The sequence below is a fragment of the Schistocerca gregaria genome, chromosome 6 (genome assembly GCF_023897955.1).
Source record: "Schistocerca gregaria isolate iqSchGreg1 chromosome 6, iqSchGreg1.2, whole genome shotgun sequence".
NCBI classification, from domain to species: domain Eukaryota; kingdom Metazoa; phylum Arthropoda; class Insecta; order Orthoptera; family Acrididae; genus Schistocerca; species Schistocerca gregaria.
Window position 1 is genome coordinate 139,280,904 of NC_064925.1, and position 576,716 is coordinate 139,857,619.

At 42.2% G+C, this 576,716-nt stretch overlaps 2 protein-coding genes across 5 annotated transcripts in view; one reads left to right on the forward strand and one right to left on the reverse strand.

Annotated features, from left to right (window-relative positions):
• Positions 1 to 3,793: 3,793 nt before the first annotated feature.
• Positions 3,794 to 327,667, forward strand: LOC126278180 (carotenoid isomerooxygenase). 4 transcript variants are annotated; one of them, XM_049978086.1, is made up of 12 exons: positions 3,838 to 4,046; positions 154,039 to 154,212; positions 205,158 to 205,284; positions 259,818 to 259,929; positions 272,998 to 273,144; positions 276,140 to 276,284; positions 276,731 to 276,887; positions 292,858 to 293,069; positions 303,576 to 303,752; positions 311,984 to 312,304; positions 320,350 to 320,448; positions 327,445 to 327,667. In XM_049978086.1, exons 1-12 carry the CDS (start codon positions 3,990 to 3,992, stop codon positions 327,619 to 327,621), a joined length of 1,905 nt encoding a protein of 634 aa, XP_049834043.1. In that variant the 5' UTR covers positions 3,838 to 3,989; the 3' UTR covers positions 327,622 to 327,667. The 4 variants fall into 4 exon arrangements, with proteins under 4 accessions (XP_049834045.1, XP_049834043.1, XP_049834046.1 ...); XM_049978087.1 differs by lacking the exon at positions 3,838 to 4,046 and adding an exon at positions 123,406 to 123,507; XM_049978088.1 differs by lacking the exon at positions 154,039 to 154,212 and having other exon boundaries at positions 3,794 to 4,046.
• A 44,399-nt stretch (positions 327,668 to 372,066) lies between these two features.
• Positions 372,067 to 576,716, reverse strand: part of LOC126278181 (actin, cytoplasmic type 5-like) — a 209,037-nt gene continuing 4,387 nt past the window's right edge. The window contains exons 2-8 of the mRNA XM_049978090.1: positions 394,362 to 394,630; positions 384,638 to 384,877; positions 382,302 to 382,440; positions 377,766 to 378,001; positions 374,611 to 374,850; positions 372,705 to 372,854; positions 372,067 to 372,444 (exon numbers count right to left, since the gene is read on the reverse strand). Of these exons, the coding sequence (XP_049834047.1) occupies positions 372,705 to 372,854; positions 374,611 to 374,850; positions 377,766 to 378,001; positions 382,302 to 382,440; positions 384,638 to 384,877; positions 394,362 to 394,487 (1,131 nt within the window). The 5' untranslated portion in view covers positions 394,488 to 394,630 and the 3' untranslated portion in view covers positions 372,067 to 372,444. The remainder of the gene's footprint in view (positions 372,445 to 372,704; positions 372,855 to 374,610; positions 374,851 to 377,765; positions 378,002 to 382,301; positions 382,441 to 384,637; positions 384,878 to 394,361; positions 394,631 to 576,716) is intronic.

Sequence of the window (576,716 nt, forward strand, 5' to 3'; positions counted from 1 at the left end):
TGTACCGGGCACCGGAAAATTCACATGTTTATGTGGATAAAGTGGTCAGTCTACTAGGGGTCCTTGTGAGGTGTGTACTATCATCTATGGACTTAGTAGGACCCTTTTTCTTTCACGCCACTGTCACTGGAGAAGTGTAAAAAATGGTTCAAATGGCTCTGAGCACTATGTGACTTAACTGCTGAGGGCATCAGTCGCCTAGAACTTAGAACTACTTAAACCTAACTAACCTAAGGACATCACACACATCCATGCCCGTGTCAGGGTTGGAACCTGCGACTGTAGCGATTTCGCGGTTCCAGGCTGTAGCGCCTAGAACCGCTCGACCACTCCGGCCGGCGGAGAAGTGTATCTGGAAATGTTAAGCACATCAATTTTGCCAGGTATATGTGCGCTTTATGGAGCTGATGAAGAGGTCTTCTACCAACAGGACGGGGCGCCACCACACTACCACCTAGCCGTACGAGCCTTCCTAGATGACAGTTTTCCAGGGCGTTGGATTGGATGAAGAGGGCCGATTGAGTTCCCTCCACTGTCGCTAGATCTAACACCTATGGACTTTTACTTGTGGAAGATAATGACTATCGACCTAAGCCACACACGCTGGAGGAACTTCGCCAGGAGATTACAGCGATATGTGCAGCGATCTCCACTGTAACACTGACTGACGTAGTTACGGCGACCGCTCGTCGTTCTGTTACGTGTGTAGTCGTCAACGGTGAACATTTTGAAAATTTAAAGTAACCATGTGCTAAAAAGGTTGTACAACATGGGTGATCAATTATTAAATGTAAAATAAACACGTAAGTAATACTTTTCGTTCCTTAAAGTGTTTACACATTTTCTGGCGGACTCTGTACGTGCGTTTATCGTTTAATGACACTATCTGTTACGCTACATTGTAATTTGAACGGAACCAACTATTTACTACATATTATTTCTCGAAAAAACCTCAGAGATAATTTTTTTCTGTAAGCGTATGAAAAACATTAAATATAACTTATTTCTCGCCATTAACGGTGTTATGCGCGCATGTTTCACTACGAAGCAGCAACTAGTGTTATCCATTTTCGCAGTACGTATTACCAGCGCAACAATCAGAGCACAAGTAACTCTTGCGTAGGGTTGCCATAAGTCGCGGATTTCGCGGCCAGTCTGCGATTTTATGCTAGAAGACGGGAGTCCTGGACGAAGTGGAAAATGTCCGCGAAAAATGTGGCTATTAGGAAAAAAAAAAATACGCAAGTTATGCTACTGGCCACCGATCAAGTGTTTCATAACTCCTGCCAACTTGACTATAGCCAGAATGAAATTTTCACTCTAGAGCGGAGTGTGCGCTGATATGAAACGTCCTGGCAGATTAAAACCGAGACTCGAACTCGGGCTTGGGTAGCTCAGTTGGTAGAGCACTTGCCCGCGAAAGGCACAGATCCCGAGTTCTAGTCTCGGTCCCGCACACAGTTTTAATCTGCCAGGAAGTTTCATATCAGCGCACACTCCGCTGTAGAGTGAAAATTTCATTCTAGAAACATCCCCCAGGCTGTGGCTAAGCCATGTCTCCGCAATATCGTTCCTTCCAGGAGTGCTAGTACAGCAGGTTTCGTAGGGGAGCTTCTGTGAAGTTTGGAAGGTAGGAGACGAGTTGCTGGCGGAATGAAAGCTGTGAGGACGGGGCCTGAGTCGTGATTGGGTAGCTCAGTTGGTAGAGCACTTGCTCGCGAAAGGCAGGTCCCGAGTTCGAGTCTCGGTCCGGCACACAGTTTTAATCTGCAAGGAAGTTTCTTGACGATAGCCGTTGAAACCTGTGCTGATGTTCCGTGTCACTTCAGAATCGCTTGGCTATTTTCAGAACAGACTGTGGATGCAGGGCTCAGAGAAATATGACTGGTTTAAAGCATAAAGTGAAAGATATATCTACATCTACTTATATACTCCGCAAGCCACCCAACGATGTGTGGCGGAGGGCACTTTGCGTGCCACTGTCATTACCTCCCTTTTCTGTTCCAGTCGCGTTTGGTTCGCGGGAAGAAAGACTGAAGGAAAGCATCCGTTCGTGCTCGAATCTCTCTAATTAAACATTCATGAACTCCTCGGGAGGTATAAGTAGGGGGAAGCAATATATTCGATATCTGATCCACCCTCTCGAAACCTGGACAGCAAGCTACACCGCGATGCAGAGCGCCTCTCTTGCAGAGTCTGCCACCTGAGTTTGCTAAACATCTCCGTAACGCTATCACGCTTATCAAATAACCCTGTGACGAAACGAGCCGCTCTTCTTTGGATCTTCTCAATTCTACATCAATTGTAGCAGCATGATTGTGTATATGTTAATAATTTGTGTTCAGTGCTTTAATTAAAAGTTATTTAATGTCAATTGCAATTAATTTTCGTCATAATTGTCCACTCCTTCATAGAAACCATTAATGCTTGGATTAATTTTCCTTGCTAATTACAACTTTGCTGACAGAATTACTGTTTGAATTATGGCAATTATGAAGATTTGGCTGACGTGCAGAAAGGTGAAAGGACATGGTGTGATTCTAGGTTTCAACAACGTCTTCATAATAACCACTGTGAAGTAATAATGAAGATTCAGCTGAAATGCAAACCAATGGTCACTTGAAACTTCCTGGCAGATTAAAACTTTGTACCGGACCGAGACTCGAACTCGAGACCTTTGCCTTTCGCTGGCAAGTGCCTTACCGACTTGCGGAGACATGGCTTAGCCACGGCCTCTCTTTTAGGAGTGCTATTTCTGCAAGGTTCGCGGGAGAGGTTCTGTAAAGTTTGGAAGGTAGGAGACGAGGTACTGGCAGAAGTAAAGCTGTGAGGACGGGGCGTGAGTCGTGCTGCTAAGCGAAAGGTCCTGAGTTCAAACCTTGATAGGTGCTCAATATTTTATTTATACCGGCACGGTAGCTCAGCGAGTTTGGTCAGAGAGCTGGTTGTCCTCTGTAATAAAAAACTGAATATAAATATCAACAAACGAACTTTGACGGATGTCATGGGACGTCCGCAGCGACCAAACACATCGATCAACAACGATCAAAATGAAAAAAAAATGTCGGTAGGGCACTTGCCAGTGGAAGTCAAAGGTCCCGAGTTCGAGTCTCGGTCCGGCACACAGTTTTTAATCTGCCAGGAAGTTTCATATCAGCGCACACTCCGCTGCAGGGTGAAAATCTCATTCTGGCGATGGTCACTTGCACAACATATCGGTCCGTGTTTCGACCACATCTTTATAATTACCAGATTTTGTACTTGATTTTCGTAACTGGATTATGGCAACCCTGCTCTTGCTGAGTCTGTGACTCTACACGAGTTTTGAAATAAAAATTACGTAGATAAACTATAACTAAGAAAAACAATGACAGCTGTCAGTACATCAGACTGTCTTAAGTTTCATTTACAACGACATAGTAATAAGATATCTGATACGTAAGTGTGACCTACTTCCAAGAGCGAAGCGACTTCAGTGTACGGGAGTTGCGGCTGCTGACCAATCATCGCGCTTGTGTTTATTTACATCAGGTTTATTCGTATGATGAACGAAGTATAGACGAGGAAGTTCCGGTGAGGCTCAAATGGCTCTTAGCACTATGCGACTTCTGAGGACATCAGTCGCCTAGAACTTGGAACTAATTAAACCTAACTAACCTAAGGTCATCACACACATCCATGCCCGAGGCAGGATTGGAACCTGTGACCGTAGCGGCCGCCCGGCTCCAGACTGCAGCGGCTAGAACCGCACGGCCACACCGGCCGGCCCCGGTGAGGCATTGTGCGGTGGGCCAAGTCCGCGAGGACGTCGCTACGGGGAAAGGGGGCAGTGCGGTGCGTGGCGCGCATGAGCCGGACGCCGGCAGCTGTTCCGTGTTGCGCGCTGAGCCGCCCGGCGTCGCCAGACTGCGTCAGTCCGCCGCGGGCGCTGCTGACGCCGCACTCGCAGTCGCTATCGACCGGCCGGCTCCGCCACAACACTGCGCGTCATGAACTCGCTGGGGCCTTCAATCGCCCAGCTGCTCAGCGCCACCGACCCCGACAAGGTGAGTGATGCGCACACGTCGCTGGGCTCCTCGCCCGCAAAGGGTCGAGCACGAGAAAAAGACGCAGCGTCCTCTCCCTGGACCAGAGCCGGGCTCTACAGCGTTTGTCTTGTACCCTTTTCGGCTGTTGAACTGTGGCTCCTTTTATTGCTTCCAAAGATACGAAACTAAATCATCCTTATTTTAATAATGTAGTTATTTTAGGGTTCTGTACTTCTGACGATAAAAACGGAACACTTCAAGAATCACTTTGTTGTTTGTCTGTCCGACTGACTGTTCGAAACCCTTTTTCCAAGAATGAGTAGACGTATCACGTTGAAATTTGTCATATATTGAGATCTACGGTCTCTAGGCGATATAAAAGCGTTCAGATTCTAAGTCAATGCAATAAAAAATGCGGCTATGTCTGTCACGTATTTTGATACTAACAAGCCTCGCGGTATTAGCCGAGCGGTTTAAGACGCTGAAGTCATGGGCTGTGTGGCTCCTCATGGCCGAGGTTCGAGTCCTCCCTCGGGCGTGCGTGTGTGTGTGTGTGTGTGTGTGTGTGTGTGTGTGTTTGTCCTTAGGATAATTTAGGTTAAGTAGTGTGTAAGCTTAGGGACTGATAACCTTAGCAGTTAAGTACCAAAAGATTTCACACACATTTGAAAATTTTTGATACTCGCAAACTCATTCATCAAAACCTGAAGGGTACGCCCCGTTGACCTAGAAATTTGGCGAGAAGCAAGGTTTTACACTATAACCAAAGGAAAAATTCGAAAATTTTTAATTCTTAATTGTTGTTGTTGTTATCAGCCCAGAGACCGGTTTGATGCAGCTCTCCATGCTACTCTATCCTGTGCAAGCTTCTTCGTTTCCCAGTACCTACTGCAACCTGCATCCTTCTGAATCTGTTTGGTGTATTCATCTCTTGGTCTCCCTCTACGATTTTTACCCTTCGCGCTGCCCTCCAGTACTAAATTGCTAATCCCTTAATGCCTCAGAATATGTCCTGCAAACCGATCCCTTCTTCTAGTGAAGTTGTGCCACAAATTATTTAATCATATTGCCAACAGTTTATACCAAACATGTAACATAAGTGCAGAAAAATCACAACATAAAAATTGGAGGAATAATTTAAAATTGTGCTACTATGTTCACATAGGTGTACCTTAGGTATCTCGTACCTAGGGAAGTGCCGGTTATTAATTAGAGACAAAATTGACAATAAAAATAATTCAACAAAAATTGGGAAGTTTACACTTAAGGATAAGAGTACCTAAGCAATCACAAATAGAACAAAAATTTCATATATGCACGTTATAATCTAGTAGAAAACAAAAAAGGCTATGCATGTTTCATGTCACCACAAAACAGAAGTACCTGCAGGGCAGCTTGTTGCAGAGACGGACGGCAGTAGCAGAGAAGGCGTTTGCTAAATTACTTTGTTTCAGGGATGGGCACAGCTGGGGTACCAGATACTTGAAACCTGATGTTTCGACTCTGATGAGATGACAGGTATAGCGCTACTTGAGTCCACGAAACTAAAGGACGGCGATCCGTCGTTGTGCGCCGAGACGTGTATTATGACACCCATCTTTTCAAGCGGAACGTCACTCAGTTTGTCATAGCGGCGGGTAGAATGGGGAACATCACGCAGTCGAGAACCTTGAACAAATCGAATATTCAACAAAACACACGGAACTTTTTTAAGTACAATCTAGCTGCTAGGAGTACCGAAGGCTTGGTATGTGTCTAGTGTTCTTTCGCCCTTCATGTCATCTTTTGCACGAAACTGTTTCAGAATTACGTCGTATTTAAAACAGAATTTACAGTTAATATTAATTTAAAATTTACAATTTGCTCACGTTTATTTTTAGCTATAATCACTGTGATACTTTTCCCCGACACATCCGAGGTTAAAAAGTGTTAGCTTTAAAATTATACTAAAAATTAAAAACTGTATTTACTTCAGCATTTATATTCAAAAATTTTTACTCCTATGTTTTTATTACCATTTTTGAACTATTTGTGCAAAAACTGTAAACCAAATTTTTTAGGGTTCTTCATATGCAAATACAAAATATTCGTGTTCCAATATTATTTGTCTGAATACCTTTTCAATAAGACGTGCTTTTTAGTATAACAAGTGAACATTAAGAGCCGTTGCCCGAATTCCCGTAGTAACAGACAGCTCCAAACAAATGCAAACATATTCAGATCGGAGAGCTTTTCTGAAGATGGCATCTGGTCTTTCGGACAGAACAGATGTCATTGGTGACCGTGCAGCTCTCTAGAAAGAAATTACAATTAAATCAGTACCATTAGCAGGTGACGGGCGTTGATATACATCAACGGGGACAGTGGAAAACGTATGCCTCGACCAGGACTAACCCGGGGTCTCCTGCTTATATGGCTGACAAAGGGCACAAGGATAGTGCGACTACATGGACTTATCGCCGGAACGCTTCCCATGAGACCCACATTCCTAACTTATAGTTGCCATTATACCCATTATTCGCGGCAGACAATTCACCAAGTCCCGTAAGAGTTTTCAGACAAGTCGGGTGCATCCGCACTGAAGGTCATCAGCCGGTTAGCCTTAACGATATGAAGATGGCATCTGTTCTTTCGGACATGTCCGAAAGAACAGATGGCATTGGTGACCATGCAGATGCACTCGACTTGCCTGAACTCTTACGGGACTCGGTGGATTGTCTGATGCGAGTAATGGGTGCAATGCAGGGACACTACGAATGTAGTGTGTGGACTAGAAGTTGGGAATGTGGGTCTCATGGGGAGCGTTCCGGCGATAAGTCCGTGTAGTCGCACTATGCTCTGTGCCCTCGGTGGCTCAGATGGATAGAGCGTCTGCCATGTAAGCAAGAGGTCCCGAGTTAGAGTCCCGGTCGGGGCACACATTTTAAACTGTCCCCATTGATGTAATCAACGCCCGTCAGCAGCTAATGGTATTGATTTAACTGTAATTACATGAGAGATTTTATGTGAGCTATGAACAACTGTTCGCTTTCTGGGCTGGGTGCTACCGACATGAGTCGATTCGCAGTATGAAATGGAAAGTCTTGTTTTCAGATGTGGTGTCTGAATAGTCAGTATCTCAAAGAGAACGTCGAGAACACTTTGGATATAGGTCTCAGTTCTCGATTTTCGTATTGTTTAACAGTGGTTTGTAGCCTCCCCTTTCTCCCAATCCACGGGCCATTTCAGCAATTATTTTCTAATCGTTAAACGCGCCCATCTCTTGCTCCATGGTTTTTTCCTGTTTGTCATTCTTACCTTTGCAATTTTATTCATTCTTCTGCGCAATTCAGAGCTTTCTTTTCATCATCTCTACAACAATAGGAAGAAACTTGGAGATATATTTGAGAAGACTGATGATAGTTGAAAATGATCGCTTTGGTTCGGAGAACAATGAGAAACAAGTGTTCTGTAAGGTGCATCGAGGATTATTACAGAGTAATATCAATCGGATTACTCATTATGTTTTGTAGAGGCAACTGCCGCCTGTCACCAAATAAGGATTTGAAATATTTTCGAATTTTCGAGGCCGTTGACAGTTCCTTTCTCGTTCTTAAAGCGTCTCGTAACCCCGCTGCGAATGACAAAATATGCGTTGTTTCTACTGTTTATCATTATAGCTCATAGTTTCAGCATAATAAAGAGGAGTACCATTTTCCTGTGACACTGAGAACGTGAGATACAACTCTCCTTTACAACTTACTGTCGCACCTAGTGTAGCGAGCATAATCATCTGGGTCAATTTTCAGTCTTTCCTAATCATCAAACTTATATTACACGCTATACTTAATACGCTTTAATTGTACTAAGCACCAGTTTCCTTAACATGTGCGAAATTATGATAATTCATTGTTCATGCTTAACACAGTGGAGATTTGCACCTACCATCGCAAAACATGGTCCTGACAACGCCATCGTGTTTGAGTCTGACAAGAGACAGACGGAGAAGCGAAATATCACGTCTTATTAATAGTGGAGCGCTGTCACGCACTTCCCAACATAACAATCACTCAAATGACTGCCGAGATGGTGCAAGAACTTTCGCTTACCACATCACTGCGGTCAATTTCTATAGCGATATTAATACCTCTTTATTTTTATAAGTCTTTTAATTAAAAAAAGAGCCATTCATAAGGCGTGTCAGTCGTAATCGAGAAATCGGCCACGAATGCTAATTAAACCACATAGTTTGAAGATTTAATGACTAATAGTACATTGCACGCCCGCTACAGCTCTTATCACCCAATAAATTTCTTTTAAGAAAGCAAAAGCACAAAATACTATAAATCGATACCAATATTATTTTAAAAATCTGGTGTACTTGCGTCATAATTTCACGCAGAAGAGGGTAAAATCATTGTTCTTACTAAAGAACTGTTTAGTCTGTATGCAGTAGCAGACAAAGTGTGGTCTGGCAACACGGCTGCCGGTTCATACTTGCAACTGATTCACTACGGCAGCAACATCTACCGGTACGCTCCGAAGAAAAATTTCCGTAGTCATGACAATGGTTCTTGTCCCGCAAGATTCCGGGAACGTTGTGTGGAAATCAGAACTATCTTATTGCGGCTCTAGGAATGCAAGCGTCGAACACATGCCGTGTGTATTCTAACGTTGCAGGACTGAGCTGAATAATAGTTTCCTATTGTACGTCGTTTGTCTCTACGCGGAAGAGTCCATGTATAGTATGAAGTTAAGGAGTTCCGATATTAACCTGTACATTTCCTGTAACTTAACGCAGAAAGTTTTTAAGACTCAGTAGTAACGAATCGTACCCTAATTAAGAAATTTACTTCTTGCATTTACTTACGTGTATTTTGAGTTTTTCAATGAAAAGGGCAACGAAAGAGATGTTATTCCAGATATTACATGAGTTGCATATTAATGATTTGTCGAACAGTGTTAGTAATAACCTCATACGTAACGCTTATGAAATTCTCCTCGATTAAGTGTCGTTCTATGAAACAATGAAATTAAAACAGATTGTTCTTTCAAAAGTTTTAATGACATTAGCCGTGTCAAAATTTGTGCCAAATGGGGACTCGAACCCAGACTTCTTACTTCAGGCGAGCGGTCATCTTAACCGCATCGGCCATCCGAGCACGCTTCTCCTCCGATAGCAATGTCCAGCACATTACTCATTACCGACGTGGCCACGCCTACCCATAAACCCGTTACTTGCATTCCCTCAGTCCCGTAAGAGATCGAGCATAATTTGCAAATGCACTGAAAGAAAGGATCGTCGGTTGTCGTCACGCATGTACACACACACACACACACACACACACACACACACACACACACACACACACAATGTGTGTGTGTGTGTGTGTGTGTGTGTGTGTGTGTGTGTGTGTGTGTGTGTGTTTTGCAAAAAGGTACGGCCAAACTTTCAGGAAACATTCCTCACACACAAAGAAAGAAAATGTTACGTGGACATGTCTGGAAACGCTTACTTTCCATGTTAGAGCTTATTTTATTACTTCTCTTCAAATCACATTAATCATGGAATGGAAACACACAGCAACAGAACCTCCGAGCGTGGCTTCAAACACTTTGTTAAAGGAAATGTTCAAAATGTCCTCCGTTATCGAGGATACATGCATTCACCCTCCGTCGCGTGGAATCCCTGATGTGCTGATGCAGCCCTGGAGAATGGCGTATTGTATCACAGCCGTCCACAATACGAACACGAAGAGTCTTTACATTTGGTACCGGCGTTGCGTAAACAAGAGATTTCAAATGCCCCCATAAATGAAAGTCGAGAGGGTTGAAGTCAGGAGAGCGTGGAGGCCATGGAATTGGTCCGCCTCTACCAATCCATCGGTCACCGAATCTGTTGAGAAGCGTACGAACACTTCGACTGAAATGTGCAGGAGCTCCATCGTGCATGAACCACATGCTGTGTCGTACTTGTAAAGGCACATGTTCTAGCAGCACAGGTAGAGTATCCCGTATGAAATCATGATAACGTGCTCCATTGAGCGTAGATGGAAGAACATGGGGCCCAGTCAAGACATCACCAACAATGCCTGTCCAAACGTTCACAGAAAATGTGTTGATGACGTGAATGCACAACTGCGTGCGGATTCTCCTCAGCCCACACATGTTGATTGTGAAAATTTACAATTTGATCACGTTGGAACTGGCGGTGAGTCGAGGAAGTACAGTACACACTGACGAAACTAAAGTGAGCTCTAACATGGAAATTAAGCGTTTCCGGAGACATGTCCCCATAACATCTTTCCTTTATTTGTGTGTGAGGAATGTTTCCTGAAAGTTCGGCCGTACCTTTTTGTAACACACACACACACACACACACACACACACACACACACACACACATATATATATATATATATATATATATATATAATTAACGAGAAATGACCAGTCATACCATGTATGGGTTTAGTCCACTCGTCGCTAATAGGGTGTTTACGGGAAGCGGCGTTCTCGGAATGCTACACAACAATTCGAACAAATAACATTAGTATTTTTATTTGTATAAAGCAATTAACAATAGTTAACTTTGGAAGTTTACAAGTAGTAGTCGTAAACGAGGGGCGACAAGCAACGTAAGAGTCCTTGATACGTGAAGTCTTCAGGCAAGTTGACATATATCACTCATAGAGCAGCATTAGGAAATTGCAACGAAATGCAGGAAGATCTGCAGCGGATAGGCACTTGGTGCAGGGAGTGGCAACTGACCCTTAACGTAGACAAATGTAATATATTGCGAATACATAGAAAGAAGGATCCTTTATCGTATGATTATATGATAGCGGAACAAACACTGGTAGCAGTTATTTCTGTAAAATATCTGGGAGTATGTGTATGGAACGATTTGAAGTGGAATGATTATATAAAATTGTTGGTAAGGTGGGTGCCAGGTTGAGATTCATTGGGAGAGTCCTTAGAAAATGTAGTCCATCAACAAAGGAGGTGGCTTACAAAACGCTCTTTCGGCCTATACTTGAGTATTGATCAATGTGGGATCCGTACCAGGTCGGGTTGACAGAGGAAATACAGAAGATCCAAAGAAAAGCGGCGCGTTTCGTCACAGGGTTATCTGGTAAGAGTGATAGCGTTACTAAGGTGTTTAGCAAACTCAAGAGGCAGACTCAGCAAGAGAGGCGCTCTGCATCGCGGTGTAGCTTGCTGTCCAGATTTCGAGAGGGTGCGTTTCTGGATGAGGTACAGAATAGATTGCTTCCCCCTACTCATAACTCCCGAGGAGATCACGAATGTATAATTAGAGAGATTCGAGCGCTCACGGAGGCTTTCCTGCAGACGTTCTTCCCGCGAACCATACGCGAGTGGAACAGGAAAGGGAGGTAATGACAGTGGCACACCGTTGGGTGGCTTGCGGAGTATAAATGTAGATGTAGATAACTAACTTCTGCGATCCGGTGCCGATCTGAGTGGCCGAGGCTGGCAGGAGCGTCGCTTATATTCCCTTTTTCCAGGTATCGCTTTCGACATGGCGCAGTCCAGTTCCGCACACCATTGGCTGCCTTTTCCTCACCGCCTTCTCTGCTCTTGCGTTCGGCATCTTTGTTCCGGCGCTTGTTGTTACTCCAGAACACGATCTAAAAACGGCAAATAAGATTGTCACAGAGGTGCGTGCTGCCACAAAATGTCGAGGAAAAGACGAGAAATGGTATCAGGCAGATGCTGATGGGAAGACATGCAATAAACCGTAAAAAATATATATGGTGATAGTATCTGTACTTTTGGACATATCCGAAATAACAAATAAGGCTCACCGGCCATCTGACCGTCTTATTCTGTGCGGATGCACAAACAGTGCCCGAACTCTTACCGGAATCGTCAAAAAGTCCTGAGTAATGAGTATAAGGGGCAGAGGCACTATGAATATAGTGAGGGACAATAAGTTTGGAATGTGGGTCTCACGGGAGGCGTGTCGGAGATAAGTCCCTGCAGTCGCACTATCCTCTGTGTCCTCGGTGGCTCAGATGGATAGAGCGTCTGCCATTTAAGCAGGATATCCCGGGTTGGAGTCCCGGTCGGGGCACACATTTTTCGATTGTCCCCGTTGAAGTATATCAACGCCTGTATGCAGCTAAGAGTAGTGATTTCATTGTAATTTCATCGTAAAAAAATAAATTTAACAATTTTAAGAATCGGTTCTCACTGAAAACTGAAAAAGTAACTGACTCTTGTAGACATCTGGAAGACAATATTAGATTAATTATAGCTCGAAGAGAGGCATTCATTATTTAGGAATTGTAGTTATAAATGGAATGGGAAGATCCCTCAAGAGACACTGGAATTGAAAGTACCCTCTGTCACAAACAACACAGCAGTTTACAGAGCATTAATGAGGATTCCCTTTTAGGATACTAAGAAACTGCAGTCTGTCTGCGTACAAACCACTTCTGCGGCCTGTACTTGGGGTATTACTCATGTGCATGGTATCAATATGAGGTTAGACCAACAGGAGAGCTAATTCAAAAATGGGTGATACGAATGGTAAAAGGTTTGCTTGACTGGCTAGAGATTATGACAGAAGTGTTCCAAACTCGAACAGGCCCAATAACACCTCCCACAGAGAGGTACAAACAGTCAGTCTTCATAAGCTCATAAAACAATTAATTATGACCACTGAACGCTACCACGTTGAATGACGCGTTCAGGAAGATACACACTGAGATGGGAAGTCATGGGATACCTCTTAATATCGTGTCGGATCTCCTAGTGCTCGTCATAATGCAGCAATTCGACGTGGCATGGACTCAACAAGTCGTTGGACGTCCCCTCCCGAAATACTAAGCCATGCTGCCTCAATAGTTGTCCATAACTGTGAAAGTGTTGCCGGTACAGGATTTAGTGCACAAACTGGCCAAATAATCTGCTGGAATTGTCCAGAATGTTCTATAAACTCATAGCAGACGATTGAGGCTAGGTGACATGGCGCATTGTCATCCATCTATGAATGGCCACAAATGGGTCTCACGGTATCCGAACATAATCATTTCCAGTCAATGATCGGTTCAGTTGGACCAGAAGACCCAGTCCATTCCACGTGAACACTGCCCACAACATAATGGAACAACCATTTTGTACTGTTTCTTGTTGACAACTTGGGTGCATGGCTTCGTGGGATCTGCGTCACACTCGAAACCTATCGTCAGCTCTTACCAGCTGAAATCTGGATACATCTGACCAGCCACTGTTTTATAATCATATAGGGTCCAACCAATATTGTGACGAGCCCAGGAGAGACATTACAAGCGATGTCGTGCTGTCAGCAATGGCACTCGCGTCGGACGTGTGCTGTCATAGCTCATTAACGCCAGATTTCGCCACACTGGCCTAACGAATACGTTCATCGTTCGTCCCACGTTGATTTCTATGGCTACCTAACGCAGTGTTGCTTGTGTGTCTGCACTGACGACCTACACAAACGCTGTTCCTCTCAGTCGTTAAGTGAAGGACTTTGGCCATTGCTTTGTCCATGGTGAGAGGCAATGTCTGAAATTTGGTATTCTCGACCCGCTGTTGAGACACTGTATCTCGGAGTACAGAATTCCCTAACGATTTCCAAAATGGAATTTCTCTTGCATCTAGTACCATTCCGTTTTCAAAGTGTCTTAATTCCCGTCGTGCGGCCATAATTACGTCGTAAATCATTCACATGAATCATCTAGTACAAATGATATTGTTGCCAATACAATGCACATAAACAAGTGTATATGTGCATATCGGTAACCCACGACGTTTATCAACTCTGTATTAAGTGGAGCAGAGACGATTGGGTAATCATTCTGATGACGATACGGGCCGGAAGTAGGGAAATCCACGGTCATTGAAACGTCCCCTTAGAACAATTATACACGACTGTGCTTAAGCTGACACACAATATTTTTAGCGCAACGCAATCTGACTTCCAAAAATCCCTACGAAAGAATGGCCCTGACTAGCATTAACCTATACGTTTCACAAATCACGTACCTCACAAAAATCTTCGTTACTCGAACTACTGCAATACAACGAGCGCCACTACTGCCAGCTAAATAAAGGATTCAAACTACTGAAGGCACTAACTACTGATAGGCACAGTTAGCAAATGAAAGATTTTAATACAGAACAAACAGTGTATTTACCTTAATAGTCATAATACACATATCAGTTCGTGACACCAATTCTTACAAATTTCTAAACTCCGCCATCTCTCTCCCCACGACCACCACTGCTGGCGGCTCACCTCCAACTGCCAACGCTACGCGCTGTTAGCATCCAGCTGCCGCTGCCCAACACTACAGTGGCAGACAACAATGCAAACCAGCCACAGACTGCACACAGCACAGCCAGTGATTTTCTTACAGAGCGCTACGTGGCGTTGGCGTTACCAATAAAAAAACTTACAGCCTACTTACATCATAAACGGTTTTGTCAAAAGGCAGATCCATACGACTACACGACTGTGAACGATCATCTTAAAAACAGCGAAGCTGGTCGGCTGGCTTTTCGCATGTTACTGTAGTATCTATTGAACGTAGTTGTACGACCGTATAATAACTGGGCAATAAAGTAGTGGACGTCCTCTCTACGTCACGGAACATGGAGGTCTGAAGCTTGTCCGTTCTGTAGAGTAGGATAGGCGATCTGATGAACCAGTACAGTGACGGTGCTGGCGAAAACGTTTCGGACCACACCATTCAGCGCTCTGCAGCTGGCGACTCCTACGTGTTCTGAAGTTGACCCAACGACATCACCAGTTGCGATCGTAGTAAGCGCGGGATTATCGAGATTGGACCTTTGTACAATGGAAATGTATCGCCTGGTCGGTTTACTCACGTTTCTTGTTACACCAGGTCTATACTCGTGGCCGAATGTACCGTCATATAGGCGAACGGCTGCTCGATGCATGCACCGTACCACGCTCGAAGGGGGCGGAGGGGAATATTGTGCCATGGGAACCTTGGCTTCCATAAATGTATAGTAGAATTGAAGGCACCATGACAACTGTGGACCATAGTCCATCAGGGTTGCGGATCCACTTCATCCCTTGATGCTTCATGTCTTCCCCGACGGTACTGGCGTCTTCCAGCAGGGAACTGTCAGTGTCACAAGGACTGATCGTGGTACAGTGGTGTGGGGAGCTAAAAACCGATAAAATTATAAGATAAAATAGAAATATCGGCCCTCGGTAATGACACACTGATGTCGATATGCCGATATATCAATGAGAAAAGTATCGATAAATTAAATCGACATATCTTGGCAAGCCGGCCGTGGTGGCCGAGCGGTTCTAGGCACTACAGTTCGGAGCCGCGCGATCGCTACGGTCGCAGGTTCGAATCCTGTCTCGGGCATGGATGTGTATGATGTCCTTAGGTTAGTTAGGTTTAGGTAGGTCTAAGTTCTAGGGGACTGATGACCTCAGAAGTTAAGTCCCACAGTGCTCAGTCATTTGAACCACTTTTATCTTGGCAGAATTATCGATACATCGACATATTTTCTCCATTACATCCACCAGGTCTGGCACAATATGTGACTCCTGCTAGATCCCAACAGTGCCGTCGTAGTTTACACATAGTCAGGATCCACAAGTATTGTCGCCTAACACCCCATTATCAATAATGTCGTAGTAACTTTGCCAAGGTTTCATTAGTAATTCAAGGCCGGCACTGCTGCAGTAGAAATAAGACTACTTAGAAGCGACTGGTAACAAGAAATTTAGCGCAGTGAATGTTATCGGGTTATAGTGTCAGAGAAAATACGCTTATCTAGTGTGATTAAATCTGACATGCTATAATTCGTACATCACGTGCATTTGTATACTGCAGAAGGTTTGTGTTTCAAGCTAAACTACAGTTTCTATAATTCTTTTGCTAGCCATCAGTGAGAAGTTGAATCTGGGAACTTAAAAAGAAAAATCTGTTTCAAAAGTATTTATGCTTTCTGTTGTACAGAGTACACACTGTAGGGAATACGAAACGGTGACGCGCCTGTAAAGGGTAAGGCTATGACCGCTTTTTGTTTGTGTTTGTGCCTCTAACTCTAATTTTACCAGGTGTAGTAATCAGACGTTTTACGCTATTATGATATACATGAAATATCATGATCAGTTTACTGTTGCGCATAACTCGTAAAAATTGCTGTTATATTTTACACAAACGTTAGGCCAATTGTAACACCTATAATAATACTAATATCTTAACAGAAAATAAAAAAAGAGGAAAACAGAAAATTCAGGACTGTTGGCTAGGTATACGGGACTGATTGATTTGAGGATGGGAAAATAGTCCATTCTAAGAGAACTGAAGTAATATGAACAGAAAGGAAAGCTAGAAGAAAATTACAAAATTCCCATTGTTGTACATCGCGTAGTGAAGTAGCTACCAAATGTGAATGATGATAATAATAATAACATAATAATAGACACCCTGAAAGAGAAGTCTGGGAAAGTCAGACAACAGAACTCCTTAGAGAGAATGGAATACATGTCAAGCTAAAAAGCTACACCAGAAAAGATTACAACAAAATATCATGAGATCAATAGAGGTCACAAATTGCAGTATCTTGTGAACATGACACAGGTAAATAGGATGAAAAAAGAAACTCGCGATCAGAAAAACCTAAAGATGCCTAGCGCTTTCTACGATGACGACGAATACCGGGTCTGCCCCTTGCGTGTGCCTCAGGCGGAGAAGAGCGTACGGAACCGTGATGTGGGGCCGTTGCACGCCAGCTGACGGCCCAGCGTGATACAGACCCGCAACTCTCCTGTGCAGCGAGTTGCAGTGACGGCAGGCGGCTACAGGATCCGACGGGCTGTGCTGCAGCTCCACGATCTTGCGCGTTAGAGGTGGCGCAGTTGAAGATGGACTAACTTCCTGCCGCACGGCGTTTCACATCCCTGTCAGGCCATCCACATTTAGTTTCTCCGTGGTATGACTATATCGCTCTAATCGCGATAGCGCTGGAAATGTTACTGATGATGGTGCCACTAAAGCGGAGTTGCTAAATACAGTTTTCCGTAATTCCTTCATGAAAGAAGACCAAGTAAATATTCCAGAATTCGAAACCAGAAGAGCTGTTAGCATGAGTGATGTAAAAACAGATATCTTGCGAAACAACTCAAATCACTTAAAGGCGAGTCTTCCGGTCCTGATGGTATACCAGTCAGGTTCAATTGAGAGTATGCAGACACAATAGCGCCTTTCTTAGCAATCATATACAACCGCTCACTGGACGGAAGGTCTGTTCCTAAAGACTGAAAAGTAGCACAGGTTACACCAATATTCAAGAAAGAAAATAGAACTAACCCATTGAATTACAGACCCATATCACTGACCTCAATTTGCAGTAGGATTTTAGAGCATATACTGTACTCGAACATTATGAATCACCTTGAAGAAAAAGACTTATTGATATGTAACCAACACGGATTCAGAAAATATTGTTCTTGTGCAACACAACTAGCTCTTTAGTCCCATGAAGTAATGAGTGCTGTCGACAAGGGATCTCAGATCGATTCCATATTCCTAGATTTCCAGGAGGCTTTTGATACCATTCCTCACAAGCGACTATTAATCAAAATGCGTCCACATAGAGTATCGTCTCAGTTGTGTGACTGGATTCGGATTTCCTCTCTGGGAGATCAGAGTTCGTAGTGAAAGATGGTAAATCATCGAGCAGAACAGAAGTAATATCTGGCGTTCCGCAAGGTAGTGTCATAGGCCCTCTGCTGTTCCTGATTTGCATAAATGATCTAGGTGATAATCTTAGCAAACCGCTTAGATTGTTTGCAGATGACGCTGTAATTTAACGTCTAGTAAAATCATCAGATGATGAATTCGTTGCAAAATGATCTAGAGAGAATTTCTGTATGGTGCGAAAAGTGGCAACTGGCACTAAACAAAGAAAAGTGCGAGGTCGTCCACATGGGTACTAAAACAAATCCGAGAAATTTTTGATATGCGACAAATCGCACAAATCTAAGGGCTGTCAATTTGACTAAATACCTGGGAATTAAGAGCAACCTAAATTGGAAAGACCACATAGATAATATTGTGGGGAAGGCGAAACAAAGACTGCGCTTTGTTCGCAGAACACTTACAAGATGCGACAAACCCACTAAAGAGACAGCCTACATTACACTTGTCCATCCTCTGCTTGAATATTGCTGCGCGGTGTGGGATCCTTACCAGGTAGGATTGACGGAGGACATCGAAAAAGTGCAATAGGGGTGAGAGTTCCACTGATATGATACGCCAGTTGGGGTGGCAGTCACTGAAACAAAGGCGGTTTTCTTTGCTGCGAGATCTATTTACGAAATTTCAATCACCAATGCGAAAATATTTTGTTGACACCCACCTACGTAAGGAAAAATGATTATCATAATAAAACAAGAGAAATCAGAGCTCGAACGGAAAGATTTGGGTGTTCCTTTCTCCCACGCGCCATTCGAGAGTGGAATGGTAGAGAAGTAATATGAAAATGGTTCGATGAAACCTCTGCCAGGCACTTAAGTGTGATTTGCAGAATAACCATGTAGGTGCAGATGTAGAATGCCAGGATGGTTCCTCTGAGAAGAACGAGAGCGACTTCCTTTCTCATCTTTCTTCAGTCTGAATTTGCGATCTCTAATACCCATGTCGTTGACGCGACGTTAAACCTTAATCCATCTACCTTCTCGTGTAACGTGAACTAATTTGATATCCAGCAGTATCACTATATGATTCGATCTTCCTGAATCCCAACTTTTTCCACATCGGCTATTAACGTTCAGCCGCATGTAAACGTTAATAGCCATGTTATTTTCATTATTATTTTCGTCAGCCTACATTTAACTGTTACCTCACGATAAGATTCTTTATTTCTATTATTATTATTATTATTATTATTATTATTATTTAACGCTCATATGCCGCTAGGGGACCAATCGAAGCGTATATTTGATATGAGATTTTCTTAGACGCCTCATTTGTTTAATCTTCTCACTATGGATTTTCTTCCTTTATATCTGCAAAGTTGTTCGCATCTTTAATTTATCGACTTCTTTGCTGGCTTTCCAACTGTATACTTTGTGGGTGAATGTTTTTGTTTCATATATTTGATGGCATGCAATGAAAACCTTGTAACTCCATCTGTCTGTGATAACTCTTAATTCAGTACCCAGTATCTCCATAATCAAAGAGAGATTTGGAAGTGGGTTCATTTCTCTAATCTGTCAATAACAAGGCTTCTATTATACAGTTACATGAGTAGCAGCTTTGTGTATCACTTTATATTATTTTCTAAGAAACTTTGTTTTACCTGCAAAATTCAGGAAACTGGAGTTACGAGGTTTTTATTGCCTACCGACGATATGTGCATCTGTTGTGCCACCATCCTGCAGGACTTCTATGAATACGTCTTATCGAGTCACAGATATGCGTGATAATATTTCTCGCTAATTTCTTGACATTTCCTAGCGCACCTACCCCATCCATGAGAAATGCTTTTGATGCGTATAAGGTTTCTGGTTTAAGGATTGCATTGTAATGTCTCACTTTATATTACGTGGTGGGCATGATTTATTTCAGTTGTCTCCAGTCTACCAGAAAGCGCTAGTCATCTTTTCGTTTTTCTGATCGTGAGTTTCTTTTTCCATCCTATTTACCTGTATCATGCCCGCAAGATACTGGAATTTGTGATCTCTATTGATCTCATAATATCGTAATATTTTCTGGCGTAGCTCTTTAGCTCAACATGTGTTCCATTCTCTCGATGGAGTTGTATTGTCAGATCTTCCCAGAATTCTCTTTCAGAATCTGTTATTACGTTATCATCATCATCAATCATCTACGTTGGTCGACATTTCACCACGCGATATACAACAATGGGAATTTTACAATTTTCTTTTAGCTTTCCTTTGTGGCCATATTACTTCAGTTCTCTTAGAATAGACTTTTTTCCCACCCTCAAATCAACCAGTTCCGTGTATCTGGCCACTTCTCCAGTCCTAAATTTTCTGTTTTTTACTTTTTCTGTTATGGTATTATTATTATAGTCGTTACCGTTGTTCTAAGGTTTGTATAAAATATAACAGCAATGTTTACGATTTATTTTCAAAAGTAAACTTCTTATGATATTTCATGTATATCATAATTGGTTAAAACATCTGATTAACTCTAATTTTGTCAAGTGTAATAAATACACAAACACATGAACAAAAAGCGGTCATAGCGTTACAGTTTTTGCTCCCTACAGGTGCGTCGCCGTTTCGTATTCGCTACGGCATGTACTCTGTACAACAGCAAGCATAAATGGCTTTGAAACTTGAAAATAAAAATCTAAGTTCCCAGATTCAGCTTCTCACTAACGATTAATAAAGATGTATGAAGGCTTTCACGACCGGATGACACATCTTCTGCTAAATGGACCACGACCTTACATCCCGGAAGGTTTACTAGAAGATTAATAAAAAGTTGTGGAACCTGCAGTTCAGCTTGAAACACACTTCTTTACATAAATGCATGTGATTTACGAATTACCCACATGTCAGATTTAATCATACTAGATAAACGTATTTTCTCTGACGCTATAACACGGTAACATTTGCTACGAAATTCACTGTGCTAAACTATTGTTATCAGCCACTTCTAAGTAGTCTTATTTCTACTGCAGCTGTGCCGGCCTTGAATTACTAATGAAACCTTAGCGAAGTTACTGCGACGTTACTGATAATGGGTTGTTAGGCGACAGTACTGGTGGGTCCTGACTCTGTGTAAACTGCGACGGCACTGTTAGACTCTACCAGGGTTCACGAAATTAAGTGCCGAGATAAGATTAATTTGGTAGTAATCCTTACCGTTAATAACGTGATTTTAATACTTTGCGTGAATTCTTGTTTAGACAACTTGTCATACTAAACATTGTTTTAATGAAGTGCTACGTTCTTTTATATCAATGACGGAGACTGCTGCCTAATTATGCAAATGTAATATCTAAACATGGCTGACACGAGAATAATGACCTATTAAAAGTAACCAATATCCACTGACGTACTTTATAGTGTAGAAAGATGTATAGATTATTAAAAACATTTTGAGGGCATTTATTCTTTAAGTTGAACACGTCTTCGGGAAATTCATGTTGTTAAGCCTTAACTTGAAACTGGCGCAATAGGTACAAATTGTGTTCGTGATTAAATACATTTAATAATAGCTCAGGCAGAAAATATCGTCGTTTATAAAAGATTGCAGAATTGTGGAATGATGCTCGAAATCATGTACAGCAAATTAGGTGTGTCAAATGTTTCTCTAATCTCTGTTATTTATTAGTATTGGATAAAACATTTTATAAAATATTTGACCGTTTTTAAAATTTCTTTTAAATTCAAGCATTGCTCAGAAAGCATATATCCATAGATACAAAAATTTATGTATGCGTGTTATGCATCTATGAATGAACGTATGTTTCACATCTCCTCCTAAACCATTGGACTGATTTCAACCAAACGTGGTATACATATCGTTTAATGACTGGAAGGAAACGTTGTGGGGTAAAAGCCACCTAGCCATCAAAGGGATGGGGGTGGGCATAGTGTGTAGCCCACGACGCGCCAATACTCAGACTGTATTAATCCAGTATACAAGAATGAGAGCACTTAGTGACACGAAACAAACTTTACATATCACTTCAAACCTTTGAGAAATCTCTTCTCGCTGACAGTCCCCACAAAATGATTAAAGAAAAACTGCTTACTCCTTACTAGATTTTCGCTGTTCATGCGATAATATTGCCGCGTCGGGCTCGACGTTTTAATTTATTACTACTGTACAACTAACTGCATTCACTACACATTTTTCAGACAGTAGTTACGAGTACCACTGAATGTATGGGCAAAATCATGTCACTGTACGGCACATTGTTCAGGAGATGTGACGTAATAAGACTGAGCGGCGTGAAAACAAAACTCCCGAGCATAATTCGCTACAGATAGAGGTGAAGTATGTGTAAAAATATGTTTGAAATATATTAAATATACACTACTGGCCATTAAAATTGCTACACCGCGAAGATGACGTGCTGCAGACCCGAAATTTAACCGACAGGAAGACGATGCTGTGATATGCAAATAATTAGCTTTTCAGAGCATTCAGAAAAGGTTGGCGGCGGTGGCGACACCTATAACGTGCTTAAATGAGGAAATTTTCCAAACGATTTCTCATACACAAGCAGCAGCAGTTGACCGGCGTTGCCTGGTGAAACATAGTTGTGATGCATCGTGTTAGGAGGAGAATTGAGTACCATCAGGTTTCCGACTTTGACAAAGGTCGGACTGTATCCTATCGCGATTGAGGTTTATCGTATCGCGACATTCCTGCTCGCGTTGTTTGAGATCCAATGACTGTTAGCAGAATGTGGAATCGGTGGGTTCAGGACGGTAATTCGGAACGCCGTGTATCACTAATATTCGAGATGACAGGCATCTTATCCGCATGGCTGTAACGGATCGTGCAGCCACGTCCCGATCCCTGAGTCAACAGATGGGGAAGTTCGCAAAACAACCATCTGCACCAACAGTTTGACGACGTTTGCAGCAGCGTGGACTATCGGCTCGGAGACCCTTGACGCTGCATCATAGACAGGAGCGCCTGTGTGCAACTTCGTGCACGAATGCCAAAAGGTCATTTTTTCGGATGAATCCACTTTCTGTTTACAGCATCATGATGGTCGCATCCGTGTTTCGCGACATCACGGTGAACGCACATTGGAAGCGTGTATTCGTCATCGCCATACTGGCGTATCAGAAGCCGTGATGGTATAAGGTGCCATTGGTTACACGTCAGGGTCACCTCTTGTTTGCATTAACAGCACTTTGTACAGTGGACGTTACATTTCAGAAGTTGCTATCCGTGGCTCTACCCTTCACTCGATCCTTGCGAAACCCTACAGTTGAGCAGGATAATGCACGACCGCATGTTGCAGGTCCTGTGGATACAGAAAATGTTCGACTGCTGCCCTGGCCAGCACAGTCTCTACATCTCTCACCAATTGAAAACGTTTGGTCAATGGTGGCCGAGCAACTGGCTTATCACAATACGCCAGTCACTACTCTTGATGAACTGTGGAATCGTGTTGAAGCCGCATGGGTAGCTGTACCTGTACATGCAATCTAAGCTCTGACTCAATGCCCAGGCGTATCAAGGCCGTTATTACGGCGAGAGGTGGCTGTGCTGGGTACTGACTTCGCAGGATCTATGCACCCAAATTGCGTGAAAATGTAATCGCATGTCAGTTCTAGTGTAATATATTTGTCCTATGAGTTCCTGTTTATCATCTGCATTTCTTCTTGGTGTAGCAATTTTAATGTCCAGTAGTGTATGCGACATGTGAGTATTCTAGCAAAGTCGTGGGTAAAAAGCTCCTCCTAAACACCTGGATCGATCTCAGTCAGACTTGGTAGACATTACTTACTACCTGGAAAGAAACACTGTGAGGGTAAGATCCACGAGCGTGCTGTTCAGGTGAAGGTGATTACTTGGTGATGGAGAGAGAAGGTGGGGAGGAGAAGATGATGGTGGGGGGGGGGAGGGAGGATGAGGTGGGCAGAGGTAGGAGAAAGAGGAGGAGAATAGTAAGAGAAGGAGAAGAAACTGGGCAGAGAAAGCGAATAGTATGAGATAGACAGAAAGAGGGAGAGGAGAGTGACTGAGATAGGGGATAAGAGAAGATTGACTTAGAGGGGGAAGGAGATGGTGGATGGAGAGAAGGGAGGAGCAGATAGAGAGAGGGGGAGGCGCACATGGGCAGAAAGAAGGGCAGGTGCAGGTGGACAGAGTGGTGGAGGGGGGTTGGACATGGGGGAAAGGAGGAGATGGAGTAACAGAAGTAAATACGTATAAGGGCAATGCCGGATACTGAGCTAGTAATACAGTATAATGCATTTAAATATCAATCGGTATTCCATTGTTATTAAGAATACATAAATCAAGAGAAAGTGGAGGACTTTCTATTTCTATCATAATTTGACGTTTATTTTATTTTTCAATATGAAAGAAAGAATTCCACTATTTATACACCAATAATAATTCTTTCTGTAAAAGATCTAGGCCTTGAAGAGAAGAACTTTTTACACTTCAGTTACATAGCTAGCAACAGCTGCTCGTGAAATATTTAAATTTTACGTCAGATCACTACTGAAATTTTTCTTAATTACTCTCATAACTTTGTAGCAAGTAAATCTTTTTTTCCAAATACAGGTATCACGCTTGCCACCATTTGTCTATTTCCCAATCTTCGTTTGGATATGAAAAATCGGACAAAAAGGGACCCGAATTGGCACACAAGAAACCGATACTCCGCATTTACGACGCTCCATTCTACACAGCAGCAGTTGCAGTTGGGAAGAGGCTTCAACAACAACCGTGTTTCCTGATTTGCCCTAAAATTATTTCTTCCTTTCACCTACCTTAAAAATTTGGGTTGGTGGAGGAATGCTTCATCTAACGCAAACACAGTTGCCTCCACACGTTTAAAAGTGAGAAAAAGTCTACGCTTCCGTTAGGGTGATCAAATGTCTGAGTCAAATATATAGTTGTCCAAAGATGCTATACTAAAAAATAAAATTCATATTAAAAGCAATTCCTTGTTATTTTTTATCAGAGATATACCGATATCAAACCAGGTCTCATCGAAGGCCACCATCTTGAGACATTTCCTCTTTCGGTCTAACAATTTTTTTTTTTGTATGTTAACCGACTTGTGGGTTGATGCCGTTTTTCCTAGGTGGGCCTAAGAAAATAAGAGCATTCCAGCTGTTCTGCGTATCTTCTTTGTATTGTGCTTACATTCACGTCAGTAGGAACACACACACACACACACACACACACACACACACACACACACACACACACACACACACACACACGATGCTCCATACCTTCTCCTTCATCGGTCCTCCGACCATCTGGTATCCGTGCTATCTGTAATCACGCTCCTTTCATAGTTCGGGTTTTGGGTGTCATGGCTCAGTCGCACGCGTTGAGTGCATTGCTAGGATGTACAAGGCTCCCAAGTGTCTCAAGTTAAGGTGCTCTCCTGGTCTTCTTATGCTGTTAATATTTTCCGCATCTATATTCAAACATCTCAATTTCGGAGAAAGTCATACAGCCAAGATTCCTAGCAAACTATTTATTCAGATGATCGGTTTCGGTAATAATGTGTTGACATCTTCGGATCTTTAATTTTACAGTCCATATAATTTCTGCCATCTGCACTTTGTATCGTGTCTTATCCGAAAGCGTGGATACAAAGCGAAGATGGCGGAAATTATATGAATTGTAAAGTTGAAGATCCGAAGATGGTAACACGTCTTACCGAAACTGGTCATCTAAATCAACACCTTACTAGAGATCTTGGCTGACAGAAGTTTTTCCGTAATCTGTTATACTATCGCCCCAACTCTGCCAATGTCAGGAATACATTCAAATATGTTTCCAAACCTTTTTACCTATTCTAACTTGTCCTCCTTCAGATGCTCCAAGTATATTCATCTACACCTACATTTACATGACTACCCTGTTATTGACACTAAAGTGCCTAGAAAAGGATTCATTGAGCCATCTTCAGGCTATTTCTCTACCGATCCATACCTGAAAAGCGCGTGGGGAAAAACGAGCACTTAAATCTTTCCGTGCCAACATATTGCTTGTTCCAGGGCCCAAGAACAATTTCTGAGTGCCTAAATACATGTCATATAGACTATCCTTCACATTGGTCAAGTTTTTCAACAGATTTCTTTCCTCGTCCATAATATCTAACTAATTTTTGTTTCATTTTCCCATGTAACATGCATCACACTTCTTTACGCCAAATTCCAAATGCTTCCAATTTTGTCTTCTTTTGTCTCAAGGTCCACATTTCACTTCCATTTAACACGGCATAGTTTTGAAAACTACAACTGTGTCGATATTTGACACCGGTATAGTTAACCTCTTGAAGGAAACTTTCTTTACAAACGACCACTTAATTACGATACCTTCCTTGCTTCTGCCATCTTATATAAATTCAATTCCTCAGTATCAGAGTTGTTTCACCAGTTCTGCTGCACCTTCTCCTATTTAATGACATCAAGATACCCTGCAGTACCCTCCATATCCCTCGATATTTCTGCCGTGAGCAATCCCAGACTAAATGAACACTTCACATCTGTGGCCTGTTATTTCCATTTCCCGCAGCTGTTACTTGCTATTTCTTGCGACCGAGGCGGAAATCCTTCGCGGCAAGGCCATCCTTTACTTGTGTGATAACAGCAGTAGGAGCGGCGTATCTGACCTAAAGCGACGAAACTGCGGCATTTACTAAATGCGGACAACAAACTCGCTGCTCTACATTATGCTCAGCTTCTCGCTACCATTAGGTATTATCGGGAGTGTTACGCGGAAAACGTTCAAGCCTCGGACTGCGCTCTCTTCAGCAAGAGACTCAGCATTGTGCCAAGTTGCCCACAGGCATTCGTATCCCATCAACACAGCCCGCTGGCATACTGGATTTATTGCTCTGTACGTGTGTTGATCCGCCTGATAGGCACTCAAGAAAACGGAAGAGAGGAGATATTTCTTGCATTGTGATGTTCATACGGTCCATTGCCAACAAGATTCTACGCTCGTCATTATTGACTGTAAATTCGTTGGTAAGAGGCGACGTTCAGGGCATATTAAAGGAGTGGAATCATTGTATCGCCCTGTGTAGGTCCCTCAGTATATCCGATAATATATTTACAGCGTTACAGTCAATATTTTTGACTATGTAAAATTTTCAAGTTTTCAGGTAAATTTTCGAAGTAGATACGCGCGAATTCCATTGCTTGACGTTTTGTTGTTTCTTCGAGTTGACTTTGTATGACGCTAGTGAGTTACTGTTGCCTTTACCTTAAGCATCCTAGCGTTTCCCGTATGTCACGCCACACAGTGCATAGTTTCCCTCATCACTGTAGGACGATACACGCTTCCGACGACGGGAGGGGATGTATTTTATCATGAACCAACGTAGAGAACTGATTTACTTCGCATATTTTTAATTACTTCTGTTACTTTATTATTCAGATTCTTGATTCTTAAATCACACATGTACAACAAACAACTGACTGCGGATAGATACTTAAATGCCACTAACAACTGTGAGATCCCCAGCAGGTCAAAATCTGATTCAACGACTGCACCAGCTTAAGTTTGACTAAAACAGTAGTGCATTAAAATTAATTTCTTAATGCTTGTAGTGGACAGAAAATGGAAGCACATGTTGCCATTTATGACTATCACAGAAACAATTTCAAGTTACTCTCGTCAAAATTTAACCACTTAAAAATGAACGCTTGCAGTTACTTGATGAAAGCAGCAGCACCTTCAAGGCAGACAAGCTATACAACATGTGAGGGCAATGTCCGTATTGGAAAACCTGTTTTCTTTAATAAGCTCTCACCCGTAGATAGTATTTATCTCTCACGGCTCTTTGATTCCGTAATAGCGTTTCTCGATATGGAGGTAGCGTGCCTTAACTCAAATGACTATTAATATCGTTCCTATTAAGAAGTTGTAGGCAGTATCTATGATGCACTGAATGTAATTTCTTGGTCTTCCTGATGCATTATATATATATAAAGTCGTGTAAGTTACACTATTTGTAACACAAGAACGACTGGACCAATTGGACTGAAAATTTGTGGAGAGGTAGCTTAGAACCACGAGACGGACATAGGATACTTTTTATCCCGTTCGACCGCTATAAAACGTGGTACAACAAAAACGCATCTGACATGGAATAACAAAACGCAAATGACAGCTAAACGTCTAAGGTTAAGTATCAGTATATATATAATTAATTAAAAATTTAAACAAATAATTTGTATTTTCTTTGGGTCATCATTAACAATGCCGCGACCAAGACGATCGAATATTCCTCGACAAAGCCGTAATGAAAGAAGGATACAAAACATTGCGAATGAATGGACTGAAGAAGAAGAACAACAAACTGCCCGTGAAGAGCGTCGCTTTAGTATGGCTCAACTTCGTGCTTCTCAGTCACAAGAGCAAAGTGAGGCAGCCCGTGAAACTTCTCGGTTGGCAATGCGAAATCGTCGAGCGAACAACAGAGATCAACATGTAGATAATAATAAAAAAAAACAGGTTCAAATGGCTCTGAGCACTATGGGACTTAACATCTTAGGTCATCAGTCCCCTAGAACTTAGAACTATTTAAACCTAACTAATCTAAGGACATCACACAACACCCAACCATCACGAGGCAGAGAAAATTCCTGACCCCGCCGGGAATCGAACTCGGGAACCCAAGCGTGGGAAGCGAGAACGATACCGCACGACCACGAGATGCGGGCAGATAATTTTCGACGCACAAGAAGAGATTTATCACGTGCTGATTTGAATCGACAGCGTTTAGATACGATTGCAGCACTGATTACTGCTTGCATCCTTGCATTTGCATTGGGCCGATGGACGTTGTTTGCGAGTATTGTGGCGCATTGAAGTTTTCCGAAGAAACGCACGGATTGTGCTGCCTTAGTGGGAAAGTGAAATTTCTATTATTGACTCCGGCAACTGAGCTTTTTTATTTTTGGGTGTTTGCAAAAAAATGACACAGTTGTTTCCAAATGACCTCATTTGGGGGCAGACAATATCGAAGAACTAGCTTCGAAGATGATGAGACTGAAGAAATCTAAAACGAGATAAAAGAAATCATTCAGATAGTTAAGGAAGATGAAAATTTGTGATGAGAGACTGGAATTTGACAGTAGGAAAAGGAAGAGAAGGAAAAATTTTAGGTGAAATTGGACTGGGGGAAAGGAATGAAAGAGGAAGCCTCATGGTTGAATTCCACATGGAGCATAATTTAATCATCACTAACGCATGGTTAAAGAATCATGAAAGAAAGTTGTGTATGTCAAAGAGACATGAAGACACCAGAAGGTTTCAGTTTGATTATATAATGTAAGACAGAGATTTTGGAACCAGATTTTAAATTGTAAGACATTTCCAGGGAGAAATTTGATGACCACAATTTATTGGCTGAATACTATAGGACCACTTCCCTATACTCAAAGGAAAATTCGAAGGTGAGGAAGTTTTCATTCCGAGGATCCCGATGATCCCAACCGATATGCCGTTTGAGTTTAAAAGACTTCAATTTCCGATCCGCAATGACCATTAACAAATCACATGATCAGTCCTTGAAACTTTGTGGTTTGAATCTGGAATATCCATGTTTTTCACATGGTCAATTATATGTGGCATCTGCGTTGTTTATTCTTGCGCCTGGTAATGAAACAAAAAAGTCGTGTATCACAAGGTACTTAATTGAATAGTGGAAGCTATGCACAAAAAACATTTTGTTATTTGTATTTCCTAATAAAAATTGAACTTAACATCCAAAAATCTGATTATTTATTGGCTTTAAGGCGGAACAGTTTGCCGGGTAAGCTAGTAAGTCATAAAATCATCGCAAAACGCTGCTGCAAGAACAGCTTCCAGAGCACACTGTTTCAATTTGTCTGCGGGAGAATAACTTACGGAGATAGTATTCTGTCACCACTTCGATTCAATCAAGTCGTGAGCCACGGTTCTTCTAGATTCTAACCAGACTCTTCACTGGACTGATAAGACGCATGGATTTTCGCCTCTGAATGCAATGCTGACACAGCTCCCACACAGTCGAATGACGTTACTGAGATCACATCATAAGCACTGTATGTATGTCTAAGCCCCTGCCAGTCGAGAGCTCCCAGATACAGTTGCAAATTTCAGGGAAAGCCTACAGCAGTTAGACTGGGATGAGGTGTGCTGTGAACCTGATGCCAATTTAAAATAAAATTTATTTCATGACACTTTTGTAAATGCATTTGAAAACTGCTTCCCAAATAAAATAGTTAAATATACTCGTAAGAAACCATGTAACAAACCATGGCTTACTAAGTAGTGACCCAGAAACTATCAAACATTATAAAAACTACTGTGCTATATTAAGAAAAGTTATTAAAAATCCAGAAGCATGTGTATCATGTCTGAAATCAGCAACTCTGATAATAAAATTAAAACAATTTGGAATATTATTAAAAGAGAAACAGGTCAACTAAGAGCACAGGAAGACAGTATTACCATCAAATTCAATGAAAACTTTACGAACAAAAAGTCAGAAGTTGAAAATATTTTTAATAATCATTTTCTAAATGTCGTGGATTTAGTAGGGTCCAGGTGTTCATTAGAAAATGCTAGGCTGTTAATGGAAGAGGCCATACCTATGCAATTTGATACAATTGAAATCATACCCACTTCTCCCTCTGAAATTAGGAAAATAATAAACTTGCTTAAATGCAAAAACTCACATGGACTTGATGGCATTTCCAACAAAATACTAAAAGCTTGTTCTCAACAGATAAGTAAGATTCTCAGCCACCTGTGTAATAGCTCTCTGGAACAGGGCATTTTCCTTGATAGGCTGAAATATGCTATTGTTATACCTTTGCATAAAAAAGAGAATACATCTGATGTCAACAATTACCATCCAATCTCCCTTCTAACAGCTTTATCCAAAATTTTTGAGATAGTTAAGTATTAAAGAGTAGCTTCACATATCTGTAAAAATGAAGTACCAACAAAATGTCAGTTTGGTTTCCAGAAAGGTTTTTCAACAAAAAATGCCATTTATGCTTTCACCAATCAAATTTTGAATGATGTGAATAACTGAAAACCACCCACTGGGATTTTTTGAGATCTCTCAAAGGCTTTTGATTGTGTAAATCATGAAATTCTGCTAGATAAGCTCAGTTATTGTGGCATGAGTGGGACAGCGCACAAATGGTTTAATTCGTACCTAACTGGAAGAGTGCAGAAAGTTGAAATAAGCAGTTCTCATAATATACAAAGATCAGCATATTCCTCAAACTGGGAACTATCAAGAATGGGGTTGCACAAGGGTCAGTCTTGGGTCCTTTGTTGTTCTTAATATATATTAATGACTTGCCATTCTATATTCATGAAGATGCAAAGTTAGTTCTCTTTGCTGATGGTACAAGTATAGTAATCACACCTGACAAACAAGAATTAACTGATGAAATTGTCAATAATGTCTTTCAGGAAATTACTAAGTGGTTCCTTGTAAACGGACTCTCACTGAATTTTGATAAGACACAGTACATACAGTTCCGTACAGTAAATGGTATGACGCCATCAACAAATATACACCTTAATCAGAAGCATAGAGCTAAGGTAGAATATTCAAAATTTGTGTGTGTCCATTGGAAGAAACACATTGACGATCTGCTGAAACGTTCGAGTTCAGCTACTTATACAATAAGGGTCATTGCAAATTTTGGTGATACTAATCTTAGTAAATTAGCTTACTACGCCTATTTTCACTCATTGCTTGCATATGGCATATTTTGGGGCAATTCATCACTGAGGAATGAAGTATTTATTGCACAAAAGCGTGTAATCAGAATAATAGCTGGAGTCCACCCAAGATCATCCTGCAGACATTTATTTAAGGATCTAGGGATATTCACAGTAGCTTCTCAGTAGGTATACTCTCTTATGAAATTTGTTATTAACAACCAAACCCAATTAAAAAGTAATAGCAGTGTGCACAACTACAATACTAGGAGAAAGAACGATCTTCACTATTCAAGATTAAATCTAACTTTGGCACAGAAAAGAGTGAATTATACTGCCACTAAAGTCTTTGGCCACTTACCAAATAGTATCAAAAGTCTGGCAGATAACCAACAAGTATTTAAGAAAAAATTAAAAGAATTTCTGAATGACAACTCCTACTCCATAGAAGAATTTTTAGATATAAATTAAGAAAAAAAGAAATAAAAACAAACAAAAATCATTAAAAAATGTAAAAAAGCAAAAAATAGAAATTGTTGTATTAACTTAATTATGTTGTTAAATTAACTTGATTGTCATGTATCGAAAAATTTGACTCGTTTCACATCATTACGAAATATCGTATTCATGATCCATGGAACTAGTATTAATCTAATCTAAATCTTTGGTGAGTGATTGTCGAGGTGGCTGAGCACTGCTTTGACAAAAGGACTACGAAGTGTAAATGCGTATTGCATAAAGGACGAGGGCCATACCAGTAGTAATGAACAACAGAACAGTTTTTAATCTATATTTTTTAGACAAATCAATTATATAGTCTTGCTCTAAATACTTTGACACTTTCCAATACATTCCATTCCTTACCACATTTTTTCCCCATGGTTATGAAAGTTTTTAAAGTCCGATTCAGCTCCTGAAGGCAATTAAACACTGTTCGCCGAACATCGTCCACCGTCTCGTAGCGTTGGCCCTGCATCTGTTCGTTAACAGAATCAAAAATGTTGTTGTCGGAGGGTGCCAAGTTGGAACTGTAGGGAGAATGTGTAACAGTCTCCCACCCAAGTATCGTTGTCTTCTCCACAGCACATTGGGACGTGCGTTCTCCTGTTGCAGGATGATCTTCCTGGAGCGTTTACCACGCAATGCACAACTTGGTTTCATAAGTATCTGACGGTTTGTCTGGGTTGAAGACAATCAGAATGCAACCCTGTGCATCCCAGTTCGAGGGTGGCCGCTACCGAGGCTCACCTTGGATACTCATGTTTCCATCTTTGAAATGTTTCATCCGTCCCCTAACACTTTTGACACTCATGTAGGAACATTGAAGCCTGATTTGAATTTCGGTAGCACATTTTCCCTCTCTAACAAGGAATTCAGTAAGAGCACTCTGTCGCAACGAAATATTGATGTAGACAGTTTTCGAAGCACTGTTGGTGGCCACTTGATAAGCACTAATGACGCGACACTATGTCAAAACGTAGTGTATAGTCTATAGATTACGATCCTAGAGTCGTTTTTGTTAGGGTGTTGGGACTGACATTTAAGACTCGGTTCCTCACGTCTTTCAGCATGGCCCTTGTAAAAAGATCTGCATTTAGGTTGCATTTTTAATATGTGAACATTACAGCTTGATTGTAATAGCATATTTCATTGTTGATGAGTCATTCTCCCGAAGAACTGACTTTTTTGTGTGTACGTCATATCCATAAGCTACGTCTTACACGTTACGATTGAGCAATCGAAATGAAAAATAAGAAGCAGACTTGACTGTTTTTCAGTGACGTGGTGCCATTGATACAGCTTGCAGATTCTCAGTCTTCCCTGTAGGCCGGGACAAAAATGTCATTAATAGCAGAACAGATTTATGTCTGTAGTCGCACCTGAAAAGAAGCTAATCAGTTAATCCGTTTGCAGTTACCTGTCAGCTTACATTGAGATGTCAATAGTAACAACTGTATTCAAGCACATTCGTTCTAACATCTTCCATACCTATATTTTCAACTTTCATGATGTCCTCAACTTACTGGGCTGAATGCACTGGAACTATTGTTTCTCTAACTTCGTTTAAACTCCTTTGTTCTAGAACGAGTAGTCTTAAATACCGGTGCAGAGTCCGTGACAACCTTATGCGTTTCCGGTTTCATACGGATAGTTGTTGAATCCTTCAAATGAAGCTGTTCGATGACTAACGCAAATCAGTTTCCTCCCTCTTTGTCACATGTCTAACTGCTTCAGATGGTTAGTGACAGAGGCAAGTCATATCCATTCGGATAATAATTCCAATTGGTACAGTGTGGCTTTGGAAGAAGGCATCCTCGACAGAGATGATCATCACGGCATGATATATGTAGACTCCAAAAAAGTCTACATATAGTTTGAACGGTATCCATTGTTCAAAGGTGATATCAGAGCCGATGTAATGCCATACAGCAGTCACAGAACAACCTCCATCTTTAATAGTAGTACTAGTAAATAAATGTGACATATGTACAACCTTCTTTGAGTGTACGACATTAATAAAGTTGATCAAACAGGGAGGAGGTCAGCCATCGAGACATGTCATCTGCGGTCCGTGGAATCAGCACCACTTACGCCCTGGCAACACACTGAGGTGACAACTCATGAGATAGCGATATGCACATATACTGATGGCGGAAGTATCGCATACACGAGGTATAAAAGGGCAGTGTATTGGCGAAGATGTCATTTGCACTCAGGTGACTCATGTGAAAGGTTTGCGACGTGATTATGGACGCCCGGCGGAAATTAACAAACTTTGAACGCGGAGTGGTAGCTGGAGCTAGACGCATGGGACATTCCATTTCGGAAATACACTCCTGGAAATTGAAATAAGAACACCGTGAATTCATTGTCCCCCGAAGGGGAAACTTTATTGACACATTCCTGGGGTCAGATACGTCACATGATCACACTGACAGAACCACAGGCACATAGACACAGGCAACAGAGCATGCACAATGTCGGCACTAGTACAGTGTATATCCAACTTTCGCAGCAATGCAGGCTGCTATTTTCCCATGGTGACGATCGTAGAGATGCTGGATGTAGTCCTGTGGAACGGCTTGCCATGCCATTTCCACCTGGCGCCTCAGTTGGACCAGCGTTCGTGCTGGACGTGCAGACCGCGTGAGACGCCGCTTCATCCAGTCCCAAACATGCTCAATGGGGGACAGATCCGGAGATCTTGCTGGCCAGGGAAGTTGACTTAAACCTTCTAGAGTACGTTGGGTGGCACGGGATACATGCGGACGTGCATTGTCCTGTTGGAACAGCAAGTTCCCTTGTCGGTCTAGGAATGGTAGAACGATGGGTTCGATGACGGTTTGGATGTACCGTGCACTATTCAGTGTCCCCTCGACGATCACCAGAGGTGTACGGCCAGTGTAGGAGATCGCTCCCCACACCATGATGACAGGTGTTGGCCCTGTGTGCCTCGGTCGTATGCAGTCCTGATTGTGGCGCTCACCTGCACGGCGCCAAACACGCATACGACCATCATTGGCACCAAGGCAGAAGCGACTCTCATCGCTGAAGACGACACGTCTCCATTCGTCCCTCCATTCCCTCCATTCACGCCTGTCGCGACACCACTGGAGGCGGGCTGCACGATGTTGGGGCGTGAGCGGAAGACGGCCTAACGGTGTGCGGGACCGTAGCCCAGCTTCATGGAGACGGTTGCGAATGGTCCTCGCCGATACCCCAGGAGCAACAGTGTCCCTAACTTGCTGGAAAGTGGCGGTGCGGTCCCCTACGGCACTGCGTAGGATCCTACGGTCTTGGCGTGCATCCGTGCGTCGCTGCGGTCCGGTCCCGGGTCGACGGGCACGTGCAGCTTCCGGCGACCACTGGCGACAACATCGATGTACTGTGGAGACCTCACGCCCCAGGTGTTGAGCAATTCGGCGGTACATCCACCCGGCCTCCCGCATGCCCACTATACGCCTTCGCTCAAAGTCCGTCAACTGCACATACTGCTCACGTCCACGTTTCGCGGCATGCTACCAGTGTTAAGAACTGCGATGGAGCTCCGTATGCCACGGCAAACTGGCTGACACTGACGGCGGCGGTGAACAAATGCTGCGCAGCTAGCGCCATTCGACGGCCAACACCGCGGTTCCTGGTGTGTCCGCTGTGCCGTGCGTGTGATCATTGCTTGTACAGCCCTCTCGCAGTGTCCGGAGCGGGTATGGTGGGTCTGACACACCGGTGTCAATGTGTTCTTTTTTCCATTTCCAGGAGTGTAGTTTGGGAATTCAATATTACGAGATCCACATGTTAAGAGTGTGCTGAGAATACTAAGTTTCAGGCATACCTCTCACAACGGACAACGTGGTGGCCGATGGCAGTTACTTAATGACCGAGAACAGCGGCGTTTGCGCGTAGCTGTCAGTGCTAACAGACAAGCAATACTGCGTGAAATAACTACAGAAATTAATGTGGGACGTACAATCAACTTATCTGTTAGGACAAAGACGACCGACGTGAGTGCCTCTGCTAGCAGCACGACATCGCCTGCAGCACTCTCGAGGGCTCGTGACCACATCGGCCGGACCCTAGATAACTGCAAAACCGTAGCCTGGTCACATGAGTTCCGATTTCAGTTGGCATGAGCTGATAGTGTGCCGCATACCTCACAGAGCCATGGACCCAAGTTGCTAACAAGGCATTGTGCAAGCTGTTGGTTCTCCATAATGATGTGGGCCTTGTTTACATGGAATTTACTGGGTTGCTTGGTCCAGCTGAACAGGCCATTGACTGTAAATGGTTATGTTCGGCTACTTGGACATCGTTTGGACCCATTCATAAACTTCATGTGCCCAAACAAAGAGTTGTCACCAGGCCACATTTTGTGAATGATTTAGCCACCCAGACCGCCCAACATGAATTCCATCGACTATATGCTGGACATAATCGACAGACCAGTTCGTGCACAATATCTTCGAATGGCAACACTTTCGCACTTATGGACGGCTGTAGGGGCAGTATGGCTCCAAATTTCTGCAGAGGGTTTCAAACGACTTGATGAGTCCATGCCACATCGCGTTGCTGAACTACGCGGTGTAGGAGGAAATCCGATAAGATATTGCGAGGTATCCCATGGCTTCACTTAAGAGTACATTCTTAGTCTATTGTTATGGATGCTCAATACACGGAGCCGTCATTTCGCTATGATTGTAGTAGCAAGTTATCTGATAGAGTAAGTAATGAAAAGTATCTGTACACATTACTATGGGGTGTGTCCACCCTTCGCGAGTAATATGGTTTGAACTCTTTTGCGGAAACCTTTCGTGAGGTGTCTGAATATCTGTGGAGAAGTGCCAGCCCATTTTTCCTCAAGAGCCGAAGTCAGAAGAGGACGCTTGGGTTGAAGTCGCCGTTATAACTCATTCCAAAGGTGTTCCATTGAGTTCAAGTCTGGATTCTGGGCAGGTCAGTCCATTTCACTAACGTTATTATCCCCAAACAATACCTCAGAGATGCCTGTTTATGACAGGGTGGATTGTGATGCTGGGAACAATTATTGTCTCCTACTGATCCTCTGCTGTAAAATGTGTTCATATGCTACCGCAGTACTTCACTAAACGGTGCCCCATCCTCCACCACAACGTCACTATTGCAGGCGTCCAGGTCCCACTGTCCCCCGATACCAAATGCCTAGGTGTCTGGATGGATAAAAAACTGCTCTTCATCGCCATGCAGAATACATAACCCAAAAAAGACTCAAGGTGACAAAAGCGTTTTGCGCAATATTCAAGAGGAGGGAACTGAACCTCTACACAGAGCTCCGGCTATACTGGATGGTTGTCCACCCTTCCCTCACCTATGGCTCCATTGTGTGGGCTACGATTAGTGCCTTCCTCATGCAGACCTTCAATCGCCTGCAGAATGAGGTGCTTCGGTGGAGCTTGCATGACCCTCCCCTCACGAGGTTAGTTACCCCCCACGAGGAAACGGACATGGCCATTGTCAAGACGTCCATTCGAGAAAAGGCAAGGCGTCTCTATGCCAAAGTAGAAGCCCTACGGGACACGGTCGCTGGTTTACAAAACACTGGCACCCTGGCATTGCCACCGACACCCTGTTCTTCTCACCATCCTAGAGGACTCCGGTTCCGACCATGGTTAACGATAGCCTTCTTACGACCACTCACTAAGCGTCAGTATTGACTTGACCATCGTAAACCACCAATGTCGATACGTAATGTTGTTCGTAACTATGATACCTCTTGCGTGCAACCTGAACATCCACCGTCGGTGGGTGGTATGGGATTTCAAGTCGCACCACCACCACACCTTCAAAGTGCACTCGAGTGATGTCTTTGGAATGGTATCACTGTCAAATGGAAAATGGAACAGTTTTACCGTCCACCAACACAGTACGACCCTGAGCCACCGGTGAAACTGTTTCAACCTAAAAAAGAGAGAAGGCAGCGTACTGTAAAATATTTTATTTTGTTGTAATAGGCAATGACAATAGTATGGAACGAGTTATTCGTGTTTTAAACTCCAGTTACAGACCCCGCAGTAGCAGCTGTATTGATAAACTGTTGTGTAACTAATTTGTTTGTATTAAGAATGCACTATCTCATTTTGCATTAATTAATTACTGAGCAACGCAGACTTCACGGCTGGCTGAGTTTCAAGAGCCACTGCCTTGCAATAGCGGAGATATGAAGAGTATGTATATGATATCACGCTCTTGTACTACGAAAGCACTAATCTGGAGGAAATGTATGTAAACATTTCGCAATCGGGGTTTCTGACCTCCAATTAGGCTCATTTGGTTAAAGTTTTTGAAGAGTGTAATACTAAGGCATCGCATGTGGCTGATAAATACGCTCTGTAAGGCAGCTTACACAACAGACGCAGATAACTTCTTAGTTTTCTCTGAATATCTTGACGACAGCGAACTAATTAAAAATGCATGGAGCCGAAGTTGCATAGTAGCAGCCGCAGGGTTTAGGGCGAGCATAAGTTAGTTTAAGTAGTTTGTAAGTCTAGGAGCCGATGACCTCAACAGTTGGGTCATTTTGGAATACACACACACACACACACACACACACACACACACACACACACACACACACACACACACACACACACACATAGTAAGAGGATGTCGTTTCGTTTCATAACAAATGGCATGCAAAGTTTCTAAATGCGCTTTCACGTGAAAGAATAACAATTTCTGTAACACCAGAAAGAATAGGGACGTCTACAGGTTGTAGCGACACACAGAATGTCTTTCTTCCACAAATGCTATAAGTTCTGCAATCAAGCGCACATGTAAGGCCTAGAAGGGGGGGGGCATATTCAGCAAATGGAAGTAACAAGAATTCATATTGTAAGTGGGCTGTTTAGATTTTTGTGTTGGTAACGCCACGTAGCGCTCTGTATGAAAATCACTGACTGTGCTGTGTTCAGTCTGTGGCTGGTTGGACTCATTGTTCGAATATTCGCTTGTGTAGTGTTGCGCAGTTGGATGTGAACAGCGCATAGCGTTGGGCACTTGGAGGTGAGCCGCCAGCAGTGGTGGATGTGGGGAGAGAGATGCCAGAGTTTTGAGAGGTTGCTTTGAGCCGACGATCTGGACGTGTCTCCTCCAGAAAAAGGAACTTTGTAAAGATGGATGTCATATATATGACTTTTTAACACTATTAAGGTAAATACATTGTTTGTTCTCTATCAAAATCTTTCATTTGCTAACTACGCCTATCAGTAGTTAGTGCCTTCAGTAGTTTGAATCTTTTAGTTAGCTGGCAGTATTGGCGCTCGCTGTACTGCAGTAGTTAGAGTAACGAAGATTTTTGTGAGGTAAGTGATTCATGAAAGGTATAGGTTATTGTTAGTCAGGGTCATTCTTTTGTAGGGATTATTGAAAGATTGCGTTACGCTGAAAAAATATCATGATCAGAATAAGTAAAGAGAGAAATGTGAGTACGTTCAGTTTTGCTCAGCTGTTTGAATATCAAATAACTTAGTTTACCAGCACATTCATTCATAATTTTCTAAGGAGACGTTACAATACTTCTTGTTATTTAGCAACTCCACTGCTGTAACGTGGCATTCGAATAACGATATCACCTATTGTGATGAGAGGAACTAAGATACAGTCGATGTTATTAGCTTTGTTTCTTTCTTGTAAATAACTTTCCCCGCGTCTAGTTGTTGACGAGTAGCGTAGAAGATAGGTGCCATGGTTAATAAAGAAAAATTATTATTTTTCTTCTTTAATGTGAATTGTGTCTCTACAGGGTGGCCAGAAACAGTTTGATAAGTTTGTAAGGGTGTTGCAGGGTAGATTGCGCTGAGAAATAATTGTTAAGAAAAAGTTCGATACGTTGCGCCGTTTAAAAGTAGCTTTGAAGTTAGTCAGGTCGTTGCACGCCAAATTCAAGGCTGCTTCCACCAGATACAGTTGGTCTCACAGCGCAGGAGACTGGTCAGCCTTTGGCACGGATTCGATCCTTACTACCGTCCCATATCCAGTTTTCGTATCGCTCTCTTGTTCGCTTTTCGGAAACCAAACGAAGAAACCGCCTCGCGACCCCGACTGTGGAGTGCCCCTTGAATTTTCGTGCTCAACGACATAATTGGCTAACTTAATGCTAACTAACTCGGAAACGGCAGAACGTACTGAATTCTTTTCTTAACCATTTCTCAGCACGGCTTATCCTGTAACACCCCGCCTTTCAGACTGTTTCCGGCCACGCTGCAGATGGGGCGGCAAATGTCTATCATCGTGTCGGCGTTGATCAATGTCTTGGTAGTGGAGAACAGACACATTCTGGTTCTATCTTGATTTTATTTCACTCAAGCGAAATATTGAAGGACTACGTGTAATTATAACCACTTAGAAATTAGTATAACGAAATTTTCCCTGAACGGGATACTTTACTCGAGAAAATGATTCACTCATTATTGGACTGCGAGATAAATTTCCAGTGATTAGCTTCAGTTTCAAAACCATATTCAACAACAGATTGGCCGGCCAGTGTGGCCGAGCGGTGCTAGGCGCTTCAGTCTGGAACGGCGCTACCGCTACGGTCGCAGGTTCGAATCCTGCCTCGGGCATGGACCTGTGTCACGTGCTTAGGCTAGTTAGGTTTAAGTAGTTCTAATTTCTAGGGGACTGATGACCTCAGATCTTAAGTCCCATAGTGCTCAGAGCCATTTGAACCATTTTGAAAACGTCATGATATAAAGACAAAAGCGTCGTCACACCCAGGTTTAATAATTGGGGGGGGGGGGGGAGTAATAATAGCCTTAAACTTGGATCCCTTTTGTTTTGTGAGCGGTTAAAATGCAGAAACGAAATTTTTCAGCTTGTTATAGTGAGCAAAGGGGTATTTAATGTTACTTGGATTGTGCTCGTGTACCAACCGAGATACTGAAGCAAGATTCTTCCTTCTCCCTCTCTCTCCAGATTGATCTACTTCCTAAAGGCACTCGAAAACTCGATAAGACGAGTGTATGACGTAAGTTCTCCTAATGCTAGTGAATGCTGTCGCTGAAACTTCTCATGTAAGTTACCGAGAAATGTACTAAAGTTGAAAGAAAGGCTGACTGAAATTGGTTAGTGCGGTTGAAACACCACCAGGACGAGATCTTCAATTTATAATATGTATTGATATACATAAATATTCATAGAGAATTAGTCCATCTATTACTGAAAACTATCAAAATCGCTACAGTTGTTCTTGAGGATAACCTTAAGATACTGGCAGAAGAACCCTCTGGGTGTCTAACTTACAATATTTATAGATTCTGGTCAAGATTAGTTGTTACACGAACTTTATTGTCGAAACTGCCACCTACTATAATCAAACTCCAATAATTTAATAAATCCACTCAATCTAAGCCCTAGCTACAAATAAGAACATGAGAATGGTTAAATTTAATGTAAAAGAAAAATGGCTATGTGCACTATGGGACTTAACATCTGTGGTCATCAGTCCCCTAGAACTTGAACTACTTAAAGCTAACTAACCTAAGGAGATCAGACATTCAGGCGCAAGGCAGGATTCGAACCTGCGACCGTAGCGGTCGCGCGGTTCGATACTGAAGAGCGTAGAACCACTCGGCCATTTAATGTCAGTGAGTGCCATATCTAACTACTACATTTCCGTATCAATTCCATCTTATGAAAGTTGTTTAAATGTATTTGGGAACGTTATTGAGGACATGTTGGTAGAGTAGCACTCTACCGAAAATACAGTTCGGTAGTTCTGGTACTATACATAAATGACGTAGTAAAGAGAAAGATCGCCGGCAGTACGGGTAGGAGAAAGGAACACAAATGAATATGTACGAGAGAAAATGAGAACTGAAGACTTCTTTGTTTTTCGTTGTTTGATTGTTTTCTTGCATTGCACATAATTAGAGCCGCACATCAGTGTTATTCCATCGTGTATTTTATATCCTTACAGAATATAAATTGCTTTTTATTAGTAACAAAAATTAGTTGATCGCCTAACTCCTGCGCTTTTATGTAACCAAAGGAATTATTTTTGATTCAATTAAAATTTACAACCACAAACAAAAGTTCTGTATTTACCGTTATTTTGTACTCAATAGAACGTTCATCATCATGATCAAAGGCAAGAGTTTCGTGTTATTGTGGACAAAGGCGAAAGTTGTTTATGAATAAGAGAGGTGTTTTATATAAGTGCGACGAAGTATTGAAGCAACGTTTGCCGTATTTTTGTTTCATGTTTTTTCCCCGTTTTGTTGAGGAAATTGCCTTTTCTAGTGTTTTTTCACAAATTTGTGTTTTCTTTATTTTTACTACAACCCTTGTTTCACATTACGTATAATTAATTTTCGAATGAAACCTAAATTAAACATTGACAATTTCAATTTTGCTATAAATACTGTTATTCACAAGTAACAGACAGGAAGATAAATGCGTAGAACAAAAACATTCCATAGGTTACCCGGCCCTTAATATATTCTCACTCGCTTTTTAGATGTTCACTATTTCCAGTTTTTGGGGAATCTAGAAACACACACAAAGAAAGCAATCGTAATGATGTAACGCTTGAGAATATATATTATATATATATACACTGACTAGGGCCCTGTCGGGCAGATCGTTCGCCGGGTACCGGTCTTTCAATCTAACGCCACTTCGGCGAACTCCAGTCAAAAATGTTCAAATGTGGGTGAAGTCTTACGGGACTTAACTGTTAAGGTCATCAGTCCCTACGCTTACACACTATTTAACCTAAATTATCCTAAGGACAAACATAACCATGCCCCAGGGAGGACTCTAACCTCCTCCGGGATCAGCCGCACAGCCCGTGACTGCAGCGCCTTACACTGCTCGGCTAATCCCGCGCGGCGACCTCCAGTCCATGAGAGTGATAGGATGATGATAAGACAACACCCAGTCTCTGGGTGGAGAAAATTCCCCGACCCAGCCGGGAATCGAACCCGACCCCAGAGGAGTGACAATCCGTCACGCTCACCATCCTATTTTTCTTTTTTCGGGACTCGAACGTGGTAATTTCTGCTTACTTGGCAGCCGCTCTCTCCATCCTTTTTTTTATCCCGAGGGCAAGTGCTGTACCACTATATGAAGGAAGGTACGAGAAACAGAAACCTTCATTATTCAGAAATAAACATAGTACGGCCTGACACACAACTGTCCTGGAAGGAACATCGCTGCCGTCGTACCATGCAGCATGAAATAACAACAAAATCAAAGTGGGGCCACCTCCGGCACCCAAAAGTAAAGTTTTTATAGATATGAAAACAAAATTTGAAGTACATCCATTTGCTAACTGTTCAAGTGTGAGTTTTTCGTGGGTCGCATACTAGCATAGTGTTCTTAGTCGATCACATTACTTGGTCGGTTTCACAACGAAAGCACCGCCGCTCATCTTTGCGCACCCGGCACACCCCAAGTACATGGCGGGTCCGCAAAAACCGTTATGATGAAATAGGCATACCAATCCTTTTACTTTTGTAGCCGTAATAGTTTTGTGTGTCCATCTTGCAAGCATTGCCAGTAATCCAGGACGTTCAGGAAGTTCGTACGTGTGTCTCTATAGATGTAATGGACCGCCATACCTGTGATCCACGCCACTGCGTTCGTCTTATGACGCGGAAGATACGTTTCCTCTGGAAAAAAATACTATGTCAGGAGAGACTGCCGTATAGATAGTTCGCCGCATGAACGCTATTATCTTCCTTGCGAGAGTCCAGACAGCCAGTGCCTCGCCGCAGACCAGCCGATGGTCGTCCGTATCCAGCAAGCAGCATTGCTGACACAAGGGCGAATCCGCCAAACGTATTGCGTACTTTTTATCATTTGTAGGGTATTTTCGGTTGACGACAATGTACCATGTTGATCTGACTGATGTAGGTAGGTGGGGGTGGTGGACCGTGCGCCACACCACGTGCCAATTAACAGCTGGATGTTTGCGTTCCACCCTATTCCGGGCGATCTGTCGAAGAAGCAGATGGTACACGTCCTTCGACGTCGACTGACGTGTCGCCGGTATACCATTCAGCTACCGGGGGTGTACAACGCTTGATACGTATGCAACACACCTAATACACAAGTGCATACGACCTTAACTGACCACAGTTACTAGGAAAGCAACGTCTACGCTTACTTATGGTAATGTATAGTAGCCTACTGTAGTTTTACGACTCAACATGTTCAACAGAGGCTAGCTGAACAGAGGAGCATCTGGTCAATAGGAGGGGCCAAATAGCTTTTCGAACTATAGACACCGCCAGGGGTAGGAGGAAGGCAGGTAGAAAGTTGGAACTAGTATACTGCGTGTGGCCAAACTCTACCAAAGAGGCGCTGTATGTTTTGAGTCCAAAACGACGGGAATCTGTAGCATAGTCTTCTTAAGGTGGAGAGGTTGCTGGCACTAAGCAGACACGCCGTGAGCATGCAGTAACAGGAAGCAGGGTATCGCTCTCTGCAGGAAGCCAGTAATCTGGGAAATACTAGGCCCAGGGCAGTGCGAAGATAAGATCTTTGAAGTGGACTGACACACCATCTTGCTCTTTTGTGTTTAAGAACACAGCACCCACAGTCGTCAGACTGGTATAGAGTTAACCACCTTGGTTAAAAAAAAGAAAAGAAAAAATTAAAAGCAGCTACTATTGAATAATATAAATTAAGTCCAGAGTGGGAGAACGAAATCGGTGGAAGAAGGCCTGGATGACTAAAACGCGAAACAGGACAGATAGCTAGAGGAAGATACTGCTTGTTTCCGAACTCCAGCACTAAATAGCCACACGACTCGTTAACTACTTTTAAATTGAGCATCAAAGGAAGGTTGCAATATTAAAACGGATTTGATTGGTCGGTACTCGGAATAATCACTGCCATTAGTGCTCAAAACCTCGCACAATGCTCACACGCAAAAAGGTAGAATAAAAAATCTGCTTCCTGCTGCGAGTACTCTGGCGAACTTACTTCCATCCAAGACCCCCCAGGGGACGTTTCAGCCCTGAGGTGGACTTCGATTCCAGACTGTGAGAGAGAGAGCAGGCTTTAGTGCAGGCCAGACGATGTAGAATTTTTAGCCACGACAGCCGCTACTCGGAGGCACCAAACGCTAAATGTGGCGAGCAACTGCAGTATTCGCAAACTAAATGGTTTTAGGGTTTTTACTTTTTTTCTGGTTCAAGTACGTTCATTAACAATGTTGAAGTCAATATGTACTCAGTTAAGATAGTGGGTGTATGAATTATTCTTTCTGTAGTCCTCCCTTTCCTCTCTGATTTTGGCGATCACTGTGCCATTTCCGTGAAGAAGTTTCAGGTATAGAATTAAAATACGGTGCGAAAAGATGTAAATGACATTAATTGATAACATTGATATCCTTAGTAAAAGTGAGGAAAAATTTTAGGACTTGTTGAATGGTATGAAGTCTGATGTGGACTGCGAGTACACTGTAGGAATACAGAAGTAATGGGCTGTAGCTTAAACGAGATTTGGGATAGAATTTACATTACAATTGCGAACCGCGAAGTAGACGAAGTGAAGGAATTGTACAAAATCCCACATGCCCTACGAAGTAAGAGGGAATGAGTAGCAGATCAGCACAGACAAAGAAGGCCATACCTTGTAAAACATCAAAAAAGTCTGCTTTTCTCAAACATGGGCGTTAATTTGAGGAAGACACTTCCTAGAGCGTGCGTTTAGGGCACATTACTGTGTGAAAGTGAATCATGGACAGTGGGAAAACAAAGAAGACAATAGAACCATTTGAGATATAGTACTATAGAAGGATGTTGAAAATTAGTTGGATTGATGAGAAATGAAAACCTCCACAGAATCGGAGAGGAATGGAATAGGTGGAAAACAGGAGGCACGAGATAGTAGGATATGTGTTAAGAAGTTAGGGAGTAAACTCAGGTAGTTATGGGAGTAGTAGAGGGCAATCAATGTAGAATATGACCGGGACTGGAAAATACACTATGACAAAAGCCACAAGGCAGAGATAAGCACACATACAGATGGCGATAGTATCGCGTACACAAGATATAAAAGGGCGGTGCAATAGTGGAGCTGTGATTTGTGCTCAAGTGATTCACGTGAGAAGTTTTCAACTTGATTATCTGCGTACCACGGGAATTAACAGACTTTCAACGCAGAATGGTAGTTAGAGCTAGATGCACGGGACATTCCACTTCCTAAATCGTTAGGGAATTCAATAATGCGAAATCCACAGCGTCAAGGATGTGCCGAGAATACCGTATTTCAAGTATTACTTCTCACCACGTACAACACACTGACCGATGCCTATCACTTTACGACCTAGAGCAGGGCTTCTGCGTAGAGTTGTCAGTGCTAACAGACGAGCAGTACTGCGTGAAACGAACGTAGAAATCAATGTGGCACGTGCGACAGACGTATCCATTAGGACAGTACGGCAAAATGTGTCGTTAATAGGCTATGGCTGCAGACGACCGACGCGAATGCCTGTGCTACACCGTCTGCAGGCGCCTCTCGTGACCCTACATGACTGGAAAACCGTGGTCTGGTCAGATGAGTGACGATTTCAGTTAATAAGATCTGATGGTAGGGTTTGAATGTGGCGCAGACTTAACGAAATCACGCTGTGGCCGAGCGGTCTAGGCGCTTCAGTCCGGAACCGCGCTGATGTTACATTCGCAGGTTCGAATCCTGCCTCTGGTTGATGTGTGTGATGTCCTTAGGTCAGTTAAAAGTTTAAGTAATTCCAAGTCTAGGGGACTGCTGACCTCAGATGTTAAGTCTCATAGTGCTCAGAGCCATTTGAACCATTTTTTTCACGAACCCATGGACTCAGTTGTCAACAAGGCACTGTGCAAGCTAGCGGTGACTTCATAATGGCGTGGGCTGTGTGTACGTGGAATAGACTGGGTCCTGTGGTCCAAATGAATTGATCATTGACTGGAAATGGTTATGTTCAGCTACTTGGAAATCATTTGCAGCCGTTCATGGACTTCATGTTCCCAAAGAACGATGCAATTTTTATGGATGAGAGTGCGCCAGACCACCAGGCCACGACAGTTCGCGATTGGCTTGAGGACCATTCTGGACAATTCAAGCGAATGATCTGGCCATCCAGACCCACCGCATGAATCCCATCCGTGGGATATAATCGAGAAGTCAGTTCGTGCATAAAATCCTGGAACGGCAACACTTTCACAATTATGGACGGCTATAGAGATAGCCGAAATCGGTCTGCAAATTTAAATACCTGGGGTCGTACATCAGAGTCACGGAGGACTGGAAAGCGAGATACAACACCTAATAAATTGCGGTTGGAACAACTGGAGGAAAATGAGTGTTGTGTGACAAGAAGATGAGAATCGGGTTGAAAGGGAAAGGGTACAAGTCGGTGGTAATGCATGCTATGATATACAGGGCAGAGACATGGCCGATCACAGAAGCCCAGGAAAGGAAGATGGAAGTGGCGGAAATGAGGATGCTGAGGTGGATGTGTGGGGTAACAAGGAAGGACAGGATTAGAAATGAATTTGTTAGAGGAGCTGCGAAAGTGGGACCCGTGGGGAAAAGATAAGAGAGAGCAGACTAAGGTGGTACGGACACCGACAGAGAAGACGGGAAGAGTATATCGGAAACAGTGTTGAAGGTATAAAGATTGAAGGAGCGAGAAGGAGAGGAAGACCGAAGATGAGGTGGAAGGGTCAGATATCCGGGGACCTAAGGGAGACAGAATGGAAGAAGGAAGGGGCAATGGATAGAGTACAATAGGGGAGAAGGATCTAGAAGAGCAACGCCGACCATACGTGACTTGGGACAAGGCGACGATAAAGAAGAAGATAGAGGTAGCATTGTTCAATATGGACATCCAACGATTCGTTCAGTTCATACCACGTCTGGTTGCTGCAGTACGGCATGCAAATGGAGGTCCGACACAATATTAGAAGGGATTCCATGACTTTGGTCACCTCAGTGTATCCAATAAATTATCGATATGGCGATTGTGAATGTTACTCTGCGATGAAGGGGTTGGCTCACGAGATGAAGTCGAGGCGGGCTGCATCAGACCAGTCAAAATACTTAAGGAAAAAGAAAACTGTATGAGCCTAACGATTAAAAAAAGTTGTCTGCACAGTTCGTATATGACGGCTTTTGCACTTGGCTCGCCAGCAGAAGCTACGCGTAGGTCCGGAGTTGATTCGTGCTGTGGGCCAGGGCGTCTTGCGTGGCATACGTCTTACTGATGTCATACGTGGCTATCACCAGGGCGGTCCCGCTTGACGTCTCACCCTATAACGCCTGGCCGTGACCTCTTGCTGCTGCATCGAATGTCGCGAAATGCTTTGATAACGCAATTTCTCGAAACGGTACAGAGTCCGACAGCACCGATACGATATTGTATAACAGCGAAAGACTAGAACAAAGACGAGTTTATTTACAGCCATTGTATGCTTCCCTGTGGCACAATCGTATACTCAAATATCATTTGCGAATTTGCGATCGGGTTTATGGCATTCCCATTTTCAACGCTACAAGGCTGTCTAAGGAGAATTTTGTGTAACTCACTTGTCAGTCGCCGCTGTTAAACAGAGTCCATGAGGCACAACGAATGTGGGGATTTTAGAAAGTAAGTCACGAATATCATGCCAGACTAACACGGAGAGGTCCCAAGCGGTGCGGTCGGCTCTTTGAAACTCTTTATACGGTGATATAGGTTAAGATCCCAGGTATCACGCCGGCCGGAGTGGCCGTGCGGTTCTAGGCGCTACAGTCTGGAAACGAGCGACCGCTACGGTCGCACGTTCGAATCTTGCCTCGGGCATGGATTTGTGTGATGTCCTTAGGTTAGTTAGGTTTAAGTAGTTCTAAGTTCTAGGCGACTGATGACCTCCGAAGTTAAGTCGGATAGTGCTCAGAACCATTTGAACAAGGTGTCACAGACTGCAGCCGTTCACCCTGGTGGGTCCTCATTTGCGAGTAACTGACAAAAAAAATTCGGAAGTTCGTCTGACACTCAGCAGCTTTAAAAATGTTGTGTGTAGTAGTCACTTGTGTGGTAGGATAACAGCGTCACATGTAGTTAGTCTTGAGGTCGAATCCTGTCAAACGCAGTAAGTTTTATTTTTATTTTTAAAACTTTATCGAAATGACTTTCATCATTATTTTAATTCAGTTAATTGATTTAAACGTAATTTTAATTATAATCCTTTGTCACATTATTTTAATCATAACACCAATTTCTCCATTCACTCAAATTTTTCTTCCTATCATTCTTTCTCCACTTGAAATCTTCGTTCATGGGTTTTTAATTATTTTTGTGTATTAATCTCGATTTAATTTTTGTTTTATCACCCTGTTTTATAGTCCACATTATTGGGTTTATTACATCTGTTCCTCATTTTGCTTGAATTTCGTTTTAGTTATAAACCCGTATTTCATTTAAATCTTTATTTTGTCCATATTGCAGTGTGTATTGAGGTTATGTTTTAAATGTTTGTATGACGATTATCGCGCTAAAAATTACACTTGCGGTAACAAAAATACTTTTTCACACCATTGCCAAAATTTAAATAGATTATTTCGCTTTTTGTTTTTAACTGATAGATCGGAATCTTCAAATAGTTGAAGACTGGAATATAAAATTAAATTCATATTCTCAAAAATTCCTGTTGAAAAAAGAATGATAAAAGAAAAAATGAAACAAATGAAAAAGTCATGCAGGGACTAAAATAATGCGACAAAGATATAGAAATAAAAAAATTACATTTAAATCAATTAACTGAACAAAAATGATGACCGCAGTTATTTCGATATAGATTTAAAAGTAAAAAATTATTACGGCATCCGACGAGATTCGAACGCACAACCTCCTCCAAGTGAAGCAGTTATCCTACAATTATAAAACGCAACCCTACTGCACAACACCCCGTTTTTATCGCTACTGAGTGTCACACAAAGTTTTGAATTGTTTTTTTCATCAATCATTCGCAAAAGAGCCCTTTAGGATGAATGACTGCAACGTGTGGTACCTAGGATCTTAATCTACGTCACGGTAGAGATAGTATCAGAAAATCGGTCGCAGCGTTGGGGACCTCTCCTTGTAAGACCACTGTGCAACAAGAGTGGCGCATTGTCAGAAGAGAGTTCGGGTTCCCAGTTGTGCGCAGGGCGGTGTGGCGGAGCGGTTCTAGGCGCTACAGTCTGGAACCGAGCGCCCGCTACGGTCGCAGGTTCGAATCCTGCCTCGGGCATGGATGTGTGTGATGTCCTTAGGTCAGATACGATTAAGTATTTCTAAGTTCTTGGGGACTGATGACCTCAGCATTTAAGTCCCATTGTGCTCAAAGCCATTTGAACCATTTGATCACAGTTCTGCTGTGTTACGGATAACAAGTGCCTCTCATTGTGGAGTGAAATAGCATAGCAACAGGAAACGTACTCCAGTGTTCAAATGGTTCAAATGGCTCTGAGCACTATGGGACTCAACTGCTGTGGTCATAAGTCCCCTAGAACTTAGAACTACTTAAACCTAACTAACCTAAGGACATCACACACATCCATGCCCGAGGCAGGATTCGAACCTGCGACCGTAGCAGTCGCACGGTTCCGGACTGCGCGCCTAGAACCGCGAGACCACCGCGGCCGGCTACTCCAGTGTTGAAACACGCGGCAAAGTAGGACTCTTTTGAGCGACACATCTAAATTGCACAAAGATTAACCGTAAAATTCTAGTAGTATGTGGACCAAATGGAATGTTGTTTCCAGCCTTGGTGAAATGGTGCCAACACTCCAAACAACGCTGCAAAGACGAGGCTGCCTGCTGATCGGAAGCGAAGGCAGTCGACATAGACCACAGCAGACAATGGCCTGGCAGTTTTTTCGGCAAGCTGAGAACATCAAGGGGGGGGGGGACACATTTTCCAACGGTGAGGGCATACACACAGCGGTTCTCGAATGGCTCCATGATTGCAGAGTAGATTTCTGTTGTCCAACGAATGAATGTTTGGTAGAACGTTTCGACCGCTGTTTATCGAGGTTTGGTGACTATGTTGTTAAAGAGTGTCAAGCGCTTTAATGGAAACGTCGGATAGGAATCCGAATGGAGCATTCCACTGAATGCAGTGATATGTCAGAACCAATTTTATTACACAAGTAAGCTACCATGTACACAAGCCACCAAAGACAAAATATGACTCTTCTCATACATGAAATCAGGAGAATTGATTCCATTAATAATCTTAGTAACATTTACTTCAGTTTCTGCAAAATATTAATTGGAGTTCCATCGGCCCTTTTATCAATAAATGTCCCCGAAAAATGTGCAAAGTAAGAATATAAGACATGTTTTTGAACAAAGATAACACATAAAAAGATAATTAGCCACTACGCTTAGTCCTCTCCAGTTCAGGGATTTATCATAACAGATAAGACATGATATACGTTCCAGGCACATTAAATTAACAATCAGGAACAGGATTACGGATTACACAGAGATGTAACAACCCATATATATAACTTTTGAACATTATTAAGGTAAATACATTGTTCTCTATCAAAATCTTTTATTTGCTATCTATGCCTATCAGTAGTTAGTGCCTTCCGTAGTTAGTCTTTTATTTAGCTGGCAGTATTGGCGCTCGCTGTATTGCAGTAGTTCGAGTAACGAAGATTTTTGTGACGTGAGCGATTCATGAACGGTATAGGTTATTGTTACTCACGACCATTCTTTTGTAGAAATTATTGAAAGTCAGATTGCGTTGCGCTAAAAATATTGTGTGTCAGTTTATTGATGATCAGAATAAGTAAAGAGAGAAATGTCTGAGTACGTTCAGTTTTACTCAGCTGTCTCAGTATCAAATAACGCAGAAGTTTACCAGCACACAGTAAAGTATAATTTTTCTAAGGGGGCGTTTCAAAATACATGTAAGTTTGGATCCCTGGAGGCGCTCTCTTTTCATCCAGTAATCTGATACGGAACGTACCAGCCCCTTCAATAAATAAATAAAAAAAGAATAACATCCCAAGTCGGACCTGCAACAGGGCAATATTAGACACCAGCGACGGAGAACGCATGAACACAGTCGCTTCTATAAGCAGTGACAGGGCACGAAGCTAGTTTGTGAATATTAGTATCAATATGCACACGCGACCTGCCTACGCAGCAAGGCAAGCAGACCTTTATTGTTCGTTAATAAGCGCCCTCCGTGGGGTGTATTATTTAAGTCCCACAAGAAGCAAATCAGTCATCCATAAGCGGCGTGCTACAGACGAATGGACATGTAACAGCCGGCCGGAGTGGCCGAGCGGTTCTAGGCGCTACAGTCTGGAACCGCGCGACCGCTGCGGTCGCTGGTTCGAATCCTGCCTTGGGCCTGGATGTGTGTGATGTCCTTAGGTTAGTTATGTTTAAGTAGTTCTAAGTTCCAGGGGACTGATTTACCTCATAAGTTAAATCCCATAGTGCTCAGAGCCATTTGAACAATTTTTGAACATATAACAGGCTGGGTGGCAACGTTGGCCGAACATAGCAGCTCAGTGACATTGCACCATCCAGAAGCCATCTTCACGTTCAGTCGGCGGGTTATACTCTTGTCCAGCAGTCCGATTCCCAGTCTCTCGTCCACAACGCAGCTCCAGCACTCCGCTGTGTCCGCCGCTCACTTCCTCCTCGCGCACCGTCGCCAGGTCTCTTTATCTCTCTCCCCTAATGTCCCGCAACCCCATGAGAGATGGCCTCACCGACGAGAGGAAGCATGACCAACCTAAGCAACTAGTGCCAATCTAAACCCACAGTGCCGTACAAGGCACAAGTGCCATGTATCTGTGTCACTCTGAAGTGTAGTGCAGTGTTCACTGAAAGTTACTTGGGCTGCCCTCTAAGTTACTTTCCGAAGGTCCCTCCAACATCGGGAACGAAGGATGAAATCAAAATTGATTCTCTGTCTATGTGTACTTTGTCTTCATACTGAACACAGAATACCTGTAAGAATGAGTGCACATTTAATTATCGGCTCCCATGATCTGAAGAATGCAGAGGTACAGAGTCCGAAGCGCAAGCCTAGGTTTTCACTTGTCTTCGTTTATCTGTACTGCTTGGAGATGAGCAAACTCATTCGTCTTTGGGAAAATAATTCACTGACGACTTCCTTTTCCGGACCCATTATTTTTACTCATCACCGTTTGTCATGTTTGTACGTAATTTAAATTTTTTTTTCGTATGCCCAGTAATTAAAAATAAAAACTTATTTTTAATAAAGACTGCAATTCTTAATACATACGGAATGTAAATAAAACTAAATGATTGGTTTTGTGAGACTGGAAAAAGCGACTTAACAGTTGTAAAACATCTACAATGCATATTTTATGACTGGTTTCGTGAGATTGGAATCAGCGACTTACAGATGTAAAACCTCTGTGGTACATACTTTTTTTCCTCATACTCATTTCCTGGTGATTATTCACCTGTTTCTTTTTTCTTAGATTTATCTCGTATTGTTGTGGGTAGCTCATGTTAGGGGACTGAACCTCAAATCTTGTAAGTTTGCTGAAAATAAGACACCCAGTTCGTAAGTTGTTACATAAATATCGAATACTCGTCGGACTGAAGCGCGATCAGACACTTCTGGAGTTAGAACTAAAAAAGTTATAGACTTGAGCGTACGAAGCAGATTGGAATGGACTTCAGGTGATCACACTGCCCTTAATCCCTTCAGTGCGTTACCGGGTGTACCTCAGAAGGAGAAAAGTGAAAATGGTACTGCGGTCTGTTTTGATAAATTGATTTAATTTCATTTTAAAATTTTGTTTTTAACTTCTCGTGGAAGATATAAGGGGTGAGCAAAATATAAACCATTATATAGCCAACAAAACGCTCTGGTGGCCGGTTTGCGGGTTTAAATCACTTCATGGTATGACCATGCGGTGCATCTGGCTTGCAGTCGTCTCACGATGGTGCAGCAGCAGTCCACATACGCAGAGCTGTGTTGGTGCATGTCAGAGTACGGTACAGCGACTAAATGTGAAGGCGTTGTCAGACGTGCTAATAGTGACTGTTGAAAATAGCTCAAAGAACACATATTGATGACGTTATGAGGGGTAGAATACAAGGGCGACTGAAGGCTGGTCAAACACAGCAGGTCGTAACACGGGCCCTCCGTGTGCCACAAAGTATGATCTCAAGATTATGGCAAAGATTCCACCAGACAAGAAACGTGTCCAGGCGTTACAGTACGGGACGTCCACAGTGTATAACACCACAAGAAGACCGATATCTCACCATCACTGCCCGCAGACGGCCACGGAGCACTGCAGGTAGCCTTGCTCGGGACCTTACCGCAGCCACCAGAACAGTTGTCTCCATATACACAGTCTACAGATGACTGAACATAGTTTATTCGCCCGGAGACCTGGAGACCTGCAAGGTGGATTCCACTGACTCCTGGTCACAGGAGAGACCGTGAAGCCTGGTGTCATGGTCATTGGAACAGTGGTCCCAGGTTCTGTCGACGGACGAGCCCAGGTATAGTCTGAACAATGATTCTCGCCGGTTTTTCATCTGGCGTGAATCAGGAACCAGATACCAACCCATTAATGTCTTTGAAAGGGACCTGCATGGAGATCGTGGTTTGATGGTGTGGGGTGGGATTATGATTGGTGCACGTACACCCCTCCATGTCTTTGATAGAGGAACTGTAACAGGTCAGGTGTATCGGGACTAGGCGAATGGAGTGGCCTGCCTATTCTGCAGACCAAAACCCCATCGAACGCGTCTGGGATGCTCTCGGTCGGCGTATTACTGCACGTCTTCAAACCCCTACGACACTTCTGGAGCTCTGAAAGGCACTGGTGCAAGAATGGGAGGCTATACCGCAGCAGCTGCTGGACCACCTGATAGTATGCCAACCCAGTGTGCGCCCTTTTTACGTGTGCATGGTGATCATATCCCATATTGATGTCGGAGTACATGCGCAGGAAACAGTGGCATTTTGTAGCACATGTATTTCGGGACGGTTTTCTCAACTTATAACCAATATCGTGTACTTACAGTTCTGTGTTGTGTGTGTTTCCTATGCGCATCCGCTATTAGTACCAGTTTTGTGTAGTGCCACATTGTGTGGCACCACATTCTGCAATTATCCTTAATTTATGAGTATGAGTGTATTTTGCATGTCAGTTTTGTAAGAAGCGATCAGAAAGTTTCCGTTCGAAGGCCGTGCAGCCCACAATCGGTATGCCAATCAGGCAAAATCGCTTTGAGCATTGAGGAAATCGTCCGGCCGACGCACCAGGTTGAAGATAAGACTGGTAAAACATCGTATACTGCTGCTTGAAGAAATTCGTAACTACCTACTGCACATCTCGGTCCGACAGGAATCGTCGATCCACCAGCGCCTTCGTGAGGAACGAAGGCGTGATAATCACATGGGGAGAGATACGGACTGTAGGACAGGTACTCAAGTTTCTCCCACTTGAGCTGGCGTAACTTCAGCGATGGGGTCACGTGCGTTATCACAAAGCAGCAGCAATCTTTCGCGCACCATTCCACGAATCTGGTTTTCGGCAGACATCCTGCCCCCATACACATTCTTCATTCTCTGACGGATGTCTACCGGTGTCTGTACTTCGGCGACCAAGAAAAGAATAAAAGTACGTTGGTTCTGTTTCGAAGCATTTGGTAATACACTACTGGGCATTGAAATTGATACACCACGAAGATGACGTGCCCGAAATTTAACCGACAGGAAGGAGATACTGTGATATGCAAATGATTAGCTTTTCAGAGCATTCACACAAAGTTGGCGCCGGTGGCGACACCTAAAACGCGCTGACATGAGGCAAGTTTCCGACCGATTTCTCATACACAAACAGCAGTTGACCGGCGTTGCCTGGTGAAACGTTGTTGTGATGCCCCGTGTAAGGAGGAGAAATGCGTACCATCACGTTTCCGATTTATATGAAGGTCGGATTGTAGTCTATCGCGATTGCGGTTTATCGTATCGCGACATTGCTGCTCGCGTTGGTCAAGATCCAATGACTGTTAGCAGAATATGAAATCGGTGGGTTCAGGTGGGTAATACGGAACGCCTTGCTGGATCCCAACGGCCTGGTATCACTAGCAGTCGAGATGACAGGCATCTTATCCGCATGGCTGTAACAGATCGTGCAACCACGTCTCTATCCCTGAGTCAACAGATGGGGACGTTTGCAAGACAATAACCATATGCACGAACAGTTCGACGACGTTTGCAGCAGCATGGACTATCAGCTTGGAGACCATGGCTGCGGTTACCCTTGACTCTGCATCACAGACAGGAGCTCCTGCGACAGTGTACTGAACGACGAACCTGGGTGCACGAATGGCAAAACGTCATTTTTTCGGATGAATCCAGGTTCTGTTTACAGCATCATGATGGTCTCATCCGCGTTGGGCAACATCGTGGTGAATGCACATTGGATGCTTGTATTCCTCATTGTCGTATACCCGGCGTGATGGTATGGGGTGCCATTGGTTACACGTCTCTGTCACCCCTTGTTCGCATTGACGGCACTTTGAACAGTGGACGTTACGTTTGAGATGTCTTACGACCAGTGGCTCTACACTTCATTAGATCACTGATAACTCTACACTTCAGCAGGATAATGCACGACCGCATGTTGCAGGTCCTGTGGATACAGAAAATGTTCGACTGCTGCCCTGGTCAGCACATTCTTCAGATCTCTCACCAATTGAAAACGTCTGGTCAATGGTGGCCGAGCAACTGTCTCGTCACAATACGCCAGTCACTACTCTAGATGAACTGTGGTATCGTGTTGAAGCTGCATGGGCAGCTCAACTTGTACACGCCATCCAAGCTCTGTTTGAGTCAATGCCCAGGCGTATCAAGGCCGTTATTACGGCCAGAGGTGGTTTTTCTGGGTACTGGCTCTGAGCACTATGGGACTTATCATCTATGGTCATCATCCATGCCCTCTGCAGGATTCGAACCTGCGACCATAGCAGCAGCGCGGTTCCGGACTGAAGCGCCTAGAACCGCTCGGCCACCGTGGCCGGCAATAACTAGATCTGTAGAATGGAACGCACAGTCTAATTTCTACAGAATATGGATTGACAATAAACCGAAGAAAGACAAAAGTGATTATAAGTACCAGAAATTAGAAAAGCGAGAAACTTATCATTGGTGATCTTGATGTAGACAAAGTTAAGGAATTCTGCTATCTCGGAACCAAAATTACCCATGACGGATGAAACAAGGACGACACAAGAAGTGGAGTAGCTCAGGCGAAGAGGGCTTTCATGGCCAAAAGGTGGCTACTAATAAAAAAATTGGCCGTAATTTTGGGAAGGGACTTCTGAGGAAGTACATTTGGAGCAAAGTGGGGAAAACCGTAACAGAATCGAAGCGGTTGAGACGTTCCACAGAATTCTGTATTTCTAGTATTCGAAAGAACTGCCAGTAGCGTGGTATCGTAGAAATACATAGACGCTAACTTGATGGAATTGCGACTCTCGTTGTAGTAATTTGTTTGATCATTATGACACAGGTATTGTCCTCAAATTTATCTGACTAAAATTACCATCCTTGATACGAGTTGGTCAGTGCAGAGACATGTCATGTGACAACAACTAAATCTTATGGTGATGGCGGTCGGGGTGGCCGAGTGGTTCTAGGTGTTTCAGTCGGGAACAGCGCGACTGCTACGGTCGCAGGTTCGAATCCTGTCTCGCAAATGGATGTGTGTGATGTCCTTAGGTTAGTTAGGTTTACGTAGTTCTAAGTTCTAGGGGACTGATGACCTCAGATGTTATGTCCCATACTGCTCAGAGCCATTTCAACCATCTTATGGTGATACAAAAAAAAATCCTATTATGACCCAGATGGTTATCCACTTAATATTTGTTACTGCTGGATAGATTACTTCCACACTTAAAATAACGAATTAATTGCTAAAGCGATCAGCCACGTCGATGAATAAATCTAGATTCCAGGGAAGGGGGAACAGTGTGGGGGCGAGGGAGACTTGCGCCGGTGTATGGGAACAACTATTGGCAGTAATGAATAATAGCAATTATCAAAGGAGTGATGTCTGTCTGTAACCATCCAACATTCTCAACCATAGTAGCGTTCCACAATACTGTCGAGCAGTCTAGGGAGGGATATTTTGTGTAATGTTATTGACCGTATAAGGGGCCCTTAAGCAACGCGAACACTGCATAGGCCAGCCTATATGGTAGCCAGGCGGGAGAGAATTCAGCCACGTAATACCAGTATCCTTGGCTGGCTGAAGAATACAGACTATACTGATGACCCACTACTGCTTTTTAATTAAATTTTATTTTGGATGAAGATTTATGATTATTTTTCATATTGTTTCCGTGCTGAGAATAGGCTCTCGAACATTTCTTAAGGTATTGCAGATCACGTCGTTGCGTTTTGTATACAGTGTCCAGTGCGGTTTGCGGATTTAGCCACGACCACCGTATCTGGGCAGCCTTTGTGGTGGGAGAAGATTGTTGAGACCCGTTCACCTTCGAAGTTCCACAACCTGGCCTTTCAGAGAGTGAAGGTCCCGCCACCACGCACGATGTCTGACAATGATGCAGCGAAAGGGCCGAGCGCTCAGACGTCTCGTGGACCGATGTGTGGGAGGCGAAGTAGATACATGCCGTGTATTTTGTCTGGGCCGGCCACCAGATACCCGACAATTAAGCCAAGAAGGATACTCGTCTTTTAAGCATAAACAGAAACAATAAGCTTCTACTCTTCTGGACTAAAATAGCATACTAAATTTGATAGATTTGCACACTTTACTCATGGTAACGTTACTGATGCTGTTACTACCTAAAAAACCAATCCTTGTGATTAGTCTTTGTTGGAAACTACGACGGAGTACGTAAGTGATCGGTTGTGTGTAAGTAAGTATCAAAACAGAGCATTCTCCGCAGCAGAGCGGAACATTCATTCTGTATTGCTTTTGTAAGTCAGTTGGCTGACCTCGGGAAAGATCAGTTTGGATTCTGTAGAAATGTTGGAACACGCGAGGCAGTACTGACCCTACGACTTACCTTACAAGATAGATTAAGGAAATGCAAATCTACATTTTTAGCATTTGTAGACTTAGAGAAAGTTTTTGACAATGTTGACTGGAATACTCTTTTAAATTCTGAGGGTGGTAGGGGTAAAATAAAGGGAGCCAAAGGCTATTTACAATTTGTACAGAAACCAGATGGCAGTTATGAGTCGAGGGACATGAAAGGGAAGCAGTGGCTGGGAAGGGAGTGACACAGGGCTGTAGCCTGTCCCCGATGTTATTCAATCTGTACATTGAGCAAGCAGTAAAGGAAACAAAAGAAAAATTTGGAGTAGGAATTAAAATCATTGGAGAAGAAATAAAAACTGAGGTTCTCGGATGACATTGTAATTCGGTCAGAGACAGCAAAGGAAGTGGAAGAGCAGTTGAACGGAATGGACAGTGTCTTGAAAGGAGGATACAAGATGAACAACAACAGAAGCAAAACGGGGATAATGGAATGTGTTCGAATGAAATCGGGCGATGCTGAGAGAATTAGATTAGGAAATGAGACACTTAAAGTAGTAAATGAGTTATGATATTTGGGGAGCAAAATAACTGATGATGGCCGAAGTAGAGAGGACATAAAATGTAGACTGGCAATGGCAAGGAAAGCGTTTCTGAAGAAGAGAAATTTGTTAACATCAAGTATAGATTTAAGTGTCAGGAAGTTGTTTCTGAAAGTATTTGTATGGAGTGTAGCCATGTACGGAAGTGAAACATGGACGATAAATAGTTTGGACAAGAAGAGAATAGAAGCTTTCGAAATGTGGTGATACAGAAGAATGCTGGAGATTAGATGGGTAGATCACATAACTAATGAGGAGATAATGAATAGAACTGGGGAGAAGAGGAGTTTGCGGCACAATTTGAGTAGAAGGGATCGTTTGGTAGGACATGTTCTGAGGCATCAAGGGATCACCAATTTAGTTTTGGAGTGCACCTTGGAGGGTAAAAATCATAGAGGGAGATACAGAGATGAATACAGTAAGCAGATACAGAAGGATGTAGGCTGCAGTAGGTACTGTGAGATGAAGAAGCGTGCACAGGGTAGAATAGCAAGGAGAGCTGCATCAAACCAGTCCCTGGACTGAACACCACGACAACAAAAAGTCAGTTTACGTTTTCTGCTCCCTGGTGGCGTAACGCAGACATGATCCATGGACAATGTAAATAAATAATTTATCAGCTGTTTCTTCACTGGTCGTGTCAATTTCTTTTGGAGGGAGGGGAGACGTACAACGAACACTTCGAAAATATTCCTGTTATTTGTTCCAGTAGAGAAGACGGGCTGATAATCAGCCGTATTTGTCTTGAAAGAACATTGAAACGTTCCTACCGGTGCAGCCCACAGAGCTTTAGTAGCGTCTGGAAAGCCGCACTCACACAGTGAGCTGCGCGAGGAGAATCTCTCAACCTATTGCTCCGTAGAGTATCTCCGAAACGCTTGTTGACGGTCCCGGATTATTTCTGTGCTCAGCTATATAATGCACTACCAAGTTGATAAAGGATCGCCGTTCTAACTTCGACCTGTGAGACAGGGTTAAAATACTCAGGTTTTTCTACACTGCTAATTAGTGCCCTGTAGTAAACAAATTACTTTGGGGAGACGACCAGAGTCGACCGCTGGATTGCACAACGACACTGCAGTCAGTCACTGCACTATTTCATCATCACAAGTTCAAATTTACACTGGAATAAATCGGACTTTACTATCTTCCAATAATCCTCACAAAGTCCACTTCGTTTATTAAACAACTCTACAGTTAGCTAGCTGTTCCATCCTGTACTAGGCTGCCCCTTTCTGCAGGGTGGTCCATTGATAGTCACCGGGCCAAATATCTCAAGAGATAAGCAGCAAACGAAAAACCTACAAAGACGAAACTCGTCTACCTTGAAGGGGGAAACCAGATGGCGCTATGGTTGGCCCGCTAGATGGCGCTGCCATAGGTCAAACGGATATCGCCTGCGTTTTTAAAATGGGAACCCACATTTTTATTACATATTCGTGTAGTGCGTAAAGAAATATGTATGTTTCAGTTGGACCACTTTTTTCGCTTTGTGATAGATGGCGCTGTAATAGTCACGCGTATAAGAACGTGGTATCACGTAACATTCCGCCAGTGCGGACGCTATTCGTTTCGTGATACATTACCCGTGTTAAAATGGACCGTTTACCAATTGCGGAAAAGGTCGATATCGTGTTGATGTATGGCTATTGTGATCAGAATGCCCAACGGGCGTGTGCCATGTATGGTGCTCGGTATACAGGACTACATCATCCAAGTGTCCGTACCGTTCGCCGGATAGTTAAGTTCTTTAAGCAAATAGGAAATGTTCAGCCACATGTGAAACGTCAACCACGACCTGCAACAAATGATGATGCCCAAGTAGGTGTTTTAGCTGCTGTCGCGGATCCGCATATCAGTAGCAGACAAGCTGTGCGAGAATAGGGAATCTCGAAAACGTCGATGTTGAGAATGCTACATCAACATCGATTGCACCCTACCATATTTCTATGCAACAGTAACTGCATGGCGACGACTTTTAAAGTCGTGTAAAGTTCTGTCACTGGGCACGCGAGAAATTACGGGACGATCACAGATTTGTTTGGCACGCGTTCTATTTAGCGACGAAGCGTCATTCACCAACAGCGGTAACGTAAACCGGCATAACATGTACTATTGGCCAACGGAAAATCCACGATAGCTGCGACAAGTGGAACGTCAGCGACCTTTGTTAATGTATGGAGCGGAATTGTGGGAGGAAGGATAATTGGCCCCCATTTTATCGATGGCAGTCTAAATGGTGCGATGTATGCTGATTTCCTACCTAATGTTCTACCGATGTTACTACAAGATGTTTCACTGCATGACAGAATGGCGATGTACTTCCAACGTGATGGATGTCCGGCACATAGCTCGCGTGCGGTTGAAGTGGTATTGAATAGCATATTTCATGACAGGTGGATTGGTCGTCGAAGCACCATACCACATAGCCCGCACGTTCACCGGATCCAACATCCCCGGATTTCTTTCTGTGGCGAAATTTGTAGGATATGCTATCCTCACCCACGGACAACGCCTGACATATGTCAGCGCATTGACAATGCATGTGCGAACATTACGGAAGGCGAACTACTCGCTGTTGAGAGGAATGTCGTCACACGTATTGCCAAATGCATTGAGGTTGACGGACATCATTTTGAGATTTATTGCATTAATGTGGCATTTACAGGTAATCACGCTGTTACAGCATGCGTTCTCAGAAGTAAGTGCGCAAAGGTATATGTATCACATTGGAACAACCGAAATAAAATGTTCAAACGAACCTACGTTCTGTGTTTTAATTTAAAAAAACCTACGTGTTACCAACTGTTCGTCTAAAATTGTGAGCCATATGTTTGTGACTATTACAGCGCCATCTATCACAAAGCGAAAAGTGGTCCAACTAAAACATCAATATTTCTTTACGTACTACACGAATATGTAATAAAAAATCGGGGTTCCTATTTAAAAAATAAAACGCCATTGATACCCATGGCAGCGCCATCTAGCGGGTCAACCATAGCGCCAACTAGTTTCCCCCTTCAAGCTACATAAGTTTCGTTCTTTGTAGTTTTTTCGTTTGACGCTTATTTCGTGAGATATTTGGCCTGGCCACGATGAATGGACCACCCTACATAGACCGTACACGTACCCTCCATAGGGACAATCAGCCTCCTGTGGAGAAAAGGTACACTAGAGCACTTAATTCTATACTATGACCGTTGGCCGTAGGAATGATGAATTATGCACTAGATGATAGGTCATTTGTAAATGGCAGCAGCACCCCTTTGCAAACAGGCAATGAACAGATACAGCTCTCAAACACGGGCACTCACTTCCATATACTTTCTTAACATTCGACACAGAGAGCAACTTTATTGATCACACAAGAACATATTCGACAAATAATTGGCACACTGCGTGTAAGTGCCATTGAGATTGCGCCAGCATGAAATGGCGGGCAGCATGAAACCAGCTAGAAGAACGGCCAACAAAAAGTGTGATTTGAAACCGAAGCTGCTACCTCTCATACGGTTGACTTCCAATTTTCCATCGCGAGATTGACTTGGTATCGCTATTGCACTCACAGCAATGAAACATTTTGGTGAAATAGTTAGACCCAAACTCCTTGATGATGCTATTTCTATCGCTTCGGCGATCTCTTCGCTATTTTACAGTAAAACTGTTCAACGTTAACAGAAAGAAATTCTGTTATGTACCTGTGCAGCTGTTTAATTTCCTAGCACAGAAGAGCCTGTAGAACGCTGGTAATACCATCTCGTCCTGTTTCTCCTGTTACGTCAAGTTGTGCCAACTGTACAATGACTCGACTTGTTTCTTTCACTGCGTCCAGATGTGCGTGCTCTTGCCTTTAAGCCGCGTCTTCGATAATTCATCTGGTGCACAAATTCCTCTCTACAAGAATTCACCTAAATTTCGTCAACGTCCGCTTTCAGACGACTAAAAACTCTGCTGAATGATAAAAGTGCTCATCTGATTTGCCTTTTGTTAGTATTTGTAACACGTTATGCAACAAACACGTATTACTTATCGCTTAAGCGTTATAGAGATTTTCAATATCTTGTTCATTCTCAGTTCAGTCTACCAACACTGTACTCCCAGGGCAGAACCTCACTTCCATCTCGATTCATGGTCAAATGAAGGCAAACTGGTGTCTTACACTATGTCAAAACCAGTTCACAATGGAAACCCTTTAGGACAAGATTTGGGTGACTTCAAAATACGTCGTCGTTGTTGTCGTCGTCGTTGTTGTTGTTGTTGTTGTTGTTGTTGTTGTTGTTGTCGTCGTTGTTGTTGTCGTCTTCAGTCCAGAGACTGGTTTGATGCAGTTCCCCATGCTACTCTATCCCGTGCAAACTTCATCTCCCAGTACTTACTGCAACCTTAATCCTTTGTATCTGTTTAATGTATTCATCTCTTGGTCTCCCTCTACGATTTTAACCCTTCACACTGCCCTCCAATACCAAATTGATGATCCCTTGATGCCTCAGAATATGCCCTACCAACCGATCCCTTCTTCTAGTCAAGTTGTGCCACAAATTTCTTTTCTCTCCAATTCTATTCAATACCTCATAATTAGTTATGTAATCTACCCATCTTATCTTCAGCATTCTTCTGTAGCACCACATTTCGGAAACTTCTATTCTCTTTTTGTATAACTATTTATCGGCCACGTTTCACTTCCATACATGGCTACACTGCATACAAATACTTCCAGAAACGACTTCCTGACAAATCTATACTCGATGTTAACAAATCTTTCTTCAGAAACGCTTTCCTTGCCATTGCCAGTTTACATTTAATATCCTCTCTACATCGACCATCATCAGTAATTTTGCTCCCCAAATAGCAAAACTCATTCACTACTTGAAGCGTCTCATTTCCTAATCTAATTCCCGCAGCATCACCCGATTTAACTCTAATACGTTCCATTATCCTCGTTTTGCTTTTGTTGATGTTCATCTTACATTGTCCTTTCAAGACACTGCCCATTCCGTTCAACTGCTCTTCCAAGTACTTTGCTGTCTCTGACAAAATTACAATGTCATCGGCGAACCTCAAAGTTTTGATTTCTTTTCCATTAATTCCTACTCCGATTTTTTTTCTTTTGTTTCCTTTACTGCTTGCTCAATATACAGATTGAGTAACATTGGGGAGTGGCTACAACCGTCTCACTCCCTTCCCAACCACTGCTTACCTTTCATGCCCCTTGACTCTTATAACTGCCTTCTGGTTTCTGTACAAATTGTAAATAGCCTTTGGCTCCCTATATTTTACCCCTGCCACATTCAGAATTTGAAAGAGAGTATTCCAGTCAACATTGTCAAAAGCTTTCTCTTAGTCTATAAATATGCAGAAATAAGTTAAACTGTAGAGCAAAAGAACTTGATGCAAAATTTACACTCATTAATCAACTAATATCACTCTGAGGATCGAAACTAAATATGACAGTGTCCAAGACTAAGTATATTAATTCAGTTTTCTTTTGTCTGTGTTTCATTTTATTGTTAGGGAGGATAGCTTTTCATTTTACTTTCAACACCATAATAAGAGTTTTACCATAGAGGTTGACAGAAACTAGTAATTAATAAACACTTACTTTACTAGCGACCCCCGCTGCTTCTGAAATAAGACTTATTTTAATACGGACCCCTGGTGTTCCTGAAATACGACTTTTTCATTTTTTTAAAGTATAGGTCCCTCCAGAAAAAAAGACCTAAGATGCACATTTGCGAAAAACGATTGGTACACTATAATTTGCAAAATTTCCAAGTAGCGTCTGTGAAACATGACTAATGACTAGCCTTTTTTCCCGCGGAAAATGGATTGCAGAGTTGAAGGAGGTGTTTTTGAGCGGCAGAACGTAACAGTCCTCGCCAGCGGCCACAGCGGTCGAGGTCTATAATTGGCAGACACGCAGCTGTCCGCCAGCTGGCTCGTCAGTGTGTGGTGCCAAGTAACCGTAGAATTACAACCCACACTGCTTCCCAAGGACGCCCCGATTACCACAGTTATCACAAGCACAGGCTGACAAGCGCTGGAAGTTACTGCGTACAATTCCGGGCTAGTGTTAGTGTGTTGGAACGGGTCTGGTGTCTCACGTCATCAAAACGAGGTGAGCTATTGGCTTTGTTGGGAGTTTCTGTGATTTGCCCTGGTGACGGACTAAATTTTTATTGATCGTTCCTCGCAAATTAAGTGTGCGTAAGACCGAATCTCGAACTCGGAACTTTCAATGCTCATGCCGACTGATCTATATGAGTACTGTTCACAGAACCAACCCCTAGCCGTAATACTCAACCCCCTCTCCACCCGACCCTTCTTTCTACCCCTTCATAACTAGCGCACACTCTCTTGCAGAATGTAAGATTAATTGTGGAAACAATTCCTTAGACCAGGGCTTCCCAACGTGTGGTCCGCGGACCCCTCAGGAGTCCGCCGGCTCTTTCTAGGGGCTCTGCGGCCACCCTTCACCATATCGTGTTAAATAATTAGTAAAATTATTGAATAAAAATGTGCAAATCAAATTCATAATTTTTTTTTCGTGTGAAAAACACGTGTACATTTACTTCATGTCGTATTCCCAAGCAGCCTTTGCGGTTCCTAAGTGAGAACGCATACACAGTTTAGTGCCGGAGAATGCGGCTTCTCTGATTGTTTCGCAACAATACGGGGATAGTTTGTGCGCCGGCTCACGGCGGTAGATGCGCTGCAACCTTTTACGCATGCGCAGAGCGAGCTTTGTTGACCAATCACAGCGCTCGCTGGTACGTATGCGGCCCCAGACATCATGAAATGTTAAACTTGTTTTGTCAGTGCACTACCTATTTCACAAGTCGATTTTTGACCTTTAAGTTGTTTTCATTCATCTCTAAACCAAAGACTATTGATACTTCAGGGGGAGGGGAGCGGGAGAGGGGGGGGGGGGTCATTGGGAACATGGAACTTGTATTAAGAAGCTTTCAGTTCCCATGGGTTTCGCTCTGAAATTTAAAGTTACTGTGCTCTTGACTGACTACGGTCCACCATGGATTTTCGACTGTAGAAGGGGTTTGCCAGCTGAAAAGGGGACCGCACGGCAATCATTCGGTTACACAATCAGTCTAATCTAAAAGCCGTAAATTCAACTAAATACCTAGGTATTACAATTACGAACAACTTAAATTGGAAAGAACACACAGGAAATGATGTGGGGAAGGCGAACAAAAGGCTGCATTTTATTGTCAGGACACTTGGAAAATGTAACAGACCTACTAAGGAGACTGCCTACACTGCGCTTGTCCGTCCTCTTTCAGAATACTGCTGCGCGGTGTGGGATCCTTACCAGATAGGACTGACGGAGTACATCGAAGAAGTTCATAGACAGGCAGAAAGTTTTGTACTATCACGAAATAAGAGAGTGTCACGGAAATGAGGATTTGGGCTGGAAATCATTAAAAGAGAGGCGTTTTTCGTTGCGACGGAATCTTCTCACGAAATTCCAGTCACCAACTTTCTCCTCCGAATGTGAAAATATTTTGACACTGACCTACATAGGGAGGAACGATCGGCGTGATAAAATAAGGGAAATAAGAGCTTGTACGGAAAGATGTAGGTGTTCATGCAGTAGGTGTTCATTCATTCTGCGCGCTATACGAGATTGGAATAATAGACAATTGTGAAGGTGGTTCGATGAACCCTCTGCCAGGCACTTAAATGTGATTTGCAGAGTATCCATGTAGATGTAGAATCAGATTTTTGAATTTTTTATATGTATGGAAGTTGCAGTTCAGAACTTAAAATATTAATCCCACCAAGTACACTGACGGAGAATAATCGCAACACCAAGAAATTGGTAATATAGAGTAATGAAACTGTGAATACATTTTTAAGCAGTATATTTAAGTGATTAACATCGCAAGATCGCAGGTTAATGTAAGGGCGAGATAAGCTATTGCAAATAATGTGAAATGCTGGTAAATTAATAACCGGTGTAACCGCCAGAATTTTCATTGTAAGCATGAAAACGTGCGTGCATAGTGTCGTTCAGGTGCCACATGTCAGTTTGTGGGATGGGGTTCCATGCCTGTTTCACCTGTACGGGCAATAAAGGGACGATTGATGCTGGTTGTGGATGAAGCTGGAGTTTTCGTCCAGTGTTGTCCCGTATGTGCTTGATTTGAGACAACTGGCGATCAAGCAGTCGTATGAATGAGTGGGACTGAGATCAAGTTTCATGCTCGCAGCTTGATTTTTCTAGGTGATAATCAACATTTGATGGGTATCCCTCGCGTACCTTACTAAGTTAAGACTGCTTCTGTTCAATATTGCAATCATAGATCATCTTCATTTAAGAGACCAACTGAGATTAAATGAGTCTATCAGCAACTACATACGATTCGGTAACATCTACGTCTGCATCCATACTCCGCAAGCCCCTTGGGGTGTGTGGTGGAGGATATATTTTGTACCACTGTGCCTTCCCCATTTCCCCGTTCCAGGCGCGGGAATGCCGGTTGCCGGTAAGCCTCCGTGTGGGCTCGAATCACATTTTATCTTCACGGTCTTTTCGTGAGATGTGCGTGGGAGGAAGTAAAATATTTGTTCACTCTTACAGAAACGTACGCTCTCGGGACTTAAACAGTAAACCGCCTTTGATCTAGCGTCTTAAACTGGAGTTAGTTGAACATCTGTGACGTTTTCTTGCTTAGTAAATAAGCCTGCCGCAAAATCCGCTGCTCTTCTTTGGCATTTGTCTATTTCCTCTATGCAGCCTACCTGGCATGGATCCCACAAAGACGAGCAGTACTGAAGTATTGGTCGAACGAATGTTTTGTGATCTACCTCCTTTGTTGGACTACATTTTTTGTGGATACCTCCAGTGGATCTCGGTCTTGCACTTGCCTAACCTGCGATTAGTTTTAGGTGGTCCTTTGACTTTAAATCGTTCCGTTCGCATACTCCTAAACATCTTATCAAAGTAACTGGTTCTAGTGATTGTTCGGCAATCGTGTAATCATAGAATAATGGATGTTTCTGTCTATGAACACAGAATACGTTCGACTTGTTTATGTTAATGGTCGGCTCCCACTCGATGCTCAAAGCGTCTTCCTGCATTACGCTGCAGTTTATTACCTTAGCCACTGCTCTGTATACGACGGCATCAACTGCGAAAAGCTCTATAGAACATCCGGCGTTATCTACTAGGTCATTTACAATATATGCACGGTGATTCACGAAGATATGCAAATATTTTAATATGTTATTCAACAAGTAAAACTACAGAAAAAAAGTTTATATAAACATAGGTCCGCAAGTGTTTAGTTACAGAGTTAGAGCTAACAAAGGATTTTGCCTGAAATTTAGCAACTTCGCTAATATGAAGCTATCGCAAAACTGTACAAGGTTAATGTAAAGCACACTTTCCATTCATTTTGTTGTAATTGGTCTGAATCTAATAAAACAAGTCCGATTTGCAGTAGTTTTCCAGAACATCCAGAGAAGCAAAGATTATTATACAACTATATTTATTTACTTTCCTTAAAGAACGTAGAAACGTTTGTCATTGCATTGAACTTGGAGACGTTTTTGATAATTTATTATTAATATATTGAGAAATTGTATGTACACTGTACAACTTTAACACTGAGCTTTGTTTTTTCCGGTTTTACATGAATTCATTTGTGCTACGGTATTAATAAAAGCAGATTATCTGACACATTCATACAGTTTCAGCTAAAGGTATTACCATCATTTTTCCAAAATTAAATTCTTTACAACTTTTGTTGAAAACTTTGTGCATTTGTCTGGAATTAAAAAAAAAATTAGGCCAAGTAGTTAATAATTTTTTTCAGATATTACTTCTTTGCTTCTCTGGATTTTCTGGAAAACTACTGCAGATACACGTCTGGGACATGTTTTATTAGATTCACCAAACCGATAAAAATAAATAGAAATTGTGCTTTACCTTAAGCTTGTACAGTTTTGCGATGGCTTCATATTAGCGAAGTTGCCAAATTTCAGGTAAAATCTTATCATGCGTAACTCCTTAACTAAACATATGCGAACCTACGTTTATCTGAACTTACTTATTTAGTTTTACTTGTAGAACAACATAGTATAATATTTTCAAATCTTCGTGGATCACGCTGTATACGGTAAAAGTAATGGCTCTGTAAAAGTCCCGTTACTCTTACGTCTGAAGACTTCTTTCCTTTCACAGTGACATGCTGTGTTATGTTTGCTAGGAAGTCTTCGGTCCAGTCGCATGGTTAATCTGCCACTACATACACTGAAACGTCCCCTTTGAATAATTATACATGACTGTGCTTAAACTGACACACTATTTTTTAGCGCAATGCAGTCTGACTTTCAAAAATCCCTACAAAATAATGGCCCTGACTAACATTAACCTATACCTTTCACAAATCACTTACCTCACCAAAAATCTTCGTTACTCGAACTACTGCAATACAGAGAGCGCCACTACTGCCAGCTAAATAAAAGATTCAAACTAAGGAAGTCACTAACTACTGATAGGCACAGTTAGCAAATGAAAGATTTTAATAGAGAACAAACAATGTATTTACCTTAAGTCATAATATATATATATATATATATATATATATATATATATATATCAATTCTTACAAATTTCAAAACTCCGCCATCTCTCTTCCCACGTCCACCACTGCTGGCGGTTCACCTCCAACTGCGCAACGCTACGCGCTGTTAACATCCAGCTCCCAACACTACAATGGCAGACAACAATGCAAACCAGCCACAGACTGCACACAGCACAGCCAGCGATTTTCATACAGAGCGCTACGTGGCGTTACCAATAAGAAAACATGAACAGCCTACTTACAACACTCTTATCTGGTTCATTAGGCGGTCGTGAGAAACTGCATCGAATGTCTTTCGGAAGTGAAGAAAACCTGTCTCTACTGCTTTCTACGTTTCGTGGACGAACAGATCGAGTTTGGTTTCACACGATCGTTGTTTCCGGGAATCCGCACTTACTCGTACAGAGGAGATTTTCAGACTCCAGAGATTTCACATAATATGCGAACATGAAACATGTTCCAAAATTATACCACATACCGACATCAGAGGTAAAGGCCTATAGTTCTTTGCCTTTCTTCGAGAAGCGTTCTTGAAATCGAGAATGACTCGTCCTTTTCAATCATCACAAACATTTCGCTCCTCCAGAGACCTACTTCGGAATGCTCCCAAAAGAGAGGCAGGTTCTTTCGCATATGAGGTCTGTTGAAAAAAAATCCAGAACTTGACCCACAAAATTTTTCTACGCGTACGTTTTACTTATAGTGTATAGTCTCCTTCGAAGTACTCTGCTCCACAATTCATACACCGCTCGCAACGCCGTTTTCACTTCCGTAAGCAGTCTTAATACGCCTCTTGCTACCGAGCGAGGTGGCGCAGTGTTTAGACACTGGACTCGCATTCGGGAGGACGACGGTTCAATCCCGCGTCCGGCCATCCTGATTTAGGTTTTCCGTGATTTCCCTAAATCGCTCCAGGCAAATGCCGGGATGGTTCCTTTGAAAGGGCACGGCCGACTTCCTTCCCCATCCTTCCCTAATCCGATGAGACCGATGACCTCGGTGTCTGGTCTCCTTCCCCAAACAACCCAACCAAACGCCTCTTGCTGGATCGCGTGAAGCGTCTAACGGTACCACCACTTGCAAAGTAAATACAAATCAGATTAATAATGCTACCCACGTAGCATATGTCCGCTTTATCGGGCAACAACAAAACTATTGACTGTGGATGGTATCGTCAGAATGGAAATAATGTCACTGTAAAAAAAGTCATTAATTTGGCACTTATCTTGAATGGATTCCCACGTAGATTTCGTCGAAGTCGTTATGGCTCATCTTGTTGATTCTAGGGTGATTCCACTTTGACTGCTAGAAGGTCCAGATCTGTATTTTAGCAATATTTGAAGACCTAACAAATGCGTTTTTCAAGAAATTCTTAATGATCAAACAATCCCAGCTCAGAACAATGGAATGGTAGAAATAATTTTTGACTTGGTCTTAACGATCCACATTTTAGTAAAGGTCTTGTAAATTCACATATACTTCTTCTTAATTGTCACATCACCAAGAAAACAGTTTTGTATCAATCTTCATATGTTTAATTTCCACTTCAACCAAAAACAAGACTTGACTGTTCTTTTACCAAGCGAAATAACAACTTAACTTCTGCCAAAGTGAAACAAAGACTGCTCTGTGCGCATTCGCGCCAAAACGGTTACAAGTAAGTCGAAGATTGACACACTCTCACAAATGAGTACACACAAGAACCATATCACTGTCATAGATCGATACATCGGAGTACCTATACATTAATGAAACCAAATGTGAATATTGTCACAAAAATGTCTGTTACTTTGCAGAAAAGTAGTACACTGTTACTGGTGTCGAGAACTGGGGTTGGAGTGCCGTAATAGTCACGTAAATAGAGAACCATTACAAGCGCTAACTGGGAATTTTCTTTTATCTCGTCTATAGTTGCAAATCTTCGTTCCTTCAACGGTGTTTTCAACTTACGAAATAAAAAAATTCCGCAGGGGACAGGTCTGGGAAGTACGGAGGGTGAAGCAGCACAGTGATTTCGTTTTTTGTAAAATAGTCACGCACCAACATGGATGAATGTGCGGCTGCGTTATCACGAAGCAAGTGCTAAGAATTGAATCGCCACATTTCAGGCCGTTTCCTTCTCACATTATCTCGCATGCGTCACAACACGACCCGATAGTACAATCGATTACCAGTGTGTCACTGTGGCTCGAATTCATGATGAACTAATCCTTCAGGGTCAAAGAAAATTATCAGCATGGCTTTGACATTTGACCTGATCTGACGAGCTTTTTTTGATCTTGCAGAACCTTTCCCGACCCACTGTGAAGATTGAACCTTTGTCTCAACATCGTAACTGTATACCCATGTCCCATCACCAGTTACGATTTTCTTAAGGAAAATCCCTTTCTCATATGTGCGATAAAAAATTCTTGATAGTTTGCGAAGCGAAGCCCTTTCTGGTATTGGCTCATGCGCCGCGGGACGAACGTGGCTGCAACACGATGCATTCCAAGATGGTGTATCAGGATTTCATGACATGATCCAACTGAAATGTTACATTGTTCTGCAATATCTCGGACAGTCAGTCTTCGATTGGCACGCACAATTTCGCTGACGCTCCTGAAATGTGTGTCGTCGGTAGGCGTCGATGGGCGCTCTGAATGAGCACTCCGTCGTCAGGCTAAAAGTGGCCCATCGGGACCATCCGACCGCCGTGTCATCCTCGGTTGAGAATGCGGATAAGAGGGACGTGTGGTCAGCACACGGCTCTGCCCGTCGTTGTGATGGTTTTCTGTGACCGGAGCCGCTACTATTGGGTCAAGTAGCTCCTCAGTAGGCATCACGAGGCTGAATACACCCTGAGAAATGGCAACAGCGCCTGGTGGTCTGAATGGTCACCCATCCAAGTGCCGGCCACGGCCGACAGCGCTTAACTACGGTGAGCTCACGGGAACCGGTGGATTCACTACGACAAGGCCGTCGCCAGCCCTGATTGAGGGTCATCTATTATTTCCGTCCGACCGTTTTTAAACTGTGGGAACCTTTCGTAACGTCGAGTTAGGCTTCAGCACTCGTCACCATAGCCTTCCTGCATCCTTTGGTGTGTCTCTCTAAATGTCTTCTTGAGTTCCACACAAAATATATCGCAGACGCATTGCTGCTCTAACTCAGACATCTCGAAATTCGCAAACTGTGCGACATACCTTCTACTCAACACAGCACTGAACAATAAAACACATACTACAATGAAACTTCCGACAGTTACAAATTAAACACAGGTGTTTGCTGGCATGCCAATCGCATTTCGCTCCAACACACCACTGGCGCGAAATTGCGAATGTTCCGGAATTTTTCGAACAGATCTCGTACTCGACGTAGAATCGTATTGGTATCCCGCCGGGTCCAGTAGCCTTATCTGTGCTGAAGGATTTCAGTTGTTTCACTATCCCATGGTCACTTATTTCGAAATTAGCCATTTGGTCGTTTGTGTGAAAGTCTTCTGCGGAACCGTTTTTGAAGAAGACGGTTAGTATTTCGGCCTTTCCTGCATCATCCTCTGTTCCATCACAGTTGTGGAGACAATGAATGCCTCGATGTGAGTTTACACACACGAAAAAAGACGGACGGCGAGAGAAGGTAGCAAAGCGTACACTACTGGCCATTGAGAGTGCTACACCAAGAAGAAATGCAAATGATAAACTAGTGTTCATTGTACAAATATATTATACTAGAACTGATATGTGATTCATTTTCACGCAATTTGGGTGCATAGATCCTGAGAAATCAGTACCCAGAACAACCACCTCTGGTCGTAATCACGGCCGTGATACGCCTGGGCATTAAGTCAAATAGAGCTTGGATGGCGTATACAGGTACAGCTGCCCATGCAGCTTCAAACACGATACCACAGTTCATCAAGAGTAGTGACTGGCGTATTGTGACGAGCCAGTTGCTCAGCCACCATCGATCAGACGTTTTCAGTTGGTGAGAGATCTGGAGAATGTGCTGGCCAGGGCATCAGTCGAACATTTTCTGTATCCAGAAAGGCCCGTACAGGACCTGTAATACGCAGTAGTGCATTATCCTGCTGAGATGTAGGGTTTTGCAGGGATCGAATGGCGGGTAGAGCCACGGGTCGTAACACAATTGAAATGTAACGTCCACTGTTCAAAGTGCCGTCAGTGCGAACAAGAGGTGACCGAGACGTGCAACCAATGGCACGCCGTACCATCACGCCGGGTAATACGCCAGTATGGCGATGACGAATACAAGCTTCCATTGTGCGTTCACCGAGATGTCGCCAAACACGGATGCGACCATCTTGATGCTGTAACCACAACCAGGATTCATCAGAAAAAATTAAGTATTGCCATTCGTGCACCCAGGTTCGTCATTGAGTAGACCATCGCAGGGATTCATGTCCCTGATGCAGCGTTCAGGGTAACCGCAGCCTTGGTCTCCGAGTTGATAGTCCATGATGGCGTTGAACTGTTCGTGCAGATGGTTGTTGTCTTGCTAACATCCCTATCTGCTGACTCAGGGATAGAGACGTGGCTTCACGATCCGTTACAGCCATGCAAATAAGATGCCTGTCATCTCGACTGCTAGTGATACAAGGCTGCTGGGATCCCGCACGGCGTTGCGTATTACCCACGTGAAGCCACCGATTCCATATTCTGCTAACAGTCATTGGATCTCGACCAACGCGAGTAGTAATGTCGCGATACGATAAACCGGAATCGCGATAGGCTACAATCCCAACTTTCTCAACGTCGGAAACGTGACGGTACGCATTTATCCTCCTTACACGAGGCATCACAACCGCCGGTCAACTGCTGTTTGTGAATGAGATATCGGTTGGAAACTTTCCTCATGTCAGCACGTTGTAGGTGTCTCCACCGGCGCCAACCTTGTGCGAATGCTCTGAAAAGCTAATCATTTGCATATCACAGCATCTTCTTCCTGACGGTTAAATTTCGCGTCTGTAGCACGTCATCTCCGTGGCGTAGCAACTTTAATGGCCAGTAGTGTAGTTTGATTTGGAAAATTATTCCTCCTGGCAAACAAGGTTTCCAAGCTGTTGTCCGAATGGCGCTGGCAGGCGTTTTGGGCGGCGCCGGTTCGTCGTCCGCTGGGCTGTCCTAGCCGGGCCCGGTGTACCCGCTCAGCAGGCTGGCCTTGGCCACGGTGCGGGAGCGACCCTGAGCTGTGTTCCCGTCGGCTACACGGCCAGCGCGGCGCCGCTTGCCATAGGTCGTGTCTCTCTCAACCTGCTCTGAGTCGTGCGCTGAGGTGCCGTGCACACTGCTCTAGCCGCCTCCTGCCACGCACTGCTGGAAAGTAATAGTCTCAAGTCTTACAGAACCTCGAAATTTTGCGCGGACTTCAATGCCAGATGCTTTTAATACACAACTGGCCATTAAAATTGCTACACCGCGTGCTACAGACTCGAAATTTAACCGACAGGAAGAAGATGCTGTGATATGCAAATGATTAACTTTTCAGAGCATACGCACAAGGTTGGCGCCACCTACAACGTGCTGACATGAGGAAAGTTTCCAACCGATTTCTCATACACAAACAGCAGTTGACTGGTGTTGGCTGGTGAAACGTTGTTGTGATGCCTCACGTAACGAGGAGAAATGCGTACCATCACGTTTCCGACTTTGATAAAGGTCGGATTGTAGCCTATCGCGATTGCGGTTGGTTTCGCGACATTGCTGCTCGCGTTGGTCGAGATCCAATGACTGTTAGCAGAATATGGAATCGGTGGGTTCAGGAGTGTAATACGGAACGCCTTGCTGGATCCCAACGGATTTGCATCACTAGCAGTTGAGATGACAGCCATCTTATCTGCATGGCCGTAACGGATCGTACAGCCACGTCTCTATCCCTGAATCAACAGATAGGGAAGTTTGCAAGACGACAACCATCTGCACGAACAGATCGACCACGTTTGCAGCAGCATGGACTATCACCTCGGAGGCCGTGGCTGCTGTTACCCTTGACGCTGCATCACAGACAGGAGCGCCTGCGATGGTGTACTCAACGTCGAACCTGGGTGCACGAATTGCAAAACGTAATTTTTTCGGATGATTCCAGTTTGTGTTTGGAGCATCATGATGATCGCATCTGTGTTTGGCGACACCGCTGTGAACGCACATTGGAAGCGTCTATTCGTCATCGCCATACTGGCGTATTACCCGGCGTGCCATTGGTTGCACGTCTCGGTCACCTCTTGTTCGCACTGACGGCACTTTGAACAGTGGACGTTACATTTCAGATGTTACGACCCGTGGCTCTACCCTTCATTCGATCCCTACAAAACCCTACATTTCAGCAGGATATCGCACGACCGCATGTTGCAGTTACTGTACAGACCTTTCTGGATACAGAAAATGTTCGACTGCTGCCCTAGCCAGCACATTCTCCAGATCTCTCACCAACTGTAAATGTCTGGTCAATGATGGCCGAGCAAGTGGCTCGTCACAATACACCAGTCACTACTCTTGATGAACTGTGCTACCGTGTTGAAGCTGTATGGGCAGTTGTACTTGTACACACCATCCAAGCTCTGTTTGACTCAATGTCCAGGCGTATGAAGGCCAGAGGTGGTTGTTCTGGGTACTGATTTCTCAGGATCTGTGCACCCAAACTGTGTGAAAACTTAATCACATCGCAGTTCTAGTATAATATTTGTCCAATGAATACCAGATTATCATCTGCATTTCGTCTTGGTGTAGGAATTTCAATGACCAGTAGTGTAGTTTTCCCAATGTAACTGTGTCTCGACATGAGGCAGAAAACCGGAACAGTATTTGGTCGTATGTAAAGTACACCAGCGGCAAGACGCGGTCAACAACTTCACTGCGCGATACCAATGGTGATTGTGTGATCAGAGTGCCACTAAAGCAGAGTTACTAAACAAGGTTTTCCGAAACCTCTTCTCCAAAGAGGACTGTGTAAATATTCGAAAATTCGAATCTAGAACAACTACCAATGTGATTAACTTAAAACTAGATATCCCCGGTGTAGCAAAGCACCTACAATCATTAATAAACGCGAGGACTCCGGTCCAGATTGTAAACCAGTCAGGTTCCTTTCAGAGTGTGCTGATACAATAGCTCCGTACATAGCAATCATATACAACCACACACTCTTCCAAAGATCCACACATAAAGACTGGAATGTTGCACAAGGCACACAAATACACAAGAAAAGAAATAGCAGTAATCCGCTGAATCATATACCCACATAACTAATGTCGATATGCATTAGAATTTTGCAACATCTACTGTGTTCGAACATTATGAATTACAACGAAGATTGGCCGAGCGGTCCAAGGCGCTGCTGTCATGGACTCTGCGAGACCACCCTCGGTCATGGGTGTGTGTGTTTGTACTTAGTGTAAGTTAGTTTAAGCAGTGTGTAAGCGTAGGGACCGATGACTTCAGCAGTTTGGTCCAATAAGACTTTACAAAAAATCTCCAAAATTTTCAAATTGATATAAAGTTTTTGATTTCCAGAAGGCGTTTGATATCATTCCTCATAAGCGATTTCTAATTAAACTGTGTGCCGATGGAGTATCGCCTCAGTAATGCGACTGGATTCGTGAGTTCTGTCAGAAAGATCACAGTTCGTAGTAACCGACGGAAAGTCATCGTGTAAAACGGAAGTATTATCTGGTTTCCCCAAGGAAGTGTTGCAGGCCCTCTGTTTTTCCTGATCTACATACACTATGTGATCAAATGTATTCGGACACGTGGCTGAAAATGACTTAATAGTTCGTGGCACCCTGCATCGGTAATGCTGGAATTCAGTATGGTGTTGGTCCACCCTTAGTCTTGGTGGCATCTTCCACTCTCGCTGGTATACGTTCAGTCAGGTGCTGGAAGGTTTCTTGTGGAATGGCAGCCCATTCTTTACGGAGTGCTCCACTGAGGAGAAGTAGCGATGTCGGTCGGAGAGGCCTGGCGCGAAGTCGGCGTTCCAAAACATCCCAAAGGTGTTCTGTAGGATTCAGGTCAGGACTACGTGCAGGCGAGTCCATTACAGGGATGTTATTGTCGTGTAACCACTCCGCCACAAGCCGTGCACTATGAATAGGTGCGCGATCGTGTTGAAAAATGCAGTCGCCATCTCCAAATTGCTCTTCAACAGTGGGAAGCAAGAAGTTGATTAAAGCATCAATGTAGGCCTGTACTGTGATAGTGCCATGCAACACAACAAGTGGTGCAAGCCGCCTCCACGAAAAATACGACCACACCAAAACACCAACGCCTCCGAAATTCACAGGTGGTACTACACGTGCTGGCAGATAACGTTCACCGGGCATTCGCCATATCCACACCCTGCCATCGGATCGCCACATTACGTACCGCGATTCGTCACTTCACACAACTTTTTTTTCACTGTTCAATAATCCAATGTTTACACTCCTTACACCAAGCGAGGCGTCGTTTGGCATTTACCGGCATGATGTGTGGCTTGTGAGCAGCCGCTCGACAATGAAATCCAAGTTTTCTCACCTCACCTGTCATAGTATTTGCAGTGGAGCCTGATGCAATTTGGAATTAGTGTTTTGGTCTGGGTAGACGTCTGCCTATTACATTACGACCCTCTTCAACTGTCGGCGGCCTCTGTCAGTCAACAGACGAGGTCGGCCTTTGTGATTTTGGGCTGTACGTGTCCCTATGCGTTTCCACTTCACTATCACATCAGAAGCAGTGGACCTAGGGATGTTTAGGAGTGTGCAAACCGCGCGTGCAGACGTATGACACGAGTAAAACCCAATCACCTGAGCGCGTTGGATGTTCGTGAGTTCTGCTGAGCGCCCCCATTCTGGCCTCGCACAATGTCTAATGACTACTGAGGTCGCTGATATGGAGTACCTCGCAGTAGGGGGCAGCACAATACACCTAATTTAAAGAAACATATGTTTTTGGGGGTGTCAGGATACTTTTGATCACATACTGTTATCGACACCGCGGGCACTCTGACTAGCCCTCTTAGATTGTTTGCAGATGAAGTCATTCGCCGTTTTGTAAAGTTATGAGATGATCAAAACCGATTGGAAAATGGTTTAGACAAGATATCTGTATGGTGTAAAAAATGGAAACTGAATCTAAGTAATAAAAAGTGTGAAGTTATCCACATGAGGACTGCAAGAAATCACCTGTATTTTAGTTACAGAATAAATCACAAATCTAAAGGCTGTAAATTTAGCTAAATGCTTCGGGATTACAATTACGAATATCTTAAACTGAAATGATCACGTCAATAATGTTGTGAAAAAAGCAAACCATAGATTGCGATTTATTGGCAGAAACTACGTAAACGTCAGAAGCGACCGAAATCGAGCGACATCTGGATACGTGATACTCCAGCCACAAGCGAAAAGCTCAGCTGTCCTACGCGCGAGCGACCACCTCCCCCTACAAGATGGCTGCTTAAAGCCGACCAACTTGCTACAAAAAAAAAAAACGGCGCCCCTAAACTGTAGACTGCTTTAGCTCAGAGTAAGGCTACAAAATTACCTTTACTTAGGAAAATAAAGCGAAAAGGAATACTGTGCATGAAATGTAGAAAGGGAGGAACCTACATGGAGAATTAAATCAACTACGAAGATCACCAGATAAGTGACTTGTTTCTTTACTTTGTTCTGTTCCTGTATGAATTTACGGTAACGCATTTCACTGTTCTGTAGGTGGTGATTAAAACGTTCGTCAATTGGGCTGTTCTGTTGTTCGAATTTCTTGTCTACTTTCGCATCCAGTGTGCGTGAAAGTTCTGATGACATTAATTTAAACTCGTCGCGTAACTGTGTTGCGTTCTCAGAACATTGTTTAGCAACTGCACTAATTTCATCTCTAAGTAATTTCGTTGTGGCTGCATGTGTATTACTTAATTCTTGTGCAACGGATCTAATTTCTTCACTACTATTCCTAGCACAAACCTTAATTTCCTCAGGTAATTGTTCTTTAGTATCATGACATTGCATGGCAACGGCTGTAATCCGTTCATTAATCTGTTTAAAGTTCTCATTAATTTGTTTGATCGACCTGTCGTGTTTTTCATTCGACTGTTTGGAATTATCTAGTTTTTCATTAAGTTGTTTGCAATTGTTGTCTTGTTTTTCATTGAATTGTAGCAGTAATGCTACAACTTGATCCAAGCCAAAATTACCGACTCTATTCTCTCTACTGTGTGATGGTGTGTCTGCATTTGTTACGTTTTGTGAAACCATTTGGTCATTGTCTGATTCACGAAAAGGTTTGCTAATCGGATGTGCACTTTTGGCCACTAGAACGGAATCAAATAAATCTGACATATTTTGACTACAATGTTTTCGTTAGAAACATTTCTGTTCACAGTGTAAATTTTGCAAATCAGATGTCAAACTGGGCAGCGTTCATTGTAACGGAACGTGTCGCGTCATCAATTGCCATTAAATTAAGTGTGGACATAACTGAATGTGTTTGTTCATCATCTGGAATAAAATCATTACTAGTAATCGCCACGCGCTGATTATCTGTAATTACAGGATTATCACTATTACACTGACTGTCTCTAGTATTATCGGTCAAATTATTCGAGTCAGCTTTTTCACTCATTGCACATCGCGATGAACTGTTAGCAGTTTTTCGCGGCGTTTTCACAGATCAAAGCTAAGCACAAAATCAAACAAAGACAAAGCAAAATGGAACAAATACAACTACAACAAAGAGCAATAAATTGCCGATGATCTGTGAAAGAAAAAGTGACAAATTAGTAAATGCGTTGGGCCAGATGCAAACTACTTTTAATATTAAGTAAATAAGAGCTGATACGTAACTGACTACTTCTCAGAAATTCACAAAAATACGATCCTGGCCGGTTGTCGACAAGTGTAACCTCCCCACAAAATAACTTCCGAAACCTCCCAACAGCAAAAAAATAATATAAATAATATTCTCATTCAGCGTAACTACCCAGCAGTGGAAATATGTATAGCATTGACATTTAGCGTCACCTACCAATAATACGATGTGACTAATCTCTCAATAAAATTGCGACTCACTTATAACCTTTCAATAATTGACAGTCAATTTAACCTGGTAAATTTTGGACGTCAGTAATGCTGCGTCATGGCCCTGATACATCATTCTGAATAAACTGAAAAATCTTACCTTAATTAGGTCACCGGATAACACGTATATATCTGCTCCTATAAGAAATTTTTCTGGCGCAGCTAAGTGCAATGTTGGCCGATAGATTATCTTATATAAAAGGAAAGAACTGATTTTTCTTTTCAATAATCGGGATGACCAAGGATCGGAGAAATTAGTAAATTCTTTAAATTGAAATGAGTGATTGTCAAAAGTTACTTTTTATGAGAAAGATTCTTATTAAGCGATTTTTTAAACATTTACATGGGACTTGATGTAACAATACTACATATGCGCAAGGCTGCTTTTACCTTATCCTACAACGCTCAGGCTCTGCCATCGCTGCACACGACCGGCCCAGCCAACACGATACACCAGACACGACTGCTCGCTAGCAACTACTTACTGCTACTAACACACAGTTCCTACTGCAGTCAACACTGCTCTTTGGTCTGAGATTCTCTTACAGCTTACATATCGCAGGCAACACGTGAGCAATACATCGAAATTACATCAGCTCGAGTGCGCTAGCAACAAATTCTTTAATCATGGACCTCGTACAACATTTATAGTAAATATCGCACCAATGTATCTTTTTATGTGCAACACAGCTAGGCCTTGAATAGATCAATTTTTTGACACTTCATTTGCATAGCTTGCAGCAGCTTTTCGTGAAATATTTGAATGTTTCGTTAACTCAGTAGTTAAATTTACCTTTATTACTCTGACTGCTATCAAGCAGTTAAATATTTTCATGCAAAGCTATACCCCACGCTGGTCACTTTGATATCCTGCTTGCCTGTTTCTCTTTGTTTGGCTATGAAAACTCGGACAAAACCTCATTGTGTAATTTATAGGGATTCTTGGTTTCGTTCTGTTCATGCGTTTGACAAAAACGTATCGAATGTTAATCATACGATAAAACGGTCGTTTCTGTATGCTATCTTTAAAAAAAAAAAACTTCGTTTCGATATCTTGAACCGTTTGAGATACGATGATTTCTACAACCACTTGGTTCCTTCTGACGCGCCGTGAGCGACCCGTAGAACAAGAAGTATCTCAAGAAGGAAATTTAGGTATATTTAGGACAGGTGCTTGTCCTCTTTGTTTCCCAAGTCTAAATTCATGCGATTTTTATCTTTGTGGGATTTTAATAGATAAGGGGTACACAAAAAATTCCGATACACACGAAGAATTGAAAGATAGTATACAGCTCGTGGTATCGAGAATTTCACCAACCGTAATTCTAAGAGTGTTTGAAGATGTCTCCACAATGTGTCAAAGGCTCCTCTTGCCGAAGAGAGACATAATTTTATGTCCTTGCTGTAAATAAAGATAAGCTTAACACAACTGGTTAGCGCCTTTATTTATGTCACAACTCTGGGAACACACGCCGAATCGTCTTGCAGAAGCTGTCGCGGGAAAATAGTAGTGTCTGCATCTATATTTACATGGCTACTAAGGAAATCACACTTAAGTGACTGGCAGAGGGTTCATCGAACCACCTTCACAGTAATTGTCTGTTATTCCACTCTCAAACAGCCTTTCAGAAAAACGAACATCTATGTTTCCGAGAGAGCTCTGATTTCCCTTATTTCATAATGATGATAGTTTCTCCCTATGTATGTCGGCATGAGAAATATATATTTGCGTTCGAAGGGCGAAGTTTGAAATTTCCTGAAAGGTACCGCCGCAAAGGAAAACGCCTTTTTTTAATTATGTCGACCCCAAATCCTGTATCACGTCTGTGAGTCTCTGTCCCCTATTTTTCGATAATGCAAACCGTGCTAACCTTCTTTGGTCGTTCCGATATACTCTATTAATTTCATTTGGTAAGGATCCCACACTGCGCACCAGTGTTCAAAAACGGGACGGACAAGCCTAGTGTAAGCAGTCTCTTTAGTAGATCTGTTGCATATTCTAAGTGTTCTGCCAATAAAACACAGTCTTTGGCTCTCCTAACCACAAAACTTTCTACATATTCTTTGCAATTTAAATTGTTCGTAATTGTAGTTTCTAGGTATCTAATTGAATTTAAGGCCTTTAGATTTGATTGGTTTATCATGATAACGAAGTTTAACGGACTCCTTTTAGATGTGGATGACGTCACACCTTCCATTACCTAGGGTCAATTGCCAATTTTCGCACCATACAGGTATTTTATGTAAATCGTTTTTCAGTGGGTTTTGATCTGCTGATGACTTCACTAAGTGATAAACGACAGCGAAAGAAGACCCCTGACAGTTGCACTGAGTGGGCAAGACACGACTGCTTCGAGCACCTTCCAGAACCAATCAAAAAGCGCAACTTTGTATGTTTCCCTTTGGCAACATCTCAGTATCGTCACAGCTCTGTAGAGGGCTATTGTTTCGCCTGAAGCCGTATGAACTTGCAATTGAATGCTCACAACAGCGCTGTCAGCTGTCAGAGAACCTCTTTGGCTAACAGGTGTACATCACGTGTGACACGTGAAACACTCCGTGAAATAAATACAGCACTTTTTTCTGTTATCCTTCTGTTTTAAAATTTTAGAAAAGGAAACATTGCGTTTGTGGAGAAAATTAGGCAGCTTTGTTTGAGATGAGAGTGGGAGGAACCGGTGCGTGTAGTACTGGTGACCTTGATTGCCTCACTCTTTCCCCAGTTGGTCCGTATATATGCCAGAAGCCGGCTCTTTACGTCTTGGCGTCGTGGCCATACTGCTTACAACTGTCGTATGGCAGCTATTAGCAAGGAGAGAAGCAGGTTTCAGAACCCGTCGAGGCCATTAGCTTTACAACATCCTGGTCAGATTCTGAGGTCGCAGATTCACTTCATGTTCCTTCCTCATATCATTGGACAATGTCGATCATTATTTTCTGAATCGCTTGCAGACATGGTCGAAAACGGACCATACACAAAACGTTACAGAAGCGATGGTTGGTTGTTTAATCAGCTCGTATAAATCGTGAAATTTAGCCCCCTGTTCTCTTGTCTCTGCATTTTAACGAATTTTAGTGGGACAAGATTCAGTCCGGCCATGTGGCCGAGCGGTTCTAGGCGCTTCAGTCCGGAACCGCGCTCCTGCTACGGTCGTAGGTTCTGCCTCGGGCAGGAAAGTTCCTGCTCTAGAGCAATTGCCCTCGAAAGACGAAGGTCCAGAGTTCGAGTCTCGGTCCGGCATACAGTTTTAATCTGCCAGGAAGTTTCATATCAGCGCACACTGCACTGCAGACTGATAATTCCATTCAAGAAAAATTGTCTTTGAGGTTTGAAACTACGTGTAAAGTTTGTTGCAAGGCATAAAGTGCTCTCGTTCTCAAATACTGGATAAATTGTGGGAATTCTCGCATCATATCTTACACTTATCATCCCGTACCTCACCCCTTCGATAGGTAAGTGGTTTCACCCACACAGCGATTATTTCCAAACAGGGACTAATATGTGCACCAAGTTTGATTGAAATTGGTCCAGTGGTTTCGGAGGAGTGAAACATACACACATTCACTTTTATAATATCTATGAATATCTATTTTTATGAAATAGTCTATACGGTGCCCCTAGCTACGTTGAAGTTCAGTATTATCAGAAAATTCAGCCCGCCTTGATGCAAAACGCTCTCGGTTTATTTCCTTTACTCCCAAACTATTTTCGTCGACAAATATCACCACCATTAGTGGATTTTTTAAAAATCTAAAACATGCAGAAAATAGCATGGTTATACAAACACAGTAGCACATTGTTACATTATTTACTATTCGTTTTTTGAAATAGTTTTCTATGGATACTTTCATACTACCTTATTTGTTGTATGTTACAGCATGTTTTAAGCAATTATTGTCACTGTTTGCAACATATTTTCTGTGTGCTTTTTTTTGTGTTGCCGATTTTTACGTAGCAAACGTCATGTCATCTGCAACCATCTGAGCGAACTTCGTACGTCAGCAATATATACTTGGGGCAAACACGGACCAAATGGAAGAGTTCCAAGATAAAATCGTTGTTAACGTTGAAGTTACCAGTAAAAACACCTTAAATAACCGTCTAGTAGTTTTTGAGGTCAGCGTGTGCAGCCAGAAAGACGACAAAGTTTTACTAAAACTTTAAAACACGATAGCTTTTTTGTACCTGATCCGATTTTAGTCAACGAAAATCAGTGTGGCGCGCCAAACAATGCTCAAGTTACCTGCGAAAACCTTATAAAAATTCGTTTAGTAGTTTACTAGTTTTGGAGATTAGTGTGTTCAAAGGCAGACAGACAGACAAGATTGTTTTACAGATTTATTATTAGTACAGCAAATTACGAGGATGTTCACTGGTACGTTTGACCCCATGTTCCAGACAGTCTGACAGGTGCTGTGGGATTAACATCGCATGGTAAAGTGGGTCAGACAACTTCTCGTATGATAACTGTGTGTTCGTCAAACGAGGAACGTGCTCGTATGTGTGCAGATGTGCGAACATGGTTGCTGTCATCTTGAAAGACACGGATGTCCACAGATACTCACCTTGAAGATGTAAAAGATAGGGTACATCTGGTAAAAGAAAACGTTGAAATCAACATTTTGATTCATGTTCACTGTAACATCAATGAATGGAACCAAGTAATGGTATGAAAAACACTCCCATAACAAAAATGGTTCAAATGGCTCTGAGCACTATGAGGCTTAACATCTGTGGTCAGCAGCCCCCTAGAACTTAGAATTACTTAAACCTAAATAACCTAAGGAAATCACACGCACCCATGCCCGGGGCAGGATACGAACCTACAACCGTAGCAGTCGCGCGGTTCCGGACTGACCGCCTAGAACCGCTAGACTACCGCGGCAGGCGATTGTCATTGTCAAGGCGTGAGTCCCGTCTTTCGTCCATGACAGTTAGCTTATTTTTTACGACTACTCTTCTTATACCGTCGTATGTGGTTGCTAGTGCTACATCATTCCCTGCAGACACATTGAAAAGACCATATCCATACACCACCATTTCGAGTAACTTCGTTCACGTTGTGGTCATGGGGACACCCAAACATCACAGTTCCTTCCTGACATTCTGTCACATCTCCAGTTCGGCCCACATTCCTGCGTTGCTTCCGTACAACCGACCGACAAATACGCATTGAAGTTACTTAGTTCAGCGGTGGAGTGTGATATGACTTCGTTGAATGATGTTTCCGTACATGGCTCCCTACGTATAACTTGACCTCCTACAACCTGTAAAAGTGAATAACTTCAATTGTGGAACACCATGTATATAAATGACCTATCAGATCATATCCAAAGCTACTTGAGGCTTTCTATGAATGATGCGGTAAAATATCTACGAGTGCGTGTGCGGAGCGATTTAAAGTGAAACGAGCACACAAAATTAACCACGAATAGAGCTGAGATTCGTTGGAACAATCCTCAGGAAGTGTAGTCCATCAGCAAAAGAAGTAGCTTCTAAAACACTCTTTAGATCAATACTTGAATATCGGTCGTCATATAGGATTCGTACGAGATGGGACAGATAGAAGTAGTAGGTGAAATCCAAAGAACACTAGTGCGTGTCGTTACAGGACCTTTTAGGAAGCTCCAAAGCGTTACAGACATGATCAACAAACTTCAGTGGCAGAGACTGCAAGAGAGGCGTTCTGCATTAAGCTGTGGGTTACCGGTAAAGTTCCGAGAGCGTACGTTTCTGTAAGAGTCAACCAATATGTTGCTTCCTCCTGCGTATACGTATGTAGAAGACCATCAACATAAAATTAGAGGTATTCGAGCCCATACAGAGGGTTACCAACAGTAGTTCTTCCCGCGTGGAACAGGAAAGGGAAGAAGTGACAGAAGTACACAAAGTATTCTCTGCCACACACCGCAACATGGCTTGCGGAGCTTCGGTGTTGCTGTAGATTATGGATAACAGCTCTACATGCAGCATATCATAGGGAGCAATAAATGTTACACTACCACGAGAGAATAATGTAGGAATCGGGATGCTATCGTGTTTTTGTTTGTTAAAGATAACCTCTATTGAAATCTCAAGAACAGCCAGTGGTTGTACATAACCCGTCACTCATTTTTCTTGTTTGTTCGAAGAGTATACCGTGACAAAAGCGAATACCATTTTTACAACATAAAAAGATACTTTGGTCTTTGAGCTTCATATTCGGAGGTTCTTTGAAATGAGCAAGAGAAATTTTGAGGAGAATGTGAGTTAGAAAAGATAACTTCATTGGGATACATCTTGCTTTTTGTCTAGAATTATTTAAGAGGACCACTTTACTTGCGATTCTTTACTGCCCAGAAATGTAGAAGCTGCTCTTTATTTCCTGCATACTGATTTTGATGTTGCTGAAGAAGATAATGATTTAACAACTAGTCGACGAAAAGGGCATTGGAGACAGATCGCTGGGTCATGAATGGACAAGGACGGCCACAGAATCTCTTTCAAACAACCCATCCCAGCCATTACCTTAGCAGTTTAGTGAAACCGCAAAAGAACCAGGTCGGCATTTTTATTGGAATCGAACGCTCCAGTTGGCAGTTATGCTGCAGTTTTACTCACGCGACCGGTTTTGGTCCAATTGAGTGTGTGTTAGCTGCGCCTGCCGACGACAGCACGGTCGCGTAATAAATTGCATAACTTGGGACACATGCATCGTTGTCAGCTGACGCAGCGGTTCGCTTCTTCAATTTCGGAGCATGAAAGCAGCTGATATTTACTTTTAAAATGTGCTTTTCTGACATATCAGCATGAAAGCCATTGACCAGTGCAACCAGATAGGTACAGTACTTCTTGACTTTGGAAATGATACCAGATGATGTTTAATAACATAATTACGTTTATGTAAGGCATCAACAAGATTGCAGGCTGGCTTGAGGGTTTGTTGGCAGGGAGAACGCAGCGTATTATCCTGGGTGAAGATTGATCAACAGAAGTAGAACTAACTTCAGGCGTGCCCCAGAGAAGTGTGTTGAGACCCTTGTTGTTCGTATTTATATTACTGGCTTGGCAGACAGCAGTGACAGCAACCACAGATGAATAGTGATGTATAATGCCGAAATATATGAACAAGTGTTTCAAAAATATCCATTCAGATCAGGATAACTTTTTAAGGTGGCTGAAGGTAGTGTAAAGGTGGCAATTACTTTTATATAAAAAATGTAAAGCGTTGCTCTTCAAAAAATCTAGCATCATCTGACTAGAACATCAATGCCCTACAGTTGGAAGCAGTCAAATCATACAAATAACTGTATCTAAGAACTTATAGGGATATGAAATGCAATGATCATATAGGCGCTATTGCAGGTCAATAAAGGTGGCAGACTTCGGTTCATTGGTATTCTGCCAAAATGTGATCGCTCTACAAAGGAGGCTCCTCGCAAAAGCGCTTTCGGGTCCTATCTTAAAAATGTTACTCAAAACTTGTAGGACCCGTATCAAATAGGGCTAACACGGGATATAGAATGTATACAAAGAATGGGGCACCAGTGGTCAGTTATTTTGTCTTGCTAGAGACCGTTGCAGGAAGGCTGTTAAACATGGATTGTCTTTCGCTTGCAGATAAACGCTCCTTATCTCGCAAAAGTAGCCTACAGAATATTAAGAAACAATATTCTGATAAGACATATTCTTCACCCCCTTGCGTATCGCTCCCACAAAAACAAAATTAGGCTAGACAGGGCACACACATACATTTGAGCAGTCATTCTGCACGTGCTCGACACGCTATTGGAACGAAAAGAAATCCTAACATGTACCACAAGATGGGGTGAGTAGAAATAATGGGGTGAATAGAAACGGAACTTCCAAAGAAGCTCTATCCAGTCCTGTTGGACGACAAATGGGAATAACATTCGAAGATTTGTTTGTGTGAGTTGGTATTGAACCACACCACTGTGAAACCCAATTTCAAGTTTCGTTTATCAATCAATGTTGGTACAGCATGATCGGTGACTTGTTGATAGGTCCAGTCTTTTTTGAAGAGCCAGTGATGGGACATGATCACTTCCACTTTTTTGGAAAATCCGTCAGTTGAACACCTTGAGTTTGTTCCTTTGGTTACGGCGGACTGCAATGTACTTCCAGCGTGACTAAGCCCCTCCACATTTTACCAGACGTGTGGGAACATCTCAACCGCACTTACCCTAATCGATAGATTGGCCGTGGTAGTGCAATCAACTGGGCACCAACGCCGCAAAATCTTACTCCGTTTGATTTTTGTTCATTTAGCTGGATGAGGTCTGCGGTGTACAAACGAAAGGAGAAAATGCAAGGTGAACTGCGTCGTCACATCATGGACACCGCTGCCCTCATTAAGGAACGTGCAGAGAAACTCAAAGGGCAAGCAACACGACACGTTCTCCCAAGAGTGCATAAATGAACTGAATTTCACTGTGGGATATTCGAACATTTACTGTGAAAACGGCTGCAATGTGACGTGGACGATAATGCGGAGAGGAGAATGTGTTAAAAATGTGTGTTTTTTCGATTGATACTTTGTAAAACGCATGTTGTAATGTTTACTAACTGTTGTACATGTTTAAATCTGACAAGATATTGAATAATACAGAAAATAAATAACAGCATACATAAAATGTGTTCTGTCTGGAAAAACACTCGGCATAATTCATATGATAAGATTATTTGCGTCAAATGATTGTTACTATCATATCACTGAATATTACGGCCATTACTCCTGGAACAAAGATTGCTAAACGTCTACGTACAAAACATCGACATAGCTATCCACCAAACACTACTTGCCATTAAAATTGCTACACCAAGAAGAAATGGAGATGATAAACGGGTATTCATTCGACAAATATATTATACGAGAACTGACATGTGATTACATTTTCACGCAATTTGGGTGCATATATCCTGAGAAATCAGTACCCAGAACCACCACCTCTGGCCATAACAACGACCTTTATAAGCCTGGGCATTGAGTCAAACAGGGCTTGGATGGCGCGTACAGGTACAGCCGCCATCCAGCTTCAACACGATACTACAGTTCATCAAAAGTAGTGACTGGTGTCTTGTGCCGAGCAAGTTGCTCGGCCACCATTGACCAGACGTTTTCAATTGGTGAGAGATCTGGAGAATGTGCTGGCCAGGGCAGCAGTCGAACATTTTCTATATCCAGAATGGCCCGTACAGGACCGGCAACATACGGTAGTGTATTATCCTGCTGAAATGTAGGGTTTCGCCGGGATCGAATGAAGGGTAGAGCCACGGGTTGTAACACATATGAAATGGAGCGTCCACTGTTCAAAGTGCCGTCAATGCCAACAAGAGGCGACCGAGACGTGTAATGAATGGCACCCCATACCATCACATCGGGTGATAACGCCAGTATGGCGATGACGAATACACGCTTCCAATGTGCGTTCACCGCGATGTCGCCAAACAGGGATGCGACCATCATGATGCTGTAAACAGAACCTTGATTCATCCGAAAAAATGACGTTTTGCCATTCGTGCACCAAGGTTCGTCGTTGAGTACACCATCGCAGGCGCTCCTGTCTGTGATGCTGCGTCAAGGGTAACAGCGGGTATGGTCTCCGAGCTGATAGTCCATGCTGCTGCAAACGTCGTCGAACTGTTCGTGCAGATGGTTGTTGTCTTGCAAACGTCCCCATCTGTTAATTCAGGGATCGAGACGTGGCTGCACGATCCGTTTACAGCCATGCGGATAAGATGCCTGTCATCTCGACTGCTAGTAAGAAGAGGCCGTTCGGATCCAACACGGCGTTCCGTATTACCCTCCTTGACCCACGATTCCATATTGTGCTAACAGTCATTGGACCTCGACCAACGCGAGCAGCAATGTCGCGATACGATAAACCACAATCGCCATAGGCTGCAATCCAACCTTTATTAAAGTTGGAAACGTGAAGGTACCCATTTCTCCTCCTTACACGAGGCATCACAACAACGTTTCACCAGGCAATGCCGGTCAACTGCTGTTTGTGTATGAGAAATCGGTTGGAAACTTTCCTCATGTCAGCACGTTGTAGGTGTCGCCACCGGCGCCAACCTTGTGTGAATGCTCAGAAAAGCTGATCATTTGCATATCACAGCATCTTCTTCCTGTCGGTTACATTTCACGTCTGTTGTACGTCATCTTTGTGTTGTAGCAATTCTAATGGCCAGTAGTGTAATATAATAGTTGTGGGCGAATATCAAGATCTTTTATGTACTTATTTATTCCACTCGTAACTGTCGGTAATTCTTCGAAAGGACCCTTGCAGGCACGTGCTGTATGTGTTAATACTACGTGAGCAACTGTCTGTCGTTGGTCACCACAGTCACGTGATGATGATCTCCTACACTTATCGAGGGTGTCTACACATCTTCCATGGCCCGTTCGGATGCGGTTCGGAGTATTCCAAATTGCCTGCGGCTTGTCGAATCAAGGGGTTTCTCCCGGATGCAGGATAGTTTCTTCAGGCATTTGCGAGGATATTTTGTTGCTAGCAGCGTTTACATTCATCGATGGCATGGAATTCATCTTCAGTTACAATCTTGGCTGGACGTCTTGATCTCAATCTTTCTCACTCCACGGAGAATGTATCGTTTAGTATTGGAACTTCGGAGCTATAAACAGACTTCTGATATTCCGTCTGATGTCACGACGTGGAATGAGACTCAAGACAGGTAAACAGTGTGGAAATTGATCGTAGTGACTCACTAACAATGTGCACATATAGACTAGTAAGCCAGACAGACGCTCAGTACTCTAGTGTTGAGTGCACCAATGCAGGTGCCCGTCTGCTGAAGATCCCTAACTAGTGATACGGAGTTCTTATGAAGAGTGTTGTTTCTGCTCTAAAGCTTAGCAGATGTTCGCCTCAAGCACTCTATAAAAGAAAGTGACCTCTCTAAGGTCATCCCAAGCCACTTTGGATGTATGTTATGACGATGTTTGTTTTCTTCAAAACAGACATCAAGGGCTCTGCTCAATCTATTGAGCAGATGAAAACATGCAACTTTGGTTTCATGGAGATAGGTTGTAGCCTCCATTTATGGAAGTATTGGTGTAGGCATCTAGATCAGACGTTAGGATTTCTTCAGTTCGCATTCGTGACATTCCTTAAGTGAAAAAAAAGGTCGCTATCCAGGCAATTTTGAAGCTAAATCTGCGAAAGTTATATTTGGTTTCTTGGTCAGAAATAAAGATCTACATGTATGAGCATTTTTGGAAATTTAACCCTGTGGAGGTAAAATAGTGGATGAAACCTGACATCTTCAGGTGATAGTTAAATGTCGAATATGCAGAAAAATTACTTGTGACTTTCACAGATATTATTTACACAGACCATACAAAAATGACAAGCGGCATGTTTACGTAGGAAAGTACTAAAATTTTTTTGTTGTCCCGCAGAATTGGTTATATTAACTAAAAAAAGAAGCAATGTTTTTGTGCGGAGTAACATTTAACAAGTGATGGAAAAACAGGAGTTCATGTTACAATTACTATCCAGTATTTGCATCTAAAACTTAATTTAGCTGCTGGTAAACCTTTCGGGATGTGAGGTCGGGGTCCAAGAAAGTCTTCTGTTCCTGACGTTTTTTCCAGAGGTGCCCCTCCTCTGAATCTTGCTGACTGACCGGTCGGACGTCCGAGGGTGACATAAATAATGTAGGAAATGGGGGCGTGGTCAAAGTAACACGTGATCGGCAGGGTTAACCATTATCAGAGATAAAACTTAATTACCGATTGTCGTCTTGTCAAAGGTAAAACTGTCTAGCGATTCTGTAGAGCAACTATCCGTGTGTCGCTAAGTTTCATTGCCTCCTCTTTCCTATTAAAATCATCCTGATGATTATAAATTTCAATGGCTTCTCTACACAATCATGGATAATAATTTGACGTTGTGGATAAAATTTCTTTTCCAGAAAACTTCACTTCATGGTTTCCTCACAGTAGGAGAGCATGCTCTTCGGTCAGGTAGACACGAAGTGAAGTTTTCTGGAAAAGAAATTTTATCCACAACGTCAAATTATTATCCATGATTGTGTAGAGAAGCCATTGAAATTTATAAGCATCAGGATAAATTTATTAGGAAAGAGGAGGCAATGAACCTTAACGACACATAGACGGTAGTTCAGCGGAATCACTAGACAGTTTCATCTTTGACAAGACGACAATCGATACTTAAGTTTTATCTCTGACAAGGATTAACTCTGTTCATCACGTGTTACTTTGACCACGCCCTCTTCTCAGCAGTGTTTATGTCGCTCTCGGACGTCAGACCGATCGGCAAGACCCAGTGGCGGAGCGCCTCTGAGGATATCCAGCGCAGTCCTCGACGAAATGTCAGGAACAGAAGAGTTTCTTGGACCACGACGTCACATCACGAAAGGTTTACCAGCAGCTAAATTAAGTTTTAGATGCGAATACTGGATAGTAATTGTAACATAAACTTCTGTTTTTCCATCACTTGTTAAATGTTACTCCACACAAACTTTCTTTTTTTAGTTAATATAACCAATTCTGCGGTCCAAAAAAAATTGTAGTACTTTCCTACGTAAACATGCCGCTTGCCATTTTTGTATGGTCTGTGAAAATAGTTTGGACAAGAAGAGAATAGAAGCTTTCGAAACGTGGTGCTACAGAAGAATGCTGAAGATTAGATGGGTAGATCACATAACTAATGAAGTGTTGAATAGGGTTGGGGAGAAGAGAAGTTTGTGGTACAACTTGACCAGAAGAAGGGATCGGTTGGTAGGACATGTTCTGAGGCATCAAGGGATCACCAATTTAGTATTAGAGGGCAGTGTGGAGGGCAAAAATCGTAGAGGGAGACCAAGAGATGAATACACTAAGCAGATTCAGAAGGATGTAGGTTGCAGTAGGTACTGGTTGATGAAGAAACTTGCACAGGATAGAGTAGCATGGAGAGCTGCATCAAACCAGTCTCTGGACTGAAGACCACAACAGCAACATGTCATCTGGTCTCGAAGGCCTTCATTCCATGATCATAAAACTTAATTTAACAGAGTGAAAAAATAATATTAAGTTTGGTCATGTAATACTAAGCTGGCATTCTGTGTCATCTGTTTATTGAATTCTAGTATATTCAGTAGGGTCATCTTTCTACTTTTCTTTACAGAATATAAAAATACACATTCTGCATCATATGAGTGATTTTCTGTCTTCACAGTATTTCCCTCCCTCCCTGCCCCCCCCCATCCATTTCTGCCTACATACCCCCCCCCCCCCCCCCCTCTCTCTCTCTCTCTCTCTCTCTCTCTCTCTCTCTCTCTCTCTCTCTCTCTCTCTCTCTCTCTCTCTCTCTCTCTCTCTCTCTCTCTACAAGGGGACTACAGAGAGGGAGAGCTTTTTCGTGTCGTCTGACACTGCGACCACTGCCCATTGTCAGAAAACGGAGCGAGGTGGCGCAGTGGTTAGCACACTGGACTCGCATTCGGGAGGACGACGGTTCAATCCCGTCTCCGGCCATCCTGACTTAGGTTTTCCGTGATTTCCCTAAATCGCTTCAGGCCAATGCCGGGATGGTTCCTTTGAAAGGGCACGGCCGATTTCCTTTCCCATCCTTCCCTCACCCGAGCTTGCGCTCCGTCTCTAATGACCTCGTTGTCGACGGGACGTTAAACGCTAAGATCCTCCTCCTCCATTGTCAGAAGAGAATACTCGTTCTGGGTTTCCCCCAGATACAGTTCTGATGCGGTACGGATAACAGCTTGCGGATGAAACAGCGCGGACACTGTAAAACTAGGACTATCGATATTTTTAAAAATATCGGGAATCCGATACATCGATATTTGAAAAATGTCATTATTGGCACACGATTCGTCGATATATGGATATATTGGCGGAAAAAATATCGCTCTATATGCCCATAAAAATATCAGCTGCAATTTGTAAAGACCCTGCCAGTTTTAGAGCTGTATGGATAAGTATTTGACGATGCCACTATGGCTGCAGTACATTAGGACTTTGTTTTTATGAAACAGATCTGATGATGGTAATTAAAGACCGAAACCGATAATATGTTAAACAAAAAATATTGTGACCATTGACGTAAATTAAAGAAACGTACGTATTACATATACGGATCACTGTTTTTCCGCGACGATGTCGCAGCTTGTTTCATTTAGATTTTTGTTCTTAATTTTCAGCCACTGTTTTTGAAGAATGTCGATATGAAGAAATAGCACACAAGCTGCGTTACAAATAGTTTTTGCAGCAATTGGTGTGCTGTGTCTTCACATCGGAAATCTTGTTATTACATTCACACCGCCGCCTCCCAGTGCAATCGGACTACTTCTCTGTGCCACCTATATTTGCTTCACACTGTCAAAGATAAGAATTGGACATAATGAAATCTCTAAAAGTAGTAAGGCTCCTTCGCACAGTGAAAGTAAAATTACGTCCTATTACAATTTCAAAAGAATAGATTCAAATATTTCCCGAAAATTGTAAAAAAAAAATATATAATATAAAATAAAAATATCGGAACTAGATGTCGCCGTTTATATATCGATATATCGCGGTAGTTTAATATCAGATATATATCGACATTTTCAGGAAAATTTTATCAGCAGCGCTACTGGAGACATCCTCCAAAGTTCAAGTACGAGGGACAGTATAACTCTTGTGGACAAAATTTCTAAATTAGCCTCAGATTCACCCTGTAATTGTGGCGATGGATGGACCACATGCGGTGTATTGTGCCAACAATTAGATCAAGGCCTCACAGAGGTGCGTGATGACGATCAGGAAGGAAGGCCGTCGACATAGGTAACAACGACACTGATCAGCCAATCGAGGAACTGGGTCGCAGCAGTTTCAGGCCATCCACACAGCGGTTACCCACTGGTTCTGTAGCCAATGAGCCGATTTCTACCATCTGAATCATAGTACAGTGTTCCGGCCATCATTTATAGAGACTTCATAACTATGTTGAAAAGTAGTGTTATACACTAGTGGCCATTAAAACTGCTACAGCAAGAAGAAATGCAGATGATAAACGGGTATTTATTGGACAAATACATTATACTAGAACTGACATGTGATAACATTTTCACGCAATTTGTGTGCATAGATCCTGAGATATCAGTACCCACAACAACCACCTCTGGCCGTAATAACGGCCGTGATACGCCTGGGCATTGAGTCAAACAGTTTGGATGACGTGTACAGGTACAGCTGCCCATACAGCTTCAACACGATACCACAGTTCACCAAAAGTAGTGACTGGCGTATTGTGACGAAAAGTTGCTCGGCCACGATTGACTCGACGTTTTCAATTGGCGAGAGATCTGGAGAATGTGATGGCCAGGGCATCAGTCGAACATTTTCCGTATCCAGAAAGGCCCGTACACGACCTGCAACATGCGGGCGTGCATTATCCTGCTGAACTGTAGGGTTTCGCCGGGATCGAATGAAGGGTAGAGCCACGGGTTGTAACACATATGAAATGGAGCGTCCACTGTTCAAAGTGCCGTCAATGCGAACAAGAGGCGACCGAGACGTGTAACCCATGGCACCCCAGTCAATCACATCGGGTGATAACGCCAGTATGGCGACGACGAATACACGCTTCCAATGTGCGTTCACCGCGATGTCGCCAAACACGGATACGATCATCATGATGCTCTAAACAGAACCAGGATTCATCCGAGAAAAAAAAAAAGTTTTGCCGTTCGTGCACCCAGGTTCGTCGTCGAGTACACCATCGCAGGCGCTCCTGTCTGTGATGCAGCGTCAAGGGTAACAGCGGGTATGGTCTCAGAGCTGATAGTTCATGCTGCTGCAAACGACGTCGAACTGTTCGTGCAGATGGTTGTTGTCTTGCAAAAGTCCCCATCTGTTATGGATCGAGACGTGGCTGCACGATCCGTTACAGCCATGCGGGTAAGATGCCTGTCATCTCCACTGCTAGTGATACAAGGCCGTTGGGATCCAGCACGGCGTTCCCTATTACCCCCTAAACCCACAGATTCCATTTCTGCTTACAGTCATTGGGTCTCGACCAACGCGAGCAGCAATGTCGCGATACGATAAACCGCAATCGCAATAGGCTACAATTCGACCTTTATCAAAGTCGGAAACGTGATAGTACGCATTTCTCCTCCTTACACGAGGCATTACAACAACGTTTCACCAGGCAACGCCGGTCAACTGCTGTTTGTGTATGAAAAATCGTTTGGAAACTTTCCTCATGTCAGCACGTTGTAGGTGTCGCTACCGGCGCCAACCTTGTGTGAATACTCTGAAAAGCTAATCATTTGCATATCACAGCATCTTCTTCCTGTCGGTTAAATTTCACGTCTGTAGCACGTTATCTTCGTGGTGTAGCAGTTTTACTGGCCAGTAGTGTGTATCTGTGCCACTTTGACAAGTAGTGCAGCATTAAACGTAAGTTACTTGGCCCGCCATAATAATGTGTAATTTACTCTTTGAAGTCTCCTCCTGTCTATTGTTACGGAAATTTTGGTTTTGTATGTATCATGGAGCATAAAGACACTGTCACAGCTGGGTGTCATGGATGTCATGTTGAAGCTTTACAGTAATTAGTGTCGGAGTGATTTGGAATTCGGAACTCTACAGGCATAGTTTGAGAGACGAATGTAAACTCATTAAAACAGCGTTCTAGTTGTTTCTTTAGTACACATCTACTTGTAAGTTCAGAGACAGCTGAAACTGTTCACGAACAGTCTGAAGGAAAAGGTTTTTTGATTTATCCGCTCTACGTTTCTGTGCGCGCCTCTGAACATACGTAGTGGAACCCACCCTAAGTGCTATACGATACCGCTCAGGCTGTACAGCAAGTGAGTGAATGTAGGTATGTTCGGAACCAAGCCTCACATAGACTACCTGCTTTTTATGCATCCAACTTACGGTGGACCACTGCCACTTTCTCCCGTTTGTCGGAAGTCTTCTTTTAACTATTTGTAACGGGACACAGCCCTGCTATAAGCAGGCGAACAATCAGTGGTAGCAGACTCAGATAAGTTCTCCGAACGAATGGGAAAAATAAATCCAAACTTAGAACATGGATAGACTACTGTGGCAGTAGTAAGCGACCGATATTTTAGAGGCCATCAGCCTCTGACAGGAAAGGTCGTTGATACTATAAGCTCAGTCATTGAAGAGCCGTCTCGTGAAGTTGTTGTTGAAGACTGTATTCATCTCTTGGTCTCTCTCTACAATTTTTACCCTCCACACCTCCGACAACAGTAAACTGGTGATCCCTTGATGTCTCAGTATGTCCATTCCCTTCTTTTGTACCGTAAATTTCATTCCTCGCGAATCTTATTCAGTACCTCCACATTGGTTGCATGTTCTACTCACCTAATTATCAGCATTCTTTTGCAGCACCACCTTTCAAAAGCTTCTATTCCCTTCTTGTCATAACTCTTTATCGTCTACTTTTCAATTCCATACAAGGCTGCACTCGGGACAAATATGTTCAGAAAATACTTCCTAACATGAAAATCATATTCGATGTTAACAAATTTCTCTCCTTCAGAAACGCTTTTCTTGCCATTGCCAGTCTACAGTCTACATTTTACATTATCTCCGGTCGTCATATTTTATTTTCCTGCCCAAATAGCAAAACTCATCTATTACTTTTACTGTATCGTCTCCTATCCCAATTCCCTTAGCTTCGACTGCATTCCATTACACTTGTTTCGTTTTTGTTGCTGTTCTTCTTCTGTCCTCTTTTCGAGGTGTTGTCCGTCCGTTCAGCTGCTCTTCCAAGTCCTTTGCTATCTCTGACAAAATTACACTGTAATCGGCATATCTCAAATTTTATGTTTCTTGTCCCTGAACTTCTACTCCTTCTCTAAATTTTCCCTTGTTTCCTTCACTGCTTGCTCAATCTACAGATTGACTAACATGGGGATACGCTACAGCCCTGTCTCACTTCTTTGTCAACCATCGCTTCCTTTTCATGACCCTGCACTCCTATAACTGCGTCTGGTTGGTGTACGAGTTGTAAACAGCCTTTTACTCCCGTATATTAACCGCCCTACGTTCAGTATCTCGTAGTTTGTATTCTAGTCAACATTGTCAAAAGCTTTCTCTACGTCTACAAATGCTATAAATGTATATTTGCCTTTCCTTAGTCAATATTGCAAGATAATTTGTAGTACCAGCACTGACTTGAGTCTCCCAACGTTTCTCGGCAACCCAAACCGATCATCCCCGAGGTCAGCTTCTACCAATTTCTCCATTCTTCTGGAAATAATTCGTGCTAGTATTTTGTAACCTGCTTATTAAACTGATAGTCTGGTCATATTCTCACATGTAAGTACCTGCTTTCTTTGGAATTGGAATTATTACATCATTCTTGGTAACTCTGCTGAGCGAAGAGGTACGAACATGTAACGTGTGAAGTTGTAACGTTTTTTTATTTGTGTGCAGTCCTAATGTTATTATGGAATATGATGTCTGGCTTTGTATGTGTAAAGTAAAAGTATCTGATAATTACAATACGTAATACGTGACATAACAAATGTGGTTGAAAATTACGGTCTTTATTAGCTATTTGCAGGATTTAAATAAAGAACGTTTCCATTACAGACTACAACGGACCATGTTTTCTTCTATAAAATATTTATACGCTATGAGAGGTTGAATTCTCTACAACAGCTATAACGGCCACCAGAGGGCATTAGTTTCGGCAGTGTGTTGCCAACGTTCCAGTCTACCATTTCTGACCACAACAAGGCAGGTTCGCCTTATTGCGTACAGTGCACTTCGTAACACCTTCATACACTGGTGTACCAAAGAAGCTCGTATGAGTATGTGTATTCAAATACAGAATATGTAAACAGGCAGAACACGGCACTACGGTCGGCAACGCCTGTAAAAGACAAGTGCCTGGCGCAATTATTAGATCGATTACTGCTGCTACAATGGCAGGTTATCAAGATTTATGTCAGTTTGAACGTAGTGTTATAGTTGGCGCACGAGCCATTTTACGAGTGTAGCGTGAATATCAGGAATCCGGTAAGACATCGAATCTCAGACATCGCTGCGGCCGGAAACAGATCCTGCAAGAACTGGGTCAAAGATTACTGAAGACAATCGTTCAGCGTGACAGAAGTGCAACCCTTCCGCAAGTTGGTGCAGATTTCAGTGCTGGGCCCACCAACAAATGTCAGCGTGCGAACCATTGAACGAAACATCATCGATAAGGGCTTTCGGAGCCGAAGGCCCACTGTTGTAACGTGGATTACTGCACGACATAAAGCTTTACGCTTCGCCTGGGTCCTTTTATTCTTGGAAATGTGTTGTCTGGTCGGACGAGTCTCGTTTCAAATTGTATCGAGCGGATGGACGTGTACGGGTATGGAGACAACCTCATGAATCCATGGACCCTGAATGTCAGCAGGGGACTGTTCCAGCTGATGGAGGCTCTGTAATGGTCTGGGGCGTGTGCAGTTGGAGTGATGTGGTGTTCGTGATGCGTCTAGATACGAATCTGACATGTGACTCGTACGTAAGTATCCTGTCTTATCACTTGCATCCGCTCATGCACATTGTGCATTCCGATAGACTTGGGCAATTCCAGTAGGACAATGCAACACCCCAAACGTCCAGAATTGCTCCAGGAACATTCTTCTGAGTTTAAACACTTCCTCTGGCAAACCAATCTCCCCAGAAATGGACATTATTGAACGTATCTGGGATGCTTTGCAACGTGCAATTCAGAAGAGATCTCCACCCTGTCGTACCCCTACAGATTAATGGACAGCCCTGCAGGATTCATGGTGTCAGTTCCCTCCAGCACTACTTCAGATATTACTCGAGTCCATACTACGTCGGTTGCGGCATTTCTGCGAGCTTGCGGGGATGCCCTACCCTATATTAGGCAGCTGTACCAGTTTCTTTGGCTCTTCATTGTATCTTGCGCCTGCAATTCGAGAACAAGTAATGGTATCCTCGTAACATTCTGTGACACAGAATCATTGGTTCGAGAGTCGCAGGAGCCGGACTAGGGAATTACCGTACCACGCGCAGGCTGTCATTAACATCACAACACAAACGGCAGCATCCGAAGTGGGGCAGTGACTGGGAAGCAAGTGTTGCTGATGAATGGCGTCGCATTGTGTTTGGCGATGAATCGCGGTTCAGCACTACCACGTATGACCATCTTGAACGAGTATGGCGGCGACCTCGGGAGAGGTCTCATTCTTCCAATGTTTGGAGAGGCACAGCGACTTCACTTTTGAAGTAATGGTGTGCAAAGCATTGGGCACGACTTCAGGTCGTGATTGGTAGTGACTGATGGAACTGATAGCACAATGAAGCATCCCGAACATCCCTCGTCCTCAGGTATAACATCTTATGGGAGTGTATCACGGTGCCATTTTTCAACAGGACAATACTCGCCCACATATGACGCGTGTCTGTATGAACTGTCTGTGTGATGTTATGATATTCGAATGTCCAATAAGATCGCTAGATCTGTCCGCGATAGAGCTTGTGAGTTCAGTTCTGACTAAACCCTATCCCAGTGCCAGCATCTAGGATATCTAGGTCCATTTACAACAGTCGTGTGTCAGCTAGCTTCAGGATACAATGCAACGTCTTCATCACACGCATCCCTATCGAATCAGTGCAGTTATCCAGGCCAAAGTGTATGGTACATGATATTGACAAGTGGGCTCATACAGCAAAGTTCTTTGTAAATTTGATTCGATTTTGTAATACTGAAATAACATCACATACTCCATCATCCTGTGAAGTTTCATTTCGTTTCCTCCGCATATTCTGCGTGCTTCATTTATTTTTTATTTTTATTTTTAAGACGATCTAAAATGTAGGTCATGCTGCTCTAGTACGACACGCTTCTCAAGCGTTCTGCAGAAATCTAGATTCAAAGTGGTAGGAGCCTGTGGAACATTGTATACAGGACTAGTTGTTGAGTAGTGGTGTTACCGCTTTTTGCAGCAAAAACTTGTATGATGATTCTCCAGTTGCTGTTGGAGGTCCTGATAACAGCTGCTTTAGTACCCGTAAAGGACTCTTCGCCACCTCGTTATCCTACTCGATGTAGGTAGATAAAGTGAACTATAACTCGGCACGCAGTAACGCGATGTGCGGTGGAACAAATGACCATTTCGTGTGGACTGTAAAGACCAAATTTATGTCGTGAACGGGGGGCTGGCAACGTGGTCCAAAACACAAAGAGGTACAGTGTGAAAACCGAAAGGAAGAAACTATACAACAAAAAATAGTTAAACACTGTACTAAGGCTTCACGAGGTAAAGGGTCGGTACGTGTTTAAGCGCACAACTCCGCAAGAGGGCGTCCTCATTGTACCGTGTCCTTGTGTCGTCTGCGGATCCACAAGGAACTGTTTTATTGCTAACTGCAGTATCAAAGACTCGATATGGACATTGCGGCTTGACGGAGAATTCGAATCACTGTCGGATACAATAGATACATTTCAGAAGATAACTTTTTGCGGTGTACAATAACAAATGGAAACGAGCAATCTGAGGAATTAGAAAATCTTTGCTAACAACACTAACAACACTACTCAGTATTCGATCAACGCCGGCCGATGTGGCCCTGCGCTTCTAGGCGCTCCAGTCTGGAACCACGTGACCGCTACGGTCGCAGGTTCGAGTCCTGCCTCGGGCATGGATGTGTGTGATGCTCTCGCTCTCGCTCAGCTACCCCTACCAAGGGGATTTATGCAACCCGCAACGCTTTCAAAAACCACATTTAAGATTTCAGTATTCTCTCGCTCGCTATGCACAAACTGTTAGTCATCGAGAAAAAATAAAGACTTTTTCGTAGGATATTTAATGTAGTTGAAATTTGTACTGGGCTACTTTTTCGTGGGGGGGCTATCTGAGTTATTCGATAAAACGCATTTGAAGGTCACTTTTGTACATTTTTCTTGAATAATTTGAAAACTGTGACCTCAAGCGGAAACGGACCAGTACAAAATTTAACTACATTAAATTTCCTACGAAAAGTTCCTCTTCTTTTTTACTGTGGAACTGTTCAAAATGTCTAAGCAAACACTAGTATGAGGATTCTTCAGTTGCTGTTGAAGGTCCTGATAACAGCTGCTTTAGTACCAGTAACGACCTCATCGCCACCTCGTTAAGCTACTCCGTGTAGGTAGAAAAAGTACTGTATAACTCGGCCAGTAGACCTATATCTCTGACGTCGATCTGTTGTAGAATTCTAGAACATGGTTTTTGCTCGAGTATCATGTCGTTTTTGGAAACCCAGAATCTACTCTGTGGGAATCAACATGGATTACGGAAACAGCGATCGTGTGAGACCCAACTCGCTTTATTTGTTCATGAGACCCAGAAAATATTAGATACAGGCTCCCAGGTAGACGCCATTTTTCCTTGTCTTCTGGAAGGCGTTCGATGCAGTTCCGCAATGTCGCCTGATAAACAAAGTAACAGCCTACGGAATATCAGACCACCCGTGTGGCTGGAGTGAAGAGTTTTTAGCAAACAGAACACAGCATGTTGTTATCAATGGAGAGACGCCTACAGACGTTAAAGTAACCTCTGGCGTGCCACAGGGGAGTGTTATGGGACCATTGCTTTTCACAATATATGTAAATGACCTAGTAGATAGTGTCGGAAGTTCCATGCGGCTTTTCGCAGATGATGCTGTAGTATACAGAGAAGTTGCAACATTAGAAAATTGTAGCGATATGCAGGAAGATCTGCAGCGGATGGGCACTTAGTGCAAGGAGTGGCAACTGACCCTTAACATAGACGAATGTAATGTATTTCGAATACATAGAAAGAAGGATCCTTTATTGTATGATTATAGGATAGCGGAACAAACACAGGTAGCAGTTACTTCTGTAAAATATCTGGGAGTGTGCGTGCGGAACGATTTGAAGTGGAATGATCATATAAAATTAATTGTTGGTAAGGCGGGTACCAGGTTGAGATTCATTGGGAGAGTCCTTAGAAAATGCAGTCCATCGACAAAGGAGGTGGCTTACAAAACACTCGTTTGACCTATACTTGAGTATTGCTCATCAGTGTGGGATCCGTACCAGATCGGGTTGAGAGAGGAGATAAAGATCCAAAGAAGAGCGGCGAGTTTCGTCACAGGGTTATTTGGTAAGCGTGATAGCGTTACGGAGATGTTTAGCAAACTCAAGTGGCAGACTCTGCAAGAGAGGCGCTCTGCATCGCGGTGTAACTTGCTTGCCAGATTTCGAGAGGGTGCGTTTCTGGATGAGGTATCGAATATATTGCTTCCCCCTACTTATACCTCCCGAGGAGATCACGAATGTAAAATAAGAGAGTTTTGAGCGCGCACGGAGGCTTTCTGACAATCGTTCTTCCCGCGAACCATACGCGACTGGAACAGAAAAGGAGGTAATAACAGTGGCACGTAAAGTGGCCTCTGCCACACACCGTTGGGTGGCTTGCGGAGTATAAATGTGGATGTAGATGTAGGTGCTGTGCCTAAGGGACCAAACCGCTGACGTCATCGGTCCCTAGACTAACACACCATTTTAAACCAACAAGACACACACCCATTCCCGAAGGAGGACTCGAAGCCCCTGCGGGGGACTGTGGGACTAATAGTTTGCACGTAGCGAGTGAGAAAATATGAAAATCATGTGGGTGGTATTTGATGGTGGTGTGCATTGCATAAAAGCCATAGGTAGGAACAGCTAAATCACCCTGTGTATACGCACAGTATATATAGGACAAATAATACGAATCTACTTCACATGTCCGATGTTTTCTGGCAGTTCACAATGAATATCTTTAGTGGTTGAATGCTATCTATGTAAAACATAACATTTTGGTACAAGACACTTGTGCTTGGCTGCCATGTTTACGGAGTTACCACTTCCAGCCACTTGGCACGCTGAAATGTTTTGGAATTCCTCTCTCTCAATCAAACACAGCATCTCACCCAATCTGAAATCCTCGCAAATGTGTCCGTAAGAATGTAATGAACATAACTTCTTGGAAAATGTTCATGATAATGAATGCCTGGTTGGACTGTTATTCATGTCACTAATAATAGCCAGTTTTTATTTGAATACTCAGTGCTAAAGTTACGTCGATCAATACATACTAAACAACCGATTGTAGAGAGAGGTCGGTGAGCTTGCTTTATTTATTGACGGCCAAAAATTCACATTTATCGCCAGTTTGCTGATGACTGACTTGACATATGTCCCATCTTCCCTATGTTGGTCATATAACTGTAAAGGACTTGGTCAAAAAGAGATACATCTAACATTCATGGTGGTGTCTGTTTGTTCTATATCGTGTCCCCCTACTACTTTCGCACAACGACGCTCTGAGCGTGTTTTTTAGGGAATTGACTAGTTTGAACCTGGGACCTGTTGCTGGTAAGGAGACGCCAGACCACACATGACATGTAGAATTCAGAAGAGTTCAGTGAGACTAGCGATGATGTAACCAAATACTTAATGATTTCAGCGTCAGCTCCACTGCACTCCCTGTAAAAGAATCTCAATATTAACTAAATTTAGTGGAAGGGGTTCAAGGCTTTCCTATTTTTAGTTAACTGGTAAAATAACGTAGAAAAAGCAGTTAAGTTTAGCATTGGAAATTTTATTCTACTCAAAAAACATTGTTTATAAATTGCACTATTGATAAAACGAAGTGTTTTAATACAGGATGCTAAAAACCAACTGCGTTCAACAAAAATGTGAACGAATATTCCCTGGATGGGTTTTCAAATTCTACAATGGATCGAAGGATGACCTATGCCATATCACATCTATAATCTAGGTTTAAATTAAGTTTCACAAAAAAGAAAAACTATCAAAATGGTGTACAGTGACCCTCAATTATCTTTAATTATTTATCTATCTTGTCGTAAATTACAGTGGCTGATGTGGCTTCTCATTTACTACTATATAACAGAAAAATCATCGCGTTTCAGATCTTTACTTCAAGTGGCAAATGTGAACACCATGAGCTTTAATTGACGTTCGACACTAGTATTACGCAAAAAGGGGGTGTAACAGGTGAGACTTCTGCAGTTCTGAGTGAAGCTTTATGCGCTGTTATGCGGCATCGCGTGCGTTCATTATCTTGTCGGTGTTCGTCAGGGGGCCCCGGGCAGCACAACTCCGCTCACCCCGCCGACTCTGAACTAACTCACCTCTCCTCACTTCTCGTTACCACCACTTACCGAAGTTGGTTTAAAAAGAAACTATCTGGCTGTGTTTTCATCTGACCAATCAGGGTTTCAATGTTAAGGTTAAGCTCCGCCTACAAAAATTGTCTATCCAATGAGAAACGTTATACTTTTCGTGGTGGGGCAATGTTTTTAAAGTTTGCAATGTAACAGAGACGCGAAAAAGTCTCATGCTAAAACTTGCAGGTGGTGTGGCCCTAGTGGTTAGCTGGCGAGGTGGGTGTCCAGTCCGTCCCTTACCGTAGGGCCTTCTAGCTTACCACGGTTCTGTTCTCGGCTTCTGTTCTCGTTTCTCCCCTCGGAACTGCGTCTGTCTCACGGTGGGAAGGTATTACATGCGTTTAGGCATTCTTGTGTTAGTCTGTGGTATTCCATTTGTTCACTCGTTACTCGTATTACTTTTGTTAATTTAATGTCACAATTTATTCAGAGCTATGTGACATACTACTGGATTTGCTTATCATGTCAGGGTTTTCATGGAATGTGTTGGATTTGCCTGACACATACAGAGCAGAAAAAGATAGAGCTTTCTGAAATGTGGTGCTACTGAAATATGCAAAAGGTAAGATGGTGATGATGCCTTCCGTCGGGCAGACCGTTCGCCTGGTGCAAGTCTTTAGAGTTAACGCCACGTCGGCGACTTGTTGATAACGACAACAAAACACCCAGTCCCTGAGCGGAGGAAATCTCCGACCCAGCCAGGAATCGAACCCGGGCCGTTAGGTATGACATTCCGTCGCGCTGACCACACAGCTACCAGGGGCGGACGGGTTAGATGGTAAGACTGGGTAACTAAAGAGATAACTTAGGAGCAAGCAAATTTATGGCACAAGTTGTAGCACAACTTATGGATGGTGGAAGGAAACTTCCTGAGGCATGAAGGAATAGTGAGTTTGCTGATTGGAGTAGGTGTATGAGTTAAGAACTATAGAGGCTTGGCTACCGTAAACAGGTTCAAGTAGATGTAGGTTGCACAAGTTGGGATATTCATGCAGCTGATGTGAGACAATGTGTCTCACAAGAAATCATACACCCAACAGCCATTGAATTAGGTCACTTTTCGCTCTATTGCAGTACGTTGTAGTACACCGTTACTCGACAGCTGGACGTCTTGTGCGGTTTCAAAAAGTTAGTAAAAATTTGTAGTTCGTTTGCTCGAATTTTCTTGAAAAGCTTACTAAAGCAGGATTTATTGCAGCTAAGTAAGCACTAGACGTTGTAAAAGAAGAATGAAATACCGAAGCGTGTTTGCTTCCGTTCTAACAGACTGAGGTCGATACAACATTTTCCTTTGCACTTAACACAAGAATAACAAGTTAAACTGACAGCGCCCAAGAAACTTTTCCGCGAGCTACTTCAGGGAAATGCTGTTATCCTTGGACGGAGCAGACTGTGTGCAGTAATCACTCTCTGGGTGCAGTTCTTAACGTCGTGGCGAGCAGTAAAGGGTATTTTATGACTGCACAATTGGTGCTGCACTGGAGAAAACAGAACTGGTATTTAAATACAGTGTTAGGTGGGCGTGTCCTCACACTTAGTGGTTGTTGCTGAAGGTTCTTCATGACCCACTACACGATCGGCTCCGACACTCTTCGAAGCGATGATGACAGCACGGATAACACGACAGAGCTTAGCTGCAGGCTGCCGCTACACGAAGACACTGCAGACAGTTCATAATCTTTCGTATGGTGTAGGACTATTCCTTCAGAGTTTGCAAAATAATACAGTGGCTACATTGTGGCACCGTCAACGGGGAAAACGTTTTTTCCTCTTGCGAATTGAACCCGAACATTCCCGAGAAACTTTCGGAGGTTGTTACGAGATGTTTTATGGGTATTTTGATATAAAGCATCCTTAGTGCCCTGCAACTCGTCACAGAGCAACTAGCTTAGCGCTCACTGCTTCGCTCGCCTATACTGTATGACCTGCAGAAATTTTTTCTTTATGTAATCGAATTTTTGTGTTGTTCACAAATTGCAACACCTTCTAAGCTTTTCACGCTAAATAAGGCCATATAAGCATGGTCTTTATCGGCTGTACGTCTCACCAAAAAGCGATTCTGGTACCTGGAGTCCAGAGTTTTTGTTAAGCATGCCTCTTGCGTTCTTCAGGGGATATTTCCACAGCAATTTTCATTCCCTAACAAATATTTCTTTATATCTAACCAAGAAGTGAAATACCAATTTTCATAAATTTAGCTCTAAAATCGTTTAATGTAACGAAATATTTCCTTAAAAATTTTCATCACCTATTGCACTTTTAGGAGTTGAATTTTCATGTTCATAGATGTAGTTTTGAAAATACTTTAGTAGTTCTTTAACAGTGATACATTCTCAAAAAAACCTATCACCCATGATTTCATCCCGATAGGTTTAAATTTCCAAAAATGCTGAAACACATTTCTTTATTTCTGACCGAGAAGCCAAATACCAACTTTCGTAAGTCTAGGTTCAAAATTACCTTAATAACGAAATTTTTCAAACCAAAAAACCTTCATCCCCTATTTCACTCGCTTGGGGATGGACTTTCGAAAAATTCCTTCTTAAACGACGCCTACAGTGTAAAATCGCCACCTTGTCCATATTTAAAATTTCTATCCTTATCCGTTTGGGCTGGCTAATGTTGAGTCAGTCAGAACATTGCCTTTTATAAATAAAGATTGCATTTCCTGTCCCTCGACGTTATTCAATCGGTATATTGCGCAAGTAGTGAAAGAAACCAAGGAGAAATTTGGAAAAACTATTAGAGCTTACCGAGCAAAAATAAAAAGTTGAGGTGTAATGTTTTTTAATTTCAGTCTTTGATCGCAATATCAATTCTTTAGACGATGACCAGTTTCAGTCCGTAATGACCATCCTCAGATCTCTTTTACACCATGTCCTAAAGTGATAAGGCCATAATGGCATCGTCAAAAAATATAAATATACTCATTGATTATTGCAAATAATTGCATTATTGCAATTGCAATAAAAACTGTGTGGGCGATGTGGCCTATTCTACACCTTATTTTAGATTTATATGACGATGCTGTGCTGATTATATTTATATTTTTTGACGATTCCATTATGGCCTTACCACATTAGGACATGGTGTAAAAAAGATCTGAGGATGGTCATTAAGGACTGAAACCGGTCATCGTCTAAGGAATTGATATTGCGATCAAAGACTGGAATGAAAAACATTTGACAGTATTGGATTATTGTTTGTTTAGGCGACTATGTCGCAGTTGGTGAAGTTGACGTTTTCCGACGACATCGTAATTCTGTCAGACAACATATGACTAGAAAGAGCATTTTTACCCTTCGCCTTCATGCTAACATTCAGTACTGCTCGTTTCTGTCTCTTTTTTCGGTAGTCTTACTTATTCATTAACAGTGATACGCAGCAGAATGGATAGAGTTGGCCGATAGTCGCATCCTGTACGGTTTCAATGAATTCAATGGAAGAGACTCAAGGACGCTACGCTAAGCTGTTCCCGCTGCGGAGGCATCCTTTTGCTTCGAGGATTGTTGTTATTACTCTGTTGTGTTTTGTACGTTTTGGTGATTTCATATTACTGGCCCTTTCATTGTTGTGAAGGTATTTTCACAGAAACAGCGCCGCGCGGTCTAAGACGTCTTGGCTCTGAGCACTATGCGACTTAGCTTCTGAGGTCATCAGTCGCCTAGAACTTAGAACTAATTAAACCTAACTAACCTAAAGACATCACACACATCCATGCCCGAGGCAGGACTCGAACCTGCGACCGTAGTGGTCGCCCGGCTCCAGACTGCAACACCTAGAACCGCACGGCCAATCCGGCCGGCTAAGACGTCTTCTCACGATTCACGCGGCTGTCCCCGTCGGAGGTTCGAGTCTTCCTTCTGGCATGGGTGTGTGTGTTGTCCTTAGCTTAAGTTAGTTTAAGGTACATTCAGTAATGTGTAATCCTAGGGACCGATGACCTCGGCAGTTTGGTTCCATAGGAACTTACCACAAATTTCCAATTGTACATAAGCAATGATAATTGAATGAATGATATTTTTTTATTATTATCTTGGCTAGAGGACAAATGTAAGGATGTAGAGGCTTACCTCACTAGGGGTAAGATAGACACTGCCTACAGGAAAATTAAAGAGACCTTTGGAGAAAAGAGAGCCACTTGTATGAATATCAAGAGCTCAGCTGGAAACCCAGTTCTAAGCAAAGAAGGGAAGGCGGAAAGGTGGAAGGAGTATATAGGTTTATACAAGGGCGATGTACTGTAAATGGAAAAGGATGCAGATAAAGATGAAATGGGAGATACAATACTGCGGGAAGAGTTTGACAGAGCACTGAAAGACCTGAGTCAAAACAAGGCCCCCGGAATAGACAACATTCCATTGGAACTACTGATGGCCTTGGGAGAGCCAGTCCTGACAAAACTCTACCATCTGGTGAACAAGATGTATGAGACAGGCGAAATACCCGCAGACTTCAAGAAGAATATAATAATTCCAATCTGAAAGAAAGCAGGTGTTGGCAGATGTGAAAATTATCGAACAATCAGTTTAATAGGCCACAGCTGCAAAATCCTGACACGAATTCTTTACAGACGAATGGAAAAACTAGTAGAAGCCGACCTCGGGGAAGATCAGTTTGGATTCCGTAGAAATACTGGAACACGTGAGGCAATACTGACCTTACGACTTATCTTAGAAGAAAGATTAAGGAAAGGTAAACCTACGTTTCTAGCATTCGTAGACTTAGAGAAAGCTTTTGACGATGTTGACTGGAATACTCTTTCAAATTCTAAAGGTGGCGGGGGTAAAATACAGGGAGCGAAAGGCTATTTACAATTTGTACAGAAACCAGATGGCAGTTATGAGAGTCGAGTTACATGAAAGGGAAGCAGTTGTTGGGAAGGGAGTGAGACAGGGTTGTAGTCTCTCCCCGATGTTATTCAATCTGTATATTGAACAAGCAGTAAAGGAAACAAAAGAAAAATTTGGGGTAGGTATTAAAATCCATGGAGAAGAAATAAAAACTTTGAGGTTCGCCGATGACATCGTAATTCTTTCAGAGACAGCAAAGGACTTGGAAGAGCAGTTGAATGGAATGGATAGTATCTTGAAAGCAGGATATAAGATGAACATCAACAAAAGCAAAACGAGGATAATGGAATGTAGTCGAATTGAGTCGGGTGATGCTGAGGGAATTAGATTAGGAAATGAGACACTTAAAGTAGTAAAGGAGTTTTGCTATTTGGGGAGCAAAATAACTGATGATGGTCGAAGTAGAGAGGATGTAAAATGTAGACTGGCAATGGGAAGGAAAGCGTTTCTGAAGAAGAGAAATTTGTTAACATCGAGTATAGGTTTAAGTGTCAGGAAGTCATTTCTGAAAGTATTTGTATGGAGTGTAGCCATGTATGGAAGTGAAACATGGACGATAAATAGTTTCGACAAGAAGAGAATAGAAGCTTTCGAAATGTGGTGCTACATAAGAATGCTGAAGAGTAGATGGGTAAATCACATAACTAATGAGGTAGTATTGAATAGGATTGGGGAGAAGAGAAGTTTGTGGCACAACTTGACCAGAAGAAGGGATCGGTTGGTAGGACATGTTCTGAGGCATCAAGGGATGACCAATTTAGTATTGGAGGGCAATGTGGAGGGTAAAAATCGTAGAGGGAGACAAAGAGATGAATACACTAAGCAGATTCAGAAGGATGTAGGTTGCAGTAGGTACTGGGAGATGAAGAAGCTTCCACAGGATAGAGTAGCAGGGAGAGCTGCATCAAACCACTCTCAGGACTGAAGACCACAACAACAACATCCGTGTTAGTGATTGAAAACCCATGAAGTCAAGAGCGCACATGAAATCTTCTTTATTTGGACTGATTAATAGTTGACTTCATAGGTTTTCAATCCTTAACATAAAAATATACAACAGATGGCATATCTCACGGTTGACAATGTCAACAAACATGAATCATAATTACAAAACTTGCTGAAAAACCTCCGAAAATGTTGTCGGTGGTGTTCTGAATCAATTTACAAGCATTTACCGATCGCACCTCGTAACGGGACATCCTCCTATAGAATTAGTTTTCCTCAACAGTAGTTGTCAATACCAGTATTATTTTTCAAATTTTGGACGTGCTAGTATTATCTCAATTGCTTTCCTGAAAACTTCTATATAACGTTACACAGTATGGTATTTTTCAAGCTAAAAGTTATGGAAATGAATTACGTTATAAAATGTTTCAGTCTCTATGTTGTAATCGACAATTACTAGTTCCGAATGTACAGTTAAAATTATTTTTTTAGAAGCTTTTGACATTTATGCACTATTGACACTTAAAATTTATATTTTTAATGACACAATACTCTCGTGGTTCTGGATTCATTTATGCAATAATAATTGAAAATAATAATGTAACATAACTAGCAGAAATTAATTTGTTAAGAAAAATTGTAAACGCTGCGTAAAGGCAAAGGCCCCGAGTTCGAGTCTCGGTTGACCACACAGTTTTAATCTGCCAGGAAGTTTCATATCAGCGCACACTCCGCTGCAGAGTGAAAATCTCATGCTGCGGAATGTGGTTATTTCTGCAAAGTGTGGGTGTCGTAAGCATGTCTTTGTGCTCAGACGTGTTTTTATATTTTGTGCGAACAATGTAATTTCGACTTTGTTAATGTGAAAAATCAAAAGAGTGTAAGACCTACTAAAATATGAGAAAATAGATTTACGCCAAAACAAAAATTCTACAACTACTTCAAATTTATTTAGATTAACCCAACCGTGGGAATCTAAAATGTGACATTTTTAGCTTCAGGAATCAAACCCCCAGACAAAAACAACTGGAGCCAACTCTACATGAGAAGCTAAGTAAACTAGAAAATGTATTTTAATCCTCGCTCCTCTCAAATTTTCATAAATCACTAATGTAGACAATAGACGGAATTAGGAAGGAGGGGGGAGTTTACAACCTGCACTTAAGCTTTGCTGTTCAACTGCATAGCTGTGTTTTTTGTAATAACTAAAACTGGCACTGTACGTGATACAAAGTGAAAAGACAGCAAATTGTTTACTGCAACAGGTGTTAGCGTTGTTTTTCTTCCTGTAATGACAAATGAACAAACGACGAGATACTTCTGTGCTTTTCCTGACAAATCCATAGGTGTCCATAAGCGTCAATAAGTTCATCTGAACTTACGTTGCTGTCGGAAAAAAGGGTGTGAGAAATTTCTTGGTATAGGGCTCACAGCGGATCAGTCCTTCGAGCTAATATCGATAAGATATAAGTCCCTGAAGGAAAGGGAGCTTTGCGCCTAAAGTCGTTTCACATTCGAGATCATTGCAGATAAAGTTGAACCTTGTATTAAACAAAGAAGGAAAGGATATCGGTCGCAGTTTCGTTTAAGCAGCCATCCCAGTGTTTGCTCTAAGTTTTTTAGGGGAACTGCGGAAAAATCCATGTTTATATGTCGACGTCATTATTTGAAACATGTTGTCCGGAATTCAGCTTCAGTGTTGCCATCACTAATGCAGCCGCTTCGGTCTCCCACACTTAGGATATTCTCTTAGTTTCAATGGTATAACTTCCATTTCGAGGGAGTTTTCCAGTCAGTGTATTCTCCTCCAACACTTAGCAGTACCGCGGAAACCAGTCGTGGAAAACATAATGTATTACACCTTCCCAAGGAAGACACAGAATGATGGGAAGTTACAAGCTATGTTTTAATTTCAAGAACAAGTCCTAAAGACATTCGACTTGCATAGATTTTACGTGGGCTGTGCTCGGTTCCAATATAAAACATGTAAATTTCTTAGCGAGGAATCTAAGTGCTTGTATAACGTAGCACGCCAGCCACCGGATTGCGAGACATGGAGATCAGACAGATCCAGAACTGGATAGAATCTGGACGTTGGGCCCGTCTGTGATTTGTTTTTCATTTTTTCACTCTTACATGCGACACAGTAAAGTTCCATTTATACAATTCGTAGGATTTGCCGACCTGGAAAAAGCGTTCGACAATATAAAATGGTGCAAGCTATTCAAGATTCTGAAAAAAGTAGGGGTAAGCTATTGGGAGAGACGGGTCATATACAATATGTACAACAACCAAGAGGGAATAATAAGAGTGGACGATCAAGAACTAAGTGCTCGTATTAAGACGGGAGAAATACAAGGCTGTAGCCTTTCGCCACTACTCTTCAATCTGTACATCGAGGAAGCAATGATCGAAAAAAAGAAACGTTCAGGAGTGGAATTAAAATACAAGGTGAAAGGATATCAATGATACGATTCGCTGATGACATTGCTATCCTGAGTGAAAGTGAAGAAAAATTAAATGATCTGCTGAACGGAATGAACAGTCTAATGAGTACACAGTAGGGTTTAAGAGTAAATCTGAGAAAGACGAAGGTAATGAGAAGTAGTAGTAATGAGAACAGCGAGAAACTTATCAGGATTGATGGTCACGAAGTACGAAGTCAGTGAAGTTAAGGAATTCTGCTACCTAGGCAGTAAAGTAACCAATGACGGACGGAGTAAGGAGGACATCAAAAGCAGACTCGCTATGGGGAAAAAAGGCATTTCTAGCCAAGAGAAGTCTACTAATATCAAATACCGGCCTTAATTTGAGGAAGAAATTTCTGAGGATGTACGTCTGGAGTACAGCATTGTATGGTAGTGAAACATGGACTGTGGGAAAACCGGAACAGAAGAGAATCGAAGCATTTGAGCTGTGGTGCTACAGGCGCATGTTGGAAATTAGGTGGACTGATAAGGTAAGGGGTGAGGAGGTTCTACGCAGAATGGGAGAGGAAAGGAATATGTGGAAAACACTGATAAGGAGAAGGGACAGTATGATAGGACATCTGGTAAGACATGAGGGAATGACTTCCATGGTACTAGAGGGAGCTGTAGAGGGCAAAAACTGTAGAGGAAGACAGAGATTGGAATACGTCAAGCAAATAATTGAGGACGTAGGTTGCAAGTGCTACTCTGAGATGAAGAGGTTAGCACAGGAAAGGAATTCGTGGCGGGCCGCATCAAACCAGTCAGTAGACTGATGACAAAAAAAAAAAAAGATAGATGGTAGAAACTGCTTCCTCTACCTTCGTAGTACCAATGAAAATAACGCGGTGGGAATGACTTATGAGAATGGAATTAATAATTATTTACAATCGTGGGATCGGCGATTGTTCATCATGCACGGACGTCTGAAACGATGCAACGTCAGAGGAAAAGTTAGAAAGAAGGTCCTAATAGACAGTGCAGCTATGTCGTCACCTCGAACAAATTAAGTGATGGTGCCTGATGTGAGTACTTGTCACTGGCACGCTGCGGCTTTTGACCGTCCACGGCACATTTATCAGGTGGCCGAACCTGTGATCAGAGGTCGTTGCTACAGTCCGTAAACAGGAAAAGATTGGAAACTGTCCGATTAGTCATGCCTGTACTTAACCTGCCGCTCCATGTCAGACGGCACAGAAAGCTTCTTTCGACCAGTTGGGTTGTTAAAACTACCTTCTGTCATTCTTCCTGCACTGACTGCCATCCTACTCTCCAGATCCGTTATGTACAGATGTCGCAGGTCGGGTGCAACGTCACTGGTTTGCACAATATGGTTTTGTACAGTACAGTCTCAAAATCGTGTCAGTTAAACTTCTTCCCAAGTTAAAATTAAAAAAAAACTGGATTATTTATTTGAGAGTAAGAACTTGACAAATTGGAGACGCCAGTAACGCGTTGGACCACATCTCGCTCTAGTGCCAGCAGTTATTTGGCTTGGCAATGACTGATAAGTTCTTGGATGTCCTCCTGAACGGAGATCGTCCCCAATTGTCCTTGTGGTCACTGAAGCACCAGTTGCACGTCGGATTGATGATGATGATAAATGTGGGGCTCTGAGTGCCTCTCTGACGACTGTTCGATCCTGACGTTCTGTCGTCTCTCCAGGTCGACCACTTCCTTCTTGACGCTGTGTTCGGCCATGATTCACTAGTTCCTGCCAACACCGTCGAACAGTGGCATCGCTCCTATTCAAATATAGATCGATTCTTCGATTATTCCAATCGACTTCTTTGAGCCCGAGTGCACGTCTTCTCCCAGTCGCTGACATCTCCGTATATTGTTCACGCGCCTGTTTGCGAGGTATAGTTACTACCCAACCGAGTATACGGAATGAAATTCGCGCAGACTTTGTGCCCGTGTATCCTTGCCAGCTGTGCGCTGAAATTGCCTTGCAGCGTCACACATTCATGTGTCGCCAAAGTTTAGAATTTTGCGTTTTGCATCGATACTTGCATCAACATCAATTTGTCACCAATTTTCATAGGTCTTTTTGGGTACGTCGGCTTCTTTTCTATTTTTTTGTTGTTTTTTTTGTCTTAGAGCGTATTTCTGTTTTCTTGTAATCTTTTTCTATTTTTTTTGAAAACCACTGTAGCATTCGTACCATCAATACCAAGTTGTTTTTGTTGTGATCTTCCATCCGCAGACTGGATTTATGCACCTCTCCATGCTACTCTATCTCGTGCAAGCCTCTTCTTCTCCAGACAACTACTCCAACCTGCTTACTGTAACCATCCCTTGATCTCTCTCTACAATTTATGTCTCCTACACTTCCCTCTAATACCAAATTCACAATTCAGAATGTGTCCTATCAACCGGTCCCTTCCGTTAGTCTAATTGTGCCATCAATTTATTTTCACTTCCGTATAGGCTAAACTCAAGACAAATATCTTAGAAAAGACTTCCTAACAACTCCCACATAACCTACAAATTTAACAGTGTATTCTTCCTATCAAGCTTCATAAGCACAATAACAATATTTTGGCTACTTCAAAATTTTTGAAGCTTTCGTGGTCACTTGTTGTAGTACTCCCTACTGGTTTTCACCTCGATGTTCGGTCAATGTTTTTTAATGATTTTTCTGGCGTTTTGCTAGTCAGTCTTTCTGGTGAAACTTCAGAAAAGTCATTAAACGAACTTCAGACGAAGGTCCCAGGATTAAATCCAACAGGAAATAAATCATCCTGCTATCCAAGTTTGATTCCATCGGCGTTAGATTCTGGCTATGTACGTGTTAAAGTCGTACAGCACTATGTGTTGTCACAAGCTTGACGAGTCTACGAGGTATAAAAGAAAAGTAACGAGACTGATTTTTTATCTACCAATGTTTTTATGTTTTTCAAAGAACAATATTGTCCCTTTCAAAGTAATTCCCTTCGACAGATAAACAATGGCGGAGTCGTTCTTCTCAGTCTTGGCAGCAGCGCTGAAAGGCTTCAGCTAGTAGGGCCTTTTAACATGTCAGTCACATCTTTCGAATGTTCTCCAGAGCTCCAAAATGATGTCGTTTTAATACATTTTTTAATTTCGGGGAAAAAGTCACAAGTACTCAACTTAGGTGAATAGGTGGGGTTGTGAAACAGGAATGCCTTTTGAGGTCAAAGGTCAAAAATTCCGCAAACGAAGTGACCGTGTGACATGAGACGTTTTCATGATGCAGCGTCCACTTGCCCACAATGTCCGATTTCATTCGATTCTCCCTTTTCCTGAACCTTTCAAGAACATCTTTTCGAAACACTCGATTGACAGCTTGTCTTGGAGGAACAAATTCGTTGTATACGATACCACTACTGTCAAGCAACAAGCAAATCAGCGTTGTTTGATCTTTGATTTGCTCATTCGAGCTTTTTTCGGTCGAGGATATGTCTGAGCGTGCCATTCCTCACATTGGCGCTTTGCCTCACGGTCGTACTTAAAAATCCAGATTCATCACCTGTGATCAGAATACTGAACAATCCGTGGTGGCCGAGCGAGGTGGCGCAATGGTTAGCACACTGGACTACCATACGGAAGGACGACGAAGTTTTTGGGCAGCTTTGATGGCCAGAATCGTAAATCCGTACTGCCACAACGAGTCTGTTGTATGGGGGTGAACTGGCAACATACCCTTGTAGCCGTGGACAAAATCAGCCTTCAGGTTCGGCGCCGGGCCGTTCTTGGCACACTGGGCGAGCTTCTTTATGTGCCAGCGATGCCGGAGAGTTGCTACTGATAACAGACACTGTGTAGATGAAAGACAAGGCAGCCATTACCAGCTATGGTTCAAATGGCTCTGAGCACTATGGGACTCAACTGCTTTGGTCATTAGTCCCCTAGAACTTAGAACTGCTTAAACCTAACTAACCTAAGGACATCACACACATCCATGCCCGAGGCAGGACTCGAACCTGCGACCGTAGCGGTCGCGCGGTTCCAGACTTAGGCGCCTAGAACCGCTCGGTCACGACGGCCGGCGAACCTTAAAAGTGAAGCGATATTTTCAACTTCTGTTATAATGCTCAGTTGCGGATGTTCCTGCGGCAGAATTGTTTTTTCAGTCTTTTTATTGGCCGATATACTGAATTATTAATTCCTCTCAAAACAACGGAAGCCGAAATCTGTGTACAGATTTCGGTTCCTCTGTATCTAGAACATAAGGTACTTTTCCTTTATGTAAATTGATGCTCTAATTCGCGGCTGAACTTTTGTGTGGGTCGAAATGAAATTAATACGTAAATTATAGATAGATCTGCAGTTTGATCTCAATCAAAAGGTCTCGAATATGCCATCTGTGTTCATTTTCATTAGCCGCTTCTCGATGCATTCTTTGCATCTGGTATTGCGCGACCGCCCAAGTGCTCGTCACAGTACACGCTGTTCTTTGAAGGTTTTGTAACATGGTGTGTTGTGTGTTGTTCGTGATTCTGTATGGGTGCATGGGGGTCAAAAGTCCATAGAAGGCCACTCACATTTTCCTCGTAAATATGATTATGGCTTCTCAGAAACGGTCAGTTCACTTTTGTGTACGATCCTGTAGGCGCCATCCTCTTCTTTTATTGGCTCCAGTATCCTCCTCAGGACATTGCTTGAGCTCTATTTTCCTGAGTGGATTCTCACTATTGATTAAGAGACATTCAGAGGTGTGTAACGTAGAGGGCCATACTACTGAATTGTGGTGTCTGAGTTTCTTGGAAACGTAGTTAGAGATATAAATGCTCTTTCAGGAGTGATAGATTCTCTCCATCTTGCCGCATCTGGTATCCAATCTCATAAATGCTTGACTGTATTGTAAAGTTGGTGGAACTCAGGGGGCAGATTATTTTATCGTGTGTTCTTTGCACTAGACATTAAGTCTTGCATTTTGGTACATCCAGTATTCAAGAAGGGTACTACATCCACTACATTGAAAGCCCATATCATTAACGTCGGTATGCAGCAGGATTTTGGTACACATGTCGTGCTCGAACATTATGAATTACCTCGAAAAGAACGATCTACTGACAAAGTCAGAACAGATTTAGAAAATATCGTTTTTCTGAAACACAACTAGCTCTTTACACGCACCAAGTGTTGAGGGCTTATTGATAAGGGATTTCAAATTGATTCCGCATTTCTAGATTTCCAAACGGCTTTCGACACAATACCACACACATGGCTTGTAGTGAACTTACGTGCTTATGAAATATCGTCTCAGTTATATGATTTCCTCTGAGAGGGGTCATAGTTCGTAGTAATTGACGGAAAGTCATCGAGTAAAACAGAAGTGATTTCTGGCATTCTCCAAGGTAGTATTATAGGCCCAATGCCGTTCCTTATCTATATAAACGATTTAGGAGACAATCTGAGCAGCCATCATAGATTGTTTGCAGATGCTGTCGTTTGTCATCTAGTAAAATCATCATCAGATTAAAACAATTTGAAAAACGATTTAGAAAAGATGTCTGAATGGTGCGAAAATTTACAATTGACCCTAAATAATGAAAAGTTTGAGGTCATCCACATGAGTATTAAAAGGAATCCATTAAACTTCGGTTACACGATAAATCAGTCAAATGTAAAGCCCCTAAATTTAATTAAATATGTAGGAATTACAATTACGAATAATTTGAGTTGGGAAGAACACGAAGATGATGATGTGGGGAAGGCAAACCAAAGACTGCGTTTCATTGTGAGGACACTTAGAAAATGCAACAGATCTAGTCTTTCGGAACACTGCTGCGCGGTCTGGGATCCTTACCAGACAGGATTAACGGGTTACATCGAGAAGATTCAAAGAAAAGCAGCACGTTTCGTCTTATCGCGAAATAGAGGAGAGAGTGTTGCAGGCATGATACAGGATTTGGGATGGACACTATTGAAACAACGGCGGTTTTCGTTGCGGTGGAATCTTCTTACGACATTTCAATCACAACTTTCTACTCTGAATGCAGAATATTTTGTTGGCGTCGACCTACATAGGAAGAAACGATCACCATAATCATTTATTTTATTTTATTGTTATTATTTATTTATTCGTGTGGCTCACATGCAGTTTAAAATTGCAGGCATATAACATTAGTAATACTTTATATAAAAGGAACATGAAAATAGAAAACTACATAAAAATTAGTTAAATGACAATATTTTGGTTCTATATCCATATAAGAGTCATATCATCAGCTTTTGATGAGGCCGCTCCAAGTCCCCTGTTAGGAACGCAAGGGGCGTTCATCTCTAATGTGTTCGACTATCTGGTTCGGAGCCCCACAGTCACAAACCGGAGACTCTGTGGCAGCCCATTTGTAAACAGTCTGCGCATCGTCCATGCCCAGTGCGAGCTCTGTTCAGTTTGACCCACAGTTTCCTGTCGTGTTCTGTGCCAGCAATATCACAGTTACCGAGAGAGGTGGCGCAGTGTCTAGCACACTGGACTCGCATTCGGGAGGACGACGGTTCAATCCCGCGTCCAGCCATCCTGATTTAGGTTTTCCGTGACTTCCCCAAAATCGCTCCAGGAAAATGCTGGGATGGTTCCTTTGAAAGGGCACGGCCGACTTCCTTCACTAATCCGACGAGACCGATGACCTCGCTGTTTGGTCTCCTCCCTCAAACAACCGAACCGAGCCAGTATCACAGTTACACTTCGAGAACCACTGATGCTCTTCAGGATTTTCAACAAGTTAACAGCTCTGGTGCCACAGGTCTCTCATCCCGGTATTACCGGCATGTAGCCATCATAATAAAATAAGGGAAATCAGAGCACGGACGTAAAGATATAGTTGTTCTTTATTCGGTCAGCAGTTCGAGAGTGGAATAATATAAAATTATTGTGAAGGTGGTTAGATGAAACCTCTGCCAGACAGTTAATTGTGATTTGCAGAATATCTATGTACATGAGCGCTGAATGCCTTACTTGCGTCATCTCGTGAATGCACTCGGAGTTACTGAAATTGGTTAATAAATATACACTACAGGCCATTAAAATTGCTACACCACAAAGGTGACGTGCTACAGACGCGAAATTTAACCGACAGGAAGAAGATGCTGCAATATGCAAATGATTAGCTTTCCAGACATTCACGCAAGGTTGGCCCCTGTGGCGACATCTACAGCGTGCTGACATGAAGAAAGTTTCCAACCGATTTCTCATACACAAACTGCAGTTGACCGGCGTTGCCTGGTGAAACGTTGTGATGATGCCTCGTGTAAGGAAGAGAAAAGCGTATCATCACGTTTCCGACTTTTGTAAAGGTAGGATTGTAGCTTATCGCGATTGCGGTTTATCGTACCGCGACATAGCTGCTCGCGTTGGTCGAGATCCAATGATTGTTAGCAGAATGTAATACGGAACGCCGTGCTGGATCCCAACGGCCTCGTATCGCTAGCAGTCGAGATGACAGGCATCTTATCCGCATTGCTGTAACGGATCGTGCAGCCACGTCTCGATCCCTGAGTCAACATATTGGGACGTTTGCAAAACAACCACCATCTGCACGAACAGTTCGACGACGTTTGCAGCAGCCTGGTCTATCAGCTCGGAGACCGTGGCTGCGGTTACCCGTGACGCTGCATCACAGACAGGAGCGCCTGCGTTGGTGTACTCAACGACGAACCTGCGTGCATGAATGGCAAAACGTCATTTATTCGGATGAATCCAGGTTCTGTTTACAGCATCATGTCGGTCGCATCCGTGTTTGGCGACATCGCGGTGAACGCACATTGGAAGCGTGTATTCGTCATCGCCATACTGGCGTATCACCCGTCGTGATGGTATGGGATGCCATTGGTTACACGTCTCGGTCACCTCTTGTTCGCACTGACGGCACTTTGAACAGTGGACGTTACATTTCAGATGTGTCATGACCCGTGGCTGTACCCTTCATTCGATTCCGGCAAAACCCTACATTTCAGCAGGATAATATACGACCGCATGTTACAGGTCTCGCACGGGCCTTTCTGGACGCAGAAATTGCTCGACTGCTGTCCTGACCAGCAGATTTTCCAGATCTCCAACCAACTGAAAACGTCTGGTCAATGGTGGCAGCGCAACTGGCTCGTCACGATACGCCAGTCACTACTCTTGATGAACTGTGGTATCGTGTTGAAGCTGCATGGGCAGCTGTACCTGTACACGCCATCCAAGCTCTGTTTGACTCAATGCCCAGGCACATCAAGGGCGTTATTACGGCCAGAGTTAGTTATTCTGGGTACTGATTTCTCTATGCACCCAATTTGCGTGAAAGTGTAATGTCAGTTCTAATATAATATGTTTGTCGAATTGAGTACCCGTTTATCATCTGCAATTCTTCTTGGTGTAGCAATTTCAATGAGCAGTAGTGTACTTAAACACTTATGAATTTACGCTCACCGAACCGCGAACCAGTTTCCACTGCCACCGTTTCCCGCGTAACACCTGCTCCGTTAGAGAGCTAGACTAGAAGTGCTGAAAAGCACGTTACCACAGCGGTTCCAAATACTTGCAGCGAGCGGTCTGCTGTAGAGCTAGCGGGACTGTGTTACCCGGTACAGAGCTCTCGCGGCAGCGCGCTCCCGAGTCGGCTGTGGTGGTTCTCTCTATCTACGGCCTGTCGTCGGTCCACGAGCAGACTACGGGAGCGGCCGCGGCAGTCTCAAGGCCCCCCGGTTTCGCACGACCTATTCGCTGTTCTTTCTACGCGCGGCACAGCGCCTCGCAGTGTGGTCTTCGCCGCCGACAGACCAGCACCGCGCACTTGTGAGCTAGTGACCGCCATGGGGGACTGGCTGCTGGCTTTGGGGTGGGCGCGTCCGCCTGCCGACGTGAGTACCACCTGTTACCGCTAACAGCAGACTGCGCCAACGCCGGGGGTGTGGTGCAACAGCCAAAGGGCTGCATATTTCAATAGAATTATCTGATACAATGGTACCGAAAAGTGATATAATTTATTGTTGCCGTTGTCGTCTTCAATCCAAAGACTGGTTTGATGCAGCTCTCCATGCTACTCTATCGTATGCAAGCCTCTTCATCTCCAAATAACTAGCGCAACCTACACCCTTCTGAATCTGCTTAGTGTATCCACCTCTTGGTCTCCCTCTATGATTTTTCACCTCCACGTTTCCCTCCAGTACTAAATTGGTGATCCCTTGATGCCTCATAACGTGTCCTCCCAATCAATCCCTTCTTCTAGTCAAGTTGGGCCACAAATTCCTCTTCTCCTCAGTTCTGTTCTGTATCTCCTCTTTAATTACGTGATCTACCCATCTAGTTTTCAGCGTCTTTCTGTAACACCACATTTCACTTCCATAAATGGCTACTCTCCAAACAATTACTTTCAGAAAAGACTGCGGGACACTTAAATCTATACTCGATGTTAACAAATTTCTGGTCCCCGCAGAGGTTCGAGTCCTCCCTCGGGCATGGGTGTGTGTGTGTGTGTGTGTGTGTGTGTGTGTGTGTGTGTGTGTGTGTGTGTGTGTGTGTGTGTGTGTGTGTGTTTGTCCTTAGAATAATTTAGGTTAAGTAGTGTGTAAGCTTAGGGACTGATGACCTTACCAGTTAAGTCCTATAAGATTTCACACACATTTGAACTTTTTTGAACAAATTTCTCTTCTTCAGAAACGCTTTCCTTGCCGTCGCCAGTCTCCATTTTATATCCTTTTTACTTCGTCCATCGTCCGTTATTATGCTGCCCAAATAGCAAAACTCGCCCACTACTTTGTCTCATTTCCTGATATGATTCCCTCAGTGTCGCCTGATTTAATTCAACTATATTCCATTCTCCTTGTTTTGCTTTTGTTGATGTTCATCTTATATCCTCTTCTCAAGACACCGTCCACTCAATTCAACTGCTTTTCTAAGTTCTTAGCGGCCTCTGACAGAATTACAATGTCATTGGCAAACCTCAAAGTTTTTATTTCTTCTCTCAGGATTTTCTTACTCCAAATTTTTCTTTGATTTCCTTTACTGCTTCAGCGATAGGTTACACATATGTCTCACTCGCTTCTGAACCACTGCTTCCCTATCATGCCCCTCAACTCTTACAACTGCCATCTGGTTTCTGTTCAAGCTGTAAATACCCTTTCGCTCCCTGTGTTTTACCCCTGCCACCTTCAGAATTTGAGAGAGAGTATTCAAGTCTACATTGTCAAAAATTTTCCCCAAGTATACAAATGCTTTAATCGTACGTTTGTCTTTCGTTAACCTCTCTGCTAAGACAAGTCGTATGGTCAGTATTGCCTCGCGTGTTCCTTCTTTCCTGCGGAATCCAAACTGATCTACCCAAAGGTCGACTTCTACTAGCTTTCCCATTCGTCTGTATAGTATCAGTGGTAGTATTTTGCAATTGTGACTTACTAAACTGATGCTTAGGTAATTCTCTAACCTGACAGTACATGCTTTCTTTGGAATTGGAACTATTACATTCTTCTTGAAGTCTGAGGGTATTTCGCCTGTCTCATACATCTTGCTCACCAGGTGGAAGAGTTTTGTCATGGCTGGCTCTCCTAAGGGTATGAGCAGTCCTTAGTTCTACATTTATTAATATTTTCAAAACGTGCTCTGGATGCAGCTATCAAGACACTGGACCAGTATTCCGGAGTACAATGGTCCTAATCCCCCGTTCTGCTAGATGCGACATTAGGATAGCTCGGCCTCATTTTTTGTCGCTTTTCTGTCTCAGCCAACACGTAAAGACCGCGTCGTGTAGTCGACGTTCACAACACAGGGTCCCGTGATAGGCGCAATGTTGGAAAGACTTCTCTTACGTGCAATAAGTGCCTCTAACTTAGACCGTGACGTTTTCAGTTGGCTAGGGTGTAAATTGCCTTCGTGATGTACGCCATCGAAAAACGAACGGGCAGTCCACAATCTGCCGCTTCAAGTCAAGATGCAGTCTTCCTCTACAGTTTCTGCCCTCAATACCTCCCTCTAGTACGATGGAAGTCATACCCTGATGTCGTAACAGATGTCCTATCATCCTGTCCCTTCTCCTTGTCAGTGTTTTCCACATATTCCTTTCCTCCCAGATTCTGCGCAGAACCTTCTCATTCCTTACCTTATCAGGTCACCCAATTTCGAACAGGCGCCTGTAGCACCACAACTCAAATGCTTCGATTTTCTTCTGTTCCGGTTTTCCTACTGTCCATGTTTCACTACCATACAAAGCTGTGCTCCAGATGTACATTCTCAGAAATTTCTTCCTCAAATTAAGGCCTGTGTTTGATACTAGTAAACTTCTCTTGGCCAGAAATGCCCTTTTTGCATACCCTAGCCTGCCTTTGATGTCCTCCTTGCTCTGTCCATTATTGGTTATTTTGCTTCCCAGTTAGCATAATTCTTTAACCAAGACATATCTTTCCAATGTGGATACGAAGTATCAAGTCAACATTCAGTGTCGACAAGCAGGTGCAAACTAATTTTACATAGTGGTAGTGTGAAGTGAAGGTGGTATTACAGTCGTGGCGATTATTAACGTCATAATTTTTCAAATACAGTACAATTAATGAAAACCACTAGAGATTAACAGAGCATAATTTCTTTTGTTCCTTTACTGCAGTTCTTCGCTCTCTTTACATTAAATAAGCCAACTGTAAGAATTCAGAGCATATAATCGTACCTAGAAGCTACTGTGTGACGATGTGTGCCATAATGGAGTGTTTCTTTCTTTGGGTTCCATTTATTAGAGAAATGTAGGTCGACTGCCACAGAGAGTGACAGTGTCTGCTTTTGTGTGGCTGTCGAGCTGTTTTCAGTTGAATATTTCAGGCAGAAACCTCATGGTCGCCACTGAGACTTCTCTGTTCGAGAGATATTAAGACGTAATTATGAAAAGGGTTGAAATGTTCTCTGTTGCGTAGAGAAATGGTGTTTATCTCACTGAAATTTTGATTTCGATATGTAGTTTCTTGTCTACAAAATGGTTTTGTTGGCGTGGCACTGTAAATTATTTCATGTACTCCACATGTACCGTTGCAACAATAAATCTTGAGTGAATTGGAAAACCTCTGAAAGGATGTACTAATTTTTTCCGGCAGTGTATTTCCGCCAATTTTCAACCGTGAGTCTAAAACTTCAATCTGGAAAGAAACAACAATCAAAGTAAAACAAGTAGTATTCCTGCAGGAAATGCTGTTCTCAGTTTTTTTCCACGGCTGTAAAACAAATTCTTTTTCTTGGTTGCCTGTCAAAGGGTAAGTGAATAACTAGAGAATACAATACAAGTTTTCTGGAAAAGATGAATGGAACAGTACGTGATACACGTCGCGCCAAAAGACAATATAACAGATTTGCCAATCGGAAAACTAAAGGATTTGATGTACGAATTGTCGAACGTACACTATATTTAACAGATTTATCTCTCACTGATTTTTTTTAAATCTATTTGCGCATCTAATGAAATTTATAAGCCTAAAGCCATTTGAGTAAAATTAAGCAATTTCATGGCAGTCGTAGACGGGCATATTTGAACTGCTCCCGGAATTACTTCGCAGTGAGCAGCCATTGTAATGCTGGTCAAGGCACTTCGACACAAAACAGAACGAAATCGCAAATCTGACCTATTTCTGACCCCACAACAAGATATTTTCGTCCTGGTCTCCCGCTGCTCCAATCACTTGGTACCCAACAAGCGATCTGTGCGAATTGTTAGTGACTCTTCGTAGCTTTCAGAATTGCATTTTCACTCTGCAGCGGGGTATATGCTGATATAAAAGTTCCTGACACATTAAAACTGTATGCCGGACCGCGACTCTAACTCCGGACGTTTGCCCTTCGCCAGCAAGTGCTCTACAGACTGAGCTACCCAAGCATGAAACGGTAGATAGGCATCCGATCCGAACCATGCATGGTCAGCAATACATTTCCCAAAACACAGTCAAAAGAAGAGCCCGGACAGTACCTGACAGTTCACGTATGACAGAGTGAAACAATTGTCAAAACTCGCGGGGAAACAAAGAAATAAGACACACAATCCTTGGGAGTCGTCGACATACTGAAATATATTGGCTGACTCTGAGCACTATGGGACTTAACATCTGAGGTCATCAGTCCCCTACAACTTAGAACTACTTAGAACTACTTAAACCTAACTAACCTAAGGACATCATACACAGCCGTGCCCGAGGCAGGATTCGAACCTGCGACCGTAGCGGTCACGCGGTTCCGGACTGAAGCGCCTAGAACCGATCGGTCACACTGGCTGGCCCTGAAAAATATTGGCAGGCGTCAAATAGAACTGCATGCTTCACCCAAGGTTTTACCGAGAGTGACATGTTTCTATGCGCGACTGCACCTTGGAAATCGTGGCATATGAAGTATTAGTTTTATGTGATCCGAAGATATAGATCCACGGTATGAAACCGGTCGTCTCTGAGTGAAAACACAATAAACCGCTATTGCGGATTGTGACTTTCACTCAGTTTATTATAGACTACTTTACCATCTCTTACTTTTGTTTGATTGTCCTTCAGGTTGTAATTAAAGTTTCGCTGCTTGTGAGGGCCCACACAAAAAACGAGTGATCGGAAGAGAAATAAAGAATGAATCGTTGAGAGAAACACCTTTTAATTTCCACATGAGAGCGTGACAATTGTTAATTGAGTACCATGTTTACGTTTCTGGTTACAAACGTTGCTCAGGGTGACGACCATCTGCGTACCATTTCACAATTTTTCGCAGTACTTTTCGAACGGTGCACCACGGAATGTTTACCTGTCGTGACACCTTAAGATCACACACCGTGTTCAGCACTCTCAACCACGGCAACAAGAATTTCAAGAATTAGTGACGCAATTGGTCGTCAGTCTTCCATGAGCAATTCCAAGATCGCCAGTTAATTCGAACTTTCGAATCATGGTCCTCAACACCGGAGCGGAAAGAGGATCTCTCCGTATTTCTTTTAATGCGTTGCAGCAGAACTGTTGTTATTTTTTGATAAAACATCCTTCCGAGTAAAGGCCTGCTCACCTCGTCTGGGCCCATGTTGACCGACTGCAACGGTAATGCACACTGGTGTTTGTGTTTAAGTTCTACGTAGTTGTACCAGTACCGGCGCGTAACGCAATGCATGACACCAGCACAGCGTAAATCCTGAGAACACAGTCTGAAGATCATAGCTATAAAGTTGGGTACCAGTATGGTAAACAGTCTTCCGTCTACACTGACTCCAGAAGTACGTAATACTCCCGGCATAGTGCGGCGACCCCTCGGCAGTGACAACGCAGGGAAGGTGTTTCCCGATAGGGCGCAGTACGTAGTGCGGCGTTGCTTTAGGTTACGCGTGACAGGCTAGCTGATACTGGGCGAGTCTAATGCGTTGTACGCGGCATGCTAGTAACTCAATTCCTGCGGAGTCAGCTAAGGCGGTTACAAAGTACGCTAGAAAGCTACACGTGCGTTCCAATGCCGAGGGAGATGAACTGTTAAGTGAAACAATGTGAAAAACATATTGCTGGTTGTTTTTCTGCGTTTTGCAGAGTTCTGGAGCAAATAATCCGCTTCTTAGTCAACCATTATACGGGGTGTTCAAAAAGTCTCTCCACGGTGTCGTATGATTTAGTCGCGCGTGCCGTATGCCGTAGTGAATATACCGAAATGAAACTCAGTGGAATAAAAGTTATTAAATTATTGAATATTCATGTTTACTTACAAATTCTCACATTAAATTTTGAAAGCGTCCCCCCTGTTATTGAATATACAATTCAACTCGCCTAATCACGTTTCCAAAGACAAACTGTAACATTTCTTCCGTAACAGAAGCAGTGGAAGTGGATATTGCAGTTTTCAATTTATCAATGGATTTTGGACGGTTTTCATAGACAGTTGCTTTCGCTGCGCCCCAGAAAAAGTCAGGTGGTGTTAGGTCAGGCGATCTAGGAGGCCAAAGTCCCTGTGAAATTACTCACTGATGAGGCGTGGTTTCATTTATCCAGGTACATGAACTCGCAAAATTCTCGTATGTGGAGTACTGCAAATCTATTGTGTATTCATGAGGAACAACTTCATTCTGTGAAAATGGAGTTTGGATTGCAATTTCTAGACGTCGGATTGTGGGCCCCGTATTTTTCAACGAAACAATAAACGCAAACCGATACTGCAGTGATATTCTGTGCCCATTCCTAGGAGAACTTGAGTTAAGTGAAATACTGAACGGTCGTTTTCAACAAGATGGTGCAACCACGCATACAACTCGCTTTTCAGTGCCACTGCTTGCTGCTGTTGCTCGTGATTGCTTCATTAAGAATATCCTTTCCATTTTGTTGAATGATTTTTTATATTTTTTTTTTTTTGCGTGGCATTCATAGACTGCCGAAGAGATGGGAGAAATGTATAAATAGCAACGGAGATTATTTTGAATAATATTGTTTATCAGTTTCAAACAACATACGTGTAATTATTGCAGTCAAATTCCGGTTTCATTCTTCTCCACCTGGTAGCACGTGTGGATTTCAAATGTGCAACGTATTTAAGTCTTGGGGTCCTTTCCGACACAAAACGCCTTGTCCTGTTCTCGCGCCGTAAAAGTCATGCTCCTAGGAACACCTGGCTTAACGGTGCTTCGCGATTTGCGTGAGTACTGAGATACGTTTTGGTTTCTATATGTTATATGTTTCATGTCTGTTGTCTTTCACCTATGGCTATTCGAAGAGCCATCAAAATTGCAGTATTTTCAGATGTAATTACTGCGACCCCTCTTCCGATTGCATTCATAATATTTCACCTTTGTACAAGCCTTCTCAAACGCTTCAGCTATATAACGATGACACCAATGTCGAACGTCCATTAGGATGGTTCATTACTCCAAGTTAGATTTTCCTGTCCTTCCAGTTTTCCACCATGCTTTCCCTAGCTGCGTACGAAGCATTTACACTGCCAGAAAAGAGATTAGAACATCTTGAAGGACTATCTTTTGTAAACAGTCGTCGCCAGTTCTGTAAAGGGCTCGTCGCTACTGCTGTGGGGACCGAGTTGCCACTTTGTTACGGTAGGCCGAATATGTGAGTTCGTGAAACGGCTTGTGGTGCAGTACACCGCTAACACAATTTCTAACTGCCACTACTACACAGGCCAACAATTGACCAAAGCGAAGTCGATATCTTCGTCCTCAGCGCCGCCCGTGGCGCTGGTGGAACTCGAGCAAGTGGCCAGTCTCTATGGCTCGCATCTTTGCTTTTGAACAGGATGTGCCATGTTCGGACGACACAGCAATATCAACTTCGGTGCGATGATAGAATATCCCACATTATAAAAGGTAGCTGTAGTCGCAAACTCCTGGAAGTGGGAGAATGTCTCCGTTGAACGCATCGGCGTAATTCCAGTGGTTTCAACAGTTACTCGAACGAACCTATAGTAACCCCGAGCTCTCAGAGCAGGCAGATAATTTCATACACAACGAGTTGTCCGACACGACAGCCATTAAAGCGAATACAATCTGAAGGAAAATGTAACATTAACAGACAAGACGTCCACAACTACGTAGAAATAGGTGGTGACAAAATTTAGGGGTACAAAATAGCTTGTGATCTGAAGAGGTTGGCTCTGAGCACTATGGAACTTATCTGAGGTCATCAGTCCCCTATAACTTACAACTACTTAAACCTAACTAACCTAAGGACATCACACACATCCATGCCCGAGGCAGGATTCGAACCTGTGACAGTAGCGGCCGCGCGGTTCCAGACTGAAGCGCCTAGAACCGCTCGGCCACACCGGCCGACAGCTGAAGAGGCAAGCTGCAAAAGATAAAGTGAGATACCATCAGAACTAACCCTTAATCAACTGAAAAGAGAACACACAGAACCATTTAACATGTAGACACCTTACGTAAATCCGTTTATAAAGCTAGACGGACAGTTCTGCCTAAATTTTCTGCTACTATTCCAGAGGATGTTGTTGTTGTTGTTGTTCTGAATGGATTACGCGTGAAAACTACAGAGCGTGTGGATTTAAACATTTTACAAACCTCGAAATCTCAAAATGCTATGACAATATATCTTGATGGGACTTTCAAGAATTGCACAACGCTATTTTGTCAGCAGTTTACGATCCATGGGCTTGTTAATGGCCGCGCGGGATTAGCCGAGAGCTCTCGGGCGCTGCAGTCATGGACTGTGCGGCTGGTCCCGGCGGAGGTTAGTCCTCCCTCGGGCTTGTGTGTGTGTGTTTGTCCTTAGGATAATTTAGGTTAAGTAGTGTGTAAGCTTAGGGCCTGATGACCTTAGCAGTTAAGTCCCATAAGATTTCACACACATTGCAACTTTTTTTTTGGCTTGTTAATGGACAATACGTTCCAATGGTTTCTTTCTTTTTGAACGATAAGAGAACTTCATCTTAGCAGACACCTACTAACCAGTTGTTGATAAATGCGATAACCTAGGGCAACTGTCTTCAGACTTGAAAAAAAGCATTAAGAAATCCGGAAGTGAAATTTGGACTGATGTAACAATCCAAGGATGTAAATTTTATATAACAACACACAGCTGTCAGCGAAAGATACAAACATTCAGACTTGACTATTATTCCAGAAATGATACCGGGAAGTTTCTGTCTCATATATTCCGTTTGCCAATGCTAGATTCTGATATGGTTGGTCGGGGGTTTGTTGAGAATGGCAGCGACGCCTATGTCTACAAAACTATATCATACGATAGTACCTGTGTTGGTAAGAACAACGATGCGGTGTTGCTTCGGACATGCATGCAGTTGCGAATACGAATAACTATCAGGTACATATGGGAATGACGACAAGGAAAATCTGTGCCGGACCGGTATACGAACCCGGATTTACCGCTTTACGTGAGCGCTCGCGTTAACCGAGTTGACTGTTTATGCACGACTCCCAGGCACATCCAAACTTCATAACACCTGTACTGCTCCACGCATTACGTAATTCCCGTACAGGGGAGGATATTTTGCTCCACTGACCATTAAAATTGCTACACCACGAAGATGACGTGCTACAGACGCGAAATTTAACCGACAGGAAGAAGATGCTGTGATATGCAAATGATTAGCTTTTCAGAGCAATCACGCAAGATGCCGCCGGTGGCGACACCTACAACGTGCTGACATGAGGAAAGTTTCCAACCGATTTCTCATACACAAACAGCAGTTGACCGCCGTTGCCTGGTGAAACGTTGTTGTGATGCCTCGTGTAAGGAGGAGAAATGGGTACCTTCACGTTTCCAACTTTAATAAAGGTTGGATTGCAGCCTATGGCGATTGTGGTTTATCGTATCGCAACATTGCTGCTCGCGTTGGTCGAGGTCCAATGACTGTTAGCACAATATGGAATCGTGGGTCAAGGAGGGTAATACGGAACGCCGTGTTGGATCCGAACGGCCTCTTATTACTAGCAGTCCAGATGACAGGCATATTAACCGCATGGCTGTAAACGGATCGTGCAGCCACGTCTCGATCCCTGAATCAACAGGTGGGGACGTTTGCAAGACAACAACCATCTGCACGAACAGTTCGACGACGTTTGCAGCAGCATAGACTATCAGCTCGGAGACCGTGGCTGCTGTTACCCTTGACGCTGCATCACAGACAGGAGCGCCTGCGATGGTGTACTCAACGACGAACCTGGGTGCACGAATGGCAAAACGTCATTTTTTCGGATGAATCAAGGTTCTGTTTACAGCATCATGATGGTCGCATCCCTGTTTGGCGACATCGCGGTGAACGCACATTGGAAGCGTGTATTCGTCATCGCCATACTGACGTATCACCCGGCGTGGTGATGTGGAGTGCCATTGGATAAAAGTCTGGGTCATCTCTTGTTCGCATTGACGGCACTTTGAGCAGTGGACAGTTACGACCCGTGGCTCTACTCCTCACTCGATCCCTGCGAAACTCTACATTGCAGCAGGATATTGCACGACCGCATGTTGCAGGTTCTATACCGTCCTTTCTGGATACAGAAAATGTTAGACTGCTGCCCTGGCCAGCACATTCTCCATATCTCTCACCAGTTGAAAACGTCCGGTCAATGGTGGCCTAGCAACTGGCTCGTCACAATACACCAGTCACTACTCTTGATGAACTGTGGTATCGTGTTGAAGCTGCATGGGCAGCTGTACCTGTACACGCCATCCGAGCTCTGTTTGACTCAATGGCCAGGCGTTTGAAGGCCGTTACTACGGCCAGAGGTGGTAGTTCTGGGTACTGATTTCTCAGGATCTATGCACCCAAATTGCGTGAAAATCTAATCACTTGTCAGTTGTAGTATAATATATTTGTCCAATGAATACCCGTTTATCATCTGCATCTCTTCTTGGTGTAGCAATTTTAATGGCCAGTAGCGTATATTTAAAAATAGAAAAAATGTGAATTTGTCGTATCACAAGTATGGTGTCGAGTTCTCGAATCACACAGTGACCAGTGATGAAACATGGATTGCGCAATACTCGCCAGATGTTCACGGTTACTGTGGTGTCGCCGCCAGACACCACATTTGCTAGGTGGTAGCCTTTAAATCGGCCGCGGTCCGGAAGTATACGTCGGACCCGCGTGTCGCCACTATCAGTGATTGCAAACCGAACGCCGCCACACGGCAGGTCTAAAGAGACTTCCTAGTACTCGCCCAGTGGTACAGCCGAAGTTGCTAGCGATGGGTCACTGACTTCTACGCTCTTATTTGCCGAGACGATAGTTAGCATAGCCTTCAGCTACGTTATTTGCTACGACCTAGCAAAGCGCCAGTATCCGTACTATTGATATTGTGAATCGTGTACCATAAAGAGCGACGATTGTCATTAATGGATTAAAATTAAGTATTCCACCAGCTACGTCCGTTTTTCTCAATTCTAATTCCCTTGTCATGTTCCCGATCTCACGCCAGCCTGCGTGAGCTTAGACGCGTGCATTTCGGTCTCCTTTTAGTAATACGGTGTTGGCTCTCCTGCCAACCACAACAGTTACTATGTTCAAAAATGAAAAATGTGCGTATTGTAGTTTGTGATACAATTTATGTTTATAAATAAAGATTCCGTTACAAATCGGTTATTATTTTACAAATTAGCCTCGTAGAACGAAAGAGAAATTTTCAGATCTCAGCTTCATATAGGCACTGCATTGAATATAACGGCGACGGTGAAGATTTGTGCTGCACCTGTCTCGAACCCGAAAAACTGTTGATTTTATTTATCGATTACATTTCACCTTTCCGGTCATTTCTTTTCTAGGTACCTGAAGTTAATTACTTGTTCCGATAATATATCACAAATTTTCACTATTTTGTTTCTTGGTTGTCTTGGTCTTTTCCGCTTGTATCTTTATTCCACCGTCCTCACGCTATGTTTAGTACGCCTCGGTAACTGTGGTAGCATTGTGTTTGAATGCCAATCGAAGGGGCCAGGGTTCGAGTCCTAACCAGAACAGAGATTTTATTTGCTCGGCCATACTGGGCGCTATGCTGTCATCATTATCATTATCATCATCATCATCATCACCACAGACTTCCAAAAGTCGCCTCAATGGCATCACACAAAAAGATTTTCAGCAGATGGCGAGCCGCCACACGACAGAGGGAGTCAATAGGTGTTCTGTACTTTAACGTATGTTAAATGTCTTTCATTTTTCACTTAGTATTGTCATGTCCTCAGCGAATCTTGCACATTTCATTATCTTCCTTCCTACTGTCACCTGACTTTTTCTTTGAAGCTGTTTGTCATTAAATTGTCTTAATAGATATTAAACAGAGTAGATGAAATACAACAGCCTTGTCTAACCCCCTCACCCAATTTTAATTTGTTCTATCATCTCGTTTTCTGTCCTTTTAGTTTTGTGAATTTTCATACGTAGACTGCTCTATTGTCTTTCCAGTTAACTTAAGTCTGCTTCAGGATTTCTAAAACGCTTATTCCATCTATCTCCATCACAGACTCATAGCGAGTTACACTCCGGTAGTTACTTTGTGTAGACTTTATTTTGCACCGATGCTTACTCTTGACTGACTGGTGTCCAATTTAAATTTCTCTTTTGCACTGACTTTTCTGCGCTGCATCAAACTGATCCAATATAGACATCAAACATTTCTTTACTTCTGCTTTATATTCTCAATTTTACTGACGTTCATACAGCCCGAAATTCAGCTTAAGTGTAGTAGGTACAGATGTGTTACCTGAAGCGACGTATGAAAATTTGTGCCGCACAAGGACTCGAACCCAAGTGGTGTGTGACGAATGGCAGTTTGGGTTGGTCCAGGGAGCGCGCTTTGGTGACCTAAGTGGTGAGCCGACCGTTCGCGACAAGCGGAAAACCCTCTCGAGTCCCGATCGGGCATAAATTTTCATATGGCGTTTTAGGTACTGAATCTATAACAGTTAGGTTAAATTTCAGGAATTAATTTCAATATGTGAAACTGTTGTTCATCAGATATAAATATGTTTATAAATCCTGCAACTACTGTTAAACGGATAAGCGATTCGTGCATAATTTATTTCTCCACTTTCAAACTGTTTTAAAGTTGTAATCTGTGACGATAAATGTCTCTGCTTTATCTTGCTTTCAGAATTAATTACGTTATATACTCTCCGTTTATATGGTATATCCCGTAAGTGGATTTTTACTTTCGTTGTTGGTGTTAGTACGTCCTGCTGGTAGTCTTGCTTACACTTTAACCCTTGCCAGAAATACGAGAATTTACTTAGTTGTTTGGTTCTCTACACAGGCTCTACGCCTAGTTTCAACTGCCGCACGTGGTCTTTTTTGTCTTCGGAGCCAGTGACAGCGAGCTGCTAAACAAATGTACTGCACTACCTTGAAGCTGATGTTGTTTTTTCCTTTTCTGCTCTCTACAGTCTTTTTGTTTCACTTGTTTGTCAGAGCTGCAGTGTCTGATATTTAATAGGGTTCGATGAAGGGAATCTGGCTGGAAGACTCGGGAGTTGCCGGAACATCTATATTACACACTGAGCGGGCGTATAAGGCGCATTCGTCTCCATGTACCCGCGACAGAAAATTGTTCCTGAAGCCTAACGTCCGAATCGGCGGTGCTCTGACTTGCGCTACGCTACGCTACGCTACGCTACGCTACGCTACGCTAAGCTACCCACCAGCACATTTGACTCTGCGCGCTTAAAGTGATGTTAAAAACGTGCGGTCGCTTTGCGCAAGTGTGTAGAAATTTTAGCTACTGGTGAGATCACAAAGAGAGTGCCACATGGTTTAATTTTGGGTCCACATTTATTCCATATGCATGTGAATGACTTTCCACTTAACATTCAACAAGCAGAATTGGTACGTTTCGCAGACGACATTACTTTCATAATAAATCCTATCATAGGAAATAAAATGGAAGATTTTGTTAATTATGTTTTTCGAAGAACTACACACCTGGAAATGGAAAAAAAAAAACACATTGACACCGGTACATCAGACCCACCATACTTGCTCCGGACACTGCGAGAGGGCTGTACAAGCAATGATCACACGCACGGCACAGCGGACACACCAGGAACCGCGGTGTTGGCCGTCGAATGGCGCTAGCTGCGCAGCATTTGTGCACCGCCGCCGTCAGTGTCAGCCAGTTTGCCGTGGCATACGGAGCTCCATCGCAGTCTTTAACACTGGTAGCATGCCGCGACAGTGTGGACGTGAACCGTATGTGCAGTTGCCGGACTTGAGCGAGGGCGTATAGTGGGCATGCGGGAGGCCGGGTGGACGTACCGCCGAATTGCTCAACACGTGGGGCGTGAGGTCTCCACAGTACATCGATGTTGTCGCCAGTGGTCGGCGGAAGGTGCACGTGCCCGTCGACCTGGGACCGCCCCGCAGCGACGCACGGATGCACGCCAAGACCGTAGGATCCTACGCAGTGCCGTAGGGGACCGCACCGCCACTTCCCAGCAAATTAGGGACTCTGTTGCTCCTGGGGTATCGGCGAGGACCATTCGCAACCGTCTCCATGAAGCTGGTTTACGGTCCCGCACACCGTTAGGCCGTCTTCCGCTCACGCCCCAACATCGTGCAGCCCGCCTCCAGTGGTGTCGCGAAAGGCGTGAATGGAGGAACAAATGGAGACGTGTCGTCTTCAGCGATGAGAGTCGCTTCTGCCTTGGTGTCAATGCTGGTCGTATGCGTGGTTGGCGCCGTGCAGGTGAGCGCCCCAATCAGGACTACATACGACCGAGGCCAGGGCCAACACCCAGCATCATGGTGTGGGGAGCGATCTCCTACAATGGCCGTACACCTCTGGTGATCGTCGAGGGGACACTGAATAGTGCACGGTACATCCAAACCGTCATCGAACCCATCGTTCTACCTTTCCTAGACCGGCAAGGGAACTTGATGTTCCAACAGGACAATGCACGTCCCCATGTATCCCGTGCCACCCAACGTGCTCTAGAAGGTGTAAGTCAACTACCCTGGTCAGCAAGATCTCCGGATCTGTCCCCCATTGAGCATGTTTGGGACTGGATGAAGCGTCGTCTCACGCGGTCCGCACGTCCAGCACGAACACTGGTCCAACTGAGGCGCCAGGTGGAAATGGCATGGCAAGCCGTTCCACAGGACTACATCCAGCATCTGTACGATCGTCTCCATGGGAGAATAGCAGCCTGCATTGCTGCGAAAGGTGGATATACACTGTACTAGTGCCGACATTGTGCATGCTCTGTTGCCTGTGTCTATGTGCCTTTGGTTCTGTCAGTGTGATCATGTGATGTATCTGACCCCAGGAATGTGTCAATAAAGTTTCCCCTTCCTGGGACAATGAATTCACGGTGTTCTTATTTCAATTTCCAGGAGTGTATTAAGTGGTTCTCTGAAACTGAGCACTCCCTTAATTTTGATAAAAACACTATTCATTTCCGTACATAAAATACAATCATACCGATAACTGAGGTAGGACATGAATAGAGCCAGTAAATAGGGTAGAATGCTCGAAATTTTTAGGTGTACAAGTTGAGGAAAACTTAAACTAGAGGAAACATATTACTGAGTTTCTCAAACAATTAAGTGTAGTTACTTTTTCTCTCCGTACAGTTGCTAGAAACAAACGAATTAACCTCTTGGAATACTTTGGATATTTCCACTCATTAATGTCTTTTGGGATAATTTTATGGGCTAACCCACCGTTTAGAAAGTAGGTAGCTCTTCAAGGGGCTAGGCATTTTAACAGAACCGTCAGAATTCGCTAAGAGATAAAGAAGAATAGTAACAATACCAGAAATAAATTAGATTTATTACCCATAACTGAAGCTGTCGGTGACTCAGAGAGAGATTCAATATGCAGAAACAAAATTTTTGGATCTTTTGCCCAGTAACATAATATATCTGATAGGTGGCAAAGCAAAGTGTAAATGTAACCTAAAACCATTTCCCCTGGCTAACTCCTTCTATTTAAAAACTGGTAGGCTGTAAAAAAAAAAAAGAAAAAAACACTAAGTTTTTAAGTACACCTGCATAAGTTGGACGAAAAAATAACGTTCGTTAATGTTAACACTAATCGTGTATTAATGTCCCGTAAACTGACTCGTTCCACATAATTTCGATAAAAGAATCGTTCAGACGATCTATGGAACATATAACTACACTCCTGGAAATTGAAATAAGAACACCGTGAATTCATTGTCCCAGGAAGGGGAAACTTTATTGACACATTCCTGGGGTCAGATACATCACATGATCACACTGACAGAACCACAGGCACATAGACACAGGCAACAGAGCATGCACAATGTCGGCACTAGTACAGTGTACATCCACCTTTCGCAGCAATGCAGGCTGCTATTCTCCCATGGAGACGATCGTAGAGATGCTGGATGTAATCCTGTGGAGCGGCTTGCCATGCCATTTCCACCTGGCACCTCAGTTGGACAAGCGTTCGTGCTGGACGTGCAGACCGCGTGAGACGACGCTTCATCCAGTCCCAAACATGCTCAATGGGGGACAGATCCGGAGATCTTGCTGGCCAGGGTAGTTGACTTACACCTTCTAGAGCACGTTGGGTGGCACGGTATACATGCGGAAGTGTATTGTCCTGTTGGAACAGCAAGTTCCCTTGCCGGTCTAGGAATGGTAGAACGATGGGTTCGATGACGGTTTGGATGTACCGTGCACTATTCAGTCTCCCCTCGATGATCACCAGAGGTGTACGGCCATTGTAGGAGATCGCTCCCCACACCATGATGCCGGGTGTTGGCCCTGTGTGCCTCGGTCGTATGCAGTCCTGACTGTGGCGCTCACCTGCACGGCGCCAAACACGCATACGACCATCATTGGCACCAAGGCAAAAGCGACTCTCATCGCTGAAGACGACACGTCTCCATTCGTCCCTCCATTCACGCCTGTCGCGACACCACTGGAGGCGGGCTGCACGATGTTGGGGCGTGAGCGGAAGACGGCCTAATGGTGTGCGGGACCGTAGCCCAGCTTCATGGAGACGGTTGCGAATGGTCCTCGCCGATACCCCAGGAGCAACAGTGTCCCTAATTTGCTGGGAAGTGACGGTGCGGTCCCCTACGGCACTGCGTAGGATCCTACGGTCTTGGCGTGCATCCGTGCGTCGCTGCGGTCCGGTCCCAGGTCGACGGGCACGTGAACCTTCCGCCGACCACTGGCGACAACATCGATGTACTGTGGAGACCTCACGCCCCACGTGTTGAGGAATTCGGTGGTACGTCCACCCGGCCTCCCGCATGCCCACTACACGCCCTCGCTTAAAGTCCGTCAACTGCACATACGGTTCACGTCCACGCTGTCGCGGCATGCTACCAGTGTTAAAGACTGCGATGGAGTTCCGTATGCCACGGCAAACTGGCTGACACTGACAGCAGCGGTGCACAAATGCTGCGCAGCTAGCGCCATTCGACGGCCAACACCGCGGTTCCTGGTGTGTCCGCTGTGCCGTGCGTGTGATCATTGCTTGTACAGCCCTCTCGCAGTGTCCGGAGCAAGTATGGTGGGTCTGACACACCGGTGTCAATGTGTTCTTTTTTCCATTTCCAGGAGTGTAAATAACTGTGAAAACATTGTCACAGTAATACTAAATATACACCTTTGACATTGTTGTCTTTCTAACCACTATTCTTGTGTAATTTCCGATATGCTGTGACCGATGCATCGATTGTAATCCCATTTTCAAACTCGGTTAACTCTCTACCTGCTTCCATGTCAACTGTACGCTGTGCATATCAGACTTCTCAGGTGCCGCTTCTACACATGCGCCTTACGCTGCGATTAGGTGCAATTTTTGGGGGTCAGACACGACACGTCTTTAAGTGGGACAACATCCTCCCCTGGACCTTTCATCACTCGGTTCATATTGAATGGAAACCGATTTTCCGGTACTACAACATGGGGTTTCCAATGATAACCGAGAGCCTTTACAGCATATTTCTTCGTGCTACGTTACTTTAGAAATTGCATTTTCGCCTCATATTGTATTTTACATGCAAAAACAGGGCGAATTTGTACCTCTGTAACTCGGAAATGGATAAAGATATGAAGAAAATTTTCTTGCTTGTTCGAGATCAGGCTCTTAGAAATACATCTTACAAATAAGTCATTGGCTGCGCATAGCCGTTTCGGAATCAGAAGCTGGGTTTTGGTACCCAAAATACAAGTACAGATAAACATTTCTCATAACAGATAAACATTTCTTATAACAGATAAACATTTCTAAAAACGACGAGATGGATCTTCTAGATAAATGCCCAGAGGATATACCGCTAAAATCTCAAGAATTTGCTGCGCTTGTTTATTATTTAGATTCCGCCTCAGGCCGGATTTTACGTGTAAAAGCACGGTAAATTTGAACCAATGCATCTTGGAAACGAATAAAGATACCAAGAAAATTTTCGGGGTTGGTCGAAATCGGGATCTAGAAATGTATCGTAAAAATGTCAGCCATTAGCTGTACATAGTCATCTTGGAAACCTCTTCTGGTTTTCGGTCAGCTAGTGACGGAGAAAATAGTAAAAAATAATCTCTTTTTGGTGTTCTCCGAAGAACCGCCCATGAGCTAATGGTGATTCTCTAACATTCATGGTGGTGTCTGTCTGTTCTATATCGTGTCTCCCTAACACTTCCGCGCAACGACGCTCTGAGCGTGTTTTTTAGGGAATTGACTAGTGTGAACCTGGGACCTGTTGCTGGTAAGGAGACGCCAGACCACACATGACACGTAGAATTCAGAAGAGTTCAGTGAGACTAGCGATGATGTAACCAAATACTTAATGATTTCAGCGTCAGCTCCACTGCACTCCCTGTAAAAGAATCTCAATATTAACTAAATTTAGTGGAAGGGGTTCAAGGCTTTCCTATTTTTAGTTAACAGGTAAAATAACGTAGAAAAAGCAGTTAAGTTTACCATTGGAAATTTTATTCTACTCACAAAACATTGTTTATAAATTGCGCTATTGATAAAACGAAGTGTTTTAATACAGGATGCTAAAAACCAACTGCGTTCAACAAAAATGTGAACGAATATTCCCTGAATGGGTTTCCAAATTCTACAATGGATCGAAGGATGACCTATGCCAATCACATCTATAATCTAGGTTTAAATTAAGTTTCACAAAAGAGAAAAACTATCAAAATGGTCTACAGTGACCCTAAATTATCTTTAATCATTTATCTATCTTGTCGTAAATTACAGTGGCTGATGTGGCTTCTCAATTACTATATAACAGAAACATCATCGCATTTCAGATTTTTGCTTCAAGTGGCAAATGTGAACACCATGAGCTTTAATTGACGATCGAATCTAGCATTACGCAAAAAAGGGGGTGTAACAGGTGAGACTTCTGCAGTTCTGAGTGAAGCTTTATGCGCTGTTATGCGGCATCGCGTGCGTTCATTACCTTGTCGGTGTTCGTCAGGGGGGCGGCGGCCAGCGCAGCAGCCATCCAGCTCGCCGTCTCGGAACTAACTCCCCTAACTTCTCTTTACTACAGTTCACCGAAGTTGGTTTAAAAAAAAAAACTATCTGGCTGTGTTTTCATCTGACCAATCAGGGTCTAATGTTAACCTTAAGCTCCGCCTACAAAAATTCTGTCTATCCAATGAGAAACGTTATACTTTTCGAGGTGTGGCAATGTTTTTAAAGTTTGCAATGTAACAGAGATGCGAAAAAGTCTCATGCTAAAACTTGCGGGTGGTGTGGCCCTAGTGGTTAGCTGGCGAGGTGGGTGTCCAGTCCGTCCCTTATCGTAGGGCCTTCTAGCTTAACACAGTTCTGCTCTCGGCTTCTGTTCTCGTTTCTCCCCTCTGAACTGCGTCTGTCTCACGGTGGGAAGGTATGACATGCATTTAGGCATTCTTGTTACTCTGTGGTATTCCATCTGCTCACTCGTTACTCGTATTATTTTGGTTAATTTAATGTCATGATTTATTCAGAGCTATGTGACATACTACTGGATTTGCTTATGTCAGGGTTTTCATGGAATGTGTTGGATTTGCCTGACACCTTACAATTCCTTGAGTTTCATCAAGCCCTCGGTAGAAAAGAGAACCAACCGATTTGCTCCATTTGCCTAAGCAGGAGAAAATGTGTAAAATTCTTACTTTAATCCTGTATTGTATCACAGTGTCGCTAAGACGATCCTTCTGCTGTGTACACACATGCTCCCTTGCCCAAGGGGTATCAAAAACACTTGGTACTACCTTTTTATCATCAGTATAACCCGAGGCATGAGCCTGCTTAGCCACGCATTTACGACATACCATGCGAGTGTGAGATGTCATACATCGGCCAGACCACGAGGATTGTGGACATCAGGTGTAAAGAACACCAGAGTCACAACAGACTCAGATAGGCAACCAAATCAGACATAGCAAAACACTGTCTGGAGCTCGGTCACTTGATGAACTACAATGACACCAAGATTGTTACACAGACCCATAGATACTGAGACAGTGTCACAAAAGAGCACATCGAGGTAAAGACCTTAATTTCTATGGACGACAATGGGCGACCGCATCGAGCACAACGAGACAGGATTCGGCGAATGGACTGGCCTATCCGTCCCTCGACTTCAGTTCTACCTAGTATGTGTGGGACACGGTGCGGTGACCTATCGCAGAACGTCCACATGCACCAACCAGCACCCAGAAGTTGGGAAGCGCGGTGCTGGAGGAATGGAACGTCCTACCTCAAGAACTCCTTACCAATCATGCGACAAGCAGAGGAGCGCGTGGCAGAGCCTACAGTGTTGTGGTAATCAAATGGTTCAAATGTCTCTGAGCACTATGCGACTTATCTGAGGTCATCAGTCCCCAACACTTAGAACCATTTAAACCTATCTAACCTAAGGACATCACACACTACCATGTCCGAGGCAGGATTCGAACCTGCCACCGTAGCGGTCCCGTGGTTCCAGACTGAAGTGCCTAGAACCGCTCGGCCACACAGGCCAGCCCGTGGTAATCGCACACGATTTTACGCACCATTTGTAACGTCCAGGAGACATTTAATTACCTTCTGCACTATATGGTAGCAGTTGTCTCTCTGTATGGGGGGGGGGGGGGGGAGGGTTGTATGGGGAAGGAAACCAGACAGAGAGGTCATCGGTCTCATCGGAGTAGGGAAGGACGGGGAAGGAAGTCGGCCGTGCCCTTGGAAAGGAACCATCCCGGCATTTGCCTGGAGCGATTTAGGGAAATCACGGAAAACCTAAATCAGGGTGGCCGGACGCAGGATTGAACCGTCGTCCTCCCGAATGCGAGTCCAGTGTCGAACCACTGCGCCATCCCGCTCGGTCTCTCTTAGTATGGTCCAAGTTTCGTTGAGCGCTGTTACTTAGGAGTGACAAATCATGCGAAGTGTGCTTTCGTCTTCCAGTTTTGCGCAACACTGTCCTTTCTTCTAAAATTTATACTTGCTCTGCACTGAGGTCACAAAAGTCATACGATACCTCATAATATCGTCTCAGAGCACCTTTTGCTCGGCACAGTACAGCAACTCGGCGTGGCATGGACTCAACAAGTCGATGCAACTCCCGTGGAGAAATATTCAGCCATGCTGCATCTATAACCGTCCATAATTGCGAAAAATTAGCAGTGCAGGATGTTGTGCACGAACTGACATCTCAGTTATGTCCCATAAATGTTAGATGGAATTCATGCGGGTGATGTGGGTGTCCAAATCATTTGCTCGAAATGTGCAGAATCTTCTTCCAATTAAACATCAACAGTTGTGACCCGGTGATACGAGATCCTTGTTTGGGAAAAGGAAATCCATGAGTAGCCACAAATGGTCTCCAAGTAGCCGAAAGTAACTATTTCCAGTCAAAGACCGGTTCAGTTGCATCAGAGGACCCAAGTCATTCCAAGTAAACACAGCTCGAGGTACACATTTTCTGCTGTCCCCATTGACGTATATCAACAACACCTGTTGGCAGCTGAGGGTTTCGATTAATTACCATTTCTTTCTAGAGAAGCTGCATGGTCATCATTGGTATCTGTTCTTTCGGAACAGTTACTATTCTTCATACAGCTCATACCGTTATGGAACGATTACCAGTTTGCCTAGTGTCTTGCTGACGACTTAGATCCATATGGCTTCGTCGGTTATGCGCTACATTCGAATCCCACCATCAGCTCTACCAACTGAAACAGGGACTCATCTGACCAATCCACGATTTTCAAGTCGTCTAGGGTCCAGTCCACACGGTCATGAACCAATTAGAGGCGCTGCAGGCGATGTCGTGCTGTTAGGCCATGTCCTGTGTGAGCGACAGAAGCGAGCGACAGCACACAACAGCTTCAGGCGACGAAACACAACGGAAGGTGTAGTTACGGACACGTCCTACGTGAGCCACATCTGTATCGCTGCCTGTCTCCCGCTGCAACTGGCGACGTTTGAGTTCAAACCTGTTTGAACCTTGTCGCTGAAGCACACGTGACAGAGAGCGACAGCAACGTGTCTTCTCGGCAAAGCAGTGGAGCGGACGCGACTGCAACTATGAATTACTTAACATCCGATTTATGGAAACTATTTGGTGAAAAAATTTGATTCTTATGTAAGCTATAGCTTGATATCTTTAAACGATATAAGTCTGAATTTATTTTCGTTATTCGTCCTAGTTACTGTGCTGCACGAAAGTTTTAAAAATTTGCAGAGTTAAAATCACATTGTGTACACTTTCCGTATAGTTTATTTAAGGCCATACATTATTGCATATGAAATGTAACCAATATATCCGAATCGTATTTAACGTTGAGACCGGAATGATATCTCTTATCATTCTTGAGATATTGGTTGTTAATTCCGGTAATGGGTCGCCCGCAGTGCGTTCGAACCTTTCCTGCTCTTCGGAAATCGAGTGGTCGTATCTCATAAAAGGTTCAATATATCGCATTTTGGAAATAACAGCATGCAAAAAGGACTATTTTATCATATGATTAACACTCAATACGTTTTTGTAAACGCGTGAGCAGAGCGAAAACAAGACTCCCTCTAACTTACACCATGAGGTTCTGTCCAAATTTCCATAGCCAAAGAAATGGAGAGAAACATGTAAACGGGGCATCAAAGTGACCAGAATGAGGTCTAGTTGGCATGAAAATATTTAACTGCTTGGAGTTAACGAAATCTTAATATATGAGCTGAGGAAAATTGCATATGAAAGCTGCTGTAAATGAAGTGTCAAAAATTTCATCTGTTCAAGACTTAGCTATTTTGCACATTAAAAGATACATTGGTGCGGTATTTAAATGTCAAAAAGGCTTCCTTCGAATCAAGTACATTAGGAATCATGCTTTATAAATAAAACTTGAAATTAAAAAATGAAAGATCACTCAAATATTTTATGAAATTATTTGTGTAAAAGAAATAAGTAGATCAGAGAAACGTTCTACATGCTTCTGAACGATGCTCAAAATCATGAACAGAAAATGAAGTGCACCAAATGTTTCTCTAATATTTTTTATTTCTTACTTTTAGACAAATCATTACATAAAACGTTTGACTTTCTTTTCAAAAATTTTGTAAGCTTTACTTTTACAGACTATTTAGAGTAATTGACACGCTCGGCCTTAACACTTACTGCTGATGTATTACGTTCGCAACATCAAATAACTGTAAAATTTCATGGTTCATTGTAATGTATAGTAGCAACAGCAATTGAGATATTCATACCTCATAAATTGGTAAGAGATGGAACGGATCACCCGTGGTACAAAAAAAGGTCCGAACGCTGTTGCAGAGGCAACGGAAAAAGCATGCGAAGTTCAGAAGAACGCGAAATCCCGAAGATGGGCTAAAATTTACAGACGCGCGAAATTTGGCACGTCCTTCGATGCGAGATGCCTTTAATAGGTTCCACAACGAAACATTGTCTCGAAATTTGGTAGAAAATCCGAAGAAATTCTGGTCGTATGTAAAGTACACAAGCGGCAAGACGCAGTCAATACCTTCGCTGCGCAGTGCCGATGGTACTGTTATTGACGACTGTGCCGCTAAAGCGAAGTTATTGAACGCAGTTTTCCGAAATTCCTTCACCAGGGAAGACGAATGGAATATTCCAGAATTTGAAACACGAACATCTGCAAGCATGAGTTTCTTAGAAGTAGATACCTTGGGGGTTGCGAAGCAACTCAAATCGCTTGATACGGGCAAGTCTTCAGGTCCAGATTGTATACCGATTAGGTTCCTTTCAGATTACGCTGATATTATAGCTCCCTACTTAGCACTCATATACAACCGCTCGCTCACCGATAGATCTGTACCTACAGACTGGAAAATTGCGCAGGTCGCACCAGTGTTCAAGAAGGGTAGTAGGAGTACTCCATTTAACTACAGACCTATATCATTGACGTCGGTTTGCAGTAGGGTTTTGGAGCATATACTGTATTCAAACATTATGAATCACCTCGAAGGGAACGATCTATTGACACGTAATTAGAATGGCTTCAGAAAACATCGCTCTTGTGCAACGCAGCTAGCTCTTTATTCGTACGAAGTAATGGCCGCTATCGACAGGGGATCTCAAGTTGATTCCGTATTTCTAGATTTCCGGAAAGCTTTTGGCACCGTTCCTCATAAGCGACTTCTAATTAAGCTGCGGAGCTATGGGGTATCGTCTCAGTTGTGCGACTGGATTCGTGATTTCCTGTCAGGAAGGTCGCAGTTGGTAGTAATAGACGGCAAATCATCGAGTAAAACTGAAGTGATATCAGGTGTTCCCCAGGGAAGCGTCCTGGGACCTCTACTGTTCCTGATCTATATAAATGACCTGGGTGACAATCTGAGCAGTTCTCGTAGACTGTTCGCAGATGATGCTGTAATTTACCGTCTAGTAAGGTCATCCGAAGACCAGTATCAGTTGCAAAGCGATTTAGAAAAGATTGCTGTATGGTGTGTCAGGTGGCAGTTGACGCTAAATAACGAAAAGTGTGAGATGATCCACATGAGTTCCAAAAGAAATCCGTTGGAATTCGATTACTCGATAAATAGTACAATTCTCAAGGCTGTCAATTCAGCTAAGTACCTGAGTGTTAAAATTACGAACAACTTCAGTTGGAAGGACCACATAGATAATATTGTCGGGAAGGCGAGCCAAAGGTTGCGTTTCATTGGCAGAACACTTAGAAGATGCAACAAGTCCACTAAAGAGACAGCTTACACTACACTCGTTCGTCCTCTGTTAGAATATTGCTGCGCGGTGTGGGATTGACGGAGGACATGGAAAGGGTGCAAAAAAGGGCAGCTCGTTTTGTATTATCACGTTATAGGGGAGAGAGTGTGGCAGATATGATACACGAGTTGGGATGGAAGTCATTACAGCATAGACGTTATTCGTCGCGGCGAGACCTTTTTACGAAATTTCATTCACCAACTTTCTCTTCAGAATGCGAAAATATTTTGTTGAGCCCTACCTACATAGGTAGGAATGATCATCAGAATAAAATAAGAGAAATCAGAGCTCGAACAGAAAGGTTTAGGTGTTCGTTTTTCCCGCTCGCTGTTCAGGAGTGGAATAGTAGAGAGATAGTATGATTGTGGTTCGATGAGCCCTCTGCCAAGCACTTAAATGTGAATTGGAGAGTAGTCATGTAGATGTAGATGTAGAATTAAATATGTGTGATATACTGGGATAGGTGTGAATATCAAGTTCTTTGGCAAGACCTTAAAAATATACTTCCCTATGCAGTGTATAAAGTATACATAAAACTTAGTATAGAGATAGTATTGGAGTCAGTAAAAATGTAAGACCAGCCTAGAATCGAACACATGACCTCTTCTGAACACGAGATCTGGAACGAGCTACCTCTACACCACAACTAGCTTTTATCCAATGATTCCAATCTGTTTACTTATCTTAGTATTTATCATAGTTAGTCATGTAGTAGTCAGCCCTGTGCATTTTATTGGCTGTTAAATGTTCTTGATCATGTAAAAATAACATTCATATTTAATTTATTGATGAGCCAGTCGAATGCTGAAGAATATGTCTGGTGATGTTCGTAGTTGATGATATTTATTAAATTCTCCATGGAGATTCCTCTCTTTATAAATTTCATGCACAGCATTCCTTTTCACATTATTTTCTTAAGTAAACCTAATCTTGTAGCCTCACTTTCGAGCTACAGTATTGTACGGGTTAGGGATGCCGTTTTATAGAAACAGCTGGTTGGCACTAAGCAGCCATCTTGTAGCGCGACACGGTCGGTCGCTCGCTCGCAGGACAACCAAGCTTTTCGCCCGATGCTGCTGCTTGTCGCTGGAGTGTCGCAATCCAGAAGTCGCTCGCTGTCGCTCTCTTCTGTCGCTCACGTAGGACACGGCCTTAGCAAAGGCAAACGTGTCGACCGTCTGCTGTCATAGCCCACTAACGCCAAATTTCGCCGCACTGTCCTAGCAGATACGTTCGTCATACGTCACACATTCATTTCTGCGCTTGTTTCACGCGTTTTCACTCATTGCTGCTTGTCTGTTAGACTGACCACGCAACTGCTCCCGCACTTTAAGTGAAGACCGTTGGCAGCTATGTTGTCCGCGTTGGAGACAGTGCCTGGTATTTGGTATTCTCTACACTGTACTGACCCTATGGATCTTGTAATATTGAATTTCCTAACGATTTCCGAAATGGAGTGTACCATGTTTCTAGCTCCAACTACCATTCCGCATTAAAAGTCTGTTAATTCCAGTCGTGGAGCAATGATCACTTCGGACACCTTTTCCCATGAACCGTTTGAGGACAAATGACAGTTCCGCCAATACACCGCCCTTTTATACCTTGTGTACGCGACACTACTGCCATCTCTATATGTGCATATCGCTTTCGCCATGACTTATGTTACTGACAAATTCTACTAATTCAGAAGTACTCAGTGAAGCTTATCACATTAAGCCTGGTGAAGTAAAATAAGAAGCAGAATACAATTTGTAACTGAATTTTTCTCGCAAATCATCTGCAGACCTATCCTTCAATTTACGCAATCCGTTAAATGTAACCGAATAATTTTATTGGTTCAAATGCCTCTGAGCCCTATACGACTTACATCTGAGGTTATCAGTCCTCTAGACTTCGAACTACTTAAAGCTAACTAACCTAAGGACATCATACACATCCATGCCCGAGGCAGTATTCAAGCCTGCGACCGTAGCAGCAGTGCGGTTCCGGACTGAAGCGCCTAGAACCGCTCGGCCACAATGGCCGGCGAATAATTTTAATTACGGTGAACATATATTTCTCAGTCAATAAAAAATCGACAACCTTCTTTCTTTGGACTAAACTTAAAAATTTCACATAATCCATTTTTTGCCTGTGGTAACATCCCCCTGTTGGACTGAAGTAAATAAACTGATTGGCTTCCGCCGACCGAAGACAGAAGTCTGTTCGTTCGGCCGCTGGGATCGGTTGCACCGAGACTGTGCACGTACTGGCTCACTGACTTGAAAAGATCGGCCGATGTCGACCGTTGACGGAGTGCTCCGATGACTGTAGCACTGCGACCGCAGCCCATGAAAACCGACCGCTGGCCCGAACGCACCGTCTCGGTCCAGCCATCGGCACGCGTAATGCGGCTTACAGTTCGCACTCTGCGGTTGCAAACCTAGGAGGCGCGCCGAACATTAGCCTTCAACCGCAGACAAAGAGCCGGACAGGCAAGCGGATCGAGCAGGCTGGGCTGTACTTCGTCACAGTAACCACAGCTAAGACGAAAATCGAATACTACCATTACGTCGTTTGCTTGTCCTGTACTTCGATTTGAAGCTTTGTTGACTCGTGTTCTACTAAGTTTTCGAATAGCGATTTTGCGTCGATCTTGGTTTGCCGGCGCTTCATCGTTTGCAGCAATGAGCGTGGTTAGTGTCGGGCTACCACACATTACTGTTTTAAATTCTGTCTGCAGTGGAACTGCAAAGGCACACGCACAAGCGTTATTTCAGCTTGTATTGGCAGCCTGTAGCAGTAGTAAACTATTTGTAACCTTGTACAAAGTAATCACCATTTAGAGGATAAGGTGTAAAAACGGACGCACGCAGCAATTTATCAGCCGACTGACCAACCGACCAATTTCGTGGGAGCCTACACACGTCTCGACCAACTACACTAAGTGATTTGTTTAACTTTAGTTCATTGAGTTTATGTTTCACTACATACCGCTTACTTTCATACAGAAACAAAGATGAGTGTTTGTCTTCGCTGTTTTAGAGGTAATAAGACCCCCACCCCCCAAAAAAACCCTACAACCCCCCCCCCCCCAAAAAAAAAGAAAGAAAGCTGTGGGCCAAGAAATGGCTAATGCACGGAAAGAAATTTACTTCCGCACTGTTACGTAAGCAGCTGAGAGCCGATGATTTTCGTAATTTCCTAAGAATGGATGAATCGTGCATTTAGGAGCTACTGAACATCGTCAAAACATTCTTAACGAAAATAAGACAGTTGTGAGAGAGGCTGTGAGCTGGGAAGATAAGCTACATTGCGATTTCTAGCCACTGGCCTCAAATTAAGTGCTGTTGTATCCCCACAATTAGAACCTAAAATGATTCCCGAAACTTGCAAAATGATTTATAGTTGAGTGAAGAAATACACCATAGTAAAGCAAAAGAAATAAAACAAAGGACGTTCTTGTTCATGTTATTAATCTGTTTACATATGTAGCATAAAATATGACCTGTAGTTCGAGAATCTCACTTAATTCGATGGAGAAACACTACACAGGTTGATGGCGCACATACTCTAATAAATACAACGGATGTATAAGAAATGAAGCAGTTAACAACTGTTAGAACTACAAAAAGAATCCCACATGTTGCTTTTCATAGCAGGACTCAGAAAGCCCATATCGATGATGTTTCGTTGAATGTTTCGCACGCTGACTCTCAATGATGGTCCAACATTGAAATCTGTAGCAGTTTGCGGAAGGGTTGCACTTCTGTCACGTTGAATGATTCTCTTCAGTCGTCGTTGATCCCGTTCTTACACGATCTTTTTCTGGCCGCAGCAATGTCGGGGATTTCTTGACATTCACAGTTCACTCGTGAAATGGTCGTAAGAGAAAATCCCCACGTCATCGCTGCCTCGGAGGTGCTGTGTCGCATCGCTCGTGCGCCGGCTAAAACAGCATGTTCAAACTCACTTAAATCTTCATAACCTGCCATTGTAGCAGCAGTAACCGATCTAACAACTGCGCCAGACACTTGTTGTCTTGTATAGGTGTCACCGACCCCAGCGCCATATTCTGCCTGTTTACCTATCTCTATATTTGAATACGCATGCCTATATCAGTTTCTTTGGCGCTTCAGTGTATTATGCCCTGGTCTCAAATTAAAGAAGAGAACCATCACTCGGCGACGCGAAACCGGAAGTGCTGGGACAAGTATTAGTTGAACAAATGCTGTCAAGAAGAAGTCTTTGAGTCTGAGCTTGCAGGCCAGCTGAGAGGCAGGTGAAAGAAGGCTAAAGGCCTTCAGAAAAAGTAAATTAAACCCACGAAATGGTCTGATTCATCAGCCTCTTGCGCCTCCTTCGTCGTGGACACCGATAATGAATCGGATATCAACGATGAGACTTGAACATAAAAATCTGCCTCTTTTTGTGCTGAAATGTTCTTTCCCAATACTTGCGGGGAAGTGTGGGTTTAATGCGTTATATAAGGACTGAAAGAGAATTTAATTTTGCGATTTCTGTAAATATAATTTTATTTAACTTTTAAATTAAAATGCTTCAATACAAAAGTTGTTTTTTGTTGATTAGTATACCGTTTTGAATTTTTATCCATTTTAAGACTTTCAAACTTTTTAGAGAGGACCCATATTTAAAGCCCATTCGTTTCATTGCTATTTTACGAGTTTCTTGATATAGAATAGAAATGATTGATACTGATCCTTACCTTGCTGCTGTTGTCAATGAAGGTCAAATCTTTAGCATTTTTCCAAGGGACAGTACCTTTAAGTTTAAAACAAAAGAGAGTGGTCATATTCACACACTTTTCTTAATGTGTAAAATCTTCTGTTTTGTCCACTTCTGAGAGTGGCTGATAATCTCAGAAAAAAATCTGAGGATGTAATACTACTAGCAGGATGTTTTTTCACGTCGCTGAGGAAATGTTAGTCACAGATCACAATTTTCCTGTGTTTTTTTCTTTTTTCAGTCGAATGTCGCTGCTGAAGTTAATACTATTGCCGATACATTTCTAAATTGATGTTTTTATTTTGATTTTATAGTCTGCAATCAGTGCGTCGAATATGTTTTTCTGGAGGTTGTTGTGGAAAAACGCTTGATTTGGTGTTTGTCTTTGCTATGGGATTAGGCGAAGTCCTTATCGCTTTAAGTTATTGCTAACTGACTTTTCTCTATATATAAAAAAATTGTTGTTCCTCTCTGTGTCCATATCTCTACTGTTCCTAAATTAATTTTTTTATTTCTTAGTACTCTCTGCCATGGAAGCCTAAAGAAATGATAAAACGAATGGAGGATTTGCGAGACTGTGCCTATTATTTTTTATCTACATCTGTGCTTTGCTAAACACTTTTCGGTGAAGAACGGAGGATACATCTCGCACCACAATGACTTACCCTTTTTCCTGGCCCATTCGTGAATGGTGCATGGCGCATTGGTAAGACCAATATGAGTCGAAATTGAGTTATTTTTTCCTGTCGTAGCTACATCTTCATTATGTGGACTGATAATTCGGCTATCAAAGCTTATAGTTTCCGAAATAAGTTGTCATAAACGGAAGCAACAAAGAAACTTTCAATGAAAAAAAGATGTGAAAGTTGCCTTAAGTGTCACTGTGGGTGGCTCTCCACTGCGTGTAATTTATGTGGAATTTTCAAATGAGAGGATTGTAGTAATATTTTTGTCGTTTAATTATAAATTTTAAATTTTAGAATCAAAGCATGTGACGTAAACGGCATTCCGTTTGTAAAGGCAGAGACATTCTGGTCTTGTTCGCAGGGCTCAATTGCGCGTTGGTTTTCGCAGTCACTGCAACGGCGGAATTCTCCGCTCCGTTTTGTTAGCACAGCAGCAACCTTTCTGGCGCGACTGTTCAGCAGTGTCGGCGGCGGTGCTGGGGGTTTCCCAAGAAGCCCCCTACGTGCTTCGTCTACGATCCACAGTTTAATACAGGTACACACCCAGAGCCGCCTCGCTTTCCTTACGAAGCTGAAGCGAGTTTGGTAGACAAGTTTCGTCAGCTAGAGCAAGTGCTACTGTTGATTGTCAAGCCCCGCTCAGCGTCTTAGCTGCGTAGTGCACCTGACGCTGCATTAAACAGCTGCAGAGACACTGAAGTCCGCCAGATAAGCAGCTTGTGTTCTGGTAGGCTGGCGGTTACGAGTCGGTTATGCAGTAACGCGGCCATCAGCTGCCGCCCGACCTTGGCGGGCTCTGAGCCCGTGTTTAGCGTCACCACGTGTCGCGCATGCGCAGTAGGATGCCACGCGCCAGAGACTGCAGTTCACCTTTTCTGTCCTGGTTTTCATCTATTACTGCGTTACCGCCACGGGTTATTTAAATCTATGTTGGTTTGCTTCGCAACTGTGTTTTTTCTTTGAGGACAGTGCTCCATTCGAGTACTATTAAGGTCGGCACATAACTTACTGTTTGTCATGGTCAGTTCACCTGCGTAGAGATGAATCACCCATGTTTTCTTGCCTCCACACCTCTCACGAGAAGAACAGTTGCCATAATCTGATTTCCCAGAAACTTCACATGGTGGAAGAGGGGTCAAAGTAGGCGAACAAGTGTCTCGACTTATCCGCATACATTCGACCGTTTCCGAAAAAACGACGATCGAAGTTTACGAGGTATTTTCCAGGTACTTAATGTCTTTTACCGCGCGACATTATCAGACGAAATGGTTGCTCAGTGGTTAACAGTGCGACTTGTTAATTTTGCTCCCTCTGTCCAAAACCCGACTATTACTTTTATTTTAATTTTTCATTTAATTACCTATGTCTGTTGAAGATTACTATACGAATTTTTTCCACAGTAGATTGATATAACGTTTCCTTATTCGTCTGTTAATTTTTTTCTAATGAATCAATTAAAAAAATAAAAACTCAATAAAATATTTTTGGTGAAATTCCTGTAGTGTACCTGATTCGTAATCAACTGTAAGCACCAGTTTTCGGAAAAGTGACACGTTATGCATGGTTTTCCGCGAAATTATTGGCAACGCGTGAAATCTTCACTGATGTTACCGATGTTTCTTTCCCGAGTGAGATTCACGCGAAGAAATGTCACTGTGGCAAACCTGCATTCGCGAGATGCTCGTGGTGTCTGTATCGAATGTTTCTGCGACAGGTATTATTCAAAGGAATGCATCAAATCTTTCTGAAGAATAAACATAAGAATAAAATACAAGAACTGATGTAAGATTCAAACATTTGAATACGAGAATTTAAAATGGTTGTAGCCCCTGAAAATATCATAGATGCATATATTATACAGTAAATATATGACATGATTGTCAAAGCCAGTTTTAATTTTACAGTTAATTTAATGCCCTTGTAGCCTCGAGCTTGGTAAGGAACATTCGTCTAGTAACCTCCTACGGATATGGTTACATAAATGAAACAAATAAACCAAAATAAATCGAGTTTCAAACAGGGGGCGTAAATGTTTGAGGCTGAGATTAACGCGAGCTAAAACGCATGGAAAATACATCGAACACTTCGGCCGTCGATTTCTCAGAAACGGTTGAGTGTCTACGGTTAAGCCAAGACACGTGTTTTTTGTTATTTCTTTTCTTAATGAGAGAAGTTGCTGGGTTGCTGGTAAATTGTGTTATGGCACTCGGTGTGTCTTCTTCGTAAGTCTTTCAGACTGCAGTGGGCCCGCTTCCTATCGGCTGAGCCCAGACCTATCAGCTCCGCAGCTGATAACCAAGCCTTAAGCCATCGAACCTATTTACGTCACCGGCGTGTCCAAAATCAGGGGCGTACCTAGCGAGGGATGGGGAAGAGCAGCTGTCCTCACCCCACCCCCTCCTCACCAGGAAAAAAATACGAGCCCCGTAAATCAAACCCACTTCCGGCCCGCCACACAGAGTACGTTAAGAGTCAGTTCTGAAGAACTCAGATTTCACAAGAAATGACTGACTACAGCTGCTACTACCCTTGTATGTCCTAAGTCACTTCGCCTTCGCCACGGTTTTACTTAGAACTAAAAATGCCAGACGGTTTTGAGGTCTGAAAGCCTCCAGTATATTCAGTACACGATGTTTTTTCTCATGTTACAAGACAGTGTAAAAAAAAAAAAATACAAATGTAAGTAAACAAAGCAGTCGCATGTGTCTGAACATTACCTACCTGTCAGCGAAATTAAGTACGTTTTAATATTAGGGACGGTACCTGTTACGAAGTGCAAGCATTTGTAATGTTTGGTGATTAATAAACATAGGGTTTAATAGTTTCGGATTCTATTTTCTAAGAAATTCTACTTCATTTCTTCCATTTCTCCCCCCTTCCACAAAACTACAATATGTTTTGCTTCACGTATCATCCCCCCCCCCCCCCCCCTCTAACACCTACTGCACGCAGATCCTCCTGTTTCACTAGTTCACAATGCAGTACGCGTAAGTGTAAAACGGTCAATACTTGTTATTTACTTTGTGGAAACACTACAAATCTAGCATCTAGGCTTCAATACGCTCACTAATCTTTACTAGTTGTTACAGCGACAGCCGCTCCTATAATTTAGCACCAATTGCGGTTAGAATTAATGTTTATGCTGCACAGATTTTTTTAATTTTTCCAGTAAAATGACAAGTGATGGGTTTCTCTGTAGCATATCAAGCTGTACGACTGCCTAGTAGAAAGCAGTAATTATAAAAAGCAGTTGCGTAGGAGAAATGGATTTTTTTAAAGGAATTGCTTTTCGTAATTCCTTAAGTTATCAGTTAGAACAAATCAGAGCTAGTCATAATAGGTTGTTAGCATGCTTTGCAGAGGCTGCTTCTGCTGTTAATGTCTAACTTCACGCTTTCCACGTCTTTTAAGACTCTTATTCTTGGCCGGCCGGTGTGGCCGAACCGTTCTAGGCGCTTCAGTCTGGAACTGCGCTACCGCTACGTTCGCAGGTTCGAATCCTCCCTCGGGAATGGATGTGTGTGATGTCCTTAGGTTGGTTAGGTTTCAGTAGTTCTAAGTTCTAGGGGACTGACGACCCGAGATGTTAAGTCCCATAGTGTTCAGAGCCATTTGAACCACTGGTTTTTCAGTCTTCATTTTAACCCAGATTTCAACTGTCAACAATGTGAAGCTGCCAAAACCAGCACATGGTTCGAATTCCAAATCAAAAATGGTTCAAATGGCTCTGAGCACTATGGGACTTAACATCTGAGGTCATCAGTCCCCTACAACTTAGAACTACTTACACCTAAATATCCTAAAGACATCACACGCATCCATGCCCGAGGCAGGATTCGAACCTGCGACCGTAGTGGTCGGGCGGTTTAAGACTGAAGCGCCTAGAACCGCTCGGCTACAACGGCCGGCGGTCGAATTCAGCCTTAAGCTGAGAGACAGTTGGATGGTTGGGGTAATCCAGTAGAAAGACTTGGCTTGGGCCAGGCGAAATTATTACTATCAGTATCTACATACATAATGAAGTCTGTACGGAACTCTCAGAATGCGAGTAGTACACCGTTTTTACTACCGTATGTGACGTGAAGGCCACCGTGTTTTGTTTCGCCGTTTTCTTATGATCTCTCCTGGCATTTACTTATTCGCTACCTGCATGGAAAGAACTTTGAAATATGAAACAGCAGTTCCTTGCTTCGGAGGATATGCAGCAAATTAATCTTGGAACATAAACCTCTGGGTTGATAAGTTCACACAGAGAAGTAACAATGAAAAAAGAATTTCCTTTGCATTTTGTTTCATTTTGAGCACGTAATTTAACGGAGTCCTAGACACCGTATTATTCAGACAATTACGCCTTATGAAACGACAGCTGATTGCGAATGGCGGATGTCGACAGACCAGCGTGTAATTTAATAATTCAATTAGTTGGTGAACGCAAACGGATCTGTCTTCATTACTCATCCGATCTGCCCCCCCCCCCCCCCGCCCCAGTGATCTGCAACATTCTTCTATAGCGCCACGTGTCAGTAACTCTTCCTATTTGAACGGTTTTCATTCCTCGGTAGAGAGGAAGACAAGTGAACACCCAAAGAACTAAAAATATCTTGTTGCCGTTAATTTTTTTAGGAATGCTTGGTTTTGCCTGTCTACACCATGTATCTTCACTACTCCCGCCATTGTCAGTTATTTTTCTGCCGATTCAACAAAATAATCTTCTACATTTACTGTCTCCTTTCCTAATCTATGTCCCTCAGCTTCACCTAACAAAACTGTACTTCATAGCGTTATCTGCGTTTTACTGTTGTTAGTGTGTATCGTCTATCCTCTTTTCAAGACGCTGTCCACTCCATTCGACTGATCTTCCAAGTCTTTCGCCTCCTCTGACAGAATTATATTGTCATCGGCAAACTGAAACGAGAGTTAAAATTAACGAAGAAGAAATGAAAACTTTTCAAAGTTTCTCCTCGGTTTTCTTTACTGATTACTCAGTACGTGAATTGAATAACATGGGGGATAAATTACAACCTTGCCTCACTTCCTTTGCAGTTACTGCCTCCACTTTCAATGTCCCTCGACTCTCTTAATTGCACCCTGATTACTACACAAGCTGTTGATGACCTTTTGTTCCCTGTATTTTATCCCTGCTACATTGAGAATTTCAAAGAGTATTTTCCAGTCAACATCCTCAAAAGATTTCTCTAAATTTCCAAATGCTATTCATACAGGTTTTCTATTCTTCAGTATGTCTTCTAAAATGCTATCAGTATTGTCTCACGCGTTTCTACATTTCCCCAAAACCCAAATTGATCTTGCCCAAGGTCCACTTCTACCCATCTTCCGTTCTTCCGTGGACATCTAAGAAGCTATACTGTGCAACTTACTTTTCAAAACGAAGCATCATTCTTCAATATATTTAAGATCATCTCTTATCTGTCGCCGATAAGTGATAGCAGTCGGTACGAAAACCGGTTATCGGACAGGAAAGCATGATCCAAGCCAGTGTAGGCTTCGTACTAGGAAGATGGAGACGAAGCTGCTCCATCCTGTTAGTTACTGATGATTGTAACGTGTGTGGAGCAGTTGCGGCTGGTAGTTGCAATCCATCAATTGCATGCGCGAATCCAAATACTTTTGGTCAGTACAGCCAGACCGGATGTGGAGACCACGCTCCAGCGCGTGTTCGTGTTCCGTGACCAGCCTTCCGGTGTTTCCAGAACGGTACGTCACGCAAAGGGCGCAGACAAGTTCGCTTTCCTGTCTCTCTTACGAACGTCTGTACTCAAATGAAAATCTGCTACTATGTATGCAAAAATGCTGCTGGATGTTTCGTGGGAAACTAGGGAAGCTTAGCCGCTACTCGCCAGAGGCCACTAGGTGTTCACGAGGGCCTTGAGTAAGTAAATCAACACATTTTTTCCTGATAGCATTCAGGATTTCAATAAACCACGTAGTTCCCTACTCTTTTGGCTACAATACCCTATTTTTCATCATAATCTCTGTTCTTTCGCCACCTTACTTGGAGGGCCTATGTTCTACTGCCCGACATCGGAACGAAAGTCTTGCTGCATTAATAATCACATCATCCACGTACTGCCTCCCTCGGAGTGCATTCTTCATTGTGTCAAACACATGCAAGCTTTTTCTGTTCTCCTGTTAATCGACGAGGTAACCCAACAGGCACACACCTCCGCAACTGGTGGGCGAGTGTGTAAGCACGTTCAACCGAAACGTCCAATTACACAGCGAGGTGTTTGATTGTGATCTGTCGATCACCCCGAATGAGTGTGTCCGCACGTTCCAATAAGGCAGATTTGACAGCTGCATGCGGCCGGCCTGCACGCGAGAGACCATACATGTTTGCGCGACCTTGGTGCAACGATGAAAACGTCTCGCCCAACGACTCATCGTGCGTTTGTTCACTGCCAGATCTCCGTAGACACTGTGCAAGCGCCTATGAATACACGACAGTCAACATAGACTAGAACATATTAGAAGAATTGCGGTTGGAAGCCATGAGGAAGCGTTGTGTAATGTGAAACTGCCCATGTTGCGAAAAAACTTTCCTGCTCAAGTATATTTGCAACTGATCTAATCACCAATTTTTCAATTTCTCCCAAACTATTACATATCTGGCTTGAAATGTATAGATAAAAGTTCCTTGTTCCGTAGTGTTCTAATGTCACTGCCAGGTTCGAAAAGAATCCCGCGGGAAGACTTTTGACCTCGATTATTTCTAAAACGGAGTCATCGTGACTAAACCCTTTCACAGAAGCATTCGTCTTCTTCGAATGGCCCCAGACCAGTACGCCGAAGTTCGCCGAATTCTGTGGCGTTCGAGGTCTTACCTGTCCTGCAAGACGCAAGAGAGAATTTAAATGTGTTGTCGCATTGCAATTACACTGATGGGGAAAAGTCCCTTCACCAAGAAGGAGATTTCGCGCCAGTCGGTTAAGAGAGGCGCTAGTAGTGCCATTATGAGGATGTAAATCAGATTTGCTTAAGAAGGCGCTGTAACGGTCGATGAACCATAGTTACCTTTGAGACTGGACGTAGTGAGCTGATGTTAGTCTAGAATCGCTTAAGACTCCAAAGACGCCATTATGGTAAATACCGAAATAGATGACAAAGCGATAGAAAAACAATTAAAATTCCTCAAAAGAGGAAAGGCCGCTGTGTCTGATGGGATACCAGTTCGATTTTACACAGAGTACGCGAAGGAACTTGACCCCCTTGTTGCAGCGGTGTACCGTAGGTCTCTAGAAGAGCGTAGCGTTCCAAAGGGCACAGGTCATCCACGTTTTCAGAAGGGATGTCGATCAGATGTGCAGAACTATAGACCTATATCTCTAACGTCGACCAGTTGTAGAATTTTGGAACACGTATTATGTTCGAGTATAATGACTTTTCTGGAGACTAGAAATCTACTCTTTAGGAATCAGCATGGGTTTCGAAAAAGCCGATTGTATGAAGCCCAGCTCGTGCTATTCGTCGACGACACTCAGAGGGCCATAGACACGGCTTCCCAGGTAAATGCCGTGTTTCCTGACTTACGCAAGGCGTCCGATACAGTTCCCCACAGTCATTTAATGAACAAAGAGCATATGGACTATCAGACCAACTGTGTGATTGGATTGAAGAGTTCCTAGATAACTGAACGCAGCATGCCATTCTCAATATGGAGAAGTCTTCCGAAGTAAGAGTGATTTCAGGTGTGCCGCAAGGGAGTGTCGTAGGACCGTTGCTATTCACAATATACATAAATGACCTTGTGGATAACATCGGAAGTTCACTGAGGCTTTTTGCGGATGATGCTGTAGTATATCGAGAGGTTGTAACAATGGAAAACTGTACTGAAATGCAGGAAGATCTGCAACGAATTGACGCATGGTGCAGGGAATGGCAATTGAATCTCAATGTAGGCAAGTGTAATGTGCTGCGAATACATAGAAAGAAAGATTCTTTATCATTTAGCTACAATATAGCAGGTCAGCATATTAAAGTAATTAATTCCATAAATTATATGCAAGTAGGCATTAGGAGTGATTTAAAATGGAATGACCATATAAAATTAATCGTCGGTAAAGCATATGCCAGACTGAGTTTCAGTAGAAGAATCCTAAGGGAATGCAATCCGAAAACAAAGGAAATAGGTTACAGTACACTTGTTCTCCCACAGCTTGAATACTGCTCACCGGTATGGGATCCGTACCAGATAGGGTTGATAGAAGAGATACAGAAGGTTCAACGGAGAGCAGCGCGCTTCGTTATAGGATCATTTAGTAATCGCGAAAGCGTTACGGAGATGATAGATGAACTCCAGTGGAAGACTCTGCAAGAGAGACGCTCAGTAGCTCGGTACAGGCTTTTGTTGAAGTTTCGAAAACATACCTTCAACGAGGAGTCAAGCAGTATATTGCTCCCTCCTACGTATATCTCGCGAAGAGACCGAGGATGAAATCAGAGAGAGAGAGCCCACACAGAGGCATACCGACGATCTTTCTTTCCACGAACAGTACGAGATTAGAATAGAAAGGAGAACCCATAGAGGTACTCAAAGTAGCCTCCGCCACACACCGTCAGATGGCTTGCAGAGTATGGATGTAGATGTAGACTCGCTGAGTTTGAACAAGGTAGTGTAATAGGGCTACGAGAAGCTGGATGTATCTTCCGCGATACTGCAGAAAGACTTCGCAAAAATGTAGCGACTTTACGTGATTCCTGGTAGCAATGGTCACACGAAGGTACGGTCACAAGATGACCGGGCACCGGACGACCACGTGTCACTACTGAGAGGGAAGACCATACGTACGGCGTATGGCTCTGGCGCATCGTACTGCATCTGCCGCAGCAATTTGAGCAGCAGTTGGCACCCAAAACGACGAACTGTTACAAATCTGTTACTTTGAGGAGAGCTTCGAGCCAGGCGCCCTATAGCGGGCATTGCATTGACCCCAAACTACCGCCGTTTACGTCTTCAGCGCCATCAAGTGAGGACTGGTTGGAGGTCAGAGTGGAGGTCTGTTGTGTTTTTTGATGAAAGCCGGTTCTGCCTTGGTACCAGTGATGACCGTACGCTGGTTAGGAGTGTCTGTAACCAGCCCGTCTGCGGCCTTGACAAGCAAGACCTATAACTGTAGTTATGGTCTGGGGTGCGATTTCTTACGACAGCAGGAGCACACTCGTGGTCATCCCACTCACTCTGACTGCAGCGCCCAAGACCGCTCGGCTAATCCCGTCCGGTGCTCTCGCGGTCATCCCACGCACCCTCAATGCAAATTTATACGTCAGTCTGGTGATTCGACCCACTGTGCAGCCATTCAGAAACAGCATTCCAGGGGGCGTTCCCCAACAGGATGACGCTCGCTCATGTACCGCTGTGGTAACCCAGCAGGCTCTCCAGAATGTCGACATGTTGCCTTGGCCTGTTCGATTACCAAATCTGTCTCCAATCGAGCACGTACGAGACATCGGACGACAACTCCATCGTCAACTGGCATTAACCTTCGCTGTACTTCCCAACCAAGTGCAACGGGCATGGAACTCCATCCCACAGACAGACATCCGGCACCTGTACGGCACAATGCATGCTTGTATTCAACAATTGGTGGTTACAGCGGTTATTAATATACCAACATTTCACATTTGCAGTGGCTTATATCGCGCTTACATTAACCTTTGATCTTCCAAGGTAAATCACTTAAATATGCCACTTAGACAAATAATGTCGTTGTTGTTGTGGTCTTCAGTCCGGAGACTGGTTTGATGCAGCTCTCCGTACTACTCTATCCTGTGCTAGCTGCTTCATCTCCCAGTACCTACTGCAGCCTACATCTTTCTGAATCTGCTTAATGTATTCATCTCTTGGTCTCCCTCTACGATTTTTCCCTTCACGCTGCCCTCCAGTACTAAATTGGTTATCCCTTGATGTCTCAGAACATGTCCTACCTACCGAACCCTTCTTCTCTAGTGAAGTTGTGCCACAAACTCATCTTCTCCCGAATTCTATTAAATAACTCCTCATTAGTTATGTGATCTACCCATCTAATCTTCAGCATTATTCTGTAGCACCACATTTCGAAAGATTCTATTCTCTTCTTGTCTATTTATCGTCCATGTTTCACTTCCATACACGACTACACTCCACACAAATACTATCAGAAACGACTTCCTGACACTCAAATCTATACTCGATGTTGACAAATTTCTCTTCTTCAGAAACGCTTTCCTTCCCATTGCCAGTCTACATTTTATATCCTCTCTACTTCGACCATCCTCAGTTATTTTGCTCCCCAAATAGCAAAAGTCCTTTACTACTTCGAGGGTCTCATATCAAAATTTAATTCCCTCAACATCACCCGACTATATTCGACTACATTCCATTATCCTCGTTCTACTTTTGTTGATGTTCATCTTATACCCTCCTTTCAAGACACTGTCCATTCCGTTCAACTGCTCTTGCAATTCCTTTGCTGTCTGGCAGAATTACAATGTCATCGGCGAACTTCAAAGTTTTTACTTCTTCTCTATGGATTTTAATACCTACCCCGAATTTTTCTTTCGTTTCCTTTACTGCTTGCTCAATATACAGATTGAATAGCATCGGGGAGGCTACAACCCTGTCTCACTCCCTTTCCAACCACTGCTTCCCTTTCATGCCCCTCGACTCTCATAACTGCCACCTTCAGAATTTGAAAGACAGTATTCCAGTCAACATTTTCAAAAGCTTTCTCTAAGTCTACAAATGCTAGAAACGTAGGTTTGCCTTTCCTGAATCTAACTTCTAAGATAAGCCTTAGGGTCAGTATTGCTTCACGTGTTCCAGTATTTCTACGGAATCCAAACTGATCTGCCCCGAGGTCGGCTTCTACCAGTTTTTCCATTCGTCTGTAAGGATTTCGCGTTAGTATTTTGCAGCTGTGACTTATTAAACTGATACTTCGGTAATTTTCACATCTGTCAACACCTGCTTCCTTTGGGATTGGAATTATTATATTCTTCTTGAAGACTGAGGGTATATCGCTTGTCTCATACATCTTGCTCACCAGATGGTAAGTTTTGTCAGGACTGGCTCTCCCAAGGCTGTCAGTAGTTCTAATTTCATTACTCTGCATTAACTAACTTTTGGTTTTTGGGTTCGTTCCGTCGGTGTATCAAAATGTAAAGGTATAAATGTGTATCTGGAAATAATGTAGGTGTAGATCTCATCCGTTTGAAAAGAAAAATATCGAATGCATGCTGTACGAATCCCGAAGGACACACACCGAAGCGATTAGTTGTGGCGGGTCGTGCTGGTGTGTTCCCACAGTTTGTCTCTCTTGGCCGGAAGCGTTATTTCGATACGCAGGCTAGCGCGAGTAAAACGACCGGATGCAGTTGCGTGAGTGACCTGGTTTCGACTGCAAGCTACACTTTCAGACAAAAACTGGTCTGACAACGAAGCGGTTCCAGTCACGAGATGAGAGTTTACAAACGCAGTGATTAATACTGCACGTCAACCTTATGTATGGAGGGGAGACTGGCGGCCCACAAATTACATAAATGTTGCAGAATATAAGGTCTTGCGATTTTTCTGGTTTTTGTTGAAGCACTTTTGGAAAGAGATCAAGAACGGTTTAAAAGGTACAGATAAATAAGTTGTAAGACGTAAGTAAAATCTGGCATTGACTTGAATTTCTGAATAGCGATCAATTCTATACCAGTCATACTGGGAACAAATTGTTAGGTGTAAACGGAAGATGTACGGAGCAACTTTTCAGTTTACTGGGTTATTTTTAACCTCAATATGGTAATCAATATACAGTGTATTGCTTAAAACACAGTCAGATAAGTTATATCTGCAATAGAGGAGTGTAAGCATCTAAGACAGAGATACATCAGCTGCATGGACAGTAAATTGTTAATATCTGCAGTCATTCTTGAAGAGTTGCTACTTTAATTACGTTTATCATGCAGATACGAGTAATATTGTACGTCTTTCATCAAACATGCTCCATCTATTCGCATTGCACATCATCAAACGCGTTTAAGAGAAGAGATAATGTTTTAACTGCACGATTTTAATAAAATGTGTTTCCTACCAGCATATTTAGGCTCTTTTTTTATTTATTCTATTTACAAATGTCGATTGTGATTTATCACTTAATTTCAATCGCCGTTGAAGTTGACACATTGATCCCAGCTCTTGGGAACGGGTAGAAATTCCTGGGTTGCTGACGGATCGAGTTTACCACGATGTCTGCACTTTCTCGTCACAGGTGAATCTCTGACATTTTAGAGATTGTTTTAAGGGACCAGTAATGTGCGATTGATATGGGGACATATCGAGGGTCTAGGGAGGATGTTCCAGGACCTCCCATCGAAAGTTTTGAAGGAACTCGAAGGTATTCTTACCCATATACGGCCTACCATTGTTCTGGAAAAGCAGTATCACTTTCGAGAGCTTGCCTCTGCGCTTGCTCTTGATGGCCTGTTTTGGCTTCAGCAACATATTACAATCCTGCTTAGCGTTAACTTTTGGATCCTGTGGTAGCCAGTTGATGAGTAGAGGTCCATCTTCCTCGAAAAAGAAACAGAGCATCACTTTTTCAGCCTTCGAGGCAGTGCACCCTGTTTTTGGCTAAGGGGTGCCAGTATGCCGCCACGCCAAGCGATGACACCAAGTTTCATCAGATGCCATAATCTGAGCAATCAAATCCGTTCTTCGCTCCCCGTGTTTAACAGGCCAGGCACGCCTCCATTCTCGTCATATTCTGATTCTCTGAAACATGCGTGGCTGCTCAAAACATTGTGATAACGAAGCTTTACAAGGGTTATGTGATTTACCGTTCCTTTGGTTATCAATAGCAATTTCGTGTGTGCTCATCCCCGATTTGTTAGCAACAGCTCCTCCAGCGCCGAAATCGTGGCATTGGTGATGACAATGTGCACCTTTCCAGGTCGTGGCATGACGTTGATGTTTACATGTCACGCCTCATAACGCTATCACCACCGGAATAGTGCGCATCATATGGGACTCTGCTCTCCGTGCACCTCTTTCATCCTGCGATAAATTTGTGAAGCATGGTCCCGTCCTGCGCGAAGAAATTGGAGAACAGCTCTCTAAGCTGATCTGGAGGAACCCATCATGCAACAAACTGTGGAACAACTTTCCAAAAATGAGGAAATTGCTGTGAAGCCGTTAATTCCAATTGCGCAACTCGGAGTATCACCACGCCATCTCTCGGCGAAAACATTCACCAAGTGGGATTGCATACGACGACGCTACAGTGACGGTCTCCTATTCAACTGCGCATCCCTTATAATAAGTATAGCAGATAAAAAAAACTGATGGTCCAGGAGTCGTCATGCCGATACGTTCTACTTGTAGCCTTCATAATACACTTAATTCGGCGAAGAAGAGGGGCCACAAGTTTCTTCTGAGAGCCCGTGTCCAGCTGACGCCTCTCATTAGATACCAAAGAGCTAGAAACTAGCGGGGATGATTGCTACATTTTACTTTCTGTTTCTACAGGAAGAAGACAGTTATTTAGTGGGTCAGTCTAGGTGCCGTGGGGCTCCTGAGAGTTCACCAAACCAGGAAAACTAGGCGTGCAACCTTGGGAACAAAGCTATTGTAATCACAAAAGACAGGAATATTCACAGGATAGTCATCATGAAGATCTAGAAGGAAAACATTGGTTCACAGGATAGTCATCATGAAGATCTAGAAGGAAAACATTGAAATAAATCTCCTGCTCTAAAATGACGCAGAATCCTTCCTATATTGGGGTTAAAGGCTCCATTGGTCGTCGGTCTTATAGATGCCTTCTATAACTTTAAGAGGTAAAATTGTCACTCGTCGGACTACACTATACGCCTTCGGTCAGCTACCGCCTACATTCTGTGTACTTGGCTCACTGACGATTTGAAGCTTTATGCACCATTGAGAGCAAAGGCATTTTGCGAGGAATCTAACTAATAAGGAGACTACGCACCAATCGGATTTCTGTAAATGTTTATATGTGCGGAACTTGAAGTTAAGAACTTAAGTAGCAGTTTACCAAAGCAGTTCCATGAACTCTCAAAAATTCTCGAGAAAATTCGAGTTTGAAGTCTTCTGAGCATCTTTATTATCCTACATCTAGATAATTTCTCAACGGGACGCATGGAATTGTGGTAGACTGCGGACCTAGCACGTAGAGATCCTGGGTTCGATTCCAGAGCGTGCTAACTTTTTAAATAAACGTTTATCTTCCACGATCATTTCTGTGAAGCGTGAAGTACATACAGATCATAACATTTTTTAAAATTTAAACTATCTTTATTAACACTCTTTTATGAAAGATCGGTAACTATGAATTTATATTTGCAATGAAAACTGAAGTTTTATATGTGATATGTAATTAGAAATAAGGAAACTTGCACTTTTCATTAAAATGGAAATTATGTATGTGTTAATTAGCATTTAAGTCATGAGTATTATATTTAAATGCAGTAGGTATTCGAAATGAAAGTTCAAATAACGAAAAAATTACTGCAATTAGACTTTAGTCAGCGATTGCCAGTCCGGAGAGCTGCTTAATTTTTCCCATTTTTATGTAATTCACGCTTCACTGAAATAATCATAGAACATACACCTTTGTTTAAAAATTTGTGTCAGCTGGGAATTGAACACAGGCCCCCGCCATTGCAGGCAAACATTCTACCACCGTGCCATGCTGCCCAACGAAAAATATTTTGGGGTATTACAGACACGGGGAAAACTCCAATGTCGATTTCCTCGAGAGTATTTGAGAGTTGCATCGAACTGCTTTGGAATATTGGTATTTGAGTTCCAAATTTCACGTATCATAAGCACAAAAAATTACAAAAATCTGATTGCCATGCGATCTTATTGTCAGAATGTCTACTGCGTGCAGTCTCCTTCGCACCGTTCGCTCAGAAGCTGGTTAAGACGAACCTACACTATGTGATCAAAAGTATCCGCACATCTCGCTGAAAATGACTTAAAAGTTCGTGGCGCCCTCCATCGATAATGCTGGAATTCAATATGCTGTTGGCCCACCATAAGCCTTGATGACAGGTTCCACTCTCACAGGCATACGTTCAGTCAGGTGCTGGAAGGTTTCTTCGGGAATGGCAGACCGTTCTTCACGGGGTGCTGCACTGAGGAGAGGTATCGATGAAGGTCGGTGAGGCCTGGCTCGAAGTCGGCGTTCCAAAACATCCCAGAGGTGTTCTATAGGATTCAGATCAGGACTGTGCAGGCCAGTCCATTACAGGGATGTTATTGTCGTGTGACAACCGCGCCACAGGCCATGCATTATGAACAGGTGCTCGACCGTGTTGAAAGACGCAATCGCCCTCAGAGAATTGCTCTTCAATAGTGGGAAGCAAGAAGGTGCTTAAAACGGCAATGTAGGCCTCTGCTGTGATAGTGCCACGCAAAACAACAAGAGGTGCAAACCCTGTCCACGAAAAACATGACCATACCATAACACCACCGCCTCCGAATTTTACTGTTGGCACTGCACACGCTGGCAGATAACGTTCACCGGGCATTCGCTATACCCACACCCTGCCATCGGATCGCCACATTGTGTACAGTGTTCGTCACTCCACACAACGTTTTTCCACTGTTCAATCGTCCAATGTTTACGGTCCTTACACCAAGCGAGGCGTCGTTCGGCATTTACCGGCGTGATGAGTGGCTCATGAGTAGCCGCTCGACCATCAAATCCAAGTTTTCTCACCTCCCGCCTAATTGTCGTAGTACTTGCAGTGGATCCTGATGCAGTTTGGAATTCGTATGTGATGGTCTGGATAGATGTCTGCCTACTACACATTACGACCATCTTCAACTGTCGGCGGTCTCTGTCAGCCAACACAGGAGGTCGGCCTGTACGCTTTTGTGCTGTACGTGTCCCTTCACGTTTCCACCTCACTATCACACCGGTAACAGAGGACATAAGGATGTTCAGAAGTGTGGAAATCTCGAGTACAGACGTATGACACAAGTGACACCTAATTAACTGACCACGTTCGAAATCTGGGAGTTCCGTGGGCGCCCCACGATGTCTAGTGACTACTGAGGTCCATGATATGGAGTACTTGGCAGTAGGTGGCAGCACAATGCACCTAATATGAGAAACGTATGTTTTTGGGGGTGTCAAGATGCTTGTGATCACGTAGTGTACATTCACTGACAAAAGCAGTTTCTGTCGAGTTTAAAATCGGATGTCATTGATAAGGCTTTGCACTCGCCTTCAGTTCCTGTCAGGTTATTTTTTATAACGACTGCTTTTACGCCGTGTTTGTGGTTGCCAGTAATACAGCACTCCTTGTCGACAAGTTGGACGGTCAGCGTTAACAGGCCAACATGTAGTGCAAATTTATTCACATTGTGCTCGTAGGCACGTACAAACAGAACAGCTGATTTCTGTCATTGCGTCACGTGTTCATATCGACCGATATTACTGCGCTGATTTCATAGAACCGACTGACATATAAACATCACTACACTGCCATAGCTTATGTCAGCGGTGGGGAATCACATAACCGTGTGGCACGAGTTTCACACCGTTAACCGTGCTGGTTTTATTCGTCTTGGCTACTGAGTTCGTTAAGACTTCAAATCAGTAACCTCGCGGTTGAATCTCGACGCACGTTCGGCCAAGGGTCTCTGCTGGCCGTTAGAAAGGCTTTCGCTGTTAACAGAATTGCGCTTACTTAAAAAATAACGAGTTGCGTGAGGTTAGGATTGCTGTTTATGGCTTCAAATCTGCCCATCCCTAACAAACCCTCTGTTACAAATATCTTCCTAACTGGCTGGAAAAGCGGATTTAACAAACTCGAAACATGAAAAAGTATAACACATTCATTAGCAGGATGTTTTTTGTGGCTGTCGTGCCCAGATCGACACTCCACTTCCTAACTTTTATTTCTACTCGTCTTCGTCTGCGACACGAAAGTTCCTGTTTGGGAAGTATGTATCGAAAAACATTCCTGTGAAATTTAAATACTGCTGTCAATGTGTGTCTGATTGAACCGGGCCTCCATATCTAGTATGCACCTTTGCCACCAGGCAACTAATCGTCCTGGAAGGGTCTCCAGATCTGGACTTGTGCATGAGAGGAATATCCAATTAGTTAGTTTATACGGATGCCACTAGCTTTATATTAGCAGAATACGAAAAACTGTACAATTTTATTTTACTTTATGAATCACAAATAATCTCCAAATTTCACACTTTCTTAAAAACAAAACAATGAACCGCGTATTTGCGTAATTACTATCAAATTATTCTCAGTTACATGTCCACATAACCAGAAATTTCTTAAGTCTTAACTGACACCGAGCACAGTCTGTTGACTTCAGAGACTGCCGAACTATCTCTGATCTTACAGACGAACCACTTCGCCCGCCCGCGATGCGAACATCACCGAAGTGCTTCGTCTACCTTTTCGTTTAGGAGTTGTTTATTATTCTGCTGGTTATTAGTACTTGCGAAAAATGGAATGGTAGCACGCTACTGAGAGATGCTGTTTAGTTTTTCTTATCCTAATTTTGGCGCTCAGCTTCCGAACACAGCAGCCAACCGTGAAGAAGGACCACAATTTAGGCGGTCTTTTCGCGACACACATACTGAACAAACCATCCGTCATCGGTACCTCACACCACACTACGTCATCTTCCCACTGCTGGCTTCTCAACTGTTCTAAGAAAAGCTTCTTGTAGCCGAGTATGATGGCTGTAAAACCAGAAATATTACACAGTATCCAGGATATTGAGGACCAGCTACAACAGTTCTGGGCCAGTTTCCCTCGGGAGAGGATGCAACGGCTTTGTGATACTCTTCCCAACCGAATCAGAACATGCATCCAGGTGAGAGGTGGTGCAACGTCATACAACAAGTCTTTTGTAAATTTGACTCGATTTCTTATTTTCAGTAATAACATCGAAAATCATACCCTCTCAAACCGTGAAGATTAATTTCGTTTCCTTTTCCCCTTAAAGGTGCTTCATTTTGTTGGCCAGGCGGTGTAGTATGTTTCTTAAGTACTTTGCAAAGCGAGGGCTCGATCGGTTTCGAGCGATACTGAATGGAGAAAGCGCGTTGTGGAGCCGCCGAAGACTCCAGCGACACACGCACAGGGCTGAGATAAACATAGAACTTGAAATGGGGCAGAGATAGTCAATTGGTAGTTGCGGAGTAGCCAGAGTTGCTCTCTACCCAAACTAGAGTAGTTTTGGTGCAGTACTTAAATTTCGTAGTAAATGCTAGGATTATCTGTAGTAATGGTAGCATTGGTAGGGAAAGAAACATGAATGAATGTATGAGACAAAATAGGAGCCGACGATTTCTTTTCCTGCTTTGTGTGATTAAACTGGGCCTCCATATCACGTAAGCTCCTTGCTACCGGTCAACTGATCGTCCTGGAAGGGTCTCCAGATCTGGGCTTTCGCGTCGGGGGAATATCAAGACGGTTCCTTGAACAAGGCCGTCCTTGGCTTCCTTCCACATCCTCGCCCAGTCAAGGCTTGCGTTCAGTCTCTGCTGACATCAATGCCGCCGAGCAGTTAAGCCCTGACCCCTCTGCTATATCACTCAGTCCGCGTATCGCGCTTTTGCTGCTGCTGTGGTGGAACGTCATCCCAGCGTTGAGGACAATAGAGATCCATCCTACCAGCGGTGGATTTACAATGGTTGATAATTAAGACATTCCAGTAAAGACGATGATATAGCAACGCGTGTCATTAATTAAGGCTAAATGTCGAGCTGATTTTAACCCGATAGATTTTCTGAACGTCACAGTGTTCTGTTGCTGTGGCCAGTTACTGGCGGTAGTTCCTTACCTCCATCTACACTACTGGCCATTACAATTGCTACAGCACGAAGACGACGTGCTGCAGACGCGAAATTTAACCGACAGGAAGAAGATAGCACGTTGTGTGAATGCTCTGAAAAGCTAATCATATGTATGACATTAGGAAAGTTTCCAACCGATTTCTCATACACAAACAGCAGTTGATCGGCGTAGCCTTGGGAAAGTTGGTATGCATTTATCGTCCTTACATGTGGCATCACAGCATCACCTTTCCCACTTTAATAAAGGTAGGATTGTAGCCTATCGCGACATTGCTGCTCGCATTGGTCGAGATCCAATGACTGTTAGCAGAATATGGAATCGGTGGGTTCAGGAGAGTAATACGGGACGCCGTGCTGGATCCCAACGGCCTCGTATCACTAGCAGTCGAGATGAGAGGCATCTTATCTGCATGGCTGTAACAGATCGTGCAGCCACGTTTCGATCCCTGAGTCAATAGATGAGGACGTTTGGAAGACAACAACCATCTGCACGAACATTTCGACGTCGTTTGCAGCAGCATCGACTATCAGCTCGGAGACCGTGGCTGCGGTTAACCTTGACGCTACATCACAGACAGGAGAGCCTGTCATTTTTTCGGATGAATCCAAGTTCTGTTTACAGCATCATGATAATCGCATCCGTGTTTTGCGACATCGCGGTGAACGCACATTCGAAGCGTGTATTCGTCGTCGCCATACTGGCGTTATCACCCGGCGTGATGGTATGGGGTGCCATTGGTTACACGTCTCGGTCAACTCTTGTTCGCCTTGACGGAACTTTAAACAATGGACGTTACATTTCAGATGCGTTACGACTCGTGGCTCTACCCTTCATTCGATCCCTGCGAAACCGTACATTTCAGCAGGATAATACACGACCTCATGTTGCAGGTCCTGTACGGGCCTTTCTTGATACAGATAATGTTGGACTGCTGCCCTGGCCAGCACATTGTCTAGATCTCTCACCAATTGAAATATGTGGTCAATGGTGGCCGAGTAAGTGGCTCGTCACAATACGCCAGTCACTACTCTTGATGAACTGTGGTATCGTGTTTAAACTGCATGGGCAGCTGTATCTGTACACGCCATCCAAGCTCTGTTTGAATCAGTGCCCAGGCGTATCAAGGCCGTTATTCCGGTCAGATATGGTTGTTCTCGGTACTGATTTCGCAGGATCTATGCACACAAATTTTGTGAAAATGTAATCACATGTCAGTTCTAGTATAATATATTTGTCAAATGAATACCCGTTTATCTGCATTTCTTCTTGGTGTAGCAGTTTTAATGGCCATTAGTGTAACTCTTGAACCAACTCAACCAGTCAGCTAGAGGGATCTACAGAATAAAGTCGACTCTGAGCCACGGCCATACCTGGCATTTTTCAAATGCACAAATCACTGCCAGAAGGACCAACAAAGAATCCGATCCCGTACCTGAAGCTAAAATGTTGTCACTTGGAAATTTATTGCTGGCTTCAATAACTGGAAACTGCCAGGCAATCGGCAGGTGTTTAAGAGCTGTGTTGATGTGGTGCGGACAACTGCGTAAGTTCCCGGAACCAGCTGCTGTCCACTTGGCAAGCTGCCGGGTTTGCCATCTGAGCAGAGCTTTTTTTTGTTTTTTTGTTTTTCTGTTTTTCTGTGCGAGCTTGGTCTCCAATCTACAACTCGCACTCGTCAGAGGTCACTTGACTACTTGGACCTGTTCAGTGAGCTGATTCACTCCACTTAACGAGCGCCTAGCGATGCTGTAGCTTCATCTGCACTTGACTGCGGCAGTTTTCGTAATACGGAGGTACATTACTCTGGTAGTTCCATCAAAAGACTTCCACACAGCCGCTCCCTGCTGCAGAAGCTTGTTCCCTCTTCGAAGTCGGAACCTTCAATGTAGCGGTCAGATATTGGTCACCTGAAAGAAGAGCTGCACGGTTTCGTTCAGGTTCATTTACTAAGGAACTCCAGTGGGAGACGTTCAAGAATGGCTTTCTGCATCACGGTGTGGCTTGGAGTTCTGAGAGCGTACTTCCCTAGAAGTATCAACAAATACACTACTGGCCATTAAAATTGCTACTCCAAAAACAAATGCAGATGATAAATGGGTATTCATTGGACAAATATACTATACTAGAACTGACATGTGATTACATTGTACACAATTTGGGTGCGTAGATCCTGGGAAATCAGTACCCAGAACGACCACCGGCCTTGATACGCCAGGGCATTGAGTCGAACAGAGCTTGGATGGCGTGTACAGGTACAGCTGCCCATGCAGCTTCAACACGATACCACATTTCATCAAGAGTAGTGACTGGCATATCGTGACGAGCCAGTTGCGCGGCTACCATTGACCAGACGTTTTCAATTGGTGAGAGATCTAGAGAACGTTCTGCCCAGGGTAACAGTGAAATATTTTCTGTATCGAGAATGGCCCGCACAGGAGCTGCAACATGCAGTTGTGAATTATCCTGCTGAAATGTAGGGTTTCGCAGGGATCGAATGAAGGGTAGAGCCACGGGGCAAAACACATCTGAAATGTAACGTCCACTGTTCAAAGTGCCGTCAATGCGAACAAGAGTTGACAGAGACGTGTAACCAATGGCACCCCATACCATCACTCCGGGTGATACGCCAGTATGGCGATGACGAATAGACGCTTCGAATGTGCGTTCACCGCGATGTCGCCAAACACGGATGCCACCATCATGATGCTGTAAACAGAACCTGGACTCATCCGCGAATATGACGTTTTGCCATTCGTGCACCCAGGTTCGTCGTTGAGCACACCATCGCAGGCGCTCCCGTGTGTGCTGCAGCGTCAAGGGTAACCGCAGCCGTGGTCTCCGAGCTGATAGTCCATGCTGCTGCAAACGTCGTCGAACTATTCATGCAGAAGGTTGTTGTGTTGCAAATGTCCCCATCTGTTGACTCAGGGATCGAAACGTGGCTGCACGATCCCTTACAGCCATGCGGATAAGATGCCTGTCATCTCGACTAATAGTGATACGAGGCCGGTGGGATCTAGCACGGCGTTCCGTATTACCCTCCTGAACCCACCGATTCCATATTCTGCTAACAGTCATTGGATCTCGACCAACGCGAGCAGCTGTGTCGCGATACGATAAACTGCAATCGCGATAGGCTACAATCCGACCTTTATCAAAGTCGGAAACATGATGGTACGCATTTCTCCTCCTTGCACGAGGCACCACAAGAACGTTTCACCAGGCAACGCCGATCAACTGCTGTTTGTGTATGAGAAATCGGTTGGAAACTTTCCTCATGTCAGCACTTTGTAGGTGTCGCCATCGGCGCCAACCTTGTGTGAATGCTCTGGAAAGCTAATGATTCCCATATCACAGCATCTTTTTCCTGTCGGTTAAATTTCGCGTCTGTAGCACGTCATCTTCGTGGTGTAGCTATTTTAATGGCCAGTAGTGTGTATTGCTTCCTCCCACGTATACCTTTCGATAAACCCATGAAAATAAAACTGGAGAGATTCGAGCCAACAGACAGGCTTACAGCAACCGTCCTTCGTGCGAATCATTCTTGACTGGTATAGGAGACGGGGAAAGTGACAGAGGTGCACGAAATACCCTCCGACACACACCGGAAGGCGACTTGCCGGAGTATAGATGCAGACTGATTGCCCCCATCTTACGTAGAGGTCACGAGGCGCAATACATAGTACATCACGCGTACACTGCAGTTATTTGGTCAACTCCATCTGCCTAAAAAGTCAGAAGCAACTGACATGAGCGAGCTTACACTTAATGACGAAGCAGTTTTCGTTGATTTCTTTGCATTTGCTCGCCGTCATCTAAAAAAAAAAAATGCTGCATACAGAATATCGGAAAGAAAGTGCGACTGGAATGAAGACTTTGTTTTGTGCCGTAGTGTGACACGAATTGCGCACGTCACGTACCTTGCGGAAAACAAAATCCTTGAAAAATCGATCGTCGAAAAGGTCATAGGGAGCGAACGTTACAAGTGACTTGAGCTCAATCATGTAGCAAAGAACCGAGCTACAATCGTCTTAAACACAACATACCTATTCGGAGTTCGTATCCATGAAGCAAATAAACTGGGAACTGCAAGATACAGCAACAGCTTATCCAACAAAACTAGAAATTATCGCTTCTTTGCATCAAGCGATAGCCGAAGTGTAACTCTATGCACCGTGCGGAAGGATCACATACAAACACACTGGAACATGACTTCCCTGGCTGTTGACTATCTTGAAAAATACAGGATGGACACATCTAACACACCTGTTGCCTTTCTGCAAAGCCCCAGTGTCGGTGTTTTGTTGTGGTAGGCTTGAAAGTATTTATGTCTGTTTTTCCCCATTGTCCTTGCTGTATGTTTACCATGAAGCAAGTGCCAAGAGAATCCTGATGTAGTTTGTCGATTTTTGTTAGACTACCTTCAATAAAACAATAAAGAGTAAGATGTGGAGCATCTAATATTGTTCCACGACGCGTGTACTGGCCAAAAATAGAAATTATACTCTAGTTCGTTATCTGCTTAATATTGTAAGCGTCCTCTTATATTATTATGTTTTGCTATTGTTATTGTTGGAAAAATCTTTATGCAGTCGGTCGTCGAGATTTTGGAATAAAAGTTATTGTGGATGTCGCGTAATAAATATTTCGCGTGAAGCGCTGTTGCGACACAGAATAAATTGTAGAAACTAAGCCACTGAATATTACGAATAATGTTATTAAAGAATACGGCCGACTGACTACATTAAATAAGAGGGCACGTACATTCGCGAACGAGAGGTCAAAGAATAAATAAATAAATAAATAAATAAATAAATAAATAAGCGTTAATATTGTGTAGGAAATGAGTCTTACATATAGTTACGCTTGTGCACACTCAAATGTATGCGAACATACGAACGGGATAGTGGCACGTACATTTTGAGTACAGTCATCACCCGTGGCCTGAATAAAAAGAATTACAGTTAAATGCATTTATTCATCTTAGAACGTAAATGCGTGGACTTCAAAATTAAATGAAAAGGAAGACTGCTGGTTCTGAATGTCGCGGCAAATATATTGAAATTGACGGTAGCGGTCACGAAAGGAGAAAGATGAACACATTCACGTACCTCTGTTGTTGAGCACCGTCACCGTGAAGATCGTCGCATCCATCTAAATTCTCTGGTTAAAATTAAAATAATAGTAATAATTTTCCAGAATTTCAAGAGTTGGGACTCATGGTATCACAAAAGACGAACTCGATTTGCTTCAAAATCACTTTCATTATTTAACCCAATTTTATTAGTAAGAAATGGCATAACACGTCTTAACACTAGGACAGCATAACAGAGAAAGGTAACTTATTCTAAAACTAATAAGCGAAGAGCGTAAAGCTTCTTTTGTTCAGCAAGTGTGGGTGTTTCTCTATAAAAGTGGTGAATTCGGATCATATTCTCGCTCTGAACAAATAACAGTGAAGCACCATAAAAATGAGAAAGAAAGAAGAGGTATTACTAAGGAAAATGAACTTACTTTTCAGTTGTTCAAGTTGAAGAACAGTGAATCTACCTAACTTAGATATGAATGGGAATTTTGTTGCTTTTTAGTGTGTTGATAGACTGGCCAAACATAAATTGTCTTCAAAATGCCACAGTGTCCCTCCCAGTCTGTTTCATGCGACAGCATACTACTCTGGTGGTGGTCCAGTTCTTACAAAGAAAGTGAAGGATCTGCAGAAACTTGCACAACATATTCCTGAACGATACAGTAAGTTTTATAGGACACTTCTCATACGCCCCACAACTTACGCAGGAGAAGAAGACGACAATGAATGAAAATAAAAGCCATCCATTATTTCTCTATTCGTATGTTTTTCTGAAGACTTATTAGTTTTGTTCATTTCCTAATTCTAAAATGGGACATAATATTCTGTGGTAATTTATTGTTTATTTCATTATATTTTTTAGAATTCCAGTGATTGTAAAACTCTACTTCTCAAAAGAGCATTTGTACAATATGTGCATAATGCAGAATAATTGCCAATTATGTCACACGCTGTAGTAGTTTTGCTTCCAGTATTGTCACAAAGCGTGATTGCAAATCTGTTGAAAAGTTTCATGTGCAAACTTTGTTTTTCTAACAGTCTGTGAAGTTTTTTGTGTCTACTGCATTTTTTTTCTTTTGTTAGATTTGCCCTTTCTGCATCTTGTAGTTTGAGGGTCAGCATACCGAGGTTTCAACAACACGTGAAATGCCTATCCAGACGCCGGACAGTTTATTTTTTTTTCTTGTTGTGCACCAACTGTCATCCGCAACGTATCAAGTCGTGTCTGCTCAAACCAGATCTGTGAGCTGGACTCACGCGCTGCTGGCCATAAAAATTGCAGCACCATATCCCCAGAACTACGAGTCGTGCAGTGATACAATTTTGCAGGTGCATTCACGGGTATAAGTGGATACTGTCTGCAAAATGTGTTGCGAATAAAGTTGGTAATAAAGAAATGATAAATTAAAACGTCATTCCTGATGCTTAAGTTTCACTGTTGGAACAGCGAAAATGTAGTAAGCGATTTTATAGTTTACGTAAGTGAGACGACGCTAAGCTGATTTTGTGTGTGTTTTTTGACTATGCCAATTTGGCATCTTGCGTTAGGACTTGTTTTAAAACTGGTATGCCTCACTATATTTTAAACGCGTGTTTTCCACATGTATAGAATTATTACTTTTGATCTGGCATATTTTATTGCTTTAAGATGTGGACTGTCCACTGTTTCAGTTTTTTCCATGTTTTGCTGCACAGCTGAAGGTGAACATCGCTGATCAAAACAGGTAGTCTGAGGATCAAAAGGTTTTGTGATCACGAGAAAAAAGGAAGAGGTATTACTAAGGCAAATGAACCAAACGATGTTGATAAGAAAGTTTTATACTGTGAGTTAACCTGTCTTCTAGATTGAAATTTAGTTTGTCGCCATCTTTTCGCGCCTAAACTCGTTTTTACTTACGTTTTCGTGTAGCAAGCCATCCTCCGCATCATGCTGAGGTGTTGTGATGCACACATAACTATAACAAGTATTTTCCACAAATAACGTAGTAAAGCTATAAAGCTATAAAAGAAACAACAGCTCCCATAGCACATTTGCTGACCACCTTGTAGCCAACAATCACGACCCAACCACTATAGGAACTGACTTAAGAATACTAAAACCCAGCCACAGCCTATCCAGCAAACTGACCACTGAGGATAACTTCCATACACAGAAGGCAATAGCAGAAGGAAAACAGCTCTTAAACGAATACACTACACTCTGCAATGGCACGCTATTTGATACATTAAGGCAACTTTATCTGTTTGTCCCGTTTTTATTTGTAAAGTCTACACACACACACACACACACACACACACACACACACACACACACACACACACATACATACATACATACAAAGATAAAATGCAAACAAAAATAAAATTGGGCGGCTAACTCTCTGGCGAACAAATGAACACTGACTGGACTGGGACACACAACAAACCACAATCGCACTGTGTTTTGGTGAAGTGAAAAGTGTTTTACTACGTTATTTGTGGAAAATACTTGTTATAGTTAGGTGTGCATCACAACAACTGAGCATAATGCGGAGAATGGAAGTGCTTGCCACACGAAAACGCAAGTAAAAACAAATATAGGCACGAAAAGATCGCGACAAACTAAATTACATTCTAGAAGATAAGTTAACTCCCAGTAATAAAATTTCTCATAAACATCGTTTGGTTACAAATGACAAGCTACCTGTAGTAATCAACACACAAGTAATCCAGAAAATTCAGGCACACTAAATGTAAAGGTATTTACAAAAAGAAACGATCTGTTGTTTGAAGTAAAGAGGCACATAATTTTATAATCATTTAACAAAAATGTCCACATTGCAGACTAAATAAAAACGAAAAGCCACTGATGATGGCACAGTGGTTCGGTACTGAGAAAAAACGGTGTTTTGCATAACTGACGGACCTCACATCCCATAATTTTAACTGCAAACATGGCCAACACAAGGAGCTCCAATTAAAAAGACGAATATTATACATCTCTATGATTGAATTAATAGAAGAAATTTTAAGAAAGATTCGCAGATGAGTTTCATGATTCATCAAGGGTTTGTTCAGTCTGCGTGAGAGAATGACAGAAACGTTAAACATATAGCAGATGGAGATACTATCAGGCGTTGGGCGAAGCGGGGAGCCGTCTTCATGAAACCGATATAGCCCTCGTTTCATAAAGTACTCAAGAAACATTCTACACTACCTGGCCAAGAAAATGAAGCACTCGTAAGGGAAAGAGGAAAGGAAATTCAACGTCACGGTTGATGTTATTACTGAGATCACAAAATCGAGTCAAATTTACAAAGGACCTATTGTATGACGTTGCGCCAGCTCTCGCCTGGACGCATGCAGTGATTCGGTTGGCAAGAGTATCATACAGCCGTTGTAGCCTCTCCTGAGGCAAGCTGGCCCACAGCTGTAAATGGTCCTTGATAACCTGGACGCAGGCACTAGGAAGGAGTTGACGTCCGAGCTCGTCTCACGCGTGTTTTGTCGACAGATCGGGGGCTCTTACTGCCCATGGGAATTCCTCAATATGACACACAAAGTTCATAGCGACAGGTTGAAACCTTCCCGTCTCTATATCTCTTTTTTATGTAACCTTCCATTCTATAATAACCTATGAAACCTTCCTATCTCTTGCTTAATAATAACAAATGAAATCTTCCCTTTGAAATTTATTCTCTTTCTCAATCTTCGCATTCAAATATAATTGCTGCTTATTAAGTGATTTTCTGATTATTTTGACGAAACATAGAATCTGTCGTCGTCGTGGCCCTCAGTCGTTATCTGCAATAACCCAAAACTGTTCCTTACCTTTTTTACTGTTAGTATATCGCCATCTGACTGCTACATCTACCTGCGACATGAATATACTTACTCTGGTTTACTATACTCTATCATCTCCTGGTGGGCTGTCATAATAAGTGGCTGTATTTATTGCCAAAGCAGACGTTATTCTTTAATAGCAATGCTAACGTAATTCTGTTATTAATTTGACTGAAGTTACGTAATTCATAGTTACACTTTTCTTGACAACAATAAAATTTTTGCAAAGTTTTACGTTGATGGTTTCTGGGATGGATTATAATCAGTAATGGAACATTGCTGGCAAAAATTAATTATATTCTGAATGAAATGATTTTACAAACGTTTAAATTGGACTTACTTTTTACAATAATCTTACAACTAGCAGTGTGAGAACATACCTTCAGTAGTCTTGAATTTCTCAAAAAAGAAATTCAATAATATTAGTTCCTCTTATGATAATAGCTAGCTGATGCCTCTGTACATCCGTTTACAATCTCTTGTAAATCATAGCTTCTCTCAACCTCTCGCTTCAGACCTGCTACCGACTCGCTTCACTTCTCTCTTACTACTGACTTCCTGCGAACGCTATAGAGCGGTCTCTCCTGCCAACAATGCTGTCTGGTGCAGACAATCCCTGCTACCATTACAAAATGTATCAATGCGCGGTCTTTCCCGCTCTTTTTTTAAAATGTATCCATACGCGGTCTCTCCCTCCCTTTTTAAATTTATATCAATTTGCGGTCTCCCTTGCCAACAATACTTTGGTGCAGACAATCCCTGCTACAACACTTATTTCCAACATGACATATTAATTACTCCTACTAAAATCTTATAATAAAATATAAACATCTTTCATAAATTGTGGTTTGACAATAGACAATATAAATATACACGTCTTACAAGGTCTACTGTGCCAACGAGCATTGTTCTGCTGAAAAATGGCAGCAAGGTACTGCCGCATGAGGGATAACACATGAGGAAGCTGGGAATTCGGAACGTATGGTTCCGCCGCCAGAGTTCCCTCAATAAGTACCACCGGTGACCTGAAATCCCAACCGATAGCTCACCTTACCAGGAGTAACACAGATATGCTTCTTCACAACATTGTAAGAATGGGATCTCTCCCGAGATCGTTGCTGTATTCGCCGACGATAGACATCCGGGATAGTGCAGAACCGTATTTCATCCCCGAATGCAATAGGACGAGGTTCATCTGCAGTCCGCGCTCCCCAGTCACGGCACCAGCCCAAACGCAACCTCTTGTGTTGTGGTGTTAACAGCAGCTTTCGCATGGGACTGTAATTCCCAAGTCCGGCTCCTGCTGATGGTGTGGGATGACACGAACGTTTCCAGGACTCCATTACCTGTTCTTGGATCACAGGAGCAGATTTGAAGGGTTTACGATGTGCGTTTTGCGGTATACGGCGCTCCTTCCTTCATTCCTTGTGGTGGATAGACGTTGTCGAGTGGAACCTTGACGACCGGAGTAGCTGCAGTCCAACATGGGACCACTCACACTTTCGAATGCACCACAAATCTGGATTCTGCGCGATCCAACTAACCGGCCAAATGGAAACCCACAAATAGGCCCCTCCTCAATGATCGCTCACCATGTGACGCTTTTCGTGCCCCTTATGTACCCTAACAGGCCTGGTAGCAACACTAAACACCACTAATGCACTCTGGTGGCCGTTCTGTCACAGAGAATAGGAAGTGTATAACCATGTACACACCTGACGATAGTGTGTACATGTACGAAGTTACATTGACATCTATGTATTCTAGATGCTTCAGTTTTTTGGCAAGCCGTGTAATTTTTGACTAAATTCAAAAATCTGAGTTACTTTCACTATCTGTTCATTGAGACGTATTATCTAACTTTTTTCTTCACACAGCATAACTCAAGGCGCACAAATTACAGACTGTATTTATCCAGTATTGGAGGATGAGAGCTTGTACTAACATCCAACAAACTTACGACATAATTTTAAACCTTTCGAAACTTTTTCTCGTTGATACCCAATCCTTTATCCCAGAAAATAATGAAGAGGGAAAAGTTGATCGCTTACTACATTTTCGCTGTTCATGCACTAAATCTTCAGCATCAGGTATGACATTCTAATTTATTACTTCTTTACTACCAACTCTATTTGCAATACATTTTGCAGGCTGTATCCACACACGCGATTGAATGTACCTACAAAAGTATAGCATCTTACAACACGCAATTCAGGATATTTAAAACATTAACTCATTTGCTGAGTAATCACAAGTTTGTAACTGTGTTATATTTGGGAGATCGATTATTTTAAAAAATTGGGGATGGGAGTTACTGTCGTAATCTAAAGCAGACGAAGTGTGAAATTCTTTTAAAAAATGTACATGCTACTTTCATTTGTTACTTTAGAAGCATAAAGAGAGGAAAATTAACAACAGAAGTGCCCAGAGGTATCACCCCATCCGAAAGTCCTCAGAATTTCTGTAAAACTTTTGCAACGTCAACACTAATTGAACCAGACTGAAGTACATCCACATGCGTACTCTGTAAACCACTTTGAACAGTATGGCAGAGGAATTTTTTTCCCGATCTATTTACAAACTTAGTGTGGGAAGAAAGCCGGCCGCGGTGGCCGAGCGGTTCTTGGCGCTGCAGTCTGGAACCGAGCGACCGCTACGGTCGCAGGTTCGAATCCTGCCTCGGGCATGGATGTGTGTGATGTCCTTCGGTTAATTAGGTTTAAGTAGTTCTAAGTTCTAGGGGACTGATGACCTCAGATGTTAAGTCCCATAGTGCTCAGAGCCATTTTTTTTTTGTTTTTTTGTTTATTTGTTTGTGGGAAGAATGTTTGAAAGCCTCCGTGCTAGTTGTAATTAATTTTGTCTCTCGGTCGGAAATTTTGCAGCCGTTGTCGAGTCAGATGACGAGGTCATATCGTCACACGGTATTTCTGCATCGCTTTGTTTGTCTTTCTCTGCTGGAGCACCAGATGTAACGTGAGCATGAGGCACTATCAGATTTCAGTGCAGGGTGCTTGCTTGTATTACAATCCGCTGACGAGCACCCGACACTGAGTACCTGCACGATAGCACGACATGCTTCTCTCCTGGTTCTCCTCTCTTAGTTCAGCAAGTACGTACCACGAAACATGACTCTCACCCCGGTTGTAAGAAACGATGCGATGATCACATGTCGCTCTTGAAAACTACGTGAGGCTATCGTAACAGCAACGAGAGCTTAGCCCAAGATGATTATCTTGGTAACACACGAGTATAACGATGGTTCGCGTTTAGCTTATTTCAAAAAGGACGTACCACCTCTACAAGAAAGCTACGCCCCAGTGTCATTCATTTTTCTTACAACAACCAAGAATTTACTATGACTTTCTAGAACAGAACTGAGAAAGTAAAGGTTCTCATCGGAATATAGTTGCGACGCGTTGCTGTATCGTACAATCTATTTATTAACGATGCCCCTGCGGAAGATAGTCGTTTCGGACAGGAAAACCTCCTAACGCTGTTTGGACAACAATTGCGCCGTGGAACATTTCTCAGTTCAAAGAAGGCCACCTGCTCTTAAAAACTGTTCCGGTTTGGCGGAAGATGGGAAAAGGAGGATTTAACACTGCAGTGCATTTACTGCTCCTCCTGCTGCAGCATCTCAATCATGTAGCGATTTAAATTTTGGGGAGTTGTGTCGTCATTATGGGCCCTGCCTAAGCTGAGGCTGCCTAACCTCTCGCTAGCTATTAAAAATGGCTCTGAGCACTATAAGACTCAACATCTGAGGTCATCAGTCCCCTACAACGTAGAACTACTTAAACCTGACTAACCTAAGGACATCACTCACGTCAATGCCCAAGGCAGGATTCGAACCGCTAACTATTATCTTCAGATTCATCCTAGGTCTGGCCTATATGACCTACCATAGACCAACAGTGTAGGCTACCTGATGTCCAACTTGCCTCCAAGTTTAGCTTCTTCCTGGGCCTATTCTGCATAACCTCCCACTATCACAGCTAATCTTATGAGGTTGATGCTATCTGACCTATTCCTAGCAGACTCACACTGGTTATAGACTGATCTCTTGCTGGACATTGTAATTAGAGGTGGGTTTGAAACAGCCTACACACTGTAACTGCTGAGGCAGCTGCATGTTCTACATACAATTAATAGTCTTACATATTTTACTGTGTATTTAAGGCTAGACGTCAGACGTGTTTGGAAATGGTTACTTAATGTTCATCCACGGGTGAAACATACTTTTCTTGCTGCTCGGAAATACCACAAAACTCGTGAAACGGCTTTTTGAGGCACATTAAGTGCTGCCGAGGTCGTTGTCTGATTCTGACCTGCTTCAAAGTGTCAGTGAATTCCACCCTGCGAAACTGGCTCCATGAACGGGTTTGTAAACTTAGTTGAAAACATCAGTAAGGAGGGTACATGGCGGTCACTATGAAGGTGCAAACATACCTGAGAAATGAAGTATGGTGATTCGTTGCGAATTTTGTATACAAATACAAGTCGATTTTTGAGCGTAAATAGTGACGTATGTCTCACGACTGGTCACCTTCCTCTGTCAATTTTTTCTCGTTTTCCGGTCTTAACTACTGTAAACCAGTGTAGTGTCTCGGTAAGAACAAAAACCATTTTGCAATAATGAAGTGCTAAGCCGTTACCTGCTTACATGTAGAATGAGAATCGTTAATGTGCTAACTTTTCACAGCTCCTACGGAATTAATAATTGGTCCGGATGGAAATATTATATTTCGGGATGGCGCAGGTTGGACATTGTCAAGTGCAGCCACAACATATAGTGTAACGCAAAGAGGTGTCTTCATTGCCGTCCTGATTCAATAAATACGTTAGATCTTAATGCGTCTTGTGGCCATATAAGTTGATCAAAATAAATAGGTAAATGATCAAGTCATTGTTATATATCTTGGGGTTGATGTGTCTGGAGTAGCTTGCAAATATATTCTGTCTTCAGTCAGAAATTTTATTTTATGATTACTGTCCCAAGCGTTGTGGAGCTACAACTCCATTTTCAAGGACTGTATAGACGTAAAGGGCGCTACATCTGCTTCAGTCTGTCACGTAACAGAAACAGCACGACACAGTTAAATGAGAGAAATAAAGTTACGTAACTTTGTTTCTCTCGTTAACACCGCCTAAGTTAAGGTTTTCCCGTCAAAACTAACATCTACCGCGTTCTGTTGTTTTAGGTGAAAAACTGAAGCAGATGTAACGCCTATTAGGCCTAAGCACTCCTTGAAAAGGAAGTCGTGGCTCCGATACACGTTGTGCAGTAATCAGAAAATAAACATTTGTAGCTGAAGACCGAATATTATTAATTCATGTATTCTTTTTTTTAACAGATAATCTGATGACGATAATCGGTCGAAAACTAGAATGATACCACTCAGATTACTTGAGACCGAGATCCATAATTAAAAAAAAAAACTGGCAACACTTATCTGCTGTTACGTTCAGCCCATAAAAAAACATCGACCACAGTGTGAATATCTTTGGATAACCAATTCTATTAATCTTGTTGCCTAAATAGCGTCCACTGCTCGCACACACCGCTAACAATTAATTGGAAGGGGCGTAGGCTCAAATGGCTCTGAGCACTATGGGACATAACATCTGAGGTCATCAGTCCCCTAGACTTAGAACTACTTAAACCTAACTAACCTAAGGACATCACACACATTCATGCCCGAGGCAGGATTCGAACCTGCGACCGTAGCAGTCGCGCGGTTCCGGACTGAAGCGCCTAGAACCCCTCGACCACTGCGGCCGGCAAGGGGCGTAGGTTTTCAATAAAAAAAAAAGAGAGAAGTCCGGCTAGGATTCGCGCGCCGAGGATTCCGTACAAAATTTTGTATGCGGACAGTCCATTCATCCCGGGATTCTAGAATCTCTAAGATTTTTGTTTACTATCGATATCGATACTGGTGAGATAATGGTGCCAGGAATTTCAAGACTTTCGAGAATAAAAAAAAATTGTGATATAAATACAAATTAAAATTTTTTGCATTTTTTCCTTTGCTTGTATTATGAAAACTTGCTTCTTCCCAAATTTTGTGATCATAGGTCAACGGGAAGTACCGTATGAGTTTTAATGAATGAGTTTGCGAGTATCGAAATATCTTCCATAAACAGCAGTATCTTTTGACTGCATTGACGACGAAGCTTAACTTTAAAACAGCGCTAAGGGACAGCAGACCTTAGTATGTGACATAAAGTGGAACTTGCTACATCTACTCATTTTTTTGACAAAGAGGGACAACAGACAGTCGGACAGCATAAGACAAAAGAAATTCTTTTGTTATAATTACAAAGCTACACTTTTCAGATTTTTTCCTTTCCTTTTCAGTGAAACCTTGTTTCTTGCCAAATTTCATGATTTTGTAGATAAAGTACCCTATGGGTTCCGATAGTGAGTTTGTGAGTATCGAAATGTGACATACGTGATTGTATCTTTCGATTGCGTTGATTTAGAAGCTTCAGTTTCTTACACCGAAAAGGGATCGATGATCTTAGTATGTGACATAAATTTCAGCTCGATACGGCTACCCTTTCCTGAGAAACTGGGTTTTTAAGAGTCTGACAGGCATACGGACGGACGGAAAACGAAGTGATCCTAAGAGGATTCCGTTTTCACCGATTGACCTACGGAACCCTAAAAATGACCTTTGCCGTTGTACGTGCGTAATTGGGCCTTTTCTTGGCGTCTGAAGGTTTCATTAACGGGAGATATTCAGTCACAGATTCTCACTGCTTTGCGTTAGGTAACGCATCTGATTTGTACAATGTATTGATAAGTTCACTATTTCTGAAACGACAAGTGCGTCGGCGAAGGACATGAATTTATCTGGAGTCTCTGTTTCACAGGTGAATCTAGTAATTTCTTCTGGAAAGTGTGGAACATTCTAACAAGTCTAAAATAAAATTCTGTAGCCGGAATTACCGTGCCGTCTGCAGTAACATCCCAATCGACGTTCCAGCGTCGATGAAGGCATCTGCATTGCTCGTTATCTTTAGTTCGGTGTTGCTGCGCTCGCGTTTATGAATGTCCTCTTGAAACTACTAATTATCATTCACTGACGTAATTTTGCGTACTTCTTATGTTAACTGGGTTGCCAGTATCGTATCCAATAATAGAACAAGAACGTTCTTAACCTGTTGTCATTGATTTCGTAACTGGATTTGCGACTGACATCGCGCAGTCGAGTGGATAGTTGTTCACCTTGTGGCGAGGTTAAAATTCTCGTTTCTCTTACTGGCCTAGACAACTGCGCACAGATTTTCCAAAAACACTGAAATTCTACTTCACGAAATGTTTCCCGAAACGTCAGGGCGAAGAAATTCTTCCCACGCTGTCGACTCTTATTTCGTGCAGTATTTGGGTGAAATTTGACTAATCTACGGATATATGTGGCATCTCTTTGCCACGAGTTCAGTGTCACGCCTACTAAGATTGACTGTCGCTAGTTTTATTCGACTGAGAAATCGTCGGCGTTAACCGTGGGGGACAGTGTTGTAGCTTGATGCACTTTTCAGAATTTACCCTGTAGTCAGCCCTGTAATAAAAGTGTAATATGTTTTCTTAAATCATTTTTAAATGATTGCATTCGCTCTTTATATACTGCAGTCTTTATCCGAAATTGCAAAAATGACTCTGGAAAATTGAGTTTTTTTTCCAAATGTGAAAACGTGTTCAGAGGTACAATATGGTCATATACCTAGCTAGGAATATTCGACTGAAATTTAAAAACGTTGCTATCGAGAAGATCTTGTGAGTACTGTGTTAACAGTGTAAATACATTATTACTCTACAACACAGGAATAATCAGTAAATCATATTAAATTAAGCAGAACTATCAAAAACCAGTTATAAGTTAAATACATTTTGAAATAGAATCTATTTGAAACAAACGCAAACTTTTTTTTCAAGACTGGTAAAATTGTCAAGAAGTTAAAGGAACTCAGTTCATTGGCTAGTATCACGTGTTCCGTAGTAAAAGAACTTTTGTTTCAAGGTAAAGGATGGTGCACGGCCGACGAAATATACCTTAATCTTCCACATGTTATATAAACAGTTTTTTAAATTATATAGCGTTTTACTCCAGAGGAGAACACAGAAAGTGCCACAACACAGTTTCTCAGGATCTTCGCCGGCCGCTGTGGCCGAGCGGTTCTACGCGCTTCAATCCGGAACCGCGCGACTGCTTCGGTGGCAGGTTCGAATCCTGCCTCGGGCATGGATGTGTGTGATATTCTTAGGTTAGTTAGGTTAAGTAGTTCTAAGTTCTAGGGGACTGATGACCTCAGTGTTAAGTCCCATAGAGCTCAGAGCCATTTGAACCATTTTTTGAACCAGAATCTCCGTTCACTGAATGAAGGGCCAAAACAAGCGAACACGCGTCTCGATTTATCCGTAGACACTCGACTGTTCCTGAGATAATGACGATCCAAGTTTCCGATGTGCTTTATGTGACTTTAGCGCATGATAAGATCGACCGAAGCGTTGGCACAATGGTTAGCGTAGCAGATTTGCCCCCCCTGTTCGAATCCCGATTATTGTTTTCATTTTTGTTTTGTACGTCCGTATTAAAAGAATATTTTCCAACGTATGTTGAAATAACGTTGTCCTTATTCTTCTACTAATTATCTGCCTGGTGAATGTATTAAGAAAAAGACGGTAAAAGAGTAAGATAAAATATTTGAAACTATTTTCAGTGAAATTGCTGTAACGTGTCCGCCCGGATAGCTGAGTGATCAGCGTGACGGATTGCCGTCTTATGGACCCGGCTTCGATTCCCGGCTGGGTCGGAGATTTACTCCGCTCAGGCACTGGGTGTTGTCTTCGTCATTTCATCCCCATCTGGCGCGCAGGTCACCCAAGGCGGCCGGATCTACCCCGCATGGAGCCTCCCAGCCAAACGCTCATTTCCATTTTTTTCCTGTAATGTATTTCGATTTGTAAGTGCAAGCGCTAATTTTCGGAAAAACGATCCTTAAATCGTGGTTTGCCGCGAAGTTATTGCCAATACGTGAATTCTTCACCAGTGTTAACGAAATTTATTTCCCAAGTGAGATTCATACGAAGAACTGTCACTGTGGTAAACCTACCTTCCCGCGATGCTTCATAGTGTTCGCAATTTCTGTTTCGAATGTTTCCACGACCAATATCATCCAAGGGTATGTACTAAATCTTCCTGAAGAATAGATGTATAAAATGTAAGAATTAATATAAAAGTACGAAATATAAGACTATAGGAATTTAAAAAAGATTGTTTCACCTGAGAATACCATATACACTTACAGACTAAACATATGACGCTTATTGTGAAACCTAGTTGTAATTTTACAGTTAACATAACGTCCTTGTATGTCCCAATTTCATATGAAACGTTTGTGTAGTAAACCTCTACGAACGTAGGTATGTAAATGAAATAACACAAAAATTAAAAAAAAATCAGGTTTGCAATACGGGGCGCAAAAGTACGAAGGTGCAACGTTAGCGCCTGTGCCACCACTGCGGCTCAAATTCCCACTCCTCAGCTAAAAGACATACAAAGTGCGGCGGAAAACTTGACCGTCGTTTTCTCAAAACCGTAGAGTATCTACGAATAAGCCGAGGACACGTGTTCGCCTATTTCAACCCCTCGTCCATTTAGCGAAGTTACTGGCAAATCGGATGATGGCACTTGTCGTATTTACCTCATCGGCATAAAATTCTGTAACTGAAGAATTAACAATGTATTCCAAATAGATTTAATATACAGAGCTAGTATAAAAGATTCTTTAGTTTTCAGAGTTTAATATTTTCCGTGATGCACAAATACAAGTATGATAAGTGCAGAAGCAGAACCGAAAACTCAACAAGTTTTCATTACGCCCACCAGTTGGCGAAACGGGTTGCAGTGCCTTGACAAAATGGCTGCAAAACTAGGAAAAAGTTTTTGTGTTGGTTTATGCGACAAAGAGATCTTCCCCAAAATATGAGAGCATGGGGCACTGAAAATACCCGTGAAATTGTGGAGCGTGAACGAGATTCGCCGAAGGTTAATGTTTTCTATGCAGTGTCAGAGCTGAAGCTATATGGTGTTTTTTCCTTCTGTGAGAAAACTGTGACGGGGGCCTCTTACACGAATGTTGCAGCTGTGGTTGTTTTGCACAACTGACTGCTGATTCCGAGAATTTCGTCTTCTACAAATGCGGGGTGCCCCTTAACTGGAGCATCGATTTTAGTAAGTACCTAAGCCAAGAACTTCCGCATTGCTGGACTGGGCTTATAGGTCGCCTGACCTAACGCCCTGTGACTGTTTCCACTCGTGGTATATTAAGGACCGTCTTTGCGTTCCTCACTGCCACACGATTTACTCACAGAACGCATCAATACTGCTACGATGACCATTGTCAGGATGGTAAAAACTTTCTAAAGCCGAGCTCGCGTAAATATTTCTTTACTTACAAACAACCAGTTTCGACAACTTTGCTGCCATCTTCAGGTGTTCAAAACTTTTTGTTATACACTGAAGCACCAAACTGCTGCTGCAATGGTAGGTTATCAAGATCTAAGAGAGTTTGAACGTGGTGTTACAGTTGGGCACGAGCGATGGGACACAGCATCTCCGAGGTAGCGACGAAATGGGGATTTTCCCGTACGACCATTTCACGAGTGTACCGTGAATATCAGAAATCGGGAAAAAGATCCTGCAAGAACGGAACCAACGTCGGATTGAAGAGAATCGTTCAACGCCACAGAAGTACAACCGTTCTGCAGATTGCTGCAGATTTCAGCGCTAGACCATCAGCAAGTGTCAGCGTGCAAATCCTTCAACAAAAATCATCTATACGGGCTTCCAGAGCCGAAGGCCCGCTCGAGCACCCTTGATGACTGAACGACACACAATTATACGCCTCGCCTCGACCCGTCAAAACCGACGTTGGACTGTTGATGACTGGAAACATATTGCCTGTTCGGACGAGTCTCGTTTCAAATTGTATCGAGTGGATGAATGTGCACTGGTATGGAGTCAACCTAATGAATACATGGACCCTGAATGTCAGCAGGGGACTATTGAAGCTGGTGGGGGGCTCTGCAATGGTGTGGCCGCGAGGGATTAGCCGAGCGGTCTCAGGGCGCAGCAGTCATGGACGGTGCGGCTGATCCTGGCGGAGGTTCGAGTCCTCCCTCGTGTGTGCGTGTGCGTGTGCGTGTGCGTGTGCGCAGGATGATTTAGGTTAAGTAGCCTGTAAGTTTAGGGACTGATGACCTTAGCAGTTAAGTCCCATAAGATTTCACACACATTTGAACAATTTTTTTTGCTATGGTGTGGGGCTAGTGCATCCATTCATGTCCATTGTGCGTTCCGACGGACTTGGGCAATTCTAGCAGAACAATGCGACTGGGGCACTCCACACGTCCAGAATTGCTACAGATTGGCTCCAGGAACACTCTTCTGAGTTTAAACACTTCCTCTGGCCACCAAACTCCCCAGTCACGAACATTATTGAGCATATCTGTGATGCCTTGCAACGTGCTGTTCAGAAGAGATCTCCACCCCTCCTCGTATTCTTACGGATTTATGGACAGACTGAAACGTCCCCTTAGAAAAATTATACAAGACTGTGCTTAAACTGACACACAATATTTTTAGCGCAACGCAATCTGACTTCCAAAAATCCCTACAAACGAATGGCCCGGACTAACATTAATCTATACCTTTCACAAATCACTTACCTCAGAAAAATCTTCGTTACTCGAACTACTGCAATACAGCGAGCGCCACTACTGCCAGCTAACTAAAAGAATCAAACTACGGTAGGCACTAACTACTGATAGGTATAGTTAGCAAATGAAAGATTTTAATAGAGAACAAACAGTGTATTTACCTTAATAGTCAAAATATATATGGTAGTTCATGACATCCAGTCTTACAAATGACAAAACTCCGCCATTTCTCTCCTCACATCCACCACTGCTGGCGGCTCGCCTCCAACTGCGTAACGCTACGCGCTGTTAGCATCCAGCTGCCGCTGCCCAACACTACAATGGCAGACAACAATGCAAACCAGCCACAGACTGCACACGGCACAGCCAGTGATTTTTATACAGAGCGCTACGTGGCGGCGGCGTTACCAATAAAAAAACCTAAACAGCCTACTTAAAAGACCTGCAGGATTCATGGTGTCGGTTCCCTCCAGCACTACTTCAGACATTATTGAACCCCATGTTACGTGGTGTTGCAGCACTACTGCGTTCTCGCGGGGATCCTGCTCGGTATTAAGCGTGTGTACCAGTTTCTTCGGCTCTTCAGTGTAAAATGAGTTCATATTCAGGTAGAACCTAACACCAAGATGTCATGTAGATAAAATGTAATATAAATAAATAAATATTTATGCTATCTTGGCTGTAGAAAGTTCTTACCAAGTAAAACATATGGCTCGTTCTGGTCTCACAGCATGAGAAAATTCATTCACATTTACGGAATGTTGCTACGTAAGGTACTGGACGGACTTGACTACTGTTTGGACGTCTGTCATGTGACCAGAGGAACGCTCATAGAACGTTTGTAGAGTGCAAAATGCAAAGTGCGTGAGTTTGCGTTTCTATTCAGGCACCAGTCATATTTATATACGTAATACTTCAGGAAAAAATACAGCTTTGAAAACGAATGAATCGTTCATTGTAGCCCTATACTGTGCAGAACTTAAATGTTTAAAACACGACATATTGTCAAGTGCTGTGCAAAACACAACCTTATGTCTAACTACAACAAAAACTGAAGACAATGGCAGAAACTGCTTATTACGGTCTTCATTTGATTCTAAAATCAGTGACTAATCTGAAATACCGACCAGAGAACATCGTGTGTTCCTACCTACTCTATTCTCTTAACGCAACACTCTCCCCTTTGAATAACCCATCTTATACAAAGAAACCGGCTGTGTGTGCGACCTCGTCTGTTGTGATGTATTGCCCTGTGTTACTGAGGCAAAAATAATGCACTCTTGCGCTCAGCCGGCCTAAGTGGCCGTGCGGTTTTAGGCGCTGCAGTCTGGAACCGCGAGACCGCTGCGGTCGCAGGTTCGAATCCTGCCTCGGGCATGGATGTGTGTGATGTCCTTAGGTTAGTTAGGTTAAGTAGTTCTAAGTTCTAGGGGACTAATGACCAAAGCAGTTCAGTCCCATAGTGCTCAGGGCCATTTGTTTTTCCTTGCGCTCAGGTATGTCAATTTTACTCGATTTGCGCCGAAGTCCCCATGTGTGGCATGGCGCTGGTTCGCAGTTAGGTAAGCGGATGAAACGAACTGTTCTTCCAGCCAGGGTCACAGCTTAGTCGTGTCTGCGCAAGTGGAAAAGCAGAGAAAGTGAGAGTGAGATGCAAACCAGTTACGCCCCGGTACAGTTACGAGTGCAGTGCCGTGACGCACTGGTCGGGAAAATGACGTCTGAAGTGGCCGTCAAGTTGCTGTAAGAATAGAAAACGTCTTATATTTATTTTTCCCTTCGATGCTAATGATTTCACTGGAAACATCCGAACAAATGTTCTTTGAGGCGCTTTCACTATCCTTATATGTTCTACCGATACAGTTACTACTACTTCTACCATTACTACTACTACTACTACTAATAATAAATACAATAGTTTTCTTGTGAATTTAAGCTTTTTCTCGGCGTATACTGTGTCGGAATAAACTGCGGGAATGCCACCGGGTAAATTTATCAAAAACAGCCGGTATTCGATAGATAACCCCGTTTCCATTTCCAATGTACGGATCTATATTATTAACGGCTAAAACGGTCACCCGTTCGCAGTTGCAGGTTCGTTTAATGTCTTACAGAGGCAACAAATATCTGATATTCAGTATTTTTTCGTATACCTATTGACCGAATGTAAAAGTTCAAAATACTGTCATAATCTACTCATTAATCTCTTCGTTCCCTCGGGTCGTAAATGTAGACCTTTGTTCGCCATTTTTGTACTCGGCAAATAGACGTATTTTCCCCCTCTTAGACCGATGGCCCGCGAACGTGAATCTTCTAGTTCTTAGTTTTAAAACCAGGGCGCAGTACCTTGAAAGGTACGATTCGTGTGTTACTTTACAGCACTTCGTGCGCAGATAATGATTACTTCTAAAAATCCTAAAGGTGTGTAAATAATTATTTTGTGTAAATGTTAGACTGAGGATCTGTGTTTTTTACTAACATTCGATAACTATTCTAGATGATGAGAATCCGTTCAGATTTCTATAAATTTTGTGCGTTATTATAAAATAATCCATTTTCTGAAAGGCCTCGTATGTGGACCACAGGTCATAATTCATATATGCTAATCTCAGTTTCGTCTTCGATAATGGAATACTGAAATAACTTATTTCTACATTCTATAGCAACGCGTGAAATATTAACTGATGAGCAATTAAGCTCTTTTTAATGACAGTAATGCGCCAGTTATCTGATTGGAAAGACGAGGAATTCTCGTTTTTGTCTGAAGACTGTCCTGCTGAGGTTGATGAAACTGACTGTTAAACAATAAGAACGATAACATGTCATGCTGTTAGCTAGACGCAGCGAACGTCATTGTATAGTGAATTTCTCTTACGGCAAAGATGAAGACGATGTAGAAAATGTAAATAAAAAGTCAAGAAGATCTGTGTAGCATAGTAACCAATTTTAGAACTCATATTTCAAAATGTCTACCAACTACCAAATTTTCTTGTCGCAATGAATGCCTCAGAATGCAGTAAACATGGCTGCAATTCCAAGGTATGTGCGTCAAAACTGGAATGTATGTATGTATAGTGAACAAATATTGTTTTGAATCTTATTAGAAAACGTACGGTAAAGATTTATTTGCGAACTTCTTACTTGCGAGAAATTATTGTATGATTATCGTTTTCTTTCATTCATGAAGTTAGAGTACCTACAAAAACCTGTATGTATTGGAAATCATACATTTCAAATATATATATGGTAGTCCATTGATCGTCTTGTCTAACTTGAAGGGGGAAACCAGATGGCGTTAGCTATAGTTGCCCCGCTAGATGGCGCAGCCATAGGTCAAACGGATATCAACTGCGATTTTTAAAATACGAATCCACATTTTTCATTACATATGAGTATAGTATGTAACAAAATATGAATGTTTATCAGCGATAGATTACCTAATCGTTTTTCTTATCATAAATTAATTTTAACAGTAAGCCACAGCATATCTCCGCGGTGACATTTTGTGTGCCGTACAGCTTACTATACTTGTGTTGTCAAATAATGTTAGGTATCACATAGCTTATGTACGTCGTCACGTGACCAAGCTTAGCTGCTGCAAGGCCGTGGGTACACCTCGTCCACTCCCTACAGGCGAGGTCACATGAAAAACCGGTTACGGTGTTTATGCCCGAGAAAGAGAGGAATTCTATCTGGTAATAATTGCAGTGACATCAGCTTAGATCTTGACAAAATATCAGCGTCGTGCAAACGCTTGCAATTACTATGTATTGAAATCCAAAATTATGCACTTCACGAAATGTAATGGCGTGGCGTCACCTTACTGTACGTTCTGAAGACTGGACAGATGCACAAAAAGAATAGCGTGCAGATCTGCAAGTCTTTATCGTATTTTCCGCGTGTCAAAGAAACCTGTGGTCATTAACGCTGCCCTTCCTTGTTTACGTACAGTATCCTCTCTTACCCTTGATATGGATCCCACAGAGTTGAGCAATATTCTAGGAAGTTTCGCAGGACTGTTTCGTGAGCAGTCTGCTTCATAGCTTCATAGTCCATTAGTTCTGTCTGGTTTGCAGCAGTACAACCTCCAACTCTCATAATGCTCTTTGGGCTGTGAAAAGTTGAAAATGCACAATCCCCTCTATGGCCACTCCATTTCATATTCCCACAAACTGTTACACCCAGCTCTTCGAATGAGCTTGAGGATTCCGTTTTTGCGTTCATTTAAGTATGTAGTTCTACACTTTTGAACATTTAAGGCAGTCTTGCGCCACGTTGAAACCTTATCAAGAACTGGCTGAATATTTGTGCAGTTTTTTAGATGGTACTGCATCAGTTCTATAAAAGAGGGCAGTAACAAAAGCAAGCATACGGCTTAAGATTCCACGAATGAATGAGTGACGTGCTTTAAACGACATCCTTGGCTCTTGACTGTGGAACGTGTGCGGCGGTATTGCTTGTTGTGTTTTAATGGCTATTTTAGATATCGTTGTCTAAATGTATAGGCGTACGTCAGTTGCCGAATATTTTATGATGTTATTTGAATGTTGACCTGCACTAGAGAATTTGTAACTTGATGCCTGTATCGTTAAAAATGTAGAAGTACGAGGGGCGTTCAATAACTAACGCAAGTTTTTTTTCTGCTTACTTCGGTTGGAAAAAAAATGCGGAATTTGTTATGGGACGACGTGGAACATTCAATCCTTTAGTTTCATGAATTTCCGATAGGTGGAGGAGCTTTACGTAGCTTACAAAATTGAGTCTGTAACGGAGGTTCGTGCCAAGCAGAGAGGTGTCACTGAGTTTCTTTTGGCAGCAAAACAAGGGCATCGCAGATGTTCAAGGGCGCTTGCGGAATGTCTCTGGAGACGTGGCAGTGAACAAAAGAGCGGTGAGTCGTTAGGCGAGGCTCTGTCAGAATCGCAACCAAGACACGCAAACCTCTCCGATATCTCGCTTGCTGGTCGACCGTACAGTGACTCCTGCAATGTTGGAGCGTGGGGTAATTCTCATTCGAGAGGCGGGAGTCAGGTTGAGATTCATTAGGAGAGTCCTTAGAAAATGTAGTCCATCAACAAAGGAGGTGGCTTACAAAACACTCGTTCGACCTGTACTTGAGTATTGCTCATCAGTGTGGGATCTGTACCAGGTCGGGTTGACAGAGGAGATAGAGAAGATCCAAAGAAGAGCGGCGCGTTTCGTCACAGGGTTACTTGGTAACCGTGATAGCGTTACGGAGATGTTTAGCAAACTCAGGTGGCAGACTCTGCAAGACAGTCGCTCTGCATCACGGTGTAGCTTGCTGTCCAGGTTTCGAGAGGGTGCGTTTCTGGATGAGGTGTCTAATATATTGCTTCCCCCTACTTATATCTCCCGAGGAGATCACTAATGTACAATAAGAGAGAGTCGAGCGCGCACGGAGGCTTTCCGGCAGTCGTTTTTCCCGCGAACCATACGCGACTGGAACAGGAAAGACTGCGCAGTATAAATATAGACGTAGAGATGATCGACCGATCACAGTCAAACGCCTCGCTGCTTAACTGGACGTTTCTGTTGGTAGTGCCGACACACTCGTCCACCAGTCGGGCTATTCAAGGATGTGTGGCCGCTAGGTTTCTCGTCACCTAACATAAAGAGGATAAAGAACAACGAAGGGCCGTTTGTGAAGAATTGCTTGCTCGTTACGAGGCCGATCGTGACAATTTTTTGTCGGACATGGGTTCACCATTTTGAAACGGAAACAAAACGGCAACCTATGGAGTGGCGCCACATCGCCTCTCATCCGAAGAAAAAAGCTCAAAGCGCACTCCCAGCCGCAAGTCATGGTGACAATCTTCTGGAACTGTGGAGGGATTTTCAGTTTGATGTCCTCCCTAATGATGCAACGATCAACTCCCAAGTGTACTGTGTTCCCCTCAGAAAACTGAAGAAACGACTTGAGCATGTCGTCGCCGCGTAAACGCAAACGAACTTCTCCTCCCACATTGCAAAGCAAGCCCGAAGACAGGTTTACGCACTCGCGACCAGCTCACAAAATTTCATTGGACTGTTCTTCCTCAGCCACCCTACAGACCGACTTCCTTCTGTTCGGAGCAATGAAGGATCCAGGCCATCGATGATGTGGAAGTTATTTGGCCCCAGCGTCGACCAGGAGAGTGATACCATGCGTGCAGACAGGTCTCCCTAGTAAGGTGGCGTAATGTCGTCGCATTGATGGACGATTATTTTGAAAAATAGTATTTTGTAGCCAAAAGAGTGGGGAATACTATAGTGTGTTGGAATCCTGATAAAAACTTACCTGCTTTCAGAAAAAAAAAATGTTAGATTGCTTACCGAACGACCCTCGCAAATAAATAAAACCACTTTCCTCAACTGGGGTTCCACCTCAGTGAGTAATTCATCATTTAGCGTCCTCTCCTACTCCCTCTGTCGTCAGTGTCATTCATTTATCCTTGACATGGTCAGTCGTTTTCCGCTCACTTATTTCATTCTCTTATTACGAGGTATTACCGAGAGCAACGTGCAACTGGAGCTCTTCCTGACGGCAGGTTTGCACTTGCAGTCATGCAGAAACAAGCTTCAAACTGACCATGTGACCGGCGTGACAGAAATAACGAGGGTTACACCCTACTCGTCGCACGGTCCGTAAGACGCAGTCTAACTAGCGGGAAGTTTTATGCTGGGTAAGTTCATGGAGGAAACATAAAATTGCAGTGAATAAAGCAGACTGAAGGCTGGCAGGAAGTGAAAGTTAGTAAATCAGGAATCGGTATAGGAGAAATGGAAAATTGTAGATGCAAATATGGCTAGGGGAAAGCTGTATGTTGCCCGTAGGAAAATTAAAGACACCTTTAGAGAAGAGAGAACTAGTTGTACAAATATCAAGAGAGCAGATGGTAAACCAGCAGCCTCCCATCCATGTAAGGGAAGGCTGAAGTTGGGAGGAAGACAAGAGAAAAAAGATCGAAAACAATGTTACGTAAAGGGAAGAGGTAGTAGACAAAGATGTAATGGGAGATGTGATACCCAAACAAGAATTTGCCAAAGCACTGAAAGACCTAAGTTGGCAGAAGGCATCTGAAGTAGACGACTCAGAAATATTGAGATCCTTCGAAGAACCGGGCATGAAAAACGTGTTCCACGATATATTTAGGATCCACGAAAAACCTTGGGACTGAAAAAAGTAATAATCCTAATCCCAAAGAAGACTGTTGGTGAGAGATGTGTATATTACAGATCCATCAGCATAATGAGACACGATTGCAAAATGCTAACACGAATTATTTACGGAAGAATGAAAATACTAAGAGAATCCGAACTCAGTGAAGATATACTTTAATTCTAGAAAAATCTATTCTTAGCAAGTAAACTGAAGAAAGATAAACCTATGTTTATAGAAGTTGTTGATTTGCAGAAAGCTTTTGACGATCGTAGACTGGAATACCCTTTTTGAAGTTCTGAAGATAAAAGGGTAATGAAAGGAGCGAAAGATTATTTAGAACTTACATAAAACCCAGACTGCATTTCTGAGAGTCGAAGCACGTGAAAAGGAAGCAGTACTTTTGAAGGGAGCGAGACAGGGTCGTAGCCTGCCCGTGATGCTATTCAGTCTGTACATTGGGCAAGTTGTGAAAGAAACCATAGAGAAATTTTGGGATAGAATTAAAGTGCAGGCAGGAGAAATAAAAACTTGGTTTTCTGATGACAATATAATTCAGAGACGACAGAGAATTTGGAAGATCAGTCGAACAGAATACATAGTGTCTTGAAACCAGATTAAAAGAACAACTCCAATAAAAGTTAAGCAAGGAAAATGGAGTGCAGTAAAATTATGTCGGCTGATGTTGAGGGAATTAGATTAGGAAATGAGACATTAAAAATAGATTAGTTTTGCTTTCTGAGTAGCAAAATAACTGACAATGACCGAAGTGTAGATGCTATTAGAGTATGCAGGCTTGGAGTGGCAAGAAAAATGTTTCCGAAAAGGAGAAACATTCGAACATCTTAAAATTATATAAGTTATGGGAAGGCTTTTCTGAAAGCATATGTCTGCTGTGTAGCCTTTTATGGTAGTGACAATAAAATGTTCAGACAAGAAGAGATCAGAAGATTTTGACATGTGGTGCTACAGAAGAATACTGAAGATTAAATGGGTGTTAGAATAATTGATGAAGAGGTACTGAATGGAACTGGAGGGAACAACACTTTAGAGCACAACTTGACTAAACGAAGGGATCAGTCGATAGATCACGTCTGGTGGTGTCAATGACTAGTGAATTTAGTAATGGAGGGATTGTTGCTGTTGTGGTCTTCAGTCCAGAGACTGGTTTGATGTACTCTCCATGCTACTCTATCCTCTGCAAGCTTCATCTCCCAGTACCTACTGCAACCTACATCCTTCTGAATCTGCTTAGTGTAGTCATCTCTTGGTCTCCCTCTACGATTTCTATACTCCACGCTGCCCTCCAATACTAAACTGGTGATCCCTTGATGCCTCAGGGTATACCCTACCAACCGATCCCTTCTTCTGGTCAAGTTGTGCCACAAATTTCTCTTCTCTCCAATACTATTCAATACCTCATTAGTTACGTGATCTACTCCTCTAATCTTCAGCATTCTTCTGTAGCGCCACATTTAGAAATCTTCTATTCTCTTTATCGTCCATATTTGACTTCTATACATCGCTTCACTCAATACAAATACTTTCAGAAACGACTATCTGACACTTAAATCTATACTCAAAGTTAACAAATTTCTCTTCTTCAGATTCTGCTCCCCAAATAGCAAAACCATTTACTGCTTTAAGCGTCTCATCTCCTAATGTAATTCACGCACCATCACCCGATTTAATTCGACTACATTCCATTATCCTCATTTTGCTTTTATTGATGTTCATCTTATATCCTCCTTTCAAGACGCTGTCCATTCCTTTCAGCTGCTCTTGCAGGTCCTTTGCTGTCTCTGACAAAATTACAATGTTGTCGCCGAACCTCGAAGTTTTTATTTCTTCTCCATGGATTTTAATTCCTACTCCGAATTTTTCTTTTGTTTCCTTTACTGTTTGTTCAATATACAGATTGAATAACATCGGGGATAGGCTACAATCCTGTTTCACTCCCTTCCAAACCACTGCTTCCCTTTCATGTCCCTCGACTCATAATTGCCACCTGGTTTCTGTACAAATTGTAAATAGCCTTCCGCTTCCTGTATTTTACCCCTGCAACCCTCAGAATTTGAAAGAGAGTATTCCAGTCAACATAGTCAAAAGCTTTCTCTAAGCCGACAAATGCTAGAAACGTAGATTTGCCTTTTATTAATCTATTTTCTAAGATAAGTTGTAGGTTCATTATTGCGTAACGTTCCATTTCTACGGAATCCAAATTGATTTTCCCGAGGTCGGCTTCTACCAGTTTTTCCATTTGTCAATGCAGGCAAGTGGGAGATAAGACTTGTAGAAGGAGACCAAAACTTGAATATAATAACCAGGCTTTTTTTTAGGCTTGTGGGTTTCAGTACTTATGCAGCGATGAAGAGGCTGAAGACGATAGACTAGCTTGCTGAGATGCATCAGATCATCTCCGGACTTACGGCCACGACAACAAATTGACCATCTGCTAGCATTATCAGCCCTACTAAAATGTCAGTTGTGTTTAGAATGTGCCTCTTGTTGTTATAGTATGCCTGAAGACAGGCCTGTAAGCACAGGCCACAGTCCAGTTTACCTGGAGTCAACGTCGCGTCCTTGGGCGCTCACAGCCTTGAGATCTGCAACGTCCGGCACGTGGCTGCGAGCCACTGACTGATATTGCATCACAGGCAGCAGGATTTCTGGACTGGACTCGCAGTGCAGCGCGTCTGCGGCGAAGGCAGACTGCGCTCCAGCTGTGCATACCTGAACTTCCACTCCAGCTTTGAATACTGTCTGTTGCATACAGGCGGTCGAATTACGATGGATCTTTCGCAGGGCTGTTCCATTACTTTCGTGTTTCCCGGTTACCGTTAAGTAATGTCAAACGGCGCGTCAGCTGATAAACTATCAGCCTGGTGCTGAGATTGCGAACTAGCTCCAAATGTAGGGAAATACATACAGTCCACCTCGCGAAACGCGAAAGCTTTGTTTCTTTGACTACTGAATTAACCAATTAACCCATTGACTACCAATTTTAATTCATAAACGTTAATTATGGTTATATAATTGATGTTTAAGGCAGAAGTAACAATACGAAAAAATACACTACTGGCCATTAAAATTGCTACAACAAGAAGAAATGCAGATGATAAACGGGTATTCATTGGAGAAATATATTACACTAGAACTGACACAAGATTACAGTTTCATGCGGTTTGGGTGCACAGATCCAGAGAAATCAGTACCCAGAACAACCACCTCTGGACGTAACAACGGCCTTGATACGCCTGGGAGTTGAGTCAAACAGAGCTTGGATGGCGTGTACAGGTAGAGCTGCCCATGCAGCTTCAACACGATACCACATTTCATCAAGGGTAGTGACTGGCGTATTGTGACGAGCCAGTTGCTCGGCCACCATTGACCAGACGTTTTCAATTGGTGAGAGATCTGAAGAATCTGCTGGCCAGGGCAGCAGTCAAACATTTTCCGTATCCAGAAAAGCCCGTACAGGACCTGCAACATGCCGTCGCGCATTATTCCGCTGAAATGTAGGGTTTCGCAGAGATCGAATGAAGGGTAGAGCCACGGGTCGTAGCACATCTGAAATGTAACGTCCACTGTTCAAAGTGCCGTCAATGCGAACACGAGGTGACAGAGACGAGTTACCAATGGCACCCCATACCATCACGCCGGGTTATACGACAGGAAGGCGATGATGAATACACGCTTCCAATGTGCGTTCAGCGCGATGTCGCCAAACACGGATGCGACCATCATGATGCTGTAACCGATCCCTTCTTCTGGTCAAGTTGTGCCACAAATTTATCTTCTCTCCAATACTATTCAATACCTCCTCATTAGTTATGTGATCTACTACACTAGTCTTCAGCATTCTCCTGTAGCACCACATTTCGAAGTCTTCTATTCTTTTTGTCCAAACTATTTATCGTTCATTTTTGACTTCTATACGTGGCTACACTCCATACAAATACTTTAAGAAACGACTATCTGACACTTAAATCTGTACTCAATGTTAACAAATTTCTCTTCTTCAGAAACTCTTTCCTTGGCATTGACAGTCTACATTTTATATCCACTCTACTTCGACAATCATCAATTATTTTGCTCCCCAAATAGCAAAACTCCTTTACTGCTTTAAGTGTCTCGTTTTCTAATCTAATTCCCTCAGCATCACCCGACTTAATTCGACTCCATTCCATTATCCTCGTTTTTCTTTTGTTGATGTTCATCTTATACCTTCCTTTGAAGACATTGTCCATTCCTTTCAACTACTCTTCCAAGTCCTTTGCTGTCTCTGACAGAATTACAATGTCATCGGCGACCCTCAGAGTTTCTCTTTCTTATCCATGTATTTTAATTCCTACTCCGAATTTTTCTTTTGTTTCCTTCACTGCTTGCTCAATATACAGATTGAATAGCTTCAGGGAGAGGCTACAACCCTGCCTCACTCCCTTCCTAAACACTGTTTCCCTTTCATGCCCCTCGACTGTTATAACTGCCATCTGGTTTCTGTACAAATTGTAAATAGCCTTTCGCTCCCTGTATTTTACCCCTGCGACCTTCAGAATTTGAAAGAGAATTTTCCAGTCAACATTGTCAATAGCTTTATCTGAGTCTACAAATGCTAGAAACGTAGGTTTGTCTTTCTTTAATGTTTCTTCTAAGATAAGTCGTAGGGTCAGTATTGCCAAACGTGTTCCAACATTTCTACGGAATCCGAACTGATCTTGAGATTGTATCTGAACTGTAAGCGTCGAGAGTGAGTGCCTGGTGATAGTATGCGTAATGCGCTTATCTTGCTTCACTTGATGCAAGATTGATTAGCCGGGCCTTTGCTCTCTCTCTTCAGGTGGGCGAGCCCGATGCTGCGGAGAAGGCCAAGTCTGGGGAGCGGCTGTACCCCAACTGCGACACGTCGGTGTGGCTGAGGTCCTGCACCCATGAGGTCGAGCAGCCGCTGGAGGGCACCGTCACAGGTGAGAGGACGCACTGTGCTGCTCTACTTATCCAGTGAAGTAACTTACGTTAACAAAAAAAAAAAATCAGAATGATGTTGCAGAATTTGTTTTACAATACCCTAAAAGCACATACACAACCGGAAAAAAATTATTACACCTGGAAATACGACTTGATTTTGATCCGATGACGCCATTTGCGCCGGCCGCTGTGACCGAGCGGTTGTAGGCGCTTCAGTTCGGAACCGCGCTGCTGTTACGGTAGCAGGTTCGAATCCTGCCTCGGGAACGGGTGTGTGTGATGTCCTTATGTTAGTTAGTTTAAAATGGTTCTAAGTCTAGAGGACTGATGACCTCAAGTCCCATAGTGCTTAGAGCCATTTGAACGCCATTTGCCACCTGAAAGGTAGAGTATGTGCTGGTTGATATTTCTGTGTAGCAGAAGAAACTAACGATCAAAGTCCGAAAACAATTTATTGGACTGTTCAATTAACCAAAACAAATTCTCCAAGTATAACACCAACACAAAACTGTGATCCGTCTTCGAATCACAACTACATACAAGAATAAGATAGAATACAACTGAAGTAATTTCCTACTAGTCTCCGCCAGAGACTCCTCCAATGTACCAAGCCTAATCCAGAAATCAGCGAGAAGATCCAAGCCGGGCTGCCGAGGTGGCAGCTATCTACGTCTGCTGGCGGTCGATGAACTGCCGACGTGCGGCCGAGCGTCGGCCTTTATAGCGCTTCGTAGGAACTATTTTCCATCACGTGGCTTGACGGGTGAAAATAGTTCTGAGATCTGCAGCGACCTCTTTCTTACGTGTATGTGGGCGGGTAGTGGCCCCTGGTGTCATTGCTGTGTTGTTGTTGTTGTTGCCGCTCATCAATATTGCTTGTCGGTTGTGTAGTGCTTCGGTGTGCCTGCGAAGCAGTCAACCCGCGGCTGCAGGCTGTCAGTTTGGTTGCTGATACTCTAGGCGCCGTGATGTCTGGTGGAGAAGGCTACAGCACTGGTAATGGTTTCAATGTCGTCCACCAACAGACAATGTAGTGGCGTAGCTACCAGAGCGCCATCTGTGTCTTTTCTTTAATAGGGAACGATCACACCAAGAAAGCTCAATGTTGAGGAAACGTGTGAAGCAAGTAGGCAACTCGTGCTTCCTACAGCCAACTGAGCGAGTTTGAAAGGGGGTAAATTGTAGCCTTCCGAGTGGCGGGGTGGACCTTTCGGGAAACTGCCACACGATGTGGACGTGCTGTGTCAGTTGTGCAATGGTGCAGGTACCAGCGGTCACGTGAGCGTTATCACTCCTGTAGACGAGGTTCTGCACACCCACACTGCACAGACGCCCACCGGAATTTTGCGCCCTTACCCTGTCAGTTGGTAAGCATGCTACAAACAGTGTGAAGAATGGCCTGTACGTGGCATAATATTGCAGATGCACACCTACCGTTGCAGTATCAGTATAAAGATGGCCGCCCCGTTGGCGACTTCCACCAGGGAAGAACAGCGTTCTGTTATTCGGTTTTTGCGTAGTGAAGGTGTGAAACCTATTGAAATTCATCGACGAATGAAGGTTCAGTTCTTTGATGAAGGTCTGTCACAGCAGCAAGCCTACGAATGGAGTAGGAAGTTCGCAAATGTTGTGACTTCAGTGGAAGATGCTCCTCGTCCAGGTCAGGCACAAGGAGTTGTGACTCAACAAAACATTGCAGCAGTTGAAGCCATAGAGAAGGAAAACCGCTGAGTCACACTGAGTGACGTTGCAGCATGTTTACAGATTAGTCATGGGTCAGCACCCCACATTGTACATGATGTGCTCCATTTTCACAAAGTGACTGCAAGATGGGTGCCACGGCAGCTGACTCCTGACGTGTTGGTGCTTGTGAAGAGCTGCTTCGACGCTTTGAACGAGAAGGCGATGGCTTCCTTGCAAGAATCGTTACTGGGGACGAAACCTTGGTTCACTTCCACCAACCGGAAACGAAGAGAGCGAGCAAGGAATGGCGCCATTCCTCATCACCGAAGTGATTTCCATATGTTTGGACCACTCAAAGACGCAAGGGGAGGAAAGAAGTTCCGTTGTGATGAAGAGGTACACCAAGCGGTGCATGAGTGGTTGCGCGGACTACCAAAATAGTTTTTTTCTAAAGGAATTTATGCACTTTGTAAGCGCTGGAGGGCTAGCATTGAGCGTGGGGGAGATTATGTTCAAAAGTGATACAGCTTTGTACCACTTCTGCACACTAAATAATATTTTAAAAAATATGTAAGGTTTTCATTTGACTCACCCTCGCAACATATAGCTACCACAGGACAGATAAGAGCTTAGGAGCCAAGACGTGTCAGCAGGAAGTGTTGCGAACCGGTTATTAGCATTGGGATCTACGGGCGCGCGCACACACACACACACACACACACACACACACACACACACACACACACACTCACACACTCACACTCACACTCACACTCACACTCACACTCACACACACACACACACACACACACACACACACACACACACATCTAGTCTGTCTTTCACTGACTCCACAGCATCGACGTGCACGACTCAACTGGTCCCGTCAGAATATCACTTGGAAGAGTGAATGGCGCGCCGTGGTCTTCAGTGATGATGGCAGATTGAGCGCTGTCTCGTTGAATGAATTCGTCCAAGCCACACTGGTGCGGCCCGAGGCCTTATGGTCTGGGGTGCGATAAGCTACAACTGTCGTTCACCTTTGGTGTTTCTAGAGGACACGTTAACAAGCGCTCGGTACGTGCAGACTGCGGTTAGACCGGTTCTTTTGCCGTTCTTGCAACTGGAAAGTGATGTGTTGCTCCAACAAGATAACGCTCGCCCACTTCCTGCCCGCGAAACTCAACGTGCTCTGCAAGAAGTGCAGGAACTAGCACGATCTCCAGACTTGTCTCCAATAGAGCACGTGTTGGGTATGATGGGACGAGAAGTGCCTTGTGCGACTCGCCAACCAACTACTCTTGCAGAACTACGTGAACAGGTCGAGCAGTCGTGGTATAATGCAGCCCATAACAGTATTCGCCATCTGTACGCTCGCCTGTGGAGGCTACGCGAGGGCATTTCAGCATGGGTCGATACCTGGGTAACAGCTTGCGCTGTTGAATTGTTAATCATTTGCACTGTTGTAACAATAAATCTTCAGTGAATTGGGAATCTCTAAAGGGTGAACTAATTTTGTTTCCGTTAATGAAGTTTCAACAACGTCGAGATATTGACGAGGTTCGAGGTTCGGCAGTCGTAGAATTCTGCCGCTTGCAACTGAAGACATCTTATGAACCTGGTATTCAACTCTTGGCCCCTGTGAAACACAACTAGCTCTTTATTTACATGAAGTGTTGAGTGCTATTGATAAGGGATTTCAAATCGATTCCGTATTTCTGGATTTCCGGAAGGCTTTTGACACTGTACCACACACAAGCGGTTCGTAGTGAAATTGCGTGGTTATGGGATATCGTCTCAGTTATGTGACTGAATTTGTGATTTCCTGTCAGAGAGGTCACAGTTCGTAGAAACTGACGGAGTGTCATCGAGTGAAACAAAAGTGATTTCTGGCGTTCAACAAAGTAGTGTTATAGGCCCTTTACTGTTCCTTATCTATATAAACTATTTTGGACCGAATCTGAGCAGCCGTCTTAGATTGTTTGCAGATGACGCTGTCGTTTATCGACTAATAAAGTCATCAGAAGATCAGAACAAACTGCAAAAAAGATTTAGACAAGATATCTGAATAGTGCGAAAAGTGGCAGTTGACCCTAAATAACGAAAAGTGTGAGGTCATCCACATGAGTGCTAAAAGGAACTCGTTGAACTTCGGTTACACCATAAGTCTAATCTAAAATCCGTAAATTCAACTAAATACCAAGTATTACAATTACGAACAACTTAAATTGGAAGGAACACACAGAAATTGTTGTGGGGAAGGCTAACCAAGGACTGCGTTTTATTGGCAGGACACTTAGAAAATGTAACAGACCTACTAAGGAGACTGCCTACACTACGCTTGTCCGTCCTCTTTTAGAATACTACTGCGCGTTGTGGGATCCTTTCCAGATAGGACTGACTGAGTGCAACGAAAAAGTTCAAAGAAAGGCAGCACGTTTTGTGTTATAGCGAAATATGGGAGAGAGCGTCACAGAAATGATACAGGATTTGGGCTGGAAATCATTAAAAGAAAGGCGTTTTTCGTTGCGACGGAATCTTCTCAGGAAATGTTTTTCATTGCATTGCATTGAAACAAGCGTTCTGTTCATAGTGCTGTGGAATGTGGGAAAGAAACCGCAAATTGGCATTCATGAGCAGAAGAACAGCACCAAAAATGCAACAGGAGCGTAATATATAAGAAGTTGTCCCCGCAACCTGCCACTTATGATGCCTTGTAGAAAATAAAGGCGAAACGCGTATGGCACTAAAATTATGTAAAATATGGCGTTTCAGTTTTCGATCGCTATTCTTTATTTTCAATTACCGGGTTCGGGCTAGCTGCCCATCTTCAGATGTTAGACAAAGTTAAAAATGTAATAAATAAGAGAGATACAGTTAGTGATAGAAATATCTTAGTTTATAAAAAGAAATTTTGGAACGTATTAAATGCCAACATACTTAATATTGTAGTTACAGAGTAACTTGTCCGTACAGAACACTCGGTTCGCTGTCATAAGTAAATTTCAATCTGTTAACTTCTATAAACAGTGAAATTTGGTATTTTAAATTAGTGTCCAAAAAGATGAATGTTCACTATAGCCGAAACATTCGTCCCTAGAAAATCAATAAGTGTACTGATATTTAAAACAATTATCATTTATTCTTCAGTCTGAGTTGCACATTTTTCAGTATTACGTGATATGTTTCGAGCTCTGTGGATCATCTTCAGATCTCAGTAGTCGCCTTAGCAACCCGTCTTGTCTGTCAGAATCTCGCACCGGAGTATTGCGTCAGTCCCAAACAACTGAAAATTATTCAAGCATGACCCATACACTCTCTTCTGAGGACAAACTGGAGTTCGCCGGTATTGTGCCAATGATTAGTGGTCTGTCATTTGCTTCACCCACAACTGTACATACGTCGCTACTTTACATAATTCAACACGTTGTTACCGCCAAATACTTGTGTGACGTGACAGTTTATTGTTGTGATTCATTAATCCTTTGACTACCACCGGGAGGTACGTGGCCCGTGATAGCTTAGCAGATAATCAGTTGGAATTTGCTGCCTGTTGTTGCTGTGTATCGACGTCCCACAGGTAAAGGCTACTGATGGTTAGCAGAGTTTTTATAATTACAGATTGCACCTGTAGATTGTGCTGTCCTCAACTTACATTGCGTACTGCCACATCGAATTAGTTCGCACCATCAGATAGGCAACCTAATCACCAGAGTCGCAAAGCGAGATGTTTTCGCGCCTTCCCGGACACATCGTGTCAGCGACTTGCACCCACGAATTGACCACATCACAAACTAAGCCCATGCTGGTCCTCCGTAGTGTGAGTTACACACTTGGGGAGGTGATCTGTCCTGTGATATGTGTCTGTTATGAGTACGTTTTTGTGTAGTCAATTTCTGAAAATAGTTCAAATGGCCCTGAGCACTATGGGACTTACCATCTGAGATCATCAGTACCCTAGACTTAGAACTACTTCAACCTTACTAACCTAAGGACATTACACACATCCATGCCCGAGGCAGGATTTGAACCTCCGACCATAGCAGCCGCGTGGTTCCGGACTGAAGCAAAATGTGTTCAAATGTGTATGAAACCTTATGGGACTTAACTGCTAAGGTCATCAGTCCCTAAGCTTATACACTACTTAACCTAAATTATCCTAAGGACAAACACAAACACCCCTGCCCGAGGAAGGACTCGAACCTCCTCCTGGACAAGCCGCACAGTGACTGAAGCACATAGAACCGCTCGGCCACAACAGCGTGCTTCGAATTCTGAAACAATGGAAGTACTTACGAATAATCCTGTACGTCCTACCCCAAACACCCCCACCCCCCCCCCCCCCCCCTCCAACCACCACGGAAAACAAAAGGGCTGGAAATACACTACTGGCCATTAAAATTGGTACACCACGAAGATGACGAGCTACAGACGTGAAATTTAACCGACAGGAAGAAGATGCTGTGATATGAAAATGATTAGCTTTCAGAGCATTCACACAAGGTTGGCGCCGGTGGCGACACCTACAACGTGCCGACATGAAGTTTCCAACCGATTTCTCATACACAAACAGCAGTTGACCGGCGTTGCCTGCTGAAACGTTCTTGTGATGCCTCGTGAAAGGAGGAAAAATGCGTACCATCACGTTTCCGACTTTGATAAAGATCGGATTGTAGCCTATCGCGATTGCGATTTGCCATATCGCGACATTGCTGCTCGCGTTGGTCGAAATCCAATGACTGTTAGCAGAATATGGAATCTGTGGGTTCAGGAGGGTAATACGCAACGCCGTGCTGGATCCCAACAGCCCCGTATCACTAGCAGTCCAGATGACAGGCATCTTACCCGCATGGCTGTAACGGATAGTGCAGCCACGTCTCGATCCCTGAGTCAACATATGTGGACATTTGTAAGACAACAACCATCTGCACGAACAGTTCGACGACGTTTGCAGCAGCATGGACTATCACCTCGGAGACCATGGCTGCGGATACCCTTGACACTGCATCACAGACAGGAGCGCCTGCGATGGAGTACTCAATGACGAACCTGGGTGCACGAATGGCAAAACGCCATTTTTTCGGATGAATCCAGGTTCCGTTTACAGCGTCATGATGGTCGCATCCATATTTGGCAACATCACGCTGACGTACATTGGAAGCGTGCATTCGTCATCGCCATACTGGCGTATCAACCGGTGTGATGGTGTGTGGTGCCATTGGTTACACGTCTCGGTCACATTGACGGCACTATGAACAGTGGACGTTACATTTCAGATGTGTTACGACGCGTGGCTCTACCCTCCATTCTATCCCTGCGAAATCCTACATTTCAGCAGGATAATGCACGTCCGCATGTTGCAGGTCCTGTACGTGCCTTTCTGGATAAAGAAAATGTTCGATTGCTGCCCTGGCTAGCACATTCTCCAGATCTCTCACCAATCGAAAACGTCTGGCGTATTGTGACGAGCCAGTTGCTCGGCCACCATTGACCAGTCACTATTCTTGATGAAATGTGGTATCGTGTTGAAGGTCCATGGACAGCTGTACCTGTGCACGTCATCCAAGCTCTGTATGACTCAGTGCCCAGGCGTATCAAGGCCGTTATTACGGCCAGAGGTAGTTGTTCTGGGTAATGATTTCTCAGGATCTGTGCACCCAAATTGCGTGAAAATGTAATCATATGTCAGATCCAGTATAAAATAATTTCTCCAATGAATACACGCTTATCATCTGCATTTCTTCTTGGTGCATCAATTTTAATAGCCAGTAGTGTAACACAGCTCGATGAAACTTGGACCACACATAGAAAGACCTGTTATAGTATAGTACCAGACGAACTACGCAATGAAACGAACGGAAATGACTTATCCAAAGACAATAATTAGACTGAAGTCACTGCGATATATGATGGCCCTGGTTATCGCAAAAAGCGGGACGTCATTCTTAAAATGTGTGATCACCATGGTTGGCAGTGCATCCTTTCCATTAGGTTTCTAAGCTGGAAGTAAGGTCGTTTTGACATGCCGAAAAATGTCTCCAAAACGCATCAAACACAAGCTAGATGTGATTGAAGTCGGGACAACGGCCGGTCCCATCCATTCGCCGAACGTCCTCTCATCCCAAGAACTCCATCTCCCCTGTTCGTTGCGGTCACTCACTGTCATCTATAAAAATGATATTAGGACAGGATGCACTTCTGACAAGACGCACATAAGGAAGGAGAAAGTCGTCACAATAACGTTGACATGAGTGAGTTCAGTATTCCGAGATTTGGAAGTCAGTACGCCCATGCAGCATTATGTCTACATTTACATCTACTTGGATACTCCGCAAACCACATTTAAGTGCCTGGCAGAGGGTTCGTCGAACCACCTTCACAATTCTCTATTATTCCAATGTCCTATAACGCGCGGAAAGAATGAACACCTCTTTCTTTCCGTACGAGCTCCGATTTCTCTTATTTTATCGTGGTGATCGTTTCTTCCCTACATAGGTCGGTGTCAACAAAATATTTTCGCATTCGGGGGAGAAAGTTGGTGATTGTAATTTCGTGAGAAGATTCCGTCACAACGAATAGCGCCTTTCTTTTCATGATGTCCAGCCCAAATCCTGTATCATTTCTGTGACACTCTCTCCCATATTTCGCGGTAATACAAAACGTGCTGCTTTTCTTCGAACTTTTTCGATGTACTCCGTCAGTTCTATCTGGTAAGGATCCCACACCACGCAGCAGTATTCTAAAAGGGGATGGACAAGCATAGTGTAGGTAGTCTCCTTTGTAGGTCGTACATTTTCCTGCCAATTAAACGCAGTCCTTGGTTAGCCTTCCCCACATTTTCTGTGTGTTCCTTACAATTTAAGTTGTTCGTAATTGTAATACCTAGGTATTTAGTTGAATTTACGGATTTTAGATTAGACTTATCGTGTAACCGAAGTTTAACGAGTTCCTTTTAGCATTCGTGTGGATGACCTCACACTTTTCGTTATTTAGGGCCAATGCCATTTCTCCACAATTCAGATATCTTTTATAAATCGTTTTGCAGTTCCTTTTGATCTTCTGATGACTTTATTAGTCTATAAACGACAGCGTCATTTGCAAACAACCGAAGACGGCTGCTCAGATTGTCTCCCAAATCATTTTTATAGATAGGGAAGAGCAAAGGGGGCCTATAACACTAACTTGCAGAACGCCAGAAATCACTTCTGTTTTACTCGACGACTTTCCGTCAGTTACTACGAACTGTGACCTCTCTGACCGGAAATCACAAATCCAGTCCCATAACTAAGACGATATTCCATATGCACGCAATTTCACTACGAGCCGCTTGTGTGGTACCGTGTCAAAAGCCTTCCGGAAATCCAGAAATACCGAATAGATCTGAAATCAGTTTCAATAGCGCTCAACACTTCACGTGAATAAAGAGCTAGTTGTGTTTCACAGGAACGATGTTTTCTAAACCCATGTTGACTGTATGTCAATACACCGTTTTGTTCGACGTAATTCATAATTTTCGAACACAATATACGTTCTAAAATCCTGCTGCATATCAACGTTAACGATATGAGCCTGTAATTTAGTCGATTCCTTCTACTACCTTTCTTGAATATTGGTGTGACCTTTGAAACTTTCCAGTCTTTGGTTACGGATCTTTCGTCGAGCGAACGTTTGTGTATGATTGTTAAGTATGGAGCTAATGCATCAGCATACTCTGAAAGGAACGTAATTGGTATACAGTCTGGACCAGAAGACTTGCTTTTATTAAGTGATTTAAGTTGCTTCACTACTTCGAGGATATTTACTTCTACGTTACTCACGTTGGCAGCTGTTCTCCATTCCAATTCTGGAATATTTACTTCGTCTTCTTCTGTGAAGGTATTTCGGAAGGCTGTGTTTAGTAACTCTGCTTTGGCAGCACTGTCTTCGATAGTATCTCCATTGCTATCGCATAGAGAAGGCATTGATTGTTTCTTGCCGCTAACATACTTCACATACGACCAGAATCTCTTTGGATTTTCTGCCAGGTTGCAAGACAAAGATTCGTTGTGGAAACTATTATAAGCATCTCGCATTGAAGTCCGCGCTAAATTTCGAGCTTCTGTAGAAGATCGCCAATCTTGGGCTTTTTTCGTCTGTTCGAATTTGGCATGTTTGTTTCGTTGTCAACCGACACCATAACACCTGGACCATCAAAACGATCATGTTCGACAAAGACCCAATGTACTTCCGTAGAAAGATATGGACTTTCAGCACAGCTACGTGCAACCTACTGTGCTACAACCATTATGCTATCCTTCCCATTCCTTTCCTAGTTCTTGTAAAATGGTAAAGACTTCTACAGTGCGTGTGCACTTTATTTGTTAATATGTTTTGTACTCAGAGCGTGTGCATTCCATTTCTTAATGTGTTCTGTACTTATATTATTTATCAGTAATGTTATATATATATGACTGTAGACTTAGTAAACCAAATTTTTGCCCCCCCCCCCCCCGCCCCAGTGGAGGGTTATGTAAGAGGTCGATGATTAAGGAATTTGTTGATAGTGCACTCGGACAGATGTAATTTCGATGGATTGCTAACGCGCTGCCGGCGATATGTAAGCTTTAAGATAATCTCAGACCAAAGAGCAGTGTTGTATGCAATAAGAGCAGTGTCTGTAGCAGTAGCAGTAAGTAGTAGCGAGCAGTTGTGTGTATCGAGTTGGCTGGGCCGGTCGTGGGGAGTGATAGCGGAGCCTGAGCTTTGTAGTATAAGGTAAAAGCAGCCTCTCACATATGTACTATTGTTATATCAAGTCCCATGTAAATGTTTTTAAGAAAATCTCTTAATAATAATCTTTCATATAAAAATTGAGACAATTTTAATCTCAATTTAAAGAATTTACTAATTTCTCCGATCCATGGTCATCCCGACTATTGTAAAGAAAAATCCGTTTTTTTTTATTCATTACAAATCTATCGGCCAGCATTGCAGTGGGCTGTGCCAGGAAAATTTCTTATAGGAGCAGATATATACGCGTTATCCGGTGACTTTATTGAGGTAAGAATTTCCATTTTTTATTCAGAATGATCTTTCAGGGCCATGACGCAGCGCTGCTGACGTCCAAAATTTACCAGTTTAAATTCACAGTCACTTATTGAAAGTTATAAGTGAGCCACAATTATATTGAGAGATTAGTCACGTTTTTATTATTGGTAGGTTACGGAATTCATTTATTGGGAGGTTACGCTGAATGTGAATTATAAATATTATATTTTTACTGTTGGGAGGTTTCGGAACTTTTCTGTTGGGAGGTTACAAGTTTACGGCCTATGGTCTGTTCTACAGCATGGATTACACATTTTCTCTCAAATATTGTGGAGACCATGAACTTGTTAAACCTACTGCTGCTTTCGATGCTATCATGGCTATGAAGTGGGTGAGTCAAACGAGAGAATATAACAACAGAATTGTCGTACTGCTGAAAATATCTACTTCTACTCGAGGTAATTTCATTGCAACGTTAATTTTCTGTCAAGATGTTTTCAGGTGCTGTGCTGTGTTGCAGCTTCTCTCGTGTCTTACACACACGAAAATGCGCTGCTGTGTGGAATGCTGGTACGCCATTTGCTAGGTAATCTGTTCGACAATTACGTTCCTAGCCATACCGGTTTAGAATATGATTTATTATTCTTTGCAGTCTCCACTGACAGTTTCAGGCACTGTTTCTAGGTAATAACGTGCTCGGCAATTTCCACATGATGTTGCAGCTCGCCCAGTAACACGTACACAGAACTGCCTTTGCCTGCATGCCATTATTAATTATGGCAGCCGACCGGCTGTCCTCGTAGCATAGTTGGGTTTTTCCGTCTACAGCGTAGTAGAAATATAGCCAGGACGAGCCGTAAAATTTTCTGGTGTCAGCCTTTATTAGTTATTACATGTTTGCCTCATGTGGTATGCATATATTTATTTTTTTCGAATCCTATCAGGGTCGAGTGCGGCGGGAAATCACAGTTGGTTTAGCCCCTTTCCGTCTCCCTCTCATTGAACTTGCCGTTACACTCACTTTTAACATGCGATAGATGACTTATTTTAATCCAAGGGGCAGTGAACTGAAAACCGATGGGAAAGAAGTAAGTAAACTGTGTATTATTGCAACAGTAATCGTTGTAACTGTAACTATATTTGCATGATTTTACCCAGGCGTGCACCTTTTCGACCAATGCAAATCGACTGCGCCAATGTCTCTCCTCAGGGCTCCAAAAATAAGGAAATCGCGTGGGGAGACATCGGATCAACGTGCTGCAAAGGCTGTTTAGAGTACGCTGCAGAAGCTCCTTCTGGAACCCCCTTACACATCCTCCATACAGTCCCGATCTCTTCCCTTGCAGTTTCCTTATTTCTGGAGTCCTAAAGACAGACATTCGTAGCCGTCGATTTGCTTCAGACGAATCATCGTTCCGTAGGCAACCGCGACCATTTTTTTTCAATGAGGGCGCTATACTCTTGTCTCACAGTGGAACAAATGTCTTACCAGTTATGGCGATTAGTTTCGCGTCTCTCCATGCCTGTTTAGCCTTACGTAACTTACTGTGGATTATGTCCACCAGCATAATATTTCGCACCTTTCTATAGAACACATCTTATCTAAGTGAAGTCATCTTACTGAATGCTGCATTCTGAATGAATCCATTTTATTCAAGACATATACCCTGAGAGAGTGTATACTTGGGAATAGCAATGTTGTAATTTCGAGAAGCTCGAACAGGGAAATGAACAAAGTCCGCTGATGCAATACTGTAGCTGATTTTGGACGACTCTACTCTGTCGCCGACCGGTTCTAGGCGCTTCAGTCCGGTCGCAAGTTCGAATCCTGCCTCGGGCATGGATGTTTGTGATGTCCTTAGGTTAGTTAGGTTTCAATAGTTGTAAGTCTAGGGGACTAATGACCTCAGATGTTAAGTCCAATAGCACTTACAGCCATTTGAACTATTTTGACGACTCTACGTTTTAAGTAACACCACCGCTAGTAGTGATAATAGGCTCAGTTAGCGGAAGAAGAGAGTCCTCAAGTTTTTTTTAGGTATGTCATATCCGGCTGAAACTCCACACTGATGATTAGATATCGTAAAATTACCAAATTGCGGGAATTTTGGTTACTAGGTTTCACCGTCTGTTCCAAATACTTCCGGAAAATTTCTGTGGGATTAGCATCAGCTGATTGGCGAGCCAATCAAGATGGGGAAAAAGCGTCTGAGTTTTCGTAAGACCTGTGATGAGTTCTACCTGTAAGGAAATCCTGAATTCAGTTACAAATCTACTCTGATATTTTGTAGGCTCATATTTTGTTAATTAAACGAATCTCAGAACTATGGAATGCTGCAGTTTGCCACAGATTCCTAATTCGAACATCTCTTACATGTTTTTTCAGCTATCATTCTGCATTCGGACTGCATAAATAATTATCGTGTTGCAGTAATTACACAATGTGATCAAAAATATGCCGACACCTCTATGGAAAGTGGAACTGACCACTAGATGCCAAGTGAAGTGGACCCGCCAGTATAAAAGGAGGCGAGGATGATTGTGTTGACAGTAGAAGTAGTAACAGCAGGAGAGATGAGTGACTACGAATGTGGAGTAGTCATTCCATGTCACCTGAATAGCGCTTCCATCAGGGACATTTCAACCAGCTCAAGTCGACTTTTGTTGATGCAACTGCGAAGTGAAAACGCGAAGGAACAACCACACCTAAAGCAAGACCAGGCAGATGTCATCTACCGACGGACAAGGGCCGTCGAGTATTGCAGAAAATGACCTTAAAAAAACTGCATGAAATCCGCGCATAGAATCACTTGTGAGTTTCAAAGTGCTACCAGCAGTCCACCTAGCACAAAGCCTGTGTATAGGGAATTAAAAATAATGGGCTACAGAGCTGGAGGACATCCTCACAAACCACATATTTCTGTAGTCAGTGATGCGTGACGCTTGAGGTGATGTAAAGAGTGACTCCACTGGACAGTGAATGATAGAAAACAAGTGATTTGGGGTGACGAGTCACGCTATACCCTGTGGCAGCCCATTGGAAGGATTTCGGCTTGGCGAATGCCTAAAGAATGTTACCTGCTGTTACATGCAGAACAAAAAAGTACAGAGGAGGTGGTGGTGCGGTATCCAGGTGCTTTCCTTCGTTATTGAATGACCCACTTACTGCGCTTAGCAAAATTTGAATCCGGAAGGATGTGAACACATTTTACTGTATTGTTTAGTGCGAACAGTAGAGAAACTGGTCGGAGACAAGCACCCTGTTATAAACCAGTATCTGCGAGGCAATCTTCTATGACCAGTAACGTTCTTGAAATTGACTGGCCTGCCCAGAGCCCGACCTGCCCATAGTGAAACACTTTTGGGATGAATAAGAATGGCGACTTCACCTTAGACCTCACCGTTCAACAGCACTACCTTCTCTAGCTTCTGCTGTTGAGGAATAATGGGCTACCATTCATCCAAACATTCAACCACCTGACTGAAAGTGTCACCAACAGAGTACAGGTCGTCATAAAGGCGAAGTGTGGATACACTCCATCTAAATGTTCAGTAATAGGTGTCTGGATGCTTTTTCCAAGATGGATTATAGAAGAAGGCACACCCAAGAGTCCAATTCATAAGCCGTAACTGTTTGTATGGCTTTCAGCAGAATCTATTCTGTGGCAATCAACAAGGATTCCGGAAACAGCGATCGTGTGAAACCCAACTCGCTTTATTTGTTCATGAGACCCAGAAAATATTAGATACAGGCTCCCAGGTAGATGCTATTTTCCTTGATTTCCGGAAGGCGTTCGATACAGTTCCGCACTGTCGCCTGATAAAAGTAATATCCTACGGAATATCAGACCAGCTGTGTGGCTGGATTGAAGAGTTTTTTTTTTATCAAACACAGCATGTCCTCAATGGAGAAACGTCTACAGACGTTAAAGTAACCTCTGGCGTTCCACAGGGGAGTGTTGTGGGACAATTGCTTTTCACAATATATATATATATAAATGACCTAGTAGATAGTGTCAAGTTCCATGGGGCTTTTCGCGGATGATGCTGTAGTATACAGAGAAGTTGCAGCATTAGAAAATTGTAGCGAAATGCAGGAAGATCTGCAGCGGATAGGCACTTGGTGCAGGGAGTGGCAACTGACCCTTAGCATAGACAAATGTAATGTATTGCGAATACATAGAAAGAATGATCCTTTATTGTATGATTATATGATAGCGGAACAATCACTGGTAGCAGTTACTTCTGTAAAATATGTGGGAGTATGAGTGCGGAACGATTTGAAGTGCAATTATCATACAAAATTAATTGTTGGTAAGGCGGGTACCAGGTTGAGACTCATTGGGAGAGTCCTTTGAAAATGTAGTCCATCAACAAAGGAGGTGGCTCACAAAACACTCGTTCGACCTATATTTGAGTATTGCCCAACAGTGTGGGATCCGTACCAGCTCAGGTTGAAGGAGGAGATAGAGAAGATCCAAAGAAGAGCTGCGCGTTTCGTCACAGGGTTATTTTGTAAGCGTGATAGCGTTACGGAGATGTTTAGCAAACTCAAGTGGCAGACTCTGCAAGAGAGGCGCTCTGCATCGCGTTGTAGCTTGCTCGCCAGGTTTTGAGAGGGGTCGTTTCTGGATGAAGTATTGAATATATTGCTTCCCCCTACTTATACCTCCCGAGGAGATCACGAATGTAAAATGAGAGAGATTTGAGCGCGCACGGAGGCTTTCAGTCATTCTTCCTGCGAACCATATGCGACTGGAACAGATAAGGGAGGTAATTACAGTGGCACGTAAAGTGCCCTCCGCCACACACCGTTGGGTGGCTTGCGGAGTATAAATGTAGATGTAGATGTAGACCTTGCCATCAGATGGCTCTCGTTTCTTCCTCTACTCCATCCACTAAACATTCGGCGGAAATCTGCCGATTTTATGATTTAGTTGAGGTTGTTCTGTGTCAAACCCCAAGTGAGATAGTGTAAGTTTCTATCTGACGTTGGTCGTAATACTTATCGTGGTAAGTTAACTTCTGGCATTATTTTATGTGTGAAAACATGCCGAGCTGCGCTATGGTTTGGTTGTAAAGGCTAGGCCGTCCGTTGTGGCCGAGCAGTTCTAGGCGCTTCAGCCCGGAACCGCGCTGCTGCTACTGTCGCAGGTTCGAATCTTGACTCAGGCATAGATGTGTGTGATATCCTTGGGTTAGTTAGGTTTAAGTAGTGCTAAGTCTAAGGGACTGATGACCACAGATGTTAAGTCCCATAGTGCTTAGAGCCAATTCGTAAAGGCTAATTGCAGGTACGCCGTAGATAGCAGGAAAGTAATAGTATAGAGGATCATGCCCAGCAAAACAAACCTTCAAATTACACTAGCGCAGGGCAGTTTCTCAGGTCTTTGGAGTCTCTGGTTATCGATCAGTAACGTGCTTGCAGGCCAGTCACAGTACTACTTACATACTGTAATGCAATTTAAGCAAAAGGGATTAATAAGTAAGAAGTAATACGTAAGGTTTAAGAGAAACCTAAGAAATCAGTTTGTTACGAGCAATGAGGCTAAACGCATTATTGACGTTCGTAGTGGTTGTAATGAGTCATATGCAGCAGAATGTGATTTGGCTTCCTTATGTGAAAGTAGTGCCTAATGCAGAGGTCACCGGAATCCATCTCCGTCACTGAGCATTTAACGTGTGTGATTACAACGCGAGGGACCCGGCTTCGATACTCTCGAACTTCCTAAGAGGTTTAATTCTTTGGAGGAATGGAACGGGTTCATCGAATCTCGTCAAGACACGTGAGGAGCTACAGGAAGGTGAGGATGGGACCCCCCTTTGGAAGAACACCCCTTTGGAAGCCGGGTGTTAACGCAAAGGATAGTCTTATGCTTACTTACTTAGTACTGTTGTTCAGTGACGTCTTAGGAAAAGGAAGAAGCATGGTGTAATGCTAAACTTTAGTCACCAAGTACGAAGACGAGCTGTCGCGTTCATTCGTTTGTCGACGATAAAATCTTGTGCAAAGCATCTTGCCCTTTACAAGGCAGTGACGTGCTTCGCAAATTAAACAATTTTTTGATACCAGGGAATTTTATTAGGTTAATTCTGATCTGTCACGAGATATTCTCAAACAAAAACTAATTTTACATTGTTCCGTGCCAATTCCGTTAAAATTATATTGACCATAACCAAGTATGGATCCTAATGCTCCATCTACCAAGACTTCGCATCAGGTGTCGATCAAATTTATGCATTTATATCACCTGGCAAGATGAGGGGCTTCAGAACCCCTCTTACATCTAACCAAAAACATCCTCGGTTAGATAACATCACAATATGCATAATAATAATAATTTTTATTATATACTTCAGATTCAGGTAAACACATAACCAGTTCCAACGTATTACCGAGTCATCACCAGACTATCTGCGTAACAACAAAGAAAACGGGGCACAGTAAAATACTAGGAATCTAAATTACAAAATCAAATTAATTTCTATAAAGGATTATACGTACCGGAATACGTCACACAGTAGCACAAGTGAACAGTCCCAGGAAGGCGCTTACAGTGTAAAGAGCTACAGTTAACTGTGGAATAGTTCAGGATGGTAAGACTTAATTTTTTCTGCTTTTCGTTCTGTACTCCCAAGGAGCGGAGCGGACTCTCTGGCATCCGGATCACTGTAGAGTCGTGGTCCATTTCAGCTAAATGTCCCAGCAGGCCGGCAGTGAAGCAGAGTGACTCCCTGTTGGGAGTATTTACCAGATAACATAGGCAGGCCTCCATAACGCCTTGCTCAGAGCCCGGAGAAAGAATCTACTTCAATTTATTTATGGAAAAATGTTATCGTTTCACTTAAAATCTACTGTGCGTTTATTAAACGGAAATATAAGATTTCAAATATTCTAAATACACTCCTGGAAATGGAAAAAAGAACACATTGACACCGGTGTGTCAGACCCACCATACTTGCTCCGGACAATGCGAGAGGGCTGTACAAGCAATAATCACACGCACGGCACAGCGGACACACCAGGAACCGCGGTGTTGGCCGTCGAATGGCGCTAGCTGCGCAGCATTTGTGCACCGCCGCCTCAGTGTCAGCCAGTTTGCCGTGGCATACGGAGCTCCATCGCAGTCTTTAACACTGGTAGCATTCCGCGACAGCGTGGACGTGAACCGTATGTGCAGTTGACGGACTTTGAGCGAGGGCGTATACTGGGCATGCGGGAGGCCGGGTGAACGTACCGCCGAATTGCTCAACACGTGGGGCGTGAGGTCTCCACAGTACATCGATGTTGCCGCCAGTGGTCGGCGGAAGGTGCACGTGCCCGTCGACCTGGGACCGGACCGCAGCGAAGCACGGATGCACGCCAAGACCGTAGGATCCTACGCAGTGCCGTAGGGGACCGCACCGCCACTTCCCAGCAAATTAGGGACACTGTTGCTCCTGGGGTATCGGCGAGGACCATTCGCAACCGTCTCCATGAAGCTGGGCTACGGTCCCGCACACCGTTAGGCCGTCGTCCGCTCACGCCCCAACATCGTGCAGCCCGCCTCTAGTGGTGTCGCGACAGGCGTGAATGGAGGGACGAATGGAGACGTATCGTCTTCAGCGATGAGAGTCGCTTCTGCTTTGGTGCCAATGATGGTCGCATGCGTGTTTGGCGCCGTGCAGGTGAGCGCCACAAACAGGACTGCATACGACCGAGGCACACAGCGCCAACACCCGGCATCATGGTGTGGGGAGCGATCTCCTACACTGGCTGTACACCTCTGGTGATAGTCGAGGGGACACTGAATAGTGCACGGTACATCCAAACCGTCATCGAACCCATCGTTCTACCATTCCTAGACCGGCAAGGGAACTTGCTGTTCCAACAGGACAATGCACGTCCGCATGTATCCCGTGCCACCCAACGTGCTCTAGAAGGTGTAAGTCAACTACCCTGGCCAGCAAGATCTCCGTATCTGTCCCCCATTGAGCATGTTTGGGACTGGATGAAGCGTCGTCTCACGCGGTCTGCACGTCCAGCACGAACGCTGGTCCAACTGAGGCGCCAGGTGGAAATGGAATGGCAAGCCGTTCCACAGGACTACATCCAGCATCTCTACGATCGTCTCCATGGGAGAATAGCAGCCTGCATTGCTGCGAAAGGTGGATATACACTGTACTAGTGCCGACATTGTGCATGCTCTGTTGCCTGTGTCTATGTGCCTGTGGTTCTGTCAGTGTGATCATGTGATGTATCTGATCCCAGGAATGTGTCAATGAAGTTTCCCCTTCCTGGGACAATGAATTCACGGTGTTCTTATTTCATTTTCCAGGAGTGTATATAACGGACGGCGAGAGAAAGCGTTTTCAACATAAAAACTAGTAAATAATTGTTCAGCAACTGGTGCAACAAACTATTAGCTGTCGATCTCAGACGTGTTCCGCGTCCTCCCTCCCGAGAAATCCTCAATTCAGTCACATGTTTTGTTTGATACCACATAATCTTACTTATATTAAAAAGCGTTGGCGTGGTACTGATTAAAATACTTTTTGGGAGATTAGGAAATACAGCATCCACGTGACTGCCTTGATCCATGGCTTTCAGGTTGTCGTGCGGACGACCTGGATTTGAGTTTCGCATGACAAATGTTTTCGGAATCCACGCCAGTTGCCACGGATGAGGTCAATCGGTTCGAGGTTTGAGCTCGGAAGCTACAATATGTTACTCGGCAGTGACACACCATGCAAAATTTACTTTCTTCCTTAAGTTATGCAGATTCGTTCATCTTACCATATGGCTAAAACGATCTATCTAATGGTTTCCAAAAGTAAAAAAAATAGACTGTCAGCATTTTATTTAATTATGGACCGAATTTAAAAATTGAAAGTTCTGTTATAATCTACTCATTATGAAGTATAACCTTAAGATACAGATTTAACATGCTAAGGCAAGTATGAAAATCGGAAGCTGTGTACGTCTTGAGGTAGTAATAACTCACAGCGCGGAAACTACCGAGATTATATTCATCCAGTATTTGAAAATGAGAGCACTTAGCAACTTCCAACACACTTTACACATAATTTCAAACTTTTATGATACTTTTTATCGCTGACAGCTACAACAAAAATAATGAATGGGTAAAATTTTTTATCGCATATCACATTTTCGCTGTTCCCGCATTAAAACTTCAGCATCAGACATCGTTTTAATTTATTACCCTTTATTACTAACTCTATTTGCAACACATTTTCCATTTAGTATGCAAATATACCGCTCAACGTACCTGCCAAATATGTCACTGTACGAAGCATAGTTCAGGAGCTTTTCTTAAAACAGGTAGATTATTTAAAGAATGAGGAGTGGGTGGAGCGGAGGTTGTTAAGTTTTATGATTCTGCAACAGATGGACATCACTGAAGCTGGACGTTAGTTTTATAGATCCATTCTGTAAAGGGCTGTGACCCATGCCTTGTTCCAAATACTGGCTACAGTTTTTTCTCTTCGAGGGTCCTATAGCATATCGTGGTTAAAACAGGAACTAACTGAAATGAAAATTCGGTACAGAATCTGTCAGGGATTCTATAAGGCCCTGGAGCTTCGTTAAGCTTACAAAAATATGCCAGAGTCGTGTGGTAGACATACCAACTCGGATGTACTGTTACCACGAACAACTCAATCAGTGATCGACAACGTCCAAGCAAACATTTACCTGGAATCATCATTGGTGATCTTAGACATAGGTGACGTGGGGGTTTCCAGGTGTCCAAGTGGGATTGTACATTCTTTCACGTGTAAGAATCGTTTCATCCGTAAAAGGGATGCATGGGAGAAATTGAGGACTTTCCACAGACTGTAGCAACAATTACTTAGCAAACAGCCAGTGAGCAAAATTACTTGTATACGTATTGTGAAGTGATGTCTGTAAAATGGATGGATCCTTCCCTACACATTATTTTGAGACCCACTACCTGTGTAACTGTTTACATACGGTTGAGAACCCCTATTATGTACTTTGTTTTCAGGCGGCTATCAACAGCAGGCGTACATTTTGAGAAACATAAAACAGAGTTCTGTTGTACTTATTTATTACAACAGGTTATAATCCTCGGCCATCATACAGAACGTATAAATAACGAATAGCAAGACCACAAACAACAAGATAATTATTTCGTGTTACTTACAAAAGAAAACAATAAAAACTCCACATGTCATATATAATGCCACATAAATTTGGCATTACGTATGACATAATAACATTATTCCAATTAAATTCGGAATTACATATAAGGTGTGAACTCTTTGTTGTTTTCTTTCGTTAGCAGCACAACATGATTAGCTGGTTGTATGTAGTTTTGCTATTCATTATTTCTACATTGTTTGCTTTACGTTGATACAGTTACCTGGATAAATGTGGGAGTATGTATGACATAATACAATTATTCCAATTAATAGTGGAATTATATATACCACGTGAAATCTTCAGTGTTTTCTTTGGTAAGTGATAGTGCATGATTAGCTGGTTGTATGTGGTCTTGCTCTTGATCAACGGCATCAGGATGCAGAAGGCAATGGAAAACACTACATTAAAGACATATATCTTGTATCCACAGGATATGTGGCCCGTAGCTGAAAAATTGTCATAATGATCTCTCCATCGGCAAAAGATTCCGGAATGGTTCCCCATTCGGACTTCCGGGAGGGGACTGCCAGTGAGGAGTTGACCATGAGAAAAAGACTGAATAACCAACGAAAGAATAACGTTCTACTAGTCGGGGGTGGAATGCCAGAACCTTGAACGCGGTAGGGAAGCTAGAAAATCTGAAAAGGGAAATGCAAAGGCTCAATCTAGATATGGTAGGGGTCAGTGAAGTGAAATCGAAAGAAGACAAGGATTTCTGGTCGGATGAGTCTAGGGTAATATTAACAGCACCAGAAAATGGTATAACGTGAGTAGGATTTGTTATGAATAGGAAGGCAGAGCTGAGAATGTATTACTGTGAACAGTTCAGTCGATAGCGCTGCTCTTATCACAATCGAGAGCAAAACGACGACGACATCTATAGTTCAGGTATATATTCAGACGACGCAAGCTGAAGATGAAGAGAGAGAGAAAATATGAGGATATTGAGAGTAAAACAGCACGTAAAGGAGAAGGAAAGCTTACGGGAGAATATTGGCTTGGGACAAGGAACGAGGCAGGAGAAAGACTAATTGAGGTCTGTTATAAATTTCAGCTAGTAATAGCGAATACTCTGTTCAAGAATCACAAGAGGAGGTGGTATACTTGGAAAAGGCCGGGTGATAGAGGAAGATTTCCGTTAGATTACGTCATGCTCAGACAGATTCCGAAATCATATACGGGATTGTAAGGCGTACCCAGCAGCAGATACAGGCTCAGATCACAATGAAGAAGTAGTGAACAGTAGGCTGAAGTTCAAGAGATTGATCGGGAAGAATCAGTATGCAAAGAAGTGGGATACGGAAGTGCTAATGAATGACGACATGCGCCTGAATTTCTGTAAGACTGTAGATGCAGCAATAAGAAATATCTCAGTAGGCCCTAGAGTTGCAGAGGAATGGACATTTCTAAAAAGGGCAATCACAGAAATCAGGAAGAAAAACATAGGTACAAAGAAAGTAACTGTAAGAAGCCATGGATAACAGAAGAAATACTTCAGTTGATGGATGAAAGAAGGAAGTACAAAAATTTTCAGGGAAATTCAAGAATACAGAAATAAAAGTCGCTGAGGAATGAAATAAATGAGTGCAGTGAAGCTAAAACGAAATGACTGCACGAAAAATGTGAATGTCGGAAGGACTGACTCAGCATATACGAGAGTCCAAATAACCTCCGGTGAAATTGAAAGCAACGGTGGTAATATTAAGAGTGCAACGGAAATTCCACTGTTAAATGGAGAGGAGAGAGTGGATAGGTGGAAAGGGTACAGTGGAGGCCTCTATGAGGAGGAAGATCTGTCTGATGTGATCGAAGAAGAAACCGATGTCTTTATAGAAGAGATAGGGGATCCAGTATTAGAATCAGAATTTAAAAGAGCTCTGGAAGACTTAAAATCAAATAAGCAGAAGGGATAGGGAACATTTCATCTGAATTTCTAAAATCATTGGAGGAAATGGTAACAAAACGGCTATTCACGTTGGTGTGTAGAATGTATGAGTCTGACTAAATACCGTCTGACTTTCGGAAAAGCATCATCCACACAATTCCGAAGGCTGCAAGGGCTGACAAGTGCGAGAATTATCGTACTACCAGCTTAACGGCTCATGCATCGAAGTAACTGACAAGAATAGTATACAGAAGAATGGAAAAGAAGATGGGGTGTGTGTTAGATGACGATCAGTTTGGCTTTAGGAAAGGCAGAGGCGCCACAGAGGCAGTTTTGACGTTGCGATTGATAATGCAAGCAAGACTAAAGAAAAATCAAGACACGTTCATAGGATTTGTCGACCTGGAAAAAGCATTCGACAGTGAAAATGGTGCAAGATGTTAGAAATTCTGAGAAAAATAGGGGTAAGGTATAGGGAGGGACAAGTAACACAAAATGCACAAGAGCGAAGAGGGAATAATAAAAGTGGACGACCAAGAACGAAGTACTCAGATTAAAAAGGGTGTAAGACAGAAATGTAGCATTTCGCCCCTGCTGTTCAATCTATACATCGATGAAGCAATAATGGAAGTAAAGAAATGTTCAGGGTGAAAGGGTATCAGTGATACGATTCGCCGATGACATTGCTATACTGCGTGAAAGTGCAGAATAATTGCAGGATATGAATAGAACGGACAGTCTAATGAGTATAGACTATGGATCGAGAGTAAATCGAAGAAAGATGAAACTAATGAGAAGTAGCGGAAACGAGAACAATGAGAAACTAAACATCAGGATTGATGGTCACAAAGTAGATGAAGTTACTGAATTCTGCTACCTAGGCAGCAAAGTAACTCATGACGGACGGAGAAAGGACAACATCAAAATCATACTAGAACAGGGAAAAATGGCATTCCTGGCCAAGATAAGTCTGCTAGTATCAAACATCGGCTTTAATTTGAAGAAGAATTTTTTGAGAACGTTCGTTTCGAGCACAGAATTGTATGGTAGTGAAACATAGACTGTGGGAAAGCCGGAACAGCAGAGAATCAAAGCTTTTGAGATGTGGTGCTACAGGCTAATGTTGAAAATTAGCTGGACTGGTAAGGTAAGGAATGAGAAGGTTCTGCGCAGAATCGGAGAGGGAAGGAATATGTGGGAAACATTGACAAGCAGAAGGGACAAGTTGATGTGACATCTAGGACGAAATATTTACTCTGCAGCGGAGTGTACGCTGATGTGAAACTTCCTGGCAGAAACACCGCTGCAGACTGAAAATCTCATTCTGGAAACATCCCCCAGGCTGTGGCTAAGCCATGTCTCTCCAGCACCCTTTCTTCCAGGAGTGCCATTTCTGCAAGGTTTGCAGGAGAGCTTCTGTGAAGTTTGGAAGACGGGAGACGAGATAGTGGTGGAAGTAGAGCTGTGAGGACGGGTCGTGAGTCGTGCTTGCGTAGCTCAGATGGTTGAGCGCTCGCCCGCGTAAGGCAAAGGTCCCGAGTCCGGTCTCGGTCCGGCACGCTGTTCTAATCTGCCAGGAAGTTTCATGACAGGACATCGGTTATCAGAGAATGACTTCCATGGTACTATAGGGAGCTGTAGAGGGCACAAACTGTGGAGGAAGACATAAATTAGAATACATCCAGCAAATTATTGAGGACATATGTTGCAAGTGCTATTCTGAGATGAAGAGGTTAGCACAGGTGAGGATTCGTGGCGGGCCGTATGAAACCAGTCAGAAAACTGGTGATGGTTCAAATGGCTCTGAGCACTATGGGACTTAACTGCTGTGGTCATCAGTCCCCTAGAACTTAGAACTATTTAAAGCTAAGTAACCTAAGGACACCACACACATCCATGCCCGAGGCAGGATTCGAACCTGCGACCGCAGCGCGGTTCCAGAATGTAGCGCCTAGAGCCGCTCGGCCACTCCGGCCGGAAAAACTGATGACTCAACACGCATGTATTAAAGAGATGCTTTGGGAATTCAAAAGGGAATCCTTGGAGGGAAGATGACATTCTTTCCGAGAAACACTGTTAAGGAAATTTAGAGAACCGGTATCTGAAGCTGCCTGTAGAACGTTTCTACTGCTACCAACACAGGTTTCGTGTAAAGACCACGAAGATAAGATACGAGAAATTCTGATTCATATAGGCAGTGATTTTTTCCTCATTCTATTTGCGAGGAGAACAGAAAGGAAATAGCTAGTAGTTGGGCAGGTTACCCTCCGCCACACACCGTAAGATGGCTTGCGGAGTATTTAAGTAGATGTTGATGTAGAGGTATTAACGTGATGCCTACTGCAAATAACTATTTTTTTATCCTCTAGTCTTATAGCAGAAGCTGAAAGTTCCGCATACAGCCTAGTGGCAGCAAGAAAGTCGGACCAGGCGCCCCCAAGGAACTAGGCAACCACACTGGCACCGGTGTGTAGTGTAACGTCTGCAAGTAGGGTACGTGATGTACGCCACTTTTATTTAGTAGGGTGGTGCTTATTCTATCGAACAAAGTCTGACGGCAGAGCTGCAGCATCAGGAGTCCGTCTTTCACTAGAATGGATACAGCAACAGACAAGATTCTGACGCCCTTGCTACACCAGAGCCGCAAGAACGAGACGGAGGCCGGAAACACGGAACAAGACGATAAAAAGACTGCTTTCATACTACACTACTGGCCATTAAAATTGCTACACCACGAAGATGACGTGCTACAGACGCGAAATTTAACCGACTGGAAGAAGATGCTGTGATATCCAAATGATTAGCTTTTCAGAACATTCACACAAGGTTGAGGCCGGTAGGACACGTACAACGTGCTGACATGAGGAAAGTTTCCAACCGATTTCTCATACACAAACAGCAGTTGACCGGCGTTGCCTGGTGAAACGTTGTTGTAATGCCTCGTGTGAGGAGGAGAAACGCGTACCATCACGTTTCCGACTTTGATAAAGGTCGAATTGTAACCTATCGCGATTGCGGTTTATCGTATCGCGACATTGCTGCTCGCGTTGGTCGAGATCCAATGGCTGTTAGGAGAATATGAAATCGGTGGGTTCAGGAGTGTAATACGGAACGCCGTGATGGATCCCAACGGCCTCGTATCACTAGCAGACGAGATGACGGGCTTCTTACCCGCATGGCTGTAACGGATCGTGCAGCCACGTCTCGATCTCTGAGTCAACAGATGGGGACGTTTGCAAGACAACCATCTGCACGAACAGTTCGACGTCGTTTGCAGCAGCATGGACTATCAGCTCAGAGACTGTGGCTGCGGTCGGATTCACAATAGTACCCACTCAGACTGAAACCAACGTCCACACGTCCACGCATCTCTCTCTTCAGGTCGTGAATTACGTGAAAATCACACGGTGCTCTACGTGGGATGTTGCAGAGTTCCCTAAACAAATCGCTGAAAGGTAGCCTTCGTCCGATTGGCAGTGTGAATGTGGGAGTTATCGTGTAACAGGATGATTCCGTCCGACAGCATTCCTGGGCGTTCTGACATTATGGAGAGTCACAGTTTTTTGCAAAGTGACTTCAAAGCGCTGAGCTTTGATTGTGGTTGCACAGTGGAGGAACTCCACAAGGAGAGTGTCTCAACAGTCGAAGAAGTGTCATCATGCCGATACCGGCACTTGTGTGAAGAGCTGTGGACTTGTCAGACGCGAGGAGGGGGTGGGGTGGAGGGGGGGGGTGAGATCTGGGATGTTTCCACTGTTGGCTTTGCCATTTGCCCTGAGGCTGTCGGATGGAATCATCCCGTTGCACAATAACATCCGCCCTACACTGCCAACTGGACGAAGGCCACGCTTCAGCAATTTGGTTCGGAAACACTGCAACATCCTCTGTACACAGTGTTGTATTTATACCTCTGGCGACCTGGAGAAAGACAAAGACGTGGACGAAGAAGTGCATGAGTTGATGCAAGTGTGGATCTGTCAGAGGTCAGCCGCGTTCTGCGCCACGGGAATTGATCGCCTCGTCTCGCAGTGGGATAAATGTTACAAGGCGTGTGGTGATTACCTATTAATGGTACCACTCCATTTTTCCGTTTGTGGCGGTTGTTCGGTTTTCATGTGACTGCCCCTCATGTGTCCACTGTCCAGCCGGGTTACATGACTGCAAGTGGTACACCAGTCCTTGAGACACGTTCGACAAATCAGACATCATTCACGGTGCGGTCCTGGGGCACATCCAAATACAATAGCTCCTTTCTGCCATCTGACACGTCTCCACGTCGATCCATCACTGCGCTGATTCCATATACACCACTACACTGCCATGTCAATTGATCGCCAAGTACCAGTCCTACACCATCTAAACGCTCCAGAGCGACCACTGCGCCCTTTTGAGGGGATCCTTAATGTGAGATATGTGAGTAGGTATCCGTGGCTAGCGGACAAAACCTGTAGAACTTCCCATCAGAATTCTACAGCGTCTGTGGTTTCTTTGCCCCTACACCGCCTATCATCTGTCCCTTAATCAGTCGTTACCTGGGAAGAAGGTGCAGTGATTAAGACATTGGAACTGAGTTCGGTATGACCACCGTTCAGTTGTCCATCAGCCGTGGTTTCACTAAATCGCATATGGGAGATGTTAGGATGCTTTCTCTGAAAATGACTGACCCTGTTCCTCATGCTTTCCCGATCGAAGCGTATGTTTCATCTCCAATGACCTATTCATGGCAGCTGTCTTTTTACAGTTCCACCCCACAGTGGGTACAAACAGAACCCTTATAGAACCACGTTCCTGTCTGTCTGTCTGTCTGACTGACTGACTATCCAAAACCCTTTTTCTCAGCAGTAGGTTGACGTACCAAGTTGAAATTTGAGTCGGCCGTGGTTGCCGAGAGGTGCTAGGCGCTTCAGTCTGGAACCGCGCGACCGCTACGGTCGCGGTTTCGAATCCTGCCTCGGGCATGGATGTGTGTGATGTCCTTAGGTTAGTTAGGTTTAAGTAGTTCTAAGTTCTAGGGGACTGATGACCTCAGATGTCAATTCCCAAAGTGCTCAGAGCCATTTGAGATTTATGTCACATACTAAGGTATATGGTTCCTTGGAGGTATAACAAACGCTAGCGTCTAAGTCAACAGAGTGAAAAGGTACGGACATTTATGTCAAATACACTCCTGGAAATAGAAAAAAGAACACATTGACACCGGTGTGTCAGACCCACCATACTTGCTCCGGACACTGCGAGAGGGCTGTACAAGCAATGATCACACGCACGGCACAGCGGACACACCAGGAACCGCGGTGTTGGCCGTCGAATGGCGATAGCTGCGCAGCATTTGTGCACCGCCGCCGTCAGTGTCAGCCAGTTTGCCGTGGCATACGGAGCTTCATCGCAGTCTTTAACACTGGTAGCATGCCGCGACAGCGTGGACGTGAGCAGTATGTGCAGTTGACGGACTTTGAGCGAGGGCGTATAGTGGGCATGCGGGAGGCTGGGTGGACGTACCGCCGAATTACTCAACACGTGGGGCGTGAGGTCTCCACAGTACATCGATGTTGTCGCCAGTGGTCGGCGGAAGGTGCACGTGCCCGTCGACCTGGGACCGGACCGCAGCGACGCACGGATGCACGCCAAGACCGTAGGATCCTACGCAGTGCCGTAGGGGACCGCACCGCCACTTCCCAGCAAATTAGGGACACTGTTGCTTCTGGGGTATCGGCGAGAACCATTCGCAACCGTCTCCATGAAGCTGGGCTACGATCCCGCACACCGTTAGGCCGTCTTCCGCTCACGCCCCAACATCGTGCAGCCCGCCTCCAGTGGTGTCGCGACAGTCGTGAATGGAGGGACGAATGGAGACGTGTCGTCTTCAGCGATGAGAGTCGCTTCTGCCTTGGTGCCAATGATGGTCGTATGCGTGTTTGGCGCCGTGCAGGTGAGCGCCACAATCAGGACTGCATACGACCGAGGCACACAGGGCCAACACCCGGCATCATGGTGTGGGGAGCGATCTCCTACACTGGCCGTACACCTCTGGTGATCGTCGAGGGGACACTGAATAGTGCACGGAACATCCAAACCGTCATAGAACCCATCGTTCTACCATTCCTAGACAGGCAAGGGAACTTGCTGTTCCAACAGGACAATGCACGTCCGCATGTATCCCGTGCCACCCAACGTGCTCTAGAAGGTGTAAGTCAACTACCCTGGCCAGCAAGATCTCCGTATCTGTCCCCCATTGAGCATGTTTGGGATTGGATGAAGCGTCGTCTCACGCGGTCTGCACGTCCAGCACGAACGCTGGTCCAACTGAGGCGCCAGGTGGAAATGGCATGGCAAGCCGTTCCACAGGACTACATCCAGCATCTCTACGATCGTCTCCATGGGAGAATAGCAGCCTGCATTGCTGCGAAAGGTGGATATACACTGTACTAGTGGCGACATTGTGCATGCTCTGTTGCCTGTGTCTCTGTTGCCTGTGTCTATGTGCCTGTGGTTCTGTCAGTGTGATCATGTGATGTATCTGACCCCAGGAATGTGTCAATAAAGTTTCCCCTTCCTGGGACAATGAATTCACGGTGTTCTTATTTCAATTTCCAGGAGTGTAGTTTGATATTCACGATCTTTTTCATGAAAACCTAAAGGATACTTCCCCTTGAAGTAGAATCATGGAATTTGGCAAGAAGAAAGGTTTAGAACTACAGTTAAAGGAAAAAAAAGAGAAAATTTTTAATTTGTAATTATGTTATACGGAAAAATATTTCTTTTGTCATTTGTCGTTCGACTTCAGACTTTAAATTAAAAAATTCTCGTGAATGCTGGAGTCCATGGACCGATAACGTGCCAGTATTAGTGTCTATAGCATGCAAAAATCGTCCAGATCCTCGATTCACGAAATTTTTAGTTGTCTACACGCATAATTAAGTTTGTACGGAACTCTCAGCGCGCGAGTCCATCTCGCAACTGGCCAATTTAATAAGACAAACTTAGCGGGCACTGCTTCACTCGCGTAGACTGTACGTATGGCTTGCAGGGATTTTTTTGTTTTTATTTAATCCAATTTTTATGTTGCGTACAAATTGCAACGATCTTCTAAGATTTTGAACTAATTACAGCCATATAGGCATGGTCTATTCCGAATGTACGTCTGACCAAAAGGCGACTCTGGTATCAGGTGTTCAAAGTTTTTGTTAATCATGCCTTTCGTGTTCTTGTGGAGATGTCTCCATACCAACTTTCATCCCCTAACAAATATTTCTTTGTATCTAACCGAGGAGTAAAATAACAATTTTCATAAATGTAACTCCAATTTTCTTTTAATGTAACAAAATATTTTCTCAAAAGTTCTCATCCTCTATTGCACTCCCTTTGCGGTCTAATTTCCAGGAACACTGAAATACATATTTTTTTAATTTCTAACAGAGGAGTCAAACACCACTTGTCATAGATGTAGCCTTAAAAAGCCTCTATTAGTCGTTTAGTAATTATTTATTTTCGAAAAGAACTTTCACCTACTGTTTTACCACCATAGTGGTTGGATTTCCAAAAATGGTGAAACATATTCATATTTTGAAAAAAAAAATTAATCCACTGTTTCACACCCTCCCCCCCCCCCCCCCCCCCCTAGGAGTGGAATTTCGGATAATCGTACATAAACTGCGCCTACAATATAAGACCCACACCCTCCCCAGCTTCAAGTTTCTATCCTTATCGGTTGGGGCTGGGGGGGGGGGGGGGGGGGCGATGAGTTAATCCTATTTCACCCCCTTAGGAGTTGAATTTCCAAAAACAGTGAAACACCTTTTTTTAAAATTTCCAACTGAGAAGCCAAATTTAAATTTTCATAGATTTAGCTTAAGGGATGCTTTCATGATAAAATATTATCACAAAAAATCTGAACCTCTGTTTCAACCCCTTAGGGGTTAAATTTCCAAAACAGTGACATTCGTATGTTTTACTTCTAACCGAGAATTCAAATACAAATTTTGATAAATTTAGCTACAACAATGCATGCGCAGTGAAATATTCGCATAAAAATTTCCATCCTCGTTTCACCTCAGTAGGGACTGAATTTCCAAAAACAGTGCAACGTCTCCTTTTTTATTTCTAACTGAGAAGCCAAATTTAAATCTTCTTAGATTTAGCTTTAAAAATTCTTTGATAATGAAACATTTTCACAATAAAACTCATCCTCTATTTCACCTCCTTAGGAGATCAGTTTCAAACAACACTGGAACATCTATGTTTTTTTAATTCTGACCGAGAACTCAAATACCAATGATCATAGATGTAGCTTTCAAGATACTTTAGTAGATCTTTAATAATGGTATAGTCTCAAAAAATCTTTCACCCACTATTTCACATCCATAGGTTTAGATTTCCAAAAGTGCTGAAACACGTATCTCTTCATTTTTTACAGAGAAACGAAATACTAATTTTCGTAGGTCTATCTTCAAAATTGCCTTAACTGCGACTTTTTCAAAAAGCCTTTATGGCCTATTTCACCTCCTTAGGGTTGGAATTTCGAAAAATTCCTTCTTAAACGACGCCTGCAGTATAAAATCCAAGCCTTCACCAAATTTCAAGTTTCTACCCATAGCAGATTTGGCTGGAAGATGATGATTGTCTGTCAATCAGTCAGGACATTGCCTTTTATACACAGATCAAAAAAAGGTTTGCATCACCTCGGTTCCGAGAGTTCTGAAACCTGTACAGAAAACTGGAATAGAGATCAACATAAACATTATTTCCACCCTTTTTATTGCTAATGAAAACAACACATTGCATGTTGTACCACCATACAGCGAGACATTCAGAGGTGGTGGACCACCTTCCAAGATTAAGGCCCTGTTGGCGTCCGTAAAAGATGATCTTGGTTTGCGTAAGGCTGGGGTCTATCCTATTCCTTGCAGTTGTAGCATGCCATATATTGGTCAGACAATCAGGACTGTGGAAGACCGGTGTATTGAACATAAGCGTCATACACGCTTACAACAGCCAAGCAAATCCGATATTGCAGAACGTTGCCTTGACACCGGTCATCCTACGGAATACAACAACACGGAGATTCTGGCTTGCACGTCCAGCTATAGGGATAGCGTCATTAAGGAAACCGTTGAAATCAATCTATCAAGCAACCTTATAAACAGAGATGGTGGATTTTGTCTAAATGCTGCTTGGAATCCGGCTCTGTCTCTCTTCAAAAAACAGAGCGACAAAATTAGTGCTACCTCACCTGTTGATTAATAGTAACCATCGATATTTCTGATTATCTTTGGCTCTGCTGACACTTGTTTTGTGTGTGGTATCTTCCTGGTTTCTCCTCTATGAACCGAGGTATTAAATTTGCTTGTACATTTTTTCTTCTTTGCATTTGTGCCTTGAGAATGGCAGGGTGTGCTCCTGTTGAAATATCGGCGGTGTCCGACGACGTCACCCGGCAGCAAACCCGTAAGTTATTTGAACATTCGATTCGCCGGGAAAAGTTAGGGTCTCACGTGGTCCAGATTGCTTACACACCGGTACCTCTAATACCCAGTAGCACGTCCTCTTGCATTGATGCATGCCTGTATTCGTCGTGGCATACTATCCAGACGTTCGTGAAGGCACTGTTGGTTCCGATTCTCCCACTCCTCAACGGCGATTCGGCGTAGATCCCTCAGCGGTGGGTGGGTCACGTCGTCCATGAACGGCCCTTTTCAATCTATCCGAGGCATGTTCGATAGGGTTCACGTCTGGAGAAAATGCTGGCCACTCTAGTCGAGCGATGTCGCTATGCTGACGGAAGTCATTCACAAGATGTGCACGACGGGGGCGTGAGTTGTCGTCGATGAAGATAATGCCTCGCCAATATGCTGCCGAAATGGTTGCACTATCGGTCGGAGGATGGCTTTCACGTATCGTGCAGCCGTTACGGCGCCTTCCATGGACACCAGCGGCGTACGTCGGCCCCACCTAATGTCACCCAAAAACAACAGGGAACCTCCATCTTGCAGCACTTACTGGACAGTGTGTCTAAGGCGTTCAGCCTGACCGGGTTGCTTCTAACCGTGTCTCCGAGGATTGTCTGGTTCAAGGCATATGCGGTACTCATCCGTGAAGAGAACGTGATGCCAATCCTGAGCGGTCCATTCGGCATGTTGTTGGGCCTATCTGTACCGCGCTGCATTGTGTTTAGGTTGCAAAGATTGACCTCGCCATGGACCTCGGGAGTGAAGTTGTGCATCATGCAGCCAATTGCTCACAGTTGTAACACGTCGTCCTGTTGGTGCACGAAAAGCATTATTCAACATGGTGGCGTTGCTGTCAGGGTTCCTCCGAGCCATAATCGGTAGGTAGCGGTCATCCACTGCAGTAATAGTCCTTGGGCGTCCTGAGCGATGCATGTTATCGACAGTTCCTGTCTCTCTGTATCTCCTCCATGTCCGAACAAGATCGCTTTGGTTCAGTACGAGATGCCTGGACACTTCCTTGTAGAGAGCCCTTCCTGGCACAAAGTAACAACGCGGACGTGATCGAACGGCGGTATTGACCGTCTAGGCATGGTTAAACTACAGACAACACGAGCCGTGTACCTCCTTCCTGGTGGAATGAGTGGAACCGATCGGCTGTCGGACCCCTTCCGTCTAATAGGCGCTGCTCATGCATGGTTGTTTAGATATTTGGGCGGGTTTAGTGAAAGGGACTGTGTCTGTGATATCCACAGTCGAACGTCTATCTTCAGGAGTTCTGGGAGCTTGGTTGATGCAAAACTTTTTTTGTGTGTATATATAGAGATTACAGGAAGTATTGAAAACAATATCTGTAATTGAATGATGTTACATCAAGTAGTTTATCAATGTCAGCGCTGTTCTCGATGTTACATTGCATTACTGATCTCACATTAAACAGGGATCCCACTATGATTGACGACGAAAGTTCAAACGACCTTCCGAACTGGTACTCTTCCAGTTTTTACTAAGAGACTACGGCCTTCCAGGGTCAATGCCCTGTATTCCTCTTTTTTTGGCGTCTTCCAAGGCTGACGAAAGACGGCGTAATATGCCAAGGCCGCCGACGCCAGATTTCATCCAAATCCGTCTGGGGCCTCTATAACTGTGCTACCGTTCTCACTAACAGTCTCGCAGTGTGCCCACCCGTCGTACTACAACATGTACAGGGATTGCACAAAAATATGGAAACACAAAAGACTCATTACCATGCCTAATACGGCGTAGGAAAGCTGATGGCATTCAAAACAGCTACCAGTCGCCTCGGAACGGATAAATACAGTCCTGCCTGTTTTCAAAGAAATCGTGTACCATTTTTCCTACAAAATAGTGACGCGTTCGAGCAATGTTGATGGAGTTGGATAGCGATCACGTACCGATCTCTCCAAAGCCGACCACAAAGGCTAAGTTACGTATATTCAGATCTGTGGACTCTGACGGTCAGGGAAGTTGCGACAATTCATCGTTATGCCCAGTATGTGAGCTATGTGAACAGCACAAAGATATCAATGAACTACACACACACACACACACACACACACACACACACACACACACACACACACACATACATTCATTACAACTTCATACGCTGTATACACAAATATTACAACCACCTACACTCAACACATACAACACACATCAACAAGGAAAGGAGGTCATAGAGTGTGGAGCCGACTAGATGGCTGAATCTACCCCTTACGATCGCGCAGTCAACAATGCCATACGATTTAACTTTCCGGAACGTAAACTGACCTCCAGAAGGTCGATTCTATGACGCTTTCATTTGTGTCAATATTTTGCAACCATGGCTAATTAAACTAATGGTTCGGTAATATTCATACGTTTCAGCGGCTGCCTTGTTTGGAAGTTGTACTATTACAATCTTGTTGAAGTAAGAAGGTATTTTGCCTCTGGCACGTATCACGCATACCATGTGGAGTACTTTCGAGATGACTGGTTCATCCAAGCATCTAATTAATTCTGAGGAAAAATGGTCTACTCCGGGTGACTTGCTTCGATTTTAGTCTTTCAGTGCTGTGCTCTGTAAGATTAATCTCGTAGTATCATATCACCCACATCATCTCCAAATACTTCCTCTTCCCTATCAAAAATGTTGGTTTCAAGTTTCATCTAATTCACAAATTAGCCGGCCAGTCCATCTAATCCTAGCTCTTCATCTTGGTAGGTTTCTTTTGCCTATGGATCGACGTTCAACAGCTTGTTCTTGTAACAGTCCATTGCCAATTCGAATCGCACGGTTAAGACCATGTTGTGTGCACTTCTCGATTTTTTCTGAAACACTCTTTAACATCATTTCTTGTGTCTTCATTGCCCATGTAATTCAGTCTGCTGCAACTTTTGGATCCTCTCAGAAACTTAATCTCTCTGGGTTTGATTCGGCTACTGTTGTTGACGGTAGGGATCCCTGTTTTACTGGTGTGCAAAAGAGTTGGGAGTGGCACTGTCTCGTAGAGTATCATCTGCGTTTCTAAGGCGACAGGTTTTCGTCAGGTTCTTCCGACGGTGCCGCACATCTACGAGAAATAAGCTAAACTTCCTCTAGATCTCTCGGTCGCGATATTGAAACCGACGTAACTGAAGTTTGATATTTGTTCGAGTTAGGTGCCCCTTAGGCATATTTTTGATTTTGCAATTTGTTTTTCTTTAAAGGCCGTAACTTTGATTCATATTCTGAAAATTCGCAGTTTACGTTTCAGCTATGTTATGCAGTAGATGCTCTACTCTCCATAAATTATCTTCGAAGCAGAGGATAATAATCTGACCATGAAGAAAGAGTGATGCATTAATAGCTTCATGTTATTGAATGTAAATAACTGTTGCAGATATAGTTTCCATTGTTTTACCATGTTGCCTATATAGGATGAATAATAATGGGGGAAGGCAGAAACATAATCTAAAGCCTCGATTCATTATTAAAGGCGTTGTGTTCTCGTCGTTGAGAATTGCCTAAGAGAATAGTGGTGTGTCTGTACAGGATTTCAAAAGCTTCAAGTATTGTCGACATGCTGATACTAAAGCGAACCTAATGCCTTGCTTCCATGATTGCTCGAGGATTTATCTGCTTACAAGCGTTTGAGGTAATTTACTATCCCACTTCCACTTAGGACATTAAATGCTGATATTTGGTTGGTTTTAAAATTCTAACAACTGATGCTACATTATAAATTGCGTTTAAATGCAAGAAATTTTACGTTTGTGATTTAAATTTATTGACGCTCTCTCTTTTTCTCTCTCTGTCTCCCTTGCTGTAGGTTTCTTAAATCACCGATAGTTCTCTTTCGGTAAATGTCAGGTGATGCGATTAAAAAGCATATAGGAGACATTGTTTTTTGTTTGGTGACTTAATCACATGAGTTAAAAACATATACTGCCAAAAGTTGAAAATACATTTTCGCGAAATATATTTTTATCATTCGTTGATTTTCTTTGAATTTCTTTAATTAATATTCTTACAGAATATGAATCATCCTAGCTTATACCATATATCGCATTGAATTTATCTAGAGAAACATTTTTTGTCCAGTCATACGATTTTTCCTATTCGCAAGGAACTGAGCGTTTCGACATCTTGATCTAGATACGAAGTTCACTATTATCCAGACGCACTATTCAGAAACACGGACGAAAAACTGAACTAAAAGCTATGTATAAACAGCAAATATCAGAATGACAATAACAATGATAACGGGCTATAACAGAGTTCAGTCACTAATGACTTAACAACACGAAGACGATCAACTGTCAGGTGATTCCATTTGCCGCTCCCAGCGTTCCACCGGGGTGCGAACTTATTACAGACTGTGTACAGTATTGGCTACAGAGAGATTTAACTGTGAAAGTGAAGTACCAAAGTACGAACGTGAACACTACTTATTCTTACATTATATCGGCTACTCCTCGCAGGTTGTGAAATGTAGACAGCTCTGTGCGTATGGATGTGATCTGCACATACGTAGCCAGTGACGTAATTTTCTGCACGAAAATATTTTCCTTTCGCACAGATAAACGGCTGAATAAGTGTTTCAGGGCTACATTCTAACGATTTTTAATTACCTTTTCAGCAAAACGTAACGCAAACTGTTGCCAAATATCGGCAGCATTCCCTCCTCCTTGAAGTAACACAAAGGAACTTTTATGCGCAACTTGCCAGTGTAAACCATTGCTTTAGTTCAGCCAGTGGCAGTACTGCAGACTGGTTTGATTCTGAACGACAAATGGATCCCTCAGTCATCTAAAACCCTAGAGAGCAGTTTCAGTTGAAAGAACGAATGCATGTTCCAACAGACAGAAAAACTACAGAGTGGTTTCATTTAAAAAGAAAGAATGAATGGTTCAGTCTGTTTGCAAAAATACAACGTTCTATATCGATTCTTGTCATTCGGTTGTTCCTGCACACTGGTTTCAGTCGAAAGAAATGAATGCATAATAACGCAACGAATACATGAAACTACTGCTGAATGAATCGATTTTTTTTCATTCATTTGTTCTCATAACATTGCTTTCACTCAGAAGAATGAACGGATTTATTCAACCGATGCGTAAAACTTCAACGAAATCAGTAGATTATTTCCCAACTACAGACTGAATCGATTGTCTCCATCAGTACCGGAGCTGCCTGTTGTAACTCTGTTCTGAGTGTGTTCGACTTTTGCGCTAGCGCTTAAAGAAGCGTGTTTTAGTCCAGAAACTACGAACATTTTAGAGCTCTCTACAGGCATTACTGACCCTACGACTTATCTTAGAAGATAGATTAAGGAAAGGCAAACCTACATTTCTAGCATCTGTAGACTTACAGAAAGCATTTGACAATGTTGACTGGAATACTCTCTTTCAAGTTCTGAAGGTGGCATGGGTAAAATACAGGGAGCGAAAGGCTATTTACAATTTGTACAGAAACCAGATGGCAGTTATGAGTCGAGGGACATGAAAGGGAAGCAGTGGCTGGGAAGGGTGTGAGAAAGGGTTGTAGCCTCTCTCAGGTGTTATTCAATCTGTATATTGAGCAAGCAGTGAAGGAAACATAAGAAAAGTTCGGAGTAGGAATTAAAATACATGGAGAAGAAACAAAAACTTTGAGGTTCGCCAATGACATTGTAATTCTGTCAGAGACAGCAAAGGACTTGGAAAAGTAGTTGAAAGGAATGGACAATGTCTTCAAAGGAGGGTATAAGATGAACACCAACAAAAGAAAAACGAGGATAATGGAATATAGTCGAATAAAGTCGGGTGATGCTGAGGGAATTAGATTAGAAAACGAGACACTTCAAGTAGTAAAGGAGTTTTGATACTTGGGGAGCAAAATGACTGATGGTCGAAGTAGAGAGGATATAAAATGTAGACTGGCAATGGCAGAGAGAGAGTTTCTGAAGAACAAAAATTTGTTAACATCGAGTATAAATTTAAGTGTCAGGAAGTCGTTTCTGAAAGTATCTGTATGGAGTGTAGCCATGTATGGAAGTGAAACATGGACGATAAATAGTTTGGACAAGAAGAGAATAGAAGCTTTCGAAATGTAGTGCTACAGAAGAATGCTGAAGATTAGATGGGTAGATCACATAACTAAGTAGGAGGTACTGAACAGAATTGGCGAGAAGATGAGTTTGTGGCACAACTTCACTAGAAGAAGGGATCGGTTTGTAGGACATGTTCTGAGGCATCAAGGGATCACCAATTTAGTATGGGAGGGCAGCGTGGAGGGTAAAAATCGTAGAGGGAGACAGAGATGAATACACTAAGCAGATTCAGAGGGATTTTGGTTGCAGTAGGTACTGGGAGATGAAGCAGCTTGCACAGGATAGAGTAGCATGGAGAGGTGCATCAAACCAGTCTCTGGACTGAAGACCACAACTACTGCTGACTGAAAAGATATTTTTTCCGTTTGGTCGTTCTCTTGGTTTCACTCAGAAGGGTGAACGAATTTATTCAACCGATGCGTAAAGCTTCAACCATATCAGTAGATTACTTCCCAACTACCGACTGAATCGATTGTCTCCATCAGTACCGGAGCTTCCTGATGTACCTCTATCCTGAGTGTGCTCGACTTTTGCGCTAGCACTTAAAGAAGCATATTTCAGTGCATAAACTACGAACATTTTAGAGCTCTCTACATATACAACGTATTGATAAAATTAGGCAAGTAACAGGTCACAGCAGCCATGCTTCCCATGCCCTAGCCGCGAACCGAAACAGAAGATATCCTACTATATGGGCCACTAAAAATACCCTCTGCCACGCGCTTCACAGAGGTTTGAGGAAGATAATACCGGCCTGCTCCAAACGGAGCTCGCCGAATTTGTGTGTCCACTTGCTCTCGTGTGTTGTTCGCCGATACTGCACTGCCGCGTCCCTGGTACATATTGCCGTATCTTGTGGCATTTTTTGTTTTTTTTTCTGGTTCTTTACCAGTTATCCGGAGGTTTGCTGTGGCCAAGGACCCGCTCTGACAAGACCGCGGTGAGTCAGCGAGGCGGTTGAAAGACCGCGTCCAGGGCCGACGCGAAGCCTCAACACGCGCATACGTCACTCTCGCGGCACAACACTGGCACTGACAGACGTGATGTTACACAACAAGACTGCGCGTCATTTCCATAGAGTAAATATCTCTGGAGTGAGCATTGCGTTCTGCGCATGTTGTCAACATTAAACGAGGTTTGTCACGTGTTTTCGGGACTTCGCTGTGTGTGTGTGTGTGTGCTTTCTGCAGCGTTTGAAGTTTATAATATAAAGAGTTTTTGTTGTGTTTCACCTTTTGTTGATAGTGTAATAGTGATGGTGAATTACTGTTGTTGCTACGAGCGCAAAGAAAAATATGTGAAAGGAGGGATAGTATCTTTTCATTGGTACATACCATGTAGCTCTAAATATAGTTATCATATTAGGAAGAGACACTGTATATGTTTAAAAATTTCGAGACGCATTATAATTAAGGCTTCATTCTGTAGACCTATTTTTCTACGATTTTATGACTATATAATAGATATTACGGCTCGTACAAAAGCTTACAAACAATCGCTTCCTCTCGTAAATTTTGGTAGTGGAACAGGAAAGGGAATGGTTAGTTGTTTCAGCAAATACTATCCTCCATTCGTTTATCAGTGACTTGTCGATTGTGTATATAGATTACTCAGTCTACTACTTATTTAATAAACTGGGAGCAAGAACGTAAAATGTGTTAAATGAATACTTCAAAGTGTCACCAGAAAGAAAAATTGTGCTTTAGGTCGCAAAAACGAGGAAATAAATACGCAGAAATAGCAGAAAAATGGACGAATTAGCAGGGATATAATCGCTAATGTGTGGCAAAATCGGTGTTTTTTCGGACACTTGCAAAAGTACTGGCGTACTGTCAAGTCGTTTTGTAAGACTGTCACTGCTAAAATGTACAACAGGCTCTGTAATACTATAAAGTGCCGTAACATACCGAAAACTACCAAAAATCGAGTGCATCTGAACTGTGACACCTATCGCAAAGAAGCAGGATGTAATATCACTTACCCTTAAAAGTTACGAAGCTGGTTTATTCCCGGTATTAAATGGATACTGTTAAAATGTCTGCGCAACATATATAAATAATCCACGACACGTACGAAAAGAATCCGTAGGGATGTAGTGACATTCTAAATATACAGGGCGCTGTACGGACAAACATACGACGTCCCGAGAACACGTGACCTGACCGGCAACGTATGTTGACAACACAAAATCTGTTATGTGAATGCTCACTCCGGAGATATTTACTCTATGGTAATTTCAGACACATCTAAGGGCGTTGCAATGTGATCTCTGGAATCTACGATATTTGCATTCACAAACAGATGATTTAGAAACAACTGCCTATCGCACAGCGTCCTCTTTCGAAGGCGTGAAACCTCTTCTCAGCCCACGGCAACCAGGCAGCAAATTTCAAGACACACGTATGAGTAGCTGTGTTGTGTCTGCTAGACAGCTGGCGCCTCCGACGCGGCTATCAGCTTGCTGTAGCAGAGGGCGTGGCAATTTTTATTTCGAGACAAACTCCAAGTCAAGTCCCGCCTTTACACCGGCCGTGGCGCTTAAGTCACGGCACGTGACACTGTAGGTGTTTAATAATTCTTGGGAGGGGAGTTAGTTCTCGACAGCACACGACAAAATTAAGACCTTAAATCTCTACCTTTTCAATTAATATAGATTTCTCGTGGGCCCTGCACAGAGTCGAGCCTTCCCGGCGTATGGCGGACAAGCCGTGACGTCACAAGCCCGCTGCAGAGGCCCCACTTTACCCAGTGTGACGTCAGACGCTCAGTCAGCAGCGAAAACACTGTCGTGCCATGCACAATATGGAGTGAGAAGTCACGACGTTCGAAGTCGAAAAGAGATCTTTGGCAAATGGTATCACGCAAAGCGGCTAGTATAGGGTGACACACGGGAGACGGACGGTTTTGAACTGCGTAGTACTGAGGACGCGGTGGTGAGAGGTGGTCATGGTGGGGATAGTTCTGATCCACACAAGATGCCATTTCATTTACTCAGCTACTATGGAGCAGCGGGACTTGCAACGTCGAGTGTTTGTCTATGACAGTTTCGTGAAAAGTGGTGAGACTATTATTGCTACACAGCGATTGTTTCGTGCGCGGTTTAATGTTGGTCGACATGGAGCTGTTCCGAGCCGTAACACAATCCTCAGATGGGTGGAAAACTTCAGATCAACTGGAAACGTAATGGATAAGTAGAATCCTGGCCCGAGACGTAGAGTAACGACACCAGAAAATGTTGAAAGGGTAAGGTAAGTGGCAGTGAGAAGCCCAGGACGGTCAGCAAGACGTCATGCTAGCGAGTTATGAATCAATCGTGAATCGGTAGACAAATTTTGCATAAAGAATTAAAATTCCATACCTACAAAATGCTCATTATCCAACAACTTAAGGAAACTGATTTTGCTGTACGAGAAGACTTCGCTTACAGAATGCAAGTGATTTTGGGGTCGAATGAAAATGAAATTTTATTGATGAGCGATGAAGCTCATTTTCATTTAAATAGGACCGTTAATAAGCAAAACCTACGTTACTGGGCTCCAGAGCATCCACACCTTATCCACCAGCGTCCTCTACCCTCAGAAAAAGTAAGTCTTGTGTGCTCTTGGCTCTGTTGGCATTATTAGACGTTATTTTTTGAGGAGAACGGGGCCACAGTTACTGTTGATTCGGTTTGTTGCATTCTTACACTTGAAACTATCTTGAAATCAGTACTAAGAACACTACGAATCCCTTTAAAACGCGGTAGGCTCCAGCAAGATGGGGCAACATCGCACACTACAAACACTTAAATGACAGTTCTTAGACGCATGTTTCCTGGCCAGATTATCTCACGCTTTCGCAATGTTCCTTGGCCTCCCAGGTCTCCCAACTTGTCAGTATGTGACTTCTGTGAGGGTACCTTAAGAACTGTCTATAACCACAAACCACGAAATTTGGACGAGTTGAAGAATGCAATCATACAAGAAATTGCTGCCATCCCTGCAGAGATTTTAGTCCGTGTGATGGAGGATTTTGAGAAGAGACTTGAGTCCTCATTCGAAATGATGGACATCACCTTAACGACATTATTTTTCACAAATAACTTTAACTAAAATGACAAATAATGAGCTTCGATTTTGTGTAAATAAACATGCATTAATTTTAAAGTTGGCTGAGTGTTATTTTATTAAAAAATGTCCGCCTCCCGTGTGTTACCCTGTATTTTGTGGTACAGTAAATAGTAGAAACTTTGTCACACATAGAGACACCGAAGAAAGGAAATGTCAGTGAATGTTTTGACTATAGAAGACTAACACTGCTGTCACGTGTCTCGAAAATAATGCTCAGTGTAATCAAGAACAGGATTAAAAAACTTTAACAACATATCTCTCAGGATCAGTTTGGTTTCAAGTCAGGGAAAGGAGCTAGAGCAGCTCACCTAGCAATAACAACTCTTCTAGAATGGAGACTAGGTGTTAAACAGAAGACGTGTGAGGGAGTGCTGAAAAGTAATGCCTCTGATATTTTTTTAATTTTATTCTGTCTTCAATATCTGATCTGGTGCGCTCCACGTCAGCAGCACTGGTGTAAGGCGCTTATTAAAGAAATTAGGCTTCCGCTGGGGAAGAAAATCAAGCAGGCTCATATTGTTGGGAGAGAAGCGACGTCAGTGAAAAAAAAATGCGTATTTGAAGCAATTTAAAAAAAATAGGAAGGGAAACAGAGACTTTCTCTACGCCATCAAACTTCCATTTGTGCGAGGATAAATTTAATTCAATGACTGAAGAAGATTGGATTCCGTTGTACGAACGCGTTTAAAAACTGTGTGAGAAAACAAGGAGCAGATCCCCTTCGACGAAATAGATAAAGCAATAATATGCTTAGGTGGTGTAGAAAAAATTAGCGAAAGTGAATTGGTGTTATGACTTTGAAGATGATGGAGCTCAGTGGCAGTTAACTGAGCTGCCTGGTAATGATGGAGCTCAGTGGCAGTTCTCTCCTTGACGCCACCCACGCTTTCAGATATATGTTGCGGAGAGTATTACAAGTCATTCATATTATCCGTCGACTTCCCAGCTTCGCTAACGCAAGGTGCAACTCTCTGCCGATAGAGGGCTCCAATTTCTAGCGTGTAGCGTTGTAGTCTGTAACGTAACTACGTCGGTTCGTGAAAAACAGCGTGCTGTAAGTCGAGTTTCTTAACGCGGAAAACTTGCCTCCATGCATGGGGCATGCGCTCCTTCAGCATGACAATACCTGACCACACACGAGCGCTGCGAAACCAGCAATAATCAGACGCCTTGGGTTCGCTGCCATCGATTATCCTCTACACAGTCCCGCCTTGGCTCCGTCCGTTTCTCATCTGTTTCCAAAACTTAAAGAACACCTTCGAGGACTTCATGTTGTAAGTGATGAAGCGGCGCTAAGAGAGATGAGGTTGTGTGCCTTCGTCAACAAAGTCAAATAGTCTGCAGTGGCTGTGTCTCTCATTGGGAGAAATGTGTTTGTCGCCAGGGTGACTATGTTGTGAAATAAACATCTAGACATGAAGAAAAAAGGCGTTTCACATAAAAAATTCGGAGGCATTACTTTTCGGCACGCTCTCGTACACTGCATTCGTGCATATGGAGAAAGCCTTCGATGATGTAAACTGGAAGCAGCTTGTCCAAATAATTTACGGGTTTGCTGCCGGGTGACGTCGTCGGCCATCGCCGATATTTTGGCAGGAGCACACCCTGACATTCTCAAGGCACAACTGCTAGGAGGAAGCAATGTGCAAGGGAATTTAATACCTCGATTCACAGAGGAGAAACAAGGAAGATACCACACACAGAACAAATAACAGCAGAATCAACACACAACCAAGGATAATCAACATCAGAAATATCGATAGTGACTATTAATCAATAGGTGAGGTAGCACTAATTCTGTCCCTCTGTTTTTTGATGAGAGACAGAGCCGGATTCCAAGCAGCATTTAGACAAAATCTAGTTTGATTTCAACGGTTTCCTTAAAGACGCTATCCCAATAGCTAGACGTGCAAGCCAGAATCTCCGTGTTGTTGTATTCCGTAGGATGACCGGTGTCAAGGCAATGTTCTGCAATATCGGATTTGCTAGGCTGTTGTAAGCGTGTGTGACGCTTATGTTCAATACATCGGTCTTCCACAGTCCTGATTGTCTGACCAATATATGGCATGCCACAACTGCAAGGAATAGGATGGACACCAACCTTACGCAAACCAAGATCATCTTTTACAAACGCCAACAGGGCCTTAATCTTAAAAGGTGGTCGAAAAACACATTTCACATCATATTTCCGCAAAATACGGCCAATCCTGTTGGAAATGCTTGCTGCGTAAGGCAAAAAGGCCGTAGACTTAGGTGAAATATCGTCGCTATCGTCATTCACCCATTGCACAGAAGGCTGTTAGCGCAACGCACGTTTGATCTGCCTCTAACGATTCTGACGAGAGGTGATAACTCAGCTGCCAAACTTTCAGGGTCTGAGGTAACGTGGGCCCTGTGAGCCAAAGTACGAAGTACTCCCTCACTCTGAGCTGGATGGTGACAACTATCAGCTCGCAGGTACACGTCAGTGTGAGTAGGCTTCCTATGAACAGAATGTCCCAACGTACCATTAGTCTTCCTTCTGATCAACACATCAAGGAAGGGAAGGCACCCATTGTTTTCCTTGAACATTGTTTTCCTTGAACATTGTTTTCCTTGAACATTGTTTTCCTTGAACATTGTTTTCCTTGAACATTGTTTTCCTTGAACATTGTTTTCCTTGAACATTGTTTTCCTTGAACATTGTTTTCCTTGAACATTGTTTTCCTTGAACATTGTTTTCCTTGAACATTGTTTTCCTTGAACATTGTTTTCCTTGAACATTGTTTTCCTTGAACATTGTTTTCCTTGAACATTGTTTTCCTTGAACATTGTTTTCCTTGAACATTGTTTTCCTTGAACATTGTTTTCCTTGAACATAAGCATCACACATGCTAACAGCCGAGCAAATCCGCTATTGCAGAATATTGCCTTGACACCGGTCATCCTATGGAATACAACACGGAGATTCTGGCTTGCACGCCAAACTATTGGGATAGTGTTATTAAGGAAGCTGTTTAAATGAGACTATCAAGCAACCTTATAAACAGAGATGGTGGATTTTTGTCTAAATGCTGCTTGGAATCCGGCTCTGTCTCTCATAAAAAAAACAGAGGGGACAGAATTAGTGCTACCTCACCTGTTGATTAATAGTCACTGTCGATATTTCTGATGTTTGATATCCTTGGCTGTGTTTTGACTCTGCGATTACTTGTTCTGTGTGGTATCTTCCTTGTTTCTCCTCTGTGAATCGAGTTATTAAATTCCCTTGCACGTTGCTTCCTCCTTGCAATTGTGCCTTGAGAATGGCAGGGTGTGCTCCTGCCGAAATATCGGCGGTAGTCGATGACGTCACCCGGCAGCAAACCCGTAAGTTATTTGAACATTCAATTCGCCGGGAAAAGGTATGGAAGCAGCTTCTTTAAAAACCCTAAAGAATATAGGATTGCACTGGAGGAACAGAGTTTCATTGTATTCCTGTACGAAAACAAAATCGCAGAGATAGACGTTAATGGAAATGTAAAGAACGGGAGTGAGACAAGTTTGCGCAGTACCTCTGTTTAACATGTTCAGTGTAGAGACCATATCCAGGTTTGACAGCGACCAAACACATCAAAATCAACAGACAAGAAATCCATTATATAAGGTTTTCAGATGACATTACATTAAATGCAGGTATGGAGAAGGAACTAACAATGCTACACGAGTTTTATAAATCCATCAAAAAGACACAAATGCAAGATAGATGATGAAACCATACAACAATGCAGTCAGTTCTGCTACTTAAAAGGCAGTATCACTGAAGGTAATAGGTGCACTACAGAAATCAGAATAATTGCCACCGCTAGACAGGCTTTCGGTAACAATAAACAGCTTCTGATTCATGCACTTAAGTCTTAAAAATACGAAAGAATTCCTGAAAGCATTTCTCTGGAGTGTTCTGTTACATAGCAGTGAAATAGAGGTCCTAATGAAACGGCCTGAAAGCAATGGAAATGTGGATATGGAGGATACTGAAAATAAGATGGAGAGAGCAAAATGAACAAGAGAGTCCTCAAGCAAGTATATGAAACAATGGAACTGATCACTGCCATACGATACGTATACAACGAATTCTTGACCACCATATTGGAAGAAAAGGTTTAGGGGAATAAAGGAAGACGAAGGCCGTGAAGGAATCATATGAATCTTTGATGGATCGACTTCAAACAGTACGGTGACACGAACTGCTCAACAGAGGAGAAACAAACATGGTTGCAATGACAAGGCCTAGCCTATAGAAGATAACGATGATGACGATGTTTTACGTATTCCGTGGAACGTAAGTGCAATCTGTCACCATGATGTGAAACAGGTCAGTATTACAATCTAATACAGTTTCTCAGCGAAGAGTATGGTTACGTGCTGGACTTAAACGTGATCTCGCAAAACTGTTAGAAGGAGGCCGAAAACTTCCCGTCGACAACGAAACCATTGGGGCCGCTCCAGCGGTAGAGTCTTGGCTGCAGTGTAGGCATCCGCGAGAGTACTGATTAAAAGATTGCCTGCGGATCACTTTTCAGATATACATGTTCAAACACCTTGTTGAAGACGAAATCAATCATTTCCTGTAAGTATTAATGCATACACCATGTTGAGTTGGGAAATCAGTGTTAGTGATAATAGAAGCCTCTCTTCCATCTCCTGGTCACCCCTAAAATACTATATCGTTAAGAGAACCCGCTTCCGTAGTCCAGTTCGCTAAGGTTTCGGTCACAGTGACACCGATATCGGTGGATTCCTCTGACGACCATCATCGTCCAAAGTCAGCATATCTTTCCAAATTAGAACCTGACTATGTGCGCGGTCACAGTGTAGGCGATCTCATCGCCCGAAAGTACAGATTTCGGAACACAATTGTTGAAAGTCAAATCGGTTCGTTATTTTCGGTCATAATGGCCGACACAGCACGAAACACGGACTTTGAGAAGCTGATTAGTTCAGTCAAAGCAGCAGTATTTGGCAGCCTGAGAACGAAAAATACATAATCAGGTTATAGTTTGGAATCTATGGACTGAAATCACAAGTTTTTGGAAACTTATTAGGCAATGTCTTTATCAGAAATTTTAGGTGTAGATTATAAGCGCGTAAAATAATTCGTTCATGTGAAAGGGATGGTGTACTTATGATTAAAGCTATCGTAGTGCATCTTTTTGGGTTGCGGTAGGTGGACACTAGACATCCAAAAATTATTACTACTTGCTGGCGTTTTTATGTCAGCCAGGCTGGTTATTCTGTTAAATGGAGTGGTTTGTAAATGTGGTGTAAGTTTGTGTTATCAACGTTTCAGTGTTTTAGGTGTCAGAGTATCTTACTCTAGACTTCGTGTTTTTCTTTCACACATTTGCTGAATGACAGTCATTGAAAGATTGAAAGTTAACTGACATATGCCTCCACAACTTCAAATACAGTAGATCTGGGGATCTTGCTGGCCATGGCCGTACCTCAACATCACACAGTTCATAGAGACCTACTATATGTGGAAGAGAATTGTTATGTTGAAAAATGGCGCCATTACACTGTCGTATGAGAGGTAACATAACCATGTCTGTTTTAGTTTCTCGGTAAAACTTTCCGCGTAAAAAATTAATACCCGTTGCATTGTGGTCTCGCATGTATGCTCTACTGTGCATTTTTTCTTATTCGATTTTGAGCTAACTGTTCTGCTAAAAAATAATACTGATAATAATTTTTTGCATCGTATAGGCTGACGTCACTGCATAAAATAATAAACTGGTTTTCTTCTCGTTATTTCCCATAGTTGTTGTGACACTTCATTATAAAGTAAAACACTGCGCTTGTTTTGTAACATTCGCAGTTGTTTGCCAGTTTACGTTTGGCACGTTTTAGATCCTACATTACTGCATACGTAATATACGAGGGTCACTCCAAAAGAAATGCACACTATTTTTTTAAAAAAAATCTATCTTTTCTTCTACATGTTTGAAAGTTTTACAGTGTGTAGATACATCCTTTAGGAACAGTATTTTCATTTCTCCACATAATTTCCATCCCTCTCAACTGCCTTGCGCCATCCTGGAACCAGCGCCCGTATACTCACACGGTAAAATTCTAGACCAACCTGTTTGGAGCCACTGTTTGGCCGTGAGCACAAGGGAGTCATCATCTTCAAACCTTGTTCCACGAAGAGAGTCTTTCAGTTTCCCAAAGAGATACAGTCCCATGGAGCCAGGTCAGGACTGTAAGGTGGGTGTTTCAGTGTTGTCCATCCGAGTTTTGTGATCGCTTCCACGGTTTTTCGACTGACATGTGGCTGTGCATTGTCGTGCAACAGCAAAACATCCTGCTTTTGCCGATGTGGTCGAACACAACTCAGTCGAGCTTGAAGTTTCTTCAGTGTCGTCACATATGCATCAGAATTTATGGTGGTTCCACTTGGCATGATGTCCACAAGCAAGAGTCCTTCGAAATCGAAAAACACCGTAGCCATAACTTTTCCCGAAGAAGTTGTGGTTTTGAATTTTTTTTTTCTTGGGGGAATTTGCATGAAGCCACACCACTGATTGCCTCTTCGTCTCTGGTGATAAATGATGGAGCCATGTTTCATCACCCATCACAATTCTTCCAAGAAATTCATTCCCACCATTCTCATACTGTTCCAAAAGTTCTTTGCATACCGTTTTTCTTGTTTCTTTGTGAGCCACTGTCAAAATCCTGGGAACCCACCTGGCACAAACCTTTTTTTAACGCCAACACTTTCAGTATTCTGCAAACACTTCCTTCCCCTATCCAAACGTAGCGTCACAATTCGTTCACTGTAATGCGTCTGTCAGCAGCCACCAATTCGTTAACTCTCTGCACATTGTCTGGAGTGTGTGCAGTACGAGGCCTGCCGCTGCGTGGACAATCGTAAATATTGCCATGCCCGCTTTCATCACGTAAGCTGCTTGCCCACCCACTAACTGTACTGCGATCGACTGCAGCATTTCCATACACCTTTTTCAACCTCTTGTAGATGCTTCCCACTGTCCCGTTTTCACAGCACAGGAATCCTATGACAGCACATTGCTTCTGACGAATGTCAAATGTAACAGCCATCTTGAAGACATGCTGTGACGGCGCCACTCACGGGAACAGGTTGAACTAAGTTTGAAAACAAGTGGGAAGGATGTACCTACACACTGTAAAACTTTCACAGATACAGAATGAAAACTGTATTTTTGCAAAAATAGTGTGCATTTCTTTTGGAGTGACCCTCGTAGCTGGCAATAGAAATTGTTTTTAACGATAGAAGGGGAGAGATTCCTCTTTCCATCATCGAGAAAATACGTGATATATGTTGTCCGCGACGATGTTGGAAGCTAGGCGCCACGCGCGAGGCTATTTCAGTCTGGTATGCGGAATGCAGAGCCGTCTCGTGTTTCTCTTTTTCTTGTGCTGCGGACACACGCCGAAGCTCGGAATGAAAACACTTACTGAAATAAAAAGACGCCTGGAGTCTAAAAATAAACTTTACGTTGTGGCATTTTTAACTACAGTCGAACACATGCACCAGCTTACCTTATTGTAATTAGTACCTTCTCAGCAAGAGAAGCAGCAATGAAATTTTTGTCCTGCTTTGTCAGAGCAGCTGACATTAGTTGCTCCAAAACGTGGAAACTGTCTGAACACATTCTATAGAATTACTGGAATTTATGTTCGTATTGGCAGAACTCACGTGAAACCACAGCTGAACCACGTTTGGTATTTATGGCATTGTTAGGTGTAACTTACTTTTTTGAAGCCTCCTCGCAAATTCGTGTTCTTATAACACAACTTTTGGAAATATCCGAAATGAATTTGTATGACAGCTCTACTAGAAGTGTTTCGTGACCTTCAGCCACTTTTAGTAGCGAAATGAAATTTCCTTAGATCAATTGCACCTTCTTCTCAAATTTTGGAACGAAATCTTTTCAAATGCAATATCTCTCTACATCGCAATTTTTGAGAAGCTATGCTAAAACGATGTGCTAAATGCTAATGTAAACAACGTTTTATAGACAGTATTATGAAAACCATAGATCGCTACTCACCATATATAGTGTGGCGGCTTTTGTGTATCATCAACATCGACAAGTGCAGTGAATATGGATGATACGATACTCTATGGTATTCTGCGGTTTGAATTCACTCTGTTATTTAGCAGTTGCATTGATTTGGTGTTCTAGGCGCGCAGTCCGGAACCGTGCGACTGCTACGGTCGCAGGTTCGAATCCTGCCTCGGGCATGGATGTGTGTGATGTCCTTAGGTTAGTTAGGTTTAAGTAGTTCTAAGTTCTAGGGGACTAATGACCAAAGCAGTTGAGTCCCATAGTGCTCAGAGCCATTTTTTGAACCATTGATTTGGTTTTGTAAATGATACTGACAATATTATACACATGTATAATGCATTCCTCGTACTACAACTTCTCCCGGATAATTAGTTTGTTCAAATTGCACAAGAATTCCACCTGACGTAGTGTAATAATGTTGACTGTAAGCTGTGTTCATATCACTAAAATTACAAATCGTACATCAGTGCTTTTATAATTTTTTCTTGTCTTCGGTGGATTTAATTATTCTTAGCAAATTGAAAATCAAAAGGAACTACAGAATACCACCCGCACACAACACTGACGTATGCTACCAGAAATATTTTTCTCCGTGATTCGTGCGTAGTTTAATTTTGGCCTCATACATCAGCAATGAAATCTTGTTCAACAATAAATACCATCAGCACTGTTCATACAAAATGCAGTCTGATTCGATTAATTTTTTTCTTTTATAAATAGAGTTCAGTATCACCGGTGCACATTTATTTCTTACCCAACGGAATATTGAAAGTTTGCAGTTTCAAGTAATTTAAATTTGCCACTGTGATAAAATTTGAGATGGCGGCCAACAAAAGGTAGAGGATTTCTTTTTTAATTAAGATTTTCCTTTTCCCAATAAATCATTTAAATTGATGCCACCAATAAAAAATATTAAATTGTTTTGAATATTAGTTTAACACAAACCCATGCTATTTTCGACTAGAAGTACAGACGAAGTTGCTATATAATCGCAACTAACAATGGCTGCGCTTCTTGCAGCTATGATAAAACAATTAATACAAAATTATAATTAAAACAGGAAGTGCATTTTTAATAATTAATCATATATCGTTTTAACGCATTTGGCTCTATTTGTTTTTACCAGCAAATGAACATAAAAGTACAACAGTTTTACCTTAAGTGTTTTTCATTTAACAGACCTCAAATCGATTCGCGACTTGCGTCGGCGATGTACATCAGAAAAAGACAAAAGAAAAGAATGACAAAGATTAACAAAGAATGTGAGACAACTATTGTCTCTGTTTTACATTATCATTTTTTAAGAAATAATTACGTAATTGAATGAATATTATCTACACGATCATATTCCACTCTTAATATTATATACACTCCTGGAAATGGAAAAAAGAACACATTGACACCAGTGTGTCAGACCCACCATACTTGCTCCGGACACTGCGAGAGGGCTGTACAAGCAATGATCACACGCACGGCACAGCGGACACACCGGGAACCGCGGTGTTGGCCGTCGAATGGCGCTAGCTGCGCAGCATTTGTGCACCGCCGCCGTCAGTGTCAGCCAGTTTGCCGTGGCATACGGAGCTCCATCGCAGTCTTTAACACTGGTAGCATGCCGCGACAGCGTGGGCGTGAACCGTATGTGCAGTTGACGGACTTTGAGCGAGGGCGTATAGTGGGCATGCGGGAGGCTGGGTGGACGTACCGCCGAATTACTCAACACGTGGGGCGTGAGGTCTCCACAGTACATCGATGTTGCCAGTGGTCGGCGGAAGGTGCACGTGCCCGTCGACCTGGGACCGGACCGCAGCGACGCACGGATGCACGCCAAGACCGTAGGATCCTACGCAGTGCCGTAGGGGACCGCACCGCCACTTCCCAGCAAATTAGGGACACTGTTGCTCCTGGGGTATCGGCGAGGACCATTCGTAACCGTCTCCATGAAGCTGGGCTACGGTCCCGCACACCGTTAGGCCGTCTTCCGCTCACGCCCCAACATCGTGCAGCCCGCCTCCAGTGGTGTCGCGACAGGCGTGAATGGAGGGACGAATGGAGACGTGTCGTCTTCAGCGATGAGAGTCGCTTCTGCCTTGGTGCCAATGATGGTCGTATGCGTGTTTGGCGCCGTGCAGGTGAGCGCCACAATCAGGACTGCATACGACCGAGGCACACAGGGCCAACACCCGGCATCATGGTGTGGGGAGCGATCTCCTACACTGGCCGTACACCTCTGGTGATCGTCAAGGGGACACTGAATAGTGCACGGTACATCCAAACCGTCATCGAACCCATCGTTCTACCATTCCTAGACCGGCAAGGGAACTTGATGTTCCAACAGGACAATGCACGTCCCCATGTATCCCGTGCCACCCAACGTGCTCTAGAAGGTGTAAGTCAACTACCCTGGCCAGCAAGATCTCCGGATCTGTCCCCCATTGAGCATGTTTGGGACTGGATGAAGCGTCGTCTCACGCGGTCTGCACGTCCAGCACGAACACTGGTCCAACTGAGGCGCCAGGTGGAAATGGCATGGCAAGCCGTTCCACAGGACTACATCCAGCATCTCTACGATCGTCTCCATGGGAGAATAGCAGCCTGCATTGCTGCGAAAGGTGGATATACACTGTACTAGTGCCGACATTGTGCATGCTCTGTTGCCTGTGTCTATGTGCCTGTGGTTCTGTCAGTGTGATCATGTGATGTATCTGACCCCAGAATGTGTCAATAAAGTTTCCCCTTCCTGGGACAATGAATTCACGGTGTTCTTATTTCAATTTCTAGGAGTGTATATCGTGGATGTTGTAAGAGGAGAGGCTGAGTCGCAGACAAGCACAACATAAAGACTGCTGAACGTTTGAGCTTTTGGCCAAAAGGCCTTTTCTATTACACACACACACACACACACACACACACACACACACAGGATCAGGTGGTCGAGCAGCTGCTAAAGCATAGCCTCCCATTCTTGAACCTGTGCCTGTCGGAGCTCCTGAAGTGTTGTAGGGGTTTGAAGATGTGCAGCGATAGGTCGACCGAGAGCATCCCAGACGTGCTCTATGGGGCTTAGGTCTGGAGAACAGGCGCGCGCGCGCCTCTGTAGCTGCGCGGGGCCGTCTCGGAGGTTTTCTCCGCTCACGGAGTGTATGTAGTGTTGCTCTTACGTTCGTCTAGTTGTAACTGATAAGTAAAAAAGAACGCTCACACCCACATGACCACTGACTAACCGCTTTGTACGCCATCCGGCCTCAGCGGTCAAAAGTCAGGTGTGTGTGTGTGTGTGTGTGTGTGTGTGTGTGTGTGTGTGTGTGTGTGTGTGTGTGTGTGTGTGTGTACCCGTCTGCGACTCAACGTATCCTCTATATGGTGAGTAGTAATTACCATTTTCATAATATTTGCGTTATTACGTTCTGGATTTTCCATTGTTATTATTTTAGACACAACATTTTTCACTTTTATTATTATTAAAATTGAAAACGCTTCTGGTATATTAAAAGTGAGTGTGACGCGGTCCCAACCCCAAGAACCGAACCTTGTATCCGCGCCGCATCTGGTTCAGAACCTTGACCTGCGAGCGTATGAATGTGTTTAATCATTTCCCAACGCAGCGATCCTCTCTTTGAATCGGTCAGGTGTGGCTGTCACAGGCCTGGATGATGTCGCGCACAAAACCTTACAAATTATGCAGCTGAATACTGAAGATTCGCCGCGAGGGATTAGCCGAATGGTCTGGGGCGCTGCAGTCATGGACTGTGCGGCTGGTCCCGGCGGAGGTTCGAATCCTCCCTCGGGCATGGCTGTGAGTGTTTGTCCTTAGGATAATTTAGGTTAAGTAGTGCGTAAGCTTAGGGATGGCTGGCCTTAGCAGTTAAGTGCCATAAGATTTCACATACATTTAAACATTTTTGAACTGAATATTTTCGCATACGGTCAGTGAATTTTATCTGGAAACTTGGACTGACTAACATGCTGTCTCTCAGTTGCCTTGTACAGGATCACCAGCGGAGAAGATGTAGACAGGAGCCGGCAGTTGGCGTTGAGTGTGACGTTTTGCTGACGCGCGCTCGCTTGTTACAGGAACCATCCCGCACTGGGTGAAGGGCACGCTGCTTCGCAATGGTCCCGGCAAGCTGCAAGTGGGCGAGATGCGCTACAAGCACCTGTTCGACTCTGCAGCGCTGCTGCACAGGTGCGTAGCTAGCCTAACGTCTGCGTCTCTCTGCAACTTATCACCACATCACCACATCACCACTCATGATCATAAATTAAGGATAATTGCAGAATGTGGTGCCACACAACGTGGTACTACACAAAACTGGCGCTAATAGCATAGGCACATAGGGAACACACACGACACAGATCTGTAAGTCCACGGTATTGGTGATAAGTTGAGAAAACCGTCCCGAAACACGTGTGCTACAAAACGCCACTGTTTCCTGCATATGTATCACGACAGCAATATGGGATATGATCACCATGCACACGTACACAGGCCGCAGAACGGGTTGCCATACTCTGGATCAGGTGGTCGAGCAGCTGCTGGGGTATAGCCTCCCATTCTTGCACCAGTGCCTGTCGGAGCTCCTGAAGTGTTGTAGGGGTTTGAAGACGTGCAGCGATACGTCGACCGAGAGCATCCCAGACGTGCTCGATGGGGCTTAGGTCTGGAGAACAGGAAAGCCACTCCATTCGCCTGATACCTCCTGTTTCAAGGCACTCCTCCATGATGGCAGCTCGGTGAGGTCGTGCGTTTCATCCACCAAGAGGAAGGTGGGAGCCACTGCACCCCTGAAAAGGCGGACATACTGGTGCAAAATGACGTTCCGGTATACCTAACCTGTTACAGTTCCTCTATCAAAGACATGCAGGGGTGTACGTGCACTAAATATAATCCCACACCACACCATAGAACCACGACCTCCATACAGGTCCCTTTCAAGGACATTAGTGGGTTGGTATCTGGTTCCTGGTTCACGCCATATGAAACCCAGCGAGAATCACTTTTCAGACTATACCTGGACTTGTCCGTGAAGATAACCTGGGACCACTATTCCAAACACCATGTACTGTGTTCTTGACACCAAGCTTTACGGGCTCTCCTGTGGTCAAGGGTCAGTGGAATCCACCATGCAGGTCTCTGGACGAATAAACAATGTCTGTTCAGTCGTCTGTAGACACTGTGCCTGGAGACAACTGTCCCAGTGGCTGCGGTAAGGTCCCGAGCAAGGCTACCTGCAGTACTCCGTGGCCGTCTGCGGGCACTGATGGTGAGATATCGGTCTTCTTGTGGTATTCTACAATGTGGACATCCCGTACTGTAGCGCCTGGACACGTTTCCTGTTTGCTGGAATAGTTGCTGTGATCTGGAGACAACTGTTCCAGTGGCTGCGGTAAGGTCCCGAGCAAGGCTACCTGCAGTACTCCGTGGCCGTCTGCGGGCACTGATGGTGAGATATCGGTCTTCTTGTGGTATTCTACAATGTGGACATCCCGTACTGTAGCGCCTCGCCACGTTTCCTGTTTGCTGGAATAGTTGCTGTGATCTTGAGATCACACTTTGTGGCACACGGAGGGCCCGTGCTACGACCTGCTGTGTTTGACCAGCCTCCAGCCTCCAGTCGCCCTAGTATTCCACCCCCTCATAACGTAATCACTATGTGTTCTTTGAGCCATTTTCAACACACAGTCACCATTAGCACCTCTGAAAACGTCTGCACACTTACTCGCTGTACCGTACTCTGACATGTACCATCATACCTCTGCCTTTGTGGACTGCTGCCAGCGCCACCGTGCGACGACCGCAAGTCAAATGCACCGTATGGTCCTACCCCGAGATGATTTAAACCTGCAAACCGCCCACGAGGGCGTTGTTTCACCATGTATCAGCAGTATCATTAATTTATGAGCATGATTGTACCTCCCTGCCTCACAAGCAGAAGAGGCATGCGTTCAGGCGCACACGGCATTTTCAACACTACACATACAATCAACTATCCATTGGTAATACAACACTTTTTTTTCTGAAAGCAGGTTAGTTTTATTCAGGATTCCAGTACCCGGTACTATTCCCCAATCTTTGAGCTTCAAAATCGAATTTTTCAACATAATCTCCATTCAATGCGACTGCCTTTCACCGCCTTACTGGGTGGGTCTGTATGCCCTCATGGTACCACTCTACTGCCCGATGTCGGAGCCAACATTTTGCTGCGTCAGTAACCTCCCCGTCATCCAAGTACTGCTGCCCGCGGAATGCCTTCTTCACTGGGCCAAACAGATTGAAGTTGGAAGGTTCGATACCTAAGCTGTCGGGTAGATGAGGAAAAACAGTCTAATGAAGTTTTGTGAGCTGCTCTCTGATACGCAGCGCTGTGTGAGGCCTTCCATTGTCATGGAGAAGGAGTAGTTCCTCTACATTCTTCTGACGACGAACACACTGAAGTCGTTTATACAGGGTGAAAAGTACTTAAACCGACAAAAGCTGGGAGGTTGTAGGGGACTTCAAAGCAAACAATTTTCCCTAATGTCATTTTTTCCTATGAGGATTATTTAAACCGGTGGAGGCCGTATTACGCTCTTCAGTTGTAGGCAACTGCTGTTCACAAAGTAGTGGTGCATTATCTCTGTTTACTAATGGAGCGATACACCTGAGTGAGTACACTAATATGGTTGGTGCATACTACGTAGCGCACCACAACGGACGGAGCTGCACAGTGGGTTTATCAACAACAATATCCTAATCGCTGTATCCCGCCTCATACGACCTTTGCTGGTGTTTACCAACGTCTCCATGAGACCGGGTCATTAAGCAGATTACCTGGACAGGGACGCCGTCGCAATTTGAGGAAGCTGTCTTGCAGCATATGGAGCGGGATCCTTCAATCAGCACTCGTGCAATTGCAAGTCACATGGGGACGAATCAGACGAATTTAAGAACAGTCCTTCGAGAGCAGTTGTTACGTCCATTTCACTTACAGCGTGTCCACAACCTGGAACCAGTTAATTATCCACCCAGAGCACAGTTTTCGCAGTGCTACCTGGAAGAGTGTTAAATGCATTCTACATTTCCATCCCCTGTGTTGTTTACCGATGAAGCAACGTTCGGGCGTGATGGAGTCTTCAACACGCACAATTCGCATGTTTGGAGTGACGATAACCCACATGCCACAGTTACTAGCGCTCATCAAGTGCGGTTCTTCGTTAATGTGTGGGTCGGTGTTGTTGGGGACTGTTTAATTGGGCCGTATCTTCTACCTAGGCCATTAAATGGCAGGCACAAATACAATATTCTCGCCAGAGCATTGCCAGAATTATTGGAAGACGTCCCGCTCCCTGAGACAACGGATGTAGTTGCAACATGACGGGGCGCCGGCACATTTCAGTCGTCGTGTGCGTCGATTCCTGGACCAACGGTTCCCAGAAATGTGGATTGGCAGGGGTGGTCGCGTTCCATGGCCTCCTCGATCCCCAGATGTCTCCTCTGGACTTTTTGTGTAGGGAGAGATGCGCAACCTTGTTTACGCAACTTCTGTTGCATCACAAGAGGATGTGATTGCCCGGATAGTAGCAGCAGCAGGAACAATTCAGGATACTCCTAGAGTTTTTGCCCGTGTCAGACAGAACATGATCCGACGGTGTAACCTTTGTTTACGTGTCAATGGAGGAATTTTTGAAAATCTACTGTAATTGAAAATGGGGTTGCGTTAATGAGTTGTCTCTTGGTCATAAAAAAAAAATGGGAAAGTGTTTGCTGGTTTAATTAATTTGCCGCCAGAGAAATCTTTATCTGCCGGTTTAAATACTCCTCATAGGAAAAAATGACATTAGGGAAAACTATTTGTTTTGATGTCCCCTACAACCTCCCAGAGTTTGTCGATTTAAATACTTTTCACCCTGTGCAGTTTCCTGAGGGTAGTACAATATACGTCCAATGGGATCGTTGCACTACGAGGGAGGGCATCAAACGGAACAGCCCCTTCAGAGAACCAGAAGACGGAAGCCATGACTTTACCGGCTGAGGGTGCAGCTTTTAACTTTTTCTTCTGAGGAGATTTGGTGTGGCGCCACTCCATGGATTGCTGTCTTGTTTCCGGTTCGAAGTCATGAATTCATGTTTCATCTCCTGTGACTATGTTCTACTAGAAAGCTGTCACGATCAGCTTCGTAACACGCAAGCAAACCTGCACGGACGGTTCTTCATAGCTCTTTACGGTTTTCCCTTATACTGTGAGGAACCCAGGGGATACACATCTTAGAGTGCCCTACCTTGTGGACGAGTGTGTCAGCACTATCAACACAGGCGTCCAGTTGTGCAGCGTGGTTTTTGACTGTGATCCTTCGATCACCTCGAACGAGAGCGTCAAAAGTTGTAACATTGTAGGAGTCTCATCTGTGTGTGGCTGGCCGGCATGCGGGAGAGTGGTTAGGTTTGCGCGACGTTGTCGCGATGGTGGCACACGCCTCGCCCAACGACTCACCCCGCTTTTGTTCACTGTCAGGTTATGACATCTCCCTTACTTTATCAATGAATATGATTTACTTACCGGTTCGTTAGTATAATTACTTACATATTTACACCTGGAGTGGATGTAAGTAAGGGCGATGCATAACAAAGTATTTTTGTTTTACCTATCTTGTAATTTGCGAGTCGGGTAGCTGGTGGTACCTACTAATTAAAACTCCAGGTCATACAATTTGCGGAGGTTTATTTGTTGATGATAACATTTTTCCAAATTTTACATGTAGTCTCTTTGACAATCCAACAGCTGACAGACCGACTTACTGACCAAGAAGACTTGACTACAAAGTGAACCCCTAGGCGAACTGACACTGCATTGCCGCGTTTGCTTATAAATATTCCAAACAATTAGTGTTCATTACTTCAATTATTACACCATCGTGAAACTAATAGTTACAATTAAAAGTTATAAATATACAAAAGGTAGACAATCAGATTACTTACAGCGTAAAATATTAGTTAATTACAGATGAGTTTTAGGTTAGAAGTTGTACAATTTGAGATTGAAAGTTAAATATGACTTTTTTATTATAATGCGTATCATTAATTTAATAAATACAGATCAATTATCGATCGGAAAATATTTCTAACATTTACGTAATATATATACAAGTTGTTTAACCTCTTTAATGTCTCATAACTTTGAAATGTGCATCCAAACGTAAGTAGTGGAGTTAATTACGTGTGCTAACAATGATAAATTAATTATTTTAGTAATGGTATTAATTCTGCTTTACAAATTTGGGGTTTGAAATTACATATCACTTGAAATTACGTGAATTTATATTTGGTTATTGCTTTTTGATCGATTTACAATAACGTTTTCCAAACTTAACTTTTCACATCTCATTGCATTTAATTAACGAAAGTAGGTAATAACGATGCTAACATTTATAACTACTTCTAATCAAATGGATTGCATACTGATTATTATAGTTATGAGTAAATGCTGATGGTTCGTAGTGATTATTATGTTACATATTTACATATTATTCAATTATTCGTAGATTTTGTTTAAATATCACTCATAGTATTATATAGTAAAATTACCCAGCTACAAAGTCGGGGTATCGAATATTATAGTAATGCTGGGGGGGGGGGGCTGTATGTTACAAGGTCTCTATATACATTCTGCAAGCGCCTATGAATATCTGTGATGCTCTGGTATTTCGTTTGGCGGAAGTTAATGGTAGCTATCTGTTTGGAACGCATCTAGTTACAGACGTCATTTTGAAGGCTATCCACAGCTCTGCCACCTGTCGGAACTTCATGAAACTATAGGGTCTGATGCGGGAACATTCCAAGATATACCATAATAAATTCCGTATTTTTTCACCCGAAATTGGCCGAGAAAAGAAATGTGTTGCATTACTTATTGACGACCCCTCGTAACAAGCAAAGTGCGTGACCTCGAAAGCCGAAAATCGCATGAATAGGCCTACAAACGGTTAACCCCAGAAACAATGGCATGAGATAATCGCACGCAAAACTGCGCGTCTTACTTCTAGGCGCATTTGAATGACTACCTATTCAAGTCCTAAGAGAGGACGTTTGGTAACATCAAGACTTTTAATAACATGAAGATACAAAATATCGACATAATAAGTCAAAAACACATGGAGGACAACAAAAATATCGCCAAGCCCTTGATATGTACTTTTATTAGGCAACATAACTTCAAAATGAGAAGCGCTGTTGATTTTGCAAGACTAGAATGTGAAATTCCACAACACGATCGTCTTTTCATCACCAGACTTTATTCTGTGCTACATAATCAACTTTCTGCACCGAAGTACAAGCCTGTATCATTGTATGATTGCTAAAAGCACGTAGTGACATTGACATACCATAATTGTCATTCGATAATGTAATTGGTATGGCGATTAATATAGGACTGCTTGAATGCGGAAATGATGAAGTGGCTTTACTCAGATGTGCATGTTACTCAATTCCACTTCGACCGCTTTATTGAAATCACACATCTGCACTATGGAGGCTGAATGTACAGCACCATCAGATTAGTACAATCAGTTTCTTGTTAACATAGCGTAATTATTTTAAGCAGAGGGAGATATAGCTGTTGGTTCCATCTTATGCCCTGTTCTCTCAATTAACTGTTATCCTTCCATTAAATGGGTTACCATGGGCTTTTCCCAATTTTTGCTCTTTTGAACAACTACCACATGCTGCAACGTCCATTTTCAAATCGATTAATATGGAAACTGATATCGTGTTCCCACTCACGCACAACCTGTAGGATAAAACATAAAACTGTACAGTATGTTTCATACTGTTAAGTCATTTTGGTTCTCTGAGAAATATAGGAGGCATTATTAAGGGCACTTCAAAAATGCTTCCACGTTTCTTCGACTTACACTCTACTGAAAACTGCACTCATCAAAAACAGTATTTGAATCCGTTTTTCCTCTTAAACTGAAAAAATGCAATGCACAAAAAATACTCGTGAAACAACTAATTTTAACTTAGTGCAATTAGTTTATACAAATTTCGCAAGATTGTCATTGGCGATTTCTTCTACACTCTTGGTTTTCTTTGTCATAATATTAACAAAATTACTTCACTTTTCAGGTACATATTTCGGCCATTCGAAATTAATATGCATTTTTCAAACGGGTGTGACTTTTTGAAACTGGTGAATGGACGGCTTGTTAATGCGCTCTGGTGTCTGCCGTGCGTTGTATGTGGCTGAAGAAGCATACAAAACTTAAAAAGCTTTAGAATAAACCAACTGTGTTTATAACGACAGCAAGATAAATAGAAATATTCTCTTTATGTAATCCACATCATTCTTGGGATTATAACTTTTGTCAGGTTGGCATGGATCCAAAAAAATCTTACACTTTAGGGAATTGTCAATTTCTCCCTTTTTCGACGTAATTTTCAGACATTTTCTCGGTCATTATAACTAGTGGGATCTGTAACGAAGATATTTGAGTTTGATTTGCATTTATTTGTGGTATTTGATCGTATGTGGTATATTTTTCAATTCCCTGACTTTCAGTTGGGGCTTTCATTCGTTTATAAGGTGCAAAAAAAACTTACGATTAATGGTCATTTTTCCACTCTACCCACTATGCTTTTATACTTCATAACGCACAAAAAACTAAGTAAACCACGTTCATGCGTCACTGTTCACTTACAACTCATTTTTGACTATAGAAAAACTGAGAGATACTGCCGACAACTCTTTTACGCCCTACAGACAAGCTGATCGTGAAAGATCATTATAGAGGTTCTCAATCTCAAACGTGATGCTTGTTTGTAGTAGTGATCATGAAATTAATTAATGATACTGTAACGATGCTGTAATTAATTATGGCTGTCTTACAACAATTATTCAATTAGCGCCACCCATGCATAGGCTGGACCACATACAACTACCAACAAGTACAATCAACAGCCACACAGAACAAATGAACATCCCTTCAGCAAAGGAAAAGGAATATAAACAATTATAAACTTTAAATTAATGCCTGACATTTTCCAATGATTATCTGAATTTTGAAGGTGTAAGCCTTTTGCCGGCCGAAGTGGCCGAGCGGTTCTAGGTGCTTCAGTCTGGAACCACGCGACCGCTACGGTCACAGGTTCGAATCCTTGCCTCGGGCATGGATGTGTGTGATGTCCTTAGGTTAGTTAGGTTTAAGTAGTTCTAAGTTCTAGGAGACTGATGACCTAAGACGGTAAGTCCCATTGTGCTCAGAGCCATTTGAACCATTTTTAAGCCTTTTTTGAGCATTTGTATTGTACAACTGTTTCGTTACACCAAACTCCAAAGTTTAGGAAGATGTTCCCACATAATGACATGGGAACTGAGGGTCATTTTTCTCATTCTCTAGAAAGGCGAACATTTCGAGACGGCCCTCAGTGTGTATATCCTTCTTAGGATGCAGTCACAGTGGCACCAACTTCGATGGCTTCCGCTGACTACCGACATGGTCCAAATCAGTACGTCACTATGTGTGTGGTCACAGTGTAGTGATCCCATCACCTGAACATACTGACTAAGGCAATCGGTGAAATTCAAATCAGTTTGTTTTCTTTGATCATATTGACCGACACAACACGAAACATGTATTGTGACAAATTGATAAGTTTATTCAAAGGAGTGTATCGCATCCTGAGGACAAAAAATATAAATGGTATATAGTTTGGAATTTAAGGAACGAAATTGCAAGTTTGTTGCAAACCATGAGTAACCAAAATCTGTATCAGAATTTTTAAGCGTAAATTATAACCTCAAAAAATTTGTTCCAGTGAGAATGATGGTGCATCTTATGTTTTGTTTCCCATTGCTTGAAGTGTCCAGACTATCTTATTCTAAACTTCATGTTTGTCTTTCACAAGTATGATGAATGACAGACACAGAAAGTTAACTGACCCATGTGTGCACAACTTCAAATAAATTCAGCAAAAGAATTTGTGTAATCTTGCTTTTCAAGGTCTCTATGAATCATCGCAAGTATGTAACAAAACGTTTCTCTCTTCATCTTATTCATTTGTAAAACTTGTCCGGTAATTCCAATAACTGAGGACAGAGTGTACAGTACTTACCACGTTCTTTTTGAGACAAATATAGCTCATCCGCATGCATTTGGCATCTTTTTAATAGCAAGAGCCGCATTATAGACTAATGAAATACCTGAATAAACACAACTGTCTCTGTGATGAAAAATTCAATTTCAGGCTCACGAGAGGTACCGGTACACAGTCAGATAGTACAGTTTACTAAAGTCATACTCAAAGCACTAGACAAGTGCGAGAATGCAACAGTCATTTTTTGAATCTATCAAAGGCATTTGAACAGTTGACCACAGAGTTTTATTTCACAAATTACAACTATTGTGAATAAGGGGTATTTCAAAGAACTGGTTTAAGACATAGTCAGAAAACTTGATGCAAAGTGTTGAAATCTCACATATTTCTAAAAGACTAGTAGTGAAACACCAGATCAAAAATATATTAGTATAGTCATTCCTCAGGGAAGTGTATTGGGCCCAGTCCTCTTACATATACAATCAATTTCCCAAAGAGTGTGTGGTATGGAGAGAAATACTATTTGTTGATGGTGGCACAGTAGCTATTACAGCAAAAAATCAACAAAGCTATCAGAAAAGTCAAATGAAGCTCTGAGATAAAAAAATCTACTCACCAAGCAGTGGCAGCAGAACACACGCATAAAAAGTTTTTACATATGTAAGTTTTCGGAGCCAGTGCCTCCTTCCAGGAGAAGGGTTGAAGGGGAACGAAGAGGATTGAAGGAAAAGAACTGGAGTCTTTCATTCTCATCCCGTCCAAATCTCCCCTGATAAAAAGTTCTGCGTGACTTTCCTGAACTCTAACCCTTTTCCTAAACTATCCAGTCCTTTTCCATCACCCCTCTTCCTTTCCTTCAACCCTTCTGCTGGAAGAAGTAGCCACTGGCTCTCTAAGATTTTTGTATGTGTGGTCTCCTGCCATCGCTTGGTGAGTAGATTTTTTTATCTATACACTTATGTCATACTGTCATGAACTAGTCATTAAGGAATAGAGTAAATTTAAATTTGAAAAAGACAAACTGCACAAACTTCCAACTAATTAAAAAACACAATGATCCTACACTGAAAGTAAACAATGATGTACTAGATTGTATAACTGATACCAAATTCTTGGAGATGAATGTAGACTGTCAATTGAAAAGGACAGAACATGTGAGAATTCTGGCAAAAACGATACGCTCAGCATGTTATGCTCTGCGAATCCTTGCACTAGTGTGTAATATTTTATGCCTCAAAGTAACCTGCTTTGGATATACGCACTGAATCCTCACTGATGGGATAATGTTTTAGGGAATATGTGCTGGGAACATACAAACAATTTTCAAGGTACAGAAAAGAGCTGTATGAATATATGACTAGTAACAAATAGTAGTAACAGGCCACACTGAAAGGAATTATTCAAAAAAGCTAGAAATTTGGACAGTTCCATGTGAATCTGTACACCACAAACAGCACAATACGTGACCACAGAACCATATCCAGGCACCATTTGCGTCTGAACAGAAGAAACAAGTCAAAAGATTCAAAATATTGCATTTTATCATGGAATAAAATTGTACAGTAGACCGCCCAAAAAATTAAAGATGTAAATGAATACCACACCTTTAACCAAAGGCTAAAAAATATTCAATAAATATTAGCTATTACATTGTAAATGAATACTGAAACTATAGATAGTACCTTAATATTTATGAGCATTGTACCGTGTAACAATTTATGATATGATTAGGAAAGGAGAACTAAGTATAGGAGCCATAAATACTGTAATAGGCATGTTTATTTTAACAAAAAATATACAAACATTTTACAACACCATACACTTTAAATAATTCTGTAGTTAAATAAATCAAAAGAACACACAACAAATATTGGCCCATGTGATTTACAGTCCCAAGGAAAGCATTGCAATTGCTTGGAGGCAGTGATGTGAAGCTCTTAATCGGTGTTATTAAATACTGTGTAGTTTCAACCTCAACACTTAACAAAGGTCATGCTTGACTCTTCTTCTAAATAACAGCAGCTGTGGAGCATTGTGATCAGAGACAATAATCATCTAAGGCAGTTTTTCAATGCAGTGGTACGGTATAGATTTTAGCCTCATACACAATCCAAGTGACTACTGACTGGTAGCTTTGTCCTGAGTTGTCATGATCACTGCATACTTTCTTTCCACATTTTTCCATTCCTCAACACAGAGGGAATACCCTCCAGCTTTACCTACCTTGTTGTTGCAGTTGTATTGAACGTATCCATGGACCAATAATCATATAGCATTTTCAAGAATACATTTTATGTACAGAAATGGTCCACATTTAGTACAACATCGGAAATAAACATAAATAATGACAAAATGTACATGGTAACATATGCAACAAAATGTACATAAAATATATGCAAAACAGTAAACAGTTGAAAATAATGAATAACATAAGGAGTTGATGTTGCAAGGTTGATCTTCAAATGCTCTTTGTTTCTGATGCAACATGGCAGCATTTATCAGAGTATGAAAACTCACAGAACATTTGACACTGGAATCTGAAAATCTTTCTTACTTTAGTCTTTCTCCCAAATGAAATGAAAAATGATCCCATAGCCCAGGTGATTGATGTCATTGTTTCCTAAGAGTGTCAATCTCCAGCTCATTGCAGTCTTTTCTTCACGTGTGCAGATGAATCATCTCATGATAAAAATTGAGTGTTTGTTTGACTTATTCACCTCCCATGATGCTGTTTCCTTGAAAGAGACCATCCTTTCCTTCTGTGGCTGCTGCATCTCAACAAGAGAGAGACTGCAACTCAATCGGGAGAGGTAAGGCTCGCTGGCTCTGTTTCATTCTCAGCAGAAGGCAATGGCTCAGAACTATTAATCATTATACTGTCCGCCCCGGTAGTTGAGTGGTCAGTGCGACAGGCTGTCAATCCAAAGGGTCCGGGTTCGATTCCCGACTGGGTTGGAGATTTTCTCCACTCAGGGACTGGGTGTTGTATTGTCCTAATCATCATCATTTCATCCCCATCGATGCACAAGTCACCGAAGTGGCGTCAAATCGAAAGACTTGCACCAGGCGAATGGTCTACCCAATGGGAGGCCCTCATCACACGACATTTCATTTCATTTCATCATTATACTGGGGAAAGCCTTTCAGCCATTATTACATCAGCTTTCCATATGAAACAGCTCAAGACTTAGATGTGACCCACCACCCAACACAGACCACACTCGCAATAAAAACAAAAGTTACATGAAATGTTTCTGAGGACAAATTGCTGGCCTGTCAGTCCACCAGTGTTACAATATGCAGTGGCCTTATGAAGGTAGTCAACAGTTGTTATGACACCTTCTAGCTGTTTATGGAAACCGGTCAACTAGTACCCTATCAAGATCCCACAAAGGCAACAATCCCTGGTCATGAAATCTATGAGAGCCTAGCTTTTGCTAGGCAAAATAAGTATAGAGCACTGAATATGTCCCAGTTGCACACAGAAGCTAAAAAGCAAAAAGAATGTCATACACAAATTTTGTGCTATGGTATATACAGATGAGACTCTTGCTAACTATTGCTGATGCCACTGAACAGGTGCACTACTGGATGTTATATAATTATCACTTGTTGTATCTGAATTAGATTAGGAGTGCAACTACAGCAGTTATTAGCTTCAATGCAGAATCGTTGAGTGGGTGGTAGACAGTGTTTTCTATTTTCTAGCAAATTCACACTGCATGAGGAAACAGAATCTAGCAGAGGTGACATGAATACTGGGTCAGTTCCAGCCTGAGAATTTATCATTGAGCTTATCACTGCAATTTAATAATACTGGCAGAAAAGTGGCCAGCATTTTACTTACTGATACCACCAACTAGCTAATTCTTACTGTTAATAATTAGGTAGTGCTCATTTGAAGTAACCATCACTGATGTACTATGCAGTGCATTTTTAGCCAAAATTTTACTTTATTCTGTTGAGAAGCTTAGGAAATTTATTGAAGTCATAAATTATAACTCTCTGAGGCATTATCTAATTTACTACAGGCACAAAAGGCCATGCTACAAGTAAAGCACAAAACTTTTGAAATAAAAAAATACTGAAATTTTTGTCACTCACATCAATATATCATCTTTGAAGCCAATGATCAACGTTTTTCACTACTGGAGACTTGACTATCACTTAGAAATTGGTTTCCAGGTATGCCATCAGTGATGGACAGGTGACATACCAGTGTCGGTTCCTCAAGTCAAAAACTTACAAACGCAACTTGGCAGCACAGAGGATTGTTGTCAGTGAGTTTGGAACTCCTGCTGTACCTGACCCATGTCAGACCATCTTCCAAAGGTATGTGAAAGCCATAGTATCTCAGAACTAAATAATATTGGAAAATTCTATTCATTATTAGAAAAAAATATAAATATTGCCAGCCTGAGGGTTGCTACAAACACTGCGTCTGTGCCTTCCATGTCTCTTGGTGTACCCTTACCCTCCTCTGATTTGTGAGGCAGGTATTCTTATAATTAGTTGTGAAACCTACATTTTATCACATAGTCCAAAGCATGCTGAACTAGAAATATTTCACAAAGTGTTACAAGATGCAAATTTTCAGTAAAATGCCGCAAATAATTATAGAATTATCTACAGTTCATACCTGACAGTCCATTCCTAATACAATAACTAACTAATGGAGTATAAAAGCACACTATTGCTAATACACTGCCTTTTAGAGTACTAATAATTCACATAATATCAGTGTTTACGTTGTGTCTATATGTTATATTACAATATCCTTCAGACATGCATGCAAGTCTGTAGAAACATATACTGTTTGTTGATTTACAGCTGTTGTAAGTATTACAAAATTGATTCCCAAATTAGACATCAACTGTACATTTTATTTGTGACACATGAAAATTAGATATCCACAGCTCAAGGATAAGACAATCCTTGATTTTGTTCTGTGTTGACTGTTTGAAGAAGACTGAGTAATAGTTTGACACAGGGCATCCAACAAGGACCGTGTTCTAAGTTTCTGCACCACCATTGTGTTTTGCAGGGTACTGTAGATCTTCTGGAAAGATTATAGTATGATTCTACAAAGGAGACAGAAGATAATCTGTTCTCTGATGACTAATATATAGCTATGGTGTCAATAGAGAAAAAAACTAGTTGAAAATATTCTGATTCCAAAAAATCCCCATGCATTACAATTTAAAAAGTATCCCCTATTATTCTGTCAAACTTAGAAGAAATATGGGCCATTTCATTTGTTTCAAGAACAGTCAGCATGGATTTGTGTTCACTGTCTTCCACCTGACATTCACTGCTAATTTCTTATTGATTGTGTCTGTCTTTGTTCTTACTCATCTGACTGTGTGCTGTTGTCAGATGTGCTCCATACAATTGTCTCCTACATCAGCTCTTCTATATGTACTGTTCTGAGTATATGTGAAATTGCAGAAGATGTGGTCTTGCACTATAGTTCAGCAAACAGCATTATTCAGTTGACATTTATCATGGGCAGTAATCCATCAGCATCTACTATTTTTGTAAATATCTTGTGTTTGGTCAAATATGGCGAGGAAAATTCTGGTAGAATGTCAATAATTTAGGAGTCAAGGAGAGTATTCAGCAAATAGAAGTGTAGGGTCATTGACAAGCACACTACCAAAAAGAGTGAAAACTTGCCAGCTTTTCTTTAATGATCAACAGAAAACTCTGTCTCTCTCTCTCTCTCTCTCTCTCTCTCTCTCTCTCTCTCTCTCTCTCTCTCTCTCTCTCTCTCTCTCTCTCTCTGTCCTGTGGGGTGGGGTGGGGGTATCTTATCTGGCAGCTTAGAGGGAGGCAAAAGGTGTCTTGGTATACGAATTCCAATGGGAGAGGCAGCAGGTGCATGGGATAGGGATGTGACACATGACACCACGGCTAATTAGTTAATGGAGCATACTATAATGATGATATGGAGGTGTGGATTGGAAGGAGGTATCAAGAAAGAGGAATGGAGGACTGTTGGGTTGAAGTGTGCCTGCAGTGGGTTACTGGGGATTAAGGCCAGAAGGATAACAAGAGTGAAGGACCAGTGGTAGAACTCTCAGCTGAGCACATCATCTGCTGCTTCAGAACCCATGCCACCTGGATCCTTCCCACTAGCACCAGATTTTCTTAAGCATGCAGATGGGAGGTATCCTCACAGCTCAACCTTTCCTCCTGAAATCCTGACCTCAGTCTCCCACTGCACCCACACCTGTACGCAATAGTCTCCACTCCCTCTTTCCTGTCGCCCCCTCCCAATCTAAAATTTCACATCTTTATGATTGTGCATTGAATGAACTCACTGGTTCTGGTCTCCGTGTGTCACATTCCCATCACATGCTCCTGTTGCCTCTCCCTCCACATTCCTATTCCCTATACCTGCTGCCTTCCTCTGAGCCAGCAGCAACCCTTCCCAAACTACTCCTCCCATTTCTCATCTTTTTCTCCCCTACCCCCCCCCCCCCACCTTACTCCCCCTGATACCATCCCTCACCCCACTCAACCTCCAAACTGCAATCCTGGCATTGTGGGTTCAGCCGGCACACATTGTGTGTGTGTGTGTGTGTGTGTGTGTGTGTGTGTGTGTGTGTGTGTGTGTGTTTCTTTTCTATCTCATTAAAGGATTCATCAAAAAGCTAGCAAGTTTTCATTTACTTTTGTGTGCTTGTCAAAAACTCATTGCTTCTATCTTTTTGTGAGTGATTTCATTTACTTCTAAATTACCTGTGTGATGTTCATGTACATCACAGTTTCTTTAAAACTGTCTTTTACTGTTACCATAGCTGTCTTTACTGGCACAGTACTGTATAACTTTAAGTGGCATTACCATGTGAAGTCTTCACATGAGTCATCAGGAAGTTTAATTATGCAAAAATATTTAAATAAATGTGCTTTTGTCAATTTAATTGGGTACACACAATCCAGTGTTTTCTCTTTGATAAATGCGTAAGTTGCATTATAGTACAGACTGAAGGCAACATTGTAATTAACATTTCACATCACTCAACTGAACTCCCCTCCCCCAATCCTCCTATCCCAAGACTATACTATAGGAAGGCTATATCCTCTCTGAATAACTTGGTTTCTCACTGAAAAAACTCAATCACTCGTTAAACAAAACTTAACTAGTGAACAGTGTGGAAGTGCAAAATTACTTTATCTTGGATCAGACCAAAGAGATTTTCTTGCTTTCATTGAAGGCATCAGTTCAAGAACTGCTTTTAGTCTGCATATAATGTAGGTAGGGTTTTAATATTAATGTAAATGAGGAACTTACTAATACATATGTTTTATTATCTATTTTCAGAGTAGCAGCAGTATTCAACCCTGGAGAAACACTGACTGATAATGCCATGATATCTGTCTATCCTTTTGGAGATGAGTTCTACACATTCACGGAATCACCTGTTATACATCGCATTGATCCTGCAACACTGGATACCATGGACAGGGTAACATACTTGTGCATTTCCAGTTAAATGTTGGATCTGGCTTTCTGAACAGTGAACATTAAACAAGAAGGAAAGGACAAAGGGAAAAATATGAATAGCACCCAGTAAATCACAAACGGAAAAGTCAGTTATTAAGTATCAATTGTTTGAACTAGTGAGTCATTCATCGAGACTAAAAATTAAGAAAAGGTAACTAGTGAAAGAAAAGAGATTAAATGGTGCAAGGTACCAAAAGCAAGGCTGCTGCACATCTGAAATAATTACGAATTGTATAAGATGAAATCACTTGCAAGTGTATATCCTCATTGTGTGATTGTAACCTGAAGACAAATTCTCCACTTGATATATCTCAATTATTAATGAAGTTATAGTGAAGATTTTTCAAATGTTTGTAATTACTCAACTACATATTCACAATTCTAATGATTGTGTACATTTCTCTACAGGTTAATGTAGCAAATTATCTTAGCATTGTGAACCATACATCTCACCCTTTGGTCATGAATGATGGCACAGTATACAATATTGGAATGACATTTACTGCATCGGGTCCTCATTACTGTGTAATGAAGTTTCCACCTCCTTGTGCTTCTGAAGATAAAAGTAAGCATAAATCTTGAAATCATAGTGTGATATAGAACTTACTGGATAACATTACGGTGTTTATATGTGGTAAGAATATGTGTTCAGTTCATTTGTGTATCCTGGAAACATGAAATAACCATAAAAATTAAATGTTTTTCTCAGTATATTACTAAAAGACTGCAATAAAAATATTTTCTAATGTATATTCATAAAGCCTTTGAGAAAATTTTGTCACTGTGACTCATTACAAAAGACCACTATACTTTTTTATAAACATTAAGGGTTTGATATCTAAGCATTCTAGTAGGTTGCAGCAACTTGCTCTTTCAACATTAAATGATCTCCATTCATTTCACACCTCTTCTCACAGTAAATTGAGTATACTGTACATGAATTGGTTTCATTATTAAATTACACAAAGTCCCTGTTTTATCTGTTACTTCTCAGATCAGAAATTGAGCTGTAGGCTACATAAAAAATACCATCATTTCTTGTTGAATTCTGTGTTTCCCATACAGTGACAGAAATGAAACAAGTCATTCAGGCCTGTTCAGTTAACACACATTTCTTCTCTGTTTTTCCAGATTAAGTATCAGAAAACTTCTTTTAAGACTGTCTTGCCTGATTCACCTCTCAATTCCAAATTTCTCGCTATTCTGATGAAGTCTTAAAGTGGTAGCAATGGCATATTTTCCTGAGTTTATGTATGTAAAATCCCTTTAAGCCAGTCAGTGTAGATTTTGTTGTGACTGAGTTAAAAGCATTCTCAAAACATACAAACTCCAAATAAAGTGGTAAATCATTCTGATTGTGCCATTCTATACTCTTATTACAACTTGCAAACAGTCATTGTGCTATATCTACTTCTAAAGAAAGTTTGTTCCTTTGCCTGATAGAAGTTACTGATTTTTTTAATGCAGTTTCTGGCAATTTTCGTGAATACCTTATGTATTATGGAGAGGAGGCCAATAGGTTTGTAGTGATTGTACCCTGACTGTCTCCTTTCATTTGCAGTGTAAGAATTACAGCATTGTTCCAGTTGTGGAGAATTAGCCTCCTTCCTAGGCATTCTGTAACAGTTTTTAAGGTTCTTTTTTACTACTTTGTGTGCAGCATTAATCATTTCTACTGAAACCTCAACACTTCCTAGCGACCCCGGAAATACCAAGGCTAAGGATTTACACAATTTGAACTTGCATCCTATTGCACCACAAAGACAAGACTATGAATTCAGGCCACGCGGAGTGGCCATGCAGTTTGAGGCATCATGTCACAGATTGTGCCGCCCCTCCCACCGGCATTGCTACATTGTATCTGGATGTGGGTGCATGCCCTCTGCCCAGTTTTTTGGTCATTGTTGTCAGTCAGGCTCAGGGTGTACGCCCCTCAGGCATAGGTGTGTGTGAGATGTTATTAGCATAAGTTAGTTTAAGTAGTGTGTGAATCTAGAGAGTGATGACCTCAGCAGTTTGGTCCCTTAGGAATTCACGCACATTTGAACATTTTGAATTCAGTATCATTTTGAAGAAAACTGGAACATGTACAGATTCTGAGTAGCAGCAACTGTACCCAATACCATTTTCCACCATTCACTGCAAAATCAATATCATTTGCCCCCTGCAGCTTTGATATGATGTGTGCTTTTGCAAGTGCCTTTCATTTACTTATACATAGTGGCTTTATACATCACATCTGCCATTACATCCAGAATATCACTATTTTCATGATTAACTATCTATGTTTCCAATTCATTCCTTGAACTATAAAACATTAAAAAAGTACAATAATGCTTTTACAGTTTCCTCTCTGTTGATAGTGTTCTGTACAACTTTATACACAGTGGTAAAGAAACATGAGCTACAGAGTAGTGCACCAACTGTTGTCTTAGGAAAGCTGGACAGGAGCCAAAATGATTAGTGAAAAAGTTAACACAGTCAACAGAATATTTACTTAACTTGTTTTTCTCCAAGTTAACAAAGACTCACTACAAATAATGCACCAAGAAATAGAGTCCAGCTATCACAATGTCAACAGAGAAGAGGCTTGCTGTATTAACCACAAAGAATTGTGTCGTAGTGATGAGGCTCCAAGTGCAAGAAGTGCAAGTGGGATGAGCGGCTACCACCATCTGTCCTATATCACAGTGGCAGAGGGCACTCATGGTACTGAGCTGCTGGAAATATGGCCCAGCAGGTGCAAACTACTGGGTCCTCCAGGTGCTGCATGACTGCTATTGGCGTGGAACAGCAGGTGCAAACTACTGGGTCCTCCAGGTGCTGCATGACTGCTATTGGCGTGGAACAGAAACTTGCAATTCTGTTACTGACATCAACACCTGTGGTGCGATATCGATGCATGATACCACATCCCCCCCCCCCTCCCCCGCCCCTCTCAGGTTCCTCACAGTTGTCGTGTGGTGCAGTTGAGTGAATGATGATGGGAGGGAAGGCTTGATACAGGTGACAATGTGGAGACGCAAACTGACACTGAGGTTGGTGCCAAGCTCCCACCTGCACTCTGGCATACAACCTGAGCCTGACCGGCAACAACAGCCAATAAACAGGGCAGAGGACATGCACCCACTTCCAGAAACAATGCAGCAAACAAAGACAGAAGCATCTTGATGACTGCAGAGGGACCGAAGGCAACACGTGGGACAGCATCATGAAGAGGTACCCATCCACAGACAATGGTGGTTGTGGTTACAGCTGCACTTGTGAAAGGTTGTTGACTTCCATTGGTTTTGATACTGGCACAAACTGCTTGGGAACCATGGGAGCCAGATGCAGCTAAGGCTGCTGTGTCCAGGCAGGCACAGAATCTGAAAGTGTAGGGCCTGTGGCAGGATTGCACAATTCACATGGATGAATTTGATTCAGTTGCCATGTCACTAATCCTGCCAGTCCCTGCAGGAGAAACAAAGAACATCCAATACATTGTACAATGTTGCTTTGCCCCCAGCACCTCACTCTGCCATACAACCTGTAAAAGACTGAATCATTAGTTTGATATTCTGGGTGCCACCCACCATGGTGGATGCAGCAATTGAAGCAAGGTGCAATGGTGTCGTCCATGTAACAACTCCACTGGTGGTTTGTCCTTCACTTGGCTGGGAGCGATAGGAAAACAAGAAGAGCAACAGAGCTTGATCCCATGTGTGGAGACATGAAGTCTGTCCATCTGTTGCTTAAATGTTCACACAAGGTGTTCAGCTTTGTCGTTGAATTGTGGCTGGAGTAGTACATTTGTGATGTGCTTGATGCCAGAAGCAACCAACTCGGTAGCAACAAATTGAGGTCCGTTGTCAGTCACAATCACTGCAGGCAATCCCTCTAGGAAAAAGATTGATGACAAGGCCTGGATTGTGGAACAAGCCACAGTAGAGTGCATAGAAACCACAAAGGGAAATTTGGTAAAAGTGGCAATGATGGTGAGTCAATGTTTATTCCAATATAGGCCCATGAAGTCCAAGTGCAAACATTGTCAAGGCACTCAGTGTTTTGGGAATGCAAAGAACTGCTAAGACATAGCTGGCTGATGTCATCACTGTCTCGGCACTGAGAAGTCAACTGTTCAATTTGGCATCAAAACTGTGCTAAGTGCAATGATGTCGCACCAACTGCTTGGTGAGAACTATTCCCCAGTGACCTTGGTGTAACAAATGAAGCATATCAGTGTGGAGAGCCTGGGGAACCACAAAAAGTGAGTAGTCATTATCAGTGAAAAGCAAATTAACATCTTGGTGAGGTGTAAAGCATATAGATGGGCAAAATATTGGTGAACCCCAGAACTACAAATCTGTCTGGCTGAACATAGCCAGAAAGTGTAGATATAGTGCAATGGAATCTGCAAATCAGGATCTGCTGCTGTGGCCTGGGCAATTTTCCAGTGACTGAGCAGAAAGCTACACAAAACAATTGTGTGTTGTACATCAGTGTAGCAACAAGAAACAGAGGACTCATCAAGAGTGGAGTCCAGGCCAACAGGGACATGAGAAAGAGCATCTGCCTTGGCATGCTTGGAAGTGAGCTGATACACAATCTCATATTGGTAATGACAAAAGAACAGCTCACCATTACACCTTCTGCACTGTGTGAGTTGGGGCTGACTGAGAATGGTCAAACAAAGATTGTAGAGATTTATGGTCCGTCACCAAGTGAAATTTTCTGCCAAAAAGATATTGATGAAACTTAGTGACACCATAGACAATGGTGAGAGCCTCCTTTTCAATTTGCCAATAAGTACATTAAGCTTTGTTCAACAACTTCAAAGCAAACATAATCAGCCTACCAACAGCACCAAATTTATGTGACAAAACTGCACTAATGCTGTAAGAGGATCAAAATGAACAAGGCATCGACCATGAAGCAAAGCATCTTTTAGTGCCTGGAAAGCAGATTGACGCTCTTGCAATCAAACAAAATGAACATTCTTCCTGTGCAAGCAATGCAAGGGAGCCACAGTTTGAGCAGCATTAGGAATAAACTGTATGAAATATGTCAGAACCCCTAAAACAAACTGTAATTCCCACACATTGCATGTGGGAGGTCACAGATAGCATGCAATAGTGACTGCACTGGTTGAAAATGCTGGCTGTTAGTGACATGTCATAAATACTCAAGTTCAGTCTGGAAAAAACACATTCGTTTCTGTTACATTTGAGACCAACTGTGGACAACACTAGAAACAGAGTACAAAGGCTGCTAATGTGTTCTTCAGGGGTGCGGTGAGAGATGACAGTGTCGTCTAAATAATTCAAACAAAAAGAAACTTTAGTAGTCAGCTGCTCCAGAAATCACTGAAATGTGATGGATGTGGAAGCCCTGCCAAACAGAAATACCAAAACTTTTAACAGACTCAGATGAGTGTTAATGACAAAGACCTCTTGCCACCACTCATCCAGAGGGAAGTGCAAGTAAGCATCATGCAAAGCAGTTTTGTAAAAGTAATAACTGACACCTACTTTATCTATCAGTTTCTCTGGGCACAGCAAGGGATAAACGTCAGGAACTGTTTGAAGACTCACAGTTTTCTTAACATCAGGCACACAGCTGGAGTCTGCTAGAGAGCTTCTTTAGAACAACAGGAGGGGTCACCCACTGACTGGCAATAATGTATGCTGTGACCCCACTGTTTAGAAAAGTAGCAACTTCCTGAGCCACCTGTTCCTGAAAAGAGCCTGAGGGCGGAACGAGCCTGACTGTGGAATGTGCTTCATTGTGACATGAGCAACAAAATTATTGGCTTTGCCTAAAAACTCAGAAAACAAATCCTGAAATCCTGCATATAACTGAGCACCACTCTCCTGAGGATCAGAGGAAGAAACAGAAAGTAAATTATCCTGAATGCTTAACTCAAACAAATCAAAAGGGAGGAAAGCACTGTAAATGTCACTGTCTTTGTCAAATTTCAGAAAGTTCTTGGAAGGCTACAGGTGCCTTAAGACAGGAATGTCACGACTGTTATATGTCATCAGCGTATGGCACAACTGCACAATTTAGGCTCGTCAAGCAGTTCGTAAGTGCTATAATTGAGTAAACCCAGTGGAGCTCCAGTGTCAAGCTGAAAATGGACTGATTATCCAGCAGTATTAAGAGACAGAAAAATCATTGTCCTCATGTAGCACTGTAGACGAGTTGCGAGCTTTTCAGGGAGGTTCCTTATGCTTCTGTAAGCACACTGACTGATTGTAGACGTCCCACACTGACTGTACATGAGCCCATTTGCCACAAGAAAAGCAAATCACTTCATGTGAGGGGCAGACCTGCTGGTCATGTAACATATTACAGTAAGGAAATGACTTCACACCTTGTGCTGTGAGTGACACATGTTCACACAAGCGCTGTCGCTGTGGCCAACCGGGCCATGCTGTTTGCAAGCTGGGTGTGAGGCCTGTTTGCTGTGGCTATCTACAGAACAAATAGGTGCTGCCTCAAAAGTGTTTGCTGTGCTTTCACTCGAATCTTGATAGTCAAGAACCTGCAGTACCTTTTGCACGGAAGTGTCCGTGTATTAAGAATCTGTTCTCGAATTCAAGAGTTAGCTACATTGTGCATGATGACATCACAAATCATTGTATCTCTGTAACATTTGCTTCAGTCACATTTGAATATACACTCTCTAGTAAGGCCTTGCAATTCAGTCACCCACTGATGGTATGTCTGTTCTTGTTGCTTGTGCAATCTAAAGAATTTGTAATGGGCAGCTGTCACTTGTACTCTGCCCTCATAATACTTTGGAAGCATCTGCAATAGGTTCTTGTATGGTACTAATTCAGGGCAGGATGTGGTGGAGTGCAACCTGTAAATAATCACTCCTGCCATGGCCAATAAATAAGAATGTTCGTCAGTACTTATATGTGAAGTGCTGCAACATGCATAATGAACTGTATAAGGTACTCTGTCCAGTCTTCCTTCACCTTGTCAAACTCACAGAATGACAGCACATGTGCAGGTGATGATATTGCCACTGGGTCTGGTGTCTTGTGTGAAGTCATCTGCACCATGATGGATTGATTCATCAATTCAAGTAGTTGTGGCAGTTGTTGACTCTGAAACTGAATAAACTGAGTTAGGTAAGCTGCAGCACATGATTGTGGCTTAGTAGCCATAATCTATGAAGCAATGAACAGAGAAAGCTAAAGGGGCTGCAAAAGCAGCAACTAAGGATCCTAGAATATAAACAGCACAAGCAAGGCAAATACTGGGGGAAAAATAACAACAACAACAACAACAACAAAAATAACCAAACAAGATGACTGCCTCATCTAGGTAGTAGTACTCATCATCATGTTTGTTGCATATGACTTCATACATAATGTTAAGATGATGTGGGTTACAGAGTGGTGCAGCAATTGTTGTCACAGAAAAGCTGAACAGATTCAGAAATGATTAGTGAACACATTAACACTCTAACCACAAGATTCACTTAACTTGTATTTCTCCAAGTGTATGAAGACTCATTACAAATAATGCAGCAGGAATAGAGTACAGCTGCCACAGTGTCAACCAGGAAGAGGTGTGATGGAAAGTTGCAATTCTGTTACAAACATTGACATCTGCGGAGTGGTATCAATATGTGATACCACAGATGGCTCTTGTCATCTGTTGTTGCAACATCTACACAAAATCTGTTCTAGTTTTGTCTCCTTCATACTTCTATTGTTTCCAGTGAATTTTATTACCCAATTTTAAAGTGAATTAGGTCTCTCATGTCATTTACAATTTGCTTAGCAGTTGTTAAATTATGAGCTACATATTTCATTTTTATTTAATCTGATCCTTCCCAAGTCCATTTTCAGTTTATTTTTCTTGGGAAGAATGGGTTTAAGGATGAACATGCTGTTCTTCTTAACAAATTCTAGTAACATAGGATTTTTGTCACTTCTTGTTTCATACCCCAAGCTTCTCAGTAAAGTTTTTGTCCTATTTTCACATACAGAATTTCAGTTTTCATATTTTAGTTGGATTTGCTGTCATTTATCAGTCTCTTCATAGAGCACTAATAGACCTCTTTCACCTCCTTGTCAAAATTTGAATAAGCCAGTGTACATAATTTAATGATTTACATAAACTATCTTTCATTTATTTTGACACCAAATCCTGGTACTTTATTTTCAGGATTCTTTCAATATCTATAACAATGTTTTTATTTTTCTTATTTACAATAAGACCAGTACCTGAATATCCCCTGTGTTCTGTTCTCTCTGATAAAATGTGCTCTGAATTCAATTCTGTTTTGTATTAACTTTTTAGCTGTAATTCTCATAAGCCTACTACAACCCCACATGTTGAATTCCTCTTCCCATTCTACAAACCTCCTTCTGGATCCTTGCATTCTGCAAAAAATATAAGGGGTGTTCAAAGAGAAATGAGTCAGAGGCATAATTACAGAAACCAGTAACTACATGTTAGAAGTATTGACCCTGCCTGTTGAGACACTAGTCCAACTGTGACACAAGGAGGTGAATGACTGTCTCATAAAGTTCCCAGGGCTGCAATGTTAACCTGTTCCACATGTACAACTGGACATCATCATCCGAGTTGAAACATTTGCCCCTCGGAGCCTTTTTAAGGGGTCAAAAATGGCGTAATCTCAGGGAGAGAGGTCCTGACTGTATGGAGGGTGGCCGATAACCTCCCATTTCAATTTCTTCAGGAGTACCACGACTCTATTGGCCGTGTGAGGCTTTGCATTGTCATTGAGCAGAATGACACCACGCATGAGATTGCTTGGTCGTTTCGATTTGATCGCTTGGTGAAGGATGGTCAAGGTTTGCGAGTAACGCTGGGCATTCACTGTTGTCCTGTGCTGCAAGAAGTGAATCAGAAGGGGGCCATCTTGGTTGAGGAAGAACATCAGCATTACCTTTCCTGCACTCATTGTACTCATATGGATGGCCTTGGCTTCTTTTGGTGGTGGTGACTCTAGATGCTTCCGCTGGAGACTGTCATTTTGATTCTCTTTCTAAGTGATGACACCATGACTCATCTCTAGCCACCACTCATGCCAGGAACACATGCCCTTCCTGAGCATAGTGTTGCAGACAGTGAGCCATTCAACATGCTTCCTGGTGTGGTTGAAGACTGTGGGTCACCCATTGGGTGCACACTTTGCAATGTGTAGTCATTCCTTCACAATGGTGTGAACACTTCCGATGCTCTATCCAACCACAGTGGCAATAGCTTTCACTGTCACTCAGCACTCCTGTGTAATGAGTGCATCCACCAGCAGGATGATGTAATCGGTAACGCAGTGTGGTGCTCCAGACCGTGCATCATCAGCTAACAACACCCATCGTTCCCTGAAGCACTTGTGCCACATCTTGACCCTTGCAAGGGGCATGCAGTGTTTGCCATACACTTGTGACATTTGTTGATGAATGTCTGTTCCTCCTCCTCCTTCCACTGTCAGAAAATGAACAACAGCTCTTTGCTCTTCTTTTGATGCCTCCTTGTCACTGTCTGCAATGCAACTGGCAGCATTGGCCAATTGATGCTTGCTGCTGCTAGCTCTGTATAGTCATGTGATGTGCACATGTGCACACATGCCCTCTACTGACAGACTGTGAACTTCCAAGCTCTAGTCAGAACCACACATCATTACACATGCCATGGTATTACCTTTCTGTCCCCAGTTTGTGCATTCCAGACTCTTGCTCGTTTCTTTTTGAATGCGCCTTATAATGAACAATCTCTGAAACAATGAGCATATGTGCTACTTTCACAGTGTATTGGGGTGTATAAGTGTATATTAAATATCTAATAAATAAACCCATATACATTATTTCCTATCCTAATGTTTATGTACTATGTGGAAACTACACTGAAGAATTGAAGAAACTGGTACACCTGCCTAATATTGTGTAGCCCTCATGAGCACACAGAAATGTCACAACACAATGGGGTATGGACTCGACTAATGTCTAAAGTAGTGCTGGAAGGAACTGACACCATCAATCCTGCAGGGCTGTCCATAAGTCCATATGAGTGGGAGGGGGTGGAGATCTTTTCTGAACAGTACGAAGTAAGGCATCCCAGATATGCTCAGTGATATTCATGTCAGGGGTGTTTGGTTGCCAGCAGAATTTTTTAAACTCAGAAGAGTGTTTCTGGAGCCACTCTGTAGCAATTTTGGACGTATGGGATGTTGCATTGTCCTGCTGGAATTTCCCAAGTCTACTGAACAATTGACATGAATAGATGCAGATGACAAGACAGGATGCTTATGTACGTGTCACATGTCAGGTGTCATAGCTAGACATATCAGGGGTCCCATATTACTCCAACTACACACGCCCTACATCATTATAGAATCTCCACCGGCTTGAAAAGTCCCCTGCTGACATGCAGGGTCCATGGATTCATGAGGATGTCTCCAAACCCACACACATCTATCTGCTTGATACAATCTGAAATGAGACTCGTCTGACCAGGCAACATGTTTCCAGTCATCAACAGTTAAATGTCAGTGTTTACAGGCCCAGACAAGGTGTAAAGCTTTTTGTTGTGCAGTCATCAAGTGTACACGAGTGAGCCTTCGGCTCCGAAAGCCCATATAAATAAGGTTTTGTTGAATGGTTCGCACACTGGCACTTGTTGATGGTCTCCCATTGAAATCCGCAGCAATTTGTGGAAGGGTTGCACTTCCGTTACATTGAATGTTTCTCTTCAGTTGTCATTGGTCCCATTCTTACAAGATCCTTTTCTGGCTGCAGCCATATCAGAGATTTGATGTTTTACCAGATCCCTGATATTTGTGGTACACTTGTGAAATGGTCATATGGAAAAATCCCCCTTCATCACTACCTCAGAAATGTCCCATTGCTCATATGCTGATGATAACACCAGGTTCAAACTCATTTACGTCTTGATAACCTGCCATTGTAGTAGCAGTAACCAATCCAAAAACAGCACCAGACACTTGTTGTCTTATACAAGCCTTGCCAACCATAGCACAGTATTCTGCCTGTTTACATATCTCTGTATTTGAATACGCATGCCTATACCAGTTTCTTTGGTGCTTTAGTGTATAACTTGGTGCATGGCCTCCCTAATTCTGATTGGTAGCAATCGGCATCAGTTAAGAGGTATCACACCATTGCTTTTTACAGCATACCATTAGCCAGCCATTGCTGAGCTGTGCTATCACTGTCTTTGTCATTATTTAACTGATCATTACCTCCAACATGCACATCACCACTGTTGTGGAAGCTCAGAACACAGGTGTGTGTGTGTGTGTGTGTGTGTGTGTGTGTGTGTGTGTGTGTGTGTGTGTGTGTGTGTGTGTGTGTGTGTGTGTGTGTGTTGCCTGCACTGCGGACTTACAGCACATGGAGTCAGATTTTGTCCCCACCACTCCCAACCCCCAGGAGACCCTGCGCGCTCTCTCCACTCCCTGCATCTGAGTTAAGCCAAGTTATAGTTCACGAGTAGTATAATTTTGTTGTTCTTTATGTATATGTTATCAGATTTCCAAAAATGTAGCTATGCCTCAAACTTACATCCTTATTTTGTGCCATCAGACACATACTTTCCAATTGAAAATTGCACAAAATATCCATAAGTAGAGTAAAAACCCAGCCTGTAGAAACAGGTGTTGATTGAGACGTGATTTATTATGAAGTTGTAAACATAGTGGAAAGTTCAGGTTGGAATATTAACAATATTATAAACAGAATAGATTGCCACTCACTGCAAAGATGACTTGTTGAGTTGCAGACAGACAATTAGAAAAATGCACACGCATTCACACAACCAAGAACAACACATGCTTGACAGCATGGCCAGAAATGCTTCAAATGGGATTAACAATCCAGTGTGGAGTGGGAGAAGGGAAAGGGATAGCAGAGTACTGGTGAGGAAGGAGTAGTCTGCACTGGGGGCATGCAGGGACTAGAGGTGGCAGGAGAGGGCTGCCAGGTGTAGTGAGGGGAGGCTGTAGGGAGGGGGGAGAGGGCAACAGAAAAAACGAGGAGCAGAATAGACAGGTACAGAGAAGCAGAAAATACTGTTGGGTGTGCTGGCAGAAAACATCACAAAATGAGGATGAGGGGTGGCGAATTGTGAGGGGGTGACAGGACAGAGTGAGAAAAAACAGTTGGGTGGATATGGGGACAGTAGGTTACAACAGGTTAAAGCTGGGATAATTTCAAATGTGGGGAATGCGTTGTAAGGACAACTCACATCTGCACAGTTCACAAAAGCTGGTGGTGCAGGGGAGGACCCACATGGCCTGGGCTGTGAAGCAGCCGTTGAAATCGAGCATGTTATGTTTAACTGCATGTTTAACATTGTTCTTCGCCACTGTTCGGCAGTGGCCATTCATCCTTGTGGACAGCTGATTGGTAGTCCCACCAATATAAAAAGCCGAACAATGATTGCAGCAGAGCTAGTATATGACAGAGCTACTTTCACAGACTGCCTGGCCTCAGGTGGAGTAGGATAAGCACATAACAGGACTGGAATAAGAATAGTTGTCTCAGGCAAGTGAAACCCCACTGCAAGCAGCAGCATCAGTGCATGATGGGAGTGGCAACTGGGAGGGGGTAAGGAGGAGGCTGGGGCGGTTTGGAGGGGGGATAGTATGGTAGGGGTGGTGGACAGTGAAGTGCTGCAGGTTAGACGGAGAGCAGGGTAGAGGTGGAGAGGGGAGGGGGGGTGGAAGTAACGGAAAAGGAGAGAAATAAAAAGACAGGGTGTGATGGTGGAATAGATGCAATCCCTGTCTCATACACCCTCCCACCACCACCTATTCCAGTCCAGTCATTAACATCACCTATCCCATCAAAGGAAACATCCTGGCAAATTAAAACAGTGTCCAGACTGGGACTTGAATCTAGAACCTTTGCCTTTCACAGTCAAGTGCTCTAATGACTGAGCTATGCAAGCATGACACACCACCCCTCCTAACATCCACTAATATGTGAAACTAGTCATGTAATCTACAAGCTAAACTGCAACCACTGTGCTGCATTCTATGTAGGTATGACAACCAACAAGCTGTCTGTCTGCATGAATAGCCACTGGCAAACTGTGGCCAAGAAACAAGTGTACCATCCTGTTGCTGAACATGCTGTCAAATGTGATATCCTTCATGAAAATTCTAGAAATGATATCCTTCATTTCAATGACTGCCTCACAGCCTGTGCCGTGTGGATCCTTCCCACCAACACCAGCTTTTCTGAATTGTGCAGGTGGGAACTTTCCCCGCAATACATCCTATGATCCTGTAACTGACACCCAGTCTTTTTATTTCTCTCCTTTTCTGCTACTTCCCCCCCCCTCACCACCCCCCCTCCCCTCCCTCCTATCCATACCCTCCATCTAACATGCAGCACTTTACTGTCTGCTGCCCCCACCATACTATCGCTCCCCCTCCCCACGACAGCCCAGCCCCCTCCTTACTCCCACCCAGTTGCCACTCCCATTATGCACTGGTGCTGCCGCTCACAGTTTGGTTTCAGTTGCCTGAGACTGCAGGTGTGTGTGTGTGTGTGTGTGTGTGTGTGTGTGTGTGTGTGTGTGTGTGTGTGTGTGTGTGTGTGTGTGTGTGTGTGTGTGTGTGTGTGTGTGTCCGTACAAAAAGAGAACAATTGAAAGCACATGTCAGACCTTTCTACATAGCTGGACAAACACAAAAACAAAAGAAGATAATTAAATTGATAATCACATGAACTGTAAAAGAAAATACAAATGTTGGTAGGAAATGCACTCTATGATAAAAGTTCCAGACTTGTCCATTAATCTGTGTTTACCTACTATTGCTGATTAACATTTGAATGTAAATTTTGATAACTATGAAGAAATCAAGGTTATCTATGAAAGTCATCCACAAAGTAAGTTCATTTTCTATTTTTATACATTGCAGCACTATGATCTCAGTTCCAAGTATGCACTGCAGTTACTCTGACTCGATGAAAAGACATGTACACCATTTTCAGATCGCTGCTGCCAGTGTGTGCTTTGTAGTGCTTCTTTATAATGTCAGCCACAATTGAAAATGCTGCCATATGTGTAATCCGATCTGCGATTCATTTTCTAAATGCAAAGAAAGCTAAATGAAAGAAATTCATTGGAAGATCTGTGAGGTTTACAGACAAAATGCTATGAGTGATTAAATGGTTACAAGATGAGTCAGACTGATCAATGAAGGATGTGATCAAGTGCATGATGAAGAACTAAATGGACGCCTGTCTGTGGTTACTGAAAAACTGGTTCACACAGTTGAAGAGTAGATTAAGCACAACCGTAAGTTGGCACTTAGTGCCCTTGCTATAGAAGTTCCGCAAATTCCATGATCACTAATTCATGAAATTGTTACTGAAAATCTGAAATTTCGAAAACTTTGCTCATGTTGGGTACCCAAAATTCTTACTGAACAACACAAAAAACAACAGATGGGCAGTGCACTCCAGTTTTTCACATGCTACAATGAAAAAGGCAATGGTTTTCTTTCTCAGATAGTTATGGGAGATGAAATTTGGATATCATATGACACCCCTGAAACAAAACAGCAATCAATGGAATGGAGGCACATTTCATCTCCAATGATGGTTAAGCCTAAGCAAATGTTGACACCTTGAAAAATCATGTGCACCATTTTTTAGGACAGAAAAGGCAATATGCTGATTGATTTCTTACCACGAGGCCAAACAATCAATGCACACAGTAACTGCGAGACCATTAAGAAATTGCTCCATACAATACAGAACAAGCACTGAGGATTACTGTCAAAAGGTGTTGTCTTTTCCGTGATAATGACCGCCCTCACGTGGTGCATGTGACCAAACAACTCTTATGGGAATTTTGCTGAGACACTTTTAATCATCCTCCACACTGCCTGGACCTCGCTCCTAGCAACTTTCATCTCTTTATACACCTAAAATCTGTCATTGGTGGCCAACACTTTGATGAGGATGATAATGATGATGATGATGATGATGATGATGATGATGATGATGATGATGATGATCTGAAAGAACATGTTACCACATGGTTGAATACACAGGCAGCAACCTTCTATGAAGAAGGCGTGCAAAAACTTGGGGCACGCTATGAAAAGTACCTACAAAATTTTGTAAACTATAAAGAAAAATTCAGAATAGGAGTTAAAATCCATGGAGAAGAAGTAAACACATTGAGGTTTGCCGATAACATTGTAATTCTGTCAGAGACACCAAAGGAGCTGCAAGAGCAGCTGAACGGAATGGACAGTGTCTTGAAAGGATGATATAAGATGAACATCAACAAAAGCAAAATGAGGATAATGAAATGTAGTCAAATTAAATCGGGTGATGCTGCAGGAATTAGATTAGGAAATGAGACACTAAAAGAAGTAAATGAAATCTGCTATTTGGGGAGCAAAATAACTGATGATGCTTGAAGTAGAGAGGATATAAAAGGTAGATGGCAATGGCAACGGCAAGGAAAGCGTTTCTGAAGAAGAGAAATTTGTTAACATCAAGTATAGATTTAAGTATCAGGAAGTCGTTTCTGAAAGTATTTTTATGGAGTGTAACCATGTATGGAAGTGAAACATGGACGATAAATAGTTTGGGCAAGAAGAGAATAGAAGCTTTCGAAATGTGGTGCTAAAGAAGAATGCTGAAGATTAGATGGGTAGATCACATAACTAATGAGGAGGTATTGAATAGAATGGGAGAGAAGAGAAATTTGTGGCACAACTTGATTAGAAGAAGGGATCGGTTGGTAGGGCATATTCTGAGGCATCAAGGGATCACCAATTTAATATTGGAGGGCAGTGTGGAGGGTAAAAATCATAGAGGGGACCAAGAGATGAATACACTAAACAGATTCAGAGGGATGTAGGTTACAATATTTACTGGGACATGAAGAACATTGCACAGGATAGAGTAGCATGGAGAGCTGCATCAAACCAGTCTCTGGCCTAAAGACCACAACAACAACAATGTAGAAAAGTAGTTTAATAGTTGTAGATTTTTGTACAATATATATTTTTTCTGTGTTTGTATACTTTTGTTTTATGTAACCAAATGGAACTTACTTTGTGGACATACCTTGTACATTATAAAAGAATGTATCATAGTTTATAATAAACATACTTCTCTTGATGCTGCTAGCAGGAGTTTGGATGTGGATAGATGTTGGAATCATTGTATCTATATAGTTATATAATTTGCAACAGCACTTAATAATAAATATTGTAAACAAGTACTTGAAATTGCAGGGTTTCCCAATAACTGCTGTAAGCTTATTCAAGTGTGTTAGATCAAAACTCTCTGCTAATCCTAGGCACAGAAATTATTATTGTGTCTTGAACTATAGTTGTACAAATCACTGTTCATCCTGAATTAATATTTATTTTTAATAAGACATTTTGCAAAAAATGAATATACTTGACATACATTACATTCAACAAATCTCTTATTTATCTTCTATTCCTATAGATAATTCTCTAGAAATAAATTACCCAAATGTAAATAATAACAAAAAAATTTATATTTCAGAATGTGTGAACTCATTTGAACAGGCTACAATTGTTGGAACTATTCCTTCAAGATGGAGGTTACATCCATCCTATATGCACTCATTTTCTGTGACTGATAACTATTTTGTCATCCTGGAACAACCATTATCACTTTCAGTGCCTTCATTTCTGAAGTGCCACTTCAAGAATGAAGCAATGATAGGAGCTCTTCAGTGGTATCCAGATGAAAAGGTACAGTGCATTTTTAAGTGTAGTCTACAGATATTTGTGAGAACAAGTGTGTCTTTCTATTGTGCCCAATAGATCCAATATTAAAAGAAGTACATATGATGGCAGAAGAACAATAAAGTGATTTGAAATTTTTGTAGCAGGATCAGAAACAAAGATGCAAGATATAGGAGTGTTGTGGTAAGTCTCAATAGAAGCTAGAAAGTCTGCTTAGCATAAAGCTTTGGAGCTCAAACTCATTCTTCTTCCACTAAATTTTCCATGAAAGTGTTGAGTGGTGTGCCATTTGATCTTTAACTTTTCACCACAATTTTTTTAACTTTGTTTCTTGCTTTATAAAAAATAATTTATAGTTCCATTGAGACAAATCAATAGTATGGCCACAGGAACTGGATTAATCTGCCTGTACGCCATTCTTTTCATAGGTCACTCAAAGAGGATTTTCGTGATGTCCAGGAACCAACAAACTTTGTTTGCTTCCAAAACATTGTTCAGTGTAAAATTTGTGAATGTCTTTTGTAAAAGCAGTGGATGTACTTTATATACCATGACTATGCCTTGGACGCCATTCTAGATTGCCATCTGTTGCCTCAAATGTCTCTTCTTGATTAATTATTGTCGTGCTACTTCATTCTGGTGATCTGGATCTGCTGTGCTACTACTATGCCCAAACATCCAACTCTTCTGCACTTCTTTCCAGCTAGCAGGGAAAGCTAAATGAAATATTGCAACTTCTACTGCATGCTATGAAATGACTTTGAATGAACTCTTGTTCTGACTCTTCTATATTTTAAAGTTCATTATTTCCCATTAATATATATTACAGTACCTGAAACAGACTTTATCAATAATAATACACATCAGTTATTAAAACATGTCTGACTTAAAGGTCATACAGGCAGTCAATGGCCTATTGAAAGATAATTCAATTGTCTTGATGATGCCATCAGGATTTTTGTTAGGCTGTGTATTCTGGGCAGCCCATGACACCTTCAGGTGGATGCACCACAGTGTAAACATGCACTCCCAACTAGTAGATGCTGCAAATTCTCTGCCAACATACCTTGGCCCTCCCACAGTGTCCGCACCAAAATAAGTAGCATGAATTATATCTAATCCAACCTTACACACTATTTCTTTTGCTGGAACAGTTCTTCATAGTGGAGCAGGATACTTGCCAGAACATCCTGATATAATACAATTGACAATATTAGGAACACATTTTTACAAATAATATTCAATTGAAACATTTTTGTATCTTTTGCTACTGTGTGTAAAGGAAAATTCAATGTATCAAATTTTTAAAATCGTAAATGGTTAGAGAGTTTGGCCCATTCTTACATTTAGGAGCACAGTATTCTGAGAGAACCACTTAAAATGTGACACAGGACTCCTAATATTAGAAAGAACCCATCATATATCATGTGTGTTCCTGTTAGCCAAGGGTCTGAGTTTTTTGCCCCATTCCTCCTACCAACCTTCCTGTCGTTTTTTTTTTTCTCCTTGAAGTAGAAAATTGTTGTTCAGTAGCTAGCAGTACTACATTCCATTATGGGAAACTGCACCTCTTGAATGTAAATACGAACCAGCCCTCTGTCCTTTAGTTTCCACGACAGTGATCTTTATCTTGACAATTGCCGTTTCCTTATTTCATTACATGTAAACCATACCAGTGAATAATCGTATTGATTTTCGTGTTCTGTCTCTGGTGGGTCACTTAAATTTGCATACATAATAGCCTGATTGACTGACTTCAATGCTAATTAATTCAGGAACAACACAATGTATCAAACTGTTTTTAAACAATTATTTCTCAGCAGGACCTACCCTGTGACACCCTTACAAGCCTTTCAGATGGTTTCTGACCCTCCTGTATAGACAGACCCATACTGATCAAGAAATATATTGTCAGTCCTGTACTAATTACTCTCTCTGGTTTATCTGAACAAATTTTTTGATATACTCATGAACTTTGTGTCATACTCATCAAATACACTCCTGGAAATTGAAATAAGAACACCGTGAATTCATTGTCCCAGGAAGGGGAAACTTTGACACATTCCTGGGGTCAGATACATCACATGATCACACTGACGGAACCACAGGCACATAGACAAAGGCAACAGAGCATGCACAATGTCGGCACTAGTACAGTGTATATCCACCTTTCGCAGCAATGCAGGCTGCTATTCTCCCATGGAGACGATCGTAGAGATGCTGGATGTAGTCCTGTGGAACGGCTTGCCATGCCATTTCCACCTGGCGCCTCAGTTGGACCAGCGTTCATGCTGGACGTGCAGACCGCGTGAGACGACGCTTCATCCAGTCCCAAACATGCTCAATGGGGGACAGATCCGGAGATCCTGCTGGCCAGGGTAGTTGACTTACACCTTCTAGAGCACGTTGGGTGGCACGGGATACATGCGGACGTGCATTGTCCTGTTGGAACATCAAGTTCCCTTGCCGGTCTAGGAATGGTAGAACGATGGGTTTGATGACGGTTTGGATGTACCGTGCACTATTCAGTGTCCCCTCGACGATCACCAGAGGTGTACGGCCAGTGTAAGAGATCGCTCCCCACACCACGATGCCGGGTGTTGGCCCTGTGTGCCTCGGTCGTATGCAGTCCCGATTGTGGCGCTCACTTGCACGGCGCCAAACAGGCATACGACCATCATTGGCACCAAGGCAGAAGCGACTCTCATCGCTGAAGACGACACGTCTCCATTCGTCCCTCCATTCACACCTGTTGCGACACCACTGGAGGCGTGCTGCACGATGTTGGGGCGTGAGCGGAAGACGGCGTAACGGTGTGCGGGACCGTAGCCCAGCTTCATGGAGAAGGTTGCGAATGCTCCTCGCCGATACCCCATGAGCAACAGTGTCCCTAATTTGCTGGGAAGTGGCGGTGCAGTCCCTTATGGCACTGCGTAGGATCCTACGGTCTTGGCGTGCATCCGTGCGTCGCTGCGGTCTGGTCCCAGGTCGACAGGCATGTGCACCTTCCGCCGACCACTGGCGACAACATCGATGTACTGTGGAGACCTCACGCCCCACGTGTTGAGCAATTTGGCTGTACGTCCACCCGGCCTCCCGCATGCCCACTATACGCCCTCGCTCAAAGTCCGTCAACTGCACATACGGTTCACGTCCACGCTGTCGCGGCATGCTACCATTGTTAAAGACTGCGATGGAGCTCCGTATGCCACGGCAAACTGGCTGACACTGACGGCGGCGGTGCACAAATGCTGCGCAGCTAGCGCCATTCGACGGCCAACACCGCGGTTCCTGGTGTGTCCGCTGTGCCGTACGTGTGATCATTGCTTGTACAGCCCTCTCGCAGTGTCCGTAGCAAGTATGGTGGGTTTGACACACTGGTGTCAATGTGTTCTTTTTTCCATTTCCAGGAGTGTACTATACATCTCTTCAATGTGTTTTCTTGCCCTGTGGTTTATATAACAGACCTTACTGTAAACATTCTACCACTATCTAGTTCAGCCCCATAACGTTAAGCCCTGTACTATAAACAGGAGAGCATCAGTGAGATGAGCTGATGTTTAACCACTGTACAGTTTTTTGTGTCCATACGACAGGCACCAAGCTGTCAGTGAGGATAATCAGAAACTGACTGAAGGTCTGTACTGGTAACATAGAGCATAGAGTGTACTTTTCAGTACAATACCATCACTTCAGTGGCTGTTTCAGCATACAGATGGTTTCGGCCACCTATCAAAGTCCTTCAGAACTCTATTGATTGGCATTTGCTCAGAGGCACTGTATATGCTTACTTCTTAACACATGAATGGTATCAAGGTCTAGCTGATAATTCTTGTTGACACATCCTATTTTATTGTTTATTTATGCCCTTAGCATATTTCAAATGCTTGCCCAACTAGTGAAAGTGAAGGGACTGTCTCATAAGATAGTTCCTTAAAAAGGCTAAGTCACATCCTGTTGGCTCCCTCCTCCATCCTCCTTCAACTGAGATAATGTTGTTCCTCTGATGATCTCATTCAAATGAGAAATCAAACTAAAACTTCATTCATTTCTGCTAACATTTTTACATTTATTTATTTTCATTTGTGTCTCTTTCTTATGTTACAGTAGGCTTATTTTTAAAGCATTTTTTTTCTCATTGTTGTAGCCTGAATAGCAATTTACAATAGCAACATCCTTAAAAGGTAGTTTTAATGGCTAATGTAAAATATAAATCTTTCACAGCAAATAAGATTCTGTAAAACGATATTTGAGATTGATTATTTTTGCTTATCAGCATGTGAACACTTTAACTTAAGTGAATATTATATTTGAGTTATATCAATATGTTTTTAGTAAAATGATACTTCTGTTTCTTAATTTATTTTGTGTAAGTAAGTAAGTAAGTATATATTAACCTAGTAGATTTATGGTCTCCATAATAGAGACCAGATGGTTATAATTAAAGTGCAGCATCTCACAGAGGTCCAGTGTGGGCTGTAATTATTGTACGGCAGCAAAACTTGGTAGATATGTTGATGTGTTAATGCAGCAACAATAAACACTGGGAAAAAAAGAGTTCTTATTTTAGCCACTATGTGCAAATCTGGCACAGTACAGTGTCTCGTCAACACCTGCAGTGCTCATATTGAACAAATTGTGTAAGCAGCAGTTAATAATGAAATCAACATATTGCCTTTTCACTCGTTTGACCTTTCCTACCCACATACAGTTCCTAATCAATTTTCTATGGAAACATTTCTATTCATCCTTTTTGCATTCACAGCACCAGATTTTCACCTTGTGGCCAAAACTGGAACCAATTTTTTGCTGGCATAGATCGGCTCCACATTGAAACATTAGAATATCTGCCAGGTTTTACTACCATATGGTAATGACTGCTCACACAGGACCTCTGTGAGTACCTGCACTGTAATTATAACCTCCTGGTAGACCAGCTTTAATATTTAACTTTACTCATTTTTTGGCAAGCATGAACTTACTTTTTACATACATCAGTTTCTTGACAATATAAATAATAAATTCATCTTATATGGATGTACGCACAAGAATCCACAAGACAGAGAGGCATTATTCATAGTGTGTTGATGGAAAGCCCATAGCAGTTCCCTTACAGCTCTCTCACATGTGAAATCCAGACCTCTTGCACTGTTCATGGATATGGCTCGACAGTCTGCCAGAGAGAAAAAATGTAATGGAGGCTCAACATAATGACATTTAAATATCTCTTGCAGTCACCTATTTTCAGCTTCTAGTGTATTATTCATTTTCTCCCATTTTCCCTAATGGCGTGATTATTTTCTTCCATTTGGCTTCCTGTATTTAAGTATGAGGCTTTCCATTACGCTGATTTTTAGTTTTCACACTGAACATAAGTCAATGTCAGTTATTTTCCAGAAATGTGATGAACAACTCAGCAACTGGACTAAAATCAACAGATTAACTATCAAGACCAAAAAGACAGCTTCCATGAACTTTCACATAACACAAAATGCAAATTCCTCTCAGCCATTTGTCACTGTAAATAACCAGTCAATAGATACCGACACTGTTTTCAAATTCCTGGGTCGGTGGGTTCAAGATAACCTGAAATGGAATACACATACAGGAAAGAGAGCAATGAGGATTATTACTGGGAGCAAACCCAGAGACTCCTGCAAACCCATCTTCAGAAAGTTGGAAATCCTTACACTGCCTTGCCTCTACATTCTCGAGACCCTAAAATTTTTCAGAAACCACATAGTGCCAACTGACCCCAGAATCATAAAAATAATGAAATAGATGAACACAACTCCAGGAAAAACACAAACCTGCATGTTATACATAGACACATTCAACTGTGTAAAAAGAGAGCTATCCACAGGGGCCTCCAACTGTTCAACAATCTTCCCACTAGTATTAAGTCCATCGAAGACAACATAAAATTTAGCAAAGCCATGAAGTCGTATTTGTTGCCACTGTTTTTACTCTGTAAATGAATACTTAGAACATTAATCTTGCTGTTTGTGTTAAATTGAAAACATTGAGCAGTATAATACATTAGGATACTATAGGCCTATGTTAATATATGTTAACAATGTTAAATGATATTTTCCGACATCTGCAACACACTGTGTGCCATCAGATCACATGGAATAAATAAATAAATAAATAAATATAATTTAAATTGGCCAATAAAAAACACTTTCATCAGCTGCAGCATACATATTATCAGTTACCCATGTTTAATTTAACATAACATAAAGAGCGTCAGTCATGCTTTTAGTGCCTCAGAAGGTGTCATCTGTCAATTTCTACCTTGCAAGAAAGGGAGTCTTGTGGCACTGTTAGAAGCAACCATCATTCTATACTCTAACTTAAATCTCCATGCCTCTTTAACATCCATATCACATAAAGTTCTGTTTCTCATTCAAAAACTTTAGTATATGATGATGACACAAGCATACTAATCAAAGATCCAAACTCAGCCATAGCAGATATACCTCAGATGAAAGCTGAACAGGTCTAAAAGTGGTTCATGGCTAACATATTAAGTCTTAGCCTCACACACTCATATTATGTAATTTCAAACAAGCATTAATGACCTTTTAGCACCAAGAGTAGACATTAATGGTTATACACTGAAGTGACAAGTCATGAGATTCTTCCTAATATCCTGTCTGGCCTCCTTTTGCCTGGCATAGTGCAGTAGCTCAACATAGCACGGACCCAACAAGTTACTGTAAGTCCCCTGCAGGAATATTGAGCCAAGCTGCTGCTATAGCCATTCATAATAGTGAAAGCATTTCCAATGCAGGATTTTGTGCCTGAATTGACCTCTCAATAATGTCCCATAAACGTTCGATTGGATACACTTCAGGCAATCAGGGTAGCAAAATTATTCACTTGAATTGCCCAGAATGTTCTTCAAATGAATTGGGAACAGTTGTGGCCCAGTGACATGCTGCTCTATCGTCCTTAAAAATTCTATCATTTTTTGGGAATATGAAGTCCATGAATGACCACAAATAGCCTCCAAATGGCCAAACATAAGCATTTACAGTCAATGATTAGTTAAGTTGGATGAGAGAACCCAGGCCATTCCATGTAAACACAGCCCACACCGTCATGGAGTCATCACCAGCTTACATAGTGACTTGTTGACATCTAGCGTCTATGGCTTCAAGGGGTCTGCACTATGCTGTAACCCTACCATCAAATCTTACCAATTGAAATCAGGACTCAACTGACCAGGCCATCATTTCCAGTTGTCTGAAGTCCAACATTTATGGTGATAAGCCCAGGAGGGGCACTGCAGGCGATGTTGTGCTGTTATCAGTTGTTTGCTGACATAGCCCATTAATGCCAAATTTCTCCACACTGACATACTGGAGGCATAAGTTTTACATCCCACATTGATTCCTGTGGTTATTTTATGCAGTGTTGATTGTTAGCACTGACAACTCTATGCAAAAGCCACTGCTGTTGGTCATTAAGTGAAGATGAAAGTCGGCCACTATGTTGTCTTTGGTGAGAGGTAATGCCAGACATTTAGTATTCTCAGCAAACTCTTGACACTGTGGATCTCAGAATATTGAATTCCCTAACGATTTCTGAAATGGAATGTCCCATGCATCTTTCTCCACCTCCCACTGTGTGTTTGAAGTCTGTTAATTCCTGCTGTGCACCCATAATCTCATTGGAAATCTTTTCATCTGAGTGCATCTACATCTACATCCATACTCCACAAGCCACCTGACGGTGTGTGGTGGAGGGTACCCTGAGTACCTCTATTGGTTCTCCCTTCTATTCCAGTCTCGTATTGTTCGTGGAAAGGAGGATTGTCGGTATGCTTCTGTGTGGGCTCTAATCTCTCTGATTTTATCCTCATGGTCTCTTCGCGAGATGTAAGTAGGAGGGAGCAATATACTGCTTGACTCTTCGGTGAAGGTATGTTCTCGAAACTTTAACAAAAGCCCGTACCGAGCTACTGAGCGTCTCTCCTGCAGTGTCTTCCACTGGAGTTTATCTATCATCTCCATAATGCTTTTGCAATTACTAAATGATCCTGTAATGAAGTGCGCTGCTCTTCGTTGGATCTTCTCTCTCTCTTCTATCAACCCTATCTGGTACGGATCCCACACTGTTGAGCAGTATTCAAGCAGTGGGTGAACAAGCATACTGTAACCTACTTCTTTTGTTTTCAGATTGCATTTCCTTAGGATTCTTCCAATGAATCTGTCTGGCATCTGCTTTGCCGACGATCAACTTTATATGATCATTCCATTTTAAATCACTCCTAGTGCGTACTCCCAGATAATTTATAGAATTAACTGCTTCCAGTTGCTGACCTGCAATTTTGTAGCTAAATGATAAGGGATCTATCTTTCTATGTATTCGCAACACGTAACACTTGTCTACATTGAGATTCAATTGTCATTCCCTGCACCATGCGTCAATTCGCTGCAGATCCTCCTGCATTTCAGTACAAATTTTCATTGCTGCAACCTCTCGATACACCACAGCATCATCTGCAAAAAGCCTCAGTGAACTTCCGGTGTCATCCACAAGGTCATTTATGTATATTGTGAATAGCAACGGTCCTATGACACTCCCCTGCGGCACACCTGAAATCACTCTTACTTCGGAAGACTTCTCTCCATTGAGAATGACATGCTGCGTTCTGTTATCTAGGAACTCCTCAATCCAATCACACAATTGATCTGATAGTCCGTATGCTCTTACTTTGTTCATTAAACGACTGTGGGGAACTGTGTCAAACGCCTTGCGGAAGTCAAGAAACACGGCATCTACCTATGAACCCGTGTCTAAGATCCCTCTGAGTCTCGTGGACGAATAGCGCGAGCTGGGTTTCACACGACCGTCTTTTTCGAAACCCATGCTGATTCCTACAGAGTAGATTTCTAGTCTCCAGAAAAGTCATTATACTCGAACATAAAATATGTTCCAAAATTCTACAACTGATCGACATTAGAGATATAGGTCTATAGTTCTGCACATCTGTTCGACGTCCCTTCTTGAAAACGGGGATGACCTGTGCCCTTTTCCAATCCTTTGGAACGCTTCACTCTTCTAGAGACCTACGGTACACCGCTGCAAGAAGGGGGGGCAAGTTCCTTCGCGTACTCTGTGTAAAATCGAACTGGTATCCCATCTGGTCCAGCGGCCTTTCCTCTTTTGAGAGATTTTAATTGTTTATCTATCCCTCTGTTGTCTATTTCGATATTTACCATTTTGTCATCTGTGTGACAATCTAGAGAAAGACTTACAGTGCAGTCTTCCTCTGTGAAAAAGATTTGGAAGAAGACCTTTAGTATTTCGGCCTTTAATCTGTCATCCTCTGTTTAAGTACCATTTTGGTCACAGTGTGTCTGGACATTTTGTTTAGATCCACCTACCGCTTAGACATAGGACCAAAATTTCTTAGGATTTTCTGCCAAGTCAGTACATAGAACTTTACTTTCGAATTCATTGAACACCTCTTGCATAGCCCTCCTCACACTACATTTCGCTTCGCGTAATTTTTGTTTGTCTGCAAGGCTTTGGCTATGTTTATGTTTGCTGTGACGTTCCCTTTGCTTCTGCAGCAGTTTTCTAATGCGGTTGTTGTACCACGGTGGCTCTTTTCCATCTCTTACGGTCTTGCTTGGCACATACTCATCTGACGCATATTTTACGATGGTTTTGAACTTTATCCACTGATCCTCAACACTATCTGTACTTGAGACAAAACTTTTGTGTTGAGCCATCAAGTACTCTGAAATCTGCTTTTTGTCACTTTTGCTAAACAGAAAAATCTTCCTACCTTTTTTAATATTTCTATTTACGGCTGAAATCATCGATGCAGTAACCTCTTTATGATCGCTGATTCCCTGTTCTGCATTAACTGATTCAAATAGTTCGGGTTTGTTTGTCACCAGAAGGTCTAATATGTTATTGCCACGAGTTGGTTCTCTGTTTAACTGCTCAAGGTAGTTTTCAGATAAGGCCTTTAAATATGTCTGCTTGTGTCTGCGGATGGATATGTGTGTGTGTGCAAGTGTACACCTGTCCTTTTGTCCCCCTAAGGGAAGTCTTTCTGTTCCTGGGATTGGAATGACTCCTTACCCTCTCCCTTAAAACCCACATCCTTTCGTCTTTCCCTCTCCTTCCCTCTTTCCTGAAGAAGCAACCATCGGTTGCGAAAGCTAGTAATTCTGTGTGTGTGTTGGTGTGTTTTGTTCATTGTGCCTGTCTGTCGGTGCTTTCCCGCTTGGTAAGTCTTGGAATCTTTGTTTTTAAGACATTTTAGTCAGTTTGATATGCAAGTTATGAAAAGATTGTAACAGAAGGAAAATGGTTAGGTTTTAACGTTGATGGTGGGGTCATTAGAGAGGACATTGAAAGAAAATAATGTTCTGAATGCATCCATACTGTCTTATATCTATAAAATTTGTTTCATTTTATGGTGTTTATACTTTCTCTTTGTAATTCATGATGCAGTATCTCAACATTCACATTTCTTTGTTGCAGACTAACATATATCTTATGAACAGAAAAGACGGTACATTGGCACATACGTTTGTGGCTGAAACATTCTTCTACCTCCATACAATTAACGCTTATGAGTCTGATGATCATCTAGTCCTGGATGTTTGCTGTTACAAAGATGCAGAAGTGTTGAACTGTATGTATGTTGAAGCTATGGAGGTAAGAAATGTTTCTTGTAAATTATTATTTTCAGGTCTTGTATTTCTTTGAATTGTTGTTATTGGCAGCACATGATTTAACAGAAATCTTACGCAATAAATTTAAAATGTAAGTGAAATATGAATAATAATATATGCAGCATTAAAGGATCATATACTTGGCAGTTGCTAAGGGAATGAGGGAAGTGCAACTGGAGCATGCTGATAAAAAAACTAACTTAATTATAATACAATACGCATCAGAAAAAAAGTAAGTTACAAGAGAAAGAAAAGGTGAGGCACAAATGCTGAAAAGAAGGAAAAATTTATGTAAACAACTCTGAATTGGGGAACACATAAGGCATAGGAAATAAATTGGATGGAACAATATACTGATGGTCAAGATGAAAATTCCAGAACACTGATAATGATAAAAGCTGATGATAAGTACAATAATTTCCTCTAATCAAATTGCTCTATCTATCTTGTTACTTGTGAAGAAGGACATTGTCTGAAGGCTCAATGACAATTCTAATTTTGTCTATGTATCTGTCAACTGCTCAATGCTTTAAATATATGGTAAAGTATAAGCTTTGCTCCTTCCAGTCTACTCCAACAAAGACGTTCCACATTTTACTAATATAAATTGGTTACACAAAACATATACGATAATCATTAAAATAAATACATGACATAAACCACAGCACAGTACATTACAAGATACAACCATTAAGAAATGTATCAGTAATATTAACAGGACAGATAAAAAATCTACTCACCAAGCAGTAGCAGGGGAACACACACATGTGAAAGTTAAGAAAATCTGCAAGTTTTTGGAGCCAGTGGCACCTTTTGGCAGAAGGGTTGAAGGGTAAGGAAGCAGGATGAAGGAAAAGGACTGGTGAGGTTTAGGAAGTGGGGAGGGTTTGGAAACGTCACCCAGAACCCCAGGTCAGGTGAGACTTAGCAGACAGAATGAGAAAGTAGTTCAAATATAAACATTCAAAGAATTTATAAGTGTATTTGTATGAGGACAGGACAGGTGGTTGACTGTGACCTTTCTGAAGAAACCATCCTGGTAAGTCTCCCACTTCTAGGCAACTTTTACAAACTGTCCCCATTTCATAAATTTTGCTAGTCCTTTTTCTTCACCCCTCTTCCTTCCCCTTCAACTCTTCTACCAGATGAAGGAGGCACTGACTCCAAAAGCTTTCAAATTTCCTTAACCTTTGTGTGTGTGTGTGTGTGTGTGTGTGTGTGTGTGTGTGTGTGTGTGTGTGTGTGTGTGTGTGTGTATGTATTCTCCTGCTGCTGGAAGGCTACTAGATATTTTTATCTACCCAGTTACATCGCATTTTCAAAAATTGTTTGTCCTCATTGATACAATAATATTAACAAAATCAAACGATGGAAAATCCAGGAAGGACTGTAACAATTTATGAAAAGGATAGTTGCTACTCACCATGTAGCGGAGATGCTGAGTATCGGATAGGTACAACAAAAAGACTGTCAGAAAGTGAGTTTTTGGCTGACAAGGCCTTAGTTGAAAATACAGAAAACACACACACACACACACACACACACACACACACACACACACACACACACACACACACACACACACACAAAACCATGGACACATTTAAGATGACTGTGCATTATTTCTTCAGTATTGTCACCAAAACTAAAGCAGCAGGTAGTTGTTTGTTATGAAATATGTTGTTTACAAAGTACAAGCTTCATGCACGTTGCTCTTTCAAAGCCTCTTTACAGCTGAACTTATCGTTCTGACCATTGATTTCTTATCTCAAAATATTTTGATCCCAGATGTATGGGAAAACCTGTACTAGGAACTTAGGTGCTCTTAAGTCGTGCACGTGATTTTGATCCTAAAGGTTTGAGACAAGCTTTGTCAGATGCTAAGTCATTCTTAAATGTTTTTGTTTTACTGTGTCTGAGACTCGACCACCTACTCTGCACAACAAATGGGCTTGAATGGCTTAGTACTGGACAGACTATTTGCATAAAAGCAAAGGTCAAATCTTATAACCGTGTGTGACACTCAGAATGATGGATGTGTTGGTATTAAAAGGCGCTATTTGATTTCTGCCACTCAGATTAGGTTTAATCAGACACTTTGCAGCTTCAACAGTAAAACTTTGTGTAATATAATTCTATGGTTGTCAAAGTGAGTGGTTTCATCGAAGGTCTGAAGAATGCCATGCAACAGCAGATGAAGATAATGTGGAGGAAAAGATACTTTTAACTGTTTTAAATCAAGTATGAGTCTTTATTGAGTTTCTGTGACCACTGTTTACAAATAAATGATTATGGTTTGAAAGCTGCAGGGAATATGCTATTTGTTTTGATAAGATAGTCATTAAGGAAATAAGATAGTAGCTTAGTTGGTATGATCTGTCATCCTGTGGTAGAGATGTAACCACTGTTATCTTTAAACATGACAGAAAATGGACACTACTAAAAATACATTGCAGACAGTGGATGTGCTATTAAATTTCCTATTATTTATCACAAAATAAGAAAGACCAAAAATGTCTTCTGTATTTGAGCTGCTTAGTTTTGCTTCTGATTTTCTGATATAATATATTTGAAGTTCTTAACATACACATGTAGAATTTATATTTTAGAATGCTGTTGGAAATAGTTAATGTTTGTTGAATCATGACTTTCACCATATTTATAATTTAACTCTTATGCAATTTCATCTCAGTAATTAATTTTCCAACCCAGTTGGATAAATACACTAGGACCCTAATTGACAACGATTTCTTTTATGAAGCTCAAAGTAAGATAGTAACTGTTTACCGAGTAACAAATTCTCTCTCTGATCAAGATGCATAGTTATTTAGGATAAATAACATATTGTCTTACAGTAGGGGTACTCCTCAGTGGAAATCAGTTAGAATAATTAATTAACCCCAAAACAAATGTTTTTAAGAATAGTTTACAGGAGCTGACAGGCATGTAATTTATGATGAACCAAATACTAACATAAAATTTAATACATTCCATGATAAATTCATATTGTTATTTGAACACAGTTTTTGCATAAGCTAATCAGGAACACTAAACAGCCATGTAAAAGACTGTGGATCATAAGAGAGATTAAAGTATCTTTTGAAAGGAAAAGGGAAATGTATCTTTTGGTAAGAACAAGTAAGGATCCTGCAGTAGCTGCACACTACAAAAACTACTCAAAATTACTAAGAAAGGTTATTAAAAAATCAAGGAACATGCACATAATTACAGAAATCAGTACTTTCAACAACAGACTTATGGCTGTATGGAATGTAGTGAAATGAGAAAGAGAGAGAGGACAACCAGCCATAGAGCACAAAAACATCACTATTGATCTGAATGGAAGTGATGAGTCACAGGAAGCAAATGCACTTAATAATCATTTCTCAAATCTACTAGAAAGCATAGGAACAAACAGTTAAAGAGCAAAATCACAGCGGTGTGTTGAAAATGTAACTTTCACAAATTCAATCATATGAACATATCTCCAACTTCTGAGATTAAGAAAATTCTACGTTCTTTCAAAAATAAAAGCCATCTGATTTTGATGGTGTTTCCAATAGAGTACTAAAAATTTGTTCCCATTTAATGAGCATGGTCTTATCTGAAATATGTACTGCATCATTAACTCAAGGCTCTTTCCAGAGAGACTGAAATAAGCCATTGTTAAACCCCTCTTTAAGAAAAGTGACGAGAGATTTCAATAAGTACCAACCTGTTTCACTGCTGACATCATTTTCCAAAATTTTTGAGAAGGTGATGTATTGTACAATAGTCTCTCACCGTAGCAACAATAGGATCCTTAGTAAATCACAGTTTGGGTTTCAGAAGTGTTACTCTACTGAGAATGCCATTTACACACTCGCTCACCATATTTTACAAGCATTAAATAATAAAATACCACAATTTGTTATTTCTGCAACCTCTCTAAGACCTTTGACTATGTGATTGATGGTATAACCAACCAATAGATAAAGCTGTATCTAACAAAAAGAATGCAGAAAGTTGTATTTAGTAATTCAAGCAATGTAGTCTCTTTGGGAAGAAATCATGTATGAGATTAACCATGGTTCAATCTTAGGTCTACTACTGTTTTGCATACATAAAACAACCTTCTGTCTAGTATACAACAAGCAGAATTAATTATTTTTGTGGATGACTCTAGTATTGTAATCAATCCAAACATACATACAGAACTAGAAGAAATAGTAAATAAAGTTCTTAAAAGTTCTTTTCTGTGAATGGTCTCACCATCAATTTTAAAAAGACATAACAAATTTTGAGATACACATCTAATGGTACTACAGCAATGATCAGAATAACACATAGTCAGGAAATGATAAAGAGGGTGGAAACCTCAAAATTCTTGGAGATCCATATTGATGATAATTAAAATTGGAAAAAAACACATTTTGGGACTCCTGAAACAAGTCAGTTCATCCACATTTGCACAGAATCATTGCAAATCTTGGGGAGAAACAAATCAGTAAGCTGACATATTTTGCACAGTTTTATTCAATAACTTCATGTGGAATAATGTTGTGGGGCAACTAATCTTTAAAAAATAAGGCCTTCATTGAGCAAAAACCTGCTGTAAGAATAACATGTGGTCCTCATCCACCATTTATCTTGTAGACACCTGTTTAAGGAGTTGGTCATTCTGACTACTGCCTCACAGTATATTTATTCCCTCATGAAGTTTGTTGCAAGTAATCCACTACAGTTCAAAAGGAATGAGGAGGTACATAATTAAAATAGTAGGAGGAAAAATGACATTCATTACTCCACATTAAGGTTATCATTAGCACAAAAAGAAGGTGGTTGGTGGGAATTACTAACTCACATTTGTGTTTTTTTTTTCTTTTCATAAAAAAGGAAATGTTCAGAACATAACTGAGTGTACAAATTAATTTGTAAAATGACTTGTTACACATTATTATGAACTATAGTAGGTCATGTCTCAAGCATTAACAAAATGGACACTGAATTCATTTCCTCCAAGAAACATTTTTTGGAGTTCTTAAATCCTTTTAATTCAGTGTTCACCAGGCTTCATGCAATTTTTAATTTATTGCAGGAGTTGCTAATATAATCATTTTCGCCTTACATCTAACAAATCCTATTTCTGACCTACATTTTCTTTCTAATTTCTTGCTTCATAATTTTTGTATTTGTTGTAAGGAAACATAAACAAGATTCTAATCCTCTTTAGAGCAGGTGGGGCCACATATGCATTGGTTTTGGAGTAACTTTTACAATGGGCTGTATTTCTGCACACACTTTCTTTTGTTTCTGGTTGATGTAAACCCATCCATTGAGGATTTAAGTTGTGATACACAGGTATCTCTCAGTTCATTTGTGATTGAAAATGACAGTATGTTCAGGTGTTGAAAAGGTAACCAAGCTGCATTCCCATAAATTACTCGTACATTCAATACACTGTGAGAAACTTAAGATTTACACATTTTCTATGCAGCAATCAGCAACACAAAAGATACTGTACTGTAGTTCTGAGCACTCACTAAATTAATTTATGTACCTACTTGCTTTTTGTTTATAGAAACTTTCAGTAGTATGAAGCCCCATGGTACAGAAAAGTCTAAGAGGTCTTCACTTAGAAAATTTTGATTCGTATACAACATAATTTTTACTTCTTTCGGTACAGTATACTCAGGTAATCAGTTTTATTTCTTAGGGATGAGATATTTATAAGCAAAAATAATAGCAAATTGTCATTCCATAAAGCGGATATGAACTATTGTGCAATGATATATTCCCCTTTGCAACCTTATCTCTAATGGAGGTGCTTTGTTCACATGGGCTGCTAAATTCTTAGCAGTACTGCGGCCAGGCACTAGTAATGAAAATGTTTCCCCAGTTCTAATCATGAAATATATTTGCTTCCTTTTGTTAAATTTCTTGCTCTAGTGAACACATATATTGGAGCACTTTTGGTATTGGACACATGCTGGATACTTGAATGTGGAATCATGTTATTTGTCTGTGAATGTTTTTTTCTGAATATGTTGTACTTTCAGTTTGATTTATCAATGCATTCTCACTTCAGTGAGTGTTTCATATTAAAACAGAAAGCTCAATATTGGTCTCATTTTCAAGTTTTTAGAATATTTAAATTTTGTAAAAATAACAAAACTTTATCTCTGGCATTCATAGTGAGGTGCCTAACGTTACATTAAAAAAAAATCATTCATGCAGGTGGATAATACAAACGTACTATCATTTGACCATCACAGACTCCTGTATGGAGTACATGGAAATAAACATCCCTAGCATTGAGAAGCAACTGAAAGAATTGAAAACAAATATTTCACCAGGTGCAGATGGAATACCAGTTTGGTTTTACAGAGTGTATTCTTCAGCACTATGCCCTTACTTAGCTTGCATTTATTACAAATTTCTCATCTACTCAAAGTCTCAAGCAACTGGAAAAAAAGTGCATGTGCATCCTGAATATAAGAAGGGAAAAAGAACAGACCCAAAAAACTTCCATACCACACCGTTAACATTGAGGCAAAAAAGCTTTTGACCACAAATTAGTATGGATTTAGAAAGCATTGGTCTTGTGTCCTTATATGATATTCTGCAAACCATGGATGTATTCCATTTTCCTAAATTTCCAGAAAGTGTTTGACACAGTGCCCTATTATGGACTGTTAACAGAAATCTGAGCACACAGAATAGGTTCCTAGATATGTGAATGGCTCAAAGACTTCTTAAGTAATAGAACCCAGTATGTTGTCCTGAATCATGAGTGTTCATAAAAGAGGAGGATACTGTCAATGGTACCTCAGTGGCATCTGATAGGAGTGAGCAGCAATCTGTGACTGTTAGTTGACAGTGCTGTAGTGTATGGGAAAGTGTTGGTATTGTGTGATAGTAGGAGAATACAGCATATCTTAGACAGAATTTCTATTTTGTTTAATAAGTGAAAGCTTGCTCTAAATGCAGAAAGATGTAAGTTGGTGCAGATGACTATAAAAAAAGTCCTGTAATGTTCAAATACAGTAATAGTGATTAAATATCTATGCTTAGCAATGCAAAGCAATATAATATGGACAAGCACCTAAGGTTGGTGGTAGGGAAAGCAAATGATTAACTTTGGTTTATTGAGAGAATTTTGGGGAAAATGTAGCTTACCTATAACAACCTATAAAGGAGATTGCATATAGAACACTAGTTAGACCCATTCTTGAGTGCTACTTGAGCATTTGGGATTCCCAGCAGATCAGATTAAAGGAAGACATTAATGCAATTCAGTTCAGAAGAGTGCTGCTAGAATTGTTACCGGCAGGTTTGATCAGCAAATGAGTATTATGGATATGCTTCATGAACTCAGTTGGGAATCCCTGGAGGGAAGGCGACTTGACATTCTTTTCATGAAATATTATTGAGAAAACTTAGATAACTGGCATTTGTGGCTGACTATAGAACGATTCTACTGCTGCCAATGTACATTTTGCATAAGGACAGAGAAGACAAGATAAAAGAAATCGGAGCTTGTTTGGAGGCATACGGATAGTAGTTTCTCCTTCACTACATTTGCAAGTGGAACAGGGAAGGGAATGACTAGTAGTGGTTCAAGGTAGCCTCCTCCATGCACCATAAGGTGGTTTGCAGAGTATGTATGTAGATGTAGATATAATTGTAGAATAACATACTGCAAATAGCATAACATCAACATCCCACATCCGGCCATCCAGATTTAGGTTTTCCATGATTTCCCTAAATCGTTCCAGGCAAATGCCGGGATGGTTTCTTTGAAAGGGCGTGGCTGACTTCCTTGCCCATCCTTTCTCAATCCGATGAGACCTATGACCTCACTGTCTGATCTCCTACCCCAAACAACCACCCAAACCATAACATCAAGATATTATTTTTTTTTAATAATATTGAAGTGGTATTTTTCCTGTCTTTATGATGCTCCTGAACAGAAATTAAATCTAAAAATATTAGTGTTAAATGACAAACCTTTTTGCTAACTTAAATACAAACATTCTCTAGGATAATATTATTGAGTATTATAGGATAAGCATAATAAATGCAAATATCTGTTAGTAGAAAATTTATTAATTTTTTAGTCTAAATTTGGCACTAAAAACAATTGGCAGTAGCCTTATGTTTCTAGATCTGAATTCAAACTAACAGTGTCATAGATAATAACAATATCTAAAGCAGTGTTTCCTTCTTTTCTAGAACTGTCACGATAATCCAAATTATGCACAAATGTTCAGAAGCCGTCCTCTAAGATTTGTTCTTCCTTTGGGAAGTACAGAAAAATGTGATAATGAAATTCAAGACGTAAATGACAACGAGAACGAAGAAAACTTAGTGAAACTCAAAGGCAGCAGAGCATTTGCTTTCAAATTACCATGTGGAAACATATTAGTGAAACCAGAACTTCTGTGCAATCTTGGATGTGAGACACCTCAAATCAATATTGCTGACTGTTTGGGAAAGCCCTACAGATATTTCTATGCAATATCAGCTGATGTTGACATAGAAAACCCAGGCTGTGTAAGTTATTTTGAATTGCAAATAAAATTAATGTTCTTTCATTTTTGTGATGGAGGTATAAAAGAATCTCTTAACAAAACAGAAAGACGTAATAGTAAAAGTAAATTTTTCAACAGTTGTAATTATTGATAAGAGAGTATTTAGTGATAGATCATGTATCATCATTGTCAGCCATTTTGCATTGGAACAACAGTTAACAGCAGAAAAACTGGAACATTATCTTGGTATTTGGGATAAGTAACAAGTGCAGTAATATGTCCCTTTCCATAAAAGGGCTGCTTTTCTTTACATACTATGATAATTTTAGTTTTGTGCCATTAAGGTTATCTATTAATTGAAACATTCTGTTCAGGACCAGGTCAAAAAGATTATCTTTACTCATTTGTGTGTGAAAAAATATTCCCACTAGAAAGATAATATCGTGAAGAAAATATCTTTGGTAGCAACACTGCATTGCATACTGTGTGGATTAATTCAAAGATGTTGAGGAAACATACTTGACACTGAAGTCTACATTCTAAACTCCATATTGTCTTTTATTCATCTATACCTTTACTTGTTCCCCATCCATGAGAGTTCTCCTTCATCATATGGTCTATGGAACTTGATAATTACTGAATGAATATTGTTTTCTATGTGCTGATTTTGTAGACATGGCATCGTTTGCAGCTGTACGTGTATCGTGGTAATAATTTATGGTGGATCACATCGCTTTCCATTATATGAATATATGCACTCATCTGGCAAGCAATCACTATGACAGTTATTCCTGACTGTGACAGCATTACTCAGTGAGTGCATCAAATTATATTATTAGTGAGTCATAGCGTGGCCCTTCATGTGCACTAGAGTCACACTTGCTAGCAACCATGACAATAAAAGGTGACAGGTTTTCAGAATTTTTAAGTGATGATAATTAGAGCACAGTTGTATTATAGTGACTGATTACTGTAGAATAAAATTTTTGTGAGAAAACAAATGGAAGGGATCCAGGCAGTAGTTTGAGACATATCAATGAAAGAAGAAACGCCGCAATACCAGTAATAGAAACCTCACAGGAACACATTTATGTAACTGCTGCTCAGCTCTAAGACTGAATCCACTTCCCTAAATCATATAATACTACTAAGCAGCCAAATTTTACATGCATATAACTGCTTCAAAGGACAGTCTTTCTAATGGTGGTAAGATATACCTTCACATTTTTGTCATGCATAATGAAGATCAGAACAAGACATACATGCAATACCAAATTATTTAGCATGACAAAAACAGGGATATCTTGTTTGTTTATGTCCCTGAGAGCATGATTTGAGTCACTTTATATGTCTTCTTCCACATTAAGTAGTCTTGTTTCTCTCATGTTGGGAAATTATGCTTCATCACTATTGGTGGCACTATATTGCTTAGTGCCATTTACACTTATGCTACCTAAATTTAAACAAGTGCATTAGAAAAAAAGGTGTTACGTTGAAGAAAGCATTCACCTTCTCTGTTTTACTATAAGATTGTTGTTTATCATTATTAGTAGCTTAGTATTTATTGGATTACAATATCATTTTTCAAAGGAAATATTTTCTTACATCTGTAAATATTGAGTCTTATTTACTGTGCATTACTACTTGGTAGCTAACAGAATTTTTCAAATATTCAATTTAGAAATGACTAATGAGGTACATTTTTAATATTCTTTGGAAGTGGTAGGGATTCCCAATTGATTGCTTTATGTTAAATGGAAGCTTGTTGTGAACCTTCCCATCAGAGCACAAAATTCCATTCTGATTCATAGATAAGGAGGAAAAATATTTGTTGTTGTTGTGACTCGACGATCTTTCAAAGTGGCAACGCACAGTTACGTGCGTTCTCTACATGCGGCGTTGTCTGCCAGCCATGCAGTAGCAGTGCCACCTAAGCGGCCGGCCGGCCAGCCAGCCAGCGGCCACTAGACTCGGACTCAGTTATGATTTGACTGTTAAAGTGACACATCCCTAATTCTGTTTACTTGATCTGTGACTTTCATGTATTGCATCGTACTTGAAATATATTTGTTCAACTTGAAGTTTTAACAGTTGTTATTCCTTGGATCTTCATACCATCAAAGTCTTTAATCGACATTCCATTTACCCTTCACCAAAGGACTTCAAAGAGTAGTTGAACAGAATGGATAGCATCTTCAAAAGAGATTATAAAATGAAAATCAACAATGGGGGTAATGGAATGAAGAACAAATTAAATCAGGTGATGCTGATAGAATTAGATTGGGAAATGATATGCTGAAAGTGTGAGTGAGTTTAGCTACATGAGTAGCAAAATAACTGATGAGGGGTGAAGCAGACAGGATATAAAATGCTGACTGGATAAAGCAAAAAATCATTTTTCAAAAACAGGAAATTGTTAACATCTAATATAAATTTACAAGGGCATGCTGAGAAGTAATACCTTTGAATATTTTATTTGAAAATTCTTAAGTTTTTTCCAAATAATACAACTTTTATTAATATTCTACATCTTTGCTCTTCGTGTTGAGATACTTATTTGTCAACATAGTTACCATGGTGACAAATATGTTTCTCCCAACAAGAGACCAGTTTGTTGATACCATTATTGTAGAATGTTTCACTTGGTTGACAGAGCCACATCCTAATTTCCCACTTGTACTGCTTCATCACTACCAAAGTGAAGTCCTTAAGGGTGTTTGGTAACATGAAAATTTGGTGGGTCAAGTTAGGACTGTATAGAGGATGTTCAATGACAGTGAACCCAAGGCATTGGGTTGTTGTAGATGTCACAGCACTCTTGTGTGGTCTGCTGTTTCTCACGCATTAACACGGTAACATTACACACTCTAATTCAGAGCCCTCTAGTAGCATATGTTTGCATCTTTCATCTGCAAAGAGGGAAAGTTGACTGGATTATATACGTGACATGTAACATCTCAACTGATATTGAGAACAGTGTGAAAAATTCAGAGGCATTACTTTTCAGCACGCCCTCATAAGTGTTTGGAAGTCTTTTTTGAAGATACTTGTCTGGCATGTAGTCTTGTATGGAAGTGAAATGTGGACAATAAGCAAGAGAATAAAAGCTTTGGAAATGTGGTGCTAAGGAAGAATTCTGAAGATTAGATGAGTATATTGAGTAACTAATGAGGAGGTACTGAATCAAATTGATGAAAAAATAAATGTGGAAAAATTGGACAAAAAAAGCAATTCTCTGTTAGACATCAAGGAATAGTTAATCTGGTAATGGAGAGATTATAATTGCAGATGTAGACAATACTTTTGTATTTGAAAATCCAGTATGCTGTGAAGGCATCATACACTTTAATTAAAGCCTTTGACTATAATGACTAGAAGTAAAGATACCCTTGGTATTTCCTTGGGATATCTCTCTGAATGACTGTGAGTAGCAAGTTGCTAACTAAACATGTTTAATGAGAAACATACAGGGTGAACATTAACAAACTCCACAAACTGCAGGGATGGATTCCTGAATGTAAATGAATGGAAAAAAGGTCCTATGAACTTGTGCGAAAATGTGTCTGGAAATGCATCATTGCCATGGTAGATGGCATGGTGAATGACCATTCATCTGACCATGTGCAATGTGTTCCCTGTGTGTTGCAGGCTGCGTGAGTGACACAGCGTATTGTAAGCAGCAGAATGGTTGACTGTTCATGTTGGGAACAAGGTGTGATGATGATTCTGTATGGCCAAGCAGACGGAAATGCTCAAGAGGCAGAACAGCTAAATGCCTATACCAAAACAAGTACCCTCACAGACAAGAACCACATCACACAATATTTCAAGCCCTTTTTGGAAATTTTTGTGGTCATGGGACTTTTCAGACAGACGGACATGCAGGGAGGCAGCAGACTGCGTGTACACCAGATTTGGAGCTTGTACTAGGGTTCTTCTCAATATCTTGCCGAACATGATCCTCCATATCTGGTGTGCACACAGATTGCCACTTTCCTGCACATTCATGTGCTGGAAGGATCCATGATCACACAAATGCCCAAAAAGGGCATAAATGTTGTATAATGTTGCTGGTGTCTGTGAGAGTACTTATTTTGGTATAGCCATGCTGCCTCTTGACCATTTTCATCTGCTTGGGTGTGCACGAACACCATCTCAGCTTGCTCCCAAAGTGAACAATGGACCATTCCGCTACTTACAATACACTGCTTCAATCATACAGCCTACAAAGCACAAGGAACACACAGCATATGGTTAAAGGAGCTGTCATTTGTTGGCACCATCTACTGTGGCAATGATACATTTCCAGACAAATGTTAATAGGACTTCTTTTCCTCCATTTCCAGTCTGGAAACTGTCCCTGCTGTTTGTCAGTTCTATTAATTTTCACCCTGTATGAGGTGAAAATGCTAGTGCCACAAGCAGTGGTAACAGCCATTCACTGAAACAGGCTTGCTCATTTCTCATCACATGTAGCTGAGCATTGCCCTGCTTAAATATAGTATCTGGAGTTTCCTGAAGGAGAGGCAGTATCCCTTTCATTAAAACCTTTCTAACACTGCTATTTCTGTTCAGACTACCTTTGATATATAGAGATGAGGTCATGTCTCATCAAATGGTAAGTCAAACTGGTGTCACATATTTAGAGATGAAAGGTAGAGTGTGGAGGATGAAGGTTGAAGTGGGCACCCCTCCAAATCCACGAATTAAAACAACACTGGTAGAGCACAGGACAAAGTGTTCACAGATAGGGGCATAATGGTGTCAGATGAGACATCCAAACTGTGCAACAGCCATCCTCAGGCCCATCACATGCTCCATGACATGTTGATTTACTGAAAACTGATGGGTGCCAAAAAATCTGACCCTGGGTCACAAGAGTGCAAGGATGGCAATCAGCCTCAATCACTTGATGTGGTACACAGGATAGATAAAAGAGTTCCTGTTCAGAATCATAACAGGTAATGAAACATGGGAGCACCACTTTATCCCAGAATCCAAGGATGCCTCAGCCTCAGTGACAAGGAAGCATCCTGCTTCATCAGTGAGGAAAAACTATGTCACCCTCCGCAGGAAACGTTTTGGCCGCAGTGTTCTGGGATCCAAAGTTTGTGATTCTCCTTGATTTCCTCCAGCAAGGGACCATCAATGTTGCATGCAACTGTGACGACTGTACCAAGCTTAAATCTGCCTGAAAGAGACCAGGAATCTTGAGTGAAGGTATTGTGCTCTTGGATGACAATGCCAAATCACACACAGCAAGACTTGCACAGGATCAGATTTGTTGCTTCAAATGAGACTGGATCACCTGCCCTAAAATCTCAGTCTTGCCCCATCAGCCTTTCACCTGCTCCATTGAAAGCCATACTCTCAGGATGTCACTTTCAAACCAATGCTGAGATGGAGCAAGTTGTGTAACATTTCTTTGCATTGCAAGGCACCAAGTTTTACCAGAGTGGTTTCTTCAAACTGATAGTATGCTACAACAAATGTATCAATGTTGATAGTAATTATATCAAAACATGGTGCAAGGTGTGTAGTCGTGGTGCCATGGTGTATTCATTTTTGGCAATAAAGTTTCCATGTGAAGAATGATAATAAACCTTACTTTCAGGATGTCCCTCGTAGAACACACTGATGGGTGAATGGTCTAAAAATATCAGACAATGGAAAGTACAGGTTGTAATATCAACTATATTATGAAAAGGATAGATTGCTACTCACCATAAGGATGACACATTGAGTTGCAGATAGGCACAACAAAGAGACTCTTGCACACTGAGCTTGTGTGTGTGTGTGTGTGTGTGTGTGTGTGTGTGTGTGTGTGTGTGTGAAAATATTAATTTTGTCAACAGCACAGCAACAACATTTTTCAAGATCCCATTGCAATATAAATAATCTGTGTTTACTGAACAATGGAAGTTAGCATAATGGAATGCATGCAACCAATGCAGCCTGTAGCATATTACATCCATCATGTAGTGCAATCACATTTGTTGCAGTTCTGTAGCATCAAGTAACACTGTAATCAATGTTGTATAGTCCTGTGTGAATAAGAATTCAGAATATGAAAAACCCATTTCGTGGTTATTCTTCCCTAAGCAGACTCAGCTGAGAAACAGATGATGTTCAGTTAAAACCAGTGGCAACTACATTTTCAATGAATTTGTTCTTGCAGTAGGTGAAAAAACAGGGACAAAAAACTGACCATCGAAAGCAGATCCTGTAGACTAAACTGACCCTGTAGACGCACTCAGACAGATATTTTTATACTCGACCAGGAGACATCACATTTGCTATATCAGTTACTGAAACAAGTTTTTTTTTTTGTGTGGCCATCACTTGCAGCAAGCACAGAAGTACTCGTTTTGTGAATAAAAAATGCTTTTTCTTGCAGCATTGAATTTTATTTCTTCCAGATGTGTTTCTCCTTTAACTTTAAGCCATTGTCAGTGGAAATTAGAAAGATACAGTTTTGTTTTAATTTGCAATATATGTAGATCATAAAACAGTTTACATATTGTTTTTTATGTAAATAAGTGATTACTTACAGTTTTTTGTGTTTTTGGTTGACTGGATGAGAGTAAACACATATGCTAACTAAAACACTGGAAGTATTGTAAGTAATACTTTATTTACATAAAAATCTATTTCCTAATCTAGAAAACTATATCACTCTAGATTCCACTTATGACGAGTTAAAGTAAAAGGTGAAACACGTCTGGAAGAAATAAAATATACAGAAAGCAAAAAAAAGGCGGTTTTTATTTACAAAACAATCGCTAAAAGGACCGCAGACATCATTACGTCACGAAAAAGCAGTAATTTACTGGTTATGTTGATTTTTCAAAAAAACTTAATAAAATCTTTTGTTGACTTGGTAGTGCCATCCTTGAGTTACCTTTGCAATCAATCACTGAGTAAAAGTGGAGAAATACAAGTCTCATTTAATTATAAGCCCATCTCCCTCCTCCTCATGTTTCAGAACTATTTGAGAATGTAGTTTGTAAGAGAATACTAGCTTTATTTTTCTGAGAATGACAGTGTAACAATAGTACAGTACTGACAGACCTAAACAAGACAAATAGATAATAGGCAATTTTTATACGGTAATCTTGCCAAATTCTGCTGGGAAAGCTAAAAGAGTACAATATTACCCTTGCTTAACAGAAAACTGAGTGCCAATTTAACAACTATATTACAGGACTAAGAATACATTATGAGCTAAGAAACTTTAAATATATCTTGCAAATTTTTGTGCTTAATCTATTTCTATTCGTGACCTTTGTAGTTGACTTGACTGGTATATTTGAGGACTCTTCAAAATCAGTGATGGTTGCTGATGATTTAAGTAAGCTGATAAGGGGCCCAATCATCTTCATACCAGATACAGCCTGCATAATAATGGAATGGGTTTAGAGATGATTCACAGCAAACAGTTTAATGCGTAATCTTCCACAGGCAATTGTTATGCAATTACAAACAAATAAAAATAAATTACAGATTACTGTAAGTAGAGATCAATATGAAAATTTTTGTTTCCTTAATATGAATTTTTCTACCATGTCACCATTCAGTTAACCCCTGACAGTTGGAGGTGTGAGACAGGGGAGAGGAGTTCTTGTTAATAGATTTATATCCTTCACCAACTTTTCTTGTAAGTTTTAAAATGGTTCCTGATGACTTACTGTTAGTGTCTTTAGTTTTCACAAACATTTCATATTCACTAGGCTTTGTGTTAAAATGGATATCGTCTACACAGTGTAGCTGTACTGCCTCCAGAGGTCATCTTTGCAGTCTAAAATATCTTTGTGACAACTTACTTATTTTGTAACAGTGGGCAGAAACATATCAAGTATGTATGCACATTTTTAATGTCATCGAGGAAAGCCACATTTTTAATATCATTCAGAAGAGTTGGCTCATCCAACAGATATCATAACATTAGAAATTGAAGTTTTTACACATTACTTTATAGATAAAACTATTTTAATTCATTTTTGCATATGACATAGTCTTTCAGCTGCATGAATTTTACTGACAGATGTTTTATTATATTACTTACAGCTAATTAAGACCGATGCAGAGACACGTCAGACACAAATCTGGTTTGAGAAAAATGTTTTTCCAAGTGAACCGATATTTGTTCGGGATCCAAATGGGACAGTAAGTACAAAGCTATTATGACAGAATAAACAACTATTTTATCAATATTAGGTGCCCTGTCAATGAAAATCTAAATGTAGTTTTTTAACATTGCTCCCCTTTTTTACTGATAAAATTTAAAATTAACTGAGCTTTAGACTGGCACAAGTGTGCAGTGCTTATACAACTTAATGACATATCAGATATGATTGAATTTACTATTGGTAGCTGTGTGCTAAATTCTCTTCATATATGGACTGTATATGGCATTTCAGCTGGGGGTTTCATTGAGTAAGAAATTCATCAGGAATTACGCATATACAGGGTGCTGCAAATAGAACCAAAGTACATACTCTCAGCTTGCATGGGTTGTTCACCAACTAATTCCTTTGGCTCTGCACATCTTCCATGAGTTGAGCATAAACTAAGAGATAATGTGACTAAACTAAGCTTACCTTCATTTACAGTAGGTAATAAGTGATGTCTCTCTGTGACAAGAATAGACTGACACCTGTACACATTGCCTACAGTCATCAAAACTCAGCAGTCGAAATTATTGAAATCGCAAGCCAAAAACTGTCTTCTAATCATCAACTGTTTATGTAATCACTTGGGTTTAGACCTGGTAAATGAGGAGACCTGTGAACTACCCCCTCGAAAACAACCTTGTTATCCTGTCATATTACAATGGCAGTGTGTGCTCTTTCATTGTCCTGCATGAAATAATTCTGTCTTTTCATTAATTGTTAATTCTGTGAAAAAAAGACTGCAATACATTGTGCCCAAAACTATGAGCAGTTGCAATTCGGTGGAACAAGATTGCTCCAATAATTTGTGTTTCACTGACTGCACGTCACACTCCTGTTTTCACATCACACAGAAGCTCTTGATTTGGCTGATGAGGATGTTAAGAAATTCACTGTCAACTCTGAGATTATGTATCCCATTAAATGCAGTCATGCTTCACCAGAAAAAAATAGCTTTTCAGGATCAACATGTTTGTCATTTTTGTCATTCTATCACATCTCCATATCAACCAACACTACCTGCAGTAACCACAAATGACATTCTGCAGCTTATTGATAACCTCAGAAACAAGAAATCAGTAGGATTAGATGAAATTTCTCCATATCATTTGAAGAAATGTAAACATCTAATAAACTGTGTTCTTGAAGGCCGTGTGTTCCCTGAAGTTGAAACTATCTGCAGTGAACCCAATACAGAAAAAAAGGGGAAATAAAACATGCACAAAACTACAGACCCATTGCCCTTGAAAATTGCGGAGTGGTGTCATTGGAAAGCTCATGCAACCGCTAGAAACATATTTAAAGGGTAGACAACAGTGCATGGAGATTATGTACTCTAACAAAGAAATACTGGAGAGGAGAAAGTCAAGTATAAGAAATATACATTTTGGTGATCCTCAGGGCTCTATTTTAGGTTCAGTCCTATTCATATGCTATGTATATGATTTCCCTAGTTCTCTTGACAATAATAAATTCATCACTATGTATGCAGATGATACATCTGATGTCTGCTATGCATGCAATGAGCCCAGCCTAGTTGAAGAGATACATAACTTTATTGAAAAGGCAAGAGCTCACTTTTAAAGAGTGAACCTGAAAGTAAACATAGAAAAAATTAATATTATTCATTTTAAACCAAGTGGTCCAAACAGACAAAATACTGTGATTGACAAAATTCTACCAAAAACCTGTACATATTGTAAATTCTTCAGTTTATGCATAGATGATTAACTTTCATGCCAGTAGCAAGCTGATTATGTCTGTAAAAGAATAACACCCAGACTACGTGTATTAAGAAGATCATCATCATATCTAAATTCTGAAACCCTAAGGACTGTATACTATGGGTTAGTGTATCCATTCTTTTCTTATGGAATAGTACTGTGGGTTGGGACATGCCAAACTAATATGAAAAAGAGTTTTCATACTGCAGAAGCTAGCCTTGAGGATCTTAGGAAAGTAAAACCAGGAACTTCTTGCAAACCCCTATTCATTAGACACAATATTCTCAGTTTATGCCATGTATATACTAAAAACTATAATACTAGTGAAAGAAAACACTAAGATCACAAAAAGAAACATGGATGTCTGTAACTATGAAACAAGTCATAGAAAAGATTTTCATATGATTAACAGAAGATTAACTTTAACAGCAAAAAGTCCCTATGTCAAAGGAGCTGTTTTTAATAACTTGTTCCCAAATGAAGTTAAGAAATTGACAGGGAATACTTTTAAAAAGGGAATCAAGCAGTGGATTATCCAAAAATGTGCTTATAACTTTGTCATTAATTAAAATGTAATAAGAAATAATGTAAACTAAAACACTGTAATTGTAAAAACTTTATACTTAGTTGAAAATGCACATCCATGTGAAATTACATGTTATGAGCAATAAATTGAAACTGAAATTGAAACCAGTCTTTCTGCACTGATTCCATACAACTGACTAGCATATACACATCGCTTTACTGTCATTACTTAAGTCACTCGTGGAGGGCTGCGTTACAGCAAACTCATTGTGATGACATGGAAGAAAGGGAAACATCTGGTCAAGGATGTTGATATACATCCTGCTTCATATTCATGGCAAGCTGAAAGAGAGGGCTCAAATTGAATATAAAAAATGGTCCCAAAACTCAGCTACATCTTCGGCATACTGTAGGTTAAATTCCTCATTGGTCTGTGACTGCACTCAGTGCTTGCATCATTTGAAAAGAGGCAAAATTTTGACTTGCACGACTACACAACATGTTTGCAGTCTGCTAGTGTCATGTTTTTGTGTTCTTTGTCACACTGAAGATACGCAAGTTAATGTGCAACAGTGAGCAATGGCCTTTTGATAGGTAAACCCGAAATGTCTATTGCATGCAGTTCCTTTCACAACACTTTTTTTTAGGGACTGGTTGAGGTGGATCTGCATTTATATACAATATCAGTTCCTGTCACATTCGAAACTTATTCTCTTTGATTGGTTCCTGTCATGTAGGATATTTTTCTAACACAGTTCTTTTGCTGTATTAGAGGACTGCAAGTGATACACTATTCCTTGTAGACAAGTTGGACCGTCTGCATTGTCACAAGAGCAAAGAAGGCAACATAATTTGTGGTGCAATTATGGGCACATCTAGATGTGATAGCTCCTTTTCGTCATTTTTTCACATCTACACATTGACCAATCTTTCTACGCTGATTACACGCAACTGACTAACATTTACACATTGCTTCACTGCCATTGCTTAAGCCAGTTGTGGAGGCCCACATAACTGCTTGGTACCAATTCTAGACAATTTAGAGAGCTCCAGAGCAATTATTGTGCTGTTTTAGGTGAGTGACCAATATTTTGTCTGGCATGCTTAATGTGGTATCTGATATAAATGAATTCGTTGGGATGGTGAATAGATAGCTATTCACCTGTCAAGATGATGATTGTAATTTTATTAAGTAAAGTGAGAGTTTAATACCTGATGATGAGAGATCATTGACTTGGGGAATGATCTGCAATGAAAACTGACCATACTTCCATGAAGCTACTGACCCAGATCTCATTGTTCTGATTATGATATCATCATCTGCACAAGTGCCCAGAAGTGAGGCCAATCAAGAAATGGAAGCATGTTTCTTGAACAGTGGACTGAAAGTGCTGCAAAAAGAGGTTAAGCATGGTAAAGTGGCATCTGGCATAAACCAGTGCCCAAAACATGTGTTTTGAAAGTTCTGAAATTAAAGGATATGTTACTAAATGGTAAGGTAGAAAAATATCTTTGCAATATCAAAACAGCAAATATGGGATATGATTACCACTAACTGTCACATATGTTTGACAGAAGTTCGCATGCTCTCTAAAAAGTGCTTCTAGTATTCTAATGGGAGTTCACTCCGCAGCTGAGGAAGTACTGCACAGAGGTGTAAAAGTTTCTTTGATGATGGCTAATGGGATGCAATTTATCCACCCCAGAATATCTCACTCACTCTCTCCGAGATTTGTATTAAAAAATGTTGCAAGCTAATGCAAGCACAGAATGATTAGATTGTGAGAAATTGAACTACAACTAGAGTTCGATGCAGGTGCCCCTTATTGATCATGACAAGGAAGTCAAGAGTCAGGCTAATTAGTCAATTATGTGGTTACAATACCTTATATAAACATTTTTCCAATCATCTGTCATCCTCTACAACCCTGAGACACCATCTGTCAAGACATTGTGATTTTTGTTGCAACTGTAAGCCCTGACAAAATTGTTGGCTTTCATCAGGCCACGAAAGACAGGCATCAGTTCTTATTTTGAGCATCTACTGTTTATCTTTCTGTGGACTACAAAGAACATTCCTTATGTTTTGGAAACATTACTAATGGCTTTAATGAAGTTTGCAGTACTACTTATCTTGCTGAAACTATGGCCTGTGTGTGATCTATTTCAATGTATAAAATGATTCTGTCCAATAAAACACTGTCAGATGTTTGCATGGTAGCATTATGTTGTAAACTTCATCATTCTTCCCACAATGAAAAAGCAAGCATTACTGAAAATATTGTAGACCTATTGGTTCACTTTTTTTATCATTGACTTATGTACTCGTGTCCTATACAAAGGTAGCACAATTTTTGAGGATAACTTGTTGATTGTCATTTATGGTAAGTCCTCAGTTTTCTCTTTCCATGTTTCTTTTTTTTCAGCAAAATGTAGCAACACACTATCTCGGCATGATCAACTCCAAATCCTCAAGTACACTTTTCTTACTATGTCACTTTGTCTTGTGTAGGACGTCCATAATTAAAGTCCCAGTTTCAAAATGCTATAGAAAGTGAACCACTACTCAGAATGATGTCAAATCTGAACAGCATGTTATTAATGCAGGGGAAAATGTTATGAAAAAAAACAGAAATTTAACAAAAAATTTATCAACAGATGGTGCTGTACGTGTTTTAACGTAAATAGGATCAGCTACAAATGAACTGAGATGTGACGGCTATGGTTTGAGTTGCACACTACACTATCTATACTGTTCAATGTGCATGACTGCAAAATTGTCCCAAGGCCAAAAGCTTCTTAAGAAGTAAAATGACATTGGTTTATAATTATCCTGGACCCAAAAACAGCATAAAAGGTAAAATGACATTGGTTTTTAATTATCAGAGGTTGAAAAACTGCATAAAAAGCAAAATAACATCATTTTTTAGTTGTTGTGAGACTGGTACAAGACATATTCAACATTCAGTCTACTGTTTTCTGCCACAAGTTGAAATCAGGAAACAACATGTTCCACAACAGATTTCAGTGTCTCAGGGGTCATGTTCAGAGTGCGTTGTACAATGAATGTCTCCAGTTTAGCTGTTTTTGTAATTTAAGCACTGAATGCAACATATTTCAGATAACCTGACAGACAGAAGTCACGTGAATTAAAATTGGGTGCCCTAGACAGCCAGGCTGTAGGGGAATATTGGAGATTAATTTTAGGATTTCCAAAATGCCTCTACAGCAGCCACTTCACTATCTGTGCATTGTGTGGAGGAGTGCCATCTTGCATAAAAATAATCTTACATGCATATCCATGTTGTTGAAGGGTTGGAATGACAGTGCAAAAAAGATTCTCATAGTTTTTACCAATGATGGTACTGATCTCCTCCAAAAAATATGGCCCAATGTAAGCAATGCTGTCAAATCTCACCACACGGTCACCTTTGTGGAGTGAAGTGGTACTGCTAGAAGTGTGTCCAGATTTTCTGTTGCCCTTATTCTGCAGTTCTGTGTACTGACATGTCCTTGGAGATGGAAGTGGGCTTCTTCTGTCCACAGAATGTTCCATGGCCATTCAATGTCCACTTCCATGTGAACAAGTAATTCCAGACTGAATGTCTGTCTTGCTGGCACGTCAGCAGGAAGCAACTCCTTAACATGGGTGATTATGTATGGATAGCAATGTGAGATGTTTTAAAAGATTTTATGCACTGTGCCCACAGGCATGTCTCCATTGTACGGACAATTTCCCAAGTGCCACATTTTTGCACACCACCACTTGATCTCACCTGCAGTGCTGAGGCCACATCCTCAACAGATGCTGGATCAACTGCTTTAGTCTCTCTGTCACAATGCACTTCCAAAGAACCTTACTTTCAAAGTTTGTAATCATTTTCTCGAGTCCCTTAACAGACATTGGACTGATGCCATTTTTCATATTCTTGAGTATCCACAACTTCTGCTGGGCTACTGGTGCACAGTCACCATTCTTGTAAAAGTGTTTAACCAGCAAAGCACTTCCTTCAAGGAGAGATCATGTTGGGTGTCTCAGACACAGACTGAGGAACAGCCTTGGGCTTCATGTCTGTTGGTGTGCATATTCTGATGCTTACAGTGCCGATCTGTTGGTCAAATTTTCGTTAAACTTTTTTTGTTCCATGATGTTTCCCCTATCATCAATACATGCTGTTCAAATTTTATGTTATTCTGGCCCAGTGGTTTTCATTCTACAGCGTTTTGAAATTGGAATTTCAATTATGGGCACCCTGCAAGTCACTCCACTCAATTTCTAACACTTCACAAGCTTCTCAACATGACTAAATGTGCCATTTAAATCTTAGTCTGTTACAGCAATAAAATTACAGTAATATAAAGTTAATTTATTCCTACTGGGAAACAAGCTTCTGCCCCAATACTAATGTTTAATCTGTCAAAATCACAGCTCATAGTCAAGTTTTGTGTCTTAGTCACCTTATCGTAGGTTTCAATTAGGAAGCAAATGGTATGCTAATTAGAAAGAGTCAAACTTCAGCAGCTCAGAAACAAAATTATTAGTATTATATGATTGTAGATTCACATACAAAGTAATGAGCAGTATATAAAACATGCTGGCTGAAGTACCAAACATCTTTGCTGTGAATTATTTCTTTCTTTTATAAAACTTGGAAAGTGGAAAAATGACTTCTTCAGTTGCAATGAAAACACAATTTGAGAGTTTTAATGTTTAATTCCATGTTATCTGTCAATGTTTCCAGGAGGAAGATGATGGTGTACTACTATCTGCTATCATTTGGGGAAAAGGAGAGGAGAATAAAGCGGGCTTACTTGTATTAGATGCCAAATCCTGGAAGGAAGTTGGGCGAGCAGTTTTTGAAACGCCAGGACCTGTGCCCAAAAGTCTGCATGGCTGGTTTACTAATACAGTGACATGAAGTCTTATTTGTACCTGTTATGTTTTCTACAAATAAACATTTTTTTTAATGTTGTAATATTTGAGCTTTTTTTCCCTTCAAAGCCAACATTGTAATGCATTGTCCGGTCACATTGTGTGACCACTTGTCAAAAGCCTGAATAGTCAATGATGTTCTGGAAGGCACCACCAAAGATATAGTCATGCCAGCTCCAGTGTTATGGCAAGCTGTGCTAGGTTAAACGTGTGCAGCCTGCTTGATGTAGAGCCACACTCTCTTGACCGAGTTGAAATCTGGGGCATATGGTGGCCAGGGGAGTATAGTTAACTCATCCTGATCCTCTCTGAACCACACACATACACTGCAAGCTGTGTGACAAACAAAAGCAGACTGCATGTACGGGTGGAGATAGTTCCCAAGGATAAATGTGTACTTGTGTAGATCACTGTGTTTTTTAAAATGACAAGATTGCCCAGTTGCCCCATTGACAGTTTTGGATAGCACAATTTTTCCATGCACAGTATACTCTAACCATGGCAGCATGTGAACAGATTACAAAGTTAGCTGATTCAAAAATACTTTCACCCTTTGCCTGAAAGCTAATGATGCCCTTTTGAATGTCAGATAAATCACTCTGTTTCCACATTATGACAATAACAGCATTGTTTTCTATGTCCTCCAAACATGCTTTATATGCTCTTTACTGCTAGTGCTGCCATCTGTGAGTGGTTTTTGAACATTGACATCAAATATGGATGGTGGTGACATTGTGACAGGAATGTGTAAAATGCTACTAAACATCTTAAAACTTGTTATTTACAATTGATAGCTGAGTCTTTCACTAAATTGTCATGATATTCTGTGTTACCTATACATTCCAAGCATAAGTGAAAACATTGTTGTGTGTTTTACTTTTCTATTGAACAAGGTAAATTGCCTGGCCTCTCTGATCTAAAATGCCACTGTATGATACAGATATTAAAAAAGTCAGTGCACTGCAACCATGTATAGGATTTACATATGTAGATACTTTAACAACTATGTTTATTAACTGCTAACATAAATCTGAATCAAATACAAAACTTACCTCATATATTTGAATAAATCACACAGAGTAAGATATCAATCACATATCACTGTATTCAGTGACTGAGTTAAAGTGTGAATATTATTATTGATAGGCTGTCATTTTTAATTAATTGATTATAAAGGGCATAATTACTGATTTTCATCATGACACAGTTTACAGATTGATGTAGTTCATTGTTCTTCTTACCATACAATTGTGTTATGAACAAACAGGACAGTGTTATGAGTATATACTTGCACACTCACATCCATGCGGTATTTGAGGAAAAGAAAGGAAAGGATCCTGTAATCAAGTCTTGGCACATGTAATTATGAGTTCCTACTATCTTTCTTTGCAAGCATTGGTACAAGCATAACAGTTTCAGAGCAATAAATAATTTGTGACATGAAGTAAGACACAACAGAGAAAGGAACACAATAGTCTGTTGCCATAATTTAGTTTGAACTCAGTACTTAAATAGTAGTTGTCACAGGTAATACTAGCATTGTTTGCTCAAGAAAAATTGGTTAACCACTGTCCTGCAACACAAGGACTGGATCAACATCATTTACTGAAAATAAATAATATTTGGATAACAACAGATTAAAACCACCTGTTAGTCCACAAAATCAAACAATAATAGTTCTTGATGGAAATTGATTGAATTACGTATTAGGGCCAGTTGGAAATCAATGCCTCTTTTTTCCCCCTTCATTAAGTTGGTAATGCAGTATTCCTGAATTTCATGCACTTCCAAAAACCTCCTTCTACAGGGCTCTCCACTAACAGTGTCCTACATCAACATATGGCAAAAATGTATAAATTTAGAAAATGGCCATCATTGACATATGTATAAGACAGAGTTCTGTGACTGAATCCCTTACTGCAGAAGATTAAATGCCCAGTCACAGTCATGAAATGCTACAGTGGATGTCAGCACCATTAAATGTTGACTCATCACCATAGAGGCAAACACAGTTGGCTGATGCAATGTGAAGCTATGCTCTCCATACACTATCTTCAGCATTTCATGAATGTAAGTGGGCATTTCATCCTGTGCAGTAAGGATCTCAATCACAGAACTCTGTCTTATATGTACATCAATGTCAGCCATTTTACGAGCTTAAAGTGTGTTACTATACTACTATGTAGAGATGTAGGATGTCAAAGGAATGAGCTGCAGAGGAAGGTTCATGGAAGTGCACCAAATTAATGATTACTATATTACCAACTAACTAAAAGAGAAAAAAAAGGGAGGCATTACTTTCTGACCGACCCTCATATTATGTCAAGTTCCACCTAAGTGTTGTAGTGGTGGGAACCACAGATTCAGCTGAAGCACCATACAACTCAAGGATAAAATGGTCAAGGTAAACAACAGTGATGGCTGTAATTCACATGTAGAGGCAAAGTCAGATCATAGGAATTAAGAGTTAACCATTTGACAGGAAGCTTTATATTTGCCTGCTGCGGAGGTTCACATGATGGGTCAGTGAAATCAGCTGCTTTCTAGCCACAAACTTACACATGTCAACACATCTGTATTTTTAGTTTCCATTTTGGGTGGAGTTACTAAAAACAGCATTTGTTCATTCCGTTCAGTTATTTACACATGCATCATGTTCCGTAACTTTCTTCATGAAGCAAAGGCTTCAGGGGTGTAGAACATGTCAATTTACACACCATCAATCAGAATTGTAGCTACTGTGTACTTACAAAAAATTATGACTACATCTAATCTATTCACACTTGAAAAGAGGGTATAAGATGAGCATCAACAAAAGCAAAGCAGGGGTAATGAAATATACATAGACAAATCAAAGCAAGTAATGCTGAGCAAATAAGATTTGGAAATGATACATGAAAAGCAGTAAATGAGTTTTGCTTTTTGGGCAGTAAAATAATTGATGATGGCCAAAGTAATGAAAGTATAAAATGTACACTCGCAAATAGCAATAAAAGCATTTCTGAAGAAGAGAAATTTGTTAATATGAAATTAGATTTAAGTAAAATTTATTTCAATAAAACAGTCTCAATCACATGTAAGTTGTACACATGTCACACCGTGACTGGTTTCAGTCTCATGGACCATTTTTTACTCTGTGAATGAAGAGTATTATATATTGTAGGTTGTCAAGGAATGAATACAATCACAGAAGTAAAATAACATAAAATAAATGGCAGTTCAGTAACTCATGGCTTTATAGTGAAAGCTCCACCCACCACCTCCTTCTTGAAATCACCAATAGCCAGTAGTGGAGAGCTGTTACTATACTCTGCACAAATTGTTTCTAAATGTATAATTTTATAAGCTAAAATCATGGAATAAAACAATCATAGATCTTCTGAAAATAGTACACTCCGCTGACTCCTGCTGTCACCAAGGATATACCAGCCATTTATTTTATGTTATTTTACTTCTGTGATAGTATTCATTTCTTGACAGGCTATGATATGTAATGGTAATTTCCAAGAATGATTGCCTATAGGAACACACAGGCTCCTAACAATTTATGTCAAACACGCAACAGTATAAATAAAGGTACAGGAATAGGTACAGTTTGTCCTTTTCTCTTGTATACCCCTTTCTTTTTATTGATGATTTGACAGATTTCCCCAAGTGACAGATGGATTGTCTGAGGACACAAATTCAACTGAATGTTTCACAAATTCATGTCTAAAACCTTCTTCCTTTAAGGTACTGTATGACTTAAAGCCCTTTGGCACTTTTGTGCCTGGCATTATCAAGTGCTTTATCAGAAAGATTGGTCTTGTCCCCCCTTGAATAAACTCGAATAATAAAGCACTTGTGGGATTCTCTTTCAGTGTTACCAAATACCGAAACATGTCCAACTTCATTTCTCAAGGGTTGTCCTCTCAGATATTTCCTAGCAGCTCCATGCAATTTATCTATTTCAACAATCCTATTGTGTCCATGGACTGGAACATTCTCCTTCATGACTATGAAGAACCAGAATCCTCAGCAGAAACTGTGATCATTCAAGTTGTAGAGGAAAACAAAGAAATGAATACAGTAAGCAGGGAAAGCTACATCATATCAGTCTTTGGACTGACATCCACAACAAAAATAAATTTATTATGGGAATTATTTGCAGATTAATGTTTGGAGAAAAAAAAAAAAACACATTACTGGCTCATTCTGACCCGTCACCTTTCCAGTATTGTAAACATTTATAAATGTACATTAATTTTTAATATGTTTGTTTCCTCATCAATGTTCATCTAGAAAATTCACCCACAGTTATCTCAAATTGTATCTATTACTACAATAACACCTTTGTAACTTTTCACATTCATTGACAATATTATGAAAAAGATACACTACTGGTCATTAAAATTGCTGCACCAAGAAGAAATGCAGATGATAAGAGTATTCATTGGACAAATATCTCATACTAAAAGTGACATGTGATTACATTTTCATTCAATTTGGGTGCATAGATCGTGAGAAATCAGTACCCAGAACAATCATCTCTGGCCGTAGTAATGGCCTTGATATGCCTGGGCATTGAGTCAAACAGAGCTTGAATGGTGTGTACAAGTACAGCTGCCCATGCAGCTTCAACGCACTACCATAGTTCACCAAGAGTAGTGCCTGGCGTATTGTGACGAGCCAGTTGCTCAGCCACCGTTGACCAGACATTTTCAATTGGTGAGAGATCCGGAGAATGTGCTGGCCAGGGCAGCAGTTGAACATTTTCTGTATCCAGAAAGGCCTGTACAGGACCTGCAACATGCGGTTGTGCATTATCCTGCTGAAATGTAGGGTTTCACAGGGATCGAATGAAGAGCAGAGCCATGGGTCGTAACACATCTGAAATGTAACATCCAATGTTCAAAGTGCTCTCAATGCGAACAGGAGATGACAATGGCACCCCATACCATCACGCTTGGTGAATCGCCAGTATGCCGATGACGAATACACGCTTCCAGTGTGCATTCACCTCAATGTCACCAAACGTGGATGCAACCATCATGATGCTGTAAACAGAACCTGGATTCATCCGAAAAAAATTATGTTTTGCTATTCGTACACCCAGGTTCATCATTAAATACACCATCACAGGCACTCCTGGCTGTGATGAAGCATGAAGGGTAACTGCAGCCATTGTATTCGAGCTGATAGTCCATGCTGCTGCAAACGTCGTCGATCTGTTTGTGCAGATGGTTGTTGCCTTGCAAATATCCCCATCTGTTGACTCGGAGATTGAGACATGGCTGCATGATCCGTTACAGCCATGTGGATAATATGCCTGTCATCTCGAATGCTAGTGATACGAGGCCATTGCGATCCAGCACAGCGTTCCGTATTACACTCCTGAACCCACTGATTCCATATTCTGCTAACACTCATTGAAAATCAACCAACTTTAGCAGCAATGCTACAATCCGACCTTTATCAAAGTCGGAAGCATGATGGTACTCATTTCTCCTCCTTACATGAGGCATTACAAGAACATTTCACCAGGCAATGCTGGTCAACTGCTGTTTCTGCATGAGAAATCAGTTGGAAACTTACCTCATGTCAGTACATTGTAGGTGTCGCCACCCATGCCAACCTTGTGTGAATGCTCTGAAAAGCTAATCATTTGCATATCACAGCATCTTCTTCCTGTCAGTTAAATTTCACATCTGTAGCCTGTCATCTTCATGGTATAGTAATTCTAAAGGCCAGTAGTGTAGATTGCTACTCACCATATAGTTGAGATTTTGGGTTGCAACAGGCAACAAAAAAAACTTCTAAATAAGATAGCTTTCAGTAAAAAGGCCTTCTTCTGGATTAGGCAACTTACACACACATATTTGCACAACTGCAACTCGTGCATACATGACCACAGAAAGTCTGGCCTTGGCAGCCAGAAACAGTGGTCATGTGTATGTGAGATGGCTCTCTCTCTCTCTCTCTCTCTCTCTCTCTCTCTCTCTCTCTCTCTCTCTCTCTTTTAGCTGTCTTTCTGTTGCGCCTGTCTCTGACCAAACACATCCTTTTCATGACTGATACTGTCATTATTCCACCTCAGGTTTTCCATGGTTTGATTTTATGTTACTCATTCATTATACATCATGTTCTGCAGGTCCTAACAAGAAGTTAATCTTCTCAGGTCAAGGTGTATATTATAAAGCACAATTACTTGTAGGAACATAATCTATACACAGTATAACAACAAACTGTACTATTTGTTTTAATACCAGTTACATTTAACCAAGTAAATTGTATGGAAAGCCAATATTCTGAAGAAGGGAAAAACTGCCATTTTCTTGGCTATAATAAATAATTGCTGTTTTTCTCCTATTGGTAGCATATAATTTACTGGGTATTATTATTATTATTATTATTATTATTCAAAGAAGCTTTTTCTTATTTTTTCTTTTATATTTGCCATATCAGCCAGCCCCTGATATGTTTTAAATTGCTCATGCACACACATACACCCTTGATTTGCATACAGTATTTATGTTTGTTGCAAACGTATCACTTACATCACAACATGTTCCCATCATGGGACAATTTAAAAGAGTTTTTGAAGATGGAAGTTTAACTAGGAAACTGGGTTTGCTAAGAGAGCTTATCACCATTTTGATGAATGCAGAAATGTTGATGACTATGTAAACAAAATCAAATCCACTTTGAATTGTCTAAAGAATATCACATTTGACAGTCCTCAAGAATGGGTTATTAGATGGGCTACCTGATAGGTACTCCCTCTTGATAATGGGCTTAGAGAGGTCAGGGTTACCAGTTACTGGTGACAGTGTTAAAGTCAAGATCTTACAAGATGTTAAAAATGTAAAAGAATATCCTATCCTTTCTACAAAAAGAAGAAATGTGTTCAATGTTATAAGTGCCAAAGCATGGGACATTATGCATCACAGTGCAGGGAAAAAACAAGTACACAAGAAAAAAGTCAACTTTCAAAAGGTCCAGAGAGGAAAACACTCAATACAAACAATAAAGGCAAGGCACTTACTTCATGTTACTCTTATGGCAAAGCTGAATGCAAGAGTACAGGTTGGTTTCTGGATTCTGGAGCTTCTATGCGTATTACCAAAGGTGAGTCAGTTTTATATTATGTTTCTCCAAAACCAAACATCGCTGTTTCTCCAAAAACAGACATTGATGTTTCAACAGTAGATAATTCTCAATTACAATGTGAACTGCTTGAAAACATAAAAACTTTAATTTGAATGTTAAAGGAGAATCACAGAATATTACAGCACATGATGTATTTTATATGAAGAATGTTGTTACAAATCTTCTTTCAGTGAGTGATGTAATGAATATGGGTAACAAGGTAATTTATGATTTTAATGGTGCAGAAATTATACATACAGAGCTTTATGGGTTTATGGAAGAAGAATCTATAGGAGGCAGTTGTTATTTCCTTACCTTGATTGATGATGTTTTTCAAAATATAGCCATGTTTATTTCCTTACAACAAAGGACAGAGTGAGTGTATTTGTCAGTTCTTATGCCATGGCTGAAAGACAGATGAGTAAGAAGATGACAGCTGTCAAATAAGACAGTAGTACTGAATATGTCAATAAACAGTTAAGGCATCAACTGAGTGAATTTGGAATTCAACACCAAACTACAGTTCACTGTAGTTCTGCTAAAAATGGACACATTCATAATTCCTAAAAAATGAAAGTGTAATAACTAGCAGAGACGTGATATTTTTGGAATATGGTGAAAAAAAAATGGTGAAAAAGTATCTGTAGACATTAATCAAGAAGATGTCCAGGAACATGCAAAGGCCCCAGTAAATTTAGAAACTAAAAAAACAGAATAATTTGTTCAGGAACAGTCAGATATGTTTATTGAAGACATGATGGATAGTTAAATCCATGAAACTCCATCAGTGATGGATGTAAATTTATAGCATTCATCACATACAATAAAATCGAAGTTGTATCCAGATTATGATATGTATACAGCTGCTCAAACATTCGACAATGAATCTCTTACAGCGGGAGAAGCCTTGGCCAGCCTGAATGCAAATTGTTGAAAGAAAACTATAGAAAAGGAATTACAGTGTTTTTCCAAGAATGATATTTATGACTGGGTTGATTTGCCACAAGGAAAGGAACCATTAGGCCTGTTTCACACTAGGATACTCGTGATGGTCACCAGTGAAGGTCACCAGTGTCTGTGGTAAACACTCCTGGATCACTGATGTCTGACACCACAGGTATTGCCAACTGATTATTTACTGAAGTGGACTCATACAGGAGTAGCAACTAAATTTCACTAGCCCTTTATGGTCCAAAAAAAATAAGGTATTCAATTTGGAAAAAGAACATACAACTTACCAATGTTGATTTTCTCATACATGCTCGTCTCATTGAACTCAGGCACAAAATTCATTATAATTTCTTGAAATGCATTTGTTTTCATCACTTTGTTGCTGTAGTAATCACTTTTCATATCCCAAATAGCAGGACAACTTTCTACTTCAATTGCAAAATCTTTTGTGTTAACCAAATCTAAACTCAGGGCTGCAATGTGTACATTATAATGTACAATGAAAATTTCATGTCACTGTCTCAGAAATGACTGCCTGTTGGCAAATCAGCAGCTCTGTGTCTGTGTCTGTGATCTGTGATCTGTTCCAATGTGAACACTCCAGTTCAAACTAATGCATGTCTGGTGGTGAGTTCTGTAAACACAGTGACCTTGTCCATCACATGTGGTGAGGGTGAGTCACTGCTGGGTCACAGTGACTCAGTGAGGCAGCGTAGTGTCCTGGTGTGAATGCTCCAGTTCAAATGAATGTATCTCTGTCAGTGATCATTGCTGGTGACTGTCACCAGTGTCCCAGTGTGAAACGGGCCTTATGATTGAGATGGGTCTTTAGTATTAAAAACCCAGAAGGTGCAAAACCAAATTTTAAACCTAGACTGTGAAGAAACATTCTCACCTGTAGTGAAATATGCTGCTTTAAGAGATTTCCTGTCCCTTGCTGTGAAAGAAAATTTATTAAGCCACCACATGGATATGAAGATAGTGCATCTCCATGGAGAATTGGAGGAAGAGGTTTTTTTGATTCCATGAGAGGAAGCCAGGAGAACTCCTCAAGGGAAGCACAAAATTTGGCATCTGAGAAGGAGCATGTACAGTCTTAAAAAGCATTAACAAGGATGAGCATGAGTCAGTCAGCAGCTGATCCTGGTACCAATATATAGAACAGAAGAAATGAGGAAGATACCTTAATTTTGGCTATAGAGGTTGACAATATTTTTATTCTGACAAAAAGTGAAAGTTCAAGGAATAATTTCAAGCAATAACTTCAATCTGAATTTGATATGTATGATTCAGGTGAAGTGAAACAGTTTCTTGGTTTGAAGATCATAAGAAGTGACAATAGAGAACAATTGTCAATTGTAGAGGTGACAAAAAATTATCTAACTGATAGAAATAACTGGTTACTGAGAATTAACAGTTACTGTGATAACTGTTCATCTGATACTGGAAGTTATTTCAATAACTGCCAATAGTGCCTTCTGCCATCTGTTGACTGAAGATCGTACTATGCTTTTGCGTCAACTCATCGGGGATCTGGCTACGAAGGAGAAGGATAGATTGTTTGGAGGGTGTTTTATAAGTTGTGGAAATAGCTGTAAGACTGTGTGCCATCTGTTGATAAGACTGTGTACTATTCAATGAGCCTTCACTACCTACAGCACAAACAATCAAATAAAATTAATGTTAGAGTGGTGGTTGATAGCGCTGCAGTATAGGAATTGACATGCACAGTCATTCCCTTGAGCCACCACCTTATTTGTCAGTTTAGTATGGGCTGGTAGTATAAATAGAGTTACCATAAGGAATTTGAGCAACTGTGGAAATAACTGTCAGAGATCGGTATTTTTCTCTGGCAGTTAACATTATTCACTCACAGTTCTCATCCTCTGGCAGTTCACAGGCTACCAGTACAGGTAACCTGGAAGTTGGTAACTGAGTAACTGTGTTCCTGACCCCCAGTTAAAGGTTATAGACCCCAGTGATACTTCCAGGGAGGATAGTTACTGGAGTGAACAAATATTTTTGTACTGCTACGGAAACAGCCACTGGCCATCAGGGACAGGGATGATAAATGACATGTCAGAAAGTATAACATAAAACATTTGAAAACAATACTTATTATCCTCATCATTTGTCATGAGACTTCAAAATATGTGAATATATTACAGTAAACTGAAGCTGCTAATATTTACAGAATTAATACACTGTCAAAATAAAACATAGTTATGCACTTTAAATAAATTTGTCATATACAGAATACCTGATCTCGACTTTTGTGACCAAGTGCTGTCAAAATTGCAATGTAGTAGAATTTTTACTTATGCTGGTCTGACATAAAACATTAAGATATTTATCTATAGAGTAGAAGGAGTTGCCTATCAAAAAGTCTTTCAAGGTCTCTATAAACTGTGCTTTATCTGAAACCAAGTTTTTAATGGTTGCTGACCTACATCTACATCTACGTCTACATATACTGGGTGAGTGACCTAACGTTACCGCTGGATATATTTTGTAAACCACATCAAATACTGATGAACTGATTCCACAGACCGAACGTGAGGAGAGGGGCTAGTGTAATTGTTTAATACAAACCATACAAAAATGCATGGAAGTGTCTTTTTTAACACAAACCTACATTTTTAAAAAAATGGAACCACATCAGTTTTGTTGGCAAATCTGACCATATAAACAAATACGTAATCAGTGCCGTTTGTAGCATTGTAAAATGGTAATTACATCCGGAGATATTGTAACCTATAGTTGACGCTTGAAACCTCCGACCTTCAGTTGCTTGTTGTAACAAACACGGGCCACAATCGGCGAGGAGCATCTGCAGGGACATGTTTACGATGACGACCGTGTTTACGAGTGTGGCTGTAGTGCACTGTTGTGATTTGGTCTAGCTGTCACAGTGTCGGCATGTAGCGCTTGCTGCTATTGTTATTCTGCATTCATCTCCGCACGCAGACCAACTGTAGTACACCGTGTTACCAGACGTCTGATAGTGTAGTGTTGAAGGAACTGTGACCAAGGTGTATTCGAACTCTGAAAAGGCGGAGATGATAGTCATCTATGGCAAGTGTTGACAAAATGCAGCTGAAGCATGCAGGGTGTATGCAGAACGGTACCCGGACAGAGAGCATCCAACGTGCCGTGCTGCACATTGCAAACCATCTACCACCTACTGTATGCAACAGGTATGGTCGTAGCATGCAAACGGGTCCGTAACAGGCCCGTCACAGGAGAAGCAGGTGCAGTTAGTGTGTTAGCTGCTGTTGCCATGAATGCACACATGAGTACAGGGGACATTGAGAGAGCCAGTGGACTGAGTCAAAGTAGTGTCATGCGCAAACTGTTTCATGTGTCGATACATCAGCAATTACATGGTGATGACTTTAATCATTGAGTGCAATTCTGTCAATGTGCATTAACAGAGAATGCATTGCAGTTCTACCTGTTTACCAGTGAAGCGGGTTTCACAAACTATGGGGCAGTGAATCTACGGAACATGCATTACTGGTCTGTGGACAATCCTCGCTGGCTCAGACAGGTAGAGCAACAGTGACCGTGGACTGTAAATGTATGGTGTAGAATCACTGGCGACCACCTCATTGGTCCTCACTTCATTGCAGGGGCCCAAACAACTGCAACATACATCGCGTTTCTACAGAATGATCTGCGAATGTTGCTCGAAAATGTCCCACTGGAACGCGTCAACGTGTGTGGTATCAGCATGATAGTGCACCTGCACATTCCGCAATTAACACTAGGCCGACCCTTGACAGGATGTTCGACGGATGTCTCATAGGACACACAAATTGGCCAGCCCGTTCTCCTGATATTACACCTCTGGACTTCTTTCTGTGGGGTACGTTAAAGGAGAATGTTTACTGTGATGTGCCTACAACCCCACAGGATATTAAACAACATATTGTAACAGCCTGTGCAGGCATTACACCAGATGTACTGCAGCGTGTACAACATTCGTTACACCAGATATTGCAATTGTGTGCAGCAAATGATGGCCACCACATTGAACATCTGTTGGCCTGACATGTCGGGACACACTATTCCACTCCGTAATTGAAAACGGAAACCACGTGTGTACGTGTACATCACCCCTCATGGTAATGTACATGTACGTCAGTGAAAAATACCAATAAAAAGGGTTAGCACACTGGACTCGCATTCGGGAGGACGACGGTTCAATCCCGTCTCAGGCCATCCTGATTTAGGTTTTCCGTGATTTCCCTAAATCGTTTCAGGCAAATGCTGGGATGGTTCCTTTGACAGGGCATGGCCGATTTCCTTCCCAATCCTTCCCTAACCCTAGCTTGCGCTCCGTCTCTAATGACCTCGTTGTCGACGGGACGTTAAACACTAACCACCACCACCACCACAAACAAAAAGGGGTTAGCATGTGGACGTAATGTGATGTTCCAGTCTCTTCTGTACCTAAGGTCCATCACCGTTCCCTTTGGATCCCTACGTAATTCGGTGCTCTCCGAAACACACAATCAAACAGCGGAGGAGCGGTACTCAAGCGTCAACTTTAGGTTACAATATCTCTGGATGTAATTAACATTTTACAATGCAACAAATGGCACTGATTACGTATTTGTTTATATGTTCAGATGTGCTAACAAAACTAACAGGGTTCCATTTAAAAAAATGTAGGTTTGTGTTAAAAAACATACTTCTATGCATTTTTTTATAGTTTGTATTAACCAATTACACTAGCCCCTCTCCTCACGTTGAGTTTGTGGAATCAGTTCGTCAGTATTTGATGTGGTTTACGAAATATATCCAGCGGTAATGTTAGGTGACTCACCCTGTATACTCCACTAGCCACCAAGCGTATGTGGCAGAGGGCACAATTCGCGCCAAAATCATATTTCCTCCCCTGTGTTCCACTAGCAGATCGCACAAAGGAAAAACAACTATCTAAACGCCTCAGTACCTACTGGCAATTTATTGAAAATGTGTGTTCCTGAATACTGGACCACTTTTTGGACCAAGGTAAGTGATTTTAGGTCTTTATGTAGATCGTTGTTCTTATTCCTAGTATTGATATTATGTATAGAGCTATTGGTTGGAAATACTTGCAACAAATTTCATTAAGGACTAAATATACTAGGAAGCAGTGATTAGAATACGAACAGGTTTCTACATGATGTTATTGAATTTATACTACAAATGACTTTTACTACACTCTTTTACATTCTAAAGACTTTTACTCGGTTTGATGACTTACCCCACAATGACATAATGGAATGAAAGTTTGTAAGGTTTTTTTATATTTATGTTTCTTCATCTGACATCATTCTCACTGCAAATACAGACTTGTTTAGGCACTTCAGAAATTCTGTGGTATGCCCTTCCCAACTGAATTCATTATTGAGTTGTAATCCCAGAAATTTGACACTGTCAATCTTTTCGATCTGCATGTCTTCGTATGTTATACACAAGCACTTTTCCAAATCTCACAAAAAACTTGGATTAGTGTACTCACACTTTCCCCAATAGGACTATCTTGTACAGGAGTAAACGAATATGTCACATTACATATACTTTTGTGTTGTATTACTAGGTCATACACTTATTCTATTAAGTGAACAGCACAAGAAATTAAGTTTCGAATTTAACCTACAGTATTCAGCTTACACATTACTTCATACTTAACCTGTATACATATAATATGAAACACCAATAATCATTGAAACATCAACTGAAATGTACCCACAGTTAATTATCTAGGGTTATGGCATGATTCATATGACATTCCTGCCATTTCGCACTACTCACAGTTATACTGATAAGTAAACTGATGGATTCCACGTACATCATTATTTACCTGTAACCTCGTCAGAGTATTCAGTAGTGAAAAATAACTTGACAGTTATTTATAATCGTTAAAAATAATGGTTATAAAAAATAACTGTAACCATGAGAATAGTTACTCCAGAATAACCATTTGGCCCATCTCTAGTCAACTGACCAATCAATGTTCACAATGAGAATACTAGAAAAATTTGGGATGAATAATTGCAGGACAGTTTCCACACATATGGAGCAGGAAGTGAAGTTGTTAGTAGCAGAAGGAAAGTGTAAAAAGAAAGTGCCTTATTTGGAGGCAGTGGGAAGTCTTTTATATTTAGCTCAAACTTCCAGGCCAAATATTGCCTTTGCTACTAATACAATGTGAAAGTGTTGCAAAGGCCCCTAGAATTAAGCACTGGGTCAAAGTTAAAAGAATATTGAGATATTTAAAAGGAAATGTTGATTAAAAGTTAAGTAATTGGAATCTGAAATGTTAGAGGGATGCAGACTGTGGAAATGAGCTGTATGACTGACATTTATTCCAGGTAGTTGTTTCATGTTGATGGGAGGATTAATGTCTTGGTCTTGCAAGAAACGAAGAACAGTGGCTTTGAGTACTGTTGAGGCTGAGTATGTGATTTGTCTTTTATCACACAAGAAGAGCTATGGTTAAGGATGCTTAACAGCTGCAGTTGAGCCACATACAATCACTGAGCCACTCAACATGTTCTGTGACAACGATTTGTCTTTTATCACACAAGAAGAGCTATGGTTAAGGATGCTTAACAGCTGCAGTTGAGCCACATACAATCACTGAGCCACTCAACATGTTCTGTGACAACGAAGGAGCAATCAAGTTAGCTCAGAACCAAATAACAAGTGTCCAATCCAAGCATATTGATATTAGCCACTATTTTATTACGTACCACCTTGAACAGAAGAGTACTATTATAAACTATTTGTGTACAAAGGAAACGCTTATTGACCAAACCTCTAAGTGAAGAAAAATTCCAGAAATTAATAAAAGTGTCTGGTTTAATGACTTAAAGCTCCAAGGACAGTGTTTTTAGATGGTGTGGCCTTTGAGATAATTGTGAGCACATAACAATATTTGTTCAAGAAGTAGTGTTGTGACTTGGTGAATAAAATATTTATGTTGGAGGTGAGTTTATGTATACAGATCTCTCTGCTTATTGTACTCTTTGATATCTATGCTAGATGTTCTGTGCTATATACCTTGGGGAAGTATGCCTTTTTACAGTGATGGGAACACACTAAACAGAGTAAAATATATGTTCCTAAAAAGCATTTCTCTGTCAACATTATTTGACTGTACAAATGTAAAAATAATGTCAACAGCCTTGATGCAGTGGTAACACTGGCTCCCATTAGAGCATCAAAGTTAAGTACTGTCGGACTTGGCCAGCACTTGGATGGGTGACCCTCCAGTCTACCGAGCACTGCTGGCAAGCGCTTGCGAGCCCTTGTGAGGCAAATTGATGAGCTACTTGACTGACAAGTATTGGCTCTGGTCACGAAAACTGACAATGGCTAGGAGAGCGATGTGCTGTCCTCATGCCCCTCCATATCTGCATCCAGTGAAGCCTTTAGGCTAAGGATGATGCAGTGGTTTCTCAGTACCATTAGCATCTTTCGAGACTTGTTCAGACAGAGTTTAATATTTAGTTTAGGAAATATATAATCCAACAAGAGACATGTCTCCGCTATATCCTTTCTTTCAGGAGTGCTAGTTCTGCAAGGTTCGCAGAAGAGCTTCTGTAAAGTTTGGAAGGTAGGAGACGAGATACTGGCAGAAGTAAAGCTGTGAGTACCGGGCGTGAGTCGTGCTTCGATAGCTCAGATGGTAGAGCACTTGCCCGCGAAAGGCAGAGGTCCCGAGTTCGAGTCTTGGTCGGGCACACAGTTTTAATCTGCCAGGAAGTTTCATATCAGCGCACACTCCGCTGCAGAGTGAAAATCTCATTCTGGAATTATATTAGTGTTTTCTATAGACATTCAACAATGTCCACTTTAATCCTCCAGCAACATTTCATATTTTCATAAGTTTTTAATATTTTATGCCATTTAATATTATTGTACAGTCATACACTACCTGCTATATTATTTGGGCAATTCCCAATACAAAATTGAGACACCCTTTCTATCTTCGATGCAACCTCATTATCAATTGTTTATGATAACTTATCATTTCTGTCATTCCACATTTAATCCAATTTCTGGCTACTTCTACCGTGGTCATGCAGAATATAACCTTCCTACACAAGCAATTCATTATAGGCCATTTAGATATGACAATGAACATGTTGTAATTCTATTTATTTCACAGCTTAGGATTAACTGAGTGAGGGCCATACATAATGTTTTGTATGATGATAGGTATCTTTTTTTTATACTTCATTTTTGCATACTTAATACCTAGACCTCAGTCTACACATTACATTGATATCATGCGTATGTTATACATGATTTATGGACGTCCATTCTGCACTGAATGAGAGATACACATTGTGTTATTCACATAGCAATAATATATTTACAATGTATTGCTTACATAGTGTGTTTTTTCGTTTTTTACCCCGACTATGACTGTTTGTAGCACATCGACCTCGGTCTACATTGTGCATTGACTTCTTGACTACAGTGTGTTGTTGTTGTTGTTGTTGTTGTTGTTGTTGTGGTCTTCAGTCCTGAGACTGGTTTGATGCAGCTCTCCATGCTTCTTCATCTCCCAGTACCTACTGCAACCTACATCCTTCTGAATCTGCTTAGTGTATTCATCTCTTGGTCTCCCTCTACGATTTTTACCCTCCACACTGCCCTCCAATGCTAAATTGGTGATCCCTCGATGTCTCAGAACATGTCGTACCAACAGATCCCTACTTCTTGTCAAGTTGTGCCACAAGCTCCTCTTCTCCCCAATTCTATACAATACCTCCTCATTAGTTAAGTGATCTACCCATCTAATCTTCAGCATTCTTCTGTAGCACCACATTTCGAAAGCTTCTATTCTCTTCTTGTCCAAACTAGTTATCGTCCATGTTTCACTTCCATACATTGCTACACTCCATACAAATACTTTCTGAAATGACTTCCTGACACTTAAATCTATACTCGATGTTAACAAATTTCTCTTCTTCAGAAACAGTGTACATGATGTATAAAAGTATTGCTTATTGTTTGCATTTCATTTTTTACTGTACACAAAAGCATCATACTGTAACTCACCTATAATTATGTGTGAAACTCCTGTACTTCCTGTTTGGTGGCAAGCACCTAGAACATGGTCTTCATTTTTATTTGACAGGATAAACATGTTACACAGAATCAATGAACAGGTTGATGCACATAAAACAATAATATTTGCAAATGACTTTACAATTCTACTAAAAGGAGACAGCAATGAACAGCTACAGCAGTCAGTAAACATGGTCACAAAACAATTTAGCTGGGCACAGAAGAATCAGCTTATAAAAATAAATAAATAAAATAAAAAATGCACTAAAATTCCACTACACTCCTAACAAGGACATGTTTATCTCATTGCTCTCTGTCAATGGTGAACTAGTTGGTAACAGTACTGAAACCAAATTCTTAGGACTCTGGATGCAGAGCAACATAAAATGGAATAAGCATATTGAATATCTCAATGCAGAACTCAGCAAAACATATTACCTTCTTTGCTCACTAAAATCATACTGTAGTGAGAAAACAGTAATGAATGCATATCATGCCTACTTTCATTCTCATCTTAGATAAGGGGCCACTTTCTCGGGAAACTCTATCACAGCTAATATCACATTTAACCCACAAAAAAGGGCTATTAGAATCATGTTCGTGTGCAAGCCTAGAGACACTTGTAAACCTCTGTTTAAGAAATCTGGTATTCCTCCATTACCTTGTGTACACATTATGGAAACCCTTTTATTCCTTAAAATACATGTAATAGGTAAGGACTGCAGACTGCAAAAAAATTGTGATGTACATGATCACTTTACCAGACAAAACAGAAGCTTACATATAATCCAAATCAGTATAGCTCTGTGTCAGAAAGGTATTTTTCACCTGGGAGTTAAGCTTTCAAACTTCTTGAAAACATAAAAACTATTACTAAGGTCAATACCTTTTTAAAATCTCTAAAGTCATATTTACAGCATTACTGGTTTTACTTTGTTGAAGAATATTTAAATTTATGAAGTGTGTTATATAAATACTTATGTATAAAGTGTATTACTGTAACCTTAAATAAATCTGCCTAAAAATGACTTTCAGCTGTAAACTTATATCTTTACTTTTCCACTGTCACATGCATAAGCTACTCTGTAGACAACAGGACCAATAAATACAAGACAATCTTTCATTAAATGTTTCTGTCAAATTTCTTATGTACATTATATTTATAATAAATATACTGTTCCTTAAAGTTATGTGTGTCATCCTCTTAGTTACCTGATGTGTGACTCAAGGTAAAGATAACTTAATCCATGTGTTTAATTCCCCCCCCCCCCCCTCTCTCTCTCTCTCTCTCTCTCTCTCTCTCTCTCTCTCTCTCTCTCCCCCTCCCCCTCTCTCCCTCTCTCCATCTCTTTTTGCGTGCTTTGCCTGTGCAATCTGTTCTTTGTAAAAGATGTTTTTATATGGAAAATAAACATGTGTTTCTGGATCAGTGTGGATTTCACCCAGGAATACCTCTCACATTCCTAGCTACCATAAAATTCTATAGTGGTAATCATACTAACAGTGGACACCATCTGAGCTGCTACTGTGGATAACTTCACCTCCAAATCCACGATCAAGCAACAAGAGTCACAGCAGTCTTCCCAAATTCACAGAATCCAGAAGCAAGTTCTCTTCCACTGACTGCTGAGAAACTTACCAGCAACACCACAAGGTAGTAACTTCAACCACATTAAGTTGCCACTGTTGTGGATGAGGCAGCCAGATTTATGGTTTAAAGAAGTGGAGAGCATTTTTGAGTAACATGGTTCTCACAGATCTACAGATTGATTCCATGTGGCCCATCTCAACGTAATGCAGATACTGGTCGCACAATTTTATGTGGCCCCTCTGTGACTAGACGAAGTGCCACCCGGGAATATTTATGTTATTTTTTCAACCTTAGTGGCATATTGTGCCACTTCTATGATGCATTAATCCACTCTATGTTCACCTCTTTTTTAAGCTATAAGTTGGCTATTCGAAGAGGAGGAGGTGGGGCTTGCCACAGCAGCCAGTGTGCTACAAACTTGTCACAATGTCACAAGCTTCTGCTCTCCCGGTACCCTCCACTCAGGGGCCAACTAAAAGTGTGCGACCAGTAGTTCAAGTAGAGGCTGTTCTTCACACTCAATACTATTTCAAAGTGAAAACTTATTTAAGTAAACATTTTTCTGTCACTCTAGAGCTATGGCTTCAGAAACTGATATATGACAAGCAATTGGGAGACAAATCACCAAAATAGCTTTTACTAGAACTTAAGACCATCATGGGAAGTGACTTATTATTGCAAAATTTCTTATACTGGCTGTGGCTACAGCATCTTCTGCTCAATATTAGGACAGTTTTAGCGCCTCACATGGATTTATCACTCAATGTTTGGGCTAATAAGGTGAAATCCATTGCCAATAGCTTCCAACATAATGTTTGCAGCACTGTAGAGCATGGAATAAGGTGGCTGGCTCCAGACCAAACATGCACGGGACAGCAACATCCAGCAGCTCCAATCCATGTATTTCTTCCAACATATAGGAGACAATAGCCTCTCAGCTGGCAGCCAGCTTCCATGCCCTACATTCCACAATAGTGGCTTTACAGTGCACCAATATAAGTCCAGAACATTTCAGAAACAGACCATCATCATTCACTGAGCAAGAAGGCAAGGAGGTCAAGAATTTTGAGGCTGGTGTTGGTATCATGAACAGTTTGGCAGTAAGGCCTGCAGTTGTGTCACACCATGCAGTTTCCCAACTGCATCTGACAGCCCCTAAAAAGGTGCAAGCAGCTGTCCAACATTTAGTTACCCCCTGCCCCCCTCCTCTCTCCCTACTCCATGCTAGTAATCAAGACAGGATGTATAAGCTGACAAGAAAAAAATTCCCAAATTTCCTGGTTAAAAATACACTTTTTCCTGAGTGAAAATAATATAACTGGGTGAAATTACATTTTTCCAATGTTAAGTGACAATATACTTTCCCTCAGAGCTGTAAAATTTATCAAACCTCTGAATGGCAAAGGTCTTATACACCAGCGTAGAACTTCCTGGCACCTTGGGGAATGAAATCCAGCAAAAAATGTTTTTAGGAAAGATCTTTAAAGTGCGGCAACATATACACTGCATGTTTTCATATTATGAAACTATAAATATGAATTCCACCAAACACAGAATGGTAGCTTCAGAAATACTGAAATCAAAATTATGCTGTGTGATGCACTTTTGTCAGCCAGTCATAGCTCATGTCTCCCGATCTTGCCAGTCAATGGCAGCAAATACCAGTATTCAGAGCATAAGACACATCACGTAGTTAACTAATAGTAGCATCGCTGTTATGTAGCATGAACAGACAAATTCACATATAATATTGGTCATCAAAAATTATTTGCTCCTTTTTTTCTGGGGTCTGGTTAGGCTTAAAAATGCAGCAATTGAATATTTTTGACAAGCATGATTATGAATGTCATTAGTGTGCATCAAATATTTTGAATACATGTTCCATTGAGGACTTTGAATTTTCCATAGAAAAGCTAATTGCATGTGAAATTGCTAAATAAATCACCTCACATCTTTTTTGAAGAATAATTATACTTCATTATTGCATAACTTTTAATCTATGGAAACAGAAAAGATTGAAACAACTACAGAGGTATCTCTTTAATCAGCACTGTGGGTAAAATCTTCTCGGCTATTGTTGAAAGGAAAGTGCAAGTATTAGTTGAGGACCAATTGGATGAAAATCAGTGTGGGTTTAGGCCTCTTAGAGGTTGTCAGGACCAGATCTTTAGCTTGCGGCAAATAATGGAGAAGTGTTATGAGTGGAACAGGGAATTGTATCTATGCTTTATAGATCTAGAAAAGGCATATGACCGGGTTCCTAGGAGGAAGTTATTGTCTGTTCTACAAGATTATGGAATAGGAGGCAAACTTTTGCAAGCAATTAAAGGTCTTTACATGGATAGTCAGGCAGCAGTTAGAGTTGACAGTAAATTGAGTTCATGGTTCAGAGTAGTTTCAGGGGTAAGATAAGGCTGCAACCTGTCTCCACTGTTGTTCATATTATTTATGGATCATATGTTGAAAACAATAGACTGGCTGGGTGAGATTAAGATATGTGAACACAAAATAAGCAGTCTTGCATATGCCAATGACTTAGTTGTGCTGGCAGATTCGATTGAAAGTTTGCAAGGTAATATTTCAGAGCTAGATCAGAAAATAAGGACTATGGTATGAAGATTAGCATCTCCAAAACGAAAGTAACGTCAGTGGGAAAGAAATATAAATGGATTGAGTGCCAAATAGGAGGAACAAAGTTAGAACAGGTGGACAGTTCCAAGTACTTAGGATGCATATTCTCACAGGATGGCAACATAGTGAAAGAACTGGAAGCGAGGTGTAGCAAAGCTAATGCAGTGAGCGCTCATCTACGATCTAATCTCTTCTGCAAGAAGGAAGTCAGTACCAAGACTAAGTTATCTGTGCACCGTTCAATCTTTCGACCAACTTTGTTGTATGAGAGTGAAAGCTTGGTGGATTCAGGTTACCTTATCAACAAGGTTGAGGTTACGGATATGAAAGTAGCTAAGTTGGGGCTCTATGATTGAAGAAATTTGTTGCACATTCTCGCACATAACATAATTCATCTTGCATAAAAGGAAATCTACTTTGAAATCAGTGCTTCTCAAACTGTCATTCACAATATTTGACTGTGACATGTTAGAAATGTATACAGTTGTAACGCCACACTCATCGAAAGCAGTATATTATGAAGTATTGCATTAGTCTTTGTCTTAGAGCCTTTTGCACATTTTGATGTTGGTGGGCACTAGTTTGACCACTGTGTTTTGTTGTTGTAAAGGATGCATTTTCTTTGGAAGTGTTATTTTGGAGTTGTTATCTTGTTTATGTTTTATTGCTCCAGTATTATTCTGCAGTAGTGGCTAAAGTAAAATTTCTTGTGAGGGAATCATTCTTACCAGTCAATATTACAAAAATTTAATTGGAAACTAAAACAATAAAAAATTCCTGCTAAACAGTTTGCCTTAGTCTCTGGCATGGATTACATGTAACTTATGTGAATATTTTATCCTGTGACTCCAGCCTCTACCTGTGCACATGTACTACTTACCAATCATTCTGAAGTATGATATATGTAGCTTGGCTGCTATCTAAAGCCATGGCTTGAGATATTTCTTGTTTTGTCAATTTTATACATGACAAGAGCCACTCGGCTTCATCTAATCTAATGTACAATCATATGATGTAACAAGACCCACTCCTTCTGTAGAAAATATTTAAAAAAAATATCAAAACCTACATCAAGGGCTAATAAAACTTTGTTTTGTAACTGACTGGCTGATTTTTCAACCTCTTCTCTAAATTTTCTTAATTGTGTTTCCTGAAAACTATGATGTCTTCCCTCCAGGGATTTCTACTTCTACATCTACATTTATACTCCGCAAGCCACCCAACAGTCTGTAGCAGAGGGCACTTTCCTTTTGAGTTCCAGAAGCATCTCTGTAACACTTACATTTTGTTTGAATCTACTGGTAATAAATCTAGCAGCCCTCCTCAGAACTGTTTTGATGTCTTCCTTCAATCCAACCTGGTAGGGTTCCCAAACACTTGAGCAGTATTCAAGAATATGTTGCACAACCATCCTACGTGCAGTCTCCTTTACAGGTGGACAACTCTTTCCCGAAATTCTCCGAATAAACTGAAGTCAACCATTTGGCTTCCCTACCACAGTTTTCACATGCTCATTTCATCTCATATTGCTTTGCAATCTCACACCCAGATATTTAAATAACTGAATTGTGTCAAACTGGACACTAGTGATGCTGTATCCAAACATTACATTTTAATCATCTGCATTAATTACATTTTTCCATATTTAGGACTAGCTGCCATTCATTACATGAACTGGAAATTTCGTCTAAGTTGTCTTGTATCTTCCCACAGTCACTCAACTTCAACACCTTACTGTACACCACAGCATCACCAGCAAACAACCGCAGACTGCCCCTCACCCCATCCACTAAATTATTTATGTATGTAGAGAACAGTGATCGTATCACATTTCCCTGGGGCACTTCTGACAATACATTTGTCTCTGTGAAGATTCACCACGGAGGACAACATGCTTCGTTTTATTATTTAAGAAGTCTTTGAGCCACGCACATATCTGTGAACTTATTCCATATGCTCATACCTTCATTAACAGCCTGAAATGGGGCACTGTGTCAAACACTTTCTGCAAATCTAGAAATATGGAATCAGCCTGTTGCCCTTCCATAGTTCTCAGCACATCATATGAGAAAAGGACAAGCTGAGTTTCACACAAATGATTCTTTCTGAAGCCATGCTGATTTGTGCACATTTTTAAGCAACTTAGCCTCAAGAAAGTTTATTATATTCGAACTGAGAATGTGTTCAAAGATTCTACAGTAAACAGAATTTAGGTTTATTGGTCTGTAATTTTGCAGGTCTGTTCTTTTATCTTTCTTATATACTGGAGTCACCTGCTTTTTCCAGTTGCTTGGGAATTCGTGCTGGGTGAGAGATTAATGATAAATGCAAGCTATGTATGGGGCCAATGCAATAAAGTACTCATTGTAAAATCAAACTGGGATTCGATCTGAACCTGATAATTTATTTGTTTTAAAATCTTTAAGTAGCTTCTCTACACCAGGTACACTTATTTCTATGTCTTTCATACTGAAGTCTGTCTGATGGTCAAATGATGATATGTTTGTACAGTTCTTATGTGTGAACAATTTCTTGAATGTGAAATTTAAAACTTCGGCTTTCATTTTACTATCTTCAACCACCACACCAGACTGATCAACAAGGGATTTAATGGAAGCCTTACACCCACTTAGTGATATTACATACAACTAGAACTTTCTTGGGTTCTCTGCCAGATCTTTGGCTAAGGTGTGCTGTATGCTTTGCGCATAGGTCTTTTCACAGATGCAAGAATCTCTACTAACCTTCACTTGTCGTGATTTGTGCATCCCCTTTTGAACGTAGACTGCAACAGCCTCTGCTTCCTCAGCATCAATTTAGTTATTAAATCACAGTGGGCTTTTCCATCCTTTGTCCAATTACTAGACACATAACTCTCCAGCCTACGATTTACAATGTCCTTAAACTTTGGCCATAATTCATCTACATCCATCTTATTGGTATTAACCAATGCCAATTCACTGTATAAGTGAGATTCCCCATTTTGATACTGACATTGTCAATAAGGTCCAGCTTACTTCTAGCTACAAAGTCTAAGATATTTCCATTGTGTGTGGGCTACAGAGCTAGCTGCTCATGACAATTTTCAGAAAATGTGTTCAAAAGTATTTTGCATGACTGTGCATCTGTATCCCCTGCAATGAATCCATAGACATCTCAGCCTGTGTTCGGTAGGTTAAAGTTGCGTCCAACAGTATTCCATGATCTGAGTATTTACATGCTATCGATTGTAGACTTTCTTTGAATGACTCTAGAACTAAAAAAATAAATAAATAAGAAACTACCACAGCAGAATTGGGTGGTTGGTAAAAACATCCACTCATTAACTTAGTTTCACCTTAGTTTCACATGTTAGACATGACCAGACCACCAGTGTACAATCATCTTTCACCTCAGTAGAGACAATATTTTTGCCAACTGCAATGAAAACTCTCCCTCCTAAGGTCTCTAATCAGTCTTTTCAATATATGTTCCATGGCTCACTAAATATCTCGGAGCTTTCCACTTCAGGTTTCAACAAGTTCTCAGTCCCAAGAATAATTTGAGTCTGAGAACTTTCCTGGAGGGCAGTAAATTCTGGAACATTATTATGAATACTTTGACAGTTTACTGATAAAACTGTGACAGTCGAAGTTCATTTATACTGAATGCTGTTTGACTTCCCTTGCTCTGAATCGACTGGTAAGTGTTCATCAGAGCACCTCATACAACCACCTAACCTAAAAAAACTCTCATGTCACTCCACAAGTACTCTGCTACCTGAGTAGCTGCTTCCTTTGTGTAGTGCAACTGCAGACTGCTGCCCACCCATCAACCAAATCATTTATGTATATAGAGAACAACAGTGCTGAATAAACACCCAGTTCTCCATGTGGCAGACTTTAACAAAGCTACTGCCTGAGCACAGATTATTAGTGTCATTGATTGCAAAAAGGCATATTCATAAGTACCAGTGGCTCTAGATGAAGTGAAAAACAGCAATTACTGTTCCATATGGTCTGTTTGAATACTGATACATGCCATTCAATTAAAAAAAAAAAAGTGATGCAAACATGGTAAAGGTCTGTTCACCCAGTTCTCTGCAGTTTACATTTACTCTTCTGAAATATGGACAATAATTTGGTGTTCTCTGAGTCCCAAGACGAGCACAAAATACACAGTCAACTACTGTTGCAATGTCTTATGGACCTTGGCATTATGATAAACTGAGAGCAGTGCATCTTAGACAAAGACAGTGCAAATTTTTGGATTTCATTGTGTCTGCTTCAGGTGTACTACCAACTTCAGAACAAGTGGCCATCCTACACTCCTCTCCAGTAGCACAAAGGTTCAAAGAACTGAGAAGATTCTTGGGAATGATTAGGTGCTACCATAGGCATATGCCAAAGGAAGCAGAACTTTTGGCTCCACTGATGGACCTACTGAACAGGAAGTATACACTGGACTGAAGAAAAGTAAATTGGTCACCAGAACTCTAGTCCAATTAAAATTACATGATAGTTTACATCTGTCACTTGCTGCTACAGAGTTGACACATCAGCTGCTGGCTACTGCTTGGTTATAGGAGTTACACAAACATGTCCGGTCACTTCATTAATGCATTAATGTGTAATGCAGAGCAATGTTGGAAGCATGTACCATGAGGTATGATGGAAATGGGAGATGCTCTGTGGACAGCTGATTTTCAGTGAACAATGGCTGATTTGCAGCAGACAGTGATGTTTTGTAGTCCTGAATTTGAACTGATGCCCTAATCTAACCACAAACTCATAATGCACAATGTATCTGGGAAAACGGCATTCAACAGTCCAGAACTAAAATCACAATCTCTCCATTAAGGCTAACCTCTATGAGCAAACTCAAAACAGAAAAATTCCAGTTTTAGCACTAAAAGCAAACTGGCATTGGTTACCTGAAACTATTCTCACATTGGATCAGGTGCAGCTCGTAACTAAAGGCTCTGAAGCAGAGCTACCCTAAAATGAATATTAAAAAAATGTCTCAGTAATATATTACAAAATTTAAATTATCAGAATGCATTTCACTTACTTACCACATCGATTTAACTAATGGCAGGCAATGTTTTTGAAACTGTTGATATGTGATATCAAGCGTTTTTTTTTTTTTTTTTTTTTTTTTTTTTTTTTTCCCCTCCAAACAAGTGGTAACTAATCTTAAATTGTGCTCTATGTGGCAGAGGTTTGATGGTGTGGCTTCCTTGGAGTACAGATCTTGTGGGTGTCCTGAAGACTCTGGTATTTCTGCCTAAGTATGTCCTACAAACTGGAACACGGTTTTCATGCTCCACTGGTTGCATGATGAGGGAATGAACAGAGTTGCTGAAAACTTCATTCTTGAATCCCTGTCACTGTATACCTCTAATATGCTTAATTGAGTCATTAATTGACATTTAGTGTTATTGTTTTTATAGTGAATTAGACAGTTTTTTGTGCCACTGGCTATTCTATCTGGCACTGGAATAAGTTTGCAGATGTCTCACCAGAGGGCACTAGAGGATGGTAACATAAGTACCACTACCTAACACGAGTTTAACAATGACTAGAGGAAAAAGAGCATGAAATATGTCCTGTAAGTGAAATATGTTCTGTTACTTTTGTTTCTTGCTTACTGACTGTGGGTAACAGGTGTTATTAGCATGTTTCTTTTTGTGAGTGTATTATGCTTGGGTTTGGTGAGTTCTATGTTCTTGTGAATAACAGCAGCATAGCACAAGATTAAAAACAGCACAATATGAGTTCAGTGTGCAGTTTATCAGGTAAAATTTTGAAATGAGAGGTTAGGATGAAAATGAAGAAAACTGGTGTGCACAAACCCAATGTAAACATGAATCAAGAACAAAAACAATGTAAATGCAGGCAACAAAATACATGCAATCTTAACATAGCAATATACATTGTATCTGAATGGTTGTGTGCACTTTGTCACCTAAAATGCATACTTTTGTAATTTGCAAGCACAAATACAGTGTATAAATTAGCATGGTGGTTACTAGGGTTGCTCATGCCAGCCAATCACAGCACAAGATCCTTGCTATCATGGAAACATCCTGTTTCATCACACAAACTCATAACCACTGCAGTTTGAGATACAAAACACTAACCACATGAAGTTTAGAAATGAAAACACCAAAAACATTAAGCATGCAGTGAAGCTAGCATACACAACATTGAAGGTCGCTCCAAAACAAATCTCTTTAGTAAGATTTGTTGCAATAAACTTATAGGAAATGTAACATTGTGGGATAAACATGCTACCTATAGATTTTATCTTACATTTAACTTGTGATGTTATCTAACAGTTGATTATGAAATGGGGAGAAGATACACTATTGAAGCATTTGAATAGATTGTGATATTGCCACCCCAACCTCCCCTCCCCCCTTTGCTGAAATCATGGTTGTGGTGGCAGACTGATCTGTAGCTTAGCCCGAGGTCTAGCTTAGTTACATCGATAAATGTCTCAGCCTTCCCCAGTATGGAAACCATGAGCCCCGCCTGTACTGGATATAAGGTGCTGCAGCATTACCAAGTGAGCAGTCCTCCCTGGCACTTGGTTGCAGATTATAGGCAACACAGGCAGATTTCAAATGAAAAAAGAATGACAAGAAGAAAAATTAGAGCAAATAAAAAAGTCAACACGATGATGAAAATGACATAGCAAAGTGGTAGAAATAAAAAAAATACATTTAAACCAATAGAATGAATAAAAATAATAATCAAAGTCTTTTGATTGGATTTAGAACAATAACAGATTTTTCTGTATATGATGAGATTCAAACCTACAACCTTCCATGCATCAGGTTGCCACACTAACAACTGCACTAAGACATTACATTGTGGCTTGTTGTATTTATGATTCTGATGGCCCAGTCACAATGATTATTTGCAGCCTTAAAAAATTTGGCTTCACGGAATTCCTGTGATTATGATAATTGTACATGTGATGCTGAATCATGTTTTGTGTGGAAGGGTCCACTATTGTTTGGTTAGAACCGTGTACAAAAGATGTGCAAGATGTGCATTTCTTTGGCACATAAAGGGCCAGAGCCAGGCCCAGGACTCAGGATCTTAAAAATAAGTGAACTGACTAATTATTGTGGCAGTTTGGCAACAGTGAATGGTTGAGGAGTGATGTTGAGTGCTCTGACTGGAGGAAACCAGCTACAAGGTATGAAGTATCACTGCTGAGATGTGAGAGACTTGTAACTGTAGTCATTTTTTTAAAAAGTAACAGTATTGTTTTTGTAATTATTATTCTTCTCATTGTTATTGTTTATAATTATCTGTTACTGAACAGCATCCTGCCCTAATAATACATTAAATAATTTCATATCCTGTCTATTAAAATACAAGGCCCACCTTCCCAAAGATTAGGCCTACTTGGCGAAAATACCTGTTATTGAAAGTTCTTGTACCCACTGTTTTATGTATATTTTAAGTCAATTCTGTGACCCTACTTGTTGAAAACTTCAGTCACTGAGTCATAGAATTACACTAATTTCACAGACTTGAGCAACCATATTTGGAGAACAATCATGTAGAACAAAGTGAGGTGAGAAAGTCTGGTTTTTTACTATTTCAAAGATAAGTTTTGATTCTGTTCAATACAGAAAATGATCTTTTTGCCAAAGCACTGATTGCAGAATCATTAAAATTAATTTCATTAATTTTGAGGCTTCAAGTACTGCTTCACTGAAACCACAGGGAGTGAAATTTTGAGTTTATCTAAATAATGGTTCGTTCCAAAATTTGTCTGAAGAAAATACCACAAATAGTTCCATCCTAAGTTGAAGAATATTATAATTCATAAGTGAAAGAAACTCCAAATTATACAAGTCAGCATACCTGTCACTTAATTGACTCGAAACAGTATCAGTGATTTAACAAAAAACAGCATGTACAGTGTTTCTCTGCAGTCATGCCACCCCATTGCTTCTTAATTAGAGGCTCATTGTTGCCTTCTTCTGGTTCAATTTTAGACCACACTTCTTCAGAGTTATTACAAAGTTCCTGTAACTCAGTCATAACCTGGCCAACTATCTTCAAACAATAGTCAACAACAGAGCATTTATTTTGCAGTATTTTGAAAAGAGCTGCTAACTTGGGAAGCATACATGAAAATATATTTAGCATGAAATTGAAACTAAACTGTTTAAGTGTCAGATAAAAGCATTTGGCACACTAGTGTCTCACTGTCTCAAGCATTATTAGAATCATCTTTCATAGACTTGAGAAGCTCTGTGAGTTCTGTCTTATAGTTCACCACTAGATCCATCACTGCTGTTATATAACCACCTGGGGTTGGGTACTGAAGGAAAACATCATTACTGTGATGGCATATGCCTTCACCAACACACTAATCAGCACAGGAAACATTGTATAGCAGGTGCTGAACTAAGTGTGCCTATGACAAGAGAAGACCAAGACATGCCCCCAGGCTACGAGTTGATAATGCCCCCAGGGCAGCGTGCATATAGGCCGCTGCCACCGACCAAGCTGTCAGTCACTTAATCTCTCAAACTCTGTACTTCAGTTTGTCGAATCGGAACTCAGTTTGCATTGCACCTCAGCGCATCGCACTGTGTTCTAGTCTTCCACAGTGATAGTCATCACTTTGCACCTTAACTAGCTGTGAGGGAATGTTGGTCATAGTATTTAGTTGACTGCAGTCAACCACAGAACTTTGGATTGGACATCATCGAAGTTAAGTGTTCAACTGGTTCCTGTAATAAAGTGTATTTTAACCATGTGCGCATTTTGTGTTGTAGTGAGAGGAAACCTGCCACCCACCTGTCACACCACTGTCTCCTCATCCAGCCAGGAACCACAAAACATTAGAGGAGGGCACAGCCACAACAGCAACATTGTTTTATCAATTCATACAAAGCACTGAATCTTTTAGAGGATTTGGAGAGAAAAAAAAGAGGCAAAACCAGAAACTGTAAGAAAAAAGATTTTGCACTCCTACATATGTTCAATAGAATGTTTCAGTACTAAATTCAGTTTATGAGCATAGCAATGTACAAAGAGAGCTGAGGGGTATTTGCCTCTCACAAGTTCTTGTCCCTCATTATATTGTACAGCCATGAGCTACAAATTTTCTGTCACCACCAATTTCACATCTGCAACCAAACAGATGCTCTGCTAGGCTAACAGCACTTTGTTTATGACTGACATCAACAAACCCATAGTCTCTCACATATTTCACCAGAGGATTATAAATTTTGCAAGATAGTTAGAAGTTGGAACTGACTTGAAACATCTAATGTTTCATCCATAATAACCTCAACAAATGCCATTTCTTTTACTTCTTTCAGAATTTCTGTATGAATGACTCCAGCAGTGGAATTGATAAGAGTCGTTCCGTACATCACCTGGGATACCTTGGAAAACACCTGAAGTCTGCAAGAGATTTGACAAACATTAATTTTTTGTGCCAATAAGTGTAACAGTTCAACATGATTGCCTTGGTTTTTATGTCCCCTGTTTCATTATGTCCTATGAAAGGAAATTTTTGGGCAGCTGTGAAATACGTGAGCTACAACGTGTCCATTTTTTTCTCTTGTTTGTTATGCTTCTGAACATTTTATATCAAGGCATTGTTCAAACAAATATCTATCCTTGTACTGCCAAATTTAGTGAGTGGCCATACAGATGTACTATAGTTCTTGGAATTTTTCTGTCATTCCCTTAAGTTGTTGAAATGGTTCATGCCCCTCACGTTATTTTTTGTTCACAACACATCAGAAAAAAAAAAACAGATGGCCAACAGTGTGTTTTCTGTCTCTCTTTGCAGCCACAAAAACATTTGTAAGAGAAGTACCATGATTCTTGAAAATGTCTGACATAATTTTTAGTTACTGTATTTAAATTTGAAAGATTTGGTTTAAGCCATCCCTATTTGTTCATTTCACTTTTCCCCTCTAAACTAAATCCTCCAAATGATTGTTTCCACAGACATCACAGAACATATTTATAATCTGATATGTTTGTCTTTTGAGAGGTGCACAACTTTTTCCATATTGCTTCAGCAACCCAACTTCACAGTTACTGCTACACAAAGACTAATTCAAATTCATTGAAAATATTCCTGCTCTCTAAAACTATAATAAATAAATAATAATATGTACTAAACACTAAAATATGTACACTGGTTTATATCTGAACTCTTTTAGCACTGTAGTGTGCAAAAGAATAACACACATGTCCTTAGAAGTGGCAGAGAATTGTAGGTGCTACACGATTATCAGCAACCTTTAACAGCTGCTCAGCCCTCCTTCTCTTTCTACAGCAGAAGCAAGAGAGGGGAAAGATCTTGCAATGGGAGGTGCATGAACCATTAACCACTGTTTACTGGGAAGTTATAGGAATGTAGCGTGTAGATGATCAGCCCCTGTAGTTGTCGGAACTGGTGCCTGTTATACAGCCAGCCATTAATGTCTTAAATGCCCCCAGGGTAACTGCGTGTTTTACAAGTGTGGAGTATGCCTGCAACTGAAATTGTAGAAAATATATATACCAAGATTATTTAAATGTAAAGAACTTATGAGTCTTACTTCTAACTGCAATTGGCAATTACAGCAGTTAGTAGCACACCTCATCCCTGTGAAGTGGCAACAAAATTTTAACCAAACTGCACTCAAAGTGTTTGGTAAGATAATATTTACACTGCTACTCAACATTTCAGAGGCTCCATAGAAGGCAAACATTTAATGGTGTTCACAGACCACGTTCTCCTGATGGCATTTTTTTCCCAAGATAACAGACCTTGTCTCACCGCAGCAATCCAGACAGGCAGAGTGAGTATCACTAACAAGTGGAATATTGTGGCAGCAGCAATGTGGCTGCAGATTACCTTTCCTGCTACTGCATGGGCATGAAAGCCAACCCTTGGCAACAACCTGCAGTGCAACAAGAAACAGATAGCTATTTCAAATGTTACAGGAAGACACTACACACAGTCTCAATCTGTCACCAGTCTACGTGCAAGAACTCACAACTTTTTTATGGTGTGACACATCACACAGCTTACAGTGGATGTTCACACCACAGAAACATCAATGCATAATTTTCAACACTTTTCACTACATGGCGCATTTTGGTGTGCAGGATACCATCAAACTTACTACAAAGAAAGTTGTGTGACTGGTGGGAATGAAAAATGACTGCTGCTGTTGGGTTCAAGCTTGTACGAGATGCCAACAATGCAAATTTAGTCAACAAATGTCAGTGGCTTTGGGAACTTTGATATACCGAGGGCTCACTTCATGCACGTTCATGTTGACCTAGCATGCTCCAGGTCAGGTAACTATGCACTGATGGTGGTGGTGAATTTCAATATCATCTATGTTGTTCATTACCAAGGGTGAACCCTTGTCAGTCTTATTGTAAATGTTTTCTGGGCAAGTTTTATTTTGCTCATTCTGTACAAAAGCAATAGAATTTAGATGATTACTCTACCATTTCATTGTTTCATCTACAATGTAATAGTTTATACATAGTGCTGTAATTTGTAAGACCAAGGTTTAATAAGAAAGTGAATGTTGAAGCAAGCTTGAAGTAATTTCATAGGTGGAGCGATTTGAGTCTGTTTCAACTTCGGGAAATGACTGGAGCTCTAACTTTATGTATGAGGACACAAAACACTCATCACATGAATTTGTTTGAAAATCATATTACTGTTTGCATTCTGTGGGTGTAATTGGTTTTCTTTAACAGTTCTTGCACAAAAAAATCATTAAATATGCTGATAATCATTTTCTCATTCTACACAATTATTAATTATACTATCAAGCACTGTTACTTTTTCTGGTGAGTTTAAAAATTTGATGTTCTAGTACCTCCCCTTCGTATGCTGCAGTATTTCAGTGCAAACTTCAAGTTACATGTTAATAATCTAGATTAGATTAGATTTTTATAAATTGCAGTGAAACATGATTTTTGCTGAATAATGCTGTTAGTTTGGAACTACATACATACCGCAAGTGGTATTTTAACAAGACGTCTGGTGGCAGAGCCAGTTGTTTGTTGCTAGGCAATATCATTAAAATTAGTTGTCTGTGGCACAGAAGGTACACGAGAATTTCAAACTGTTCTACTTCATTAAAATAGTACAAGTCTTTTGTATAATTATTTATTAAAATTTTAATCAATTACTTTAAGGCTACTGCCTCCTTTCCTCATAATGTCAGGCTTCACAAACCCACATTGTACATCTCATACGTTTTGTGTCAGTGCACCACTTTGTTGGTACTCCACATGGTTGTATGTGAAATAACTGCACACACAAATAAGTAAACACGTAGAACGAATACCACTTTAATTAGAAAACAATTTAGAAGGTCCATACAAGGTCCGAGTAAAATTCCAGGCTGAATCTGATTATACACAGAGCATCCCGAGAGCAGAGGTGAGTGAACACAAGAACACACCATAACAGAACAAAGCTGAGTGCACTCCACTCTGGAATTATACCACATAGATTGCTTGCCAGTCTCTCAAGGTGGCACTATCCATTGGCTGCGTTCACTAATCATGGTGCAATGCTGCCTTCAATATTTGATCATGCCACCTGGTGGCCACCTGTATTGCTGGGTGCTGGCACAGGCAATAGCTGAATCATGACAATACGTGCTGGTGTCTTGCAACCTGTTACGATAGCTGCGGTGCCAGTTCATTTCCTTTGTATGACAAGTCTGCTCACGCATTTTGAACATTGGACAGCATTCTGCACCACAAATGCCTATTCTTTAAATAATAGGGGTCTCAGAGACTTGTCTTCACTTGAGCCAAGCTCTGTTTACCCTCATCTAAGTATCAGAAGTTTCATCAAAGTGAGGGTAGTAAATGTCTTCTGCAGTCTTCTTCACTTGATCCATTCTGTGTTTACCTACACCTAGGTATCAGAAGTGTCATCAAAGTTTGGGGTAGCAATGGTCTTCTGTAGCTCCTGACCATTGATTCTGATGAAAACAATGATTTGGTGGGAAGGGGGATGGGGGGGGGGGGGGGGGTACATTCCAGGTATTCAGTCTTCGGGTATTGAGATGTTGAGATGTAGCCCATTTTAAGCCAATCTGTCTGTCCAGGTTTGCAACTCATGTTGGAGTTAAACAGATTTTTTGTGGGGTAGGATCACATGATTTATGTAAAGAATGTTCCAGGGGAGTGGTGTATGTATGTTAGCCACTACACACACACACACACACACACACACACACACACACACACACACACACACACACACAAAGAGGATGAATAACAATGGTGATAGAGCAGAGCCCTGATGAACACTGACAGTGATATCAAAGGGTGAAGAAATTATAGCTGGGACTTCAAGACAAGAAGAGCTTACCATGTGAGGTCATGCAGGACTCAATCAAATACTTGTTCTTGGTCCAGAATTGTCAATTTTCTTACTACATGTTTCCATCAATAGGCATCTGACATGGATTACAATGAATGTGCTGTAGCACTTCAGAAATATACCTGTTTGTGTGTAAACTGTGTCACTCAAATATTTTCAGTGTATGGAAGAGTGAATTGAACAGGTGTTGAATTGAGTGTCCCCTCATGTCTCCTTTACACTCCAGAGTGGAATTGTTGTGGCAGTTGTCCATGTGGTTGTTCTCAGTGATGGTCTGGTTGAAAAGTGTGCAGGAAGAAATACTGAAGCAGGTGTCCTTAGTATTTTCCAGGTTTCCACTGGTACAACGTCATGATCGATTGGCAAGCGTTACTTCCAAAGATAAGATCAAGGCTGTAATTGGTGAATGTGCAAATTATTCATTGCTGACCATTGTTAGAGAACAACTTGTTGGTCCCCATAACAGTTTGGTATCTCTTCAGTCTCTTGTATTTATGTTCACAAAAGAGTGTCTTTTTCATGAAAATTTTCATTATTTACAAAAAATAAAGATACCAACCATCATCAGTCCTGTAATTCCAATGGTGTATCTACAGTTAATCAACAGCTATATAAATGACAGAGCAGTATAAGCCATACAGGAATTGTTTTATACAACAGTGACACAAAAGCTTCAGGTCAAACAGAAAAGAGTTGAGAGTAAGCATAAAACATTATTAGCTTATAGCTGATTCAGTTCATTCAACAAGTGCAACTTATTTTTCTTATGAACACTGTTGCCAGTATTCAAGTACAGTGGCTACATTCCTGCCAAGTCTTTATGCATTATTGCAGGAGGAACATCCGGCTTCTCATAGCACTATTGTATGACCTTATTCAAACTTGATGAGGTGCTGATAAGGGCATCTCTGTTGCCTTAAAGGCATTCTGATGGGAAAGTAAGCTCACAAACATTACAGTCTGTATCTAAAGCAAACCTGATTTCATTTGCATCATCATAGTGGCTCTAGACTGGCATGAAATTTGAATAGACATCAACTTTCAGATGTAGAAACACATCTACCAACTTTCGTTTATGTCGCACAATTTCTTCTTGGTGTTGCAATTTTTTCCCATCAGTGTATTGCAATTTGTTTTTGCAATATGTTGTTGAAGTGAGTCCAAACAAATTATGTTCATCAGGTATTTCATGCAACATGTGCTGGTATTTGTGACCTGCAGGGGAAGGGCTGCATAGCTTTCCTGTCTGTACCACTCTCATTCAAAGGGTAGGAAGACAGTTGGCTTGCCATGGTGGTGATGCCTGTCAACAGTGGCTTTGATCCTGTTGAGTTTCCTCCTCATGGATATGTGTGGTAGTTTCTGCCATTCCCACCAGAGGTGATTTTTGGTGGTAATGGGGTCCAGAAGATGTGGAGACAGCTGCCTGGACTGATCAGGCTGACCATTCCTGGGTGGTGGGGTGGTAAGGTGCATCACATGGACTGTACTCTCTGTGACGTAATACATACTCTCATTGCTGCTGACTTCATCAGCTGCAGGGCATGGTGATGAGTTTCTTCCAGCTGTGTTTTGCAGGCAGTCTATCAATGCTGATGTCAAAGATGACAGGATGGTGGTCACATGACAATGCCATGCGCATACTACCGAGACACTCCTTTGCTGACAGCGTTGTGTAGAACATCTGGTTGTCTGCCATTGGCTGGTTGCATGGTGGGCTCATGGGGGACAAGTATGTCAGAATCATGTTGTTTAACAGCCCAAAGACATCTCCATCAATGGTTATAGGTCAGATCAGTGTGCCAGGCAGCATGCTTCAATAACAACGCTGCTGAAAGGTGACAGTGATCCGTAACGTTATCTGGAGTGAGAAAACCTTTCGGAGGTTGGTAAGCACCCACAAATATAACATGATTGTAGGAAGTCTCTAAGGTGATGGAAGTGGCCTCCATCCATTGCAGAGTTGGCAGCTAGGTTGGGTCTGTGTGAGCAATGTGAGTGAATACACAAGCAGTGGAGCCTCCTCCAACCATGGTCTGTGCACACCGTAGAAAACATAATCTGCAATTTGGAGATTGATACCAGTTTTGAGGTGCATCTCCAATATTAAGCAGACATTGATGGCCTCATCACAGAGAATCTGTCTGAATTCACCATCTTGGGTGTAGATGCCATTGGTATTCCACATACACAGACACACACACATACTCATAGTGATGCATCGTTGACTGGAGACAATGATGAGTAGGTGTAGAGCTAGTGGCGATGGTCTGGATGCCCACTTTGACTGCAGCTGCAATACGCTGTGGGATGTCCCTGATGAGCTACCAAACCATAGGAAGCAGTTCCTTCAATTCAGCCACACTGTGGGCAGCCTCCTGTGATAGCACTGGAACAGATTTTGGGATCTAATGCTGGAGTTCACTGCGTTTTCCTTTCTGCCACTGATGCTGTGGTGTATGGTGCTGCTGTTGCAATAACTCTCCAATGTGGTGTCATAGCCCTTGATTAATTACTCCTTCTTCAGCCCTGTGGTGTGGGTGGCAGAGGGAGACTGTACACCAATGGTTAGTGTACGGTCACTCACAGGTGCAGCCCCTACAACATTTGCAAAGCTCAGCAGTGTGCAGACTGGCACAGGCATCTTGATTTATTTATTTATTTATTTATTTATTCTCTGCCCATGGACTCCAGCTGAAAATCCATCTGTGAGTATTGGGTGTGTCCTGCAATAGGCTATTGACATCAAACTTGATTTCATTATATATAATTGTAACAAATAATTAAACAGAAATAGTCTATAAGCATACAAAGGTATTACATGTTACACATTATATATACCCACAAATCCAAACAACATACAAAAATGATAATTTTTAAAGGTAAATTTCAGTAATGATATAACATATTTAAACTCCATCTTAGTATTCACTCAAACTGTATATACATTACTCTGTGAGATATACACTCCTGGAAATGGAAAAAAGAACACATTGACACCGGTGTGTCAGACCCACCATACTTGCTCCGGACACTGTGAGAGGGCTGTACAAGCAATGATCACACGCACGGCAGAGCGGACACACCAGGAACCGCGGTGTTGGCCGTCGAATGGCGCTAGCTGCGCAGCATTTGTGCACCGCCGCCGTCAGTGTCAGCCAGTTTGCCGTGGCATACGGAGCTCCATCGCAGTCTTTAACACTGGTAGCATGCCGCGACAGCGTGGACATGAACCGTATGTGCAGTTGACGGAATTTGAGCGAGGGCGTATAGTGGGCATACGGGAGGCCGGGTGGACATACCGCTGAATTGCTCAACACGTGGGGCGTGAGGTTTCCACAGTACATCGATGTTGTCGCCAGTGGTCGGTGGAAGGTGCACGTGCCTGTCGACCTGGGACCGGACCGCAGCGTCGAACGGATGCACGCCAAGACCGTAGGATCCTACGCAGTGCCGTAGGGGACCACACTGCCACTTCCCAGCAAATTAGGGACACTGTTACTCCTGGGGTATTGGCGAGGACCATTCGCAACCGTCTCCATGAAGCTGGGCTACGGTCCCGCACACCGTTAGGACGTCTTCCGCTCACGTCCCAACATCGTGCAGCCCGCCTCCAGTGGTGTCGCAACAGGCGTGAATGGAGGGACGAATGGAGATGTGTCATCTTCAGTGATGAGAGTCGCTTCTGCCTTGGTGCCAATGATGGTCGTATGCGTGTTTGGCGCTGTGCAGGTGAGCGCCACAATCAGGACTGCATACGACCGAGGCACACAGGGCCAACACCCGGCATCATGGTGTGGGGAGCGATCTCCTACACTGGCCGTACACCTCTGGTGATCGTCGAGGGGACACTGAATAGTGCACGGTACATCCAAACCGTCATCGAACCCATCGTTCTACCATTCCTAGACCGGCAAGGGAACTTACTGTTCCAACAGGACAATGCACGTCCGCATGTATCCCGTGCCACCCAACGTGCTCTAGAAGGTGTAAGTCAACTACCCTGGCCAGTTAGATCTCCGGATCTGTCTCCCATTGAGCATGTTTGGGACTGGATGAAGCGTCGTCTCACGTGGTCTGCACGTCCAGCACAAACACTGGTCCAACTGAGGCGCCAGGTGGAAATGGCATGGCAAGCCGTTCCACAGGACTACATCCAGCATCTCTACGATCGTAGCCATGTGAGAATAGCAGCCTGCATTGCTGCGAAAGGTGGATATACACTGTACTAGTGCTGACATTGTGCATGCTCTGTTGCCTGTGTCTATGTGCTGTGGTTCTGTCAGTGTGATCATGTGATGTATCTGACCCCAGGAATGTGTCAATAAAGTTTCCCCTTCCTGGGACAATGAATTCACTTCTTATTTCAATTTCCAGGAGTGTAGTTTCAAATGATTTTTAAAACATTTTAGGTCTGTTTCTTTTTTAATAATTTTGGGAAGTTTATTAAAAAACCTTTTGCCTGCTTCTTCAGGGGTAGTCATAGACAGTTTTGGATTTCTGTTTATCATGTAGTAATTTTCATTTCCCCTTGTACCACGTTTGTGTACATCTTTATTTATGTGGTGTTTATCACTTGACCTTACCACCATTATGCTTTGATATATGTACAGTGAATATACTGTCATAATATTACAGTGTACAAAAGCTTGCCTATAGGTCTGTCTTACTGGTATTTTTGCAATTCGTCTCATTGCCCTTTTCTGAATTGTGAATTGTGAATAATGTGATGGTGACAGGAAGTTGGTCTCAACTCCTTGGGGCTACTCTCTTGAATCAGCAAGAATCCCAGTAGCAAGTGATGTGCCTTTCTTCACAGCCATAACATGTGGGTGGACTGTTGGTTTCCTTCCTGTGCAGGCCCAGCTGGCATTTGCACCCACCCATTTGACACAGTAAGGGGGCATCATATAGAACTGTGTGACATGTCCCATTGCCTAGTAATTGTAGCATTGTAGCCCTCCACACTTTGATTGTAGGTTCTCCATGGTGACAGGTGCCACTGCAATCTTTATGACTTGCCAGGAGCATGGCTGTGTGGAATATCAGCCATAACCAGAAAAACGAGGGATGACTCTCTCTTGGTTTTGAGTGAGAACACATGTCAGAATGCAGCCCAAATCTGAAGCCTTCTTCCAGTTATTGCTGGATGTTGTCCAGGCTTTACTTGTGGGGTAAAAAAAAAAAGTTCTTGAGAGTCTTGTCAGCTGAGGAAGAATATGAGGAGAAGGCCATCTATAATTCCCCCCTGAACTTGGCAGTGGCTTTCCTATAATGCTCTGCTGTCTTCAGCATCACCTTATAAAGTTCAGTCCCTGAAGGTTTGGTAATGGCACTGACCTGGCCAACAAACCAAATAAACATCTTACAGAGACCATCATAGTCTTCATTATACTAAATCATGGTTAGAGGTGGGTTGCGGTCCTTCCTTGCTAGTTGTTCCATGCCATCCACAAACTCTTCAAAAGCCTTGGTCATCTCTACTTGTGATGTCAACAAAAGCTGTGTGTTATCTGATTAATACAAAGCCATTGGCATCTAATGTTGTTGACTGTTTCATTTTCTTCCACTTAGGCAAGTTGTGAGAATTTCCTGGTGGAGCTTGCACCCTCCCTTTGTCTTGCTGAAAGCCTTCAAAGGCTCCTGTTGTGCTGATGATTCATCTTCCAAATCTGACAGCATCCACATCACTGTCCATCCCTATAGCCATAATCTTTGCCTAGTCTGGCATAAACGGGGGCTGCATGGGTCTGTGGACAGTGTGTGCTCCACTAGCCAATGATCTGCCACACTATCAACAGTGCTTGATGCCTCTCTACACATTGACATCACATCATGAACCGGGACGAATAAACTAGAACATGGCAGTCTGTGGCTGTACTCAAATCTGCCGTGGATGTTTCACCATGTGGCCTATAGCCAGGAAGTATATCCTTCCACCCTCAACATACTAATCTTGTCTGACATCTGCATAACTATATTGAGTCATGCACTGACATGTCTGGTGGGGTTAAGAGAATATTCACACAGATGTCGGACCAACGGTTGCTTCATCAGGAAAGAGGGAAGGAGAGGGGAAAAAACAAAAGCGCGCACACACACACACTTGTCTGTCATTTTTACATAAGACCTAACTATGACCTAAGGAAGTCAGTTCATGACTACAACAGAAGAACTGAGCATACTATTAACACTCCATATGCCCAGCTGGCAAAGACCCATAATAGCTACAAATATCTCAGTTTTGCTTACTTCAGTGAATTACTTGAGTGCCCTGACATTGCATGTAAACGTATTTAAAACTAGCATAACAAAATGGATGAAAAATAGAGAACTTGATTAGATTAGATTAATACTTGTGCCATAGATCATGAATACGACACTTCGTAATGATATGGAACGTGTCAGGTTAATGAAAGATGTCTGTACACGATATAACATTACACAAAATATTGCATGACACTAATTTATATCTAAAAATTCAGGCAATGAGTAGGAGGAGTCATCTAGAAATTCTTTTAATTTATTTTTAAATGTTGGTTGACTATCTGTCTGGTAGGTGACCAAAGACTTTTGTGGCGGCATAATTTACCCCTTTCTGTGCCAAAGTCAGATTTCACCCTGCATAGTGAAGATCATCCTTTCTCCTGGTGTTATAGCTATGCACACTGCTATTACTTTTGAACTGTGTTGGATTATTAACAAATTTCATAAGTGAATATATATATATACTGTGAGGTTACTGTGAGGATACTGTGAGGATCCCTAGATCCTTACATAGATGTCTACAGGATGACCGTGGGTGCTGCTCGAGAATTACGTGGCTGTGTCCAAAGGAACTAAAATACTTAAGCAAAAGAATTATAAATAAACAAAAGACTGTTATACAGTAGTCATAAGTTATGTTATGTATGCAATTTATATTATTGTTCCTTACTAAGTGTCATTGTCATTAATCCAACTTTTAAATTGTTTATTGTCTCTGCCATTCACTTAACTATGCATTGCAATTATTTTCAAGTAAGCTAATATCTAATTGTTTTCTGTATTGCCATTTACCTAATTATTTTGTTGGATCACACTGACTGCATGTAAAAATGCCCCAAAGTAAATAAAGCATGTGTGTTTGCATTTGGATCAACGAGGCATAAAGCCTGGTTCACACATGCAACTAATTTGGTGCCACAGTTGTTGCTTTCTTCAGTGGCATCGTGAGTTACCGTTCACACAGGACACCACAAATTCTATATAGTTACATGGCTTTCAATATGGTGTTAACTGAAATTGTATGGGTGGATATGAATGTAGTGATGCAGGTTGTGGTGGTCCTAGCTGGCCACCCAGATCAACTTATCAGTCAATGTGCAATTGCTTTGTGTGGGGAACCCTCAAGTCTAAGGTGTATCAACAACAACTCTCATAGTCTGCAGCAATTCAAGCAGTCCTGCTTCGATCCGCCTTCAGCAACTTGCTGACCATGACCAAAAAGTACTTTCAACATCTGTTATAGTCAGGTTAGTACAGTATTTCCTTCTCCCTGCTGTGTTTCTTTGTACAATGGAACACTGTTCTCTGGGCCACTTTTGTGTGTCACAATCTGTCTTATGAAACTCAGTTGGAACCATGGGCCACATGAATATTTGATTCGGGCTGCAGTTTGATATTTCTTTAGATTTTTAGGATAAAGTTGTGTTAGTCATGCCACAGCTTAATTCTTACTGGAGTAATAACTGATCCCATGTGTATAAAATACAACAGGTGGTTTAGCACTGAAGTAAATAGTTGTGCGAGTGAGCTCACCACACAAAGCAATTGGCTGGCTGTCGTGACAAAAGTAATTAACATGTAAGTTTGTTTGGATTTTTATTGTATCCTCTAGCTCAATTGTAAGAAATTTCAGAGAAGAGTACGATGAAGTAATTTTTTTATATCATGTCTATTTTTTGTGGTACTCTGCCATTCATTTAAGCATAATCAAACTCCAGAAAACTTATGTTTGAAACACTAGAGCTTTCTCTGCCTAAGTTGTACCTGTGGTCATAGCTATCTTGGCAAACTTGATTCTTCAACAATATAACTTTCAGATCACCCTCACCATGTGATGTTTTGTTTCTGATTTGTTACCATGACATTCTCAAAAAATTATTCCATGGATTTAATATGTTGTCTCATATCTTGTTCTTAGTATGACTTAGGCTATAGTAAGTTCAACTTAAGAAACCAGGCGCATTAATAGTACTGAAGGTACAGATTTGAGGGGAAAAGATATGGAAAACTCATTTTGAAAAAATGAGTTGTTACAGAAGCTAGTCGATAGCTTACAAATAGTCACTGTATGCGAAATGAAATTACCAAATACAATATTTCACTCTTGAGGGATACGACTTGGGCAACCTTACCCTAATTTGTATTTCCCAATTCAAATGGCATCCCCTTCATGATATTTTATTATGTTGTGTAGTGTAAGCAAATATTTCAGAAATTTTGGAGGTGACCTGTTCAAGGTCAATTATAGACCGTTTTAAAATGGCTATGTTTGCCACCATTAGAAATATGTTCTTAGTGTTTTCCAAAACTCACCTGATTCGCAGTTCTGTTACAACAGAAGTTACAGCCATTTTTTTTGCAGAGTAATTTCTACACTTAAGAGCTTCATTCAGCCATTACTTTTGCTGTACTTGTGCTACAATTCTGAAAGTTGACATTTTTCATTCTCATGTGGAGTGACTACACCAAATTTGACTAAGTTTCAGGTGCTTGGGGATGGCAGCTGTATTGATTTGACATGGAATTACTCTTTTCTCAGTTGGGAAAGATTTAAATTTAAGTCAATCTGTTGTCATTTTTACCATGTCTACAAACTAAGTTTTAAATATTTATTGCACTCTATGTACGTTCAGTGTTTCACCCGAGTCTAGCACTATGCTATTCGGAACAGTAGCTACTCTACGTACAGTGAAGGAAACCACTGCACTAACGCCCAGTTTATATGAGATTATCGAAGCCTAGGCATCTGGCATGTGAAATGTGAGGGTTATGGCAAGTTATATTATGGTGCTGGAGAGATGGTGTGAGAAAGTGATCCCCAAATGAACTGATGGCTTTTATCCCCCTCCTTCCCATACCTCAGATCCAAACCCAGCTCCCAGCTAAGAATATTATGAACGAACTATATCTTATCAGCAATTGGCATTGCAATAGACTGATTTCGCCCAGACGTGAGTAACCTTTTTTTGGAAAGGTGTTACTATTTTTTTCACCTCTAAACTCATTTAATGTCAGTAACTGACAATAGCATTTTAAAAACTATTTAAGATATACAGTAATGTTAGTTTTGTCCTTCAAATTCCACTTATTTGACTAATACTGTTAACACATTGCTAAGATGTACGACAACAGCTGCTGTTTTACAAACTCATACTGCCATTACGCCTACAGCAGTTTACGAAGATTATAAAATTTAAAGGCATTTTTCAAGTTATGCTCTTTCCAGCCTTAGTGTTACCAGTTTTCACATTCAGAATCTTGGCCAATATTGCTGTATCACGAGTTATCACGTGATTTGGGGTTTTAAAAACCCATTCTAGAACGTGCACAACTTTTTACCAATTAGTATTTTCAAGCGAAATTTCCACGTTGAGGAAATGCAGAGGTTGGGGACGCAATGAAAAAACTTTTGCAAACAATATATTTATAATAGAAAATATACAAAATATTTTAACAACATGCTTTCATTAAATAAATAAGGCTAATTGTAAGCATATGACTTGAGTGAATGAATAACAGCAAACTTTCGAAGGAGTCACAGGTATGTATCGTTTTAAGCTCGTGACTGCAGATTTCGATCTTTGGGAGGTGCAGGTATTTTTAGGGAAGACGGCAGGATGACGTCGGAATTGACGCAATTACACCTGCGTGGTAATCTGCAGCAAACCATTGTAGCGCTGGAGACTAGTTAAGGGTGCAGAAGGTTGTGCTTCAAGTTTCATTGCATCCACTGCTCTAGGCGTAGAGCACACGGGAAGGGCCGCATACCGATCAGCAAACCTGTGGACAAATGTTTTTCAAGGCTTTGTTATAGAAATTATTCGAGTTTACTGTCACTGTCTCAGACATTTCACCAGCGTTAAGCTATTTTTCACCCTGTACCTGAACTAAAACCACAAAAGCAATGCGATTGTTGCACGGATTAAAAATGCACTGGAAGTAGTTTTTCAAAGTGCAACAATCTGTACTAGCTAATCAGTTTTCCGTAGCGAAAGGAAGCAGCCAGTTCTGAAGTACAGTACTAAGAGCTCAGTACTCACCTAGAAGCACTTGCGATGCACGATAGATGGACCCGACTCGTCGTACTCCTGCTTAGAGATCCACATTTGCTGGAAGGTGGAGAGCGACGCCAGAATGGAGCCTCCGATCCATACGGAGTATTTACGCTCCGGTGGCGCAATTATCTTCACCTGCAGGAACGGAGACAAGGCAGTCAGCATGGCGAAGTTCTCACGTCAAAATTGATCAACTTTTGTAGTTTATACTTCATGAAAAAGTCTTACAGTAGATAGAGAAGCGACAGCTTGTGAAGTTCCCTATGAAGTCTTAGTGTGAGCAAGTGAGTATCTTTTCTGGTTCACATCTGTTCATAGTTCTAATCAATTTCGTCGTTGCTATTTATTTGTTAAGCACTGAAGAGATCGCACTGGGGAAGAGATGAAAAAATTGGGTGGTGCATACATCACTTAAGCAATTTACTTGCAGTGCTACAGAAAATTATAATGTTTCAGATAAGTTTTATATTGCTATCCTCTGCTTATGTCAGAGTACCTCACGGAAAAAAATTGAGGGCAATTCAGATACTGCACGTATTTTTTTATGCTTTTTATTGACACCCACATCAGAGCTCGAACGGAAAGATTTAAGTTTTTCCCACGTGCCATTCGAGAGTGGAATGGTAGAGAAGTAGTATGAAAATGGTTTGATGAACTTCTGCCAGGCACATGTGTGAATTGCCGAGTAACCATGAAGATGATGTATTCAATTTCACACTAAGGCTCCATGGGTATGGGCGAAGCTTTATACTGAATGGCAGAAATTTGTGCTGCCGTTTTCCATTGAAGGGGACATTTGAACGTTTACGAGCGAGACCAAAAACACACACAGCATCAATTTCCATTTTTCTCCGGCGCGAGAAAAGTGTAGTAGTGTTTCACACTGGAACAGTGGTGAATGATAAAATCATTCACTTGCCGATTTTAATGTTGCAGCCGAAGTGGTTCTGTCACCTTTACAGTGTTAGATAATTTTTTTGTCTAGTTAACTGATGGTTATATCCGGCAGAAACATTACAACACTACTCAGCGGTCAGATGCTTCTGTGGAACTTCCTGGCAGATTGAAGCAGTGCCTCACTGAACCTCTGAACAGCTCTGCCTTTTGCAGGCTCTATGGACAACTAACCAAGCACTGAAAGCTACCTGCCCTGACTGTTTTACTACCACAAGTCGTTTTCCCGTATCTTGGAAATTTTCGGTAGTTCACAGAAGATCTGCGTACCTAGCGGTACTAACACGGAAGGAAGTTTGTAGAGAAGAGTGAGTCTTGGTGCTGAGAATGTTTCGGTAGAGCTATAGATCGCCGAAGGCCGAAGTCTTGCTTCAATCCCTATGTGGCACAGTTGAAATCTGCCAGAGCTTCAGATCACTGCACAATCCTTTGCAAATTTAAAATATCTTGTAACGTACAGCCCGACATCACAAATAAAAATACCTGGTGGATTTAGCCGCTACGAGATATGTATAGTGATTAGCCAGGACCAAACACTAGAAAGTTTCTAACTTTGTAGTTATGTAATTTGACGTGAATTCTTCATATTAAGTCAGAATTTATGAATAAGTTTAGTGGTCTTTAAGAAACTTCACATTTACGGAAATTTAGAGAATCTACGGGCATCCCAGGACGAATGGGTAGCCGTTCGCATTGCAGCTTGTTCGGAATTTTGAGGACTTCAGCCAGATGCTGTTTACATCTTAATATCTTCAGGATTACTTATAACTAACATCCCATGCCTAGTAAAATATTTGTATTCTTACCAAATACGACTACGTATTTGGTAGAGGGAGAGAAGAGCTTCACTTTCCACGAGCCGATTCCACAAGAAAAACGAGCTGGAAAGGATTCACACTTCATTTGGCTGGCAAGTGGCGAAAGTACGGGAGGTTACCTTCATGGTGGGCGGTGCCAGAGCAGTGACTTCCTTCTGCATTCGGTCGGCAATGCCCGGGTACATGGTGGTGCCTCCGGACAGCACGGTGTTGGCGTACAGGTCCTTCCTGATGTCCACGTCGCACTTCATGATGGAGTTGAAGGTCGTCTCGTGGAGGCCGCAAGACTCCATGCCCAGGAACGACGGCTGGAACATCGCCTCCGGACATCGGAAGCGCTCGTTGCCGATTGTTATCACCTGGGCAGGCAAACCCCTCACATTAGCTGTATTGTGGCCCTCATTTCGAGCGCGCGCGTACAATGTCTTCTACTTTCCTTCTGTAGAAATATTTTTACTATCTTAATCCCTACATTTTAGTAAAATCAGGCTGCATACAACTTCCTTCGCTGTTTAAATTTACAATTTTGAACTTTTAAAGTTAAATCGATTTTGTGCTGGCTTTTCCTCTGCAAAATTTGCAGCCCGTGGGTTTAACCTGTTACAGCGAGATTTAGTCTAGAAAGTCTCATTAAGACGTAGTCGGTGGAACGTTTAGAAGTTTAATAATATTCATATCAATCATGGAAACAATACTGCGACCAGTAGCTGCTTCTGAAACTAGCTAGCTTTCAGGCCACTGAGGGCTGGTCGACATCATGGGATCATATGTCTATGTCTCTTTCCCATGTGCAGCTCTTATTTGGAGCTTTGGCTGTTTCGTTACAGCGAGTACCTGGCGACTACTTGTACCCGGTGAACAGAAATTCTGCAAAATGTCACCCTTGCTGGTGAACTTTCAGTGGCCAGAAAACTAGCTGCTATGCAGGTCTTAAACGCGAAGTGACTGCTTGATATTTTCATTCATATCATTCCGTTTTATTTTTCACTTATTGTTCAATAAAATATTTTTTTCATTTGAGTGTCAGATTCTGTAGAATCATATGACTACTTCGTCTTCGTAGGCTTTATTTTTAACGTTAAGGAATAGAGAGGCACTCCCAGTATAGCTCGGGTGCTAATATTTACGCGTTATACGTTGTCTCCGTGACAAACTGTTTGCAAATCTTACATGAAAATTAGCTAAACGTAGGGTGTAGGTTATGGATTCTGCAATTTAACAGAATTAGGCTAGACAAAGTGGGACGTCAAGTTTTACAGTCATAGTTGCTAGCGAATGCTAAAGTTCGGTATGTTCCACACGCAATTTGGCTTACGGAATCTGCACTAGTACGTAAGCAAATACACATTTGCAGCACTAGCTTAATGTTGTCCATTATCCGCCGACCTATGTAGATTCGGCAGTGACATTGCCTGTTTAGCCTTCATGCCGATTGAGATTGATGCATTTTTCGTAGTTTCTACTTTCACAAGGCGGCCCTTTAAATAGCTAGCTGGTAAAATATTTGCAGAAACCGGACTACTACAAAATAAGAGACTAATTTTCCGTTGCAGTGGAACTTATTTCCACCACTGTATATTACATAACGAATAAAACGCCCGGAAACTTTTCTCCCCTCGTACCCAATCAAGACTACAGAACTAATCAGACACTAGCGAGATACGTTTGTGATTAAATACTTGCAAAAAATCAGATTGCAGCTAATTAGACTACTTGGCAAGCATTGAGGTGAGCGCACTTTCTGAATTTAAACTGAACCCATCAAGAAACTTCAGAATTTTCTAAACGTATTAAGTACAAGGTATCAGTAAATTGTTACTGAAGTACATTTATATATTAGTGTCTTCTACGATTAAGTGGCTCTAAGGAGCCACTATCATAAAAAGCAACGTCTTTTAACACTATGTAGCATACAATATGAACTTATCGCACGTACAGATGACAGTGTTAGAGACCAGCTAAGCGCCTTCGAGCTCAAGTGGGTGCTGTGGTAGCAGTAGAACTGTCAGTCACCGACTTAAAGACTACTAATAAGTAATTATCCCAATCCAGGTGGTAATTCTCGAGAAATCTTACTTATTGAATCGGGACAAATAGGGCCCATAATTACGTTTAAAAATTTCAAGACAGCTACAAATTCTCAAACCTGGTACTTATGGTATCTCACCATTGCGAGAAGTAGTGCGCCAAATCAGTTTAAAATTAAGTTGTGGTACACGGTAGTAGTACCCGGAAATTGATGGTTGGTTGACTGGATGCGTAAGGGGTCAAAAACTACTTTATCAGTCTCTGCCCTTAACAGGTCAATAAGACTAGATCAGATATGAAACGGGCTGATCTATAACGACATTTTCACTCTACGGGAGTGTGCGCTTATATTAAACTTCCTGGCAGATTAAAACTGTGTTCTGGACCGAGGCTCGAACTCAGGACCTTTGCCTTTCGCGGGCAAGTGTTCTACCAAAAAAGCTACCCAAGCATGACTCACGCCCCGCCCTCACAGCTTTAATTCCGCTAGTACCTCGTCTCCTACCTTCCAAACTTCACAGAAGCTCTCCTTGCAGGACTAGCACTCCTGAAACAAATTATGTTGCGGAGACATGGCTTAGCCACAGCCTGGGGGGTTGTTTCTAGAATGAAATTTTCTTCCAGGAGTGCTGGTTCTGCAAGGTTCGCAAGAGCTTCTGCGCAGTTTGGACGGTAGGAGACGAGGTACTGGTGGAATTAAAGCTGTGAGGACTGGGCGTGAGTCGTGCTTGGGTAGCTCAGTTGGTAGAGCATTTGCCCGCGAAAGGCAAAAGGTCCAGAGTTAGAGTCTCGGTCCGGCCCACAGTTTTAATCTGCCAGGAAGTTTCATATCAGCGCACACTCCGCTGTAGAGCGAAAATTTCGTTATAGATCAGATATAGCTTACCGTGTGAAACCCTGGGAAAACCCCAATGTCTACCGATGCAGCCGAGGTAAGGGATAAAAAGGGAAATGGCTGCGGTCCAAACTAATCTGACCCTAACCTTTTGTTATATACAAAGCTAACACTTCGTGCTGGTTTGGCGATTTAGTAAGTACAGGGATACCACTTTTATTTACGTGCCAGTTTTTAAAGTGTGTGCAACTTCTAGTAGCAAAAAGATTGAGACGGGCTGCTATAATGCTAGGCTGCGTCGCGCGCAGACACAGGGGGGGGGGGGGGGGAGAGAGAGAGAGAGAGAGAGAGAGAGAGAGAGAGAGAGAGAGAGAGAGAGAGAGAGAGGGGGGGGGGGGGTAGGTAGCCGACCTGGCCGTCCGGGAGCTCGTAGGACTTCTCGAGGGAGGAGCTGGCGGCGGCGGTGGCCATCTCCTGCTCGAAGTCTAGCGCCACGTAGCACAGCTTCTCCTTGATGTCGCGCACGATCTCTCGCTCGGCCGTCGTCGTGAAGCTGTAGCCACGCTCAGTGAGGATCTTCATCAGGTAGTCGGTGAGGTCGCGCCCAGCCAGGTCCAGACGCAGGATGGCGTGCGGCAGCGCGTACCCTGCAGCACACCGTACCGTTACCACCAATAGCGCCGCAACGTCGCTTACAAAAGTCAGTCCAAAATGTTTTAACATTATCCATTCATGCAATTTGCCTCTAGACCTGTCTCAGTAGATAACATAGGGTAAGAGGTTTCTTGCGCTACAAGAATGTCCTATTTATACCAACTACAATAAATACAATGGAAAGCAAATCCTAAGTGATCAAAATAAAGACTCCACCTGCTTTTGTTTCACAGACTAAGACCGCACTGCAATTCTTTTACTAAATTCTCGCACGAACGAAAAAATGGCCGACATCGAAATAATTTCCAAGGAATAGAAATGCAACCGAAATCACTCAGAGGAAAGTCCACTAGGCCTGACGCGATACAAATTCGATTCTACACAGAGTACGCGGAAAAACTTAGCCCCCCTTCTAACAGCCGTGTAACTGAAGTCTCTATAGGAACGGAAGGTTTCAAATGATTGGAAAAAGAGCACAAGTAGTTCCAGTTTCCAAGAAGGGTCGTCAAGCAGATGCTCAAAACTATAGGCCTATATCTGGTATCTGCTTTAGAATTTTAAAACATGTTTCTATTGCGTATCATGTCATTTCTGGAAACTCAGAAACTACTCTGTAGGAATCAACATGGATTCCGGAAACAGCGATCGTGTGAGACCCAACTCGCTTTATTTGTTCACGAGACCCAGAAAATATTAGATACAGGCTCCCAGGTAGATTCCATTTTCCTTGACTTCCGGAAGGCGTTGGATACAGTTCCGCACTGTCGTCTGATAAAGTAAGATCCTACGGAATATCAGACCAGCTAGGTGGCTGGATTGAAGAGTTTTTAGCAAACAGGACACAGCGTGTTCTCAATGGAGAACCATCTACAGACGTTAAAGTAACCTCTGGCGTTCCACAGGGAGTGTTGTGGGACCATTGCTTTTCACAATATATATAAATGACCAGGTATATAGTGTCTGAAGTTCCATGCGGCTTTTCGCGGATGATGCTGTAGTATACAGAGAAGTTGCAGCGTTAGAAAATTGCAGCTAAATACAGGAACATCTGCAGGTGATAGGCACTTGGTGCAGGGAGTGGCAAGTGACCTTTAATATAGACAAATTTAATGTATTGCGAATACATAGGATCCTTTATTGTACGATATGATAGCGGAACAAAAACTGATAGCAGTTACTTCTGTAAAATATCTGCGAGTGCATAGGGAAAGATCTGAAGTGAAATTATAAATTGTTGATAAGGCGGGTGCCAGGTCGAGATTCATTGGGAGAGTCCTTAGAAAATGGAGTCCAACAAAGGAGGTGGCTTACAAAACGCTCGTTTGACCTATACTTGAGTATTGCCCATCAGTCTGGGATCCGTACCAGGTCGGGTTGACAGAGGAGACCCAAAGAAGAGCGGCGCGTTTCGTCACGGGGCTATCTGGTAAGCACGATAGCGTTACGGAGATGTTTAGCAAACTCAAGTGAGACTCGACAAGAGAGGCGGTCTGCATCGCTGTGTAGCTTTGTCTAGATTTCGTTTGTGGATGAGGTATCATATTGCTGCCCCTACTTATAACTCCCCAGGAGGCTTTCAGACAGTCTTCCTTCCCATGAACCATACGCGACTGGAACAGGAAAGGGAGGTAATGGCAGTGGCACGTGAAGTGCCCTCCGCCACACACCGTTGGGTGGCTTGCGGAGTAAGTGTAGATGAACACTCTCCAATTTTGACGCCTTGGGCAATCAATACCAGGACCTTGGTAGATGAGCAGGAGATTAACATCGAGACAGGAAATAAAATGCTAACGAAAGTAATTGAATTTTTCTACTTTAAAATAGCGTGGCTGAAACTTTATGGGTATTTAAAGAACTTTAAGGACTAAGCATTCGGAAATAGTAAAATGGTAAAACGGTAAAATGGTAATTTATTAGCAACCCATTTAGAAGGGGTAAGAAATTAGTCAATATTTTGACCGTTTGAAGTTATTGTGCGAAAGGTGGGCTCGGGGGAAACATTAGAAGTTATACCTAATGTTGAGAAGATTCACAGTAACATCCTGGTTTCAAACGTAAGTCAGTCAACTAGTACTAGAAGAAATTAAAAGTAAAGTGCATTACAGTGATACTAAGAGGAACTAACTTTGATACGTAATTCAACTGGTTAAAATGGCTGAGCACTGTGGGACTTCTGAGGTCAGTCCCTAGAACTGTTTACGTAAACGTAAACAACTGAAGTATATTACGCAGATGCATGCTAAAGGCAGGATTCGAGCCTGCGACCGTAGCCGTCCCAGGCTGTAGCGCCTACAATCGCGGCCGGCGATACGTGATTCAAACATCTTCATAAGATGTTTTGGAAGGAAAAATCCTGGGGAGGTGGGATAGGGAGTAAGAAGAGGCAAGCCCGGAAACTATGACGAACTTCAAGAAGTTACCCACGACTAGCCAGGTAATTTTCATTGGAATGCTGCACTACGCTTTACGTTAGATACCCTATAATTACATTAATTTTTCAACAGTCAAGTATTTAAACTATGAATGCTTTCCCAACGTTTTAGTTTCTCCACCATAGAAATCCGCTCCTTTTCATGAAGTCTTTCGAAAACTGAGTGTTTCGAAAATCTCCCCCAGGCGCTTCAGCTTGCCGAAAATACGAAAGTAATGGCGCAAGATTTACCCTGTACGGTGCGCAGACAGATCCGTACGGCATTGCTCAAGTTGTTGGCACTACGGCTAGACACGGCATTTCGTTTGGTCAACATACCGCCACAGTTTCACGGTTGATTTACAGAATTTATACGCTTTGTCCACAAAAATTTGACTGTCCCGCGTATTTTGACTTATCCGAACCGCAGCAGGATTGTGGACTAGAGGATACCCAGACTGTTCTCTTCGAATGCGCCACTTACGTAATTGTGTAGTCGGACTATAACTTTTTAGATCCTTACGTACACGGGACTATCAGAATGAAATTCAGGACCTACAACCTAATGATACGAGTAGGAAAGAAGGATGGCTCCAACAAGACGTGCGTTTAATGTCCAATGATATGTAATCTACGAAGACTTCAAGACGGATGAGGTATCAGTCATCTGAACTATAAGATTTGAGAAGAGTACTTACTGTTACAATCTATACTCAGTCCACGCATGAGGCGTTTCTTCCAGTGTGGTAAGAAACTTAGGGCTGTTTCTCTTTTTTTTCATCACCAGAAATATTTAAAGTGTGATCATCAGGCGGGGGTAAATACTGTGAGCACGAATTTACGACAAAAATGGACGTACTGTAAGTTTTATTTATATTTATACCTTAATGCTGAAAATAAAAATCAACTGATTCTTTCAGTATAAACTCTTCAACTGTTTCCTTGTGGAAAAGCAATGACTTAATAGCAGTCTAAAGATTTACGGATTGATCTTAAAACTAAAGCACTTTTCCTGAACTGACACTGAATGGCTAATACATTTCAGCATCTTTTACAAATCTAATGTATTTTTCTGTGTAATGTGTTCATTAAATACAGGGTGCCCCAGGAGGAATCATTCTTGGTTATGACAGGAACCATCTTTCGAAGCATGAAGTCTAATGAAGACTTTCTAGAACGCATACCTTAAGAGCTTTTCTTCCCTTCTTTGAAAGATTACTACTGAGTAAATGCTCCTAGATCTTATGGTACGCATTTTAGACCATGTTTATGAGACATGTTACTTCTAATGATGGTTTGTCATATACCTGACTATGATTCTTCCTTGGACACCCAAGGTCTGTTTCACCTGTCCCTTTGGTGTGACCACATTGACGCTCCCAGCTGATTAAGTCACCTTCAGTTCTCGTCTTTACTTCAGAATTGCTTGAATGGGACTATTAAACTTGTTAAGTGTAGCTTATTCAGAAGTGGCAACATATTTAAGTTCTTATGTTAAGATTTAAGAGTTTTCAGTACAGATTTATTATCTCAGTGGTAAACTTCTCAGCATTTTTCTTTTTTTTTTAGCCGACGCCCAAGCAAGTTTTACACCTTTCACCCCGATTATGGTCGCTTCTTGTTCCTTTTACAGCAGCTGACCTCGCACGACGTGGGTAAGATTTCACGCATAAGTTATTGCTGCATACGCACCAGTACTCTGAGTTTACACCCGCTACCAAATCCCAAAATTAAAGTTGCGCAGCCTTGCGAGATGGAGAAGTTTTCGGCTAGAAACGTGGTTGCATTTCGTAACCAACAATGTTAATATTACTGCTCCAGAAATCGTGGTTCGGTGCTTATCTCCACAACGTATGTGAAGACGTGGGAAAAGCATGCCGTACCTTCGTAGATGGGCACGGTGTGGGACACGCCGTCTCCAGAGTCCAGGACGATTCCAGTGGTCCTTCCGGACGCGTACAGCGACAGCACGGCCTGGATAGCCACGTACATCGCCGGCGTGTTGAACGTCTCAAACATTATCTGCAACAGCACCAGAGAGTCACCACCCATATCTGTCTCAGACAGTTAAGTTTAGCTTTTTGCCACCGTTACTGATTTAACTGACAGGGAAATAGTTTGTACTATTATTCTGATCGGACGTTAATTGCGAAGGAATGAGGCACAATGAGAACAAGATTGATTGTGCCTCAGACTACAATAAAATGATATTGACATAACCGATTCTGATGCCTCCTGCCACATTAAGAAGTACCCGAAATGCGGACATCAAATCTTATTTTTATCTTTAGAACATGTTTTATTGCAGTGTGTTGCCATGCAGTAACGTGCATTTTCAAACTAGTGACCCTGTATGTGTATATACATAAAGCTGAAGATTTAATTGCAGTATGAGCCTAAGTCTCATTTCTAGAAAGAAATAAGAACTGCAGCTGGTGTACTTGAGTAAAACTAAGCCGTTTCAGGTCCATCCTCGAACCTCGCCTTTCCCTGACAGTGGACTCATCAAATGAGCTTTCTACGCCAGATGGGACCACTCTTCCTGAGTTTGTTATGTCAATACCTCTTCCGAACTTTAAGTACTTCCCAGTGTTTTACTGGACTGGATTTCTGAAAGAACGTATTGGATAAGTGTCGGAAGTTTAAAGTAAGGCAAACTCAGAGCAGAGTGAAAGATCGTTTTCTGGGAACTACACCTAGGCCGCGACTAAGCTATTTCTTCACGATATGCTTTTCCAGCAGTGTTGCACCCGCAAATTATGCTGGGCAGGTGTGAAATGTGAAAAGCAGTAAAGAGTGGCAGAAACAACGTTGCGAGGCTGGTTTTCAGTGTTGCCTGGCTAGTTCATTAGGTTATAGCACTGCCCACTAAAAGTAAGGTTTCGGTTGGAGTCCATGTACAGTTGAAATCTCAAACTTAGTGAGTCCTGCATTTATTACCAGACGTGTTCAAGGAGTTTAATACCAGAATGTGGTCATGGTGAGTTACGAGAGGAAGGTTTTACAACAAATACGTTAAAGTATGAGAAACCACAAGCTATCACGTGCTCAATGATAGCACAGGTCACTAATAAAAGTGGTGTTTCGAGTGACAATTTACGTGGAAAAAATGACAAGACAATTTTTTATAGTGAACTCGTCTTCAAGAAAATTTTTGAACCCTCGAAAGAAACTTGTCACAACGCACTAGATACGAAAAATCTGAAAGTTCCTGGCAGGTTAAAACTGTGCCGGATCTAGACTCGAACTCGGGACCTTTGCCTTTGGCGGGCAAGTGCTCTACCAAGCACTTGCCTGCTAAAGGCAAAGGTCCCGAGTTCGAGTCTAGATCCGGCACAGTTTTAACCTGCCAGGAACTTTCCTTTCAGCGCACACTCCGCTGCAGAGTGAAAATTTCATTACGAAAAATCTATTCTTACACTATATTTGAGTGTAAGCAAACTTCGTTTAAGTCCTGTCCAAACGCACACAACTCCAAGTAGATCTATGCCAGAAACTCCCGTATCAGAAGCGATATTTAAGGAAGGTGCATTTATCTTCACAGAACGTTCGAAATATTTCTATTTAAGGAAATGAAGCTTTGAAGTTAACTTTCCGAACAGCCGCCATTTTTCCCCCTTAACATTTCATTTCAGGGAATATCAGTGACAAAGTGAGAGCGTCCACTAATGACTAATAAAAGACGGCGTCGGAATAACAATCCGACAAGACGCTATTCGTCATTTCACAGCCAAGTACCAGAGGCGATTCGGAGAAGTGGATAAGATGCTATGAGAAACTTTAGAACTTGTTTCACAATACTTTAAATATCTAGTATTGAATACGTCATCCCAGTTGCAGGTATTTAGCTAATTTTCTAACCTATAGAAAAGACATTGCGAGAACAGACTTAAGATACGGGTTCGGTGCCGAAGATAATTATGGGACTAAGCAATTAAGGAGTCAAAGTATTTTCTACGGCTTCAATTTACACGCTTGTGATTTTTCTGTAGTTTGACCAATCAGGAATGTGGCTACGAAGCCTTTGTTTCCATAAGATGTAGAAAATGCTGAGCAGAGAGATCAGCGGTTGCTAGATTTGTTGTTTTGTGGTGTAAAGCTAGGAACAACGTAAATGCGGACAGTACCCGCTTGCAGTGGGCAGGATCCCTGAACATTAAATGCTGATGGACGAAAAGCCTACACGAAGAGATGTGTACATGGAGATCACGGAACGTACCTGCGTCATCTTTTCGCGGTTGGCCTTCGGGTTGAGCGGCGCCTCAGTGAGCAGGACAGGATGTTCCTCCGGGGCGACGCGCAGCTCGTTGTAGAAAGTGTGGTGCCAGATCTTTTCCATGTCGTCCCAGTTGGTCACGATGCCGTGCTCGATCGGGTACTTCACCGTCAGCACGCCTCGCTTCGACTGCGCCTCGTCGCCCACGTAGCTGTCCTTTTGGCCCATGCCCACCATGATGCCCTGGAACCAGCCGTAATTACATCAGCCACCTGCTGTACATTTAGAGGACACTCAAATTTACTACCGTACAGTTGCGTTGAACTTTGTTACCGGGAGTGAGGGGGTGGATTTTACGGCGCAAACGAATGCTTTCCCCTTCCTCCCTACACATTTCAGTATACAGCATACATTGACAAACTTATTCTTAACAGCAACCGAATACTTCATGTCACAAACAACCAAACCACGAGAAGTCAGTTGAACTTGCGTCCTTCAAACCGTTTGGTGAGGCCTAGCACCGTGGTAGGCTGGGAAAAACCACCCAGTGAACACAATATTAGTTACATGTTCTCTAGATCACGTGAGTGATTCATCGAAATCTATGTGCAACGCGTCAGTTTACAGGATATGTATACATGATTAATGTTGACAATCACATTTGAGCCCTGCTCATGCAACACTTAAACAAGATGTTTAAGTGTGGTGGAATAGAATTTCTCAATGAGAAATGGTAAGTTAGATTTACGGTTAGCTTTGCTATCTGTCAGACTTGCAAGGAAAATGGTCAAGGATTTAATTGCTGCATATTTAACTCTGAGCTACTGTCAGCTATAATAATGGGTAGTAAACGACATTTTTTCCCACTAATGTAGGTGTGGAAGTCACTTCTCAATTTATGATTAATTTATTAGTGAATATGTATGTTATGGCAGCGCAGTTTAAATGTCTGGTTTCTTGACCAGGTACCTACAGGATGTCGGTAAACATTTTTACTGCTCACTTTTGTGCACTCAGTAAGTGACGAGTTACCCCAGAAAAGTATTCCGAGAGAGTGGAAATATGCAAATTATAATCGGTTGATTCGCTTGTTTAAAATATTAGCAGTTGTACAAAGAGCTAAGCAGTTTGCTCATCTTATAGACAAGTTCGTAATACCTTAACTTCAGGAAAAACTATATGAACTCTTACAGATAATTTGTGTTCTGATTTTATGACAAGAGCGTGTCCCCTGATCAGGATAGTGGAGAACATGAAGATACGTCTGACATTTGAAGTGTAATAAATAGACTACACGTCTACGCTGTCTCGACGTGCTCCTTTAGAGGCAATACCGCCCTGTAACTCAAAATGTTTCCAATCTTCAAGTAAGGTCTGGTAGCAAGTCTAAACTGACTAAGTTAAGAGTTATCCGACGCTGAAATATAAGATTTTAGTTGAGCGTGTTAATGGGAGCCTTTGACATCTACGTAATTTGTACTGGTTTAAAATATGTCATGAGACAAGAGTAAACAATTTAGACTTAAACCAGTGGCTTTTCTATAAGTGCTTATGATTGTGAGGTTTGCCCAGCGAAACATGTTGAGCTACGTGGTTATTGCAGGAAAGAGACAAATGAAAATGAAATTTAGATGCGTGATAATTTAGCCAGTCTCATGTATTCCCGTGCATGTTACACCGAGAAAACATCCTAACAAAAGCTGTTTAGATTATTGTACATGACGTAACGTATTTGAACATTCACGCATGTAGATGGTCAAACGGGTGGACAAGATTAGAGAGGGGCCTCTATCACAAACTCGTGTGGCTGATTGTGTATAATGAACTATTTAATATACACGCTTACTTGCTGCCAGTTAATATGACGTCAGCATCGCTTGTTTTCACTAACAGCAGGCAAATAGCTTTTAGTCTTATTAGAACTATCCATTGCAGCATACCCAGTATCTGAATTCTGTCGCTTCTGCTAACTGATGCTATCACCAGTGATACTAGAGCATTCATAACTGAAGTTATGAAACACCTAAACTACCTTTTGATAATTTTCCCCCGTTAAAGACAGCTGAGTTAATACTAGGTATTAACCAATTTGTCGTTGAGATGCCTATCACCAAACAGGGCGAGACTAAGTACTACTTGAACGAATTCTAATGACGAAGGACCGACTTCCGGCGCAACAATTCCTTTACCATCACGTCGCCACGTGGCAAAATTGCGCGAGACAACACTAGTGGTGATTTGTCACACGTCCCTGCGTCTCAGGTTTTGCTCATGCAGTGGAAATAGAAGAAACAAGTTGATCGCCTTATCACGGTAGTTATGAAGATTCAGGTAATTAGCGTCTAGACCACTTAGCAGCGAGCTGCTCAGCAGGTGGTCGCTCTTTACGCGAGTTTCTGCTCCGAAGAGCGGACACGCAGCTTTGTCGGTTACGGCCTTTAAGAGCCGGATGCGGCGTGCGTCGGCATCGCTATACGCTCGCATTAGAACGGCTCGCCGCGCGCCTTCACGGCAATTAAACGCGACCGCCGAGTGCACCGGCTGGCCATTATTCTGCAGCAGGCGTCCGCGGGCGCACTGCATATGGGTCAACCGAGCCCTGTTCCACTTTCTGCGTGACACCCAACTCATCTTATTTCGTATTGTTACTGAGATACCAGCGAGTTAAATGGTACAGCTTTTCGATTCAACACTGAGCCGATTTCTCACTAGAGGAATCCAGCTTGCATTTTCCACCTTTGCTATAAGTATGCAGCAAACTAGATTCTCGTGTGCCGACTAGCTCTGAGTAGCACTTATGTGCATGTCAAACTTACTCTTATAAATTTTGTTGTGTCCGTATGTTTGCACATGAACGAAGGCGTTTACCAAGGGCATTGCACTTTTACCAAGTTTCAGGGGCCTGTGATACATTGACATTTTGGTTTGTACCACTTTCAAATCACAGCCTGCTGTTTTACATACACGTTATACGTCCACAAAACTTTAGTGCCACAAGCAGAACATTAGCTTCACCGGCAATAGCAGTTCATATAAATGAAAAATGCTACGTGAAAATTCTGTATTTCAGGCCACGGATAGTGCTCTAACAGACGGAACGCGTCTGGGGAACAAATACCGCCTTTCATTTACACACTGACGATCGTTTATATAATTACTAACAAGTGCCAATCAACGCCCTCTACTTGAATCTGCCTTCAATACATTTTAGCTATCTGTTGCTCCTTTTAGGGACAGAATTATGCTGCTGTCTTGTGATTTGGCCTATCACCTATACTTTTCCACATTACTATCCTCCCAGTTTCTTCAGAAGGAGAATTTATTAGTCCAAATTTTCCAGCATTTTAATCCCGTATCTCTTGCTATTTGTTTCTTTTTCCAGTTTCTTCAGTCCATGATTCACATTGATGTGCTTCAGGCTGAAAATGTAAGCATTATTCTAGACAAAGGCGCTAACCATCACTTCACGTCAAGTATCTGAAGTACCTTTCTAGTCCTTTCAGACCTGAGCGTCGTCCAACTCAGGTGAAAGTCACCATTGTTGGTGCAGAGCGGTGATTTAAATCACTAAGGTGTTGCCACCGCAGCACCTAAGATCTGTTGATGCTCGCGCTTGAGAAGCATAGACAAGTGAAGTACGGGACCTTTCGCGGTTTACTTATCCAATACAACAGCCGCTGTTACTTCCGTAGACGTTGTCCAAGACTGTATAATTCATTATTAAAGTGCCCAGTAGCTCACCTCAGATGTTCTGACTAGAGGCCCAGGAGACATACTACGTCCATTACAGAACATTGCTTCAAAAATATTTATCAAACCGACTATTTTAGGATGACTGCATAGAAAATGGCTCCTAGCCAACAAGTGCTCAGTGGGATCACAGGATTTAACGGTTGCCCCATGCAACTACCACAAGAAATGGAGCAGGAAAAATTTACGCTAAATTTTTATGGAAGCGTCCTATCAGTCGCCGTGAGTCATAGGAATCCCGTAGCCTGAGTAAGTAGAACCACTGTTCCCGAACGATAGAGTCCAGCGACTTAATGAATTCCCTGCTTCGACTCTTAGCAACTGCAGTTTTAGTAATGCAGGATGTTAGGAACTTCCTTAAGACAAAACGTAATAGCAACATTTTGGAAATTTGCTTATGGTACTCAGATCTACGTGACCTGTACCAAGATAAGCAAGAAAGGTCGTTTCGTCCAGTCTTCACTCTTGACTTTGCAATGTATCTGCCGAACAGCTCTAAGGATAGCAGTTTTAAAGGAAATATGCAAAATAAACCTGAGAGAAACTAATACTACTAAATCTGCGTAGAGGAAAAACCAAGAAATTCGACAGTATAACACAAGAACTAGGTGTGTTGACCTAGGGCGGATTCCTCCCTGGAATAGGCTGTGCTACATCATTTTAACTGATTACGTGCTTCTGACACTTGAGATACGTACTTTAATAAACTAATATTTATCAGTTATTGCAAGGTCGAAATATTAAAAATGAGAAAGTTGGGTTGTTTGGGGGGGGGGGGGGGAAGAGAACAAACAGCGAGGTCATCGGTCTCATCGGATTAGGGAAGGAAGTCGGCCGTGCCCTTTCAAACCATCCCGGCATTTGCTTTGAGTGATTTGGGAAAATCATGGTAAACCTAAACCAATATGATCGGACGCAGGATTGAACCTTCGTCCTCCCGATTGCGAGTTCAGTGTGCTAGAGGTAAAGTAAAATGAAGGTAGATTTCTTGGGCAAATTAAGCGAGAATTTGTGGCCTTGGCAAGGTGTGGATCAAGGTCCATGAAGCGGTAAAATTGACGCCTGCTGTCTGAAGTTGGAATTTTTGTTAAATGTGCCCGGGTGAACCTAATTTGATCAACGAAATTGGAGTGCAGCCGTGGATTTTTTTCCACCAGGAATACCATTCATTTGTCGTATTAACGACTGGGTTAACAGCGAGGTAGCTTGCCTGCTAGACCTGTTTTGGTCGTGTGTGGCCGAGGCGGGAGAACAGCTGTGGTCCCTTAGACCAGTGGCGGTCGGCAGCCAGCTATGCAGCTGACTCATCTTTGCGACCGCCTGCTCGTACGTAGGACCGGTTTCCAGTTTTGATCACAGCTGATTTCGTGTTGTCTGACGCACGCCCACTGCCACTAGCCTTCGACGACCTGATTACTGTTCAAGCGAAGATCAGTTTTCTGTATGGCAGTCCACAGACATCTAACCAAATATTAGTTGATTACTTTAACGTCTCCCTGAAAAACCGAGTCATTTGCTTTTATAGTAGGCGGCAATTTGGGCAAATATATAGGCACAGAATGAATTACCACCCCATTCCACGTGCACTAATCAGTTTGTACATGTGACGGCTGTCTCAGACATTTGTACATGACAAACGTTTACTGTTTCGTACTGAAGTAGGTTTATAACGAAAGTTTATAAAGTTAGCGGGTACCCATGTAAAGAGAGTAAAATCCCTTATTCGAGCGTGCAACAGCTAAATTTAGGGGGTACTGGAGCCGTTTTAGGACGAGTTTGGTCTCATTGGCGAACGGCCTTGCCGCAGTGGTAACAGGCTCGCACTTGCATAGATGACCGTCCGATCTGCAGAGTGCTGTTGGCTAGTGGGAAGCACTCAGTCCTTGTGAGGCAACTGAAGAGCTACTTTGTAGAGAAGTAGCGGCTCCGGTTTCGTAGACTGACATGCATGAGGGTGACACGGCGGCCGGTCGGTCCCGTTGGGTCTTTGTGGCCTGTTCTGAGTGTCTTGTTGGGTTCTTTCACACCTGTTTTTTCGTGTAACAAAATATTTCAGCTAATTTACCAGCAGTTGACGTTAAGACCAGTCCCTATCCAGACAAAATTTGGCATTCACTGAATAACTTTCGGTTTCCTAACTTCATATCCGTAGTATCTTCCGTGCAACATCCACAGTAGTACCGCTTTCAGAATAAAAACGTTAAATTTTACTAATACCCCTCTACCAGTAACGATATATTCGTATTTTTCCTTATTAACCACTTCCGAACTGAAGTTCTCTCTTGAAATTTTCTATTACACATCTAACTGTCGTAAGCAATAGTTTGTCGCAAAGTTTTTAAAATCCAAGCCAATATATGACACTGTGTGGAACCAGTCAATCTTTCCCTATGAAAGGCGTTATACCCATAAGCTTCCGGCATAATACGTTTTTCTAGTACTTTACAAATAAACTTCCGTTACTATGATTCCAGGAGTCTTGCGATTTATACTTTTAAACATTTTAACGCATTCCTGATGTGTTAAACGTTTCATAACGCTTCAACTGCAGCGAAAATTCTATCGTACCACATCAAGATCTGCGGTTCTGGTCTTCTCCCTTCAGGAGGTATAGGTACGGCATCCCGGTGGGTACCGTCACGAATCAAGCACTGCACATACCACTCCATGAAAATATCTTCAGATAAATAGGGGGTTCACCAGAGCGCTATGTGTCTCACTTCTTCCCAGGAAGCAAGATGGTCCCACACTAGTATGGCCAATTGGGGGGGGGGGGGGGGGGGGGGGAGGGCTTAAACATAAGGACTGAATGATCCTCTGGGAACATTCATGTTTCACAGAAAACAATGTTAGTTTTAATATGTCTTAAAAGTTTGTCAAATATGACTGACAGTTACTAAAATTATTAGTGCTGTGCAATATTGAAAGATGGCATATGTTAGCAGCCTTGCTCAGTTCAGTGTTTAAAAAAAAAAAGCTTTTCTTTCGAACCAAAAGCTGTAAGTTGTATAGTTCCCAGAGAAGGCGGGAAGCGACCGTAATGAAAATATAGTCAGAGGTGTCGGGTTCGATGGGGTTCGCGCTTTACAGGGGTAGGGAGTAGCGTACCTAAATTTTGAGAACGCCCCAAAGCTGCAACTATCAGCGTTATTTACACAAGTTAAGCTTTGACTTATTTCACACATTTATGGCTACAAATTTAAGTGGTTAGCGGGAAAAGTTAGTTAAAAGAGCGTGAACATCCAAAATACAACTAAGATTACAATGTTTGAATTCCGATTTCGTAGATTTTACATGAAGTGTTTTGTAGCCAGTTGTTCAGGAGTACGTAGGAAATCAAAGTTCGTTGGCAGTACCTGTAGGTTGTCTAGTTTCCGTTGACACTCGCGTTGTTTGCAGACAGTGAACCGTCTTAACAGCTGGTGCCATTATTTCCAACTATATGAACGATGTTAAGAGGCATTACCTTTCGACTTTATTTCCTAATTACACAAACATATCTGTTAAGAGTTCTCCGCATTTACGCTTTTTTTTTTACATAGGTTCGTGTACCATGTAAGAGTAATAGCGACAATACTTAGCCTCGCTTTATGGGTACTCAAGTTTTCACAATAAGTAAAACCAGAACTGCGCGCAGATGTCAGCAAACCGCTACACGGGGATCTTGTTAAAGCGTCAGACGCATTGCCATGACCAACCCCATCTGCATCGTAAGAATCCGACCTTTCGCGCATTTAATCTGAATATTACTATATTATATTTAGACATCGGTTAAAGTCTAATTAGAAGACTGAGAACAGAAGGAACCCCGCTCAGTAGCAAGGTTTTAATGTAATTCGAATATGCGGTGGCGGAAGAAACAACCGGTATAAACTTCATTAACTTCTGGGTTACATGCAACGTGAATTAGGTGTTGATAAATTTAGTTCAAACGCGCATATGACAAAAAAAAAATAAGTGAATGGCAAAACCGGAGATCCACTGGGACGTAGCGATGTTTAATATGAATTTTTACTATTTCAGTGATATAGTCAAGCTGTGACCAGTTCCAATGCGTTCTGTACCACCAGAAACAAGATACTTAGCTACGAATATCACGTTATGTGAACTGCAGTATCTTAAGCACCAGGTTGCCGCAATGCAGACGGAAATTTTTCTGCTGCTGGTCATCAAGCCCTACCGGGTTTCTCTTATGGGTTATCAGACGCATTTTCTGATATGTCCACAGGTATCTGCAGTTTCGTCTTCGCTATGTCTAGGTGTAGTCACCCTAAGTAAGTCCCGCTCATCAGATCTTTTATACGACGGCTAGAGTCAACGGAAAGAGTGTTTCCCCATTATAAACAATTATTTTTCCAAGTGGAATTTTACTTGCCGATTGAGCAGAGCAGCCCCAGATTAGTCCAGGAAGTTATTCGTTTTGTCGATATGTATGAACATAAACAGAAAACTACGAAGAATAGTCAACACTTCAGCAGTGACGGAGCAGCGATTGGGCATGGCAGTAAAAGTCAGCGGGGGCCAACGCGGTGCCTTCGCTACTAGCTGTTTGTTCTTTGTGTTTCACTGTCTTTTTAACATCGATTTGTAATATCGCCCTGTACTAATCTTTGACCACTGTCAAATGGGCATGTAGAATTCTACATTAAGAACCAGTTTGGTCGTAACGGGAAACGAACCGACGCTTTCCATGCACGCACGGCGTCGCATTAAAGAAGATCAACAGTATATACCAAGATATTATTTGTTCTTTCGGACATGTCTGAAAGGACACTATCTGTGACCATACAGCTCGTTAGAATGAAGTTACAATGAAATGAACACCCTTAGCTGCTCACAGGCGTCGACATACGTCAACGTAGACAGATGAAAATGTGAGCCCCGACCGGGTTCGAGTCCCGGTCGGGGCACATTTTCATCTGTTCTCGTTGACGTATGTCAACGTCTATAAGCAGCTAAGGGTGTCCATTTCAGGACACCCGAGACTATGCAGTAACCAATAATTTGAAAGCATCTATAACAAAAGAAGGGTATATAAAATTCAGTTTCCACATACTAGCGCAGCATGTGTGTTTAAAACTCAACCAATCCTACTTCAGTTATTGTCTTCAGTCCTGAGACTGGTTTGATTCAGCTCTACATGCTACTCTATCCTGCGCGAGCATCTCCCAGTACTTACTGCAGCGTACATCCTTCTGAATCTGCTTAGTGTATTCATCTCTTGGTCTCCCTCTACGATTTTTACCCTCCACACTGTCCTCCAGTGCTAAATTTATGATCCCCTGATGCCTCAGAATATGTCCTACCAACCGAGCCCTTGTTCTCGTCAATTTGTGCCACAAACTTCTCTTCTCCCCTATCCTCTTCAACACCTTATTAGTTATGTGACCTACCCATCTAATCCTCAGCATTCTTCTGGAGCACCACATTTCGAAAACTTCTATTCTCTTTTTTGTCTAAATTATTTATCGTCCACGTTTCACTTCCATACATGGCTCCACTCCATATAAATACTTTCAGAAACGACTTCCTGACACTTAAATCTATACTCGGTCTTAACAAATTTCCTCTTCAGAAACGCTTTCCTTGCCATTGCCAGTCTACATTTTATATGCTCTACTTCGACCATAAGTTATTTTGCTCCCCAAATAGCAGAACTCCTTTAGTCCTTTAAGTATCTCATTTCCTAATCTAATTCCCTCAACATAACCCGATTTCATTTGACTACATTCCATTATCGTCGTTTTGCTTTTGTTGATAGGTAAATAAAAATTGAAACCCACATAAGGTGGATAAAAATGAGGCAGAATGTCAAGAAGTTTCACTATTAAACACACGAGAAAGATGTTCATAAAAAAGGGGTAACGCTCGAGTGCGAGTATCCAACGAGGATTCTGCTATCTAGGAGGCGTGGGGACTAGAAACAAAGCAGGGGTCCTATTTTGAGACGGCCTCACCGGACAGTAGCTATACACACCTGGTACCTAGGCCGGCCCACGATGGACGGAAAGACGGCCCGGGGGGCGTCGTCGCCGGCGAAGCCCGCCTTGCACATGCCGGAGCCGTTGTCCACGACGAGCGCGCTGACGTCTTCGTCGGCCATGTCTGCAGAGTGTTAAGTGTTGCTGCGGTGCTGGATGGAAGCGCAGTGCGGCTGGAGCACCGGAGGCGCGCCTTATATAGCGGCGCTCGCCACGCCTGGCGGCCGCACCGCCATATACGCACACGGAGCAGCGCAGCGCCGCTCTGCGGACAAGGCCCTCTACGTCTCACTGGCGCCAGTTCGGCTCGTGCTGCCACTCCGACCGGGGCAGCTGTGGAGATGAACGACTCACACTTCGTTTACACGTGGATCCAAATTCCGCTTTTCCGTAAACCGATCCCCAATACCGCTTCTCATCTACATCCACAATCCGCAAACCTCTGTGAACTTTCGCAGAGGACACGTGATATGAAGCCAACGACCCCTCTTCAAAAAATTTACTGTGCTGTACAGGGGGTGGGCCAAAATTTGGAAACACCAAAAACACAACACGTTACCATGCCTAATACTGTATGTTTTGTTGTTGTTGTCATCAGTCCTGAGGCTGGTTTCATGCAGCTCTCCATGCTACTCTATCCTGTGCAAGCTTCTTCATCTCCCAGTAATTATTGCAACCTACATCCTTCTGAATCTGCTTAGTGTATTCATCTCTTAGACTCCCTCTACTATTTTTACCCTCCACGCTGTCCTCCAATACTAAATTGGTGATATCTCAATGTTTCAGAACATGTCCTACCAACCGATCCCTTCTTCTAGTCAAGTTGTGGCACAAGCTCCTCTTCTCCCCAACTCTATTCAATACCTCCTCATTAGTTATGTGATCTACCCATCTAATCTTCAGCATTCTTCTGTAGCGCCACATTTCGGAAAGCTTCTATTCTCTTCTTGTCTAAACTATTTATCGTCCACGTTTCACTTCCATACATGGCTTCACTCCATACAAATACTTTCAGAAACAACTTCCTGACACTTAAATCTATACTCGATGTTAACAAATTTCTCTTCTTCAGAAACGCTTTCCTTGCCATTGCCAGTCTACATTTTATACCCTCTCTACTTCGACCATCATCAGTTATTTTGCTCCCCAAATAGCAAAACTCCTTTACTACTTTAACTATCTCATTTCCCAATCTAATTCCCTCAGCATCACCCGACTTAATTCGACTACATTCCATTATCTTCGTTTTGCTTTTGTTGATGTTCATCTTATACCCTCCTTTCAAGACACTGTCCATTCCGTTCAACTGCTCAACCCAGGTCCGGCGAACCTCAAAGTTTTTATTTCTTCTCCATGGATATTAATACCTACTCCGAACTTTTATTTTGTATCCTTTATTGCTTCCTCAATATACAGATTGAATAACATTTGGGATAGGCTACAACCCTGTCTCACACCCTTCCCAACCACTGCTTCCCTTTCATACCCCTCGACTCTTATAACTGCCATCTGGTTTTTGCTGCCATAGCTTTTCGCCCCCTGTATATTACCCCTGCCACCTTCAGAATTTGAAAGAGAGCATTCCAGTCAACATTGTCAAAACTTTCTCTAAGTCTACAAATGCTAGAATCGTAGGTTTACCATTCATTCATCTTTCTTCTAAGATAAGGCGTAAGGTCAGTATTGCCTCACGTGTTCCAACATTTCTACGGAATCCAAATTGATCTTCCCCGAGGTCGGTTTCTATCAGTTTTTCCATCCGTCTGTAAAGAATTCGCGTTAGTATTTTGCAGCTGTGACTTATTAAACTGATAGTTCGGTAATTTTCACATCTTTCAACACCTGCTTTCTTTGGGATTGGAATTATTATATTCTTTCTTGAAGTCTGAGGGTATTTCGCCTGTCTCATACATCTTGCTGACCAGATGGTATAGTTTTGTCAGGACTGTCTCTTCCAAGGCTGTCAGTAGTTCTAATGGAATGTTGTCTACTCCGGAGGCCTTGTTTTGACTCAGGTCTTTCAGTGCTTTGTCAAGCTCTTCACGCAGCATCATATCTCCCATTTCATCTTCATCTTCATCTACATCCTCTTCCATTTCCATAATATTGTCCTCAAGTACATCGCCCTTGTATAGTCCCTCTATATACTACTTCTACCTTTCTGCTTTCCCTTCTTTACTTAGAACTGGGTTTCCATCAAAGCTCTTGATATTCATGCAAATGGTTCTCCTTTCTCCAAAGGTCTCTTTAATTTTCCTGTAAATACTGTGTAGGATCTGTATTTATCTAATCCGAGACAGCTGGAAGATATTTTGGACCATTGGTATCCAAATCATCTTCCAGCCGTCTCGGAATAGATTAGTACAGGTCCTATGCGGTTTCAAGAGTATCTTATACCATTCTGCTTGCGTAATAGTGACAAGTTAAGGTAATGATGGTGGAGGTGTACAGATATCATGCACCCTTCTCTCCAAAGTAGACCACAAAGTCTCAATAATATTGAGATCTCGTGACTGAGGCGTCCAGGAGAGAAGCTGAAATTCATCCCATACTTGGACCACACGGGCTGTGTGAACAAGTGCCACGTCGTCTTCGAACAAAGCAGCACCATTGTGGAACAAACATTGTACCATGGAATGGACCTAATCGGCCAAAACATCTACATCTACATCCATACTCCGCATGCCACCTGACGGTGTGTGGCAGAGGGTACCTTGAGCCAAGCTGCTGCTATAGCCATTCATAATACTGAAAGCATTTCCAATGCAGGATTTTGTGCCTGAATTGACCTCTCAATAATGTCCCATAAACGTTCGATGGGATACACTTCAGGCAATCAGGGTAGCAAAATTATTCACTTGAATTGCCCAGAATGTTCTTCAGATGAATTGGGAACAGTTGTGGCCCAGTGACATGCTGCTCTATCGTCCTTAAAAATTCTATCATTTTTTGGGAATATGAAGTCCATGAATGGCCACAAAGAGCCTCCAAATGGCCAAACATAAGCATTTACAGTCAATGATTAGTTAAGTTGGATGAGAGAACCTAGGCCATTCCATGTAAACACAGCCCACACCGTCATGGAGTCATCACCAGCTTACATAGTGACTTGTTGACATCTAGGGTCTATGGCTTCAAGGGGTCTGCACTATGCTGTAACCCTACCATCAAATCTTACCAATTGAAATCAGGACTCAACCGACCAGGCCACCATTTCCAGTTGTCTGAAGTCCAACATTTATGGTGATAAGCCCAGAAGGGGCACTGCAGGCGATGTTGTGCTGTTATCAGTTGTTTGCTGACATAGACCATTAATGCCAAATTTCGCCACACTAACATACTGGAGGCATAAGTTTTACATCCCACATTGATTCCTGTGGTTATTTTATGCAGTGTTGATTGTTAGCACTGACAACTCTATGCAAAAGCCACTGCTGTTGGTCATTAAGTGAAGATGAAAGTCGGCCACTATGTTGTCTTTGGTGAGAGGTAATGCCAGACATTTAGTATTCTCAGCACACTCTTGACACTGTGGATCTCAGAATATTGAATTCCCTAACGATTTCTGAAATGGAATGTCCCATGCATCTTTCTCCACCTCCCATGGTGTGTTTGAAGTCTGTTAATTCCTGCTGTGCACCCATAATCTCATTGGAAATCTTTTCATCTGAGTGCATCTACATCTACATCTACATCCATACTCCGCAAGCCACCTGACGGTGTGTGGCGGAGGGTACCCTGAGTACCTCTATCGGTTCTCCTTTCTATTCCAGTCTCGTACTGTTCGTGGAAAGAAAGATTAACGTTATGCCTTTGTGTGGGCTCTAATCTCTCTGATTTTATCCTCATGGTCCCTTCGCGAGATATACGTAGGAGGGAGCAATATACTGCTTGAGCCCTCGGTGAAGGTATGTTCTCGAAACTTCAACAAAAGCCCGTACTAAGCTGGTGAGCGTCTCTCCTGCAGAGTCTTCCACTTGAGTTTATCTATCATCTCCGTAACGCTTTCGCGATTACTAAATGATCCTGTAACGAAGCGCGCTGCTCTCCGTAGGATCTTCTCTATCTCTTCTATCAACTCTATCTGGTACGGATCCCACACTGTTGAGCAGTATTCAAGCAGTGGGCGATCAAGCGTACTGTGACATACTTCCTTTGTTTTCGGATTGCATTTCATTAGGATTCTTCCAATGAATCTCAGTCTGGGATCTGCTTTACCGACGATGAACTTTATATGGTCATTCCATTTTAGATCACTCCTAATGCGTACTCCCAGATAATTTATGGAATTAACTGCTTCCAGTTGTTGACCTGCTATATTTCAGCTAAATGATAAAGGATCTTTCTTTCTATGTATTCGCAGCACATTACACTTGTCTACTTTGAGATACATTAGCCATTCTCTGCACCATGCGTCAATTCGTTGCAGATCCTCGTGCATTTAAGTACAATTGTCCATTGTTACAACCTCTCGATATACCACAGCATCATCCGCAAAAAGGCTCAGTGAACTTCCTATGTTATCCACAAGGTCATTTATGTATATTGTGAATAGCAACGGTCGTACGACACTCCCCTGCGGCACATCTGAAATCAGTCTTACTTCGGAAGACTTCTCTCCATTGAGAATAACATGCTGCGTTCTGTTATCTAGCAACTCTTCAATTCAATCACACAATTGGTCTGATAGTCCATATGCTCTTACTTTGTTCGATAATGCTATCTTGTAGAGTAACCATGGGGCTCATGGAATAAAATGCTGTGGCTACCCATATCATCACTGAACCCCCGCCATTTGTCAGTCTTGGATCGTAAATTCAGCCAGAAGATGGAAACAATGTGAAACAAGACTCATACGACAACATGACTTTCATTTTCACATAGTCAGGGTTTTATGGGTTCGTCACCACGCTCTCCTCTTATGGGCATTTCCATAGTTTTGAAATTCCAGCTAGCCCTGCAATTCTGTGCTTATGGAACTCCTTTCGTATTTTTTTCGAACTGACAGGGTTTGGGAGTGCCACATTTCGTTGTGCAACGACTTTTACAAAAAGAAAAAAAAAGGTTCAAATGACTCTGAGCACTATGGGACTTAACATCGCAGGTCATCAGTCCCCTAGAACTTAGAACTACTTAAACCTAACTAAACTAAGGACATCACACACATCTATGCCCGAGGCAGGATTCGGACTTGCGACCATAGCGGTTGCGCGGTTCCAGACTGTAGCGCCTAGAACCGCTCCGCCACACCCGTTGGCGACTTTTACAAGTATAGTTTTCGTACTCTTATTTTTCTTCACTAGCTGCTGTAATCACCGTCTGTCACGATCACTCAACATACACTTTCGTCCGTCTGACTTAGCTGATGATGTTTTCGCACTTTCCCTGTATACGGTATAAATATCCACGAGGTGCCTCTTGAAACACATTGGCTCCCATGGTTACGGAAGCACCTACCATAAGAGCATCAACAACTTGCCCACGTTCGAGTTCACTTATTTCCTACCTAACGCACTCGCAATTACACAGAACATTGTTCGACCACGACTGACATTTGAAAAGTATTGAACACATTGCTAGGTTGGGCTTCGTTGTCAATTAAGACAGCGCAATCTGCATGCTTGGCTAGGATCTGCATTTATATTCTAACAAACATTTCTTGTGGTGTTTTAATATTTTTGTCCAGCTCCTATATATGAGGACAATATAATGACATCCGTATGCCCGACTGAAATGAGAGCTTCTACTGTCGTAGAATTCGATAGTCATTCGCTGTACAGATAAAAACTGTACTATGATGGTTCCAGAAAGTGTGCCTCTGCATGAGCTACCTTTGTTAATGACCATGACCAAACAGTATGTGTATACTTAATGGTGCGCTCCATATGGTTCCCAATTTGTGCAGCGACCGTAAACCATAAAATTAACAAATAAGCAGCAACCAGTCGCAAGATCATGTTTTCTTTCTTTACTTTTGCAAATCAATTTCAACTGATTAACAGCCAGCATCGGTGCTTTCAACGTGTAGGTTCCCTGAGTAATAACGCTGTCTTAAACAGACGCGAAACATAAAGTGATCACTTCAACTGATTAACAGCCATCATCGGTGCTTTTAGCGTGTATGTTCCCTGAGTAATAACACTGTCTTAAACAGACGCGAAACATAAAGTGATCACTTTATGTTACGCGTCTGTTTATGATAGTGTTATTACTCAGGGAACATACACGCTGAAAGCACCGATGATGGCTGTTAATCAGTTGAAATCGATTTGCAAAAGGAAATAAAGAAAACATGATCTTGGTTGCTGCTTATTTGCTAATTTTCATAGTATGTGGATAATCCTTCCTGGTGGCAATAGAAGTTTCGATATTAACCGTGGAGTTGTGTGCTATTCATCAAGGTATTCTGTATGTAGTCGACTTTTAAATCGATAAAGTTGTAATAGGTGCTGGTTCGATGAGAACCCTACAATCTCTTAAGGGAAGACGGAAGGCAAGTGGGTTTCAAAAATTCGATTTTTAGATTTTAGCATATTTGAAATGCCTGGTCTTTCCTGTATGAAACAGTTCTCGTTTTATATAAAAACGACAATTTTTTCGTGAGATATGATGGTTTTCCTGACGCTCTGTGCAATCTGGGGACGGTGACAACAAGGCTTATGACCGGGTATGTGCAGAACAACCCTATGGTCCTAATGTCACAATTTCTAAATTATAGTGCATTGGGCATGTCCAGAAGAGAATGGGATCCACCTTGAGAAGATCATTGAAAGAAAAGTCTAAAATAGTATTGCAAGTTGGTAAGAAGATAGGTGGTAAAAGTCACCTGACAAATGTTGAAATAGATAGCTTACAGAATTATTATGGCTTGGCCATAACAAGAAATGTAGAGAATTTAGAAAACATGAACAAAGCTGTATGGGCTATCTTTTTCCATTAGCTTTCCACAAATGAAAACCCAGTGCACGGTCTTTGCTCCTGTACTTGGTGCAAGTACAGAAGTGCCAGATAAGACTACAAACATTCTTTACCTGCATCAGTAATGAATGAAATTAAATCCATATTTAGAGACCTTTGTAAAGATATCTTGTTGAAGAAATGTCTTCATGGGAAAACCCAAAATTTAAATGAACGTGAGAATTCTGTCATTTGGAACTGCTTACCGAAAACTGTATTTGTTCAGCTTACAACCCTCAAATTTGATTCTTATGATGCTATTTTATGCTTCAGTGATGGTGTAATTAGAAAACTGGATTTTTTGGAATTATTGGGCATAAAATCTAGTGGAAGTACTGAAAAATCCTTGGTGCAAATAAATAAAGAGAGAATCCGCAAAGCAGACATTGCTAATTTAAAATGTGCAAAAGAAGCCAGACAGAAAAGAAGAGGGACCAAGAGAAGAAAAGAAGATCAGTATGATTCAGATGATGCTCAGTATGGTGCATTAAAAGTATTGTTGTCTTGTTGTTGTGTGGTCTTCAGTCCTGAGACTAGTTTGATGCAGCTCTCCATGCTACTCTATCCTGTGCGAGCTTCTTCATCTCCCAGTACCTACTGCAACCTACATCCTTCTGAATCTGCTTAGTGTATTCAGCTATTGGTCTCCTTCTACGATTTTTACCCTCCACGCTGCCCTCCAATACTAAATTGGTGATCCCTTGATGCCTCAGAACATGTCCTACCAACCGATCCATTCTTCTAGTCAAACTGTGCCAGAAACTCCTCTTCTCTCCAATTCTATTCAATACCTCCTCATTAGTTATATGATCTGTAAGTAATTCTCATCATAACTGTAGTAGAATTTCAATATTAAACTACATAGGGCTTTTTCTCAAAACTACATTTTTTTTACTTTCAGGTACCATTATTAGATACACTAATGGGGTTAGAAACATGGAATTTGGTCAATTTTTTGCTGCAGATGGTAATAAATTATTACAAATAAATTGAGAACCACCAAACAACCAGAAACTGTTTTATAATAATTAATGTACAAAAAAGTTAAATTTTACAAGTTAAAGAATAACTTTTTTCATCAAAACCATAAGAGGTATTATTTTCATTTTACTTGAGGCATATATGTTATACATAAGCAGAAAAAATTTCATTGTTTTTTCTCTTATAGTTCTTTTGAAAAGTGTACCTATTCAAAGGGTAAAATTGCATTGGCAGAATAGGGATAAAAATTGCCTTCTGTCTCCCCTTAACTATGGCAGCCGAAGAAAAAAACTGTAAATCCCTTGGCACACGGTATGCTTAGAAGTCTCAATCGAGCAAAGGAGCTGTGTCAGTTGAGTCATGTACAATGGATACGGTAACACGTTGGAATTAGGAGCAACGAACGTACAGTCTAACTCGCGCAAATGGTGCAGTACGTACTTCTCATCGTTATACCTCTACCTCACTATGATATTCGTAGTAGAATCGTCAACCAAACGAAAACGGAATGGATGACGTTAGTCGACATGGACCGTAACATATAACGCGCATAGTATTTGGAAATTCAGCAACAGATTCCACGCCAACCTACGTTTTTCAACTCGTCCCTCACGAGAAGAGAAATTTTTACTATTAACAGAACAAGAGCAGGTCACATGAAAACTAATAAAATGCTACATTTGTTAAAACTTGTTCCCTCTCCAAACAATGATTCTTGCCACAGTGACAAGTTTATTGTACATATATTAATAGAATGTGGTAAATACCATCACCCAAGAGCAATTACCGAGCGAGGTGGCGCAGTGGTTAGCACACTGGACTCCCATTTGGGAGGACGACGGTTCAATCCCGTCTCCAGCCATCCTGATTTAGGTTTTCCGTGATTTCCCTAAATCGTTTCAGGCAAATGCCGGGATGGTTCCTTTGAAAGGGCACGGCCGATTTCCTTTCCAATCCTTACCTAACCCGAGCTTGTGCTCCGTCTCTAATGACCTCGTTGTCGACGGGACGTTAAACACTAACCACCACCACCACCAAGAGCAATTACACTGTACCTGTGTATTAAAAATCAAGGACTATTTTTCTCTAAGAGTAGCTCTTAATTACATGAATACGCCCGTTACAAAATGTATTTCCTAACTCAGAGGAAAACTTCAGAAAGCTAATATCGCTGGTAAAGCATTTATTTCGATGACCGTTACCATCTTCGGACCTTATGCTCCACAAATTCGCGTCTGTATAGCGTAAGATCCGAAGATGGTAACGTAGTCTTACCGAAACCGGTAATCGAAATAAAACGATCTTGGCTTTTTGTAGTTTTTCTCTTGAATTTATAACATTGCAGATCACTCCCACTCTGGCAATGTCAGGAACACCTCAATGTATTCGCCATTTCATCCGTCTATGAAAAGCCGAGCTTTAAAATTTGAGGAAATTTTCTTATGTCTCATTATGTATATATGTATTTGGATTTTATGTTAAAATTTTGTGGCTTTTATTGTCATGGCCCAGTCATAATAATGTACTTCGTTTATTAATCATCTCCTTCAATTATTTTGTAACGATATTGGACCGATGTCCTGTTTGTATAATCGTATCTGCTGATTAAAAAAATAAAAAATACTGCGAAGAGCGTGGTAGAGGGTACTTCTCACAGTGCAATTTAATGGCTTTTCTTTCATTCGCGTATGGAGCGGGGGAAAAACAACTGCTTAAACGCCTCTGTGCACACTACAGTTAGTCTAAACGCGTCTTTGCATCCCTACGGGAAAATAAGTAGAGAGTTGTAGTATATTCCTAGATATTTACTGAAAATAGCTTCCTGAAACATTTTAAGAAGACTTTCGCGGGATAGTTTGCCTCTGTCTTCCAGCATCTGTCAGTTCATACCTGTCAATATCTTCATGACCCTCTCCCGTGGACAAACAACCTGCTACTATTCATATTGCTCTTCTTCGTGTACTTTCAGCATCCCCTATTAGTTCTGTTTGGCACGTGTCCCATACACTTTTCTATGGTGGATCATACGAATGTTCTATAAGCACTACCCTTTGTAGACTGACTACATTTTCGTAGTATCCTGTCAATGAATCGAAGCTTTACCTACGCCTGAGACTATTGGATCATTCAGTTTCATATCATTACAAATTATTACACCCACACGTGTGTACGAGTTGTCTGATTGCAGTTGTGACTTATTGATATTGTAGTCACAGGATACTATGTTTTTTCGTTTCGTGAAGTGTACGAGTTTACATTAATGAATAGTTAAGGCAAGTTGCCAATCTTAGAAACACTTTGAAATCTAATCAAGATTTGACTGTATATTTGTGCAGCGTTTTTCATATAGTACTTCATTATAGATAACTCCATGGCCTACGAAAAGTCTGAGGTTGCTGTTAATACTACCGCTGGGACATTAATATACAACGTGAGCGCCAAGGACCCTTACACGCTTTCATTGGTCACACCTGAAGTTACTTCTACATCTAGCGATGAATCTCCATTCAAGACAACATGTTGCTCCTCCCCCAGTCAATCATACTTTGGATAAAAAGCGCAGGTGTTGCACTGAGTGAAATGCTGTGGAGAAGTCAATAAATACTGCATCTTCCTGACTTCTTTGATCCTTGACTTTAAGGAAGTCATGTGAGAAAAGCGCGGATTGGGCTTCGCATCATCAACATTTCGGAATCTGTGCTGGTTGTTATGGAGGAGATCAGTCTGTTTGAGATACCTCATTACGTTTGACAACAGAATGGCTTCAAGGGTTCAACAACAGATGGGTGTCAACGACACTGGACTTTAATTTTGTGGCTGGCTCCTCCTTTCCTTCGCAGACGTGTGTGACCTTTGCTTTAACCCAACTACTGGGCATAGTTTTCTGTTCCAGTGATCTACGGTATGTTATCGTCAAAACAAGGGCTGGTTGGTCGTTGCGACGTATACAAGCATTTTGGAAAGACAAAAACCGAATGTTGGAAACTGATTTTCGTTGACAAGTTTATGTGTTAAGACGGGAATCTTCTTTGCTAGTCCGGTCAGCTACCGGTTTTCCGATTGTCTTACAAGAATGGGCTCTTAAATCATCGGTTCCAGTTTCTCAAGTAGTTTGCTCTACGGCTATTTCTCTTCAGTTCAGTATAGGAGATAAACAACTTCCTGGTCAGTCCAATATTTCTTATTCTCTTTCGCTGCACCAAAAATTCCCTCCGTCTGGATTAGTCGTCGTTTTTAAAACCAAAAAGAAACCTGACAATCGAAGCACATTTTAAAAACAGCAGATGGTTCACGTGGGAGCGAATATCTATCGCGAAAGAGGAATTCTGGCAGCTGCAATCGCATTTGTAACATAGGTATTGGGGTGTGTATACAGCTAACCACAAGTGGTACTGAGAAATCGATTCACTAAAACCGAATTTGAGAGATCATATAATCGAAATGTTAATAAATACTCCAGTATCGGTTTTGCAAATGCGGGTGTAAGTGCTGGAATCCTTCTTCCATGGCCGATGCTCACTCTCATGTAAACGGTCTACCGCTTTTAAAAAGTTCTCAGTTCTTTCTTTCCGTCTTACTATTAAAATTTTTGGTTAACTTTCACAAAGCGATTTCACGTGGAGTGACGAAAAGAGGGAGTATTCAACTCAGCCTTTATTTTATTGAACAAAAGTGCTATTGATACTTATTAGATGGAAACTGATACATAAACGATGATATTATACTGCATAGGCAAAACAGAACTGATTGGCAATAACCCTACATTCAGAAAAGCTGCATAATTTGTAAACTGCCTCCCTTAGAGTGAAAAAGGTCCTTGTTCCCAATCAGTGGCTAGTGACAAAACACTTGCTAATTCTCTGCGCAGGAATACAAATGTTTGTTCACTCATTCTGGGGTTTACTAGACGTTTCAAATCTGTAAACGTTAGAGTTCAATTATCTTCCACCAGTGATCACATTGCATTTTCCTCCACAATGAACATCAATTAAGTGGGCTACTAAAACAGTTCCTAAGGTATTAATTGACGTGGATAATATGTTTAAATATCTATTCTTGAACAATCTCTTTTTCGTTATGATTTCACCGATACCAACACAAAAATACGTAACGATAAGTACTGATATACCCACTTCACTGTGCTGACGAAATCAGACACTATTCGTGTATAACAACAGACGCTTGGAAGACCGATTTTTGGTTGTTGTTGTGGTGCTCTTCAGTCCTGAGACTGGTTTGATGCAGCTCTCCATGCTACTCTATCCTGTGCAAGCTTCTTCATCTCCAGTACTTGCTGCAACCTACATCCTTCTGAATCTGCTTAGTGTATTCATCTCTTGATCTCCCTCTACGATTTTTACCCTCCACGCTGCCCTCCAATGCTAAATTTGTGATCCCTTGATGCCTCAAAACATGTCCTACCAACAGGTCCCTTCTTTTTGTCAAGTTGTGTCACAAACTCCTCTTCTCCCCAATTCTATTCAATACCTCCTCATTAGTTATGTGATCTACCCATCCAATCTTCAGCATTCTTCTGTAGCACCACATTTCGAAAGCTTCTATTTTCTTCTTGTCCAAACTAGTTATTGTCCATGTTTCACTTCCATACATGGCTACACTACATACAAATACTTTCAGAAACGACTTCCTGACACTTAAATCTATACTCGATGTTAACAAATTTCTCTTCTTCAGAAACGCTTTCCTTGCCATTGCCAGTCTACATTTTATATCCTCTCTACTTCGACCATCATCAGTTATTTTACTTCCTAAATAGCAAAACTCCTTTACTACTTTAAGTGTCTCATTTCCTAATCTAATTCCCTCAGCATCACCCGATTTAATTTGATTACATTCCATTATCCTCGTTTTGCTTTTGTTGATGTTCATCTTATATCCTCCTTTTAAGACACTGTCCATTCCGTTCAACTGCTCTTCCAAGTCCTTTGCTGTCTCTGACAGAATTACAATGTCATCGGCGAACCTCAAAGTTTTTATTTCTTCTCCATGGATATTAATACCTACTCCAAATTTTTCTTTTGTTTCCTTTACTGCTTGCTCAATATACAGATTGAATAACATCGGGGAGAGGCTACAACCCTGTCTCACTCCCTTCCCAATCACTGCTTCCCTTTCATGTCCCTCGACTCTTATAACTGCCATCTGGTTTCTGTACAAATTGTAAATAGCTTTTCGCCCCCTGTATATTACCCCTGCCACCTTCAGAATTTGAAAGAGAGCATTCCAGTCAACATTGTCAAAACTTTCTCTAAGTCTACAAATGCTAGAAACGTAGGTTTACCATTCATTCATCTTTCTTCTAAGATAAGGCGTAAGGTCAGTATTGCCTCACGTGTTCCAACATTTCTACGGAATCCAAATTGATCTTCCCCGAGGTCGGTTTCTATCAGTTTTTCCATCCATCTGTAAAGAATTCGCGTTAGTATTTTGCAGCTGTGACTTATTAAACTGATAGTTCGGTAATTTTCACATCTTTCAACACCTGCTTTCTTTGGGATTGGAATTATTATATTCTTCTTGAAGTCTGAGGGTATTTCGCCTGTCTCATAAATCTTGCTCACCAGATGGTAGAGTTTTGTCAGGACTGGCTCTCCCGAGGCCGTCAGTAGTTCTAATGGAATGTTGTCTACTTCCGGGGCCTTGTTTCGACTCAGGTCTTTCAGTGCTCTATCAAACTCTTCCCGCAGTATTGTATCTCCCATTTCATCTTCATCTGCATCCTCTTCCATTTCCAGTACATTGCCCTTGTATAAACCTTCTATATACTCCTTCCACCTTTCCGCCTTCCCTTCTTTGCTAAGAACTGGGTTTCCATCTGAGCTCTTGATATTCATACAAGTCGCTCTCTTTTCTCCAAAGGTCTCTTTAATTTTCCTGTAAGCAGTATCTATCTTACCCCTAGTGAGATAGGCCTCTACATCCTTACATTTGTCCTCTAGCCACCCCTGCTTAGCCATTTTGCACTTCCTGTCGATCTCATTTTTTAGCCGTTTGTATTCCTTTTTGCCTGCTTCATTTACTGCATTTTTATATTTTCTCCTTTCATCAATTAAATTCAATATTTCTTCTGTTACCCACGGATTTCTATTAGCCCTCGTCTTTTTACCTACTTTATCTTCTGCTGCCTTCACTACTTCATCCCTCAGAGCTACCCATTCTTCTTCTACAGCATTTCTTTCCTCCATTCCTGTCAATTGTTCCCTTATGCTCTCCCTGAAACCCTCAAGAACCTCTGGTTCTTTCAGTTTATCCAGGTCCTATCTCCTTAAATTAGCACCGTTTTGTAGTTTCTTCAGTTTTAATCTACAGTTCATAACCAATAGATTGTGGTCAGAGTCCACATCTGCCCCTGGAAATGTCTTACAATTTAAAACCTGATTCCTAAATCTCTGTCTTACCATTATAAAATCTATCTGATACCTTTTAGTATCTCCAGGATTCTTCCATGTATACAACCTTCTTTTATGATTCTTAGACCAAGTATTAGCTATGATTAAGTTATGGTCTGTGCAAAATTCTACCAGACGGCTTCCTCTTTCATTTCTTCCCCTCAATCCATATTCACCTACTATGTTTCCTTCTCTCCCTTTTCCTACTGACGAATTCCAGTCACCCATGACTATTAAATTTTCGTCTCCCTTCACTACCTGAATAATTTCTTTTATCTCATCATAGATTTCCTCAATTTCTTCATCATCTGCAGAGCTAGTTGGCATATAAACTTGTACTACTGTAGTAGGTGTGGGTTTCGTGTCTATCTTGGCTACAATAATGCGTTCACTATGCTGTTTGTAGTAGCTTACCCGCACTCCTATTTTTTTATTCATTATTAAACCTACTCCTGCATACCCCTAATTGATTTTGTATTTATAACCCTGTATTCACCTGACCAAAAGTCTTGTTCCTCCTGCCACCGAACTTCGCTAGTTCCCACTATATCTAACTTAAACCTATCTATTTCCCTTTTTAAATTTTCTAACCTACCTGCCCGATTAAAGGATCTGACATTCCTCGCTCCGATCCGTAGAACGCCAGTTTTCTTTCTCTTGATAACGGCGTCCTCTTGGGTAGTCCCCACCCGGAGATCCGAATGGGGGACTATTTTACCTCCGGGATATTTTACCCAAGAGGACGACATCATCATTTAATCATACAGTAAAGCTGGAGTTTCCCCTTGCTTTCAGCCGTTCGCAGTACCAACACAGCAAGGCCGTTTTGGTTAATGTTACAAGGCCAGATCAGTCAATCATCCAGACTGTTGCACCTGCAACTACTGAAAAGGCTGCTGCTCCTCTTCAGGAACCACACGTTTGTCTGGCCTCTCAACAGATACCCCTCCGTTGTGGTTGCTCTTACGGTACGGCCATCTGTATCGCTGAGGCACGCAAGCCTCCCCACCAACGGCAAAGTCCATGGTTCATGGGGGGAGGGATGTATCTAGAAAAATCGATTCAGATCTTACATATAAATTCGACAGCAAAAATCAGTTTCCGAAATCCAGATTTTGCCTTACACACGTTGTGTAAGATGGAAACACGCTTCCATCATTCCAGATATGCGTAGGTGGGCCAAATGAAACGTGTTGTTTTAATTCAGGCGATTATAATTATGGTCTTTCGTTATGATGTGGAACGAGTTGGTTTTTACAATTGTAGTACACGTTCTCAGTGAAAAATACGATCACATTCTGAAGATTTACATGTTTATCTTCAGCTATTTTTCTATATGCCTACTTCTTTGCCTGTCTGTCTGTTCAGTTTAAATTTTGCTATTGATTCTACACCAACTTCCTGATGAGCGAGAGACTTGAAATTTTAAATGTAGCGACTGAATGACAATGCAACATCAACTCTCATTCTTATCGGTGTGTCTGGTATGGTTGGGGTGTTGGTGAAAAATGTCGGTAATGCTTGACATCTAGACTGCTCTGTATGACAGGTATGGTGTGCAGGTAGTATCGGAATGTGTTTGGAATGTAGGTGTGTGGGTAGGTGCGGTTGAGCAGAGAGAGGCGGAGGAAGAAACAAATAGTGGGAGGGCAGATGATGAGGTGGACAGAGAGAGGAGGACAGAGGATATGGACAGATAGATGTCATAGGAGGAGATGGAGGAGGAGAGTGGGAGGAAGGAGATGGGCAGCCCGAGAGGAGGAAGAGGAAATAGATAGAGACAGGGTGCAGGAGAAGGTGGGCAGAGAGTCTGGGTAGTTTGAGATTAGCAGATTGAGTGGGGTGGGGTGAGAGGGGGGGGGGAGGAGGAGATGGAGAGGGTTAGGGTGTGGATAGAAAGAGGTGAATGAGTAGGATTGTGCAATATTCGTGATATACATGCCCAAGGGCGAAGCTGCACATATAAAGTTAGTATTGAAATAAAAATCTTAGAATAAATTATATAAAATTAATTTTGCTCGCTTAAACAAATTGCTATGTTATTAGTAGCTAGGTGAAACATTATTCTGCTTATACTAGAGAATTGTAATTAAACTGACAGTATTCCGAGAGCTGCAGTGCAGGCTGTTCAAAAATGGTTCAAATGGCTCTGAGCACTATGGGACTTACTTCTGAGGTCATCAGTCCCCTAGAACTTAGAACTACTGAAACCTAACTAACCTAAGGAGATCACACACATCCATGCCCGAGGCATGATTCGAACCTGCGACCGTAGCGGTCGCGCGGTTCCAGACTATAGCGCCTAGAACCTCTCGGCCACTCCGGCCGGCGCAGTGCAGTCTGTATACATCGCGGGACGCTGGAGCATTGTAGGTATGTTCATTAAACATTGTGCTCGTGGAGTATAGTAAAGAAAGGAATAGTTCCACTTTCCGCCACCAGGTGAAACTATGGTACTGTCAGAATGTGGTATGGTTGTAGCAAAAGGGGTGGAACGATCAAACACATGATAATGGTGGTTCTGGGACGTTTATTAGGATATGGTCACACGTCACAACAAGTGTTCAAGATGGTCGCTCGCTCAGCAAGACGCTGCGTCCGTAACACGGCATGGTCAACAGTTGCTCTCAACATATCCGGTGCAATCAGAGCGATACATCGTCGTATACTATCCTCCAGATCAGGAAGAGTCTTTATACACCCCTGATAAACGTGATCTTTCAGATATCCCTACAACCGGAATTCATATGGATTTAGGTCAGGGAACTGGGAAGACCACACACTAGATGTCTGGACAGAGTTCCGTTCCTGCAAAGCTGGAATCACGTGTTGCACAAGGAGGTCCTTATATCATGCAGCTGTCATTGTACACCTGAAAGGCCCGGGAGGTGTCATCTCCTCGAAGAAAAACCGACCGACAACAATGGAGGTTTTGAAACCAAGCCACACAATTTGAGTTGCAGTGGATGATCCTGCACATGTAGCGGAGCAGAAGATTGTATGTGACAGTACTGTGCATTTCACGGCATCGTGTAGAGTAAAACGTGCCCGTTCCGGACAAAGAATATTCCCCGGCCGCATATCATCCATTTCCATGCGTGCCGAAAAACGAAGGGCAAAGTCACGGCGCTGTAGCCTATCTTGGAGATTCATTTGGTGTTCACTTTGAATATCGTAGTGATACAATAGTAAAATGTGTCGCAAAATCTTTCGAACTGTTGACCAGGAGGGAGGTAATTCTCGTGACACAGCTCGAGCACTGGCTGCAGAATTTGAAGCCTGCGTTGCACGGTCGGCTGTAGCTACAGCAACTTCATCAACAGCTGCCATGGTAGTGGGTTGCCTCCATCTCTCCGCTGCGCCACTTAACCCATTACTGGCCAATGTTCCATGTTTGGGACGCGTATATTTTACTTATTTCTACGTAAGAAATGGGGCTTTTAGCCTTTATTGTTGCACCTGTAGGTTCAACTAACTGCTATAATGCCTGTAAATGTAAAATAAATAACTTTTTTCTAAGTGCTTCACGTCAGGAAAATTATAAACTTGCCGATTTTTTGTTCTCACACTTGGCAGCACTGTATGTCTGCTGGTAGTTCCAGGACGCCAATGAGTTGTGATTTAGTTGTCTGGGCGTGTTTGTTATGAACATATGGATGTCCATGTAAGATTAAGTATACTTCAGATTTTTTCAAGTAAGTGCAATATCGATATATTTTATGCATCCCAATAATGGGACAATGGCGTGTTACAATATCATTTATTGCTGGTGTGCCCTATTCTTGTATACACGTATTATACAGAGAAGAATTGCATTTTACGTTCTTTATATCTGCTTTTTTTCATGTTCTATTTCAATTTTAAGGTTCCAACAGGATAAAAACATGCCGCGTGGACCTACACTTGAACAAATTCTAGCAGAACTTCCGAACCATCAAGAGAGTGACGATGAAGATGATGACGTAGAATTGGCGATTATTCCACCCGATGCAGATGTAATAATAGATGAAGAAGACATCGCAAAAAATGTATTGAACAATAAGTCTGTTGTACAAGATGTAGCCGGTACTTTAGAGAGAAGCTATCACTTTTGGATGTCCGACAGAGAATAGTGATGTTTTACCTATCAAAGAAAACAGGATCAGTACCAATACGCAGAGGACCACAAGGAAGCAAATTGATGGGAGGATGGGTGAGCACAGATGTACGACTAGATCCAGGAAATCATTTAATTGTGTAAAGTAAAACACAGAAGAGAGTAAAACACAGAAGAGAGTGCTTACTACAAAAAAAAAACAACAAAAATTTGTGATAGGTGCAATGCTGGTGTACATGACAAGTGTTTTGCTTCTTTTCATACTGAATAGACATTCAATAATATTAAAACATTCTTTATTTATTGTTTGTGTTGTTTCTTACAATATTATGCATGGAGAATAAGGTTGTGAATTTGGATAGCGCATTTGGCCAATGTTCCAAAAATGGGACGGTCTGTAGTTTTTGTTCTAATAAACTGAAAATTTTCAAAACAACTTTTTATTCAGTTAATCACACAATGTAACGTATTTATGTATACAAGTTTGCAAAAAATGATCCGATAGAGTTTTGGCCAGTAATGGGTTAATTCACCTGTTTCTTCAAATTTCTGTACAATATTCTTTAGCCCATGTATTGACATGGAGCCTCTTCGCAGATGTTTATGTCAGCATGTAAGACCTGTATATTTCTATTGTCTATTGTCAAACCACAATTTATGAAAGATGTTTATATTTTATTAATAGGATTAAGTAGGAATAATTAATATTTGTCATGTTGGAAATAATTGTGGTAGTAGGGGATGTCTGCACCAAAGTATTGTTGACAAGAGAGATCGCACATTGATATAGTTTTAAAAAGGGCGGGAGAGGCAGCATATGGATACATTTTAAGAAAAGAGCGGGAAAGACCGCGCATTGATACATTTTGCAATGGTAGCACGGATTGTCTGCACCAGAAAGCATTGTTGGCAGGAGAGACCGCTCTTTAGCGTTCGTAGGAAGTCAGTAGTAAGAGAGAAGTGAAGCGAGTCGGTAGCAGGTCTGAAGCGAGAGGTTGAGAGGAGCGGTGTGCCTGCCAGCCGCCAGCTATGATTTACAAGAGATTGTCAACGGATGTACAGAGGCATCAGCTAACTATTATCATAAGAGGAACTAATATTATTGAATTTATTTTTTGAGAAACTCTAGACTACTGAAGGTATGTATGCGCATTGCTAGTTGTAAGATTTTTGTAAAAAGTAAGTCCCATTTGAACGCTTGTAAAATCATTTCATTCAGAATATAATTAATTTTTGCCAGCAATATTGCATTACTGATTATAATCCATCTCAAAAACCATCAACGTAAAACTTCGCAAAATTTTATTGTTGTCAAGAAAAAGTTTAACTATGAACTATGTAACTTCAGTCAAATTTGGTAATAAATACAGCCACTTATTATGACGCCCCCCAGCAGCTAATAGAGTATAGTAAAACAGAGTATGTATATTCATGTCGCAGTTCGATGTAGCGGTCAGATGGCGATCCAGTGACAGAAAAAAAAGGTAAGGAACAGTTCTGGGTTATTGCAGGTAACGAATGAGGGCCACGACGACAACACATTCTATGTTTCGTCAAAATAATCAGAAAATAACTTTTAATAAGCAGCATTTAAATTTGTATGCGAAGATTGAGAAAGAGAATTAATTTCAAAGGGAAGATTTCATTTGTTATTATTAAGCAAGAGGTAGAAATCCGAAGGGAAAGTTTCATAGGTTATTGTAGAGGGAATGTTGCGTAACACAAAAGAGATATAGAGGAGACGGGAAGGTTTCAAGCGACATACCCGCAACGCAACGCTGCTATAGCTGCCGTTCAGATAAAACAACTTTACCAGCAGTATCCAGTTTTTTTTCTCAATAGCTATTGTGTTTTGTACGGAAAACTTCAACCTTCTTAACCCTTTACAGCAATAACACTTCACAAAATAACTGAACACACCTCACCAAGCAATGAATGGCTTACTGACGTCAAAAGAGGTAACATTTCACATTCTGACTCTTTGCAGCACCATATTTTCACCTGGTAGCAGCAAATGGCCCTATAACTTTTTTCAGCATATTCAGGAAGCGTATCGATTAATGAACCTACCTACGATATTTCAGCATCCTGAGACGTGTACCGATCGCATTGAAGCATTCAGAGGTATTTTAGTTTGATTATCACCATCTGGTATATTATCTGGAGAAGAGAGACTGGAACCTGAAATTTAGTATGTATCTCTCTTACGATCTCTTCAATACGTTTAAAATCCATTGAAAAATTTCACATGCACACTAGACCAAAATGCAAAAGGTAATTATTTAAATAAAAATAAGTTTTTATATACCACATTTTTAAGGTTGGCTAAAAAATATAACGAAATTTCTCTTAGCCATATACAAATTCCTAACTCCATAGAGATGGACCTGAAAATTTGTGACTGTGAGTTTTTAATACCTACGAAAATACATGTAAGGTGTAAAACAAAGACATGGGTTGCATGCAACAGATAGTAGTGAGATGAACCATTCATGCATCTGTTAGTTAGCGGTGTAATAGTAAGGAGGTGAACTATTCATGCATCAAGTATGTGTTGCATGTGCCCCACGCTTTCCGTTTTAAATCTTCCAAGCATTTACATAGCTACGATATTAAAAAGTCACAATCACAAAGTTTCAGAACTATCAGCATGCGATTAGGAATCTGTGTGCGTCTACGAGAAATTATTTTATACTTTTTAGTATGATTTAAAATGATCCATTAAACATTTACTTCCATGTAAATAAATATTTGTTACTTAACTGCAAATTTGTGTGTAAAACGAAACAAATGGGTTGCATGCAATAGTTCATGATAACGAGACCAAGTACTCATGCATCATTTAAAAGCAGTATAATAGTAAGAAGGTGAACTACTCTTAGATCAGTTATGTACTGCGGTGCTCCGTGTTTATTCGTTTTAAATGTTACAAGTATTCTCATAACTACAGTATTGAAAATTAATAATCAGCAATTATCGGAACTATCTGTATGCATCAAGAATCTGTATACCTCTCGGAGAAATTATTTTACACTTTTTAGTCCGTTTTAAAAATGTGATATGTCAAAAATTTATTTTTATTTAAATGATTATTTGTTAAATAGAGCAACTTTTATTTAACTGCAAATTATTTATATTCAAAAAAGTTATTAGACGAACGTCAATAGACGTAAAACGATGGTAAAGGAATGCGGTCGAAATAAATCAGATGATGATGAGAGAATAAGATCAGGAAATGAGATACTGAACATTGTAACTCAGTTTTGACAGTTAGCGCTGACGATGGCAAAAGTAAAGAGGGTATAAAACGTAAACTGGCAATTACAAGAAAAGCATTTCCAATAAAGAGACAATTTAATGCATGAAAGTGAAAGGTGGACGATAATCAGAATAGTCAGGAAGTGAATACAAGCTTTTTAATGTAGTTTTGCACAAGAATTCTGGAGATTAGATAGCCAGAGTGGGTAACTGATAAAATGGTACTGAATCGAATCGGGGAGAAAAGAGCTTTGTGGTACAACGTGACTAAAGAAAGGGATCGGTTGACAGGATGTATCTTGATTCATCAAGTCAAAGCATGGTAATGCAGGGAAGAGTAGGAGTTAGAAACTGTGAAGTTAGAGAATGATTTGGGTACGTATATGTTGCAGAGAAGATATTGTTCCAGTCGCTGTTGAAAGTTAATTTAACTATATGTTACATCACTGGAGAAATGATCAAAGATTTTGCATCACATCTGTACAACTCTTAATGTACTGAGAGTGTTGGAATGTTTGAAAGTCGGTCAGTTTAGAAAGTGGCTATGTTGAAAATTTCCGTGGTACAATACGGCAGAGTGATGAATAGGGTCTGTAATTCACCTTCCAGTATTACCTGCATGAATATAACTGTTATTTTCGAATTGCGATTGACGGATGACATGTACTTAAAGGCTATTGTCGGTACCCACAACTGTTTAAAGAGCTGTCTGCAAGCTTCCTCTGTAGTGGACACCTCATACACTATCTGACCAAAATTATGCGGATTTGTTTTTTGTTTTGTGCCATCAGTCTTCTAAGTGATTGATATCTGATGCGGCCCGCCACGAATTCGTCTCGTGTGTTTACCCCTTCATCTCAGAATAGCACTTGCGCCCTACGTCCTCAATTATTCGTTGAGTATATTCGAATCTTTGTCTTCCCCTGTAGTATTTAGCCTCTGCAGCTCCCTTTAGTATCAGGAAGTTTACTCCCGGATGTACTAAGAGATGCCCTATCATACTGCCTCTTCTTCTTGTTGGTGTTTTCCATATTTTCTTTTCTCTCCGATTATGCGGAGCACCTCCTCATTCTTTATCTTATTGATCCATTCTTTTGTAGCACTACATCTCAAACGCTTCGATTCTCTTCTGTTCGGTTTTCTCACAGCCCATGTTTCACTATCAAACTATGCTGTGCTCCAAAATTATTTCCTCAGAAATTTCTTCCTTAAATTATAGGTCTACATCTGATATCAGTATGCTCCTCTCGGCCAAAAATGTAATCTTTTCCTGTGTTAGTCTGTTTTAATGTTCTCATTGCTCATGGGGTGTTTGGCTTCCAAGGCAGTACGATTCCTTAATTTCGTCTACATCGTGATCACCGATTCTGATGTTACATTTTTCGCTATTCTCATTTCCTCAACTTCTCATTGCATTTTTCTTTTTCCAATTTATTCTCAATCCATTTTCTGTAATCTGTTCACTCCATTCAACACATCCTGTATTTCTTATTCACTATCAACGAGGACAGCAATATAATCAGCGAACCTTATCACTGATGTTCTTTCACCCCGAATTTTAATCCCACCCTTGAACATATCTTTTATTTCCATCATTGCTTCTTCGAATATAAGATTGAACAAGAGGGGTGAAAGACCGCATCGTGTCTTACAACTTATCTAATTCGAGCACTTCGTTCGCGGTCTTTCAATCTTATTGTTCCTTCTTCATTCGCGTACACATTGAGTATTACTTGTCTTTCCCTATAGGTTATTCCTTTTTTGTCTCAGAATTTTGAACATCTCCCACCTTTTATATCGCCGAACGCCTTTTCTACGTTGGCAAATCCTATGAGCACGGTTTGATTTTTCTTCAGTCTTGCTTCCATTATCAAGTTCAAAGACGCAACTGCCTCTCTGGCCAACTGATAGTCATCTAACTGTTGCTCAGTTTTATTTTCCAATGTTCCGTATATTATTCTTGATAGCATCTTAGATGCATGAGCTGTTAAGCTGATTGTGCAATAGTTCTTGCACTTATCTGCGCTTAGTATCTGTGAAAATTTTCCCAAAGTCTTATATTACATTGTCAGTCTCATAATTCTACACACCAACTGGAATAGTCGTTTGTTGCCATATCCACCAATAATATTAAAAATTCTGATGGTCTGTGATCTATCCCTTCTGCCTTATACACTGAAGAGCCAAAGAAACTGGTACACCTGACTAATATCATGTAGGGCCCCCGCGAGCATGGACTCGACAAATGTCAAGTAGTGCTGGAGGGAACTGACACCATGAATCCTGCAGGGCTGTCCATAAATCCGTAAGAGTACGAGGGGGTGGCGATTTCTTCTCAGCAGCAAGGTGCAAGGCATCCCAGATATGCTCAATAATGTTCATGTCTGGGGAGTTTGGTGGCCAGTGGAAGTGTTTACTAACAGAAGAGTGTTCCTGCAGCCATTCTCTAGCAACTGTGGACGTATGGTTTGTAGCATAGTCCTGCTAGGATTACCAAAGTCTCTCGCAATGCACAATGGACATGAATGGATGCAGGTAATAAGACAGGATGCTTACGTACGTGTCACTCGTCAGAGTCGTATCTAGACGTATCAGGGGTCTCATATCACTCCAACTGCACACGCCACACGCCATTACAAAACCTCCACCAGCTTGAACAGTCTGCTGCTGAAATGCAGCATCCATGGATTCATGAGGTTGTCTCCACACCCGTACACGTTCATCCGCTCGATAAAATTTTAAACGAGACTCGTCCGACCAGGCAACATGTTTCCAGTCATCAACAGTCCATTGTCGGCGTTGACGGGCCTAGGCTGGGTGTAATGCTTTGTGTCGTGCAGTCATCAAGGCTATACAAATGGGCCTTCGGCTCCGAAAACCCATATCGACGATGTTTCGTTGAATGGTTCACACTCTTGACACTTCTTGATGGCCCAGCACTGAAATCTGCAGCAATTTGCGGAACAGTTGCACTTCCCTCACGTTGAACGATTGTCTTCGTCGTTGTTGGTTCCGTTCTTGCAGATTCTTTTTCCGGCGGCATCGATGTCAGAGATTTGATGTTTTACCGGATTCCTGATATTACGGTACACTCGTGAAATGGCCGTACGGGAAAATCCCCACTTCATCGCTACTTCGGAGATGCTGTGCCCTATCGCACGTGCGCCGACCAGGTTCAATCTCACTTAAGTCTTGATAAACTGCCATTGTAGCAGCAGTAACCGATCTAACTATTGCGCCAGATACTTGTTGTCTTATATAGGCGTTGCCGACCGCAGCGCAGTATTCTGCCTGTTTGCATATCTCTGTATTTAAATACGTATGCCTATATCAGTTTCTTTGGCGTTTCAGTGTATGATTTTAAGTCTTCCAGAGCTCTTTTCAATCCTGATTATAATACTGGATCCCCTACGTCTTTCATATCGATTTCAGTTTCTTCTTCATTCGTGCCATCAGATAAGTTCTCCTCTTCATAGAGGGCTTCCCTGTTACAAGTGTAACTGCTCTTTCTTGTGAGTTTAGTAGTTGAATTCCCATTGCACTTTTAATGTTACCGCCCTTGGTTTTAATTTACCGAAGGTAGTTTCAACTTTTTTGTGTGCCAAGTCAGTCCTCCCGACTATCATTTCTTTTCGATTTTTTCACATGTTTCTCACAGCCATTTCACAATGGCTGTCCTACACTTCTACGTATTTCATTTGTAACCGAGTTATATTGCAGTATTCCTGTCTTTCCCTGAATATATTTGTACTTCTTTCTTTCAACGAACTTCAAACGCATCTCATTCCTCATTACTTCAGCATCCCCCTTGCTTCTTCACTGATTCTTCCGGCTAATTCTCTTAAATTCAGTCTATTCTTCATCATTATTAAATTGTGATCTGAGTCTATATCTGCACCTGGTTATGCTTTACAATCCAATATCTGATTTCGGGATCTCTGTCTGACCATTATGTAAAAGAACTGGAATTTATACGTGTCTCTGAGTCTTCTCCAAGTGTAACTCCGCCTGAGATTCTTGAACAAAGTATCGCTATTAGCATCTCAAATTTACTGCAGGACTTAGTCTTTCTCCTCTATGATTCCTACTACCAAGTCCATATTCTCCTGTAACCCTTCGGCCGGCCGCAGTGGTCTCGCGGTTCTAGGCGCGCAGTCCGGAACCGTGCGACTGCTACGGTCGCAGGTTCGAATCCTGCCTCGGGCATGGATGTATGTGATGTCCTTAGGTTAGTTATGTTTAAGTAGTTCTAAGTTCTAGGGGACTGATGACCACAGCAGTTGAGTCCCATAGTACTCAGAGCCATTTGAACCATTTGTAACCCTTCCTTCTGTTCCTTCCCCTACAGTCACATTCCATTCCCCAATGATTTTTAGACTTCTGTCTCTCTTTATGTACTAAATTATTCGTTCAGTAGTTGCCTCTCTCTTCATATTCTCCTTGCAGTATTGGCATGTATACCTGAACTATTGTTGTCTTCATTGGTTCAAATGGCTCTGAGCACTATGGGATTCAACTGCTGTGGTCATTAGTCCCCTAGAACTTAGAACTACTTAAACCTAACTAACCTAAGGACATCACAAACATCCATGCCCGAGGCAGGATTCGAACCTGCGACCGCAGCAGTCGCACGGTTCCGGACTGCGCGCCTAGAACCGCGAGACCACCGCGGCCGGCTTGTCTTCATTGATTTGCTATGGAATCTGACGAGGAAAACCCTAGCACTGAAGTGTTCACAGCAGCTCACTCTCTGCCCTACTTTCCTATTCATAACGAATCCTAATCCCACTGTGCCATTTTCGCCGGCCGCTGTGGCCCAGCGGTTCTAGGCGCTTCAGTCTGGAGCCGCGCTGCTGCTGCGGTCGCAGGTTCGAATCCTGCTTCGGTCATGGATGTGTGTGATGTCCATAGTTAGTTAGGTTTAAGTAGTTCTAAGTCTAGGGGACTGATGACCATAGATGTTAAGTCCCATAGTGCTCAGAGTCATCTGAACCATCATCTGTACCATTTTCATCTGTCGTTATTATTACCCTATATTCGTCTGACCAGAGATCCTTATCTTTTGTCCATTTCACTTAACTGAACTCTACTATATGTAGACTGAGCCTTTGCATTTCCATTTTCAGATTTTCTAGCTTTTCTACTACGTTAAAACTGATGACTCTGCATACTCAGACTGATAAAATGTTACCCCATTGTTGGTTATTTTACGATCTTCAACCTCCCTCTTCACAGTCCACTGCCGGAGAGTCAAATGTGGGACTATCGGGAACATTTTTTCCAATGTAGCGATCATCATGATACTTTAACAACTACAGACCACACCTCCTATGGAAACCCATTACGTGTCTTTAATACAGTGGTATGTATTGCCTTTGTCATTTTCCTGCCCTGATTCTTCCGCCTTTTAGTTTCAGTTTGGCACGCCAAGGGCAAGAGAGTGCCCTGAACCTCTGTCCGCTCCTCCACCCTCTTTGACAAAGACGCTGGCCGAAGCAGGGTGCCTTCCTATGCTGGAAGTTTTCGGCTGTCGTTGGTGATGACTTTTATTCAAAATTTAAGCAGTGGCTGGCCTCTAACCCGGGACCTAGGACGTTTCGATTACTAGCGAAAGCTGCTACCCCTAGATCTCAGATCACTACCTATTAATGGACATAAATATGAAGTGCTTTCACCATTGAACTTTATGATGGCTTAAACCCTACTAGGAGCGATTTCTATGAGGTGTCTGAAGGTCTGTGAAGGAGTGGCAGACCTTTCCTTATCAAGAACCGAATCCAGAGGAAGCAGTGATAATGGACGCTGAGGTTGGAGCGAAGTCGACGTTCTGACTCATCTCAAAGATATTCCATTTGGTTCAGGTCAGGACTCTGGGCAGGCAAGTCCATTTCAGGAATGTTGTTGTCCACAGATGTTACTTTATGACAAGGTGGGCTGTCATGTTGGTATAAGCAACCTTTGTCTCCGAACTGTTCCTCCTCTGCATTCAGTACACAATAATGTAAAATGAGTCCATATCAATTCACATTTAGCGTTTTCTTAAGCACAGTAGTGGGACCGCAAATTAAGCATGAAAAATGCCCTCATACTGTAACACCCACCTGTTCCATATTTCATTGTTGGCACTACACAGATGGCAGGTAACGCCTCCAGGGATTCGGCAAACCCAAGCCCTTCCATCACTCTAAATCACTCGTTTCCAGTCATCCACTGTCCAGTGACGTCACTCTTCACACCAAGCCCAAGCATCGCTTGGCAATGACTACAGAAATGTTTGGTTGATGAGGTGCTGCTCTATCATTGTACCCAGTTCTTCTTAACACCCTACGCACAATCATTGTGCTAGCTGGAGTGCTCATAGCACTCGGAAATTCACTTCATGAGTCTTTATGTATAAAGACTCATGAAATGAATACCCGAGTGCTATCAGCAATATATATATATATATATTGCTATTTGCGTAAAATGACGTCATTTTCATAGATGTTTGGTTGTGAATTGCATTCACACACACAATGCATACAGACATAGTACCGCTGTATATATATATATATATAACCATCAGCAGTGAACAGTGGTCCATGCCCGTCGGTCCATGATATCTTTCAGGTCTTTGTTTAGCTGTAGCTGTTACTTCGTTTTTGCACTTCACCGGCCGGCTGATGTGACCGAGCGGTTCTAGGCGCTTCAGCCTGGAACCGCGCGACCACTACGGTCGCGGTTTCGAATCCTACCACGGGCATGGATGTGTGTGATGTCCTTAGGTTAGTTAGGTTTAAGTAGTTCTAAGTTCTAGGGGACAGATGACCTCAGATGTTAAGTCCCATAGTGCTCAGAGCCATATGAACCATTTCCACATCACAATTACACCTTCAGCAGAGTTGAACAACATTAAAAGGGTTGAAATGTTCCTCGTGGATATGTTTTTGAATAGGCATCCAAGTCAAAGGTAACATAGCGTAAGATACTTACCTCTGAATTGCACTCACAAACACCTCCGTATTTCTTCAGTACAGTATTAAAATTGCTATTTACGCAAAATGACGTCACTTTCATAGATATTTGCTTCTGAATTGCATTCGCACACACAAACACACACAATACATACAGACATAGTAACGCTGTATTTCATATATCAAATATTGTACTCCTTACGCAATGTAATCTCTCAATCTCTCAGAAAAAGTAATTATTTCTTCTTTCTCTTTCCATCTCTGTCTCATCGTCAAACTTAATCTTTCATGTGTGGCCACGCAACGTTAAAAAATGTTTCCAGCTTTGGGGTCATCATAATAATACGGGGTGTTCAAAAAGTCGCTCCGCAGTGCCGTATCACTGTTAGCCTCGCGTGCTGTATGCCGCAGTGAATATACCGAAATGAAACTCATTGAAATACAAATTATTAATTTATTGAATATTCAGTTTTACTTACAAGTTTTCACAGTAAATGTTGAAAGTGTTCCCCCTGTTGTTGAATACATAATTCAATTGGTCTAATCATGTTTCCAAACACAAGCTGTAACATTTCTTCTGTAACAGAAGCAGTGAAAGTGGATATTGCAGTTTTCAATTCATCGATGGATTTTGGACGGTTTTTATAGACAGTTGCTTTTGTTGCACCCCAGAAGAAAAAGAAAGGTGGTGTTAGGTCAGGCGATCGCGAAGGCCAAAGTCCCTGTGAAATTATGTGATCACCAAAAACATCAGCAAGTAGTGACATTGAAACGCGAGCTGTATGCGGGGTAGCACCATCTTGTTGAAAATAACGGTTCAGTATTTCACTTAACACAAGTTCTCCTATGAATGGGTACAGAATATCATTGCAGAATCGTTGTGCGTTTATTGTTTCGTTGTTCAATATGTGACCCACAATCCGACGTCTAGAAATTGCAATCCAAACTGCTATTTTCACAGAATGAAGTAGTTCCTCATGAATGCACAATGGATTTGGAGTACTCCACATAACGAGAATTTCGCAAGTTCATGTACCCAGATAAATGAAACCACGGCTCATCAGTGAAAAACGTTTCATTAAGAATATCACTTCCATTTTGTTGAACGAAATTTTTGAACCATTGACAATAATGCAGTCTCCTGCCATGATCAGTATTTTTCAGTTCTTACACTACTGTCACTTTGTATGGGAAAAGTTCTAATTTTTTCCTTACAGCTGTGTGGGCCGTTCCGAAACTAACATCGCTTTCCTGGGCGAGTTTTCTTTCTGATTTGTACGGATTCATGGACATTTTATCTGAAATATCGAGTAACTTATCCTCAGACAAAACGCTAGGACGACCACTTCTCGGTGCATCTGTCACTGAACGCGTATTTCGAAATTTGTTAATCAAATCACGCACAGATTCCGACGTGGGAGTGTTGTCTCCGGGAAAACTGAATTCAATGTTTGACGAACTGAAACTGTGTATTTATCGCCAGCTTTGAACACTTTTTCGTCTAAAAACACTCTTTCTTTAATGGTTAGCATTTTAACAGTGACAAAACGAAACAAACGAACAATGAAACTAAACTTAAACGTTCTACATCTACATCAGAATCCATACTTCGCAATCCACCTGACGGTGTGTGGCGGAGGGTACCTTGAGAACCTCTATCGGTTCTCCCTTCTATTCCAGTCTCGTATTGTTGGTGGAATGAAGGATTGTCGGTATGCCTCTGTGTGGGCTCTAATCTCTCTGATTTTATCCTCTTGGTCTCTTCGCGAGATATACGTAGGCTGGATCAATATACTGCTTGACAACTCGTACCGAGCTACTGAGCGTCTCTCCTGCAGAGTCTTCCACTGGAGTTTATCTGTCATCTCCGTAACGCTTTCGCGATTACTAAATGATCCTGTAACGAAGCGCGCTGCTCTCCTTTGGATCTTCTCTATCTCTTCTACCAACCCTATCTGGTATGGATCCCACACTGGTGAACAGTATTCAAGCAGTGGGCGAACAAGCGTACTGTAACCTACTTCCTAGTCTCAGTAGTCTCAGTGACGCTCATCAGTGAGATTGGGATACGACGTTTCGAACAAGTTAAAAGAAACTGAAAGGGATATACACTCCTGGAAATGGAAAAAAGAACACATTGACACCGGTGTGTCAGACCCACCATACTTGCTCCGGACACTGCGAGAGGGCTGTACAAGCAATGATCACACGCACGGCACAGCGGACACACCAGGAACCGCGGTGTTGGCCGTCGAATGGCGCTAGCTGCGCAGCATTTGTGCACCGCCGCCGTCAGTGTCAGCCAGTTTGCCGTGGCATACGGAGCTCCATCGCAGTCTTTAACACTGGTAGCATGCCGCGACAGCGTGGACGTGAACCGTATGTGCAGCTGACGGACTTTGAGCGAGGGCGTATAGTGGGCATGCGGGAGGCTGGGTGGACGTACCGCCGAATTGCTCAACACGTGGGGCGTGAGGTCTCCACAGTACATCGATGTTGTCGCCAGTGGTCGGCGGAAGGTGCACGTGCCCGTCGACCTGGGACCGGACCGCAGCGACGCACGGATGCACGCCAAGACCGTAGGATCCTATGCAGTGCCGTAGGGGACCGCACCGCCACTTCCCAGCAAATTAGGGACTCTGTTGCTCCTGGGGTATCGGCGAGGACCATTCGCAACCGTCTCCATGAAGCTGGGCTACGGCCCCGCACACCGTTAGGCCGTCTTCCGCTCACGCCCCAACATCGTGCAGCCCGCCTCCAGTGGTGTCGCGACAGGCGTGAATGGAGGGACGAATGGAGACGTGTCGTCTTCAGCGATGAGAGTCGCTTCTGCCTTGGTGCCAATGATGGTCGTATGCGTGTTTGGCGCCGTGCAGGTGAGCGCAACAATCAGGACTGCATACGACCGAGGCACACAGGGCCAACACCCGGCATCATGGTGTGGGGAGCGATCTCCTACACTGGCCGTACACCTCTGGTGATCGTCGAGGGGACACTGAATAGTGCACGGTACATCCAAACCGTCATCGAACCCATTGTTCTACCATTCCTAGACCGGCAAGGGAACTTGCTGTTCCAACAGGACAATGCACGTCCGCATGTATCCTGTGCCACCCAACGTGCTCTAGAAGGTGTAAGTCAACTACCCTGGCCAGCAAGATCTCCGGATCGGTCCCCCATTGAGCATGTTTGGGACAGGATGAAGCGTCGTCTCACGCGGTCTGCACGTCCAGCACGAACGCTGGTCCAACTGAGGCGCCAGGTGGAAATGGCATGGCAAGCCGTTCCACAGGACTACATCCAGCATCTCTACGATCGTCTCCATGTGAGAATAGCAGCCTGAATTGCTGCGAAAGGTGGATATACACTGTACTAGTGCCGACATTGTGCATGCTCTGTTGCCTGTGTCTATGTGCCTGTGGTTCTGTCAGTGTGATCATGTGATGTATCTGACCCCAAGAATGTGTCAATAAAGTTTCCCCTTCCTAGGACAATGAATTCACGGTGTTCTTATTTCAATTTCCAGGAGTGTATATGGGACGTTCAAAAAGAAATGACCCAGAGCAATAATTCATAATGTATGTTAGAAGTATTGACCCTGGCTGTTGAGACACTTGTCTCACTGTGACACAAGGTGGTGAATGACTCTCATAAAATTCCCTGGGCTGCTATGTCAACCAGTTCCGCAAGTACAGTTGGATGTCGTCGTCCGAGGTGAATCGTTTGCCCCTCAGAGCCTTTTAAAGGGGACCAAAACTGGGGTAAACACAGGGGGAGAGGGCCAGACTGTATGGAGGGGTGGTTGACAATCTCCCATTTGAATTTCTACAGGAGTGCCTCGACTGTGTTGGCCGTATGAGGCTTTGCATTGTCGTGGAGGAGAATGACCCCATGGCTGAGATTACCTGGCCGTTTTGACCTGACCGCCTGGTGAAGGGTGGTCAAGGTTTGCTAGCAACGCTGGGCATTCAGTGTTGTCCCGTGCTGCAGGAAGTGAATCAGAAGGGGGCCATCTTGGTCAAAGAAGAACGTCAGCATAACCTTTCCTGCACTTGTGTGGATGGCCTTGCCTTTTTTTGGTGGTGGTGACCCTGGATGCTTCCACTTGAGATTTTGTCGTTTTGATCCTGGTTCGAAGTGATGGCACCACGAATCCTCTCCAGCCACCACTCGTGCCAGGAACGCATTCCCTTCCCGAGCATAGCGCTGCAGATGAGCGAGACAATGGACCATTCGACACGCTTCCTGGTGTGATTGAAGACTGTGGCGCACCCATTGGGCACACACTTTGCGCATGTGCAGTCGTTCCTTCATGATGGTGTGAACACTTCCGACGCTCAACCCGACCACGGCGGATGTGGCTTTCACTGTCACTCGGTGGTCCTGCGTAATGAGTGCATCCACCAGCTGGACGATGTCATCGGTAATGCAGAGTGGTGCTCCAGACCGTGCATCATCAGCTAACGACACCCGTCCTTCCCTGGAGCGCTTGTGCCACTCCTTGACCCTTGCAAGGGACATGTAGTGTTCGCCGTACAGTTGTGAGATTCGTCGATGAATGTCCGTTCCTCCTACTGCTTCCGCTGTCAGGAAACGAACAACACCTCTTTGCTCTTCTGTGGACGCCTCCATGTCACTGTCTGCAATGCGACTGCTAGCTCTATATAGCCAAATGACGTGTACGCTTGCCCTCTAGCGACTGGCTGTGAACTTCCACGCTCTGATCGGACCCACACATCATTACACACGCCACGATATTACCCTCCTGTCGCCAGTTTGCGCATTGCAGGCTCGGGCTCGTTTATTTTTGAACGCCCCTTATATACATAAAGAGATACTAATGCCAAATTCACTTCACCCCATAGTAAATTTGAGTCAATGTTTGAAAATTAGTTTCCCAAAAAGTCGTGCAGAAAATTGATTAAAACAATAAGTAAGCCATGGATATCCAAGGGAATTAAAATATTATGTAAGAAGAAGAGGGAAATTCATACAATGATCAGACTAAGTCTGGCACTGCTTACACGCTAAAGAAAAAGAAAAAAAAATCCAATATATTCAGAGAAGTCGTCAATGGCACTGTTGTGATTGATAATTCACAAGTTGCGAGTACTTTTAACAACCAGTTCCCATATGTAGCAGCCAATATAGGATTAATTGGTTCAATTGAAGTAGTAAGATAATATACTATAAATGGCATTCCACAAAACTTTAAGCAATTAGAAGTAACATCGACATCCTTCAGCGAAATTAACAGAATTATAAAAATTCTTAAAAACAAAATCGCATATCGTGTTAATAGAATATCAAACAGATTTATGAAATGTTGTTGTAACTTAATCAATAATGTCTTTAGTGATATTTGTAATTTGACACTGGCACACGAAATTTTTGCAGACAGATTAAAATATACAACTGTTAAATGTCTTTATAAGAAAGGTGACAAGAAATACTTAAATAATTATTGTTCCGTTTCCCTAACGACATCTTTCTCAAAAAATTCGAATAAGTAATGTGCTCAAGAGGTCTCTTACATTGAAGCAGAAAGAGTTAACTTAGGATATCATAGTTTTTATTACAGGTGGATTGCTTGACTGAGAATAAATTTACACATTCATTCACCAAATATAAACCTTAAATAATACAATAATGCCAGTTGGTTTTTTTGGTGATATTTCCAAGCCGTTTGATTGTATAGATCGTGTTACACCCTCATAAAAATTCAAGTTTTATGGAATTGGTGACTTTACACACAACTTTACAAACAGAGTGTAAAAAGTGGTGTTGAATAATTCAAACAATACTGGAAGCGTAGAAAATTTTAGTAACTGGTGAGAAATCACAAAGGGAGTCCCACAGAGGTGAACGATCTATGACTTAACAGTCACTAAGCTGAATTGGTACTTTTTGCAGATGATATTAGTGTTACAATGAATCCCATTAGAGAGAAAACAGTAGAAGAGATTGTTAATGATGTCTTTCAAATTACCGTAATTTTTGTTACATTTAATTTCATGAGAAGGACGAAAAAATGTGTTCATCAATGTTAACACTAATCATTTATGCATATCCAGTAAACTGACTCACCTTACATCATTTTGTTAAAAGAATCATTTAATGATTCATATAAAATGTAACTAATTGACTAACTTTAGTTTTCTTCGAAAAACTTGGAAATATTTCCTGTTTCCAAAACAATTTTAAGCTTCAATCTGGAACGAAGGAGTGTCCTTCAGTAATCCATTCTGTACCTCTCCTCTTCTGATTTTTGTAGCTGTTGAAAACTTTTTCGCAATAATATCATCTATATGTTTTGTATCTTCTCTTGAAAATTTTTTCATTGTTTTTGACATAATTATTGAAGTTTTTTGTAATGCTTTACCTCTTCTCGTTTGTCAAAGGTCTTTCTTTCCATTGTGGTGGGAGTCTTCAGGTTTTTATGTCCTGTAATTTCTCTATGTACCTTATACGAGGGTTGGAACTTAAATAGTGGCAACTATTTATTCACAACCGATACAAAAGAGTTACATGTTTGCACTGTTACTGTCCTTCAAAGTAGTCACCAGCGTTGTGTAGAACCCGTTGCCAAAGATGTGGAAGGCGTAGTATACCGTCAGCTGATCCCAATATGACTTCACTTTTCTTTCCAGCCTACAAGTGGTTTTCACTCCAGCAGCAAATTGTATGTCACTTGTGTCAACTAATTTCATCGTTCAATAGCACATAGGTAATTAAAAACTTATAATTCTCAGTGGAACGAAAATTATAATACAGTTCACACTACACAGTACTAGAGCCCCGTAAAAAAGCTCGATATTTGTAGCCGAGCATTTTCTACCACACTGAAGATAGGTTAAAAATTTGAGCTCAAGCTCACACTATGTGCTCAAAACTAACCGGACACCCCAAAAACGTACGTTTTTCATATTAGGTGCATTGTGCTGCCACCTACTGCCAGGTACTCCTTATCAGCGGCCTCAGTAGTCATTAGACATCGTGAGAGAGCAGAATGGAGCCGTCCGCGAAACTCACGAACTTCGAATGGGGCCAGGTGATTGGGTGTCACTTGTGTCATAGGCCTGTACGCGAGATTTCCATACTCCTAAACATACCTAGGTCCACTGTTTCCGATGTGATAGTGAAGTGGAAAATTGAAGGGACACTTATAGCAGAAAAGCGTAAAGGCCGACCTCGTCTGTTGACTGACAGAGACCGCCGACAGTTGAAGAGTGTTGTAATGTGTAATAGGCAGACATCTATCCATTCCAAATTGCATCAGGATCCACTGCAAGTACTATGACAGTTAGACGGGAAGTGAGAAAACTCGGATTTCTTGGTCGAGCGGCTGCTCATAAGTCACACATCACGCTGGTAAATGCCAAACGACTCCTCGCTTGGTGTAAGGAGCGTAAACATTGGACTATTGAACAGTGGAAAACCGGTGTGTGGAGTAAGGAATTACGATACACAATGTGCTGGTCCGATGGCAGGGTGTGGGTATGGCGAATGCCGGTGAACTGCCAGCGTCTGTAGTGCCAAAGTAATTGAAGCTGTGGTTAAATGGTGTGCTCGTGTTTTCAATTGAGGGGGCTCGCACCCCTTGTTATTTTGCGTGGCACTATCACAGCACAGGCCTACATTGATGTTTTAAGCACATTATTGCTTCCCACTGTTGAAGAGCAATTCGGGGATGGCGACTGCATCTTTCAACACGATCAAGCACCTATTCATAATGCATGCCCTGTAGCGGAATGGTTACACGACAATAACATCCCTGTAATGGTCTGGTCTGCACCGAGTTCTGACCTCAATCCCGCAGAACACTTTTGGGATGTTTTGGAAGGCCGACTTCGTGCCAGTCCTCACCGACCGACATCGATACTTCTCCTCAGTGCAGCACTCCGTGAAGAATGGGCTGCCATTCCACAAGAAACCTTCCAGCACCTGACTGAACGTATACCAGCGAGAGTGGAAGCTGCCACCAAGGTTAAGGGTGGACCAACACCATACTGAATTCCAGCATTAGCAATGGTGGGCGCCATGCACTTTTATGTCATTTTCAGACACGTGTCCGGATACTTTTGACCACATAGTGTATATGGACACGCGAAAAATATTTTGCAAGAAATATCAATGAATGACACTCCAGAACAGCAGAAAAGAAAGAACCACTTCAAGTAATTGAAAAACTCAATGAGACCAACGTAATAAAAATACATGCAACTCAGGTACATAGCTAATAGTCGTCTAAGGTATATTTCCTATTTATTTCGGCTCTGACCAATTACGTGAGCCACTTAGATTGCACCATCTCAAAGAAAATACAATTTCGTGTGTTAGTAAGACACTTTTTCCGTCTATCGTTATGATGTCATAGAATCTAAGTAAGATTATCAACAGAGAACCATTGTATTAGGAAAGAATAGGGATAGTGTACAGACGGTATCTTTCGGACAATAGCTATTTCACTGCTTGCTTGCATTCCTTCCTCGGCCTGCAGTCCGTGCTAACCAAGTATCGGTGTAATCGGCGAGTTGCTAGATGCAGCGACATGACGAAGTTTGCTGTGGAGGTGCAGAACAGCCGAAGGCAGTCTGAAGAGCGGTGTGGAATCATCCATATCTACAGCATATCAGAGCCAGTGCCTGCGGTCCGTGATCTGCAACAAGCAAGTGTTCCGTGCGGCGACCAGAGGTCAGGTATAGGGCGCTGGGCGAACTTTCTTTGTATCATCGTGGTTCACCCAGGGAGCTGCCGATGTGAGAGCGGCTCCATGTAGTCGAAGGAAGGGCATCTGCTGTCGTCATCGAGCGAGGCAGCCACAGTGGAGCAGGTTGGCAGCTGGAATCTGCCGGCGAAAGCAAGCACATCCGAATTAAGAGTGATTTCAGGTATGCCGCAGGGGAGTGTCGTAGGAGCGTTGCTATTATATATATACATAAATGACCTTGTGGATAACATCGGAAGTTCACTGAGCCTTTTTGCGGATGATGCTGTGGTATATCGAGAGGTTGAAACAATGGAAAATTGTACTTAAATGCAGGAGGATCTGCAACGAATTGACGCATGGTGCAGGGAATGGCTATTGTATCTCAAAGTAGACAATTGTAATGTGCTGCGAATATACAGAAAGATAGATCCTTTATCATTTAGCTACAGTACAGCAGGTCAGAAACTGGAAGCAGTTAATTCAATAAATTATCTGAGAGTACGCATTAGGAGTGATTTAAAATGGAATCATATAAAGTTGATAGTCGGTAAAGCAGATGCCAGACGGAGATTCATTGGAAGAATCCCAAGGAAATGCAATCCGAAAACAAAGGAAGTAGGTTTCAGTTCACTTGTTTGCCTACTGCCTGAATATTGCTCACCAGTGTGGGATCCGTACCAGATAGGGTTGATAGAAGAGATAGAGAAGATCCAAAGGAGAGCAGCGCGTTTCGTTACAGGATCATTTAGTAATCGCGAAAGCGTTACGGAGATGACAGATAAACTCCAGTGGAAGACTCTGCAGGAGAGACGCTCAATAGCTCGGTAAGGGCTTTTGTTGAAGTTTCGAGAACATACCTTCACCGAGGAGTCAAGCAGTAGATTGCTCCCTCGTACGTATATCTCGCGAAGGGACCGTGAGGATAAAATCAGAGAGATTAGAGCCCACACAGAGGCATACCGACAATCTTTCTAACCACGAGCAATCCGAGACTGGGATAGAAGGGACAACCGATAGAGGTACTCAAAGTACCCTCCGCCACACACCGTCACGTGGCTTGCGGAGTATGGACTCTGATGTAGATGGAAGCTACATAATGCCATCTGGGGTCAGAGCGGATAGTGTACGACAAAAGGAAGCTGTTAATGTCCCGTCGACAACGAAGTCGTTAGAGATGGGACAGCGTGAAGGTGGTAGTGGTGGTTAGTGTTTAACGTCCCGTCGACAATGAGGTCATGAGAGACGAAGCGGAAGCTCGGGTTAGGGAAGGATTGGGGACGAAATCGTCCGTGCCCTTTCAAAGGAACCATCCCGGCATTTGCCTTAAACGATTTAGGGAAATCACGGGAAACCTAAATCAGGATTGCTGGAGACGGGATTGAACCGTCGTCCTTCCGAATGCGAGTCCAGTGTGCTAACCACTGCGCCACCTCGCTCGGTAGCGTGAAGGGGGCAAGGCAGTGGGTGTGTCTTGCTGTTAATGCTAGGCATCGTTTGGCTGGAGCAGGAAACGATGTTCGCCTGATGCCTCTATACGTCCAGAAGATGCGGCATCTGGAAGCCAAGAAGCATTTACGAAAGAAATATTTCTGTTACGACGAGTACAATGCTGTTCATAAAAGTAATTTGTGGCCTTTTGTTGTGCTGATATTTGTGTCTATGGTGGCATTAGTGTATTGCCAAGATTCTGAACTGATTAAACCGTAGGATCGCTATTCCGCCTGTAATTTGAGGAGCAGTGTTTTGTATTTTCATTTACATCTACGTGATTACTCTGCTGTTGACAATGAAGTGCCTGGTAAAGGGTTCAATGAGCCACCTTCAAGCTGTCTCTCTACCGTTCCACTCTCGAACGGCGCGCGGGAGAAAAGAGCACTTAAATTTTTCTGGGCGAGCCCTGATTTCTCTTATTTTATCGTCATGATCATTGCTCCCTGTGTAGATGGGTGCCAACAGAATGTTTTAGCAATCACAGGAGAAAACTGGTGATTAAATTTCATGAGGAGATCCCGTCGCAACGAAAAACGCCTTTGTTTTAATGATTGCCACTCAAATTCACGAATCACGTCTGTGGAACTATCTCCCCTATTTCGCGATAATACGAAACGAGCCGCCCTTCTTTGAACTTTTTCGATGTTATCCGCCAGTCCCACCTGATGCGGATCCCACACCGCATAATACTCCAGAACAGTCTGGACAAGTGTCTGTAAGCAATCTCTTTAGTACATCTGTTGCATCTTCTAAGTGTTCTGCCAATGAATCGCAGTCTTTGGTTTGCTCCACCCACGACATTATCTATGTGATCGTTCCAGTTTAGCTTATTTTTAATTGCGATCCCTATGTATTTAGTTGAATTTACAGCCTTCAGATTTGTATGACTTATCGCGTAATATTTTAATATTCATGTGAATAACTGCACTTATTGTGGGTGAATAGCCACTTTTCGCACAATACAGATATCTTATCTAAATCATTTTGCAATTAGTTTTGGCCATCTGATGACTTTACAAGACGGTAAATGACAGCATAATCTGCAAACAATTTAAGAGGGCGACTCACATTGTCTCCTATGTCGTTAATATAGATAAGGAACAATAGAGGGCCTATAACACTTCCTTAGGGAACGCCGGACACTACCACTGTTTTACTCAATGACTTTCCGTCTTATACTATGATCTGTGACCTTTCTGACAGGAAGTCACGAATCCAATCGCACAGCTGAGGCGATATTCCATAGGCACGCAGTTCGGTTAGAAGACGCTTGTGAGGAACGGTGTCGAAAGCCTTCTGGAAATCTAAAAATATAGAGTCAATTTGACAACCCTTGTCGATAGCACTCATTGCTTCATGGGTATAAAGAGCTAGTTGTGTCACAAGAACGATATTTTCTGAATCCTTGCTGACTATGCGTCAATAAATCGTTTTCTTCGAGGTACTTCATAATGTTCGAATACAGTATATGTTCAAAAACCCTACTGCAAATCGACGTTAGTTATATGGGCCTGTAATTCAGCGGATTACTCCTACTTCCCTTTTTGGGTATTGGTGTGACTTGAGCAATTTTCCAGTCTTTGGGTACGGATCTTTCTGTGAGCGGCCGTTTGCATATAACTGCTAAGTATGGAGCTATTGTATCAGCATACTCTGAAGCGAACCTGACTGGTATACAATCTGCACCGAGGCATTGCCTTTATTAAGTGATTTAAGCTGCTTTGCTACGCCGAGGATATCTACTTCTATGTTTCTCATCTTGGCAGTTGTTCTTGATTGGAATTCAGGAATATTTACTTCGTCTTCTTTGGTGAAGGAGTTTCGGAAAAATCTTGTTTAATAACTGTCATCAGTGACTTCACCGTTGTTATTGCGCAGTGGAGGTATTCATTGGGTCTTGCCACTGGTGCTTTATGTATGACCAGAATCTCTTTGGGTTTTCTGCCAGATTCCGAGACAGAGTTCCGTTATGGAAATTATTAAAAGCATCTCGGACTGAAGTACGCGCTATATTTCGAACTTCTGCAATACTTTGCCAATCTTGACGATTTTACATTCTTTTAAACTTAGCGGGACTGCTACGGTCGCAGGTTCGAAACCTGCCTCGGGCATGGATGTGTGTGATGTCCTTAGGTTAGTTAGGTTTAAGTAGTTCTAAGTTCTAGGGGACTGATGACCTAAGATGTTAAGTCCCATAGTGCTCAGAGCCATTTGAACCATTTTTTGTCGTCGGTACTATCTCTCTGAAATCATTCCACATCTTTTCTACACTTACATGATCAGATCGAAAAGAGTGGATAATGTCTCTTAAAAAGGCTATAGAGCATTTTTATCAGCTTTTTTTAAATAGATGCACTTTGCGTTTGTTTTTGATGGTTGTGGGTGTTACGGTATATAGCTTTGCAGCAACTGCCTTGTGGTTGCTAATCCCTGTATCTGTCATGATACTCCAAATTTGTCCAGGATTATTTGTTGGGAAGAGGTCAAGTACGCATTGTCAAGCATTTACACTTCGAGTAGGCTCATGAACTAATTGTTCGAAATTATTTTCTGACAAAGGATTGAGTACAATTTTGGATGACGATTTCATTCCTGCCGCTGGCTTTAAACGTATAATTTTCCAGCATATCGAGGGTCGATTGAAGTCACCAGCGATTGTAATTGTTTGAGTGGGGTACCTGTTTCAAACGAGACTCTAAAGATTTCTTTGAATTCTTCAGCAACTATAGTTTCTAGTCTGGCTGTTGGTAAAACGATCCAATTAATAGTTTAGTCTGATTGTCAAGGATAACCTCTACCCATACTATTTCGCAGGAACTATCTACTTCAATTTCATTACAAGGTAAACTACGTCTGACAGCAATAAATACTCCACCATCAACTGAATTTAATCTATCCTTTCTGAACACTGTTAGGTCGTTTGAAAATAATTCGGCTGTACTTATTTCCACCTTTAGCCACCTTTCCGTATCTATAACTATTTGAGCTTCAGTGATTTCTATTAGGGCTTGGAGCTCGGGTTCTTTCCCAACACAGCAAGGACAATTTACAACTACAATACCGATCGTTTCTACAACTACCTTACCGTGTTTTATCTGTCTCCATTTACACGGACGCTCTTTCTGTGTTTTCCTGAGACCCTCTAACCTAAAAAATCGCCCATTCCCTTCCACACAGCCCCCGCTACCCGCGTAGCCGCTTCCTGCAAGTCGAGGAAGCTGCAGTCTACACGGTCACAGAACCGCCTGAGCTTCTGATTCAGACCCTCCACTCGGCTCTGCACCAAGGACCACAGTCGGTCCTATCGACGACGCTGCAGATGGTGAGCTCCGCCTTGATCTCGCAAGCAACACTGGCTAGCCGCCCGAAACCAGAGAGAATCTCCTCCGATCCAAAGCGACACACATCTTTGGTACCGACATGAGCCACCAACTGCAGCTGGCTGCACCCTGTACTCTTCATGGCATCCGGAAGCACCCTTTCCACATCCGGAATGACTCCCCTGGATATGCACACGGGGTACACACTGCCTTCCTTGCCTTCTTTGGCAGCCCTGTTTCTAAGGGACCCCATTACGCGCCTAACGTTGGAACTCCCAGCTACCAGCAAACCCACCCTCTGTGAAGGCCCAGACCTTGCGGGCAGAGAAGCTTTCCCTGGAACTGGATAGACGACTGCATCTGGCTTAGAAACTTCGTCAGCAACAGATAACGCCCTAAACCTGTTCGTGAAACAAACTGGGAAGACCCTATGATCGGCCCCTCGGAAAGTATTTCGCTGCCTACCAAACTTTTGAGTGGTCTCCGACTCGACCACAGGTGAGGGGTCAACCTCAGTGCAGGCAGTACCCCGGGCTGCCACAGCAGTGGACCGACCGGGGGACACGTGGGACGTGCTCGACGTCCCTCGCATCCCCGCGGCCGATCCCCCACAGTGACGACCCTTGGCAGCAGCCTCAAGCTACGAGACGGAAGTCAACGCAGCCTGCAGCTGTGAGCGAAGGGTCGCTAACTCAGCTCGCATCTATACACAGCAGTCACAGTTCCTATCCATTGCTGAAGTCGCTCCTGTTTGAAGCTCGTTAAGATGTATAAGAAACGAACGGTGTACTCTCCTTTCTAACAGCAGGAACTCGAGGTGCTCTCTCACTGACGGTCTAGCCGACGCTTTTGATACAAAACACAATGGTGTAGTGTGGTGTCTGGATATTGTGAAGCAACGAATTGCCTGGGGAACTGTATTTTCATGATAAACTTTTAGTGGCTCCAATTGCCTTTCTATGTGCTTTGATAACGATTGATGTACGTTTGATTATTCTGAGACTAGATTGCATACGTTGCTCATGTTGTCTGTGCGTGTTTGCTTAAGGGGCTCCAGAAAGCCCTATCTTTCCAATGTTAAAATAGCGGTTACAAATTACTTGTTTTCGCAGAAAGTATTTGAACTAGGAAGTTGAAAGTTATTTGTTGGAGTATTGGCTAAAACTTAACATAGGAATTTTAAAAATCTGAATTAGTTTGTTATAGATTAATTTTTTCTATTGTAATGAAAATTCTCTAATTTTGTGCCATTTTTTGGTTTATAAATTCAACAGTATAACGGTTTTTGAAAAAAAAACTGTGGTAAGTTACGCAGAAGGGACTGTGTAACATTTCTTGAAAGTTTAAAGCAAATTCGTTTTGAAAGCGTGTAATTTGTATTAAAAAATACTTTTGAGAATCGAGCGGCAAAGTCTGGATTACAATTTTAGTGCATTCCAGGCCCATAGGACGGATTATCTTCATCTTCTACAAACTCCTCCTCCATCTTCCTGTTTTTCCCTCTCCTGTTTACTCTGACTTGTATTTCTGGGATATTTACAGCACTATCAGCAGCCACAAGATGTTCCTTGTCTAAAGCAAGCATCGATCGTACCATGTTGAAACCTATTTTCATTCCTGTGTTTCGAAATACTTTACACCTTACAACGTTACCATCATTGAAAGTTTTACTTACACTAACTGTTACCTCCTTTGGGACACAAGTAATGATTGGGACTTCCATCGGTTGAAAAAGTATGAAAAAAAAAGAGGCCATACAGCCTTCTTAATTTCATCAACACTGTGTGTGTTTCGCCTAATAGCCATTCCATTATATTTCTGTGTTTTATCAGTTACACTGTCTTCACCGTCACTGAGTTTTTGGATTTTGTACGAAGCTTTCAGTCGCCGAAGTTTTGATCCCATTCGTTTCTGACGTGTCCAATACACTCAAATTTCTGCACTACGACATTATAACCTTAGGGCTTCAGTTCTTAAATATGTCTGAAACCAAGGTAATTCACATATCACACTTTATCACACGCAACAGAACGTTGAAATATACTAGCAACACCAGCCACTTCCATTCCCCCACAACTGCCACTATAGTTAGCTGTGCACTTATTTTCATGTGCACCATTATTTTTTGTGGACACCTACAATATTTAGATATTACTGATACATGTAAAACTTTCCCTGTATACATACTGGTGGCAGATACCACACGTTAGAGAGATGTGTCTCCGCATTTATGCCAGGTACCATTGAATGCGGCAGTCAAATCTCTGTTACCACTGTGTTCTATTACTGCCTCAAAAAATGGTTCAAATGGCTCTGAGCACTATGGGACTTAACATCTATGGTCATCAGTCCCCTAGAACTTAGAACTACTTAAACCTAACTAACCTAAGGACATCACACAAAACCCAGCCATCACGTGGCAGAGAAAATCCCTGACCCCGCCGGGAATCGAACCCGGGAAGCCGGGCGTGGGAAGCGAGTACGCTACCGCACGACCACGAGATGCGGGCTGTTACTGTCTCTTCCACAGCTTTCCTCATAGGTTCTATCCAGAAGTCTTCTACTTTAGACTCTATAAAACTATTGTAGTTCGTAAGCTTGGTTGATGGATTTGGAAGGTTCATCACGCCACAGAAAACTGCACCTGCAGTAGAACTCTTACCAGTTGTACCCAAGTCATAAACATATATAATGTTGTGTTCATAGATTTTGCTATCATTTTCTTCATTTGGAGTTACTGCAACACTGTTGCAAATGTGGTCGAGTATGGACACTTACCACACTATAGTTCCATTTCACTGGCAAGTCCTCCACGATTTTTTATAGATAGTTCCAGACCGATTTCACTACGCTGAATGCATCTTACAGAGTTTGCAAATATTCCGTTGAGAACTGACATATCAAATACTTCATTGACATCCGATTCACCCATAAATCATTAATACTTTTCACTTTCTTTCTCAGTTTCGTTGCAATGGGCTGGTTACAGTAATATCACCTACCTTTTCTGGAAGGCCTTGAGAAGATTTCTAATCACTTTACGTTTACCCATGATTATCCTTCAATAAAACAGAGTTCACTACGGATATTTGCATTATTACAAAAGCGTAAATAAACATGAAACACACTACAATCGAGCAAGAGATATATATCAAACTATCACAGGTTAACCACAACACTTATTTTCTCTTACATCACTAAAATGTATAAGATGAACATGTAGATTCATGAGTACACCAGTTTAACAGCGTCACAGTAGGTCACACCCATTCAGAACTTGTTTCAAAAATATTTTAAAAATAGTTGTAGTCTTCTGACCTGAATAAATTATATATCAACTGAAAGGGGAAAGTGTAGACTTTTAAGGTGCAAAAAGTAAAAATTGAACACTGCATGATTTTGAACCTTTCCGGAACACCTTAAGATGTTTGTCGTTGTGGGGTGTCCTTGTGGTGCCTTGTGTAATAAATACTAACTTAGTAAAATGAATATGCTGAATAAAGGGGAAAACATGTTTCACTTTAATTTCTGTAAGATTCATGGAAAATACAAAAAGAGATTGGTTACTGTTATTCTTTAAATTTTTGCTTTGAAAGTTCTTTATGTTTCATACGAAGTTCGTATAAATTGGATTACACAACGATGTTAAGAGAATAACGTCCATTTCACGTAATAGTACACGTAGTTAAGATCGAATATCTTTCAATAATTACTATTTGCTGAAAGATGTGTGACGACGACTATTCTCTCAAACAGCGAGTATAATAGGAGAACGTGAGCTACCTTATTTTCAGGGTAAATGTGGTTTCTGCACGTATGGCTGCTGATGACCTAGAAAACATTTATAAGAAGCTGGAAATAATAAAAGAAAATGAACTGGGTCACTGTTTAACATACGCGGTTGGCTGCATCCTGGTGTACCTGAAATAATTTAAAATTCTGACCATATGTGCTTGTAGTGCTTGCACGCTTTACTTCTCTTGATTAATGGAGCCATTTTGTAGCGAATATGTGAGTGCCACTCGCAGCTTTAGGTAAATTTAGAGAATATTGAAGCAATGGCTGCAACTGTTAACGTACATCTGCTACACTGAAAATGGCAATAACTCGGAGGAAAGGTGTCTATCACACACATGAACATTAAATAAAATCAGTTATTTTATGTAAACAGCTATTATTACACCATAGACATTTCCATTCACGTAATAAAATGTTAGTGTACAAGCTTGCGAGCTGTTCTTCCAAGGACTCGAACATAAGTAAATGCTAATAGTATGACAGTCTTTACACAATTAGTGTTAACAATGACCATTGTATTTTCTCTGATTTTATTGCAGCACAGATGCGATTACTATCTTAGTTCATTGGATTTAGTGCTTTTTTCACTTCGTGTCTTTTCACAGGCAAGAAAATGTTTATTTAGCACTTTTCCATTTCCAGGCAACAGTACACTTGTTAAGTAATGTGTGTTGTTGCGGCTATATTGGATGCTATAATCTCTGCAAGACGAAGTATTTAATTTGGAAGATATATGAATATATCAATGAATACAGGGAGCGAAAGGCTATTTACAATTTGTACAGAAACCAGATGGCAGGTATAATAGTCGAGGGACATGAAAGGGAAGCAGTGGTCGGGAAGGGAGTAAGACAGGGTTGTAGCCTCTCCCCGATGTTATTCAATCTGTATATTGAGGAAGCAGTAAAGGAAACAAAAGAAAAGTTCGGAGTAGGTATTAAAATGCATGAGGAAGAAATAAAAACTTTGAGGTTCGCCGATGACATTGTAGTTCTGTCAGAGACAGCAAAGGACTTCGAAGAGCAGTTGAATGGAATGGACATTATCTTGAAAGAAGGATATAAGATGAACATCAACAAAAGCAAAACGAGGATAATGGAATGTAGTCGAATTAAGTCGGGTGAAGCTGAAGGAATTAGATTAGGAAATGAGACACTTAAAGTAGTAAAGGAGTTTTGCTATTTGGGGAGCAAAATAACTGATGATGGTCGAAGTAGAGAGGATATAAAATGTAGACTGGCAATGGCAAGGAAAGCGTTTCTGAAGAAGAGAAATTTGATAACATTGAGTATAGATTTAAGTGTCAGGAAGTCATTTCTGAAAGTATTTGTGTGGAGTGTAGCCATGTATGGAAGTGAAACATGGACGATAAATAGTTTGGACAAGAAGAGAATACAAGCTTTCGAAATGTGGTGCTACAGAAGAATGCTGAAGATTAGATGGGTAGATCACATAACTAATGAGGAAGTATTGAATAGGATTAAGGAGAAATTTGTGGCACAACTTGACCAAAAGAAGGGATCGGTTGGTAGGATATGATCTGAGGCATCAAGGGATCACCAATTTGGTATTGGAGGACAGCGTGGAGGGTAAAAATCGTAGAGGGAGACCAAGAGATGAATACACTAAGCAGATTCAGAAGGATGTAGGCTGCAGTAGGTACTGGGAGGTGAAGAAGCTTGCACAGGATAGAGTAGCATGGAGAGCTGCATGAAACTAGTTTCAGGACTGAAGACCGCAACAACAACAACATAAATATTAGGTTATGATTTTCAGATTGTATATTCATTTGAGTTCTCTTAAGATTTTTATTATTATTGTGAGGCGAGAGCTTATTTCCCTAGATTGTTTTGTTGCCATATTAGGTTCTAAGTTATCAGGAAATCAGTACGCGGACTACTAGGTTGGTTAGTCTGCAGCACGCACCTCTGGTACTTGTATGGTTTAAACTGTTAACACAACTACATAACTGTTGGTTACGAATCCACACCTTCACAGTCCTCCATCGAACTGTGGTCCCACCTAAGTCCTGCGGGACAAATGCGAAGACTGGAAGCGTTGTTTGTAGTAGCATTAGTTATGTGTGATCTGTTCAAGTGGCTCTGAGCACTTCGGGACTTAACATCAGAGGTCATCAGTCCCCTAGAACTTAGAACTACTTAAACCTAACTAACCTAAGGACTTCACACACATCCATGCCCGAGGCAGGACTCGAACCTGCGACCGTAGCGGTCACGCGGTTCCAGACTGAAGCGCCTAGAACCGCTCGGCCACACCGGCAGGCCCGTGTGATCTGTGATCCTGCCTTAAAGCTCCTAGAATACAAGTCTTCTTAGCCCGCTAAAAGTAACATTTTCGGCGAGAGTCGGACGAACAATAAACCTTTTACAGTAGTCTATCTCTCCGACAGTGGTTGGCGCTTCCGTAATCCCAGGCTCGTGTGTTCCGGCTCCCTGTGTAGAACCTGTCTTTATTTTCAATTTTTGTGCTAATTACACTCGAAATATACTGAGATAATGCTTAATATGTTGTATTTGATGCGATTAAACCCTTTAAGTACAGATCTAATTTCTTATGTTGATTGACTAGTTGGGAGGACCAACAAATCCATAGTTATACGACGAGATGTTTCAAGATAAGGATTGCCGTTGTGCAATACTCAAACGGTTCCCCAGAAGTGTTCCACTCGTCCAGCACTGCAATGTCCGTTTTTCCCGTCAGTTAAAGAATTTGATCAGAAAGCTTCAAAACTGCTCTTATCTCATCGAGAGAAAAAAAAGAAATCACAACCCCACATTCCATTCTAAATCACCAACATTTGGCGAAATGATGTTAAACTCATGGTTTACTGCCAAACTGTGCGACGAGAGAGAACCTTTTATGAAAGGAAGCCAGATTTGTTTTTGATTATAAGCTTTAAAAGATCCATATAACTGTAAATATGTGGCACAACTTGTGGAAGACGCTGAGAAAATTACTGCTTCTCCTGCTTTTAAGACGAATGTTACCCCATCATGGATAAATCATCAATTGTAATTTTACATACGAAACTATTGAATACGTCTCACAATCCCTTCCTCCAATTTTATTCGCAATCTCAAACTTTCTTTGCATTTTCTTTTCATGCCTTTTATGAGCCGTGCTGTCTAAGGCATCTCGTCACGGTTCGCACGGCTTCCCCCCGTCGGAGGTTTGAGTCCTCCCTCGGGTACGGATGTGTGTGTCGTCCTTATCGTAAGTTAGTTTAATTTAGAATAAATAGTGCGTAAGCCTAGGGACGATGACATATCGGATTATTTGCAGTGTAAGTACGTAACAACTAATAGTAGAAAAAGAGATACTGTATGGGGACTCGATCCCCTGACCCTCGATTCTGCAAGTGCAGTCCAAGAATATCCTGTAACGCCGGTCCTGGAACTTACGCTCACTGTAATTATTCTGGAACGGCTGCGCTGCGCAGGGCTCTTCTGTAGAGGTTATGGTGCTAGCCTTCCATTTGTTTAACATGTGCTGCGGAACGATGATATTAAGTTGACACGAGTGACATACACTGGTGTGACGAAGAAACTGGTGCCCCTGCCCAATATCGTGTAGGGCCTCCGTGAGCACGCAGAAGTGCCGCAATACGACGTGGCATGGACTCGACTAATGTCTGAAGTAGTGCTGGAGGGAACTGACACCATAAACCCTGCAGGGCTGTCCATAAATCCTTAAGAGTACGAGGTGGTGGAGATCTCTTCTGAACAGCACGTTGTAAGGCATCCCAGATATGCTCAATAATGTTCATTTCTGCAGAGTTTGGTATTTAGCGTAATTGTTTAAACTCACAGGAGTGTTCCTGAAACCACTCTGTAGCAATTCCGGACGTGTGGGATGTCTCATTGTCCTGCTGGAATTGCCCAATGGACATAAATGGATGGAGGTGATCAGACAGGATGCTTATGTACGTGTCACCTATCAGAGTCGTATCTACATGTACCAGGAGTCCCATATCACTCCAACTGCACGCGCTCCAAACAATTACAGAGCCTCCACCAACTTGAACAATCACCATCGGACATGCAGAGTTCATGGATTCATGAGGTTCTCACCATACCCGCACACGTCTATCCGCTCGCTGCAATTTAAACGAGACTCGTCCTACCAAGTTGCTTGTTTCCAGTCATCAACAGCCCAATGTCTGTGTTGACGGGCCCAACCGAGGCGTAAAGCTTTGTGTCGAGTAGTCATCAAGGATACACGAGTGGGCTTTCCGCTCCGAAAGCCCATATCGATGATGTTTCATTGAATGGTTTGCACGCTGACACTTGCTGATGGTCCACCATTGAAATTTACAGCAATTTGCGGAAGGGCTGCACTTCTGTCACGTTGAACGATTCTCTTCAGTCGTTGGCCGCGTTCTTGCAGGATCTTTTTCCGGCCGCATCGATGTCGGATATTTGATGTTTCGCTTATATTCACGGTAAATTTGTGAAATGGTCGTACGGGAAAGTCCCCACTACATCGCTACCTCGGAGATGCTGTGTCCTATCGCTCGCGCACCGACTATAACACCACGTTCAAACCCACTTAAATCTTGATAACTAGCCATTGTAGTAGCAGTAACCGATCTAACAACTGCGCCAGACACTTGTCTTATAAAGGCGTTGCCGACCTCAGCGCCGTATTCTGCCTGTTTACACATCTCTGTATTTGAATGCGCTTGCATGTACCAGTTTCTTTGGCGCTTCGGTGTATAATCTGCTGCTGGAGTGAGAAATATAAATGAGAGATCAGCTTGTACGCTAGAAAGAAAAGTATTCATACAGACAAGTTATGTGGGTACCTGCAGTTTGAGATGGAATAAGAACAGTGGTACGAAAATTATATTACGACGGACGTGCAGTACCCAATGCTCCTATTTTCAGCCGTTAATACGCACTTTATGTTATTCAGATTTGATGTTTCATCTGCACGTGTGCAAATTTTCAAATAATTCCGACAGTTGGTGTACCATTTGAACTTTTTCACGAGTCCTGTCTTTGTTACCATCGAATGCTACGATTAGTGAGTCATAAGAACTGTATAAATGACACTGAACATAACCAGAAACTTACAATTACTGAACTGATACTTAACCAGCTGAAGAACCAAGCCTCAAAAAGAGGGCTGTTGTACTTCACGAATTTTGCGTCATATGAGAAATGTTTATTCTTGATATTGTGCTCTTAAAGACTTGGGTGAGAAATAAACTGCGTTGAACATAATCTTCCTACATCTGTAGATGTAAAATGGTTCAAATGGCTCTGAGCACTATGGGACTGAACTTCTAAGGTCATCAGTCCCCTAGAACTTAGAACTACTTAAACCTAAGGACATCACACACATCCATGCTCCACGAAACATCGTTAAGACCTGTGTGCTGACACCAGTCGCATTCCAATTACAACCCTTAATTTCTCGGTAGGATGAAAGTAACATTAAAATTTACATTACACAGTTCTGGTTCCACGTCAAAACGAAGTCATCGTTCGCTTTGCCACTGGCAGTTACCATTTTCTGTGATACACGTGGAACAAATTACTTAAGATTGCATAGAAACAACTGTACGTTGCGGTTTTTCGCGATTTTGAAGAAGAGACACTTATCGGCATTCATCGAGTCTTGTAAAATTTGGGTTTGATGTGCACTGATGCCATTGAGCGAAGTTCCGACTTTATTTGGGGGGGTAGGGAGGGGGGAGCTGAGGGTAATGGAATCGTCTTTAGTTTTATTGACAGAACGGATCCCACTGAAGCGGCTTCTGGAAACCGGTAAAAATCTAAAGCAGGATGCCTCGATGGAAACTTGGTCCGCAATACTCGCGAGAGCATTACCTTAACTGAGTCAACTTGAAATGACTGGTACACCAACAGAAGAAATTAGAAACCGCTGAGTACGGTGTTCAGCTACCAACTCTCTGGCTGAAGGAGAAAAATTGTTCAAATGGCTCTGAGCACTATGGGACTTAAATTTCTGAGGTCATCAGTCCCTTATAACTTCTTAAACCTAACTAACCTAAGAACATCACACACATCCATGCCCGAGGCAGCATTCGAAATTACGACCGTAGCAGACACACGGTTCCAGACTGTAGCGCCTAGAACCGCTCGGCCACTGCGGCCGGCGCTGAAGGAGAACGTTGCAGCATGCGAAACGGTGCAAGGTTACGGTCCGGTAGCTAAAACCGGAAGAAGCGGACAGACTGAATGATGACTCTCGCTGAGGACGGGTTAGTCTCGCAGGCTGCTTGCAACACACGGTCCAGTACCTGGGGCGCCTAGCGGCGCAGAACGTGACAGAACATGCAGAGAGCAGGTGTTCCAAAAAGTCAGGATCTGAATTATAAACAAATGCCGGTCCGGCAACCCATGTGTTCATTGTTCACCCCTCCTTCTTCTTACCGTAGTCAAGGGCTAACTTCGTCAGCTTACTTTCCGTCCATTCATAAAATGTATTGGTGCCATTTTTACCGTTTATGGCGAATAATTTTAATTCTCTTAGGACAAAGCCATTTCTGACAAACTCTGTGACAAATTTCACTTCAGTCTAGTGGATTCTACTGTCATATGAAACTTTCCATTTCGAGATTACATCTATCCAGTGTGGATTCTCACTGACGTCTATGGAATGCAATTTTAGGTACTAATATATTGATTATGTATTTATTTTAATCTAGAATCCACAGCTAATTTCAGATGGTAATCACTACTCTTCATATGGTCGGAACATACTTTCTACGTGTCTGTCCAAGAGCTCGTGCTGACAGGGGGAATATACAGTAAACAATAGTCTTATAGAAAGTCGTAGTGGAGAAACAACTAAGATGCACAAATAGAAACAAAAACAGTTACAAACTCTTTAATTTCTTCGTCTGAGTTCTTGAATATTTTAACACAGCAGTTGCTCAGTAATGTGAATGCTAACATTTTACAGTGGACTATAAAGCAGCAAGTGCTGTATATTCCAATTTTCGTCGTAAAAAGTTTTCAATGAATATGGAAATTTGTTAATTTTTCTGAGAGATGTAAATGAAGGTCGTTTATACTTCATCTTATGATGTATACAACGTACATTTGAGCGCAAGAAGGTTCCTCTTCCATGTCAAATTTTAATTCATGTTACTTTGCAATAAGCTCTGTACTTTTACCACCATTACCGAACATAAGCATTTCCTCTTTTACATATTTGGAAATTTGTGGTAAGATCTGATGGGACCAAACTGCTGGGGTCATCGGTCCCTAAGCTTACACACTACTTAACCTAACTTAAACTGACTTACGCTAAGGGCGACACACTCATCCAAACTCGAACCTCCAACGGGTTTTACACATTTCTTTTGATCTCTATTCACCTATAAGCACAGAGCTAAGTTTATGCTCACTTTCATACAATGTCACTGATACGCGTGTTCCATCTACGTTTAATAACTGGAAAACCTTATTGTATCTGACACGTTTTTAACACAGATACAAGGCCAGAAATATGTAATACCCTCTTCTAACTGCAAAGTTCATCAAAACAATGACACGAAGTGCACCTAAGTGTATATATTCTTCACAGTTATTTTTTTTTTCGTCACCACTTTCATTAAGATAAATGCTTACTTCCTATTTTCACAGTACGATGGCTGTCAGCACGAGGATAGATCCATGTAAAAGAGATTAATTGCTCATCTGGAATAATCATATCCTCGATTCGCTATCACACAATAATCACGGCATAGTCATAACTTATCAAAAGATCATTTGGGTGTCTTGTCCCTAGCGTCGGTCCAGAGTTACTTTAATTATAGTTCTACATTATGGGCAGGCTCCTCCAGCCATCTCAGGATTTTGACGATCTAATGCGTCAATAGGACAGAATTTGGTACGAGATCCCTAAGGGGACATCCAACAATTCTGTCAATCAATGCCAAGAAGAAAAACTGCTTGCATAAGGGTCGTAGGTGGATTAACGAGTTATTGACTTGCTGGATTTGTCGAGCTAATTCTCTTGAATCAATCCTTGAGTTTTTCTGAAATTGTAACCATCTGTCTGTGTATACACATGCGTCACATCTACTGATTTCTGTCCCATCCGGATAATTTCGTCGGGGAATGTCGTTGTTTTAATTTAGAGGGTATTTATTATTTATTATTTATTTAGCATGACAAGATGAGGGCCTAGGGACCTTCTCTAACATTGGACCAGAAACAACGAGAAATATTCTCAGTTTCTGTGCACAAGAAAAAGTTCAAATGTGTGTGAAATCTTATGGGACTTAACTGCTAAGGCCAGCAGTCCCTAAGTTTACACACTACTTAACCTAGATTATCCTAAGTACAAAACACACACCCATGCCCGAGGGAGGACTAGAACATCCGCCGGGATCAGCCCCACTGTCCACGACTGCAGCGCCTGAGACCGCTCGGTTAATCCCGCACGGCATGCATACTTTTGGTTCAACTTTATATAACTGAAAATTTAATGTAAGAACAATTACCACACACCAAGAAAAGTTTTGCATCACCCAGGTTCTCAAAACTTCTGCAGATAGACGTTGAATGAGGATATTGCATCACAGACAAAGTCCCTTTCACTGTTCAGAGGTGTCACTAGACCTGCCCAAAGATGTAAACAACCACGAACGAGTAGCGCCTATCAGACGGAGGGGGTCCGACAGCCTATCAGTTCCAGTCATCCCACCAGGAAGGAGATACACGGCTCGTCTTGTCAGTAATTCAACCATGCCTAGACAATCAATACCGCGGTTCGATGGCGTCCGCGTTGTTACTTTATGCCAGGAAGGGTTCTCAACAAAAGATGTGTCCAGGCGTCTCGGAGTGAATCAAAGCGATGTTGTTCGGATATGGAGAACATACAGAGAGACAGGAACTGTCGATGACATGCCTTGCACAGGCCGCCCAAGGGCTACTACTGCAATGGATGACCGCTACCTACGGATTATGGCTCGGAGGAACCCTGACAGCAACGCCACCATGTTGAATAATGCTTTTCGTGCAACCACAGGACGTCGTGTTACGACTCAAACTGTGCGCAGTAGGCTGCATGATGCGCAACTTCATTCCCGACGTCCATGGCGAGGTCGATCTTTGGTACCAGGACACCAAGCAGGGCGTTACAGATGGGCCCGACAACATGCAGAATGGACCGCTCAAGTTTGGCATCACGTTCTCTTCACCGATGTTGCATATACCTTCAACCAGACAATCGTCGGAGACGTGTCTGGAGGCAACCCGGTCATGCTGAACGCCTTAGACACACTGTCCAACCAATGCAGCAAGGTGGAGGTTCCCTGCTGCTTTGGTGTGGCATTATGTGGGGCCGACATACGCCGCTGGTAGTCATGGAACGCGCCATAACAACTGTACGATATGTGAATTCCGTCCTCCGATTGATAGTGCAACCATATCGGCAACATATTGGCGAGACATTCGTTTTCAGGGACGACAATTCGCGCCCCCATCGTGCAAATCCTGTGAATTACTTCCTTCAGTATAAAGACATCGCTCGACTAGAGTGGCCACCATGTTCTCCAGACACCAACCCTATCGAACATGCCTGGTGTAGACTGTGAAAGACTGTTTATGGACAACGTGACCCACCAACCGCTCTGAGGGATGTACGCCGAATCGTTGTTGACGAGTGGGACAATCTGGACCAACAGTGCCTTGAAGAACTTGTGGACAGTATGCCACGACGAATACAGGCGTGCAGTAATGCAAGAGGACGTGCCACTGAGTGTTTGAAGTACCAGTGTGTACAGCAGTCTGGACCACCACCTCTGAAGGTCTCGCTGTAAGGTGGTAAAACATGCAATGTGTGGTTTTCATGAACAATAAAAAGGGTGGAAATGATGTTTATGTCGATCTCTGTTCCAATTTTCTGTACAGGTTCCGGAACTCTCGGAACCGAGGTGATGAAAAAAATTTTTTATGTGTGAATAACTTCCAAAACAAATAAAAACAGAGAAGAATAACAATTGACATTAACAATTGATCTTTGGTGTGACATCATAAGCGAGTGACTGCGTGTGAGATCGCTCTCCAAGTTTTTATATATTTTTAGTTTTCAGATACATATTTTAACGGTTTTTGTGATAATATTTACTCTATAAGTGACTTATTAGTGGTTTCTTCATTCACCTCTGCCTTTCTTGTGTTGTGACCTGATATTTGTGAGTGTTCCGTATCGAGCAACGTAACCTCTTACCTGTGTTTACATTCCGCGCTGACCAGTTGCAGCTGTAGCGGCGCATCGAAAGCTAAGTACTAATTAATTGTTTGTGTCTAGTGGTTTATTTAGGAACTTTAGTAGTCTTCAACCGGAGTTTTTTGTTTTTTCTGGTGAAATAATTTCAGAAGAACCTTTTGGGAACTGTTTTCAGCTTCGTTACTGTGTCATTGGACGTTTGATTCTCTTTCTGTATTAGTCTTTTGTTTTATTCACATTTGTTGTTTATTAATACTGTTAATAATAGTAGTTTCTTCCCTTGTAGAGTAAGTTCGTGTTTATTGTAGTCAGGTTTTTAACATCTTCTTATTGTAGTAGCGGAACTAAGAAAAAGTAAAATTTTACCATGAGTGAGAAGTGTGGGCTTTGCCGTAGTCTCGTGAGTAGTGGATTGAGGTGTGAGACTTGTTCGAAGTATTTTCACTGGGGGGAATGCAGTGGGGAAGCCAGTGGCCATTCTGGTGAGATCCTCTCCTGGAACTGCAGGTTATGTAGCAAGAGTAAGTTGATAGAGGAGCAGGAGCGTAAGATCTGTGCCCTTCAGGTGCAGTTGAAAAACGCACAGGAGGAGCTAGATAGGATGAGGAGGGAGAAGAGGATTGGGGAATGGGAGCTGGCTGTTGACAAGAGATCTGCTAGGAGAAGAAGATTTTCAGATAGTTTTACTATTGGTGCTTACAATAGATATGACCAACTGTCAGAGTCTAGTAGAGAGGAATCTCTAGTAGCTGTAGATGTAGGAAGTATGCAGGAGACCTCAGTAGTTGCGGTGGCTAGAACAGTTGCAAAGTTCAAGAGAAAGAAGAAAGTTCTGCTGTTAGGTAGTTCTCAAGGCAGAGGTGTAGGCCAGCAGTTGCAGGAAGTGCTGGGGAGTGAGTACCAGGTCACCAGCATTGTGAAGCCTAATGCAGGATTGGCTCAGGTGACTGTTAACATAGGGGGGTTATGTAGGAATTTTACTAAAGAGGATCAGGTAGTGATAGGGAAGGGGAGTATGACATAGATGGTGACTTGGAAAAGATAGCCACTCAGACTGGCAACACGAATGCGCATTTCGTGGAACTGTTTCAGCGTCACGATCGGCCTCATCTTAATACAGCCATCAGGCGTAATAACATGAGACTTGGGGGTGCGCTGATGACAGAAAGCATGGGTCACATTTTAGTGGTGTCGGTGGAGTCTATCAGCAGGACGGGTTTCACTAGACATGGCCTGCACCTCAACAGGTATGGGAAGGGGAGGTTGGCAAAGCTTATAGGTGACAGCATAGGTGGGGTTGGTGGGATCACTCATGGGAAAATTCCTACAGTAGTGGGTGTTAGACCTGCACCTTTTTTAGATTGAAGTCAGCTGATAGGTATTAATGCTTAAGAGAAGTCTCTCTAACAAAGGAACCACTTTTGACAAAGCTTAGGTATCCGAGTAATGAGGGAATTAGTATATTTCATCAAAATATACAAGGTATTAGAGATAAAGTTAGTGAACTGCTTATAGATGTTGTCTCTGAAATTATTGGTATATCTGAACACTTCTTAAATAAGGAGATAATTCAGAGGCTTCCTTTACCAGGAACAGGTTGGCTGGCAGTTTTGCGAGGAGCTCTTTGCGGTGTGGGGGAGTAGCCATGTATGTGCAAAACGGCATCCCATTTGAGTCAATTGATGTTTCAAAGTACTGCACTAAAAAGGTGTTGCAGGTGTGGTTAAAATTAACGGAGGTTAACTTCTAACTGTTGTTATTTATACAGTAGATCCCCAGACTCCGATTTCACAACATTTTTGCTAAAGCTAGAGGAGGTTCTTGGTTCACTTTATAGGAAATACAAAAAGTTAGTTATATGTGGTGACTTCAATATTAATTGTATAAGTGATTGTTTAAGGAAGAGGATGCTGATAGACCTCCTTAATTCATATAATCTTATGCAAACCGTATTGTTTCCAACGAGAGTGCAAGGGAACAGTAGAACAACTATAGACAACATTTTTGTTCATTCCTCATTGCTAGAAGGGCATTCTGTTAGCAAAAAGGTGAATGGTCTTTCAGATCATGATGCACAAATTTTAACTGTAAAAAATTTTTGTGCTGCAACACGTGTTAAATATTGTCATCAGCTGTTTAGGAAAGCTGACCCAGTTGCTGTAGCGACCTTTGTAAACCTTATCAAGGAACAAGAGTGGCAAAATGTTTATAGCGCTGATACAGTAGACGATAAATATAATGCTTTTGTCAAGACTTTTCTCGTGTTCTTTGAAAGTTGCTTTCCGTTAGAACGTTCAAAACAGGGTACTAGCACAAACAGGCAGCCTGTGTGGCTGACTAGAGGGATAAGAATATCTTGTAGAACAAAGTGGCAATTACATCAAAACGTTAGAAACAGTCAAAATCTAAATGCAGTAGCCCATTACAAACAGTATTATAAGGTGCTTAAAAATTTCATTAGGAAGGCAAAAAGTATGTGGTATGCAGATAGAATAGCTAAGTCTCACGACAAAATTAAAACCATATGGTCAGTCGTAAAGGAAGTGGCTGGTCTGAAGAGACAGGTCGAGAATATACACTCCTGGAAATTGAAATAAGAACACCGTGAATTCATTGTCCCAGGAAGGGGAAACTTTCTTGACACATTCCTGGGGTCAGATACACCACATGATCACACTGACAGAACCACAGGCACATAGACACAGGCAATAGAGCATGCACAATGTCGGCACTAGTACAGTGTATATCCACCTTTCGCAGCAATGCAGGCTGCTATTCTCCCATGGAGACGATCGTAGAGATGCTGGATGTAGTCCTGTGGAACGGCTTGCCATGCCATTTCCACCTGGCGCCTCAGTTGGACCAGCGTTCGTGCTGGACGTGCAGACCGCGTGAGACAACGCTTCATCCAGTCCCAAACATGCTCAATGAGGGACAGATCCGGAGATCTTGCTGGCCAGGGTAGTTGACTTACACCTTCTAGAGCACGTTGGGTGGCACGGGATACATGCGGACGTGCATTGTCCTGTTGGAACAGCAAGTTCCCTTGCCGGTCTAGGAATGGTAGAACGATGGGTTCGATGACGGTTTGGATGTACCGTGCACTATTCAGTGTCCCCTCGACGATCACCAGAGGTGTACGGCCAGTGTAGGAGATCGCTCCCCACACCATGATGCCGGGTGTTGGCCCTGTGTGCCTCGGTCGTATGCAGTCATGATTGTGGCGCTCACCTGCACGGCGCCAAACACGCATACGACCATCATTGGCACCAAGGCAGAAGCGACTCTCATCGCTGAAGACGACACGTCTCCATTCGTCCCTCCATTCACGCCTGTCGCGATACCACTGGAGGCGGGCTGCACGATGTTGGGGCGTGAGCGGAAGACGGCCTAACGCTGTGCGGGACCGTAGCCCAGCTTCATGGAGACGGTTGCAAATGGTCCTCGCCGATACCCCAGGAGCAACAGTGTCCCTAATTTGCTGGGAAGTGGCGGTGCGGTCCCCTACGGCACTGTGTAGGATCCTACGGTCTTGGCGTGCATCCGTGCGTCGCTGCGGTCCGGTCCCTGGTCGACGGGCACGTGCACCTTCCGCCGACCACTGGCGACAACATCGATGTACTGTGGAGACCTCACGCCCCACGTGTTGAGCAATTCGGCGGTACGTCCATCCGGCCTCCCGCATGCCCACTATACGCCCTCGCTCAAAGTCCGTCAACTGCACATACGGTTCACGTCCACGCTGTCGTGGCATGCTACCAGTGTTAAAGACTGCGATGGAGCTCCGTATGCCACGGCAAACTGGCTGACACTGACGGCGGCGGTGCACAAATGCTGCGCAGCTAGCGCCATTCGACGGCCAACACGGCGGTTCCTGGTGTGTCCGCTGTGCCGTGCGTGTTATCATTGCTTGTACAGCCCTCTCGCAGTGTCCGGAGCAAGTATAGTGGGTCTGACACACCGGTGTCAATGTGTTCTTTTTTCCATTTCCAGGAGTGTATGTACAATATTTAATAATCACTTTCTGAATATAGAAGGTGAATGAAATAGAAACCTAGTCCCAACAGGGAATCATATAGCGCTCTTAGAAAAAAGTGTTCCGATACTGTTACCTGAAATGCTCTTCCATGATACTGACAAGAGGGAGATTGAGTTAATAATTAAATCACTAAAGACCAAGGACTCTCATGGATATGATGGGGTATCTAGCAGAATACTGAAGCATTGTTCTATGTATGTTCGCCCAGTACTTAGCTATATCTGTAACTTTTCCTTTAGGAGTGGTCGTTTTCCTGACCGATTAAAGTACTCGGTAGTGAAGCCACTTTATAAAAATGGGGTACAGGGATAATGTTGACAATTATAGACCTATTTCTATGCCATCAGTGTTTGCTAAAGTTATCGAGAAGGTTGTGTATACAAGGTTACTGGAGCATTTAAATTCACATAATTTGCTGTGAAATGTTCAGTTTGGTTTTAGAAATGGTTTAACAACTGAAAATGCTATATTCTCTTTTCTCTGTGAGGTTTTGGACGGATTAAATAAAAGGTTGCGAACGCTAGGTGTTTTCTTTGATTTAACGAAGGCTTTTGACTGTTTTGACCACAAAATGTTACTGCAGAAGTTGGACCATTATGAAGTAAGGGGAGTAGCTTACAATTGATTCGCCTCTTACTTTAAGAACAGAAAGCAGAAGGTAATTCTCCGCAGTATTGAGCGTGGTAGTGATGTTCAGTCCCAATGGGCACTGTTACGTGGGGCGTTCCACAAGGGTCGGTGCTGGGGCCATTGCTGTTTCTTATTTATATAAATAATATGCCTTCTAATATTACAGGTGTTTCAAAAATATTTCTGTTTGGTGATGACACCAGCTTGATAGTGAAGGATCTTGTGTGTAATATTGGGCCAGTATCAAATAACGTAGTTCATGAAATAAGTTCATGGCTTGTGGAAAATAATTTGATGCTAAATCACAGTAAGACTCAGTTTTTACAGTTTCTAACTCACAATTCAACAAGAACTGATATTTTGATCAGACAGAATGATCATATTATAAGCGAGACGGAACAGTTCAAGTTCCTAGGCGTTCGGATAGATAGTAAGCTGTTGTGGAAAGCCCATGTTCAGGATCTTGTTCAGAAACTACATGCTGCTTTATTTACCATTAGAACAGTATCTGAAATAAGTGTCTTCAACACGAAAAATAGTCTACTTCGCATATTTTCATACGCTTATGTCGTATGGTATTATTTTTTGGGGTAATTCTTCTGATTCAAAAAGGGTATTTTTGGCTCAAAAACGGGCTGTTCGAGCTATATGTGGTGTAACTTAGAGAACCTCTTGTCGACCCCTATTCAATAGTCTGGGAATTCTGACATTGCCCTCAAAGTATATATTTTCTTTAATGTCGTTTGTTGTTAGCAATATTAGCCTATTCTCAAGAGTTAGCAGATTTCACTCAGTTAATACTAGGCAGAAGTCCAATCTGCATGTGGAATGCGCTTCCTTGACTCTTGTGGAGAAAGGAGTGCAGTATTCTGCTGCATCCATTTTCAATAAGCTACCACAAGAACTCAAAAATCTTAGCAGTAGCGCAAACTCTTTTAAGTCTAAACTGAAGAGTTTCCTCATGGATCACTCCTTCTATTCTGTCGAGGAGCTCCTGGAAGAGCTAAAAAATTAAACAAATTCCAGTGTTGCATTGTTGATTTTCTTTATTTAAATTTGCGACTTGTCACCTGAATATGTTTTTTTTTATATTTCATTTTATCTGTTTCTAATATCGTCTTATAATTTCATGTATTGACTCATTCCTTGACCATGGAGACTTCTCCTTAATTTGGGCCCACGGAACAATAAATAAATAAATAAATAATAAAATGCCTTAAATATTATTGGTTCAGATGGCTCTAAGCACTATGGGACTTAACGTCTGAGTTCATCAGTACCCTAGACTTAGAACTACGTAAACCTAACTATGTACATCACAGACATCCATGCCCGAGGCAGGTTCGAACCTGCGGCCGTAGCAGCAGCGCAGTTCCGGACTGAAGCGCCTAGAACCACTCGGCTATAGACGCCGGCTTAAATATTATTGGTTACTTTAGAACGTTACAAGCTGTGTTTAGCATCATCAGAAACAGAAGGAATAATAAAAGAGGAGAAGACTGAAAATGACACTGACAATAGTGTGATTCTTGAGTTTCTCCCGGCGTATTTGATAATCAAAATATCCACGGGTGTACTGCCGGTCTATAGTGTCCAACGGGCACAATATTTCGGCGATCAAACATGTCGCCATCATCAGGTGAACTGACGGACTGAGCTCCTGTGAACGTGCCGGCACGGAGATCCGTACGCTATGGCTGCTCAGGGGGAACTGGGTTCGGTCGCGGCGGCGGCCGATTTAAATACCCTCCGCCCGCGGCGCGCTCCCTCCACCGTCCGCGCCCCGCGCCACGGTCTCGTGGTGGAACAGATTGCGACGGCGTCTGAGATGACGTCGGTGTGATGGCTCTGTCCGCCGTGGTCGTCACAACTATGCGTTTGCTCGATTTACTCTTGATTAACCCAATCGCTGGTTCCCAAGCCTTGCTAAGATTATAGCCACAGTCACGGTTTATGAGGTCGTCATTGGTGCGAATTTCGATGGCCTCTCTAACAACGCTGTCCCAGTATCTCGACGTCTGTACCAGAATCCTCGTGCGGTCATACTCCATAGCGTGATTTTCCGACAAACAATGTTCAGCGACCGCCGACTTGCTCGGATACATTAATCGAGTGTGCCTCTGGTGTTCACGGCATCGATCCTCGACAGTACGCATCGTCTGACCAATATACGACTTGCCACATTGACACGGAATCTGGTACACGCCAGCCTTCCTCAAACCGAGGTCATCTTTGGCGCTCCCCACCAGTGCACGAGTTTTATTCGGAGGACAAAACACAGTTCCGACCCGGTGTTTCTTCAGAATGCGGGCGATTTTCCCCGAGAGTGCGCCTGTGTATGGAATAAATGCAGTGCCTACCTCCTCCCTCGTGACTTCATCCATCTCAACAGGTTGTGATGCAGTGGTTGGGCGGAGAGCACGTTGGATCTGCCACTCTGAGTACCCATTTTTTCGAAACACAGTTCTCAGATGTTCCAATTCCTGGGGTAGACTCTCTGTGTCAGAGATAGTGCGCGCCCTATGTACTAGAGTTTTAAGTACCCCATTCCTCTGTGAAGGGTGGTGGCAGCTGTCTGCGTGCAAATACAGATCAGTGTGTGTTGTCTTTCGATACACCCCATGACCTAGGGTGCCGTCAGCCCTTCTCCTGACCAAGACGTCAAGGAAAGGTAATTTACCCTCCTTTTCAGTCTCCATAGTGAATTTGATGTTGGGGTGTATGGAGTTTAGATGTGTAAGGAAGTCAAGGAGTTTATCCATACCATGTGGCCAGATGACGAACGTGTCGTCCACATAACGGAAAAAGCAAGTAGGTTTCCATTCGGATGACGACAGGGCTTCCTCCTCGAAGTTCTCCATGTACAAATTCGCCACCACCGGTGAGAGTGGGCTACCCATGGCGACTCCCTCCGTTTGTTCGTAGTATTCTCCATTAAAAAGAAAATACGTGGAGGTCAAGACATGCCTAAAAAGTTCAGTGGTATTCTCGTCAAACCTCTGACCAATCAACTCTAGCGACTCTCGCAGGGGTACCCTCTTTTTAATGGAGAATACTACGAACAAACGGAGGGAGTCGCCATGGGTAGATAAGTATGATGGTATGATGATCTGCAATGTTCGAGAAGACGATAGGACAAACACGGGGTATGGTACTCTCTACGTGGTAATTGTTCGAGGACAGGAGATATATGGTTGATAAACCAGAAGTCACAAATGCATCGCACACAAGTTTCCTACACCATTTCCAGAGGCGGTGTGATGTCTTATTCTTGAAGAATAGCAGGGTCATACTCAAGTATTGTCCGCTGCTCGTGGTCTAGCAGTAGCGTTTTCGCTTTCCGAGAATGGGGTCCCGGGTTCGATTCCCGGCGGGGTCACGGATTTTTTCCTGCCTCGAGATGACTGGGTGTTGTTGTGTCGTCCTCATCATCATCATTCATCCCCATTACGGTCAGAGGAAGGCAGTGGCAAACCACCTCCACTAGGACCTTGCCTAGTACGGCGGTGCGGGTCTCCTGCAACGTTGGCTCTGTCATGGAACTGGGACTTCATCATCATCACTCAAGTATTATCGAGTTTCTTTTTATGCTTGAGAGCAAATACTGGTTTCTGTTTCTGTAGTGAAAGAGTGATACTGCCAGCTTCTTAGAGTCGGCAGCTGTGTGTTGAGTCCAGTCTAAGAGGTGGTCCACACTTGAATCCAGTTTCTTTTCGGAGGATGAAAAGTTATTTCTGTGCCTCTTACTATATACTGCTGTGGCTTGCCGTGACTACTTTCTATATATAGTAAACTCCATTTCAAGAGTACCACGGGGACTGTAGAAGTGATGGTCAGAATCATGGCCGAAACGTAATACACTGCAAAGACGTTTAGAAGTTAATTCTGAGTAGTGGCGTTCGGCCTATTTATTATTAAATCTCTCGTTTGCTCCCTTCTTTACAATAGACCAAACAGAAAAATGTCTTTCTTCCATTAGTATTTGAATAAGTTACAATCGGGCTGAGCGCCTTCAGATCAGAGCAACAGCAGTATCGCCTACAGGGCATATGGGTTGTGTAGACGGTAAGTTGCTAGTCCTCCTACATCTTAATTGATGAATTTCGCGTGTTCGGTGATTCGTAAATATGCAACTAGAATTTCGTCAGTTCTCTCTCACCAAAGTACGCTTATGTACTTCAAGAAAGACTGTAACTGTATAAGCCTGAATGCCAGTGCTTATACCGCCATGTTCATATCTTGGGCGTATGATTTTAGGATACCGGTGGTCAAACAACGTGGCCATTTCTGTCGAAGGAAAGGAAGGAAGGAAGATTGGGTTTAACGTTCCGTCCACGTCGAGTCTTTCAAAGTAATAATCCCAGCATTTACCATGAGCTATTTAGGGAACCACGGACACCGGTTTGAACCGTCGTCGTTTGAATCGTTGTCCTCCTGAATGCGAGTGCAGTGTGCTAACCACTGCTCCACCTCGTTCGGTATTTTTGTCGATTCATGCTATTCATCATCTGAACCTAACATTTCTCGGAAGACGGATCGGTAGAAATGATCATTTGAACATTAACTATTCAGATGGTGATGGTTGAGAGGCGAAGTATACAAAGGAAAAGTATACACTAGAGACGAATTGAAATTTCCAGTTGTGAATATCGCTCTCGTCATAAAAGAACGCCAAGATGATCTGAGAGAAATGGAAAGTGTATTAAAGTAGGAAGTGTGAACTGTGAAACTAAACCTTGAACTTTAACACCTTCTGTACTTGTTTAAGCTACGTTCTAACAGATATACAGGATCGGAAATTCCCGTTACAGACTTCTTGGTCTTCGAGGGGGGAGTGAGTACATCATATTTTGAATGGGAACCCACGTCCGGAAACGTACCGTGTCCATTCTACGACCTTTTCACTTCAGATGTTTAACTCATCCTCTTCTACTTGAGAAATTGAATTAGGCGTGACGCAGTACAATTATTAGGCTCTGAGCACTATGCGACTTAACTTCTGAGGTCGCCTAGAACCTAGAACTAATTAAACCTAACTAACCTAAGGACATCACACACATCCATGCCCGAGGCAGTATTCGAACCTGCGACCGTAGCGGCCGCTCGGCTCCAGACTGTAGCCCCTAGAACCCCTCGGCCACTTCGGCCGGCGGTAACAATACGACAGGATACTTAACGAAACATACATTTATCACTTAAACACATTTGTTTGTATTATCATTTAAACATTACGTGTTCGCATTACTCAAGAAAACAAAACAAGAATCCAGCATTCTGTAAGCACAGAACAGTACTGATGCACCACGGTAGCGACTCAATGTGGCGACCACCAACAGACACTGTACCTACGAGGCATGTTCTGGTACACACTCTCCATCCCGCCTTGTGTCTCTTCAACGTCTAGTGCAGCGGCCATAACTTGTGCTAGGAGATCTTCGTCTGTCTCTACCGGTGTCTTGTAAGATAAACTCTGCGTACTTCCCCACAAGATGGAGTCCATAGGAGTTCGGGTACAGCGACGGCCATGCAGTTGGACCACGTCGACCTATCCATCTTTCACTATTTCGTCTGTTAAGGTGTCTCCGAACCGCACGTGAGAAGTGTAGTGCTGCACTATTGTGCTGAAACCACATTTCCTAACAGACATTCAGTGGCACTGCTTTTAAGAACGGGTCCATTACGTTTTGTAGGAAGATCAAGTATACACAACCAGTCAGCTTCAGTGAGTGGATGTATGGCCCAGTCATATGACCATCGGCAATCCGTTCTGTCCACACGTTAATACCAAACCGGTGCTAAAATCCCACAACGTGCGTGGCACGAGGATTTTCGTCTGTTGAAATATGGCTGTTTCGCGAATTCAGAGCACAGTCCCTAGTGCACCCTTCACACTCATCTCTGAACAGAAGCCGACGTGGACACAGAGCTGTGTCGATGCAGCGATGCAACAACCACGAGCAGTGGGCAACGTGTTGTGGGAAATCGTTGCATGCGCAACTTTTCGAGTACTCGTCGACTGGTTCTCTTCAACGCGATGCACCGCATCTTCTTCAAATTCGCGCGTGCGGCGTTCCCGTGGAGCACCACAGTCATGCCCTCTCATGGTGAAGATACACTACTGGCCATTAAAATTGCTTCACCACGAAGATGACGTGCTACAGACGCGAAATTTATCCGACAGGAAGAAGATGCTGTGATAAACAAATAATTAACTTTTCAGAGCATTCACACAAGGTTGGCGCCGGTGGCGAAACCTACAACGTGCTGACATGACGAAAGTTTCCGACCCATATCTCATACACAAACAGCAGTTGACCGGCGTTGCCTGGTGAAACGTTGTTGTGATGCCTCGTGTAAGGAGGAGAAATGCGTACCATCACGTTTCCGGCTTTGATAATGGTCGGATTGTAGCCATCGCGATTGCGCTTTATCGTATCGCGACATTGCTGCTCGCGTTGGCGAGATCCAATGACTGTTAGCAGAATATGGAATCGGTGCGTTCAGGAGGGTAATACGGAACGCCGTGCTGGATCCCAACGGATTCGTATCACTAGCAGTCGAGATGACAGGCATCTTATCCGCATGGCTGTAACGGATCGTGCAGCCACGTCTCGATCCCCGAGTTAACAGATGGGGACGTTTGTAAGACAACAACCATCTGCACGAACAGTTCGACGACGTTTGGAACAGCATGGACTATCGGCTCGGAGACCATGGCTGCGGTTACCCTTGACGCCTGCGATGGTGTACTCAACGACGAACCTGGGTGCACGAATGGAAAAACGTAATTTTCTCTGATGAATCCAGGTTCTGTTTACAGCACCAAGATGGTTCAAAAAATGGTTCAACGGGCTCTGAGCACTATGGGACAACTTCTGAGGTCATCAGTCCCATAGAACTTAGAACTACTTAAACCTAACTAACCTAAGGACATCTCACACACTCATGCCCGAGGCAGGATTCGAACCTGCGACCGTAGCGGTCGCGCGGTCCCAGACTGTAGCGCCTAGAACTGCTCGGCCACTTCGGCCGGCTACCATGATGGTCGCATACGTGTTTGGCGACATCGCGGTGAACGCACATTGGAAGCATGTATTCGTCATCGGCCATACTGGCGTGTCACCCGGCGTGATGGTATGAGGTGCCATTGGTTACACTTCTCGGTCACCTCTTGTTCGCATTGACGGCACTTTGAACAGTGGACGTTACATTTCAGATGTGTTACGACCCGTGGCTCCACCCTTCATTCGATCCCTGCGAAACCCTAGATTTCAGCAGGAGAATGCACGACCGAATGTTGCAGGTCCTGTACGGGCCTTTTTGGATACAGAAAATGTTCGACTGCTGCCCTGACCAGCAAGTTCGCCAGATCTCTCACCAATTGAAAACGTCTGGTCAATGGTGACCGAGCAACTGTCTCGACACAATACGCCAGTCACCTCTCTTGATGAACTGTGGTATCATGTTGAAACTGCATGGGCAGCTGTACCTGTACACGCCATTCAAGCTCTGTTTGACACAATGCCCAGGCGTATGAAGGCCAGAGGTGGTTGTTCTAAGTACTGATTTCTCAGGATCTATGCACCCAAATTGGGTGAAAATGTAATCACATGTCAGTTCTAGTATAATATATTTGTCCAATGAATACCCGTTTATCATTTCATTTCTTCTTGGTGTAGCAAATTTTAATGGCCAGTAGTGTACCTCTTTCTCGGAGCCTCTGCGTAACTTGGGCAAGAAAAAGTTTGTGGAGTAGCGTGCTACATTTCGGAAAACGTTCGTGATACAGCCGACTAGCAGTTCTTCTGTCACCTTGAGCTTCTCCGTATACAAGGAACACGTCTGCGTATTTCGAAAATGCGTACCGAACCACGTTTAGTGTATCGGAGACGCAAAGGCATTGAGTGTGTCTCGCATCAAGGCAGACGTTAGGAGACATCAGCAGACGTAGTACGCATCATCCTGTCTACACTACTGCATACCAGGACACACATAGGTCTGAGACGTTTCTCTTTCTCTCAGCATACGTGGAGCGTTACACATCTAAACTGAAACCGTCGTAGAACGGAAACGATAAACTTCCGGACATAGGTTCCTATTTAAAAAATAATTTACTCAATCCCCTCTACAATACAATCCTAGAACTTTGTTCAAAATGGTTCAAATGGCTCTGTGCATTATGGGACTTAACTTCTTTGGTCATCATTCCCCTAGAACTTACAACTACTTAAACCTAACTAAACTAAGGACATCACACACATATCATGCCCGAGGCAGGATTCGAATCTGCGACCGTAGCGGTCGCGCGGTTCGAGACTGTAGCGCCTAGAAACCGCTCGGCCACTGCGGCCGGCCCAGAAGTTTGTAACGGGAATTTCCGAATACCGTGGTATATCATTAACCAATAAAAATTGGACTCTTGTTAAATGGAAAGTTTTGTTCGAATTATTCTGTACCTCCAAGTCCTACAATAATAACTGTCCCTCCAGAAATAGCACGCATAGATGTCGATGTGGTGTTGAGAGTGAATGTTGGGAGTGGTGGAGACGCCCTTTGGAACTCTCTGGGACGGCTACCAGTTAGGGACAGCTTCGACACAGGGAGCACTTCTTCTCACAGAGCTGTCGCCGCCTTGACCTCTTCCTCAGGCTGCAGATGAGCGCAGCCGTATGTAGCGCTAGCCAGCTCTGAGCGCCGTAAACGGGCAGCCAGCCGCCAGCCGCCGGCCCCAAGCAGCCTCGCTGATCCCCGGCTGCCGGCTGCAGCTCCACGCCTCATTTGGCGGTGCGCGAGTGGACAAGGCACGGCTCTCACGCCGGCTAACGACAGCTAATTGTCGACATTTAAGCCGGCGGATTGTCGCACCGGTGGTACGCTGGTCTTGCGACCGACCTTAACTGGGGTAAAAATTACAGCCATTCGTGAAGTACAATTTTTAGGGTTCTGTACCGGAATCTACATCTACATCTACATATATACTCCGCTAGCCACCAAGCGGTGTGTGGCGGAGTGCACAATCCGCGCCAAAGTCATATTTCCCCCCTTCCCCCCTCCCCCCTCCCCTCCCCCGTCCCCTCTCCCCCTATGTTCCACTCGCGAATCGCGCGAGGGAAAAACCACTGTCTGAACGCCTCAGTACGAGCCCTTATTTCCCTTATTTTTGAATGATGATCATTACGCGATTTGAAAGTTGGTGGTAATAATATATGCTCTACATTCTCGGTGAAGATTGAATTTCGGAATTTAGTGAGCAGCCCCTTCTGTTTAGCGCGTCGTCTATCTGACAGTGTGTCCCACTTCAAATTTTCTATGAGATTTGTAACGCTCTCGCGGTGGCTGAATGTACCAGTCACGAATCTTGCCGCTCTTCTTTGGACCTTCTCAACCTCTTGAATCAGACCCAAGTGGTAAGGATCCCATACAGACGAACAATACTATAAGTCTTATAGCGTCCACAGTGAAATAATGAGAAAAGACTAAAAAAAACAGTATTTATAAAGAAGAGACATTTAAAAATTGAATAATATATATTTTTATCATGTACCCGTAAAATAGTAATTTCTATGTGTAAGTTTCGAGTGCAAAGAAATATAACAAAATGATCTAAAGAGACAACATGATACGTTCTTTTGTTAATTTTATAGTCGTCTTCATTTTTTCTCTTGTCTTGGTTGCGTGTAGACGGACATCTTGCGAGTGCTGGCAAATGTAAGCATATTTGTACTAATTAAGCAGATAGTCTATTGATTTAATATCATTCTTCACTTTTAATTTGTAAGAGGAGATCCCGGTTTCATGTCCGCCTTCCTTTGAATTAACCTGCATTCGAGTAATTTGCAGTTCAATATCACAGCGGCCGATGCAGCCAACGACGCCATTACGTGGCGATATTAACTTATAAAAAATCGGCGGAAGGAAAAACTCGCCCGCTGTTAACATAATATACATTTTTCTCCACAGCCGCCCGACGCTGCAGAAAATACGTAGATTAAAGATTCTTATTTTCGGTACAACAGCCGAGAGCCAGAGCCAGGACTCCGACTACAATGGAATGGTTAACGGAGGTAAGAAAAAATACTCTCGCGCGGGTGTGGGCCGCAATTGTAATTAAAAACTAAAGATTTTTTGCTTTAAAGTGAACTGACTAGCCGAGGAAATTAATATGAAAAGTTTATTCCATTGTTCAACTTACATGCTCATGTTTTAAGATTCAGCGAGTCTAACATCCAATAACGTTACAAATAATTTAAGATTAACATCGTTAAAAAGGAGAACTTCACGAAAGAATTTAATTGTAAATCATAATTGAATGAAATATTTTGATTAAGGCCCACCGCGTTAGTCCACAACAATCAAAATAATAATAATATATTGAAATACGACGGCCGACGGACGCGAGAGACTGGACGAACTAACGTATTGTAAGCTATTTCCTTTGTTGAAGGGCTGCATCGCTTCAGGATTCTACCAATAAACCGCAATCTAGAGTTCGCCTTACCCGATACTTGCGTAATCTGGTCATTGCATTTGACATCATTTCGAACAGTCACACCCAGATACTTGACTGATGTTACCGCTTCCAAAGACTGGTCATTTATTTTGTACTCATACATTAATAGGGATTTTCGCCTTGTTGTACGCAGTAGGCTACACTTACTAATATTGAGAGATAACTGACAGTCATTACACCGCGCATCATTTATTTTCTGCAAATCCTCATTCATTTGTTCACAACTTCCGTGTGATACTACTTTCCTGTAGACTACAGCATCATCGGCAAACAGTCAAAGGCCGCTGTCAATACCAGCAACCAGATCGTTTATGTAAATCGTAAAAAGCAGAGGACCTGTTACGCTGCCCTGGGGCACACCTAAAGTTACGCTCGTTTCTGTTGAAGAACCCCATTCAGGAGGACATACTGCTCCCTGTCTGTAAGAAAAGTTTCTATCCAACCGCATATGTCATTGGATAGACCGTAAGCGCGCACTTTTTGTAGCAAGCGACAGTGCGGAACTGAGTCGAACGCTTTTCGAGAGTCGAGAAATTTAGCATCAACCTGAGGCCGGCATCTAGAGCCTGTTGTATATCATGCACAAAGAGGGCCAGCTGTGTCTCGCACGACCGCTGTTTCCTAAAACCGTGCTGGTTTCTGCAGATGAGCTTCTCAGAGTCTAGAAAGGTCATTATGTCTGAACACAAAATATGTTCCATAATTCTACAACAAATCGATGTCAGTGAAATTGGGCGGCAATTATGTGCATCAAATTTTCTATCATTTTTATAGATTGCTCTGACCTGGGCCTTCTTCCAGTCCCGTGGAACTTTCCACATTTATAATGATCTCTGATAGATGACGGATAAGAATGCTGTTATATTTGTAGCATAGTCAACATAAAATCTTACGGGGATACCGACTGGGCCAGATGTCTTTCTTGCGTCTAAGGATCTTAACTGTTTTACAATCCCAGAGACACTAAATACTATGTCAACCATTCTTTCGTTTGTTCGATAATTTAATGGGGGAACGGTGCAGCAGTCCTCTATCGTAAACGAATTTTTGAAAGCTAGGTTTATAATTTCGGCCTTCTGTTTATCATCATCAGTTACAATACCCGTGCTGTAAGCAACAGAAGGTATTGAATTACTTGTAGCGTTAATAGATTTTACATACGACCAAAATTTTTGTGGTTATTTTTAGAATCTGCAGATAAAATATTCCTTTCAAATTCGCTAAAAGAGTCTCTCATTGTCCTTCTGACAGCTGCTTTCATTTCGCATAATTTCTGTTTGTCAGCTGGGCAGTGACTACGCTTAAAACGACTGTGCAAAATTCTCTGCTTTCTCAGCAACTTCCTAATATATCAACAAAATTGTTAAAAAACCCTTACATACTTAAATAGTGGCAACTATTTATTCACAACCGATACAGTAGAGTTACATGTTTGCACCTGTTACTGCCCTTCAAAGTAGTCACCAGCGTTGTGTAGAACCCGTTGCCAGCGATATGGAAGGCGAAGTATACCGTTTGGAGAGGCTGTTCTGTTGAAGGTGCGAATGGAGCGGTCGAAAGTTATGGCGATTCTCGTGTACGACTGTGAAGGTGTCATCCTAACGCATTACATTCCTCCACGGCAGAAAGCCAATGCACAGTATTACTGTTCGCTTTTGGAGGATCATCTGCGACCATCTTTGCGAAAGAAGCGGCGACACTTTCTTCGCAACCCACCCATCATTTTGCACGACAATGCGCGGGCGCATACAGCGCAAGTTGTGGCTGCTCTGTTCGGTCGATGGGTCTGAAAGTACTGTACCATCCAGCATACTACCCGGACTTAAGTTCTTGTGACTTTGATTTGATTCCGAAGGTGAAGGAACCACTTCGTGGCATTCGCTTCAGAACTGTTCTAGAGATTCGACAGGCAGTACACCGCTCCATTCGTACCATCATCGGAACAGACTCTGCTTACGGTATACTACGTCTTCCACATCGCTGTCAACGGGTTCTACACAACGCTGGTAACTACTTTGAAGGACAGTAACAGGTGCAAACTTGTAACTCTTTTGTATCGTTTGTGAATAAATAATTGCCACTATTCAAGTTCCAACCCTCGTAATTACTTTGTTGTGCGAACCCTGTCTGTCCTGTTTCTCAGGAATGGGTAGAGGTATGAAGTTAAAATTTATGTCAAATACTAAGGCCTGCGATCCCTTGGTGGTGCAAAAAGTTTAAGTTTCTAACTCCAAGAAGTCAAAAGATAAAGTCATTAACGTCCTACGTTCCGATACTAGCAAACTCATTCATCAAAATCTATAGGGTACTCCCCAGGACCCCTTTCTTTCCAATAGTATTCTGACTGGTTTGACGCGAGCCACCACGAATTCCTCTCCTCTGCCAATCTCTTCCTCTCAGAGTAATAGTTGCACCCTCCTTCCTCAATTATCTGTTCTATTCAAGTTATTCCAATTTCTGTATTCCCTTAATTTTTTACCCTGTACACCTCCGTCTAGTACCATCGACGTTATTGCATAATGTCTTAACACATGCCGGCCGATTCTAGGCGCTACAGTCTGGAACCGCACCACCGCTATGGTCGCAGGTTCGAATCCTGCCTCGGGCATGGATGTGTGTGATGTCCTTAGGTTAGTTAGGTTTAAGTAGTTTTTAGTTCTAGGGGACTGATGACTTTAGAAGTTAAGTCCCATAGTACTCAGAGCCATTTGAACCATTTTCTTAACAAAAGTCCTGTCATCCTGTCCCTACGTCTTGTTACAGTTTTCCATATATTCCTCTCTTCGCCGAATATGTGGGGAACTTACGCATTCCTTACCTTATCCGTCCACCTGATTTTCAGCATTCTTCTGTAGCACCACATCTCAAACGCTTCGATTCTCCTCTGTTCCGATTATCCCATCCCACTGTCCATGACTCGCTACCATACAGTGCTGAGCTCCAAACGATCTTTCTCCGAAATTTCTTCCTCAAGTGAAGGCCCATCTTTGATACCAGTGACTTTCTATTCACCAGAAATGCCCTCTTTCTTACATGTGGTAGACTACTTTTTATGTCCTTCTTGCTTCATCCGTGATGGGTTATTTTGCTTCCAAACTAACAGAATACCTTAACTTCGTCTACTTCGTGATCACTAATTTTGATGGTACCTTCTCGCTATTCTCATTTCTGTTGCTTCTCATTGCTTTTGTCTTTTTCCGGTTTATTCTCAATCCATATTCTGTACTCATTACACTGTTCATTCCTTTCAACGGATCCTGTAATTCTCCTCCACTTTCAATGAGGATAGAAATGTCATCAGCGAATCGTATCATTAATATCCTTTCATCGTGAATTTTAATCTTACTCTTGACCATTGTTTTATTTCCATCGTTGCTTCTTCGGTGCGAAGATTGAACAGTAGCGGTGAAAGACTGCATCCCTATCTTACTCTCTCCTTAAAGCGAGCATTTGTCCTTAGTATTTCACTCCTATTGTTCCCTCTTTGTTCTCGTACATAACATAAATTTCCCGTCATTCGATATACCTTACTCCCATTTTTCTGAATTTCGAACTTATTACATCATTTGACATTACCGAAAGCTTTTTCTTGGTCGACATATCGTTGACGTGGAATCATGAAGTTTGGCAAACAGCAAGGTTCCTCAGTACAAGTAAAGGTAAACATACGAAAGCTGTCAATTTTTGATTATACCACATAAATGGAGTTTTCCCGCGTTTGTGCAGGAGAATTGTGAGTCATGGTTAAAATTCTTGTGGCTGCCTTTGGTGGGCCATCGTCATGGGCTAATATTCCGGCGCTAATGTAGAAGGGGAGTTATTGGCTAAAACTCTTGTGGATACTGTTGGCAGCCCATCGTCGTTAGATAGAAAGGCAATATTCCACATTTACGCTGGAGGAGGGTTGTTGGTTGAAATTCCTCCTACTGCTATTGGTTGACCATCGTCATTGGCTAGATGCGAAACGGACAGAGCAAGAGAGGCGGAATGTTTACTCAAAATATTATTGTCCGCCGATGTCACTTGCAGAGCGTTGTTTATATTGCTCGCACACCGCGGCCGCATATTTACTTCCTTGACGGCGGGGAGCCACGATGCCGGAAGCCTATAGCCGTCTTCTCTACTGAAATTACATGCATCCTTGGAAGTTTCAACCGTTTCTCGGACCTTTCTTCGATGTTGGTTTCCTTGACCAGCACACGTAACTTTTAAAATCGATGGCAGAGCCACAGTTCTTATGTTGTTTCGCTAATGCCGATCTTACACTTTGTTTTAACCGCGTGTGCCGTTCGTGCTCCTTTATGCATTCTTTAATATTTCTTCCCGTTTCGTCTATACACACTTTTATGCAGCCATATGTCACTCGATAGACGCCTGCATTGTGTAGGCAATCAGGTGCATCCGTTTTTCGTCGGACAAAATATTTTTTTTTTTCTTTTGAGTAAAGAAAGAAGTCTGGATACCATTTACCTTTGGATTATGCCCATGGGGTCAGTGACCCCAGAAACGAACGGTAACGTAACTGAGTGAGAAGGTGGTTCCTCGTCATTCTTATTGGCGTGATTGATATTCCACCTAAAAGCCCTATCTATTGAAAAACTATCATAGCCAGTTGCCTCCATTGTCCTCTTTAAAAAATCCAACTCCGATTCCAGGTTGTGGTCATCGCTGATACGGAAGGCACATGAAGACAGAGTGTTGAGCACTGCTTGCTTCTGGGCTGGGTGGTGGTGCGAAGTGGCATCTAAATACATATTTGTGTTGGTCGCCTTTCTCTACACTTTGTGACCTAGAGTGTTAGCAGATATTCTGTATACCAACACATCTAGGAACGGGAGACCGACCTCACTCCCAACCTCCAAGGTAAATTTGATTTTGGTGTGAAGTGATTTTAAGAAATTGTGGAACGCATGAAGTTCTTCTTCGCTGTGTGGACACGTAACAAATGTATCGTCCACATAGCGAAGCCACCAAGAAGGCTTCATAGAAGCTCTACTCAATGCCTGTTGCTCAAAATGTTCCATAAAATGTCAGCTGCAACTGGCGATACGGGCGAGCTCATAGCAAGACCGTCAGCCAGTTCATAGAATTCACCGTTGCGTTTAAAATAGCTCGAACGAAGACATGATTCAGTTAAGTCACAAACATCCACAGCAACTTTCCCCTTTATGACCTCTACAGAAAGCAGTACCTGCAATGATGGGGAGGTTACTCATGCAGCAAGTTGGCTCCAGCGTTGACCAACAGAGTGATACCAGGTGGGCCCAGTGATGTGGCGTAAGGTCGTCGCATTAAATGGAGATTATATTGAATAGTAGGGATTTGCAGCCAAAAGTGTGGAATAATATAGTGTATTGGAATTCTGCATAAAACGAGCTTGCTTTCAGAAAAAAAACCTTGTTGCATTACATACTGAACGTCCCTCGTATTTTCCTTTTATCATTTTCTAGTAGTGTTAGCAAAAATAAGTTTCGAAAAAATTGAAACTAAGTTTGTTGAAAGTCACTAAGTACTCTCATTATCAAACACTGGATTAGTGTACTCTGGGTAGTTTACGCCCCGTTTTAATGAAAAGCCAGATTTTCACGTATCTCAATTTATATGATATCGTATATTCTGAACTATGTATGGTATATGTAGATACGGTCTGCAAAAAGTGTTGTGGATAGAGTAAAGAGCAAAGGAAAAAAAAATCAATGTTTTCTGCAAGGACAGCGAAAAAGTAATAAACGATAAACCTTCTTACTTTCATTAAATGAAACAACAAGTTCACTGTTACCAGTCACCGTTTTATTTATTTCCACGACGCGTTTCGAAGGTTTAAACCTCCATCATCGGGTGGATTTACATTAGTAAGTATTACATTTGTGTGTGTGTTGTGTTACGATTTTTGGAGGAACTTGTGACACTGCATTCAGTGGTCACAGGTTCCTTTTCTTGTCGTAACACATCACATGTATACTGCCACATTTGTAAAAAAAAAAAAAAAGTGGCAGTATACATGTGATGTGTTACGATAACAAAAGGAACCTTTGACCACTGAAGGCAGTGTCACAAGTTCCTCCAAAAATCGTAACACAACACACACACAAATGTAATACTTACTAATGTAAATCCACCCGATGATGGAGGTTTAAACCTTCGAAACGCGTCGTGGAAATAAATAAAACGGTGACTGGTAACAGTGAACTTGTTGTTTCATTTAATGTCAGTAACAGTCACGGTAAAGCCTAACCTAAAAATGTTCGCATTTAAAACTTCTTACTTTCATTATTTTGCGCGTGTATGCGTACGTGAGGAGCGAGGGAGCGGCCGTGTCAGCACGAAAAAGCTTCGAAAATGTTTAAGTGACGTGTAAAGTTGGCTGAAAAGTCGCTAAGTGCATTCATTCTCAAATACTGATTCAATATACTGCCAATGTGGGTAATTTGCGGGGCACAGGGCAATAACATGTTCGACAATGTACCTGGGTGCATTACGTCTTCCCACATCTCGCCATATGAGGGAAGTCATACGTGCAGAAGCACAATGTTGCATGGGCGTATTTCCCTTATTTCCCTCCAGCAGTAAACATTATTGTAACGCTGTATTCCTCCCCCTAAGAGCTTCTTTTCAGGGGTGTATTCGTCTCGGACTTCATTTTTATGGATCACAATGAGTGACCGCATCAAACAGCGCAGGTGGCGGAGCTCTTGGAACGACAGAATATTCGGCAAGTTGACTGGTCCGTCGCTTCTTCCGACTTCAGTCCCACCTACCACGTGTGGTACACGTTGGGCAGACCTATCGCAGCTCGTCCACAACCACTAAGGACCATCTGGCAGTTGTAAACCGTGGTGGTGGAGGAATGCCCTACCACAGGAACTCTTTCCTAACCTTGTGGTCAGCAAGCGAGCATGCACTGCCAACTGTGATGGTCACACACCCTGTTAAGAATCATATTCCCCTCGTGTGTAATGTCCAGGAGACCATCAGGAATGGCGGTGACTTCAGTGTAATTTTTTCCTTTGACTGAAAGTGTCATTTCATTTCGTCTCATTGTGTATTTCTTTCAGCTACTGTCTGTACTATAAAGTAGCAGTTCATTCTGCGTGTGGTCCTAGGTTTATTGCGCTATATTACTTGGTAGTGACACATCAAGCGAAAGTTATTTTCGTTCTTATGTTTGCACACCACTGTAGAGTAATCGTATATAAACTTAATTTGTTGCTGTTGTTGTTGTTGTGGTCTTCAGTGCTGAGACTGGTTTGATGCAGCTCTCCATGCTTCCCTATCATGTGCAAGCTGCTTCATCTCCCAGTACCTACTGCAACCTACATCCTTCTGAATCTGCTTGATGTATTCATCTCTTGGTCTCCCTCTACGACTTTTACCCTCCACGCTGCCCTCCAATGCTAAATTTGTGATCCCTTGATGCCTCAGAACATGTCCTACCAACCGATCCCTTCTTCTAGTCAAGTTGTGCCACAAACGTCTCTTCTCCCCAATCCCATTCAATACCTCCTCATTAGTTATGTGATCTACTCATCTAATCTTCAGCATTCTTCTGTAGCATTACATGTCGAAAGCTTCTGTTTTCTTCTTGTCTAAACTTAATTTAGCAAACAAAAATACTACGATTAAATTTTGAATGTCTGGGTTTGCGTAATTTCTAAATTAATTTTGATTTGCACGGGAACTATTTTCTGTGATAATCAGTTGCAGTTCCCAGTACACCGGTCTTGTATTCGGAAAAAAATTGCCTGTAACTGGCTATTATTTTCGGTGTTCTCCGTGGTTGCATTAAATCACTATAGCCACGTGCCTTGATGGATCCTTACCGAACGAGGTGACGCAGCGGTAACATCCTGGATTCGCATTTAGGAAGATGACGGCTCAAATACGCGTACAGTCATTTATATTTAAATTATCCGTGGTTCCGCTAACTCTCTTAAGGCAAATTGTGAAAGACTTCATGTAAAAAAAAAAAAAAAGAAGAAACACAGTTGCTTTTCTTCCATATTCTTTTCCATACTGAACTCGTGCTCCGTCTGCAATGACCACGTCGTCGACGGGTCGTAAACCTTTTATCTTCCTTTCTTCTTCGGCTGGCTCTTTCAAGAGGGCTGCTGCCAATTGTTTCCACCGTTCTTGTCCAATAGGAGCCAATGTTGCCTGTTTAATTACTCGTATATGTACAGAACATAGGCTGTCTTTTCTTCTTTGAAGTCCGTTTTTAGCAAGCTGCAGTAGCCCACTCCGTAAGTTTTGCACTCTCGCGTGGCACCCATCGGAAAGAGGCAGCGATGGGGTGGAGAGAGTGTCTCGTAACGAGTTTTTGATGACGCCTAGAGGGCGTTACGCAGCAGAACGTGAAAGCCAGCTGACAACTGCACTCGGGTGTCTACGGAGCACACCACAAGTGGGCCCACACGCTCTCATAAACACTCGCACGCGAACGAAATCCGAGCCTACAAAACCTCTCAAGTGTTGTAGGCAGACTTCAGCTTAAGGATTTTAACATTAAGTATCGACGCGACGTAGAGTGTTTGTGTACAACCTGCGTTATCGTACCTTTGCATTTTTTAAAGAGGCTCGTGCATTTTTTATTTTCTCAATGATAAAAATGAACAACTGCGCATCTCGGGATGAATTGTGAGGTCGAAGAGGTACGTGACACGATTATACAACTAAGGCCGAGTACGGAGAATGCTCACCAACGATATATCAACACTGAAGTTAACATGGCTCTTACTTTCAGGTGAAGAATTGTCTGATTGTACATCACCGCAATTGATATTTGCATTATTGGAAGGAAATTAAAGATTTTAGATCCTTACGACGACGAAGTCATTACTGTCGAACACCACTTCGGACAGTGTTAGAATGAGGCAGAAACCTAGGGCGCTCTTTTCTACTGAACCACCTCGCTAAATGTTTAGTAGATTTAGGAAAACTGTAAACCTAAAACAGGGTGTTTAAGGTGCGTGAAATTCAATGAATGGACCAGAAAGTTATACACCAGGCTTAATACAGGGTGTTACAAAAAGGTACGGCCAAACTTTTTGGAAACATTCCTCACACACAAATAAAGAAAAGATGTTATGTGGACATGTGTACGGAAACACTTAATTTCCATGTTAGAGCTCATTTTAGTTTCGCCCACCTACGCTCAATGGAGCACGTTATCATGATTTCATACGGGATACTCTACCTCTACTGGTAGAACATGTGCCTTTACAAGTACGACACCACATGTGGTTCATGCACGATGGAGCTCCTGCACATTTCAGTCGAAGTGTTCGTACGCTTCTCAACAACAGATTCGGTGACCGATGGATTGGTAGAGGCGGACCAATTACATGGCCTCCACGCTCTCCTGACCTCAACCCTCTTGACTTTCATTTATGGGGGCATTTGAAAGCTCTTGTCTACGCAGCCCCGGTACCAAATGTAGAGACTATTCGTGCTCGTATAGTGGACGGCTGTGATACAATACGCCATTCTCCAGGGCTGCATCAGCGCATCAGGGATTCCATGCGACGGAGGGTGGATGCATGTACCCTCTCTAACGGAGGACATTTTGAACATTTCCTGTAACAAAGTTTTTGAAGTCACGCTGGTACGTTCTGTTGCTGTGTGTTTCCGTTCCATGTTTAATGTGATTTGAAGAGAAGTAATAAAATGAGCTCTAACGTGGAAAGTAAGCGTTTCCGGACACAGGTCCACATAACATATTTTCTTTCTTTGTGTGTGAGGAACGTTTCCTGAAAGTTTGGCCGTATCTTTTTGTAACACCCTGTAGATTTAGGAAAACTGTAAACCTAAAACGGGGTGTAGAAGGTGCGTGAAATTCAATTACTGGAGCAGAAAGTTTGACACCAGGAAGAACCAGTGTAATATGCTCTGAAGAGTCGTGATTTTGCCTCTTTTCAAATGCTACCAGACTTCGAGTAGGACGATGACCCAATGAGGTGATTAATCGGCAGTTGAGAGGAGGGCATAGATTTTGTTGAAGCCGGTTTTTTATTACCAAGTGCATCCGTTTCTTGTACGTATTTAAGACGAGAATGCTGTGGACACTCCCGTCTTTCAAGATAACAGCAGCCGTGTTCACGGGACAGCACGCCACATTCACGTGTAGTATAGCACCTCGAATGGGCCGCTAAACCGAACTTGAGTCAACAGAAAATGCCTCCGACCTATGGAACATCGAGTGAAACATACCAGTCAACAACCCCGCAAATCGGTAGCTTTAAATGTAGTAATCAACTCCGCAATACGTAGGCGAGTGCGGATGCTTTCCATCAGACAGTGTATGTTGTTGGGGAAGAAACAGGCAGTGCAGTCGTGATTCAGTATGCGTACGTTGGCGAGAAGGTAGCTCCAAGATGCGGAGGAGGCTCTGCTGACAGCTGTTTATAGTAATGGGTGCAGCTATATAATGTTCTTCCCAACCGAAACAGCGCATGTATTCAGGCCCAAGAGGAGGCAACACCCAATTGACAAGGAGCCATCGTCTTGAACTGCTAACTGCGTGTTCATTAAACTTGATTTTCTAACGTTTCCACTATCTTTTTTAACAGTTCCGCACAAACGATGGCATATATAATATTTCCAGTGCTTCCCCACCAAAGATGTCAGGTATCTGATTCCCAATGTCGTATTTGGAAATCTGTCACACAGAAGTAATTTCTTGTCAAGAACGAACAGTCGGGCGTTTTACTGTTGCCCCTCAATGTGGTTACCTAGGCAAACACAAAATGTATGTTATTGGAATACTGGTAAAATGTGGTGCAAATGAGGTACACGGTCCCTAGAACACCACAGTCACTCGACAGGGCATACTGTGCGAATGTCCATGTGATATTCAGAGTACTCGCGTTTACATCCCACAAAACCGAATAAAAAGTAATGTTCTGATGTCATATGGTAGCAATGATAATGTTTTTAGACGTAACAATATGGTTATTTTATGGGTCTAACCATTTGGGTTGCTCATTGTGGCTACTCCAATAGCTCAACGTGGAAGTACAAATATGAACGATATTATGATATGACTGAATCTTGTGGCACTTTTCATTAATAAAGAGACTTTTCCTGTTTTGTAAGCTGCTTCGATTACAATATAATTACAAAACATTTAGTGTGGTGTCCAAATCGACCTCATGGCCATGCCCTGGGCGTATCGGTTCCAACGTTTGTCCTCTCACCTTATAGTTCAAAATGGTTCAAATGGCTGTGAGCACTGTGGGACATAACATCTGTGGTGATCAGTCCCGGAGAACTTAGAACTACTTAAACCTAACTAACCTAAGGACATCACACACATCCATGCCCGAGGCAGGATTCTAATCTGCGACCGTGGCGGTCGCGTGGTTCCGGACTGAGCGCCTAGAAACGCTAGACCACCGCGGCCGGCTCTCACCCTATGTATCAGCCATCTGCCGCTGTAGCACAGCTCCGCCTGCTGCGGCTGGTAATTAACGAGGCGTGGCTACCTACAGTACTTCCCTACAAGCGTCTCTGAATGAAACTCTTTTGTTGTGCTGAAGACTACTTATGCCAGCGCAAAGAAAACTGAAAACAGTGGCAGGAAAACAAAGTGCCGGATCTCAATGAAAGTGACTATGGTATTATTGTCTGGGTAGTTGGTGGGGTAAGGATGAACTATTCTACCTCCTTCATCGCACATCTCGTATAAGTGTGACGTCACACACGTAATGGATGTAGATATCATGTTTGTCACCGATGGAGAAAAAGTTACAGCACTAAAAAATAATTAATGTAGAGTAACGAAAGTTCAGGAATACATTTTTCTAGGTAACATTTAAGTACTTAGCCTTCCAAGATCACAGGTTAATGTAAGCGAGAGATAACCTACTTATCATCATCATCATCATCATTTAAGACTGATTATGCCTTTCAGCGTTCACTCTGGAGCATAGCCCCATTATAAAATTCCTGCATGATCCCCTATTCAGTGCTAACATTGGTGCCTCTTCTGATGTTAAGCCTATTACTTCAAAATCATTCTTAACCGTATCCAGATACCTTCTCCTTGGTCTGCCCCGACTCCTCCTACCCTCTACTGCTGAACCCATGAGTCTCTTGCGTAACCTTGCTCCTCCCATGCGTGTAACATGATCCCACCATCTAAGCGTGTTCGCCCTGGCTGCTACATCTATAGAGTTCATTCCCAGTTTTTCTTTGATTTCCTCATTGTGGACACCCTCCTGCCATTGTTCCCATCTACTGGTACCTGAAATCATCCTAGCTACTTTCATATCCGTAACCTCAACCTTGACTGCAAATGTGAAACGATGGTACATTAATAACCGGTGTAACGGCCAGAATGTTGAATGCAGACATTCAAGCGTGCATGCATTGTCTCGTACAAGTGACAGATGTCACTTTGTGGGACGGAGTTCCATGCGTGTTCCACTTGGTCGGTTAATATAGGGACGTTTAATGCTGTTTGTGGATGATGCTGGAGTTATCGTCTTATGATGTCCCATATGGAATCGATTGGAGGCAGATCTGCAGATCGACCAAGCCAAGGCAACATGTCGACACTCCGTAGAGTATGTTGGGCTACAACAGCGGTATGCGGGCGAGAGTTACCTTGTTGAATATACCCCCAGGAATGTTGTTCATGAATGGAAACACAACTGGCTTAATCGCCAGATTTACATACCAAGTTGTAATCAGAATGTGTGGGATAACCATGAGAGTGATCCTGCTGTGTTCCCCAGGGAAGCGTCCTGGGACCTCTGCTGTTCCTGATCTATATAAATGACCTGGGTGACAATCTGAGCAGTTCTCTTAGATTGTTCGCAGATGATGCTGTAATTTACCGTCTAGTAAGGTCATCCGAAGACCAGTATCAGTTGCAAAGCGATTTAGAAAAGATTGCTGTATTGTGTGTCAGGTGGCAGTTGACGCTAAATAACGAAAAGTGTGAGATGATCCACATGAGTTCCAAAAGAAATCGTTGGAATTCGATTACTCGATAAATAGTACAATTCTCAAGGCTGTCAATTCAACTAAGTACCTGGGTGTTAAAATTACGAACAACTTCAGTTGGAAGGACCACATAGATAATATTGTCAGGAAGGCGAGCCAAAGGTTGCGTTTCATTGGCAGGACACTTAGAAGATGCAACAAGTCCACTAAAGAGACAGCTTACACTACACTCGTTCGTCCTCTGTTAGAATATTGCTGCGCGGTGTGGGATCCTTACCAGGTGGGATTGACGGAGGACATCGAAAGGGTGCAAACAAGGGCAGCTCGTTTTGTATTATCACGTTATAGGGGAGAGAGTGTGGCAGATATGATACACGAGTTGGGATGGAAGTCATTACAGCATAGACGTTTTTCGTCGCGGCGAGACCTTTTTACGAAATTTTAGTCACCAACTTTCTCTTCCGAATGCGAAAATATTTTGTTGAGCCCAACCTACATAGGTAGGAATGATCATCAAAATAAAATAAGAGAAATCAGAGCTCGAACAGAAAGGTTTAGGTGTTCGTTTTTCCCGCTCGCTGTTCGGGAGTGGAATAGTAGAGAGATAGTATGATTGTGGTTCGATGAACCCTCTGCCAAGCACTTAAATGTGAATTGCAGAGTAGTCATGTAGATGTAGATGTAGATGTCATACGAAATCACACCCTAGACCATAACTCCAGGTGTATGTCTAGCATGCAAATACGTTGGTTGCACCCCCTCAACCTGCCTCCTAACCAATACACAGGCATCACTGGCACCGAGGCACAACCAGCTTTCATCAGAAAACACCTCCACCCTGCCCTCCAATGAGGTTTCACTTGACACCACTGAAGTCGCAAATGGCCATGGTTTGGGGTCAATGGAATGCACGCTACATGGCGTCTGGCTCGCAGCTACCCTTGAAGTAACCGATTTGTAAGAGTTCGTTGCGTCACTCTGTTGCCAACTGCTGCTCAAATTGCTGCTGCAGATGCAGTACGATTCGCCAGCATATGCCGAACACGATGGTCTTCCCTCTCGGTAGTGCCATGCGGCCGATCGGAGATCGGCCTTCTTGCGACCGTGCATTCCTCTGAACACCGCTGCAGCAGTGATATGTCGTGGTTATATTCCTGACAAGTATTTGTGTAGTATCGCAGAAGGAACATTCAACTTCCCGCAGGAACACCCAGCTTCTCGTAGCCCTATTACACGACCTCGTTCAAACTCAGTGAGACGCTGATAATAGTACCTTAAAGACGTTCTTGACTAGCATCAGATCACCACATCCAGTCTCAAAGATAACTAACGCTCATGACCATCACAGCGTCTATTTAAAGCAAACCTGACTTGGTGGTCCTGCTAGTGCCACTATTAGGCACCTTGCGCCAAACTTGAATGGAACCTTTCAGATGTAGAAACACGCCTACCATATTTTGTCTATGGAGCACTACGCCTTCTTGGTGTTACGATTTACACTCCTGGAAATTGAAATAAGAACACCGTGAATTCATTGTCCCAGGAAGCGGAAACTTTATTGACACATTCCTGGGGTCAGATACATCACATGATCACACTGACAGAACCACAGGCACATAGACACAGGCAACAGACCATGCACAACGTCGGCACTAGTACAGAGTATATCCACCTTTCGCAGCAATGCAGGCTGCTATTCTCCCATGGAGACGATCGTAGAGATGCTGAATGTAGTCCTGTGGAACGGCTTGCCATGCCATTTCCACCTGGCGCCTCAGTTGGACCAGCGTTCGTGCTGGACGTGCAGACCGCGTGAGACGACGCTTCATCCAGTCCCAAACATGCTCAATGGGGGACAGATCCGGAGATCTTGCTGGCCAGGGTAGTTGACTTACACCTTCTAGAGCACGTTGGGTGGCACGGGATACATTCGGACGTGCATTGTCCTGTTGGAACAGCAAGTTCCCTTGCCGGTCTAAGAATGGTAGAAAGATGGGTTCGATGACGGTTTGGATGTACCGTGCACTATTCAGTGTCCCCTCGACGATCACCAGAGGTGTACGGCCAGGAGATCGCTCCCCACACCATGATGCCGGGTGTTGGCCCTGTGTGCCTCGGTCGTATGCAGTCCTGATTGTGGCGCTCACCTGCACGGCGCCAAACACGCATACGACCATCATTGGCACCAAGGCAGAAGCGACTCTCATCGCTGAAGACGACACCTCTCCATTCGTCCCTCCATTCACGCCTGTCGCGACACCACTGGAGGCGGGCTGCACGATGTTGGGGCGTGAGCGGAAGACGGCCTAACGGTGTGCGGGACCGTAGCCCATCTTCATGGAGATGGCTGCGAATGGTCCTCGCCGATACCCCAGGAGCAACAGTGTCCCTAATTTGCTGGGAAGTGGCGGTGCGGTCCCCTACGGCACTGCGTAGGATCCTACGGTCTTGGCGTGCATCCCGTGCGTCGCTGCGGTCCGGTCCCAGGTCGACGGGCACGTGCATCTTCCACCGACCACTGGCGACAACATCGATGTACTGTGGAGACCTCACGCCCCACGTGTTGAGCAATTCGGCGGTACTTCCAGCTGGCCTCCCGCATGCCCACTATACGCCCTCGCTCAAAGTCCGTCAACTGCACATACGGTTCACGTCCACGCTGTCGCGGCATGCTACCAGTGTTAAAGACTGCGATGGAGCTCCGTATGCCACGGCAAACTGGCTGACACTGACGGCGGCGGTGCACAAGTGCTGCGCAGCTAGCGCCATTCGACGGCCAACACCGCGGTTCCTGGTGTGTCCGCTGTGCCGTGCGTGTGATCATTGCTTGTACAGCCCTCTCGCAGTGTCCGGAGCAAGTATGGTGGGTCTGACACACCGGTGTCAATGTGTTCTTTTTTCCATTTCCAGGAGTGTATTTTCCATCAGTGTATTTGAGCTGTGCGTGGTTCATGTTCGCGCCATCATGTATTTTACACTCTGTTTTTAACGTACTTTCACCTCACTACGTTAATTTGCATTACTGGTATCACTGAGTTGCTGCTTTGTCTGACCGTGAGCGGCGTTAGCAGCGCGTATCGATATGTCCCAACTCGTAGTATCTTTGCTCGACTGCTATTACTTCCCGGTCGTTGTCTGTCATAGGCAGTTCGGGTAGCGAGTTCGGGCTGCCAGTCAGTTGGAATGCGTCTGGAGCGCGGTCCGGACCTGCCAGTTGGGAAGTTGCAAGGCGGCACTGGTGCAGTCGGGATAGAGCTGTGAGGTCTGTGTCGACATGGCTCGCCCGACCATTAGCTCCACCGCTGCCGCCACGCATCACTTGACCCGGGCCACGGTCTTCTTTTGGCTCGACGATCGTTCATGAGTTGGCTGTGTGTGTTCATCGAGTCCCGATTTGTCTTCATGCGTGCTTAGCTACTGTTGGGTATCGTTCAGGTCCTAGTGCAAGTGTTTGTCAGGTTGTGTGTATAGTTGGCGTTATTTCCACTAACGACTATTTGAGATGTTGTCGGCATTCTGCCGGCATTCGGTCGGTTGCGGCGGACCAGGGATGTTATCTCCGCGCGGTGCAGTCGGCTGGTTCCGCTGGCGCTCCCTGCGCAGTGTCGGAGCATGTGTGGAGCTGTCCGATCGCTACGAGCTTCGTGGCTCACCGACCCAGGACGTCAAAGTTGAGTGGTGTTCTAAGTACCTAAGCCGCGTCCATTCATGTTGTGGGTTCGTTTCGGTGGTTCGCTGTTGGGTAGGTTTTCCTGTGAGCAACACCGAGTGTTTGTATTGATGAAATTTAGCCGCCGTGCGGTGGAATTAGCTATTTTGTCTGACTACAATTCAAGTGCACCAGCGGAATTTTCTCCCTTGTGGCCGTTATTGTTCCAGTTACCTGCTGTGGCCAGTAACGTAATTTGAGGCAGTGTCCTTTTCTCACCTGTTGTCGCTGTCCAACATGGTGTGTAGTTTTGACAGCTTAATACATATACATATTTTTGGATGTGGATAATCACGCCCGTAACATTTTGTGTTTGAATTCTCATGTACCGATTGCTGCCAAGCAAGTCGATTGTCGGTCGGTCCATGGCTGTCCCTTGGTTGGGTTCCAACAGATCAAGTATAGTTGGGCTCACGACCTGTCCCTCCTAAGTCAAAGAGGGCAGACCGACCCCATGGAGGCTTCTAAGTGCTTTTGTCTTTACTGTCTTTCTCACCGATGTTTAATTGTCTGTTTATAATCTGTCATAGCCAATGATAAAAAAAATCTTGGTTTTACTGTGTTTTATGTAAGTAAGTTTGAATTCCGGCAAGTGGATATTTGCTGAAAGGTTATTGCCGTTGTGTTGTCTTTTCTTTTAGTCCGGTTTCAGCTACTTAAAACATAAGGCTTATGGTCATATTTTTTTTTAATTTTGGAAAATTAATTGTAGGCCTTTAATCTTGGAACCTTATTCTTAAAATTACAAGCTTAAATATTGCGGCCTTCTGACTCTGAAAGGTTATGGTAATTTACTCTAAAATCTTGAAAATGTTATTGTGGGCCTTCAGCCGTTTGTATTGCATCTTGTTTATATTTGTCTATCCAACCTTGCCTTGAGGCTTTCAGCCTAGCTGTGATATATATATATATATATATATATATATATATATATATATATATATTAATTATTTTATTTGTAATTGTAACTGCCTGTTTTCAGTCGCTTGAAATTTACCTTGTTGATTTTTAAGATTTCTTGTTTGGAGGTCTTCAGCCGTGAAAGATTTGGAGTTTGGAACTCGTAGTTGTAAAAGTACGGCTATGTGTCGGTTTGGTTGTAAATGTGGTATTAAATTACAATAAATTACAATTTTAAGGTGAAACTGACCGCAACCTTATTTGGCCCTTTCCACAATTCTAATCACCTGTTCTGCCCAGCCGGGTGTAGCTGTCGTATCAGTATTTACCAATAAGTCAAAAACATGTATAAGAGGTGATCTAAGCTAAGCATTGATATAAAATTAAATTTAAATATTAATCTTATATATGATCCAGAAGCGGCTGAGCTAACATGATAGATTTCCGCAGGTTTAGAGTATATTTCCTCCTGATTTATACGGGCACTGATAAGTTAGTCATTAACAAGACACTAATAAGTTACTAATAATTAAGTTCCTAAAGTCGTTAAATTGTAGCCCTATTTGAGAAGGAGGCCACGTTCGGCATCTACGTCTATTGTACTTAACCTACTGTATGGTGCAAGGCGGACGGTACCTTGTACCACCACTCTTTTCCTTTTCCACTCACAAACAGAGCTAGGGAAAAACGACCATCAACATGCCTTCGTAAGAGCCCTAAATTCTCTTACGTGGTCTTCGTGGTGCTTACGCGAAATCTATGTTGGCGTCAGGGAAATCACTCTGCGTCAGCTTCAAATATCGGGTTTCTAATTTTTCACGATATTGTTACGCGAAAAGAACGTCGTCTTTCCTCCAGTGATTCCCATTTGACTTCACGAAGCATCTGCGTGATTTTCGCTTGTTGATCGAGCCCATCTAGCGGGCTAGAAATCTAGCGGATCGCCTCTGAGCCGGCCGCTGTGGCCGAGCGGTTCTAGGCATTTGAGTCCGGAATCGCGCTGCTGCTACGGTCGCAGGTTCGAATCCTGCCTCGGGCATGGATGTGTGATGTCCTTAGGTTAGTTAGGTTTAAGTAGTTCTAAGTTCTAGTGGATTGATGACCTAAGATGTTAAGTCCCATAGTGCTTAGAGCCATTTGAACCATTTTTATCGCTTCTGAATTTGTTCGATGTCTTCCTTCCCTTCGACCTGGTAAGCAGGTGCAATACTCAAGCACTACTCCTAGTGTTCTACACGCGGTCTCCTTGACAGTTTCCTAAAATTGTTCTGGTAAACCGAAGTCGACCATTAGCCTTCCCTACTACCACCATAGAATGGCCTATCAACATCACACAACGGCTCTTTCACAGTTTGCCGCAGGAAGAGTCATTTAGTGTCACAAAAAGTAGTTCCACTTTCGTTAGTCGATTGTTTCTCACTAGACAAGTGTGTATAAGCAGCCGCCCCACGCTTATCTAGTTGAACTTGGAGGAGGCATAACGAGTCGCATAGGCAAGATAATAGACCCCTACAGGAGATCTTTTTTCCGAAGTGCGAAACAGAGAAAGTAGGAATTAATGTTGATACAAGATGGCCTCCATATAGCTTCCGGGACACGGAGGTAAGGCGGACCAGCATCGCATCCTTGCAGCGGATTAACGACCATGGCTGTTGCGCCGGCCAGCCTGAGGCGTGTTTCCCACGCTCATTTTCTTAAATAATGGCCTGGTCCCGACTTTCCGCCTCAAAAAATACGGTACACGAACAGCTGAAATACCATAGCACACAAAACAAAGTTTAGACTTTCCGCCTCAGAAAACACGATACACGAACAGCTGAAATACCACAGCACACAAAACAAAGTTTAGACAATTCTCAAGCTGGTGGCGCACAAGACTTCCCTCCCATGGGTTACCTTGACGAGAGCGGCGACAGGAACGGCATCTGGTCGCAAAGTTAAATAAAATACAGCCTATTCCAAAATGATCTTTGATCACATATACGCTGCCGGAAAAAAAGTTAGTACACTTGGAAAGACGACGTCGAATTTGATCCGATTGTGGCATATGCCACTAGGGTGATAGTAGATCTACCGATAATGGTATCAAAGTCGCCCGCCAACATATAGCATATTGGCATAGGTACCGGAGCACAGTCTGTGTCTACCGTTTATTAGGGAATGCTCATAGTTAGAACGCTTAGTGTGGTAGAAACGTATGAACCAAGTAGGCACCATGTCACGAAGATGCACTCCTCCTTCCTGCAGCCAACTGAGCGAGTTTGGAAGCAGTTAAACTGTAGCCTTTCGAGTGGCGGGATGATTCTTTCGGAGAATTGCCACATACATTGAGCGTGCTGCGTCAGTTGTGCAGCGATGCTGGTATCAGTGGTCACTGAACATTCTCACACCCATAGACGAGGTTCTGGGCGATCACGCAACACAGACGCCCACGAGGATCGTCGGACTGTAAGGGCAGCTGTGGCAGATCGTATAGCTCCCAAAGCACAGAGAACAGGGCCTGTGAGCCCAGTCCTGTCAGCACGAACTGTTGCGAACCGGTTATTAGCATTGGGACTACGGGCACGCACATCTCTAGCCCGTCTTCCATTCACACGCCAGCATCGACATGCGCGGTTCAACTGGTGCTGTCAGAGGATCACTTGGAAGATGGAATGGCACGCCGCGGTCTTCAGCGTTGAAATCACATTCTGTCTTCTTGCAAGTGATGCTCGTTTACGCGTGCAACGTAGACACTATGAGTTCTGTGTCGCAGAGTGAATTCGTCCAAGACACATTGGTGCCACCCTAGACCTTAAGGTCTGAGGTGCGATAAGCTACAACTCTCGTTCGCCTTTAGTGTTTCTGAAGGAGACGCCAAGCGGCGCTGCGTACGTGCAGAATATTGTTAGACCTGTAATTTTGCCATTCGTGAACAGGAAGGTATGTGTTGTCCCAACAGGATAATGCTTGCCCACACACTGCCTATGAAACTCAACGTGCTCTGCAAGACGCGCAGCAATTTCAGGCCAGCACTATCTCCAGACTTGTCTCCTGTTGAACATGTGTAGGATATGATGGGACTAGAAGTTACTCGTGTGACTCGCCAACCAACAACTCATGCATAACTGCGTCAACAGGTCGAGCTGGGCTGGAAAGACATATCGTAGGACTGTCTTCGCCATCTGTGCGATCGACTGGGTGTCAGCGTCAGCACCTCCATTGCCGCCTGTGGAGGCTGCCCCACGTCCTAATATGGGTATTTCAACATTGGTCGTTACGTGCTACCTCGCAACCACTTGTGGTACCGATCTGTAAATGTAATTATTTCATATGGTCCGAAAGCACTATTGTAACAATAAATACTGAGTGAGTTGGAAACCTCTAAAAGGGTGTAGTAATTTGCTTTTTTTCGGAAACGGGAATGTGTAGAAAGTCGCGCATAATCTTCACACAGACACCTACAATTTCAGCAGCCGTTTAACTTCAAAGTTTGTGCGTAATTTCCATGCTAAGTGGGGCATCTCATAGTCCCAGATCCTCACACTATGCAGGTTTAATTTCACTTATCCATGAACGTAAGCTTCCTCCATGAACATTACCTTTTTCAGACAGTGTGAGTCATTGTCGAAGCGACTCAGCATCTCAGTTGCAAATGATTGGCACTTTGGCCTGGCTTCAGGCTGAAGTGGACGCAGTAGCTGCACCTTGTAGGAATGAGGCTTCAGTTGTGTACTGTGATAGGTGGTAGTTGCAACTGTCGGGACACTTGAATGATTGATTAGGTTGGGCTTCTGATAAATGCCCTTTTCATCTGTTTCACATCTACGTCGCTCGTGCTCGAACATCCAGGACTGATCCCCTTCATGACACTTCCTGGTTTGCTGAAGCTCACGTACCATAGTCAGCTGGTTGAACGCGATGATAGTGTGCTTCTGTGCATGACCGAAAGTTCCGCTTGACCTGGCTGTCAGATTTGTTCTCTATGAACTCTTCGACATTCTGTGTCATCAGGTGGGAGGTGACCATGTTCGTCAATAACTCAACTTAAAAAAAAATTAAAGTACTTTACGTCTGTGTGAACATTAATTCACAAACCGCACCTTTCAAATTATCTTTACTTTTGAAATATACGTGATCAAAGTTGTACAGATCCTGTTGGAAAATCCTGCACAGTTGCCAAAACTCTTGAGTACAAGAGAGCCCCTCGTAGATGGGGTAAACGCTAAAGAGAAAGAAGTAACCTGTGTGAATGTAGTATCATCAAGAAGTAGATCACCTTTCCTGGGGCCCTATTCTGTATCTTTCATACCGATCGGTGTAGTAGGTCAGTCTCGGTAGTGACGTCATTTTCGGTTCTTTATCGAAATATCTTATTCAGTAAGCTTCTGAGACCTGTTACCGAACGGTCCTCCCACCGATTTTACGACAATTGTACCGAGAGGTTTTGGATTTCGGTGTGACCTTGTCGATAGGTGAGCTGTGGTTTATGTACATCTATAATTTGTTATTTTAAACATATTTAGCGGTTTTAGCTTTGGATTTAGTGATTGCGTTACTAAAGAATCACCAGAGTATGCATCTGGTTCGAAACTCATTTCATAATAGACTGTTTTCCTTTGTTAGAAACATGGTTAGGTTAGGTTCTTACTGTGAATGACTAGATCAAAAAAGAAAAAGAAACGTTTTCGGTCAATATTTTCTCAAAATATGTGTTATTTTTATGCAAATAAGAGTTTAAAGATCATTAAATATCAAGACATCGGCTCTGCTTACGTATATTATATGAGTGTGAACTGACGTTCCTAGTGACCAAAGTCACAAATGGTTTAGTTAGTAACTATCGAAACCTGATTACAACTTTCAAATAACGATGGAAAGCAATTATGTGAAGCCTGATACTGAAAACCTTCCAAACTATCACGCATCTCTGACTTATACAGCACCTTTATGTTTTTTATTGTCAGAAATAATTCACATTTTTTCCGAATATGTACCGATTTCCGAGATGCGATTAGGCAGGAATCTAAGAGTACACAACTTAAAGTACTGGGAATGTATCATCTTCATAATCTTGCTTGCCAACTGTTTATCTGCAATCGAATCCTCAACAACAGTGGACAGAGATGAAAGATCTCCAAAGTAATAATTTTAGACTGTAGCACCATATACAAAACATTTTCATTCATGAGATGCCTATTATAAACTTTGACGAACTGCAGCAGCTCTTGAAAATGCGTTTTTTCAACTTTGTTTTTAAGACCCAAATCACTGACGTACCATATACTGAAGTGGGCTACTTCATCATTTGGATCCCTAGGAGCGAGTTATAACCACACTCTGTTTATCTTCTTAGTCTTTGAAACTCTCGGAATCAATTTTTCGTGTGTTTTTATAGATGTATTAGTACAACGTGGTACTACACACTATTCTTAACTCATTTTCCGAAACCTAAAATCCAAAACACGATGTCAGATGACATAATGCGACATTTACGACAATCTGCAGAGGACAGTCAAATACGCTGTCGTTATTATGCATGCATGGAAACACACGGTCAGGGAAACTGTAAACATTTCTATGCATTTCAGTTGAGAATCATGGAAATGAATATGCTGTTAAGGAGGAGGCAAGAGCGATGAAGGCGGGCACGTCAGTTATGGCAACGTAAACGCAATTTTCGGTGCCTGGAAGAATAGCGCACCTGTTTCGTCTGCTAGCTGCTTTGTGTTCGTGGCACTGTGCCCACTGCATTGCGCATGCGCGGATTTGCGACCGCTTGCTTTTGATTGGCTTGCGCGACGCGAACCGACAACAGCGCTTCGGTTCTCTAGACCCGAACGGTATCGCCACCGAAATGCATACTGAATAATGCAGGGGCTCTAATTCGAGTATTAAACCGTTCGGTGTTCTTGAGTACCGAAACGATCGGCACAATGGCGGAAAGATGCAGAATAAGCATTCCAGTACAGCGTCTCGTGGATTACACACTTAAATGTAGATGAAATGGTGAAGTACACTGGTCTTCAGCGTTTCACAGTCAGCAGACTGTGTCCGTGGCATACATATGAAGCGCGTGTGTTGTAGACTGGGTCCGGCTGGGATGGGACGTCGCAGCAGGGTGTCGGACCGCCGTCTGAGCTCTTAACCGGCCCGCTCTAGTTACTCACCAGGCGCAGTAGTCGCGAGTAGGTGAGGAATAACAAGACGAGGAGGCGCTGCAGTAGTTCCGTAGACCAGCCGCTTGCCCCTGCTTCGTTAGCGTATCTACAGCGCGGAACGTCGGCCGGAGATGTGGCAGATACCTCCAAGGGGCGCTCCGTTAGATGGTCAGGCGCTAATCCCAGCTTGGTTCACAGTCTCAGTACGTGTATACTCGGGAGCCAAAACAGGCATTTTGCGGTGGCACGTAGGGCCGCGTATGTACCGATATTACAGCTGTTCGCCATTAAAATTGCTACACCACGAAGATAACGTGCTACAGACGCGAAATTTAACTAACAGGAAGAAGATGCTGTGATATGCAAATGATTAGCTTTTCAGATCATTCACACAAGGTTGGCGCCGGTGGCGAAATCTACAACGTGCTGACATGAGGAAAGCTTCCAACCGATTTCTCATATGCAAACAGTAGTTGACCGGCGTTGCCTGGCGAAACGTTATTGTGATGCCTCGTGTAAGGAGGAGAAATGCGTACGATCACGTTTCCGTTTCCGACTTTGATAAAGGTCGGATTGTAGCCTATCGCGATTGCGGTTTGTCGTATCGCGACACTACTGCACGCCTTGGTCGAGATCCAATGACTGTCAGCAGAATATGGAATCGCTGGGTTCAGGAGGGTAATACGGAAGGCCGTGCTGGATCCCAATGGCCTCGTAACACTAGCAGTAGAGATGACAGGCATCTTATCCGCATGGCTGTAACGGATCGTGCAGCCACGTCTCGATCCCTGAGTCAACAGATGGGGACGTTTGCAAAACAACAACCATCTGCACGAACAGTTCGACGACGTTTGCAGCAGCATGGACTATCAACTCGGAGACCATGGCTGCGGTTACCCTTGACGCTGCATCACAGACGGGAGCGTCTGCGATGGTGTACTCAACGACAAACCTGGGTGCACGAATGGCATTTTTTCGGATGAATCCAGGTTCTGTTTACAACATCATGATGGTCGCATCCGTGTTTGGCGACATCGCGTTGAACGCACATTGGAAGCGTGTATTCGTCATCGCCATACTGGCGTATCACCCAGCGTGATGGTATGGGGTGCCATTGGTTACACGTCTCAGTCACCTCTTGTTCGCATTGAGGGCACTTTCAAGTGTGGACGTTACATTTCAGATGTGTTACGACCTATGGCTCTACCCTTCATTCGATCCCTGCGAAACCCTACAATTCAGCGGGATAATGCACGACCGCATCTTGCAGGTCCTGTACGGGCCTTTCTAGATACAGAAACTGTTCGACCGCTGCTCTGGCCACCACATTCTCCAGATCTCTCACCAACTGAAAACGTCTGGTCAATGGTGGCTGAGCAACTGGCTCGTCACAATACGCCAGTCACTACTCTTGATGAACTATGCTGTCGTGTTGAAGCTGCATGGGCAGCTGTACCTGTACACGCCATCCAGGCTCTGTTTGAGTGAATGCCCAGGCGTTTGAAGGCCGTTGTTACGGCCAGAGGTGGTTGTTCTTGGTACCGATTTCTCAGGACCTATGCACCAAAAATTGCGTGAAAATGTAATCACATGTCAGTTCTAGTATAATATATTTGTCCAATGAACACCCGTTTATCATCTGAATTTCTTCTTGGTGTAGCAATTTTAATCGCCAGTAATGTATTATTAAGGTAAGGGGCACTAATATCCTGTCCGCTCCTGATTTCGTCCCTCTAGGAATTTTCAGTTTCCACCGTTGGTAACAAATGTTTAGCTGCGCGTACAAGTGTGACCTCTGTTCATTTTATTGTGGAGGGAGTTTGTTATACGGAGCTCGTGTAGTTTGCGTGTACGAAGGAATTCATTTCTCTATGCTGAGGTGAGTTAGTGTAGCAATCAAATTAACAGATTGCAATTCCTAGTGTGAGCACTGATTTGTATTCAATTACTGGGCTGTATTTCAGCCGTGTGTTCTAGTTTCTGGTGTGTAACCGTGATAGTCAACGGTTTGGCCTATGTTGTTGCAGAGGCCAATGTAATATATCTGGGGATGTTCGTAATTTCACCCCCGTGCGGCTCGTATTTTATTCCCATGAATGACATTTGGAACTGTTATTAAACACTGATTTTATCTGCTGCTTATAAACATTACTTTACATTTTTGGTACACCAAAAAGCAGTGGGAGAGAAATGGTTTCGTTGCACGAAATGCTGAAATTGTTATCCCGAAGCATGCTGTTTATCTACACAGACATACAAATTCATATGGTACACATCTTTGGAAAACTGAAAGAACTTGAAATGATTGTTGTGATTAAACATGTTCAAATGTGTGTGAAATCTTATGGGACTTAACTGCTAAGGTCATCAGTCCCTAAGCTTACACACTACTTAACCTAAATTATCATAAGGACAAACACACACACCCATGCCCGAGGGAGGACTCGAACCTCCGCTGGGACCAGTCGTACAGTGATTGAACATGGTTGTTCTTCTTACTACGGAAGTTGGTTAGCTCGGATCGCATAAAAATGCACTATGATTACTAGTTTCAGTGAAACTAAATAGTCACCTTCAGATCATTTGTAGGACTCAACATGAAAGGATATTATACGTGTCTTATGTACTTTATTTGCGATTATTGTGCTCTATTCCCACAGGTATTCTCTTATGTTAGGATTGTCGTCTGTATAAATGGTGTCCAATTAATGTGAACAGTAGACGAAATGGATTGGCTCTGTAAAACTTTTTCTATACAAATGATCTGAAGATCGCGAAATTTCGATGAAACTAGTAATCACTGTTTATTTTCATCCGATCTCGGCGAATAAGCCGGCCGCGGTGGCCGAGCGGTTCTAGGCGCTTCAGTCCGTAACCGCGCGACTCCTACGGTCGCAGGTTCGAATCCTGCCTCGGGCATGGATGTGTGTGATGTCCTTAGGTTAGTTAAGTCCCATAGTGCTCAGAGCCTTTTGAACCTTTTTTTTTCGGGGAGTAAACTTCTATAATAAGAAGAATAACCATATTTCTGAGATAGTCTCTAATACGGATGACATGTCAAGCATTCGTCATAATGCAGGTGACTCATACAGTGGAACTGCTTGACAATGTTAGAAAAGAAAAAAAATGGAGGGTAACATAATAAAAAAATAAAAATTAAAAAAAAACATTGAGAAAATGTACTTTACATAATTGTTATGGGGGACGTAATTACAAACACTCTATTTGTATTTCTGTTTTTGCAGTCTTAACGTTTATGTCAAACACGGACTTCAGTATGTTACAACTTTCCTTCAAGTGGAACATACGTTCACAAATATACACTGATTAGCCAGAGCAGTCTGTCCACCTACCGAATAGCTGATATGTCCACCTTTGCCACGGGTAACTGCGGCGACGCGTCCTGGCATGCAAGAAATGAAACCTTGGTAGGTCGCTGGAGGGTGTTGGCGCCACATCTGCACTCACAAGTTACGTAGATTCCGGGGAGGGAGGCGATGCTCTATAACGCCACGTTCAATCACATCCGAGGTGTTTTCGATCGGGTCCATATCTGGCGACTCGGGGGCCAGCACATAAATTGGAACGCGCCACTTTATTCCTGGAACCCCTCCATCTCATTCCTGGCCTTGTGATATCGCCCCTTATCTGGTTGAAAATGCCACTGCCGTCGGGAAACATGATCATCATGGTCTGCAACCAAGAGTACGATACGCCTTGGCCGTCACGGTGCCTTGCACGAGCTCCAGTGCGCTTGTGGATGCACATGTGCCGCGTGGGATTAGCCGAGCGGTCTCAGATGCTGCAGTCATGGACTGTGCGGCTGGTCCTGGCGGAGGTTCGAGTCCTCCCTCGGTCGTGGATGTGTGTGTTTGTCCTTAGGATAATTTAGGCACTGATGACCCTAGCAGTTAGGTCCCATAAGATTTCACACACATTTGAACATTTTGATGCACATGTGAATGTTCCCCAGAGCACAATGCAGCCGCCACCGGCTTGTCCACGTCGTACAGTACAGAGGTCAAGGAGCTGTTCCCCTGGAAGACGACGGATTCGCTCCCTTCCACCGGCATGATGAAGAAGTATCGGGAGTCATCAGACCATGCAACACTCTGCCACTGCGCCAACGTCCAGCGCCGATGGTCACGTGCCCATTTCAGTAGTGGTCGTCGATGTGGTGGTGTTAACATTGGCACATGCTTGGGTCGTCGGCTGCGGAGACCCATCGTTAGGAGTGTTCGCTGCACTGTGTGTTTAGAGACGCTTGTACTCTGTCAAGCATTAAAAAGTGATACTAGTTCCGCCACAGTTCGCCGCCTGTCCTGTTTCACCAGTCTAGCTATCCTACGACATCCGACCTCTGTAATAGGGGATGACCGCCCAACACCACGACGTCTGGACGTAGTTTCACCTAAGTTTCACCATGTGTTGAAGACACTCACCACACCACTCCTCGAATACCCGACAAGTCGTGCTGTTTGAGAAATGCTCGTGTCGACCGTCCAGGCCATCGAAATATGCCCTCGGTCAAACTAAGACAGATCGCACACTTTCCCAATTCTGCACACAAACAGCACGTTCACTGGTACTTCATGCTCCCTGCGTTTGTCTGACCAGTGATTCCTTACCAGGTGGCGCTGCTATCGCCTGGAAGGTTTATATCGATAATACGTCGGTGGTCATAATGTTCTGACTGACCAAAAATATATATTTCTTGGGGCCTTTGTCCCGCTCCAACGCGGGGCGGCTGTGTTATTACGTATTTGGCAGTGTTATTTGCAGAGGGTGGCCGGATGCCCTTCCTGAAGCCACCCCGAACCCCCCCCCCCCCCCCCCCCCCCCCGGGATGGAAGTAGTGTACCCCAGCTGTCTGCGTCTAGTGTAAGTCATGAAATAGTGCGAACGTTTTCAAATGTCTGTGAGTCGTGTTAACTGAGGCGGAACTTGGGGACCAGCCCGGTATTCATCTAGCGGGATGTGGAAAACCGCCTAAAAACCACATCCAGGCTGGCCTGCACACCGGTCGTCGTCGTTAATCCGCCGGGCGGATTCCATCCGGGGCTGGCGCGCCTACCCGAGTCCATGAAACCTTTCAGGACTGATACATTTCTTAATGTTTTAAGGTGACGACATTTGGGCCCCCTACCTTTATTGACAACCTACAAGTTAGTATGTTATGAGACCCTAATGGACTTGCTATACTAAGGGCATGGTAAGTTGTCTGCCAGCTCCCCGAATACTGATGGTTAAAAATTTGCATCATTCAGAGCACATTGTGTCAACTGTTTTGTGTTTCAGATTGCTTTCAGCCTCAGCATCCCCAAAGCTGTGACACTGTAACTGCCTGACGACAAGTTGTTTTGTTATCATGTTGTGTGCGTGAACGAATGGTTTATTGATTAATAACAGTAGTTGTACTTACATTGAAGTGCATTATGCCATATGAGACACGACAACAATGATTGGTAAATGTTTGGAATTTTTCTTCTACTCTTTGCGTTGTATAACAGCAGCCTTAATTTAATTTCACGTTCCTTGTTACGAGAGGCGTTCAGTACGTATTGCAGCACTGTTTCTTTTCTTAAAGCTGATTGGTTTAATTCAGGATTCCAATATACCATTTATTCCCCACTCTTTTGGCTACACAACTCTATTTTCCAACATAATCTCCGTTCAACCTCACGTACAAACGCCGCCATACTGCTAAGTCCTGTACGCATGCACGGCACCGCTCCAACGGTCGACGACTTACTGTATCAATACCCTGCCTACCATCCTCGTACTGATTCGCATGGAGTGTCGATCTTTCATTAAGCCAAACAGATGAAAGTTTTTTGTATTTCGAAGTGAAGAACCCATGTTTCATCGCCTGTTACGATGTTCAACGAAAAACTGTCACAGTCAGCGTCGTAATGTGCAAGCTATTCCGCACAGATGATTCCTCGTTGCTCTCTATGGTCTTCTTCAGTTTTCGAAATATAATTTTTGTACATGAGAAAGAAATTGTTGTATCTACTACTGAGGAGTCAGGAAGGAGAGAAGCTGCGATGGCCAGTAGCAGGAATCCAAAATCATCTGTACAAAACAGTTGTGGATTAACTGAACACTTTATTTCTACAAAGAAGAGAACCATTACTATTACTTAACTTGTTGTATGTTCTTCCTGTGCCTCCTACTACAAGTGCTTTAACAATCAATTACTACTGGCAGAACGCAGGCTAAGTAACGTCTTCGTATTACTCAGTACTGATGCTCTCACCCGTCCGGCTAGCCGCGCGGTCTAACGCGCTTTTTCCGGAGCGGGAAGGCGAGGTGGTCCCCGGTACAAATCCGCCCGGAAAGCGAGTCAACAGAACCTACACAGCAGCTTTTGGATCTGCAATTCGTATGTAAATAACCAAAGCCATCATCCTCCAAGTTCCCCTGCATCCTCATCAGCTTCAGAAACTAACTCACTGAATAGTTCAAAATGGTTCAAATGGTTCTGAGCACTAGGGAACTTAATTGCTATGGTCATCAGTCCCCTAGAACTTAGAACTACTTAAACCTAACTAACCTAAGGACACCACACACATCCATGCCCGAGGCAGGATTCGAGCCTCCGACCGTAGCGATCGCGCGGATCCAGACTGTAGCGCCTAGAACCACTCGGCACTCCGGCTAGCCTCACTGAATAGTCCTCACTTGTTTTTCTTAGGGTAGTAGAAATTTAACTGTATTATTTACTAACTTATGTATTTATCTTTCAATTACTAAAGTAATAAAATAAAAATGCTGTCCTTAAAACGTCTTATTTATTTGTGTTCTGTGTACTTTTCTTCAACCTACCTTAAAAAAACAGCAAGTCGTTCTTTGGGTGAAACTGATACTCTCCAGAAAATGTCTTTTTTCTCAGTCTTGCTTCTAGTTTATTTAAAAGTTCACAGAAGGTGTACTGCGTCATCCTAAAATATGCAAAGAACTTAGTCTCATCATCTATGACATGAGAAAATAATGTTCGAAAGTCCCCCTGTGCTGGTCTTGTTTTCCAGGCACTGTGGATAAATAATATCCTTCTTCTTGTTTGTCTTCGTTCTTTTTCCTCTTCGTCTAAAGCAAGTGCTATAAGTCCTAATTCACTATTAGGGAAATTAGTGAACATGTTTTACAGCTTTCACAAACAGAAACACAGATCACCGCGTCCGAGTCACTACAAGCAACAGCAAAGACACGGACGTTCCCCGGTCATGTGTGGCCCCTACACTAACGGACCGGAGCACGGCCATCACTCGTTCGACCCTCGGCTCTGACACGGCCCAGACCTGTGTGTCCCGACCTTTAGTGTAAAGGTCCGATGTGCCGGCCAGTCTGTGGATGGTTTTTAAAGCGGTTTTCCATCTGCCTCGGCGAATACAGGCTGGTTCCTCTTATACCGCCTCAGTTATATTGTGTCGGCGATTGCTGCACCATCACTGTCTCCATGTAAGCGTACACCATAATTCCTCTACCACGTAACCATTTAGGGTTACACTCGACTGGTATGAGATGTTCCTGGGGGGGGGGGAGGGGGGGGGGAGTCCACTGGGGGCCAAACTGAACAATAACCCTGGGTTCGGTGTGGGATGGCGGTGAGGTGGGTGGACTGCTGTGACCTGTTGTGCGGTTGTGAACCACTGAGGGCTATGGTGGGATGAAGCCTCTTCCATCGTTTCTGGGTCCCCGGTTCAATACACACAATACACACTGATGCCCTCGAAGTGTGCAGCGGAACTCGGTCGACCAGCAATGGGCGGCTGGTTAAGTCGGTGTTAACAGGGTTCGCTGAACTCTGTCATCCATGAATGGTTCAAATGGCTCTGAGCACTATGGGACTTAACGTCTGAGGTCATCAGTCCCCTAGACTTAGAACTACTTAAACCTAACTAATCTAATGACATCACACACATCCACGCCCGAGGCAGGATTCGAACCTGCGACCGTAGCAGTCGCGCGGTTCCAGACTGTAGCGCCTAGAACCGCTCGGTCATTACGGCCGGCTACTCTGTCATCCTGGACGTGTGGCACTGCCCGCTGTTTCCACTGGCGCGCTGGTCAGCGCCTTCTTGATGCCGTTTCGCGGCTCTGCGCTGGTCGGTGTGCAGTCGATGCCTTAGGACATCACAGAAACTGCCTTGAATTTTATCGTGAAATAAATCACTTAGCGGAAAAATTAATAATCAGTTGCCGATCTCCTGCCAAAGTTTGCATAGAAGGAGAAAGTTAATGCGATGGGATATCTCAGTGCTGAGAACATTTCCTCCAGAAGTGATGGTGTTCTGGGCCTAGATGTTATCCGGCCAGAGTTTGCAGCAGTATGGCCAGTTCGCAGGTGTGATAGACTGCAGATTGTTACGGCAGGGGATCGCTTGTTGCAGTGGAAGGGTAGGAATGTTTAGTCAGCGTCGTGTTCCACATGGTGAACTTACCGTCTGATATGGTTGCTTGCAGCTGTATAACAAGGCCACATTAATCATCGTCAGTTTTAATGAGGTTTTTTTAACCAGTATTTACACTTGTATTTCTGCATCTAAATCTACATACATACTACGAAAATGACAGAGTGTGGCAGAAGATACTTATCGTTGGAACAAATGTTCCGGAGGAGAATGTCACGAGTGATTGTTTAGACGCCATACTGCGTGTCGTAATTTATCCAGTCTTGGCTGTCCCTACGGCATCGATACGTAGGGGACTGAAGAATACTGTATCTGTAAATTCTTCACTGAAGACTGATTCTTGAAACTTTGTAAATAGTTTTCACCGGTCGTCAACGGTCTTGCCGTCGCGGTATCATCGGTTCCCGTCAGAGCACCGAAGTTAAGCGCTTTCGGGCTTGGTTAGCACTTGGATGGGTGACCGTATGGGTCTGTCGAGCTCTGCGGACAAGCGGAATGCATTCAGCCCTTCTGAGGCCGACTGAAGAACTGCCTGATTGAGACGTGGCGGCTCCGGTCACGAAAACTGACGATAGCGGTGTGCTGACCACATGCCCCTCCATATTCGCATCGCCGCATCCAGTGATGCCAGTCGGCTGATGATGACACAGCGATATTCGGTAGCGTTGGGCCTTCTGAGGCCTGTCTGGATGGAGTTTTCGCCGGATAATTTTGCGTATATACGATCTTGCAGTACCTGTGTTATTCTGAATTACGACGCAAAGTTCCTTTGAACATGCATGCAAGGGAACTTTGCACGCATCCAATATCGTATTTATCTGCCGACACGGGGCACCTGTACAGGAATATACGTAATGGATGTGCGAGTACAAGCTGTAGAGCCGCGCGGGGTTAGCCGCGCGGTCTGGGGCGCTGCAGTCATGGAACGTGTGCCTGGTCCCAGAGGAGATTCGAGTCCTCCCTCAGGCATGGGTGTGTGTGTTTGTCCGTAGGATAAATAGTGTGTAAGCTTAGGGACTGATGACCTTAGCGGTTAAGTCCCATAAGATTTCACACACATTTTTGAACAGGCTGTAGACGCATGGTTGACGACTTATGGAAGTTTGGTCTGGCCGTAAGTTGTACGCGGATACCAAATGGTAAGGCGATCGCTTGCGATGAGAGGAAAACCGTATTCAAAAAATGGTTCAAATGGCTCTAAGCACTATGGGACTTAACATCTGAGGTCATCAGCCCCATAGAACTTAGAACTACATAAACCTAACTAACCTAAGGTTATCACACACATCCATGTCCGAGGCAGGATTCAAATCTGCGACAGTAGCGGACGCGCGGTGCCAGACTGAAGCGCCTAGAACCGCTCGGTCATAGCAGCCGGCGATGTCCGTGGAAATCGTAAAACTTTGAACATAGCAGCTATGTTCAAAGTTTTACGATTTTTGCCTGCCCAAGTATCTAAGGCTACTTCGAAATATAAAGAATTAAAACAGAAAATTTTAAATACAAGTATGGCTATCTACTTTAACAAGCAGTGTGAAAAAAGGGGACTTGTCCCGACTTATACAAAAGCCTACATCAATTTTTCTGTTTGTAAGAAAAATCCCGCCCCCCCCCCCCCCCCCCCCATGAACCATGGACCTTGCCGTTGGTGGGGAGGCTTGCGTGCCTCAGCGATACAGATGGCCGTACCGTAGGTGCAACCACAACGGAGGGGTATCTGTTGAGAGGCCAGACAAACATGTGGTTCCTGAAGAGGGGCAGCAGCCTTTTCAGTAGTTGCAAGGGCAACAGTCTGGATGATTGACTGATCTGGCCTTGCAACATTAACCAAAACGGCCTTGCTGTGCTGGTACTGCGAACGGCTGAAAGCAAGGGGAAACTACAACCGTAATTTTTCCCGAGGACATGCAGCTTTACTGTATGATTAAATGATGATGGCATCCTCTTGGGTAAAATATTCCGGAGGTAAAATAGTCCCCCATTCGGATCTCCGGGCGGGGACTACTCAGGAGGATGTCGTCATCAGGAGAAAGAAAACTGGCGTTCTACGGATCGGAGCGTGGAATGTCAGATCCCTTAATCGGGCAGGTAGGTTAGAAAATTTAAAAAGGGAAATGGATAGGTTAAAGTTAGATATAGGGGGAATTAGTGAAGTTCGGTGGCAGGAGGAACAAGACTTCTGGTCAGGTGACTACAGGGTTATAAACACAAAATCAAATAGGGGTAATGCAGGAGTAGGTTTAATAATGAATAGGAAAATAGGAATGCGGGTAAGCTACTACCAACAGCATAGTGAACGCATTATTGTGGCCAAGATAGATACGAAGCCCACACCTACTACAGTAGTACAAGTTTATATGCCAACTAGCTCTGCAGATGATGAAGAAATTGAAGAAATGTACGATGAAATAAAAGAAATTATTCAGATAGTGAAGGGAGACGAAAATTTAATAGTAATGGGTGACTGGAATTCGAGTGTAGGAAAAGGGAGAGAAGGAAACATAGTAGGTGAATATGGATTGGGGCTAAGAAATGAAAGAGGAAACCGCCTAGTAGAATTTTGCACAGAGCACAACTTAATCATAGCTAACACTTGGTTTAAGAATCATGAAAGAAGGTTGTATACGTGGAAGAACCCTGGAGATACTAAAAGGTATCAGATAGATTATATAATGGTAAGACAGAGATTTAGGAACCAGGTTTTAAGTTGTAAGACATTTCCAGGGGCAGATGTGGACTCTGACCACAATCTATTGGTTATGACCTGTAGATTAAAACTGAAGAAACTGCAAAAATGTGGGAAATTAAGGAGATGGGACCTGGATAAACTGAAAGAACCAGAGGTTGTACAGAGTTTCAAAGAGAGCATAAGTGAACAATTGACAGGAATAGGGGAAAGAAATACAGTAGAAGAAGAATGGATAGCTCTGAGGGATGTAGTAGTGAAGGCAGCAGAGGATAAAGTAGGTACAAATACGAGGGCTGCTAGAAATCCTTGGGTAACAGAAGAAATATTGAATTTAATTGATGAAAGGAGAAAATATAAAAATGCAGTAAATGAAGCAGGCAAAAAGGAATACAAACGTCTCAAAAATGAGATCGACAGGAAGTGCAAAATGGCTAAGGAGAGAGGGCTAGAGGACAAATGTAAGGATGTAGAAGCTTATCTAACTAGGGGTAAGATAGATACTGCCTACAGGAAAATTAAAGAGACCTTTGGAGAGAAGAGAACCACGTGTATGAATATCAAGAGCTCAGATGGCAGCCCAGTTCTAAGCAAAGAAGGGAAGGCAGAAAGGTGGAAGGAGTATATAGAAGGTTTATACAAGGGCGATGTACTTGAGGACAATATTATGGAAATAGAAGAGGATGTAGATGAAGACGAAATGGGAGATACGATACTGCGTGAAGAGTTTGACAGAGCACTGAAAGACCTGATTCGAAACAAGGCCCCCGGAGTAGACAACATTCCATTAGAACTACTGACGGCCTTGGGAGAGCCAGTCATGGCAAAACTCTACCAGCTGGTGAGCAAGATGTATGAGACAGGCGAAATACCCTCAGACTTCAAGAAGAATATAATAATTCCAATCCCAAAGAAAGCAGGTGAAAATTACCGAACTATCAGTTTAATAAGCCACGGCTGCAAAATACTAACGCGAATTCTTTACAGACGAATGGAAAAACTGGTAGATGGAGACCTCGGGGAGGATCAGTTTGGATTCCGTCGAAATTTTGGAACACGTGAGGCAATACTGACCTTACGACTTATCTTAGAAGAAAGATTAAGAAAAGGCAAACCTACGTTTCTAGCATTTGTAGACTTAGAGAAAGCTTTTGACAATGTTGACTGGAATACTCTCTTCCAAATTCTAAAGGTGGCAGGGGTAAAATACAGGGAGCGAAAGGCTATTTATAATTTGTACAGAAACCAGATGGCAGTAATAAGAGTCGAGGGGCATGAAAGGGAAGCAGTGGTTGGGAAAGGAGTGAGACAGCGTTGTAGCCTCTCCCCGATGTTATTCAATCTGTATATTGAGCAAGCAGTAAAGGAAACAAAAGAAAAATTTGGAGTAGGTATTAAAATTCATGGAGACGAAGAAAAAACTTTGAGGTTCGCAGATGACATTGTAATTCTGTCAGAGACGGCAAAGGACTTGGAAGAGCAGTTGAACGGAATGGACAGTGTCTTGAAAGGAGGATATAAGATGAACATTAACAAAAGCAAAACGAGGATAATGGAATGTAGTCAAATTAAATCGGGTGATGCTGAGGGAATTAGATTAGGAAATGAGACACTTAAAGTAGTAAAGGAGTTTTGCTATTTAGGAAGTAAAATAACTGATGATGGTCGAAGTAGAGAGGATATAAAATGTAGACTGGCAATGGCAAGGAAAGCGTTTCTGAAGAAGAGAAATTTGTTAACATCGAATATAGATCTATGTATCAGGAAGTCGTTTCTGAAAGTATTTGTTTGGAGTGTAGCCATGTATGGAAGTGAAACATGGACGATAACTAGTTTGGACAAGAAGAGAATAGAAGCTTTCGAAATGTGGTGCTACAGAAGAATACTGAAGATAAGGTGGATAGATCACGTAACTAATGAGGAGGTATTGAATAGGATTGGGGAGAAGAGAAGTTTGTGGCACAACTTGACTAGAAGAAGGGATCGGTTGGTAGGACATGTTTTGAGGCATCAAGGGATCACAAATTTAGCATTGGAGGGCAGCGTGGAGGGTAAAAATCGTAGAGGGAGACCGAGAGATGAGTACACTAAGCAGATTCAGAAGGATGTAGGTTGCAGTAGGTACTGGGAGATGAAGCAGCTTGCACAGGATAGAGTAGCATGGAGAGCTGCATCAAACCAGTCTCAGGACTGAAGACAACAACAACAACAAGAAAAATCCAAAATTCTTTAGACCTATCATTAAGAATATTATTTGTAATATAATAAAAGTGCTGTACGCTAAAAAAGACCGTCTTAACGAAGAAGCATACACTTATCGTGTAAACTATAATTTTAATATTGACGACATGTGGACGCAAATTAACGAACATCTAGAGATTTGTAAAATAGGTATATTGTAGAAACACGAGAAGAAGCTCAGCAATCTTTTTTGTCTGCATCCTAACGAAAAATGCCATCAGAATACATTTCAAAAAAGCAGTCACGTCTTTCATGAAAGCGTTTTAAATCAAACCATCGTCGTCTTTACTCAGAATGAAAAAGTCATGTTAGGAAAAGGACCAAAATACAAAGTCAGGCCTAACCTGCCAGACAGATATGAGAGAGAAAATAACTTGATTTAAAAATCGGTCTCGATTATAGTAAGATAGATAATGCTTCTCAAGCCAGAATTGCGTATGATGTAACCCGCATCCTAGAGAAAAATACAGCTACTTTGCCTAATGCTACGCATAACGACAGAATTTTAGTAACTTCCATTAATAATAAACTTAAAACAGCAAATGCTTTAATTACTAAAACCGATAAAGGTTGTTGTCTAGTCATTGCTTATATTTCTGAGTATATTTCTAAAACTGAAAATTTCTTCAGTGAAAACAACATATCGGAGCTCTGTGAGGATCCGACTCCTAAATTACAGAAAGAAGTGAGGTCAGCCATTAACAACGCAAAATTTCTTATAAAACCTTTCCAAAAGGAACTACTCAGTAATATGAACCCTCAGCCCTCTAAACTTCAGTCCCAGATCAAAATTCATAAACCTAATCGTCCAATTTCCAATAGCATGAACAGGGCATATCACGACTTGGCCCGATTTCTACACGAAAATGAAAAAAAACTTTCGTTTTCGAAAATAATTTTTCCGTTCCCAACAGCTACGTTTTGGTCCAAAATATCAAAAACTTAGTAGGCAGTTCAGACACCAAGCTCTTTTCCTTAGATATTAAAAATCTTTATACCAATGTCCCGGTACATGAGACGCTCATCATTGTGGAAGAAAATTTACGTCAATTTAAAAAAGATCTATCAGATGAACAGATTACCGATTTTATGAATCTCATTAACATCGTTGTCAAGTACAACTACTTTGAATTCAGCGGCAACTGTACCAGCAATCTGATGGGCTCGCTATGGGCAACCCTTTAGCTGGCATCCTTGCTGACATCTTTATCAATTCCATGAAAAAAAAACTGTTTAACCGTTTCTCAGCCGCTTCACTAGGTATCCTTTCTTACACAAGATACGTTGATAATATTCTAGTCATCTATAACGGACCCGCCGATAGCATTGATCATGTATTTAAACTTTTTAACGACCTCCATGAAAAAATTTCTTTCACTATTGAACTCGAAAACGAAAACCGCCAATTACATTATTTAGCCTTGACGCTTACAATAGAAGACAATAACATCACTTTCAATATTTTTCGAAAAGAAACGTATACTGACCAAACCGTGCCTGCTTCCTCTTTTCATCCAGTCTCAAAAAATGGCCTTTTTGCACTCTGCCGTCCACCGAGCCACGTCTATACCACTTTCAATAGAAAAGTTTAATGAGGAGGTTAATTTACTTAAAACCATAGCAGTCAATAATGAATATACGCCTAACATAGTGGACGATATCCTCAAAAAGAAAACTGCAAGAACTACCATGCACAACACCTCACGCGCTGAAGTTAACCCAAAAAAACGTTTTTCTATTCCTTTCGTAGAACTCATTTTCTATCAGCTTCAGAGCATGCTTCGCAACAAATACAACTGCAATGTTGCCTTATCTACTAATAACAATCTGAAGAGAAACTTCATTCATAGTTTGAAATCCATTCGCTCCCCTACATAAAGTTCTGGCGTTTATAAGATCATCTGTGATACTTGCTCCTCCTATTATATAGTGCAAACTGGACGTGCTTTCACCATCAGATATAAAGAACATCTTTTGAGAAAAAACGGCACCAGTCCCCTAAATTAATCCTCTGCCGATCATCTCTTAATTACTGGACACGTGCCTAAAGCCATTGGCGATAGCAATATTCTGCATACCGGAAAGAAGGGACGTAGGTTAGATGTTTTAGAGGAATTGGAGATTTTCAAACATCTGTCTCGTCATGATGGTCTCATTCTCAACGAACAGCTGCAGCTACGAAACAAAAACTTTTTCGACTGTATAAAGCCGTTACTTGATCTTTGATTCAGATTTCCTCACGTAGTTTGCCGAAATGTTGTTTTCCTGTTACGTCTTTGCTGTTTTCTTGTATGTCATAACTGACGGTTTTTTTATGTTACAAAATGTATCTCTGTTTAAAGCAGATAAATATGTAACTTCATCTTATTATTATTAGTGCTTACGTTATGTCTGAATCAGCTTCATTACCATTCCATGTGTCTAATTTTGAATGTACAGTAGCCTAGTTGTTTCTGCGGCTACTAGATGGAGCTCGTAGCAACACCATGTTTACTTGCCCACACTTTCTAACGTGGGCACCTCAGTTTTGTTGCAACCAGTGTTCACTCAGGTACGAGCAGCCCTTAGCGGCTCGCCATCTTATCTTATTTACAACTTTTCATGACGTCGCCTTTCCGGCTTAGACATTTTTTTTTTAGAATGTGACTTGTAAGTACTGCATCTCTTTCCAGCCAGTACACACTTTAGTTTGCTAATGTCTTATATACCTATTATGTTTTAGAATAGTTAGTTTAATTATGAAGACGACGCACATAGTAGCGACGAAACCTGGTCAATTTTGACTTAACATTTGTGACCAAGAGCTTATTTGTTCTAATATAACTCAAGTAAAGAATTGAGACAGCAAAATGTCGTACTGTATCACACAGAAATTACAATTGTAAGCGATATATGAATAAAATACGTTACCCTATGTCTATTGTGTATGATATCTCACTGATCCCCTAATCATTTTGAGCAGTGTATATGCTGAGTCAGCATTTCCGATGATTTCTTTTTTTATTTATTTCTATTTTCATCTAGACTTTTCGCCTTGACTTCTCTGCATTTTCCTTTTATTTCATTCCTATGAGATTTATATTGCTGTATTCCTATCATTCCCTGAACATTTTTGTACATCCTTATTTCCTTGATTGGTTGAAGTATTTCTTCTGTTACCCAAGGGACCATCGCAGTCACCATCGTAATACTTACGTTTGTTTCTCTACCATCTGTTATTGCACTTTTTATAGATGTCCACTCCGCTTCAAGTGAGCTGCCTATTGTGTTATTCCTTTTCGCAGTATCCACTTCTATAGCGGAGTTCAAACGCGTCTGATCCTTTCTCAATGCTTCAGTGTCCCACTTCCTCAGTGGTCCCTCTATATGATTCTTTTAAACTCCAATGTATTCTCCATGATTACAAAATTGTGGTTTGAGTCTACATCTGCTGCTGGGTACGCATTACAATCCAGTATCTGATTTTGTGATCTCTGCCTGACCAAGTTGTGATCTAAGTGTATTCTTCCCCGTATCTCCCTCTTTCCAAGTATACCTCCACCCCTAGTAATTCTTGAACAGAGTTTCAGCTACTATTAGCTGAAATTTGTTGCAGAACGCAATTAGTCTTTCTCCTCTCTCATACACACTATCAAGCCTGTATTCTCCCGTAATCTACTCTTTCTCTACAACATTCTTATACGAGGGTTGGAACTATAATAGTGGCAACTATTTATTTACAGCTCGCACAAAATAGATACGTGTTTCAAAGTTTTACTGACCTTCAAAGTAGTCACGAGCATTGTGTATAACCCGTTGCCAGCGGTATGGAAGTCGTAGGATACTCTTAGCAGATCAAGTTGTGTTGACAGTTCGAGCGGCGCGGTGTATTGCCCGACGAATTTGTAGCAGTTCTGAAGCGAATGCCGTGAAGTGTTTCCTTCAGTTTAGAAATCGAGATGAACTCACGAGAGCTTAATCCAGGGGAGTGCAGTAGGTGGTATAGCACCTAGCAGCCCCATCAGTCAAAGAAATCAGTAACAGCTTGCACTGTATGTGCTTGAGCATTGTCCTGCAAAATGATGCTCAGGTCCTGCAAAAAGTCTCTACTCTGTTCATTTTTGGAATACAACCTACGAAAAGCTTAGAGACAGAAGTGATGATACTTTCTGCAGGACTTGACCATTATTTTGCAGGACAGTACGCAAGCACGTACAGTGCTAGCTGTTACTGATTTGTTTGACTGATGGGGCTGCTAAGTTCTATAGCACCTACTGCACTCCCCTGACTTAAGCCCTCGTGAGTTCAACTCGATTTCTAAACTGAAGGAAACACTTCCGGCATTCGCTTCAGAACTGCTACAAATTCGTCGGGCAATAGACCGCGCCGCTCGAACTGTCAACACAACTGGCACTGCTAAGAGTATCCTACGACTTCCACATTCCTGACAACGGGTTATACACAATGCTGGTGACTACTTTGAAGTCCAGTAAAACTTTGAAACACGTATCTATTTTGCACGAGCTGTAGGCTACATAAATAGTTGCCACTATTAAAGTTCCAACCCTCGTTTACAGATTGAAACTTAGCACTTTCCTTTTGAGGTTTTCTAGCTCCTCTATCCTTACCATTTCGTTTGCTGTTGCATCTTTTTCTCACCGTCACCGCTCACCGTTTTGGTGAGGGACATTCGGGGTAGCTAGTAACACTTAATGCTTGCGACTGTCAGGTGATTCTTTCATTGAACTACAAAATAAACCAAGACAACGCCATGTAGCATCAGCAGTTTTATTTATCCTGTTAATAGAACAATTTAACATTTTGCCTCGACCTATCGCGGCGGTTGTGATGCGTCACATCTTGTTTTCGTGGACTAGTTCTCCAGTTTAATACTGAGCTCACTGGGTCATACTCCGGTTTTTTCATTCCCAAAGAGCCTATATAAGTCAAATAAATAATGCTGATACTGATAGTCCAAAATCCATCGACTATTATTTAACAGTAGTTTTATCTTAATGTCTTGAAAGTTCCAATTTTTTTCTAATTAACTGTTCAGATTCAAATTGTAGCAATCGTATAAAAGACAACGTTGAAAATGTTTAAGTTAAATGTGATTTGAATTTATCGTCTTTCAAATGCTGGCGCACTTTTTATACTATTTCTACCGACATATATCTGACAATTAAAAAATATATAATCTCACAAGATATCACCACAACTCTCAGTTAAGAACACTAAAACTTTTGCCTTGAGTTGGGGTATATATGTTTGAAAATGCTGACTTCCACTGAATGATGTTCTAACTGTCGTTGCAATAACTAGGTACCGCGTCCACCTTCAATTGTATTTGAAACACTTTTCATTTCGACAGCCTTCCACGATACGAACCAACACAACTGATCGTCAACACAGATCAAAAGTGATATTTAATTTTTGGAGAGTAAAATAATAATACTGGCTTTTTCACTACTGTATGTAGCACTATTGCAAAATTGTGTAACCAGCTACCGTAAAACCGGTGGAAGTGGTCGACCGTGCATTTAAACTGTTGAAAAATGAAAGGAAGAAGTTGGCGTACGATTGTATTCTTTGTTGACTGGATTGAACATAGATTGCGTGAAACTGTGGGTTTGAATGACCCAACGATTAGCAGGGAAAAAGAAATGGCTCTGAGCACTATGGGACTTATCATCTGAGGACAGGAGTCCCCTAGAACTTAATACTACTTAACCTAAGTAACCTAAGGACATCACACACATCCATGCCCGAGGCAGGATGAGAACCTGCGACCGTAGCAGTCGCGCGATTCGCGCCTAGCAGGGAAAAATTCGTATAAAAATGGAATTCAGACTGTGTGATCTCAAGTGGTGAAAGTTTCTTAAGGTTCATCTAAAGAGATCTGACGACAGAGGCGCTAGTGTGTGAGCTATAAAATGGAGGAAGAATGTGGCTCCCTAGCGGCACCTTTTAATGAGTAACGGCGAGGAGTCCTTAATTAGTAAGCGATAATTCAGCGAGGGCACAGTACATCTAATTGCATAGGACGTTCCGATCAAAAGTGACTGGATAATCTTTATTTCTGAGTAAAGTCAACTGTTCCCAAATGAATATTTCTGCATTCAAATTTCCGAACTTATAAGAAAGGCCGTTTGGATGTTGCCTATTTATCGCCTAAGAGCGACACAGTAATTTGATGTGTTTTCACATGATATCTAGAAGTCCGCCAACCATTTTACGATATCAGCGACCAATACATACAGTAGGAATATTTATGATAGGAACATTTATGGGATGATCATAGCGTAGAGCGCATATCGCCAACATCAAATCGGAATTGTCGCGTGCTTCTGGTATAGTGTTTTTTGTTTATACATTGGGCTAGAACCTAAACTGTAATATTATACGTATTTATCTTGTTCTTTACAGATTTATTTCTATCAATAATGGTGAGTAAATGATGCTGTTACGTATGAAATCGAAATACGTAAAAGGAAGTACAGTTTCGTTTCGTGAGTAGCCTCGTTACTTTTGAGGCACATCTGACTGTTCGCTCCACATATATTCCTGTTTTATGGACCGAGAGGTAGGTTTACAAACAGCAGCCACTCAAGTCTGATTTTGGTATTATACCTCGACTGCCTGCCACTTTCGCTAACAAGTGCAACCCAATGAAGGTGATGCATATATACCGTGTAACAGTGGAAGTATCTGACATGATCACACTTGCAGGTACTTTGAAAATTGATTTATCGAAGTTAAACATGGGGCTGTACACTGCCTCACTGAAAAGTGGAACACCAGTTGGGAAGGAGGAAACGAAATGAAACCACTTCACAGATTGAGAGGGTATTTCATATTATTTCAGTGGTTACAAAGTACAAATTTACGAACAATTAGGTAGTATGAAGCCACTCGTCCGTATGGCGTTCCACCCCGTCTGGCCTGGATACATGCGCTGATCCGGTTGGGATGGGTATTGTCAAGCAGTTGTATCCTCTCCTGAGGTAAGCTGCCCACAACTGTTTTAACTGGTCCTCGATACGCTGGAGACTTAAGCACTCATCACTGTATGCTCCCTTCATCATTTGGTGTGTCTCTGTAAAAGTTTTCTTGAGTTTTACGCAAAATTTAATGCAGACACGTTGCGCCTCAAACTCTGCTATCTCGAAATTGGCAAATTGTGCGACACAATGTTCTATTTTAAACAGAGCTGAACAGTAGCTAACAGACATACAACAATAAAACTTCCGGCAGTTATACATTAAACACAAGCGTGTGCAGGGATGCCAACGCATTTTTCCCCAAAACACCATTGGGGCGAAATTACAAATGTTCCAGACTTTTTTAAACAGACCTCGTACATGCAATACGCTACATTTGTTTCAGTTGACAGTCTAGTGGCAATCCCTGCACCACGCGTCTCCTTGTATAATTTTCCCGCGTGGCGCATCTACGAGGGTAATCCCAAAAGTAATGTCTCCTATTTTTTTTTACAAATACAGAACTCTGTTTGTGTGGTGTCATCGCCAGACACCACACTTGCTAGGTGGTAGCCTTTAAATCGGCCGCGGTCCGGTAGTGTACGTCGGACCCGCGTGTCGCCACTACCAGTGATTGCACACCGAGCGCCGCCACACGGCAGGTCTAGAGAGACTTCCTAGAACTCACCCCCAGTTGTACAGCCGACTTTGCTAGCGATGGTTCACTGACTTCTACGCTCTCATTTGCCGAGACGATAGTTAGCATAGCCTTCAACTACGTTATTTGCTACGACCTAGCAAGGCACCGCGTTCAGTTACCATTGATATTGTGAATCATGTACTGTCACGAGCGACGTTCGTCATTAATGGATTAAAGTTAAGTATTCCACCAGCTACGTCCGTTTTTCTCAATTCTAATTCCCTTGTCATGTTCCAGACCTCACGCCCGCCTGCGTGAGCTAAAACGCGTGCATTTCGGCCTCCTTTAGTAACCCTGTGTTGCCTCCCCTGCCAACGACAACAGTTTGTGGGGCAGTTGGTCACACTGTTATGAAGAGTGCTTCACGCGCTGGGTGTAAACATGCGCACGCCGCGCTGAGGCGCTCAGTCTTGGCTTGGCAGCCGTTGAGAATGGAGCTCCCGTTGGATGTTGCCGCAAAGTGCGAATTGCGTGCAGTTATTCAGTTTTTGAACGCAAAGGGCACTGCGCCGATTGAAATCCGTCGCCAGATGCATGGATGTTAAAAATATTCATAAGTGGTGTAGAGAGTTTGCAGCTGGTCAGACCGAAACTCACGACGAACAAAGGAGCGGGAGACAGTCAATTTCTGAGGAGACAGTGTTGAAGGGTGAGCAAAGCATGCGTGAAGATCGGCGGATCACCCTGGATGATCTCTGCACGTTGGTTCCTGAGGTTTCCCGAAGCACCGCTCACAGAATTTTAACGGAAACATTGAACTACCGGAAGGTGTACGCAAGATGGGTGCCACGCATGCTGACTGAGGACCACATGCGGCAACGAGTTGATGCTTCCCGCGCATTTCCTCACCGCCTTGCACCCGAACAGTACAATTTTCTGGACTCAGTTGTCACGGGTGACGAAACCTGGGCATACCACTTTACACCTGAGAGCAAGCAACAATCACGCCGATGGCGGCATCTTTCTTCGCCAAAGATGCGGAAATTCAAACAAAGTCTACCGGTAAAGTCATGACAACCGTTTTTTGGGGTCGGAAAGTGGTATTGTTGGTCGACTTTATGCCCACTGGGACCACAATTAACGCTGACAGGTACTGTGAGACTGAAAAAACTCAAACGGACAATTCAGAACCGGTGAAGAGGAATGTTGAGCATGGGCGTTGTAATATCCACGACACTATGTTCTAGCCTAAGGTGACCAAATTATTTTCGGTGAAAACTGGGACACATTCACCTGGGTGCCAATGGATACCTCATTCCACATGTACCCAGTTTTTTTTTTAATTTTAAATATTAATGTTTCGTTGATACATTTTGTTAACCCGATTATTATAACTAATAAGGGGATAAAATAGATTTATATAATCTAGATTATCTGTATAATTAATAACATTTAATAAACGTATACAGTAATAAAGAAATGTATTACGATTTTACAAAATTTTACAGCCATTCAACTTTTAATGAATTAATATTAACATGGGCTTTAATATTACTGAGGACTTGTAGATGGAATTGACTGTCCTAGGAGAAAAGGGTATTTTTCATTGCCTCCAGCCTTCTTGATCATGTCTTTGTTCTTTGAGAGACTGATAAAACTCGGCAAAATCCATTTTGTAGATCTGCAGGATTGCTTCATTCTGTTTCTTTCATCAGTCCACTGGATATTCATGAACGAAAATATTCTTTTCACATTGGCATTATGGGCTGGGATTGCAAATAAATACCTTGCAATTATTACCAACTCAGAGTAATGCTGACGACAGTCACACCTTTTAAAAAAACTCACCCACTTGTCATGACATTCCAATGGTGTGATGTTTTTTTTTTTTTCGTCATTCCACTTGTGAACATTTTCTTCAACAAAATTTGTCAGTATGGCAAACTGATCAAAGAGAATGTAATCATCGATTTCAATCTCTTTACTCTTCAAATAAGAAGCTGTCTCTTCAACACTTTCCCATTTTGGCACTCTCTTCAGTAACATCCAATCAAACACCGGCGATGAGGGTAAATATGAGGCGCTCCACTTGCGGAGATATTCTACACAAATGTCATAAAACTTGTTAGCTTCTTCTCTAAAAGTCCTTTCCGCTGCTTATGATACTTCTGCTCTTTTAAGGACAGATTTAACATTAAAAGATATGAAGTGCTGTTCTCTCCTCTTAGTAACAGTTTCCAGAGTATTTTTCAAAACATTACCTCTATTACACTTTTCGTGCTTCCCTCAATTTCCTTTATCACATGCTGCAAAGTGCTAAGCTGACTGTGAATGAACCATACGTAAGCTTCACTTAAACGGTTACTGAAAAACTGAACCAATATTTTGGGGGCTTTGTCTTCATTTAGGAAAAAATCTTTTAACGGTTAAACCAGGCGGATTACTCTTTCAAATGCTGGAAACAGTGATAACTGACGAGTTTTAGAGTGACATATTACATTCATATATTCAGTTCCCACATAATCACAGAACTCCGTAAGCCTCTCTGTTCTAACAGTAGATATGTGAAAGTGTAAGTATACCTTCATGACGATAGGTTCAACATCACAGCTTAAACTGTCAGCAGATGTCTGCACGCTAATGTGTAAAACATGTGCTGGGCACCCTATGCCTTCAATGTTTTCATGCAATGTTGCCTTTAATTTGGTAAATACGTTGCATTTGCCTTGTCTTTTTAAACAACCAAAGTTTGTATTGGTGTTGTCTCCACAAAATGCCACACATTTATTTTTCTCAAGATCAAACATTACGATAGTATTCATACAAAATCTTGAAATTTCGTTAGATGTTTCATTAGGTAGGAAACTCACCTTCAAAAGTTTGGTCTGAATTCCTTGATTAATATCGAAAAACTGAACAACAATCGGAAATATTGCCGTGGCCTTGTGATTGCTGGCATCAGTGGATATCCCGTAGAAAGAAGACTTTTTGATGTATTCAAGACTTTCCTTTACACTATGGGGAGCAATAACTCCTTTCACTAAGGCCGACACTTTAGTTCTTGATGAACTTAACTTTTTTGCAATGGAAGAATCATCAAACATAATGCTGTTAAGCTTATTAGTACAATCACTAGATCTGTAAGTTTGGTGATGTTTCACCGTGTGGTAGGGTAGTGTAAGTTCGGCTTCTCGAACTTTCGTCTCTTCACTTGACTGATGCTTCACAAAATAATTTTGTAGAGTTTTACTGCAGCTCGATGCACTGTATCTGTTAATGTGTTTCTTTGACCTGATGTGATCAACTACACTCCTGGAAATTGAAATAGGAACACCATGAATTCATTGTCCCAGGAAGGGGAAACTTTATTGACACATTCCTGGGGTCAGATACATCACATGATCACACTGACCGAACCACAGGCACATAGACACAGGCAACAGAGCATGCACAATGTCGGCACTAGTACAGTGTATATCCACCTTTCGCAGCAATGCAGGCTGCTATTCTCCCATGGAGACGATCGTAGAGATGCTGGATGTAGTCCTGTGGAACGGCTTGCCATGCCATTTCCACCTGGCGCCTCAGTTGGACCAGCGTTCGTGCTGGACGTGCAGACCGCGTGAGATGACGCTTCACCCAGTCCCAAACATGCTCAATGGGGGACAGATCCGGTGATCTGGCTGGCCAGGGTAGTTGACTTACACCTTCTAGAGCACGTTGGGTGGCACGGGATACATGCGGACGTGCATTGTCCTGTTGGAACAGCAAGTTCCCTTGCCGGTCTAGGAATGGTAGAACGATGGGTTCGATGACTGTTTGGATGTACCGTGCACTATTCAGTGTCCCGTCGACGATCACCAGAGGTGTACGGCCAGTGTAGGAGATCGCTCCCCACACCATGATGCCGGGTGTTGGCCCTGTGTGCCTCGGTCATATGCAGTCCTGATTGTGGCGCTCACCTGCACGGTGCCAAACACGCATACGACCATCATTGGCACCAAGGCAGAAGCGACTCTCATCGCTGAAGACGACACGTCTCCATTCGTCCCTCCATTCAAGCCTGTCGCGACACCGCTGGAGGCGGGCTGCACGATGTTGGGGCGTGAGCGGAAGACGGCCTAACGGTGTGCGGGACCGTAGCCCAGCTTCATGGAGACGGTTGCGAATGGTCCTCGCCGACACCCCAGGAGCAACAGTGTCCCTAATTTGCTGGGAAGTGGCGGTGCGGTCCCCTACGGCACTGCGTAGGATCCTACGGTCTTGGCGTGCATCCGTGCACCTTCCGCCGACCACTGGCGACAACATCGATGTACTGTGGAGACCTCGCGCCCCACGTGTTGAGCAATTCGGCGGTACGTCCACCCGGCCTCCCGCATGCCCACTATACGCCCTCGCTCAAAGACTGTAACTACCATTGTTACAGACTGCGATGGAGCTCCGTATGCCACGGCAAACTGGCTGACACTGACGGCGGCGGTGCACAAATTCTGCGCAGCTAGCGCCATTCGACGGCCAACACCGCGGTTCCTGGTGTGTCCGCTGTGCCGTGCGTGTGATCTTTGCTTGTACAGCCCTCTCGCAGTGTCCGGAGCAAGTATGGTGGGTCTGACACACTGGTGTCAATGTGTTCTTTTTTCCATTTCCAGGAGTGTATGTCGGAACGTCCACCATGACGTATACTAATAAAACAGTTACATACGGAACACACTGCTTCGTAATCGAAGCGATCTTTCTTAATGAAATTCCATTCCTTGGAATAACAGTCACTGAACTTGCAGGCAAGTTTCGGTATTGCGTTTCACAGTACTGCAGCAATAATATCACTAATATGAGAAAAAGCTATTTCAGTTTGTCTGACAAAACATCAACTACTACACTGTTCTGACAATAAATGTGTGAGTAAGTGGCGTGACAATCGGACGGTTTCATAGCTCTGTTACAATAATACAACTTACTACTTGTTGGCCAAAGTACCGCTCAAAGTAAATTATTGCCTGAGTGTATCAATACTGATACAGTGATTACTAATATGGGACAATGGAGGTTTTAGACAAATAAGCTAAAATATATTAATTCCTTGTGTTGTATTTCCTTTAATATAGCGAAATACCAAACATTTGAGAAAGCTTCACGAAATATATTTAAAAACTGAATTCCGGGACTTTTGAGCGTCCCGAAACAAATTTTCGGGACACCGGAACACAGGGATGAAAACCGGGACAATCCCGGTTTTCCGGGACGTTTGGTCATCCTATTCTAGCCATAAGATGTTAAAATGAACTAAGTGTACAAACTTCGACAAACATTATCGATACTAAGTATAAAAAGACTGTATCATGTAAAAATGATGATAATTGCTTCATTATTTCTGTAATCATTTAATTTCTGTGCGAATTGAAACTACTATCAGAGAACGACAGTTATAATCTTTTTTTGTTGTCTGTGATAATTGTGATTCAGTTGTTCTTCCTGTGCTAACCGACGAACTATTCGGACGTGAGACGTGTAAGATCTGTAAAGACAAAACCTATAACTATATTGTTAATTATTATTTGAAAAATATTGTCGATATTGTCTAGACGTGGATTTGTATTTATTTCAGTTGTAATCCAATCTAATTAATGTTTTTAAGTGTTAATTTTCAGCTCCGCAATTAGGAGCGCAGCCATTAGCACTACTAACTTAAAGAGTTTTATATAAATATATTACCTTCATATAAAAGGAATCGAGAACAACAATAGATAAATTGACTGTCGTCTGTCTGCCGCCATCTTAGCAAAAATATCTCCGCAACAGTTTTGAATCGAGAATTTTAACAAACATAAGTGTTGTTAGATATAAATGATTGAAAATAAATGTGCACCGGCGGTCCACTACTTTAAAAGATAACTCAGATTGAATTTTTAAAAATAGCGCTCACAGCACGGTACGTAATATCAATTTCTTATTGCTGCTGTATGAAGCCTAATTATTTCGGACGATTCACGTGAAATATTTTAATAGGAGACATACGTCAGTGTTGTCCGCGGGTAATATTTTGCGACTAAATCTTCCTTTTGCTAGAGAAAGGTGCTTCCACCTTCAGTAACAGCTGTGCAAAATCTGATAAATGATATGCAGTTTAGTCCCACTCACACGATTATGTTCAAATGTGTGTGAAATCTTATGGTACTTAACCACTAAGGTCATCAGTCCCTAAGCTTACACACTACTTAACATAAATCATCCTAATGACAAACGCACACGCCCATCTCCGAGGGAGGACTTGAACCTCCACCGGGACCAGCCGCACAGTCCATGACTGCAGCGCCTTAAACCGCTTGTGTCAGAACCACCTGATTGTAATTTAGGATGATAGCTTCAAGACTTTTGTCCATCTTAACCTTCCTATTAAAAGTTCTTTCTGAACTTTTAAACGGGCCCCACACAGTGTCCCCACGCTATTATTTCACGCACAAGCGATTCAGTGTCTGTTATCTTCAAAGTTGCCCCCCCCCCCTCCACCCAGTTATCCTTTAACCTGCCCCCAAATTACTTCTATCGCTTTATACTGACATGATTGGTGAGAAAAACGTTAAACTGTGTGACCACATTCACGTGCAAGAAACTCAAATTTGTACGTTCTGCCGCTTGACTTATGTAAATTAACGAGTGATGTTTGTAATTCGTGTTTTCCCTGTAACAGCTGAACGATGACTGTCTTGATAATTACAATGACCGACTTCGATGCAAGATTTGTTCATTGAACCGTTTCTTGAAACTGACTGCGTTCAATTCTGATAGTCACTGCTGTTGGCTTTACACCTAAATACAAGTTTGCTCTCAGCAGCAAACCTAGGTGAAGAGAACAGTTATCTGAGAACCTTTTCCTATGGGATCTTTAAAACTGCCAGTACCATCACTCAATTTCCAGTAGGTATTCATGGAATGATTCTGATTCACCCGCTCGGCTACTCCCGCGCGGAACACACGATTATACAGACAACATTTCTACACAACGTCAAGTGGCTCTGAGCACTATGGGACTCAACATCTTAGGTCATAAGTCCCCTAGAACTTAGAACTACTTAAACCTAACTAACCTAAGGACATCACACACACCCATGCCCGAGGCAGGATTCGAACCTGCGACCGTAGCAGTCCCGCGGTTCCGGCCTGCAGCGCCAGAACCGCACGGCAACCGCGGCCAGCCACAATGTCAAGTGAAGATTTCATTAGCGGAGTGACAAATATTAGCCGGGATAGTCATTTTTTAGATCAAACGAATTGTTACGCTGCCACTAGGTAACTGGTTTTATATATTTTTTTATCTACCTGAAATATCTTTTATAAGTAATTGAAGTCACGCAATACTATAAACCGGTTCCGCCACACCGTACACATTCTCCATGACAACGCTCGCCCACACATCGCTCGGCAAACCGTTGCTCTCCTGCAACAGTTTCAGTGGAACTTAATTACCCACCCACCCTACAGTGATTATCACCTATTCCCTAGGTTAAAAGAACATTTGACCGGGAAGCGATTCAGCTCCGACGACTAGGTGAAAGAAAAGCTTCAGAACTTTCTGAACAGCATGGCAGCGAGCTGGTATGACATAGGCACACAAAAACTGCCACAAAGTCTACAAAAATGCACCGACAGAAATGGAGATTATGTCGAAAAATAGGTAAATGTTCGAGCTGTAAACTGATGTAAACCATTGTAGAAATAAACAGGTCTATGTACTTATAAAAAAATACGAGACCTTACTTTTGGCCGGCCGCGGTGGTCTCGCGGTTCTAGGCGCGCAGTCCGGAACCGTGCGACTGCTATGGTCGCAGGTTCGAATCCTGCCTCGGGCATGGATGTGTGTGATGTCCTTAGGTTAGTTAGGTTTAAGTAGTTCTAAGTTCTGTGGGACTAATGACCACAGCAGTTGAGTCCCATAGTGCTCAGAGCCATTTGAACCTTTCTTTTGGGAATACCCTCGTATGTATCCAACAGCATCTTCCTTTAAAGTTACACTACTGGCCATTAAAATCGCTACACCACGAAGATAACGTGCTACGGACACGAAATTTAACAGGAAGAAGATGCTGTGATATGCAAATGATTAGCTTTTCAGAGTATTCATACAAGGTTGGTGACACCTACTACGTGCTGACATGAGGAAAGTTTCCAACCGATTTCTCATACACAAACAGCAGTTGTCCAGCGTTGCTCGCGAAACGTTGTTGTGATGCCTCGTGTAAGGAGGAGAAATGCGTACCATCGCGTTTCCGACTTTTATAAAGGTCGGATTGTAGCCTATCGCGATTGCGGTTTAGCGTATCGCGGCATTGTAAGAGGTCCATAATTAAAGAATTTATTGCTAGCGCACTCGAGCTGATGTAATTTCGATGTATTGCTCACGCGCTGCCTGCGATATGTAAGCTAGAAGAGAATCTGAGAACAAAGAGCAGTATTGACTGCAATAGCAGTACGTTGTTGCTAGCGAGCAGTCGCGTCTGGTGTATCGTGTTGGCTGGGCCGGTCGTGTGCAGCGATGGCAGAGCCTGAGCGTTGTAGGATAAGGTAAAAGCAGCCTCGCGCATATGTAGTATTGTTACATCAAGTCCCATGTAAATGTTTAAAAAAATCTGTTAATAATAATCTTTCTCATAAAAAGTAACTTTTGACATTCATCTCAATTTAAAGAATTCACTAATTTCTCCAATCCTTGGCCATCCCGATTACTGAAAAGAAAAATCAGTTCTTCCCTTTTATATAAGACAAATCTATCGGCCAGCATTGCACTTAACTGCGCCAGGAAAATTTCTTATAGGAGCAGCTATATACGCGTATCCGGCGATCTAATTAAGGTAAGATTTTTCAGTTTATTCAGAATGATGTATCAGGGCCATGACGCAGCATTGCTGACGTCCAAAATTTACCAGGTTAAATTGACTGTCAATTATTGAAAGGTTATAGGTTTGTCACATTGTATTATATTTTCACTGTTGGGTAATTACGTTAAATGAGAGTATTATTCATATTATTTTATTTTGTGGGGAGGTTACACTTGGCAACAACCAGCCAGGATCGTATTTTTGTGAATTCCTGAGAAGTGGTCAGCTATATATCTGCTCTTATTTACTTAATATTAAAAGTAGTTTGCATCTGGCGCAACGCATTTACTAATTTGTCACTTTTTCTTTAACAGATCATCGGCAATTTATTGCTCTTTGTTGTAACTGTATTTATTCCATTTTTGCTTTGTCTTTGTTTGATTTTGTGCTTAACTTTGAGTTGTGAAAATGCCGCGAAAAACTGCTAACAATACATCGCGAGTCGTAATGAGTGAAAAAGCCGACTTTAATAATTTGACTGATAATACTAGCGACACTCAGTGTCTTGATGATAATCCTCCAGTTACAGACAATCAGTGCGTACCGATCACTAGTAATGATTTTAATGCTAATGACGAGCAAAGAAATTCAATTGTGTCCTCTGTTAATTTAACGACAATTGATGACGCGGCACTTTCCGTTACAATGAACGCTGTCCAGTTTAACACACCTGATTTGCAAAATGTACACAGTGAACAGATAAATTTTTCTCACGAAGATGAACAATGTAGTCAAAATACGTCAGATTTATTTGATTCCGAGGTAGTGACCCACAGTGCACGTCCAACTAGCAAACCTTTTCGTGAATCAGACAATGACCAAATGGTTTCACAAAACGTGATAAATGCAGACACACCATCACACAGTACAGAGAATAGAGTCGGTAATTTTGGCTTGGATCAAGTTGTAGCATTACTGCTACAACTCAATGAAAAACAAGACAACAATTACAAACAACTTAATGAAAAACTTGACAACAATTCCAAACAGTCGAATGAAAAACAAGATAATAATTACAAACAACTTAATGAAAAACTAGATAACAATTCCAAACAACTTAGTGAACAGATTACAGCCGTTGCCGTGCAATGTCATGATAATAAAGAACAATTACGTGAGGAAATTAAGGCTTGTGCTAGGAATAGTACTGAAGAAATTAGATCCGTTGCACAAGAATTAAGTAATACACATGCAGCCACAACTAAATTACTTAGAGATGAAATTAGTGCAGTCGCTAAACAATGTTCTGCAAACGTAACACAGTTACACGATGAGTTTAAATTAATGTCAGCAGAACTTTCCCACACGCTGGACGCGAAAGTAGACAAGAAATTCGAACAACAGAACAGCCTAATTGACGAACGTTTTAATCACCACCTACAAAACAGTGAAACGCGTTACCGTAAATTCATACAGGAACACAACAAAGGAAAGAAACAAGTCATGGAAACAATTACTGCACAGAGACAGGAAGATAAGCGTAAATTATTTACGAAAGCAAAAACATACGTAGACAATAACATTGCTACAGTATCAGACGAAATCAATACTATTAAACAGTTGAACACCGAATTGCATGATGAAATATCCGATCTTAAAACAAAAACAGACACACACACAGTAGACTTTCAGACAGTGACCAACAGACTTGAACAATTAGAATTAATACAGGATCCCGATGCCATTAAAACAGACGTTAAGAAATTGAACAAAACTACCCGTAAAATCCAAAAACAAATTAATGCTTGTGACACTAAAAATGATGATCAGGTTAAAGCATTGACTGAAAAATTTGATGAATTGGCCAGTCGTATTGACGTTATCGAAAATAACAATGACACCAAATCAGACGATACGTCACCAGTTTCGTTTAATCAAATACCAGAATTCCAAAATTTACAGCAGACAATCAGTGAGATAGGTTCGTACAATAATACACTCCTGGAAATGGAAAAAAGAACACATTGACACCGGTGTGTCAGACCCACCATACTTGCTCCAGACACTGCGAGAGGGCTGTACAAGCAATGATCACACGCACGGCGCAGCGGACACACCGGGAACCGCGGTTTTGGCCGTCGAATGGCGCTAGCTGCGCAGCATTTGTGCACCGCCGCCGTCAGTGTCAGCCAGTTTGCCGTGGCATACGGAGCTCCATCGCAGTCTTTAACACTGGTAGCATGCCGCGACAGCGTGGACGTGAACCGTATGTGCAGTTGACGGACTTTGAGCGAGGGCGTATAGTGGGCATGCGGGAGGCCGGGTGGACGTACCGCCGAATTGCTCAACACGTGGGGCGTGAGATCTCCACAGTACATCGATGTTGTCGCCAGTGGTCGGCGGAAGGTGCACGTGCCCGTCGACCTGGGACCAGGCCGCAGCGACGCACGGAATGCACGCCAAGACCGTAGGATCCTACGCAGTGCCGTAGGGGACCGCACCGCCACTTCCCAGCAAATTAGGGACACTGTTGCTCCTGGGGTATCGGCGAGGACCATTCGCAACCGTCTCCATGAAGCTGGGCTACGGTCCCGCACACCGTTAGGCCGTCTTCCGCTCACGCCCCAACATCGTGCAGCCCGCCTCCAGTGGTGTCGCGACAGGCGTGAATGGAGGGACGAATGGAGACGTCTCGTCTTCAGCGATGAGAGTCGCTTCTGCCTTGGTGCCAATGATGGTCGTATGCGTGTTTGGCGCCGTGCAGGTGAGCGCCACAATCAGGACTGCATACGACCGAGGCACACAGGGCCAACACCCGGCATCATGGTGTGGGGAGCGATCTCCTACACTGGCCGTACACCTCTGGTGATCGTCGAGGGGACACTGAATAGTGCATGGTACATCCAAACAGTCATCGAACCCATCGTTCTACCATTCCTAGACCGGCAAGGGAACTTGCTGTTCCAACAGGACAATGCACGTCCCCATGTATCCCGTGCCACCCAACGTGCTCTAGAAGGTGTAAGTCAACTACCCTGGCCAGCAATATCTCCGGATTCGTCCTCCAATGAGCATGTTTGGGACTGGATGAAGCGTCGTCTCACGCGGTCTGCACGTCCAGCACGAACACTGGTCCAACTGAGGCGCCAGGTGGAAACGGCATGGCAAGCCGTTCCACAGGACTACATCCAGCATCTCTACGATCGTCTCCATGGGAGAACAGCAGCCTGCATTGCTGCGAAAGGTGGATATACACTGTACTAGTACCGACATTGTGCATGCTCTGTTGCCTGTGTCTATGTGCCTGTGGTTCTGTCAGTGTGATCATGTGATGTATCTGACCCCAGGAATGTGTCAATAAAGTTTCCCCTTCCTGGGACAATGAATTCACGGTGTTCTTATTTCAATTTCCAGGAGTGTACATTGCGTAGAAAAGTGTCGTCGTCTTTACAGCAAGAAGTGACAGAGATGAAAAATGTTTCAGCCTCTAACACGGCACAGCATACGCCACATTCCGAACATTTCTCACACTCACACAGCCAGTATAATTTAGGTAATTTACAGAGAGTACTTGACTTGGATTCCGGGCAGACACAGACAAACGGATTGTCATACAATCCTGAACCAGTTCACACATTCAGAGACGATAACGTTGATTATAAGCAATTTTTATCCGTGCAAAAATCTAAGGTATCTAAAAATGACAGAACGCAATTACATCCTTTGGACTGGATACGACAATTTGCTTTTGTATTTTCATCAGCTTGGCGTGTAATGCAGAAACTAGAATTGGCCTGAATACGACAACTTGATTCTGAATTTTCACCGACATTTTTCTGTAACGCAGAAACTAAAGTTTATTTGCAGTGCGTAAGACACCTCAGGGGATTCATTACACTTCGATGAATATGTGCCGTCGCGTGCACAAGGCCCTGAGCCGTAGTAGTGCTATTTCATCTTTAGCTTTCTGCACTGCTGCCTTCTCTTTTACTATCCTTTATATCTATCAAAACAGCTCTTCAACTATCGATCTATCTAGGATTAAGAATGAGTAAAGACAACTTGATACGACGAGTTTTACCTGAAAGTGACAGTCATCATTATACGCACCAGAAATGACAACCACGAGAACTTTAATACCAGAGAAAAGTTTAATCATCAGTAGGTACAAAATTTTTAGCTATCGCAAACACATTTTGGCAACAATAGAGGGTTTTTACCGCAACAGCATCAAAAGCACCCGGTTAGCATACGAAACCAACAATGTAGTCTGCAAGATCAACCAAGCTTTAATGTTTCGCCGCCTACACGTATAGCGTCGGCTCCACCAAATAGTAACGCACAGCAACAAGGAAATCACTACGTATAGAAAACACACCATTTCAGCTCATATCGCAATGGGATGTATAGCAACGATTATTATGACAGACGTAAAAGTAATGAGCACAGTTTTCAGCGTAACAGTCGGTCTTACCAGCAGCAGAATCATCGGCAACAACATATTATCATGAATGAACCAGACAGTAGATATAATCCCGAACGTAATACGGCAGGGAGCAATAACAGAACAGTACAAATAGTGGAAATGCCACAGCATCCTCTCGCAAATAACAGCACGTCAGATAGAATTTGACTAGATACAGCACAGATTGAACCTTCCAGCGATGTAAGCAATACTTTTGATACACAGACTCTTGTTCACGAAAATGTTATTACTTTTGACGACATCCGAGACACTCTTTTGCATGAAAAACCCGTTATTCAAAAAACCATTTCCCACCCTGTCATTGAAGTAAAGATTGGATAATCCACATTTTCGGCAGTGATCGACTCTGGATCACCTATGTCAGTTATAAATGAGGAAACTTTCAACGCTTGTAACGAAGAGAATACTTATCCTACATTACCATTAGGCAAAACTGAAGTAAAAGGAGCAGTATCTGGTAAAGGAGTAGATGTAAAATTACAGACACACTTATCATTTTGTATTGCAGGTCATACGTTCCATTCAAATTTTTGGATTGTTCCCTTATTGACAACAGACGTTATTTTAGGTACGAATTTTTTGGTACAACACGACGCAATTATTGACTTTCAAAATTCCTATTTAATGTTAAAGGATGAAAATGTACAACTGGCATTAGATTTTCAGCACTCTTTATCTGCAGAAGAACAAACAATTAATCGGACAGAGGTCATTTCTGCATCACGTAACATAGACTGTCATTCCACATTGTTCACAGATACGTTCGTATACAACTATAATACACCAGACGTTATACAAGTGATTTCGGATAAGGTTAAACAAAGCAGTGCAAATACAGACATCGAACATTCGCAACTACGCAAAAATCTTTTACAGCAAGCTCCAGTTTTTGACAACATCCCTGGTACTATGTCCAGTTTCATGTATGAATTTCAAGTTAAACAGCATGACTCATTTAAAGCTAAACATTATCCCATTCCGTATATCACAGAGAACAAGTTAAGAAAGAATTGCAAGCTATGCTTGACCAAGGTGTTATTGAACCAACAGTTAGTCCGTACATAAACCCGCTCCATATTGTTAAGAAAAAGGATGGATCACTTCGACTAGTACTTCGCGTCACATCAATGACATTATTATTAATGAAACAGATCGCCCACAGACACTAGAAGAACTGCTACAGAAATTTCATGGTACCGCTGTTTATTCCACATTAGATTTGAAATCGGGATTTTGGCAAATTCAGCTCCAACCGAACTGCAGAAAGTACACAGCATTTCTCTGTTTTCGTGACTGTTATCAATTTTACAAATTACCGTTCGGTTTAACAATTTCTTCAGCAGCATTTATTCGTGGTTTGAATAGTATACTTCCGACAGAACTTAAAGACAGAATCACAACGTATGTAGACGACATTCATATTGCAGAAGCTAACTGGTCTGAACACAATTTGATTCTTGAACGACTGTTACAAGCTTTCCGTGCACAAGAACCTACAGTTAATCTTAGCAAATCACACTTTGGCAAAACTTCTATAAAATTTCTTGGACATGTAATTTCAACAGAAGGCATTGCGCCTGACCCGTAAAAACTTCAAGCTTTACGTGACATTACTGTTCCAACGACGAAGAAACAATTACGCAGCTTTCTTGGGTTAATTACCTTTTTCCGTAAGTTTATTCATTACTCTGCTTTAGACACCCCTATATTATGCCAAATGACGGGTAAAAACACTATTTGGTTCTGGGATAGCCAAGCGCAGTCTGAATTTGTCAATCTGAAACAAGCTTTGTTGAATGCACCACTTTTATCACACCCAGATCTCACTAGAAATTTTTCCATTGCCACCGACAGTTCTAACACAGATTTAGGCGTACACATTTTTCAGGAAAGTGAAGAAGACGGTAATACAGTAATTAAAAACATCGCTTTTGCAAGTCGCGTTCTGTCACCTGCTGAACGCAATTATTCTGTTACAGAACTTGAAACATTATGTATTGTATGGGCATTTACGAGATTTAGGCATTTTCTTTATGGAAGACATACTACCGTTTACACAGACCATAGAGCTATCCAGTTTTTACTTTCCGCTAAATTTACACATGAGAGATTAAGCAGATGGAAACTTTATTTACAGGAATTTAATTTAACAATTGTTCACATTCCCGGTACACAAAATATTGTAGCAGACGCACTATCCAGTTCTCTCTGCAGCAATCAGCAAGACATCGCAACCAGCTTCTGTCAAGCAAATTCTAGCCTCATGTATATTCAACAAGTCGCATTTGAAAACTTCATTTCATCGTCACTACGAGACATAGCACAAGAGCAGAGTAAAGACAACGTATGGAAAGAAATAAAACACCTTTGGCAAGATAAGAATAACGTTACCATTAGAAACCATTACACGGTACGCAATAACATTCTGTTTCGCCGCTCTCACCCTGACGGCAACAACTGGTTATTATGTATTCCTGACGAGCTTGTTAACAAATTAATTTGGTATACTCATTTAATTTACGCACATTATGGAGCCAGAAAATGTTTTCTTATACTGAGACAGAACTGTTATTTTGCCAACATGTAGAAACGTATTCAACGAGTTTTAGCGTCATGTAAAATCTGTCAGAAAGCTAAATCAGACACGACTTCACATATTCCTCCGTTACATCCCATTGTACCTGTTAAATTGAGACACATGGCCGCTGTAGACATTTTTGGTCCGATTCCCAGAACTAATAGCGGTTTTTGCTACATCTTTGTCGCTGTTGAACTCACTTCGAAATTTGTTACCTTCACTCCATTGCGCAAAGCTACTGCTAAATATATTTCGAATGCGTTTGTAAAACATTTTTTATTTCATGTAGGGCAATGTATTGAAAGTAATTTCCGACAATGGACCACAATTTCTATCTGCGATATGGACACGTGTGTTACGAGCTAGAAACATTTCTCCGATCTATATATCCAAGTATCACGCTTCTTCGAACCCTTGTGAACGACTGATGAAAGAAATTGGTAAACTGTGTAGAATGTACTGCAATAAAAGACATATTGATTCGGATACACACATACTCTCATTCCAGGATGTAATTAACTCCATACCAAATGAATCTACTATGCTATCTCCGACTGTTATATTGAAAAATGTTGAACCACCTAACAAAATTAAAGAATTAGTATCTTTTCCTACATCTCGTCGACTACGTTACCATGAAATAATTGACATTGCGCTCAACAACATCAAACGTGCCGCAGAGCGCCGGAGACGACAGCACAAACAGGTTTGTACACGCCGTGACTTTCACATTGGACAGAAAATATTAGTACGCACGCATTATTTATCCAACAGAGGAAAGAGTAGATGCAGTAAATTTGAACTTCTATACGCAGGTCCATACAGAATTCTCAGCATTCCTCATCCCAATGTGGTACATGTTGAAACTTTGAGAACCAGAAAAAGCAAGGGCAATCACCATATTTCCAATATTAAACCCTTTATTGAATGAACATACTTTACGATCTATCACACTGTACCGCCATTTCCTGATATTTGTATGACCACTCACGCAATTATATTTATGTGACTGTTTACTGATGATTATCATATTTTTTCCTGGCGTATGTATAATTGTTTTCCTGTCGAAAGTAGAATTTTTGTCTGTATACACTATGAAATGTTTAAGATGTAACAAACACCAGTTGACATTGACATTTTGCATTATGTTATCTCAACATCTTTACTATTTTACATTTTTTGCTACTACATTATGATACTGTGTGTACATTTTTTGCACTTGAAAACTGTCTATGTTTTTGACCTAATACGTTTTCTGTCATGCTATGCTGTATGCTTAATTATATTACTAGAAACAAGTTTTTATTTAATGGGTATATGAACTAAATGCAAGATATTAATCCTTATTCATCATTTTTCAGAAAGCAATACCGTGTAAAAGAAATGAATTAAACAACCACAGTGGTTTGCTATGAAATGGAAATTTTACCATCAGAATTAAGGAAAGAAAATGCAATATCTTGTCACGAAGAGTAAATGGATCAGAATTAACAAGCATTAACCAGAATATACTGTACACATCGTATGATAGCAGTCTTGACTAATTATTTTACTTTCAGACTACAAGGCGATTGACGCAGACTGTCAGAAAGAACTACAGATGTTAATTTTAGTGATGAAATATGCTAGAAGTAAGAAACTCTATACTATATGAAGTAATGAATGATAATGAATAGTTGTATGAAGTAAATGGTAATATGAATATGCACAATGAAGTGTCTATTTTTTGCAGATGATAATAAATGATGATGAATAGTTATATGAAGAATATGCTAATACGAATAATGAAGTTTTTCTTTGCAGGTGAATATAGTGATGAAGTTATGGTAATATGAATAATGAAGTTTTTCTTTGCAGATGATAATAATATTTACTGTTAGTTAAGAAATGCTATGTAGTTATTTAAGTATTTGTTGCAGTTCCTTTTGACAGTATGTCTTATGTCACATAGTATAATGATTGAATGTTTTGGGAAAGACAGCTAGAGTACATACATATTGAGTACACGTTTCATTACCTGTTAATTCGAAGTTTTCTACTTATCAGCATAATATACATTTTTTTCTTTCAGGTGAATAACCCATTTTGTAATTTTTCCAGGAGAAGCTTTTCAGGATATTAATATGCTATAAGCTGTTAGTTATTAAACCTGTTCTAGTACTTGCATTTTTTTACCCAGTTGTGTCTATCATTTATGAATATGATCACATATACTGTACTTGTTTCATAACCTTGCTACAGCTGACTCATGATGAATGACGTTATTAAACCTTATTTCCAGCAATAAGTCATAAGCAAATATTTTTATGCCCCAGCAATTAATTATCGATCCCAACATAATGCATTGCTAGCACAAAAAAATTATTAACAGTCACAACTATTACCAATATACAACTAAATAATGCTACCAGTTTAAGATATATTTTTAGTTTTAAATAAAATTCAAATTTGTCTGTGTATTGATTCCATTATGTCTATGTATTATTGGACTACCGACCTTGAGTAATAGTTCCAATGTCTTACATTTTAAATATGTCTTATGTAACTTACCTGATATCGTATATAAACACCAGTAACTTGATGCTACACTCAATAGCTCCTGTTTTAAATGATGACTTGTGAATAACACTGAATAATGTTTTGTAACACTATATGAATACTTTGAAACTAGCCAATGAATGTCAGTAATTACTGTCATGAATTGTCTTATGAATGCCACTGTTTACTGTAATATGATGACTTATGCATAAATGCTATGCCATTAATTAAATCTTGCTTTGAATGATGACTTCTGAATAATGCCGAAAAATGCTTTGTAACTGGACAATGAGTGCCAATAATTACGGTACTGAGATGACTTATGAATAATGTTCTGTAATACTCCATACATACTACTTAAATGCTGTGTAAATAGCCAATGAATGCCAATAATTATTCAAATCGTTTGATACACTAATGTAGTTCTCAATGATGACTAGCATAAGACTTAATGTCCTTCACCTTCCTACCTAATTACCAGCAGTTACTGCAATATCCGTGTGTCCTGTCCATCTTCATGATCATGGAGCACTATATTTGGTTTTTGCACTAATTCTCTGTTGATGTGAGAGTATGGATTTTACAAGAATGTGGTGTTGACATATCAAGCTGTCCACTACCTTGAACGATGGAGATGTTATTATAGTCCTATTGTTTGGTGTACCTAATGTACTACCAAAATGATAACACTGAATATTAATACAACATTTCAGTGTCTTGGCTACACTGATAAATACTACAGGGAAAAGAACTTCAGATTGTCTCACTTGGTGTTATGCTTCTGTAGAAAGATATGGACTTTCAGTGCAGCTACGTGCAACCTACTGTGCTACAACCATGATGCAATCCTTCCCATTCCTTTCCTAGTTTTTATAAAATGGTAAAGACTTATACAGTGCGTTTAAATTTTTGTAAAACGATAGAGACTTATACAGTGAGTGTGCACTTTATTTCATTTCTCAATTTGTTTAAATACTTGCAAAATTTTAAAAACTTTTATAGTGCATGTGCACTTTATTTCATTTGTTAATGTGATCAGTTCATGTAAAAATGCTAAACACGTATACAGTGCGTGTGCACTTTGTCATTTGTTAATATATTTTGTACTCATTGCGTATATACTTTGTCATTTCTGAATATGTTTTGTACTCAGTGCGTGTGCACTCTATTTAATTTCTTAATATGTTCTGCACTTATCAATGATATATATTCTCTGTGATTGTAGCCTTAGTAAACTAAATAGATTATAGAAAAATTTGTTGCTCATGGCAAGTCCAATTGACTCACCATCGCTGCCAAATTTTTGCCCCCCAGTGGAGGGTTATGTAAGAGGTCCATAATTAAAGAATTTATTGCTAGCGCACTCGAGCTGATGTAATTTCGATGTACTGCTCACGCGCTGCCTGCGATATGTAAGCTAGAAGAGAATCTGAGAACAAAGAGCAGTATTGACTGCAGTAGCAGTAAGTTGTTGCTAGCGAGCAGTCGCGTCTGGTGTATCGTGTTGGCTGGGCCGGTCGTGTACAGCGATGGCAGAGCCTGAGCGTTGTAGGATAAGGTAAAAGCAGCCTCGCGCATATGTAGTATTGTTACATCAAGTCCCATGTAAATGTTTAAAAAAATCTGTTAATAATAATCTTTCTCATAAAAAGTAACTTTTGACATTCATCTCAATTTAAAGAATTCACTAATTTCTCCAATCCTTGGCCATCCCGATTACTGAAAAGAAAAATCAGTTCTTCCCTTTTATATAAGACAAATCTATCGGCCAGCATTGCACTTAACTGCGCCAGGAAAATTTCTTATAGGAGCAGCTATATACGCGTTATCCGGCGATCTAATTAAGGTAAGATTTTTCAGTTTATTCAGAATGATGTATCAGGGCGATGACGCAGCATTGCTGACGCCCAACATTTACCAGGTTAAATTGACTGTCAATTATTGAAAGGTTATAGGTTTGTCACATTGTATCATATTTTCACTGTTGGGTAATTACGGTAAATGAGTGTATTATTCATATTATTTTATTTTGTGGGGAGGTTACAACATTGCTGCTCGCGTTGGCGAGATCCAATGACTATTAGCAGAATATGGAATTGGTGCGTTTGGCGAGATCCAATGACTATTAGCAGAATATGGAATTGGTGCGTTCAGGAGGGTAATACGGAACGTCGTGCTGGATCCCAACGGATTCGTATCACTAGCAGTCGAGATGACAGGCATCTTATCTGTATGGCTGTAACGGATCGTGCAGCCACGTTTCGATCCCTGAGTCAATAGATGGGGACGTTTGCAAGACAACAACCATTTGCACGAACAGTTCAACGACGTTTGCAGTAGCATGGACTTTCAGCTCGGACACCACGGCTGCGGTTACCCTTGACGCTGCATCACAGACAGGAGCGCCTGCGATGGTGTACTCAACGATGAACCTGGGTGAACTAATGGCAAAACGTCATTTTTTCGGATGAATCCAGGTTCTGTTCACAGTATCATGATGGTCGCATCCGTGTTTGGCGACATCGCGGTGAACGAACATTCGAAGCGTGTATTCGTCATCGCCATACTGGCGTATCACCCGGCGTGATGGTATGGGGTGCCACTGTTTGCACGTCGCGGTCATCTTTTGTTCGCATTGACGGCACTTTGAACAGTGAACGTTACATTTCAGATGTGTTACGACCCGTGGCTCTACCATTCATTCGATCCCTGCGAAACCCTACGTTTCAGCAGGATAATGCACGTCAGCATGTTGCAGGTCCTGTATGGGCGTTTCTGTATACAGAGAATGTTCGACTGTTGCCCTGGCCAGCACATTCTCCAGATCTCTCACCAACTGAAAACGTCTGGTCAATGGTGGCCGAGCAACTGGCTCGTCACAGTACACCAGTCACTACTCTCGATGAACTGTGGTATCGTGTTGAAGCTGCATGGGTAGCTGTACCTGTACACGCCATCCAAGCTCTGTTTGACTCAACGCTCAGGCGTATCAAGGCCGTTATTACGGCCAGAGGTGGTTATTCTGGGTACTGATTTCTCAGGATCTATGGACCCAAAATGCGTGAAAATGTAATCACATGTCAGTTCTAGTATAGTATATTTGTCCAATGAATACCCGTTTATCATCTGGGTTTCTTCTTGGTGTAGCAATTTTAGTGGCCAGCAGTGTAATATTGTCGTCACGGTACCACCGTGAGTGCTCGGAGAATGCCCATATACACACCCGCAGTCTTAGCTGCGCGTGCAGCACATTCCCGCACAAGGGCAAGGCCGGTTCCTTCGCCTCTGACTCAACACGCCGTCTGTGATTGTTTCGCTCTTGGCCCCATCTCGTTTACTAATCAGCGTATCGGAACTGCATCACCGCTTGTCGTATCGGGTATGCGGACCTTCACATGAAGGCTCCGCGGTAAGAAGGAGATGACAGGAACGCCGTCAGGTGTGGCTGCCGGCAGAATGTGTGTTACTTCCACACAAGGAGTGTGTCTTTCTCCGGCCGGTAGCGGTGTGAGGGACCGGTTCTCAGGCAGCGGCCGCCACGCGCACTGCACACTAGGCTAGCAGTGACTTACCTGAATATCTAAAGCTAAGTGGGAAGAAGGAGAGGCGGACAATTATGCGCATATACAGTCGCACCAAAAGGTATTGGCACACTTGCGTATTTATCGTTGCTGGTTACAAACGCTGCACCTTCCGGTACACAGGACATGTACGTGCTACGTCACATACCAGACATTACAATTCTGCTGAGCGAGGTGGCGGAGTGGTTAGCACACTGGACTCGCATTTGGAAGGACGACGGTTCAATCCCGTCTCCGGCCATCCTGATTTAGGTTTTCCGTGATTTCCCTAAATCATTTCAGGCAAATGCCGGGATGGTTCCTTTGAAAGGGCACGGCCGATTTCCTTCCCCATTCTTCCCTCACCCGAGCTTGCGCTCCGTCTCTAATGACCTCGTTGTCGACGGGACGTTAAACACTAACTACCACCACCACAATTCTGCCCACAGTGCCTACCATTAACAGAGAAATGCAGTGTTAAGGTCAAACAAAATGGCTCTGAGCACTGTGGGACTTAACATCTATGGTCATCAGTCCCCTGGAACTAAGAACTACTTAAACCTAACTAACCTAAGGACATCACACACATCCGTGGGCAAGGCAGGATTTGAACCTGCGACCGTAGCAGTCGCACGGTTCCGGACTGCGCGCCTAGAACCGCGAGACCACCGCGGCCGCAAGGGCAAACATGTATCTCTTCTGCACACAAAAAGGCATTGGCACTGAGTGTGGCTTCTCGGTATACGAGGTGTAAACGGTATAAGGCGCCAAAACTATACAGATGGCACATCTCGCAATGCTTGACAAAAACGTCTAGTAAAATGTTTGCGTATTTCCTACGGTTGTCCCAGAAAAAAAAAAGAACAGTTCGTCTCAGGATAATGGTTTTGGAAAAGTAGATACTTGGCTGTGCACGTACGTAAGCAATCGGTTCCTGTTACTGCTCGCTGCGCGTATTGACATCGCGAGCGTAAATCGTAAACACATAGGCAACTGCGGCCTGAGTGGCTGCGTCATTGTAATACACCGAGCGACGACAGTAGGCGAGTAACCTGTGCAGATGTTATTGCAACTCTGTTAACTGTTAGCATGGAAAGGAGATTTACTATAGCTGAACTATGCGATATGCATCTTATTTATGACGAGGCAAAAGGTGTTGCGAGGGCAGCTGTACGAATTTATCGAGAACGCTTCCCACAACGACGACTTCCTGCACGAAAGACATTTGCTGCTGTGCACCAAAGGTTTGTGTCATTGTAATTCTCTACTTGTATGCTATTATTGTGCATTTACATCTTAATAAAGTACAGCAGTCATCTGCACCTTAGTAAATTTTGGTCCGTATGCGAAACGCATCTTCTGTTCTGATACGCTTTCCGTTTTTGTTACATCATGACAGAATACAACTGACGAGTACGTATTTAATTTCCTTAGATTGAGAGATACTGGCTCTTCACTGACCCGCGCAGAGGCAGCGGCCCACAACGCGCCGATCGTATATTGGAAGCTGAGGAAAGACTTCTGGACCGCATCCAGGAGGATCCTTTTCAGAGTACTAGAAGCATCGCCCGCCACGTGGGTTTATCGCACACTGTCGTTCATCGCACTTTGCAAGAGGAGCGTCTGCGGCCTTACCACATTCAACGCGTGCAGGCATTGGAAGAACACGATTTCCCACCACGACGTGAATTCTCAGAGTGGTTTTTGTTACACAGTGCGCAGCATGATTTTGTCAACAAAATACTCGTCACGGATGAAGCGTGTTTCACTCGCGACGGAATAACTAATTACCGCAACGTGCACACGTGGAGTGTACGCAATCCCCGCCACGTAGTGGCAACACATTTTCAGCGACGATTTTCCGTAAATGTGTGGGCCGGTATGCTCGATAATTACATTATTGGGCCTTATGTTTTACCTGCACGTTTGAGTGGTAAATATTACCGAACGTTTCTAGAGGAAACATTGTTACCAACGTTGTTAGAAGACATTCCGTTAGGCATACGTCATAACATGTGGTTCCTCCACGATGGTGCTCCACCCCATATTGGTCACAGAGTATGCAAATTTTTGTATAGTCGATTTCCACGACGATGGATCGGGCGTTCGGGTCCACGTCGATGGCCCGTACGCAGCCCTGATTTAAATCCGCTGGATTTTTACTGTTGGGGCCATATGAAGGAACTTGCTTATGCTGAGCCAGTAAATGATGTCGACGAAGTGACGCAGAAGATTTTAGATGCTGCCAATACCATAAAGGCCAATGTGCGTGTGTGTGAACGAGTGCGACGAAACTGGGTTGCCGTAATGAAGCATGTGTAGAAGTGAATGGTGGTCATTTCGAACATTTATTGTAGTATTGGTGTAAGAGGAAACGAAGTAATGGGTTTTCTTTTCGTTACGATGTTGTTGTACAGAAGGAAAATAATGTGAATTTAGTATTCGTTATGGCATTGCCGTAAAAAGGTGAAACAGTTTATTGTAATTAATGCACAACTATCTGCTTGGTGATTGATTGAATTTGTACTAATGGAAATACATTGTGTTTGATATTACCTTGTCATTACTACTACGACCTTCGTTATCACCCTGTTGAGAAACAGACTGGTTGTATTCAATTCACGTAAAGCGAATTACACATTCTTGACAACCCAAAAACCGTTTACATTCTTTTTTTCTGTACCACCTCATTATCACACCACGTCGTTGTACACGTCTAATGATTTCAATCCTCTGGTCGGCTCGTTGCCTTTCTCTGGCCACCCCGTCATTGTAGGCAATAAGCTCGGTACGCCGTGTGCTGTCGGTTGACTACGTAAACAGAAATGTGTATACTATCTATCCTACGAACATTAGGTTTTAATAATACAAAAATAAAGTACATGATACAAGAAAATATCATTAGACTGTTTTGTCAAGCACACCGAGATGTACCATCTGTATAATTTTGGCGCCTTATACCGTTTACACCCTGTATTGCTGGGTTTTCATGTACCGGAAGGCCATCTGCTGACGCAATAGACACTGCGTGTTGTTGACGGCCCAGTCGCTAGTATGTTGCTGTATTGCGCGATAGTGGTCAGCATGGGGCCGAAGGAGAAGGAACATTCAGTGGCGTTGCGTGAGAGAGTGGTATTGCTCCATTCACAAGGGAGCAGCCATCGAAAATTCAGAGCAGAGGTGTCTTTTAGCTACACTACGGTACAAGCCATCATTCATAAATATAAAGAGACTGGAACAACGGTAAACAAGTGTCGTCCTGGACGTCCAAAGTGTTTACAACCCGAGAGCGTCGCCGTATCATCGCACTTGCTCGGAAGGGACCTGCTACAAGTGCAGCAACTATTGCTGAGGTTGTTCAGACAACGTCCGACAAGACGGTTACTGCTGAAACTATAAGAAATGTGTTGAATGAGGCTGACATGCACGGACGTTCTCCCAGGAAAAAACCACACATATCAGAAATTTACAGGCAGAAACGCCTGTAGTTTGCCAAGGACTACATCAGCAAGCCGATAGAGTTTTGGAAAACTGCGATATTTAGCGACGAATCTAACTTCAATGTGTTCGGATTTGATGCAAGAAAGAAAGTTTGGCGGAAGCCGAATACGCACCTCGGCATCAGACACATGCATCCCACAATCAAACACGGTGGGGGCGGTATCATGGTCTGGGGCTGTATAGCGGCGTCCGGTGTTGTAAATCTGTAATCCACGGTATAATGGATCATATGAGATACATCGACGTGTTGCGAGGTAATTTACACGTTAGTTCACAGACATTGGGTCTTACTGGGGTGTTTCATTTCCAGCAAGACAACGACCCAAAACACAACACCGTGAAAACCTGGGAGTGGTTACTGTGCAATGCCCCCAGAAGGGCTCTAATACCACTCAGAGCCCTGATTTGAACCCCAATGAGAACCTGTGGGCTCATCTTGACACACAAGCCAGAAGAAGGCGTCCGTCCACCAAAAACGACTTGGAGAAAGTGCTCCTGGAGGAATGGTCGAAAATTACCGCTGATATCACCCGGAATTTAATACAAAGCATTATTAAGTGTTTATGTGCTGTTATAGATGCTAAATGGATGCACACTAGCTATTAGAAGGTGAACATCAATGAAGAAAACGAAGACACTGTCGGATTCATACGCGTGTGCCAATAATTTTTTTTTAATGTAGAAGAGCGATGTTTATTTTCATAACACTGTATGTTACTTTACGGACAGGTGATTTGGACATATTTGTAACCTATGTAATGTAAGGTGGCACGTGTCTGGGGCCGGCCGCGGTGGTCTCGCGGTTCTAGGCGCTCAGTCCGGAACCGCACGACTGCTACGGTCGCGGGTTCGAATCCTGCCTCGGGCATGGATGTGTGTGATGTCCTTAGGTTAGGTAGGTTTAACTAGTTCTAAGCTCTCGGGTACTGATGACCAAAGAAGTTAAGTCCCATAGTGCTCAGAGCCATTTGAACGTCTCTGGGTTCTGTTCTGAAATATATGTTTCGTTTAACCTACAACCACTAAAATGTAACTGTGCCAATACTTTTTGGTGAGATTGTACAAAGAGACATATACGTAACAGCCAGAACAAGTAATCACACAGAAGTACCACCATACTATCTCTTTATTTGGCGAACTCAAACCTTTCTACAGGCAAAATTACTTAGCTAGTGGTTTTCATTATATGTAGTCATGTGAACAATGTTATAAAACTTCTAGGATTTTTTTTGTTCGAAAATACACGTTTGAGGTACTTGTTTCACTCACACAGCCACAGGAACGCAAAGTCTTCTTTCTCGTAGTGATACACAAATGTTTGCAGCTCCACTTCATTTCTATTCATATTAGCACATGATCTTGTCTGCTGAACGGTCCCGCCGAACTGTGTCGATTACTGCAGCGTCTAAGGACTTCTTGAAGTACTGCAATGATCCGTCATCAACACAGCCTAACGGGGAAACCTATCGTTGAGTGAAGAAATGAGTTCTTTCGTTCACCTGTCCGCTATGGATGAATTTTTCTTCCCTTACCTCTTAGTTTTGTCATTATTTGACGTATTCGGCAAAGTATCCAACACTGCACGATTAGTGCCAACACTGTCGCCTCTTGGTTCTATATCTGCTGCTTCTACCGCCATACCAGAATGCCTTGGAGGAATAGGTCACTGCCACCTGCTAGGATTTCAGGCTCACAATATCTTTCATCAGACAGATATGAAATTTCATCTATATCAACATCTACGTCTACAGACATACTCCGCAAGTCACCGTATGGTGCGTGCCTGAGCATAACCTGCATCATCACTACCAATTTCCTTTCCTGTTCCACTCGCAAATAGAGTGAGGGAAAAAGGAGTAACTAAATGCCGCCGTGCAAGCCTTAATCTTATCCTCATGTTCCTTAGGCAAATTGTACGTTGGGAGAGGAGGGGGAGGGGGGCGGTAGAATCGTTCTGCAGTCAGCCTCAAATGCCTTCCCTCCAGTGATTCCCATCTGAGTCCTGAAGTATCTCCGTAACACTTGCGCAGTGTTCGGAGCTACCAATAACAAAACTTGCAGCCCGGCTCTGAACCGCTTCGCTGTCTTCCATCAATCCGACCTGCTGTGGGTCCCAAACACCTCAAAAGAATTCAACAACGGGTCACACTAGTGTCCTATATGCGGTCTCCCTTACAGATGAACCACACTTCCCTAAAATTCTCCCAATAAATAGACGCGACCTTCGCCTTCCCTTAAATGCTCGTTCCTCGTCATACTGCTTTGCAGTGTTTCGCCTAGATATATAATCTACGTGAATGTCACAGCAACACACTACTAATGCTGTACTCGAACATTATGGGTTTGTTTTTCCTATTCATCTGCATTAACTTACATTTTTCTACGTTTTCTACGAAATTTTGTCTAAGTCATCTTGTATCGTCCTCCAGTCACTCAGTGACAGCAACCTCCCATACCCAACAACATAATCAGCAAATAGCTGGTCTTTTCATCCCTTCTTAGGACACCCAATATTGCCAGAGATCATTTGAACGATTGTTTTATTGAAAAAATTTGGAACGAGTCAGTTTACAGGAGATGTATGCTTGATTAGTGTTAACATTAATGGACATATTATTTTTCGTCTTAAACATGCAACTACATTTAAAAATAGTTATTTTACAAGCTATCAATTTTTAAATAAAAATTGGTCCACGGAATGGGAGGAGTAAAGACGAAACGATTTTAGGTTAGATTCAAAACTTGGTTCCCTATCTGTCACACATTTTATGGTATTGGGCAAATGATGGAGAAATATTGTTGCTCCATACTGAACTACTTTCCGAGTCAATGACAGCATTAATAATGGATAACAAGGGCCAATTTTTCCTCTAGTCTTTCAGTTTAATTAGGTATTCTTTCATCTGACATTCTTTGAATGTGTTCGTGTCATGTTTCTGTACTCCTCTGTTCTATGAAGTACGCGTTTCTAATTTCACTATTTTTCACCGTAGCCATGATTTTGTAACCAGCTAGTGGTCTTAGAGGTCTCACCTCTGTTGCTTCAATCCTCTTGTGTAGACTGACAGTCAAGAAGACTCTGAATTATACACTAAAACTAGTACTGCCATCATACTATAAAAATTTAGACTCTCTCTTCCCTTTTCTAAGGAGAGTAAGATTTAGAGCACCTACCATCTGTAAAATTGTTTGCAGTTTTATTATTGATCGTTACATGTAGTATAATATGTAGTAATATACATGTCATACAATATGTAGTCTCACATCCCAGGTGTTTGAAAGTATTTATTTGGTGTGTATTATCGATTATTAATTTTGTTCTTACATACTTGTGGCCTTACTAAACAGTAGGGTGGGAGGCTGGGACAAATTGATTGGGTTGAATTAAAAATCGCAAAAGTTTGTACATTTATTTAAATAACAACTTTTGAAATATATGAGAATCACAATAACTTGAACAAATCGCTGCTTAGAGCATAAAATACTTTTCAGTTTCAAAATTTAATTGAGCTCAAGTAATTAACAGCTCAAACACGTTTATGCCACAAAATGTCGTAAACAAGATTAAGCGCATAAACAACTGTGAAACAAGGCTCACAATCAATATAAACCAACATTTAAGAATTTAAAAGCAGCTTAATAACTATCAAAACACCATACTCAAAAGCTATACTATTTTTAAAACCAATAAACCAAAAAAATAATATTTTTAGAACCAATATTTATAACAGAATTTTAGAATGAAGAGGGAAGCTAGCAATTACATAACACAATCTTAAAAATAAAGCATTTAAGAAAGTATTAGTTGAAAAAAGTCTTGGTTGCAATTTTAGTTTTTTTTATTTATTAACTACGCGTTTGACCTTATTTAGGCATATATATATATATAAACCTCATATTTAGGCAGAAATGCGAGAGCCCCAGGATTATACCACTACCACCGATTTCATAACTTCTAGAAAGGCCTGATTAGCGCCAAATATTTGCTCCTGTGAATGTGAACGCGTTGTGCAGGTCTTGGAGTCACTAACGTCCATCTAGAAACTATTTACTAAGGTTAACGAAGGCGATGTTGGCCTGATTTACTCGACGATGCCATTTAGCTACACTGTCTAATGGATCGTCCTAAGAAATAGCAAATTCAGATGAGCCTGAAGATGCCTAAATAAGGTGAAACGCGTAGCTGATAAACAAAAAAACTAAAATTTGTAACCAAGACTGTTTTCAACTAATACTATTAAACTCTGGTTTGCTGAGTCACGCCACAAATGGAATGGAAGAATTTCATTTAAGAAGGCTTCCCTTCGATAATAAACGTCAATGGTCCCAGGTTTGGATCACAGATAATCTTGCTCCACCTTGGCTGCTGTTAAACATACAGCTCGTTCCATTATGCAAGTGAAACCTGCCTCCGTGGCCGGGCCGGCACGGTAGCTCAGCGTGTTCGGTCAGAGTGCCGATTGCCCTCTGTAATAAAAAAAACTGAGTAAAGGAATCAACGATCAGCTTGAATGGATGTCATGTGACGAAAAATGGGCGCTTATGCACGCCTGTGCGGTGGCGCTCGACCCTGTGGTAAGCCGGTTCGAATCCTGCTCGTGGATGAAATTTTCACTGCTAGTATTTGGCCAGTAGGAGAGTAGATGTGGTAGCGTAAGGTTATTGATCATGAGTCTTTCCGCCAATGCCAGTGAGGGCATGCGGCACTGTTGACGGTCATCTGACCATTGGATGGGGATGTTATGCGTGGCTGCTCCTTTGGTCCTTTTCTAGAGGTGTATGTAGGCTATGTGGCAGCACCAGATTTCACTCTCTCCCTTCTCTCATCATCTCCAACACGACCATCACACTACACCACACACACACACACACACACACACACACACACACACGCATTACAGTCACCTACACTTAACAGATACACTTACACACACAGTTTACATACTTCGCGAAGGAAACGTGCCTGAGGACGGAAAGGATAGGGAAACCTTCCCAATTAGGCTGCTGAACCTACCCTTCGGGGTCTCCCGGCCATTCATGCCTTACGCCTTTATTTATTTATTTACTTATATCAGAATTTTGGCTAAATAATGAATAATCATCTGTGCATACAGTTTACATGCAGATTCTGTACCCAAATGAGGAGATGGTGCAGCTGATACATGACCAACTGTACTTGCTCTGGAGGTGTCCTTCTGCTGGGTGCCTGGTCATGTAGGAATATGGGGCAATGAACAGGCCGATCGGGCTGCCAAAGAGGCCTGCAGAGAGCAGGATGTGGTTCAGTGTCCTATTCCCTTACAGTATGTCATTTCTACACTCCACAAGAAGTGCATGGAGTTGTGGGAGGAAGAACGGCTGGCGGTGACGGCCAATAAACTGCGGTTGGTGAACGCAACAACTCGGCCGTGGCGTTCCTCCTGCCAGTTGCTCAGGCGGGAAGAAGTGATCCTCACGCGTCTTCTGATTGGGCACTGTTGTCTCACACATAGGTTTCTATTACGGCAGGAGGATCCCCCGTTTTGTGATGCTCGTGGTGTGCACATCTCCTGTCCGCCACATTTTAACAGACTGCATTTTATACCGTGATGCAAGGACAGAAGCACAAGTTGGTGGGGATCTGCCCTGTGTTTTTGCTTATGATGAGACGTGTGTGTCTAGGATATTAAAGTTTTGTGACGTGTCTGGACTCTGGCCTAAACTTTTAGGCTGGAGGTTTTAGTGTATCGCAGAGTGGCTGGCTCCTCCCTTTTTTCCTTGCGGTCAGCCAGCCACTTCCATTGTCTTAGCTCACTCTACCACTTTCTTCCTTTGTTGCCCATGTTTTACTGCTGGCGGCATGATTCGGCCCATGCTTCGGTGTGGGTAGGCACATATTTTTCCACGCTTGTTACCTGTGTTTTACGTTCTGTTTTATCCTACTGTTCTGAGTATTTTCTTGACACCCGTCGCAACGTGTTGCTGAGCGGGCGCTGAAGATCTTGCCGTCGTGTGCTCATACAACCCTCTCCATCTATCCATCCAGTTTACATGAAAATTAGGCGTTACTCAAGGGTTTAGCTGAAACAGTTCAGTACTAGACTCTTAAGGCACGTGGGACTGCTACGGTCGCAGGTTCGAATCCTGCCTCGGGCATGGATGTGTGTGATGTCCTTAGGTTAGTTAGGTTTAAGTAGTTCTAAGTTCTAGGGGACTGATGACCACGGCAGTTTAGCCCCATAGTGCTCAGAGCCATTTGAACCATCTTAAGGCACGACAATATGTTAACAACATCAGTTTAACGTAGGACTCTCTTGTGTCGCTAAAGCTTAAATATTTCCGAAACCTCTTCCAAAGCGATAAGGTTTATAACAGGGCACAATAAGTTCAAAATAGTACCTGCTGTCCACTGGGAACAAATCCATAAATAGGATTAAACAACAAATAACTGATTCTGAATAGTTTACCATACAACGAAAACTTTATTGACAGCGGCACGGAACTTGATTACTAACGGCCAGTTCATCTAACAAACAAGCTACAAAAGTTTCCAGCCAAGTACCGGCTAAGCGAGGACGTAATTAACGAAACACGAGGTCACAGGGCCTGATCGAAAATCTGTCTTTTTAGGCATATGTCAATCACATTGACTTGCGGGTCACACATTAACGTACCGTGCCCAAAATGTCAGAATTCTCGGCCACATCTGCACACTGAACACCGACGAGCCACACGTTCCACACCGCCATGTGTGTGCTCTACTCGACAGGACACTCTCCTGCCTGCACTGCTGATGCCAATTGCCTCGTGCGCTCACATTCAATAGCCTTGAAGTCGGCTCACACCGAACTTCCACGACAGCGTCCAGAGCCGCGATTTATCACCGGAGGGAGTATCCACCGTCTCTTCCCAGCGACTCACCGACCCAACCTTGTTACATAATCACCCTTGGCACGTGTTCCTTAGCGTAGAATGCCATTATCTTATTTTTATCTATAGATATTGTCATATTTTAATTATTTACTAGCTTTTGAAGGACAAAATCGCTCTCTGTAATTTATCTTCCGAGTCCGCTAAGATTATTTGATCATCTGCAAAAACCGAGAGATAAATACACTTATAAATAAACTTTATTATTAATCTTCAATGTATTGGAAACAGCAGCCAACCAGTTGAAAATACAAATGTATTAAACCACGACAATAGTTTCTACAGTTTTAAAACTGCCTTCCTCAGAAAGTATTGTATCTATTAACAAATATTACGACATTGTGTGTGAAACAGAGTTTTATCACTGCAATAATCAAAATTATAGGAAATGTCTGCAAATAATTTTAGTGAAGCATCCTCACGTAGAATCACATATCTTCTACATCCGATGTGGAAGACGCTGACTCTGTCCAGTACACGTGCATGTCATCTACTTTATCACCATTTAAAACACATGATTTGTAAGTTGCAGCTCTCTACTGAAAGGCTTTGTCTTAAAACTTTTTGAAATACCACATATTTGACAATGGATCTAACAACATGTAGCGTGTCACTTAAAACAACTGCATATGTGTTGTTGTTGAGGTCTTCAGTTCGAAGACTGGTTTGATGCAGCTTTCCATGCTACTCTATCCTATGCCAGCCTCTTTATCTCCGAATAACTGCTGCAAACTCCATACTGTAATCATCTTGGTCTCCTTCTACGATTTTCACCCCCACTCCCTCCCACACTTCCCTCCAATACTAAATTGTTGACCCCTTACTGTCTTAGAATGTGTCCTATCAACCGATCGATCCCTTCTTTTGGTCAAGTTGTGCCACAGATTTCTTGCCTCCCCAATTCTATTCAGTACTTCCTCATTAGTTACGTGACCGACCCATATAAACTTCAGCATTGTTCTGTAGCACCACATTTCGATAACGATTATTCTCTTTTCATCTCAACTGTTATTGTCCATGTTCCACTTCTATGCATGGCTACGCTACATACAAATATCTTTATGAAACACTTCGTAACACTTAAATCTATATTCGACGTTTACAGATTTCTCTTCTTCTAGAAATGCTTTCCTTGCCATTGCCAGTCTACATTTTATATCATCTCTACTTCGGTCATCATCAGCTATTCTGCTGCCCAAATAGCAAACTCTTCTACTACTTTAAGTGATTCGTTTCCTAATCTGACTCCCTTAGCATTACCTGATTTAATTTGACTACATTCCATTATAATTGTTTTGTTTTTGTTGATGTTTATCTTATATTCTCTTTTCAAAATACTGTCCATTCCGTTCAACTGCTCTTCCAAGTCCTTTGCCGTACCCGACAGAATTAGTGTCACCGGCAAACCTCAGATTTTTTATTTATTCTCCCTGAACTTCAATTGCTACTCCAGAATTTACTTCTGTTTCCTTTGCTGCGTGTTGAATGTACAGATTGAATAACTTCGGGGGTAGGCTACAAACCTGTCTCGCTCTCTCCTCAGCGACTGCTTCCCTTTCACGCCCCTCGACTCTTATTACTACCATCTGGTATCTGTACGAGTTGTAAATAGCCTTTCGCCCCCTGTATTTTGACTCTGCTACCTTCAAGAGTTCGAAGAGTGCATTGAGTGTTGTCAAAACCTTTCTCTAAGTCCGTAAATGTAGGTTTACCTTTCCTTAATCTATCTTCTAAGATAAATCGTAGGATCAGTATTGCATCGCGTGTTCTTGCATTTCTCCGGAATCAAGCTGATCTTCCCCGAAGACTGCTTCTGTCAGCTTTTTAATTCTTCCATAAATATTTCGTGTTATTATCTTGCAACTGTTATTTATTAAAGTGATAGTTCGGGGATTTTCTCACCAGTCAGCAACTGCTTTATTTGGAATTGGAATCACGACATTCTTCCTGAAGTCTGAGAGTATTTCTCCTGTCTCATACATCTTGCACACCAGGTGGAAGAGTTTTCTCATGGCTGGCTCTTCCAAGACTATCAGTAGTTCTGAGGGAATGTCGTCTACTCCTGGGGCCTTGTTACGACATATAACTTTCACACACACACACAGGGTGTTTCAAAAATGACCGGTATACTTGAAACGGCAATAAAAACTAAACGAGCAGCGATAGAAATACACCGTTTGTTGCAATATGCTTGGGACAACAGTGCATTTTCAGGCGGACAAACTTTCGAAATTACAGTAGTTACAATTTTCAACAACAGATGGCGCTGCAAGTGATGTGAAAGATATAGAAGACAACGCAGTCTGTGGGTGCGCCATTCTGTACGTCGTCTTTCTTCTGTAAGCGTGTGCTGTTCACAACGTGCAAGTGTGCTGTGGACAACATGGTTTATTCCTTAGAACAGAGGATTTTTCTGGTGTTGGAATTCCACCGCCTAGAACACAGTGTTGTTGCAACAAGACGAAGTTTTCAACGGAGGTTTAATGTAACCAAAGGACCGACAAGCGATACAATAAAGGATCTGTTTGAAAAATTTCAGCGGACTGGGAACGTGACGGATGAAAATGCCGGAAAGGTAGGGCGACCTTGTACGGCAACCACAGAGGGCAACGCGCAGCTAGTGCAGCAGGTGATCCAACAGAGGCCTCGGGTTTCCGTTCGCCGTGTTGCAGCTGTGGTCCAAATGACGCCAACGTCCACGTATCGTCTCATGCGCCAGAGTTTACACCTCTATCCATACAGAATTGAAACGCGGCAGCCCCTCAGCGCTGCTACCATTGCTGCACAAGAGACATTCGCCAACGATATAGTGCACTGGATTGATGAAGGCGATATGCATGTGGGCAGCATTTGGTTTACTGACGAAGCTTATTTTTACCTGGACGGCTTCGTCAATAAACAGAACTGGCGCATATGGGGAACTGAAAAGCCCCATGTTGTAGTCCCATCGTCCATGCATCCTCAAAAAGTACTGGTCTGGGCCGCCATTTCTTCCAAAGGAATAATTGGCCCATTTTTCAGATCCGAAATGATTACTGCATCACGCTATCTGGACATTCTTCGTGAATTTGTGGCGGTACAAACTACCTTAGACGACACTGCGAACACCTCGTGGTTTATGCAAGATGGTGCCCGGCCACATCGCACGGCCGACGTCTTTAATTTCCTGAATGAATATTTCGATGATCGTGTGATTGCTTTGGGCTATCCGAAACATACAGGAGGCGGCGTGGATTGGCCTCCCTATTCGCCAGACATGAACTCCTGTAACTTCTTTCTGTGGGGACACTTGAAAGACCAGGTGTACCGCCAGAATCCAGAAACAATTGAGCAGCTGAAGGAGTACATCTCATCTGCATGTGAAGCCATTCCGCCAGACACGTTGTCAAAGGTTTCGGGTAATTTCATTCAGTGACTACGCCATATTATTGCTACGCATGGTGGATGTGGGGAAAATATCGTACTATAGAGTTTCCCAGACCGCAGCGCCATCTGTTGTTGACAATTGTAACTACTGTAATTTCGAAAGTTTGTCTGCCTGAAAATGTACTGTTGTCCCAAGCATATTGCAACAAACGGTGTATTTCTATCGCTGCTCGTTTAGTTTTTATTGCCGTTTCAAATATACCGGTCATTTTTGAAACAACCTGTATATATGGTGTGGTGTGGTGTGGTGTGTGTGTTTGTGTGTGTGTGTGTGTTTGTCCAGATGCAAATTACAAAACGTTTCAAGCAAATGTTCAGTAGCCGTCAGGGGGACATCAATCAGCATGATTGCCCTCGTTGTAGCTTCGTTTTTTACAAGGTTATGAACAGCGTTATGACTTCTTTAAATGGCACCTTGTATTTTTTATTCGGTAATTAATTTCCTCTCCTAAAGACCCATTGAAAAATGTATCACAGTGTACCATTCACTGAAACACAACGTTATTAATTACGTAACACAACATTGACGCAGACGCTCCCAGCGCTTAGTGCAGGTACTCGGGGTAATGGAACACATCCACGTGCTGACATTGACAGAGGACAAATGTAAACATGATTAGAATTCACGCCCGTCATTTCGTCAACCATCAACAGTTGAAGTGTTGTGTGAGTAGAATGTACACCAACGAAGAGAAGGTAGAAATGCTACTCATCTACGGGGAATGTAAGTTAGCAGAACAGTAATTGCAATACTGTTTTCTTATGTACGGGTACAATTGGTACAGTAGTTTAGTTGTTTTAAATACTGTTGTGTAGTGAAAGCACACAGTAAAGGCTGTTCTTCCTACAAATTGCATCGACATATTTTATTGTTGTTGTTGTCGATGATGGTAGGGGAAATGCTACGCAGGCACCGGAACTGTACAGACAGCGGTATCCTGACAAGAATCCACCTTCCCGACGGATGTTTTCTCGTCTTGTTGCGACGCTTCAGGAAACGGGAAGTTTCAACCCACTACAACGCAATCATCGTTGCACTCTCACAAGAGAATCTGCCAAAGTTACTGTTCTCGCTTCCGTTGCTATAAATCCCCATGTGAGCACACGACAGCCTGATCACGAGACTGGCATTTTAAAAGCAGTGTACATCTCATTCTTACACGTCACCGGTTCCATCCTTTCCATGTACAACTACATCAAGAATTGCATGGGAATGATTTCCAGAATCGTGTACAGTTCTGTCAGTGGGCACAGCAGCAAATCCTCGCCAACTCGAACTTCTTCTCCAATGTTCTATTTACCGTTGAATGTTCCTTCTCAAACAAAGGGCAGGTAAATACAAGGAACATGAATTATTGGTCCAGCGACAGTGTAACATATCTACTAAGGACACTGCCTACACTACGCTTGTCCGACCTCTTTCAGAATACTGCTGCGCGGTGTGGGATCCTCACCTGATGGGACTGACGGAGTACATCGAAAGAGTTCAAAGAATGGAAGCATGTTTGCATTATCGCGAAATATGGGAGAGAGTATCAGAGAAATAATACAGGCTGGTCCTCATTAAAAGAAAGGCGTTTCTCGTTGCGACGGAATCTTCTCACGAAATTCCAATAACCAACTTTCTCCTCCGAATGCGAAAATTTTTGGTTGACACCGATCTACATAGGAAGAAACGATCACCACGATAAAATAAGGGAAATCAGAGCTCGTACGGAAACATACAGGTGTTCGTTCTTTCAGCGCGCTAAACGAGATTCGAATAATAGAGAATCGTGAAGGTGGTTCGATGAACCCTCTGCCAGGCACTTAAGTTTGATTTGCAGAGTGTCCATGTAGATGTAGATGTAGAACCCACGATGGCTTAGACAGGCGGAACATCAGCGTCAATGGAGAGTTAAGGTCTGGTGTGGGATGCTTGGTACTACAATTATTGGCCCTTATTATTTTTCAGTGGTAGTCTAAACGACGCAGCGTACGCCAACTTCCTGAGACGAATTCTTCGTCCTCTTCTGGATGAAGTACCGCTAAGAACCAGAATGCTTATGTGGCATCAACACGATGGATGTCTACATCTACATCTACATGACTACTCTGCAATTCACATTTAAGTGCTTGGCAGAGGGTTCATCGAACCACAATCATACTATCTCTCTACTATTCCACTCCCGAACAGCGAGCGGGAAAAACGAACACCTAAACCTTTCTGTTCGAGCTCTGATTTCTCTTATTTTATTTTGATGATCATTCCTACCTATGTAGGTTGGGCTCAACAAAATATTTTCGCATTCGGAAGAGAAAGTTGGTGACTGAAATTTCGTAAAAAGGTCTCGCCGCGACGAAAAACGTCTATGCTGTAATGACTTCCATCCCAACTCGTGTATCATATCTGCCACACTCTCTCCCCTATAACGTGATAATACAAAACGAGCTGCCCTTTTTTGCACCCTTTAGATGTCCTCCGTCAATCCCACCTGGTAAGGATCCCACACCGCGCAGCAATATTCTAACAGAGGACGAACGAGTGTAGTGTAAGCTGTCTCTTTAGTGGACTTGTTGCATCTTCTAAGTGTCCTGCCAATGAAACGCAACCTTTGGCTCGCCTTCCCGACAATATTATCTATGTGGTCCTTCCAACTGAAGTTGTTCGTAATTTTAACACCCAGGTACTTAGTTGAATTGACAGCCTTGAGAATTGTACTATTTATCGAGTAATCGAATTCCAACGGATTTCTTTTGGAACTCATGTGGATCATCTCACACTTATCGTTATTTAGCGTCAACTGCCACCTGACACACCATACAGCAATCTTTTCTAAATCGCTTTGCAACTGATACTGGTCTTCGGATGACCTTACTAGATGGTAAATTACAGCATCATCTGCGAACAATCTAAGAGAACTGCTCAGATTGTCACCCAGGTCATTTATATAGATCAGGAACAGCAGAGGTCCCAGGACGCTTCCCTGGGGAACACCTGATATCACTTCAGTTTTACTCGATGATTTGCCGTCTATTACTACAAACTGCGACCTTCCTTACAGGAAATCACGAATCCAGTCGCACAACTGAGACGATACCCCATAGCTCCGTAGCTTGATTAGAAGTTGCTTGTGAGGAACGGTGTCAAAAGCTTTCCGGAAATCTAGAAATACGGAATCAACTTGAGATCCCCTGTCGATAGCGGCCATTACGTCGTGCGAATAAAGAGCTGGCTGCATTGCACAAGAGCGATGTTTTCTGAAGCCATGCTGATTACGTGTCAATAGATCGTTCCCTTCGAGGTGATTCATAATGTTTGAATACAGTTGAAACGTCCCCTTAGAAAAATTATACAAGACTGTGCTTAAACTGACACACAATAGTTTTTAGCGCAACGCAATCTGACTTCCAAAAGTCCCTACGAAAGAATGGCCCTGACTAGCATTAAGCTATACGTTTCACAAATCACATACCTCACAAAAATCTTCGTTACTCAAGCTATTGCAATACAGCGAGCACCACTGCTGCCAGCTAAATAAAAGATTCAAACTACTGAAGGCACTAACTACTGATAGGTATAGTTAGCAAATGAAAGATTTTAATAAAGAACAAACAATGTATTTACCTCACTAGTCATAATATATATAGCAGTTCATGACACCAATTCTTACAAATTTCAAAACTCCGCCATCTCTCTCCCCATGTCCACCACTGCTGGCGGCTCACCTCCAACTGCGCAACGCTACGCGCTGTTAGCATCCAGCTGCCGCTGCCCAACACTACAATGGCAGACAACAATGCAGACTAAACACAGACTGCACACGGCACAGCCAGTGATTTTTTCATACCGAGCGCTATGTGGCGTTACCAATAAGAAAACCTAAACAGCCTACTTACACAGTATATGCTCCAAAACCCTACTGTAAACCGACGTCAATGATACAGGTCTGTCGTTAAATGGATTACTCCTACTACCCTTCTTGAACACTGGTGCGACCTGCGCAATTTTCCAATCTGTAGGTACAGATCTATCGGTGAGCGAGCGGTTGTATATGAGTGCTAAGTAGGGAGCTATAGTATCAGCGTAATCTGAAAGGAACCTAATCGGTATACAACCTGGACCTGAAGACTTGCCCGTATCAAGCGATTTGAGTTGCTTCGCAACCCCTAAGGTATCTACTTCTAAGAAACTCATGCTAGCAGATGTTCGTGTTTCAAATTCTGGAATATTCCATTCGTCTTCCCTGGTGAAGGAATTTCGGAAAACTGCGTTCAATAACTCCGCTTTAGCGGCACAGTCGTCGATAACAGTACCATCGGCATTGCGCAGCGAAGGTATTGACTGCGTCTTGCCGCTTGTGTAGTTTACATACGACCAGAATTTCTTCGGATTTTCTACCAATGCCTTGCGTGCACGTCGTGTTCTGAACCGAAGGTATCCTGCCAGATGGATTGGTCGAGCAGGAACAGTTACTTAGCCTGCTATATCTCCTAATTTAAATCCTCTGGACTTTTTTCTTTAGGAATGCATTAAAGACGTTGTCTATCACGATATTCCAACAACTCCAGAGAACATGCAGGAACATATCGTGTTTGCCTGTAATTCTCTTCAGCACGCAACACTGGAAGCACAAAATAATTCTTTCATTCAACGAGTGCACCAGTGTATCGGTGTCCAGAATCACCACTTTGAGCACCTTTGAATGTTCTACTTCTGGGAAATGGTACAGGAGAGTCAAAGTCAATGGTGTGTTACATTTTTACTTGGTTATCATTTGTTTTCTGACAGCTCCAGCAAGTGGAAGAGTTTGTGATCCCGGTTTCAAGGTCAGTGTTGTGTTATGTAATTAATAACATTGTGTTTCAGTGAATGGTAGGTACACTGTGATACATTTTTGAATAGGTAGTATACATATATTGAAGTGTTTTTGCTTTGAACTCAAGCTTGTTACAGTTGCGTATTGACGCACAAGCGCTTCTCGTGCATTTTGGTACGTATTATAGAGAGTTTGCTCTGTTTACCTGAGCCTGCGGGCCCCTTATAAGCCATCTGACTTGAAGGACACATTTTTTCACCCTCCCCCACCCCCCTCTTCCCTGTCCCCTTTTCACCTTTTAAGTTAATTTGTTAATTACGCTCTTTATTATCCAAAGCCACGTTTTATATTTAAATGTAACAAGCTTGAATGTCAAAGCAAAAACACTTCAAGGAAATATTATCAATGTATAACAGACCCAGTCGTTGAATGTGAAGTTGACCCCTGACATGAAGGAATACTGTAAAAGGACTCACTGTGACGGAGAAATTGTCTTTAGCTCTTCCGTTTATATGAGATCAACATGCTTGTCACTAAACGCAATCTTCTCATTTCCCTCATACCCTGTCCATATTCGTTAGAAGTAATCCAGCCACCCATTTTCTCAAACGGCATTAATTTGAATCATATCTTTTTTATATTCATTAGGATGTTTCATCGTCTTATTCGCTTTATTTTGTTGCCCATGTACAACATGCTCCATTTTACTCAGCAAATTTTCCCAGCGTTGTTGTTTTATTTTTCTTGCCTCCTGGGCGATGTCGTGTGCTGTTTGTACTCGATGTAATCTTCTCGTTTCCTTGATTGCAGATATTTCAGGTAGAGTTATTTCTTACATTTTATGATGTCGCCTACTTCTTTGTTCAAGACTGGACGTATTCTTTGGTTTCTATATTTCATCCTTTTCCCTTAATCTGCATCACTAGCTATTTGTATTATTGTTACTATTTCGTTCCACGTTTTATTAATGTGCAGTTTTCCTTGGACGTGTTTTAGTATTTCATCTAGATGTTTTCTGTATAATCAACTAATTCTTGGATCTTCTATCAAATTTATTCTTTAAATTTCTTCTTGTTTTTTGTTAGTGTTTTTATTGTTATAGAGTGGGATTCTTAATTTTGACATTTCCAGAAAATGGTAAGTTCTGACATCATATACTTTGTTGATTATGGTGTCTTTTATTAACAGAGTTGCTTTTCCACTTTTAATAACTTAATTATTGTAGATATAGCACGCATAGCACTCCACGTATATTTATGAATATCTTTATAGGGAAAAACTGTATGTTGCTCTTGAGTGTTTGACCTGATCTCCATTATAGTTTTTATTATGTTTTCCATGTGGTCCCACCTATTTGCCTATGCTTGCTTTGAAATCCCCAGAAATTTTTAAATATTCTGCTATAAATATTCCATTAATCGTCGTCTATATGCATTCCTTGGTTACATGAGTTCCCTCTCTTTTTTTATCCTCTGGTGTATGAACACCAATTATATTCACAAACTTCCTGAATATCTTTAAACTTACGTGTATTAGTCTCTCATTCATGAACGTATATGACTGCAGCCATTTGCTATCAGTACTTTTATCATTACTACAACTACAGCTCTTGCCAGAACAGTCCTACTGACTCCGCTGTATGTCATAATATAGACATTAACTTCTTTAGAGCCTTGTAGTTTTCCTTTGTTTTTGGTATTAAAGTTATATCAGTTGTTGCGGTATTTTATCCCTATGTTAGTGGTTCCTTTTTAGTGTTGATCTTCCTGAAATTCCATATGACTATTTTCAAACTTTTCAGTCCTTTTACTCTTAACCTTTTTCCTCACTTTGGTTGCCATCAAAAGGTCAGTCAGTTCATCTGCTTGATTTTTGTGAACAATGTTACAGTTCACCTGTTACAGGATACCGAACTGTAGCCGAGTAGTTAGGTGGTGGGGCAGCCACCTTTAGATATGCTAGCGCAACCGATTTTCTTTTGAAATTGCCTCCTTTGGATGGTTAACTTCACTCCGGCTATGAATCAATCTCTGGAGCTTTCACTGGATGCTCTTCCGTGTTTTTCATCAACGTTATCTCATCTAGGAGGTCAGCTTCCCCCGCCCCCTGCTCATCTCCCAGTCACCCTACGTTGTGGATTACCCATCATCTGACTCCTGTCCATATTTGACATATTGTGCATATTTGCAATCACTCATATGTTACCGAATAATATTCAGGGGTAACTCACCTCTTAGGAAAAAAGTTTTCTTCAACAAAATAACGCACTTAGAATTTTCGGTGGAATTCACACAAATAAATCTTGCAGGCTTCTCTTTAAGTAATTACATCGTCACACTACATTTATTCACTTATCAAATTTATCATCAACAACCAACCGTAGTTAGAGAGTAACAGGAATATTCACGATTACGACTCCGGAAGGAAAAACAATTTGCGTTACCCTATAGTGAATCTAACTTCGGCGCAAAAAAGGATTGAAAAATGCAGCTGCAAAACTCTTTGATAATGTATCAATGGAAGTATATGTCCCCAGGTTTTTAATTTGGGTCTGAAGATGTTCCTCCAAGAAATTCTTGAACAGAAATAATTAGCCATTTGTACTGAAGAAAGACTATAAATGGCCAACATGCAGCTGCATAAATTTTTTTCATTAAAAAGTTATACGTCTGTGTTCCGTGTGTTACATGTGTTAAGTGAGAATATATTCTATAGAAGAGCGAAGAGAGGAACAAATGAACGAGATGTCGCGGAAATGACAAGCAAAGGTAGAGTAATTTTACTAAATGAGGATTAACTGTAGGAAACGATCGCTGAGAGTATAGGAAGCAACAAAGGGGATATGGACACTGTGGTATCGTCCAGAGCGGTGCCACACCAAGTTCGCCAAGTGGATACCATAAATCATGTATTTCTATGGAGTGAACATAGTCGCTGCGTACGTTCTCAGTATAAAACCGGGATCGTCAAGTGATTTTGGGACGACGCTCCTTGTCTACAGTTCGTAGTAAAAGCGGAACTTAAATATTACACGTACTCGCTCTGTTTCATGTACATTTCTGCATGTTTGAGTTTTCGTAATAGCTATGGTACAGTATTGTCGTTGCTACAGATGTAAGGAGAACTATGTGAAAGGAGGACTAGTTACTTTTCTTAGGTATATTAACAACTGTGTAATTGTAAATATCATACTGTTATGAAGCATTCTGTACGTTGAAAAATGTTGAGAGACGGTATTATAAAGTCTTGTGTTGTAGAGGTAATTTTTGCGATTTTCTGGCCATGCGTTTACAAGTGCTAGATAAATTTTCAAGTGTGTTTGAGTAAACTGCCAGTCAGTGTACACATGTTGATGCTACATTCACAAGCAGATAAAATTTATACATGGCATTCGGATTAATTTCTTCCATTTTATGCATGTTCTCAAACCCTTGTGTGTATCTAATTGTTTCTACATGAGACACTTTCCTACACAGCGTCATTGCAACGTAATTAATTAGAGCAAATTTGACAATATAAATCAGTGAAACAGGAAACCTAAAAAAGAATTGTTGGCTATCACTTCTCTTATTACTGCAAAGTTCGATCATTGATCTTGTACTATTTTTTGGGTGCAGTGTATGATTTTACTTTCCATCCTACATGCTACGTGCTACATGCTACATGACGATAGCGAAGATAAGATTTTGATTTCATTACGTTATTTGTCACTTTTGTAACTGAATAATGTACATATCGATATGTCTTCAGTATAACGAGATCTTTGAGCTGTTATACCAAGTCACTTTGCATTTTTGTCATCTCATATCTCTGAGCACAATAGGACGTAACATCTGAGGTCATCAGTCCCCTAGACTGACCTAAGGACATCATACACATCCATTCCCGAGGCAAGATTCGAACTTGCTGCCGTAGAATGCTATGAATGAATTTTTTTATTATGTGTTCCATGAAGCTCGTGGTCTTGCGGTAGCGTTCTCGCTTCCTGAGCACGGGGTCCCGGGTTCGATTCCCGGCGGGGTCAGGGATTTTATCTGCCTCGTGATGGCTGGGGGTTCTGTGTTCTTCATCATCATTGACTCGCAAGTCGCCGAAGTGGGGTTAATACGGCGGCCGAACGGACTCACACGGGGCCTCTCGCCCAACAATGCCATACGATCATATCTTTCTTTCTTTTTTTTCTTTGTGGATGAAAATATTCAACGCTTTGTGTTTCAATATTCACGACAAATGAAATGTTTTAAATGATTTTCGTAAGTATATTAATATCTGATTGCTAGGCGTCAATTTGTTTTGTACAAATTTTGTTCTATAAATTGTAATGTTGTGTTGCTACGTACCAGATGATGGTTTACGGCCGAAACTGGTAGTACTAATAAAATCCAGTTAATGTAGTTCAGTGTCAATAGCTTTTTGAAATATTATATGACCGTTTTGTCTGATCAGATCCATCCCATTGTACAGTGGTTGATCCCCAACGGACCCCTGTTCACAAAGCTCGCATCGTCCAGGACTGGTTTTGTGAGCACGAGAGCGAATTGCCGCAGCTCCCCTGGCCACCATACACACCATTTCTCAATATTGTTAAGTCTCCGTGGCCTACTTTGGAAAGAGGAGCGCTTGATTACTATCCACCTGCATCATAGTTACCTGGATTTGCCGCTATTTTGCAGGAAGAAAGGATTAAGATTACCTTGAAAACCATACAGGAGCAGTATCTATACATTCCCAGACGTCTGGTAGCTGTTTTGAATGCCAACAGTTCTTTTTGCTCCTCTATGTGTGTATGAGTGATGGGAAGAAAAAAAATAGAAATGAGCGTTTGGCGTCATTGGCCGGGCGACCCCTTTCGGGGCAGGTCCGGCCAACCTTGGTGAAGGTCTTATTACATTCGACGCCACATTGGGCAACCTGCGCTCCCGATGGGGATGAAATGGTGATGAAGACAACACAACACCCAGTCCCTGAGCGGAGATTCGTTACATTTGATCTGGGCTGACGTCACAAGACATCCGTTCAAGTTGATCGTTGATTACTTTACTCAGTTCTTTTATTATTATTATTTTTATTACAGAGGGAGAGCAGCCCTCTGACCGATCACATTGAGCTACCCTGCCGGCTACCATTCAGCTGTCGGGGCGGACAGTGATAGGAAGAGAGAAGAAGAAAGCGAGAGAGAGGGAACAGAGGTAGAGGAAAAGAGAGAGATTGACGAGAGATCGAGAGTTAAACAGACAGAAAGTGGCCGTTATTGGAAACACGCGGTAACGTCCCAGTGAACAAGTACAGTGCTTTCAGGCCAGTTGTGCATATACTTACTAACCAAGATTACGCGCTGGTTCATGGAAAGCCGACAGAAGCACCCTCACACCCAGATACAATAATATTGTGCAGAATGAGATTTTCACTCTGCAGCCGAGTGTGCGCTGATAAGAAACTTCCTGGCAGATTAAAACTGTGTTCCGGACCGAGACTTGGACTCGGGACCTATGCCTTTCGCGGCCAAGTGCTCTACCACCTGAGCTACCCAAGCACGTCCCACGCCTCGTCCTAACAGCCTTACTTCTGCCAGTATCACGTCTCCTATCTTCCAAACTTCACAGAAGCTCTCCTGCGAACCTTGCAGTTTTAATCTGCCAGGAAGTTTCATATCGCACACTCCGCTGCAGAGTGAAAATGTCATTCTGGAAATATCCCCCAGGCTGTGGCTAAGCCCTGTCTCCGCAATATCCTTTCTTTCAGGAGTGCTGGTTCTGCAAAGTTTCACAGGAGAGCTTCTGCAAAGTTTGGAAGATAGGAGACGAGATACTGGCAGAAGTACAGCTGTGAAGACGGGTCGTGAGTCGTGGTTGGGTAGCTCAGTTGGCACGGTACACGTAATAAATGTGTTTGTCTCTGTATCGCTTTTCGCCTATCACGACAATTGCTTTTCCTCACATGGCAGTTATGAAAACACCCACAGCTAAACAAACACTTCCATTCAGCGCCACGTCCATCCTATCAATCATACACCAGTAATTTGTCGGCAAGGTAACTCACCGTGTTCGGTCAGAGGGTTAGCTGCACTCTGAATTAAAAAAAAAAAAACTGAGTTAATGGATCAACGACGAACTGAAACAGGTGTCTTACGACGTCCACCCCGAGCAAATACAATGAACAGTAACTAACAAAATGAGATTAACAAACAAAAAGAAGTTGGTACAGCACTTGCCCGCGAAATGCGAAGGTCCTGAGTTCGAGTCTCGGTCCGACACACAGTTTTAATCTGCCAGGAAGTTTCAATAATACGAGTTTTGTGGTCCGCTAATATATTATCTCAAACACGATCGACAATAGAAGTTCGTTAAGGTAGTCGATGACTTTTAGTATTAGACGATCATTGTCTGCAATACATTGTAATTTTACGTAACAGTGGCACTGAGTTGCGGGCGTCATTATCGCTCAGACGTAGTGGTAGACTAGTATTATATCGTCGGTCGAGTGCATCTTCGCGACCGCCTACCACTGGCGTTGCAGGCCCATAAGTACTACGGTGGCTCTTCCTGCACTACTTCAGTGTACAGGTGTATGGGACCGGCGCAGGTGTATGGGACCATCGCACCCGGCAGCGCAACAGGTGACTCTGCTAAGCAGCGCGTGCGAGGACGCCTCCGTAAAGCGGCACTAATGGCCGCTGTCTGGCTGGCCTGCCTGCGGACTCCCCAGGCCGAGCAGCTCGCACTTGGCCTGCTTCTGCGCAGCTCCTACTTTCACCCACCGTTTTGGTAGCGGACTCGGTACATACCCAAAATAGCGAGCCGGCGGCCGCGTACCTTGCGCAACCGGCGGTCCACTCTCGTTCATCCCCTTCTCTCGGAAGGAGATGGATGCTAAAGCCCGAGGTCGTTACTCATTCCGTTCCTCAGGCAGACCCGAGAACGGCACACATTCGACAGTTTGCAGGTTGCGGAAGACGAGATTCGAATTTCGGAAACAGTTTCCCAAATGGTTCAAATGGCTCTGAGCACTATGGCAGTTAACATCTGAGGTCATCGGTCTCCTAGAACTTAAAAGTACTTCAACCTAGCTAACCTAAGGACATCACGCACACCCATGCCCGAGGTAGGATTCGAACCTGCGACCGTAGCAGCAGCGCGTTTCCGCACTGAAGCGCCTACAACCGCTCGGCCACCGCGGCCGGCAAAACCGTTTTCCGTTGTGATAATCACGAGCGAGAGTTGTGAACTTTAATTGTCAAGAGATTTTCGCAACATTTAGGAACTCCAGAGAATTTTACTTCGATTAAATTTTCTTGAGCCTCAAAGCGAGTGGTTAAATATCCACGCGGTTTCGGACGAGTGTCCCTCAGCCGTTGACAAGTCATGTGTGTTTGCTGCTGCCGTCCACGGCCGTGCTATCGCCTGTGACGTCACTGGTGCACAGTGAAGCACCATATAAGGCAATGTCTTCATTGGGCGCCCGCTTCTCCTTTCGATGGCCTGGTCCCTAGCTGTTTTTAGCTGCTAACCGCCACTCTGATTGACAGATCCGTGTGAAATTTTTTTTCGACCTCTTCTTTTGTAGCCGGCCGCTGTGGACGAGCGGTTCTAGGCACTTCAGTCCGGATCCGCGCTGCTGCTTCGGTCGCAGGTTCGAATCCTGCCTCAGGCATGGATGTGAGTGATGTCCTTAGGTTAGTTAGCTTTAAGTAGTTGTAAGTCTAGGGCACTGATGACATCAGATGTTAAGTCTCATAGTGCTTAGAGCCATAGAGAGTCTTCTTTTATAACGCTGTCCCAGAAACCATTTATCCGTTTAAGGGGAGGTTTACTATCTTTGGCCCGAATAAAAAGCATGTTATTTGAGATTCTTTTCTCGGGATTTGTTATAGATATTAATGTCAAATTTGGTCAAAATGTTTATTGACATTTCCTCTACAAACTGGAATTTCGACCGGAAATGTCGAAGAGCAAAGGCGGAAGTGCCGTCGGAACGAAACAAAACTTCGTTGTAGACCTCCACGCACGGTATGCCACAGGTCAGCCTGCGCGTCTAAAATCAAAATTGAGTGGGCATTAGTGAAGTATATCAGATTCTTTAGGAGTTGTACCTCGCTTAAGTTATTTTTACCATAGGAAACAAAATGGCGGCCATTTGCAAAAAATAGGTTATTTTGATTTCGACTTCGTCGGCCAAGTAAAAATATTTATCATTGATGGATCGAAATAAAAGTGGTACAACTCGTACACAATTTAGTTAGCTTCGTCGGAAACAAAGAATCATGCCAATCTGTTCAGGTGATACCGCGCGATAAAAAATAAAAAAATAAAAAAACGCCATTTCGAAACAAACGCGTTTGACATTTTTACTACATATAAATGCAATATTATGCAACGTACGTTCAATCTGCTATTCTGGGTCCATAAACTAGTCCTTCCTCTTCGTCATAGAGGGCGTTCTGCTCGATCTGGGCCATTCTGCGCTGCTCCAGAACCGCTCGTACGGCTGGTGACAAGCGGTTTTCGGCCGCTTGAATCCGGTGGCCGTCTGAATACTTGGCGAACTGCGTCGAATATCTGCATCTACATCTACATCTATACTCAGCAAGCCACCTGACGGTGTGTGGCGGAGGGTACCTTGAGTACCTCTATCGGTTCTCCCTTCTAGAGACGCAGGATGATGTCCACCGTTGTCATGGTCTTCAGAATTGTTGAATACCCTTCGTTGAAGCTGCTCACTGCCAAGAAAGTCGCAATATCCACAATATTCGCACCAGAATGTAAATGTTTCGGGGCTAACTTCCAAACACACGTGTTCAAACTTTGATTTGAATTTTGTGTGTTTCCTCCCAAGCACCGGTACTATAACTCGTGCTCCGAAAGAAAAAAACTGGTGCGTGGAAAAGGCCGATTTCAGGCAGGTGCATTTATTTGTTCAACCGCGAATAACAAACATTTCCTTTCCGTATTCCAAAAAACCGTTTCAGTGGTGGATTCTAAACACTTTTATGGATCCAAAAATGCAATTTAAAAAAAAAACGAGATTTGGAGCGAAAAGACAGTAAACCTCCCCTTAGTGCTAGATGTATCATCGAACGCAATTTAATGCACGTTTTCCAGAGTATATTCTGCCGTTGATTTCTTGGGGTACAGAAGGCGGAAACACTTCTCTTGCTCTATACGCACAGTTAGTTCGACATGAAACTGTTCACAGCCATACTGTACCCCTGACGTTCTGTGGCCTGCAGTATTTTTCACAGGTCTCATGTGTTGGTTTTGCTGAAGGCCTGAGAAGTTAATCTATTTTCTGCATTTTAGAAGGCCATATTCTTTCCTGCCACTGAGCCGTAGAAAGGCAAAAAGACAAGCTTCTTCGCGTCCTCTTCTGAGGGCTTCTGCTCGGGTGTCTTCGGTGAAATGGTTTGCGAAATTTGTCGAGTAAAGTAGCCGTTTGCCTTTAACGCCTTTCATAAACGGCTGAGTTCTCGTGCCAAGTTTGCAGCGTCTGAAACGGCTTGTGCTCGATGCACTAAGGTCGTCAGAACAGAACATATTTGTGCTGGATAGTAGTAGCTGGTAGTGCGCATATATTGGTCCATGTGGGTAGGTTTCCGGTAAACACTGTGGCTGACACGACGGTTTTGCTTTTCGGCTGGCAATGACGTCAATGACGGCGACGCACAGTCTGTTTCTACCACCATCGTGAACTTGATGTGGTCATGGATGTTGTCGATGTGATCCAAGAACTTTTTCAACTTTTCACGTTCACGAGACCGACAACAAACGTGACGTCTACGTAACAGTAAAAGCAACTACGCTTTGAAGGAACTATCGCCTAGGCGATATGCTCACGGTAATCCATATGTAGGTTGGCTATAACTCTAGCCACTGTATTTCCCATCGCCATCTCCTCTGTTTGATTAAAATCTAATCCACCATACAAAAAATGCGATGACGTCAAAATGTGCTTAAATAAATGCACATATGGGTTTTTGTACATATGGGTCCAGAGCCGCTGCAAGTTTCTTCAGGGAGTCATTATTCTGCGTAGGCTGTTTTTATCCATCTATACTAATAATAAATCTGTACACCCGTCGTGTCTGTCTGTTTTCTTCGAACATGCTAATCTCCAGAACTACAGGAAGAATATTCTTAGGGCTTTCCTAAGCAACTTGAGCATAGTTTGAGGCACCGTTAGGCTTTACTTCATCAAAATCAGGACACGGAAAAAAGACGTTGTAAGAGGTCCATGATTAACGAATTTCTTATTAGCTCACTCGAGCAGATGTAATTTCGATGGATGCTCACGCGCTGCCTGCGATATGTAAGCTATAAGAGAATCTGAGACCAAAGAGCAGTGTTGACTGCAGTAGGAACTGTGTAGCAGTAGCAGTAAGTAGTTGCTAGCAGTCTGGTGTATCGTGTTGGCTGGGCCGGTCGTGTGCAGCGATGGCGGAGCCTGAGCGTTGTAGTATAAGGTAAAAGCAGCGTCACGCATATGTAGTATTGTTATATCAAGTCCCATGTAAATGTTTTAAAAAAATCTCTTAATAATAATCTTTCTCATAAAAAGTAACTTTTGACAATCATTCATTTTAATTTAAAGAATTTACTAATTTCTCCAATCCTTGGTTATCCCGATTATTGAAAAAGAGAAATCAGTTGTTTCTTTTTATACATGAAAAATCTATTGGCCAGCATTGCACAGGGCTGTGTCAGAAAAATTTCTTATAGGAGCAGATATATACGCGTTGTCCGGCGACCTTCTTGAGGTAAGAAAATTTCAATTTATTCAGAATGATATTTCAGCGCCATGACGCAGCGCTGCTGGCGTCCAAAATTCACCAGTTTAAATTCACAGTTATTATTGGAAGGTTATAAGTGAGCGACAATTTTTTATTGAGAAATTAGTCACATTTTATTATTGATAGGTTACGCAATTTATTGTTTGGGAGGTTACGCTAAAGGTCAATGTTATAATTATATATTTTATTATTGGTAGGTTAGGGAATTTATCTGTTGGGCAGTTACACTGAATGTGAATTATAGAATTATATTTTTTACTGTTGAGAGGTTTAGGAATTTTTCTGTTTTGAGGTTACACTAAATGTGAATATTATTTATGTTATTTTTCTGTGCGGAGGTTACAACGTGACTTTAAGTTTTGCCTAATCTTTCTTGTCTGTCTGTCTGAACACTCTAAATTCGATAATTACTAGACGAATTTTCATGGGATTTTTGCAGGTAACTTGAGTATAGCTTTGGCATCGCATAGGATGGATTTTTTCCTTTAGTCATCAGTCTTCTGATTGGTTTGATGCGGCCGCCACGAATTCTGCTCTTGTGCCAACTTCTTCATCTCACAGTAGCACTTGCAACCTACGTCCTGAATTATTTGCTGGATGTATTCCAATCTCTTCCTTCCTCCACAGTTTTTGCCCTCTACATCTTCCCTCTATTACCATGGACGTCATTCCCTGATGCCTTAACAGATGTCCTATCACCCTATTCCTTCTCCTTGTCAGTGTTTCCCTCATATTTGTGTCCTCTCCGATTCTGCGCAAAACCTCCGTATTCCTTACCTTATGACTCCACCTAATTTCAACGATTTTGTGTAGCAGTATAGGCTTTACTTCAATAAGATGGGTTTTTAAAAAAGGTATCAATGCACACTGTAAAAATATATGTATGTATATATGTATGTTCCACATCTACTCCGAAACCACTGGATCGATTTAAACCAAACTTGGTCCACGTATCACTCACTGCCTGGAAAGAATCGCTGGGGTAAGATTCACCTACCTATCAAAGGGGTAGGCTGGGGACGAAAACAAAGTGTAGGTCATGATGTGTGACTGCCCAGACTTTATTCATCCAGTATTTGAGAACGAGCACACTTACTGGCTTGCAACACACTTTACACGTAATTAGAACACTTACGGAACTTTTGTCACTGACATCCTCCAAAATGGGACGAAAAGAAAAAGATTATCTCGTACTGTATTTTCGAGTTTCGTTTTCGCCTTAGGCATGACGTTTTCACTTATTTCTTTGCTACGAGGTGCATTCAGTAAGTAATGCAACACTTTTTTATCGGCCTATTTCGGTTGCAAAAATGCGGAGTTTGTTGTGGGACATCATGAAATATTCCCGCTTATGTCCCTATACTTTCATGAAGTTCCGATAGATGGTGGCGCTATAATTGGCCTTCAAAATGGTGTCTGTTCCAAGCAGAGAGCTGTCATTGACATTCTTTTGCCGGAAAATGTGGTAGATTCTTTTATGTGTTTGTCTATTTTTTGTTTGTCTGTTGTCTATGTAGTATGCTCGCAGTAAAAGGTCGTAACAACGTGATAAAACTGTCTCTGATAGTGCTGTTAAAAGAATTACTGTTTGTTGCGCGTATGAAGAGTCTTGGGAGAGACGGCTGGATATTTTTAGCAACTATTCCTAAATGAGATTGCAGGTTCGAGTGCTGTTGTCCACGTCTCTTCCCGTACACGTCGCAATCAACCTAAAAAAATTCTGCTATTTCAATATTTCCAAAAATACTAATAAAGATCGTGACGCTCATCTTTGTTCTCATGAAATAATAACGGTTTATTGTGTCTCTTGTACAATTCTCCACATAACATCAAAAGAAGCGAACAAAAAACTCTAGTTACCCTTAGTTACGAGTAAACCACAGAGAGAGTAATATTCCGAGTCAACGATATAATTATCATGGAGTCTCTCAGATAACGTCTTTGCCACTTAGCTTTCTCACAGCTAGGTAATAGTAGAACTTTCTAAATGCCCATTAAATCTAAGGCTTCAAGCTCTGTGATTGTGTATGCTCGTTCACAGTGAGTGAGTGTCCAGCCTGCAAAAGATATGGCACAAAAAATAGATTTATTGTCAACCATCTGAATTTGAAATAAGCAAGCTCCTAAACCATATGACGATGCATCTGTCATTAGTCCAAAATCCTTTGTCATGTCCGGATGGTGTAATATGGGTGCATTGACAAGTGCCACTTTGTTTCTGTTGAATGCTTCTTCATAATCTGCAGTCCATTGCCATGACACATTCTTCCTAAGGAAGGATATTAATGCTTCTGAATTAAGATCCTGTGTCGGTATAAAACGACGATAAAATGAAGCTTATCCTAGAAATGCCTTTAATTGCGTTCGGTTGCCTGTTGATGGCGCGTTTTCTAGTGCGTCAATTTTCTTTTGAACTGGCAAAATCCCATAGGATGTAATTAAATGTACGAGGAAATTGATTTCATTCAAGGAAAACTTGTATTTCTTCAAGTTAGCAGTCACTCCTAACAATTTTTAACTTTCTAAAACTCTTCTAAGGATTACAATATGTTGCTCCGAGTTGGTTGTAGCAATCAACATATCATCCACAAACGGGGTAACCTATTCATGCAGCTCAGGTCCCAAGACAGTATCCAACGCTGAAATAAAAACACCTGAACTCACGTTTAAACCAAATGGTAATACCGTGAATTGATAACTGCGACCGTTATAAAGGAATGCTGTGTACTTCCTTGATTCCATGTCTAATGCAACCTGCCAAAATGAGGATCGAAAATCAATTGTAGAAAAAATCTTAACACCAGGGAACTTATAGGTTAGTTCTTCTATATTGGGAGGTTGGGTTCTCACAGGAAGAATAATTTTGTTAATCTCCCTAGCATCCAAAACCAAATGTACACTAGCGTCTAGCTTTGGTACTACAAGTAGTGGACTGCAGTAATGACTGTTGGATGGTTCAATGATGTTCCAGCTAATCATTTGCTGTATCTCCCGATCGGTAGCAGATCTTAATGCCCATGGAATGGAGTAATATCGGTGACAGTAAGTTTTGTGTGGCCTAATATTTAAATGGCACACATAATTTTTGATAACACCCAGTTTCTTTTCAAATACCATAGCAGTTGTTTCAACTCATGTTTCTGTTGAGATATCAGGGCATTTCCTTCAGTTACTTTAACATCAATCTGTTCTCCTATAGTTAACTCTGATTTTTCGGTTAGAGGGTTAGAAATCTTAGTGTTGGAACTTCTCTTTATCAGCTTAATTTCGATCCTACGGCAGTAGCGTTCATACAATTCCTGCTTTTGAATTAAATTAACTGTCAGAGGTTCACCATCAACAGTCAACATGAGTTTACTGGAGGCGAAATCAATAATTGCATTTAACTATCTCAGTAATTCATGTCCTAAAATTAAGTCTACGATAAGATTTGGGGCAATTAGGCACGTGCAATCAATGGCTCCATTACCTAAATTCATTTTAATTCTTGTCTGTAGCTTCACTGACTTGGAGCGTCGTCCTATAGCACCTAATGTTTTGCACTTTTCCACGAGTGAGGTCGGTATATTTGCTCGTTCCTATAACCTCTTCATGAGAGCCGTGGAGATAGCATTTACCCTTGCGCCTGTATCTAATATTGCTGTGAGTTTAAAACCCTCAATATTAACTTCTATAGCCGCATGTGGCATGCTTCGTGGCTTAAAGTTACAAGTTTTATCACCTTTAAGCAATTCTTCCATGATATCAGCATGGTTGTATCTAATCAATTTTATTTTATTGTCACAACCCCATTCACAAGTTCCGACCAGCCTTTTGGGGCTTAAGTTGGTCGAATTTAGTTTCCCTGTCCATTGTTAGGTAAGTTGTGTTCATCACTAACATCAGTAATTATTGGGGAATAATCTCTGCAATTATTGCTGTTATTATTGTGATTGTGTGACTGGTTCCAAACTGATGTTCTGGGATTTTGACGATATCCAGGATTATATCTTCTTCTTTGTTTCCTGTTGATATGGGATTTGTAACCTGGTTGTTACCAATGTCCTCACGAGAATTACTATTTGATCCATAACTCTGTCCTTGTTGCCCATTATCGCTATTTGATTGTTGTTGCCTGCTCTTGTTGTGATTACTGTTGCTATAGTTCCTTTCATTTAAACCATTGATCTCATGTGGACTGTAGGACCTAGCTTTAATATCCTCTAATAGCATATCGACTGCATCGACTGCTGTGAAGAATTCTTCCAGGTTATTGTCCTTGACATGCAGCAATTTTGTTTGTATGTCAATCGGCAATCTGGATTTTAATACTCTAATCAAGTCTTTGGAAGAAACTGGTTCAGACAAATATTTTGTTTTGTTGAGATATCGCTAAAAATATTTCCTGAGTGTTCTAAGTCTTGAATTATATGGTTCTGTGTTATATACTAGCTTTCTGATCCTTTCCTGTATTGCAGGAGACCAATATTTGTCGATAAAAGCCTGCTCAAAATCTGAGTACATAAGATAAGTGTCTATTGGCTCACTACTCCACATAGCTCCGTCTCCTACTATATGTCCACTTACATAGCTAATTTTCTGCCTTTCTGTCCAAATCCTGGGTAAAACTCCTTTAAACGATTTTATGAAAACGATGGGATGAACAGTTTTCTTTTCTGGATTGAAAGTTGGAAATTCTCTATATTTAATAAGTTTTTCCTCCATATGAAGTGTTGCATAATCTGATACACGATCCTGCATGCCACTACTATATGGGGAATTGTCAGTATGTCGATGTTCATGTACACCAGCATTTTGTTGAATGCGAGATGGATTAACTCTCTCGCTTGTGTAGATGTTCTCGGAACCTACTGACTGATAATCTTGGTCAGACTGACGCATATCGTCAATTTGTTTACGCACCTCTTGCAGACATTTGAAAAATTCTTGGTGTGCAAGCTCTGTGTCTGTCAATACTTCTTCGAATTGTTTCCGAATTTTCAATAGGTCGTTTGATAATTCTTTGTTCTGAGAATCTCTGTCATTTATAGCATCGGTGACTGCAGACTGAACTTTCTGCTCAACAGCGTCCGCTACTTGCGAATCACGCTCAGGGAGCCACTGATTAAAAACATCAGAAAACTGTTGCATCTCATGTGTAAGCTGTTGCTTAACCACGTTAGCTTGCCCTATTGTAACGTTATGTAATTCCTGTGACAGTTCTGTAAGTGTGGCCGATAGCTGCTCTTGCTTTTGTGACGCTTTATCAAATTCTAAATGAAGATTGTTAACCGTATCGGGTAGTTGCTTGTGTGCTTCCCGAAAAACTTCAAACTCTGTTATTAAAGCTGTCTGCCTAAGAGAAACTTGTTCTATTTTAGTTTTAAGTTCCTCTTGCGTATTTACAATCTGCATTTGTAAAGCTGTTTTCATTATATTAATCTCTGATTTAAATATCGACTGAGATTCTGTTATTTGTGTTTTTGCAGAGCAGACTGTAGTTCGTTATGGGACGCAGCTTGACTTTCTCGAAAATCTCGAGATATTTCCTCTATTCGTTTCAGTAAAACTGTCATAGGGTCAAATACCTCCTGCACATTAGTTTGAGGCACACTAGTTTCACCCGATTGTGTCATCTTGGTCTGAGATCGTGTCTGAACCATATAATCACACAATAATTAATACTAAATGATCCGTTAAAATGTGTGTAACATATACTGTTTAATCAGTAGCTAATGACGTACTAATGGTTATGCAGATGACCGTTTTGTGACAAATAGTCGTATTGAACTGACACACAATTTGTAACACAAACTACCGCTAATCTACTAAGGAAGTATGTGCCTATCTACACTTAACTCTTTGCTACTACCCATAGACGAGTCAGCAGAATAAAATATGACAACGTACACTTACTCCTTGTAGATAACTGCGATATAGACTTGCATATCTCCGCTATTTATCTCCTTTGTTGTAACTTTGTTCTTTCGTTTCGTTACAAATGGTTACATGAAAAATAAAATACAGGGTGTTTCAAAAAGAATACCACAACTTTAGGAATTTAAAACTCTGCAATGACAAAAGGCAGAGCTAAGCACTATCTGTCGGTGAATTAAGGGAGCTATAAAGTTTCATTTAGTTGTACATTTGTTCGCTTGAGGCGCTGTTGACTAGGCGTCAGCGTCAGTTGATGCTAAGACGGCGACCGCTCAACAGAAAGCTTTTTGTGTTATTGAGTACGGCAGAAGTGAATCGACGACAGTTGTTCAGCGTGCATTTCGAACTAAGTATGGTGTTAAACCTCCTGATAGGTCGTGTATTAAACGTTGGTATAAACAGTTTACAGAGAATGGGTGTTTGTGCAAAGGGAAAAGTTCTGGACGGCTGAGAACGAGTGATGAAAATGTAGCACGCATCCAGCAAGCATTTGTTCGCAGCCCAGGAAAATCGACTCACAGAGCTAGCAGAGAGCTGCAAATTCCACAATCAACTGTATGGAGAGTCCTACGAAAAAGGTTAGTTATGAAACCTTATCGTCTGAAACTGGTTCAAGCACTGTCTGCAGCTGATAAGATTAAAAGAATCGATTTCTGTGATTTTATCCTTGCTTAAATGGAAACAGATGAATCTTTCGTTTCAAAGATTGTGTTTACTGATGAAGCAACTTTCCACACTAACGGGAAAGTCAACCGTCACAATGTCTGTATATGGGGCACTGAGAATCCGCGGGAAACAACTCAGTATGAACGTGACTCGCCTAAGGTGAACGTTTTCTGTGCCTTTTCAGCCAATAAAGTTTTTGGTCCCTTTTTCTTCGAAGGTGCTACTGTAACTGGACTACAGTATCTGGAGATGTTAGAGAATTGGCTGTTCCCTCAGCTCGAACAAGAATCACAACAATTCATATTTCAGCAGGATGGAGCGCCACCACAATGGCACTTATCTGTCCATAACTACCTGAACGTCAACTACCCGAGGCGATGGATCGGCCGCCAGGCAGCCAGTGACAGAGCACTTCATCACTGGCCTCCAAGAAGCCCTGATCTTACCCCCTGTGATTTTTTTCTTATGGGGGTATGTTAAGGATATGGTGTTTTGGCCACCTCTCCCAGCCACCATTGATGATTTGAAATGAGAAATAACAGCAGCTATCCAAACTGTTACGCCTGATATGCTACAGAGAGTGTGGAACGAGTTGGAGTATCGGGTTGATATTGCTCGAGTGTCTGGAGGGGGCCATATTGAACATCTCTGAACATGTTTTTGAGTGAAAAAAAATCCTTTTTAAATACTCTTTGTAATGATGTATAACAGAAGGTTATATTATGTTTCTTTCATTAAATACACATTTTTGAAGTTGTGGTATTCTTTTTGAATCACCCTGTACAATAAACAATTGCTATGACAACCGTGTGTGTGTGCTCATGTATGGTGTCCTGATCATCTGTCGCCAAATGTGGTAGATTCTTATATGTGTGTGTCTATTTTTTGTTTGTCTGTTGTCGATGTATTATGCTCGCAGTAAAAGGTCATAACAAAATTGTGTCTCTTGTACAATACTCTACATAACATCAAAAGAAGCGAACAGAAAGCTCTAGTTACCCTTAGTTACGAGTTAACCACAGAGAGAGTAATATTCCGAGTCAACGACATAATTTTCATAGAGTCTCTCAGATAACATCTTGACCACTTAGCTTTCTCACAGTCGAGTCAGAATATTACATATTTATTACACTACAGAAACCAGAGCATTGCAGATATTCATAGGCGCTTGCACAATGTCTGCTGAGACCTGGCACTGAACAAAAGCACGGTGAGTCATTGGAAGTGGCGTCTTTCAGCATCACAACAAGATCGCGCAAACCGGTCGCACACGGCTGTGACTCTTGAAATGCTGGAACGTGCTGACACTCTCATTTGAAGTGATCGACGGATCACGATCGAACACCTCGTTGCTCAGCAGGACGTCTTTGTTGATAGTGCTGATACACTCGCCCACCAGTTGGGGTGCTCAAAGGTGTGTGCCCTATGGGTTCTCGCCACCTAACAGAAGACCATTAAGAGTTACGAGTGCGGAATTGCTTGCGCGTTGCGACGCTAATCGTGACAAGTTTTTGTCGAACATCGAACCGGAAAGAAAATGGCCACACCACCTCTCCTCCATGGAAAAACGTCAAAGCCGCATCCTTTGCCGGTAAGGTCATGTCAAGGTCTTCTGGGGCTCTGAAGGGATTATTTTGTTTGATGCCCTCCCTCATGGTGCAACGATCAACTCCAAAGTGCATTTCTCTACCCTCAGGAAATTGGAAATATGACGTAGCCTGTTCATCACCATCGAAGTGGAAATGATCTTCTCCTTCTTCGTGACAGCGTAAAGCCTCACACAAGTGGCTGCGCGGGGTAGCCGCGTGGTCTGGGGCGCCTTGCCACGGTTCGTGCGGCTTACAATGTTATGTAAGCCTCGCTGTCCCTTTTTTTCACTAATTAGTGTCTGATTTTATTCTGAGAAACTCAGTAATGTATGTAAATACCGTAAATGTAAATTTGATTCAAAAAGTACTTGAAGTGAAGTGAAGCGCAACTGGACAGCAACAAACTCTTTAGCGCGCAATCCCAGCAACGATAGTAATTGTAAATCTTTGAGTATGGACTCTAAAAATATTGATTTATTTAAAAAAAGGGTAACTGTTAATCTGTATCTTGTGGAAAGAGGACGTGTTGCTAGGCCGTCGCTCAGAACGCATTATTACATTTAATGAAAATTGATATTTTAGTAATAAAACGAAGTAAAGTATGTGTAAGAGTTGCCAAACATTTACGTATACAAATTTTCTGGAAGTGAAGAATAGAAATATCTTATTTTTTTGGAAAAGGAGGTGAACTTCATTGTCGTCGCCGTCTATCAAACGACAGAATTGTAAGTGTACAAATTTCACGAAAATACAGGAAAAGAAATGCGTTCTCTGCAGTTTTCATTCTATAAGTAACAAGCTCTAATAATTTCTTAATTACAGTAAATGTTCTTGTACAATAGTATGGTGCTGAACTCCACTGCCCAATTTTGAAGTAGCAGGACGTGTAGTTTGAAGGAAGTTTGTGTGCTAAGCAGTCTCCTTTTCTCACGAAAAGCAGATTGCTGTTTGATCTTATTTACTTACAACAGTGGTCCCTTAGGTACGAAAAGCGACGAAAACGTGACCCCAAAGCTATCCACAATACGGCCAAGTAATAACAGAGTCGTATTTTAAACCTTAAAGAACAATAACGTCCTCCAAATTGTAATACGTCACCAACTGGTGCAGAAGCTGATCATTCAAGGAGTAAGGAACCAAAATTCAGGTACCAGTTATGACTTAAAGTAAAAATCTCAATCAAAAATCTCTCTCTCTCTCTCTCTCTCTCTCTCTCTCTCTCTCTCCCTCTCTCTCTATCTCTCTCTCTCTCTCTCTCTCTCTCTCTCTCTCTCTCTCTCTCTCTCTCTCTCTCTCTCTCCAAACACATATATAAATATTCATATAAGTTACATTAATTAGTGTGTAAGCCTAGGGACCGATGGCCTCAGCAGTTTGGTCCCATAGAGCCTTACCACAAATTTCAAATTTTCACACAAGAGTGTGCGCCCGAGAGTCGCTAACAAAACTCCACTGGGCTGTCCTTCCTCAACCACCCAACAGCTTCCGTCTGTTTGGCCCTATGAAGGTTGCACTCTGTGGGAAGCAGTACGTGGATGATGGGGAGATTATTGAGGCAGCAAGATATTGGTTCTGACGTCGACAAGTAGAGTGGTACCATAAGGGGGTTCAGGATCTTCCAGTAAGGTGGCGTAAGGCCGTCGCATTGAAAGGAGATTGTGTTGAAAAATATGGTTTCGTAGCCAAAAGGGTGGAGAACAATGTGGTGTACTGGAATCCTGAATAAAACCTACCTACTTTCGAAAAAAATATATTGCGTTACTTATTGAACACCCTTCGTATTTGCAATACGTGTTAAAGCTGTTGGATATTATAGCAAGTGGGAAGAGCATTTAGAAAAAATGGACAATGCAAGGATTCCAAAAAAATGGTTCAAATGGCTCTGAACACTATGGGACTTAACATCTTAGGTCATCATCCCCTAGAACTTAGAACTACATAAACCTAACTAACCTAAGGACATCACACAACACCCAGCCATCACGAGGCAGGGAAATCCCTGACCCCGCCGGGAATCGAACCCGGGAAAGGATTCCAGAAATGCCACTGTCAGTGGATGTACTGGCCGAAGACCCGCAGGAAGAGCGAAGCAGAGATGGATTGAGGTCGGTATAGGCCGAGGAGCCTAGCCCTTAAAGGAAATGAATAAAAAATACTCACTGTAATTATTCCATTGACACGGCGGATGAATGTAAGCTCACGAGACAAGAAAATTAGTAGCCCCAATGAGTCTTCACCCTAACAACATGTATCGTCACCTCTAGCCTTGGTAATTTAATTCGACAGGAAGAGGATGCACGTGTTTCCGCAGGTAGGCCACATCCAGTTGAACCCTTTCTTTGATGGTTAGATCCCATAGAGCTATCAAACAGCGAGGAAGTAGAATGGTTCAAGTGGCTCTAACCGCTATGGGACTTAACATCTTAGGTTATCAGTCCCCTAGACTTAGAACTACTTAAACCTAACTAACCTAAGGACATCACACACATCCATGCCCGAGGCTGGATTCGAACCTGCGACCGTAGCAGCAGTGCGGTTCCGGACTGAGGCACCTAGAACCGCTCGGCCACAGCGGTCGGCCAAGTTGAATGTTGCATTTCACCTGCTGTTCCATATAGCTCCAGACATTTCTCTTAGGACTAACATGATTTAAGGGGCTACTCGAGATATGGGGTGATAGGGTGCCAGGGCGTTCATCGAACCAGAATCACAAGCGGTCAGTCTTGTGAACATAGCTGTTGTCATCTTGGAAGACGACAGCGTCCACAACGTTCTTATCATAAAGTACACTTCTTGTGTGGGCAAAGAAGTGCAACGCTTGAGCAGCAAGAAAGTCTGAATAAACATCGTGTTCACGACAACCTGAGTGAGTGAGCTTAACTCATGCTTCCAAAAACACCTTCTGAGCTACATCCTCCAAACGCTGAGGGTTCTAAACCCCATTGGCCCGCCGGTGAACTAGACGCGTTGCGTCATCTGAAAAGAGGAGCAATAGCGACTCGTTGGACCAGGCAGCTGCTGTCCAGTTTCTGCGTTGTTCGGCCCATTGCACCGCTGCGAGCGGAGCCCTTTCTCAATATAATCGGCCCAAAAAGGTCAGTGCACGCAGTTCCCTTCGCAGCGTTCTCTCTGAAAGTGGTTGAGATGGACCTTCAGTCACTTACAGGAGAAATTTTTGTTGGATTCGAAACCGACAATTATTTGACAACGCGAGACAATCGTCTCCTGTTCCTGTCGGTCCTACGCCGGCTGCGGGTGGTTCACCATTCCTTGTAGACATATTGGACGGTCCGCGTTGATACTCCAACTAATCAGGCGACTTCATTCACGGTGTTGTCGTGGGTCCGTCCAAAGACGATAGCACCTTGTGCCATTTTGTCACTTCTCCACGTCAACTCACCTAACTGCACGCACGTAATGTGTACAAACGAATGTTCGAGCGCGCGCGCTCTTGTGTGTGTGTGTGTGTGTGTGTGTGTGTGTGTGTGTGTGTGTGCGTGTGTGAGTGAGTGAATGAGTGGGTGGGTGATGTGGGTGTTCGTGTCCGTGTATATTGCTGCATACCTCTCAAACGGCCGTACAAATCTGAGCTATGCGTGACACACATTTCTGTCTGAAAAAATAAATGTGAATTTAAACATGTCTCGCTCCTACACCAATAGGGCCTGCAGTGGGAAGGGGCTAGCCGGTTAAAATATTCGAAACTGGAGGATATTAATATTGTACACACCGAATCTAGGATCGCGAAATCGAATAGTGTAAGTCTCGATGACATTTAAATCACTGCTTCTTAAAACGGCAGCAAGACATCAAAATTGCCACATACGGATTTCCAACATGTTGGTCAGCTTCTTGTGATACTATTTCAATATGAAAAACAGCCAAAGTTTATTACTTTATGATTATCAGGTAATAAAAAGGGCTATTTTGAAATTTTGGCTGTTCGTCATATTGAAAAACATTGTCATTTGCTAAAACAGTTGCACTCAAAAATTTGTTTCATCCGAAAGTAAAGATGAAACGGAACGATGGTACGGCCTTATTGCCCGAGAGACTACGTCTGAGATTGTTTGGCCGCCTAGTATAAGTCTTTCTATTTGACACCACTTGGGCGAGATGTAATGATCAGGACAACAGAAATACCCAGTCCTCGAAAGCAGAAAATCTCCTGTCCGTGCCGGCCGTTGTGGCCGAGCAGTTCTAGGCGCTTCAGTCTGGAAACGCGCGACCGCTGCCTCGGGCATGGATGTGTGTGATGTCCTTAGGTTAGTTAGGTTTAAGTAGTTCTAAGCTCTAAGGGACTGGTGACCTCAGATGTTAAGTATCATAGTGCTCAGAGTCATTTGAACCATCTCCTGTCCGGCCGGGAATCTAATATGAGACCCTGCGATCTAGAGACAGCGACGCTGTTTTTTTTTTTTTTTTTTTTTTTTTTTTTTTTTTTTTTTTTTTTTACTACTTTGGGATCGAAGGAAGGGTAAAGTTTGAAAATGCAAGGCAGCAAGATTTTTTAGTTTTTTCTACGGTGGAAAGCTGAGTAGGCCAGCAGTGAAAAGGAAAGAATACGAAATAAATAATGAAAGACTCTCCACAGCGGGAGAAAGGCAGCCGCGTTTAGCGATCCCTGTCGCGCCCTGCGTCCGGCGCTGGAAGTCTAAGGTACGTCTTCACGAAAAGACACAGTTTCAGTAGTTCCCCAGAGTGTGGTTCTGCGTCGTCGGAGTCTCAGTTTGTGCACGGGTCTCGTCTCCTACCCGGGAGGTTGCAGCTGCATGGGAAGTCGCGAAAAGCACTGCGTGGATAATTTCAAAAGTGCTGCTGTTATTGCGGGTCGCGAACAATTTTGGTACCCTTTCTTGAAAATAATTCCAGAAGTTGCAAGACGTGTTTGGTCTCTTTCTGAAATAGGTAATGAATCGTGTGCCCACTGATGCACGCGACTGCGTTGGCTTTCATACGAGGGTATTATCTGTCTGTAAACTCAAGTGCTTTTGGTGGGGGATGTGGCCTTTTCCAGAAGAACCCTGCCACTGACCTACAGGGACACCCAAAATCAGTTGCCCGTTACTTTCCTAGCCTGTAGATCGGCGTGCAGTGATACACGTCGTTCTGTTAGTGGGATCTTAACTGGCAGTGTCAGACTGTTGATTCTGTACGGTTACTGATATACTTAGGTATCCGGAAGAGATGGATAATCGCCCTGCATTGCAAGAAAATGTGCAGAATATGGAGAAGAGGAGGTATTTATGGAGTAGCGAGGGTTCGATCGTCTCTAATGTTACAACATTATGTGTTAAAGAAACGGCACAAAAAGAACTGTTGGCTAATATTACCAGTCCCAATCAGAGGGCTGCAATTTGTGCAAACGGCAACCTCGCCACAATAGGACGCAGAAGGAAGAAACGCGAAAATAAACCGCGTGGTTTACTGGAACCGCCACGAGGGAAGATTGACAATTTTGGGAGGTCGTTATAGGCAGTTTCACAAAATCGTTCATTCGAGAAACGATGGAGGACTTGCACATAAACCAAAAAATAAATCCGACATTACGGATATTACTTGTTGCCGTGAAACACAAAATCGATTTTCTTTGCCAGAATGATGTTTTACAAAAGACACTGCATGAAATCGGATTTACCTGGAAATCATTTTTAAGTAAACGAAAGATTCTGATAGAGAGAACGGATATAATTGACTGGCGATGTTAATACCTGAACCAAGTGAGGAAATTAAGGGAGCTAGGCAGAAAATTTCTTTTATATTGATGAAACTTGGGTGGACAACAATATTACTTACAGAAAATGTTGGCAGGGCCCTGGCGTTTACTGCATTGTCGACAATGTTAGCTGAAGCAATAGGACTATAGTGGTCAATATTGAGTCAAAAGATGGGTTTTTATCCAACCCACAGTTAATTTATAAAGCGGGATATGCAACAGGGGCTACCATGGGCAAATGATCTACGAACATTTTTCAAACTGGATATCGACTAAAGTCATTCCGAATCTACACCGAACTTGGTTATTGTAATGGACAACACCACAAGTCACAACAAGGAGCATAACAAAGCTCCGACTAGGTCCTCGAATAGTCAATTTTCAACGCAAACCTTCAAAGAAAATTTCTAGCTTTTAGTAGCAACACAAAGTGAGACCAAGCCTTAAATTCTGCAAATTGATTGCACTATACGGGGTCCGTTTTGCGGATAGCAGTAGAGGGCCATACATTCACATGAACAGGCATTCGGTTCTGTGTTTGTAGCAGAATCCTAATTTCCATTCTTATGTTCATACACTCCTGGAAATTGAAATAAGAACACCGTGAATTCATTTTCCCAGGAAGGGGAAACTTTATTGACACATTTCTGGGGTCAGATACATCACATGATCACACTGACAGAACCACAGGCACATAGACACAGGCAACAGAGCATGCACAATGTCGGCACTAGTACAGTGTATATCCACCATTCGCAGCAATGCAGGCTGCTATTCTCCCATGGAGACGATCGTAGAGATGCTGGATGTAGTCCTGTGGAACAGCTTGCCATACCATTTCCACCTGGCGCCTCAGTTGGACCAGCGTTCGTGCTGGACGTGCAGACCACGTGAGACGACGCTTCATCCAGTCCCAAACATGCTCAATGTGGGACAGATCCGGAGATCTTGCTGGCCAGGGTAGTTGACTTACACCTTCTAGAGCACGTTGGGTGGCACGGGATACATGCGGACGTGCATTGTCCTGTTGGAACAGCAAGTTCCCTTGCCG

Coding starts and splice junctions, on each gene's coding strand:
- LOC126278180 (XM_049978086.1), top strand. CDS start 3,990: ATGAACTCGCTGGGGCCTTCAATCGCCCAGCTGCTCAGCGCCACCGAC. Junction 154,213..205,157: donor CGATCCACAGTTTAATACAG/GTACACACCCAG, acceptor CTCTCTCTTCAG/GTGGGCGAGCCCGATGCTGC. Junction 320,449..327,444: donor TTCGGGATCCAAATGGGACA/GTAAGTACAAAG, acceptor CAATGTTTCCAG/GAGGAAGATGATGGTGTACT.